The sequence below is a fragment of the Boleophthalmus pectinirostris genome, unplaced genomic scaffold, assembly GCF_026225935.1.
Source record: "Boleophthalmus pectinirostris isolate CB_2022bp ecotype Guang Dong unplaced genomic scaffold, ASM2622593v1 HiC_scaffold_3, whole genome shotgun sequence".
Lineage (NCBI taxonomy): Eukaryota > Metazoa > Chordata > Actinopteri > Gobiiformes > Gobiidae > Boleophthalmus > Boleophthalmus pectinirostris.
The window spans coordinates 14,405,310-14,982,025 of NW_026571299.1; the positions used below are offsets into that span (position 1 = coordinate 14,405,310).

Below are 576,716 nucleotides of genomic sequence, written 5' to 3' on the forward strand. Positions count from 1 at the left end.
GGACTAAAACCAGGTCTAAACTAGATCTAAACTAGATCTAAACCAGACTAAAACCAGGACCAAACCAGGTCTAAACTAGATCTAAACCAGGACTAAAACCAGGTTTGAACTACATCTAAACCAGGACTAAAACCAGGTCTAAACTAGATCTAAACTAGATCTAAACCAGGACTAAAACCAGGACCAAACCAGGTCTAAACTAGATCTAAACCAGGACTAAAACCAGGTTTGAACTACATCTAAACCAGGACTAAAACCAGGTCTAAACTAGATCTAAACTAGATCTAAACCAGGACTAAAACCAGGACCAAACCAGGTCTAAACTAGATCTAAACCAGGACTAAAACCAGGTTTGAACTACATCTAAACCAGGACTAAAACCAGGTCTAAACTAGATCTAAACTAGATCTAAACCAGGACTAAAACCAGGACCAAACTAGATCTAAACTAGATCTAAACCAGGACTAAAACCAGGACCAAACTAGATCTAAACTAGATCTAAAGCAGGACTAAAACAGGATTTAACAGGACTAAATCATGCTGCGTGGACGTGTCTCTTCCTCTTCTATCAATAATAGTTTTAATACGGTTCAGTAAAGACTGGGCTTTTTATTTTCTTTTAGCAAACAAAACATCTTATGTTACGATATCGTAGTCTTTGCTTCTCTACAGCAAATTCAGATTACGTTACTCCCCTTAAGTAATTTAATGGATTACGTTATAAACTACATTTTGGGGGATGTAATCTGTAATCTGTAGGGGAATACATTTTAAAAGTAACCTTCCCAACACTGCCAAGCAAGTAGTGGACCCTCCACTGGAAAGTTTAGTTAATTTAAGAGCTTTTCACATCTTTGAGAAACCAGAGCGAAGTGATAAAACTACCTAAGACTAATGCTAACAGAGCACTTCCTGAATCTCGGACAGTAAAACGTTTTATCATTACATGCAGACAACACACAGTGGATTTATTTTGACCTTATAAACTGAGTCCGTACTGGGGCAAGACAGAATTTTTCATATAAACTACCTGGAAAAACTCATTTAGCCTTATTTTACACACTTTTGTTACTGTTGTTTGAGGTTTCTTTCTTTCTTTCTTTTTATCACCAAGAATTGTTTTTATATTGTGTTTCTCGGGCAAGTGTCCAAGTCATTTCCCTTCTGCTTCAAGTCACACTCGCGCTTCAAAATTATGGCCAAACTGGGACTAAATCTGCTCCTAAACCAGGGCCAAGTCCAGTCAGCATCAGTCTGCTGGTGTCCCGTGTCTAGACCTGTCACAATAACAAATTCTAAAGTTCGATATATTCCTGAAGTAAATATATACAATACATGATAATACTGAAACTTATTTATGCCACTGACACAAAAACTCAAGAGCAAAACCACAAAAATCATCAATGTGTATGATATTGTTAAAAAAAATAAATGCAAGCTGTAGTAAATAAAAAGTATAAAACGAAACTAAACGAGTCATAGAAGTTATTAATTCAACCTTCAATGGCAAAAAATAACCAAAAATGTTCCAGTAGTACAAAGAAATGGACACACGATAAATATTAAATTAATAAATGAATAAAAGGTTAATATAAAATCACTTGTATAAAGCTGTGATCTTTCTGTTTTATTTTTACTGTACATTTACATTGATATAATTATAATATATCTTATTTGACACCTGTCTCTTGCTCTTTTTTGCTACTTATTTAGAATTTATTATTGCCACTTAGATTTTTGTTCTTTGTTATTATATTATATTGTGATGTGTGAGCCACTGTGTCCAAATAATTTCCCTTGTGGCTCAATAAAGTTTGTCTAAGCCTAATACTGGCCCAAAAAATATATATCCAGCTTTGAAATATAAGTTGATGGAAGTAATTATTGGGAAAGACCCAATGCTGCCAACACAGTTCTGCTCCAAACATTCATGCCCGCCTTTTGGCAATATTGCAATTCAGAAGTGCTCTTTGTGTTTTTAAAGTTGACACATATGCATCAAGCCTCAACTGATTCTGGTTGTCAAAGTGCTCACATTTTTATGACAATAAAGATGAGAAATTTTGTAGTTACCTGGTGCTTTTTTACCTGGTTAAAGCTTAAAAACCTAAATATAGCTGAAACATAAGGTCTAATTGTTCTCCATAGGATTATGTTGTAATTCGTCCAAGCTTATAACATCATTTGGACAAACTGACAAAATCTCCAACTACCACAGCACTCATTCTGACATAAGGAAGATTGGTGAAGTGCCTTGCCCAGTGACACAACTTCAGCAACAATGTTAGTGTCAGATTGTAGAGTTCGAACTTCCAAAACAAACACCAGCAGTATCCAACATCTCAGTTCAATTTAAAGACTATAAGCAAATAAAAAGAAAGAAACTGCGAAAGGTCATATTAAGATATTTTCTGATCTGTTATAATGTTGTTTCCTCATTAAAAACAAACCTGGAGTTGAGTTTTGTTTCATTCACACATTCACACATTCAGACAAAACCTGGAAACACTTTGGTTCCACCTCGTGATGTCATGCGTGTCCAGTTCTCTGCCTTGTTTTTTGTCTTTTCATTTCTTGTGCTGGCTGTTTTCATTTGTGCTGTGAGAGCCCTCGCATCTGATTGGTGGACTGCTCTCCTGCCTGGTGTTGATTGGCTGTTGGATTCTGGTCCGTGATTGGTGGGGCTTGTCTACGTCCATCGCACCTGCAGCCTCCTTCCCCTATTTAAGGAGATTTCCAGCACCTGTTTGGGGCTTCTTTGTTTATGTTGAGACACTCTTTTATTTTAGTTTTGTTCTGTTTTGTGCCTTTTGTTTTGTCACTCAATTCTGTTTATGGGTTGATGTGGTTTTACTTTGGGATACTTGCGATTTAGTTTTGTTGCGTGTCCCTTTTCACATCTTTCAGAGGCCAGAGCAAAGTAATAAAACTAACAGAGACTAATGCTAACAGCGCACTTCCTGACTCTCAGGCAATAAAACGCTTTACAGTTACAAACAATACACAGTGGACTTATTTTGACATTAAGAGCTGCTTCTAAAATGTATCTGAATTTTTCATATAAACTACCTGGAAAAACTCATTTTACACACTTCTGTTACTATTGTTTGGGGTTTCTTTCTTTTTTTTTTTTTTTATTACTAAGAATTGTTTTTATATTGTGATTTGGTTTTGTTGTGTGTTTAGTCTCTGTTTTTTGTATAAGTCTACGTGACTCGTTTTGGCCCAAAACTCGTTTATATGTTAATCCTGTTATTTAGTTTCTTAGTTTAGGTTGTTTTATGTACATATTTTAGCATGTTTTACTTAATTTATACCATTTTCCACCCTGTTTTATTTTTTTTTACTTCTCAGATCCAAGTGAGCTGAGTCGTAACAATTTCGTAGACTAATACAGGAAGTGCTCCACTGTGTTTTTAAACTCCATACACCTTCCCTAGAATCATTTGGATAATTTCAGCCCTGGAATTGCCCATCTCTCGAGCATTTTGAGCTTTGGAGATGTAGACAGACTAAAAATTAAGGGTTACACAAACATGAATGACACATAACACAACTCCAGGTCTGTTTTTGAGGAGGTAATAACATTATAACACGTCTTAAATCTCACAAGAGTCAGTTTTGCGCAATATAGGACCTTTAAACTAAACAAAAAAACACAATATTTTCCTCCAATGACACAAACTGCTCATTGTCAGCTGGCGTAAAGAAGTACAGTGACGCTGCTGTCCAGTGCGCAGTGCTCGCAACTCTTCACAGGTGCGTAACCAGAACCAAAGCGACGTTTTAAAGTAGGGTGACCACACGTCCCTATTTACCCGGGACAGTCCCAGTTTTGAGCCCTGTGTCCCCTGTCCCAGTAGATTTATCCAAAAGCAGTGATTTGTCCCAGTAGTCCCCATTTCTGACCAATTTGAACCTCACCAACATAGAAAACACGCTTGAAAATGACCAAAATGACCAAAAAAACGCAATAACAGTCCCTCATATTATGCCTAAACCCACAAGTGAGTAGAGAAGGGACACTGTTGCGTGCTCTTTTCACAATTTTATTTACACCAACCCATCCATTCCGAACCCAGCTGTGTCCCAGTGTTGAATTCTGCAAATCTGGTCAGCCAAATTTTAAAGTAGCGCGTAAAAATCCACGAAATACCAACTCACCCACTCCAATCTTCTCATCCTCGGTCGGCGTCCACATTCTGTCCCGTTCTCAAAATCCCCCAAATCGCTCCAGAAAGTAGACTGCCCGCTCCGGAACACCTCGCTTCATCCACGGCGCACCGAGAAGCGTAAAGTTCACATAAATTGTCGCTATCACCAGTTCGCTCGTCGAAGTTATCCAACCCAAATACCGTGCGTCGACTTACAACACTCGCGGAGAAATTGTTGCGTATCCTGACATCACTGCGCGTCGAGAATCGCTACGAAAAACGCCGGTGGCATCCTCAGAGGTAAAATTCATTCACTCAGTTCATTCATTTAAACGCAAACCTGCCAAGAGCGCACGCACGGTCCATTTTACCCCGCGATTTTCACTGTCCACGTTCATCCCCTTGACGCAAGCGCTTTGGGCACGTCTCCTCTCTCGCTCAAATGCGTCTTTTCGGGCTCCCTCCGTCCTCGCTGTCGCCTATCGCGAGCTGTCAAACTTGGAAGGAGTGAAAAGAAAGCAGGAACGCGTCGGCTACATGTCTCTTTCTCTCTCCCGGCGTGTCTTCTTCTAGGTTCGAGTCGTGCGCAGCGGCGGGGAAGGCTGCAGGCAGGCCACAGCAGATTAACGTGGATCAAATGAGAGAAGGGGGGAAAAAAAAAAAAAAAAAAAAAAAAAAAAAGCCCACAGATGGAGAGGGATGCGCGGCCAAGAGAGAGGGAGGGAGTCGGTGTTTGTGTGAGAGGAGCGGCGGAGCGGTGGAGCCCTCGTTGGTGCGTCGTTATCACTTGGGAACATGGGCACAGCGTGAGAGACAGAGAGGCGGCCAAAAAATACGCGGAGGATAGAGAGAATTATGAAAAACCGAGCAAAAATGTGTGGAGTGTGGCTGTAAAAGGGGAGTATTATAGACCAGTTTGTTTTAAATGGAGTGACACTGGATGGAGTTACGGCTCCTGGCGCAAAATTCAGAATGTTTCCTCATCAAAAACAGATCTGGAGTGGTGTTTTGTTTCATTCACACATGTTTAACACACAAACCCTGCATGTTTAGGCTGAGTTCTCCTCTCAAACAGAAAAAAAAAACACTATTCCAACTTGTGATGTCATGTGGTAATACAGGAAGAGCTCCACTGTGTTTTTAAACTCCATGCACCTTCACTAGAATCATCTGGATAATTTCGGCTTCACTCTTTTCTGAACTAAAGGTGTGGGAGCCTAAATCCAGTTTCGTAATTTTTTCATTACTGAGATAATAATTCCTTTTTTGTTGGATTTAATATTTACTTAAAATGCAAGATTATTTGTTGATTATTTGCTTAAAAATAGTTTGATCTATTTACATTTTTCTTTCAGTTATTTACTGCTCATGTTAATCATAAGTTTATTTAAGTGATGTTTATTTTTTGTATTATTTTGTTTAAGTTGTTGTTAAGAGTGCAGGTGCCAAATAGTTTTTTGAGCTCCTGTCACCTACATGTTAAAGTTCCCGTTTTTGTATGTTTTTATGTCCCAATACTTAATAAAGAGTTTTTTTTAACTGCATTTGGATTGCTCTCCGTGGATTCTTTCACTTTTGAGGCATTTTTAAAGGTGGAACAAGGTGCTCAAAGTGTCAACTATGGCATCACAAGTGTTTGGATTTTACAAAAGGTAAAAGGTAGCTGTTGAAATTACTGCCTCATGACATCACAAGGTGGAACACAGCATTTTGAGCTTTGGAGATGTGGACAAACTAATAATAAAGAGTTACTCAAACGTGTGAATGAAACAAAACACAACTCCAGTTATGTTTTTGGTGAGATAACAACATTCTAACATATGTTAAAGTTCTCAAGAGTTAATTTTGCGTAATATAGGACCTAATATAGGACAGTCGTGACTTGGCCTCGAGTCAGATTTGAGTCACTATTTTTAGGACCTGAGACTTGATAAAATGGACAAAGATTTGGGACTCGACTTGAACTTGAAGGTCAGTTTGGGAATTGACTCAGACTTGAGCCCTGTGACGTGAGAAGACTTGAGACTTCTCCTAAAAATATATGTTTTTAGAAAATACTTTTCTTTTTTCAGTTGATAAATATGGTGCTAAATTTTACAAGACCAAACTGGAACATGTCCGTCCCACTTTTCTATTTGTTATTTCTGATGGAACTGAAGTACTGTGATGTGGTATCATCAAATGTACTACAGTAATACACAGTACAAGACAGTAAAACAGGGGGAACTACAGAGAACATGATTTTTCCATTTCAGTGCAAACGACATGACAAAATAACTCTTAGTAAGCTCTTTTAAATCTGAATTCTTTCTGACCGCAATGATTCTCACTAAGATCTTGTCAAGACATTTAAAAAGGAAAAAGTTGCATTTCTACAACTCTTATATAAATACTCATATCAATATACCATGATTTAAGTACAATTTGACTTAAAAGTCATGTAAATTGCAAAAATCTAAAGACTTGAAATGACTTGAAGCTCAAAGCAGACGACTTGGACTTGACTTGGACTTCAGGACCAGTGACTCGAGACTCGACTTGGACTCGCACGTATTTGACTTGGGACTTGACTCGGACTTGAGGACAAAGATTTGCGAAAGACTTACTTGAGACTTGCAAAACAACGCCTTAATCCGACCTCTGGGATATAGTATAAGGCTGTGACAGATATGGGAGAAAGTGATGAGAAATATGTTTTAGGAAGATATCGGCCAATATGGATGTTGCAGTTTCTGTTTTATGACTCATGGCATTTCAGAATCAGAATTAGAATACCTTTTTATTTGTCAAATTCTTCACATTACTAACTAGACATACAAAGGAATCGAAATGGGACCTGTCAATCCATCCAAACATTACCAACACACAATTCAGTATGACATTTTTTGAGTCATTAGGGCTATAGGCATTTAAAGGTGCACTCTGGAACTTTTCTGTTGGAGGTTATTTCCATTTTTGGCCTCCATAGAGATATTATTGCATTTTAATTGTGTTTCAAAACAGGCCTATGCCATCAGAGTGTATATTTTAGCTTGGTTATATGTCCCTTTCATTGTTATTAGAGATGTACAGTGATTAAATATAGCTAGTTTAATGCCATAATGTGGATAATTCTAAGTAGGTACGGCAATAGCATCACCATGGAAACAAGCAGATGGTCTCCTCCTCCAGAAAGTGACACAATGCACCTTTAATTTGTCAGGTCTTCAGGCACATACTATGTTTTGTCTTACTGTGGAGGATGTTGATGAAATGTATTTACTTTTTTGTTTGCTGTTGTCGTTTAGGGATTCGGCTCGAAATATCTTGAAACTGTCACAAAAACTCTAAACTTAACATTCCGGTGGAGTCGAGGCCCATTCACAGTAAAAGAAGGAGGAAGTCACAAGACGGGACAAACAAATGACTCTGAGAGGAGAAAGAAGCGAGTTGTTGTGCAAGAGATGTTTACAGGCAGAAAAACAACATTAAAGTTTAAATTTTTAGATCCAAATTAGTGTAAACTCAAAAGAAAACATGCCTGTCACTTCAGTTGAATTGTTGTCAATTTATTTTTTCAATCTACAGATTTGAGAAACCTCAAGTTCAAAACCTCATTTCTCATGAGTAGATTCAGATTTCATTACTGTTGGACTAGAACGACTTAGCACTGCCCTCTAGTGGACACTTTCAACATTACTAGTTTAAAACCACTGCCTTTTCCCTTGTAAAACTTTGAATTAAAAATAATTTTACATCTATAGATACAATATTTTTTTACATTGAAAATGACTTATGTCAATTGTTTCCTAAAGCTGGCAACTGTCAAGATGTCAAATTGATTCTTTATTTCCTAGAAAATATGAACCTGGGTCAAATATAAACTCACTTTTTAAATTCATATTCTTAGATTGTAGTTTTAATGTTTCTCCACTTTCATTCATTCATTCTGGATAAAAAAAAAAAAAAATAAGTATGTTAACTTACACTATAAAGAGCCAAAAAGTGTAAGGTCAGTCTTTTATTGGCATAATGTTGGTACAAAAACTACAAACGCCACTTTTGAAATTGACATTTCCCTGAAGTTATTTTTACAGTTTACGAAGAAAAGGAAGTTAATGTCACTTACGTCAAAACTAAAGTTCTGAACAAATTACAAACAAAATCCTACGGAGACGAGGGCGTAGAAGAGCGGTCCTCCTGAGACACCAGAGGACACGTTCACATGTGGATTTAATGTGCTGGAATTTAAACATCTGGAAACAGGGACCACGGTCAAGTACACAATAAAATAAAATAAAACCAAAAGGCTTTTTATAAGTGGAAAATGACTGACAAGGTGGAACTGCACTTCAGGTTTAATTGGCCAGAATTTTTGGGACCTACATTTTTGCATGCATAACTCAGCACACTGTTCTTCTGTACCATGTCCTAAACACAAGCCAAAGACAAAGCCCCGACAAGGGCGTCTCAAACTGATCCCCAATGATCAACTCTAATGATCAAACAGGCATTTTATGTCACCGTGGCAACCACAGACCGTAAAGCAAAGAGGACAGAAGAGAGCATCATAAATATTATGATCATCTTATTCAAACTCTAATGTTCAGGCAACATTAAACAATGCATTATGTACAGTATGGCTGTAGTCCAGATCTGACCTAAGGGACGATGAGGCCCATTGACAAAAACTATGACACTTACAAAAGTGGTGATCTTGAACAGGAAAGTAAAACATTTGAAATCAATATTTACACAATTCCCGTGACTAATTTAAATACAAGTTCAGATTTTATTCATATCTCTAATCCCTTCATATGAACATACAAAGAGATTCATGTATTCACAACTCGCCTGATTATCGCAGTACAAACAAAAACGCTTCACTGTTGCACAAGATATTTTTTCTCAGTTTGTTTGTGTCCCTGTCACATCATAACTGTGGACTGCGATGGCATGATCTGCAGTATATATATATTTATTAAACATCTTCTTTTCTCTCACACCTGTATTATTGACCCTTTTTAGAAAACAAGCCGAGTGCCGTCTGTGGAGATTTATGCACATGAATATGAAACTCAAAGAACTTTGTTTGGTTCAGCTGTTACAGTTGTGAGTCCGTGTTAAGTTCTGAGGAGACTGTTATTCATACTTCCTTTGGCGTACACTATAGCCCTGGAACACAGAACAAAATATGTGTATCATTTCTGAAAGACATTGTGAAGAGAAAGAGAAAGCGAAATACAAGGTTCATTTGAAGAAAAATGAATAAAAACAAGACAGTATATGCCAGTCTAGTTCTATGAGACTAAACATGATTATAATCCTACATACAGATCCCATAAAAATGCTACTAAAATACAGCTAATACAACTGAATTACTACTACTACTACTACAACTAATACTACTATTGCTGCCACTACTTCTATACTTTTTTTAAGCTGATGTTAAGAATAGTCCCTGGGCGTGGGAAGCTAACTGTAGGCACTGCTCTGTCTGAGGCTCTGGTAAACTTTAATCTGACCATAAAGAACAGACTGACTGACTGACTGAGTGACTGAACTAAGTTTGCCAATTTGGGCATTGTATCTCCATGGTAACTGCTGAACATTCTACCATAGAGATGCATGTAGAACACCCCCGGCATTATGTCACTGCAAAGTATCAATTGTTACTACCACTACTCCTACTACTACGACTACTACTGCTGCCGCTCCTATTACTACTATACTATTACTGCTGCTACTGTTACTATTACTATTACTATTACTGCTACTGCTACTACTACTGCTACTGCTACTGTTAGCACTACTAGTACGACTAGTACTACTGCTACTGCTACTGCTACTGTTACTACTAGTACTATTACTGCTACTACTGCTGCTACTTCTACTACTACCACTATTACTACCACTAGTACTACTAGTACTATTACTGCTTCTATTACTGCTACTACTACTTCTTTAGAGTGGACTCACAGTCATAAATGTCGTCCTCCTCAGATGACAGGTTGAGGTCGGAGTTGACGTTGGAGTCGTCGCTGTCGTCGTCCTCGTTATCTTCGTTATCGTCTTCGTTGTCATCGTTATCCCTGTCGCCGCCCTCACCGTCCTCCTCGTCTTCGTCGTAACCCAGGAGACGAGCAATCTGCAAAACGGTCGCGTTACAAATCAAAACAGAGAAATTATGAAACTAACATAGACGTAAATATCAAAATCAACATAACCACCAATACAGTCCGAATTTATGCAGCAGTAGCGTTTAATTTTGTTATGTTATGTTTATTTGTTTGTTCGTTTATTTAGTATAAAGTCTGCCAGTCCTCGCTAGTACAAAACACAGCTGCTCGTCTTTTAACTGGTGCACGAAAATACGATCACGTGTCCCAAATCCTGTCTGCCCTTCACTGGCTCCCTATTCATTTCAGAGTGGATTTTAAAATACTTTTATCGGTTTTTAAATGCCTAAATGGCCTTGCCTCACAATACGTCGCTGACCTGCTGGTGCCACACTCTCCAGTGCGCTGCCTGAAATCTGCTGACCAGGCTCTGCTCGCGGTTCCTCAGGCTAAGAGGAAGCTTAGATGAGACAGAGCATTTTTTTGTTGTTGTTGGGCCTAAATTATGGAATGAGTTGCCTATTCACTTAAGACAAGATGACTCTCTCTTTACTTTTAAATCACTTCTTAAAACACACTTGTTTTCTTTGGCTTTTAACTAGTTTTGAGGTCATTTACTGTTCAATAATTGTTGTATATATTTCTTCATTGTATTATCCATGCTTTTGGGTCAATTCCATTTCTAATTTCTACCAATATCCCTTGCCCCTTGCCCCACTTATTGAAACATATAAATATGCAAAAACTTACAAACAAGTCGTTATTCAGTATGTCTAACTACTGTATTGCCCATTACAAACATGCACGTTCATGTGGACTTCAGCCTGTTCAGATGGGGAACGCTCCCAGAGGTGATACTTCTTGGGCCCTGGTGTGGGTCAGTTGTTTGTTCGTTCATCTTGTGTCCAAATGAAAACCCCTGTAATTTAACTGACAGTTGGCACCCACCTCCTGCTCGGTGGGGGTCCCCGGCTGCTCGTCGTTCTCGGGGTTGTCGTCTCCGGCCAGTTCTTCGATCAGAGGGTCGGTGTCTATGTCGTCGTCGTCATCGTCGTCAGAAGAGTCTGAGTCTGAGTCTGCATCATGCTCCTCCTCCTCCTAAACAAAACAGGAGTTCACAAATATTATAAATCCAAATCTACTGGCATATTTTATTAACTAAATAGTTTTCAAAGTGCTGCACATATAAAGATAACATTAAAAACAACAAAAGGTATAAATGAGAGTATAAATGCTCAATTTAACTGTAGAAAGTATATTTAAAAAAACACATTCTGCATTCTTGTGGCTTTAATTCCCACGTTAAGGCTTTTGATCAGCTTGGGATGAGTATTTGTAACTTAAAATGTTTTTAAGAGTAGGCTCAAGACCCACCTTTTTAGCTTAGCTTTTGAATGAAATATCATATTTTTTATTTTTACTTGTTTCTACTATACACATTTTAATTTATATTTATTTATTTTAGACTTATTTTTAGGATAAGTAGTGTTTCCTCTGTAGGAGCCCTCTGCATCAGGAGCAGAGGTCGGCTGTAGCTGTCGGGTCTGTCCTGTGGGCTCCTGGTGGAGAGTTGGTGCTTGGGCTTCATCTCTCCCCTGGCTCCTGTGGTGGTTCCTGGTGGTGGACGTCTCTCTGCTCCTGATGTAGACGGCTCCTCTGATGGTGCTTTCTCAACTGGTTCGCCTGTATTCAGCCTCACATTTTACTATGTGTCGTTTTATGTATTTTAGCAGGTTAATGTGTTGTGTGTGTGTGTGGTGTGTGTGGGGGGGGGGGTTGGCTGTTTGGGTGTCTGTGATGTTTGGTTGTGTCGAGTCGGGCAGCTGTGGGGGTTGGGTTGGTGGGTGGGTGGGTGGAAATGTGGGATTGTTTTTAATCTGTGTAAAGCACTTTGTGTTACATTTTTGTATGAAAAGTGCTTTATAAATAAAGTTTGATTGATTGATTGATAAAATAATGTCTCGATTTATAAAACACACTTTAGAAACTCCAGCTTTGTTTCCAATGAGGTATTAAGGCGTTGGAGCTACCTCTGCTGTCAGCACTTTACTGTAAAAACTGTGTAGATGTTCCTGTGATACAACAATGTGAGCAAAATGAAAACCCAAGCATTTTTGAATGCTTACAGGAGATGATTTAGGATTAATACATCAATGAAACAAATGCGACTGAAACAAAATACAACTCCAGATTTGTTTTTCATGAGGGGACAACAATATAACATGATTAAAAGCTCAAAATATATACACCCTTTAAATTTAAGATTAACTGCTTCTGAGAAAAAAATGATAAAATAATCCATTTGGGACTGTTACGTACCTCATCATCACCCTCCTCGGCCAGCTTCTGTCGCCCAACTTCATACAATCGACAAACTGTGTCCAGACTCATGCCATCCAGATTCTGCAGATTAGATTATAAAGATCAGAAATTAAAAAGGGGTCAAAGATAAGAATAAAGAGAAAATGGAAAAGGGGAGAGATAGTGATGGAAAGGTTCTAGGGAGGGAGGAAGAGAGAGAGGGAGAGAAAGAGGTAATGTCCACATACCTCAATAATAGCTAAATAGCAATCTTTACTGTCAGTGCACAGGTCAAAAATGTTCCTCTTCACATCCACAGTGGCTGCATGAAGATTATTTAAATCATTTAGATACAAATAATCAATTATAAAACAGTTCTTATAAGTGAAAACGTTCTTAGTGGATCTTACTGATAGGCTTGTAGTCTGTGGCATCAAATGTCCTGAAGGAGGAACCAAAGGGACTTTTCATCTGCTGGTCTACGGAGTCGTCGTCATCATCGGCCTGGAGCATGGCTACAGACAGAACAGAGAAAAATAAGAAATGTATAGGTTTAGTATGGCTGGAGTTACCAGTAAATGATTATTCTCATAAATAACTCACCTCCGTAGATTATTGTGCCGTTGCTGTTGAACACAAGACGACACTGGTCTAAGGCTGGGACAGTATGCAACAAGTGGAAAGTCCTGAGGTCCCACTACAGCTCAGGTTAAGGCTCATACTCGGTCATTGGAAGGCAAAAGGAGAAATTTAATTTGTCAACTGGACAAAAGTTTATTTGGTCGAATACATTTCGCAGCTCATCCAAGCTGCTTCTTCAGTTCTTCAGTTCAGAACTGAAGAAGGAGCTTAATTTAATTTCTCTCCAGCAACTAGGTCAGGAATCGGAATACACTAGATGATTCGCAAAAACCCCAGAAGGGTGAGTTCGGGCATCAGCCAATCAGCGAAGAGCCATACATTCTGCGTTGGCAACGATTCCCAAGATTGAGGATTTAAAGCCGGAATAAAGAGAATGTTCAGTGAATTGTATCAAAGGGAAAGACGTTATTGCCCTTCTTCATGCGGGATTTGGGGAAAGTTTAATATACCAATTAGACCCGCATCACAAACGTCACGACCAAATAGCAGTGATTGCTTAAAAAAAAAAAAAAAAATCCTACTGTCGAGCAAACGAATTCTAATGCTGCGAGGTCAGACGGTTTCTATGAAGTGAAACCGTCTGACTAGATTCTACCTGGACGACTGATTTTTCACACATTTTATCTTTGGAAACCAAAGTTTTCAGAACAAACTGAACAAAAGGATCTACAGTATACAGCAAATCCATGACTGTTTACTATTTCCTGTAATGTTTAAAATGTTTTCACATATATATATATATATATATATATATATATATATATATATATATATATATATATATATATATATATATATATATATATATATATATATATACATATTATTTTCATCTGCAAATGAATAAATGCAAGATAAACAAGCTTAATGCCATACTGTGGAATATTCTAGGCAATGCGAAAAGCAGGTGCCAGACCCCCACCAGAAAAGGCATATAGTGCATCTTTAAATATGAGATTCTTAAAAGGCCCTGTACTTGATTTTTACCGTTTTAAAAGCATGAAAAACATAACTAGTTCATTTTAAAAGGTTTACAGTGGCACAAATGTATTCCTCGTTTACTTCTAATTAAATGCAGACAGTACACAGCTTATTTTGACCTTGAGAAATGCTTATTGAATCTATCTGTAATGAGGCAAGACAGATTTAGCTCAAATACACGGTAAAAATCGGAATTTAAGTGTCATTATACTCCAGTTTAAAAGGATACGATCTCTGTATTGATGATGACTTCGAGGGCGCTGGGATGAAACACGCCGCTGATGTTGGTGTTGAACTTGTCAAACTTGTGAATGGCTCTGGCGGCGCGCACGTCCCACAGCACGCCGTCGTTCAGCGCCAGGTCGTCCGAAGGGTTAAACGTGGCACAGTTCCTCTTGTAGTTATTGGAGAGCGCCGCGTCGTACAGGGTCGTGATCTTCTGCCCAGTCTGGATGTCGTAGATCTGTGCAGCAAAATGGATTATTAAAAAAAAAGGGGGAAAATGAGAACAGAATGCTTTCCACTTTTAGTAACTATGTAGAGTCAGTTTAAGTTTATTGATATTTTTCTTCTTACTCCAAACTCCATCTTGGTTTAAGAGATTTGACTAGACTCCTGCTTTCAGAGGAAGTCACTTATTTCATATTTCAAATTTCAATTGCAACAAGATATAGTATCCGTTATACTAAATACTCCAGCAATTTTAACTTGTTTTTTTGTCTATTAATAGTAAAAGAAAAAAAGTTGAGTGAGAATAATTAATTGATGGAATTACAAGTTGATTAATATCTAGTAATAAAACAGCTTGATCACTTGTTTTAAAATGTCACAATAAACTGACATGACAAAATAAACTAAATGACAACAGCAAAAAAAAAAAAAAAACAATAACATATAATTTCACTTACATTGGCAACATGATCGTGAGTGCCGATGACCCGGTCCTGAGAGAGCTTACTGAACTCTACGTAGTGGTCGTCCACAAACGAGCTTCTAAAAATGAGAAAATAGCACCGTTTTCATCAACTGCAACTTCTGATTAACTACAAATCTATGTATATGTGAGTATGGTAGTCGTACTTGAGAGTGAAGACTCCATCAAGACTCCAGAGGGCAGACAAAGGAACACTCCAGGACGCAGAGGTCAGCAGCAACTTCCCATCCTAAAAAATACATAAGATATCGATAGGTTTCAGAAGAGTGAAAAGTTAGGATGCCAAAGCAATTAACTATTCAACACAAATTATCTTTTGAATGGCCAACATGCTCAAAATTCATGTTAAAATAATTAATTATTTATTATACATTTTTGATTACAATACATGAACCATAAAGAATGTTGAACACTTTTTTATTGATCCATTTTTAAAAATCCAATCTACAGAAACCTAACTGAGCTATAGAAATCATGATAATGCATTAAGTTACACATGGAAGGTTAAACTAAATGAACAAGAGAGGACCAAGCACTGAACCTTGGGGGACTCCAGGTGACAATGAAGCAGTGGAAAAGGGGCAGTTATCGATGCGTTTAAATTATTAACAATTTACTAATTACTAAACTAAAAGGCTACTGTCTACTTTAGTTGTGAATGAGCTGTATATATATTAAAAAAAACATGTGGTGTGATAAACGGCTTTGAAATTAATTAAACCCAAATCACTTGAATACGTAAACATCTTTAAACATCAATGTAGACACCTTTTTTCCTAATTCTAGACAAAACTGTATTGTACAAACCCTGGATGGTTCGAGGTGGGTGATGGCGGAGGTGTGGCAGGTATAGTTGGCCGCCTCTTCTCCTGTGAACACGTTAAAGAATTTCAGATGCCCCGAACACGTCCCCAACATGAGGAAACGCTCGCGGGCCGAAAACGCACAACACGTGAAGTCGCTCTCATCTCCAGGACCCTCGTGGAAAACTGACATGGGACGAAATCTGTACAGAAAAAAATGAAAAACAAGAGCTTTCTGTGAGCGAGTGTGTACTCCAGTGGTTTTTCTCAACCTAGAATTTTAGATGATATGGGGAAAAATGTAAATGTACGCAATATTCTCAAACTAGACTTAAACCTCTTCAAATTCAGTGGTAATGTAGATCCCCATTGGCTGGCTGACCAAATTTATCAAAGCCTATGTTTTGAAAATAAAATCAAACTAAGACATAACACTGCCTTATAATTTTGTGGGTAGCTTTTTTTTTGTTTTTTGTTTAACACAAATGCCAGCAGTTGTCGACGCTGCTACTGAAAAAGATTGTCTATTGTCTACCATCATTACACCATATTCATACATTGGCAAGAGTCTTTCCCAAAGACAAAATTACAGTATGCAGTATGCACTCAGACGGAAGTGGGAGATTCTTCAAACAACTGAGCCACTGTTGTCCCTTCTCACTCAGATCACATGCCTTAAGTATATGGAGAAAATGTTCTTTTTAGGATAGAAATTAGTTGATAATGAAGCAATTGGAACCATTTCTGTAAATATATGAGCAAATTAAAATGTACATTTGCTATTGTAGCCTTTAGCGTATGAGTTGTTAAAGGTGCATTATGTAATTTTTTTGGTTGGGGCTCCGTTACCTGCGTGTTTCTATGAATATATCATTGCTCTGCCTGGAATGTTCCACAGTACACCTTATATTTATTAAATTCTAACTCAAAAATACCTAGAAAAACAGGCATTCTGACTGAGTGGGGTTGCCTTTTCACAGACCTGACCTGTAACTTGGTCTGGTTTGGTCTCCATGAAGATACAAAGGTTTAATGTCATACTGTGAAACATTACAAACAACACAATAACATCTCCCTGGAGAAAAGCATGTGACAGACCCTACACCCACTTTCGGTCTTCCGTTTACCTCCATGTAACTGAAGTGTTTGAAGTTACCTGCTAAATATGAGTTGCCTATCGAGAGAGCCTCTGTCCACTCCTCCGTATTTGGGATATAGCACCCTGCTCCCCAAGCGGGCGGTGAAGTTGGGTGAAGCCTGTCTGCGCTGCTTAGACTCGGGGCAGCGGTGAGGGGCAAAGAGGGAGAAGGGGGGGCAGGTGGTGACCGGGTTAGGACAGCGAGCGTGTTGTTCTCTCAGATACTCAGTTATGATATTGTCCAGGGAGGGAGGGGAGGGCAGGTGCCGCTCAAACTGTTTCTTCATGGCTGGGGTCTGAGAAAGAGAAACAATTATTATTACTGTAATATTTGGGTATTGATGTGACACCCATTTTTGTTGTGATCACTTTAAATTACTTCCCAAATAATATTTTTCTTCCTCCAAAATTCAACCTAACTATGCATAAATATGTATTCTATAGAGTACATATAGATTTAGAATGAAGGCATGTTTCATTTCTTCATATTTTAACACTAAATACTAAAATGTCCAATGGCGTAACTTGTGAAACTTTTCTTTAAAAACTTTGGGCCAAGGGATGCAAAATGCCCAAGTCTTGTGTACAGGGATTAACCTCAAGCAAAAGTCCAGCTCTGGTAGCGTAAAATCCTCACTTGTATAAAAGCTCCATGATCTGACTTCTGCTTCAGAGGTTTGAGTTTCTTCCCTGACATGCACGGAGGCAGGGGGCGCTCTCGAGTAAACAGAATCCGTCCGACCCTGGATGACCCCTGAGCGTGCGGCGTAGTGTTTGGAGCGTGCTGGTGATGAGATGATGATGCATGGGACCCCTGTGCGGAGCGCGAGGAGCAGGGGGTGGAGGGGGCTGGGAGAGTCTGGGTCACTGTAGGAGAAGATCCAAGATGCCCGTCGGGGAATCTGGAAGTACGGATGATTGAGCTATTTGAAGATCATAATTATTTAGGTCACAATATAGTGTCTACAGAGATACATCTACAGATCTATAGAGTTATAATAGTAATTTCCATCCAAACTCTATTTCAAAATAGTACAATTCATGTTCTTTTTATCTAGCTGTTTTGATCAGCTTTACTTTATCATTCAGAAAGTTTGATTGCATAAAGCTGGTCACATGTTTAATTTTAGATTTAGATTTTATTTGCACATACAGTAAAAACAACATTTCAAACAGGTAGAAATAAAAGAAAATGACTTTTTTGGTCCCCTATAACCATGATTTTTCACAACAGTCCTGAGCAGGCCAGTTGACTTTCAGAAGTATAAATATAAAAAACCATTACAAATCAGTGTTTGTTTTAATTGTCTTTTAAAGTAGTCCAGTGAGGAAATCGATTTGAGAGTCTGGGGTAAATTATTCCAGTGGGTCGGCCTCTGAACTTGAGTTTTCTTTGATTTGTGGAAATTCTGATTTTAAACTTGATGTTGATACTAAGAAATAGACTCGATACTCAATACTGATTCCAATACCAGGATGATCATAAAAAACATTCTTTAGACAATAGAATGTGATTTTCAATAGGAAATCATTGTACTTTTTTTTACATTACCACGCTGTCTTACATCTGAGTAATCTTCCAGTGGTCCATATATTAGTCTATGTGCTCTTGTACTTGTTCTGCTACAGCTCTTGATCATTGTAAAGCTATTCAGGAACAGTTCATTTCCTTCCCGCGAATGTGTGTTTTAAATTTTTTTTGTACGGATATTTCTTCAAATGACTATCTAGTTCTAAAGCTAGTTTTAGTATTGATTAGTATCTGATTTTCGATACATTTGACAAGCTTACATACTGTAACATACAGATAACAGAAATTGAAATTGAATTGAAATTGAAATGAAAATTAAGGATTTCACAGATGGTGTCAATAATCAGGAAAAATAGTTAAACTGTGGCATTTTTTTCTCTTAGACTTAGACTTAGACAAACTTTATTTGGACACAGTAGCTCACACATCACAATATATTAATAATAAAGCGCAAAAATATGAATAAATCCTAAATAAGTAGCAAAAATAGTAAGAGACTGCTGGCAAATAAGGCATAATTATATAAATGTATGTACATGTATAATAATGTAAGTTAATAAATTAATAATGTAAGTTAAAAAAACTCTTATGTATCTCAAACAAGTAAAAATCAGTAATCACACACACACACACAAAAAAATGACATCCTTACCTGTGGGTCCTTGGCATCACGGGGCATACAGACGTAGGGGTGACTGTGGAGGCGTTTGGGCAGAGGAGTCCCATGTTCAGATTGGCTTCTTTCACCAGCAGGTTGGCGGTGTCGTGGAGACCTTTGCTCATGAGGTGGTTCCTGATGAGCACGAGCAGTTCCTTCTCCGAAAAGGCGATGCGCGTCTGTGCCACCACGTTGGCCCTCTGCAGGCGCGACAGGGACACGTCGGTGCCCATGAGAAGGGGTTTTCCTGAGACCCTCTCCGTCAGCTCCATGGCGTAACGGCAGAAACGCACGTGCTCACTGCGCTTGTCCTGCAGCACTGGCTCTTTCATCAGCTGGAAGGTAAATTAATAAGTGCTATGTAAAACTATTCTCTGTAGAACTGTTCAACCCGGGCCTAAAACTTAACTCTAGTGCTCCCCTTGTGTTGTATTTTTAGTTGTTGGGTTCAATCTATACATTAAAACATAGATCAGAAAATAGTGTGATAGAGACCCTGTAAGAAATTTTTTATTGGCTTTATTGTTTTAGAATTAGTAAGATCAAATTTAAGCAATTATACCTCTTGAAAAATATTTTATCCAATAATATTTTTTTATTTTTAAAAATAAATTTAAAAAATTTTAAATAAAGTGTGACTATCACGTAAAACTCTGCCCACAGCCACAATCAAAATTAATTCATTAAAAAAAATACAAGAAAAATTGCAGTAGAGCTGGTTTACCTCACAGACCTCTTGAAATGTTTTGGCCAGATTGTAGACAGATTTAGACCACTGAGTTACAAATTACATAGTTTGTACTAAAATGGCAACTTTGGAACAGCAGTGCTATTAAAACACTGTGTACACTGTTAAAAACACATCCTCACTCACCTGCTGTATCTGTCCGCTGGAGAAGAGGGGCAGTTTTCCGATGATCTGCCGGACCGCAGAGCTCCGGGACAGTCCTACCAAAGCTTTACAGGCCAGAGTTCGGATCAAGTCTGCATCAGTTATGGGCACTTTTACAGAGAGCAGAGAGAGCAGCACCTGACGAAGACACGGATCAACATTTCATATTGAGTTCTACCACAAAAAAAATTTGTATTGAATCAATCAAACCAAACCTAATCCAGTTTTAAAGGTTCTATATTATGCAAAAATTACTCTTGTGAGCTTTAAGCCTTGTTAGATTGTTGTTGCCTCCACAAAATCTTGAGTTGTGTTTTGTTTCATTCACACTTGTTTGAGTAATCCTTTATTATAAGTCTGTCTTCATCTCTAAAGCTCAAATTGCTCTGTTCCACCTTGTCAGTTTTCTTGTTAAGTTAACAGCTAGTTTAGTAGAGATTGGCAATTCCAGGGCTGAAATTATCCAAATGATTCTAAAAATGTATGGAGTTTAACAAAACAGTGGAAAACAACTCTGGGTATGTTTTTGATGAGGAAACAACATTATAACAAATCAAAAATAGTGTAATATAGGCCTTTTAAAATGAAATACTTACAGAATAGTGTTTAAGTACTAAACTTGCTTAAATTTCTAACCTCATGAAAGCAAAAGAGACCAAGAAGAGCCGAGTCTGTATGAGCAACAAAACCCAACCAAAAATAACTGATTCATTAGTAACTATTTTTATAATTTAGTAATAATTACAAATACAGACTAAATCTAAAACATACCAAGTGCTTTGAAGTTTAATCATGCAGCATACATTTGAACTACTTTTAGCTCAAAGTAGTAAAAAATAAAACAGGCTTTTCGCAATCTACTGACAAATACACATAATAAAAATAAAGAATCAAAGCAAAAATAATTACTTGCAGCCCTATATGAAATCTAAATCAGGTTATCTACGCAATATTTATGGTGAGAATTGCGTACCTTTATGCCATTGTTGTTTTGCACCACCTGCCACATATGGGCCAGGACCCTGTTGTGGGGGGAGGTGGGGTGCTGGGAGACGGAGGTTCTGAGGGGGCTGATGGGAAATGCCGCAACAGCATGACTCTGGTCCGGAGCACACACACAGTTTATGATCACCTGTGGACCACAACATCAAGGATATATTATACACAGAAGTAGTGCAAATAGTAATTTTCCTAAATTTTTAACTACTTTGAACTCCTTTGCCATCGTTGTTATACAAATGACCTAATAACAACAAGGCTATCAGCACTAAAGCTGTGTAGAGAAGGTAATTTGAGCACTAGAGGGACGTTAAATGACTGGAACAAAACAACTCCAGGTATACTGAAGAATCTTTTAAAAGGTATAGCATCTTAAATTATAAGTTAATTGGAGCCCTGAAAACACATATGGCAGGTCCTACAGAAATCCAGATCAGACTCTCATATGTGAACTATTTAAAGCTCTGATTGCTTATCCATAACTAACCAGACTGGCGCCACCTAGTGCCTCCGCTCAATTTCATTTCTTTCCAGCGACTAGGTCAGGAATCAGAATACAGTAGATGTTTGCAAGAACCCTGAACACCATGAGGTTGTAGACCGCGCACCAGCCAATCAGTGAAGAGCTGTGAAGCCATGAAGTCAAACTCCAGCGCCTGTCTGGGTCCCTTTTGTGGTACAGCACAACAGTAAACAAAGCGGCCAAGATGGATGTAGACAAAGCCATACATTCTGTGTTGGCAACGATTCCCGAGATGGAGGATTTAAAGTCAGAACAAAGAGAATGTTTGGTGAATTTATCAAGGGGAAAGACGTTATTGCCCTTCTTCTTACGGGATCAAATAGCAGCGATTGGTTAAATTAAAAAGTACCAGCCTTCCGTAGAGCAAACAAATCCTAGACAGTTAAATCAGACGGTTTCTATGAGGTGAAATGGATCAGGCTAATAACTACATAACCATAAATACATTAAAGGAATATACTGGCAGATGGATCACATATGAATTAAATACAGATTCACTAGGAAAGGACCACGCCACAACAATGGTATAAGATTAAGACATGTTTTGACAATGGATAGATGCGCTGGCTGGGAGACTCTGAATAGGTTGAAGGATGAACAACAGACACTGGGTGGGAGGGAAGGGGTTGAGAAAGAGGAGACGGACTGTGTTGTCGTAGGCCTGTAATAAGCTTCTGGATAATTGAAGGTGTGGTTGAGCTGAGGTTTGGTTTGCTGGAAAGGAGCAGGATGCGGTGGAGAAGTGGTCCTGCTTCTGAATCTCAGTCATATTAACTCCACTTACAGACTGAAAAGTATTGAAAGGTAAATTGAAAGTAGAAGTACCTGTAACGCAGACTTCTGTATCTCTGCATCGTTCACAAACACCTCGCCTTCTGCAACTCTCAAAATGATGCTCATGCCTAAAAAAAAAAAAAAAAAAAAACCCATAAAAATTGATGTCTTCCAAAGAGTCACTGAATCACATGTACGGTAACAGAAACATAATACTGACCCACAGTGGTGACAGTGGACCTGCTCTCATCCTCCACCTCCACAGTCTCAGCGAGCACCAGCTGCACTTTGGGGACCACAGTCAGAATGGCCAGGACGTCCAGCACATAACGTACCACATCACCCCTGGAAACAAACGCAACAAAAACACATGTGGAAATCAAGCTGGTGAAACTGTTTAAGACCACATTTTAAACATTAAAAGCAACACACTGAAAATGTTCGCAGTGTGTTGCTTGATAGCCTGCCCAGACTTAGATCAAGCACCCGTAAACTTCATTGTTTCCTCACGCAATTGTAACTCTATGAAGTTTCTGCCAAGTCGCACTGAAAAGATTACAGTGTATACTCAAAAAATACCACAATGGATAGTGAGTTGCAGGTGGATGTCACTGACAACTCACTGACAAGATACAGGGTTCCCACTCTTTTTCACTGACAAAATTTCAACACTTTTTCATGACTTTTTTTTTTTTTTTAAAGTGAATTTTCCATGACTTTACAGCACCTACTTGTGTAAAACAGATTATTATCTATTATTTTATATTTTACGCTTTGAATACAAATTTGCATTAACTTTGAGACACAGTGTGCTGATGTGCAAAGAGCCTATTCCAACAATTCGCTGAATGTCTCTCTCACTCTTAAAGCCATTTCACAATAAAACAGGTTGATGCCTGTCCAATAATCCAATAATGCCTGTGATTTAAAAAAACTAAGTGGAGGATAGGACACAGGGTTACCGGGCTCATCGCATAAATAAAACCTCACGGAAATTCTGAAGCCAATATATTAATCATTTACTATATACTGAAATTACATCTACAGATCTTTTGTGATGCGTTCAAGTTTTACTACTTAATTTGTTTGTGAGTTGAGAAACATTATATTTCATTTTTGCTATATAAATTATTTGCTGTACTTAAATAAATAGGTAAATATATTTTTTTCTGACAAACTGAAAAACATGATGAACTTTGTTTTCAAAATCAAGTCACACTTCGGATGCCAGCAGGGAGACAAATGTTTCTAGGCTGCAAATATAAAAATAAAATAAACTGTTGAAAAATAAATTCTAAATAAATCAACCTAAACGTACCTGCCACTGTAGTTTCTCCAGTCACACGCAGCGGAAATCAGCTGTAACATCAGAGGAACACAGGAGAGTTTGTAGAAGACCTCCACGGGCTCCCAGTGAAGATGAGGAGGTCCACTCTCTATCAGGAACTCCATCAACTCCACCACCTGCTCCCTGGTGTATGTGTACGCCTAACAAGGGGACAGCACAGAAGATGTTGAAATTGCAAATAAACAATATAAATAATTTCAAACACGTTATTGAGGGGAAAACTGGGTAAAAATTAGGGATGTAAAGGCACATGTATTCGTGCCGAATCGTGTTAGTAAGGGACGTTAGGTTCGGAGTGAGTTCGCACAGTTTGTGTGTGTTTACATGTCGTCACTACATGTGCAGCTACATGGAAGGCTCGGCTCTTTAGTATTCAGCTGTGATAAGTAGTTTGGATGGCCTCTTTGACAACAATTGCCCCCTGCTTTGTCTACGTCCCTACGAACCACGTGAATCCTGGCAATACTACGGTCATTGGACCTCAGTCCTCACTTTCGCCAGCACGGAATCTCTATCCCCGGAATATTTTTTATAATATTTATTTATTTACATTTGTTGCTTATTTGAGGATATTTTATTTAACTTAATAGTATTACCAAGAAACATTGGATTTATTTAATTTTGCCATTTGTATAATGTTAAAACAAATTGTTGGTTTAATAAACACACAAATGGTTTCACATTTTGTTCTAATACTGTACCGAAAATGAACCAAACTGTGACCTCAAAACCGGGGTACGTACCAAACCATGATTTTTGTGTACTGTTACACCCCTAGTAAAAAAAATATATATATATATATATATATATATATATATATATATATATATATATATATATATATATATATATATATATATATATATATATATATATATATATATATATATATATGTATATATATTAAATGAGACACAAAAGGACTCACTTTATAAAACGGCTGCTGAGGAACAATGTCTGAGGTCTGCTGTTTCACTTGTTCAGCCTTCACTGCCAGATGAGCCTCAAAGTACCTAAACACAACAAGAACAGCTGCAGGGTCTCATGCACATCTTTCATAACAAGAGGACAAGTATTTGACAGACCCTCCACCAGAAACGTTACACATTTAAATGATAAAACTGTCCATAATATGAGTTATACCTGCGCAGAGCCATAGAGGTGTGTTTGGCCGTTTGGCGACCTGAAAACACTTCGTCATCTATCATTACTGACAGACTGTTATCAGAGTTGAGGATCTCCAGCGTGCTGATCTGCAAGAGGGAGAAATATCATCAAAACTGTCATTATTTGGTTACTAGTTTTGTTAAAAGGTCCTATATTACACAAAATTGACTCTTGTGAGATTTTAGTCATGTTATGATATTGTCACTTCATCGAAAATACACCTGAATTTGTGTTTTGTTGTTGAGGGAAGAACAAGAACCTGCCTAAACATGCAGGGCTTGTGCATTAAACATGTGTACATGAAACAAAACACAACTCCAAGTGTGTTTTTGATGAAGTAATGTGGGCCCTTTAAGTTGTGAATCTCTGGCACTGTGTACAGACCAGGTTAACAAGGCGCCGTAGTCCATCCTTCTGGTCAAAGAGGTGGAGCACGGCCCTGAAGGAGAAGGAGATGGAGAAGAACATGGTGGCGTGGCAAACTCCAGACGAATGGGAGGACTCCAGTAACCACAAAGCATACGACACCACCTCAGAAAGTACACCGCCGGGAAGCATGCACACCTGGAGTCAGATATAAGACAAAAAAAAAAATAAAATCAGATAATGTCCTTTAAATCATCATATCATCTTTGCACTGTTTATTCTTTACGAGCTCTTGCATATAACTGTGATATATTGTATTTACATTATTGTATTTTGGCACCAGTCTCTTCCTATTTCTGCCACTTATTTAGAATTCATTATTACCATTTATATTTTTTTTGTCTTTGTTATTATGATATATTATGATGTGTGAGCTACTGTGTCCAGATAATTTCCCTTGTGAATCAATAAAGTTTGTCTAAACCTAATATTAACACAAACATTTACTGCAGACATTTTAGCACATGTCTAGACAAACTGCTGCTGTGTCCTTGGGCAAGGCACTAACCACCGTGCCAATATGGATGTGCTCACTGTGTGTGAGCATATGTGACTGATTAGTTGTGAATTAATTGTAGGGCTGAGTAATCACAAAATAAATTAATATCTATTATATTTTTTGGTATTGTCCCAAAAACAATATTGGTCAGACAATCAAATTTTTACACAGCATTTTTCCACTTTCAAAGTGCTTTACATCAAGGAAACACTCGCCCATTCATACACACATGAGGTAAGTGTCTTGCCTCAGGGCACAATGAAACCTGTGGGTCAGTGGATCTGATTGCTCAACCAATGATGTTTTTTTCGAGAACCATCAACCTTCGGATCAGTGGATAAATGCTCTACTGAACCTACTGTTGCCCATATTCAGACAATATTTAAATGTGCCAAAATGAGCCAGTAAATGCCTTTGTTGAAGTTCAAGCACCTCCTTTTTTAGGAAATAAAAATAAAAGTATCAAATGCAACTGAATAACATGTATTCCCCTACCCTCTCCATAGAATCCTGGTTGTAGGCCAGATAGTAGAGACACAGGGAGACTCCGGTCGCTGCCATAGAGGGCCGTGGGATCTCCAGCAGTTTTTGGACGCCTCCGTGAAGAATGAACTCGCCAGCAAACTTCTTATGAAGCAAAAGAGAGGCAAGGAACTGGAGAGAAAAAGGAGTGACGAAGGTTAAAATACATTAGTGCAAGTTTCTATTAGAGCTGACCATTTTAGCAACTAAGAGCTTGAGAAAGTCATTTAGCTTTATTTAGTTGTCTACTGGAGACAAATGTAAAGCAGGTCTAATATAAAATAAATATTAAATCAAAATGTTCTGTATATCTCTGCTTGTGTAAACAGTGTTAACCTAAAAAAAGCCGCACCCCCAACTTTATCCTTCCCTCACAGACAGGCAGTGTGTGGGGAGTGGCCAAATGAAACCCCTGATAAAGTGACTAAACCTGTCCAAAAAGTATACAGGACAAAAATAAACAAGCTCAATGCTGCATGATTATTTATAGCAAACTTTGGAATCTCTACGATGCGAAAGAGCAGTAGATTCAGTACTTTCATGAAACAGATCATATGTGTGATATCCTCACCAGCAGAGCATCGAAGGTGAGCTGAACGTTCTTGGTCTGCCTGAGGTCGATGTAGTTCATGAGTAAAGTTCGGGTTTCCATCTGCATGAAGATGGCCAGTAACTATGGAGAAATAATAAAAAAGTTGCCATTGAATTCAGAAACAGGCAGGTAATAGCTGTAATGTGATCACACTAGTTGAAAAACACAATAACATTCCAAATTAATGTTGCCATAAGCTGTTATATACAGAGAATGGATAATATCACAGAGACCTTTTAGGTTTAAAGTTGTGTTTTGTCATAGATCTCACCCAAAGTTATCCAGTTTTCTTTTTCTTATGTAGTTTACAATAAGTTAATACTTGTAAATTACATAAGAAAAAGAACATTTAATTCTGAAATAAAATTGGTTAAAATGACAATTCAGTGATATAAACATTTAATTTGACCATGTTTATGTGAAATAATGATGAAATGAAATGCACGCTACATTTAATATAACACTGCCTTTGAGACTTATAGACTAGTTTGTGTAGAAATTTTGCTAAAACCCACTTAAATGACTGATAAATAATTGAAACAGATGCAGCCTCATTCTTTTATACCTCTTGGTAGTCCCCCAGTGGCGTCAGATACTGCAGGATCAGTCTCTGCTCCATCGCAGGGGTCAAAGGTGAGAGGCTGTACTCTGAGCCAATCACCATGGAGCTCATTTCAGACCAGGAAGCGCCGTTTGTGGCCGGCCCTGCTTCCTCTCTCGTCTCTGTCTCCTCTTCTGGCTCGGATGACTTATCATTTGATTTCCGTATAAGCTTTCCTTTTTCGTTTCCGTTTTCGTATTTCCGTTTTCTCCCTGTTGACGGCACGTCTAAATTGTCTGGACTCGTTTCATTCGCAGAGTTTGGGAATAGTTGTTTTGACATTGCACAGTTATTCACTCCACTGCTACTGCTGCTGCTACTGCCGCCACCGTTGGTGTTTTTCTGTGGGGAACTGAAGGTAGTTTTGGATTTTCCGTTGCTTTCCTCTTTCAAAGATGGCGTCTGGCCTGATGTCTGTGGGTCTTCAGTCGGAGAGTCTTGAGGTAGATCACTGGATTGGGCGGGTTGGCTGTTGGCCTCTTCTTTCTGTAGTTCACGCAGACGGCTGAGCACGAGCGGAACCTGTAAAATGGACAAAACTTTTTAAAATTAATTAATTAATTAAAATTCAATATAAATTACAATGGTTGTATAATTCTCCTTTGAACAGTGGATGTTCAGTACCTGGCAGTTGGAGAAACTGTGTTACGGTGATACATTTAGTCACTATTGATTATTGCAGAGCCAATAATGTGACTGATATTTTTTTAATAGCCCCTACAATAACTGCTGAAAATTCATTACTTCCCTGGGTTTATTGGCTGACCAGCCAGTTCCTTCTACATTTTGTAGAATCCAGAAGGATCTGGAATCAGACCACAGAGCGTGAAAATCCTTCATCCAAACTTGAAGCAGTCCAATCACTAATTTGTAGCACATGGCTCTCAAATATGGAACACACCTCCTCTTGAAAATTCCCATTCAGAACAAATAATTTAATTTCTTTGATCTGAGATAAGAAATAGCACTTCGATCGATCACTCGTCTTTGTAAAGTTTTGTCACATTTCTAACTGGTCAGGTAACCTAAATTATACTGTACTCTGATTGTACATAAACTGCGGCTTTAAATTTTAAGTAATGTCAGGACACCTCAATTGCATTGACTTTCCTGACTTTGATTCTTCCACATTTCCTTTTACTCCCTTGGTTTGATGTTCTTACCAGCTGAGAGTTCTCATCTTTGTAGCTGGGTGCCACATCCTGGCTGCTCATAGCTCGCCCCAGCAGTCCTGTGGCATAGACACCAAGGGGCCTCTCTGCTTCACGTGCCCATGTGAACAGCTTCTCTATCAAACCCTCCTGTTAAACAAATGATATATTAGAATTAACTACTTCAGGGGTCTCCACCCTGTAACTCGGAAGCTACAGGGTGACTTATGATTTATAATCATTTATGTTTGATAGGCATCTAACTGTACCTCATCCAAGGCTGTGTCTCTTATATTTACTCAGTTTCTTGTGACTGTTATAACTAGTAGCTCTCGTTTTGTAAAGGTAGCTCACTGGAGTAAAAAGGTTGGAGACCCCCACTTTAAACACACAGGCCTATTTAAACACCTGTGTAAATCCCCACATGCTTAACTACTGATTATTACAATATACTCAATATAAAATATGTTTATTACACTTCATTTTTATTATTTAAATTATTAAACCAAAACCTGCTCCTCTGTTCTGTGGTGCTTCAACTGGTCTACATATGCACAATGCAGAGGGTCACAGAAGAGGGGAGCTTCTCCTTCTTTTCTTACTTTAAACTAAGTTATATAGTTAGGCCTAAATGTCCCTTAATGGCTCTTTTCCAAACAATGCTGAAGCGGCTGAATTAGACACGTGTAAATTTGATTACATTATTTCTCAATCTTTTTCTATCAACTTTAGCACTGATTATGTGGTTCATTATTGGTCCTATCATTAGAAAATAAAAACTGGGACAGAGTTTAAAGTGTTCTTTGTTTGAAAGTGTGACCTAAAAGTCTCTGTGTGGAGGGGTCTTTTACAAATTTCCAGAGCTTGAGTGAGGAGCAAAACTCTTTCATACCGGAACCAAATGTAAACACGGAGGATACAATCTTGCAAGATCATTTTACCCATGTGGACCCTGGCTCGAGATTTCATCTCATCCCTATAATTTACTGTACCTTCTCTTGAAAGACAGCACTTGTTTCTAACCCCGGGACAATGTTTTGAAGAAGACGACACGCTGCTGTGTTGAGGCTGATCTCTGTGCTGTTTAAGATGTACGTGTCCAGCAGCTGAAGGAGACAGAAGTGCACTTAAGAGATTTGTCAACATTGAAAATTACAATGATAGAAATTAATAAATAAACTTTAAATTTTAGTAAGAGAATAGATATTAAAAGTTGCTCACTGCATTAGTCAGATCTTCATTTGCAAATATTGTTTTTAGCAGTTGTCCTAAAGTGCACACTGGATCTGCCCGTCCTGTGAAGAAAAACACAGTAAAATCATAGTTAACTTTCTTTTTTTCATCAGGTAAATCCATAAAAACAAATTCAGTCAAACCTGGATGTCTGTCATCAAATGGGTCGGGGTCTCCTTTGTGATATTCTCTTGTCTCTCGTTCAATCACCTCAGACATTCTGTGGCAAATAAAGTTAATTAATAAAGTGATAATACCAAATAGTCAAATGTAAACACATGGGGATAAAAACAGATACAGGACTACATTCATACTGTACTCCATATGACCGTGCAACTCATCCTTATGCAATAGATAAACCTATGTCCAGTCAATAACCATTTCATCTTTACTTGTACATAAACATTTATATAATTATGCCTTATTTGACACCAGTCTCTTGCTATTTTGCTACTTATTTTGAATTTATTATTACCATATATATTTTTGCTCATTGTTATTATAATATACTGTGATGTGTGAGCTACTGTGTCCAAATAATTTCCTTCTGGATCAATAAACTTTGTCTAAGTCTAAGTTTAAGATAATTTTCCTCATATGTCAGAATCTTGGGTCAGGTTTGTCTCTGAAGATCTTGTCCCATCCCTCATGTACTGACTTGGTGAGCGTGGAGACCAGCTCCTCTGTAGATCCACTCTGGATGTCCTCCCAGTGGTCAATGAGGTCAGCGAGCTCTCTCCTGGCGTCTTCGGCCAGAGCCACGGTCATTGCGGCGGACACAGCGCTGGCCAAAGCCGAGGAGAGCGCTGCACTAACGGCGTCTGCAGCCTCCTCGTCTGAGGCCTCCATGGCTGCCTGAGGAGGAGGAGAGGGAGAGAGCGGGAGTAAGGATTAATATCGATACTTTGCAGCAACATCATTCTGGGGATATTCTACATGTATCTTTAATGCCGGAATGTTTAGGAGTTATCATGGTGATACAATACACACACTAGCAAACACTGTCCCAAAAAAGGAGCCTGCGATCAAGATGCGTGTTTATGGTCCCGTTTAGGTGTATGATTTTCAACAAAAAAGTTGAAATGAGAAAACTGTTGGCTTGTGACAGTAGTTTTATCAGGGTATCCCCAAGTTTGGCTACCCCAAATTTAAGACTTTTTAAAGACCTTTTTTAAGACCATTTAAATGAAAATTAAGACCAACATCGCACCCATTATGCAGGCAAAAAACACCAGACCCAATTCTAATAATGACCAACCAACTATGGTTCTATATCTACTCACTGCTGCTGGCGCCAGAAATCACAGTATTGTTCAGGCATACTCCAAATTAGACGTTCATTCAGATTACCGTATTTCACGTTGATGTTTTTTTCTCCTCCCTTGATTTAACTTTGCACTGCAGACCGGTTGAGTTTACAAAAAAAACAGGCTAATGAAATTTAAGACCTTTGTGAAAAAAATAAGACTTGGACAACATAATTTAACACTTTTTAAGGCCTTAATTCAGGAGAATGAAATTTAAGACCTTTTTAAGACATTTAAGACCCCACAGCTACCCTGTTTATATGTCAAAGACTTATTAACAGTACAAATGCACCCTACGTTTTGGGGAGAACAATGACAATAAGGTCGCTATCGTGACCACCAGGCCATGTTACCGGGCACCCGTCGATGACATGAGTGTTAATATGTTTGGAAATGGGCGAGCGCAGAGCTGAACTATCACAATAGGCTCTACAACACCCTGGATACTTGGTATATTGTAGTAGTAATAAAATAGCCAAATCACAAAAATAATCCAGGTCTAGTCATGATCAAGCCCTTCCTACTTTAGCTGTTAAAACTCAATAAAACCATTTAGTGAAATTAAACTTAAAGATCCTATATTACACTAAAATGATTCTGGATTATGAATGTTTCCTCATCAAAAACATACCTGACCAAACATCCAAAAATGCTCTTTTCCACACTGTGATATCATGTAGCTACATTTTACCCTTAGTTCAGTAGAGATTGGCAACAGTGTTTTCAATTTGAGAGAAGAGCTCAGCCAAAGTCTGCAGGGTTTGTGTGTTATGTAATATGTGTGGATGAAACAAAACACAACTCCAGGTGTGTATTTGGTAAGAAAAACACACAACAACATTATAACATAGATCAGAAAAGAGCATAATATGGGCCCTTTAAAGGACACGATGATCAAATAGGGTAAGTTACAGCAATGGAGACTTTATTGCATCATAAATTTAAGTTACAGCTAAAATCTTATTGTGCCAAGTGATGTTCAAAGTGTCGAGACCCGAGTTCAGACTCACTCACCGCCAGTCGTTCACTGACTCTGCGCCAAGATCTCATGCTCGCTGTGGGTTTATAAAAGAAAAGACTTTTGTGTTGAGACAGACATGTGTCCTCTGTGACAGCTGCACGGCACACAGCAGCTCTGTCTCTGACTCTGTCTGACCCGGGCTAGCGCGGGTAAACGCCGAGACCACACTACGTACAGCTAAGTGGACTTACCCAAACTAGTTCTGTGGGGGGTTTATCAGCTCAGTTCGTGATAAAAAAAAAAAAAAAAAACAGCCGTAACCCGGGAGCGTGTAGGTGCTGTGTCACAGATAGCGGTCGTGAAGCATGTTGACAGCTCTGCCTCATGTCACCGAGCACAAAGTTGAGCTAACTGTGTCTAAAAGTGCCCTTTACTCACCCGATTACGACTTTTCTTTCTCTTCAACGGATGTCTGTTATTGTCGTATGTGAAAAATAAACTTATGGAGCAAAAATATGCCCAAAAACATAAAAGATGACGGGAAACGTTTCAGGTGGAAAAGTTTCACGTTTATTTTCAAACTTCTCCCGACGGTTGAGTTCTACGTCACTGTTTGAGAGTCGCACGTCGATGACGGAGCACAACAAAGCTCATGGGAGTTGTAGTTCTTTGTAAGAACAGATTATTATTATTATTATTATAATAGTTCAAAGTAAATAGTTTGTAATTGGTGTTCAATAGAAAAATAGATTGCAAATATAATTGTGTAAACAGATTGTAATCTCACATATCCAAATTGGATATGTGTGCTGTGGCTAACATTTGATTTACTGGTAATCACTCTTTCCTTGAAGAAACTTGTATGTTTTAGACTACTAGACTTTATAAGAATCCCATCAGCTGTCCAAAGGCAAGCTAATATTCCCAGGACTATTCAAAAATACTTCAGTATCAATTCAAATGGACATACTGATGTGAAGCCTACAGGTCTCTTCTAACTCTGCTTTAAGTGACAGTGAATTAAAATCAATATTGGGTCATGAATGACAAAAGTTATAAACCAGTGCAAATTGTTTATTTGGCTTTTTGAACAAAATGCACTTTTTCAAGTTTGGTCTGCATGAAAAATCTGTTATTTTATAAGACCAAGAGATATGGACAAAGAAACAAATGCAAAAGCTGCCAGCAGGATCCTACATGTTTGATTTTACAATACTATGTCAATCGACATATGTCTGTGTATCGATACTGAAGCCTCCCTTTACAAACATAGTATGTTCAAAGCTTTGTCAGAATCAAATGTTCAGCACACTAAAATATCTGTATAAAGCAAAAATATAAACATAGAACTAGTAAATATTCTCATAGGGTGCTAATTTTTTCCTTTCTACAGTATAAAAAAATTTCCATTTGTCATCAGCAATCAACACTTGCGCAATAAACCAGTTTGAATAAAAATGTCCAAATAACACTATGAGCCATGTTTAACAGGGAAATAGAGACTTAGCAAAATACTTCTAAATTTTTATATTGTGCAGTCCTTATTTATGTTAGTGAGTTTTTAATTTGTCCCCAAACAACGTCATGAAGAGTCCGTAGAGAAAAGCCCCGCTGATAATGAGCAGCGTGCTAGACACTGGTCCGAATGAAAGCAGCGCCCCGAACATGTAGAGTAGCATTAGCATTAGCAGTGTCCTGTAGCTGGCCAGCGGTCGTAGGCTGAGTCTGGGATGTCGCGGCCGCTCCAGAGTCCGCTGGGTGACTGGACTGTGCCTTATTCTTGTGAAGGTTTGGGGGTCGGTCAGATAGTGGCGTCCTAAGCGTCCGAGGAAGTCCGACCGCGAGCAGAGGGCGTTCATGTGGCCTCCAAACTGTAGAAAAATATAGAGAAAAAAATTAATTAGATAATTTTTAGTTTGGCGAATCGCATTACACACCATTACGTATTTGAATAACATTTATCAGAGTTAGACTTTTGTATTTTTGTATGTGAAAAGCCAGGCTGTTCACATCAAAATTGTAGGGAAAATCCTTCAGAAATAGAACCATGTGTTTATTTGATAATGTTAATATAGCAATTACTGAAATAAAAAACCCACCCTTTCATTGATGGCGCTGGAGAGCCGGTAGAAAAGCCGGACCAGAGCTGCGTTCTCATAACTCCTGATGGGCTGCAGTTCTGGATCTCCCTGATACTGGATGTCGAATCTCCGAAGGCCATTTATAATCTACAATCCAGACAGAAACGTAAACTTCACACATAAAACAATAATATCCAAGTAACACACATATTTTAAAAAGTAACAAAAGAGTAAAAGGCTAACCTGCATTCGTCCTGTATCAGTCAGGATGAGTCCGTTCTCTCCCTGTATGCAGTCTGGGAGCTGTTTGGCGTTGGCATCCTCCTCAAAAGAACCTAGGTTTGACATCAACTGGGTCAGCTGCCCTTGATTCAACTGCACAGAATAATGACAAGAATACATGAACAAACTCATGGCAATTTGTGTAGAAAAAGAATAAGGCTGTGCAAACGACTGAAAGGTCTTTATTCCACACTCTTCTCTCTTAATGTTAGTTTTATAATGATTATTTATGTTTTGATCTGTTTGTATTGTGATTTTAATTTGGTTAATTTGGTTATTTATAAGGCAAGTTTATTTGTAGAGCTCGGTAGTAATTCAAAGTTTTTGTACAGAAAAAACTAAAATGTGGCTGTTTGCTGTAGGTGTCCAATCAGTTGGCGCAGGTAGTGGGTGCTCTTGGAAAAAGCATACAAACAAGGAAAAATATAGTTAAAAGGCCTTTATTTAGATGGCCAATGCCAACATGTTTCGACCAAACTTGTCTTCATCAGGGCCATGTTGGCTTTGGCCATCTAAATAAAGGCCATTTAACTATTTTTCCTCATGCAATTTTTACTTCTTTGGAGTGCCTGGAGTCTGTTTGTGCTTAAAGTTTTGATACTTTTTCCAAGAGCACCCACTACCTGCTCCAACTGATTGGACACCTGCAGCAAACAGCCACATTTTAGTTTTTTCTGTACAAAATCTATTTACTACTGAACTCTACAAATAAACTTGCCTTGCCTTATAAATAACCAAATCTGAAAAAAAAAACAGACTAGATTACATTGCTACAAAATTTTGGAAAATGTTTTAATTGCCATGGATTTTTAATATATGTCTAAAAGGTAGAACTCTGTTCCCTATGTCATGTTTACATTAAACGTTTCCAACAAATCTGTAGCAGACCTTTGCTTGGGCTTTGGACCAGGGTGGGAGGATGTTTTTCTTTTTGTTTTTCTTTTTGTATACAAAAGAAACTTAAGGCTTACAGTAATTGTGAATATGTATATATGTACATGTAAGCGTACACATGTGATTATATCAAGCATTTCAAAATTCATAAAAGTACAGTCACTGTGATTATTGCTGTATATCAGTAACAAAAAAAGTAGGATTTTGTTGCAACTTGTGCATTGTACACAACCCCAGGAGCATTTGAGAGAAAACTGAAATATGAACGAATACAAGAATCTTACACATTTCACAACATGTTTGTACAGGTAGAAAAGACAGAATATTTTGTTCTTTGCAGAGAGCATCTACTATCTAAAAAAAACATCTTTGCAATTTAAAGGTACACTGTGTAACTTTTGTAGAAGTTTGTCTGTTTGTCTTCATGGAGATGTTATTGCTTTGTCTAGAATGTTCCACGGTAAAGATTAAACCGATCTATCTCAAGGGAGACAACTATAGGTTACATTTCAGGTCAGATCTGTGGAGAGGCAACCCTATTCACAGAGCGAGTTATTATATTTTTGAGCAATAGAAACACCCAAAATGAAAAAATGCTAGATGATGCATTCAAACTCGTACCACAGACCATTTCAAGCAAACCATAGAGACACACAGACAGATAATAAACTGCGACATATTGTGCATTGTCCTCTTATCTTACCTTAAAGATCTGACAGAGGAACTCCAGAGCCTTGTCCAGGAGGTCGTGAGTTTTCTTCAAACACTCTCCGCTCTCCTCCGGCTCTGTCCCATTAAATGCTGTGTTCTGATCGGGAGCTCCCAGACCAAACCAGGACAGGAAAGAGTTGTTGGCGGCCATCTCACTGGAGTGGTCTGATATTCTCTTGGCCGTCTGTCTGGCTTGGGCTATCTGCTGGATTAGCTTCATTATCTGGAACATTATATTATATTTGTAAAGGATCAAGCAATTTTAGGCACAATGTCAAAACCACAGACATGTTAAAAGGTACACTATGCAATGTTTCTGGCACCTTCTTCTTTCCACAGAGATGTTATGATTTTATATTTTATTATTGTGATTTTATATTTCATTATGTGATTTTTATATTTTATTACTCATCTTTCTATTCTTTTTTTAAATATAATTATGCCTTATTTTTTGCTACTTATTTAGAATTTATTACAATTTATATTTTTGCTCTTTGTTATTATAATATATTATGATGTGTGAGTTACTGTGCCCAAATAATTTCCCTTGTGGATCAATAAAATTTGTCTGTCTAATGTCATTGCTTTGTTTGGCATGTTTAACTGCATAAAATCAACTGAATATATCTTGCATTTATTTCAATTACAGGTGCTTTTTCTTTTGCTAAATATCTTTTTTATCATACAGTCTTAATTAGAGTGAAATCGTCGTTTACCTCTCCACAGATCTGACCTGTAACACTGTGTCATCACCTAGCTGTCTCCATAGAGATAGATAAAGTTATTAATCTCTCGGTACGATATTATCAAGATATGCATCTCACGGTACGATATATATTTCTATATTTTGGACAGATTGATTAATTGTAGATAGGTTGCTGTTTTGCTTTTAAAATACCCTGACAAGATTTTGATGTGAATTATTACTATCACAAAAATTCAAGTAAAAACATATTTCTTCATGTTGTCTGCGCTGAAATGAATCATGGGATATGTAGTCCCCGATGTTCATTAGCTGTTGCTACTATAAAAAAATGCATTTAAGCTGTGGATTTTGTAATTCGATATATATTGTGACAGCCCATGATATTATTGTGAGATTTTTGGCGATACGATATCACAATATTTTGGTTATTGTTACATCCCTAATTATTACCATACGTAGTGGACCGACCTTTAACTTATAAGAGACATCTCGTACTGTACTGGAAAAACTGAAGTGCTAATGGATTTGATGGCAGACAGAATGGTACTTTTTACTTGAAATTAGGAGAGAAAAATTTGTATAATTTGGTTACTGCAGTAGATAGAAATTCTTAGACCAGCATTAAGGAGCACGGAGTTGACTGCTTACAGGAGATTTGTTATTTACTCTTACAGTGTTGTAGTGGTTATCATCTATAAAACCTGGTGCCCAGAAGGAGCATTGGAGGAAAAAAGGCAAGTCAGATGATACATGTAATCACATTTAATAGATAAGATAGTGGTTACTGTAAATTACTGATGGATTATCTGGAAATATGCCAGAGTAAACACCAGCACCACAGTCATTACAGCAAGAGTCAGGCGGCCATTTTGTTGAACCAATTATGTATTTTTTGCACATTTTAGTTTACACGATAGAGACATGACTTACCGCTCCTCTGAGTTCAGTCCCAAACATCTGCTTGTACTGACAGTCCTGGCCCTCGATGGAGTAGACGTGGCTCTTCACCTTGAACACGGTGTCAGTTACCACTCTTTGCCGTGATGACAAGAAGCTCCCTCCCTGACCTGGAGTGAGGTATCCACCGCGATGCTGCCGGTGGTGGAGGACGTGCTCGGGCTCCAGGAATAACTGCTCTCCTAAAAACAAATCAAGTTTTAAATAAAACATGATTTAAAGCATGTAATCTCACTCAGAAGTACATCAAGGATCATTCATTTCATAATTCAAATGAAAAGTGAGGACATTTTGATAGAGGTGTGCCAAACTTGGTGATACAATGACAGAATTGTGAGCTGCTGAGTATTTTGGTATATTTTACAAATTTTGTGACATGGCAACAATTTTGTATCTTGATTTTCATATCAAATTGAACAACGGTGAGCATGATTTAAAAGAAACTGCTGGCCCACACTTAAATTGTAGGTGAGACCAATATCTCTTGTTATTTTTGCTGCTTATTTTTTAATTATTATTGCCATATATTCATTTTGCTCTTTGTTATTATATTACATTGTGATGTGTGAGCTACTGTGTCCAAATAATCTCCAATGTAGATCAATAAAGTTTTAAAATGTTATGATTTAATGCATGTAATCTCACCTTGCAAGTACATCAAGGATCATTCATACATACTGAAGAGTGAGGAAAAGAGTATGCCAAATTTTTTTGGTACATATTAGAACGTTTTGTGACAGCGCAACAATTTTGTAGTTTATTTATGATATCATATCGAGACTTCCAGCCCAAATTATTTTTAGATCATGCTCAATACAAGTTTTTTATATTTTTAATACAAAATTCATTCATACGACTAAGACAATTTAATGACATTTAAGACAGTTCATGAAAATTTATAAAGTAATTATGGCAACAGGTCCATCATCTGTTGCTAGATGTTAGGATTTCTCATGGTTGGTTTGATCTTAATTTCTCAAGAATAACAGATGCTTGTGAACCATTTTCTATCCTCCACCTCCATCTTGTTGCTGCACATGTTTTGGTATTTTTTCAAAGCTCAGTGAAATTATCCTTATGTGTTTAGCAGTAGCTTCTGGAAATGTAGCATTACCTTTCTGGATCATCTCTGGAAGATTGGTTTGAGAGAAGACTTTGGCCACTCGAAACACCATCAGAGCGTTTTTGGCATTGACCAGATCAGTCCTCAAGGCCCGGTTGAGAAACACCTGGAAAAGTTTAGTGTACACCAGCAGATTCTCCTGGACAAAAGGCTCCCTGAAAGAAAAACAGTTGATAGCATCAGTCAAAAATTATCTTTTTTAAGTTACTGACCCAGTAGAGGTCTTGGTTTATTTTGAATATATTTAAATCGTTTCTTCAAATTTTGCCTAAAATGACATACACAAAAATGCACCAAGGAAGTCTCACCATTTCTCTGGCACTGTCCTGTTCTGGTCTGGAGGAGAGGTAGTCTTCTCCCCTGTGTATCTCCAGGGCTGGATATAACTCAGCCACGTCTCCAAAATCTATGAGAAATGCAAAGGTCCACTTTTTTACACAAATAAAAACAGAAAAATTTGAACAATTATTTTATAATTATCTATCTTTTACATTCTCTGATATATTAAAAAAGAGCTACTTTTCATTAAATAGCCATTCAATTATTGTATTTAATATTTAAAACTGGACAAGGTTTAATACAATTTACATTCATGTCAAACTATTTAATACAGCAATGATTACTTGACCTAAGAGATAACAAGAAGCTAGTCTTAAAATCATCTTAAGTCTATATCCCATTGTGCCCCCTTGTGGTCATCACTGTGGAGACCAGATTTATTAATTAAAAAAATTCAGGATGATAAAGTTAATGTGACAAAGAGATAACAAGCACGTTTTGGAGAACAGATTTGAAATTTAGCTTCTACAAGAATACATTATTTTCAGTTTACGATTATATTGAGACCTGAATATTTACAATTATCAATTTAACTGAATAACCTTGAGAGTCCCACTTACTGCTCTGAAGGAAGCGTCCAGAGGCCAGTGCCCAAAGCAGTGCTGGAGAAACAGATAGAGCTTCTGCTGAACAAATCGCTGCATCACCACCCTGTAATAATAATCCACAACATGTAAAAACATACGTAAAACAAAACAATACAAAACAATTAATTATAGTGAAAAATGATGTAGATTCTGACCTTTTGAACTCCTCCAGAGGGCTGGCGTGGGTGTGGGAGTGGGTGGGAGGAGAGGAGGACAGCTGCTCTGGCTTGAGGCTGTTGGAGAAGGCGTGGAGATGTTTGACCAGGAGTCGGACCACCAGCACGTGTTCTTCTGTGGGACTGAAGGGCTCCTGTGGAAGACACCAGCCACAAAGCGCCCCCCGGGGTACAGTTCAGACAGTGCAGCTAAGAATTAATTTGTAAAGCAGCCAGTGATAATGCGCTTCCCATTCCAACAAGCAGCCAGATAACCACCAGAAGCTTGGAAAACTTAACAGAGCAACAATGTCCATGATTATGAGAGCTACAGATGATAAGAAGAACAAAAGCAAAAGCCTACATCATTAACATTAAAATTTTGTAAAAAAAATAAATAAAAAAAAATACTGAAACATTGTTGCTCTATTATATCTATAACAGTAACAATAATTACAGCCTGGAAATGCCAGCCTCTTCTGTTTATTTGTGCTTATTGCCTATTTTAATGCTCAAAGTGAGCAGTTTCAAGTGAAGCAGTACGTTTTAGTTTAGCTTCATGCAATGATCAATAGAAATGTAATCACACAATTTGTTACAGCATCAAAGCAGATTAAACCCAGTTAAAATCATGCATTAAAAATCCATATTGAAATAACCACAGCAAAACAGTGAACCTTAAAAGCTTCATTCCTGCATTCACTATTCACACAAGAATACTTCTCATTCAATATGGCTAAGAACAAACTTAGTACAACTTCAGGTTTAGATTTTCTGAAAGAAGATGTTTCAATGTTGTGTTTAATGCAATAGTCCTGATGTAGAAATAATGTAAGACAAATCATCAGATAGTTGTACATCTTGAGAAGCCTGTAGGTCATTTACAGTCAAGCCATGTAACCTTTCATTACACTAAATGTGATGTGTTGTCTGCCGTCAAAGACAAAACCCTGTTTTGTTTTGAGGCGGTGACTTGGACTTGACACAGAGAAGTATCCTTGAGTGTGAACTCAGAGACTTCGTTTACCTCCAGGAGGCCCCAGAGGGCCGGGGGTGAATGAAAAGGTAAAAGTACTTGGTAGGTGTGGAGGGTCCCAGAGCCTGGTGGGGCGTGGGTTTGGTACGGCATGCTGGACATACTGAGGCGGTACTGCAGCAGGGCCAGCTGTTCACGCAAAACCACCAGGAGGGAAAGAGGGACAGGGAGGGACCAGTGAGGAAGAAGGGGAGGAAAAGTGGAGAAAGAAGAGTGACGAGGAGGATCAGTGAAGAAACAGGGGCACAGAGGAGTGCACAGGCGAGAAGTAACCACATGTTCAAGAGGACAAACACAGGGAGGAGACAAAAGAACACATGACTGTGGGAACCAGACACTTTCACTGACAGAGACAGACCTGCCCCTGCTGTAGGGATGGGAATCATCTCAAATGATCTAAAGCTAATGTTACACAAAAGAGAAGACTACGAACACTGAATATACAGTAACTGGACTGATTCACCTTTTTCTTGAGGAAGAATCCAATTTAGAATGGTGGTCAGGAAATGTAAAACAGAAAGATTTACAATAACTAAACCCTATAAACTAGATATAAATGTATAATTCCCATCTCTATTTCTCCTTATATTACATTTATATTTTCTAGTGAACTTAAAGTTGCCATTTTCTGGAGCACAGGTGTGATTTACAATATTACTTTAGCAAAGCTGTATACATCCAGTGCCACTGTGCTCGTTTAAAAATGGTTCGACATCAACTTTTAGAATCACTAAAAAGTAATTTAAGTTCACATTAAACACAAAAACAGTCAGTAACATAAAACATTTTGACAAAATCACTTGCAGGACATGCAGGACAAAGAATGGGGCAGTTCAATTTAAAGAACATGCAATAAATTAGGCAAAGGAAAGTTCTACCATTATACAACATACAGTCAAACAAAATGTGTGTTTAACTTTATGTTGTAGTTTTACATGCAACCAAAACATGATCACACTTCAACATGCAGGAAACCAGAGGAAATGAAGCAAAAGCACAAGTTATACAAAAAATGCAAAATTAAAATAATATCTTTAGAACAGATGCAAATAAACAGAATACTTTACACTTCACACTGTACCAGCAATAGTAGTACAGGCTGTAGAGTACGCAGCAATAGTAGTACAGGCTGTAGTGTACGCAGCAATAGTACTACAGGCTGTAGAGTACGCAGCAATAGTAGTACAGGCTGTAGTGTACGCAGCACTAGTACTACAGGCTGTAGTGTACGCAGCAATAGTACTACAGGCTGTAGTGTACGCAGCAATAGTACTACAGGCTGTAGTGTACGCAGCAATAGTACTACAGGCTGTAGTGTACGCAGCAATAGTACTACAGGCTGTAGTGTACGCAGCAATAGTACTACAGGCTGTAGTGTACGCAGCAATAGTACTACAGGCTGTAGTGTACGCAGCAATGGTACTACAGGCTGTAGTGTACGCAGCAATGGTACTACAGGCTGTAGTGTACGCAGCAATGGTACTACAGGCTGTAGTGTACGCAGCAATGGTACTACAGGCTGTAGTGTACGCAGCAATAGTACTACAGGCTGTAGTGTACGCAGCAATGGTACTACAGGCTGTAGTGTACGCAGCAATGGTACTACAGGCTGTAGTGTACGCTGTACTGTACACCGCCTTATTTCACTTGATGGAAACATTTTACTATTTAAAACTACTGACAGCCACAGCAGTGCCTCGTGTGGGTCACAAAATTTGTAGTTCAGTCCTGTTTGTTTTGTTTGTGATGTGACTGAAGTGAAAACTCAGTAGAATAATATTTTAATCTTTGTTTTAGGATCCAACAAGAACTTGCTTACAGTGTGAAGTTAGTAATAGAAAACAGGAATTATGTTCATTCTACATATATATATAAAAGTAATAAAAAGGTGTCACTATTGGAATTTTAGAACAACCACAGTGAACATCCAAACTGAATAAAGAAGCTACAGTTCAGGCATGCCCAAAGCAAGCAGGGCCTGCGGGCCAAATACGGCCTTACAAGAGGTTCATTTTCATTTCGCTTTGTCCCCAAGGGGGGGTGCTGTGATATGAATCCAAAGCTTTGTTTTTACAATAAAAATGAAAAAATCCTAAATCCTTCACTTGCCTTGGTCTGCTTATGTGCATTTATTTGGACACACCCCCGAGAGGGGAAAGCATCTCTGCTATAGTTACTTATAGTTACTTGGAACATAAAATATATAAATGAACTGAAAATAACAGTATGTAAAACTACAAAAGGTGAAGAACACAGATTTCTGGAGAACCAATAGAAGATGCTGCTCATTGCAGGATTGAAGGCGTGTAGGGGTGTGGGCAGGTGTCCAGCCACTGCCAGCTGTGTGCGGCTATGATAGTGCAGGTGAAGGGGGAGGGGGGTGCTATGTGGCAATATATCGAAGTTACCTTAACCTGAGGAGACTGGAGCTTCTGGTACATTTCCAAAGAGTAGTGATGCAGCCAAACCTCCACGAACATCTGGGAGAAAAACAAACTCTTAACAATGTAACTACAGGTTTGGAGGACCACTGGCTACACACTAACACATAAGAAAGTCTAACTCACAAATGTTATTACAATAGATACAAATGAAAGTGAGAATGACGTATTTCCAAAAGCATCTTATGTTAACATTACAATTACACCTTAAAAATATGCATCACAAATAATTGAGTTTTAAACCACGGATATCATTTACAAAGCTTGTGCTTTTGGCGGTGATCTGACCTGTAGCAGAGCCTCAGTCCTCCAGATTTCCTGAGCGGCTGGATCTGCGTTCACTGTGGGCTGATGAAAAATGTGGTGCTTGAGGAGACTCGGACTGTGGACGCCATAACCAGACAGAGACACAGCAGAGGAGCGGCTGGAATCAAGAAATAAGAATTAAGCATGTATGTTGTTGACCATACCATACCCGTATAAAAAAGTCGACTAAAGGAGTGTGATGTGACCAATAGAGTTTGGCTCGAGTAAAATGACGCTCACAAAGCCTACCAGTTATAGAAGCAAATTTGGAGCCAAGTTCGACATTAGGGATAGGAACTGATTTATACAACAAGATAATGTAGAGCAAGTTAATACGAACATTTTAAGACCAAAATGAGGAACCTGAGAGCAACACTTACGGAGAGAGGGGCAACATTTATTTTAATACAAAGCCAATATGGAGCTGGAGTTGACAGAGTCGGAAATGTGCCCATGGCCACTTCCCACTGTATATGGAAAATGGCGGCTAGCAGGTAAGCAATTTATATATAATGTACGATTACTAGACAACATAAAAAAAGATGTAGTTACTAATTACAATTTGTGATTTATGTTTTCATAGTCACAGAAGATTAGAAGAGCACCATTACCACAAATTTAGCAACATGCAATAATGTGAAAAATGTAAGTCTCCTGCAAATAATTACTATATTGTTTTTTCACACCTACTTACAGTTTTAATACATAAATACCTCGGAGATGCGGCAGTGACAGAGCCCCTGGAGTCCGAAAAGGGAGAAGGAGGCACATTTCCTTCACTGGGCAGAAAATATTTGAGGTAAATGTCAACCAGCACAAAGTAGGCCGTGTCTGCAGTGTTGGTATGGAGGCCTGGAGGAAATATCTAAGAAAAGAGAACAGTATCGCTTAATTTTTAACAATGATAAGGCATCACATTAAGGTTTAAAATACTGCATGATCTTACTCACCTTCGGCATAAGGAGGCAGTATGCAAAATTGAACATGTAGTATTCAAATGGATCTGATAAACATTAAGGATAATCACATCACAGTAAAACTTATTAATTGCAACCTTGGCACCGCATAAGTTTTTCTTATTACTTTAGAAGTTCTTTTGAATAGTTCTTTTGAAGGATACTGAAGTTGAGAGTGAGGAGGCCGGACAGAGGAAACTGCAGCTTGTTGTGAAAAAGGGGGCAGTCTGGGAGCACTCCTTGCTGGATGGAGGCTTTGACGGGACCCTAAAGCGGAAAACAAATCAAATCATCTTGGATAAAATAAAAACAATAAATATATGTCTGTGTTGCATTAAGTAGGTGCGCTGTGTGCCTTCTGGTCGTCTCCATTATTACATTGCTTGGAATTATGGCATTAAACATATCCACCTTGTTTTTACTCAATTACAGGTGCTTTATTGCTCAAAAATACCTCAGAAAACATTTTTTTCCTGTGAGAAGGGTCTCCTCTACACAGATCAACTTATTTCCATGGGCATAAATACGTTTAATGCCATATTGTGGAGCATTTGAGGCAAAGAACTAACACTCTGGTGCTGGACCTCAAAAACATCCATAGTGGACCTTTAAATTTAATTATAGGGAAATATACTTGTGATAAACAGGGTTAAAATAACTTACCGGGAGATAGTTGACTGGCATTTCATATTTGTACTCCTCTGCTTGAAGTTTATAAACCAGCTTCATCATTGGGCCACTAAATATGAAGAATAAACATCTTATTAGAGTCTCATTAAAGACAGACTCTAGACAACATAAATGATGAATAATAAAGAGACCTGGGGTTTAAAAACTCCATGACTATGTTGTATTCAGGGCTCCTGGAGTGAAGCAGTCTCAGGTTCCAGCCTGTGATGATGCCGTCCAGGCTCCCAAACACCGTCTCCACCAGCCATGGGAAGATCAAATGTAACTCCTAAAAGTAAATGTAAAGAGAAAATTATTTAAAAAGATAAAATGTACAAATTATAGTTTAGAAATGAGTGCAATTGTGTTGAGGTTATAAAAATAGACATTATTTTTTTATCAGGTATAGAGAATGACACCAGAGGATTAGGGCTGTAGCTGACTGAAGCAATTCTTGATCAAATAAAACACACCCCGTTGATCAATTTTTCAACTAAAAAGGGGGTGTGGCAAAAATTCTAAAAAACATTGCGCATCTCTATGTATTCGACTGAAATTGCACTTACAAGACTACACTTAAGAGAGAATTTAGATTAAAAAGTTGGTTATACTCAGGGACTTCATTCATATATTTCCTATCTGCTGTTATCCCATTTAAATTTAAATGGAAAAATTCATTTTTATAAAAATTTTTGTTGACCAATTTACATTTTGTTGGGAAAACCAGAAATTTTCAGAGTAATGGTGCCTTGACTGCTGGAGAATAAAGATTACGTACATGCATAAATCACTCCAAATACAACTAAGTGGGAAAATGAGAAGGACAATAAATAAACCCTGGTTAAAAGCTCCCAAAAGTAGATTTTTGCATAACAGGCCTTGTGTAAAAATAACAGAGAGTAGAGATCATATTTATGCAAATATTTACGCATTACTGAACTGTGTGCCTTTTCATTTTACTTACTAATTTACTACACACTATTTGAAGTTACAATACAGGAAATATCAAGGATTACACTATTTAAAAAGCTGTAGTAAAAATCTGTAGTATTTTTTTTAAATGATACATAATAGAGCATGACCAGACTTCTGAATTTTGTTTTGAAAATGAGTCTCTTGTTTATGGTTTGAAAACAACAGCTACATTTACGGGGCATTCACATTTGCATAGGCACCACAGCAAGGTTGGGACTAGCCGGGAAACAAACCAGGACTAGACCAGGACTAAACCAGTGTGGGTACAAACCAATTTCAATTTTGCACTTTCAACCTTTGCGTCACTAGAGATCACACCACAACAGCTGTAACTTAACTTAATCTAATTTAGTCAGTTAAATGCACTTCCAATGTCACATACAAATCTCATGTCTCTATGTGTTTAGTCCCCAGACAGTTTAAGTCCAATTACCTCAATTTAACACATGTTACAAGCTCAAAATACCCAAGGGAAATATGCCATCTCAACACAAACAAAGCAAACAGCTGTAGTCCAGTTTACAGGCTACACAATGAACAATGAATGCCAGAACCTCAATGGACAATAGAGTAGTCCAAAAAAAGATCTCTTGTTCATGCTACAATTTTATAAAGAAATGTTTAAAAGACCAGTGAAGACATGACGCCAGTTCAGTTCACAGTGACAAGTTTACAATATTGTGCAAATTAAACATTGCTTATACAGACTAAAGCATTTTATCTTAATGATAGTTTCGTTTTCATCGTATTTAAGATGCAATGAGTGACAATATGTAACACAAGTCAAACCGCACTAACTAAAGATTGACTGATACAGGTTTTTTTTATGGTAAATGTCAATACTAATATTTTAGAATATGGAAAAACTGAAGGCTGATAAAGTTTGCTGGTATTTTTTGGATGATATTTTTTGCAGATTTTGATATTTATTGCCCAAATATACAATTTTAATGCACCATCTACCACCCTGTTTTACTATAAATTGTATATGAGACCGGTGTGGTCACCTTTTTTACAGAATCCTCTTAGAAATAAAATATTCAAATTAAGCTTTATGCAATTGTTTTAAGCAGCTGGTTGACCCAAATTAAATATCGGCATCGGCTAGAGATTTAAGGCCAACAGCTGATACCCCAAAAAGTGTAAATATCGACCTTATAATCGGCCAACTGATATATTGGCCTATCTCTAACATCAGCTCTGTATCGCATAGCTCTACTGTGTCGACTATAAAGAGAGTGTTACCTTCGCAGGATACTCATCGATTATTTTCACCAGATCTTGGCAGCGATGCAGGAGAGGTTTAGTTGTAGCGTCTGCCTTTAGATTGGCCTAAAAGACACAAGTTACATGTTAGTCAGTTTGTTCCATTATACCTATCAGTAAATAGGCAAATGACAAAATTATGAAATCCAACAACACTTAAAAAGGTGCACTGTGTAACTTTCCTAGTGGAGTGTCAAATGCTTTTCTCCATGGAGATGTTATTGCTTTGCCTCGAGTGTCTCACAGTACGGCATTAAACCTATCTATCTTCATGGAGACCAAGACCAGATTAGACCAAGTTACAGGTCAGTTCTGTGGAGAGGCAATAAAACCACCTGTAATGTAATGCATGTAAGGTAGAGCTTTTTAATGTCATACTGTGGAACATTCCAGGCAAAGCAATGACATATCCATAGAAACAAGCAGGTGACAGACCCCTCCAACCAAAAAGTAACACAATACATGGTTAAAGCTAGATAAAGTGACATTAAACTCTTCAGAAAGAAATGAATGGGACACTTGCCAGTAAAAAGCTGGGCTGTTGTAGCGCAGGAGCAGCCATGGAGCAGTCTGTGTCGTCCTCCTCTCACGTGTAAAGGACAGTTTACCTGGGTTAGATAAAAAATAAGTTTATTTTCCAGTCAGCCAACCTCTATTCTGTCTGAACCCGCTGTAATGTGGCTCACTGCCCACTGCCCACACTGAACTCTATGTAAAGTAACGTTAGCTCACAATGCTAATGCTAACTTACTGTGCAACAAATCAAGAAGTCTGTGAAAAAGCAGAACGGGCTGTGGTTGGAAAATGGAGGGGATGGGGTATGTAACATGTGAAATAGGCGCTTACCTTGAGTGATAAGTCAGATGTGAGGCCGGAGCGCCATGGATCGTCTTTGCATGCGGATCAGTGAGAGATGTGGGATCAGTGTGAGCGGTTCAAAAGTGCAGAGCCAGGCGCATGCGCAGACTGTACAGTGAGCGCTAACTCTGCGGCTCACGACCGCCATCTAGTGGAGCTTTGGAAAACTGTTGCACGGTGGCTTCATGGATCATGTCATGGATCTACTGGAGGCCTGGATGTACCTAGATCTGGGTCTCTAGGGAACAGGTGGGACCAAGTCGTTGTTTTGCAAGTCTCAAGTAAGTCTCAAGTCTTTGACCTCAAGTCCGAGTCATTCCCAAGTCAAAGACAAAAAGGAAAGGAAAGTCCAAGTCGAGTCTCAAGTCACTGGCTTATGAGTCCAAGTCAAGTCCAAGTTGTCTGCTTTGAGCTTCAAGTAATTTCAAGTCTTTAAACAAAAGTATCAAATATAGCTTAGATTTTAGCAATTTATATGAATTTTACACTAAACTGTACTTAAAAAAAGTCATTGTATATTTATTTAAGTATTTATATAAGAGTATGTAAGAGCAGAAATGCTGCTTTTTCCTTTTGAAATGTCTTGACAAAATCTTAATGTGAATCATTACGGTCAGAGTAGAAAGAATTCAGATTGAAGTTAAATAACAATTATTTAGTTTTGAAGTTTGCACTGAAATGGAAGAATCGTGTTCTGTGTAGTTCCCTCTGTTTTATTGCATTGTACTGTATATTACCGTAGTACATTTGATGACACCATATCACAGTACTTCAGTTACATCCAAAGTAACAAACAGAGACGTGGGAGGGACATGTTAAAGTTCACCTCATTTATCAACTGTAAAGAGATAAGTATTTTCTAAAAACATATTTTTTTAGAAGCATCAAGTCGTCTCAAGTCACAGGCCTCAAGTCTGGGTCAAGGCTTAAGTCAATGACCTTGACTTGGGACTCAAGTCTGACTCAAGTCCAAGTCATGACTTGCAAGTCCCCACGTTTACTCTAGAGGACCTGGAATCTCCCGAGCTACAGGTCCTCCACCTCATTCCAAGTAACTCATCAAGGGATTTTGAACTTGAACCATATTTTTGTTATTCAGGACAATGGTACAATTACATGCCTATTGCTATTATAAATGTATATTTTTCAAAGCCCAACTTCAGCTGGGGTCTCCAACCTGTAGCTCCACTGTCTTCCAAGTAGCTCACCAAAGGATTTCTGAATTACATGTATTGTTCTGAATAAGTAAAACTTGATGAATTAAATGCCTATTCTTATTGTAACTCTATCATTTTGATGCCTGACTTTGTGCACTCATAAAGAAAAAATGGTTTATGTTGTTTTAGCTAACTGTACCCCATCTAAGTTTTGCTATGTATACTTTATTTCTTGCAATCACTAAAATGAGTAGCTCTGTGGAATTTTTGTTTTGTAAAGATATCTCATCCAAGGAAAAAGGTTGAAGACCCCTATCCTAGATCCTGATAGTCACTTAGCCAATAATACTTGCACTATTAGTTGGACTACTACTATTCCACGCTGTAATATTTGCCATATATTCTGAGTGACACTGAATTGCGTGCAGGACAAACTTGGCTCTCCAGGGCAAATGCCAAATTTTCAATAAAAAGATCAAACCAATCTATTCCCCTAAACAACACAATACCAATGTAATTTAGGCATTTATTCAATTTAAAAACTGATTCTTTGGATGAAAAACATTGTTACATTCGGTCAGCAGCCTGCTAAAACTAAAAAAAACAACTAAAATTAAACAATGCAGGCATCACAAAAACTTCACTTACCCCTTGAATAGCCCACATTAAATTCAAAAGTGAGTTAGAGTTTTAGATGAAACTAGTTCTTTGAGCGACAGTAAGTTCTGTTTTGAACTATTTGCATTATTCAAACAATCAATTATTCTTTCCAACAGCCTGAATAATATTTAAGTTAATGTCGGAGATAAGTAGGCTCTTGTTTTTGATTTGTGAACTGTAAAACATTTTGAATCTCTCAACCTGCCAAATAGGTTTCAAGTGATCTGTGATGAACCCCAGAAATGTTTACCCCAAAAAAGTCAGGGCCCATAATGCTGTTTGTGTCTGAAAACTGTAGCCTGCATCACAATATACTGCAAACAAGAAGATTAGGTCCGAACCTATAAGTTATGCCCTCAAATGTATGTCGTATTCCCAAAGACAAGCACATAATAAGTTAAAAGACTATTTATTTGTAGTTTTTTTCATATAAAAATATTACAGACTCTTATTTCAAAGTTTATCAAAGGGTAAATGCAACATAAAAACATAAAACATACACGGCTAGCTTGGAAATTTAAGAAAAAAAAAATACGTAAGACTTTAATGACCAATAACAGTAAATACAATGAAGAAACAGTATTAGCCTAATTTAAACATACATTAAACAAGGTCCATTTGAATATGTGTGCGTTTCTATGAGCTTATCTGAAGCTGTTTAAAGGTGCATTATGTAACATTTCTGGTAAGGAGGTGTATCCCATCTGCTTGTCTCTATGGAAACTGCATTGCTTTGTCTGGAATGTTCCAAAGTCTGGCATTAAACTTGTATATGTTGCATTTTTTTCAATTGCAGGTGTTTTTTCATTTCAACTCTAGTTTATGTTTTAGTTTTATTCCTAAACATTCAAATCATCCTCCACAGATCTGACAGATGTTGACTGGTCTGGTAGCGGCACTTGCTTGTCTCCATGATGACCAGTGCCACACTGTGGAACATTCCAGGCAAAGCAATAACAGACCCTTACAGAGACTCCCCCAGAAAAAATGACATAGTGCAACTTTAAGCTTAAACCAAATTTTTTTTTATCGTCACAAATCACAACATAAATACACAATAATATTACAGTATTTTAAATAGAGTTAAACAGGTCAGTAAATAGGCAACACTGTCTTTGTAAGTATTTTGTCTTCCATACGGTTAGTGAGCTAGACTCCTACACTTCTTTGGTTGTATTCAGTATTTCAAATGAACAAATACATGTCCATTTTGTATCAATATTTACATCATAATGTTATAGATTGTTTCATAATGTATTCAGTTAGTAAATGCTGCTAATATAATAAAATAATAGAAACTAGTAGCTAAACTGCAATTTGGTGTCACTAGCCTTCAATGTTGAAAAAAAAATCAATAAGATAATATTCAAGCCTAACAAAAACATAACTAAAAATCATATACTTTTTTGTTCAAATGTTTCAGTTAAAGGTACACTGTGTAACCTTTCTGGTGGAGAGGTTATTGCTTTTCCTGTAATGTTTGTAAGTAGACTTGTATTTATTACAATTTGGAAAACATGTGTTCTTTTGTGAGCGTGGTCATCTAATCTCCACAGATCTAACCTGTAACTTAGTCTGATGAGTTTAATGCCCTATTGTGACACATTCTAGGCAAATAGCAATAACACCTCTGTGGAGACAACCAGGTGGCAGACCCTCACCTAAGTCTGTGCAATTAATCGAATTTTGATCAAGAGTTCGATTTGTGCTTCAAACGATCTCCAAATTCATAAAAACGAGTTGAAACGATAAAACTTAACGTTTATTTTGGGATATTTTTTATATAAATAAGTATATTAATTTAATTTTTTAATATATAGATTGTAGAACAGCTGGATATTTAGTTTATTCTGGATACATTTATGTTTTTCTATGTCTTATTTCATGTTCAAAGTATATTTTATTCATCGCAAAACTGCTCTAAGGTTAATATTTGTAGCCTATATTTATTTTCAATTTGATAATTTTGAGTAAATTATCAATAACATAGTGTTTTTTTTATTTTGAGAGAGACAGAAATGCCTTGCGTAACTAAAAATAATCGTTTGAATAATCGTGGTTTCAATATTGACCAAAATAATCGTGATAATGATTTTTTCCATAATCGAGCAGCCATACCCTCACCAGAAAAGTTACTCAGTATACCTTTAAGTCTGATTGTGAAATGACTTTTTACAATTGTGTTTTGCTTCCTCATTGTGAACATGTAAGACATTTGCTATTTTACAAACATTTTTATTGCTTTTAAAACAAAATGGTCGATTCAGAACTATTATAAAATATAGTAGCTATGGTTTCAGTCTCTTTTAGGGGGCGCCATTTTAAGGACTTCAGACCGCTTCTAAACATACAATACAACATTTCATCACTCTAAACACATGGATAGGGAAAATATTAACAAAGCTCATCTACATACTCTTCCATAAACTACATATCAACACTACCAACTCACTCTACTCACTTCACTGTATTAAATTATCTCTCTTTCTCACTATATAGTCCTTGTATAGTCCATCTTTAGGACATAGGTGGGACTCCGGGTGGATTGTGCCTCCTCACCCTCGCTTTCCTACTCTCTTGCTTCAGTTTCAGCGTGCGTAGTTTCTGCTGACGTCTCTTCTCCCTGTACCAAAGCTGTTCACAGTCCTCCATGCTCAAGGCGTTAGTGCCAAACATGTTGACATGATTGTAGTTTCTCATGGGCTGTTGAGGTTGAAGCCAGGAGTTCCTCGGACTGGCCTGACCCAGAAAACCTTGTACTGCAGGTGGGATGACTTTTCCTTGGATCGCAGGGCCTTGGAGGTGGTGGTGGGTGGTCTGGTGGTTAAGGTGGAGGTGCTGGTTGGGGATGACGTTAAGGCGGTATTTGGCGATGACCTGTTTGTAGGAGCGGTCCAGACTGCTGCAGATGTACAAGGCAGCGTCGGAAGGTTCCAGGTGTTGAAGTAGCAGGCCGCGCTTCATACGGAGGGAGCGTTCACTGTCAGTCTGGAAAAAAGAGGCAAATATATAAGGTCTATCTAAGGCCTAACTATCTCAAAGGTTGTTGGTTCAATTCCTGTTATAATATATTTGCATATATTGACATTACAATGGCTGTGATTACATGCAAACTCAGAATCAGATTATAATTAGATTTTTAAAGAATTCAAAATGACATGTAAAAGCAAAATCATCAAATTTCTTTCTGATCATGGTTTCTCTGATTACTCACATCAGACTGTGTGGTTTGTATGTTATTTAATTTTTTTATGGTCCAGAAATCAGATAATAATCAGATTTTGTGGAGCATGTAACTGCAGTCATTTTAAAAAATATATTTTTGTCATTTTGAGGGAATGAATACAAAATATAAGACTAACACACATGCAAAAAAAAGAACAAACAAACAAAAACACACACAACAACAAACAACAGTAAATAAATAAAAGGAAGGGATGGGAAGGCTGTAAAATCAAATTTTCATTTACAGATTTTCTGTTCCCTTATATCTTTTGTTTTCTGTTTAATCTTTTTCTTTCTTCATATTTCCATTTAAGTCAGAATGCTATTAATTTCCATTGAGAACTAGAGAAAGGTCAGGTTGGTAAAATATTATCATTGTATAAAGTAAGTTTATATAGCTTAATATATTTAATATAACATAACATAACATGATATAACATAATATAACATAATATAATATAATATAATGGTGGCTTGAAAACAGCTTTATATCCAATGTACAACTTATTTACCATGGCAGTCCTATGCAAATCATACAAAGGGAATGCAAATTTGTGAAATAAGGTCGGTCAATAGTAATAATTGTAATAGAAAAAAAAATCTTCTATAGTTAAAGACAAAACCTGATAATGTGAGAGTAGTGAGCAAACGAACCTGAGCCAGTGGTGGTTGTCCCTCTGTGACCTGCACGGTCCATTTGATCTCAGCATGGAGAGAGCGAGGAGCACACTCCAGGAAGGTGGAGTTTCCCTCTACAGCGTACACCTGCTTCACCTCCACAGAGTCGACCTCTGCACAAAACCACAAGGGATATTAGAACCAACTACAGACTAACTAACTACTAAGAGTAGTAACTATTTAGGATAGTAGTGCAAAGGTTAGTATTCTGTTCTAACCAGTATTAAATCATGTGTAATATCAATTCATGGTTTTCAGATCACTGAGTTAAGCATTTTGGCCTGGCTCTCCACAATATTTTCTGTTTCTAATGTGGCCCCATGGAAAATAATAATTGCCCATCCCTGTTCTAAACCCATGTCAAGCTTTAATGTAGCTTAGCCAATGTTTATTAAAAACATAATAGATAATTTGGTAATATGCATGTGCTAAGACTACATACATATACACAAAAGACACAAACACAAATACCTGTAAGAATAACTGCAGTTACACAAAGTGACCACTAGAGGTCTCTGTCCATTCACCTAAACATTCTTTTCCTCCTTAGACTTATACAAACTTTATTGACTGATATATATTGATTTTATAATTAGGGAAATCATTTTTAGCTTAGTTAAGAGGTAGAAAAATAGGGCTGTGCAATTAATAAAAAACTGATTGAGATTCAAACATTTCTAATCTTCAATAATCAGTTTGTGACTTTTTACTGGAGAGGTCAACAGCCAATGGCGAGGCTGGAGCCGCCTAGTGCCTTTTGCTCAATTTAATTTCTTTCTAGCAACTAGGTCAGGAATCAAAATACAACAGACGGTTTGCAAAAACCCCAGAAGTGCAAGTTTGGGCACCAGCCAATCAGAGAAGAGCCAGACATTCAGTGTTGTCAATGATTCCCGAAATCGAGGATTTAAAGTCAGAACAAAGAGAATGTTTTGGTGAATTTTATCAAGGGGAAAGACGTTATTGCCCTTGTTCCTACAGGATTTGGGAAAAGCTTAATTTACCAGTTAGCCCCGTTAGTGGTGCATTACATACATCACGACCAAATAGTAGCGATTGGTTAAATGATAAAAAGTACCCGTCTACTGTTGAGCAAACAAAATCTAATGCCGCGAGATCAGACGCTTTGTACGAAGTAAAACGAAGTAAAACCGGGTGATGAATCAGGCTTAACAGTCAATCATCTGTCAGTAAAAGCGTGTGTTTTGGAGCAGAGTTCATACTTTGAAGGATACTTTCTATTTGTGTGGAATAGAAATACTTTAAACACTTATACTGCTTATGTTTAGGATTTTTCAGTAAGTAAAACAAAATTAAGATTGAACGTAAAGTTGAAGAGAAAAAAATATGATTCATATTTTGTTAGTTTTCCTTGTCATATTTCCCAGACTCCGTTGTAAACATGTTGACATATTTAGATTTTTTTGTATACCTTTAAAAGACCACTACATAAACACATTGTAAACCCGTCTTAACTTGTCTCAACTTGATTTATGCCACTAATTCAAACAACAGTGAGCAAAGTTTACACAGCAGACATTATAATAGGTTATCCATCACTAGTGCATATATGTAAGAAGACATATGTTGTATTGTTTACCGGTGTGATTGCTTGTTACGTAAGACACATGAAAAGAGTTCAGCTTTAAAATAGTGAGAGGGGAAATCCGTACCTTCATCTATGCTGGGGCACTGACTCCAGGGGTCTCCATACTTCACATCCTGTCTGCGAGCTCTCCTGGAATACACAGAACATTACTTAAAGTTGTATGGGCACATAATGGCACTATAATTCATGGATACTGATCACTGGGCACAGGCGGTCAGTCACTTAAAAAGAAAAGTTGATGGATTGATTCCCAGATATGGCAAAGCGTACCGTGGCTGTCATTGAGCAAGACACAGAAGAGCTTGGTACTGGAGTATGGCCAGTTTGAGAATGAGGAGTAACCGGACATTTATTAAAGATGCACTGGTTAACATTTCTAGTAGAGAGTCTGCCACCTGCTTATGTCCACTGAAATAATATTGGTTTGTCTAGAATGTTCCATAGTCTATCATGAGGGAGACAAGCAGGTTACAGCACTATGCTACATTACAATTCAGATCTGTGGAGAGTTGCCCCGATATTGATCTCAAACGCAGAAAAACAAAGCAATAATTTATCCTTGGAGATTTTATTTTTGTGAATGTAAAATATAATTGTAATTATTGAAATGGTTTTGTAATGTATGTATGTATGTATATATAGTATTGTTATGGCCAGGCCTCCAGTTCTAACCTGTTTTGTGTGTTTTAGGGCCTGTTTACATGAGAATGCTTCTGGGTAAAAACGACAAAACATTTTATCGGCAGTGTCTTTTGTTTAGACGGTGACAGCATTTTTGGGGCTTAAACTCAAAAGTCTGAAACTACCCTCCAGAGTGAAAAAGTTGAATACGCTCTGCCGTAGTGTTTCTGTCTACACTGCCCAAGACACAAAACTCTGCTCAGATCTGCTCACGTCGCGTACATGTTTACGTCATACCCAATCAAATTCCACACACTTTTGCGTCACTGTATGCATGCAGATTTCCTCCCGAAAATGCTTGTCTCAACGTGGAATAAAAAGTGAAAACGCAACACCACTTTTGCGTCTTCTGTTCAGACCGTCGTCATATAAACGTAGCTGTTGGCTGTCCCGATTCCTGCTGTGGGAGCCCTGGTCTGTGATTGGTGGGGCTTGTCTACGCCCACCTCACCTGCAGCCTCCTCCCCCTATTTAAGAAGATTGTCAGCACCTGTTCGGGCCTGGTGGTCTTTGTGGGCAGTCTGACATTTTTGTGTGTCTGTGTCTCTTTCGATTCAGTCACAGTCACTGTTTGTACTAGCACGTGTCTGACTTTGTTTGTGTTGAGACACTCGTTTAGTTTAGTTTAGTTCTATTTTGCGCCTTTTGTTTTGTCACTCCATTCTGTTTGTGTGTTGATGTGGTTTTACTTTGCGACACTTGTGATTTAGTTTTGTTATGTGTCCCTTAGTTTAGTCACTTGTTTTTGTATATGTGACCCATTTTGGCCCGTTAAATGTTAATCCTGTTATTTTCTTTCTTAGTTTAGGTTAATTTATGTATATAGTTTAGGATGTTTTGTTAATTTACCCTTTTACATTCCTGTTAATTAAACATTACTTAATTTACATCATGTTCCACCTTATTTTTTTGTTACTTCCCTGGTCCAAGTGAGCTGGATAGTAAAAAGTACTAACAAAGTTTATTTAAAAAAGCAAAGGATGCTGATGTTGCGTTCTTGGGCAAGACACAGAATAGCTTGGTCTGGTTGGATGGTCAGTTTGAGAATGAGGAGTAAACAAATACTTCAGTTCAGTTTTTCTTGTATTGCTGTATATTTGAAACAACTGGAGCCTGGACATCAAACGATTCAAAAAAGAAACAAACTTGTATAAATTTCCCTGGGCATCCCCTACTCCTCCTTCCTCGGCAAGTCCCTAAGCTGGGCTTTGATAACACATTTCTAAACCTGTGAAAAGAGGTAGTAGATATTTCATTTTAACTCATAGAAGATATGCTGAGAAATCATGTGCTCTTTGTAGGAGTCAAACAGGTAGACACAATCCAGGCATTTTTTATAAATTTCTGCATACTAATCGGAGTGCCTTGGATCAGTCTTTCCTTATGTTTAAAGGTCCTATATTATGCAAAACTGACTCTTGTGAGCTCGAATCCATGTTACAATGTTTTTACCTCCCCAAAAAGATACCTAAAATTGTGTTAAATTTCATTTCAACATGTTTAAGTAACACTTTATTATTAGTCTGTCTGCATCTCCAAAGGTCAAAAAGCTCTGTTCCACCTTGTGATGCCATGAAGTGTTATTTCAGTGGCGATTGGCAATTTCAGGGCTAAAGTTCTCCAAATTATTCTAGTGAAGGTGTATGACATTTAAAAACACAGTGGAGCACTTCCTGGGTTACTCCATGATATCACAAGGTGGAACAGTGTGTTTTCTGTTTGAGAGAACTCTGAAAGTGCAGGATTTCTGTATTAAACACGTGTGAATGAAACAAAACTCAATTCTGGGAATGTTTTGATGAGGAAACAACATTACAACATAATATTAATAATGAAAGAGGAATAAATAGATAGAGGATGTTTCAATTTAACTTGTACAAGACGTGCTGAGCGCTCGCTGGATACCAAATGTGTTGAAATCAGCTGCTCTTTTAGGAGTCACATCCAGGCAGACACAATCCAATCATTTTAATAAATTTCTGCATAATAACTAGGGTGCCTCGGATCAGTTTTTATGTTTATCTTAGTTCTTTCCCTTTGCCATATCAAAAGTATTCATGCATTCATACATTTTTGGGCACATGCACAGCTTTAAAATATACCACAGGATGAATGAGCAAATGTAAATGATGGGCGCCATGTACCCAACACAAATTTCTCCAATGTGGGACAATAGTACACCTTATGCTATTAGATTCTTTATTCAGACGAAGAGTTTATTTTTATACAGTTTCGACTTCTCACTAGCGGTCTTTCTCAGAGTGGTCACATGATGTTGCTGTTATGTGTCTGGTCAGCTGATTTAAACAGGTTTTGGCGTTGTGTTCCATTCGGTGGAGGTAGAGCAACAGCGCCATCAGCAGTCCGACTTCCTCAAGACAGTATCCCAGGCGTGTGAGAGTAAAAAAGCCCCCTCGTCCTGGTTTATAGTCCCGTAGACACGTTTCCGTACTTCGATTGCCCCCACCGGTAAGAAAACAGCGCCAAAACCTGTACAAATCAGCTGACCGGACACGTCACAGCAACATCACGTGACCACTCTGAGGAAGAACGCTACTGAGCAGTCAAAACTGTCAGGTATGAACTCTTGGTCTGAAAAAAGAACCTAATAACATAAATTATCAGAAGACCAAATCTCACAGGACTAAAAGTACACCTTACCTTACCAGACACCTGATATTATGCCCTCATTTAATTTTGCAATTGATAACAGTCTGACTAGTTCTGACTATGATTACAACTATGAATACATCTACTAATATTTTTATTTATATTGCACTTTAGATTTCAATTAAATCTTTAAGTGTTACAGCAGGTAAAGAAGTCAGAGTTAAAAACAATTACAGAATTAAAACATGGTAATAAAATGTACTGGTAGCCCTAGTTGACTTTGCATAAAAATGGAACAAAACAACATTTACTCATTCTCAAAAATAAAGTTACATAAGCCTTAGTTTTACAAATCAACAACTAACACCCAAGTACTGTAAGGACATGAGCCTCATTTCTCACTCACTTCAGCAGACAGCAGAAGATAAGAGGACGCCTTCAGATAAACCAGCCCAGCCCTCCTTTCACTCTACACTATTTATCCTGTCACTGCCCTAGGGTGTGAACATGTGACCCTAATGAGAGAAGAGACAAGAGACCACAGCCGGACTATCCAAATACTCACTGTTATTCCTGTACGAGCTGTCGTGTCTCCTCCTGTTCTACTCTGACCCCTCTCCGTTGAGTTTTCAGACATTTGTAACACTCTTTCACCTCTTTGTCTGATCTCTTGTAATCCCTGCTATTAACACATTTTAATTTATGAAACTGATGGCTTCTATTGTCTAGGGTGTTTTAAAGTATCGAAGATGAGTCTAGTATCGAAACTAGATATTCAATTGAGCAAATATCGGTACTAAAAAGTCATACACGCAGGACAGAAATGCAAACATGAACCTTTCCTGAATAGTTTTAGAATGATTTTGAGTTGTGAAAAAGTTGTTATATTATCTAAAGAAAGAGTGTTTTTTATTATCACTGCAAGTTTTCTGTGTGTAATACATTTATAGTTAATACTGTTTGTTTTATACAATGATCCTGCTATATTGAGGGGTTTTCTGAATGAAATGTATTTCCCTGAGCTATTTTAACACAGACATTTAAATGCACTTCTACTTGAATTATTATACGTTAGTACACTCTGCAGTGATATCACGCTGGGGATGTTGTAAACATTCTTCCATTAGAGATACATGTAGCAGTTACCATGGTGGCACAATGCACACATGAGCAAACACTGACAAAAAAGTTTTATGATTATCTGAAAACTCAGGAAAAACACAAAATGGATTTAAACTATACTTTTTTAGGAGTCTGAGATAAATACGAGTGTTCATGGTCCTGTTTAGGTGTTTGGTTTTCAATAAAAAGCTGAGAGTGACTAAATGTAAAACTGTGACTGTTTAATTCTGAAATCAGCTCACTTGTTGTAGTTCCAACTAAATCAGATCCTTCTGCTCAGATTGTGTTAACATAAAGTTCAGATTAAGTCTAACTTGAATAACAGAACTTCTAACAGACTAGTGTTTCCAGTTAGCTTCACACCCCCTGGGAATATCATCATCAGCTGCAAAGTATCAATACTCTCACATAATAGTTTAGTTATTTACTCATTATTTGAAAGTAGTGCATAAGTACTACTGATTACTTGTGGTAGTGGTGACGACCATGTTCAAGGTTTGAAATTTGATTAGTAAGTAAGTTTTTATTTATATAGCTCTTTTCACAGACATATGTCGCAAAGACGCTTTACAGAGCATTATTCATTCACTCCACACCCGGTGGTGGTAAACTACTATAGATACCCGCAACCACCACCATCATTCACCCACACACCACTTTCATACTAGGCAATGTAGGTGAAGTGCCTTGCCTAAGGATATAACGACAGTATTTGTGACTGGCGCCCCACTGTAGCTGTTGCTTCTAGTGTCTTTTCTGATACTGCACTTTTTCTAAACCTTTCAAAGGCGAGTGTGTTTCTATGTTTCTGCAGTAACCAAAACAATTCTAAAATACTTGTACTAATTAAATAAAAAACTAGAAAAGCACTCAGAGAGCGCAGACCTCCGCCAAGGACTACCCCCATTTTTTATATAAATTGCGGTAAAATCAGTCTTCTGGATCAGATCCGGATCAGCCTTTGGAATATGAAAGAGGATCCCATTGTCCATCCCTGAGTCAAATTTCATGGGGTTTGGTCAATAATTAACCGAGATATTGAGAAACAAAAGTTTTGGCCCCATTTACCACAATGTTAACTAAAATTTCAAAGTGATCCAGAATCCAGGATTTCTTCCAGATCACCCCCAAAATGAAATCAGTTCTTCCTTTTCACATTTCCAACAAATCCTGAAAATTTCATCAAAATCGGTCCATAACTTTTTGAGTTATGTTGCTAAAAGACAAACAAACAAACAAACAAACAGACAAACGCCGGCAAAAACATAACCTCCTTGGCGGAGGTAAATAAGAAAGCCATCAACTGACCAAAAGCACAATCAGGGTCTACCTTTGAAGTCTCGGTAATCAGTGATCCACCTTGTGATGTCATGAAGAGATTGGCAATTCCAGGCTGAAATTATCCAAATGAATCAAGTGAAGCTAAAACACAATGGAGAACTTCCTGTGTTACCACATGACATCACAAGGTGGATCAGAGTGTTTTGATTACTTGTGGTTGCGGTGGCGACTTTGGTCAAGATTTACAGTATATTTAATTTCCTGCTGCTTCTAGTGCATTTTCTTACACTGCTACAACTTTACTACTAAACCTTTCAGTAACTATAAAAAACAAGTGTGTTTCTGTGTTTCTATAGTCAACAAAACTATTCCAAAATGCTTGCAATAATTAAAAAAAACAAACAAAAAAAAGGAGGAAGCAATCAACTGACCAAAAGCACAATCAGAGCTACCTTTGAAGTCTTGATGATCAGTGATATCACGTTTCCGATAACTGTTTAAAGGACATATTAGTAACATTTGGGACTAGGGCTGGGACTCAAAGTGCTTTGATCAAACAGGACCTGAGGGGGAGATAAAGGGAGTATGTGCATGGACAGAAGAGGGACAGCAGACACAAACTCATCTGAAACAAGAGTAGTGTTAGCTCAAAATATTATTACTTGAGAAGAAGCTGAGAGGAGAGACAATAAATCAGAACCAGTAAATGACTGTAATGACATAAACTGCTTTAGAAAAGAGGTCCTGTATTATTCAAAATTGACGCCTGTGAGCTTTTAGTCACGTTGGAATGCTCTTAGTTGTGTTTTGTTTCGTTCACACATGTTTGAGTAACCCTCCATTTCTGCGCAGTCCACATCTCCAAAGCTTAATTAATATATGTGATGGACAGCTTAAATTGGACTTCTACACACTGTAAATCACTTGAATATCTTTAAGTTGTTGCCCTTTCTAAAAATATTTTGCTTTGTCTTTTGTTCTGTTGAGATGGACTCTGAAACATTCCAGACAAAGCCATAATACCTCCAGAGAGACAAGAAGGAGGCAGATCCTCTACCAGAAAAGTTGCACCATTAATTAGGATTAAGTAGTTTTTAGAGTACTTTTTCACGTACTATGAATGTTGCAGTGATAAAACTTTGAAATATTACTTAAAGGTTCTATATTACACAAAACTGACTCTTGGGAGCCTTAAGCTATTACAGTATTTTTTTTATAGTATAAGTTGCTCCAGATTATAAGTCGCACCAGCCAAAAAATACGTAATGAAAAAGAAAAAAAACATATATAAGTCACACTGGACTATAACTTTTTGGGGGAAATTTATTTGATAAAATCAGAGACCAGGAACCGACATCTTGAAAGGCAAATTATAGTAATAACAATAGAACAGCGAACAACAGGCTGTTAACGTAACATATTAAGAGTTCTTCAGATAACTATAGCATAAACAACAGAACAGAACAAGTTTACCAAACTCTCCATCTCACTCCAAATCACTAAATCCATTGAATTCTTCATCCTCAGTGTCACTTCTGAGCCACTCCGTGACCTCCGGAGGTAAAAGAAGCACTGCTTCCTCTTCTGTGTAGCTGTCGTCAGACCCGGCATCAGTTCCAATTAGAATTATTCCGGCCTTTCTGAATCCCGACAGGATTGTTTCGATTTTCACTGAAGTCCAGGCTTTGTCCATCCATCCAGTGACTTCCAGGAAAGTTTCATAGCGCACCCTCCTGGTGTCACAAGTTTCTCGCTCCACTCCAACCTTTCTTTCTGCTGCTTGATTATCGTTTTCAGCTGCAGATTTCGCTACTTGCAGCTTGTAATCTGCAAAATACGGTTTTCTTTTTGGCAGCATTTGTGTTCAGTCTTCTCAGTTGTCTTAATAAGTTTGTTTAAATATTACATTTTCAGTGGTACAGAAGTAATGGTGTGATCGTCTAACATGATACAGACATGACAGTGACTAGGTAATAGGAGTAATAGGAAGAGCAGATAGTGGCACACAAGCCTAGAGTTCCCGCTTGCAGCTGTCAGTGTGAAAATTTTATGTTGCACAGGAGTATAAGTCGCAGGACCACCCAAACCATGAAAAAAGTGTGACTTATAGTCTGATAGTCCTGATACCTCCTCAAAAACATACCTTGGTTTGTGTTTTTTTTCCAGGGCTGAAATTACCCAAAAAATTCTATTGAAGATGTATGGAGTTTAAAAACACAGTGGAGCACTTTCTGTATTACATGACTTAAAGTTCACAAGAGTCAATTTTGTGTAATATAGGACCTTTAAGGACCTGAATGTGACTTATTAATACCACCACAAACATATAGATGCATATAGATTTTAGTATTACCTTTTGCTGGTTGGGAAGTATCTGGAGCAGGTCTGTCCGTCCCAGGAGCAGTATGGGTCACGGGCCAAGCAGCACTCAGCACAGTCGTCGCCATATAACTCACATCTCTGTAAGGACAGCTGCACCACGCCACGCTCACTGGACACGTACAGCTGTTGCTAAAGGGCACAAGGGACAACAGACTGTATAAAACTGAAACATGTAGAATGATTTATACACTATTCAAAGATTTATTGAAAAGTACCGGTACAGATGGTAGGTTTAAGTCTAGTAAAGTTTCAAAAAATCTAATATTAAGTAAGTATAAGTAGTTACAGGATAGTATTTGAAAGTTAGTAGTCGCTTAGCTGCATGACATAAACAAAATAACACAAAAGGTAAGATAAAATGAACAACTTACTCTTTTGGTTGACAGTTCCATATTCAGGATTGGTGTAGGGCTCTGAAATAGTAAGAATAGAAGAATTATATTTTATCATTTATAACAATATCACTTACTAACTATTTCTGATACAATAATGTGTACAGTGTTTCTCTTTAAATGTTAACTTGATGTGTTATGTAAGAAAACTCCACAAAGACCAATAAACTTAAGAGTTACAGTGGGGGTGTTTTACTTCTACGGGATACTAATTACTAACATAGCATATTTAGATAACCATGTTATCTTTTATTATTTTGAAACTGCAAAATTCTAAGGAAAAAATGTATTAACATTCAGATTTTTGATGCTCTGAGTCACTTCCCCTTCAGAGCAGTATCCCATTACAGTCATTCCTATAATTAAACTTCTGCACATGACATCAGATTTGTGAAGTTGTGGTGTAATGTTTAGTATCATGTTTTTGTATATTTATGGAAAATTGCTGTGCAGGAGCATGGATGAAGTAGGCTTGTCGGCTGAGTACTGCACAAAATCTCAACCGTGAAGTGGGTTTGAAAAGAGCTTAAGAGAAACTGCTAAACTACTCAAAAAAAACATGCATGGATGATATCTAAAACCTCTTCAGGCATGTTTTTGAAGAGAGAACAACGCTATAACACGGCAGAAAGCTCCAAAAAGTTGATTTTGCATAATAATACCCTCTCTGGAACATTAAAAAAACAGATTATGTTGTCTGAATGTGCAGTAGAGGTTGTGTAATCACCACAGTCTAGTAATCCAATAGAGCTAGACAAACAATAGTCACAATTTTCCAGTTTCAGTAATTAGTATGCGTCATTTCACAAGGATCCAGTGAACGTGTATCAGAAAAAGTACAGAACAATAGTATATCTTCATCACAGAGTTTCTTATCTTCATTACAACACAATGTAATTTAACAGTACAATTAGGATATACTGTTAGTTTTGGCTGGTTGCTAAGCGCAGGTTGGCAGTGGGAATGAACTTCCTGCTTCCACCTGTATAATCAGTAAACAGAATGTAGCCTATTTCCTGTTTGTGAGTTCAGTGTTTTTCTTCCTTTCACCTGTGACCCTTTAAAAACCCTTTGGCCCATATTTGTGTTGATTTACATCCTCTTCCTGTATTTCAAATGTACAGTCTACTGCTTACAGACTGGACATTTCCTACCTGATTTTGTTTAGCGCTGTGCAAAAAATATAAAAATATCAATATTCCTGATACTGTATCAACATCGTGGGCTGATGTATCGATATATCGGAATATTTTTTGGTATATGTTTGTGAGGGAACTAGGGTTGTCAACAGTATAAAATGTCAGATACTCACTTGAAGTATCGATACTAAAAAAAAGTCACGTACACAGGCCTGAAATGAACCTTTCCTCAATAGCTTTAGGCCACACAGACTAGTATACGCCCATGGACAACTATGGAACCAACCTGGACGACTGAGGGACTACATAGATATGACTAAAAAGAAGGTAAATAAAATAAATTACATAAAAGAAATAAAAGAAAGTACTATGACTTAATGCTGAAACTCACATTCTATTGTCTAAAGAAAGTGTATTTTATTACCTCCGCCAAGGAGGTTATGTTTTTGCCGGCGTTTGTCTGTTTGTTTGTTTGTCTGTTAGCAACATAACTCAAAAAGTTATGGACTGATTTTGATGAAATTTTCAGGATTTGTTGGAAATGTGAAAAGGAAGAACTGATTTCATTTTGGGGGTGATCTGGAAGAAATCCTGGATTCTGGATTACTTTGAAATTTTAGTTAACATTGTGGTAAATGGGGCCAAAAATTTTGTTTCTCAATATCTCGGTTAATTATTGACCAAACCCCATGAAATTTGACTGAGGGATGGACAATGGGATCCTCTTTCATATTCCAAAGGCTGATCCGGATCTGATCCAGAAGACTGATTTTATCGCAATTTATATAAAAAATGGGGGTAGTCCTTGGCGGAGGTCTGCGCTCTCTGAGTGCTTTTCTAGTTATCATTGTGGTATTGGTATTACTGTATTTTTGGGACAATAAAATGCACCAGATTATAAGGCGCAATATCAGTAATGTTGAATTCTCTCGTCTATTTTCATACATAAGGCAAACCGGATTATAAGGCGCATTAAGCAAAACAAAGGGACGACACTTGAGACTGACCCCTTAGCCCAGACATCCACAGTCCATCGACAGATCAAGGCGTAACTTAACTTTAAGTTATTTTTTATTTCCTACGAGGAGGACTCAAATATACATTGAGTATTAATGGGTTTAATGCAGCTTTGTGCACATTTGTTTACGTTTTACAGAAAATGAAACTCAAAACCACATGGCTCATTTGCATAAACTATAAGCGCTGAAAAAAACAGAGCTCATTATTTGTGCTGCTGATTCGGACTGCTTCTGTTGGACTAAAAGGATACGATTCAGTGAAATATGTGCGTTCTTTCTGTGACAGAGGATGTGCTGCCGTTGGTGAGTCAGTTCTGTGCTTCTGTCACATTGGAGATGGTTCATGTGAAACTTTTCAGAGATTATAAGTCTGCAAGTCATACGCGTAGGCCATATATGAATGGTCATATATTTTCTGTAGCATTTCATTGATGTCATAAATGCTGACGCAGAGCTATACTTCGCCCTTTACTCCACAAGGCTTCTGATTAAAGTAGCTGTAATGCTCTGACATTCCATCAAGCGGTGCAGCTTCATAGTTTACCGTACTAAAACATTTTGACATATTTTTCAGAGCCTTGTACCATATCGAATCGGTTCGAGGTCAGTAAGCGCAACCAGAATTAATATATAAGGCGCACCGTCGATTTTTGAGAAAATTTTGGAGTTTTATAGTCCAAAAAATACAGTAATATAGATAAACAGCATGCATATAAGTATCATGACAACACCAGAGGGAACCTGCTATTCCCAAGTCAAGTAATTACGGTAGACTTCAATGTTTTTTTCCCCTCATTCATATTTTTTTCCCTTTTGCCCAAGGACACAATGGCACTCTCACCTCAAATATAGTGAGCTCCTCCAGGATGATCTCCTCAGTCTCCCAGTTGTCTTTGACCACAGACACGGCCTTCACCACTTTACCGTCATCTGGACAAATATAAGACACAGTTATTACATTTATGAATCTATTAGAAGAGTTTTAAGGAGGACAGGAGGACACACATAAATACACACTGGACCTACTGTACCAGTTAAACGACAGGACACATACCATTCAATTTTTATTGGGGAAGAATACAGCTTTTCCACACAGAACTCTTCCAGAAGATATTTGGCTGAAGATATTTGGCTTGTATCGTGCCTCTACCGACTGACTTTATTTGATCGTATACTGGTAAATTGTTGGATAAGAAGTGAATTTCAATATTTATCTGGAAAAAAGATTAAAGTGATAGTATGCAACTTCCTGGAGGTGGAAAGTCAACTTCATGATTCCAGTGAAATTGAAAGTTCCAAATTTGTTCATACTGTGGAATATTATAGTCAAAGGAACAACATTTCCATGGAAACAAGCAGGAGGCCAAGCGGGAGTCTGTTTTGTAGATAAAAGTCTGTTCAGAGTAAGGACACTTGTTTTTCAGTGCAATAAGAACATACATAATGAAAAAAAAAAAAAAAAAAAAAAAAAAGGTGTTCTGGGCATGTCCCACCGGGAGGAGGCCCCGGGGAAGACCCAGGACACGCTAGAGGGACTATGTCTCTCAGCTGGCCTGGGAACGCCTCGGGGTCCCCCTAGAGGAGCTGGAGGACGTGTCTGGGGTGAAGGAAGTCTGGGAGTCCCTGCTTAGACTGCTGCCCCCACGACCTGGCCCCGGACAAGCGGAAGAAAAAGGTTGGATAGATAATGAAAAAAATCTTTTTAAAATCTATTATTTGGCAAAGAAAAGTGACATATTATGGCTTTAAAGTAGCTGAAGCGCAATTATGCTGATGCAGCTAAATGTAAAAAAGTCTCTCTCTCTAGTAAGTATAACTATATATAGGCTCATTTCCATCCATTGTCTCATATTCACCGTCACACACTCTCATTCATAGACCAGCATACATGGACCCCCCAACAAGGTGGGTGAAGTGTCTTGCTCAAGGGCACTGTGGTCTTACAAGGATTTAACCACTTCGTCACTGCTGCCAGTTCCCTGCCCTTTCCTATCCCACAGCAACCAGTTTTAACTTTGAATTCTCAAAACAGCATTTTTTATTATAACTTTTTTATTGTATTTTAAAAGTGCATTGTGTAACTTTTCTCCATGGAGATGTTATTGCTTTGTCTGGAATGTTTCACAGTATGGCAAACCAGACCAAGTTACAGGTCAGATCTGTGGAGAGGCGACCCCGTTCAGAGTCAGAATGTTGTTGCTCTAGGTATTTTTGAGTGATAAATCCACCTGTAATTTAATAAATGTAAGATAACGCTGTTTAATGTCATACTGTGGAACATTCCAGAGCAATGACATATCCATAAAAACAAGCAGATGTCAGACCCTGAAACAAAAAGTTACATAATGCACTTAAAAATTGAATTGGATTTTAACCCTCTCAGGCTCAAATTAATTTTTAGTATCAGGAAAAATCTGATATTTGGGGAAAATTATAATATGGGGTAGTAATATACAATTCTGACTTTTTTATCCTTTGTTAACAAAAAAAAGTATTTTGCACTTCTGGCAGGCCGTTTGCGTGTAGCCATTCTTGCACAGTCTGCATTGCCCACATTTATCAGCATGGATGGGAGAAAAGGCTCCTGAGTAAAAAAAGCTCATATAATATGGATGTGGAGTAAGTAGGTACTTGGAATTTAGCTGTTGCAAATCTGCAACGCCTGCCTGGAGAGGGTTAAGATTCTTGACTACACTGAAAAAACCCCAACAATATCTATGTAATTTAAATGACTTAAATTAAGAACATTTGACTGTATTTGAGTAAATTCAACTTGACAAGTAAAATTATCTACCAATGGAATAAGTGTGTTTTTCTTAATTCAAGAAATATTCGATTCTGTTTCTTATTTAAAGTGCAAAAAGTTGTTGTTTTTCTTATTGTAAGTGGAGCAAGATGTATTTTCATATTTTAGGCACAAAAAGTCTTGTTCCACTGGCAGACAATTTTACTTGTGAAGTGAAATTTACTGAAATCATGATAAAACTTTCTTAATTCAAGTCATCTGAACTTGACTAGATTTTGTTTTTTGCAGTGTACCACAAGTTCATATGTGTAACTACTCGGGGGACTTGACCTATGTGAAATCTTTTGACTGGTACTGACCACGTTGTACTCTATTCACACTCTACCACTTGCTAATTGCACAATATTATTTTGTTTGCCAATGCTGTATTTTTACATTTTGTTTTGTAATGTAATAATAAATGAGACTAGAAAAGATGATGAAACCTTTGTAGGAGTAGTATCGAAAGAGACGTACTGCAGGAGATGTTTGTGGTGAGTAATAGGGCATAGTTCTGAGTCTGTTTATGGAAAAACACCACTGGCCAAGACATGGATAAAACTTTAATAAGAGCTGATCACATCCAATATTAGACAGTGAGGCATTGTGTTGAGAAGCTGATTGTAATAATAAAACTTTGAGGGCACTTTTCATTTTATCACACATTATCAAGTATAGTGCTTTTCCAGTCCAGTCCAAGTTTATGTGTAAAACAGATTTTATAAAAAATATAGTTACCAGAGTGATGAGCAATAGCAAAACGAAATGAAAAAAACTTCAGTCAGCAAAGTTAAAGGTCCTATATTACGCAAACTTGACTCTTGTGAGCTTTAAGCCATGTTTGAATGTGGTTACCTCTTCAAAAACATCCCCAGAGCTGTATTTTGTTTCATTCACACATGTTTTAATGATTGTTTATTATTAGACTGTCTACATCTCCAAAGCTCAAAATACTCTCATATAAAAACTTACTGTGTTAAAGTAAAAAGTGGTCAAATAATTCAAGGCACTCTGTTCTGCTTTTTACTTTATCACAGTAAGTTTTTACAATACAAGCTTGGTCTTCACTCTATGTTAGCTTTTGAGCCTAGTCCTTGGGAAGCACCTGTTGTGGACTTCTACCATGGATCTATAATAAAAACTGGATAAGGCATTCTCCCTCTGTCCCAGCTCAAGATTGACGAGTGGCCGCTTCATTGGTAATGCAGCTCCCGGTAGCCTGATTCATCAGCTGCTTTCACTTCATGGAAACCGTCTGACCTTGCAGCATTAGAATTTGCTCGCTCGAAGGTAGGTGGGTACTGTTTTTATTTAACCGATCGCTGCTATTTGGTTGTGACATATGTAATGTGCCTCTAACAGGGCTAAATGGTATATTAAAAACCCCAAATCTCATAAGAAGAAGGGCAATAACGTCTTTCCCCTTGATAAAATTCACCAAACATTCTCTTTGTTCCGGCTTTAAATCCTCGATCTCAGGAATTGTTGGCAATACAGAATGTATGGCTCTTCGCTGACTGGCTGGTGCCCGAACTCGAACTTCCTTGCAAACCGTCTAGTGTATTCTGATTCCTGACCTAGTCGCTGAAGAGAAATGAAATTGAGCAGAGGTACTCAGTGGCACCAGCCTAGCTAGCTCCCGGGAGCTTGGGCCCAGAAAGAAGTCTCCCATAGAAGCACAGGTCAGATTTTGTAGGGATTCTTTTCTATTTTCACAACATAAATGTTCTAAAATTTTTAAATCCTCAAAGCGCCGAAAAGTTAGCTTTTTAAGTCTTGGCCTAGCGCCGCTCTGAACCCACTCTAGCTCCGCTTTAGCAGCTCTCGCTCTGACTGTCCAAACGCTCCACTTCGTGCACGTACAGATGTCACAAAGGGTGGGAGGAGCTCACCCGTACTGAGGAAGTAAATGTGGAAGAGAACATTTTTTTGGGCCCATGCATCATTTGAGTACAGGCCAGTGAAAACAATACGCCGCCATCTTAGATTCATCTTCCAGATTTTATTATAGCTCTATGACTTCTACAAAGATACCCTGAAGCTCTCACTTCCTCTCTGTTTTCACAAAATGCTCTGTTCCACCTTGTGATGTCATGAAGCAGTGGTTTTCAAGTTAACAGCTACCTTTTACCTTTAGTTCAACAGAGATTGGCAAGTGCAGGACTGAAATAATCCTAGTGAAGGCGTATGGAGTTTAAAAACATGGTGGGGCACTTCCTGTATCACCACATGACATCACAAAGTGGAACAGGGTGTTTTCAGTTTGAGAGGAGAGCCTAAATTTGCAGGATTTATGTGAATTAAACAAAACAAAACTCCAGGCATGTTTGTGATGAGGAAACCATTATAACAGATAAAAAAGTTGCATAATACGGGCCTTTTAATATATACCAAGTAAGTATTTGGAGTACAGTACACTGTTGTCATGGTAACTCGAGTATTGCAGTATATACAGTTGGTCACCTTGGACATTGACATTATAGTTCTGTTGCATATGTTAACAAAGCATGTCATTGTACTGTGTAACATTTCACAACAATAAAACTCTTCCTGGTTTGAACAGAAGAGTCTCTGTGGAGCCTGTGATCCCGATCCACAGTAGAACTATAAAAATACCCTCTCTTATTCTCATATGAACACTTCTCCATAAAAAGTCAGATCCAGTTTGAGTTTACTGCCAGAGGGACAGAGGCCACATTCTGCTGTCGTCATAGAAAAAGCCCGAACCAGGAAGTGAATCTGTAAATGAGAATAACTCCGGGATTTACGATATTGAGCTGGAGCTACTGCCCAAACAGCTGTTCCAGAAACCAAGGCAGTTATTATTTTATGTGCTGTATAAATCAGTATGAGCTCTACAGACATACGCCTAATGTCTAGAGGCCTTGTTTGGCATTGCAGTGTGCATAGTGTATAGATTTTTATTATGCTACACAGGGTTTGTTTATGTACATTTGTGTTTCCAGACAACTTTGTCAAACAAGTAAAATAGACAAAGAACAACTCATGTTTAAAGTGCAGCTAAAACCTCTAATGAAACAGGATGTGTTGTATAAATATTAGGGAGTAATGATGGGGCCACTGTGTTTTAAGTCACATTCACAACATTTACATAGTTTTACTTAAGCTAATTGAGTGTGCAAAAATCAAATTAAAATGATACGAAACACCATCAAATTGTTGTTAACATGTAAAAGATTCATTTTACACTTATTAGCTCTTTTTACCCTAAATTTGTCACTGTGTTATTGCAAATTTTCACCCGCAAATGCCACAAGGAACCACGGTAGACCTTTAAAATGTTCGTATTAACAGAAAATGTTACTTGACTTAAGTATCCTCAAAGTCATGTATAAAGCAAAGTGCAATGTATTACCTGTAAATATTCAAAGACTGTTTGAGACAAGAGCCACTACAATTTAAAAGGAACCTACAAGATTAAAAACCCAGATTCAGAAACCAAGGTCATGGAGCGAAGCATCCCTGTGAAAGGAGTTAACATATGGAATAGTTTTGACAAAGATATAAAAAGAATCAAGTAGAATGATGGCATTTAAAAAACACATAAAGTCCAGTGTAATGTGTATGTATGAAAAAGTTGTTGTGCATAATAGTGAAGATTTCTGCCTGAACTGAAATGTACTGTTTTGAAATGTTTAAAAGTGATTATCAGTGTTGATGTTTTATCTTGAAAAAAGAAAAGGGGGGCAGATAACATAAGATGACTCTTCTTTCTGCTCCTTTTCATTCAATTCTTGTATGTTTGATGTTGTGACACTGTTGATTTCTTTTTATACTTTATGAATGAAATGAATAAAAAATGCACAAAATCGTGTCAGTCATATGTTATTTGCTCCTGGCTACAATTGAACTGGACAGTAAACCATTAAACCTTGAGGCTGAGATAGAGCTACATGTAGCTGTATGGATTTCACACTAAAAGTGCAGTATGCAGTATGTTATAGAATGTATGGGAACAGAGCTTATCAGCATTTATATAAGAATTCTTTATCTTGTCTCGTGGGAAGTTTAGGCACTCAGCCTGACATTTTTTATTTGCCAAAGTGTGAAACAGTAATTCTTTATATGGGACACGTCACTAACAATACTAAAATACTGTTAATCAAATTTTCTGTCCATTAAGTACTTGTGATATAATCTTGTTTCTTGGTGGATGCTGCCAGAGAAAGGATCTTTACATTATACAGTGTAGCTGACCATTTGGCATTTTGATTTATTATACTTAGCCTGAAACTTTTCAGCTTGCATCCTCACAAGATACTGCATATTACACATTATACAGTTTAAATCGAATGGAAGGGTTAGAATTAAACAATAAATAAAAAAACAAAACAAGTAGTGTTTATCTGAAAAGCCAGAGCCATTATTCCATCTTCACTGGCACTATGTATCTCCAGGTACAGACATATTATGTAAGCTTCTTATGGCAGAAATGAGGCTAGTATGTACCATATTTTTCGGACGATAAGTTGCACTTTTTTTCATGGTTTGGGTGGTCTTGCGACTTGTACGCTTGTGAGACTAATATGTTAACATTTTCACCCTGACAGCCGCGAGAAGGCGCACTAGGCCTGTGTGCTCCTGTACCGCTGTCACTTCACACTTTACTGCACATGCAGTAAGAGCTGCAGAAAAAAGAGAAAGAGCCACTGTCCTGTCTGTATCATGTCAGTCGATCGCACCATTATTTCTGTATCACTGACAATTTAAAATTTAAATAAACATAAAGACAACTGAAACCATCCTGTCAGGATTCAGAAAGGCGGGAATAATTCTAACTGGAACTGATGCTGAGTCTGACAACAGCTACACAGAAGAGGAAATTTACCTCCAGAAGTCGCGGAGTTGCTCAGAAGTGACACAGAGGATGAAGAATTCAATGGATTTAGTGATTTGGAGTGAGATGGAGCGTTTGTTAAACTTGTTCTCTTCTGTTGTTTTTGCTGTTGTTATTACTATAACTTGCCTTTCAGGATGAAATGTTGGTTCCTGGTCTCTGATTTTATAAAATTAATTTCCCCAAAAAGTGCGACTTATAGTCCCATGTGACTAATATATGTTTTTTTTTTCTTCTTCATTACGCATTTTTTGGCTGGTGTGACTTATACTCCGGATTGTTGGCATCTAAGTATAATGCATTATTATACTCAGAGAATCAGAAAGTGTGCTGTTCAGATGCTAGTTGTTAGCTTAACCGTGACTGCAAAACTCTGCTCTCGCCTCTGAAAGTTGTGAAACGTGCGTATAACCTCATCACAGTGAATCATTAGGATGCTCAGAATGCATAAAGTAAGTGAGGAATAACTTTGAACCACTACAAACAGTTTAAAATGAACTAGTTTTGTTTTTCACATCTGGTACTGTGTCTTTAAACAACTACACAGAGGTTGGAGATACATCATTCCAAGGGAGTAACGTTGTGTTTTTGGAGCCTAAAGTTTTAAGCTCTTTACCGATAAGAATAGCTTTCCTGACTGACACAGTGGGCTGTAAATTCATCCTACAGCAATAAGTGAAAGCCCATTCTGGAGAGCAGCGGTGCAGTTCTCAGCAGGTAGACTATGGCGTTGATGAGGAGATGAGAGATGGTACAGAGGAATCCACTTAAAGAAGATTTATGACCCCACGTGACCCCTGTGGCCCCTCGCCCTGTCACCACATGTTGAATAACCTTCCCATCTATCACCAGACACTAGGCACTGTCAGACCGAGCAGAGCCGAGAAGGATCTGTGTCTGCTACACTAAACAGGTCTTTGCAGATGAAGGCGCCAAAACAAATGGACTACACAAGTATATTGAGAATTTGGTCCAAGAAGATGTATAAATGTAGCCAGGCTGGCGCCACCTAGTGCCTCCACTTAATTTCATTTCTCTCCAGCGACTACGTCAGGAATCAGAATACACTAGACGGTTTGCAAGAACCCTGAAAGTTTTAGACCGTGCACCGGCCAATCAGAGAAGAGCTGTGAAGCCATGACGTCAAACTCAAGCGCCTGTCTGGGTCCCTTTTTGTGGTACAGCACAACAGTAAACAAAGCGGTCGAGATGGATGTAGACAAAGCCATATATTCTGTGTTGGCAACCATTCCCGAGATCGAGGATTTAAAGTCAGAACAAAGAGAATGTTTGTTGAATTTTATCAAGGGGAAAGACGTCATTGCCCTTCTTCCCATGGGATTTGGCGCATTAAATACGTCATGTCAAATGGCAGCGATTGGTTAAATAAAAAAGTACCCGGGCTGTAAAAATGAATTTATATGTTTTTAAGGCTGAAGTTTATAAATAATGAAGTAAGTAAACCTCTGCGGTAGGGCTTCTTACTTTTGTGTACCAGCACTTACAGTATGGTAAGTAAAAAAAATAAGCACAATGTTTATTAAATAAAATTTTTGTTTGAACTATTCATTTGTGGTGACAAAGTTTTTGTTCTGAACCAGGTTTTGGGAACCATTTCTGGAACAAACCTAATGTAAAAAATGTATTTCAAAGTTTAAAATGTATTTATTTGAAATTTAAAGTATTGATATTTTTGCATGGGAATCAGTAAATTTTTATACCTTGTCAGTATTGAAATATTCATATTTTGGTATAGATTCGCCCATAACTAATATACAGATGGGAAACTAAAGTAAAGATGAGAAATGGATTCTAGAGGACACTTGTATACAAAAATGTTAGTGTAGTTAGCTCCTCCCTTCAGGAAGATATAAGGCAATGCCCATCAGCAATCTGGCCAGAATTGAAGAAGTGGCTTGGATAAGCGGCGAAACTCTAAAACGTTTGCCCATTTGGCATAACTGAATTTTTATTTTGCTTTATTCCAACAAAATACCTGTCCCCAGATGCAGGACGTCATAGGGCCCATCCTCAGCGTCCACTCTGTCCACTACGATCTTCTTCAGCAGGTTGGGAGCGTTGACGCGGGTCAGGATGGGTCTGCCCCCGAGCGGCATCACGGGCTCCCACATGAGCTGGTGCTGCCTCATGAAGCTCACCACCTCGTCTGGGAAGTCTTTGGTCGACTTATACAGAGCGTCGTAAGTCTCACTGGGACACTAAAAGATAAAAATGATAAAGCATAGAGTTGTTTATATTATTTCAACAGGAATATCCATATTTTACACAGATTATCATATGTATTATGCTGTATTATAATGGACAAAACCATTCCTAACATGTTCTAGTAGTTTTTAATTATATTATTTGAACCAGGATATTCTTTTGTCAATATTTTAGAGTAAGCAAGGTTTTTTCAGGGACTTCTTCCTTAAAAAGTACAAAGTTTGTGAGACCACTGACTGAAGTATCTGACACTTGGGCATAATTTTAATTGAGAAAGTAGGGCTGTGCCAAAAATCAAAAGGTTGATAGATCGTAAGGCATCCTCATTTTAATTGACAGGTCTATAAGAACGTGTGGACAAGGATTTACACTCTTGTTTAGGAAAAAGCTGCCTGAGCCACAGCGTGTCTCTTTATGTCTCCTCACATGTTTACAAGTTTGGACATAAATCTGTATAAAAGTCCAATTTCTCTCTCCCTCTGTGTGTGTCTGTGTTTGTGTGTGCGATGCCGTCTGATTGCTCTGCCTTCTCTCCCTGCCTCTGTCTGATACAGCTGCAGCTCCTCACCTTTTCTCTGCTCTTTTTCTCCTCTGGTGCTTCTTATCATTATAATCCAAGTTACGGAAAGTAAAGAACTATTTTCCCACCGTTTATGAGTGAAAGTTAAGACCTCATTTAGGGGTTTAATACAAAGAGGTTTAATACATTGTACAATCTAATTTCAAACTTTAAATGTGAATTTCCCCGAATTATTGGTCCAGTCAACACAAAATAAAAGCTGTAGTTATCCTGATACCCTGCTCTATGTGCCTGAAGTCCACATATTTGCTTCTGAATAGAATTGAGATCCAGCCATTTCAAATTGTCTCAGATCAGCATGGTTCCTTTTAGTGGAGACGTCCACAGCTAGTTCTCGGTCAGCAAAATGATGTGGTTTGGAGCAGAGTTTTTGAAAGAATAAATTGAATGTTTTCGTGTTTGTCTCATTATACCATGGCGTGAAAACAAAACTGAAATACATTTGTATATATTTCAATTAAATAAAGCTTAATCTGAGGATACAAAACTATATATTTGTTGTTTTTCGCCCAGTCCTACTTTATTCAGTATTAGCCAAAATGCATTGTTTTGGTAATAGTTCTTAAAGGCGCACTGTTTCGGTTTTTGGGGTCCGTCATCTTCTGGTTTCTATGGAAATGTCATTGCCCTAAATCTACCCTATAAGTATTTTTTTTAGTACTACTACCAGTATACAAAAAAAAAAAAAACTTTTTTAAATTTGTACTTTATTTAAAGGGCCCATTAGACGCTATTTTCAGATGTTGTTTCCTCATCACAAACACGGAGTGGTGTTTTGTTTCATTTCACACGCTTTAACACATAAATCCTGCGTATTTAGGCTGCATTCTTCTCTCATACATTTACTTCACTAGAATTATTTAGATAATTTCAGAGCGGAAATTGCTAATATCTATTGAACAAAAGGTTAAAGGCAGCTGATAACTACTGCTTCATGACATCACAAGGTGGAAGACCAGACTAATAATTTTATGTAAAGATGTTCTGGGTAACATCTCTAGTGGAGAGCCTGTCACCATGGAAATATTATTGCTTTACCTAGAATGTTCCACAGTGTACGTGAAACCGATCTATCATGAGGGACACAAGCAGGTCACAACACTACACTAAATTACAATTCAGATCTGTGGAGAGTCGCCCCTACTCACACAAGGAATTACTCTATTTATGAGCAATAAAAACATGTGTAATGAATAAATGCTAGTACATGTTTAATGTCATACCATGGAACATTCCAGGCAAAGCAATGGGGTCATGCAAGTAGCATATTATTAAACCCCACAAATGTAATAATCCCCACAAACATAATCAATTTCAAATATATTAAAGACCATTATTATTACCACTAAACAATATTTACATGTTTTATTTGCAGAAAGTTTATGAATAAACAGACTGAGCAAATATTATTTGAATATCAATGATTTATTTTGAATGTCTTGGTAAATACAGTAAATAAATCAACAATCAATAAATCAGTAATTAAATCAATAAAACTATCAGTAAATAAATCAATAAATCTGTAAATAAAAGGAATATTTTCCTGCAATAGGCAAGTTTAGTTTTGCCAAATCAAGAAAAACGCATAGCAAAATCCCAAAAAATGTTAATTGACTAAACTAACTAAAGTGTCATGTTAGTGCCCCCTAGAGGCTGAACTGCGACTCGCACGACTAAAGATAATCCTCATCCTGGACCTTGAACACCACTTCCTGGATGAGGCAGCGACATTTCTCCAGAAGGTCCTGACCGCTGAAAGCATGCGGTGGACACCAGAGCGAGGAGAGGAGTTGGAGCTCTCTTCCTCCTCACCGATGTCACTCACCACCTCCTCTGGACTGTTCCAGGGACGTGACACATCCTCCGCTTGGCTCTCAGGGCCTTCAGGACTCTCATGGAGATCTGAAGACTGTGCTTCCCCGTCTCCACAGTGACTCTCTAAAACCTCAGAGTTAGAACTGGGGAGAGGTGCATCGCTTTTCTGGCTCTCAGGGTCTTCAGTGATCTCTGATGCCAAAATGCACTCAATCCGGTGGTCAATTTCTACCCAGCAGTTCTCCTCCTGGACCCCCTCTGGATGGTCCTTCTCCTGGACCTCTTCTGGCCGTGCCATTTGTTTGCTAATTGGTGATGGCTCATTGCAGATGTTGCCATCTTCATCGACCTCCACACACTCATAGTCCCTGGATATGTACCCTGTGTACTGTGAGCAGGATCTATTTTGTGTTGAAGGCATCTCCTGGACGTCCTCATTGATGTTCTTTGTCGTTTGGTGTGGGACCTCTTCAGTGGTCGGACACTGATGGTCTCTATGTGGACGCACGTCTAGGGCGTCCTGCTTTTTTCCGACGCGTCTTTGGGCGTCAGTGCAGTGCATGCAATGCCAGAAGTTGAAAATGCTGAACTTTTGGTGGTGGACGTGCCACGTCAACCAATCAGGGATGACTATCCAGTGACATAGTGACGTTATTATCCAGAAGAAGGAAGAGGAAAGAGTAAGCCCCGGGAACCAGGGCCAGGAGCCACAAACATTAGCAAAATATAAATATATACATGCTGCAACCGCCGAGCTGATCACCAGGACTACACCCGGACTGAACCAGGACTAGACCAGGATTGAACCAGGACTGAACCAGGACCGAACCAGGACCAGACCAGGACTGGACCAGGACGTAACCAGGACTTAATCCAGGACTGGACCAGGACTAAAGCAGGACTAAACCAGTGTCATTAGCAGAGTATAAATATATTCATGTCGCGGCTGCCGAGCCAATCGCCTTCGCTGATGGTTTTATGTAAAAAATACACTAAAGTCACTCTCTCAACCTGGTCTGCCATCGTTCCGTGAAAAGATCAGGAAAATGGCACATGTTTCCAGGGAAATGGACGCCTTGGACACGCGTCAAGTATTTTTCTCCCGTTCGTCCAAGACATCCAAAATGTGCGTTGGGGGCATTTAAACTCAAATGCAAACGTGTCGAAATAGAGGCGTCCAGGGCGTTTTTTGATGTTGAGATCTGAACGTACCTTAAGGGGAGTTTACTTTATTTCTAACTGAGTAAAAATAAAATTCCAACTTTATGTAACTCTTGTGATCTTTGTTAGTATTTTGTAATGCGTGGCCTACTGTGTCCATGTCATTTCCTTTCTTCTAGATTATAGAGGAACTAAGATTATATTTTTACTTTCACAATGACAGCCAGTTTATATTTTTCAATTTCTATTTCTTTTCCATAAACTAAAGAAAATGTTAAAAGGTTAGGCCAAATGCTTTTCTCCGTGAAGATTAAGGCTGGGTGTCATTAAGAAGTGGCCGATACAATACATACCTCGACACATAGTGCACTCTCGATACAGTGCACTCTCAGTTCAATACGATATATTTGCAATTCAGTAAAAATAATGTCTAAACCATGGCTGTGATTCTAAAAGTTTTTATTAAACCGCTTCTTATGCAAAGTTCATATGAAAGATGCACATTTTAATCATCAAAACAACACACATCAAATGTGTCGCATAAAAGAGTTTCCTACAACAAAACTGTAGTGCCTTAACAACATAACTGAGTAAAATATACCAAAAAATACTCTTGGCGATATATCAATACAGCAGCCCACGATATCGATACTGTATCATCACATTAAACGATACGATATATCGATATTTCAATATTTCTGCACACCCCTAGTGGAGGTCAGAGTGAAGTTACAGGTCAGATCTGTGGAGAGGCAACCCTGCTCACAGTCTGGATGCCTGTTTTTCTTGATATTTTTGAGCTATAAAACCATCTGTATTTGAATGAGTATAAAGTAGAGCTGTTTAAAGCCATACTGTGGAACATTCCAGGCAGAGTAATGACATATCCATAGAAAAAAGCAGGTGACCAAAAACTTACACAGTGCAGCGTTAAGTGAAAGGGCAAGTGTGACAAAGCCTGTTACAAAGTGGAACAGTTCTATCACTAGACCTTCGGAAGAACTGAAGTCACCATCCCCGGTCTGGTAGCGATTACACATCTGTACTGCAGTGACACAGCCCACTGCTTCATTTAGCCCTGCGTCTCTATGGACCCAAACTTTTCCCCCTTTAAACACACTCACATGCACTTATGCTAACACTGGGGAGGTCGACCTACTCTACCAGCAACCCCATGACACTAAACCTGTCCAGAGAGCAGCCAGTCCCAGCGGGAGGGTCCAATAACACTCCCAAACGCACCACAGTGTCCCGGAGGAGATCAGGGTTACCGCTAAAAATCACTGAAGATTAACTCTCTCTAGGCTACATCAGCTTGTTCCCATTAGCTCAGTCTTACCAGAAAGCCACACAATACATGCAAACAATAATAAATGAGCTGTCAGGGTAATGTGTTTTAGACGTAAAGTTAGAGACCGCACATGTGTCATTATTATTATACATGTATTTACTGAGATGTGACTTAAAGGTGTACTGTGTAACTTTTTTGGTGTAGGGTCAGCCACCTGCTTTAAAGGTGCACTATGTAATTTTTTGGTTGGGAGCCTAGAATGTTCCACAGCATGATATTAAACTGTTTTACCTTCATACATATTAAATTAAAGGTGGTTTTATAGCTCAAAAATACCAAGAAAAACAGCAATTCTGACAGCGAATGGGGTTGTCTCTCCACAAACCTTACCTATAACTTGGTCTGTTTTAGTTTCCATGAAGACAGAATGGTTTAATGCCATTAGGGGTGTGCAAAAATATTGAAATATTGATATATCATGTAGTTTAATGCGATGATACAGTATCGATATCACGGGCTGCTGTATCGTTATATCGCCAAGAGTATTTCTGGGTATAGTAGTTTTACTAAACTTTTTCGTTACAGCGCTACAGTTTTGTTGCTTGTTTAGTGGAAGGAAACTTTTCACATATGACATTTTCACTGTTTTGATGAGTAAAATGTTTGTGTTTCATATTAACTTTTCACAAGAAGTGGTTTAACAAAAGACTTTAAGTATCACAGCCATGATTTAGCCTTTATTTTTTTATTGAACTGTATCAAATCGATTTGAGAAATACTGTACTGAATCGTATCAATCGTAAGCTCACTGTATAGAGATATGTATCATATGGCCTATGTAACAAGGTACGTATCGTACCGTGGCCTATGTATCGAGGAATGTATCGTATTGTGGCCTATGTATCGAGGAATGTATCATATTGACAACTTCTGAATGATACCCAGCCCTAAATGCCATACAGTGAAACATTCCAGACAAAGCAATAACATCTCCATGATGAAAAGCATTTGAAGAACCCTCCACTAGAAAAGTTACACAATGCACCTTTAATGTTCCACAGTATGGTATTAATTATCTTTATGAGGACAGGTGACACCATGCCAAGTTCTCCAAGCATTTCCAAAATGCCTAATAGAATAAAAATGACAGTTAAATACATTGCTACATTGTGGAATATTCCAGGCAACAGGCCATGTTCATGGACACAAAGCAGATGGTGCACTCCCAACCAGAAAGGTTACACAGTGTACCTTTAAGCTATTTGAGAATCATGAAAATAGAAACACAAACATCTCAAGAGCTTAGGTCACAATTAGGAATGTATCACATTTCACACACACTTAACACCCAGCTTTAATTGACCTTCACAGCAGACCAGTGCAGCTCCCAGGCCACATACAGCCCTTTGGATGACTCTGACTGGCATTTTACCCTAATTTGGAATTACAAAATAAACATATTTTATAATTTTACCTTAAGCATGCACTAAAGCTGTATTCCTTTTATTTCAGAGGTGTTTTTTTTTATTACATTTTTCTCAGTGGCCTCATGTGGCCCCATGGAAAAATCATTGCCCACCCCTGTTTTAGTAGCCTGATTCATCAGCCGGTTTCATTTTGTAGAATCCGTCTGACCTCACAGTGTTAGAATTTGTTCGCTGGACAGAAGGCGGGTACCTTTTATCATTTAACCATTCGCTGCTATTTGGTTGTGACGTATGTAATGCGCCACTAACGGGGATAACTGGCATATTAAGCTTTTCCCAAATCCCGTAGGAAGAAGGGCAATAATGTCTTTCCCCTTGATAAAATTCACCAAACATTCTCTTTATTCCGGCTTTAAATCCTTGATCTTGGGAATCGTTGCCAACACAGAATATATGGCTCTTCGCTAATTGGCAGGTGCCCGAACTCGCACTTTTGGGGTTTTTGCAAACCGTCTAGTGTATTCTGATTCCTGACCTAGTCGCTGGAGAGAAATGAAATTCAGCGGAGGCACTATGTGGCACCATTCTGGCTACTGTTCTAGAGGATATACCCTAAATAGCTGGTACAAGAGTTTCTTCATTCATTTCAGCTTGGTCATATTAGATGTAGCTTAAAGGATATATATTGCGCAAAACTGACTCTTGTGAGCTTTAAGCCATGTTATAATGCCGTTACCGCATCACAAACATACCTGGACTTGTTTTTTATTCACACATGTTTGAGTAATCTTGCATTTTTAGGCTGTCTACATCCTTAAAGCTCAAAATGCTCTGTTCAACCTTGTGATTTCATGTAGTGGTAGTTTTCAACAACTTCTTTGACCTCTAGTTCAGTGGAGATTGGCAATTCCAGGTCTGAAATTATCCAAATGATTCTAGTGAAGGTGTATAGAGTTTGAAAACACAGTGGAGCCCTTCCTGTATTACCACAAGACATACGTGTTTTCTGCTTGAGAGAAGAACTCAGCTTAAATATGCAGGATTTGTGCGTCAAATGTGTGAATGAAACAAAACACAATATGAGGTAAGGTAAGGAGATTTGGTAAGGAGGTTTGTGATGAGGAAACAACATTATAACAGAAGAGAAAATACTGTAATATAGGCCCTTTAAAATCTACCCTACATTTATCATCACTGATAAAGTCTTGTCAGCATAACAATGAACAGATTTATGAACTGCATTCTGCTTATCACCTTTTACCCCCTGTGTGCGTTATCAGCCAGCAAAGCATTAATATGTGAAAAATATTGTGCAAACGAAGTCAAATTTATGAAACCAAAATATCCTACATGTAACCCCCTCGTATAAAAGTGTCTAATAATTTATGACCTGTAAAGCAGATAAGATAAGGTTTAATCCACAACACGCACTGGTATTCTGTAATAAAGAAATGTACTGAGTGAGAAATTTGGGGGAGTTCAAAGATACTATATATCAGTCATTTTGGAATAGATACAATTTATGTTCAAGTTGCAGTAGGTGGAATAGAAGTATTGTTTTGGTAGTAGTTAACAGAAGTGCTTTTTTGGCAGTACTTAAAGTGGTATTTTTTGATAGTACTTAATAACTGTACTTTTTTCATCGTATTTGAATTTGTTATTATCTTTTTGTGTGCACTGGTTTTAAAGGTTATATCAGAACAAAGTTTTAAAAAGTTTAAAGTTTGTAGGACCTTACTTCAACAAAATCTTATCTACTTATCTACTTACTTACTTATCTAAGTTACATTATATAATTGTAGTATTTTATTATTTTTCTTAAGGTTGAAAATTTGCTACTGTTGTCACAGTACTAACATTATGAACTAGATTTCGATGCTAATTTGATATGACAATTATATTAAAGATGCATTGTCTAACTTTTCTGGTGGATGGTCCGTCACGTACTTTTCTCCATGGAGATGTTATTGTTTTGTCTGGAATGTTTTACAGTATGGCATTAAAACCTTTCTCTCTTAATGAAAACCAAACCAGACCAGTCATAATGCCTGTTTTTCTAGGTATTTTTGAGCTATAAAACCACCTAAATATAAGGTAGAGTTGTTTAGTGTCATACTGTGGAGCATTTCAGACAGTGCATCTCCATGACCTCTACAGATTCTCCAAAGGAATGAGCAGGTGACAGATCCTCCACCAGAAAAGTTACACAATGCATCTTTAAAAAATATTCTAAAAATATAGGGTTAAGGTGTCCTTTTTTCAATCCTGATACTTCAAATCAGTATCTACAATCTACAATCAGTATTGCTACTTTGATAACCCTAATTCACACAACACTTTGTACAGAGAGTTTGTGAATCAAATTTTAATGTATTTTTTGTCTGTCATTCTTACTACACTATAATCTACTACATAATAATACATGTACTATAAGTAGGGATGTAACGATATCCAAATCTCTCAGTACAATATTATCACGATATGCATCTCAAGGTACGATGTTTATTGCGATATTTTGGAAAGGCAGATATAATTGTAGATAAGACACTTTTTTACTTTTAAAATACCTTGACAAGATTTTGGTGTGAATTATTTGTCATAATCCCAAGAATTCAATTAAAAAACATATCTCTTCATGTTGTCTGCACTAAAATGAATCATGGGATATGTAGTTGCCGATGCTCATAAGCTGTAAAACACTGCATTTAAGCAAAGGAACTTGTAATTCGATATATTGTGGCAGCACACGATATCATTGTGAGACTTTTGACGATACGATATCATAATATTTTGGTTATTGTTAAACCCCACTATAAGCATTAGTGTATTCCATAAAGGACATTGTTACTCACAGTGCCTGGTCGGGGATAGGGGATGCGTCCCTTGTACTCCACCCAGCGATAGTCAGGCCCCTCTTTGTGAGCGAACGGTCCGTTAAAAGCAGCTCGGATCGACGCCATGGAGTAGAAACATACCGCAGAGCCACGAAAGATCGAGCTGTGGGACCAAGACAATAGATTTCATGGCTCATATTACACATAGTCATCTTATCCATGTCATAATGTTGTCTACTCATCAAAAACATAGCTGGAGTTGTGTTTTGTTTCACACATGTTTAACACACAAACTGTGCATATTTAAGATGAGTTCTTCTCTCAAGCAGGAAACACTCTGTTTCATCTCGTGTCTCTTTACACCTTCACTAGAATAATTTGGATAATTTCAGACCTGGAATTGCCAGTCTTTACTGAATTAAAGGTAAAAGGTAGCCTCTTCATGATATCACAAGGTGGAGCAGAGCATTTAGAGTTTTGGAGATACAGATAGACTAATAATAAAAAGGCCATGTGAATGAAGCAAAACACAACTCCACGTATGGTTTTGAGGTGATAAGAACATTTTAACATGGCTTACAGCTCACAAGAGTCAGTTTTGCATAATGTGGAACCTTTAACAGTGAGTGAGCGCTCCTCTCCCCAGATCTGACCTGTAACTTGGCATAGTGGCACCTGCTTGTTTCCATGGTAATATGTATTTATGTTAATTTTTTATGTTTATTTATTAAAAACGGGACAGTGCACATTATTCAGCATGTGTTAGTACAGTGTGTAAATGTGCTAGAGTTAGTCGTGCAGGCTCATTTTCCTCTGTAGTCTTGGCAAGACATAAAACACGACAGAGGCACAATAACATTCAGTCCATCACACATGACTTAGATTATGTTTATATGATGACAGTCTGAACAGAAGATGCAAAAGTGGCATCACTTTTTATTCTGAGTTTAGATGAGCATTTTCAGGAGGAAATCTAAGTACATACAGTGACGCAAAAGTGTGTGGAATTGGATTGGGTATGTTTGTACTTAAAGCAACAAGGGCATCTTTGGAGATACAGAAGTTTTCACGCCATGCATTTTCATCAGCTACTCCTTCTACAAAGTTGTCCCACCATCAACAGGTTCTTCAGGTCTTGTCCATAGCCGTCTGGCTCGCCTGCGACAAACTGGTGCATCCAAAATTGGACAGAGATAACTGCAGATCCTTCTCTGTTCACTAATAGTATCTCTGCAGATTCTGTACATTTGTTGGGATGCCGCCTGTAAGTTTATTAGAACAGTTAGAGCAGCTTGAAGGTTTGACATATGGAAATGATCCAACATGTTTGTTTCTTTGTACTGTATGTATGTGATGTAAACACGTATGTGACATGAGCAGATCTGAACAGAGTTTTGCGTCTTGGGCAGTGTAGATGGAAACGCTACAGCGGAGCGTATTCAACTTTTCCACTCTGGAGGGTGGTTTCAGATTTTTGCGTTTTTAAGCCCCAAAAAAACCATCACCATCTAAACGAAAGGCACTGCCGATAAAATCTGCTGTTTTTACCCGCAAGCGTTCTCGTGTAAACAAACCGTAAGACGTTAAGGTCGAAGTGGTGATAGACCTGTCAAGTCTTCCTGAAACAGCTGGTAACATTTCCATGGACACAAGCAGGTGGCAGCCAAAAGAAAATACATTGTGTACCTTTAATGACAGGTAAATTTGAAGAAAAATATAAACTACCAAGAAAGGGAGGGTTCTTTAGGTTAGATTTATGGCAATGGAATTGGCTTTTGGAATGTCAGAATGTCAATGATAGACTTTGGGGGGGTCAAACTTTGACCCCAACACTCGCCCACATTTGACCTCTGAACTCCCACACGGTCACGTATCCACAAAGCTTCCTGTTCTGCATTCAATAAGCCACTGGGGTTTAAGATTAAAGTTGAAACCAAAATCTTATGTTATAGATTAAGGAATGAGTGATTGAACTGTTGAATGAAAATACTGCAGTTTAAGTTTGCACTGTATTCCCTTTACACTTTCAAACACGAAACGCTCCAAGAATACTTAAACATTTCAGTAAAAAAATTTTAGATTTAAAAATGACTTTAAGAAAAATATACTCAACTCTACTTACTTACTTACTGATAAAAATATATTAGATTTTATTGTTGAAAATTCTAATTTGCAAGACATTCTCATTAGTACACCAATTTAAATAATTAATAAATAAAGCTGTAAAACTCTTCATACCTGGATGTGCTGAAGACTCCATAGATGGTGGGGTTCTGCGGGTCCTTGGTCTCCAAAACAAATATGTCCTCTACAAAAATACAATAATAACACATTAAAGATACACTATGTAGCTTTTTGGTTAGGGTTTCTAGGGATATGTCATTGCTCTACCTGGAATGTTCCGCAGTGTGACTTTAAAGAACTCTACTTTACATTTATTCAATTACAGGTGGTTTTATAGCTCAAAAATACTTAGAAAAACTGGTATTCTAACTGTGAGCGGGGTCGCCTCTCCCCAGATCTGACCTGTAACTTGGTCTGGTTTGGTCTGTATGAAGATAGAAAAGTTTAATACCATACTGTGAAACATTCCAGACAAAGCAATTACATCTCCATGAAGAAAAGCGTTTGACAGACCCTCCACCAGAAAAGTTATAGTTTTACTTGTTGGTCATTATTCACTTTACTGTTATTATTATTCACATTACTATTATTATACAGATACAGTTGAAAATACTACAGTACATAAAAAAATAAGTATTTATTCAGGTGAAGTGGGTGTGGGAGACATGGGAGGACAGTAGAGGAAGGAAAGGAGGAGATTTGAGCTCATCGAAAGGGCCTTTTATTTTAAAAGTCAAAGGTTGCACAAATGAAGGAAGTAAGGGTGGACACATCTAGGCTGTTCCCAGAGTTCTTGCATAGTACAATACTTATCAAACTTAGTATTATCTCAGAAAATATTTGCTTCTCCAAGTCCTATTTAAACAAACTAAACTAAATTACCCCAAATCGTGACTAAACTACATCTGGAATATCCATGAATTTCAGCCACTGGGGGATAATAATGCTAGAGAAATCATCACCATGGTAACCTACAGTAAACAACCTCCATTTCCAGCAGCTGTGCAGACAACTTCTGACTGTGATAAAGAAGATAGGAGATGGGTTTAGAGGGTTTTACCCAGTTCATCAAACATTGTGTCCACTCCAGAGGGTCCTGGGATGGAGCAGAGCAGCCGAGCTTTCACGAAGGTGGTCCAGCGGTTTATCAGGCTCCTCTTACCACCAACATCATTCTGGAAGAGACAGAAATACATGTTCACAGAGGATATTGTCTGCATTTAGTATTCTTTTACATTTTGTCTCACAGAGTAGGTCTCATAGCATGAAATAATTTTTCAAGATTTTAAGGGAATGTATAGAAATAAACTGTGTCTATGTCCATAAGATGATGGTGGTTTGTATTTTTGTTTTGTCTGTAAAAATCTGTATGATTGGCTGAGGAGGGAGCCACAGACAACATAAATGCAGCAGGGTCTTGACTCAAAGGGGTATTTATCTTATGCCTATTCTATCATTTCTGCCCATTGAGCTTTCTTTTACTTTTTCTTAAAAGAGAATTTTTGATCTTGTCTTTTCTTTTCTTTGATCTCAGATGCAATTTTTTCTGCTGTTTTTGCAAATTTTTGCCAAATCTTTGGCAGCCAGAGTCACTCGCAATGGCTTTAGTTCTTCTGTAGTTTCTGGTTCAGATTCTTGTTATTTCAATTTGCTCATTGTTATTAAGAGTGCGTTCACACTGGTTTGGTCCTTGTTCTGATCCAGCTTTAGTTTTAGTAAATCTGTTGTTTTTGTGGTGTGTGCAAGAGTGAAAGTATGCTTTTTGTAATTTTCCTTTGGTATCAGTTAGGTTAATCTAAGTCTACAAGTTAGCTGAATTTGATTAAAAGGACTATCTGAATATCAAATGATGTACGGTACTTGGACAAACTAAATGGTGGATTTTGGGACATGCCTTGAGCAAACAGCTTGCTAAAACAGTTGTTTATTGTTAGTATTTATGAGATAATTCATTTATAAGATAATTTAGCCTAATATTTTGTTCCTGTACCTTGCAGACGCGAGCGACGCGGCTGTAGACCCTCTTGTCCCACTGCCCCGCCTCCACGGCTCTCTCTTTGAAGAAGAAGTAAACTTTATCATCGTCCGAACTGTGAGTATCAGGGACGGAGAAGGAGTCCACAAACTCAGGCTCTGGAAGCACAAACACATATTTAACATCAAGTCCTATGTCAAAGCAAACTTATGTGAGTACTTCAAAGGACAAGTGCTAAAGAGGACATAAGCAACTCTGGGTTATTAAGGACAAAGTGTACAAACGTACATTTGTTATTGTGGATGTTTTACTCAACTTCCAATCACCGTGTATTTTTAAAAGACTAATGTTGCCACAAAAGATTTTGAAACTCAATGTCAATAGTAAAGAAAAAAAAAAGCTTAATCCTCGATACTGATTTTATTTATTTACAAGTATTGATAGTTTCAATTTTATTATATTTACAGTGGCCTTTTATACAGTTTAGTATGACTATTCAGAAAAGGTAACATTCTGATATCAGATTCTATTTATTACTTCACTAGAGATTTGTATCTGTTTTTTCAGTACTAGTTTTAATATCAGTTTCTATCTGTGTATACATTGTTTTTGAATTATAGTCTGAAATGGTGAAGTGAAAAAGACTAAACGAGGATTGAAAAAAAGAAGATCACACCACAGGTTCAGAATCAGTTACCCTTGTACATAATTTGTTTTACATGTTTAGTTCTTCTTACCATTGAGCCAGTTGTGATCGTAGGCCTCTGTGCGTATATAATGCTGGCTGCTGCCTTTAAGGGAAGTGCGAAAAATAGCTGCATTTGCTCCCATGAAATCCACCGAGGTACCTGCATACAGCTCCCCATCTGCAGAAAAAAGACAAATATCCACAAATCAAATATAATGTACTGGGAATTCTGAAATACTTCTAGTTTCTAAGTGTCCATAATTTAAATTTAGAAATCCCCACAGAAAAGGGCTATTATAATCACAAGAAGATATACACTGCCCGCTTCTCCTCCACCTGTAATGAGTCTCAACGCAACACTTAAAATTCTAACACCTAAAGTAGTTTGACGGCACTTAGAAAGCAATAAAATAAATTACAGAGACTAGTATTAACCCCACCCAGCTAAGGTTACGAAAATGAGGTAGTGTAATGTACATTTTCATTGTTAAATTCTCCCAAAGTGTTATAGTTATAGTAATAATTTTCTATAACGCATATGGTTCATGTTTCAAAATCAATCAGTCTTGATTTATAAAGCCTTTTACAGCACAAAAGGTGACCAAAGTGCTTTCCAGTAAAAATGTGAATGTGTACAATATGCAAACTTAAAGATGCATTGCTCAACTTTCTTTGTAGAGGATCTGTCACTTGCTTGTTTCCATGGAGATGTCACTTCTTTGTCTGGATTGCCTTGGATCTGTCTATTTATTCATTAGGTGTTTCTATTGCTCAAAAAAAAAAAAAAAAAAATCTCACTGTGAACAGGGTTGCCTCTACACAGATCTGACCTGTAATATAGATTATAGTTGTCTCCCTTGAGATACATAAATTTAATCTGTATTGTGGAACATTCTAGGAAAAGCAATAACGTCTCCATGAAGACAAGCAGGTGATGGACCCTCTACCTGAAAAGTGCACCTTTAAAGAACTGTGTATAAGAATCTGATTTTAAATTCTATAACCATGACCAAACACTTTTACCGATAACAATTGTAATGCTGATTCAGTCTTAATTACAAAAACATTGAACATGGGGGGTAATCCACGAAGACATCTTAAGCAAAATCTGTCTCATTTGGCCAATCCAGACTTATTGTAGCCTCAGTTTTGTTGAGTTGCCACGGTAACAAACACCCGGAAACAAACCTGGTCAGGACCAGGCTAACTCTCAAGATTATCTCAAGATTATTTTAGGAGGGGGGAGTTGTGTCTTTCCTCTCGCTCCTCAGATCAGAATGACCAGAAACGTTCCGTGGCCCAAGTCAAACTCTGCGGGTGCGCTCTGTGGCTCCTCTTTCGTTTTGTCAAATAATAAAAAACATACAAATTTTGGCCCATTTTCCATGATGTTGTTGCTTCATTGTTCTGGCCATTACAAACTCACCGCGAGCACGCACTCAGACGATTAGCTTTGGTTAGATTCAGATCAGGATTTCAGGATAAGCCACCCAGGATGGCCAAGTTGTTTATATAATAATTTGATGTCTTGGTTATAAATGATATTATCCAATCGGAAAGCAGAATAAGCCTCACGAGTCTCTCTTTTGGGTTTCAATGCTGAAATCCAGTTGGTTTAAACCTAAAGTGCCTCTCTCTCATCTGAATCTTCACTACTTAAACCCCAGCACCTGCAGTCAACCATTAAACAGTGTTAGTGAAGCCTCTGCAGCTCAATGAGTGAATTCTGGAGGTTCTGATCTTTCACATGAGGCCTGTCCATATACTGAGAATGAGAAAACCTTGTATGTGTCCTCTATCTGCAGTTTTAACCCAGATTCAGTTTTTCTTTTCTTTTTTTTAACTGTAAGACTGCAGTCTATATACCACTTCCTTAAACTAATTGAAACTTCTCTTACAGTACTTAACAGATTAAAAACTACCTAACTTATTACAAAAACATCAAAATGCTTCTGTAATTAGCAATTAATGGTATGAACTGTTGTTGTTGCCCTATATTATTAAAACAATGATGTCAGCAATGGCTACAGTACTATTTACACAATTTATTTTACAACCTTCACCAACAGTCAAACAGTGAATCAGAATTTTGGAGCATTAACAGTAGTAACAGCGTTAAATACAGGCTATAAACATCTCCAAACCTGGCATGTGGTTTTAAAAATCACATGTAAATACAAACATCATGGATAGTAAGGGGGCCATGTTGTTTTGGCGTAAGAGTTTTATATGAACCACATGGGGCAAATAAAGCATAATTAAAGTGATTAGAGTTGAGTCAGTTTTATGCTGGGAAAGTACACAAACTAGAGCTGAGAAAGACCTATGGAAGAGCAGGAGTTTCCTTCAGTTACACAATTAAAATGGAAAATAAATCACACTCACAGAAGAGTTCATTTGAAAGTATAATTATTATGACATATGGTGGGTATTACAGATTGGCACACACGAGGCGCAACAATAGGGCAATTCCCAGCTCCACTGACAGACTCAGCAGAAATATGACATATATCTTCTTAAAATATAAGAATTTTATGAGTGCGTAAATTTGCATTGTTGTACCAATTCCTTGTTGACAGTTATTTATGAATAGCTCTATCTATCACTAGGGATGCACCGATATGATACTGGTAATGGATATCAGCACCGATATTGAAAATTTAGATGGATTAGATATGAGCCCATGATATCAGTTCAGTTGATATCACACTTTGGTCTATAAATTGGTGTAATAAAACAATTTACTGAACAGTGTACATCCCAAACCCCTCGTCATATTGAACTTGTGTTTTTCAAAGCTGTTCGAGTGACTTTAAATGATAAAAAGAATTACAAAACACATTTGGATAAGTTTTTTACCAAAAGTCGTGTGTGTTTAAATCATATTTCCTCTGTCCTGGTATTGTGATATTGTATTGTCAAACTTCTCACAATAATATCATGGACCCTCACAATATATCGAATTACAAGTTTCTTCACTTAAATTAAGACTCATGGTGCAGCAATAGCTAAAAAAAAGACAGGAAACTACATAAACCATGATCCTCTGCTCAATTTCAGTGTAGACTAAAAGAAGAAATAACAGTTATAAGCACTTTTAAGTCTTCGTTCTTTGGATTAAGTCTTGTCAAGGCATTTTAAGAGGAAAAAGTAGTAGTAGGAAAATTAACAGTTTTATTAGCCTCCACAAAATATCGCAATAAATATCGTACTGTGAGGTGTATATCGTGAGATTTGGATATCGTTACATCCCTAATCGTGAGCCTTACCACCATATCATGAGCTTTCCCACAATATTGCAATAAGTATCGCACCATGAGGTTCATACATACATGATATCGTATCATGAGTATGTATCCGTTGCACCCCTAATCTCGGGTATTGGCAGATACATAAAGTATCGACATCAGTATCGGTACAGGAAAAACTGGATCGGTGAATTTCTATCACCTACTTCATCAGAGGTTATAAAACACCCAACGATGGAAGTATGGGCAGACTTTAATGGGCAATATCACTACAGCTGTGTGTGTGTGAGTGTTCAAGGTCTTTTGCTGTCGATTATTGTACTGTTTCCATTTTTCACCATTGGCTTCCAACACCAAACCAGATGCAAAGTGACATTTTTTTAATCAGATGTTCTGAGGAAGAGGAGGAGGAACTAACCAACTAACTTCTTATAGTGTCAACATTTTATCCTTAAAGAAGTACTGAAGAAAATGTAAAGCTTTCATTCAACTGTCAAAAGAGGATATTTGGTGTTACAACAGTGTACAAGCCTACAACCCCATTGTACTGTCAATTAAAGTTAGTTTTGATTTCAACTTGATATTACATTTAGTCAGAAAAGGCTGTATCTTCCATTCAATCTATAAAAAGTCCAGCACGGCCACTAAAAACCATTGTTTACATGAGGTCTGAGTCTCATTTAAACAACATTGGCACCAACAGAACAGAAGGAGAAGGCATGCAGTCTAAGTTATGGTATGTTTGTGCGTAATGTTATTGTGGGGCGAGAGAAGACAGGCTTGGTGCTGCTCTGTTTTCTCTGTTAAAGGCATCCACTTGAACTAGTCCAATGATATTTACTGTTGGACACACACATACGGTTGGTCAGCACTATATATCTGCTTTACTGTCAGAAGAAGGAAGGGAACTAGACATTACAAGCACAATATTAAAGTACCAACAATATTTTAAACGGCCCATATTATGCTATTTTCTGATCTGTTATAATGTTGTTTCCTCATCCTTTTATTTACGCATTCACAACTGCATATTTAGGCCAAATTCTCCTCTTAAACAGAAAACACTCCACTCCAGCTTGTGATTTCATGTGGTAATACAAGAAGTTCTCCATTGTTCTTTTAAACTCCACACACCTTAATTGCATTTCTTCATTTGGATGACTTTCAGCCCTAGAATTGCCGATCTCTGGTGAACTGAAGGTAAAAGGTCGCTCTTAACTTGAAAATTACAGCTTCATGAGGTTCACAAGGTGGAACAGAGCATTTGGAGCCTTGGAGATGCAGACAGACTAAAAATAAAGGTTTACTCAAACATGTGTGAATGGAGCAAACAACTCCAGGTAAGGTTTTAATAAGGTTACAGCATTCTAACACGGCTTAAAGCTTAATTTTGCAACCTTTAAAGACCAACAATGTAAGTACGTGATTCTCAACCTCGGTCAATGTCTTACAATAAAATTAAACATGATGTTTGGGAAGCCTATTTCTTAGTGGTTTGGGGTCGTTATAGTCAATTGTTATTATGGGGATCGTTGGAATGTTTATAATTATAGGTCTTGTGGTTATGAGCGACCACATAGCTGATTGGGCCCAGAAACTTTCAAACTTTTAGTATAGTTTTTTTTTTTGAGAAGTCAATGGAAAAAGAAATGGAAAATGTACTTCCTAAACTTCAATAATAGTTGTAGCGTGGACCTTGTACAAATCATAATGTATTACCCAGTTGACTGATATTAGGGTGAGAGTGACACAGTGGGTTTAGCATTCATCCACTGACCAGATGGTTGGTGGTTTGAACTTTGGGATGCACTAATCCAGCTTTTTCAGTTCCAATACTACAGTTTTAACTATCTGCCAATACCCAATTCGATACCCAGGCATTTATTTCGTTAAAAAAGTCAAAACTGATGTTATGACCAAATGTGTTATATAGCTGTTATTTATTTCTAGTAATCACAGAACAAATTTACCCTGCGTTCGATTATCCTTCCGAATCGGTCTTCCGAGGAAGTTGCCTAGCGACACGTGTGACACGCCCCTTTTCCTGGGACGCCACGACTCAGATCTTGGTGGCGAAAAAAGTAGACCGAGCAAGAATTCTGAGTCAAAATCCAAGATGGCTACGCTACATAAATATGAAGTGTTTTTATTGTGTTTGGACTCTTTGGTGGTTTAAATGACAATTCCAGTCTCTTGTATCACTGCAATACCTAACCACATCCGTATCACTGTCTATGGGTTTGGTAGTCGGTGTTGTGGTGACGCCAATATTGAACAAATACTTGATTTAAAGGGCCTAAGGTTGTAACGGAAGGGAAATCATAACATAAAATGAAGTGCAAGTTCCAAAAATTTAATTGATTAAAGTGGCGTTTTCATAAAATGAGGGAATAGTCATAATCATAATTCACGTAGTCCGACTCGCAAAACATAATAATACACTTCAAGCTCGGACGTGACGTCAAATCCGAGGTCCAAGTGCAAATCGGAAGATAATCGAATGCAGGGTTATATAAATAAAAGTTATTAATATTATATTATTATATTAATATTATAGTAATATTATGAGAATTTCTGGCCTGACTACAACCAATAAATAGTCTTATTATATCAACCGGTATGTCCAATCAGGATATTGACTGAACCGATACTTGGAAGTCGATATCTGATCCAGCAAATTGTTCAGTTTTGCCACAGATATCCTCTGCTAAAAAAACTACCAAATGACCATGTGTGTGAATGGTTCCATGTGGCAGCCCCAGATTAGAAAATGAGTAACTGTACTGCACAAAGTTTACAAGCAAATCTTATCCCAACATCTAAATACATTATGTGATTGTATGTGTAATTTTATGATCTAGTTTAGTCAATGAAGTTTTATGGGGCCACTGCTGACGTCCTGGTATGAAATAACTCTACAGGACCACACACAGTCTTCAGTACAGCGCTGTGATCTGAAGACAGAAGCTGCATTGTACAGAGTCGCACATTAATGTCACCAGAATATGAATGTGAGCATTACATCATGACAGGAAATAGATATGGGAAGTCTTATCTTTGACCTTTTTCTGTTTTATGAGGAGTGAGATTTGGGATCTACCAATTAGGAAGGGACACTTTGCTTATATTTTTCACTACCAATAATGTATATACTTAAATTCATGTAAAAAGTAACACCTCCAGACCACAGCTGCACTGTCCCTCTTTAACTGTATGCTTTAAACTGTCTGTTTTAACTGTGTTTTTTAATAGTATTTATCTTTGTTTATGTTTTGTATTTATTGGTGTAAGGCAACCTCGAGTGTCCAGAAAGGCGCCTAATAAATAAAATTTAATATTATTTTTATTATTAAGTGTTAATGTAAGTGTTAATGTTTATTTTGTGTGTGTCATTGTGATGGAGAATGTCTGGCCTGGACTTCTTTCATTCTCATTGTGGTTTATTTTGTGCAACCATAAATGATAAACTTTTGTGCCTTTGTTGACTATTAGTTTGTACGACCATAAACGAAAAAAACAAAAAAAAAAAACAAAAACAAAACTGGCATCTTTAAAATCTTTCTTTCTTGGAACTGTGGATTTGTGTCATAGGGTTTGGCACTTTTAGTTCAACTTGGACCCTTTCTGTCATGATCCACAGTAGCTGTGGTCTGTTTTGTTTTTGTTTTGTAGTGCTGCAAAATGACCCAATAAAAAAAGAAAAAAAAAAGGAGAGGCCTGGTTATCATAATAAAGTAATATGAATATGAAAATGTTTGAAAACAGTGTTGTTGTTTTTTTGTTGTTTTTTAAGGACCCTTATTGCGCTACTTTGTGATCTACGTTATATGTTCTGTTTCATTCACAAATATTATTAACACATAAACCCTACATATTTAGGCTGTGTTCTTCTCTCAGACAGAAAACTCCCTGTTCCACTTTGTGATGTCATGTGGTAATACAGGAAGTGCTCCACCGTGTTTTTATACTCCACACATCTTCACTAGAATGATTTGGATATTTTCAGCCCTGGAATTTCAAATCTCTACTGAGCAAAAGGCAAAAGGCAGTAGTTAACTTGAAAACCACCACCACATGAACTCAAAAGTTGGAACAGAGAATTTTGAGCTTTGGAAACGTAGAGAGATTAATAATAAAAGATTACTCGAACATGTGTGAATGCCTGAACCAAATCCTAAACCTCAAGTAAAACCAAAACTAAACCAGGATTACACTAAGACTACTGTATATCCAATTGAGACTCGCATTTTCTTGGTATTTCAGAAATTCTATGTGGCTCTGAAAGCGAAAAGTTGAAGTTTAGATCATGACAACACAATACATTAGCCAGTGTATCTTACAGTCAGTATCTGTGCGGCCATTACAACATGACAGGAAAGAGATATGTGGAGTCTCCTCTTTGGCCTTTTCTGTTTTATGAGGAGTGAGATTTGGGACAGTTACCAGTTAGACGCGCTGCAAACGGCTCCTTGGGGCTGAAGGGACACTTTCCTTGGCCTGACTCCTCCGAATGAGACAGCATGAACAAAGCCTGCTGGAGATAGGAGATAATAGAAAATACATTACGCACTATTATAAGCTATTAACATGACGGATAAATAAGAGTTCAAAGGGGTGAAAAGGAAGCATTTAGAAATGTCAGGGGAGTTAAAAATATAACCAAGTTCAGCCAAGTGTCCAGTGAGGTCAGGTTTTGGAGCATCTAAAGAGAAAGTGACCAAACATGGAGAGAGAGAAAGGCCACATGCAAAAGTTGTGTGGACTTAGTTTGGCTCACTAAGACTGTACATTTCAGTCTAGATTTAACAAACATTTTGGTACATGAACAATAGGCGACAACAGACGATATTTAGCTTTTGAAATCCACAGCAAAGGCCACAAGTTTATCTTAAATTGAAGTAAAGCCCGCAAATTAACGTCTCACTTTTGTAAGAATAATAACAAAATGTATTAAATTGTGTTGAAACATAATTTAACATGTAAACATACAGCTTTATTTTTAGCCTAATTGCTCTTCTGTTTCCATTTTCTTCATGAGTCTGTTCAAACTGAGAATGACAAAAATAAAGAAATGGGGTAGGACATCGGGCAGAAACAAGATCCAAGCTTCATAATTAAGGAATTATTCAAACAGAAGAAGAAATCATGAAACAAATTGTTGCAGTTTTGTCATTTTTTACACATTATAGAAGGTTTATGAAGCGTGAACCAAAGCGATATAATGTAATTTGAATAAAGAATAACATTTTACTGAATGTAGATACTGCATTTGTATGACAAGTAGACTTAAAACAATTATTTGACAAAATCTTGACAAAAACTAAACCGATTTTTATCAAACGGCTAAAACAATATTATGAAAACATTAGATTTTGGCTTTGGACTGCCAAGTGTAGTTCAGTGATTTATGGTCCATTAAGGCTGTATGGACAGTCCAGTGTGAAGGTCTGAACTTAATGTAGCATTTCATTCTGTTTACATAAAATTTTACATAGTACATAAAGAGGTATGGTGTAAATCAGAAGTCCCCAACCCCCGGGGCCAGGTCTACACCAGGTCTAAACCAGGACTAAAACAACCAAAAAAAAAAATCAGCAAAATACTGTCAGATATAAAATCGGTCAGTGGCGCAAAAAAAGTTTGGGGACCAATGGTGTAGATGGTTTTACCTCATTGTTGTGTCCCAGGTGAAGATAGTTGCATTTGGGGTGGTAGGCTCCGGTCCCACATGCGTAAATGTGGGTCTTATTGTACGGCTGAAGCAAACGCACAAAGTTGGCACACTCCGTCTGACAAAAGAAATACAGACAAAGAATTAAAGTGACCATATTACCCTCTTTTCTGATCTTAAGATGTTGTTTCCTCATCAAAAACATACCCTGGAGTTTTGTTTTGTTTCATTCACACATGTTGAACACACAAAGCCTGCATATTTAGGCTAAGTTCCACGTACGAAAAACACTCCACCTTGTGATGTCATGTGGTAATACAGGAAGTGCTCCAGCGTGTTTATAAACTCCAAACACCTTCACTAGAATCATTTGGATGATTTCAGTCCTGCAATTGCCAATCTCTTCTAAACCAAAGCTAGCTGTTAACTTGAAAACCACTGCTTCATGACATCACAAGGTGGAACAGAGCATCTGGAGACATAATGAATTACTCAAACATGTGTGAATGAAACAAAACACAACTCTGGGTATGTTTGTGATGAGGAAACAACATTATAACATAGAACAGAAAATAGTGTAATACCGACCCCTTTAAGTGTCCAAAATAGTGGTGAACTTTTGTATTATTATGTAACTTAACTTAAAATATGTGTCATCATTAGGGCTGGGTATCATTCAGAAGATGCCGATATGATACATACTTCGATACATAGGCCATGATACAATACGTATCTCAATACAGTGATCTTACAATTTGATAAGATTCAATACGATATATCTGAAATCGATTCGATAACATTCAATCAAAAATAAAGGTTAAATCATGGCTGTGATACTAAAAGTCATTGTTAAACCACTTCTTGTGCAAAGTGAATATGAAACACAAACATTTTAATCATCAAAACAGTAAAAATGTGAAATGTGTTGCATAAACAAATTTCCTTCCTCTAAACAAGCAACAAAACTGTAGCGCTGTAATTAAATAATTTAGTAAAATATACCAAAAAATACTCTTGGTGATATATCGATACAGCAGCCCACGATATCTCTACTGTATTATCATATTAAATGAAATGATATATCGACATTTTAATATTTTTGCACACCCTTAGTCATCATTAACATTCATATCCTAGCTGGAAGCATTGATAATCTGACATGTAGCTAGATTATTCCAATTACGCCAATATAGATTTACCTCCAGACTCTTCCCCGCCAGTCTGCAGTGCTCAACGTGCTCCTTCGCTGCCGGCCAGTAGATCTGAAAAATCCACAAGTTTGCGTATTTCAGCAGACATCAACATTTAATATTTACTTTTCTGTGATGAGCTAACATACAGTGTGTGTGGGCTGGTCCAGGCTGTCTGGTCTCAGCAGGTAGATGTAGTCTTTTCCTCCGACCAGCAGCCAGCCCTGGTCCTCGTCCAGCAGCAGGGCTTGGTAACCTCCGGCGACCCCTCCCTGCCAGAACACCGCACTTCTGTTTCTCAGCTCTGAAACACACAAAGGGGAAAATGTATAACGTGTGATAGCAGATTGTAAAGATGTCCTCTACAACTACCGAACTTGACACATGAGGCTTTATCATTTTGTTACAGGTGATTTTGACCAATTCTATAAGAAGGACTATACATTTTTAAACTCTTATTATTCTCTACTAATAATGTATATACTTTTTTTCTTATACACTTTTTTATACTTTATACATGTACTTTGTTCTGATATAAGTGCGTTTGGACAGCTGTTTGCCTTGTGCTGTTCTGACTGTACAGGTGTGAGTCCGTTTTGGTGGTTTTGATCTCTGTGGACAGGAATAATTTAAAACACTGGCTCTGAGTACATTTGGTGATTTGCACGAAATAAGCCCGAATAGAGCACATTTTACTGTAAAAACAGCAAGGGGTGTATTTTTCGTTGGTAATTTAATAGTTATTTTATCAGGGAATTTACAGGGTTCCCACTCTTTTTCACTGACAAAATTTCAAAACTTTTCCATGACTTTTTCATGACCTAAAGTGAATTTTCCATGACTTTACACCACCTACATGTGTAAAATTGATCATACTTTTAGATATGAAATGTTAACCCTTTACACTCACCTTATGGTTTGGTTTTATAGTTTTTTAACATTCAAAATACTGTCAGTGCATTTATTGTCGTCTCTTTTAAACTAAAAGCGCTTATGTTTAGAAATAATCATAATAGCCCAATGATAATTTAACAGAACGCTGTAGATATGTGAAAGAGATAACAAAATTCCATGACTTTTCCAAAACTTTCATTGAATTTACAAAATTCTATGACTTTTCCAGGCCTGGAAAATTACATTTTCAATTTCCATGACTTTTCCAGGATTTCCATTACTGTGGGAACCCTATTATTAGTTACTTTCATCAACCAGTAATGCAGTTACTTTTTTTTACTTGTTAATTACTTTTTTGAAGGATCTTGCACAACAATGTCTGGCCTGGTTATAATAATTCAAAGTATAAATAAACAAAAATGTGTAAATGTTTTTTTTAAGTAAATACAAGGAAGATTGTCTATATTATTAATTGAATTTCCATGGCTGTTTGTATCAAATAAATTAACTGTACCACTGCAATACATGGACAAAACTAAACCAAATTCTAAACCTAAAATGAAACTAAAACAAAACCAGGACTAGATCCATCTGGGACTTGCATTTCGCCCTTGGTATTTCAGAAATTCTTCATGTGGCCCTGAAAACTAAAAGGTGAAGTTAAGATCATGACAAAACAAAACATTAGCCAGTGTCTTAGAGTCTGTAGCTTTGACTGGGCCATAGTTTAACACTGGCTCAGACTCACACTCGGTTTGGTCTCTGGGGACATGGAGCTAAAGCAGGCAGAAAACGAGAAGAACAAACACAGCAAATTAACCCCGATCCAGCCCGTAGCCTTCTGCTGCACTAATCATGAGTCCCTCTGCTGCTCTAACCATGTTTATTCTGGGTCAGACTGGCCTCCCAGAGAGAATAAAGAGAGGAGCAACATGGTGATCCAGAAACAAGTGGCATTAGGCAATACGGATTAAGAATAATTCCATATTTCCAATTATTTAAGGTGCACTATAAATGTTCTAATAGGGGAGGAGATCTTCATTGAGATATTTTTGCTTTGCCTAAAATGTTCCACAGTATAGCCTTAAACATAATTTTTTTCAAGTACAGGTGTTATTGCAAAAAATAAAATAAAATCCTTAAAAATAGAAAGTTACATAGTGCACCTTTAAACATTTGAAGCTATGCATAAGAATCCTCAACATAATCAATCTAGATCAACTTCTTAGGCCAGTACATGATTTAGTAAATTAATCATATTTTAAATTAATAATTGCAAATAAATCTGTACTTGTAAGATGACGGATCAAAACATCAAAACGAGGTCTGACAGAGTGAAACGTGTTGATGCTTTTAGAAATTGGTTTTGGTTTATAATTCTTCATTGTTGTTGATGTTGTTTGTTTTTTTTAATATTGAAAGTGAGGTGAATGGATGAGATCAGCTTGTTCTATGATGATTTAATTTATATAAAGTACCGCAGTTGGATTATTGATACTTTTAAACACTTGTACCGCCATTACCTAAAGCAACACTGTCACCGGCATGTCACCCACACGATGACATAAAACATTAAATCCATACTTTGGAACATTTTCCATTGAGATCGTTAAGTTTGATGTCATGCTGTGGAATATTAAAGCCAAAGGAATATTTCAGTGGAGAGGTGACAGGTGCAGGCCTTCCTTCAGTTCAGGATTGTGTAAACACTATAAGATGCATGTTTTTCAATGCAATAAAAAACAATGTGCTTTTATTTTAGTCTTATTTTATAACTAAAAGGGGACTTTTAATCATTTTGTACTTTTGATTCATGTATAACCAGGGCTGTGTGACCTAATCTAATTCACCAAGGCTCCATACTTAAGGTAAATTTTCTAAATTTTCTACACCAGAGGTCTTCAACAAGGGGGTTGTGTAATCTTTGGTTAATTAGACTTTTTTTTTTTTTGAAGGATGAGGATGAACTTGTTTTCAGTAGGTTCTGTCTGTTTGTTCCTTCATCAAGTCTGTCTCTCTCTCTTCATTCCCTCGTCTCTCGCTCCCTGTCAAAATGCAAACACGTTGGCTCGGATTTTATCATTTCTTGTTAGGCTACATGTGTTACAGTTTCACTTTTACGCACAGCAGAACTTAAGCTCCGCACATACTACCGCGCATCAGGAAGGGGTCAGGCAACTTCATTCCCCAGGCGTATTAACCAGGCTCCACAGTACGCAGCTGGCCTCCTCTCTGTCCACGGAGCGACCGGGAGAGGAGGAGGAGTTGTGTCTTTCCTCTTGCTCCTCAGATCAGAATGACCGGAAAAGTTCAGTGTGGCTCCTTTCTCATTTAATCAAATAATTTTAAAAAGCCCCATTTTCCGTGAAGTCGTCACTCCATTGTTCCCCAAACCCAACTGCATGCCATTTATATAATAAGGGGTCCCTGCTCCAGCTCTCTGTCAGTTTGGGGGTCCCTGGAATGAAAAACGATGACAACCCCTGTTCTACACTTTAGGGACAATATATTAACAGTGAACCTTGTCTTACTATAATCATTTTATTTGAAATACAAAACTCAAGAAAAAAGTGGGCCATTTTGTTTATTTTATTTAGTGCTGCATCACCAATATCACTAGAGTAAAATGCTTCTCAGTCGTCACCATTTCTAAAACCAGCTGCTATTCATTACTTTATACACTCTTAAACAGTAGTAGTATGTGGTATTTTCCGTTAAAGTTGAAGTTTTTAAAGAAAACACAAAGAATGTTATCACAAGTCATTTAGGTCCGGTTACTTTTACACAAGCTGTTGATCACTGTCCATGACCTGTAGTTGTAACCGTTACCATGGGAACAAAATGCCAAATTAACCTTGAAATTCTCGACTTTTCCTTTGTCACACCCTGCCCTCTGCACATCAGTCAAGAGCGCAGCAAATTAACCGTGAAGTTCTTTAAGACCTCCATGCTTTTACAACAGTCTAATAGTGTCCACAAAACTAACTCACAATGGAGTCTTTGAACGCCCCACGCCACATTAGTCACACATCGACACCACAAAAAGACTATTAAAAATGAATTAATCAGCTCTTTGACAATTACAATTCTATCACCAGACTTGAACACACCGTGGTCAACTCGCCGAGAAGCAAAGAAGCACAACATAGGAAGCTACGGGTGAATGAGCGTTTTTGTTTAGTGGTTTTAATGAGGCCTTAAAAATGTCACCACTCCAATAAAAAGCACATAAATCACAATGATATATTATGGAACAGAACTTTAGTGGAAATATGTTATGTATGTATACGGTATCCTCTATACAAAATAATAAACACTGGCTGAAAACTGACAGTTAATTTGTCTCACCCCGACCAATGTAGGAAAATAATTATGTAAAATGGACATTTATCACCAATATCACTAGAGCACAAAGCATGAATGAAATCAAAAGACAAATAAAGGGAAAAACCTGATATAAGCTGACTTAAAGTTTTAATTCAGCAACTAACAAACACTCAATGACTGATGCTTCTGCTACAATACATTTTGGCATCAAACTTCAAAAATGTTCTTTTACTGGCAGATGTGTCAATTGTTCATAGAGATGCATTAGCAAAATCTATTTTAAGGATAAATTATGTAACTTTTTGGTTGGGGGTCAGTCACCTGCTTGTTTCTATGGATATGTCATGGGGCGACAGTAGCTCAGTTAGTAGAGCGTTTGTCCAGTGATCTGAAGGTTGGTGGTTCGAATCTCTCATTGGTTGATGTTGACTGGTGTGATCCAGCTCCCACAGAAGAATGCTGCTGTTGTGTCCTTGGGCAAGACATTTAACCCACCTTGCCCCCAGTGTCTGTGTACACTGGCATGTGAATGGGTGAGTGGTTGCCTGTTGTAAAGCCTTTTGAGTGCCTCGAAGGTGGGAAAGCGCTATATAAAAATGTTACCATTTACCATTTCTCTGCCTGAATTGTTCCACAGTATGACATTAAACAGCTCTACCTTAGATTTATTCAATTACAGGTGGTTTTATGGCTCAAAAATACCTACAAAACTTATACTTGACAAAGCAATAACATCTCCATGGAGAAAAGTATTTGATGGACCTTCCACCAGAAAAGTTACGCAATGCACCTTTAAAGGTTGTACAGAGGATTTTTTAAGGGAAGAGAAATACAGCGACAGTCCTTGTGCATGCGTGACACCACCTCCCTTCTCCACAGCTCCCTCAGTAGAAACACCTCCTCCCACCTCCTTACTCTAGCGTGTTCAGAATTACTGTTGAAGTGACCTGTCTAGAAATAATTTAGCGACTGACACGTCTTCAGACTTTAGACCCTTCATTTGCTTCAGTCGCGCCATCGCTGGAAGGAATCTCCAAGAATCACCTGAGTTTGGTTTTGCTCCTTTGCACTTCTTCTCTTCTTCTTTCAGCGACCTCAAAAACGGACTTTCTTTTGCGGCGAACTGGTCGTGGATTCTCGTCCGCCATCGCAACAAACTTTGTGTGAATTGCGTGGAAGCTTACAGTTTGAAAAAGCCTCTAAGAACCGCTGCGTAAACCACATAATCTCAGCGCGCCGTGAGTCAATTACACTAGAAATGTAGGGAGTTTGATTGACAACAGCCAATAGAAAATGAGGCAGCCTCGTTTTGTATTGGCTGATGTTTATCTGGGCTCACTACGTCAACAGTCGATAGATTTTCATTCTTTTTTTTTGGTCATCATAATTACAAAGCTGCTGCATCTCTGTAATGGTATTTTAAACTTTCACTGACAATTTGAAACTGAAAAAAAAATCCTCCATACAACCTTTAAGTTAACAAAGAAATGGGTAAGTGCTGGATCAGTACTGGTAAACACATTCATCCCTCTGTCTACAGTGTCTGAAATTTTAGTTGAATCAGGATGCTACCTTTCCACAGCAAGATGGATTCTCTTGAGGTGCGCCCTGCTTGCACGACAGGGCAGGTGGTTGGTGACCAATCACAGAGCGACGCCCACAGATGCACTTAAGACTATTTTAGCATCAATACAGACCTGCTCCACAGAAGTATCCATGAACAATAATCAAGAAGAAAATAGAAGAGCATGTAACGTCTGCCAGAAACCAATAAAACGCCTCCACTTTATTATGTGAAAGAACTGATTTTTACGATCTTAAAAACGAGAAAAACAGAACTACTTGATTTTAAACGGTTTGCAGTGGTCCAAACTCTTTTCTCACTTACCTTATGCATTCCGAGCATTCCTAATTCTTCACCACAATGAGTTTATAAGCACTTTTCACAACTTTTAAAGACCTGACAACAACTAGCATACCAACCTTCAGAAAAGTTAATTTTGGTCTTTCAAGATTCTTTAAAGATGCATTGTGTAACTTTTCCGGTGGAGGGTCCGTCAAATGCTTTTCCTCATGGAGATGTTATTGCTTTTACAGTATGATATTAAACTTTTGTAGGTCAAGTTAGAGGTCAGATCTGTGGAGAGGAAACCCTGCTCACAGTCAGAATGTCTGTTTTTTGAGTTTTTTTAGCAGTAAAACCACCTGTAATTGAAAAAGGCAGAGCAAAAACAAATATATAGAAACAAGCAGGAGACAGACCCCCAAAAAAGAAGTTACATAATAAATCTTTAAGGCACACAAGGCACACAAATTTAACCTAAAGAGTAAAGATATAAAAAAAAAAGTATTTACTTAAGATATAAAATGTCAGTGAAGTGGACTACAATGACAAAATGCTTCAGCAGAATTTATTTTCGCCCTCATGTGTGGTCAAAGTCAGGGGTCAGTCTGAGCCACGCGTTCATTATTTCATCAAACCAACTCTTCTCTACCCCGGGGCACGATCCAGCTAACTGCCCCAATGTTGCATTTCCTCCCTTCACGCTCCGTCGCTGAGACTAATTGCTCCTGATTGGTCAATGTTGGTCTGGATTACGCCTGATTGGTCACTGGCACGGGGTCACGGCCTTTGGAGTGCTCTGATTTGGAGGAGTGTGCGTCTGAATATAAGGATGTTTGTGTTTGGACTGGGAGGTCGGCGGAGTGAAACCAAGCAGTGATGAAGTCCAACAAGGAAGTCAATCTTTTATAGGAGGATTTGGAATTAGTAGCAGCAGTGATGAGAAACAGCTGGACAGAAGGTTAAAATAATTGTTAACTTTAACTGGCAAACCAAAAGGAAGTCAAAATGTAGTTGTATTAAGAAGTTTAATACAAAAATCACTAACATACAAATTCTAATATGGTAACACTTTACTAATGTCTTTCCTTGGATTCCCCGAGGTTCTAATTTTTCCTCCAAATTGGGCCGTTCCTCTATGTCTTCTCTAAATTACATCAAGTTTCTTAGAACCTTGTTACTAAAGTCTAGACAATGACTTAATATGATTTTTTCCTCAGATTTAAACATGCACTATGTAACTTTCCGGGTGTAGGGGTCTGCTACTTGCCTGTCAGTGGAGATTTTATTGCCTCAAAAGATCCATGTTATAAAATGTATCCAGTCTTCCGTTTTTTCCATTACAGAAAAGAAGAAATAAAAAAAAATAAAAAAATGAAAATACATTTTCTTACTCTAAGCAGGCTCGCCTTATCCTGATTCATCAGACAGTTTCACTTTGTGGAAACCGTCTGACCTTGCAGCATTAGGATTTGTTCGCTCAACGGTAGGAGGGTACTTTTTTATTTAACCAATCGCTGCTATTTGGTCGTGATTTATGCAATGTGCCAAATCCCGTAGTAAGAAGGGTAATAATGTCTTTCCTCTTGATAAAATTCACCAAACATTCTCTTTGTTCCGACTTTAAATCCTCAATTTCGGGAATCATTGCAAACACAGAATGTATGGCTTCGTCTACATCCATCTCAGCCGCTTTGTTATGCTGTTTGTTGTGCTGTATCACAAAAGGGACCCAGAAAGGTGCTTGAGTTTGACATCATAGCCGGAGCGTGGTCTACAACTTCCGCGGTTCTTGCAAATCGTCTAGTGTATTCCGATTCCTGACCTAGTCAAATGAGAGAAATGAAATTAAGCGGAGACACTAGGTGGTGCCAGCCTGGCTAGACTTGCCTTGCCACAGATCTGACCTGTAATTTGATGCTGATGTGGTTTGTCTCAGTGGAGAAGCATACTTCTGACCAAATCAACAACATCTCCAAGAAGTTCCTTTACGTAACAGTTTCTACTCATTTTTAGTTAAATGTTCATTTGACCTATTTTCACCAAAACGTAAATGCAGGGCTCCTTCACATTAATTGCTCACAGACATTTAATGTATGAAAAAACAAGTGGAACGGAAATATTTAACTTTTCCATCCAACATCATTTGTTTTCTTTGATTTACAATGGGGCTTTGTCCAAAAATGTAGACTCTGGGAACTGACAAAACCTTTTCAACTTTTAAAATAATTTATTCGGACCAAGATCACGCTACATCTGCGAAGACAGTACATTCGCAGACTACTCTGTTTCAAGGTGCACTGTGGTGCACTGTGGTGCACTGTGTAACTTTTCAGGTGGAGAGTCCATAGAATGTGTTTCTCCATGGAGATGTTATTATTTTGTCTGAAATGATCTATGGAGAGGCGACACTGCTCACAGTCAGAGTGCCTGTTTTTCTAGGTATTTTTGAGCTATAAAACCACCTGTAATTGAATAAATGTTTAAAGCTGTATAATGTCATACTGTGGAACATTCCAGGCAGAGCAATGACATCTCCATAGAAACAAACGGGTGACGAACTCTCCACCAAAAAGGTTACACAATGTACCTTTAACTAGATTACTAGAAATACCAAACAACGTAATTCCATTCAATAGACCACATTTCCAGAATTAACCCATTTCGTCCAATTGTGTGGCGAGGTGTGTCAGCCAAAGGTTGAATACAGCATGCAGTTCGGGTAATCGCAATCACATGTTACAGACTTTGAAGGAGAACAAAGTCTGGCCCTAGCACCTGCTCCACCTAAGTATCCATGAACAATAATCAAGGACGAAATGGAGGAGCACGTAAAGTCTGAAATATACGCTGCCAAAAACTAATAAAACGCCTCCACTTTATTACGTGAAAGAACAGATTTTTACGATGTTAAAAATGAGAAAAACGGTTTGCAGTGGTCCAAACTTATTTTTCACTTACTTTACCTATTCCAAGCATCCTAATTATTCAGTTTACAAGCACTTTTCTTAACTTTCAGAGACCTGACAATGTTGACAATAACTAGAACTTTTAAAGAGGTTAATTTTGGTCTGCAGAGATTATTCTTAAAGGTCCCACATTACAGATAAATGTCTCTTGTGATCTTTAAGCCATGTTATAATGTTGTTACCTCCTCAAAAACAGAGTTGTGTTTTGTTTCATTCACATGTGTTTGAGTAACCCTTTATTATTAGTCTGTTTACATCTCCAAATGCTCTGTTCCACCCTGTGATGTTTTGTAGTTGTAGTTTTCAAGTTAACAGCTACTTTTTAACCTTTAGTTCAGTAGAGATCGGCAATTCCAGGGCTGATATTAGCCAAATGATTCTAGTGAAGATGTATGAAGGAGTTTAAAAACACAGTGGGGCAGTACCTGTATTACTTCTGTATTACATCACAAGGTGGAACAGTGTTTTTTTGAGTGAAGCCTAAATATGTGAGGTCTGTGTGAATGAAACAAAATACAACTCCAGTTTGTGATGAGGAAACAGCAGATTTACTAAATGCTCTCGACTAGTGTAATGATGATGAATGTATGAAAAAAAATTCTCACAGGTCTGTTTAAAAGAACATTTATTGAAGAATAGCATGCTAACTGGACATTTTCTGATTTTCTGACAAAACATATTTTCTTAATTAGATGTAGACGGTATGAAGCCGACTTAATTTGACTTCAACAGCTTCTTATACAATATACTGGGGCAACGTTTTCTCAAATACATGGAAAAATCTTGTCTGACCAGCCAGTCCCCTTTACATTCTTTTCCTGGGACTGGACCATAGAGGGTGCAAACTTGAGACAATCCAACCACAGCTGCTAATTTGTATCACAAGTCTCTCAAATGAGGAAAACATCTCCCCTCCAAAATTCTCATAACATTCAGAACAAAATATAACTTCTTATACCTGAGATAAATAATAGTTTGGTGTTTTGATAGTTGGTTCTGTAAAAATCTGCACTGTTTCTCAGTCCTGCTACGTTCAGACTGCAGCCTGAAGTGACAAAATCCAATATTTCCGCCCCTATGCGACCTGTATCTGATCTTTTATTGACAGTCTGAACAACACAGATCCGATTATTTCAAATGTGACCCAGTCCACTTGGATATCTGCTCCTAAAATCTATACATATTTGATCTTTTGACATGCGACTTCAGTCTGAACGGTCGGGTCACATTCATCCCACCTACACGTCACAAATGTACACAAACGTTCTTCTTGTCATACAGAAAATTGTGTATGAACTCCGTGTCAGTGAAGCAGCGAAGCACATATCAATCCCACCACCCTTGGCTGCGACTCCGCACCCACATGTTCCTTTCTACGGACGTTGCTGCCACTGCACCACAAAACGCCATGGCCAAAAACCTCATCCTTCTCCTTCTCAATCTAATCCTTAAAACAAATAAGCTGTACATGTTCTGGCTCCAGTACGAGAGCAACTTTAAAATTGTCAGGTGCTTAAGGTCTATGTTTAGGTGACTTCTGTAAACAATGAGCATGCTCGCTGCCTGTGATGTCGTTGTGTCTTCCAATATGCATGCGGGAGTCTTTTGGGGCGTTTAAAGTTCACAATGGACACATACAAGTCACATTTAATTGGAAATGTGAATGACCTCGCAAAAAAATCAGATTTCACAAAAAATCCGAACTGAGAATTAAGCCCTGCAGTCTGAACATAGCCAAAGTTGTTTTTTCCCCTTTTTCATATGTAAGCAGCCATGTTTGTTTTAGACTCAAACTGACCATGCGCCTCTCTGATTGGGTAATCCACCTATCAATTCTTGGAAAGTTTTGTCAAAGTGTGTGGTTCTGACTGGTCAGGTAATGAAAAATCAGATACAGGCCCTTTACTGTACACTGAGTCTTCGAATGGGAACTTGGTGCAGAGAGGGAAAGCCCGAAGATAAATAGCTTGCGTTGATGAATGCTGATTGGCTGTAATCAAGCAGGCGATTAAAAGATGATTTGCGCCATTAACATGTTAAAGTTGAGGCTATGGGAATGCCTTATGTCAAAGCCTATTCGCACGACACATATGAGGACTTTCAGTTCATTTCCTCTACAGCATGTATTACACCAGCAGATTAATTTTTCCACATGGTATTAAGTCATGTATTTGGCACCAAAATCAGGACCACTGGAAAAAAAATCATGTCCTTGAAGTTAATGAGAGAAAGTCACGAATAATGGAGGAGAATAAAGTGCCGGGTGGATTTTAATGTAGTGATGACGATAGATGACCAGGCTGTATGGTAAAGCATCTGGGTGATACTTCAAATTTTAGGGCGACCAGGTTTTTTAAATTTAAAAGTGGGACACACCAGGGTTGGGGCGCGGTCACAATAATATGATTTTGAAAAGAGTACTTTCATAACTACTCAGTCCATCCATGGCTCTCATTAACACCTCAATTGTTAGTATATGAGCTGAGTGCATTTTTGTGTTTATTTTGAAGTGCTGTGGTCTCTATTTTAGCTAAATGATAATATAGATTTAGATTTCTTTTTAGATTAGATGTTTATTTGCACAATATAAAAGTAAAGGAACATTGCAGAGAGATAACGTAACATAAATGACTGAGCAGGAGATAATGAGAAGACCACCTCCCCTAAAAACATGTTTCTGGCATAACAGACATGAACAGGCAAGTCGACTCACTTACAATAGTTCAAATCCTAAACATTTGTATAAATCAACATTTGCTTTAGCTGTCTTAAAAGAATAATAAAAATAAAATGTGAAAATAGACTTCAGAGTAGGGGCTAAATTATTCCAGAGTGTCGGCCATCTGGACTTGAGTGTTCTTTGATTGGTTGATGTTCTGCACAAGGGAAGATAAAAGTCGCTGCAGTGTCTTGTAGAACTGGTGTTAACATCTGATGAGTACATGGAAAAAGTTGTCAAAAGCTCTGGGTAAAACGCACCCTACTGTCTAATGTTCAAAAACTGGACACGTCCTATACAAAATGGAAACAAATCACTGGTTTTGGATAAATCAGGGACACATTGTTGTACTTATTGAAAAGCGCAACATTTCAATATCTGTACTTAGACTACGTGCCAAAATTAATAGGTCCCGTCATATTAAAGGGGCCCATTATGTAACAATACAAAACCTGAGGGGGCAGGAGTGCTACTTGGATATACAGAAATTGTCCAGAATTGTCCTTTCGGTGCTCTTCAGTGTAGGGACCAGTCTCAAATACAAAGTTAAAAAAAGGAGGCACTCAAAAGTACAAAATAATTAAAAGCCTTTAATCACACATGGCAGATAAAGTTAAAATCATGCCTACAAGTTTTGGTTCAGGACAGTTTTCCCCATTATCATGATATATTGTGATCTATGTTATAAGATTATTTCCTCATCAGCAACAGACCTGGAGTTGTGTTTTGTTTCATTCACAGATGTTTAACACACAAATCCTGCATATTCTTCTTCTCTCAGACTGAAAACACTCTGTTCCACATTGTGATGTCAGGTGGTAATACAGGAAGTGCTCCAGTGTGTGTTTAAACTCCATACGCCTTCACTAGAATCATTTGGATAATTTGGTAAAAGGTAGCTGTTGGAAATGTAGACAGACTAATGATTAAGGATTACTCTAACATGTGTGAATGAAACAAAACAAAACTCCAGGTGGGTAACAACATGATAACACGGCTTAAAGCTCACAAGAGTCAATTTTGTGTAATATGGGCCCTTTACAAGTTGTGTGGGCTTCAAGAAAGAAGAAATTGTCAGTAAACTCAAAAGGAAGACCTCCTCTTATCCAGACCCCACTCATTTGTCTGTGTCTATCCTAGTTCAAACGAATCACTATCACTGGAGCGTAGAGAGGAGTTCCAAAAGGTTTACAAAGCTAACCATTGTTGTGTGAGCCAAATCCACAGTTGTCAAACAAAAAAGAAAAAAAAAAAGGAAAAAAGAAACATCATAATGAATGCCCAAAGTTATTAAACTTTCAGAATTGTTCAGCTGGAGTTGTGGTGGCGCACACTAAAAACGTGTGACCACATAAGAGCCTGGAAACATTTGCGCGGTAAGTGAGTCATCAGCGGTTAGATGGGACTTCATTAAACAGCTTTTGATAAATGAGCTGTGTGGAGACCTGGATCAACTTCAGTTACAGCATGGCTTCTCTCTTCTTGCTGCCTTATTCCTTGACAAAGTGTAAGATCCGTATGTCAAGTGGTCCTGTATATTTCCATGATGTCAGCTCAAATCATACTTTTATCATCACTTTCATCTGAGTTCTAAGGTTATTGTATGGTTTTACAGTGACACACTTCTAAGCACCTTCTAAATTCTTTTCAAATCCAGAAAAGACTAGAACCGGACCTAAATAAACCATCCTAACTTGAGACAATCCAACCACAGCTGCCACCTCCTAAGCAGCTATTTTCAAATCCAGAAGGGACCGAAACTGGACTTAAATTGAGCATTTTAGCTTGAGATAATCCAGCCACAGTTTCAATCCAGCCACTTTTTATACCTTTTTATATCCGCCTGTCAATCACGCTCTCTGAAATCAGGGAGACGGGATGCAGCTCCTCGTCTTGGTAAAGTTTTGACAAAGTGTGTGGTTTGGCTGGTTAGATAAGGAAATATCATGCACAGGTGCTTTACTGTACTTTATATCTCCGTCATACCAGTTACAGTATGGCTTCTCTCCTCACTGCCTTATTCCTTGACAAAGTGTGAGATCCCTGTGTCAAGTGGTCCTATATGTTTCCATGATGTCAGCTCAAATCACGCAGCTTTTATCGTCACTTTCATCTGAGTTCCAAGGCAGCGGTGCACTGTTTTAAAAAGGCACACTTCTAAGACTGTAACCTCTGACTCCAGTCATTAAGTCTGTTTAATTTGAGTTTATTTAAGCTTTTATTAATGGAGACGTTTAAGTGCCGGTTGTCACTTTAAATGGAAATAGATGGATGAACCTCAAGTGTAAGTTGTAAACTGTTACAGCATATAAGGACAAAATGGGATTCTTATGGTATGATGACCATATGGGAAAATATATATATTTTTATGAAGAGTGAGTGTTCTGGTTCAAATCCATCTAGTGACATCATACTAAAACGATGGCTATCTGTCAACTGTGTTAACCTTGATCCTGCAGCTGGTCTTATGAAATAGACAAAATGCACTTATTTTGCCTTTTTATTAATTTATAGATACTTCTAACCAAGACCATGTAAGTAAAGCATTAGATTTCTGGTTTACATGCAAAGTCTGTGTACATCTGCATCTAGACTTGGCAAAGCATTTGGTACTTGGACATAAAGGACCACAGTGGCAGAGCTAGAAAAGCTGAATTAGTGTCAAAGATTCAAATGCACCAGTGTCCTTGTAGAGGTGTTCGATGTGTCTGAACGTAGCGTAAGAGTTTCCACTACAAGTAGTACACTGCATTACCCACTGCTCCTGACAGGTTGTCCCAGTAGTACAGAGGGATGGGTCAAACACAGGTAAGAAATTTACCTACAGGGATTTCACTACTGATCTGATAGTTGGCTCCCTTGTGCATACTGTCATAGAGTCCTTGGGCAAGATACTTTACCCGATTTGCCTTTAGTCTCTTGGTACTTTGATGGATGATTATTGCATTACATATCACATTGTGGGCACTAGAACCTGTAAACACGCTCATATCATGAAGACCTGCCTCTGTTACAAGGCCAAAATCAGGTCTACATGATGTAAATCATTAATTACATCAACAAATGGTTAAAAGTTCAGATATGTGCACAATAGGTTAAGGAAAAGGTTTAGGTTGATTTAAGGCTAGGCAAGTAACCATGGTTAAACTTTTGTAACTTTTTGGTGGAGGTCCATCACCTGCTTGTTTCTATAGATGTCATTGCTCTGCCTGGAATGTTCCACAGTATGACACTAAACAGAGCTACCTTACATTTATTCAATTACAGGTGGTTTTATAGCTCAAACATACCTAGAAAAAACAACATTCTGGCTGAGAGCGAGGTCGACTCTCCACAGATCTGACCTGTAACCTGTTTGGTTTGGTCTGCATGAGGATAGAAAGGTTTGACAGCACACTGTGAAACGTTCCAGACAAAGCAATAACATCTCCATGGAGAAAAGCAATTGACTCCACCAGAGAGCATGGAAACTCAACATCTGTGTGAGTACAGGTGAGCGTCTCATTGATATAAAGTACTGTGTATGGAGTTAAGTGCTGTAAAAGTGAATGCTCTTCCCATTCACCACTTTATTCAAACCAAATATCAATTGACTGAATTGTTCTGTGGTTTCCTCTCAAAGCCCTGCAGACCCATCAGATATGGGAGAGTGCTTTGAGTAAATAAGTTATTATTTTTGTGTTTTTGGTGGGTATACTTGGTGCCTTTGGAGACCATTTGAGACGCGAGTGAACAATGTGAAAAAATATGACAGGCAATGGTCCATGCAGCCAGAACAGAAACCCAAAGCAGTGATGACTAATAGCCCCTACTTATTTTTCTCCCTATTTCCTTCAACCAGGGCCCTCTTCACTCACCCTTGCACTCCTCTTGTGTTTGTAAAGCCTATTCAGATGCAGCACATTGTACCAGTTAGCACATGCAAACACTTAAGGGACTCCAGGGAGCAGAGCATCTTGTAGCAGGCCAAAACGAGAGCATGTTTTAGAGGGAAGAGTCCGGAGCGAGGGGCCCTAGAGAAGACGCATGGAGCTGTCAGAGAGTGGATAATGAACAGTGAAACTATCTGTACAGCGCAATTTGTTTAGAGAAGCTACCATGGTAATTTATGAAGTTACAATGAAAGGTTTACAATGCAACTTTTCTACTTCACTTGCTTGTTTTCATGGAGATATTATTGCTTTGCCGAGAATATTCAACAATATGGCACAAAACATATCTACTCATTTCCAATTATAGGTGTTTTTCTTGCTAAAATCAGACCTGTAACTTAACTTGGGGGTGCCAAAAGTGGGTGAGACAAATGTATACTTAACAAGAAAAGTTACATAGTGCATTTAACTATAGACAGTTATATAGGAATTATTTACTGACAGGCCTACAACATTTTAGATTTACTGGGTTTGTTTTGAAGGCAGATCCTTTGACCCTCAGCATACACGTTTTTATTATTATTTTAAATTATAAGATGAACAAAATTGAGGTTATACAATATGCCACAACTTTTGGGGATTTTGGTGTTGGTGGTCTTTATTATCCTTTTAAATTGAAGTAGAGAAAACCAAGGTAGATGAAATGGCACAGGAATAAATCTTCGTTTTTTACAGTTCTGTGTTCGTAAGTATAGCATACCACTGCTGGCCAAAGTAGCATGTAAACAATGATTAAATCTTTGCTGTATTACCACCACATTCTTTTATCACTTTTGTGCTTTTTTCTCCTTATAATGTGTCAGGGCTTGTTGATAATTACTTTTTGAGTAACTGTTGGAATTTGCATTGAATTTTATCTTAGAATTTCAGATCTACTCATTAAAGGTTCTATTTTGCACAAAATGGATTATTGTGAGCTTTAAACCATTTTATAATGTTATTACCTCCTCGAAAACATACCCAGATTTTTGTTTTGTTTCACTGAAGTATGTTTGAGTAACCCTTTATTACTAGCCTGTCTGTATCTCGAAAGCTCAGAATACTCTGTTCCACTTTCTCATGTCATGAAGTGGTAGTTCTCAAGTTAACAGCTACCTTTTACCTTTTGTTCATATAGATCAGAAGACAGTGTACCGTAAAATAAACTACCAAATAATAGCCGGGGTGTTTATTTCTTTCAATCACTTTACAGACCAGGCATTTATCTGAAACCAAGCGGATTAATTCCTTTCACAAATATCTTGCTCTGCAAAACTAGGAAAATATGGTACTCAAATTCTTTTAACCAGTATAACTATAATTTACACTTTTTACGGAACGACTCGGAGGTGTTATACGATGGCCTGGTGACCACTTTGCCTTCCTTGTCAGCACGATTCATGCCGCCTTGTCCCCTGCCTTTCCTCTCCCCTTTGCCACAACTTTCCTTTTACGCCACAGCAGCTACGATGACATTGCTGGCTTCCTCCAAATTGCCAAACTGAAGTAATACTACCAAAACTCCTAAAAACTACTTCTATTTCCTGCCCACTATGTTGTGCCATCTTTCTTTTTCATATTTCTTCGAAAAGGGATTTCATTGTTGTGGTTATTCATTGAAATCTGTTTGTTATTGCTTTAGTTTCAGGTAGTAGTCGCTCCCTTTGGTCTGACGGGCCAAGCAAGGGCAACTCCGGGCTATAGTCATCTCCCATTAAGCTTCAAGAACTGCAAAGATCAAAAGAGGTGTAGTTTACCAAACACCTCCAGAAGTGAAATAAACAGTGTTCTCATCTTTGTACATTTCATTATAGTGTAACTGTAGTTAGTTATTTCATGGCTTTTGAGTTGGCCGGAATGTTCCACAGTAAGAAATCAAACATATTTATCTTGCATTTTTTCAATTACAAATGTTCTTATCGCGTGAACAAAAATGAATTATCGCTATGAGTGTGCCCGCCTCTCCACAGATGTGACCTATAATTTGGCCACATGACGTCACCTCCTTTCTCAGTGGAGATATATTTGCTAGTTTAATGCCATACTCTGGAACATTTGTTTTGTTATAGGATTACAGACCCACTTTGCCTTGTTTAAAAATCTCAGCTTGTTTTAGAAGAATTGGAGCAGCATTTTCAGACAATTTTCACAATAATTAAAGGTCCCATATTACACTATTTTTTAATCTAAGTTATAATGTTGTTTCCTCATCACAAACATTCCTGGAGTTGCGTTTTGTTACATTCACACATACACCTTTAACAGAATAATTTGGAAAATTTCAACCCTGCAATTGAGGTAAAGTTGAAACAGAGCATTGTGAGCTTTGGAGATGTAGACAGACTAATGACACACACACAAAAAAACCAAAACAACTTAAGGTATGTTTCTGATGAGGTAACAACATCCAAACATGGCTTAAACTCCACAAGAGTCAATTTTGTGTAATATAGAACCTTTAAACAACAGTAATGACCCAATTTAGCAGCTAACCCAGCATTTTCAGCCTGTCTAACTGTCGTGGTGTGTTCAAGCTCTGTGTAAATAAAGCGTCTCTGGTGGAAGCGTGGCCGGCTGGATTTTGCTGGGCCCTCTCATGTTTCGGAGCTGTCTGAAGACTTCCTGCTCTGGGTGGTAAAGACATGTTTGTTTTCTATAACAGATCCAGTAGCAGCACAGAGTTGACACAGGGCTGGGTCAGGGGAGACAGGCGTTTGGGGTCACACAACTCAAATACTTTCAGGTTCATGAGGTAATGCAAAAAGATGGTGTCATTTATGTTTGTGTAATTTTAAATGCATGGTAATTTGTGTAAAAAAAGCTGTGGAAACATCTTAGAGTCATGTTGTGACAGGGTGATTATGTATTATTTTCCATTAAAGGGGCCTCATGTCACTTCTGTTTACTGTTATATTTCTTGCACATATTAAATTACCGGTGTATTTGGAGCTTAAACACACACATCAAAAACATGCATTCCTACCTCTCCACAGATCTGCCCTGTAATTGCTTGCTAAAGCTTGTTTCTATAAAGATTGATACATTTAATGCCATATTGTGGAATATTCCATGGAGACACGTAGGTGGTGGACTCTGCACCAGAAAAGTTAGGCAAAAAAAAAAAAGTTTTAACGGCCCATGTTATGATACTTTCTGATCTGGTATAATGTTGCTTTCCCATCAAAAACATACCTGGAGTTATATGTGAAAAATCCCTCAAAAGGAAAATTCAATTTGTCAACTGGGCAAAAGTTGATTTGGTCAAATATTATTTGGTTTCGCAGCTCATTCAAGCTGCTTCTTCAGTTCTGGTCAAAATGCTGATGGAAACTTTCTTATATCTGCCTGCAGGGAAGATCTAACTATAGTGAAACTACTCTGAAACTAACACATCTACTTGTTTACAGTTTCTGTTGCTTAGTTAGGCCTATTGAACTGCACTGAGTGTGGGGTCATATCAGCAGAATCATTCACAGCCATAATAGGAGCTTTCACACCTGTGGACCTGAACTGGCTACCCTGTTATTGTTCTCTTGTTTGTTTTGATTTAGGTTTGAGGATGGAGTTGTAAATAGCAGACAGATGGTGCCTGAGTCCTCTGTTTCTGTTTAAAGAAGGATTCTCTTTCTTAACAAACAGATAGTTTTGGAGTGAAAGCACCCATTATGGCCCTGAATGATTAGGCTAATATGACCCCACACTCAGTGCAGATCAATAGGCCTAACTAACCAACAGAAACTGTAAACAAGTAGATGTGTTAGTTTCAGAGTAGTTTCAGTGTAGTTAGGTCCTCTCTGTAGGCAGATATAATGAAGTTTCCTCCAGCATTTTGACCTGAACTGAAAAATCTGTTTGAATGAGCTGCGAAACATATTAGACCAAATAAACTTTTGTTCAGTTGACAAATTAAATTTTTCCTTTTGCCATACCTGGAGTTATGTTTTGTTTCATTCACACATGTAAAATACAAATAAACACTGTATATTTAGGTTGAGTTCTTCTCTCAAAGACAAAACATCTGGTAATACAGATAGTTCTCCACTATGTTTTTAAACTCCATACTCCTTCACTAGAATCAGATACTTTCATCCCTGGAATTGCCAATCTCTACTGAACAAAAGGTAAAAGGTAACAGTTAAAACTACAGCTTCATGACATCACAAGGTGGAACAGAGCAGTCTGAGTTTTAGACAGACTATAATGCAGGATTACTCAAACATGTGTGAATGAAACAAAACACAACTGCTGCTATGTTTTGATGAAGCAACAACAATATACCATGACTTAAAGCTCATAGGAGTTTAACATTTCATTTATTTAATTTAATTACAGTTTTTCTACAGATTAGCTGAACAGGCGTGGAGCAGTCAAACAAAGCATTTGGCTCTCGCAAAGAAACGTGTAAACACTGGGTTGAGTAATTAATTCTTGGTCTCTGTTACAATATAATTATAACAGCTTGATTGTAATCCTGTCAGAATTGATGTAAATTCATGGTAGCCACAGGCGCCTTCTTGATTGTTGTGAATTAGAGACCTTGGCTAATTAACTTTCCCGTTTCAATATGATTCCCCAGTGAGACTCAAAACATGTGTCACTGCAAATAAACAAAGATGATTGCATAACACTCTGGTCTGATCCGAAAACACAAGTCTGGCTTAGCTTGAGTTTGTGCCCCCCACTGTTAAAAATACAAGTTCAAGGGAGGTTCATTCATAAGAGGGATCAGAATATAGAGGGACTGAAGAGCTCATCCTCAAACCTGCAGAGATACAGGACTACATTCATACCATACTCCATAAAACTGTACAACAACTCACCCTTACGTTACAGATAAGCCTATCAGTCAATCATTATTTCATCTTTGCACTGTTTCTCATTACTATATAGCTGAGATTAGGGATGGGCATTTGATTACATTTTCTTAATCGATCATCGGGAGAATTAACGATAAATTTTCGATTAATCATTAACATTTTTATATTAAAATTATCATCATTATTATTGCTATTACTAATCTACATAAATAAACTCAACTTTACAACATATGAACCATAAACACTATAGAACCACATCAGTCTGTTTGAGATTATAATCTGTTTAATGCAGCTTTGCGTACATTTGTTTACGTTTTACAGAAATGACACTTAAGACCGCATGGCTTAGTTCTTAGCACAGCTCTTTATTTAACAGTCATTTCACTCCCTTTATTTATGCTGGTCACTTTATTTTGGCTACTGTTGTCAGAAAAGACTAAAAAGTGTTTGACTTCTGGATGCACCATGATGGGACACTGACGTACATGTAAACACACACACATTGAGTGGTGAAGTGTCTCCAAGGAGCCCAAACGTGGGACTGTGAGGCCGCAACTCCAGTGTTTGCGCTGTCAGATGCAGCCTTGTCTCCTTACGCTACGCACAACAATCTACATTCGGTCTGTGAATTAAAATGAACGTGATCAATGAAATTCCATCAATTATCGATTAGTCGACAGATCATGCATATACATATATAATAACGCCTTATTTGAAACAAGTCTCTCATTATTTTTACTACTTACTTAGAATTTATTATTACCATTTATGTTGTTGCTCTTTATTATTATATTATATTGTGATGTATGAGCTACTGTGTTCAAATGATTTCCCTTGTGGATCAATAAAATTTGCCTAAGTCTAATCCTGGTATTTTCCGTGGAGATGTTGAGAACTGAAGACGAATGGACCACTTCACTTTTTATTTTGTGTACAATTGGTTTCCCAAGAGCTTAATACTTGCTCCACTGATTAAAGGAGGTTTCCAAGGCACTAGAGATCAAAATGGAGGACCACACAGATGGTTAAGGATCGGTAAAAAGGCCTCTTCAACTGAATAATTATACTGTGTTGAATGAAAAGTTCAGAGAATGGGAATAGTATAGTAGCTTTTCACTGTTGATTCGGTTTCAGACCATATTTAGTCCTGTTTTAGGCCTGTTTAGTTTGCGAAAGACCAACTATAATCATACAAACCATTTTAAAATCAAACTAATTCGCAATATTTTATTTTTACACTGGAGAGAATCCCACAGGGCATTGTTTTAGCCCCTTAATACTTTCCAGATGTAATTCCCAAAACCTCAATTACAATTGCACAAAACAAATAACTTGACGAAAACTGTTTATAAGTTTGCATTTGTTTGTTGTTTTTTTTGGATTTTAATCTATAGTGACTGTCAGTAAAACGTCATCTAATCACTCAGACTGTTGCAAAATGGGGCTGTTATTGCCGATGACTTCTTGGCCTAATTCCAGTGTAAATATTGTGCTATTATGAATCCGCCGAAGGCATTCAGTTTGTTAACACTGAGATCTGTGTTTCTGACTGAGCACATCTGTGGACATACAAAGCCACATACAACTCAGCGGAGAGAGTTTGGAACAGGCACTTGTAACCACATACAAACTTTTGGCACACTTTGTTGTTTGATAATCCACGAACTTTTGAGATATACATCGGACTCCATTAGTCTTAATGGTTTACAACTCAAATAATCAGATTTTGGTTTTGTTTTAGGTGGAGGAATAAAGCTATTAACTGTCATAAAAGTCATAAAAAGTGTACATTTAATTTTCTGATTCTGATTCTTAAGTCAAACCTCTTTAAGCTATTTGAGACCAAGTTTAGACCTGTTAAAAGTGCATTGTCTAACTCTTCTGGTGGATGGTCCGTCAAATGCTTTTCTCTGTGAAGATGTTATTGCTTGGTCTGGAATGTTTCCCAGAGTGGTATTAAACATTTCTATTTTCACTGAGACCAGACCAAGTTACAGGTCAGATCCTCTAAGAGGCAACCTGTTCACAATCAGAATTCCTGTTTTTCTAGGTATTTTTCAGCTAAAAAAAAAAACAAATAAAAAAATACCTGTAACTGAATAAATGTAAGGTAGAGCTGTTTAATGTCATACTGTGGAATATTCCAGACAGAGCAATGACATAACCATATAAACAAGCAGGTGAACCCAACCAAAATGTTACATAGTGCACTTTTAATTTCCATTTTAGGCCATGTGTAGGACTAATGTAGTCCTAGTAAAAACAGTTAAAGTCTTTGGCCAGATATGGTTAAGTTTCAGTGGACTGTTGGTTTAGTCATAATTTAGACAAAGCTTAGTTCATTTCAGGTGACACTGGACACAAAAGGTACAAAAGGTTATAGTATTTTCAAATGCTGGACAATAAAGAAATTCAATAATTCAATGACAGTAACCTTTCTGTAGGGGGAATGTCACCAGCATGATTTATTGGAAATAGAAAGTTAAGATGTTTTGAAGATGTTATTGTTTGGTCTGGAATGTTTCCCAGAGTGGTATTAAACATTTCTATTTTCATTGAGACCAGACCAAGTTACAGGTCAGATCCGTGAAGAGGCAACCTGTTCACAGTCAGAATTCCTGTTTTTCTAGGTATTTTTCAGCTAAAAAAAAAACAAATAAAAAAATACCTGTAACTGAATAAATGTAAGGTAGAACTGTTTAATGTCATACTGTGGAACATTCCAGACAGAGCAATGACATATCCATAGAGACAAGCAGGTGAAACCAACCAAAAAGTTACGTAGTGCACTTTTAAGTACCATTTTAGACCATGCGTAGGACTAAAGTAGTCCTAGTAAAAAAGTCTTTGTGTTAGAGTCTTTGACCAGATATGGTTAAGCTTCAGTGGATTGTTGATTAAGTCATAATTTAGACAAAGCTTAGTTCATTTCAGGTAACACTGGAAACAAAAGGTACAAAAGGTTTACAGTGTTCTCAAATGATGGACAATAAAGAAATACAAATGACAGTACCTTTTCTGTAGGGGGATGTCACCGGCATGATTCATTGGAAATATAAAGTTAAAATCATACTTTGGAACATTCTTCATGGAAATAAATAAGTTTTATGTCAGACTGTGTAACATTATACCTAAAGTAATATTTCCATAGTGACAAGCAGATGGGGGCCCTCATCCAGGCCAAATAAGTGTCAGTTTTGTGGAGATGCAAATCTACTCACAGTAAGGATGCACATTTTTTCTACGTTTTTCAGTGCAATAAAAAGAGCAGTTACTTTATTTATGTCTATTTTTTGGCTAAAACGTTAAATGGTGTGGTTTTTCAGCATTGCCAATACTTAAAAGTGCACTGTGTAACTTTTTTGGTTGGGGTTCGCCATCTGGAATGTGGACAGTAAACAGCTCTACCTTACATTTATTTACTAATTTACTTTTTTACATTTTTTACAAATTTACATTTACTAAATATATCGGTGATTATATCGGCTATCGGCAGCTCCAACCCCCATTTAATCGGTATATCGGCCGCAACAAAATCCATATCAGTTTCTAGTAATCTAGTTAAAAGTGCATTGTGTAATATTTTTGGTGGAGGGTCCATCACCTGTTTGTTTCTATGGAGATGTCATTGCTCTCTCTGGAATGTTCCACAGTATGACATTATACAGCTCTAAACATTTGTTCAAATGCAGGTGGTTTTATAGCTCAAAAATACCTAAAAAACAGGCATTCTGACTGTGAGCGGGGTTGCCTCTCCACAGATCTGACCTGTAACTTGGTCTGGTTTGGTCTCCATGAAGATAGAAATGTTTAATACCATACTGTGTAACATTTCAGACAAAGCATTAACAGAAAAGGTACACAATGCAGCTTTAAGGATCCTATGAACATGAACCACCGTTAAAAAAATGAAACTACTTTTTTCACTACAAAATAGTTAATGTAATGGCCATGTTTATTCACTTTATTTGGATTCCCTGGTACCATATCAAGCTTCACTGCAGATTTAAGATCCCATATATACCAGGAGTTTTTATTACTCATCTAATACTATAAACCTATAAATGTATTCATTGGAGAGGCATTGACTTACATAGAGACACAGCAGCAGCAGCATAAGCCCCCAGTATGTTGACACACTTTCTACAGCTTTGATTGTTTTTCTTGAAATCGGGCCATTTCTCCTCTGCGCTGTGTCCAAGAGTCTGTCTGCACCGCCATAACCCAAAAAGACCAATTCTTGTATCGTTTTGAACATCAATTATATCTTTAAACGGTGTTAACCTACGCTCCACTTTGTCATCCTCTTTACTGGACATCAGCGCTTCATGGATCAGGGCGCTAAATCACTGCTAAAGAATGTCCCTTTGAACCAGGTTAAGATAAGTGGGACATTTAGGAGCTCATGTTACAGAGCTGTGGAGATCTCAAAACATCAGACATAGTTAGGGAGATTAGAGCTGACAAGCCAATAGATGCTGAAGGACTGGGGTAGATCAGCAAAGAGGAGCATTTTTCAATTTGGGGAAGTAATATTGTACCAGTTATAGGAAATGGATTGATTTCAGATGTAAACTCTGATAGTACAACTGGGCAAACCCAATATGAGCATTTGCTGGTGTCTAAATCTGTGTTTTAAATAAACTGTGCAGTTTTTGTAGCATCATTTTGTTCATTTGCTCATTTTATTATCAGTTAATTATCATTAAATATCCTCATAGTGGGACGAATTAAAGTCTTGTTTTGTTTTATCTTCTTATATTGTAAATAAAGTTGTTGGTCTATTTGCTTCTTAATCAGTAGAAGATCTCAATTTATTACTTCAGTAAAAGTACAGATACTGGAGAAAAAGTACAAGTAAGTAAGTAAAAGTATCACATGAAAAAATCTACTTAAATAAAAGTACTAAAGTAAAAATGTACTTAACGTCAAACTGCTCTGAGTTTGTATATGTTAGAAAAAGGAAAAGCAAGAACATTGTGATTTTATTCTGCAAATCGCAATGTGCAATCTGCTTTTTCAGTACATTTGGAAAATAAAAATTTAAAATAAAGATTCAAATGTAGTGGTTTTGATGAAGATTTTTTTCAACAGAAACAAGTGATAAATATAGTGAAATGATAAAAACTTTTACCTTTCAGTCCTGTTCAAAAATGTAGTGGAGTAGAAAGTACAGACACCTGCTCTCAGAAAGTATCTACTTGAAAATGTACTTAAGTAATGTACAAATAGCTAAAATATATATTAAAATGTACAATACTTTGCTACTTGTATTACTTTTGTTACATTCCACCACCAGTTTTGATAGATGCAATTGAACCATGAAACATATGTTGTCATATTTCACACCGTCTTCACTCCAGGTAGCTATAGGGTACTTGATGAACGACATGGAAAGAATTGTAGGAATGTGGACTTGAATATCAATGTAAAGAATACGCCTCAACGTCTTCTTAACAAACACAATCTAAACTCTCTGGCACCTTCACATCAGGGGGACCCACTTCTGACCTCTCACACACACATTCGTCCTGGGAAAGTGTCAGAGGGTGAAATCAGAGCATGGAGATTATCAGGTCTACGCGACGCTGCTATCTCCAAACACAGGCTCTTATCTGAGCAGAGTCAAAGGCTGTAGGAGACTGTCAAAGATACACGGGCTACGCTAAGCAGTCCCTGTCACTTTCACTTTTACATCGAAACAGGATTATTTTCTGCAGAGCTTTAAAAGAATTGGATGAATTATACAACTGTATTTACAGAGCTAGAGGCAAATAAGAAATGAAAGTTCCATGATTAAAAACATATGTGGAGTTGAGTTGTTTTTCTTTGATTTGCACATGTTTAAACTCATAGAAACCGTTTGGCCAAAAAAAATACTAAAATAAAAGCATGATTGTTTGTTTTTTAATTTCTGATGTTTTGTAGCACGGAAAAACCTAGAAAAACATGCATCCTTACTGTGAGTGGGCTTGCATCTCCACAAACATGACTCCTGCTTGTCTCCATGCCATAGCTATAATATTCCACAGCATGCATTAAAACATATCTATCTCCATGGAGAATGTTCTTAAGTACAGAGTGCAGAGGGCAATGAGAAAACACAATATCAACACAACAGTGAAACCGTACAGAAAACTCAGGGAATTACTCGTCCACCCAGAAGATAAAAAAGAACTGAAGCATAAATGTAATATATATACGAAATAACCTGCATGTCCTGCAATAAAACATATATCGGGGAAACAGAGATTGCGTTCAGTACACAAAAAAAGGAACATAGGACAGAATGCAAGAAGGAAACAGCGAAGGCGAAACACGACCAACAAAACACAACGCAGAACAGGAACAACTCAAATAGGCCATCTCTGAGCACTGTAAAAGAGAGAAGCACATTATGGGATGGGATGGAGCAAACATCGCAGTCAACATCGTCGCTGGATTAAAAGGGGCAATCGAAATACGGAAACATGCCTACGGGAGGATAAACCGGGACAAGGGGGCTTTTTTACTCTCACAGACCTGGGATACTGTCCTGAGTAAGTCATCCTGCCTCCACCAGTAGGAAGATAGTGCCAATAAATCAGCTGACCGGACACGTCACAGAAACATCACGTAACCACTCTGAGAAACACCACTAGTGAGCAGTCAAAACTGTCAGATATGAAAACAAACTCTTGGTCTGAAAAAAGAACCTAATAACATAAATGATCGGAAGACCAAATGAACCTTACTGAACTGTTCTTAAGTATTGTTTTCACTTTTTACTTCAACTGAATCAAGCAGTTGACTTTCCACTTCAGGAACGTTACATACTATCACTCTAAAGGTGCACTGCACAACTTTTCTGGTGGAGGGTTTGCCACCTTCTTGTCTCCATGGAGATGTTACTTCTTTGCCTTCAGTGTACGTGCAGCTTTAGACTTATCTCCTTGAAGACAAGCAGGCCGTGCCACCAGACCAAATTACTGGTCTGATCTGTAGGGATTTTTGAGCAATAGGAACAATAATTGAAAAACATATACATAAAAAGTTAATGTCATACTGTGGAACATTTCAGGCAAAGCTACAACATCACCATGAAGATAAGTAGTGGACCCTCTATCAGAAATGTTACGCAGTTCACCTTTAATCAGTTGTGTAAATTGTGGTGTAAAGTTGTGTATTTGGTTATTAATTGTGCTATATTATGGTTTTAGTTGTTAAAGGTACACTGTGTAACTTTTCTGGTGAAGGATTTGCCATCTGCTTGTTTCCATGGAGATGTTGTTGCTTTGTTTGCCATCAAATGTGGGTTTTTATTGACTTCAAAACTTACTGTGAGTGGGCTTGCCTCTTCACAGATATGACCTGTAACTTGGCCCTGTGGCGTCACCTGCTCTCTCCGTAGAGATGTGAGTGTAATGCCATATTGTGGAACATTCCGGGCAACATCTCCATAGAGAGAAGCTGGTGATGGAAACTCTACCAAAAGTTACACAGTGTGAGGGTTTCATCCTGCCCCTCCTACCCCTCCCTTCCCTGTTCTTTCTCTCCTTACCCTATTTGGTTTTTCCTGGGCGGACCCCAATCACTCACCTGCTGCGCTCCACTCCTGATCCTCGTCTACTAATCATCTCCGGCAATAAAAGACCTGCTCTCCAGTGCCAGATTGTTCCGTCAACCAGGTGGTGAACAACTCAGGCTTTTTGTGTTTTTGAGCATTTTTGAAGATTTTGACTCTCACCTGTTTTCTTTTATCCGTTCCCCAGTTCTTCTGTTTTGGAGCCAGCCTCATCCCGTTACCACCAGTTTCTGTAAGCCTCCGGTCAGCCTCCATCTGCCGCTGACCCGTCCTGCCTCCCCTGGAATCTATCCCCTGCCAAGACTATTTTTGTAAATAAAATACGTTTTTTCCCTCTGCATATTTGGGTCCGACCAGTGATTCTATAACACACAGTGCACCTCTAAACTCTACTGTTGGCAGCACTGACACAATCTTTTTCACTGACAAAATTTCCAAACTTTTCCAGGCCTGGAAAATGACATTTTCAATTGTCATGACTTTCCAGGATTTCCACGACCATGAGAACCCTGTTTATAGAATATACTTTTCATTGTTAATTGTATTGTGAAAAAAGTTACACCTTGAATCCATTCAAAATTATACTTTTCCATTTAATGTCATTTCAAACTAACCTCTCTCTGCATCTACTCAATTTTGTCTTCACTGAGCGGACATATAATTAGAGCGCTCTTGCCTCTTTGACCCTGTGTTTTTCTGAAGTGCTCCTGTTTAGTCTCAGGTGTGTGACAGCGTATTCACCTCCGGAAATCTTCAACCAGCTCATCAAAACCCCTCCCTCCTGCATCCTTCCTCTGTCTACAAAAACTACACTTTCTCTTCACTAAAAAGGGTGTTAAGATATAAAAATATGTTCAATCGATAATACACAACAAGTCAAAAGTTTGGACTCTCATTCAGTGTTTTCTATGTTTACTACTTTCAACATTTTATACATACAGAGGACATCAAATATATTAAGCACGATATATGAACTGTGTGTAGCAAAGAAAAAAACATAAAATACCTCTTTATATTTTAGATTTAAATCCTCAAATTTGTCACTTATTGCTTTGCTGAAAAAATATTAAGTAGAGTTTTGAATTAAAAGGCAGGTCCATATTTTCACTGGTCGTGCACGTTTAAACAGCAAGTCTCACTCACTGTTTTTCATTTTTCTTACTACTTTTTACATTTTATTTACCCACAGAAGACAACAAATGTATGAAGTAAAATATATAGAATTATTTAGTAAAGAGTTCAATTAAATAACTATTCAATATTTTTCAACAACGCAAAGGATGGCTAATTTTAGGATTATACTTTAAATTTTTTTCACTTTTTTTCTTTGCTACATAATCCCATACATCTTACTTTATATATTCTTTCTGTATATCAAATGTAGAAACACTAAATAAGAGGAAGAATCCAAACTTTGAATTGGTAGTATAGTTCGAAGCCTGCTGTACATCCCGTAATAAACTGTACTAAATATTTGGCTATTCTGTTTCTATAAATGCTTCCGATTTTTGATCTTGTGGGTTCTGTCTCTCTTGTATGGCCTCTGAAGTCAAGTTTTGCCATATAAGGTCAAAGGTTAAAGGTCCCAGCAGATGTTTGGACAATGTTTAGCCTACTTCTAAGGTCAACAAGTTAGGCTTAGCTTAGCTTTGTTGGACAAACCTGTGGTGTGGTACTAAAACACCATGACAGGACATCTATCATGTTTCACTTTCTGTTAAGTCAAAGGGAAAATAAAAGTACTGCAAGGCTGACTTCATACTTGCCTTTTGAAATAATGGTTTTACACCAGGTGCCTTCCTGAACCAACCAAATGCCATTCTGTAAAATGCCATTCTGCTCTGATCAATTAAATGTTTTGAATGTCTCTCTCTACTCTTCACCCCATACAGATTCCAAGTTGCACTGTCCAATAGCCTAAGGTTTCCATAAAAACTTGTATTTATTTACTTTTTCTATTATAACTACAATAAGAGGATTTTTAAAGTTGGATTGTGTAACTTTTCTGGTGGTGGGTTCATCACCTGCTTGTTTCTATGGTCATTGCTCTGCCTGGTATGTTTCACAGTTTGGAATTTTGGACATAGGACCTCATTTCCTAGTGAGCCAGAGTGTTGGAGACGTGTGCAGACACTTTTTAAAATATTCCATCCAGTCCTTGTATTTGCAGAGGTCGCTGGTGCTAGGCTAGTGCATGTCAATGGCCATAGTTATCCTGCCACTAAAAACACTTACTCACTCCACAAAGCACCCAAAGCAAATGTATTATTATGCTAGACTGTCGAATATGCATGTGTGGATGGAATATTAGAAGTAAAACTAACCTTGCATTTGAAGGATTTATGTCTGAGCAGCAGAAGTGAGTTGTACTTCCTGATAGAAATCTTGACAGTGGCGGACAGATATGTGAGAAAATAGTCCCTCAGCATGCGATGATTCATGCGATGCAAGGTTAGTTTTACTTCAAACATTATTCTATCAACACAGACATTTACATCAACAGTCTGGAGTAATTAATAGATTTGCTTTGGGTGTTTTATGGAGTGGGTAAGACTGTTTTTAGTGGCAGGCTAACTATGGCCATTGACATGCACTAGCCTAGCACCAGCGACCTCTGCAAATACAAGGACTGGATGGAATATTTTAAAAAGTGTCTCCACACGTCTCCAACACTTTGGCTCACAAGGAAATTAGGCTCTTTGTCCAGGTAGTTTTATAGCTCAAAAATATCTAGAAAAACAGGCATTCTGACTGTTAGCGGTCTCTCCTCTCCACAGATCTGACCTGTAACTTAGCCTGGTTTGATCTCCACGAAGATATAAAGTTTTAATACTATACTATGAAACATTCCAGACAAAGCAATTACATTTCCATTGATAAAAGCACTTAGACTTAGACAAACTTTATTGATCCGCATGGGAAATTATTTGGACCCATTTGATCGAGTTTATTATTTATTATTATTTTGGAGCATTTGACCCATTCTCCACCAGAAAAGTTACACCTTTAACTGGAAAAATATATTAGGAGCTTTTAATAAATACATGACATGCTCAGGCTGATGATGCCAATTTTTGTATTCACTGCACTTTCTTTAGCAAAGGCGGCCAAAAACTATTACTCCCACACAAAACAACTTCATTCCTCATTATCGCAGCTTGTTTCATATTAGACAGACACTGTGACACACCTAGTTGCATGTGTACTACAGATGTTTTGCCATCAGCTGTACACGTTTCCACTCATAACTTACTCACTGTATTGGAGTTTGGAGTGAGCAGCTATCAAAATACAACGTCGCACATGAACAGAACACGAGCAACACTCTGTCAAAACATCACTCAGAACGTCGCTGGACAAATTTCTCATCCCATGGTCCCGAATGAGGTCAGAATGTTTAGGTTGGACCATTTCCATATGTGCGTCGAAAAACCGAGAAGCAGGAAGAGGTCTTGTCAGGAAAAGTTCAACGCTCGCTAAAGCAACACAGGCACCCACCGCCGGACCACTGACCCACCCACATTGACCCAAATCAAGCACGACAAATGCATTGTAACAGCAAGTCCAAACTAAAGCTGAAAAGTGTTATCTGTGATGGACAAGTGAATAATCCGATTTTGTGTTTTGGCCTGTCCTCAGTGAAATATTTGACAGTTGTTTTGTAGTTTTAAACGTGAATTGTGTAACTTTTTGCAAACAAACAAGACAAAACAAATGTGTTGTAGCTCCAAGTCCAAACTAAAGCTGAAATATGTTATCTGAGTTTCTTTTTTTTTTTTTTTTTTGAGTTTTTATTTTTTCATATATATGTGCTTAGATTTTAAAAAAATCAATATTAAAATAAAAATATGTGTAAAGAAAACAAAATAACAACAACTATTATTATTACATTTTTTTTGTTTGTTATTTATTTATTTATTTTTTATTAAGTAAATAAAAAATACTCAGATAACACATTTATTTATTTATTTATTGTCATTTTTTAAATATATATATGCACATAGATTTTTTTTTTTTTTTTTTTACATAAAATTAGTATCAAAATAAGAATATATGAAAAGAAAAAAATATATAATAAAAAAAAAAAAGTGAGGCAGTCGGATTAGGATTTCAGTATTTAATTTTTTTTTTTTTTTTACTTTACACAAAAAATCACTGATGTCCTTTACATTTTGCAGTACAGTTGGTATCTGAGTGTGTTTGACTGACAAGGGCATGATGTGATTCCTGTTATGGCCTGTCCTAAGTGGAATATGTGACAGTTGTTTTTCACAGTTTTAACTATCAGAGCTGCAGTAATAATAAATAAAAGCGGTTTGGGTTTGTGATGTGGTCTTGGCGAGCTCTCAAAAAAATAGAATTCAAACAATGTGGGGGTTTATGAAATGACAATAATGCACAATAATGAGTAAATCAAATTGTGAAAACCCAGAAATAATTCAAACAAAACAATTCTGAGAAAATGTTTTAAAATTAGGCAGTGGAAGAGAATATTTCTTGGCATCAAAGTTTTTACAATCATAATGGAAGAATAGAGAAAGAACAACTGTAAATATTGAACACCATGTATCAATTCCAAATAATACATTCAATTATAGTGGAAGCAATTTGACCAGTTAATTTGGTCTAGTTTATCTTGCGTGCGATCCAGAATACACATCTGTTCAATATCTATGAAGATGTGAGTCAAGGTGAATCTCCCTGTATTCAGATGGGAGTGAATTCGGGACACGCATGGTCCATCCGTATTGGGAAAAATAAAGGAAGAAAAAATACCATGGGGCTTAAAAACATCGCAGATTTCTGCAATGAGCGAAGCACTAAACTCTGTTAATCTGAGGTGAGATGAATGAGATTTTATTTGTAAATTACAGATGACCAATGCGCTCTTTCATTTCACATATGTCAATTAATTAAACAAATCTGACTGGATGATCATGTTTGGGCGGGTTTGAGACTCACTGGAGGGTGTGAGGAACCAAACTGATATCAATCTGTATAAAAAATAGGAAAGAAAAAGAAAATGCCTTTAAAATTATACTTTAAGACTGTAATAAATAGTACAAGATGATGAATTGAAATGATTAATGATTAAAATATGGGGATTTTTTTTGTTTGTTTGTGTTTGTATTTGTTGTGGGAGTTGCTCTATGTTTTTTGTGCTTTCATCTTGATTATTGTATTTTGTTAAGTGTCATATTTTGTTGTCTTTAATTGAAAAAAAAGAGAGAGGGAGGAGCAAAACTTTATCTAACTATACTTTATACTATTATCTGTTAAAGTAGAGTCAAGTCAAGTTAAAGTCCAGCACCTGGTTGTGTCGATGACGTTTTCACTGGAATGTACCAAAGTATGGCATTAAACTTGCTTATTATTCAATTCTAGATGTTTTTATTTACAATAAAACAGTACCTTAAAAATATGCATTTTACTCTAAAGGAGACCAAATTGGACCTGTAAATTGGCACAATGTTTGTCTCCATGGAAATACATAAGTTTAATATCATACTGTGAAAAATTCCAGGTAAAGCAACCACATCTCCATGGCGACAGACCATCCGCCCAGAAAGTTACACAGTGCACGTTAAAATTTGAATGCTATATGATCTATATTTTACTGCCATAACTTTGATTTACTTTTTATTTAAATAATTCTTGAATAAAATGTGATATGTGCGAAAAAGAAAATTCTGTGCTTTTATTTTGGTAGTCAACAGGAAGGAACTGTTGTTGTTTTGTTTGGTTCCACTGGACCCTTGTTAGAGATGCAGCCCTGGTTAAGAAGCAGAAATGTGTTTTTTTTGTAACTGCTCATGTCTTTATCTTGTATATTTTATATTATACTATTCTGGCTGTAATTTATGTTCATTATTTTAGTTTGCCTGTGGCGTTGGTGATGTTGGTGGCATCAGAGGAATCCTTTAAGTCTAAGGATTGTACAAGCCACAATAAAAATGAATCAAGTCATCAGTAAAACGAGGAGGTGGTGTGATGCTATAGTTATCGGGATCGGCTGTTGAGAGATTACAAAATAAATTATCAATATTTTATCCAACCTTTAACCTTTATTTCTTTTTACAAATCTTCTTTTATGTTTTCTATAATTCTCTCTAACAGAGACCACCATAAATCTACTTTGCTCCATTTAATTTTGACTGAAACAAATTCTTTGTCAGCCCACTTTTGATCCGGGCCACAGTGTTACAGTATATCATGCGCAGGAAGAGGCCGTTCTCGCTTCGTTCCTGTCGGGGTCAAAGGTCATCCAGCTGACGCACGCACTTTCAAGTATCGAGTATCTCCGACCAACGTATCCTTTTGTGCTGCCCAAGAAGCGAGACAGCTCCTCCTATAGCGAGTCCATCCATCTCTGAGCTTTTTGCATATCAAAGCGGATATAGATTTACAAGCCTTCGCCCCCTATAGCTCCTGTCTTACTGTCTGAGCTGTAAAAACGTAATAGCCGCTGCTCCATTGTCCCTCAAGCAACGGAACCAGCGGGAGATACACACTGTACTTCATTAACAGGAATGTACCGCTTCTACATAGACTCGTAAAACTACTTCTGCTACTGCAATACGCCCAGTACTGTAGATACGAAGTACTCAAGGGAAAACAAAAGCGAAAAGACAAAATAAAGGAGGATTTGAGAAGGCGAATGTCTCGATTGGTAATGAAAATGAAAAGAACATTGAGAGTGAAATGAAATGACAGATTCGTGACCCAAGCCAAAGTCTGTTATGATTGCAGGATCGTTTATTGGAAGAGGCATTGTTAGACGAGACCCACAGTCCAGACGGAGAAGATCTGTTTTCCAAATCCACACAAAATAGAGTTAAAAAGATAAAAGAGATTATCTGTTTGATAGTGTAACTTGTGGCAATTTGTTTCATATGAATTTGTAAGACATATTTTATAAGATCAAGATAAAAATGATCAAAAGGTGGTGGCTGGAAAACATAACTGAAAAGTATTGGCAACATTTTAAAGCACACTGCTGACCTGGTTTATGTAATTACTCGACCTATCCACATGAAATCAAAATTGGCACAAAGTTCAATGTCGTCCCTATCAACATATAAAAACAAATGTGAACTCCAATAATAAGTTGACAAATTGTTGTCAGCTGAAAGGTTCAACATTTGTGGATCATAAGACTGGATATTTCTTACAAAAACAGCATATCTCTAGGGATGCACCGATCCAGCTTTTTCAGTTCGGACACTGATTCTGGCTTGAAGTATCTGCCAATATTAACAGATACCAGTGCAGGGACTCAAAACAGTATTTATTTCAGACAGAACTGATCCAAATGTGTTATGTACTTTTATCCTTCAAGTAACTACATAATAGTAATGTAACAATATCCAAATTTCTTTGTACGATATTTTCACAATATGCATCTCAAGGTACAATATTTACTTGAAATATTTTGGAGAGGCTAACTAAATCTAGGCAGGCTGGCGCCACCTAATGCCTCCACTCAATTTCATTTCTCTCTGCAGCGACTACGTCAGGAATGATAATACACTAGACGGTTCGTAAAAACCCCGGAAGTGCGAGTTCGGGGCACCAGCCAGTCAGCGAAGAGCCATACATACTGTGTTGTCAACGATTCCTGAGATCGAGAATTTAAAGCCGAAGACAAAGAGAATGTTTGGTGAATTTTATCAAGGGGAAAGATGTTATTGTCCTTCTTCCTACAGGATTTGGGAAAAGCTTAATATATCAGTTAGCCCCGTTAGTGGCACATTACATACGTCAAGACCAAGTAGCAGTGATTGGTTAAATGAAAAAAAGTACCCACCTACCGTCAAGCGAACAAATCCTAATGCTGCGAGGTCAGATGGTTTCTACGAAGGGAAACCGGCTGATGAATCAAGCTAAACAAAACTGTCATGTCCTTTAAAATGTCTTAACAAGCCTTTGGTTCTGTCATAAACCAAACAGTTAAGATTTAAAAGTGCTTAATAAGTTATTTCATTGTGTAAATTGGAAACAGAGCAAACAAACTGAAACAGTTTCTTTGAGCTACTGCACCATAACTACGAATTTAAGCAAAGAGACTTGAGATTTGAGAGACTTCTGACGATACAATATCACGATATTTTGGTTATTGTTACATCCCTAATAAAGAACAGCTTTGTATAAATAAAAGTTAAAGCATTATGAGACTTTCGGGGACAACTACAACAACTAAATGGGCATAAGTATGTCTATATTGGCTGTATCGATACTACCGATCCAGCAATTTTTTTCATGAACAGCGCATCCCTACAAATCTACAATAAAGTTACATAGGCCTCATCATCAAAAATCTAATATAAAATGTGTCAGAATCTGTTTCAACGTCATGTCCTAGGTGTAATTTTAAGGACTTTTCATCATTCTAAAATACAATATTTCATTTTAAATTGTTAATTACTTTGGCTTTGACTTTACTTTCACCTGTCATTTCTTCATCACTCTCAACCCACGAATAGAAAGATGTCAGAAAATGTTAAGTATCAGCATAGTTCTGGTCTCTTTAGCGTAACTACGAGTGTTTTTCAAAGCTCTCTCTGAAATAACATCTCTTGTCAGGACTAATTAAATGCTTAAGACCTGTTACTTTGCCACTTTACTCCACTCTCTCTTTCTCCATGAGTCAAACTAATGCCACTAGAGCTGCCTCTCATTCACTCATTCACAGTCTGACCACTCACTGCACAAACATCTCACTAACCAACGCTCAATGAAACCACCCAGCCAGAACTAATCACCTCTGCTCACTACTGGTTACCAAGGAGGGAGAAGAAACCTGTGGAAATGTGGATTAAAGAGGCTATGGCAGCACGGTGGTCAGAGCGAGAAGGCTGTCAGTGCGAATCCTGACATTTTCTGTGTGGAGTCTGCATATTCACCTCGAAGTAATGGTGAATTTTGTCTTAGTACTTAAGTAGTCGTGATACTCGAGATAGACTGATATTTCCACTTTTCAGCCTATTGATTATTTCCCTAAAATCTCAAGCAAAGGCCTATATTTTATTTAGGCCAACCAGATGCTTAAAGAATATGGATAGTACTTTTTCAGAACACTTTAGCGCAAATTGGGCTCTGAACAAAACAGCTCTTGTACCCACTTTGTAGTAAAACTGGTTTGTGGATGAGTTTGTAGTCATTTCAGTTCATATAATTTGAGGAAACAAATAAGGTTTCTCTGGATTTTGAACTATTATTATCACCATTGGCCATGAAAAAAAAAAAAAAAAAACATATTGGTTGATCTCTACACGAATTACTACAATTTCAGATTCAATTCTGTCAAGGAATAGCGTCAATACTCATTGATGTTAAACGAAGCAATAGCACTTTCTGTGTGTTTGTCTCAACTTAAGATTTTACTCAAACTGTTCAGGAATGGTCAAGGTTTGTCCGTTTTGTGTATCTTTTAGTACTGATACTTCAACTGAGTATCTACTTTGGCTTGTATAAATACAGGGTTCCCACTCTTTTTCACTGACAAAATTTCAAAACTTCTTCATGACTTTTTCATGACCTAAAGTGAATTTTCCATGACTTTACAGCACCTATATGTGTAGAACTGATCATACTTTTAGGGCTAACTATGAAATGTTCCACTCACCTTATGGTTTGGTTTTATAGTTTTTAACCTTCAAAATACTGTCAGTACATTTATTGTCATCTCTTTTAAACAAAATAAACAAAATACATATCATACACTCAGAAATAATCATAATAGTCTAATGATAACTTAATAGAACGCTGTAGTTGCGTGAAAGAGATACCAAAATTCCATGACTTTTCCAAAATTTTCATTGAATTTACAAAATTACATGACTTTTCTAGGGCTGGAAAATGACATTTTCAACTTCCATGACTTTTCCAGGATTTCCATGATCGTGAGAACCCTGTAAATAACTAAACTATCCATTTGTAAAGCATATTGTTTCTTTTTTTTCATCATAAAGTTATTCATTGGTTTTACTGTGGGAGTAGCTGACATCCAACCATGCCACAGTGAGCCAAAAAGTCTTTCTGCATCCACGCCCAGCCTGGATAAGAGATGAAATGATATGAGGAAGGGCATGTGTTTTATTTTACGTGAGTATAGGCAAAATCTGGCAGCTGATCACATATTTGCTTTATCACAAAATGAAGGAAAAGAGCTCAACTTTTCAAGATAACAATGATCAAAGCAATCTTTCCTATCTTTGAGTATGTTTGTGATACGTGCATAACGTTGTTTATTTGAGAGCTTACTTGGAGTCAAACCAGAGCATGCTAATGTAAACTAAATTATGTTTTTTGTTGTACTTTTTGAATATAATGCCAAGCAAATGTGAAGTATGATAAACTAGATGACTACATAGTTTCTGCTCATATTTATGACACCTAAAATAGCAAATCTGTGTGTACTACAACCAAGCTTTAATACGGTAAATTTCCTTTCCTAATGAGCCAACAAAAGTCAATAATAACAACTCAAATTCCCAACTTCTACGTCTTTAAAGTTTACCGTACATTCTCTGAGTCACTGCCTTGAACAAATATAATAGTCAAAGCGAATTTTATTAAAATCGAAAAACATAAACCAAACAATCTATTTAAAAGGAGCACTATTTAACTTTTCGGTCAGGGATCTGTCACCTTCTTGTTTCTATGGATATGTCATTGCTCTAGTTCAATATGCCACAATATGGCAAAAATATTGAAATATCGATATATCGCCAAGAGTATTTTTTTGGTATATTTTACTAAATTATTTTGTTACAGTGCTACAGTTTTGTCGCTTGTTTAGAGGAAGTAAACTCATTTACGCAACACATGTGACATTTTTGACAGATTTGATCATAAAAATGTTTGTGTTTCATATGAACTTTGCACAAGAAGCGGTTTAACAAAGACTTTTAGTATCACAGCCATGATTAAGCCTTTGTTTTTTTACTGAACCGCATCGAATAAGTTTGAAATATATCAAATTGAAAGCTCACTGTATCGAGATATGTATCGTCTCGTGGCTTGTGTATCAAGGTATGTATCGTTTCTGCAACTTGATATATGATACTCAGGCCTAGTATTAAACAGGTCTACCTTACTATATATTTTTTTTAATAGCTCAAAAATATACCAAGAAAAACAGGCATCCTGACTGTGAGCGGGGTTGCCTCTCCAGAGACCTTACCAGTAACTTGGCCTGGTTTGGTCTCCGTGATGATGCAAAGGTTTAAAGCCACACTGTGAAACATTTTTGCCAAATCAATAACATCTCCATGGAGAACAGCAGGTCCCTCAACCAGAAAAACTACACAATGCACCTTTAAAATTCATACTGATTAAAATAAAGATTAAAACAAAAACTACCTAATTACTTTTATATGTAGAATACTTCAGTTGTTATAATATTTATTATGCCGCAAAATTATTTTCTAAACGCAGAAGAGTGCTCCAATGGTGATTAATCAAATATTAGTTATTCAGCACAATATGTATAGTTAAGAAATCCCTTGTAGAGCTACTTGGAAGGAGGTGGAGTGCAACTGGTAGCTCCTGAGCCACAGGTTGGAGACTCCTGTTCTCAATGACCTAAACATTTTTCACATGTGGCACTTGTCATCACAGCATCACTCTTCATAGTGTTCAATGAATAAATATTCTATCATATTTCTACATTAACAAAGCAAAAAAGCTCAAAAATGTGGACTGGTAATAATAAGTGTAGCCAACTTGGCACCATAATAGAGGACATGTCTATTGTAAGAGAACGCCAGTGACACTCAGACATGACTTCATGCTACCACACTGTTCCCTGAGACGAATGAGTTTAACAGTAACTGGACACTAACTAAATATAGACATCCAGAGATTTACAAAAGTGGAGAGATTGTTTTGATGTTGGCATAAGATAACAGTTAAGGTACATGTATGTAACTTTCTAGAGCCAAAAAGTTTTTAACCTGCACAGAAATATACTGACAATATGTATCCGGAATACAGGTACTCAAATTGACCCATCACGATTTTCAATTCAATTTCAATATGTCTTTTTTCTAAATAAATAAACTTTCTAAATTAATTTCCTGGACATACACAATACGGACTTTGAATTATTGTTAGTATTTGAGAAAAGTCTGAACTCTGCTCCAAACCACATGTTTTCACTGACAGAGGAATGGCTGTAGATTAAAAAGATCCAGGCAGTGATGATTACAAATGATTGAATCTCGATTAAAATCTGACTAATTGCACAGGCCTACACTGGCCTGGACAAAATCATGGTGTTTGGCGGTGACAGTTTATGCAAGAATACTGGACAGGTGGATGCTATATGAATAAATAACTTATAACCAACATTACTGTAAAATCATATCTGCACCATAAAACACTGGTTCACTAGTTCCACATTGAATTTTGTCACACTTCCAAATCTGTGCTTGCAGCAGTGTGTATTGGCAAGCAATTTCAATGACTTTCAGATTGTTTTTTTGTTTTTTGTTTTTTTTACTTCTATGGGGTATTAACTGCTTGCGCGTAACTTATTTAGATCACCATGTTACCTTTTATTGTTTTGAAAATGCTATATCTGCCCAAAACAACACAATAACATTTCACTTTCGTTTTTGACACTGTGAATCTTCCCAGCTTTGCTCTCCATGCTAAGTCACCCCCCCCCCCCCCTTCAGAGCGCTATCACAACACAATCTGTAGGACCAATTTGGGGGCCTTAGGCGAACTTGAGTTTGGGGCCCTCACTATAATGCACTGTTTTTTGTTTTGTTTTTAAAATATATTTATTGTCTGTTTTTCCCCATTGTTCTTGAGACATGCACATCTCTATTTATTTGAATTATGGTGGATTGGAAACTTGTCTTATTAGTGAAAGTAGTTTTATTTTTTTGCTAGTACAATTATATTTATGTTTACATCCATTACATATGATTATTATTAGTAAACTACTCTTATTTATGTCATATTGAGAGAAAATCTGATTGCTCTGAGGCCTCGGCCATTAGTGACACTGAGGGCAATTGGTTGGGGGCCCCTCCAGGTTTTGGGGCCCTAAGCAGCCGCCTACTTTTGCCAAATGGTAGCGCCGCCTCTGACAATAATCTGTGTACATCTCACTAACAAAACTGCACAACACATCAGGTTTGTGAAGTTGCTGTGTACAGTTTTTTGATTTAGAATATATAGGAGTGATTGCTAAATTACTGGAACATGCGTGGATGACATTTAAATCCTCCTCAGGCATATTTTGGTTGAGTTATAACATTATATTACAACATGGAAGAAAGCTCAAAAGATATTCAATACTACCCCTCTTTAAGACAACAAAGTTAAAAGCAGATTTAGCTACTTTGTGTGACAGTACATTCACTGTAAGAGTTAGTTGTACCTGAATGAGAGAGCTGTAGTCTGGGTCCACTCTGACTCCATGTTCTGGGCTCTGGACCAGGACTGGACTCAGCGGACTGGAGCAGTGGCACCAGGCACAGCAGGAGGGTCTGGAGACGAACCAGGTTTCTCAGACGCACTTTGGAAAGGGACACCGCCATCTTAGATTTGACGGGTCTGGAGCTGCTTACATCACACTGGAGACTTCTGCGCTCTGTGAAGAAATAGAGAAAGATTAGGATTCATATTTATATCAACATAATTTTATCTTTAGGACATTGTAAGAATGCATTTTATCTTTGGGAGGAAATTGTAAGACAAATTTGTTATCTTATTTATTTTCCTAACATGTTTTGCAAAAGGATTTATCAGTATTGTCTTATCCAGTGGCGTTCCAGTGTCTAATCAGTTCCAGTGTTTGTCATTTTTAACTTGATTTTGCATTGTATAATTATTATTGTAGTATTAGTAGTAGTTTGTAGTAGTGCCATAGATCGTCAAAACAAAACCTGGGCTTGATCAGGACTAAACCAGGACCAGAATAGGATCAAACCAAGCCTACATCTGGATAAAACTTGGCCCAGACTAGGATCAAAGCAGGATATGTGTCAATGCATCCTTAAAGGGCCAATATGATCTATGCCATAATGTTTCCTTATCAAAAACATACCCGCAGTTGTGTTGTTTCCTTCACACATGTTTAACACACACACTCTGCATACTTAGAATGAGTTCTTCTCTCCAACAGAAAACACTCTATTCCACCTTGTGATGTCATGCAGTAATAAAAATAATAAGTGCTCCACTGTGTTTTTCAACTCCATACACGTTCACTAGAATCATTTTGAAAGTTTGAGCCTTAGAACTGCCCATCTTTACTGAACTAAAGGTGAAAATGTAGCTGTTAACTTGAAAATTATCACAACATGACATCACAAGGTGAAACAGAGCATTTTGACCTTTAGAGATGCAAACAGACTAATAAAAAAGGATTACTCAGACATTTGAATGAAAAACAAAACTCTAGGTATGGTTTTGGTGGGTCACAAGAGACTTTTTTTGGGTCACCATGTCATGATCTGCATGTAGGTCTACAATATCCAGTAACACAGTCTACACTGATCTGTTGTTGCACTTTCCTCCTGTATCCCGGACTGGAACGAGCTACAAAAACAGGCCCACTTATCTCATTAGAAATGTTAAGACATGTTTTGTATAATTTCTCTACTTTTTGTAATTATTTTATTGACTATTTTGTTCCAGTATTGCTGGTTCAATTGAATGTTGAAAAGAAAAAGAAATGGGCTACATTTAATGTCCAAATAGGCGACTTATGGATCCTTTTATCGCTGCTTCAATTACTATTTTTCATGGTTTAAAACTTGAGTAATAATTGTTCAGAGAGACACAATCACTCAATCAACAATAAAATATCCTCATTAATGTTCAATAATGTTCAAAGCCACCTTTATTTTGTGATTCATGAATAATGTCTTTTGACTTGGGTCATGATGGTTTGTGACTTAAAATATATACCCAAAAAAACAGTTTGGGAAACACCGATTTAAAGGTCACAAGAGTCAATTTTGCGTAATGTAGGACCTTTAATCTGTGTATTTTGACAATTGTTTGTAGACTACCTGAAAACTCAACTTGCAATGTCTTTATGTAGCAGCTTTCAAGACACTTAAAATGCTTTACAGAGCATTCACTCCACACTTGGGGATTTTAAGCTCCTGTTAGCCATTTTCATACTAAACAAAGAGAGTGAAGTGTCTTGCCTAAGGACACAGCAACAGAATTTGGGGTGTCGCTCCTCTGACCACTGAGCTTCATAATGGTAACTTTAATGGTGCTCTATGTAACATTTTGGTTGGGAGTCCATCACCTCCTTGTTTCTATGGATACATCATTGCTCTGCCTGAAATGTTCCACAGTTTGACATTAAACAGCTCTACCTTACATTTATTAAATTACAGGTGGTTTTATAGCTCAAAAATACCTAGAAAAAAGGCATTCTGACTGTGAGCGGGGTCAACTCTCCACAGATCTGACCTGTAACTTGGTCTAGTTTGGTCTCCATGAAGATAGAAAAGTTAAAAGCCATACTGTGAAACATTCCAGACAAAGCAATAATATCTCCATAGAGAAAAACATCTGAAAGGCCCTTCGCCAGAAAAGTTACACAATCCACCCTTAAGTGTAAATATGGTAATTAGGCTACAAGTTAAGTTACGCAATCATTCAGGTTTATATCATGGCAATATGATTAATCCCTGTGAAATCTAAGACTATTAATTACCTCAAAACATTTATTTTTCTAAGTTGTGCCCATGCTATTCCGTTCATCCCTTCCCCTGAAACCAAAACATCATAATGCAACATCTTGTATTATTATTATTATCAGTACCTTGGTGGTCTGAAAACCCTACACAATATTTTATTCCTAAATCCTACTTCATCTTCTTAAGTCCTTAGATTTGTGTCCTTTCAAGATGTACTAAATGACCAAATACTTGAATTTCAGCCAAGATAACCCACCAGCTGCCTCTTTCTTTCAGCAAATATTTTCAAGCACTTTAAAACTTGCTGACAAGATCCTCACCAGCTTTCTACATGATATAAGAAGAATGGTTCAATACTTATTCCATACCAACATGCGTAAACACACTTTTCATTGTATCAAAACACAGAATTTTATGTTTTGTTTAGTCTCTCTTAACAGGTACTTCCCTGTGTGTTTATAAGCCGACACTTTAATGCTTTAATAAGATGAATTGCTGTGTTTTCAACCACACTCTCACATTAAAGGTGCGCTGAGTAACTTTCTGGAGGAGGGTTTCGTGTCTCCTTGGAGATGTTCGGTCGTGGAAGGCAACTAAGTTCAAAAGTAAAAAGTAAAGTAAAAATTTTATGTATTTTACAGTGGATTTTTGTGGTTTGAGACCTGAGAAATTACTGAGACTTATTTTTGGCACATTTAATTTGACTTAACTTCCCAACTTTGAGCAAACCAAATGCACAAAAACAGCTAGAAAAAATAAGAAGTCAGTTGAATCACTTAAAATCTGCAAATTTCTTTATCAAAAGCACTACATTTCATCCTTAAATTGTTCTAAAAATCTCTGCAAAACACTTTTATGTTTTACTCTTTAGGTACATTTTCAAACAGGTGCTTCAATTGTTTTACTAAGCAGATTTTTTCATGTGATACTTTTACTTGAGTAACTTCTCTTGTATCTGTACTTTTGCTTAGGTAACAAATCTGACTACTTCATCCACCACTGGAGACATTCTTGCTTTTCCTGGAATGTTCCACAGTATGTCATTAAACATTTATTTACACATCACAGGTGTGCTTATAAAAACTGAAAATAAATGCATTCTTACACGGAGCAGGGTCTCCGTATATGATGCGTAACTTGGTTTGGAGGTGTCACCTGTTTGTCTCCATGGCAATAGATGTGGCGATGTGTATTGCATTACCAAGGAACATTCCAGTCAAAGCAATAACATCTCCACAGAAAAGTTATATAGTGCATATTTAACTCAGTCGTTTACAGATTTACCAGGTGTTAGGTCAGGACACAAGAAAACATCACGGGCAGCTAAGTCAATGCTCTCCATGGGAATTAGAAAATGAAAGAAACTGGGTCAAAGTTGTTGGCATTTTTTCAATTTTGTGCAGTTAGTCAATATTTTGTTTATCCAAAGTTATGTAAGTGAAGAGTTGTCATAGAAAAAGTCATATTAGGTAGAATAGGGCGGCATGATTTGGAAAAACAATTGAATTGTGATTCATGTATTCAAATCAGGATTCAGTTTTAATTTTACACATGTCCAGGACAATTAATATTAAAGGTGCATTGTGTAACTTTTCCACTTTTCTGTGGTGGAATCCTCACAGCCAGAATCACTGTTTTTCTAGGTATTTTTTTAAGCTATGGTCATGGTCACATTTTTTATATAGCATTTTTCCACCTTCAAGGCACTCAAAGCACACGGGACCACTCACACATTCACACACCAGTATACTCACACACTAGGGCGAGGTGGTTTAAGTGTCTTACTTATGCCTCCTATACTGTGGAATATTCCAGGCAGAGCAAGGACATCTCCATAGAAACAAGATAGTGATGGACCCCCAACCAAAAAGTTACACAGTGGACCTTTAACATTTAAGAGTTGACATATACAGTAAATTATAGCAGTGTGAACTACAGGGTTAGCAGGTGTCTTTGTCTTAGTTTTATAATATATTTCCATTAATTCAAATTACAATTTTGCTCACACTAACCTTGTTTAGCCTTTGCCTGTGGCAGAGAATAAGACTAAGAATAAGATGTTGTTGACAATGTGGGATATACCACAGTCCCAGCTTCATATTACTGTAACATAACTTGGATGCTCGGGCTGTGGTACAGATAAATGCCAAGTCCTTTTATATTGGATTTCATATTGAATTAATTTACCTGGCTCTCTGAACAGCTTAATGTCATATATTATTGCATGCATACATGTCCTCAAGTTGACTTAGAAAAACATGTTTGTGTTGTGTTCAAATTGCTCCCATCTTTTTCATGGAATTCAAGAAGTTGTGCCAAAGGACACAGCAACAACTATTGTTACCTAGTATGAAAGTGGTGTGTGAGTGAGTGTTGGTCAGAGGGGCTGATAGTGCAAACTGGCAGCCTCGCTTCCAGCAGTCTGCCCCAGGGCAGTTGTAGCAACAATAGCAGCTCACCACCATCAAGTGTGGAATGAACGAATAATGCATGGGGAAGCACTTTGGGTATCTACAAAGGCGCGATATAAATCAAATGATTAGTTAATGAATAATGAATATCTATCAAATTGTATTGTAAGTAAAGAAGACTACAAATGCACTGTATGTTTTATTCATTCATGTTAAACAGTCCAGGAACTTCTCTCATCTCTGTCCATGTATTTGAGTGTACTTCGTGGAAACTCTGAATTCACCAGTTTCTTTAAATAAACTCACCACATTTCCTCTGTATGATCTGGTCCAAGCTGAAAACATGAGCTGTTCTCTCCTATAAATAAAGCTCGTGTCCAGGCCTGTGTGTACAGTAACCTACATTGTGTTAGAGACAACAGGATGTGCCCCAGTCTAACAAGGAAGACCCACGGATAAAAACAGACCCCAGTTTTAGGCCGAGTTCAGATAAGTTTACATTCAAGACACTAACAGATCACGGAGAATGGTCTGTGGGTTTATTTACAAGAAGAAGTTCCATGGGAAAATTGACATAATATGTTATTATACTGTCATATTTTCTGTAGCAATGTTGTATTTATTTGTTCCATAATATCTTTTTTATTTGATAGATTTTTGCCAATCTGCACCATCAGCCCCTCTGACTACCATCAAAACTCACTCACACACCACATTCACAAAAGGCAAGGTGGGCGAAGTGTCTTGCCTAAGGACACAAAAACGATATGTACGTGGCCACTGCTGCCCCACTTAATTTACATTTTGAAATAATTTTGTATACTTCTCTAATGATATATTTTTTACTATTTATCTGGATTGAATGATTGTTTATTGTGAAAATGAACTATTTAAAAATAAAAAAGTCATTATAATTATCACTTACGCTACAATAATATTATTCAATCACATTTTGAATGATTCATCATTATTCGTGTTCGTAGAATCGGTTAAGATAAGATAAGATAAGATAATCCTTTATTGTCTCCCATGGGAGAAATTTGTCTTGGGACAAGGGGTAACATGCTTTATCAAAAAACAGGACAACACAACACAAAGCAGTACATAAACAAACACCATAAAACAAAGTAAATATGAGACCAGTATGACCACGAGTGATGCACCAACAGGACCCTTAAATTATCCTTAACAGGCAAGCCCTTGCATTCTTCTATTCTATTAATTATTGCACATTCCCTAAGCCTATGTGCAGTTTTGGTTGCACATTCCCTAAGCCTATGTGCAGTTTTAGTTATAATTATTGCACATTCCCTAAGCCTATGTGCAGTTTTGATTGCACATTCCCTAAGCCTATGTGCAGTTTTAGTTATAATTATTGCACATTCCCTAAGCCTAGGGGTTACACATCTGCAACACATTTTTGGTCATATATTATCTTAATGGTGTACTGGTGCAGGGACCGTCACAAGCCTGTCTCTATGGAGATGTTATTTCTTTGCCTGGATTGTTCCAAGGTATCCATCTAACATTTAATCATTACAAGTGTTTCTATTACTCAAAAATACAGCAATTCCTTCTGTGAATAGGGACGACTCTCCACAGCTCTGAACTGTAACGTAGTGTAGTGCTGTAACCTGCTTGTCTCCCTCGTGATAGTGTAGATAAATTTAATCTACACTGAGGACCACTCTAGACAAACAGGTGGCAGACCTTCCACTAGAATCTGATGTTACGCAGTGCACTTTTAAACTTAATCTCCCCTGATACTAAAAACTACATAATTAACCTCTCTGTGACTTTCTGTTATCCAACAAACTCCAGCACTCTCACAACCACCACCACCTTCTTTTCCTTGACCCTGTGGCACATTTCTAAGTAATCACATACATTTTAGTTCACACTTGTGCACATGACCCCATGAGGTGGACATTGTTTACAAATACGTTCCCATGGATATCTACTGTGCCATTATAATAGTGTTTCCTGTTTTAGTGAGAGGATTTAGAGCTGAACAATGACTAAACACCACCGGCTGTGTCACATCCAGGTTCTCAGCCCAATGTGACCTTCAGCAGAACTACAACAGCAAGGTTAAACAGCATGGGGCAAGAACAATGAAAATGATGGACAAGTGCATTACTGGGTTTAGCAAACACAATACAGTATTCTATAGGTCATGTGTGGCTGGATTCATAAAGAATAAATGGACATTGCCACTAATATAACACAACTACCTCTGCATTATGGAAACAACAAACAGCTAAGCCTGTCACGATGTATTTCTACAGAGAGATATTTCGATATACAATATAATAATAATAATGATAATAATAATAATGTCTAAACTTAAATATATATATATATATATATATATATAATTATTATATATTATATTTATATATATATAATATATAATATATATATATATATATATATATATTGAAAACTGACCAAATATGTCGAGACCTACCAGAGGAAAATACTGAGGGAATGGTCTATTTCAGCGATTTTCAATAGGTGAGATTCGTCTCCCCTGGGGGGCGCCAAAGAGCCACTGGGGAGGCGCAACACACACGGACTAAACCAGGACTGATCCCAGGACTGAACCAGGACTGATCCCAGGACTGAACCAGGACTGATTCCAGGATTGAACCAGGAGGACTAAACCAGGACTGAACTAAACCAGGACTAAACCAGAACTGAAATAGGACTGACCGTCAGGAAAGGCCCAGAGGTGTGCCCACGTAGACCGTTGGGTGGGACCGTTGGGCGAAAGGACAGCCTTTGCCCGATCGCGCTTAGCCATTGCCTGCTCCGCGGGCTCGGGTTTCTCCCACTCTCTCTCTCAAACCCAGGATTAGTCCTGGATTAGTCCTGGTTTAGTTCTGGTTTAGTTCTGGTTTAGATCTGGTTTAGTCCTGGTTCAGACTTGATTTAGACCTGGTATAGGCCTGATTTAGTCCTGATTTAGTCCTGGTTTAGTCCTAATGACCTACTGATGTTCAGTGATGTTAAAAGTCGCCTCAATTAGGCCTGCATGAAGTTGGAAATTATTTGCTGTTAGAAAAATTGTTTATGAATGCACTTAAAAAAAAAAAAGAAAGGAAAGAAAATATGAAAAAAATATATTATCAGTTGTTGTTGAAACTCATCATGGCCAGGAACACAAAAGATGCATTTACTTCACAGGCCTGTGTGGGATAGGACAGGCGGATGGGATTTTGGGCAAGGGTCTTTACCAACTCGAAGGGGAGGCTCACCTTCACCCACTTTGAAAACCCCTGATGTATTTCATCAACTGAAAGACCAGAGTGGAGTGAGAGCGAGTCCTTTCCTGTTGTGTTCACCTGGTTTCCCCCCTGGACGATGCCGTGATGCTGCAGGACACAGAGGAGGGACACTTTTGGCTCTTCTTCTCCTCAACCTGCCCTGACACAGACCTAACCAGTCCTCCTGTCAAAATGCACTGACACCTTTGACTGAGACACAAAACTTTAATTTCCCTCAGGATCAATAAAGTATCTCTCTCTCTGTCTCAATTCCACTGTTTAATTTACCTGCTATGTCTTTAAGTTAATTAAACTGTCTTTTAGCTACATTTCACTCATCTGCACATTGTCAGTCTTTCCACAATTCAACCTTTATTCACAGCTGCGTACTCCAACCAAGGTCCAGATTTTGGTCCATGTCCAGTTATCCATGCTTCACATTCAATCCTAATTACTGTTTGGCCAGTACCTCTATTGCTTTTGAATGACTAATGAACAGGCTGCTGACCAAGGAAAATAACATAGTGCCAACCATTTAACCTGAAAATAAATGCAATACTGGCTTCCCATATGCAGAGAATTTAGCTATTTTTGTTACCACTTATTTCATTAAACAAATATTACAACATTCTGTCATCAAGTGTAGTATTATTGGGTACAGTGTGTTTTTAAAAGTACTTAAAGAGGACATATTACGCTATTTCCTGAGCTGTGTTATAATGTTTCCTCACCAAAAACAGACCTGGAGTTGTGTTTTGTTTCATTCACACGTTTAATCCACAAACACTGCAAATTTAGGCTGAGTTCACATGCTCCACTGTGTTTTTAAACTCCAGACCTTCACTAGAACATCTCTACTGAACTATAATTTGAAAACTACTGCTTCAAGACATCACAAGGTGGAATAGAGCATTTTGAGCTTTGGAGATGTAGACAGACTAAAAATAAAGCATTACTCAAACGTGTGTGAATGAAACAAAACACAACTCCAAGTCCATGTTTTTGAGACGGATATCTGATATCTGTATAATGTCATACTGTGGAACATTCTATGCAAATCAATAAAAATCTACAGGTTGGGGGCAAACCATCGACAAGAAAAGTTACATAGTGCACCTTATAAACTGACAAATTGAGCTTTGTGTTGAGGGGAGTTGGAGATTAAGATGAAGTGATGCATGATGGGAGTTACGGGTCGCTCCTGTTAAACTCCACTGGATACACTTTTGACCCCTTCGGTACAACTGCAGTGCAACAAATACTTCAAATACTTTATGTGACCTCCGTGTTCATGAGGTGGTTCAATGTTGAATTTAAGTTTGTATAGTGTTGACAATAAAACAAGGAGGAAAATACACTTAAGGAAGGGCCTTATTTCAACTTCAGCAGTAAAGTGGGAGTTACAAGGGAATATGTCAACTATATCTAAGTCTTGTTTTAGTTTTCTTGCTATTAAAAACTATTTATTGTACTTAAATTCTGCATTGGACTGGAAAGTCCTTACCTCAAGTGGAGGAGTTCAAGTATCTCGGGGTCTTGTTCACAAGTGAGGGGAGGATGGAGCGTGAGATTGACAGGCAGATCGGTGCAGTAATGCGATCGCTGTATTGGACCTTTGTGGTGAAGAGGGAGCTGAATTGAAAGGCAAAGCTCTCGATTTACCATCAATCTATGTTCCTACCCTCACCTACGGTCATGAGCTTTAGGTAATGACCGAAAGGACAAGATCGAGGATACAAGCAGCTGAAATGAGTTTCCTCTGCAGGGTGGCTGGGGGCTCCCTTAGAGATAGGGTGTGGAGCTTGGTCATACTGGAGGAGCTCGGAGTAGAGCCACTGCTTCTCCACGTCGAGAGGAGCAGCTGAGGTGTTCTGGGCATGTCCCACTGGAAGGAGGCCCCAGGGAAGACCCAGGACACGCTGGAGGGACTATGTCTCTCAGATGGATTAAGAACGCCTTGGGGCCCCCCCCAAAGGAGCGAGAGGAAGTGTCCAGGGTGAGGGAAGTCTGGGAGTCCCTGCTTGGACTGCTGCCCCCATGACCCGGTCCCGGATAAATGGAAGAAAATGGATGGAAATTCTGTATGTTTGAGCAAAATGTGGTGGCCCTGTCAGTAACCACTTGGAAGCTGAAGTTGAAGGCTGTGGCGAGGTCTACAGCCAATCTACTGTCAATAAAAGTTTGTGGTTTGGAGCTGAGTTCAGACTTTTAGTCCATTGTTTCTGCTCAGGAAATGAATGCTGAAAACCAGTTTTAAACCACATTGGCCACTCTAGTCGGTAATTTCTATTTGTTAAATCCAATATGCGACTTATTCACCGTGGCAACATCAAACAAAAAGGAGCAGAAAAATGACCAAAATCTCCAAGCAAAATGTGTAATCCAGTAGTTTGAAAGTATATCCAAAAATATGATTAAAAAATGATTAACGAAGGATATAAGCAGGTTATACCACTACGCTATATTACAATTCAGATCTGTGAACTATCACCCCTACTCACAGATGGAATTATTGTATTTTTGTGCAATAGAAACACCCATAATTGATAAATGCTAGATGTATATGTTTAATACCATGGAAAGCAATAACATCTCCATGGAGCCAAGCGGATAGCGGACACTCCACCAGAAAAGTGACAAAGAAAAGTGCATCTTTAAGGCTGATTAAAGCGCAATCTTCACTACATCTTTTCCTCTAGGTCATCTTGGCAACTTTAACCTCACCATCCATCAACCCCTTTTACTTACAAAGGTATTGAGTTGTAAGCATTTCTTCTGGCACGCACAGTGACCAGTGAGATAGACAGGTTAATCCAGGCCAACTATTTTCAAAACCGTTTTTTTCTTTTTGGTAATATGTCTTGAGTTTCATGTCCAAAAGGGTGACATCTTTACAACACTTGCCCTCTCAGCTCTATAATCTCCTCTGTGATTTAAGATGGTCTGTCATACATCTGTGTGAAGGGTTACCATGATTCTATGCTATGTTTTTCAAAAGACTGAAACAATAAAAGATTCCAGCTAGAGGTCGGCAATATGCCAAAAATACGTTATATCTATTTTTAGGGATGGATCAACCCAGCTTTTTCAGTTCTGATACAATTTTGATACTGCAGCTTTAAAGGTGCACTGTGTAACTTTTTGGTTGAGGGTTCGTCACCTGGAATGTTCTAAAGTATGACAAAAAACAACTCTACTTTACATTTATTCAATTACAGGTGGTTTTATATCTGTAAATTGGTACGATTTGGTCTCCATGAAGATAGAAAAGTTGAATGCCATACTGTGAAACATCCCAGATAAAGCAATAACATCTAGAAATAACAACGCAATAATGTAGAGAAAACATAAAGAAAAGCATTTGATGGACCCTCCCTTAGAAAAGTAACACAATGCACCTTTAAGTATCTGGTGATATCTGATCCCAGTCGATACCAGAGACTGAAAACAGCATTTATTTACTTAAAACAAAAATAAAATAAGACAAAACTGATCCTAATGTCTTATGTAACTGTTATTTATCTCTCAATAACTACATAAACAGTTTTGTACAAATAAAAAGTTATAAAACATTGTGAGACTTTCTGTATGCCCAAGCACACCCAGTATGCTGAACCAATAATTGGAAGACACTTTTTCGGGATTGGCGCAGATATTTGATACCAGATTACTATTTTTTTGGAGCCAAATTAAGATTTAAATTTTATAATGATTCATGTAAAACTTGGGTATCTTTTTATTGTCTTGAAGGGGTAATTAAATTAAATTACACTTAATCTTCTGAAAATTAACACTTCGTTCCAATTGATTAAATCTGTCAGTCACTGGGGCTGAACGTGTGGAGCAACTGGATGTTATTACATTGTTGGCTGTTATTACGTTATCTCTTGCTACAAGGTGTGGGTGGGGAAAAAGAACTGTCCAAATGAATAAAATAAGAGTAACTACGATACAGAGCTGCCAAAGGAGCATGAAACGGAACACAGACTTTTGGCACATTGAGCTTCCTGTAAAACCTGTGAGACTGTTCTGTTCTCCTCAAGGTCACTTTGGACTTAGCCTTATGTCCTGTTATGTCTGTACCTGGACTTAACTGTTGCAACAAAAATAATGGTGGGCATGTTTTAAATAAATATATAAAGTCTGCTGTGTCCAGAGCTAGGCAATAGACACATGATCAAACATTCACATTGGCTCCCAAATCACGGGTTAATAAATACATTGTTTAAAATTCCTTTAAAGTTGCCAGAACAAGAAAGCACTGGGATTTGTTCATAGGGATATCTGCTGAAGGTTTCTGCAGCTTAGAACTTGGGAGTCACAACTCACAATGTTGGAGTTCACACAATGACCTGCCTGGTGTATAAGAGCGCACTCACACTAGGACTTTAGAACCCTGCCGTTCTCCAACATGACTGTGTAGGGCTCTATGACCTGCACTCACACCTACACAACTTGAGCCAGGGCCCGATGACATCATCACACGATGCTGTTTGTTTACATGTTGCGCAGTAGTGCTATCACTGTTAGCAGAGAAATTAAGTCCAGCAACATGAAACATCTGTTCAATAGTGAGATCTGAGTCCTGCTGCGATATGTGCTCCTCTGTGAGTTTATGGATACAACAACAGTGCAGAGGAGTGAGGACAGCCTGAGAATAGAGACTAACACCAGCGTACTCAATCGTACTGCACTTTAGGGGCCATCCTTGCTTAGCACGGTTCGACTGGGCTAGTGTGAACGCACCCTAAGACTCAAGACTCAGCTTACAGGACCATGGAATCATGGATAGAGTAACCAGACATTCAAAATCAAAAACTAGGACACTCCCGGTCTGGGGAGGTTGGTAATAATAAAACTGTGAAACAAGTGCATAATTAAGGAAAATTGTTCTGTACTCGGCCCATTCGTGACTTATTCAAGACAAACATGTGAGTCAGTAGAGTCTGATTTTCTTTGTGTTTTGGTCATTCTTAAGCAGCTGTTCTGTATTTTATCTAAACAAATGACAATTTATGTCTGTCTTTATTGTTGAAAGCCTATATTCCTCTGTGTTATTACCATAAAATCTTTATTGGATTTACGCCCTGACCATAATGAATATGCTGTTTTATGCCTGTAATCTAAACCATAATTTGGGCCTAGGGGCTTTGGCATTGGCATGGTAACCCAAACTCCAGAAAAGCATGCCTCTAATTATGTTCTTCTAATGTTTTTAGTAGAAAACAGGTGCTGTTTATTTACACACACACACCAGCTCTGTGCTTGAACAATCCATAAAACACTGTAGTAAACTTGTATGCATTCCTATTAGACGTATTAATGCAAGGTGCAATGCAGAACCAAAGCTGGATGAAAAATCTATAAAACTATCAATTGTTTAGTGAATGAAGAAAGAAATTTAAATAGTGAATTGTAATTTTGTCTTCATCATAATGCGATGCTTAGTTATTATCAGAAGGAACTAAAATGTACATTAAACACATGATACTCAGACATTCAGAGGACAATTAAATATATTATCTAAAACAATAGCGATCAATGCGTTCTAAGCTCTAGCACTGTTAGTTAAAGATGCATTGTGTAACTTTTCTGATAGTGTACAGCATAAAGACGGAGACATGGAGACAAGCAGGTAATGCCACCAGGCCAAGGTGGTCTGTGGAGAGGTAGTTCCAGCATGTTCATTGGTATTTATGAGCCAAAAACCAAAACCAAAACAAAACAAAATAAAACAAAACAAAACAAAAAAAAACACCTGTATTAAATTAAGGTTACACTATCCATGTATAATGCCATACTGTGGAACATTCAAGGCACCTGAAGAAGAAGAGATGGGCCAAACTGTTGTACTAATAAAAGTGAACCAAGAGTGAGAGTGTGCAGGTGTCTTTAACTTCACCTTTAACTTCATTTTTTTCACTCTCACTTACTACTTTCGCATGAGGCTTCCAAATGTTTTCACTCACATGCACGTAATTGAATAAAAACACCATAGATAAGTTTAATGCCATACTGTGCAACATTCCAGGAAAAGCAATAACCTCTAAATGGATACAAGCAGTTGGCAGAACCCGCACAGGAAAAGTGACATAGTGCACCTTGTATTTTGTTATGGTGCAGTGCTTGTCCAAGTGAATACATCTTCAGTGTTTTACAGCTGTATACTTAGAGGTACCAGGGAGTAACTGGAGCTGAGCCAGACCTGCACCTGTTCAGGGCCGTTCCAGCAATGTTGTCCAAAAGATTTAACTGATAAACAAACTGCTGGGAGGCCTGTTGTAGGTTATAGGTGGGGGATTAATGATATAAGCAATACAATTCATTCATCTCCTTACACTTAGGCCTGTTAAGAGTTAGGAGACACACAATTAGTTTTACAGAGGTAGGAGAGGCCAGTGTGTGATGAAATATAACACAAAAGAAGCCTACTATCCGAACTTCAGATACGCTGTATAGAGTCCTCTGTCTTTTGTCTTAAACAAAGAGAAAAAGGAAAATCACTTCACATTTTTCACATAGAATACACCAAGATTATACACTTCCGTCAGTGTGTAAAAAGCAATACAGTCGTCTCTCACTATAACGGGGTTCACCTTTGCGGAGTCGCTGTTTTGCAGATTTATTGGCAATTTTGCTTTTTCTTTACAGTGTTTGATCATGCATTGTGTTCCTCCCCCTGCATCCTGATTAGCGAAAGGATTGTCAATTAATCTGCATTCTGAATGCATTCAGTTTGCCAGATTTACATAAATGTTTAATCTCTAGCAGTGTGATTCTGAAGTGCTGTATGTTTGCAAGTTTTCCCCCCAACAAAACCCACAATGTCGACGAAACATTTCTGCACTGACCATCGCACTAACTATTGGACAAAAAGTTGGACTTCTGGACATGCTAAAGGAAGGTAGAAGTTACATGGCTGTAGGGCCATAACAGAATAAATTAATCTTCGGTTCGTTACATAAAGAAGGAGGAAAAGAACATAAGGACGACAGCAGGATGCAAAAAGGGTTGTAACTGTCCTGTCTGAGAAAAGTGTATAAAGTGTGTGGTGAGGGGTTTTACAGCCTTAAAACAGATATGATAATTGTAAAATATAAAGCTGACTACGTCACGGATTTTGCCCATTGCGGGTTATTTTTAGAATGTAATCCCACGATAAACGAGGGACCACTGTAGATTAAAAATAAAAGACTTAAGGTGCACTACGTTTTTGTTGGGCGTCCGTCACCTGCTTGTTTCTATGGATATGTCATTGCTCTGCTTGGAATGTTCCACAATATGACATTAAACAGCTCCGCCTTACATTTATTCAATTGCAGGTGGTTTTATTGCTAGTAAACAGGCATTGTGACTGTGAGTGGGGTTGCCTCTCCAGAGATCTGACCTGTAACTTGGTCTGGTTTGTTCTCCCTGATGATAGAAAGGTTTAATACCATACTGTAAAACATTCCACAAGAACATTTCCATGGAGAAAAGTATTTGATGGACACAGAAAAGTTACATAAAACATCATTAACGTTTAACTTGAAAATTAAAGGCACCACTATTTCTTAACAGCATAATATCGGCCTTTTAATCAGTTACTCTTGCAGTGTCAGATTTCAGTTTTCTTGGCAAAAACTAGACCTTCTCACAAATACAGTGCATACAGCAAGCATTGAACCAAAGTAAAAATATTTGACAAATTATGTGTTTATATGACCGGAGAACACCAAGCACAATACAAAGGTGAAGCAATTGTAGTTACATTTCACGAAGATGATTTTTCAAACTTTTATCGAACCGTAACCAAGCCAGAAACAATGGGAAGTTATTCAAATCATCCATCTTCACTACTTGTAGTCGCACAGTGTAAAGATTGACATATTGAATCCATAGGCACGTATTGGGTTCCCTTATTACTTTCAAACTACATGAAAGCCTATAGCTGTGAAACCCACTGGGGATTATTTAGGACGTATTTCGTTGTGGAATTGGACACATTCTTGGTCCGCGTGCAGTAAATGCAGGTGGATGCGGTCCATTAATGTCAGGGAGTCACGCTAATAAATCAAATATGTTTTAGGGAAGAAACTAATGCGTTTTTTAGTTTGGTGCCAAAAGTTAAAGGTGCACTATGAAGCTTTCCAGGTAGAGGGTGTGCCGCTTGCTTGTCTCCATGGAGATGTTACAGCTTTGCCTGGAGTTAGAGTTTGAAGTATTGCTATTAGAACTTGATTTATGTTTAAAAAGTCAGATTCTGTTCTGGGTGTACTATAAACAACACGAGGAGTATTTACATTTCAGAGAAGACTGAAATATGAACTGATAAACTAATAATCTAATTTAGAATCTCATGCACATCAGAACAGTTTGTGAAAGTCTAAACAAGAGTCTAAACAAGATCTTTCAAAACCAGGATGTTTTGTTCATTGCAGAGAACTTTCAAAATCATTGCAACCTTTATGTTTTAGTACTTATGGCTTATACTCAAAATGGGGCTAATGTAAATTCAGCCTGGAAGACCTAACTTCACTCGCATCTATCTTACTGCTTCTCCGGAGTTTACCTGCTCCTCAGCCTTCATCACCTCACCTCAAATACTCCTCCTCACCACTCGTCGCACATCCTCCTCGTCCAATCAGTGCCCCGTCTGCACAATTTAAACCCCCATTGCAGGTGCACAGCCACTTTGCTTTGTGCCACACCCCACCTCTTTTTCCCCAGGACCACCTCGGCTTTTTATCATCTCATCACTCCCTCCACTCTCCTCTTCCTCTCATGATCATCCCCTTCACTCTCCTCATCCTCTCCTCTACCACCTCTACTGTCCAGGCCCTGGGGGGAAGACATCTCCTAAACATCATCGAATACTTTCTCTTTGTGTTTGTCTGAATCTCTCCAAGTTGAAATGCAATTCAATTCAATTTTGAAAGTATATTGTCGGCCCTACCTGGATGTTCCAAGTAGAGCTGAATGTTCCACAGTATGGCATTACACAAATCCACCTCTGGAGACAAACAGGTTAGGGTTATAGGTAATTTCAAGTCACATCAGTGGGCAGTAAGACTGCATGTTTTCCAAGGTTTTTTTTGGAGAAATAATAACGCCACAAATCAAACAAATGCAAAATAGCAAAGTTTAATGCCATCTTAAGGTATATTCCAGGCAAAGCAATAACATCTCCATGGAGACAAGCAGGCAGCAAACTTATCTTGCCAGAAAAGCCACATAATTCCCCTTTAAGCTCAGGTTAAACAAACAACAGGACACATGGTAGAGATGGATTTAAAACTGCTTTCTGATATAAGATAAATGAAGCCTGCATAAAGGAAATGGAAATACAGCATTAGCAATCCATCAGAACTTACAAAACTATGTGTATAGGCTATACAAGGCTCATTTCTTGGCCAAAACAACAGAAAAAAGACCTTACTTATCCAGTGTGGGATCACTAACATCCTTCTCATATGTTTGTGGTAAAGCAATTTCAGAATAACATGGATCTTGAAGAGAATGTAGGTTGACATTTGGACCACTTCCAGCAATAGTAAAAACAACAGGAGAAAGACATAATAGTTTTCTATACAAGACTTTTATTATGGTCTTGTGGATTCGAAGTCAAAACCATTGGAGCTGCATTTGGGTTATAGCTGTATAATAGTGAAAATAATGGGCAGAACCCGTATTGTGAGTTCTCGTCAATGTAGTTTTATGGTCATACAATACATAATATTTGCTTTAGGGTGATATTGAAAGTGGTTTAAAATAAGTGATTTGTTGTTTTGGAAATATGCAAGTTCAGATTGTCAAGTATATTGTCCGTAATAAAAACAATCTGAAAAGGCTGCAAATGAAGCCAGTTTTTCAGTGTAATATTTCCAACAAGGGACAAAACTACAGAATAACATTGTAAAAATAAAAATTCAAACATATTGGACTTTCTAGGGTATCAGCTGAACTGTTATTTGGAAGCCGATATCTGATCCTGCAAATTTTCCCAAATATAGGGCACAGATATCCGATATCAGATCAGCGCATTCCTAATTAAAGCTTGTGTAACTTTTCTGGTGGAGGTCGAGCCACTCGCTTGCCTCCATGGAATGTTATTAATTGCGTTTTCCACAATAATGCATTAAGCTTGTATATTTGTCAGAGTCAAACTTGTCAAATCTGAAGAGGTTTCTCAAGATTTTCAAGTATTTTGGAGAAATAAAATCAACTGTAATTGAATAAAGCCAGATGGATACGTTTAATTACACAGTGTACCTTTAATCAGCATTGTAAATTATTCAAAAATGGTCCACCTTTTCTTTGCAAGTTGCACTGATAAACACCAGACACCTTTATAATGAGTTCCTTTACATATTACCAAAAAATTAAAACATAACAAAGTAGAGTTACGTTTCAAGTCCTGTTTAAATTGGGCTAACAGAATGTATTGTAATCAGCTTTAACAATAGACAGCTCCACCTAACCACAGCTAGCTGCGGTCGATGATAAAGAACATTCATGCTTTACATGGACAGTCTGCATAAGGTCCTGATTCTGCCCAAACATTAGTGTTGGACCTGGAAAGGGAAAACTGAGACACGACCACAACACCTCAGAGGCTCACACTATATGTACATACAAAATATACAGTATGGAAATCTGATTTGGGCCTGTTTATTATCACAGGCATTGGACAGGACTAAGGGTGGCTTTGGGCAGTCGGAAAGACTACTGTGGACGAGATTTGTGCAATAAAGATCAGGTATGAGTAGAAGTAGCTGGAGTAGTAGTAGGAATAATACTACTGTACGTGGGTGGTAATTGCCATAAAGCACATAAATGATGGGTTATTTTCTTTAATTTAATTGAGGAAGAACATTTTGCTACAAAAGAAAGGTTAATCATCTGGAGTAACAGTAGTAGGAGGCGAACCGAGCAGCATTAGTATCAGCAGTGGTAAAATCATTCATTAATTTAAATTAATGTTGTCTGCAGTGCCTGTAAAAAGTTACATTATTTATGCTGGATAAGATTTAATTCAATTCATACAAGCTTATATCTTATCAATCACAAACTATATAACTGTAACTATACTGAACTTTTAAATGTGTTTACTACATAAACACATGTAAAGGTTCAATATGTAGCTTTCTGTAAATTAATGTTGTACAATATGGGATTAAACTTTTCTATCTCCATAGAGACAAGCAGATGAAGCCTCGGGACCAAGATTTCCTTTAACAATAAAACCATTTGTAATTAAATCAATTCAATGCAGATAAATCCCTAAACACAAGGAAATCCAGGCACTCCAAAGAAGTAAAAATCGCACGAGGAAAAAATATATACCGTATTTTCCGGGCTATTGGGCGCACTCTTAAGCCTCCAACCCCATCAAAAAACGACTGCGCCCGGCAATCCAGAGCGCCCTATACACAAATCCACTTGGGTGTCCCAGCACGACTTCAGTAAACTACAAAGCTGCACCACCCACAGCGCACGCAAACACGCACGGAGCAGACAGCGACCGCGCAGCAACAAACACCCGCAGCCACACTCATAACTCCACACGGACGAGGAATGGAACGGAGGAACGAACCCAAAAAGCGAGTGCAATGTGCCACTTCTAGACACTACTGAACAACTGAGTCACTGCGAACACGCCGACAATCCAGCGGTCCCAGACAGCACCCTCCCTACACGCCAAGCCGAGATTCACCGTGAACGCGCCAAACAAAGTCCGACTGAGCCATCTAACTATTGTGCTTCGTTTAAAGTCCGGTGCAGTTTATTTGAGAAAAAAGTTCGAAAATAGACCATTCTATGGCAGTGCGCCTTATAATCCAGAGTGCCTAATAGTGCGGAAAATACGGTAGTTAAAAGGCCTTTATTTAGATGGCCAAAGCCAACATGTTTCGACCAACTGTTCTTCATCAGGGCTTAGATTGCTAACTAACTATATATTTTTCCTTGTGCGATTTTTACTTCTTTGGAGTGCCTGGATTCCGTTGTGTTTAAAGTTTTGATCCTTTTTCCAAGAGCACCCACTACCTGCTCCCATTGACTGGAAGACCTGCAGCAAACAGACACATTTTTTGTTTTCTCTGTGCAGATAAAGCCTTACTCTGGAACATTCAGAAAAAGCATTAACATCTGCATACAGACAAGTAGGTGGTATAGTTAGACTTAGACTTAGACAAACGTTGCAGTCAGAGTAGTATTTCTAGACCCAATTCTCAAAATGTAGTAATAGTTAATGGTGCACTGCATAACATTTATTGTGGATGGTCTGCCACCTGCTTGTCTCTATGGAAATGTTATTGCTTTGTCTAGAATGTTCCACAGTATAGATTAAACCTATCTATCAGCAGGTTACAAAACTATACTACGTTACAATTCAGATCTGTGGAGAGTCGCCTTTATTAACAGAAGAAATTATTGTATTTTTGAGCAATAGAAACACCTGTAATGATGAATAAAAAATACATTAATATGTTTAATGTCATACTATCTCCATAGAGACAAGCAAGTGCCGGACCTTCCACTAGAAAAGTTGCACAGTGCACTTGTAATGTAACTATAGTGTAGTACTAAATAATCTTGCCTCTGACTTAAAGCATTGAGGAACTATATTTGATTCATAGCAGCACTTTGCTCCTCGTGGCTGACTTTTCCGCTGTGGAAAATTTATGACAGAGATTAAAAATATACATCTCGGAATAAAGCCATCCTGTACGAAATATTCCGTAAGCTCCTCAGCTCTTCCCATCCATCTCTAGGGAATATTCAGCCCATCTTCGGACGTCATACTTTGCAATAGGGAAAACAAAACAAAATAGTTGAATCCTGGACAGGAAGAGCCAGTGATGGAGAGACTTCCCTAAACGGTATCTGGAACCATTTGGTTCGAATAAGACTTCACTGTTGAGATAAGCCTGGGATTTGACATTTAGTAAAAAAAAAAAAAAAAATGTACGTTTGGATGTAATTAAATCTTGGTTCAGGGAGAGAGGTTGAGGAAAAGTACTGTACAAGAAGTTCACTCAGTGGATTCAGAATAAGATTTTAGAGGCCATTTGGTTAAAGGAGCACTGTGTAACTTTCCTGGACAGAGCAACTTGTTTATTAATGCTTTGGTTTCCGAATAGAGGTGTTTTTATTGTTCAAAAATATCTTAAAAAAACATAAATTTTTTACTGTGAGCGGAATTGCCTTTCTACAAATCTGACCTATAATTTGTCTTGCAAGTCTCCATGGAGATCCCGCGAGATCATATCAAATGTATTAAAGCCGTCCAGCCGGCTACAGATAGGCTATGAAACATTATTTATTTAAAATGTTGTTATTATTTTATATTGTGCTTGTTCTGGATTCAATGTTTAAGCAAAACTATTACTAAACATTTATTTTAATAAGAAAAGGTTTAACATTACATATCTCAAAAGAAGAGAAAACATGCAGATGTTGTCGAAATTTTTTAGTAAATATTAAGTTTGACTCTGTTTGAGTTTGAGTTGACACTGCACCTTTAAGAACTGTATATTTGAAAACTGTGGGCAAGACATGGACAACAGTATAATTGGTAACACCACGTTTTTCGTTTTTGTTTTTTTTGTATGTTTTTTTGTTAGTTTTTTGGTCATTCTACAAATAGATTTATTTTAAGATTGACAATATAGTTTTAGAGGCCATAGTTCTCTCTCTTGGCTGTTTAGTTATTTTAAATGGCATTCACTCTTTCACAAGCACTACAACAGATTGGGATTAATACTACTAAACTGGGAGCAAACCCGGGAATAAAACTGGACTATACCAGGACTACAGCACGACCAAACCAAGTCTACATCAGAAGTTTAGTAAAGAAGGTAGCCAGAGTTATTCAATCCGTTGAGGGAAACATGTCATTTAAAATAATATAACACAAAATGAAGCGAGCGTAACGTAATGTAATATAGTTTGCCTTGTTCTGTGCAGAGGATCGGGCCCTAAGGTATAAGTATTTTCTTAGTGGTTCATACCTTAGGGTCCATATGCCTTTCCGACCATGTTTGTAGAAATCTGAACAGTTTTAAATACACAACATCATAGTATAAGCTGTTTGTGAAGTGAAATTTGTGAAGTTTTATTGTCTACAAATCTCCAAATATAGAGCAGACAAATTATAATGCAAAATTTCTGCCAAAATTTAAGTTGACAACATTGAGGTAACAAAGTCAAAGTTAATGTTAAACTTACTGTAGCCTGTTTGACCCGAGTCCAACCCCTGTCTGCTCCAGTCTACTGAGCAACCACAACACAGCTCCCTCTGAACAGATCACAGAAGATCAATATTTACTTGAGCATTTTCACTCAAAGACAGTGGTTCAAAGCAAGTGTGTTATAAGTGCTGGAGTTTGAGGTAGTGGAGAGTTAGCTCAATCTAAACAGTGCATTGTGGGAACTTCACTTGCTGGGTTTCTGGGAACAGGAAGCCATCTTTTTCCTTGATCCTTCCTTTTGTAAGTTATATATTATGTAAAATTGACTCTTATGAGCTTTAAGCCATGTTATAATGTTGCTACCTCATCCAAAACATACCTGAAGTTGTGTTTTGTTTCATTCACATGTTTGATTAATAGGGGTGTGCAAAAATATTGAAATATCGTATTGTTTAATGTGAAGAAACAGTATCGATATCATGGACTGCTGTATCGATATATCGCTGAGAGTATTTTTTGGTATATTTGACTAAATAATTTTGTTTCGGTGCTACAGTTTTGTTGCTTTTTTAGTAGAAGGAAACTCATTTATGCAATATATTTGACATTTTCACTGTTTTGATGAATAAAATGGGTGAGTTTCATATTAACTTTGCACAAGAAGTGGTTTAAGAAAGATTTTCAGCATCACAGCCATGATTTAGCTTTTGTTTTTTACTGAGCTGTATCAAATCGCTTTCAAATGTATTGTAATGAACCAAAAGTGCACTGTATCGAGATATCGTTTCGTGGCCTATGTATCGAGGTATGTATCGTATCAACAACTTCTTAATGATACCAGCCCTATTGAATAATACTTTATTATTAACAGTTTTTATCTTCAAAGCTCAAAATGCTCTGTTCCACCTGAAGTGATAGTTTTCAAGCGCCCTTTTAACTATAGTTCAGTAGAGATTGGTAATTCTAGGTCTGAAATTATCCAAATGTTTCAAGTGAAGGTTTATGGAGTTTAAAAACACAGTGGAGCCCTTACTGTATTACAACATGACATCACAAGGTGTAGTATTTTCAATCTGAGAAAAGAGCTCAGCCTAAATATGGAGGGTTTGTGTGTTAAGTATGTGTGAATGAAACAAAACACGATTCCAGGTATGGTTTTGATGAATAAACATTATAACACAGATCAGAGAAACAGCACAATATGGGGCCTTTAACTGTGGAAATATTACTACGGATGTGTGAAGTTGCAGTAGTAGTCATAGTAGTAGAGGCAGCAGCAGCAGATCTGAATAATACTAAAACTATCCCACGTTTTAGGAAAACTCGAGTGGTTTCTGGGAAGGGGAAGCGTGCTGATGATGTCATCTGCTCTCAGACAGAAGTGTGAGGAAAAAGACTATAGGAAAGGGGCCCTACTCTTACACAACGCGATATCCTTTGGAGCTCACAACATATTCTCTTAGCTTTGTTTCCCTTTGCTTTGTTTTTATGAGAGAGAAGAAAGTCCAGTTTATCATAAAGGCCATTTGACAAGATATTAAGCACATAAACAAGTGAAACGATTGGTGTCACTATGTTTGGAGTTTGATAAGAGCCTGGAAGTGTTGGCAATCTCTGGATAACACCATGTTCACATTTGTTCACTATGTACTCTGATATAAATAATAATACATGGAAAACATAGATTATATAAAGGTCACTGGACAGTATTGATGGCAGCAGGCTGTTTTGTTAGACAATATGACTACAATTGTGATTATAATACATCATACATAACCTGCCTTCCGTATTGGTCTGTGTAAAATTGACAACATGCATGTATTCTTAACTTATGTATTTTATAGTTTTCATTTTTATAACAAACATATCTATAACCCCCGTGTTGAAATGTCTTAGAGGTTTGAATACTGCAGGCTTGGGTGCAAACAGCAGGTGGTGGTGCAAAGAGTTGTAATACTTGTCCAGTTAATTAAATCATAACATATCAATATATTGTATGAGCAGCTCTCGAGGTCAAAATAAGCCTGCTGTGTGCTGTCTGCATCTAATTATAAAGTGGTTTATTGTCTAAGTGCATATTAGCATGCTAGTTGTTGTCATCTTTATTATGTCTCCAAAACCCACTCTGGTCTCTTGTAACATGCACTTAAAATTTAGGAAGCTCTGAATGCATAATGGTAAGAGAGGAATAACGTTGGACTACCACAAACCATTTAAACTAAAACTGTTATCCGTATTATTTTAAAGGTCCTATATTACACAAAATTGACTCTTGTGACCTTTAAGCCATGTTATAATGCTGTTACCTCATCAAAAACATACCTGGAGTTGCGTTTTGTTTCATTCATTGCATTTTGTTTGAGAAATTCTTTGTTATTAATCCATATCTCTAAAGTTCAAAATGCTCCGAAGCTGTAGTTTTCAAGTTAACAGCTAATTTTTCCCTTTAGTTCAACAGAGATTGGCAATTTTAGAGTTTAATTCATCCAAATGAGTCTAGTGAAAAGTTAAAAACACAGTGGAGCACTTCCTGTATTACCACATGACCTGGTTGTGTTTTCAGTTTGAGAGAAGAACTCAGTTTAAACATTCAGGTCAAAACAAAACTCTATAGATATTTTGTGGTAGTGTGACCAAATGTCCGTTTTTTTCTCCAAACATGTCCATTATTTTCGTCCTGTCCTGGGCATCCTTTTTTTTTTTTTAAGTGATGGAAATGTCCAGGTTTTCATTATATACATTTCACTGGGGCCATTAAATTGAACGGCTCTCATAGCTCTCTGTACATTCAACAGGAGGGAGCAGACACAAACAGTCGGTCCGTCTGCAACATGTCGAAGCACAAATTCGCATTTAACGATGACTTGTACAAGAAATTCTCCATTTTCCGTTCCAGTCTGGACAAGTGGGAGGCCATGTGCACCGGTTGCAAGGTGAAAGTAGCTTAATGTTGAGGCCCCACCCCCAGTAAGGTGTCTGGGTTTTCACAAACGGAAATACGGTCACCCTATTTTGTGGTGAAGAAACAACATTATAACACTGATCAGGAAATAGCGTAATACAGGGCCCTTTAAAGTAAAAATCAGCACCTTTCATTTGTATTATATCTAAATTTATCTATGCTGAGTCTATATCAGGAACTTAAAGATTACCCCTTGCCATTCTTAGCCATATGTTTTTCTCATATAATTAAAAATACATTCTAATTTTGAACACAGCTCCAGACGCTCCAACAATAGCTACAGTTGTAGTTTCCGTGTGGTCTTCTTCCAGGAACCGTCTGCCCATTCCTGAACTGATGAAAAGGAAAAATGTCGAAGAGCCGAACTCCGTCAGGAAAGATACAAAAAAAGATAAAAACACACTCCCGCTGCACCTGGGCTTTCTATACAGACCACTCTTTCACATGGACCCAACCCAGATACAAGGGAGATACTGGCGGACAGTTTGTTGGCTACAGTAAACTTAACAGGCTATGTGCAGGTGCTGTGGACTAGAGGTAGACATAGATTTGGATGCTGAAGGAAGCGGAGACAAAGTTGTACGTGAGCCAATAGGCCACCTGTAGAGTGAAGAGGTTGGGCGTTCAAATCCAAGGTTTTTCAGTCCCACGGTGTTGGTTCAAGGATGTTTTTTGAATTGAATCTGGCTGGCTATAGTGAATGACTAAGAGAGTTTTGGGAAATTTTCTGGAACGTTTATATGATGACAGTCTGAACAGAAGACACATTATTCCACATTCAGACAAGTTTTCAGGAGGAAATCTGCATGCATACAGTGAAGTGTGTGGAATTCGATTTTTATTAGGGGCAGTGCACATTAATGAGCATCTACAACCCTGCAGTGTAAATATGCCCCAGATTATAGCAAAAATGCTCATTTCCATCTGTAGTCCCTCAGCAGGTAACACAAATTTAACAGAGAAAAAAACAATAATAACAAGTGACGGTTCTAAACTAAAAGTGTCCACAAGTCTGTTGTTCCTTTAGCCTCCGTTTCAAGTGGGATCTGAAAGTGTCCAGTGTTGGAGTCTTTCTTATTGATAATGGGAGACTGTTTCAGAACTTAGTGCCTCTGACTGAGACACACTTTGTCCATGGTGCGTCTGGGTGGAAATCACAGTTCCCCTGGGCCATGGCCCTAGTTCCCATCCCACTGACCGTCTTTACTTTAATAAAATCCTGTATCGGAGGGGGAGGCAAGTCCATACAAAACTTTATATATAAAACATCCATATTTAAAATCAACAAAATGATTAAAATTAAGCAAATTGTACTTGTCTAAAATAGTGCAGTGGTGAAATGAGAGTCATATCTTGTCCAGTATTTTTACAGCTTTTTAAAAACGGATTTGACTAGTTTGAGTGTTGTGCCAGCAGCAAGTGACCATGTAGTTATGCAATACTCTATATGAGACAGAATTGAATCATGGAGTGTAAAAACATTCATGCCGCATATAGAGTCATGAAGGATCTTACCTGTCTAAAATTAACCAAGTCAAAATTAACAGGTTTTGTGAGGCACTTAATGTGTTTCTTAAATGTCAATCTTGGGTTGACATTTAAGGTGGTGATGTATGTGACATAAACGCATACGCAATGTGAGGGGGTCTGACAAGAGTATCGCATCTTTTTTAGTGTAAACGGAAACGCTACGGCAGAGCGTATTAAACTTTTCCACTCTGGAGGGTGGTTTCAGATTTTAGCATTTTTAAGCCCTCAAAAAACGCTGTCACCGTCTAAACGAAAGGCACTTCCAATAAAATATTTTGTTGTTTTTACCCGCATATGTTCTCATCTAAACATACCCCAAGGTACAATCACGTTAAGGTCCCAAGTATTTATTTATTTTTTTGATCTGATAAAAAAGGAAATTATCAAAATCACATGTAAATATTAATGAAAAGCTGTAACCCACATCAAATCAAATTCAGGAGCAGTTTGTACTCCAAATCCACAAATCTGGGTTCAGTCTAGAGTCAATTGGACGATCCCTCCAGACACCAGCTATACCTAATCTTGTATTTACCAAAAAAAAAAAAATCCAGGCAGAATTTGAAGTCTGATTTCCTCTGTGTAGAGTTTGCTTCCACTTATAATTAGAGTGGATCAGACAGAGGCCAAAACTACAGAGCCTCCGCTTCACAGAGTCCAGCCTTTTGTCTGTACGCCAAGCGGTTCAGACACTCAATCAGTTTGAATTGGGCTCATTTTAATCAGGCATTTGGGAAAAAATTGGCCAGAACTGTAAAAGGATTATAGTAATTGGATTAAGATGGATTATGTTGGCCATGTTACAGGTTAGATCTGTGGAGAGGCAAATTCTCTCACAGTAGGAATGCAATGATTTCATGCATTCAAGAAAGCAGGAGACAGACGCTCAACTTGAAAATAATAATATTTGTTGTGCTGACTGTTGTTTCAAGCATTTAGTCAAATCATTTCTACAATAAAAATGGCATTGTGGTGTAATGATGATGGTAAAATAAATACAATTGAATCTCCTTTTCTCTTCAGTTGAAAAAACAAAACAAACATATGATAATGAATGACTGTGTGATGATTTTGTTGGCGTTTGCCATATACTCTAAGATAAAATAGAGAAAAATCCGCATTTATGTAACAGATAACCCAGATTATTACTTCTTTTCTATTAAATTTTTACTTGTACACATACATTTATATAATTATGCCTTATTTGACACCAGTCTCTTGCGATTTCTGCTACTTATTTAGGATTTATTATTACTATTTATATTGTTTTGCTCTTTGTTATTATATTATATTGGGATGTGTGAGCTACTGTGTCCAAATAATTTCCCTTGTGGATCAATAAAGTTTGTCCCAGTCTAAGGCTAAGTCTAAATTCCAGCAAATCCACCTTTACACTGGCCTTAACACCTTCCTTCGTCCCATAGTAACTGCTGCACTAATAGCCACTTGCTTTTAAGTTGCAGATTTCGCCTTTGGGCTGTTGTATGTTTAAAGAAGAGAGCAGCGGGGCCACTTGAAGTTACAATCACAACACGTGTTTCATCCCAACTGTAAACTAAAATCTTTAATAGGCCTGTACTGTGCCTTCATCTCTACAGGAAGCTGGAAACTTTTCAAACGCTCATTTAAAAGCGATCAAAAACGAAGCAGTAATGGCTTAATTCTAGGGCTGTATATTTACTGCTATGAGGCTGATTCATGTGTTTAACTGGTGTTTTGAACCTGTCTTTATTGCCGGTTTTGTTTGGATAGGAGTATTATGGTAACAAGAGGCCCACAAAACCATATAAAAGTAAGTAAGTTCTATATTATACGCAGTATTGCAAATATACTCAAAACTATAAAAACTCACATTAATGGTTTACGCTGAGCCAAATCAGAAACATATTGTTGCTCATATAAATACATATTTATACTAGATTTCTTTAGTAGTTCTTTGCCTAATATGGTTACCAATAAAGATTCTGGTAGACTTAAATGCAGATCAAGATTTAAAGGTGCATTGTGTAACTTTTCTGGTGAAGAGACCGTCAAATGCTTTTCTTTATAGAGATGTTGTCTGGGATGTTTCACAGTATGGCATTAAACTTTTCTATCTTCATGGAGACAAAACCAGATCAAGTTGAAGGCCAGATCTGTGGAGAGGCAACCCTGCTTACAGTCAGAATGCCTGTTTTTTTTTAGGTGTTTTTGAGTAAAAAAAAAAAAAACAACCCACATGTAATTGAATAAATGTAATGTAGAGCTATTTAATATCATACCATGGAACATTCCAGGCAGAGAAACAAGCAAGTGAAAAAGTTAAACAACGCACCTTTAAAGTAATAAATTTTTAAGGGAACCAGAAGTACAAAACAGTAGAATAATAAGCAGTACCAGTCAAAGTAAAATGACTAGTAGTACTTGTAGTAGCATTAATAACTGATTGTTAGTTACATATAGGGTGTGCAAAAATATCGAAATATTGATATATCGTATTCTTTAATGTGATGTTACAGTTTCAATATCATGAGCTGCTGTATCGATAGATCACCAAGAGTATTTTTTTATATATTTTTTATCTGACACATATTACTTTTACTTGCTTGTTTAGAGGAAGGAAACTTTTATGCGACACATTTGACATTTTCACTGTTTTGATGATTAAAATGTTTGTGTTTCATATTCACTTTACACAAGAAATGGTTTAACAAAGACTTTTAGTGTCACAGCCATGATTTATCCATTATTTTTTATTGAACGGTATCGAATCGAAAGCGCGCTGTATCGAGGTATATATCGTATCGGCAACTTCTTAATGATACCCAACCCTCGTTATATGTAGTTGTAATAATATGAGTAGCAATTAGCTTGACGGTGCAATTTGCTGTCAAAGTCTTTCTCTTTTTTAATTTATTTATTTTTATTGATGCTTTATTCCATTTATTAACATTTTTTACTTAACATTACCTCAAATTGATGATGTATCTCTTGTTTAAGTCTCTATTAATTTTATCATTGCAAACCTTGTACTCAGAAATGTATTTTTTAAAAACTCAACTTAAACCGCTAAAACCATCACATAATTTCACAAAGTATTTCTGTCAATTCTTACCATTGTATCTGCATCAGGGGATCTCCAAGGCTGTAGCTCTAAATCGTTTCAAATACCTCAGTTGTAAGGGGGGACTTGTACACGCTCTAAGTAGGACAGCATTGACATATTGCAATAACAAAGCAGCCCATATGTTTAACTATCGTCAATAATGTATGTCTCTATAGTCTGCATTCTTTCCATTGGTCTAAAGGGAGCCCTAAACACAGGTATGCAGCACAGGTGAGTGTAGAGACTGGATTTATGTGAAAATAAAATAATGTGAATATTGGAAATAATATGTGGTTGCTAGGAGACTTTCAAATTAACATGTTAACAGCTAATGTGCCTATATGAGGTGTTAGAAGAATGGGGAAAGCAATAACAGTGAAAAATTACACTTCCCAGTAAAGAAATATTGCATATCTTAAAGTGTATTGAAGAGAGTTAAGTGGTCATGTAATTTAATCTAAGTAAGTTATGCCAAAAACAGTACTCTCATGTTGAATTGGATCCATGAAGACATCAATATTGGGAGTTGTATTGAAACTGGCCAAAAGATTTCAAAGTTAAATAATCACAGGTGTGTCAGATGTGTCTTAGCCAAGGAAACAAAATTGGGGATTCAAACTGCCAACTTCTGAGATAAAGAGGAAATGTCTCTACCAACATAGCTATTGATTTTTAAAGATGCACTAAGTTTCTGGCAAAGGGTTCATCACCTGCTTGTTTCCATTGAGATGCTATTACCAAGCCTGGAATGTTATGGCATTAAATCAATCCACATGATAATTACCCTGTCAGGCCAAGTTACAGGTCAGATCTCTGCATTCAGAATACATGTTTTATGAACAATAAAAACAAATCAATGCATACATGTCCCGAGACACTTGAACTCCTCCACTTCAGGCAGGGCGGCAGTGATGCGGTCACTGTATCGGACCGTTGTGGTGAAGAGGGAGCTGAGTCCAAACGCAAAGCTCTCGATTTACCGTTAATCTATGTTCCTACCCTCACCTATGGTCATGAGCTCTGGGTAATGACCGAAAGGACAAGATCGCGGATACAAGCGGTCGAAATGGGTTTCCTTCACAGGGTGGCTGGGTGCTCCTTTAGAGATAGGGTGAAGAGCTCAGTCACATGGGATGAGCTCAGAATAAAGCCGCTGCTTCTCCACGTCGAGAGGAGCCAGCTGAGGTGGCTTGGGCATCTGTTCCGGATGCCTCCTGGACGCTTCCCTCAGGAGGTGTTCTGGGCATGTCCCACTAGAAGGAGGCCCCGGGGAAGATCCAGGACACGCTGGAGGGACAATGTCTCTCAACTGGCCTGGGAACACCTTGGGGTCCCCCCCGGAGGAGCTGGAGGAAGTGTCCGGGATAAAGGAAGTCTGGGAGTCCCTGCTTAGACTGCTGCCCCCACGACCCGGCCCCAGATAAGCTGAAGAACATGGATGGATGGATACATACATGCTAGAAAAGTGTTTAATGCTATGCTGTGGAAAATTCCAGACAATAGCATCTCCTTGGAGAGGAAAAAGTAGTGGAACTTCAAACAAAAGGTTTTCAAGTTTTTCCTCATTCTCAGTATATGGACATGACTCATGTGAAAGCTCAGAACCTCCAGAATTCCCTTCCTGAGTTGCAGAGGCTGCACTAGCACTGACAGATGATACTGTCTGCAGGTTCTGGGGTTTAGGCATTGACCATTCAGATCAGAGAAACACATTTTAGGTTTAAACTAAGCTTTTAAGTTTAAGCTGGATTTCAGCATTAAAACTGGCAACTCAAATGATTCTTTCTTACTATTGGAAAATAGCGTTAAGAACTAAAACACTAAAATATAAAAAAAAACTGTTTGGCCATCATGCACAATGTTTATGTAATTAAGAATAAATCAATGCTGTAAACATTTTCTATGATTTGAATATGACCCTGCACCTAGTTACACTGTCATGTTTATGTAACGTAAAATGAAAATCTTACGAAACAACAAGTGAAGTATAATACATCTAACATCTTAACATTATTTTTTTCCAAATTGTCAAAAACACAATCATTTATCATCTCACATGCACAGAAAGCAAGACATCCACCCATTCCCATAGAGTTTGGGATCCCACGCAGAGCTATAGAACTGCAGACAGAGGAGACACAGGAGTCCCCCTCATTAGACGCCTTATCCCGTCTGTAGCAGCAGCCCATTCACTCCACTGTGCTCAGAACAGTGTGACCAGCCAAGCAAAAAAACAACATCAGACCCCCTCCTGATCTCCTCTGCCTCCCTTCACTCCAATTCAAAAGAGTGAAAGGACACACAGCTTAGATTGCTAGATGTGGTATTTGGGTACCTCTTTGCTTGGTCCTGTCTTTGGGTTTCTCCTCCATATTAAAGAGTTTGGTCAAAGAAAAGTGCTTAAGTCTTCCTGAGACCTGCCACTCTGAGCAGGGCACCCCCATCACTGAGCTAAAGGATGCAGGATGTAGGGAGAGAAATATGCAAAAACGCAAAAAAGAAAAAACTGGACTTGTTTTGATAAATTTGAAGTAGGGATGGATGGATATGGACTTTTTTGAGCCGATCCTAGCATTCGATACTTGGCTTGCTATTGTGACCAGTAATCAATTATCAATTATTTGCCGATACCAGTATTAAGCTTTAAAAATCCATACAAAAAATACTGGTGCCATATATCAGCTAAACTTTCCATATTGGAATGATACTGATATCTGGGGAAATCCACCGATATCTCCAATAAGCAATCCCTGATTTGAAGGAAAAAAATATTAATAAAAGAACCAATACCCAAATCAAATTTATTTGTATAGCACATTTAAAATGGCCAAAGCTCACCAAAGTTCTGAAGTGAAAATAAAACAAATAATGAAATAAGTGAAATAAAACAAATAATAATACAATAGGCAAATCAACCAGAATAATAATGCTAAAAATAAAAATAATAAGGTGTCAAGGTGTCGCTTCCTAACTGCCAAGGAGAAAAGGTCAATACATCAGAAAGTAACAAATTATTAATATTATGAAAGATTTGTAACATAATTTAAATATTCTTCACTGATTTTGTGTAAAGGTTATTGTAATATAATTCTATTTAGATTATTGCTATTGCCGTAGAATAAAAATATAAGGATATCATATGTGATAAAACTTCCATACAACTAACTTAATAATATGGAAGTTGCATTACTATTAGCAATTACATGAGGAGAGGTCAGTCATCTGCTTGTCTCCATGAAGATGCTATTGCTATGCATGGAATGTTCCACAGTGTATAATTAAACCATCTATCTCTATGGTGACAAGAAGGTAACACCCGCAGGGCTAAGTCAGATCAGATCTGTGACCCCCAACGCTCACAATAAAAGGCATTTTGACACTTAACATTATCTATCTGCCATTATTCAGTTTTAATACCATACTGTGGAACATTCGAGGAAAATTAACAACATCTCCCCCAACAGAAAAGTTACATAGTGCACCTTTAAAGGCTTGTATTGTATAGTAGTTTAATTTCACTTTTTAATAGAAGCAATGAAAAAACAGAAGATCTTGACAGTGAACAGTGCCACAGAAGTAATTGAGCCACGCTGCAGTAGAAAATGCCTGTTTACGAAGCCACGTCCCGAAGAATAAGCCTCTTGTATTAGTGTTTACAGGCCCAAAGTGTTTTTTATTTGGTGTGAAACGTGAGAGATTCTCAGAGCGCTGCTTAGTGAGTGCGTAAACAGCCATTGTGACGCAGTGTTGAGGATGCATGACTGTTTAGCACGTTTGTATGGGAGGAAGTGACTGGAGACATCTTCCTGCTACGGGAAACACTGTTATTACATATACTATAAAGGCAAACCGAGTAAAGCGTATGGATCCAGGCCAGGGGGGAAACAGAGTAAAACTGACTGGTCTTGGAGTCACTGCCTGCTACTTTGGAAACTACAGGTTTAACAAACTAACTTGAGGAGTTTTTGTTTTGCCTGGATTGTGCCACAGTGTGACATTAAACAAGCAGGTGATATCACAAACCAAGGAGAGATCAGATCAGATTTGCAATAAAACATAATTTCATGTAGGGCTGACCAATATATTGATATTTATAATATATCTAAACTTTGTGCAAGCTACATTTTGGCCATATTGTACATATATTGATAAAATGTAATCCTGTGAAAATAAGAGTTTGTTTCCCTGGCTTTCCAAGCTCCTCCTTTCAATCAGAGCACGGAGTTGCATGCTGAGTGTGCCCAAGTGTGTTCGTGTCTCAGACTGCTCCGTTTGCATGTCCTGAGAGTGTTCGTGTCTCAGGCTGCTCTATCTCCATGTCCTGAGTGTGTTCTTGTCACAGACCCCTCTCATCTGCGTGTCCTGTTCAGAGTCTGGACTTCAGCTGTCCACTGTCCACTGGGACTCACAGGACCATCTGTCCAGGATTTATCTGAGGCTTTCAGGAAAAGACACTCACACGCGTCTTTCAAACATTTGTTTTTCTTTTTTTTTTTTTCTCAGTGTCCGCTGCAGACAGCTTTATGTTTATGTTAAGGAGCTAAATTAATAGCATCAGGGGCTGCGAACACATGGCTACGCTGCGCTGTTATTTTAGTGCCATTTTTTTCATTTTCCACCTGCTTTAAATTAAATCCTGTTTCAGAAATGTACAAACACTACATACTGATATGTAACAATGGGGAAAACACCTGTTGGCTACAGGTGCCATCGACAGAACTTTAGTCTTTAGTCGACCAAGAATTTCTTTAGGCAACTACAGCTCTCACACATGGGATTCAAAAAACACAACTTTTGGATGGTGGACAAGTCAACAAATAATGAGGCCAGTAAAAAGTAAACAAGACTCATTTTACTTATAGTCATAAAACTTTCTAGAATAGAAAGTACAACTAAAATGCAAGTATAGTTCACCTTTAAGACTATAACACTATCCAAATCTAAACTCCCTTCCAGAGACAGGCCTAATTCTTGTTTTGTCTTAACGGTGACCTCTTGGCTCCATAATCCCACAGTTTGTCCACAGTCTCCGATTCCCCAGGCTGCCCCTCCCTCAGGCTGCCCCTCCCTCACATCCACAGGACACACAGGAGCCCAGGACAACCACAAAAATACCGCCATATGCTCCAAACCACAGGATTTCAGCTTTGACCTAAACTCACTTCACTGGCACCAGATATAATTGGGAAGTGAATGAGAAATACATGAATTGCCTATATTTTTCATCCATCACTTCTACTGGACTCCTGTATGAAATTCTTAGGAAATTGACTGCTATACAAATATATAACAGCTTTAATAACACCAAGTTGTTCTTAGCAGCGTAAATAAAACATGTTACCTCATCCATTTGTGACTAATTTAATAATTCTGGACATAACATTTTCATTACTGTATTTTGCTGACAGAAGTAATCAATAAGAGAAGTATTTCTTAATTAACTGACACATAAAGGTGTTTTTAATGATCACATTTTTCTTGTAAAAGCTCACCAAAAATCAGATCTAATTATTGGGACATCTGCAGTGCTGGGAAGTAACTGAATGCACGAATGCTTTTGTGGCTACCTGGCTCACAGACTGAGCAGTGTTTTGAAACTTTTTGTTTATCAGCTAAGTTTTTTAGCATCATATCATGGGATTTTGATCAATTAAGAGGTACAGCATGTGCATTTCACAAGTAAGGGACTTTTGGATTGTGTGAAATGAACTTTGTTTTTCCCATATCCATGGAGATTGTGTAAGAGGCGAACTAAAGAGATAGCTATTGGTATTTGAGATGCTACAAGCTTTTCAAGTCATATGTGGCAGCAAATGTGGCCGAATGGAGGGAATGAACCATTTCATCACCAACCGAAACATCGAAGCGAAGCCTTTCTGTTGTCTTCATTGGATTCTCCCAGGAGTCGGCTGTTATGCCGGGGCTGTAGGACACTTTTACTCCTGTTAAACTGCACCAAGATCTTTGCCTGAGACACAAAGACCACTGAAGTGTGATCTCTCTCTTCTTTTTATTTATTGTTCTTCAAATCTTCTCGACAGATTTGACCTGTAACTTGGCCTGGTGATGTGGCTCCTTGTCTCCATGACAAAGTTAAATTAAATGCCATACTGTTGAAATACTCCAGGAAAAAACCCAATAACATCCACATGAAGTCAAGCAGGTGGCAGACCTTCAACCAAAAAAGTTACACAGGGCACCTTTAGGTCTAGATTTTTTTATACAAATTATGAATGCTACTTTGAGCAATATATTTCGGCTAATTACAATGATAACAGCATTCAAAATTAAACCAAACCTCCATACTCTAAAATGTCCCTGTATCAGTCAGCGAGTCCAGACTCCCCAGTTTTCTGACTTTGTGTATCAGTGGTGTGAATGTAGTAGATAAGAAATCACAATAACAGTGATAGCCTCCTGTCTGTAGGTCAAACACTCCACCAGCGACGCCCGGCACTCCTCCACACATATTCTCGCAGGTAAAAAAGAAAGAAAAGATCTACTTGAGATTTGCTCTGTATTATTCTAGAAGAGCAAAAGGGAGGAAAAGGGAGGAAAAGCACTTCATTTTTGGTTTATGCTTTTGGTTTAGGTTGCTCCATTGCTCTAGTCCAATAAGGTAGAAATAAAAAATAACTGCGAGCCTTGTAGAGTGCCAAGATTCCTCCTAACCACTTCAACAATTTGCTTTATTGACATTTCAGATGTTATATTATATCCAGGAATGTTTTATGAATGACTAAAAGAGGCTTAATTTACACTACAGACACTGGGGGCGAGGTGGGTGAAGTGTCTTGCCCAAGAACACAACGACAGCATTCATCCGTGGGAGCTGGTATCACACCTTTGATCGCAACTTTCTATTACTGGAAGCTTGTTCTGTGCCACCATAGCAATATTTCCATAAACTTGTCTGAATATTGTTAAGGCCAACAGCAAAGCAAACACTGTTTCTTTATACACGGAAACATAAAATCCACTATGGGGCCCACTTTTGGACAATATACTGCTTATAATGAGTGGAAATTGACCTATAAATGTCCCGTTCAGATAAAAATATGCTTACTATTTCAGCTGTACTCGGACAAAAGACCCAAAATTAGTCCAACTTGAACACTATTGTGGAGGAGACGTAAATGCCTCTGTAATTGCTGTAATAAATATAAAAAGTCAATTGAGCGAGGTGGGAAAGTGGTGAAAACTGCGTGTCTTTTGAATGCTTTAAGTGCGTGACATTAAACTTCAGCAGTCGTATCCGATTGTGTGGCTGGATTTAAGGAGCCGAGTGTCAATAATGGGTCTCCAGGAAACACACAAGTATTGAGGTGTGAAGTGCAAGTTCAATGCAATAAAACACAGGAAGCTGTTTTCTAGTGTTTGAACGTAAAAACTACTGTTTAGCGGTGGGGATTGTTAAGATGTCCCTAAACAACCTGCAAAACCTCTTGTATATAGTTTTTTTTTTTTACTATATTTCAATGCTTTATTTTTACTTGTACATATACATTTATATAATTATGCATTATTTGACACCGGTTTCTTGCTATTTTTGTTACTTATTTATTTTCTATTTGCTATTATATTATATTGTGATGTGTGAGCTACTGTGTCCAAATAATTTCCCTTGTGGATCAATAAAGTTTGTCTAAGTCTAAAACACAAACTTCAAGTCAGGCTTTAGGTAAAATTAAATAAAAAGACTAAATGTGATAAAATGAAGATAACAGATCAAATGTTTTATACCAGAAAATATATTTTAAACCAAAAGTAAGTACTTGAAATAGGGTTGCAAAAATCTGATACTTATTGATACTAAAACTAGTATTGAAAGTAGATACTAATTTGAGCAGGTATTGGTACAAAAAAAATTCACATTCACAGGACAGAAATGGATCCTTCCTGAATAGCTTTAGAATGATCCTAAGCTGTATCACTATGGAACCTACCTGGATGGCTTTCGGATTACACAGATATAAGGCCACATTGATCAAATTACACTGTATTGAGTATCGAGTATCCTTAGTATCGAAATCGTGTTTGAAATGTTGGTATCGTGGCAACAAAAATTTTATTAACTTTAATCCCACTACCATCGATGTTATATACTGCCTGTAGCAGTAGTAGTAGTAGTAGCAGTAGTAGTAGTAGTAGCAGTAGTAGTAGTTGCAGTAATAGTAGCAGTATTAGTAGTAACAATCTCAAAAGTAGTAGTAGTAGTAGTTGTAGTAGTAGTAGTAGTAGTAGTAGTAGCAGTAGTAGTAGTAGAAGTAGTAGTTGTTGTTGTTGTAGTTACAGTAGTAGTAGCAGTAGTAGTACAGTAATAGCAGTAGTAGCAGTATTAGTAGTAGTAGTACCAGTAGCAGTAGTAGTTGCAGTAGTAGTACCAGTAGTAGTAATAGTAGTAGTAGCAGTAGCAATAGCAATAGCGGTAGTAGCAGATCACGACTATATTCATATATACGCAGAGAAAAGAGCACAAAAAAAACTTTGTTGAAGCTGGGATTGAACTGTCAACTTTGAAGTGAAAATTCTTAAAAATAATTATGTTGACAAAATCCTAAAATACAACCACTTCTGAGCCACAGCTGCCCAGAACTGACAACAATATAACATAAATAAAAGTATGTGTGTGTGATGGGTCATAGAAAACTCTTTCAACTCAATACAAGGCCAAACCCAGTAAAACTCAAGCCACATAATTGCTATATATATAGAAAGTAACACTCATTTACATTATAAACTATAGAGGAACAATAGATTTTATGCTTTGGGGAATTGAGTAAGTCCTTAGACTCACTCAGCCCCACAGTGTAGCAAAGTATATACACACATCCTTCAAACTTCCATTTCACTGCATGGGTGGGAAGAAGGAACAATGGCCTCTGAAATAAAGACCTCCATGTCGACTACATTGTCCAGCAGCAGTTAGTCAAATAAACTTCTCCCCAGAGTACACAACAAGGCCTTTTCCTACTATGTTAACATGTACACTGCTATGTGGTGTACGCATGTAGACAAAACAGTAATAAACTTGATAATAACATTTAGCTGAAGCATGTTTAGCTTTAGACCGGACATCTAAAGGTTTTGTGTGTGTGATCCTATCTAAACGGCGTCTACGTCGTTGCTCTGTTTTATTAGGGGGTCTGTTTTTAATGCTCTAGTTTCTTTACAGTGAGCAAAGAAGTGTGTTAGGCAAACACTGGTGTCATACTGTCCGGAGAGGTTGTGTTAACATTAGCAACAATAATGAAAAAAGTAAAAATGTGACATGGATAAGCATTATCAACTGCCTGACCAGAACTGGTGAATTGGCAACTTGTAGTGTCATGAATACTTTTGTTTTTTCCAATATTTTTTCTGTTAATCCAGCCAAAATTATAGCCAGACTGGCACCACCTAGTGCCTCCGCTCAATTTCAATTCTCTCCAGCAACTAGGTCAGGAATTGCAGGAACAGCACTAGACTGTTCGCAAAATCGCAGGAATCGCATTAGACCATTTGCAAAAACCTGGAAAGTGTGAGTTCGGGCACCACCCAATCAGGGAAGAGTCATACATTTCGTGCTGCCAACGATTCCCAAGAGGGAGGATTTAAAGTCGGAACAAAGAGAATGTTTGGTGAATTTTATCAAGGGGAAAGACGTTACTGCCCTTCTTCCTACGGGATTTGGCGCATTACATATGTCACGACCAAATAGCAGCGAACGGTTAAATGAAAAAAAAGTACCTACCTACCGTCAAGCGAATGAATCCTAATGCTGAGAGGTCAGATGGTTTCCACGAAGTGAAACCGGCTGATGAATGAGGCTACTAAAATTGTGGCAATCCATCAAAATCATACTAAAACATGTCTGTGTCTTGATTGAGGTTAAAGGGCCCATCTTATTGCAAATTACTATTTTTATCCCTCCAATCACTCTCCAATAGCTGAGTGTAATGACAAAATACCAAATTCCAAAATAAGACTATAAGACTCAATGAAAGACTGAATAACTATCTGGCCACTATTCAGCGTTCCCAAATAAATTACTGGGATTAACTTCAGATGATACGCAACCTGGAAAAAGCAATGATGCAAAGAGGAATGAAGACAATATTTGCTCTACTGACCCCAAAGCTTCTCCAAAATTTTCAATTCTTGATTCAGTGTTCCACAGATGTATTATTTTTGGACTAAACTGATGGCTTTTTTGTTCAAAGAGTGTGAGATTAAAAACAATATTAGGCCAGGTGAATGTGGAAAACTCTAAGCAAATCAATCAACGATACTACGCAACATTAAAGAACGCTACATTGTTTGGCACTACGGTAGCCTTTGAGGGACAATACCTGGACCTCAGCCCAGAGTGAGTCCAAACTTCCAAGTAGCTCATAACATTTTAAAGGGGCCCTATTACGCCAATTTCTGATCTGTTATAATGTTTCCTCATCAAAAACATACCTGAGTTGTGTTTTGTTTCATTCACACATGTTAAAAGCACAAACCCTGCATACTCTCAAACAGAAAACACTCTGTTCCACCTTGTGATGTCATGCCGTAAAGCAGAAAGTGCCCCACAGTGTTCTTAAATTCCAAACACCTCCAACCATTTGGATCATTTCAGCTCTGGAATTGCCAATATCTACTGAACTAAATGTAAAAAGTTGTGGTAAACCTGAAAACTACCACTACATGATGACATCACAAGGTGGACCAGACCATTTTGAGCTTTGGAGATGCAGACAGACCAATAAACCAGGATTTCTCGAACATGCGTGAAGGAAGCATAACACGACTCCGGGTATGTTTTTATGTTTTGAAGACACAACATTATAACATGGCTTAAAGCTTAAAAGAATCAATTTTGTGCGATATAGGACCTTTAAGTCTGTCACGTTCAAGTATCTTCGCGATTTTATCTTATCGTAGCGACTGTCCCGTGAGTGAACTGTCTTGTCCAGATACAGGGCACGAGTGAAGGGGGGTGGGGCGATGTTGGCGCCAGTAGCAGTTTGCTCAGATCGTCCCAAAGAGGAAGGAAGCATTTGGCTGGGCAGAAATACTTTATTGTTGTCTCAAAGCTGATAAGTGCGTATTAATTAGGGGCTGGGTAAACACAAATGTACAATAGAGTCAGAGCTGAGTTTAGGAGGAGGGGGGCGGGGGGTGATCGCGTGACAGGGGGTTGGCTCGTAGTGAGTAAGTAAATACGGGGTTGTAGTTTATTTGGAAATGTTACAAAAATATCAAAGTCTGTAAAGGCTGCAAATCTTCTTCAGTCTTTTGGAATTTTGGCAGAGGGAGGAATTTTACTTTTTGCTGTTTTAATGCTTGTATTTCCACATTACACTTAGGGATGCACTCATATGATACTGGTATCTGATATTGGCGCATTGAACATTTTGGTGGATTGGATATCGGCTTCCAAGATATCAGTTGAGTCAATATCCCCTTGTGGTCTATCAACTGGTATTATAAAATGATTTTCTATGATGATTTTACTATAAATCATCATCACGGTATAGGTGGTTATGCAACTTATACTCCTGGTCAACTTGTGTATGTATTAAAATGTATGTATTAAAATGTTCACACTGACAGCTGAGAGGGCACTCTCGGCTTGTGTGCCAGTGTCTGCTACTCCTATTACTCCTGTATCACTGTCACTTCACTCTACTGTGCATGTCTCCTGCAGAAAGAGCCACTGTCCTGTCTGTATCATGTCAGTCGATCGTACCATTGAAAATTTAAAATTTAAGTGACTTTAAGTGACAACCAAAACCATAATGTCAAGATTCAGAAAAGCTGGAATAATTCTAACTGGAACTGATACTGAATCTGACGACAGCTACAAAGAAGAGGAAGCGGTGCTCCATTTACCTCTGGAGGTTGCGGAGTTGATCAGAAGTGACACAGATGGATTTAGTGATTTGGAGTGACATGGAAAATTTGGTAAACTTGTTCTGTTGTTTATGCTATAGTTATCTAAATAATGTTCATATGTGATGTTAACAGCCTGTTGTTTTCTGTTCTGTTGTTATTACTATCATTTGCTTTTCAAAATTAAATGTCGGTTCCTGGTCTCTGATTTTATCAAATAAATTTCCCCCAGAAATTGTGACTTATAGTCCAGTGCGTTTATATGTTTTTTTCTTCTTCATTACGAATTTTTTGGCTGCTTACACTCCGGAGCAACTTATTGGTCAGTGTTGGCCCAAAACATAATACAGAGCTGTTCTGTAGTTACTTTAAAGGTGCACTGTGTAACTTGGTTGGGGGTCTGTTACCTGCTTGTTTCTATGGGTATGCCATTTCTCTACTTGTAATGTTCCACAGTATGACATTAAACAGCTCAACCTCACATTTATTCAATTACAGGCAGTTTTATAGCTCAGAAATACCCAGAAAAACAGGCATTCCTCTCCACAGATCTGACCTGTAACTTGGTCTGGTTAGTCTTCCAAGATACAAAGGTTTAATGCCATACTGTGAAACATTCCAGAGAAAGCAATAACATCTCCATGGGGAAAAGTATTTGATGGACCCTCCACCAGAAAAGTTACACAATGCACCTTCGAATGATAAATAACAATTACATGACACATTTGGACCAATTTTTTATCTTTTGCTGTTTGTGTTTAAAGGTCCTGACCTGATACTGGTATCGGCAGTATCGACATCGATATCAGAACATTAAAAGTTGTATTGATAGAGTTTGTTTTTAGGTTTTGATCATGTATTTGTTTATTTAACTATAGGCTAACATTTATTCAATTTTTGCAGAACTTCATCATTTGGATTCAAACAAGCCTCCTTCCCAAACACTGATTAAACACATAGTAAATAATGATTAAAATAACATCTGTCCAGGCTTTCAATTCATTTTCACTGCGCTGCATTATCTCATTCTTGTGCTAATGTTTCTTATTCGACAGCTTTAGTGTTGCTCCTGGAAATATAAGCCTGATTAATTAAACATATTTCAACAATAGTGACTTAATAAACTTTGGATAAACACAGAATTTGGCTGTGATCTGTAAGGAGTCTGTGTACTTAAATGAGCTAATGTCCCTTCGTAATACTTAAGCTGAGGAAGTGTTTAACAGATAAATGTTACAGGTGTTTAAAATACACCATAAAAGTACAAAGATTTTTATATGTAAATGTATTTGTTGGGCCAAAATTTAGGCTAAAACTACAGAATAAATATACTGATTATTGTATCTGAGTCTAAATCAAAAAGAGATTGACCGTTTTGGATTTTTCATGGCCGATGCTGATACTGATTTTTTTAGTATTCAAACCAAACGATATTTTTGGGCTGATATATAGAGCCAATTTTGATTATTTTCCTCAAATCATGTAATTTAAATTCACTACAAACTCACCCACAAATCTTTAATGCAGTTATCGCTTCGTATTAAAGTGTTAAAATAAAGCTTTGTGTGTATGTTCTGGGGAGCAAATTGACCCAAACAAAATATCGGAATGTGCTGAAGATTTAAAGTTGCACTGCGTAACTTTCTGGTGGAAGGTCCGACACCTTAGCCTGATTCATCAACCAATTTCACTTCATGGAAACCGTCTGACCTCGCAGCATTAGGATTCATTCAACCAACAGTAGGCGGGTACTTTTTTTATTTAACCAATCGCTTCTATTTGGTCGTGACGTATGTAATGGGCCAAATCCCATAGGAAGAAGGGCAATAACATCTTTCCCTTTGATAAAATTCACCAAACACTCTCTTTGGTCCAGCTTTAAATCCTCGATCTTGGGAATTGTTGCCAACACAGAATGTATGGCTGCATCTACATCCATCTCGACCACTTTGTTTACTATTGTGCTGAACCACAAAAAGGACCCAGACAGGCGCATGAGTTTGACGTCACGGTTTCACAGTTCTTCACTGATTGGCTGGTCTACAACTTCCGTGGTTCTTGCAAACCATCTAGTGTATTCTGATTCCTGACCTAGTGGCTAGAGAGAAAAGAAATTGAGAGGAGGCACTAGGTGGCGCCAGCCTGGCTACCGACACCTGCTCGTCTTCATCGAAATTCTCACAGCATGGCATTAAACTTATCTATTTCCATGTAGACAAGATTGCAATGCAAGTTCCAGGTCAGATTTGTGGAGCTTACTCACTGTAGAAATGCACTTTTTGTAGTATTTTTGAGCAGTAATACATATATAATTGAATAAATGCAGCATACAGTAGATGAGTTGCTATACTGTGAAAACTTTCAGACAAATAATAATATCTTCATGGAAACAAGTTTGTGGCGCACCCCCTTGCAGAAATGTTACACAAACCAATATATCAGTGCACCTCTAATTGAAAGTTATTTTGAATTTTTTTCACACTGTCAGTGGTCCAAGACTGAGCTCAAGAATTTACCAGATGGCAAAGGTTACTGTCAGCATAAAATTATGTTTTCGCAATATCTCCATGTGGTGTCATGATGATATTGTTTTTCAAGAAGTGATTGTTGTAAACAGAAAGGACTTTAAGCAAGGGCTACCAAATTAAACATAATTTAAATCGTAAATTGTAACTTTTCCTGGTAAAACTACCTCTCCATAGAAATATTTGCCTATAATGTTCCATGTATCTGTCTAGCATTTAGCCATTTACAAGTGTTAATATTGGTGAGAAAACACACACATTCTTACTGTGGGCAGGGTCACCTCTCCACAGATTTGACCTGTAACTTGGCCTGGTGACCTGCTTGTCTCCAGGGAGAAAGGTAAGCCTAGTAAAGTTGCACAGTGCACCTTTAAATTAACCTCCACCATCCATTAGTGATGACATTAAATACCTCATAAATACTTTTCCAGTCCAGTTCATTGCTTCACTATTAAACTTGGACAAACTTTATTGATCCACAAGAAAAATTATTTGGATACTGTAGCTCAAACACCTCAATATATAATAATAAAGAGCAAAAATATAAATGGTAGTAAATAGAGGTGTGCAAAAATACAGAAATATTGACATATCGTATCGTTTAATGTGATGATACAGTATTGACATCGTGGGCTGCTGTATCAATATATCCCCAAGAGTATTTTTTGGTAAATTTTACTCAATTATTTTGTTACAGAGCTACAGTTTTGTTGTTTGTTCAGAGGAAGGAAACTCGTTTATTCAACACATTTGACATTTTCACTGTTTTGTAGGGATGTAACAATGACCAAAATATCGTGATGTCGTATCGTCAAAAGTCACACAATAATATCGTGGACTGTCACAATATATCAAATTACAACTTTCTTTGCTTAAATGTATTGTTTTATAGTAGCAAAAACTAATAAACATAAAGAACTAGATATTCCATGATTAATTTCAGTGCAGACAACATGAAGAAACATGTTTTTTTAAATCTTGTCAAAGTATTTTTAAAAGCAAAAAAGTATCCTATCTAGAATTATATTAGCTCTCCAAAATATCGTAATAAATATCGAACCGTGAGATGCATATAGTGATAATATCGTACCAAGAGATTTGGATATCGTTAAATCCCTAACGTTTTGATGATTAAAATGTTTGTGTTTCATATTCACTTTGCACAAGAAGTGGTTTAACAAAGACCTTTAGTATCACAGCCATGATTTAGCCTTTATTTCTTATTGAAATATATTGTATTGAATCAAAAGTGGACTGTATCGAGGTATGTATAATATCATGGCCTATGTATTGAGATGTATTGTATCGTGGCCTATGTATCGAGGTATGTATCGTAACGCGGCCTATGTATTGAGATATGTATTGAATCACGGCCTATGTATCGAGATGTATCGTATTGTGGTCTATGTATTGAGGTATGTATTTTATCGTGGCCTACGTAGCGAGGTATGTATCGTATTGTGGCCTATGCATCAAGATATGCATCGTATCATGGCCTACGTATTGAGAGGTATTGTATCGTAGCCTATATATTGAGGTACTTATTGAGGTATGTCTCGTATTGTGGCCTCTTTATCGAGGCATATATATTGTATCATGGCCTATGCATCGAGGTATGTATCATATTGTGGCCTATGTATCAAGTTATGTATCGTATCATAGACTATGTATCAAGATATGTATCATATTATGGCCTATGTATTGAGGTACGTATCGAATCGTGGCCTGTGTATCGAGATATGTATTGTATTGCCTGCTTCTTAATGATACCCAGTCCTAGTAATAAATTCTTAACAAGAGACTGGTGTCAATTAAGGCATAATTATATAAATGTTTATGTAGAAGTAGAAATAAAATATAGAAATATAGCTGGCACTGACCCTGTTTTACGCACTGCTCTCCTCACCTTACCAGTCGCGGAGAGAGTTGGCTCAAGGCTAACACTAGCGCTAACCCCACGCAGCTGTCTTCTCCTCTGGGACCAGCTCCTCTGATGTAACTGTGGCTGGGTGGTCTGCTCTGTGTTAGCCTGTCAGTCACTGCATGCTTTCACTATCACCAAAGTGCTCGGTCAAAAGGTTTTCCAGGAGGGAAGCTCGCAATAGAAATATGTCTCCCGGAGTTTATCTTGACATTTATTTTAAGCGTTACAATATAAAGGGACAGGTTCAGGATTTCTGATTTTCCATCGCTTTAACCCAGACCTTAAAGGGCCTATACTTGAATGTATAAGCAGCTCTGGAGGTCAAAATAGGCCTACTGTGTACTTTCTGCATCTAATAGAGTTTTATTGTCAGAGAATCAGGAAGTGTGCGCTTAGCATGCTCAAACTGTTTATAAAAGAATAAGGTAAGTGAGGAATAACTTTGGATTAGAATTAGAGAAATACTTAAATTAGTGGTTATGTTTACAAACACGTAACATACACAAGTTGCCTGGGATCCAGCATACATACTTTAATACTCTAATAAAAGTATAACTCTAATAATTTAGAGTTCAGATGGGCATGATTGACAGGTGAATTAACCAATCAGGGGAAGCAAATCTGTCTGTATCAAAACAAATTTGGCTGCTTATGACGAAAAAGGGGGAAAAAAAATATCACAAGTGACTGAAAAAACATGGTGGATTTCTTCTGAATCAATGAGCAAAGCACTAAAGTCTGTTAATTTCTGATGAGAGAAATGTGATCTTGTTTGTAAATTATAGGTGACCAATGAACTCCTTTGTTTCACAAACATAACAGAAATAAACACATCTGATCGGACGATTATGTCATATATACTTATCATTCAGTACATGATAGATGGAACAATATTCTGGGGGGTCAGTATTTATCAAGGGGACACTGTCTTTGCACTAAAGACTTTGGGAATGTTTATGTTATTTTTTGGCTGTATGATAAGGTTTGAGCTGTAGAAGTTTAAATAAATAGTGTCTATGACTCATTACAGATGCAAACTAACTACTAAAGTGTTTCATTCTGCTATTTATTTATTGCAGCTCATGTTTCTTTAACAATATTGTGGATTCAAAATAGTCTTTGTGGTTTAAATTTGCTCGAGTTTTTTATGTTGCACAAATTAGTATTGTTTATCATCTGTCTATCATCTGTCCTTTGGTTGACTCTGATCGGCTCATTTAAGATAATTTAGAATTACAAAATAAACATGTCTTATAATTTTACCTCATGCATGGACTAAAGCTGCATTGCTTTTATTTTAGAGGTGTTTTTTAATGACATGTTTTGTAAGGCAACTTCATATTTTCATTGCTTAGTCATAACATAAACGCTTACCAGTCTGACCAGCTTGTCAAAACAATTATATTTACTGCTTTTTATAAAGAAATCAATTTAATACTATGCAGAATTGAGTTAAGCATTTTGGCCCAACTCTCCACAATATTTTCTGCTTCTTATGTGGCCCCATGGAAAAAATAATTGCCCACCCTGATCTATATTAACTTGAGCAAGATATCATACTTCAAAATCTGTTATTGTGACAGGCCTACGTGACGGAGGGAGTTCTGACCAGACTGATATGCCTGAATATAAATAATGTAGAGATATAATCTGGATTTGACAGGCAAGAAAAAAGCAAAATAAAGCAGTAAAATGCAATATATTTTAAAGTATACTCGTAATTGCACTTTTCAAATGATCCCAGTTACTCTAAATCTATTATGAGCTTTTATGGGAATGTTTTGTCTTTTTCGCCATGTTGTGATTGACGTAATTCATGATTAGCGTGTCATGTTGTCTCCTGCCAAGTCAATCTTTGCTCTTTAATAAATATAATCTAATCTATTGATTAACTGAACAACGTCACAAAATGTTTGGATTGGATTTCTTTTAGACATGGAAACAAAACATTAAGTAATAATCAGTTCTAATTATTAGGATAACCAATTTCTCCTGCTGTTTTTAATGGTCATGTAAATGTACCCAGTATTTTGAATCATTTGAATGTAATTTTGGCAGTGGTGGAACATAACAAAGTCAAAGTACTTAAGTAAAAGGTGTCTGTACATTTTAAAGTGGATACTTTTTACTTTTACTACATTTGAGAGTAGATTTCTGTACTTTTTACTCTACTACATTTTTTAATTGGACTGAAAAGAACTTTTTTTGTTTAAATACTTTGAGACCTGCTGAAAAGGCTGAGGGATTTATTTTAACACGTTCAAAGTTTGAGCAAACAAAAAAATACAGATAAAAACAACTTGGAAAAGAACTATCAATTCAGTTGTTTTTGTTGAACAAAAGTCAGCACAAGTCTGTATCACAACCACCAGATTTGAAGCCTTATTAGAGCTCAATCTGTGCAAATTACGTTTACTTTTGACCATGTAAGTACATTTTAAACAGGTACTTTAATATGTTTACTTAGTAGATTTTTTCATGTGATACTTTTACTTTTACTTGAGTTTTTTTTTTTTTTTTGCTCCTGTAGCTGTACTTTTACTTAAGTAACATCTGAATTTTGGTCACACGCGTCCTGCATCTTTTTTATTGGTTTGAACCCAGAGCCTGAACTGTCCCTATGACGACACGATCACATCTTATATTACAGAGACGAGTCTATGTGGAGACGTGTGAGAAGTTTGACGAAGGCTTTTCACACCTGCTGTTTAGATCATCCTCCTGACCTCTCACTCACTGTACACCTCACGCACACAGGGCCAGATCATGTCCACACAATCTGCTATTTAAGCACCAGGAGCAGCCAAGGCAAGAGACTAGGGCCCTCTAAAAGCAATCTGGATAAATACTGATTCAAATACTACTGGAAACACAGGTTACATCGATGTTTTGATTTAATCCAAGCAATTCTAGTAAGTTTAATGCTGCGTTTCACTCGCCTTCGGGGGTCGGAACTCACATCTCAGAATGACGTCATTTCTGAGTTCAACATCAGATGCCCATTCCAGTTGTCAAGTCGGAAATTAATGACCAGAATATTACAGCAAAGATTCACTAAAGTAACAAATACTAGAAAAGTGCTCAGATCAGTCAAAATGAGGATTTAAATGTGCACTATGCAACTTTTCCACCACCTGATTGTCGAAATGGAGACGATGTTGCGTTCCTTGAAATGTTCCATAGAAAATTATACTTATTCATCTATGTATTTAGCCAATTTCAGGTGTTAAGTTTCTAGAAAAAGTTGCATTCTTACTATGAACATGGTTGCCACTCCACAGATTTGCCTTGTAACCTTATTTGATGGTGCTACTTGCTTGTCTTCATGGAGACAGATAAGAGATTTAGTGCCCCAGACAGCATCACTATATTAACAGTTAATAAAGTAACATCTGAGAGTGTTTTTGCTGACAGCGCCATGTACATGTTAGACACATTAGCGAAACGGAGCATTTTTAACTGCAGAGGCTTAACAGCTGCAGAGCAGCAAGTTCACAGAAGCAAGTGGACAAGAGGAATCAACTCAAGGGAAAATAACACACATACGATCAATGTTTTAACTGTTGGAAACCAGAGTTCATCCAAACGCTGTGCGCCACCACGTTGGATTTTCTAACCTGAACTCTGAAACATTCTCCAAGTTTCCAAGTAGAAATTCCAAAAGCGCTGCATGTTCCAGTCATCAAAACCCGACCTCCAAGAACGACTGGAATGCACCATTAACTATATGACCTGTTTTGATATTATTAATGCCAGTGACATTTTTTAAGCCACAGTATGTAACTTTTTAGCCAAATAATTTTCAATAATCAGTTTATTGAACTGAACATTTTTGAAAAACATGTCATTACAATGTGTGGGCTTGTACCTCCACAAACCTAACTTATTTGGATGGCCTCCACCTGCTCGTTTCCATGGAAATCAGGTTATTTAACTATAATCTTCCAATTAACTATCTCCTTTCTATTTCCATGGAATCATACAGGCGACGTACCACCTGCAAAAAGTTACATACATAAAAAGTCTAATATAAATAAAAACTACATACTTCAAACATAATTTCTCTAATCAAAATTCAAATTCTGTTCAGTTGTTTGTTTTTTTTCTTTTATAGTGGGGTCTAGGGCTGGATGTCATAAAGTAGTTGCCGATACAATACTTTTCTCAATATATAGGCCATGATACGATACATATCTCAAAACATTGCACTTCTGATTCAATACGATATATTTCAAATCGATTCAATAGAGTTTAATAAAAAATAAAGGCTAAATCATGGCTGTGATACTAAAAGTGTTTGTTAAACCACTTCTTGTGCAAAGTTCATATGAAACACAAACATTTTCATCATCAACAGTGAAAATGTCAAATGCATAAATGAGTTTCCTTCTTCTAATCAAGCAACAAAACTGTAGCCCTATAACAAAATCATTTAGTAAAATATACCAAAAAAACACTGTATCATCACATTAAACTAAACGATATATTGATATTTTTGCACACCCCTAGTGGGGTCCACCTCTATTACTCCATACACCTCATGCTTGTCTCTATGAAGATGTAATAGCTTTGTTATTATTCATGTCATCAAGTCATAACATGTGTCAGCTTCAGATGGCGTTGTAAAGGTACTATTCATATCGTTCATTCACATGGACAGATAGAAAGTTTATTACTCAAACTCATATATAAAAAATCTTCTGACATTACACCTATGTTGCATTTTATCCTTTGTCCTTTGTCTTTCTCCACTACAGAAACCCAACCAGGCAGGAAACAGCGGAGGAGGAAACAAAACAACTGAACGCACTCAGACAATCCTACCCACCACTGACCACAATACAGCCATTCTCCAGCTCTGTTCCTCCATGGCCCAGAGGATGGACCAACCCTGGACAAACACACGTCCAGGGATGTCCTTGAAAGATGTTGGAGCATGGTCCCACAGCCTGGAGAAGTTGACGAAATACAGGCCCTAATCTTATAATAATGTGAAAGATCCATGGATGTTTGTTATATATTGTTTTATTAAATAACCACAGGCATTTGTGGAGTGTTTTGGGTTCCACTAAATCCCACTGTAAACATGTGAAAATACCTAGACGAGTTTAAACCACTGACTGTGTAGACATGCGGCGTCCAAGAAATATACAGAACGCCCTTACAATACAAGCATACAACTAATATAATTCAAATGTGAAATCCATGTGATGTCTTTAGCAGAATTGAAAACATGGTGCTAATTAGTGAAATGTTATGATAGTTAGTTATATTATTTATGTGGTATATATAAACTTATATGATCAAGATTAAACATGTATTAGTGTTGTCATGAATGTTTAAACTTGATTTTGAAAAGAAAAATAGAACAGATATAAGAAGAATGTGGTTTTCAACACACACACACAAAGATCTATATTTATATAGCGCTTTTCTGGACACAAAGATGCTTCAGTCACTCGGCAGTGGCAAGCCAACACTGCAGTCACAGCTGCCCCTGCAACCACCACCACCACCAACCATCACTCAAGTACACATCACTTTCATATCTTTCATGCTAGGCAATGTGGGTGAAGTGCCTTGCCTAAGGACACAACAGTTTTTAGGACTGGTGCGTCACTGTGGCACCTGATTTTCCCAGCGGTCTTCCATCCAAGTACTAACCAGGCCCAGCATTGCTGAGCTTCTGAGATCTGACGGGATGAGGCCTTGACAAGCTGGTATGGCCTGTAGTTTATTTGATACTTTGCAGTGACATCACACTGGGGTTAGCCTAGTGCATGTATGTTTATGGAGGAAGGTTCAGCATTTGCCATGGTGACAGGATGCATACATTGGTAAACAAGAAAAAATACTAAATGGATTTAAGCAACACATTTTAGGAGCCTCTGATCAATACAAGCGTTCATGGTCCCGTTTAGGTGTTTGATTTTCAACAACTGTTGGCTAATGCTAGATAGCATGTGTCTGTAATGTTATCTGAGACTTGACTTGTTTAACGGCACAAATCAGCTGACCTGGTGTAGTTCCAGCTAAATCAGTTCTTTCTGGTCAGATTGTGAAACAAAGCATGTCTAACTGGAGTGAAGTGTTTCAGACAGAGCAGTGCCTCATGTTAGCTTCATACCCCCAGGGAATGTTGAAAACATCAGGTTATATATGAATATTATAACTAGGGATGGGCATGATTAGTCGATTAATCGATAATTGATCATTAAGAATTTCATCGATTACGTTCATTTTAATCAACAAACCGAATGTAGGTTACTGTGCGTAGCGTGACCAAACAGGTCCGTACATGTCGGTCAGCCTGCAACGTACTGAAGTGCAAATGCGAACGATGTGCAACGATGACTTGTACAAGAAATTCCAAGCTTTCCGTTGCGTTCGGGACAAGTGTGAGCCATGTGCACAGTGTACAAAGCAGCACATACGTTTTGGTGTCCAGTGGGAAAAAGTTTTGCCAGGTGAGAGTCGCGCAATGTCGATGACGAGTCCCCACCTCCCTCCCCCCGTACGGTGTCCTGGTTTTGACAAACGCAAATCTGGTCACACTAACCTGTATTCCACTGAGTCATGTCTTTTAATCCAACAGAAGTTGAACCGCATCAGCGACACAAGAGCTGTAGTTTTATCTTCGCTTAGTTTATGCAAATTAGCGATGTGGTTTTAAGTTTCGTTTCTGTGAGAGTTGTGCAAAACTGAATTAAACACATTATAATGTCAAACGGATTGATGTGGCTCTAGAGTCGTTATGGTTTATATGTCATAAAGTTGAATTTATTTATGCAGATTAGTAGTGCAGATAGTAATAATAATGATGATAATTTTAATATAAAAACGTTAATGATTAATCGATAATCAATCGTTAATTCTTCTGACGATCGATTAAGAAAATTTCATCGAATGCCCATCCCTAATTATAACATGTACTTTTCACCTTTAGTTCAGTAGAGATTGGCAACTCCAGGGCTAAAATGATCCAAATGATTCTAGTGAAGGTGTGTGGAGTTTAAAAACACAGTGGAGTTCTTCCTGTATTACTACATGACATCACAATGTGGAACAGAGTTTGTGTGTTATACAAGTGTGAATGAAACAAAACACAACTCCGGGTATGTTTGTGATGAGGAAACAACATTATAACATAGATCAGAAAACAGAGTAATAAGGGTCCTTTAAATAAAATGTAAGAAACTAGTGAAACAAGTCCTGACTAAACCTAAATCAAAGTTGATGAAAGTATACCAAATCTCCATTAAGGGTTTTCAACAACAACTAAATGAATGGAAGAGGCCTATTATGCACACCACTTTAACAGGCGAGATGTGGGTGGCCTTCTGACACATAATTAATCCTTGTAATTAATGCTATAATGACTTCCTTAATGAACTAACCACAGCAGGAGCACCCAACCCCTTTCAGCTATTAACTTCATCCGCCTGTCTGGTCTATGGAAGAGTGATGGGGTGGTCTTGTGAGGGAACAGCTAGTTTGGACACCGAGTTATAAATGAGCTGTCTATTACGTCTTGTACTTGAGCGTCAGACTGTTACAATGGAGGATGTGTAGGAGACAGGGGGGATTTTTATGTTTTTATGTGAATGAGGAGACTTTAGACAAACAAGAAGTCCAGACAAGAAGTCCCAGATCTGTGGTAATTAAACCGTGGATACATTACATTGGACATGGTTCAGTTTGACCTGATGTAGTTGTAGTTAAGTCCAGGGTAGATCAACTTAATCGCTTTCCCCGTTTGTAGACCTGGTTTAAACTTTGGTTCTCGTTTAGACCTCAGTGAGATCTTGTTCAGTCAGATATGAGTGTTGTCAAAATACTACGATCAGCTTGATACACTTGACTTTAAAGGTGCACTGCACAACTTTTCTGGTGGAGGGTCCACTATCTACTTGTCTCCATGGAGATGTTATTGCTTTGCCTAGAATGTTACATATTATGACATTAAACATATCCCTCTAGCATTTATTCATTACGGGTGTTTTGATTGCTAAAAAATGCAATAATTCCTTTTGTGATTAGGGATGACTCTCCACAGATCTGAACTGTAATGTAGCGTAATGCTGTAACCTGCTTGTCTCCCTCATGATAGATTTAATCTATACTGTGGAACATTATGGACAAAGCAATAACATTTCCATGCAGACAAGCAGGTGGCGGATTCCACTAGAAATGTTACACAGTACTAGGCCAGGCTGGCACCACCTAGTGCCTCTGCTCAATTTCATTTCTTTCCAGAGACTAGGTCAGGAATCAAAATACACTAGATGGTTCGCAAAAACCCCGGAAGTGAGAGTTTGGGCCCCAGTCAATCAGCGAAGAGCCATATATTCTGTGTTGGCAACGATTCCCGAGATCGAGTATTTAAAGTCGGAACAAAGAGAATGTTTGGTGGATTTTATCAAGGGAAAGACATTATTGCCCTTCTTCCTACAGGATTAACATACCAGTTAGCCCCGTTAGCGGCGCATTACATACGTGACAACCAAATAGCAGCGATTGGTTAATTGATAAAATGTACCTGCCTACTGTCGAGCGAACAAATTCTAACACTGCGAGGTCAGACAGTTTGTACGAAGTGAAATGAAGTAAAACCGGCTGATGAATCAGGCTAACACAGTACATCTTTAAGGAAAAGGCTTGTTTCTCAACATCAATTTAATTTTTTAGACAATTGAATGCAACTTTAAACACACTATTACTACTACTACTACTACTACTACTACTACTACTACTACTACTACTACTACTGCTACTATTACTACTACTACTACCAGTTGGAATTACTCCAGTCTGTGCGTGCCATGTATCAGTCCCAGTTTGTCCTCAGTGCATCAAGTTTATCTTTTTGAGCAGACTAAATGAGTGAAATTATGAATTTATATCCCAGATTAATACATTTTTCTTGTTATTTTCATCATGAATTATAGTCTGTATTATAGATTTGAAAAAAATACATTATATAATATTGGTATCAGCAAATATCAGTTATCAGCCACAGCAGCAAGACAAATATCTCATATCAGTATCAGCTCAGAAAAAAATCCATATCGACCCATCCCTAGTAGTCTTGTTTTTAAGTCTTGGTTTGTGTATTTTACGTCCATGAAATTTGAAATCCAAATCATTTTTTTGGCGACGAAACATGTTTGTTAAATCATTGTGTATTTTTTGGACCCCGCCAAAAAGGATGTTATTGTGGGACTCTTTCAACCACGTCTGAGAGTTTTTGCGGTTTCATGGAATCTGATGTTTTATTTTGTTACAGTAACCTGGGAGTGCACTCAAAAACGCGCCGCAGGGATGATGAAATTATATGAAACAATAAAAATATCAGCTGAAACAACTAGGAGGGGACAGCCAAGGGGGAGGACTCGTCTGACTCTTAAGACTCCTGGGTGGCTTGAAGAATGAGACTCTTTGAGGTGAAAAAACGAGACAGGCAAAGAGTGGTTCCCCTGTTGTGTCCTTAGCTTAGCGCCGTCAGTTAGCAAAGCACTTAGCTCCCCGTTAGTCCCGGAGGAGCAGCAAAAGATGTGAGTGATTCAGGTCGACTCGCTGTAATAACAACGGGGACGGGTGACGAGAAGCATCTGTGGATCTGCGGTGTTGTGTATGGATTGTGTGGGACAACTTGTAAAAAGAAATATTTTGATGAATGTAAAAGCTTCAGTACCTCACAATGGTAATAGGTTTTGTCAAAAGTATCAAAAATCAGATATTAATCGCTAATAAAACTAATATTGAAACTAAATACTCATTTGAGCAAGTATCGTTTCTGATAAATTTGAGCTTTCCTGAACAGTTTTAGTATGATTCTGAATTTGAAACTGTAAAGTGATTTTGAGTGACCATCAATGCGCACACATGAGCGGAGACTGAATTGTGTGAGTTCGAGAATCATTTGGAACGTGTTAAAATCATACAAAGTCATACGTTCTGTTTGACTGTTCCCAAGGAGCATAGTTAACCAAATACTGGTTTATGAGCACATCAGAGGGAGCAGGACCACACCTCAGACTCTCGTCTTCCTGTGGCAAAATATTGGGTAAAATTCTGGCTTTGAACCACACCGACCTCTATTACCAGATCACTGACTGCACTACAATATGATAAGATATTATAATGTAATGTAAATACGATATTCTGTATATATAAAGGCACATCGGATTATAAGGCGCAGTATCAGTAATGTTGAATTCTTTCGTCTATTTTCATACATAAAGTGCACTGGATTATAAGGTGCATTAAGCGAAACAAACGGACGACACTTAAGATTGATCCCTTAGCCCACGCATCCACAGTTCATTGGCAGATAGTGGCGTAATTTGCCCGTCTTGATGAATCTGTACTAAAACATTTTGACAGGTTTTTGGGCGCCACATGAAATCGATCTGAGGTCAGTAAGCACAACCAGAATTAATACATAAGGTGCACTGGATTATAAGATGCACTGTCGATTTTTGAGAAAATGAAAGGATTTTAAGTGCGCCTTATACTCCGAAAAATACGGTAATAAAACTGTATGCCTATGAATACAAATACTTACTATGGTGTTGTACATGATTTTCCTCACAGCTTACACTGGCTCTGTGTGGGCAGTGGTCTGTCATGCATGGACATGTGGGAGTTATAGTAAATGGACACATTTATATTGGTCTGGTCATTTTCTACCTCGTCTTGGCTCTACAACAAGGAACAATTCAAACATGAATACACCAGCATACGCAGAGAGTCATGAGGACTGAACAGCAAACTTTCCGGTTAGTGGGCAAACATCTGAACAACTACTACCAAAGCGTAGTATAGATATAATTCATCATTTTTGTTAGTTAAATCATTTGAAGGATTATTAAATATTAGAGATAAATAAATTAAAAAAAGGTATACTAGACTGTAACAGATCTTTCCACTCTGCTCTATTGTTATTGTTAGTAACTTTTAATTCTTTATGCACTGTGTAACTTTGTGATGAATTGATGTGTATATTTTATGCTGTTTAACTATAAACCAGACTGATCCAGGCCTCTCAGTCTGACCTGGTCTAATGACATGAGCTCATACTGTTGTTACGTTGATCATTTGTCTTATGTTTCAAAAGTCTGGTTCTGCTCCTGCTCCACACAGCTCTCCTCAGGGCTGTGTGACGACCATGGAGTAGAAGCAGAAGAAGAAAACCTCCTCTAAAAAGTCATCTTCTGCAGAGGCTTTCTGCACTAAGACCCACATTGTCTCCAAATTTCATGGCTCCTTTCGTAAAGAAAAGCTTCAAGACTGTCATGGTGTTAATTTTCCTTGAGTTATTTTATTATTCTTCACATGGTTTTATTTTGTAATTTCTGTTGCTGTGTGTGTTATGTGTTTTACTTCCTGTTGTTTTGATTGTTTGTCACGCCCTCACGTGTCTCACTTGTGTCTTGTTCATCTGTGAGTGTTCTCCTCTGCCCTTTGTTGGTTCAGTAGTCAGGTCCTGTTAGTTTCTATTTTTAGATTTTTGTGTTAAGTAACTTCTGATTTTTGTTTAAGTTTTAATTAAACTACTTTGCAAGTGCAGTCCTGCATTTCGGGTCCTCTAACCATGACAAAGTCCTTCCAGCTAATCCAGTACAGTAGGCTAATGTTTCCCAAACTTTTTTCTGGGGACCCATATTTTAAAAGTCACTAACCTTCGCGACCCAACTCAATAGACATTATTCGTGAATCACAATTTAAAGGTGGATTTGACCATTACTGAACATTAAGAGGATATTTTATTGCTGACTGAGTGATAGTGTCTCTCTGAACAATTAGTATTACTCAAGTATTAAACAATGAAAAACAGTAATTGAACCAGCAATAAAAGAATCTATAAGTCAACTATTTGGACATTAAAGGAAGCCCATTTCTTTTTCTTTTCAACATTCAATTGAACTAGCAATATTAGAACAAAATAGTCAATAAAATAATTACAAAAAAGATTACAAATTATACAAAACATGTCAACATTTCTAATGAGATAGGTGGGCCTGTCTGTGTTTTTGTAGCAGATTCTAGTCTGGGGTGCAGGAAGAGAGCACACGAAAACATAGTATAACATCATAGGGAATCCTGAAGTCTTCAAATAATACAAGACATGCCTTTTTTTTTTTTTTTAATAGTAGATCCATATCCCAATATGTAAAAGTCTATGCTCACTTATCACTTCTTCATTAGCAGTGACATGATTCAAATGTATGCAGCTGCACTGGTACTTAACACACACATCTGTATTGTTTTAACATTAATCTTTATCATTAATGTCACTCCCCAATAAGCCATGTAAGTGACAGAAAACAGGGCCAGATACAGCCAACGGTGGGAACATGCTTTTGAACGCATGAATGAACTCCTGACTCCAATTATGAATGTTAATAATGGAAATATATGTGTGAGGCGTGATTGGTACTGCTTTGAGATGGATAGTTGGTCATTAAAGTGCAATATGAACAATATGTTGAGCTACTGAAAATTAATTATGCTATGAGCTCAACAGTGGTCGCCCGCCTCTGGTTCAGGAGGTAAATTTTCCATTCATTTTTCTCAGACTTTCCAAAGAAAAGTTTGAAAGCTTGATCAGGGCGAATCAGGTCTGTAGTAACTAATGATAATAAGTTAGTGAGTAGCTGGTTAGCCTCTGCAATGCCTTTGAAGTCTTAATATTTGATTTTTTTCTAAAAGTATATGGAAAAATGTCTGTGGAAAATGAACTTCCAGAACCAGCGCAGACTTCGAAGTGCGTGAGACTCTTGAGCTCCTTACAATGGAGGTATTTCCAGTCTTGAACAATTCCATATATTGTACTCATTACCCTGAGAAAATATGTTGTGTGCAGTCATGTTCTATATATGTACAAAACCACTGTGAATTTGACTCTTGAGACCAAAATATCTTTGAACATGACCTGACCGAGTAAATTTTGCAATATCCAAGCAATGAAAAAAATGTCAGTTAGAAATGATCTGATATTTAGTTCATATTTACATTGGCATATGCAATAGAGCGATATGCCTGTACTCCTTCACTCTAGTAAAATGTTAAAACTCACGCTAGGGGGTTGCACAATTTCAGAAAAAGATGCAAAACTCGATATATTTGGACTATGTTTTGTATTGCAATAATGATCTTCTTGTGATATATTAATATACTTGGTTGGCACAGTAAATAGTAGTAAGTTTAGTTAAATGAAAACAAAAATGAAAATGTAATCAACACACTCCTGCTATGTTGATAAACCTGAACCTACTGCACATTGCATCTTTTTACTTTCAAAAGACAGTAAAATGTCTGCAAAATGGAGAACTTTGTGCTGCTGCGATACATTTATCTTCTTGAAATATCAATAATTTGTTAATATATTGTACATCACTACGGCAGGCAATGTATTTTATAGGGATGGTATTGGATATCAGCGCCAATACTGAGCAATTTAAAGGATCAGATATCAGCTGAACTGATATTTGGAAGCAGAGTTGGACATATAAAATGATGTGATAAGACGTAGTAGGTCATAGTTGGGCCAGAAAGCCTCAGAAAGTTTGAACTTTTATTTACACAAAGTCGTTCTGTGGTTACATGAGGATAAATCACAGCTCCATAACACATTTAGATCAGTTTAGTCTTATTTTGTTTATGTTTTAGCTTTCAGTCTCTGCAGTTGTATAGGTTGATATCAGTAGATACGGGAGGTTATAATATCGGAAAAGCTGGATCGGTGCATCCCTGGTATTACTATTTTATTACCCATATAAAACTCTTAAGATGTCCCTAAATGTAAACCTGCTCACGGCAACTATAAAAGTGGCTCTGGCCCTGTATATAACTAACTGCACTATGTTGAAAATCTCCATTAAAAGTGATGTAGAGCCCCCCTCAGCTCTGGCCCTGTCCCAGGACGGTCTGTGAGAGGGGCGCACTGACCCCTCTGAAATAACAGCAGCTATCAGTCACCTGCAGATACTCGGACCTGCGCGTGATGAAATGTTTATGCACGAACGGGGTCAAAGTTCAGATTAAAACTGCTATAAAAATTTCAGCAGGATTTGCGGTGCATGGAGAACTGTTGAGCGTCTGTCTTAAATGGAACTTAAAAGGTGCAAACTTTTCTGGGACAGGGTCTGCCACCTGTTTGTCTATATGGAAATTTTATTGATTTATCTAGAATGTTCCACAGTACAAATTAAACCTATCTGTCACAAGAGAGACAAGCAGGTTACAGCACTATGCTACAGTTAAGATCTGTGGAGAGTCGCCTCATTCACAGAAAAAAAAATATTACATTTTTGAACAATAGAAACACACATAATTCTTAAATACTAGATGGATGTGTTTAATGTTATGCCATGGAACATAAGGGTAAACAGCCTTGGTTTTGCTTACGATCTTACCACTATTGGACCTATTGTGGAAAATCTAAAATAAAAGAGGATAATGTCACCAGGCCAAGTACAGGTCAGATTTGTGGAAAGCTGATCCCAGAGTAAAGGCCAATTTATACTTCATAAAAAGTAAGACTTTTGTTCTTAGACTTAGGGGTGTACAGCTCATGTTCTACAGTTCTTACAGCTTGTTCTTGACGCATCAGCTGAGTGATTAAATAGTTCAATTTCAGCCATTGTGATGAACAAAATTCATGTTTTAAGTTTTCCGTAGTAACAGCATACCAAAAGTTGAGGAGGGAGGGACATAAAGTGGTTCTGCAGCAGAACTTCGAATAAAGTATGAGTCCATAAGAAGTTTGTTCTTCTTTTAACAGCTTCAGGTGTAAGAACAATCTTCTTACTCCTTATGTATGCATGCATAAATTATGAACTGCCCTTAAGAACATATAGTATGTAGATGTATGGATTGTAGGGGTGTGCAAAAATATCAAAACATCAATATATCGTATCATTTAATGTGATGACACAATATCGATATCATGGGCTGCTGTATCGATATACTGCCAAGAGTATTTTTTGGTATATTTTACAAAATTATTTTGTTACAGCGCTACAGTTTTGTTGTTTGTTTAGAGGAAGGAAACTCTTTTATGCGACACATTTGACATTTTCACTAAAATGGGAGTTTTTCATATTCAATTTGCACAAGAAGTGGTTTAACAAAGACTTTTAGTATCACAGACATGATTTAGCCTTTATTTTTTATTGAAAAGTATCAAATCATTTTGAAATATATCGTATCGAATTGAAAGTGCACTGTATCGAGATATGTATCATATTGTGGCCTTTGTATCGAGGTATGTATCGTATCTGCAACCTCTTAATGATACCCATCCCTAATGGACTGTGTTACATTCACCCCCCACACTGACCGCAGGTGGAACTAACAGTAGAACTAATAAATTATTTCATGTGATAGTTTTGATTTGATTCCGTGTTTGATGTCAGACTTGCCACAAATTTGAACTTTGCACAAACAAAACTTTATCCAATTGATTTCCAGTAAACAGACTAAACTAAACTCCAGTGCAGCTAACTGATTCTGTCCGCTACACTTGCTTTACAAACTGGGGTCAGGTCTTGGTCAAACCATGCCCTCCTCAAAGTACTCGATGTTTTTATGCAACACTGCCAGCAGATACGGATAATACTATTTTAACCATAACATCAGAATACTCCGGGGAATAGAGAGATTTATGTTTTTTTCACAAAGAGGAATGCACCAACTGACAGGTCATGTCCACAGATCTGAATGAGCCCTGTGATGGGAAGCAGGATATAGCTGGAACACATGGACAACCTGTATCGAATCAGCGCGCTTTTAAAGATGACATAGCATAGAGAATCAAAAGCACATTTTGGTCTAGCAAGATCAAAAGTCTGAGCCGATAATAAAAAGGAAATGGGAAGGAATAAATAAAGGTTATATGAAAAACGGATGGGTCATAGACTTTTATAGAGTATCATCTTAAAAGGGTAGGTACATAGAATTTGTATTTCAAATGTCATAAGCATGACCTATATGTCCCCAGATACAAGGTAGATATGTTCAAGTCAAATATTGCTTTTACTTTTACTTACTTTTTTACCGTATTTTTTATTTTAGTTTTATTTTGTCCTTTTAATTTTCCTGTTTGTATGTGGGTTAGTCTTTCTTTTTGTTATGTTTTGTTATATGTATTTGTTATTAATGTGCCGGGTGTACATACCTGCAAAATGCCAAAATTATAAATAAATTATATATTGATGTGGACTTATTCTTAATTATTAAAAAAATAAATAATAAAGCAGTAAGAGCCAAGTTGTTTACGTTGAGAAAGCAGAATGAGCCTCACATGAGTCTCTCATTTGGATTTCCAGTTTCAATGCTGAAATCCAGTTGGTTTAAACCTAAAATGCCGCTCTCTGACAGACAGACAATCATAAGTCAGTGCTAGTGCAGCCTCTGCAGCTCAGTGAGGAAATTCTGGAGGCTCCATATGAGACATGAGCTGTCCATACAGAGAGAATTAGAAAAATGTGTATGCCCTCTATTAGAGCCCTGTACCCACTGGACCTGACACATAACAGTGCGGCGCAGGACACATTTTGAAGGTCACTGCGGGCGAGGACGGGAGCGGGACTGCACAATGTGGGAACGGGCAGGTGGAATGATAAACTGCAGCCCCGCAAACTAAATATGAGTGTAAAGTAAAATATACAAATGATTAATGTAAGCCTGTTGTACATAATTTGTGCTGGATATTTTATTTGGCATTAATAAAAACATTTTAAGCAGCCTAAACTTGCGGATGTGGTCTAATCTCGCTCACATTTTAGACAATTCCTTTCCGCTTCTCCATGAGCTTAAGAAAGCGAACGTCCCCATCTTGCGGGATTTGCGGGCGGGAATGGGACAAAATATTGCAGATGCGGATGAGAGTGGGACTGAATTCTTAGCAGGTGTGGGCAGGGAGCTGGACTGAAAATTCTGTCCCACGCAGACCTCTACTCTCTATCTGCAGATTAAGGCTGTTTTAACCCAGGTTCTGTTGTGATCGTAGTTGCTTTAAAAACAAAGAGAGCACAGGCTACATAACCTACCTTCAGGCTTTTCTAAGATACTTTTCAACAGATGCAGAGATGCTGAATGGACTTCCCCCTCCCAGACACTTCTCTAGTTGAATGCTACACATTTCAAAACTTTCTCAAGATAACTCATATTTACACACAATTTTTTTTTTTCTTTAGGAATGATCAAAGCTAATCTCAAAATGGGGATAGGGTTTTATTCCAGATGCCCTACCCCGGCTACTTGACTCTGAATTCTCATCTCATCTCATTCAATGCAGAAATGCCCAAGTTTCCCTCTCCCGAGACACTTCTCTGGAAAATGCTACGGTCAAGCCATCTCATATTCTCATTTTTGTTTTGCAGGATCATCCAGACTAATCATCAAATGTCCTTGTAATACCAGATGCACTTCGTAACATCATTTACTTTAGCACACCTTTCAAAACAACTATGAGTTTATTTTTTCAGAGATTTCTATACGCCTTTATTCTGGGTAAATCAATGCAAATAAACAACTTTCCTCAACGTTTTTTTTGTTTTGTTTTTCTTGTACTCTGAAACTTCGATGTGTTTCTAATCGTATGTACAGCCATTTTCCATTAACCCCATGTGTAACAGTGCAGACTGACAGATAACCAAAACAGACCTAATCACAAGTGAAAGCAGTGCATTTTAAGAGCTGCATGAGGCCACTTTACATTGGAGCTCGGCCATCAGATAAGAACTCCTATCTGCACAAGCGCTGATGGTGGACGTTTGTGTGTGAGTGATGTGACCATAACAAATTCAGGCAAAAGCGGGCGCGCACTTCAGATCATTATCACGTTATTATGCATGGAAAAATATAGGCTATTTTGTGAGACTTCAACTTAAGTTTTTGTAAAGGTGGGATTATTTTCAGTTACAGAATGCTGAATATTAACGGTGCACTGTGTAACCTTTCTGATGGAGGGTCCGCCATCTGCTCGTCTCCATGACGATGTTATTGCTTTGCTTGGCATTAAACAATATATCTTGTATTTATTTAATTGCAGGTGTTTTTATATTTCAAAACTACTGCAAAAACATCTCTTAATAAACATGAGCGGGGCCACGTCTCTACAGATCTGACCTGTAACGTGGAATGGTGATGCGGCCTGCTTGTCTCCATGGAGATAGTAATAATGGGAATTGCGCAATGACTGCACTGTGTAATACTTTGGACTGTGTAATGATGGGAACTGTGTAATGAGTGGAGTGTGCAATAATGGGAAATGTGCACTGAATGGAGTGTGCAATAATGGGGACTGTGTAATGAATGGAGTGTACAGTAATGGTAATTGTGTAAAGAGTGGAGTGTGCAATAATGGGAACTAAGCAATAAGTGGAGTGTGCAATGATGCGAACTGTGTAATGAGTGAAGTGTGCAATAATGGGGACTGTGTAATGAATGGAGTGTGCAATATTTTATTGTCTGACCCCCTACGATCCTCGCCCTTAGGTCACAATCTGGTGTGTTTACATTCATGTTGTGTCATGTTTGTCCATTAACATGCTCTGTCACAATCAAATAAATAAATAAATAGTTAAATTAAATACCATACTGTACAGCATGTCAAGAAAAAAGACATGGACTCAAGCAGGTTTCAAATCCTCTAGTTACACAGTGCACCTTTAATACAAGCATTTGTTTGTTGTTTGTTGGTTTTTATTAATCTGTGGAGGAACACGGTGATGCACTGATCCAGCTTTTTCAGTTCTGATAAAGATTGTGATAATACAACTTTAAGTTTACAAGTTTAGTACAAGTTTAAGTTGCCGATATTCGATATTAACCGATACCAGTGCAGAGAATAACAGCATCTCCATAAAGCTGCACTGTGTAAATTCTAAGGTGGAGGGTCTGCTACTTGCTTGTAACCATGCAGATATTAGTTTTGTGTCCGGAATGTTCCAGAGTAGGATATTAAAGATATCTCCCTTGCATTTGTTCAATTAGAGGTGTTTTAGAGCTCAAAAATACCCTAAAACATTTTGGTGTGGAGACCAAACCAGACAAGTTACAGATCTGTGGACAGCCAACCCCGCTCACAGTCAGAATGCATGTTTCTGTTGTTATTTTTGAGCTATAAAACCATAAACAATAAATGTAAGGCAGAGCTGTGTTTTTATACTGTGGCATATTCCAGGCAGAGCAAAGACAAATCCAAAAGTTACATAATGCACCTTTAAGATAAAAACATAATTCAGATTTCAGATTTAGATTGTGACTTGAGGTGACATGAGTTGCTCATGTAGTAGAGCTCTGTGCCTGATCTGCGGTCGTGCTCGGGGCATGGAAACCCAACTCAAGTGGAAGGACTTGCACTGAACAGATCCGTGCCAAGACGACCCAAAGTGAACCGTGCCAAAGGGGAAGAGGCTTTTGTGGTCATGGCATCAGGGGTGGTCAAGAATCAGCCCTGCAGTTTTCAACCAAGTTAAAGGCCCCAGTTCTATTGTTAAATTGCTTCAGGTCTCTAATGTGGTTTGAATGCAATGAACAAAATGCTAAATAATGCTAATCACCAAATACCTGAATAAATGCTCGACTGCTCAGTCTTGACTAAAGTTCAGGCTGTTACAACTCCAGTTCAATACTAAAGGTCCTATTTTATGCAAAACTGACTGTTGTGAACTTTAAGCCATGTAATGTTGCTATTTCATCAAAAACATACCTGGACTTGTGTTTTGTTTTATTCACACGTTTGAGTAATCCTTTATTATTAGTCTGTTGAAATCTCCAAAGCTCAAAATGCTCTGTTCCATATTGTTTATTTTTTTCAAGTTAACAGCTACCTTTTACCTTTTTGTTCAATAAATATTGGAAATATTTACTGAACAAAATAGTGAGGCTGCATGGAGTTTAAAAACCCAGTGAAGCACTTCTTGTATTATCACATGACATCACAAGGTGGAACAGAGTGCTTTCTGTCTAAGAGAAGAACTACTAAATATTCAGGATTATGTGTTAAGCATGTGTGAATGTAACTAAACACTCCTTCGAACTTTTTTTTTTTTTTTTAAGGTGCACCGTGTAACGTTTTTGGTGGAGGGTCCGCTCAATGCTTGTCACCATGGAGGAGTTATTGCATTGCCTGGATTCTCCCACAATGTGGTATTAGGTTTGTCCACTTCCATAAAACATCCATGTGACACCACCAAGCTAAGTTACATGCCAGATCTATGGAGAGATGGCCACACTCATAGCAAGAATGTATAATGGATCAGGATTTTATATAGCGCGTTTTGGACACTCAAAGACACTTTACAGAGAATTAGTCATTCACTCCACACTCAGTGGTGGTAAAATACTATTGCAGCCACAGCTGCCCTGGGGCAGACTAACAGAAGCGAGGCTGCCAATCTGCGTCATTGACCCCTCCAATCACCATCACTCACACACACACACAACTTTCATAATAGGCAATGTTGGTAAAGTGCTTTGCCTAAAGACACATCAACAGTTTTTGCCACTAGCGCCGCACTGTGGCACCTGATGTTCCTAGCGGTCTCTCAAAGTCTTAGTTTAGCTTAGCTTTTGAGATTAGACGAGATTAGGCTTTGACAAGCCGCTGTGGCTTGTTAAGATATTTAACTTTATTTGATTACAAGATGGATATGTTTAGTGTCGTACTGTGGAATATTTTGAACAAAGCAATAACATCATGACAAACAAGCAGGTGAGGACCAACCTCCAGGAAAGTTGCACAGTGCACCTTTAATGTTTCGTTTTCTCTCTCCCCTCACTCCACAGCTGGTGATAAGCCCCATGTGGCAGCCTTCACAGCCATGGCAGGATCTAGTCAATTATATTCAATGGCCACAGCAGGAGCCCACATCCCCGGAGGAAGCATTAACACTGTTTATTTCCTTATTTATCTAAGTGCTGTTAAAACACATTACGAAACATGTGGCTCATTGTAGGTCTGCTATTTTTGCATTGCTTTTTCCTCATGCAAACAAAAAGCATCCGTGGCAGGTGGCAAAGACAACATCCAAAACATTATTCGCGTAAAGGGGCTTAAAATGTGAAAAACATACCTGGAGTTGTGTTTTGTTTCATTCACACATGTTAGAGTAACATTTTATTACTTGTCTGTCTACACCTCCAAAGCTCAAAATGTTCTGGCCCACCTTGTGATGTCATGAAGTGGTATTTTTCAAGTTCAACACCGACCTTTTACCTTTTGTTTAGAATATAGGACCTTTAAGCTGTAGTGTGGATCATTCTAGACAAAGCAGTAGCATGTCCATGGAGGCAAGCAGGTGGCGGACCCTCCATTAGAAAAGTTACGCAGTGCACCATTAATGTCCCAGCCCTACAATACTCCTAATCGAGTATTTGGGCACTCTATACACCTGTCTTTCTTCTGCTGCTACCGTTACAATGACACACAGTGACACACAATGGTACAGGAAAAGCAGCAGCAGCACGTATGGGTCTCACACGGGACAGGAAGCAGGTCTCACAGATGGGACAGAGAACAGAGGGGTGCTCCAAAACAGGAAAGGACCAGGACAATCAGGGGAGGTTTGTTCAGACCAGAGGATTGTGGAGTTGAGAGTATTGTTACTACAAAGTAATATTACTAAACAAAGACAGTTTTTAGCAAAGAGTAAAACTAGAAATATAAATTGTGTATTATTTATTACCAAGCTCATACAAGGTCTTATTCTCAGATTGCTTTACACACTTTACATTTGATTTGGGCAGCTATGATAAATTGGAATAATCGTGACATTTGTAAATGTAATTGGTGACCCTAAAAATATTTTTTATGTTTATCCAATTAAAATAGGAATAGAATAGAAATAATTACTTGACTAGTTGACTAATGAAATCATTGTTAGTTCCAGCCATATATAAAGCCATGACTTTTTATATACAGTCTATGGTTGCAGCCCTACTTTTCTACTATTTTACATTTCTGTCTATTTAAGAGTTGTTAGTAGTGTTTTAATATGTTTCTAATGTTGTGATTGACATGTAATTTGGATTTGCATTGTAATATTGTCTCCAATCATGTCAATCTTGAATAAATCTATTATAACTATAAGTAATGAGGAGCCATCCAAATAATAAGGTACAATCTCATCAATGGGATAGGTCATTAAATAATGTATTATTTAAAGAAAAGTCATTGAAATATACAAGCACATGTACTGGAACTAGCAGCTTTAAAATGTAGAAAACAGCAATATTATGACAGATAAAGATAAACACTTTGAACATCAGTAACATATATTGAACAAAACAGCATCAAAATTAAGATTAAAGATGGGAGACAGAAAGGCTAGGGCTTTCAATGAAACAACATGCACAGTTTGCTCATGTATTCTGATAATTTGAAATGTTTTGGTCTGGTTTCCCAATATGCATGATTGCCATATGACTCAGAAAAACTGGAAGGAATAATGTCTACAATAAAATTAACAAGAAGAAACAAACTTCAAAACGTGCTACTTGAATATATAGTTTAGAGTAGATAGGATTATTTTATTAAGACCCAGAGCAAAGCGTCAAGATGCACTAAATATGTTCAGATAATATTTCATTCCCCCAGCTGGTGCCAAAACTCCACTTAGCCATATCATCCACATGGATAAACTAACAGACGCACGGGAGCGCACGAGCCAAACGAGCCAAATATAGCGAACAAATCGCTTCTAAACTCACCAAAAGCTGTCTTCTCGCGTCCGTAGATTCTGTGATTTTCCTCCGGGGTCTGGACCGTAGACAGTAGCGGACAGTTTGCCAGTAGCTCCGTTCACGATCCGAGACGTCACCTGAACTTCTCCTCTTCGATATAAACACTCCACATGTGCGTAAAGACGGTGAGCCAGCCAAGACGCAGCCAGCCACTCCTTCCTCTGCCCTACACTGCCCCTCTGCACGGATTCCCCCTGTAACTATAAAAAGTAGTCAACAAAGGTATAAAAGTACATTTAGTTTGATTTAAATATTATTTTACAGGGTAACTAACTCAGATGGTAAAAGTGGGGTAAGGTGCGTAAATGGTGACATGGAGGGATGGACTCAGGGCTCGGGAAATAATCTTATAATAAAGTTTTGGCCTGATTTTCAATGTTATGCCTCAAAACTCAGTGATAAGTGATTAGAATAGCAACAGATCATATCATTAAAGTAATCAAAAAGTGTTAATTCTACGCAAGGAAAATATATGTTCTTGTTGTATGCGTAAATGTAATATCTTTTTACTATTTGAGTGTCACGTTAGAAAGTGGGACATTATTTAACTAGGACAATCGTGGACAACCAAAATTAAACTCGTGGTCACCCTTTATTATTTTATAAAGCCCAAAATAGGCCAACATACTACCCAAACAATAATTTAAATCGATTCCTGCAAGTTTTATCTTCAAATCAACAGAGTTCATCAATTTTAGGTTATAAAAATGTAGTTATATTATTAAATTACCTGTGTTTTACGGGTATTTTTACGTTTACCTCTGTGAAAATCCTTGTGTCCATCTCTTCATTGGGGGAAAGGTAGAAAAGGTTCCAGGTTTTTCCCATGGATCTATGGTTTTGCGCGCCAAAGTCATGATGTTGGTTTTATCACAGCTCCCTCTTGTGGAGAACTCTATAAAGCACATGTTTGATTGAGGCAGGGTTTGTGTGTTAAACGTGTGAATGAAGCAAAACACAACTCCAGGTATGTTTGTGATGAGGAAAATTTATAACATAGATCAGAAAATAGCGTAATATAGTCCACTTTTTTAGTTTTCAGCAATGAATATTTTTAAAAATCACCAAAATTCACTTAGTGACAAATTATTATGTATTTTGTATATTTCCCATTGGCTTAAAGTCCAAAGGGTTGCTGGTTTAAACCTAAAGTGCATAGGCCTATTAATCTTGTGTCTCTAGGCAAGACACTTAGTGTTATTTATCTCTTTTTGTAAAAGATAGACACAGGATAAGTCTTATAGAAAAACAGACAGCCATAACATTATGAATGTGCTTGAGTAGTTTAATATGAAGTACATAGTATTTGAGTAGTTGTACAATGAACCTGGACCCTAATATACTGTTGAAATGATAGAGGTATTTAGATAAAACATAAAACATTATAGCCTTTTAAAAAAATGCATATATCTAGCTTAAAAATGATACACAAACATTTTACAAAAGTGCACTTCGAAAAATAAATGATTACAAAATTGTTAGCATAGAGAAATCTGATAAAAACTGTAGTAAAACATTAGAATACTGAAATGTTTGATTATTTATATATATATATATATATATATATATATGTGTGTGTGTGTGTGTGTATGTATATATATATGTACACATTGTCCATAAGTTTTAAAGATACCTTACACACAATATTGCATTAATTGTTGCATCACTCGACACCAGTCTGAAGAAGGTAGCTACATTGGTTTTGAAAAGAAGTGATTTGTAAAAAAAAAAAAAGAAAAAGGTCACTGGCTACATTTTACATATAAATTCACCTTTCTGGACACCAAAAGGCAATTGCAATATTACAATCACGTTATACTTAAGATACATATATATTTACTATTTCATTTCATAGTAGTAATAGTGGTTGTTGTGGTTGTAGTAGATAGTGGTCCATGACTGGAATAGTGGTAATCTTGTAAGAACTGTTACCAAGGTTTGAAAAGTTGTGTGATGTGATCATTCATACCTACTTGTAGTTAAAATTAAATTCTATTTTGTATGAAAACAGAAAGAGAATTACATTTTGCTACTTCAACATATTCAAGGCACCAGTGGCCATAGAGGTCAAATCTACACAATGAACAACAGATAATAAGTATGTTCATATAGGAGTGTTTTCAATGTTTGGAAAGTTAAAACATTGCATAAAGTTTATTCCTAGTCTTTCTATATAAGGATAATGTAATATTAGAGTATATTTGTTATAAAATAGTACATGCAGAGGGGTATTTGGCAGCGTGGACTTGGTTTTCCACTCCGTAAATGAAGAAATCAAAGTCTTTGCCGTTGTAGGTGTAGTGAGCGTGAGTGAGAGGCACCATCTCGATCGTCTGACGCTGAAACAGACAAAAACTTAAAAATGTAAGAATTTATTTTTAAAAATCTTGTTTGAAATAAAGTACCTGCAGTGAAATAAATTGATTTACATGTTTACAATTACATAATCAAGTTATATTGTGTTATAAGGTGATGTACTAGCTGTGCTAAACAAAAGCCAGTATCAGATAAAGCAATCACTGGATATTAAAGGTCCTGTATTACGCAAAAATAACTCTTGTGAGCTTTTAGTATAAACATGTGTGAATGAAACAAAACACAACTCCAAGTATGTTTATGATGAGGGGACAACATTACAAATTAGATCAGAAAATAGTTTAATATGGGCTCTTTAATGTTTTCCAGGACACAGAAAAGATTAGTCTTGTCTGAGTCTGTACCTGTTGGAGGATGCGGCTGGTTGTGCTGAAGCGGTTAAAATGTTCGGTTATCAGTTTTCTGGAGACTTCACAAATTTCCTGATCAGGGAAGCCTTGGATCGGATAAACCTGGAAAAACAAATGACTGTTAATTACATTAATTTTGATTCATTTTTCATTGTTCATGTAACCTAAAAGTACATTTAAGACAAGACACTACAAAACTGGTCCCCCTGCATGTAAGATTTCACGTGGTAACAACAAAATTGTCCACTCTGCACCAAAAGATGTTTTCATATTTAATTTAATCAACTTTTATCCATAGAATTACAGTATATGGGACATTATAACTTCAAAGTTTACACTTTCAGAGAAGGATCATCCCTTAAAGTAGTGCCTATACACAGCAAACTTTACAGTCTTGCACTTAACAATTTTACAAAACATACAGAATGATTTTTGGTATCTAATTCCAAGTCAGAATTATTAGTTAAGTTTTTGTTTTTTTTTAAACACATGATGAAAAATGTTTTTTGGGACTAAACTACAGGAGAACTTTCAAATTAATATCTCTAAATTGATTATAAATACAAAATGTCTTTACCAGTGCACTCTCATCCACAAAGAAAGGGTCTCCAGTCACTTTCTCAAACTTCTTGTCCGGAAATTCAGGTTGACGGTCGGGAATAAAGTTATCTATGTTGTTTTTCCTGCTCATAGACAAATAATTATTACATTTGACTTTACTTACATTCATGTGACAAACTTAACATGCAAACTAAACTGTATGATAATATTGGACTGTACCATGTGATCGTGAGTTCAATGAAGTGCATCAGGTTCTGTTTGCCATGACAAACTGAGCAGGTTTTGTAGCCGTGACCATGACACGAGATGCACCTGCAAAGAAAACCCAGAAATTATGGCACATACCAGACCAGGGCTGAAGAGTATGTATATTACATTTGTAAATAATATACAGTCTCAACATTTTTATGTTATCAGTGTTGGGAAGTGACTGAATACATGAACCGAGAATATGTATTCTGAATATCAATGTTGAGTAACTGTATTTTGGTACAGTTACTTTTTCATTTGGTGGTATTCAGAATAGTTACTTTTCTAAATCAAAAGAATACATGGCAGTAGGGCTGTCGGGATAACCACCGCAAAAATGAATCACCGCGGTACTAAGAGGTCCACCGCATGTTGGGCCACTGCGATCACCGCACGTGACCAAAGTGACCTGACCCAGACTCCTGCACGGGTCCATTTTTGGAGACCCACATCCGCCCGCACCCATGTGCTCAGGGTTCTCTCTCTCTTAAGTCCACGGGTACCTGACCTGGTGCAGGACTCTGACCCGAGCTGCCACAGCGAGAGCTGGAGAGATGCAGCGGCATTTGTTCAAAAGCCAAATGTTACTTCTCCCACACACTACAGTCCCTGACAAAAGTCTTGTCGCTTATCCATTTTGTAGAAACAAAAGCTTATAACCTGACTTTAAATTAATCGATTGGTTTTAGAAATGTCTCATATGAAAGCTAAAACCCTCCCAAATTATGCTCAATAAACTAAAATAAATTTGCTTCACTGAAGAAAGATTGATCATTTAATGAACACAGAAAGGTCAGATTTTGGCAAGACAAAAGTCTGTCGCCTTGTCATATGATGCACCCAATCCTAGATTACAGCCTCACCTGTGATCAGTTACTGATCAGTCAATTAGTGGGTGTGTATAAAAAGAACCCCAGCACACCAGACCTTCACATCAACTGCAACTTGACCTCTGACAACATGCCTAAGATCCACCCTGAGACCAAAGCGTTAATTATCAAGAGGCTGAAGACCAGATCCACTGCTGAGGTGGTGACACCTTCAATGTGTCTCAGCGTCAAGTACAAAGAATAAGAAAAAGATCTGAAATGACTGGAGATGTTTTTGACAAGCCCAGGTCCGGCAGACGCCGCAAGACAACTGCTCAGGAGGACCGTTTGTTGATTTGAAAATCCAAGGCCAGCCCCTTTTCCACTGCAGCAGAGCTCCACCAGGCCTGGTCACCTCAAGTCCCTGTGTCAACCAGAACAGTTTGTAGAATTCTGTCTCGAAATGGCCTCCATGGTCGAATCAGTGCACAGAAACCAGCACCAAACAAAAGGCAATTAAAAAAACCATGTGGCATTTGCCAAGGCCCACAGCCTGCTAAAAAGGATGGACACTGGAAAAGTGGCAGAAGGTGGATTTCTCAGATGAATCCTCGGTTGAATTACATCACAGCCACCGCAAATATTGCAGGAGACCTACTGGAGCCTGCATGGATCCAAGATTCACCCAGAAAACAGTTAAGTTTGGTGGCGGAAAAATCATGGTCTGGGGTTCCATCCAGCATGGGAGTGTGCAAGACATTTGCAGGGTGGAAGGCAATATCAATAGCCTAAAATATCAAGAAGTATTAGCTCCTCTTACATTCCCAACCATAAAAGGGGTCAAATTTTGCAGCAGAATTGTGCTCCATCGCATACTTCTATCTCGACATCAGAGTTTCTCAAGGCGAAGAAGATCAAGGTGCTCCAGGACTGGCCAGCCCAGTCACCAGACATGAACATCATGGAGCATGTCTGGGGTAGAATGAAAGAGGAAGGATGGAAGACAAAACCAAAGAATCTTGATGAACTCTGGGAGGCATGTAAGACGCTTTCTTTGCTATTCCTGATGACTTCATCAACAAATTGTATGAATCATTGTCGAACCGCATGGATGCAGTCCTTCAAGCTCATGGAAGTCATACAAGATATTAAATATGGATCTCACAGCACCACTACTTAATTCACTGACGTTATGCAACATATTTTTGTATTTGAAGTAAATTATTTGTTCAATTTTCTGTAGGCGACAAAACTTTTGTCTTGCCAAAATCTGACCTTTCTGTGTTCATTAAATGATCAATCTTTCTTCAGTGAAGCAAATTTATTTTAGTATATTGAGCATAATTTGGGAGGGTTTTAGCTTTCATATGAGACATTGCTAAAACCAATCGATTAATTTAAAGTCAGGTTATAAGCTTTTGTTTCTACAAAATGGATAAGCGACAAGACTTTTGTCAGGGACTGTATATCCACGTGACAACCAAGGTAAATGTGCATCTGCGCAACAAGCTCATCATCGAAGAGAGTTTTCAGTGCCGCTGGAAATATTGTAACAAAGGGGGATGGGGGGTGCGGTGCCACACCGCCATGTTGAGCTGCTATACTGCAGGAGAAATTCCTTAACCGTGACAGCCCTACATGGAGGTACTTGATCAAACAATTTAGATGTCAAATAAATAAATGCATAAAACGGTGAAACAAACAAAGCTGTTTTTAATTCTACATTTTGTCTTTACACTACAATTTAAGTGCAATGTATGAAAGTATTTAGAATACAGTATCCTGATTGTATCAGTATACAGTACAAAACACATTTTAATGCAGGTATTCAATATTCTGTGACTAAATACATTTTCAAAGTATTCCATATTATATACTAGTATAAAGTGCCCACTGGTGTTGTTTTGCCTTCAAATATTTTTACTCAGTTAGACAAGAAATTTCATCTCATGATTGTGGCATTTCTCATTGTTTGTGCCCAGTCACAAAACAGTAATTATCCCACATGTTATTTAATGTGTAAATGAAGAAAACCTCTGCTCCACAGTCTCTGCAAACACAGGGACAGGTTTAGAGCAGATCTGAACTGACCACAGCTGATATAATTTCATTATGTTGTTATGGAAAGTGCAGCTGCTCGGACGCATGAGCTACTTATGTAAGACAGACACAGACAGACACACAGATACACAGACAGACGAGGTGGGTGAAGTTAGTTCCCTAAAGACAAGACAACAGTATGCACTGGTAGAGTCACTGTTGCCACACTACAGCTACGTCGAGCACTGGGTTCATCACAAAATGTCAATGTATTTGATATTTGCACTTATTAATGTGAAATGTTTATCCTAAAAAAAGTTGTCTAGGTTTGCAAAACATATTTTCCATTGTATAATATTTACTTCTGCACATTCTGCAGGCTACACATCCCTAGAATCTGGTTCAATAATAAAAGCGCTGACTCTGGACTAAACCAAGACCAACTGAGTTTTGAGTAAAAATGTACCGGTATGTACTTTATAGCAAAATAGCAAATTATAAAATTTTATCAGATAGACCTGTTCTATGTGGATGTGCATTACCTTTTGCGTCCTCGACCTCCGCAAGAAGAACAGCGCTTATTTCTGGACCGACCGTGACCGTGGCAAAAAGTGCAGCGTTTCTGACCAAAACAAAAAGGAAAATAATAAACAGAATATCTTTAGTATAACCTAATCTTGATTGACTGTTGCCTAGTAACACATGTACATCACAAAAATGTGGTATGCAAACAAAAAAGTTCAACAAAAAATGACATACGTGAAGTACACCGTTTATTTTTCAAAAGCTCTGACAGAAACCAACCATGCCTCGCCCAAAGCATTGTCCACAGCGAGTCCTTCCACATCCATGGCACGTATGGCAGGTCTGAAAGAGGAATTATCAATCAATTAATCAAACTTTATTTATAGAGCCCTTTACAGCACACAAGGTGACCAAAGTGCAATGAAATAAACAAATTGTGCAAAGTGTCACTGCATTACTTAGTGTTGAGATAGACAGATAGACAGATTGCCTGATGGTGAAGGTATGAAGGAGTTATGGGAGAAGTGGGGAGCGATATGAGTGGCCTCTCTCACCACTGAGCAACAGAGGGGTTTGAACAGTTTTTTTTACTGTCAACCAGGATGTGAGACTGAAGATGACAATGGATGCAATGCCAAAAAAATAAATAAAAATTAATAACCAGGAACTCAAAGGATCAGTGGGCATCAGCAATAAAGGACATCTCTCTAAAGGAAAACATAACTCATATACTGAGATTGCAAGAGACACAAATTAAGAAAAAAAATGGGGATAATGGACATTAATAGTAGATATGCAAAAGTAGAATGTTCAAGTGTCATCCAGGCTTTTGTTTTGCTCCCTTTGCTTTTGTTTTTTATTGTTAAGTTTGAAAAATTGACAAACAAAGTGACAAGAAACACTGCAGACAGTAGTACCTTCACAAAAGAGGAGTGAGGCACGCGGACCTTGGCGACCAGGTCAGTAAACCTCTGAGGTAGAGCCACAGGGATGTCCCAGGGAGGAGGACTCACACCATACTGAGGCCCATCCACTGGCTGTCCTGTCAGCAAAGATTAAAACTTAAAAAAAATAGCAAAAAGAACTGTGATCTGCATGTATACCCTTTTGTTTCAGAATGCTAAAGTCTATTAAAAGGTCCTATATTACACAAAATTGATTCTTAGGTGTTTGAGTTGCCTTGTATTATTAGTGTGCCTACATCTCCAAAGCTCAAAATTCTCTGTTCCACCTTGATGTCATGAAACTATAGTTTTTAAGTCAACAGCTACCATTTCCCTTTTACTCAAAAGAGATTGGCAAGTCCAGAGTTGAAATTATCCAAATGATTCATGATGAATGTGAGCATGTATGGAGTTCAAAAACACAGTGGAGCACTTCCTGTATTAATAATAGTAATATAATAATATGAGCTCTTTAAGCATTTTTCAACCTGCTCAGCACCCATGAAAGCGTATATAAAACAAAATGATTTGAATTCAGCTCTTTAATTAGGCTAAAAGTGGTTAAATAGTGAGTTTAGTTTAGAAATCTTAACAATAAAATGATCAGTGAAGGTGTATAGACCTTAAACACAAAAACAAGAGCTTCTAGATTATCCACAAAATGTATTTCAATTTCCATTTTGAGGGAGATAGCCAAAAGGAGTAACTCAAATATGCACAAACAAAACACAAACCCAGGTAGGTTTTTGAAAATGAACTAAAGTTGGGAAAACAATCCAACAATGAACTCTATACAGAAAGTAGACGTTTACCACTATACGCCTCAAATTTCCAGGCACTGGTTCTGGTCTCTGTGTAGGTCTCCAGTCTGTACTACAAGAGAAGACAAAAAACGTATCATTTATACAGTACATTTTAGTTAATGTAATTTATCTCATCTTTATTATAATGAATGTTCATATACCCTGTAAACAGTGAAGGCTTTGAGATCTTTAAAGGTGAGGTTGCGGGCTGGTTTGGCGCTGTATCTCCATTTGGATTCAGCAAACTTCACTAAAGCTTCTCTGGCCACGTCTTCAGACACTGTGGGTACCCTATGGACACCACATAAAGATAAAGATGAAACATTTAGACCAGAACATCAGCCTTAATCAGTCAGCCTTAAATCTCCAGCACAGGTTGATATTTATACACATAAAGCTACTCAAATACTGCTCAAAACATGACTGCACTACTCCCCTGAAGGTTTGTGGTAAAAAAGGACTGTAGGAGCGTTTCCTATAATTTTATATTAAATCGGTCCTACATATTGGCCCAGAAATATCAGCAGAGCTTATCTTCCATTGGTTGTTCTGGATTTACTGTGGCGGCATATGGAACAAACCAAAGCTGCACATTGAATTATTGCCAAAATATTTTATAATGCCAATAGAATATCTAAAAATTAAATCCAACCATTTTCTATTTTCTTATCCGGGACTGGGTCACAGGGGCAGCACACCCCGGACATTTCATCCAGCTCCTCTGGGGGACCCCGAGGTGTACCCAGGCCAGCAGAGAGACATAATCCATCCAGCGTGGCCTGGGTCTTTCCCACGGCCTCCTTTTGGTGGGACCATAGACTGTATAAAAGAAGTGGACTAAGTGAGTGTGACGTCACCCACAGAGTTCAGCGCCGCTCAAATGAGGCTCGCAATGCTAACAGTTAGAGGAGCGAATCTGGAGCCAGGCTCTATATTATGAATAGGATTATTCTGAAGGACAAAATAGCAAAAATAAAATTCAGGATCATGTAGAGCGGGTTAATACAAACATTTTAAGACCAAAATGATGAGGCTCACTGCTGCAGTTACAGAGAGAGGAGCGACAAGATCCTAATGTAAGTCAACTAGAGCCAGGGGCAGAAGGAGCCCGAAGAGCCTCCAGGTGAACTTCATATTTGGCACGTGGCGGCTATTACATTAGCCAAGTCCGTCCATATATACGGTCTATGGGTGGGACATGCCCAGAACACCCAAGGGAGGCACCCAGGAGGCATTCAGAACTCCTCTCGATGTGGAGGAGCAGCAGCTTTTCTCCAAGCTCCTCCTGTGTGACTGAGCTAAAAATTAAATGTACAGCGAAATAAGGTCCTCTGACAAATAACTGCACTAGAAGTAGACTAAGGGAGTGTGACGTCACCCACAGTGTCCAACTCCAGTCAAATTAATCTAAAATAAAGCTCACTGAGGCTAGCAGTTACAGGGGCAAATTTCATATTGGGACAGTACGGAACTGACACACAGACAAATGACTCCGTAGATAAATACTGATGTGGAGCCATATATTAGGACATTTATCTGTCTGTAAATTGGATTAAATGAACAGAATGTAGAGAGTCTAAGCTTTATAACGAGGTATAACATGCCCACGTGAAATATCGGCCCCTATCAGCAAGCATATCGGCCGATAGCCGATATGCCTAAAGTTGCCCATATCAGCCGATAATATCGGCCAACCGATATATCGGTTGGGCTCTAGTGTATATACACACAATTATTAATGTATTTATTCTAGCAGTTTTTTGCTTGTTTTTTCCTCCAAAATATGTGAAAAGCATGCATTCTTACAGTGGGTGCGGTTGCCTCTCCACAAATCTGACCTGTTATTTGACCCAGCCTTTGTAATTCCTATTATAAGTTGTGCACTTCTTAAACAACACAGAATACACAATACATTGACTTCAGTTGGCTTTATTTGCCTTACCGGACACTGGGCACACAGGATAGAAATGAACCTTTCCTGAACAGCTTTAGAATGATCTTACACTGTATCAGAACAAATATAAGAGCACAGAGACTCGTAGGCGCCCATGGACTACGATGGCGCCTACGTGGATGATATAAGACCAAACGGTAATATAAAAAAATGTACTACAATTTTAAGTTGAAAATCGCATTCTATTGTCTAAATAAAGTGCGTTTTTATTTTCATTGTGGTATCAGAATCAGTATTGAATATCAAGTCTATCGAAATTGTGTTGGTTTGGGTGCTAACCATGTAGTATAGATCTGTAAAAACATGTTCAGAAACACATGTGATCTTGTATTACTTTATCAGTTCATTTGTATTTGAGTCTTTTTGTAAACTTCTCCTGGACGCAGGTAAAATGTGAAAAGAAAAAGCTGTTGTAATACCTATTATAAGCTATTCTAAGTACAAATGACATAGAATACACAACACATTGACTTCATTTGGCTTTACTCTCCTTACAGGACATTGCGCACACAGGACAGAAATGAACCTTTCCTGAACAGCTTTAGAATGAGCTGGCTCTGTATCAGAACAAGTATAAGAGGTAGGGTTGGACGGTAATACGGTATTACAGTATCCTGCAGTATCAAAAAGTAGCAGCAGTATCAGTTTCATTACCATCATTAAAAAAATCTGCACTGCATAAGAACCTAAAATAATAATATAATTTATATATTATAATTAGAGCCCGACCGATATGGATTTTGTTGTGGCCGATATGAAACGGATATAATGGGAGTTGGAGCTGCCGATAGCCGATATATTCGCCGATATATTTAGTGATGAAAAAATTCACTGTAAATCTTGAATTGTTTAAAAAACTTAGGTTTGGCTCTAGTGGATTCTAAATTGGGTTTATTTAGGCAACATTTATTGTTGTTCTGACTCTTTACATCATATTTACAGACAGTAGATTGGCCTAATGGCATTTTTGCATCACATTCTAGCTACTAGTGATGGGTATTCCAGTTTTTTTTTTTTAAAACCGGCTCTTTTGGCTCGGCTCACTAAAGCAGCTGGCTCTTTCGGCTCCCAAGCGACTCTTGAGATTGTTTTGTTGCAAGCAGGACTAAACCAGAACTGAACCAGGACTGAAAAAGGACTAAACCAGGACTAAAACAGATTTAAACCATGTGTGAAACAGGACTAAATCAGAACTTAACCAGGTCTGAGTGTCAGGACTAGGTTTCTATCTCTCTCCTTCACTCGAGCCAAAGATTAGTCCTGGTTTATTCATTTTATGCTGAACTGCAGCCAAATATGCACTTTTATTTATTTTTTTATCCTATGCACAAGCAGATTTCTGAAAGTTTCGTTTTCAGCCGCTGCTGCTGTCAAACTACTACGGGTCTACATGCGGCATGAAGAGAAAAAGTGAGAAAAAGAGAAAACACGGCTCCCAATGAGAAACATACTCCCGTTGTTCGCTCTAAGAGCCGCTTCGATCGCGACCGACCCATCACTACTAGCTAGTAAATAAACTACCGCTATTAGCCTTTAGCCGTCCGCACAGCGGTAATTAATTATATGCATAAATGTGGATCATTCACACGTCTATTCACAGCTCATTTACATATCAATGCAGGTTCAGTAACAAATATACGGCCAATATAGTCACTTTACAATAGGCCAATAGAAAACAGCCTGTTTATGTGCGGGAGCTACAGCAGCTAACCGCTAACAAAACCTAAACTAGCTTCAAAGTCGATGTATTTCCAACACTCACCGCTCACACAGGCTCCTCCTCACATCACAAGTCTGCACTGATAAATGTCCTTTTAATCCAGACTCAAACCGATTGTCCGTAAAAAGAATATAAACTCAGTGTTGCGCACCGCTGCAGGTGTAAACAAGAACACGTGAGTGAAGTGACGTCACTCTGGGGGTGTGTTCAGGGACAGTACGGACACAGACACAGACAAATTAAACCGCAGATAAATACTGATGCGGAGCCACATATGAGGACATTTATCTGTGTGTAAATTGGATTAAATGAACATAATGTAGAGAGTCTAAGCTTTATAACGAGGTATAACATGCCCACGTGAAATATCGGCCCATATCAGCGAGCATATCGGCCAGCCGATATATCGGTCGGGCTCTAATTATAATTTTATAATTCATTCAATACCTAAATTTGTTTGCTCAGCACAAATTAATGTGTGGTTGTATTTTCAATGTAATGCCATCATGATTTAAAACTAATAGTGTCTATCATGTTTCTTTTAAATGCATGGGGAGATGACGTTCGATTAGTTTCATTAAGGGAGACCAAGACAAGATGGCAAGTCTGGCTGCAAATGAGTTGGTCCCAAAAAAAAAACAAAAAAAAAAAAACACTAGTATTTTTGCAATTTGGCAGCATTTTGGCTTCAGGCGCACATTTGTTTACGTTTTACAGAAACAAAACTTAAAACCACATGCTCATTTGAATAAACTATAAAGCGCTGATAAAAACAGCTCTTTCCTTGTGCGCTGATGCGGTTCAGCTTCTGTCAGACTAAAGGACACGACTCAGTGGAATATGAGTGATCTCTCTGTGACAGAAGATGTGCGACTGATGGTGAGTCTGTTCTGTGCATGTATCATGTTGGAGATGGTTCATGTGAAAAATTTCAGAGATTATAAGTCTGCAGGTCATATGCGTAGACCATATAGCGGTGTGGCTTCATAGTTTACCAAAGTCGTACTAAAACATTTGGTAATATGGTAATACTGTATACCCCGATAAAATCCTGAGAAGGTTTAACGGTATCAAAATTTGGATACTGTCCAACCTATAAGAGCACATAGACTAGTATGGACCTCTATGTAACCTACTTGGACAATATAAGATCAAATGGTAATATAAAAAGAAAGTACTACAATTTTAAGATGAAAATCACATTCTATTGTCTAAATAAAGAGTGTTTTTATTATCATTGTGGTATCAGAATCAGTATTGAGTATCAAGTCTATTCCTTGCTATAGAAATTGGATTGGTTTGGCTGCTAAACGTGTAGTATAGATCTGTAAAAACATGCTCAAAAACACATATAATCGCGTATTAATTTGTCTGTTTGTTCTTTTGCATTTGTGTATTTTCGTTGATTCAGTTAAAATGTGAACTTTGAAGAGAAACAGATGTTGTAATACCCATTATAAGTAACATAAAATAACACAGAATACACAATACATAGACTTCACGTGGCTTTATTTTCCTTACCGGACATTGGGCACCAGTGTATTTCGGTCTTGCTCGGGCTGAGGGTTATAGGCAGGAGGCGGAGGGTACAGAGGGTTGTCATCTGATAAACAGAATGAAGGATTATATTCAGCATGAAAATGTGAAAGCTGGAATAGAGCATAGAGAATATGAATGAGTATAATACCTCCTTTGTAACCCTGGTATCCATGAATGACATCCAGCCAGCCAGGAGGGGGCGCTGACGGTCCCTCTTCAGGTATGTTGGGATCAAAGGCACCTGGGAAACATCAGATTTCAAGGTTGTTTTATTTGTTTAATTTGAATTTCACAGTGTTTTCTATTATAATAAGATATACTAGGAACTTTCTTTGATAGGAATTGAAACAGATGACATAAATTATTATCACACATGAGCAAATCTTACCGTACAACAGTTTTATTTCTGTATCAGAGGGAGGAACAACTAGGGCACTTGTCAGCTCCAGGCTATTCACAAATAAGCAACGCATTCATGAGCCATTAGTTCCAAATATTTAGTACTGGAAAATGTGGTGAAGTAATTATGATTTATGAGAGAGAAATACACACCGTGAAATTTCAAAACTTGAGCTGCAGACATGCCAGAATACTAGGGGCTACAAGATTAATCTCAATCAATTTGAAAAAGCATTCTGAATGAACAGGTTGTCAAAAGTATCGAAAATCTGATATTTTGACACTAAAACTAATATCAAATTTAAAGTATTGATACTAAAAAAGTCACATTCACAGGACAGAAATTAATCTTTCCTAAATAGCTTTAGAACAATCTTGAGCTGTATCAGAACAGTACTGTATTTTTTGGACTATAAGTCACACTTTTTTCATGGTTTGGGTGGTCCTGCAACTTATACTCCGGTGCAACTTATATATTAAAATTTTCACTCTGACAGCCACAAGAGGGGGCTCTAGGCTTGTGTGCCAGTTTCTGCTGCTCCTATTCTGTTCGACTGTCACTTCGTCCTTTAATGTGTAGGTTTCCTGCAGAAGGAGCTGTTGTCTTGCTGCAAATAGTGAAATCTGCAGCCGAAAACGGTAATTGAGCAGCAGAAAGAAAGTTTGAACTTGGCGAGAAACTTGTGAGGAACTGGCAGAAAGTGGGGATGGAGAACACTGCTTCACGGCAACCAGGAGGACGTGCCATGCAACTTTCCTGGAAGTCACTGGAAGGATCAACAAAGTCTGGACTTCAGTGACACCGAAACCATCCTGTCGGGATTCAGAAAGGCCAGAATAATTCTAACTGGAACTGATGCTGAGTCTGAAGACAGCTACACAGAAGGGGAAGCGGCGGTCACAGAGTTGCTCAGAAGTGACACCAAGAATTCAATGGATTTAGTGATATGGAGTGAGATGGAGAGTTCATGTTGTTAACTATACTATAGTTATCTGAATAAATGGTCATATGTGACGTTACCAGCCCATTGTTCTCTATTCTATTGTTATTACTGTAACTTGCCTTTCAAAATGATGTTGGTTCCTGGTCTCTGATTTTATAAAATAAATTTCCCCCAAAAAGTGCGACTTATATATGTTTTTTCTTCTCTTTTCATTTTTTTGGCTGGTGCGACTTATACTCCGGAGCAACTTATAGTGCGAAAAATATGGTACAAGTTTTGTGTTGAATTTTGTTCAATAGAAACTTTATTTTTGTTCTACCTGTTTTTATTTGCATATTTTGTTTCCTCAAACTATGAACAGGTTAAACAACCCCCTCAGCCTTTTCAGCCGGTCTCAAACAAAACAATGAAATGTAGTGGAGTAGAAAGTACAGACACCTGCTTTCAAATGTAGTGATGTAAACGCAAAAAGTATCCACTGTAAAAATCTGCTTAAGTAAAGTACAAATATCTAAAATGTATACTTAAGTACAGTTGTTTACTACTTTTACTTTGTTTTGGGATAATCCTACTTTAGTATCATTGTGTCAATCACATAAATGTGTTTCAGTATTATCGTTTATCTTTGATATTTACTTCAGAAATATATGGTACTTCAAAATGTGTTATCATGACAAGCCTAAATACAGTGATTATGAAGGTATCCTAAATGTAATATTTTGGGATTTACTCACTTCTCCACACAGGGCATATTTTTTGAATCCCAAACACAGTTAACCATTATTTGCTGCTCTTTAAAGTGTGTCAAACATCAGAATCAGAAAGAGCGAGTTAAATGTATTTTTTGTTTGGTGACTTGTACTGAAGAGATTTGCCATTAAAGCCTCAATGTGTAACTTTTTATCCCCCCGAGAAAGCTAAATTAAAAACATGTTCGTTGGTTTTTCTATGATGTTTTTGTTGCACTGAAATTGAAATAATAATATGCAACTCGCGGAAGTGGAAAGTCAACTGCATGATTCCATGAAAAAAGAAATGTAAAGCCATACTGAGGAACATTCTCCATGAAGATAGGTAAGTCTTATTCTATAATGTAAAAACCAGGCCACATACGAGTCAGGTTTGTGGAGATGCAAGCCTGCTCAGTGTACGGACACATGTTTATCTATGTTTTTCACTGCAATAAAAACCCATAATGAAAAAAATAAATCATGCTTTTATTTTAGTCTATTTCTTGACAAAAAGTTACATATTGCGGCTTTAAATAAAAACCTGCATCCTTATTATGTGTTGGTTTGCGTCTCCCAGAAATCCCCAGAAATTTAGACAGTGTTGCTTTAAGATTTAAAGAGCTTGACAAAGGGCAGAAGAGGTTGGATTATGTCAGAGGCAGGAAGGGAGAACGGGGCATTCTTCAGCTCAAATCAGGAAACGGACCAAAGTCAGGCCCAGAGCGGGGAAAGACTCATCATATAGATCTGTGTGAAGGGGTTATCATATTACAGTTTACATTACAGCTTAAAGACTGAAACTGGGTCAACACTGGCTTCACTCAAACGGACAAAATAAATACTAGATCAGTGACTTGTGTATGTTTTCTAAAGATGCATCAATCCCACTGATCCATTTTTGACGTGGCATGTTGCCCACGTGAGAAAACATACAATACCAGTGAAATTATTAAAAAAAAAAAAAACACTGAATGAGAGGTTGAGTTCAAACTTCTGCCCATTTCTACATTTTAGACATCAAATATATGAAGCAAGATATATGGAATTATTTAGTAAAGAGAAAGGTTAAAAGTTACATTTCTGTACTTAATATTTTTCAACAAAGCAAAAGGTGGCACATTTGTATTTATTTATATATTTATGTATTTATTATTTAGTTTTAGAGACAGGGACATACATTAACCTCGACAGGAGAGAGGCATTGTACCAGGTTGTAGCACGAGAACTGTCCCTGGTGCATGTTTTTTTTTTTAGGTTTGGCAGGTTTTAAGTTTTTTAGGTTTATTTATTTATTTACACAATTTCATACATCTTCCTTTTATATATTTGATGCCTTCTGTATCAAATGTAGAAAGTAGCAAACATAGAAAAAAAAAAAAAACACTGATTAAGAAGGTGAGTCCAAACATTTTAACTGGTAGTGTAGGTTTACTTTCTTTACAAACTAATAAGGATGGGCATGATTAGTCGACTAATCGATAATTGATCATTAAGAATTTCATCGATCACGTTCATTTTTAATCGACAAACTGAATGTTATAGTTTATGAAATGCATAAATAAAATCAACTTTACAACAGCACTCTAGAGCCACATCAGCTCGTTTGAGATTATAATGTGTTTAATGCAGCTTTGACACATTTGTTTACATTTTACAGAAACAAAACTTAAAACCACATGGCTCAGATTAGTAATAGCAATATAAAAACATTAATGATTAATCGAAAATTGATGGTTAATTCTCCCAACTATCGATAAAGAAAATTTTATCGAATGCCCATTCCTACAAACTAAACACTTCATCTGTCTTGGTATAGGCAGCTGAAGCATATTTTCCCAACACCTTTTTGAGTTTGGATTTGTTCTGTTGAAGGTGCACTGTGTAACTTTTCTCGTGAAGGGTCCATCACCTGCTTGTTTCTATAGATACGTCATTGCTCTGCCTGGAATGTTCCACAGTATGCCATTAAACAGCTCTACTTTACATTTATTCAAATACAGTTGGTTTTATAGCTCAAAAATACCTAGAAAAACTAAAAGCATTCTGACTGTGAGTGGGGTTGCCTCTCCACAGATCTGACCTGTAACTTGGTCTGGTTTGTTCTCCATGAAAACAGGAAGGTTTAATACCATACCGTGAAACAGTCCAGAGAAAACAGTAACATTTCCACGGAGGAAAGGATTTGACAGACCTTCCACCAGAAAAGTTTCACAATGCAACTTTAATACTGTGGTGGATGCTTTGGTCTATTGCTCCATGTGTTAAACACGACACGCCTCAGCCCCAAAGAGTTCACATGAATCTGATCAAGAAGTTTCAAAGGTGGTAGTTGTAGTAAAGCTGTCACTACAACACACAAAACCTGGATAAAGTGTTTTTATATCTTAAAAGTGGATTGTGTAACTTTTCAGATTGACAGTCCATCAAATACTTTTCTCCGTGGAGATGTTATCGTTTTGTCTGGAATGTCTCACGGTATGGCATTAAACAGTTCTATATTCATGGAGTCCAAGTCCAGGAACAGACCAAGTTACAGGTCAGATCTGTGGAGAGGCAACCCCACTCACTGTCAAAGTCTCGGTTTTTCTAGGTATCTTTGAGTTATAAAACCATCTGTAATTGAATAAATGTGAGGTAGAGCTGTTTAATGTCACACTGTGGAACATTTCAGGCAGAGCAATGACATCTCCATAGAAACAGGCAGGTGACAAATCCTCCACCAGAAAAGTTACACAATGCACCTTTAACTGTATCTTTTCTAGGGGTGGGACAGCGCATACCACAAGATAGAGTCAACAAGAAGAAGATGAGATTTTTACATAATTCATAATACATAAATAATGTTCACTATTATTTATTTATTTATGTGTTTATTATTATTCTTTATTTTATGTAATAGTGGTCATTGTGGTATCAGTTTTTGGAAATAGAGCTTCAGAAATCGCTAACTCACCATGTCTTTTTTTTTTTTTTTTGTAATTTCAGGGTAATATAATTTCACAAGATAATTTTCCTCATGAGTGCAAAACCCAGAGGCAGTTTCATCTTGTGAGATCTTCTGGCACAAGATCTTGACCCTTCTGCTCGATATCACGCATTTAGACATGTATAGGCATGTGCATTTTTGTGTGTTTTTGTACATTTGGTATGAATCTTCACCAGCAATAACATACACATACACAATTAAAATCATAATGCAAACAAATACATAAAAACATTAAAATAATTCAGAGTGACTTTTAAAAGAGAGTTGGCTCAACGCATGGCAACGACCAGTGGTGGAAAATAACAGTACAAAAATAATATTACAATTTTAGGTATCTGTACTTTACTTTTTACATTTTACAGAGGATACTTTCTACTTTTACTTCACTACATTTGAGAGCATGTATCTGTACTTTCTACTCCACTACATTTTAGGTATGGACTGAAAAGTAAAGTAAGTTTTTATGGTTTGAAACCTGCTGAAATGGCCGAGACTTATTTTTAGCACATTTAATTTGAGATTCTGTCCCAACTTTGAAAAACCAAATACACAAATACACAAAAACAGCGAGAAAGATTAAGAAATCAGCTGAATAACTTAAAATCACCTGTATTATTTACCAAACACTACATCTGATGCTTTTATTGTTCTAAAAAAATCTGCAAAATACTTTTACTTTATACATCTAAAGTACATTTTAAAATGGGTACTTTAATAGTTTCAAGAAGATTCTTTCATGTGAGTAACTGAGTAAACAAAACTGAGTACTTCATCCACCCACAGTCTCCTAGCAACCACTATGACTGACTGACATGCACAAAGCCTAAACACATAAAGAGTGAAATCCAATCCAGTCCACTTTATTTATTTATACTTCATGGACAAAACTGTTTCAAAAGTGCGGCACAAAGCAAATAAAAAATATAATGCACTGCAAAATATTAAATCTAGCCAAGTTAAGATGACTTGAATTAATTAATTACTTATTAATTAATCACTGCATTTATATAGCGCCTTTCAAGACACTCAAAGCCATTTTCATTTCATTATTCATTCACTCAACACTCAGTGGTGGTAAGCTACTACTGTAGCCACAGCTGCCCTGGGACAGACTGACCCTCCGACCACCACCCTCACTCTCACACACACACCACTTTCATACTAGGCAATGTGGGTGAAGTGTCTTGCCTAAGGACACAATGACAGTTTTTGCCACTGGAGCCCCTCTGTGGCACCTGGAATTCCTAGTGGTCTCCCATCCAAGAACTACCCAGGCCCGGCCTTGCTTAGCTTCTGAGATCTGACGGGATCAGGCTTTGACAAGATGGTGTGGCCACAAATTAAGAAAAACTGTATCATGATTTGAGTAAATTTCATTATAATTATAGAACAAGACTTTTTGTTCTTAATATATGAATAATAAATCTGTATAGAAAGAAAAAAATTTTGGCTGTTTGCTGCAGGTGTTCCAATCAGGAGCAGGTAGAGGGTGCGCTTGGATGTAAAAAAATGTTTAAAAAAAAAAATAAAATCACACGAGGGAAAATATAGTTTAAAGGCCTTTATTTAAAAGGCCAAAGCCAACATGTTTCGACCTTAACTGGTCTTCATCACGGCTTAGTTGTAAAAAAAAAAGGTGTGAAAATAAATCTTACTACACTTCAGAAAAACAACTCTTTGCACTTAAAATAACAAACAAAATTGAATCTTGCTTGAATTAAGAAAAACACACTTATTCCATTGGTAGATTTTTAGGTTTTGAAAACTTGCTTAAATGTACTCAAATGTTAGCCTTATTTCAAATTATTCATAATTCAGTCATAATTCAGCTGCTTCCCCACCGAGAAAGTTTGTGGTGCAGAGAGACCTGCAGAGCCACACGGTCCACAGTAAGAGGAGAGGGAAGTGTTCCAAAATGCAGAAACGCTTTTGGTCAGTCATCATTCTCCTATAGAGCCATACGCGTCTGGAACTGCCTCCCACATGAAATTATATCATGTACAAATTATCTAATGTTTACATGCTTGGCCAAACATTGGGTTTTAACCAAACAAACCTGTACACATTAATCCGTCCTGTATCAATGTAGCAAAATTAACTGTAAATATGTAAATAGTGTATGGATGTGATCACTGAGATTCACTCGGACTAGTTTCACTTAATGATTTAACGGATGAATTATTGCATTAATATACAGTACATTGTATTGTCTTGGCAGATACAACATTTATGACATCAACCTGGGACTGAAGGAGGAAATGAGCAATTCTGCTACAACCTGACACAAACATATTGCCTCTTTGTGTAAGTCGATGCTTTTAAGTGCATTGTCCCTGATAAATAAACAAATAAAATAAAACTAACTCTAACTAGACCTTTTTACTTGCTAAGTTGAATCTTTTCAAATTAAGCAAAATGTTCTTAATATGAGTCATTTTAACTTGCCTAGATTTGCTTTTTGTAGTTTGGAAATATAAAATAAAGCTCTGTTTCACTCCACTAGCTTTTATTAAGACAATAAAACTAATATAATCTAAAAATAGGAGCAAAAATACTAATAAATAAATAAATAAAAGACACACAGGATCACAAAACTCGCAGCTCACTGAATGTACCAGATCTGCACAATGGCTTTGGCCCACTCATGTACAGAACTATGCAATGATGATATAAGTGACGCACAATGTAAAATTAACTCAACTAAAAAGCTCTAAGCAAACAAGGGACTATATATATTATATTATATTTGTATATATCAGTTCCATCAACATGACTAAGACCGTAAACAACTGAAGTCCATAGTCCTTCTCTTTTTTACATTGACGCATGACAGGTTTATTTGTATAGCACAATTACCTCATCAAGTATATGGTGTTAAAGTCATAATGCAAACAAATAAAACTACGTACAATTACTTTAAAGTGCATTGTGTAACTTTTCTGGTGGAGGGTGTGTCTCCATGACGCTTTTCTTCATGGAGATGTTAGTTAGTGCTTTGTCTGGAATGTTTCACAGTATGGCATTAAACCTTTCTATCTTCATGGAGACCAAACCAGACCAGGTTACAGGTCAGATCTGTGGAGAGGCGAACCCACTCACAGTCAGAATTTGTTTTTCAAGGAACTTTTGAGCTATAAAACCACCTGTTACTTAATAAATGTAAGGAAGAGCTGTTTAAGGTCATACTGTGGAACATTCGAGGCAGGGCAATGACATATCCATAGAAACAAGCCGGTGAAAGACCTTCAATCAGAAAAGTTACACAGTGCACCTTTAAGAATGATACACAATTATTTAATTTCATGAAGAAGCTGTTGCATCTCTCAATATGACACGGAGCAAATAAACAAATACATTATTATAAATTACGTCAAATAAATCTGATTTTATTGTTGCGAAATGTCTTAAATAAATAAAATAATCATAATAATGTAATAATTTGAACATCTTTTGCTTGAATTGCGTAATATCTTGCCCCGTGCTCGTACTTACAATTATATTTCATATTTATAGGCCTATTGATGATTATAACTGTGAATACAACCCATTGTTTATCTACTATCTGCTGACTTTGATTTATTTTGACCTTCTAAACGTAACAGGCACCACTTATAGCCCCCACAATCTCTCCTTTGAGAATATAAAAATTTGAATTGCCACACATTACACAATTTAACAATAGCCCCTTGATTGAGACCCCAACAGGCAGCGCTCATAGCAACCACTGTTTTCCATTATGTTTGCTTCAGTCCTGCTGTCTGCTGATAAAAATACTACACAGAAACAGATTATGTCACGCGGTACACAATGCATTTGGAGGAGGGATAAAAATATAAGCGAGAAGGTGTTTCCCCAAAAAAGATCTGAACCGAGATGGACCCGAGAATGGCATTCATGAGATCTGGACTCATTATAGGATCAAAATACGAAAACAGGGAGGAGACTAGCGAGGAATGTGCATCTGGGAAAATGTAAAGCAGGAGCTGGAAGAGGTTCGGTAACACTTCAGGTATGTTTGAGATGAGGAAACAACAGAACATGGGGTTTGTTTTGTGTTTTGTTTCATTCACACATGTTTAAACACCTCAAACCTGCATGCTAAGGCTGAATTCTTCTCTCAAACAGAAAACTCTCTGTTCTACCTTGGGTTGTCACGTGGTAATACAGGAAGTGCTCCACTGTGTTTTTAAACTCATACATTGATTATTTCAGACCTGGAATTGCCAATCTCTACTAAACAAAATATAAAAGGTATCTGCTAACTTGAATACTACCACTTCATGACATAAAAAAGTGGAAAAGAGCATTTTAAGCTTTGGAGATTAATAGGGATGTAACAATAACCGAAATATCGCGATATCGTATCATCACAGTTCTCACAATAATATCATGGACCATCACAATATATGGAATTACAAGTCTCTTTGCTTAAATTAAGAGTTATGGTGCAGCAATAGCTAAAAAAAGACAGACGGAACTACATAGACCATGATCCTTTGCTCCATTTCAGTGTAGACTACATGAAGAAATAAGAGTTCTAAGCACTTTTAAGTCTTACCTTTGAATTAAGTCTTGTCAAGGTATTTTAAGAGGAAAAAATAAGTAACAGTTTTGTTATCGTCCACAAAATATTACAATAAATATTGCACAGTGAGATTGGGATATTGTTACATCCATATTGGAGCCTCCCCATCATATCGTGAGCTTTCCCAAGATATCACAATAAATATTGTATCTTGAGGTTCATACTGTGACGATATCGTATCTTGAAACTTGGAAATCATTACGCCACTACTGTGCAGATTAATAATAAAGGATCACTCAAACATGTATGAATGAAACAAAACACAACTCGGGGTATGTTTTTGATGAGGTAAAAACATTATAACATGGCTTAAAGCTCACAAGAGTCCCCTCATCAAAAACATATCAAGAGTTGTAATGTTGATTCATTCTCATGTGTTTCATGAATCCATTACTTCAAAGTTGTCTTCTCTGAGCACTTGAAAAAATACTAATTTCACATACTCACTTTATGCCCGTTTTGTTGCATCACAGATAAAACTCAGGACTTCTCATATAGTTTTTAAAGAAGTTGTAATCTATGACACCTCATTACATCATTATGTTGTAATTTGGGCATTTCTGAGTGTTGCAGTATTCAACAACATAATATAAAAAAAAAAGTCCACTCTCTGCGGTGCCTAATGGGAGCTACAGCACTACAAACATCATCCCAACAAAGAGCAGTGTGTAGCTGTTGGTCCCTCTGATGGATAGCTGCACATCACACTACCAAGCCATGGGTTGTTTTTTCATTCGTACCAAAATGAGTGTGCAATGCTGTAAATTCCTATGCGTATCACAGATTAAGAAAATAAAACTGAATGATGTGGGATTGACAAGCCAGTGCCTGTACAAAGGGCTGTAGTCGACTAAAGAAATTCTTGGTTTTTAATCACTTACTCAACGCTGGGAAAAACTCTCAAAATTAGAATCTTGTGCAAAAATTTGTAACAAGTAAAAAGAAATATAAGTAAAAACACCTACAAGTGGAACGGCAAATTAAACTGTGCAGTAACTCCTAAAACTCTCTCCACAAGAGATTCTGAATCTCAGTGGGACTTGCTGGTTAGATGAAGATTAAAAAAATAAATATCTTCTCTCTTGTAGTGTGCATCAAAATCCTTAAAATTCTTTAAAAAAAAAATGAGTTGATCACTTAGTACATTTAATTACAATCATTTCATGAAGCGCAGTTAACTCGTATTCAAAAACTACCCCAGCACACTAAACCTGGAGTCATCATTTTCACTATGACTGCTTAATAATAATAATAATAATAATAATAATAATAATAATAATAATAATAATAATAATAATAATAATCAGTGTTGGGAGTAATGTATTATAAAAGTAATGTATTACAGTAATGCGTTGATTTTTGCTTTAACGCAGTAATGTAAGGCATTACATGGGGAAAAATTGTAATATTTTACTCGGTACAAATGTGAGTAACGCGCGTTACAATGCTTTTTTAACCTGGATTGAAGTGGTGGGTTTTTCTTCATAGAAATTCGCTAAAATCACCGTGAAATCAGCAGCGGTGAAACGCCGGAGACGCGGCCGGATAGACCTTCAGTTAACCGCGGGTGAAAGGATCAACCCAGAACTCTACGCTGTTTAGACCTGGTTTAGACCTGGGTCACTTCTGGTTTAGACCTGGTTTAGACCTGGGTCACTTCTGGTTTAGACCTGGGTCACTTCTGGTTTAGACCTGGTTTACAGTCGTCCCTCGCTCTAACGCGATTCACTTTTCGCGGTCTCGCTGTTTCGCTGATTTTTAGAATTTTTTTTTTTTTTTGCAATTTTGCATGCCTTTTGTTTTTAGTGTATGAACACGTATTGCGTTCCTCCCGCTGTGTCCTGATCGGCTGAGGGACTCCTGTCTCCTGAACAGTACAGTACAGAATGTGTTCAGCTGCCAAATTTAAATACATGTTCAATCTGTATCAGTGTGATTCTGAAGTGCTGTATGTCTGCAAGTTTTCTCTCCGACAAAATCCACAACGTCGACGAAATGTTCTGCACCGACAAAGTCTCCTGCGCTCACACCCAAAAGACAGAGGACGATGCAAACCATCGCACAGAAAGTTGGACTTCTGGACACGTTGAAAGGAAGGTAGAAGTTACGCGCTGTAGCAGAGTTTTGCACCGGGTCTTGTACCCGCAAATAGTTGCTGAAATCAGGGCCGCGAGCCCCCGCAGTAGGGTCCATAAAGCGCGATCGGGCGACAGCAGCTTTTACCTCCATGAGGTGCGGAGCAGAGCCGCTCCTTTCTCCTGCGGTCAACTTCGAGCCCGTCCTGACAGTGAGTCCTGTTTTAGTCCTAGTTCAGTTCTGGTTTAGTCCTCCTCTTCAGTCCTGGAATCAGTCTGAGGTTAGTCCTGTTATAGTCCTGGTTTAGTCCTGGTTCAGCTCTGGTTTAGTCCCCTGGTTTAGTCCTGGTTCAGTCCATATACGGCTCAAAAGTTCAGCTTTTTCGCAGTTATTTTGGTGAGAGTAACTTAAAGTAATGCAATAGTAATGTAATGCCTTACATTTTAAATGCAGTAATATTGTAATGTAACGAATTACTTTGAAATGACAGTAATAAGTAATAAATAACGCATTACAGTTTTAAAGTAACTTGCCCAACAGTGATAATAATAATACACCTTTAGTCACAGAGCACTTTCAAACACAAGTTTTACGAAAAACTGTACACTCAATAATACAAAACACATAAAAATTGCGGAAGTATATAAAAAGAGACAATGAAGCAGACAAAGATCAGTTACCAGGATAAATAAAGTAGGATCAAACTATTCAATTAATAATAACAGATTATTAATATGTTCTTCTATTCTATTTATTAGTCTGTTTTATACCACTTTCATACAACTGTTGCTTTACACCTTGATTCATTTCAGAACATCAGTAAAAAATATTATTACACAGTCAATAAGAAATAATGTTCAGTAAAATTCATGCATTAAAATTAGTGAGGAGAAATGGGGTCCACGTTCAGGGAAGCCACTTCTGTGAGACTTGATCTATTACATAAACTACAGTCTGACCTCTGCACGTGTACAGTAAGCGCGTGTTTGCGGGAGATTTAGCGGAATGCGATCTACAGTATAGAGAGGTATACAAATCTCAACATAAATGGATTTCTTAGGATTCGGACGGAACTACTGAAGCAAGGAATGCCCTGAAATTCTTATTTAGTTTAGAGATAACAAACTTTCACCCTGGACCTGCACGTGCGTAAAGTGCGTAAAGCTTTTGGATCAAATGTTTTATATTTTAAAAAGTTTCACTCACCGAGATCGTCGTCTTTTTCGTCCATAGCTGAGCCAAGGTGCACTTTTGAGTGAAAATGTAAAACTGTGTGCGGAATCTTCAGTCAATTAATCTTGTAGAAGCACTACGCAAAGGAAAAATTCCGGTTTGCACCTTCAAAATAAAAGGGATATGCGAGTTAATGACCTGTTTAAACTAACTAAAACTAACTTAATAATACCATGGATCTATTGTTAAAATAAATCCGCGAACTTCCTTGTGTTACAATAATAAACATTAAGTTTAAAGCTAAAATTTTCTCCATAACCATGATGTTTTGGTCGAACAAGCACTGTAATGGCCAGCTACATTTGCAATTTGAGAACATAAAATCGGCCTAACTAAATATTTTGATGGCTTTATTCCATACCGATAAGTTTGATTTATTTTCTTATTTATTTATTTATTTTTTAATACTTGTTTATTTATTCAAGTTTTCAAGTTTGTGTAGTAAAGACAAAACAAAAGCAAAATCAAAGCTTGGGACACTGTTCAGATACAACGGGGATATAAAAGGGTAGATCGTGACTCCAGACTCCTTTTTAACTTTTAATTATCCTAAACTCGACGCAAGGAAATTCTCTCCAATTTTACGCATGGATGTATTAAAATCACGACGCATCCTGTGGTGACTCTTTATAACTTGACGTATCGCTCCGTTTTGCCGACGCCCACTCGGGTCTCTGGTGTTTACAACAGGCACACCCTCCCCACAGTGGGATCACGGGCAGTTTGGTTTTCATTAGTTGCACATTCTTCTCAAATTACATGTCCATAATACGCAAACACTTACAGACGACTGTGCCACTTCACTGTACTGAAAATAAGACTGCTGAAATTCTTTAAATTCCAGGATAACACGAATCACATTGCAGCCGGCGCGTGGATTCAAAATATTTTACGGCTTAAATGGTTTTGAGCTTTAGTTCACGCACCATACCAGCAGGTGGCACTCTTTACGCACACAATAAAGCCGCATAGACTGGACTTTACGCGCACAATTGCTCTTGCATTTGTATTCGATTCTGTCTGATTTTAATGTGTTGGACTGCACGCATGTTTGCAAAGTTTTATTTAAGTCTTTGCTATGTTAAAAAAAAAAAGTTTGAACTATGAACTATGAACGAAAAATGTAGACTTATTATCTTAGGTTAAATCCCGAAGTTGCTCAAAGAACCTGTTCTCCCGCCAGTCTCAGATAAGTCTCAAATACTCTGACTGGGGCTGGTGACAGCACTGTTGCACACACAGAGAGAGACGGGTACGTGTGGTCTCAGACTTATGTACACAGACAGGAAGCGCGCGTTCCTTCTCTACATATTTTCTCGCTGTCTGTTTTTACGCAGTTATCAGCCTACGGTTCGACCCACAGCAGGACTGGTAGGAGAGTAAAACATAACTTGTTGCGTACTTTGTGCAGGCCTGAGAGATGGCTTCGAGAGGACTGGGTCTCTCTGAAGGACTGGTCCATGATATAAACCAAGAGGAGCTGGACTTTTCAGACCTGTTTCTGTACCCATCAGAGGATTTTTCTGTTGGTCATGACAGTGGTAAGGCCAATTTTAGTAGCTTATTATCATTTTATCTTTCCTTTATCTTTTCTGGTAGAGGGTCCACTAACTACTTGTCTCCATGGAGATGTTATTGCTTTGCCTGAAATGTTCCGTGGTATGACATTAACCAGATTCATCTAGCATTTATTGATTACAGGTGTTTTTATTGCTCAAAAATACAATAATTCCTGTTGTGAATAGGCGCGACTCTCCACAGATCTGAACTGTAATGTAGCGTAGTGCTTATCTGCTTATCTCCCTCGTGATAGAGGTAGGGTTAGGGTGGGTTTAGTCTGTATTGCGGAACATTCTAGACAAAGCAATACTGTTTCCATGGAGACACTAAAACACAGTGCACCTTTAAGTCTAAATCTAACAACTGTAGCTACTGGAGAGATTATATTTTGAGCTACATTTTCATGATCAAAATAATACCAGTAAGGTAAATACAGCGCAAAAGCCTCCATAACTACTAAATCAATCAAAATAGGACAACTCATTAATTCTAAAATTATGAGGAATCTTTTTGTATTTATTTGTTCATTTATTTTGACAGTAAAATAGAGTTGATTTTGAGATTGAATATGACACTTTAATTAGACAGGCCTAGTTCAGCAGCTCTTTTTAGAAAATGCATGAAATTTTACCTGCGAAAATGGCTGTTTCACAAATGTACACGACCAGTCAAACGTTTGGACTCACCCTCTCATTCAGTGTTTTTTGTTTGTTTGTTTTATTTATTTTTTATGTTGTTCTATATTTGCTATACCTACAAAAGACATCAAAATTATGAAGTAAGATGTATTCAATAAAAAGGTTAAGTTTTTAGAGATATATTTTATTACCCAATCCTCAAATTAGCCACCTTTTGCTTTGTGGAAAAATATTTACTACAGTTGTTTCACTTTTTTTCTTTACCAAATAATTCTATATATCTTGCTTAATATATCTGATGTCCTCTGTACATATCTAAAATGCAGAAGGTAGTAAGAAAAAAGAAACAAAACACTGAATTAGGGGGTGAGTCCAAGCTTGTGACTGACTTGGGACTTTATATATTAACACAAATCATGATGACCTTTCTCACTACACTAAAATAAGATAAGTAGGTGTATAAAAAGGTCAAAGGTTGCCCACTACCTACAACTACCTTTCTTATATTTGATTATTTGCTAAGGGATGAAGCACTGTGTAACTTTTTCTACTTCTTTCCATGGAGACGTGGTGTTCCACAGTGGAGATCGATCAATATGCTTTTTTCATTGCCGATAACCATTGTTTAGAATCCAGAACAACAGAGCCAATAAGCTATGACAATATGTTTGGTATAGGGCCAATTTGGTTTATTTTTGTTGATTTAAATGTATTATAAACTCACCCAGAGCCCCCTTTTTTTTACCATAAACCCATAAGAAAGCTGTATAGTCATGTTTTGAGCATCTATCTCTTCCCATTAAACTTAAAGGTGCATTCTGTAACTTTTCGCAACTCGACAAATGCTTTTCTCCATGGAGATGTTATTGCTTTGTCTGGAATGTTTCACAGTATGGCATTAAACCTTTCTATCTTCATGGAGACCAAACCAGATCAAGTTACAGGTCAGATCTGTGGAGAGGCGACCGCGCTCACAGTCAAAATGTCTGTTTTTCTTGGCCTTTATGGGCTATAAAACCACCTGTAATTGAGTAAATGTAAAGTAGAGCTGTTTAATGTCATACTGTGGAACATTCCAGGCAGAGCAATGACATATCCATAGAAACAAGCAGGTGATGGACCCCCAACAAATAAAGTTGTGTGAGTGTTTTTTAGGTAGCAGTCAACCAAAACAATATATCAATTTAAGGCCAGAAGACAATACAATAAAAAGCCCAAATATTGGCCAAAAGATATAATGGTCTGTCTCTATTCCACAGTATAGCATTAAAAGTATCAATCTCGTATTTATTAAATTACTTTTTGGGTATTTTATCGCCAAATAATACATTAAGAAACATGCATTCTGTACTGTGAGTGTGAGCCACCTTTTCACAGACCGGACCTGTAACTTGGATACACGTTTAATGTCATACCATGGGACATTAAAGGCGAAGCAATAAACATCATCACCTTTAAGAATATTTAGGTTTTAGTTATTCAATTGCCATGTACAAAACTAATTTCTCTCTGCTTAGAATTATATTTTTTTTTAACTTTTTTTTTTTCTTCAGTTTTCACCTTCAACTTTAATACAACACACAAAACACTGAGCAGCCTGAGCATTACACAAACATCACCTGGTTAATAAGTAGTACACACTAACTTGGTCAAACAGGTAAAGCTACAACCTGTGTCACTGAGATTATCAGGCAGGTAAGCAAAGTAAGCAGAGGTCACCACAAATCCATAAAAGCAGGGGTGTAGGGGGCGTGGTACGTGGGGTAACGCCGTCCACCCACTTCTCCCGACATGAGATATAATAAAAAAAATAACAAATATAAAATAGCTACAACTTAAATGTCAAACTAGAGCTATTGGCAATGGTGAAAACAACCTGCATATAACTCTCATGATATCTGCAGTACTGTCCTATAGTGACCTGAGACATGAGGGTAAAACCAGGACTAGGACAGGACAAAAGGACTGAACCAGGACTGAACCAGGACTAAAACAGGACTAAACCAGGACTAAACCAGGACTAAAACAGGACTAAAGCAGGTCTAAAAAACAGGACTAAAACAGGACTAAAACAGGACTAAAACAGGACTGAACTAAGAATAAAACAGGACTAAAACAGGTCTAAACAAGAACTAAACCAGGACTGAACCAGGACTAAAACAGGTCTAAACAAGAACTAAACCAGGACTAAACCAGGTCTAAAACAGGACTAAAACAGGACTAAAGCAGGACTAAACCAGGATTGAACCAGGACTAAATCAGGACTGAACCATGCCTGAACCAGGACTAAACCAGGACTGAACTATGACTAAAACAGGACTAAACCAGGACTGAACTAGGACTAAAACAGGACTAAACCAGGACTAAACCAGGACTGAGTGTCGGGACGGGCCTTGAGGTTCCTCTCTCTCTCTCTTTCTCTCTCCATGTCCAAAATTAGTCTTGGTTTAGTCTGGATTTAGACCTGGTTTAGACCTGGTGTAGTACTGGTTCAGTCCTGATTTAGTCCTGGTTTAGTCCTGTTTGTCATGAATCACATACCCCCACTTAAAAAATCCCCACTACACCACTGTCTAAAAACATCATCATTGCCTTTTAATTTTGCTCAAAACTCAATAGGTGACAGTTGTGGCTTCTTGTTTATCCAGTTCCATAACACACATTTTCATGCCAACAATTTACCTGCTTATAATTTTCTTGATTTGATTGACAGATGACCCTCACGGCCTTCTCCCAAACCACTCCCACGCCCCTCTGTTGACCGTGGACTGTACCAACGCGTATCACCTCTCCTCTTCACCCCAACTGGAACTGAGTCAGGACCCCACGACCGACCAACACGCCCAGTTCACCTCGCCCATGGGTCTCTCCTCTCGTCCCTCCACCATCCCGGCCCCCAGTCCCAGGATCGAGATCACGCCGTCGGGAGACTCCCTCAACTCCCAACCGCACCCCCAGAAACCCCAGAACCCGAACTCGACTGCTCTGGGTGCGTACAGGGATTGTGCCAGCCCCGCCAGCAGTAATTCTTCATCAGGATGGCCCACGGATAACTGCTCCCCTCTGGCCTCGCCGTGCCCCTCCCCGTCCAATGGTGGAGGTACGTCAACATTCATTTATAAGTTTGATCGATTGATTGACTTGTATTTATTTGGAGTTTGTGCCAAGAGCGAAACAATAATCATATACACACTACACATTAGGGATGTAACGATATCAAAATCCTTCGATACATTATTTTCACTATATGCATCTCACGGTTTGATATTTATTGTATTTTTTGGAGACTTACACAATTGTGAATATGCTACTTTTCCTTTTAAAAGCCTTGAAAAAGCCTTTGGTACTGTTATAATATGAAGAATTATGATTTAAAAGTGCTTTCTAACAGATATTTTGTCACGTAGTCTGCACTGACAACACCAAAAGACCATGGTCAATGTAGTTCCCTCTATTTTTTTAGTTATTACCTTTTAGCTCCATTACCTTGCCTTTCCATGGAGTTAAATAAATCCTGATACCCATTGCCCATTGGTGTCCTTGCATCTCTAGACAAAATTATGCTGAATAAATCCCACAAAAGAAACTTGTATTGGATTAAGTTTATCACATACAGTATACAGTGAATAGGCTAGTTGGTTTAAAGCTGAGTGTTTACATGCATACACTGGAAGTTTAATTATTGGATCTCTGGAGCTATTAACAGAGGTGGGGACTTGCAAGATATGACTTGGACTCAAGTCAGACTTCAGTCACTATTTTTAGGATTTGAGACTTAACTTGATAAAATGGACTAAGACTTGGGACTCGACTTGGACTTGAAGGTCACTGACTTGGGATTTAACTCGGACTTGAGGCCTGTGACTTGAGAAGACTTGGAAAGTTCTTTTAAGTCTGAATTCTTTCTATTCTGACCGTAATGGTTCATACTAAAGAAAGATTTGCATTTCTACTACTTTTATATATTCTCTAAATTCACATATATAAATGTACTATGACTTTAAGTTCAATTTATCTTAAAATTTATATAAATTGCAAAAATGTAAGAATTGAAATTACTTGAAGCTCAAAGCAGATGACTTGGACATGACTTGGACTTATGGGCCAGTGACTCGAGACTCGACTTGGATTTGCCTGTATTTGACTTGGGACTTGACGGACTTGAGGTCAAAGACTTGAGACTCGGCCAGTGACGACTTGGTCCCATCTCTGGTTATTAAATGATTGAAAAGTCAGTTGAACAATTCAATCTGATTTGAGTATCAGATTTTTTTACTTTCATTTCCTTTTGGTCACAGCTGTGCCAGTTTTGAGAAGTAAAAGATGCAAAAAAGGACAAACTAAATTTGGCAAAGACAAAAGTGAGAGAAAAAATCTCAAGTTATTTTAAGCAGTATATTCAAAATATCCTACTGACTCATATCACCACTGCACTGATCTAATTATTGGGTTATCTGAAAAGATAAAAATTCTATATTACACAAAATTGACTTTTGAGTTTTAAGTCATGTTAGAATGTTGTTATCTCCTCATAAATAGCCCTGTTCCACTTTGTGATGTCATTGAGTGGTAGTTTTCAAGTTAACAGCTCCCTTTACCTTTTGTTTAGTAAAAATTGGCAATTCCAGGGTTGAAATTATCCAAATAATTCTAGAGAAGGTGTATGGAGTTTAAAAACACAGTGAAGCACTTTCTATATTACCACATGACATCACAAGGTGGATCAGTGTTTTCTATATGAGAGAAGAACTCTAAATGCCTAAATGTGCAGAGTTTATGCGTTAAATATGTGTGAACGAACCAAAACGCAACTCCAAGTCTGTTTGTGATGAGAAAACAACTAAATAACACAGGTGCAGGTGCATTGTGTAACTTTTCTGGCGGAGGGTCCATCAAATGCTTTTCTAGAGGAGATGGTTTTGCTCTGTCTGAATTGCTGCACAGTATAGTATTAAACCTTTCTATCTTCAGACTAAAGTAGTCCAAGTTACAGACAGATCTGTGGAGAGGCAACATCACTCACAGTCAGAATGCCCGCTCTTCTAGGTATTTTTGATCTATGAAACCACCTATAATTGAATAAATGTAAGGTAGAGCTGTTTAATGTCACACTGTGGAACATTCCAGGCAGAGCAATGACATATCCATAGAAATAAGCAGGTAACAGACACCCAACCAAAAGATTACATAATGCACCTTTTAACATAGTACCCAATCAGTATACAAGCTGAATTACTGTTACAGGTTATGGAATATTGGCTTTGGACCTCTGCCCTGGATTTCAGTCTATCCACACCTCATCCAACCACTCCACTCCAGGCGGGTCCCCCCACCACAGCATCCCAGACGAGAGCTTACTTTTTCCCCACCACCAGCCCAACGTGCCCCAGCAACAGCCCCGCCCACACCACCGCTCCCGGTCCCTATCCCCAAAGCGCTCCTACCACCACCTCAACTCCTGCCCCGGGCCCACTCCCATCAAACAGCGCTCCAGAAGCCCCAGCCCGGTCCCTTCTCCCAACGAGGGGACCTATTACCTCAACCAGTACCAGAGCCCCACCCCCGTACTGAAGGAGATGTTGAGTAATACTGGTAGCTCTGTAGTGATGCCTTCCATGGTGGTTCATCATACCCCACACAGGCCCATGCAGAGGCCCGACTGCGTGTACGGGGAGGGGTACGAGTGGAGCGGGGTGGACGTGGACAGAACAGTTAGACCGGAGGTGAGTTCATTTGTATATTCAAATAAGTTATAATCCTGATGAAACTGTACCACAAATCTTGTTGGCAATACACTTAAACTTTATTGATTCACAATAGAAATGATTTGGACACAGCTCACCCATCACAGGATAGTATAATAGTATATAGTTTTCTTCTTCCCATTCCTTTTTGGGCCAATTTTTGTTGTTGTTGTTGTTGTTGTTATTTCTGCTATGATTTCACTAATGTTATATGTTCTATTGTAAAAGAATGTAAATGTCTTACTTGCCCAAAATAAATACATAAATCAATCAATAAAATCAATAATATAATGTAATAACAAAGAGCAAAAATATAAATGATAATAATACATTCAAAATAAGTGACAAAAATAGCAAGAGACTGGTGTCAAATATTGTATAATTATACAATAGTATGTGTGTACAAGTAAAAATAAAAATAATGTTGTTTATGCTTCATTACATAACAATAACATATTCTTAATAGTATTCACATTTTCAATTAAATTATTATTGAAAAATTTGCAATATACAAATAACATAGTACTGTTGTAAAGGAACTGCCAGTAGGGATGGGAAAATAAATAATATTGTTTATCGTGATAAAGAGGGTAGACAATAATCGTTCGTGAGATATTTTATATAATCGTGATAATTGCAAACAAAGATAATTGCCATTTTATCACAAGAATGTGCAGAAAGAAACTACTTATCCTTGATGTTTTCTTCTAGATCATTGCTGTTTTCTGTTTCTGCTGTTTAAATATGGAGCTTATTCATAATATTAAAAGTATAATTATCATATGCATAACATTTTTAATCAGGAACTGTGATATAACTGTTAATCGCAGTTATTTTAACCATGATAACTGTGACACCAAATTGTAATATTGTACCATGCCTAGTTACCAGAGTGTTAACCTACAGATAGAGGACACATACAAGTTTTTCTCATTTGTATTACATGGAAAGTTTATACTACAGATCAGATTCAGGTCAGAGAGAGTCCTGGATTTCAGCTTTGAAACTGGCAACCCAAATAAAATACTCATGTGGGACTCATTCTGTTTTCTGATTGGATGGTTTTTGATCTTGAGAACCAAAACACCAAATTATAACATAATCTTGGCCAACATTTCCAACTATAACAGCATTACAATTGTTATCAGTAAAAGCTATATTTGATTAGAACATGTCTGTCTCTTATCTGGGAACACAAATAAACAATTAGGTCCTGTCTGTAAAAATCTTACATACAGTTCCTTTAAATATGTCTGTGTTTTACTTGTACAATTGTATATTATGGATTTAATTGAGTTAATGTTACCAACAAAATGACTGTAATTGACAGAAAATTCTCAATAGGAGGGCAGGGACAAATTAAATATACAGCTTAGATTTTTTTAATGAAATGTCCAATACATCTACTTCATAAACTAATTCGTAATAGTATTTCTTGTCTGACCGCAAAGTAAATTTTAAACTAAGGACTTGATTGATTACAGTAATAGAGTCAAGACACCATTGTATTGCAGCATGTTAATCTACCTTAACAGTACTTTCTATCTCTATATTAATGTTTTATCTGTCTAAATGCTAACTATTACACCTGGGATTTTTATAACCTTTTGATTTAAATATTGTAATGAGTTGAAAATGTGTTTCTGTTTTGTAGGGGAAGTCTGAAACCTTCTACATGGTACCAACAGTGTGGCCAGCGCCTCATCCTACTCACCACGGAGCTTTTAGGTTCGTGACTTCACAAACTCTTATTGATATGCGGTGATACATGTGTCTCTACTGGCAGAATGTTCAGCGGATACCGTGGTGACGCAATGCCCACATTAGCAAACACAGTCAAAAAAGTAAAAAAAAAAAAAAAAAAGCTCAAACAAAATGGATTTAAACAATGCATTTTTAGGAGCCTGTGATCAATACAAGTGTTCATGGTCCTGTTTAGGAGTTTGATTTTCAACTAGAAATGTGAAAGTGACTGAAAAGTAATTGAAAAGGTGTAATATTATTTGAGAGGGGTTTGTTTAACTGTACAAATCAGCTCACCTGAAGCTTTTTCTGGTCAGACTGTGTTAAAACAAAGCTCAGATTAAGCTTTCAGGGAAAATCTCTATACTGTGATTCTACTTCCTTATCATTATTACTTATCCTGTTCTTCTCTCTTGTGCTCCAGCGTGTCCATGGCCCCCCTGCCCTCCCTGGAGTGGCAGTTGCCCTCTGAGCTGGGGCAGTACAAGCTTCAGATCCAGCAGCACCCCAGGTCGTACCACCGGGCCCACTACGAGACCGAGGGGAGCAGAGGAGCGGTGAAGACGGCCAGCGGGGGACACCCAGAAGTACAGGTCAGGACACAAAAGGCAAAATGTGGCTCAAAGATAGATATTTTGTGCTTGTGTCTCTTTAAACCATGTTATAATGTTGTTACCTCAGTTATATCATACCTGGAGTTGTGTTTTGTTTCATTCACATGTTTGAATAATCCTTTATTATTAGTTTTGTCTACATTTCCAAACCTCAAAATGCTCTGTTCCAGTAGTTTTCAGGTTAACAGCTTTTTTACCTTTTGTATGGTACAGACTGCCGATTACAAGGTTGAAAGCATCCAAATGATTCTCATGAAGGTGTATGAAGTTGAAAAACGCAGTGCACTTCCTGTATTACCACATGGTATCACAGGGTGGAACAGTTTGAGAAAATAACTCAAGGCAGGGTTTATGTTTAAAACGTGCAAATGAAATAAACACTTTTGAACACAATTGATTTAATGAGGAAAAAACATTATAATATAGATCAGAAAATAGCGTAATATGGGCCATTTAAATTGCAAAACCTTTTAGCAATCATAAAGTCGTATTGTTAAAGAAAAGTAATTTTAATTTTGTTCAGTGCAAACCACAATGCTGATATGAAACACCTTAAAAATAGACACAATGTTCAAAACCACCAAACTGTTTCTCTTCTGCTAACCCTTTCTTTTATAGTGCAATTTAAATTTAGAAAGCAGAGGATTTCCTTGTACACGTTTTTATATATTGAATAATAGTTACACAACATTTTAGAAGCATACAGGTCTTAATTTTTTACATAACTGCCAAATGCATCAATATAAATACATCTTTGAGTGAGCCTAAGAGGGAGAAACATTATAACAAGGTTAAAAGGTGATAAAATTATAGTTTACAATATGTTTACTTTAATGTTTTTTTTTGTTTGTTGTGTTATTCTTGCACTATGACTAAATCCCATAGTCTGTATAAAGAAGTGGATAGTGTTCAGCTCCAGTCAAATGAATCTCACCGAGGCTAGCAGTTAATTTAGTGCCAAGTTCTGTTTTAGGAATAGGAATTTATTTACGGACAAAATAGCTAAATAAAAACCCCAGCATCATGTAGAGCGGGGTAATACGAACATTTTAAGACCAAAGTGATGAGGCTCATATCAGCAGTTAGAGTGAGAGAGGGGTAATCCGTCTGTCATTCGTTCATTTGTTTTTCAATATAAAACCAAAAATGAGAAAATGAAAAAACAACTGTTTTCTTCATTATTTGTCTCCAAAACCAAAATGAAAAAACGGATAACGATTCGCTAAACCAGGTCCAGAACCAGTCCGGAACCAGACCAGGACCAGACCAGGACTGAGTCCAGGACCAGACCCGGCCCAGGACTAAGACCATTTCTAAGAACAGGACTGAGACCAGGACTGAGAATGGGATCAGACCAGGACTGAGACCAGGACTGAGACCAGGACTGAGACCGGAACCAGACTTGATACTGAGACCGGGACCAGACCAGGACTGAAAACGGTTTAGTCCTGTTTTAGTCCTGGTTCAGTCCGTATGCGGCACAAAAGTCTGGTATCACAGTTTAAGTCATGGAAACAGGAAACGACCGTTATCTGTTTTTTCCATTTTTCATTCAAACTAAATCGAAAACTGAAAAAACGAATCGTTATCTGTTATTTTCATGTTGGTTTTCGAGAATAGTTGTTGTTTCATTTTCATATTTTCAAATTAATGAACAAATGATTCTTCAGATTAGTGGTGACAAATTTTCAATGTAAAATCAATTGAAGCCAGTTAGCTTTGTCCATTTATTTATACAGTCTATGCAAAATCCCAAATGTACCTGACAGCTGACCTGAATAGTATTTACAATCTTTTCCTCACCAGCTCTTTGGGTACCACGGCGCCTCTCAGCTCAGCCTACAGGTCTTCATTGGTACTGCAGACGAGAGACTGCTGAAGCCCCACTCCTTTTACCAGGTCCACAAAGTCACAGGGAAGACAGTTACTACCCCGAGCCTGGAGAGGGTGATCAACGGCACCAAAGTCCTAGAACTCTCCCTGGACCCCAAGAATAACATGAGAGCTGTGTAAGTAGACATGTTTTACAGTCAGTACAATAGACTCTATTCACGCTTATATCACAAACCAGGAAGGCGTTTGGAAACATGCTATGACAACTTCCGACGGGTTCTGTTCGCGGTAGTAAGTCTGACAAAATCAAGGAAAAATTAGCTCAGTATTCTTTATCTCCATGTCATTGTAGCGTTCCATTATGTTCGTCTAATCAACAATTATAACCATACCCCATAATTTTCATAATTTCCTCTCTGGCGATGCGATTAGAAGAGATGAGGGCACCAAATTCAAGATTATTCCAAACATCTCATACATATGCAGTCCTCATTTTACCGCCGATCACATTTACTTCGATGGGTTTAATCACAGTCGGTCGGCAAGCCCAGTGTTGGTAAATACACCGAAAGTTGTCATTGCATGTTTCTAAACGTTTTCCTGGTTTGTGACATAAGCGTGAAAAGAGCCTATACAACACTTTCTCTTGCCAAAATTAGAGCTCAGACTAGAGTCACTGCTCCTTTGGTGAAGGAAGGGTGTGTGAAAAGGAATTTCTGGGGATCTCCTCTTACTGATACTGATGGGTGTTTGGATGAATGTTTCCAGCATGTACACTACCGGTCAAAAGTTTTAGAACACCCTAATTTTTCCAGTTATTTATTGCAATCCAAGTCGTGCAAGTCCAATGAAGAGCTTGAAATGGTACAAAGGTAAGAACTGAATAGACAAAGGTTAAAAAAAAAGATAAAAGATGCAAAAACCAAGTCCAAGCTCTGCCAAAACTACCTCAGGACAAAAGAACAAGATAGTAAAGCTTGAAAACATGGAGTGTCCAGCGCAGTCTCCAGACTTAAACCCCAATGAGCTGGTTTTGAATGAATTGGACAGAAGAGTGAAAGCCAAAAAACCTACAAGTGCCACACATTTATGGGAACCTCTGCAATAGACTTGGGAAGAACTTTCTGAAGAATATTTGATTTCTGTTGTAAAAAGAACAAGCCACGAGTGTGTTCAGCTGTTATATCTGCCAGAGGTGGACACTTTCATGAATCAAAAGTTTAGAATACGTTTTGGTCAACAGTAAAGTAAAAAAAAAAAAAGTGATTTAAAAAAAAAAGTGTGATGTTCTAAAACTTTTGACCGGTAGTGTATTTCATGTGCACCTGTATTCTACACAAATACACACAAATTTCTGTACTAACAGTCTGAAGATACTAACTACTTTTCCTACTATACTGCATACTTCTAACACTACTACACCTTCTGCTATGTGAGTACAAGCAGTACTTCATACTGCTTCAGGTAGCATTGGTAACTTAATTTTCTTAAATGCAAAAAACAGGCTCACCTCAATTTAAATAATGAAACTTCACTTTGTCTTTCTTTAGTTTTCTTTTACATTTGTACGTTGCTGATGCATGTTTCTAGGATTGACTGTGTGGGGATTCTGAAGCTGAGAAACGCCGACATTGAGCTACGAAATGGGGAGACGGACATCGGGCGCAAAAATACACGAGTGCGTCTGGTGTTCCGAGTGCACATCCCTGAACCTGGTGGACAAGTGGTGTCACTGCAAGTCTGCTCCCAGCCCATCGAGTGCTGTAAGGGACCTTTTTTTTAATAACTTTTTTGACGAATAATAGACTAAAATTAAAGCATGTTTAGTTTTTGCTTTGTTTTTATGGAACTCTTGTTGCTTTTGGTCATAATCTTCCACAAAACAAGTCTATCTCCATGGAGAATGATCCAAAGTATGGTTTTAACTTTCTGTTTCCATGGACATACAGTACACATATACATACTGTACCTTTTAGGGATGGTACTAGATCTCATGCCACAAGACCTCGTGAGACAAAATTTCCACAAGCTTGCACACATGAGGAAAATGATCTCATGAGATTTTTTCCCCAAGTGTTTACATTTAGATGGGACAAAAAAGGGTTACGTGTTGGTGAGTTACATCCCTTACAGTTCGAAAAAGGAGTACTAAAGTGGAAACAAAAATATGAACATTTTAAACATTTTAAAGCCAAAATTGGAAACTGGCTCGTGAATTTTTTTATATTAGGAATTATGCTAAAATCTAATTTTGTCTCGTTCTCATGGACCCAATCTCGTATTTTGTCTCGTCTTGTGGAAATTGTGTGTCATCTCATCCCTAGGACCTTTAACCTTTTTACCTAACTACTCTTTAAAATATCAAAATAAAATAAAATAAAAAATAAAATAAAATATAAAAAAATATTTAAGTAATAGAGCAACATCATTAGTTAAGTTCTCAAGGCAATTGGTTTCTTGGATTTTTAAGATCAACTTAGAGATGGGAGATACGTTTCACAATTGACAATAGCCAGGGTTCCCACATCATTGAAATCCTGGAAAAGTCATTTGAAATTGAAAATGACATTTTCCAGGCCTGGAAAAGTCATGTAATTTTGTAAATTCAATGAAAGTTTTGGAAAAGTCATAGAATTTTATTAGCTCTTTCACGCAACTACAGCGTTCTGTTAAGTTATCATTAGGCTTTTAGAATGATTTCCGAATGTATGTGCTTTTTGTTTAAAAGAGATGACAACAAATACACTGACAGTATTTTGAATGTTAAAAAACTATAAAACCAAACCTTAAGGTGAGTGGAAAGGGTTAACATTTCATATTTATCCCTTAAAGTATGATCAATTCTACAAATGTTGGCGCCATAAAGTCATGAAAAATTCACTTTAGGTCATGAAAAAGTCATGGAAAAGTTTTTGAAATTTTGTCAGTGAAAAAGAGTGGTGTTTTGATGGTTAAGCTTGCCATTTTGTCCAGCCACACTTCAGTATTTAAAGGTCCTATATTACACCTAATTGACTCTTTTAAACTTTAAGCCAAGTTAAAATGTTGTTACCTCCTCAAAAACATACCTGGAGTTGTGTTTGTTTCATTCACACGTTATATATTATAGTCCCTTTTTATTAGTCTGTCTATATCTCAAAAGCTCAAAATTGCTCAAAATTACATAAGTTGTAACTGAGTGTTTTCTGTTTGAGAGCAGAACTCGGCCTTAATATGCAGGATTTGTGTGTTAAACATGTGTGAATGAAACAAAACTCAACTCCAGGTATGTTTGTGATGAGGAAGCAACATTGTAAGATAGATCAGAAGGTAATGTAATATTGTCCCTTTAACTATAGTTGTAGTTCATACTTTCACCAGCTCTCGTTATTATTTGTGTACTTTTACCCACAAAACACGGCTCCTTCTTCCCAGTTAACATGTGTTTTTGTCTGCAGCCCAAAGAGCCCAGGAGATGCCCACCGTGGAGAGACACAGCCTGGACAGATGTTCGGTTCTTGGGGGACAACAGATGGTTCTGACTGGACTCAACTTCACCTCTGACTCCAGGGTCGTCTTCACAGAGAAAGCACAAGGTGAGACGTTTCAGACAGCTGGTCCTCAGACTGCGTTACTGAAAGTGACGTGGTAGTCCCAACATAAATAAATGATATAAAGTCATGAATAGCACTAACCTGTTATAGTTTTAGATAAATATTAAAGGAGGAGATTAGGCATGAAGTAAATATAGATGATAAACCATAATAAAACTAATACAGTTATTTTATTTTATTAATTATACCACCAAAAACTATTCTAAATGTACAATATTGTTAAAAATATAATAATAAATAACCCAAAAAGTATATAGTTTCCTCTTTCATATATTGACGATATGTGTAGTAATCATATCATAAGTAAGTATAAGTATAAGTATATATATCATAAGTATAATCATAAGTATCATAGGCTTAGTATAAATGATATTGCTTTACCGGGAATGCTCCACAGTATGGCATTAACCATTAAACATGGATTGTTAGTGCTAAAATAATTCCTTCCAAAACACGCATTCCTACTGTGAAGGAGCTCCCCTCTCCGCAGATCAGACCTGTGACTCGGCTTGATGGTGTCACCTTTACGTCTCCGTGGTGACTGATGAGGTTAATGCCATACTGTGGAACATTAAAGGCAAAGCAATAATAACCCAGTGGAGACGAGCAAATGGTGGACAAAAATATACAAATAAAAATTCTATCGCTACACTCGAAATTTTATCAGACCTCAAAATTTACGTTAATACTTTTACTTAAGTAGATTTTTCATGTGATACTTTTGCTTTTACTTAAGTAACAAAACTGAGTACTTCTTCCAACATTCTCTGTAGGTAGCACTGGTATTGATACTTCATTTTCTTTCTTCTTCTTTCTTTTTTCTTTCTTTCTTTTTTCTTTCTTTCTTTATTTACTTACTTAAAGCATCCATACATTTTAAACATTTGTAAATGCTAAATTATGGGTCCAAAAAGTAAAAGTAATAACTTAATTTCCTTGAATACAACAGTAAAATTCTGACTTGGTCCTTGCTAAATACAAAACTATCTACCCACACAGTATATCTATAGGTTTCACTGATAACTATTTAGTTATTTTCTCAAGCTTCAGTGCACAAACTCCCCCTCAGACAGTACAGATATTGTCAGGTTATTTGCATAGGAGCCATCACGCTCACTTTCAATGACGCAGATATGAGAGTCTAAACAGCAGTGATCCAGTACACAGGTGGGCAGAGGAGCTAAAAATATTACTAAAAAGTGCCGTTACTGCAAAATAATAGAAAGTAAATAAATAGAAATAAATAAAAGTAAAGAAATAAAAGTAAAAGTATTATTTTCAGTCCTTTGGTACATTTAATTAAAGATGCACTGTGTAACTGAGATGTTTTTGCTTGATCTGGAAAGTGCCACAATATGGTATTAGTCTTGTTTATTTCCATAAAAACAATTATGAGACGCCACCAAGCTAAGTTACAGGCCAGATCTATGGAGAGGCGACCCCACTCACACTAAGAATATATGTATTTGAAGGTATTTTTGAGCAGTAAAAACAAATATAATTGAATAAATGCAAGATGATTACGTTTAATGCCTACTGTGGAATATTTTAGACAAAGCAATAAGCAACCTTTAAGTAGATTTTTTCAAGTAATACTTTTACTTGACTAACTATTTACCTCTGCAGTTGTACTTTTAACAGCTACAGAGTACTTGATCACCATCGGCAGCCTGTAGCGTGTAATATTACCAGGCCACATGCTGTGAGAGGAGGATAGGGACGGTGTCTGAGCTCGCTCCGAGGTTAGATGTAACAGGATGTGGTGAAGACAGATAAAGTTTGAGAGTTGAAGTTTTTGTCGAGTGGGTTGTAACGTTGAAAAGTTAAAGAGAAAAGGAGTGAAACACAGATCTGGGCTGAGAGCTTTTCCACTTGTCATAACTCAGGGGTTTACGCTGGTTCAGTTAGTTGTTTTTTTGTTGTTATTGTTGTTCTTTTGAGTTTGACCCAGCTTCAAAATCTCCAAAACATAAACACTAACAACTGTTGAATATGAGTGAGCTGAAAATCACATACAGATTAGGTTTATGTTGATAATTTTGTGTAAATTATGTTAATTTCTTTTGCATTTTCAACAATTATTTCATGATTAGTTGACTGAAATGATTTTCTTTGCTCTACTTGAATGTAAATATTAACTAAAAGATAAAAGATGAAGATGAATAAAAAAAAAAAATAAAGGTTTCTAGATAAAGAATATTTAATAGCTATGTTTAATTTAAGTGTAGTAGGTGCACTTAGTAGGTGTAACTTTTCTGGTGGCGGGTCAGTCACCTTCTTGTCTCCATAGAGATGTTATTATTTATGGCATTAAATGTATCCATCTTGCATTTACTCAGTAATGTGGGTTTTATTGATCTAAAAACCTGAGTGAGTGAGTGGGCTCGCCTCTCCACAGATCTGACATGAAAATAGGCCCTGTGGTGTCAACTGCTGTCTCCATAGAGATAAATAAGTGTAATGCCATACTGTAGAACATTCTATGCAGTATCTCCATGGAGACAAGCAGGTGACGGACCTGTTACCAGAAAAGTTACACAGTTTCACCTTTAAAATCTGTGGCAGGGCTTTATTAAAAACTCAGGCAAGATCGAATTTCCGAGTGCAGGTGGATTTTTTGTGCCAGTGTCCAAAGTGCAAAAAAAAACAACAAAACAATAATATATTTACAAAATATTTACAGTGAGCAAAAATATCTCTCTTTACAGCAAAAGAAAATGGGTCACAAATCACTAAATGTAAATGACATTTTGATTTAATAATGCCGCTATCTTTGGTATAAAATGTCTTTTGGCCCACGTTTTATGTGTTTGTCCAGATAACAATACTGTTTAATAAAATAGTCAAAGATTATTTTAATTAGGTTTTTCATGATTATTAGAATAATTGTTGCTGCCATATTACAATGTATCTTTTTTTTAAATTATCTTTGGTATTTTTTGTTACCATGTTAATCCCATTCTACTACCATATATATGTATTTAATTTTTTTCAGATGGAGAGCAGATCTGGGAGGCTGATGCAACAGTCGACAGGGACAAGACACAAGTTGTGAGTTAAGTTCAGTCTCAGTCAATAAATATGAAACATGCAATAAATACTTTGCTTTTACAATTAAAAATCCTTTGAATTTTCCAGAACATGCTGTTTGTAGAAGTCCCTCCGTATCGAGATGTGAGGATTTGTCGTCCTGTTAAAGTTAATTTCTACGTGATTAATGGGAAAAAGAACATGAGCCAGCTTCAGCACTTCACCTACACTCCTCTCATAGGTACAGTCTGTTACTTATCCTATAATATATTCACTGATTATTGATTATTAGGTCACTTTATTATTTTATTTTATTGTGTCTATTTATTTTTTATTTTTTTGTATTATAGTTTTATTGTTTCTATTTATTTATTTCTATTTATTTATTATTTTGTTGTACTATTTTTATTATTATTTGTTTGGTATATGGCATCATCACTATGGTGACAAGCAGATGATACCAACTTGGATAGTTTACATGTCAGATCCGTTTTTCAAGGAATTTTTGAGTAATAAAACATATGTAATTGAATAATATATATTTATATAATTTAATATATTGAATACATCTTTAGGTAGAATATTTTGCCTTATAGATTGAATTGAAATGGCTTATATTTGCTTCTGAAATTGTCACAGTTTTGTTTAATTTTTACTTTTATATTGTGACTGTGACCTGCACAATCTACAGTATATTAACTAACCGATTTATTTTGACATTATTTTTTACAAACACGTTAAAACTTTTACTTATTTTGATCTGAGTGGGATATTTTAAATCACTGAATCGTTACAACACATTTTTCACTAAACGTTATCACTCATTTAGTCCCGTCAGTACACCCACAGATATTTATCAGGCTCGTTTCATTTCTGTTTCTCACAAAATGAAAATCTCCCAAGCAAAACTGAGAACATGCGGGTGACGGTGGATGTGATGTTCAGGGTTTGCCCACTGACCAGAGGGTAGACGCTTGAAGTCTTATTTTTAATGAGGCCATATTATTCCATTTTCTGGATACACTACTGGTCAGAAGTTTTAGAACACCACACTTTTTCCAATTTTTTTTACTGTTTATTGTTGATCAAAATGTATTCTAAACTTTTGATTCATGAAAGTGTCCACCTTTGGCAGATATAACAGCTGAACACACTCGTGGCTCGTTCTTTTTACAGTAGAAATCAAATATTCTTCAGAAAGTTCTTCTCAAGTCTGTTGCAGATGTTTCCATAAATGTGTGGCACTTGTAGGTTTCTTGACTTTCACTCTTCTGTCCAGTTCATCCCAAAACCAGCTCGATGGGGTTTAAGTCTGGAGACTGTGCTGGACACTCCATGTTTTCAAGTTTACCATCTTGTTCTTTTTTCCTGAGGTAGTGATGGCAGAGCTTGAACTTGTGTTTTGTATCTTTTATCTTTTTTTTAACCTCTGTCTGTTCAGTTCTTACCTTTGTATTATTTCAAGCTCTTCATTGGACTTGCACGATTTGAATTGCAAAAAAATAACTAGAAAAAGTAAGGTGTTCTAAAACTTTTGACCGGTAGTGTATGTTATAATGTTGTTTCCTCCTCAAAAATAAACCAGAGTTGTGTTTTGTTTCATTCACACGTTTAACTCACAAATCCTGCATATTTACGCTGAGTTATTCTCAAACTGAAAACTCTGTTCCACCTTGTGATGTCATGTGGTAATACAGAAAGTGCTCCATTGTGTTTTTAAACTCCATACACCTTCACTAAAATAATTTGGATACTTTCAGTCCTGGAATTGCCAATTTCTGCTGAACAAAAGGTAACAATTAGCTGTTGCTGTAACTTGAAAACTACCACTACAAGATGGAACAGAGCATTTTGAGCTTTGGAGATGTAGACAGACTAATAAAGGATTACTCAAACAGGTGTGAATGAAAGAAAACGCAACTCCAGGTATGTTTTTGAGGAAGTAACAGCACTGTAACATGACTTAAAACTCACAAGTCAATTTTGCGTAGTATAGCACCTTTAATACAAACCCTTCATATTTAGGCTGAGCTTTTTTCTCAAACAGAAAGCACTCTGTTCCGCTTTGTGATGTTGGTAATGTGGTAATGCAGAAAGTGCTCCACTGTGTTTTTAAACTCCATACATCTTCACTAGAATAATTTGGATAATTTAAGAGCCTGTTTACACGAGAACGCTTGCAGGTAAAAACAACTAAATATTTTTATTGGAAACGCCTTTTGTTTAGACGGTGACAGCGTTTTTGGGGCTTAAAAATGCAAAAATCTGAAACCACCCTCCAGAGTCTACACTGTCCCAGATGCAAAACTCTGCTCAGATCTGCTCACGTTGCATAAGCGTTTACGTCACATACATCACCACCTAGCGTCACCACCACCTCCTGGCATGCATACCCAATCGAATTCCACACACTTTTGCATCACCGTATGCACGCAGATTTCCTCCTAAAAACACTCATCTCAATACAGAATAAAAAGTGACGACGCAAGCCACTTTTGTGTCTTCTGTTCAGACTGTCATCATATAAACATAGCCTAGGCCCTGGAATTTCCCATATTTACTTAACAAAGTAAGAGTTATCTTTTAACTTGGAAACTATCACTTCACATCACAAGGTAGACAATCAAGACAAAGCCTCTATAATATGAATCTTTCTAATGTGTTTTACTTAATTCAAACTCTCTTCTCTCCAGCCATTAAAGCTGAGCCAGTTGACGACTACCAGGTGAACTACAGCTACCAAGAAAACCTCGCGATGTCTGGCCTCTCCATGAAGTCACTCTACCATCACACAGACCAGGACAGCACCCTCCAAGCTCTGGGGGTCTCACCTACTCTGTACAGCCATCTTTCTACTGTAGACCCCAGAATACACGGACTACTAACTGAACCACTCGACACTTCTTATCACCAGTACCTGTCCAATCCTCTGCTGTACCACAAGCAACGCTATAACAACAATTCCCCCTCAACCGCTCAACAAAAAACAGTATTTAGCAATCAGTGTCAAGTCAACCAACATGGAGGTGCAATAGAGAGCTCTCAAGATACCAAAAGTTCATACCAGACATTGTTGGGGAAGTCACCACCTTCGAGATCGACCCAGGTTTGTCGACCGAAGCCAAGCAGCGAATTGACCAATCAAGGAAACTCGGGAAGAGGTGACCAGGAAGAGTCGGAGAGGGCGGCCATCAAACAAGAACAGATCAGCTACGCCTACCTGGAGGATGGTGAGTGATGACGACATAAAAAGACAAAAAGTATACTCTAAAACTGGGGTCTCCAACCTGTAACTCAGGAGCTACCAGTAGCTCTCCACCACCTTTACAAGTAGCTCGCCAAGGGATTTTTTGAATTATATGTCTTGTGCCGAATTTTTTTCTACTTTGTGCTCTAATAAACGGATAATGCTTTTAGGTTTTAATCTAATTGTACAACATCTAAGGCTTGCACTCTTATATCGACTCTTGTGACAGTTAAAATGAGTAGATCTCTCGCATTTTCATTTTGTAAAGGTAGCGCACCGAACACAAAAGGTTGGAGATCCCTGCTCTAAAAACAATATGAGTTAAAAAGGTTTCAGAAGTATTAGTAATTAGAGATGGGTATCATTGAGAAGTTGCCAATATGATACATAGGCCTCGATACGATATGTTTTTCGATACAGTGAGTTTTCAATTCAGTAAGATATATTTAAAATAGATTTGATACGATTCAATATAAATAAAGGCTAAATGATGTTTGTGATACTAAAAGTCAAATCACTTCTTGTGCAAAGTTCATATGAAACATGCCCATTTTAATCATAAAAATAGTGAATATGTCAGATGTGTCGCATAAAAGAGTTTCCTTCCTCTAAGCAAGCAACAAAACTGTAGCGCTGTAACAAAAATAATTTAGTAAAATATATCCAGAAAGAGAGAGATATAGATATATAGAAACAGTTGCCCATGATATCAATAATATATCATCACATTAAATTATACAATATATCGATATTTTGATATTTTTGCACACCCCAATTAGTAATTACCATAGACTATATTTATAAATGGACAGTGGAACATGGGGCTCTTCTGGCTCCATCAACTCTATTTCCAATTGACTTTATATTTGAAAATGTAAAAAATTGTCACCCCTCTCTCTGTAACTGCTGCAGTGAGCCTTGTCATTTTGGTCTTTAAAATTTTCCTATTAAACCGCTCTACATGATCCTGGTGTTTTAATTTCACTATTTTGTCTGTAAATAAAGCCCCGTCCCTAATATAGAACTGGATCCATATTCAATTGACTGGAGCTAAACGCTATGGGTGATGTCACACTCCCTTACTCCACTTGTTTAAACAGTCTATGGAAATTACTGACAGATAGAAATGTATTAAGTACTTTTCTAAGTACAAGTTACTTTTTAGATTCATGACACGTCCAGTAGTCCATAAAAAAGATATATTAGTTATATTGACTTGGTGGAAACTATGTCATAATCAATCGTAGTACTGGCTGCCATCACAGTTAATCAGAATAACTTTATTTGTCCATACAAGTGTTGTCCCGATATTAAAATTTCAAACTCAATTTCAACACAGACAAATAGACTTGAGATTCAGTACTGATTCCAATATCACAGTGAATGCTCTTTATTTAGACAATGTAATTATTTTCAACATTAAATAATAGTACTTTGTTTTATATTACCATGTGGTCTTATATCTGTGTAATCTCTCAGTGGTCCAGGCAGTTTCCATGTGCTCTTATATTTGTTCTGACACAGCTCAAGATCATTCTAAAGCTGTTCAGGAGAGGTTCATTTCTGTCCTGTGAATGTGACTTTTATAGTATCGATACCTACCCAAAAGAGTATCTAGTATCAATAAGTATCTGATTTTCAATACTTCTCACAACCCTACACTAAGGTTGTATATTTTAGAGTCATCGTTTTATTTTTTCCAAACTAAAGACATTTTCAGAGCATGGTTTAGTTACTGACAGTACATGATGAGGTGTGAATACATGTGGGCACACAGTACAGAGTTTGTCATTCTTTGGTTTTACTTTTAGACATTAGTGGTTAAAGACAGGGGACTGTGCACCCTTGCACTTTCTCGGCAACTTCCTGTCTGAAAATCATTCGTTTGTACAGAATCTTTTGTTGATCTTTGCGTCGTTTCCTGATTACACACATTACCCACATGAATAAATATCCATGCTGTAGATTATGATATTAGATGGTGATAAAACACAAACAGAATTACATCGATATAAACTTGTTGTTTTTTACTAGAGTAACATTTTAAGCCAAACAGGAAGCACATTGTGTAGGCAAATGAGGCAATGCTGGTCTTTGTTCTGGTTACAAAAATAGACACAAATAGACAACAGATGTTTCAAATGACAGCTTTTAATATTAAGCTTGAAATTTGAGATTCAGATTCATCATATTTATTTTGTCAGTGTTCTTATAATTCATATATTGGCTAAAATATTTGATTTTAGGGCAGATTTACTCATACCACTTTAATAATTGGAATTTTTGCAATAAATACAGTGAGTGCTCAATTTTTATTCTTAAATTTCTTGATCTCTAATATAGTTACAAACCTCTTTTTTTGCTTTTTGCAAACCAGAATTGTGTTCATTTATAAAAGACAGACCTCTAGTGGATATAAATGTGAAATGCAATTACAATTAACAATGGAAAAATTTACTCTTTTGAGCTTGCAGCTGTGTTACAATGTTGTTTCCTCATCAAACACACATCCGGAGTTCTGTTTCATTTACCTTTATTAATAGTCTGTCTACATCTCTAAAGCTCATAAAGCTCTGTTCCACCTTGTGATGTCATGCAGTGGTAGTTTTCAAGTTTTGACTTTTGAGATTGGCAGTTCTACACCTGAAATTAATTATTCTTGTGAAGGTGTATGGAGTTTCAAAACACAGTGGAGCACTTCTTGTATTACCACATGACATCACAAGGTGGAACAGAGTGTTTTCTGTTTGAGAGAAGAAGAACTCAGCCTAAATATGCAGGGTTTGAGTGTTAAACGTGTGAATGAAACAAGACTCTTGGTATGTTTGTGAGGAGAACACAACATTATGAGTCCTATAAGCTAAATTAAATTCTATTCTAATGTTTTCACTACCATAACATGTATAAATATTTTGTTTTTGTTTTTTTCAGTGAATGACATCATAAGAAGAGACCTGACAGACCCCAACTTGGAATAATTACAAAATTCAACTTCCTTTTTATGTATAAAACATATTCTGTATCAGTATTTCAATGGTTCTTTTTACAGTCATGTCAATATCTCTTTTATCATTTCATATTTTGTAAACTAAAATAAATATTTTTCAGTATATTTTAGTGGAGTTTGTTTTCTGTCCACTCTACATGATCCTGTTGTTTGTTTGTTTTTTTCACTATTTTGCCTGTAAATAAATTCCTTTTCCTAAGATGGAACTGTCTCTAGATTTCCCTCATAACCGCAAGCCTCGATGAGCTTCATTTGACTGGATCTGCAGGTGTAGGACGCTATAGGTGACGTCACACTCCGTTTAAACAGTCTATGATAATTACTGACAACTAGAAATGTAATAAGTACATTTCTAAGTACAAGCTACTTTTTAGATTCATGACACGTGAACATAAATTAATCCATAAAAATATATATCTTAGTTTTATTGGCTTGGTGGAAAGAGCGTTTACCTCATAAAAAGAATCTGTGTTTGGGCACTATGTTGTAATCAAGCATAGGATTAGCTGCAATCACAGTTAATAAAATAACTTCATTTGTCTATACTAGTGTTGTCACGATACTATAATTTCAAACTCAGTGTCAATACCGATTCCAATATCACAATAATAATAAAATAATAAAAAAAATAATAATAAAAATGCTCTTTATTTATGTTTATATTTATGTTATTTTCAACATTAAATAATAGTACTTTGTTTTATATTACCATGTGGTTTTATACCTGTGTAATCTCAGTGGTTCAGGTAGGTTTCATTGTTCAGATTATTTTAGTGCAGTTTGTTTTCTGTCCACGTGGAGGCGCCATTTCCTTTCCGGTGTAGTTCACTGCGCATGTCACTTCCGGGACAACATTTTCCTTTGTAGCAGACTGACAAATCCGCTGCATCTTTTTACTATAAATTCTTCATATTTTTGACTAGATTTTTATAATTTTTATTAAAAAGACAAAGTGCGAAGTTTTTCTGCCATTTGTAAGTATGCATTTATCTTCGAATGCATATTTTGTTTATGTATTTGTGTAACATTGCAGCTCACTGTATCAGCAGCTGTGGTTTTTGTGTAATCATTAGATCTGTGATAAATTATTATATAAATCTATTTTTATCAACTTATAAATCGTATCTGCTAAGAAATTTGGAAATTAACATAGTAAAATATTAAAGATAACACGCAAACCAATAGTGACATTATCTAGTAAGGAGTCCGATCGAAGTAAAGGGTTTCATTAAACTTACTTTACTGATTTCTTTATTCGTAAATTAATTCTGTCATGTCTAGCAATGTATGTTTTCCATTTGGATTAAAATGTGTTAAAACTACTCAGCTATAGAAAGATCTCACCTAAACTTTTATTGCATCTTGGATAGTTGATGTGGCTGGCAAAAACAGAAGAACAGATGATTTTTCAGTGCTTAATTAATCAGAATGCAAAATTGCCTATCTAATTTTATGTTATGACAAAATTATGTATACTGTTATACTCATTAAGGTTATTGAAAACGTAGTATTGTGTGGCCAATAAAGTTAATCCCATTTTTACCCCTTATATTGAATGTTCACTGTGTTCTATTCTAATTAAAAATTAAATTAAAATGACTTTCAGTAATATTAATTTCCAGACTTTTAATCATTTTATTTAACAAAAAATAGTCAAATGTCTTCCTGCAACATCTGAACTCTGCTCATAATCACATGCTTTTACTAGATTAGTGTGATCACCTTAATTTATACATAGATTACAATTTAAAATCATATTTTCTTTTTTTTCCCTCCCTCTCTCTCATGCGTTCTTACTTCCAAACACACAGCCCACCCCCAGAGCAGCAGCAGGATGTCAGATCTGGACCTGTCCCCCCCGGAGGTCCCAGAGCCCACCTTTCTGGAGAGTGTGCTGAAGTACGGCCTGTTCCTGGGGGCCATCTTCCAGCTCATCTGCATCCTCGCCATCATCATCCCCTCGTCTAAAGGCCACGAGCAGGTCGGTCTGGGGAGACAATGAGTGAATGAGAATTCAGTATTAAATTATGCAATAGAGAGGTCACACTGACACACCAGATTTTCATGGGCTTTGTCCGCATGTTTAATTGTAAGCCCTGTGACAGCAGGTCTTTAAATGCATTATTTTTTGCAGAACAGTCTTATACAGCAAGATGGATTCTCATGATATTTGTGAGTTAACAAACTCACGAGAATCCATCTTGGCACCTGCTGGTGTGACAGGTGGAGGGTGACCAATCATTTAAACAAACAGATGAACTCAGACTATTTTAGTGTCAATATGGACCATTTTGTTTGTGAAAAATGTGCAGAAGGTCAGCCTTTTGTGTATTTCTGGACAGGGAAGATGTCGGTGCTTTTCTCTCACCTGGATATAACTAAAGTTAGATTTTTTGGCTGTTCCGCTTTGACCAATTGGATTAAAATATTCGTCATAATGCTGTGTGTTTTCTGACCGCCTTCAGCGAGAGCCATCCCAGACTGATAAAGAGTAGAACTCACACACATTTCAGTCTGTTTGCGCAGTATGCACTGGTCACTGCTGGGGTCGACAGAAGAATAGCTTATTTGTGACTGGTTAACACTTACCTTAGTCTCACTTTGTAGTAATTTCAACATGACAACTATAAAAATAATCATGTCAATTACTGTAGATGTATCTTTAAATCCATCCTGTATTTAAATCCAGCTGTATTCTGGGCTACAAGTATCGAGAGTTTGTGTTTTTTCTATTATGAATGATTTGTGGGGAGTTCTCGGTCTGCATCTGTGATACAAAGAAAGAGAGTTGGAGACATTAATTTAGTGGTAAGTGCAGGCTGTGCGACTGAAGAGCCATTAAGAGGTTACTGTCACAGTGTCTATAATAACAGCTGTCAGGAGACTCCTATTATAGACACCAGCCTGTTAATCTACTGTGTAATTATTCTATTTTCACTCATTTCTCCTCACTCATGTCTGTGATTTATTCTTGCATATATTAGCTGTCCCTTAACCTGAAAAGATCCAAGTAATAATGTATCATTCAATGAATATGAGCCAATTATTGTTTAAAGGGGCTTTATGCATCACCTTCCTTGTCTACATGTAGTTATGTAAGTTATTATTGCTCAACATCTCCATGGTACCAGTCTGACTTATCATTTTATTTAAATATAAGAGCTATATTGTCATTTTTGTAACTCTTATCTGACATATGAAAATGAAACTTTGACTTGGCACTATTTGGCACCAGAGCATTTATTGATATTATTTACCATAATCCAATAAGAACACTTTTATTAGTCCCATAAGAGGAAAACTGCACTGTTGCAAAATCACAGCACTAAAGCAGCAGCAGTATAATGAAACTTAACAGTCAGCTGAAGTCAGCGCTTCTCACAGACTTTTTGAAAAATTCAAAAAGATAAGATTCGAAAAGATTTTGTAAGACTTTCAACGGCATTGCATAGGCTAACCAAGTTTAAAGTCCAAAAATGCTCTTAAAAACACAATAATCTGCAAAATAATCTGTGTATCATTCATTCATTGGTGTTTCAAAATAAAACCAAAAATAAGAAAATGAAAAAAAGCTATGGTCTTCATTATTTGTCTCCAAAACCAAAATGAAAAAAACGGATAATGGTTCATTTTTGTTTTCGATTTTGTGTATAAATGAATAATGAAAAAAAATGGATAATAGCCGTTTCCTGTTTCCGTGACTTGAACTGTGATGCCGAACATTTGTGCCGCATACAAACTGAACCAGGACTGAACCAGGACTGTGACCAGGATTGAGACCAGGACCAGACCGGGACTGAGACTGAGGCTGAGACCGGGATCTGGTTTAGTTCTGGTTCAGTTCTGGTTTAGACCTGGTTTAGTCTTAGTTCAGTCCTGTTTTAGTCTTGGGATCAGTCCTGGTTCAGTCCTAATCCTGGTTCCGGTCTGGTACCAGTTGCAGTCCCAGTCTCAGTCTCAGTCCTGATCAGTCTACATGGGCTCACCTCTGAGCCCGTCCCAACACTCCTGGTTCAGTCCATATGCGACGCAAAAGTCCAGCATCGCAGTTTAAGTCACATAAACATGAAACGCCCTTTTTTTCCATTATTCATTTAAACACAAAATCAAAAACTGAAAATGCAAATCATTATCCGTTTTTTCATTTTGGTTTTGGAAACAAATAATGAAGAAAATAGTTGTTTTTTCATTTTATTTTGAAAAATTAATGAACGAATGATACACGGATTCAAAATGTTCATAACTTTTAATAACTTCACTGTTTATTATAGATCTTGTGGTCATTAGTTACCACGTAGCTGATTAGCCCTGAGCAAGCTTTGAAACTTTATTATTATTTTTTTTTACAGAAAGTCTATGAGAAAAATAAATGGTAAATTTTCATCCAGAACAGAAAGGAGCGGGTGTTCATTGTTTAAAATATTCTTATTGAAATAGGGTCATCAAAACGAATAATATAAATACTAAAAATTATAATAAAAAGAGAAGAGAGACTGCCAAACTGCACCGTCTGCTGCTCCGACCACCACTCATGCACACACCACTTTTGCACTAGGCAATGTGGGTGAACTTTAGTCAGAACTGAAGAGTCTGAGCGGGAACCGGGGACCACTGCTCTAACCACTGAACCACTGTTGCCCTATATATGCATATTCTTTATTCTTTTCTTTTTTTTTTTTACAATTTAAGTTGAAAAGACTCACTCAAACTACTACTTGAACCACAAAAACAATCACTTCATTTCCTCTACACTTTCTCTGCAGGAGGAGACAGAGGCCACAGATAACAAAACTGCTGCAGAACAAATGAAGAAGTCTAAAGGAGCAGCGCCCCAGATCAGGCAGAAACCAAAGAAAGAGAGTAAAAAGAAGAGATAGACTGGCCCGTGTGTGTGCGTTTTGTATGTATATGTGTGTGTGAGAAAGAGAGGGTATATGTTTGCAGGCATGTGAGAGAGATAAATAAAGGTGTGAGCGAAAAGAAAGAGAGAGAGGTGTGTGTATAAGAGGTGCGTTTGTGCGTCATCATGACCGTGTTGGCCTGTTATTACTGTTACCACTACGATAACATCAAACACTCATTTCAAACTTAACCATTATTTACTGTTCTTCAGGACTTTATTTGTCAGTTTTGTGTGTACACATTTACTACAATGCTCTTTTTATTTGAAATAAACAAATAAAAAATGATTTATGATAAGTCATCCTAGCAATTTTATTCCTCAACATATATTTAGTAAGTGTGATAGTGGTTAAATATATAGGAATAAGGAATGTATTGGTATTATTACAGAGTGAGCTTCTTACAGGCCCCATATTATGCTGTTTAATGATCTGTGTTATAATGCACGGGTGTCAAACTCAAAGAGGCCAAAATTAAAAACTAGTCCTAAAGTCGTGGGCCAAACTAAATATTTATTGAAAAATTTCCACAACATCTGCATGTTTCCTCTTCTTTCGACATATGTATTGTTAAACCTTTTCTCATTAAAATAAATATTTAATAATAGTTTTGCTTAAACATTGAATCTAGAACAAGCATAATATAAAATAATAACAAAATTTGAAATAAATAATGTCTCTATAGCCTATCTGTATCCGGCGGGCTAGCTTTAATACATATTTGATATGATCTTGAGGGCCAAATATAATTATATCGAGGGCCAAATGTGGACCCTGGGCCTGAGTTTGACATGTCTGTTATAATGTTTATAATGTTTCTTCATCAAAAACATACCTGGAGTTGTGTTTTGTTTCATTCACACATGTTTAACACACAAACCTGCATATTTAGGGTGAGTTCTTTTTCCAACTTGTGATAATTTTTGCGCATTTTAATAATTTTTTTTCTATTATGATTTCACTATATTACACGTTCCATTGTACAAAAATGTAAATCTCTTACTTGCCTGAAATAAATATATACAATTTTTAAAAAAAGTAGTAATAGAATAGGAAGTGCTCCATTGCGTTTTAAACTCCATACACTTTCACTAGAATCATTTGGATCATTTCACCCCTGGAACTGGGCTGAACTAAAAGTGAAAGTGTAGATGTTCACAAGGTGGAACAGAGCATTTTGACATGTAAACAGACTAATAATAATAAAAAAGGTTACTCAAACGTGTGAATGAAACAAAACCCAAATTCAGGTATGCTTTTTCTGAGGTAAAATGGTTTAAATCTCAGAAGAATCAATTTTGTGTGATAATAAAAACTAGAACAGCTCACTCGGCCGTATTCTTTACAAATGCTGGTCTGAAACAGCACTCTTGCGTGTTTCGGCTCTTACATAAAACGTAAATCCTGTGGTTGTGTTGTCGTGCGCGCTGACACCTCTGCCGTGCCTTTTTACGCCATCAGCGCGAAAACGAATCCTGGCGCGTGCTGCTGCTGCGTAAACAGCGTAAACCCATCAACGCTGCGCTCGCGGGTGATGCAGTACGCCGTGGTGGTGCCATTCCCCCTCACGACGAGCCGTATCTCCTCTACTCCACACTCACCACTCCTCCTCCTCCTTCCACCGCCACCACATCGGCTGTTGTCCGCTGGCTTCCCCCGGTGGACAGGCTGCTCGTCCCCGGCACGGCTCGGCCCCTCTCCCCCCCTCTCCCGGGAATGACCGCCTCCAAATCGCGGTACCTTTTTGCCGAAATCCCCTAAATGGGCTTCGTGGCTGGGCCGAGGTTTCCACAGCAACTGGCCATCCACTTCTCTCACTTCTCTAATGAGGACAGCCGTGAGGATTTAACAACGCGGTTCCTCGCTGCTGCTTCTGCTCCTACCGCTGCCCGTCGTCTCTGATTTCTGGGCTCGAACTCAAGACCCGTCCAAAGGTGAGTCCATTCAATCATGCCGAAGGTCCAAAATAGAAACCTACTCTATTTCACGCTGGATTTCGCCTGTGCGTATTTCCAAGCTGCAAGCGTTACGCACAGTGTCCATTATAGTGACTTGTGTTTTCATTGTTGTGCGGCCAGTCAGTCTGTCAGTGGAGCTTGGAGATTTGGCCAACGTCTGTCAGGGTTTACGAGCAGAGAAAAGGGAAATCGTCCTGGTAATTCTCTCGTTTTTTTCCTCATTTACGTCAGCCAGCATCCGATAAAGACGCACGAAATGGGCTGCGCAAAAGGATCATAAAATAAACCCATACTCGACGTTCAAAATGGAGCTGTACAAGCACCTGTTTTGATCCGTCAGGGCTGCATATGAGAAACCACACGACATTGCACCGCGGCACCCCCGTGTTCCCATTCACAAATCCGTGTTTACGACAGAATTGCGGGACCGATTTGGCGAAGAAAGGCCTAGTTTTTGTCCATGCGTTCCCCCCGTAGTAAGATGTTTCATGACAGACAGCTGCTGTTTTCCCCCCAAGCAGCGAGCACCCCACCCTCCCCATTGACTCTTGGAAAGCCAAACACAAAAGGAGGCTCAAATAATAAAAAAAAATAATAGCATTTTAATTGTGTAAATCCATCCTATGTGAAGCTACGGTGTTGGTGAGGATGTGAACGCGTGCCAACCAATTTGCATAAAGCAGTTGGTTCATCTTCGCTGTGAATGAGACCAAAGACCGAGACCAATGTGTATTATGGGAAACCCCGTGATGGGAAATACCTGTGGATATAGCCTGGGAAAGTACACCTTATCAAACAAGGCTATATGTAGGAAGTGACGGGAAGAACACTTTGAAATGGTATTTGGTTACAGAAGAGTGAATACCTGAATTAAAATGAGGTATTCTCTGTACATGTTTGCAGTTACTTCCCAGTACTGCATGTGTAGGCCTTTATAGATGTAAATATGTCAACACAATGGCTTGGTTGAACATTAATTGCTTTTCTATTTCCCCATTTCCTCTTATTGTGCCAAAAAATTACTAGCCTGATTCATCAGCCGGTTTTACTTTGTAGAAACTGTCTGACCTTGCAGTGTTAGAATATGTTCGCTCGGGTACTTTTTTCATTTAAAGAGTCGCTGCTATTTGGTTGTGATGTATGTAATGCACCGCTAACGAGGTTAAGTGCTGGTAAATTAAGCTTTTCCCAAATCCCTGTAGGAAAGAGGGCATTAACGTCTTTCCCCTTGATAAAAATTCACCAAACACTCTCTTTATTCTCTTAAATCCTCCATCTCGGGAATCGCTGACAACACAGAATGTATGGCTCTTCGCTGATTGGCTGGTGCTCGAACTTGCACTTCCGGGGTTTTTGCGAACCGTCTAGTGTATTCCGATTCCTGACCTAGTCGCTGGAGAGAAATTAAATTGAGTGGAGGCACTAGGTGGCGCCGGCCTGGCTAATAAAATACACTGCTATTTACATTTTCCTCATTTTAAAAGTGCACAATGTAACTTCAGCAGGTTTTGTTTCTTGCTTGTCTCCATAGTGCTGTTATTTCTTTTTTCTTTGCATGGAATATTCCGCAGTAGGACATTAAACACATGAAGAGTAGCAAAGAGTAGCAATAGCAAAAATAGTTATCTCCATTTTGAATAATTGCCAAAAAGTATTACCACCTTCTAGAGATATTATCAGTGACAATGATGTATAGTGATTTTGATAAAGAAGGGGCGGAATAATGCTCTGATAGCAGTAAAATACATTTGACTTTTGAAACTATTACTACACTAAAAGTCAGCTACAAGCCTCCAATTACTTTTTGAAATGGCACTAATCTGTTTTTGCATCAACTTTTACATCCAGAAGACACTTAAACTTTTTGCAATTTGTGTTTAAATGTTATTACACAAAGTTCCCACCCTACTTAACAGGGTTTTTGATTTCGTTTAGATCAGCATTTAATTTACATCACACTGAACAGCTCTTTTTTAATGTTCCAACAATAAAAAAGAAATTGACCGCAGAGCATTTAACTTCAAAGCTCCAAACGAAGGAACAACTCGCCCTCCTCAATCCGATCAATCACATCGATCCACCATTTTATAGCGTCAGTCTTCAGATACTTACAAACATCCTGCTACATTTTTGTTCTGTGTACTTTCTGTTGTACATAGAGATGTTTTTTTCTTCATTAATTTACAAATATACGTGTGGCGATGATAAAACCAGAGAGATGTATGTCTTAGGATCCTGTATTGTATAGTATGAATGCTGTCTGTGTTGTTGTCTCTGTGTTGTGTTCATCTTTTGTTCTGTTTTGATTTGTTTTTTCTTCGTCTTTCTTCATACCAACCTTGCATTCACTCAACTCTAGGTGTTTCATAGCTACAAAAAGGCTTCAAAAACATGGATTCTTACCATGTGCGGGCTTGCTTCTCCACAGATCTGACCATTTACTTGTCTCCATTGTCATAATCAAGTTTATGTGAAATAATCAAGGCAAAGCGGTGACCTGACAGAGCTGCACTGATCGAAAAGTTGTCATTCATTAAAAGCAGTTTTTTGGGTACGTGTGCAGGCTTTGTCTCACTTTCTAAAGCCGTAACATCTCCAAGGAGACAAGCAGCACAAAAGTTACACAGTGCGCCTTTTGTTGGCTTGCGTTATAAAGACTCGGATATGTTTTTTAGTAGTTTGGTCAATATGTTGTCAATAAGAAGTGAATGGAGTTAATTAATAAAGATGTTTGTTCAGTTTTTGGATGGAGGTGAAGCATTGGCACTGAGCTTTTGTAGAACATCGATTCCTCACTGTGCAAAGAGATTGAAAGAGAGCATCTGTTCATTAGTTTGGAATGGGTTTGGTAAATATTGCAATAGCTTTTTTCCACGCATATGCTCATTAGACTCAGACTTAGACTAACTTTATTGATCCAAAGAAATTATTTGGACACAGTAGCTCACAATATAATGTAATAACAAAGAGCAAAAACATAAATGGTAATAATACATTCAAAATAAGGAGCAAAACTAACAAAAGATTGGTGTCAAATAAGGCATAATTATATAAATGTGTACAAGAAAAAATTAAATAAAGAAATATACCATACAATATATGTCAGCTATATACAAGAGGTCCAAAGCCAGTATTATTTTTTTGCAAGGAAAGAGCTGAGAATGGCTTCCAATTATTAAGAATATGGCACAAAATGCAAATCACTGCCTATAAGGAGGATTTTTTGCTATTATAGGTACTTTGAATTGTGGCTCGAGTGTCCCCCTGGCTTGAAAGTCCCAGCTCGAGCGTCCCATTCTCGAGCGGGAATGTCCCCCTCCTCCCTTCAGGTGCCTCCTTCTCTTGGGCGGCACATGGATAACTGCTGTGCCCGGGAGAGGGGGGGGGGAGTTCTCACTGGCATTTAGTTGGCCGCGACTAAATAATAAAATGAAATGTGAATGTAGCGAGACCAAATGTCAGGCCTTGTTTATGTCATTTTACTGATCTTCCCAAAGCAGCACACATTTTTTCAGTCTGTAATATCAATATAATCCTCATTTGCTCGCAGACATTTACTATGAAATCGTATTTTAAATATTTTTTTTCTTGTTTCCCGTGTCCTATAGCAGAGATGGGGACTTGCAAGTCGTGATTTGGACTTGAGTCAGACTTGAGTCACTATTTTTAAGACTTAAGACTTGACTTGATAAAATGGACTAAGACTTGGGACTCAACTTGGACTTGAAGGTCAGTCACTTGGGACTTGACTCGGGTTGAGGCCTGTGACTTGAGAAACACTTTTAAATCTGAATTCTTTCTGTTCTAACTGTAATCATTCCCACTAAGATCTTGTCACGGCATTTAAAAAGAAAAAAATTTACATTTCTACAACTCTTACATACTCTAAATCAAATACTCATATATACATACACTATGATTTTTTTTTTTAGTACAATTTAGTTTAAAAAAATCATAATCATCATCAAAATCATATAAATTGCAAAAATCTAAGCTATATTTGGTGCTTTAGGTTAAAGATTTGAAATGACTTGAAGCTCAAAGCAGGCAACTTGGACTTGACTTGGACTTATGGGCCAGTGACTCGAGACTCAACTTGTACTTGCCTGTATTGGACTTGGGACTTGACTCGGACTTGAGCTCAAAGACTTGAGACTTGCAAAAGAATGACTTGGTCCCACCTCTGTCCTATATATAGCATCTGTAACTGTTGATATGGGAAGAAATATTAATTATTTTCTTACTATGAACGTAATCAACTCATGTCCGGTGTCGTGTCATGCAACAGGGGATAAAAGCACCGTGCTCATCCTTCCCAAATCAGAAAACTTGAACAAATTTGTTGAGAGATACTGTAACTTGTGTGTGTAATTAATACAATATATATAATGCAAAAAAATGTTGTTTTTTTATTTATACGTATATAGTTTAAATAACTTAGTTTCATCGAGGGTACAATTCAGGCAGGCTTTCCAGATTTTCAAGGCAGGGGGACTTTCCAACTGATTTCCGGTATCTATATTTCAGTATTTAAAGATCCACTATGTAACTTTTCTGGTGTTATTATTATTATTGCTTTGCTCCAATTTTTTTTTTACACAGTAACACTGGCATCAAGCTTATCTCTTTCTATGGAGTCAAGCAGTTTACGAGTCAGCTCTATGGACAGGGAAGCACACTCGCAGTAAGAATGCAATGCTTTTCGAAGTTTCTCTTAGCAACAAAAACACCTGCAATTGAATAAATGCAAGATAAACATGTTTAATGTCGTACTGCGAGACATTGTAGTCAAAATAATTACATCTCCATGGAAACAAGTAGGTGGTAGGCTCTTCACCGGAAAAATTACACAATGCATCTTGAAGTTACTTATGTGGTGAGTGAAGATAATGAGAAAAATGGAAATATAAACATGATTTCTGCACAATATAGGCCACACAATTATTCAAATACATGGATTAAAATTGCATTCTCAATCAAACCGTTCCATTGTATTCGTATAGAAACCATAATTGCTTCAGCTTATAGCATTATATAGAAATAGTGAGCGCGTGCCTGTCCATATGCTATCAAAACCCCACATTTCCGGTATGAAGTATGTCACTACGCTCCAGTTTAATTTATCATCCCTGTAGCAGTGAGTGGTGTATAAAATATGCGTTTGCCATTAGTTTAAGAGAGAGCCATGGATTAGTAGAGTTAATCATTGGCTCGGCGTATGGCACCAGCGGAATGAAATGGCACTTAGCTCCGCCCCCTGGCCCCGCCCTCGCCGTGCCTTGGGTAAATTAATCATGACGGGGTAGCCATAGCTCACAGTGCAGCCAGCAGTTCAATATGGCAGGAAGAGGGGGACAAAAAGGAAGCTGGTCTTATCAGGTGACAGTGACTATATGTGTTTCCTCTTGCAGTGGCGATAGGAAAATTGCATTGGAAGTGAGCATGGATGAATGTTGCAACGTTTTGTTTGTTATTTAACGGTTTATATTACGCCAAATTGCTTGTGAGATTGCTGCTACCTCCTCAAAAACATACCTCACATTGTGTTTTGTTTCATTCATACATATTTGAGTCACCCTTGATTATTAGTCTGTCTACATCTCCAGATTTCAAAACTATTCATGAATGCAAAGATTTTCTCGCATACAAATTGAACCTTAAAATCCTTGACAAAAAACCCAGATGCTGGCACCGCTGCGAAATTTTAACGAAACATAACCTTTTAACTTTGAAAATTTTACCATTTTTAATAATCTCAAATTCTTTTTAAAGTGCCTTAACTGTGATACACCACTGCAGAGGTGGGATCAAGTCGTTGTTTTGCAAGTCTCAAGTTTTTGACCTCAAGTCCGAGTCAAGTCTCAAGTCAAATACATGCGAGTTCAAGTTGAGTCTCGAGTCACTGGCCCATAAGTCCAAGTCAAGTCCAAGTCGTCTGCTTTGAGCTTCAAGTCATTTCAAATCTTAAACCAAAATACCAAATATAGCTTAGATTTTTGCAATTTATATGAATTTTAAGATAAATTGTACTGACTGAAAAAAAACTAAGTATATTTATATATGAGTATTTACAGAGTATATAAAAGTTGTAGAAATGTAAATTTAAATGTCTTGACAAGATCTTAGTGTGAATCATTATGGTCAAAACAGAAAGAATTCAGATTTAAAAGTGCTTCTCAAGTCTTCTCAAGTCGCAGCTGAGTGACCTTGAAGTCCAAGTCGAGTCCCAAGTCTTAGTCCATTTTATCAAGTCAAGTCTTAAGTCCTAAAAATATTAACTCAAATCTGACTTGACACTTACAGGACGACTCTTGGTCAGTCTCTTTCTCTGTCAGACTGTAGAACTGTTTACCAGATGATTTTAAAATTGGAAAACAATAACAACAAATGTAAAAGTAAACTAAAATGATTATATGTTTCCAATCAAAAATACATCAGTTGAAAATATACTCTCTATATTTTATCTGTATGTAACTTATGTGTCTTGTCAATTTTTATGCACGTAGTTCTAAATGTATTATTATAATTTTTTTGGACAGGTGTTAAACTAGCATTTGTCCTAAAACACTCAAAGCAATGCATCTGGCTTGTCTAATGCAATTGTGATGTCCTTAATAAGCCAAAGCTCAATATGCTCTGTTCCACCTTGTGATGTCATGAAGCGGTAGTTTTTAATTTAAAAGCTACTTTTTAAAAAAACCTTTGTTCAGTAGAGAATGGTGATTCCAGCACTGAAATTGTCCAAATGATTCTAGTGAAAGTGTATGGACTTTAAAACACAGTGGAGCACTTCCTGTATTGCCATTTGACATCAATATTGAACTGCTAAAAATTCAAGATTTGTGTGTTAAACATTTGAATGAAACAAAACACAACTCTGGGTATGTTTGTGACGAGGAAACAACATTTTAACAGACCAATAGACCTGAAAATAGCATAATATGGGCCCTTAAAGTATGGAGTTTCTGCAGATCAGATAGAGGCAACTTTGGGTCAATCTATGCCTGTGTGTTTTTGGAAGCGGAAAGATATAACCAAATATTACATCCGCAAATGTCCAACCTGATATTTTTAAGTTCACAAAGGAGTTCACAAATGTACCATATAATCTTGTATAAAGTCATTTCCACTGACAGCAGTATCTCTGAATAACAACACCACTACTCTGCTGCCATGGCAACAACCTGCTGAACCTGGAATCTTGGGGCTGTGAGGCAAGTCTGGGCTGTACACTGTGCAATCTATTGCAATAAAATGGAAATTACAAATTCAATTTATGCACTTATCAGATGTCATAGCCCAGTTAAAAGAAAAATCTAAAGAGAATATCCTGTCTTTCAAAAACTAATATATATTACACTGCCAAAAGCAATATGTAGGTAAATTAAAATGACTTAAATTAAGAACATCTGACTTAATGTGAGTAGATAAAATGAAAAGTGTGTTTTCATATTTTAACTACAAAAAGTGTTGTTCCATTGGTAGATAGTTTTACTTGTCAAGGTGAATTGACTCAAGCCATGATAAAACTTTCTTTATCCAAGTAATCATAACTTGGCTAGATTTTAGTTTTTAGCAGTTCATAAATTGGCCTCAAATTGTGCACTGTGAACTGAATGTTAACAGCAAATATAATAATAAACGCAATATTTGTAAAAACAGAAATAACTTTTATATATCCCTAGATTCAGACTGTAAATAAAGCTTTTTATGTAGCTCCAGTTTTGTCCAACTTTTATGTTTTAGTTAAATGATTTAGGCACAGTTGGTTTGTTTACAGCTATGACCAGCTTGGACTCAGTATAAAATTCAATTTGCAAATTGAATCGGGCTGTTTCTCTGATGGAACTGTACCAAATTTTTGTATAGACTGTAAGATGTTGAGTAACAAAGCCATAGAAGACTTTACTGATGCTATGAAGGGAAGAAAAAATGCGATTTACCGTTTAGCAATGTTGGAAAAGACGAATTCAAAGTTTCAATTAATTAAAATTTTGGAAAAGCAATTCTCCTCTGGGTACATTTTCATCAAACATACACACATATAAGTTCTGCCAGTCCGTGTTGCAATATTGAAGCCCACATTATAAACACAACAAATGGCAAAGTTGGCAGGGTTCATTCATATTTATAGGAACAATTTTACTGTGGGCACATATGGCAAAGGGTTTTTGTCGTCTTGAGTCCAATCAGTAAAGTTCACATGACACAGATGTACTTGTATGCGTGCATGTGTTTTAATCACAATAATGCCATAGTGCTTTTTGACACACAAAGCTGCTACACGTTGCATTATTCATTTACTGTTCTCTGTACTCGATGGTTGAACTATGCAAGTCTTCCAATCCACACATAGCAAGGTTCTCTCTAACTCAACCTCATACATTAGTTTATTTTATTTTAATTTATTTATTTAATGAGACGGGGACGGTGCACAATATGCATTAACCTTAACAGGAGAGCTGCATTCAGGTTGTAGCACCAGTACTAATTTCCACCTGTCGTCCCTGCGCAGGTTGATTGATGGATTGTATTTAATTGACCTTGGCTCTCAGCTATCAGCTCTTCTTCCTGGAGTTCCTGGGTTGATGGGGGAAACTGGTAGCCTAATTCATCAGCCAGTTTCACTTTGTGGAAACTGTCTGACCTCACTGCATTAGGATTTGTTTGCTCGACGGTAGGCGGGGACTTTTTATTTAACCAATCGCTGCTATTTGGTCGTGACGTATGTAATGCTCCGGGGCTAACTGGTATATTAAGCTTTTCCCAAATCCCATAGGAAGAAGGGCAATAATGTCTTTCCCCTTGTTAAATTCACCAAACATTCTCTTTGTTCCAGCTTTAAATCCTAGATCTCTGGAATCATTGCCAACACAGAATGTATGGCTTTGTCTACGTCCAGCTCGACCGCTTTGTTTACTGTTGTGCTGTACCACAAAAGGAACCCAGACAGGCGCTTGAGTTTGACGTTATGCCTTCACAGCTCTTCATAGATTGGCCCAGTGCCCTGTCTACAACTTCTGGAGTTCTTGTAAACCGTCTAGTGTATTCCGATTCCTGACCTAGGTGCTGGAGAGAAATGAAATTGAGAGGAGGCAGTAGGTGGCTCCAGCCTGGCTTGGAAACCAGAGCGCCCGGAGGAAACCCATCCAGACACAGGAAGAATCATGCAAACTCCACACAGAAAGGCCTGGGCGACCTAGGGATCGAACCCGGAACCTTCTTGCTGTGTTACATACAACATATCCACAGGTCCAGAACATAGACTGTATATATAAATGGCCATAGCTAACCTTCTAGCCGGAAGCGTTCAATGGGCACTTCTGGCTCCATCAACTCTATTTCCAATTGACTTTTACATTGAAAAATTGTCACCCCTCTTTCTGTAACGGTTGCAGCGATCCTTGTCATTTTGGTCTTAAAATATTCGTATTGACCCACTCTACATGATCCTGTTGTTTTTATTTTGTTACTTTTTCCCATAAATAAATTCCTTTTCCTAATCTGGAACTGGCTCTAAATTCGCTCCTGTAACTGCCTCAGTGAGCTTCGTTTGACTGGAGTTGAACACTATAGGTGATGTCACACTCCCTTAGTCCACTTCTTTATACAGTCTATGGTCCAGAATGATGAAAACATTTGAACTTTTGCCTTAGCGATAACAAAATATTATCCTCCAAATGTTGCTTATAACCAGAAATCTGAAACCCATGAATAGTCAACAGGTTGCATACAGTAGGTAAGTGAAGTGTCTTGCCCAAGGACAGTGATGGGAAGAATACTTTGAAAATGTATTTAGTTACACAGTACTGAAGACCTGTATTAAAATGTATTTGGTAACATATGCTGATACATGATCCAATCAGAGTACTGCATTCTGAATACTTAGGATTAGGGATGTAACAATAACCAAAATATCATGATATCGTATCGTCAAAGTTCGTGGACCATCACAATATATTAAACTACAAGTGTCTTTGCTTAAATTAAGAGTTATGGTGCAACAATAGCTAAAAAAAAAAAGACAAGGAACTACATAGACCATGATCCTTTGCTCCATTTCAGTGCAAACTACTAGAAGAAATAACAGTTCTAAGCATTTTTAAGTCTTAGCTCTTTGGATTAAATCTTGTCAAGTAGCATATTAACAAAACCACAAAATATCGCAACGAATATCGTACTGAGAGATTTAGATATTGTTACATCCCTAATCATGAGCCTCCCCACCATATCGTGAGCTTTCCCACGATATCGCAGTAAATATCGTTCATACCTTGACAATATCGTATCGTGAGACTTGGATATCTTTACACCACTACTTGGGATACTTTTACACAGAGTTGCATTTAAATTATAGCGTAAAACGTAACCTAAAGTTAAACGCAGCTGTGGATTTCATATCACCAGTTAGAGAAGTAAAAATCACACATGCACACACCTTTAAGAGCGATATTTTCTATTTTTTCTCACTAAATCTGTGCAGTTTGAAGCCTAAATTGTATTATGAAATACAGCCATGTATTTCTTTGAGTTTAGAAAAGTAACTATTTTTAATACCACTAAAATTGCACCCAAAAAAAAATTTTAAAAATCTGCGAAACGGTGAGGCCACGCAAGGTGAACCGCGTTACAGCGAGGGACGACTGTATATCGCTAAAGGACACACTCGTTTACTCCGAGCCTGTGAAGTGAACCATGCAGGATGTCTCTAATCCCTCTGCCTTAAGATTACACAACACTACAGCTTCCCTTGATTGATTTTAAACATCTTATAACAGCACTGGAAATGTCCCCTCAGGTTCAGTACTATTTATACTGGAGCTGTACTGCACGGCTACTGCTGTGTACTTTGAAGTATATATATTCCTCGAGCTTACAGAGCGGGAGATGGTGATGCTACACGGCACGTTTCCTCTTTGTTTTGATCTCCAGGAAGCACGTTGGCTCTCCTCCTCCTCCTCCTCTCCTCATTCTCCTCCTCCTCTTCATCCATCTTCATCTTTCTCTTCGTCTTCTCCGCTCCCCCAGTAAACGATAATTTTCCCAGTTTGAATGCACAGATTCTGGTCTCATCCCTCACTCCTTACTCCTTTTCTACCTCTCTCCTTTCTCCTCTGTCCTTGTCTCCTTCTACTTCTCTTCCTCTTTAAATCTCCCTCTTTCCCTCTTTTCCTGTTTACCTCTCTACATCTCTCTTGCTCTCAACTTCTCTCCCTCTCTCCCTCTTTCCCTCTCCTGTTTCCTTGTCTACCTGTTTACCTCTCTACTTCTCTACCTCTCTCTGTCTCACTCTATCCCCTTCTCCACCTCTCTCCCTCTCTATCCCTCGCTCTGTAACTCTCTCCCTTTCTACCTCTCTCTCTCCGTCTCCCTTCTCTCCATCTGTACTCCTCATTCTGTAACTCTCTCCTTTTCTTCCTCCTCTCTCTGTCTCACTCTCTCCCCTTCTCTATATCTCTCCCTCTCTATCCCTCCCTGTGTAACTCTCTCCCTTTCTACCTCTCTCCTTTCTCCTCTGTCCTCATCTCCCTCTACCTCTCTTTCTCTTTACCTCTCTTCCTCTTTTCGTGTCTACCTGTTTACCTCTCTACATCTCTCCCTCCCTCTCAACTTCTCTACCTGTCTGTCCCTCCCTCTGTAACTCTCTCCTTTCTACCTCTCTCTCCCCTTCTCTCACTCTCTCCCCTTCTCTACATCTCTCCCTCTCTATCCCTTGCTCTGTAACTCTCTTCCTTTCTACCTCTCTCTTCTCTCTCCCTCTCCCCTTGTCCACCTTGTCTCCTTCTACTTCTCTTCCTCTTTACCTCACTCCCTCTTTTCCTGTCTACCTGTTTACCTCTCTACATCTTTCCCTCGCTCTCAACTTCTCTACCGCTCTCCCTCTCTATCCCTCCCTCTGTAACTCTCTCCCTTTCTACCGCTCCTTTCTCCTATGTCCTCGTCTCCCTCTACCTCTCTTCCTCTTTACCTCACTCCCTCTTTTCCTGTCTACCTGTTTACCTCTCTGCATCTCTCCCTGCCTCTCAACTTTTCTACCTCTGTCTCTCTCTCTCCCCTTCCCTACCTCTCTCCCTCTCTATCCCTCCGTCTGTAACTATCTTCCTTTTTCTGTTTCACTCCCCCTCTCCCCTTCTCTACCTCTCTCTCCCTCTCTTCCTCTGAAATTCTCTCCCCTTCTCTCACTCTCTCCTTCTCTATCCCTCCCTCTGTAACTCTCCTTTTCTACCTCTCTCCTTTCTCTGTCCTCAACTCTCTACCTCTCTCTGTCTTATTCTCTCCCTCTCCCCTTCTCTCCCTTTCTATCCCTTTACTTCTCCCTTTCTCACTAGCTCTCATCTCGCTCCCGCACTATCTTGCTCCATCTCTACCCCTCCCTTCTCTCCCTCTCCTCTCTCCTTCCTCTCTACCTCACTCCTTCTCTCCCTTTTTACCCTTCTACTTCTCTACCCTTCTCCCTCTTTCTATACTTCTATCCCTCTCTAATTTTCCCAGCTTGAGTGCACAGTAGTCTCTGTCCATCTCTCTTCCTTTTTACTTCTATAAGTTTTTCTTCTTCCCACTCCTTTTCTAGAAATGTGCTTTTCTGTTGTTTACAATGTATATGCAGTATGTGTATGATTATTGTTTCTCTCCTGGCACAAACTCGAAATAAAAATGAAAATAAATCTCTATTCCTCTCTTTTCCATACCTCTTTCCCGCTATAATTTTCTCAGTTTGGATGCACACTACTCTCTGGCCCCATCCCTCTCCTCCTCTCTCTCGCTCCATCTCTACTCCTTGTTCTCGCATCTCTCTACTTTTCTACCTCTCCTCCTCTCTCCCTCTCCAACTCTACTCCTTTCCCTCTCTTCTCTCTACCTCTCCTCTCCATTCTCCCACTTCATCTCTACTCCTTTCCCTCTCTTCTCTCCATCTCTCTCTCACTCCATATCTACTCCATTCCCTCTCTTCTCTTTACCTCTCTCCCACTTCATCTCTTGTCCTTTCTCTCTCTCCTCTCTACCTCTCTTCCTCTCCATCTCTTCTCCTTTCCCTCTCTTCTCTCTTTTTATTGACCTCTCCTCCTCTCTCCTGCTCCAGCTCTACTCCTTTCCCTCTTCTCTCTTCCTCTCTACCCCTCTCTGTGTCTTTCTCTCTACTCTTCTACCTGTCTACCTCTTTCCCTCTCTCTCTCTCTCTCTCTCTCCGTTTGCATCGTCGTGGGAACCCGCCGCCACTGTCCTCTATAATATGACTCACTGATTCGTCTTAGGGCCAGGCGGGCTTATGGTTTGGAGCAGAAATGAGCAGCTTCAGGCTCCTGGGGATTAAAACGGGAGCGGGGAAGAGGAGGAGGAGGAGGAGGTGTTACTGGAAGATGGGTGAGATCAGAGTGTATTGGAAAATTTCATTCAAATGGTTGGTTTTTATCAGAATTGCAAATGTGGTAATAACATAAAAAGTCAAATCATGTCCAGCCAGCCACAAATGTGAATTTTTTATCTTTCCCTGGTTGAAGGGTAAGGATATAAAGATGGGGTCACATCCAGAGACTGTATAAAGAAGTGGACTTGTGGCAGATGGTGTTCAGCTCCAGTCAAATGAAGTTCAGCGAGACTCGCGGTTATAGGAGCGAATTTGGACTTCCATATTGGGGATAGAAATAGATTTATGGACAAAATAGCGAAATGCAAACACCAGGATAATGTAGAGCGGGTTAATACGAGCATTTTAAGGGCCTGTTTACACGAGAACACTTGAGGGTTAAAACAACAAAATATTTAATCAAAAGTGCCTTTCTTGATGGTGTTTTTGGGGCTTAAAATGCAAAAACCACCATCCAGAGTGGAAAAGTTGAATACGCTCCGCCGTAGCGTTTCAGTCTACACTACCCAAGACGCAAAAGTCTGCTCACGTCACGTACGCATTTATGTCACATACGTCACCACCTAGCATCACCACCGACCCGCCTGGCATGCATACCTAATCCAATTCCACACACTTTTGCATCACTGTGTATGCGCGCAGAGTTTCTCCCATAAACGCTCGTCTAAACGCGGAATAAAAAGAGAAGACACGGTGCCACTCAGAAAGTCATCATATAAATGTAACCTAAGACGAAAATGAGGAGCAAAATGACAGCAGCAGTTACAGAGAGAGGGGTGACGTTTTTTCAATACAATACAAAGCAAATAGAAGCTGAAGTCAATGGAGCTGGAAGCGCACCCATATGCCCTTCCTGTTCACTTTTTGTCAGTGTTTTGCATCAAAAAAATTAACAAGGCAACTCATTTTGGATTTAAAATGTTTGTAATAATCCACTCTACATGTTCCTGATGTTTATATTTCACTATTTTGTCCATAAATCAGTTCCTATTCCTAATATGGAACTTGACTCCAAATTTGCCTAATAACTGCCAGCCATGGTGAGCTTCATTTGACTGACGGCACACTCCCTTAGTTTACTTTTTTTTGGTCAATGGCCATTCCCAAGCTTGAGTAAATAAAGAATTACATTATGGAGGCAGATGCTGTAACTAAGGCATTGCACATGTTTTATTATCTGCTGATTTAAGGGTGTGAAAAAATATCAAAATATCGATATATCATATTGTTTAATGTGATGATACAGTATCGATATTGTAAGGATACTGTATCGATATATCACAAAATGTATTTTTTGGTATATTTTACTAAGTTATTTTGTTACAGAGCTACAGTTTTGTTGCTTGTTTAGAGGAAAGGAACTCATTTATGTAGCAATTTGACATTTTCACTGTTCTGATGATCAAAATGGACTTTATTCATATATTTCATATACTTTGTACAAGAAGTGGTTTAACAAAGACTTATACTATCACAGACATGATTTAGCCTTTATTTTTTATTGAACTGTATCGAATCCTTTTAATATATATCGTATCGAATCGAAGTGCATTGTATTGAGATATGTATCATATTGTGGCCTATGTATCCTACTGGCAACTTCTTAATGATACCCAGCCGTACTGCTGATGAAGCCATATTTCTTTGAATCATCACAACATGGACCAGTGCCCTAACCGTACATGTGTCTTTGTGTAATTCCTCTCTAACTGATCACACATGAAACTGAAACTAGCCTGATTAATTCTTAACCACATTATACAGTTGATGAGTAATCCGTGTAAATGTCTCTTCTTCTCTACCAATCCCTCTCTCCCCTCTCCCTCTCCCCTTTGCTGAGTCTTCACCTCTCTAACTCTCCCCCTCTAAATCAGTGCTCTCCAGACTGTAGCTCCCCAAGAGATTTCTGAATTCTATTGCGCTGAATAACAAAAATTTGATTAATTACCATTGTAAATGTATCATTTTGATGCCTAACTATAAACACTAATAAATGGATAATGGTTTGTTTTATAAGCATCTAATTGTCCCCCCTCCAAGTCTCGCCCTGGCTCTTATATTTACTCAAAGTAGCTTGCTGAAGGAAAAACACTGGAAACCCCTGCTTTATATAATTCTTTTATTTCTCTCCCTCCCTACCTTTCTTCCTGTTTACCTTTCTACTTCTTTACCTCTCTACCTCTCTCCATCTCTATCTTTTTTCTTCTATACCTCTTTATACCTCCCATCTTTCTTTCTTTCTTTTTGTTATTTTTGGCTATACAATTAGATTTAAGCCATAAAAAGTTGAATTAATATTTATATTTATATTTGTATGATTCATTACAGATGCAAACTAAGTATTACATCATTTTATTCTCTTGTTTGTTTATTGCAACTCATGATTTTTTAACAATATTGCAGATTTAGAATAGTTTTTGTGGTTTAAATCTGCTCTTTTGTTTTGTTGTGTCATAAATTAGTTTCAATATTATCCTTTATCATCTATATTTACTTAAGGAATACTTTGAACTTCGAAATTTGTTATCAGGACAGGCCTTCTTACTACAATTACTTTCAAATGGGTTACTAGGGTTTACTCTCCCTTTATAAGCTTCGTCTTTCAGATCCGGTACCACGCAACCACATACGCAATTCTTGAACTGCAAAGCCCTTTCTATACGAGACCTTTCACCGTTTTCTGTTACATTGTCTTCCGTATGTACCCGCTGTCTCTCCTTGCACACTTTGTATTTGAGCAGTTTTATGGAGTGGGTAAGCCTTGGTCAACAGCCCCTGTGATGAATACTCCGCTGTGGACTGAGCAGTGCCTGGAGTCCATTGTAACACATGGCCAAAGTCTATTGAGAGCCACCAGTGAATGAACGCCAGTGTTAGCTGTGAGTCACTCCTCTGGCTTCTTTTCCCACAATTCCCAGCGTTAGTCACAGGGGGAGCTTGTATGGCCCAAAGGGAGAAGCGACAGTAACATCTTGGCGTAAAGGCTGTGAGGATTAATTGGAATAATTGTGATTAATCATTTGTTTTATCGTATTTTGATCATTGCAATTGTTATTTGGACTAAGAAGACTCTAAAATACACACCAAAAGATCTTCTAAAACTAAGACATATCTCAAAAAGTAAAAAAAAAAAAGAAAGAATAAACAATTTCTGATTTTCATTAATAATATACTTTAAAGGTGCATTGTGTAATTTTTCTGGTCGAGGGTCTGTCATCTGCTTGTCTCCATGTATCTCCATATCTATTGTAGGGATGTGACTATATCCAAATCTCTCTGTCTGATATTATCACGATATGCATCTCATGGTACGATATTTATTGCAATATTTTGGAGAGGCTGATATAATTGTAGAAAAGACACTTTTTTGCTTTTAAAATACCTTGACATGATTTTGATGTGAATTATTTCCGTCATAATCGCAAGAATTCAAGTAAAAACACATTTCTTTATGTTGTCTGCGCTGAAATGAATCATGGGATATGTAGTTCCCAATGTTTATTAGCTATTGCTACAATAAAACCATGCGTTTAATCTAAGGATTTTGTAATTCGATATATTGTGACAGCCCACGGTATTATTGTGAGACTTTTGACTTACATCCCTACTATATTGTAAAGGTCTTTTTATTGCTCAAAACTGCCGCAAAAACATGCATTATTACTGTGAGTAGGTCCACCTCTCCACAGATCTAACCTGTAACTTGGCCTGGTAATGTGAGCTGCTCATCTCCATGGAGCTGGTGAAATTAAATGTCATACTGTACAACATTTCAGGAAAGAAAACAACAAGTCATGGACCCTATACTAGAAAAATTACACAGTGAACCTTTAAAATGTATCTTTAAAAAAATCTCAATGTACAATAAAAATGAGTCAGCGAATTAAACATTTGTAATCCTCTGACTAGTTGATTACTAAAATAATTGTAAATTGCAGCCCTCAGTTCTGTTATGATTCAACATCACATCATCAACATAACTGTTCTTTTTGAAACATGTTCTGAACTTACGATTCTAAAAAAAAAAAAGGCGCAGTTTTCTGAGTGTGAACCCAACAAACAGCTGGAGCAATAGTTCAATTGAGTTTGAGCCCACTTACAGAAAGCTTAAAGGTTTTAGCCCTATTATCTGCAATCCGAGTTGTTACGATTTGTATCTTTGGGAACAAAAACTACATTATCAAGCCCTAATCCTGACTAACTCTACAAACGGACCTGGAAAAAGCTAGAGTGATATTACCGGCTTAATAAGGTTAACTCAATGATATTGATCTGTATTGGCTTCTGTCAGTTTAGTTCAGGTTGGGGAGGGACTGTCAGCAGAGTTTAAAGGTCCTTTATTACGCAAAATTGACTCTTGTGAGATTTTCGCCCTGTTAAAATACGGTTACTTCCTCAAAAACATAGACTACCTGCTAAAAGTTTTAGAACACCACACTTTTTCCAGTTTTTTACTATTAACTGTTGATCAAAACATATTCTAAACTTTTGATTCATGAAAGTGTCCACCTTTGGGAGATATAACAGCTGAACACACTCGTGGCTTGTTCTTTTTACAATAGAAATCAAATATTCTTCAGAAGGTTCTTCCCAAGTTTGTTGCAGAAGTTCCCATAAAAGTGTTTCACTTGTAGGTTGCTTGGCTTTCACTCTTCTGTCCAGTTCATCCCAAATCAGCTTTTTTTCCTGAGGTAGTTTTGGCAGAGCTTGGACTTGTGTTTTGTATCTTTTATCTTTTTTTTTTTTAACCTCTTACTGTTCATTTCTTACCTTTGTACCATTTAAAGCTCTTCATTGGACTTGCACGAATTGAATTGCAAAAAGTAACTGGAAAAATTAGGGTGTTCTAAAACGTTTGACTGGTAGTGTACCTGGATTTGTGTTTTGTTTCATTCACACATTTGAGAAATCCTCCAAACGTCAAAATTCTTTGTTCCTCCTTGTGATTTCCTGAAGTGGTAGTTTTCAAGTTACCTTTTAGTTCTGTAAAAATTATAATTCCAGGGCTGAAATGATCCAAATGATTCTAGTGAGGGTGTATGGAGTTTAAAACACAAAGGAGCACTTCCTGTATTGCCACATGACAAAATATTTTCAGTTTAAGAGAAGAACTCAGCCTAAATATGCAGGATTTTTGAGTTTAAACATGTGTGAATGAAACAAAACACAAATCCAGGTATGTTTTGTGGTGAGGAAACATTACAATATTGATCAAAAAATAGTGTAACATGAACAATTTTAGTCAAATAGTTGAAGATTTCCACTTTCTCATGAGCACCTTTCACTTTTACTTTACAATTTTTACAGAACTAAAACAGGCACACCTTTCATATTCACTTCTCCATAAGGTTCTCATAAAGTAGCTCCAGTAATCTAATCTCGCCTCCATTATGTGCTCTCATGTTTCTCTTAACACTGTTTGATTTCCTGTTTTCAAACCGACCATATTAGGAAAAGGTTGAGATGCCTTGGCTCCTTGTTTACATTAGCAGACTCTCTCAAGGATACTGTGGTGTGAGCACTTAGCATTGAGATAAGCAGAGGGTCCAGACATGACGCTGCAAGAATCATAATAACACGCATTTGTGTCCAGACGGGTTTAAAATGACTTGGTATTAGGATGACCGCCTGTGACAAATGTTAGGCTAGGTGTAGGCTGTGCTCCTCTTCCTCAGGATGCATATTACTAAATAATTTAAAGGTTCTATATCAGCGTTTCCCAAACTTGTTTTCTGGGGACCCATATTTTCAAAGTCACAAATCTTCACGACTCAAGTCAATAGACATTATTCATAAATCACAAAATAAAGGTGGATTTGATCATTATTGAACATTAATGAGGATATTTTATTGTTGACTGAGTGATCGTGTCTCTCTGAACAATTAGTATTACTCAAGTTTTAAACAGTGAAAAACAGTAATTGAACCAGCAATATTGGAACAAAATAGTCAATAAAATAATTACAAAAACATGTCTGAACATTTCAACATTTCTTATCAGATTGGTGGGCCTGTCTGTGTTTTTGTAGCAGGGTGAAAGAGGATAGCCAGGCTGGCGTCACCTAGTGCCTCCGCTCAATTTCATTTCTCTCCAACGACTAGGTCAGGAATCGGAATACACTAGACGGTTCGCAAAAACCCCAGAAGTGCGAGTCCGGGCACCAGGCAATCAGTGAAGAGCCATACATTCTGTGTTGCCGAGGATTTAAAGCCGGAACAAAGAGAATGTTTGGTGAATTTTATCAAGGTTAAAGATGTTATTACCCTTCTTCCTACGGGATTTGGGAAAAGCTTAATATACCAGTTATCCCCGTTAGTGAAGCATTACATACATCATGACCAAATAGCAGCGAATGGTTGAATGAAAAAGTACCCGCCGACCATTGAGCGAAGAAAGTCTAATGCTGCAAGGTCAGATGGTTTCCACGAAGTGAAACCTGCTGATGAATCAGGCTAACAGGAGGGGAGTACAACACTCATATCAGGCCTATAGGTAGAACTGTATATTGCCGACCTACGTGCAGATCGTGACCCCCTCAAAAAATCTTTTGCAACCCACCTGAGGGTCGCAACCCAGTCTTTGGGAAACAATGTTCTATATTACGTAAAATTGTGTCTTTCATGAGCTTTAAGGCATGTTATAATGTCATTACATCATCAAAATATACCTGGAGCTGTTTTGTTTCATTCACGCATGTTTGAGTAACCCTTTATTATTGTGATGTCATGGCAGCTACCGTTCACTTTTAGTCCAGTAGAGATTGGCAATTCCAAATGATTCTAGTGAAGGTGTTTGGAGTTTAAAAACACAGTGGAGCACTTCTGTATCGCCACAGCACAAGGTGGAACAGAGAGTTTGCATATTTAGGCTCAGTTCTTCTCTCTTGAGTCTGTGTACGAATGAAAGAAAACACAACTCTCAGTGTGTTTGTGATCAGAAATATATGTCCTTTTTAAAGATGAGCATTTAAATTTAACAATAAAAAATATACCTGATGTTGTTCAAAATGCTGAATTTTGTTATAATATTACTACAATCTGGTAAAACTTCCTTTGTTCCTAGAAATCTGAACACTGCCAATAGTTAAAATTTGTGTAGCAAGTGTCAGGCTCCTATTGGACTTTTATCTATTTTTCTTAACCAACCGATAAACTATAGTGCAGGGTTTGCAGCTCCAGCTCAAGACCATGTGAGTCCTCCTACATATGTACATTTTCTATACAGTCAGAGTCTCATTCTCATTGTTACTCTAGTGCCATTAGATCTTCTCCATTGTATTCTCTTGCCTGCCAATCTAAAACCTCTATATTTCTAATTCCGATCAGCCATGCGGAAAACCCTCTGCTGCACACGCACTTTAGCGCCGTATCAAACGCTCTTCTTCTTCTTGTGTTCTGTCACCCGTGGGTCCCTGTGACTCAGTGCTGCTCGGTCGGAAGCGCTGCCCCCTGCTGTGAGAGATTACATCCTGGCAGGAGTTGAATCGGAAACCCCATAAGAGCTCGTGCACGTGTGTCTGTGCGTGTGTGTGCGTGTATGTATGCGTTTGCGTAAGTGTGAGTGTGTATATGTGTGTATGCGTCCATATGTTTGTGTGAGTGTGCGTATATATGTGTATAGGCCTGATCAGATATGCGTTCCCCGACTCGTCTCCACAATGAGGAGCCCCATACCTGTGTAATTTTGTGTGTACATGTGCGTGTGTGTGTGTTTGTGTGTGCGTGTGTGCCTGATTAGCTATGCGTTCCCCCACACATCTCCACAGCGAGGAGTCCCATACCTGTGTAATTATGTTATCCATGCACATTACACTTAAAACACCCACAGAGCCACAGCTGTCCGAACGACCACAACAGCCACCTACACAAACCGATGCTACGCACACTTCCCTCTTCGCTGGGAGTAACTGAATTGTGAAGAGAAGTGTTGGCATGACAGTACCAGCGTAGTGGGAAAACATGCTGGGTTTACATGAAAAATGCACACAGTGGTTGGACATGGGAACATTATGTAGGCTTGGACTGTTTTTTTGTGTTTTTAATTACGTCTGGTTTTGTGGAAACTCAAAAATCTCTTACACGGATTGAAGAAATACGAGATATCATTCGTTCATTCGTTTTTCAAAGTAAAACCAAAAATAAGGAAACAAAAAACAACTATTTTCTGCATTATTTGTCTCCAAAACCAAAATGAAAAAACGATAACGATTTGTGTTTTCAGTTTTTGATTTTGTGTTTCTGTGACTTAAACTGCAATGCCGGACTTTTGCGCGGCATACAAACTGAACCAGGACTAAACCAGGACTAAACCAGGTGTAAACCAGGTCTAAACCAGTCTCAGTCCTGGTCTGGTCCCAGACTCAGCCCTAGCCTGGTCCTAGTCTCCGTCCTGAACCAGGACTGAACCAGGACTGAACCAGGACTGAACCAGGACTGAACCAGGAGTGTCAGGATGGGCCCGGAGGTGTGCCTGCATAGACTGTCGGATGATCAGACTGAGACCGGGACTGAGACCGGGACTGAGACCGGGACTGAGACCGGGACTGAGACCGGGACTGAGACCGGGACTGAGACCGGGACTGAGACCGGGACTGAGACCGGGACTGAGACCTACTTTAGTCCTGGTTTAATTCTGGTTTAATTCTGGTTTAATTCTGGTTTAATTCTGGTTTAGTCCTGGTTCCGACAGTTTGTGGGAAATGGGAAACGGCCATTATCCTTGTTTTCCATTATTCATTTAAACACAAAAACTGAAAAAACAAATTATCTGTTTTTTCATTTTGGTTTTGGAGACAAATAATGAAGAAAATAATTGTTTTTCTTTTTCTGTTTTTTTTTTTTTTTTTGAAAAGCGGCTGAATGAGCGATACACAGATTTGCTTCCTTATCATTATTTATTTTTATTTTCCACCATTCAGTAATATTTTTCTTTCAGTTTTCAACACAATTTACCTTGAAAAGAACAAAATAAAAATAAATAAATAGTAAAATAAACGCTATTAAGTATTTCTCTCAAATATTGTGCAGTAAGCTTGACATTCATTTGCTATTATTGCATTATGCTTTATACCAGATGCCCTTCCCGACTCAACATACATTCATTGGATCCATTGGGATGTCCTGTAGTGGGTGGTGTAGTGGATTTCATGTCCTAAAGTTTAAAAAAATGCTGACGATAAAGACATGCACATCTAACTGTGGCTCCAAAAGGTCTCAGTAAAGATTTTGACCCAAGACTGTTTTGGTGACTCAAAATGTTGACGTCACTCCAGTCTGTGGCTGTATGTGTGCCTACAAATGATACTTCCATTTCTGCAGTGCTGATGCAAATATTATTGTTTTCTGTTTTTTATAATTTTATTTTTGTATATAAATTGTAAACAGTGTAAATACGTCTAGCTGTGGTAAGTCAATACACCACTTTAAAACATCTGTTCAGTACTAAAGATTCTATTCAACAATCAAAAACTTTTATTGGGTCAAAGGTTGGGTCAGCTGACTGGGCTGAAACGTCACATTGTGGTGTCATTGAAATAAAAATCTGGGAGATTCAAGGAACTGCAAGTGCCGGATCTCTTTCCTTTTTTGTACTAAAGTAGAAAGAAATTTCTAGTAGATATTCCTCTATTAAAAATGTAGAAAGTGCCAGTGTTGATGAAAATGAATGTGCTGGAGCTACATGCATTTGAAAGTAGTAGTAGCAAAGCAGAAAGTACTAGGACGACTGAACTACAGCTACTGCTATGATTACTACTACACCTACTGCTACTACATAAATGATCTTCTCTGTTACTACAACAACTGAACATATGGTACATTTGGGATTATAGTGATAAACACTCAAATTTCCATTCGCCTCCATTTAGTCGCATTTAATCTGTGAAAATGCTAATGTCCCCCTCCTCCAGCTGTTGCACTTATTTAAATGACTATCAAAATGAGTTATGACTTTTTGAACCTGGCCCTGTTTACCATTTTAAAGAAGCCATATTCTGGGAAATTTGTAACCGTATAATTTTTTCATCATTGCAAATGTAGTAGAGTGTTTCTCTGGTTAATTTGCCTGTCAGTCACTCTCTTCGCCCCTCGAGAATAAAAAAAAAAAACACATCCTTGTTTAGGTAAAGCATAGTACTTGTTGCCCAAGCTTTAAATCCTGAATATTGCGTAGTATGTACAAACTTTAAAGGGTCTGTATTACGTTTTCTGACCTACTGTATGTAATAATGTTGTTTCCTCATCCAAAACATACTGTACCTGGAGTTGTTTTGTGTTTCGTTCATGTTTAACACACAAACCCCGCCGGAGTTCTTCTCTCAAACAGAAAACACTCCTTTCCACCTTGTGATGTCATGTGGTAATACAGTGAGTGCTCCACTGTGTTTTTAAACTCTATTAAGGGTATCCAAAATATCAATATATCTTATTGTTTAATGTGATGATGCAGAATCAATGTCATGGGTTGCTGTATCGATATATCACCAAGAAGATTTTTTTGGTATATTTTACTAAATTATTTTGCTACAGCTACAGCTTTGTTGCTTGTTTAGAGGAAGGAAACTCTTTGTTGCAGCACATTTGACATATTCACTGTTTTAAAATGTGTGTTTCATATTCACTTTGCACAAAAAGTGGTTTAACAAAGACTTTTAGTATCACAGCCATGATTTAGCCATTATATTTTCTTGAGCCGTATCGAATAGATTTGAAATATATTGTATTGAATCGAAAGTGCACTATATGAGGAATGTATCGTATCGGCAACTTCTTAATGATACCCAGCCATGAACTCCATACACCTTCACTAGAATCATTTGGATAATTTCAGCACCAGAATTTCCAATCTCTGATGAACTAAAGGTAAAATGTAGCTGTTCACTTGAAAATGTGGAACTGAGCATTTTTAGCTTTGGAGATGTAGACTAATAATAAATGATTACTCAAACATGTATGAATAAAACAAAACACAACTCCAAGTATATTTTTGAGGAGGTAACAGCATTGTAACATGGCTTAAAGCTCACAAGAGTCACTTTTGTTTAATGCACTGCGTGACCTTTTGGGTCCACCATCTGCTTGTCTCATGGAGATGTGATTGCTTCTGTGGTATGTCAGCTATCTCCATTAAGCAGGTGACACCGTGAGGCCAAGTTACAGGTCAGATCTTTGAAGAGGTGAGCCCACAATGCTCAATGCACAGTGCTGTATTTTTGAGCAACATAAATGCTTGGAATCGAAAACATGCATACTGTGGGACATACCAGGCAAAATGACAACATCTCCAGGGAAACAAGCAGATAAGTTACACAACACATCTTTTAAACAACAATTAAACACCGTATAAATGATCATACGGCTTATTATTTGAACAATAGCGCTGGTCCAGTCCAGAGCTTGCCTCAGGTCACAGTGACTCACAGCGAGAACAGTTATTTCAGTCTGCAGCAGAGACAGTCACAGACACATGAAACAGCCCTGTTCCTCTGTGAACGCAGTACTTCCCAGACACCAGTGGGTAGTACTTTGCGTGTACCTTGTGTACTTGTGTGTACTTGTGTGTAGTGTTGTGTAGGAGCAGCTGTTCCCCTGGCTCTGGGATCAAATCTCTATCTCACATCCTTTTTCCGACACATGTTAGATCAGTGGGAGGCTGTCCAGCAACTGTTTTGAGAGAGAAGGATGAGAGGGAGAGGGTAAATGACCGGAAGTCTGTTCATTTATTAGGAACACTTCAAGATGTCATTTTGAATTAAATAATATTATTCCGCTAAATACTTTTAAAGGGCCCATATTATCCTATTTTCTGATCAATGTTATGTTGTTTTCTTATTACAAACAGACCTGGAGTTGTGTTTTGTTTCATTCACACATGTTTAAAGCACAAATCCTCTTCTTCTCTCAAACTGAAAACAGTCTGCTCCAACTTGTGATGTCATGTGGTAATACAGGAAGTGCTCCTCTGTGTTTTTAAACTTCGTACATCTTCACTAGAATCATTTGGATAATTTCAGCTCCAGAATTTCCAATCTCCAATGAGCTTTTAAAGGTAAAATGTAGCTGTTAACTTGAAAATATGGAACAGAGCATTTTTAGTTTTGGAGATGTAGATTATGAATTATTAATAAAGGATTTCCCAAATATGTATGAATGAAACAAAACACAACTCCAGGTCATTTGATGAGGTAAAAACATTTTAACACGTGTTAAAGCTCACAGAAGTCAATTTTGCATAATATAAGACCTTTAAATCTTGTGTTTTAATATTGCTTGCATTCTTGTTGCACATTTTTATCTCATAGCTTGCACTTTTAAAAACCTATGCAGTCTGTATGATGCTCTAACATAATTTTGTTGTTATTTTATATGACAATAACAATAAGGGAATTGAATTGAATAGCTGTGTTACTTAATTTTTGCCATGTGCTCAAGACAGGTTTTGATGATTCTCTCATTTCTACTTAATTTGGTCAGTGAATACCTACTGTAAATATGAATTATAGTTTTACACTAATCTAAAAAGCAGTCTGTGAGGAAAAAATGAGAAATGTGAAATTACAAGAAGCAGGTCTAGGTCTATTTTAGAGATTTCTGCATTGGTAGGGAGGGAGAAATCTGTCCAAATGTTCAACACAATTTACATGCTGATATTTTAAACATGGTTTCAGCTAAATAAAGGTGTTTTCTTATGTTTTTTATTTGTCAGATGATAATATTTGGGTACGACAGAAGAGTTTTGGCCTTGTGTACAAAATGGTTGCTAGATAACAGTTATGGAAACCCCTAGTGTGATTTCAAACCAGAAAGTAAAATGTGAAACTTAAAAATGGCCAATGGGGATTTCTTTTTTTTTTTTTTCCTTTCTATGTTAAGTGTGTTTTAGTCAAATTAGTTGTCCAATGTTGTCAGAGGCCTTTTACGAGAACAGCAATGTGCTTCTTACAAAGGCGTATGTCCCAATTTCTACGTTGTACTTCGCTCTGAAACTTTTCTGGTGATGGGTCTCTCTGCCCTCATGGATATTTTATTGCTCTGTTTGGAATGTGCCACAGTACGATATTAAATCTCCATGGAGACGAGCAGGAGTCTCTTTTGTTTCAAGCATAGTGGTAAAGTAGTACCAGTCGTCTTGTCTCATAGCAACAAGGCGAGACATTTCAGCCTCACTGATCGCACCTGATTGATTTGTAGGAAGGGCATCTGGCTTTAAAACGATACTTTGACTGCTTGACTATGATAAAAGAAAACAAAACTGTATTTCTTTTCAGAATTTTACTTTTAAATTTGGATATATATTTATTTACCTCCTTCACCCCTTTCTCCACACAAAAAATGTCTTTCTGAAATGCAATTTTTGAGGAGTGTGAAGGTACACGGAAGATTTTAGTTTCATTTAGACACAACATTTTCTCAGGCACACATTGTACCATGCTCTTTGCAGTATTTTCATTGAGTTTCCCATAATGAGGAAGTGGTAGTTACCTGCAGAAAAGCCGCTGTCCTTCAGGTCACCAGTGTATAATTTACGATCTACACGTGCTTTGTCTAAGGCCTGGTTTCTCTTATTGATTCCAGCAGATTGGATCAACAGACGGCTGAAGTGACCTTGGATTTGTGTGTGTGTGTGTGTGTGTTTGTGAGAGATTGTAGACAGACAGTGCATGTTAACGAAACCTTGATCTGAGATGAGCTGCATATGTGCTATCAGACACTACTGCCACCGTGTGAAAACGCATACAGTCTATACATAATTTGTCATGGAAACATATTTTGCCTTTATGGTACATCTAAAGAACTCATGTTACTCTGTTTTCTTATCTGTGTTATAATGTTGTTTCCTCATCACAAACATACCCTCAGCTGTGTTTTGTTTCATTCACACATGTTTAACACACAAACCCTGCATATTTAGGTTGAGTTCTTCTCCCAAACAGAAGAAAACTAAAAAAGTTCGACTGTTTTTGAAACTCCATACATCTGCACTTGAATCATTTGGGTAATTCCAGCCCTGGAACGGCTAAAAATTCTTTGCTCCACCTTAGCGGTTTTCAAGTTAACAGCTACCTTTTACCCTTTGTTCAGAAGATTGGCAATTCCAGGTCTGAAATTATCCAAATTATTAGTGAAGGTGTATGAAGCGACATCACAAGGTTGAACAGGTGTTTCCAGTTTGAGAGAAGAACTCAGCCTAACTATGCAGGTTTCTGTGTTAAACATGAGAATGAAACAAAACATGACTTCTGACTGTATGTTTGTGATGAGGAAACGTTATGACATATATCAGAAAATAGCCTGGCAAAAGGAGAAATTTTATTTTTTCAACTGGACAAAGTTTTATTTGGTTGAATATGTTTTGCAGCTCATCTAAGCTGCTGCTTTGGTTCTGATCAGACGCTGGTGGACACTTTCTTATATCTGTCTGAAGGGAGGAGTTAACTACAATAAAACTACTCTGAAACTAACACACCTACTTGTTTACAGTTTCTTTTAGTTATTTAGGCCTATTGAACTTGCACTGAGTGTGGGGTCATGTTAACGTAATCATTCAGGGCCATTTCTTATGGTCTTGGTTTCAGAGTAGTTTCATTGTAGTTAGCTCCTCCCTTCAGGCAGATATAAGGAAGTGTCCACCAGCATCTGACCAGAAGTGGAGAAGCTGCTTGGATGAGCTACGAAACGTATTTGACCAAATAAACTTTTGTCCATTTGACAAATTGAATTTCTCCATTTGCCATGGATTCTACCTGGACGACAAGAGATTTTACACACATCAGAAAATAACGTGATATGGGCCCTTAAAAGAAAGAAGCTTATATTCGATATATTGTGACAGCCCACAAAATTATCATGAGACCTTTGACGATATAATATTGCGATAATTCAGTTATTGTTACATCTCTACTTGCAAATTTAAATTCTAAAAGAATTATAATTTCCTCATGTATGAAAAAAATAAATCTTTTGTAAACCTCACTTACCTTCTCTCTCTCCTACCCCAGGTCTCCTCATGGGGGCGGGCAAGAGCAAGCCGAAGGAGCCCGGGCAGAGGTCCATGAGTCTGGATGGGACCATCGGCACTGGCTCGGACAGCGGGCACTTCCACCACCTGGGCCCGGCCAAGCAGACGCAGACCCCCAACCGGAGCCCCGCGGTGGGCACGGGGCGAAGGGGGCACCAGGGGCAGAACCAGCATGTGCCCACCAACACCCCTGAGCTCGCCTTGTTCGGAGGAGTGGACCACACGGGCACCATCACATCGCCACACCGCGGACCACTGTCAGGTGAGGACACAACAAAGTCGAGTGTTATATGTACTGTGTGCGACAGGCCCGTCAATGGAAATTTAGGGGCCCAGGGCAAGAAGCCTCACATGGGCCCCACTCTAATATTAATTTATAAGAAGAGGTTCCAATTCTGGGCCCCTAAGACCATGGGGATCGGGACAAGAGACTCCCTTGCCCCCCCTATCAAGTCCCCTGGTGTAGGAAGATGTGTTTTTCATTGACTTGTAGTAGTAGTAGTTGTAGTAGTTGCAGTAGTACTAGTAAAAGTAGTAGTAAAACTAGTGAGAGTAGCAGCAGTAGTAGTATTATTTTATAAGATATAATAGTTAACTTTTTATTTTCTTGACACCATTTGCTCTGGGACTGTTTAAATATTCATAGTTAGTTTCTTAGCTTTTTTACTTGTCTGACTAAAACTATAAGAAGTTAACTAGCAGTAGTAGTAGTAGCAAGTGTTGTATTGGTAACAGTGGTAGTAAAAGTAGCAGTGGTAGTAGTAGTAGCAGCAATAGTATTTTTGTAACATTCATCTTGTCTTCTAGTTATGATAGATAACTTCTTATTTTCTTGACCCCATTTACCCTGAGGTCGTTTAAATATTCATAGTTAACTTGACAAACTTATCATCTTTTAATGACTGACTGACTAAAAATATAAGTTAAGTAACAGTAGTAGTAGAAGCAGTAGTAGTATTTTTCTAACGTTCATCTTGTCTTCAAGTTATAATAGTTAACTTTTCATTTTCTTGACACCATTTACTCTGGGGCTGTTTAAATATTCATAGTCAACTTCTTCTTTTTTTAGTCAGACAACTAAATAAGATAAGAAGTTAAATAAGGCTACGTTCAGACTGCAAGGCTTAATGCTCAATTCAAATTTTTTTGTGATATCCAATTTTTTTGTGAGGTCATTCACATTTCCGATCAAATGCCACTTGTATGTGATCTCCAGTGTGAACTTTAAGTGCCCCAAAAGTGTCCCGTGTCCTGAGCGTGTGCAGTATTTATGGGAGTAGCATAAACTCTTAGCTTGTCTTCCAAAATATGGTCCAGTTCTTCGTAAAATGGACAGGTTACACGTCCATGGCGACTTTGTTGGAGTCTTTAGCCTCCTTATATTTGGCTCGCAGGCTCTTTATTTTTTGTTGACATTGGAGCCAGGACTGCTTGTAGCCCCACTCGGCCATTTCTTTGGCAATCATTTCAAAAACCGCCCGGTTCCAATAAGACCCCTCCAATTTGGCCTAAATACAGCGATCCCCCCAAATATTAATTAACTCACTAATCTTACTTTCCCTCCATTGACTAGATCCCGAGCCAGACATGTAGGTGGGATGAATGCGACCTGGCCGTTCAGACTGAAGTCACATGCCGAAAGATCAGATACGTGTAGGTTTTAGGATCACATTTGGGTCACATTTGAAAAAATCTGTGGATCTGTGTTGTCATTAAAAGATCAGATACAGGTCACATAGGGGCGAAAAAATCGGATTTGGGTCACGTCAGGCTGCAGTCTGAACATAGCCACAGTAGCAGTTGTTGTTGTAGCTGTAGCAATAATAGTCGCAGTAGTGGTTGCAGTAGTGGGGTATGTAGCAGTAGCCTAGTTGTATAAAAATAGTAGCAGTAGTAGAAGCAGCAGTGGCAGCAGTAATGGCAACGTTTTACTCTTTGCTTGATGTGCTTTGTTGATAATGACAACCAATGCTTTTTACAGCACTATTTTCTTTAAAACTAGACATAATATTGGAAGAAGAGTGGTTAATTAATTTCATGTTTTTGTGACCCACTTCTGGATAAATATTTCGTAGCCTGTAGCCACTGAACATATTGTAAACACCTGCATTTGTCACTGTTGGCTTCATTTCAATCTTTCACACGGTCACATTTGTTTACATTGAGTCTAGCCCACCTGTTTTAATTATCCTCAACTTTCGGCTTTTCTCAGAAGATTTCCCACATCCCATTTGACACAATTTACTCTGGGGCTCTTTAAATATTCACGACGAGGGGGGATCTTAATTAAAAGCTGTTTATCCACTGTCAGTGCAAGTTAAGGTGTGTCCAGGACTCTCTTCTCATTAGGCCGTAATATGTCTGGACAGGGCAGATGGCTGGACTCACTCTGCTCTGAATATATGGGACTACAGCTGTTGGGGGAACCACGATCAATATTTACTGTGAGTTAAATCAGGTTTGCAAGCTTCATTATAGAAAGGTGAGACCAAGGAAAGTTATGTGCTTCTGATATCGCCATGTCCTTCGCGGATGGGCAGGTGCTAGTGATTTGAATGCTGAAGGTCCTGTATTACACAAAATTGTCTCTTGTGAGCCTTGAGTCATGCAAAAATGCAGTTACCTCCTCAAAAACATACCCAAAGTTGTGTTTTGTTTCATTCATACATGTTTGAATAACCCTTTATTATTAGTCTAGTTTACATCTCCAAAGCTCCATGTTTTTTTTTTTCCACCTTGTGATGTCATGAAGCAAAGGTTTTCAAGTTAACAGCTCCTTTTACCTTTAAGTTCAGTAGAGATTGGCAATTCTGTGGCTGCAAATAATTCTAGCGAAGGTGTATGGAGTTTAAAAACACAGTGGAGCACTACTTCTATTACCACATGGCATCACAAGGTGGAACTAGTATTTTCTGTTTGAGAAAAGACCTCTTAAATATACAGTTTTGTGTGTTTTTAAAGATGTGTGAATGAAACAAAACAAAACTCCATGTAAGTTTGTAATGAGGAAACAACATTATAACATAAAAAAAATAAAATAAAAAAATAGAGTGGGTTAATGTGAACGTGTTGAGACCAAAGTGAGGAGCCTCACAGCAGCAGTTAAAGAGAGAGGGGTGACAGCTTCTCAATACAAAGTGAATTAGAGAGTGTCGATGGAGCTGGAAGGGCGCCCATACTCACTTCCTGTTTGTGTGGCCATACTTATTCATTTTTTATTTATTTATGTATTTATTTTAGGCAAGTACAGATTTACATTCTTATACAATGTAACACATAACATAAGTGAAATCATAATAGAAATAAAAATAACTCTCTATATACTGTGACCAGACCATATGTTTATGTAACAACTTGAATTCATGGATATTTTGGCATTGGTTGAGATGTGTATCCAGATTCTTCCAGAGTTTTACACCACGTATAGATACACAGAAACTTTTATGATTAGTTTGAATTTTGGGCAGTTTTAAATTTCCTTACCGACTTGTCAAAGCCTGAACTCGTCAGATCTCAGAAGATAAGCACACAGGGCCCAGTTAGAACTTGGACCGGAGATCACTGAAAATTCCAAGTGCCACTGTGGGGCTCCTAGCAGTATTGTTATGTCCTTAGGTAAGACACTTCACCCACATTGCCTAGTAAGAATGTGGTGTAAGTGAGAGTATGTGTTGGTGGTTGGAAGGGGCGATGCCACAGATTGGCAGCCTCACTTCAGTCAGTCTGCCCCAGGGAAGCTGTGGCTACAATGGAAGCTTACTACCAACAAGTGTGGAGTGAATGAATAATGCACTGTGAATGTCTTGAAAGGCACCATATAAATCCAATGATTAATTAATTAATTAATTATATGGAATCCAGCGGTGTGTGAGCTATGGCCATTTATATACACCAGGGGTCTCCAACCTTTTTTTCTCCAGTGAGCTACTTTTACAAAACATAAATACCAGAGAACTACCAATTTCAGCAGTCGCAAAGAAACAAAGTAAATATAAGAGCCACAGCAATCTTTAGATGCAGGGACAGACTGGCAGTGTTTATATTCTAGAAGAGTCCAGAACCCTAACCCTAACCCCGGTCTTCAATTTTTTTTATCCATGGGCCAATTTGTGAGAGAAAAGTCCAGGACCGTTTTTTTTTGTCCCAGTCTGCCCCTGCTTAGATGGGAAACAGTTAGATGGTTATAAAACATAAACCATTATCCCTTTATTTGTTGCACCATTTACATTTACAATGGTAATTAATCAAATTTTACTATTATGCACAATACATAGAATTCAGAAATCTCTTGGTGAGTTACTTGTAAGGGGGAGGAGAACTACTAGTAGCTCCTGAACTATAGGTTAGAGACCCCTGATATACACAGTGTACATTCAATTCATGGACCTGCCTCCCATAATGTAAATATTTTATCAACAACATGGTTTTAAGTTAAAATATGGGCTAAAATAGGTTATGGTGAGGGTTTAGGTTAAGGTTAGACAATTAGTGGCTATGGTTAGGACTAAGTATGTCAATGTAATGTGGGCAAAAACTATGAAAAGCAAAAGTCTTGCTAATGTTTAGAGTTACTGTTTTTAGCCTTTTTTGTTTGTGCTCTCAGTGGAATTATTTTATGGAAAACAAACAACAAAGGGGAAATCAGCTAATGTTTCTGTGCATACATTAACCTACATTACATTAAACATACATTAAATTAAGAGCTTCACCTTCAGAACGATGCTCAGAACCTCTAAGCTAACGTTTCTTCCCATGTGCTTTGTTGCAGGGGGAGTCACTACATTCGTGGCCCTGTACGACTACGAATCACGCACTGCCTCCGATCTGACGTTCAGGAAAGGCGACCGTCTGCAAATTGTCAACAACACGTAAGCTAGATCTGTTTCGTAACCTTCGCTAACAGGCTAATTTGGCGTCGTCAACAACAACACACGTGAGTAAGTGAATGAGAAGGCCCCAGACACGAAAACCCTCCATCTGCCGTATTACGCAGTGTCTTCTCATGATCCAACTGCTTTATTTAGTGAGATTTGTCATAGTCTTCTTAACACCAATTACGCCCAAACACCTAAATTACCTCCTCTGCGCTGTGATATGAAAACAACTTAAGATGCCAGAGAACTACGGAAACAAAGGGGGGTATAATTTTTGGCTTAATTTGAAAAAGAGTTGTTGAAAAAGTATGCGGAGGTGGTAGATTCGGAACAACAATGATTTCCTATGTGTTTTTCTATGATCTTTTTCCATATCTTCTGCCATGATGTCTGCTGCTAGTGTTGAGTGTGGGGCTGTGCATTGGGGCTGGTAAGGTTTTGAGGTTTGTTTATGGTGTAAGCATTAGATTATATTACAAATTACTAGGGGTGTAACAATATCCAAGTCTCACGATACAATATAGTCACAATATGAACCTCACGGTACGATATTTATTGCGATATCGTGGGAAAGCTCACAATATTATATTATTTCCTCTTAAAATGCCTTGACAATACTTACTCCAAAGAAATAAAACTTAAATTGCTTAGAACTGTTATTTCTTCTTGTAGTCTACACTGAAATGGAGCAAAGGATCATGGTCTATGTAGTTCCCTCTGTCTTTTTTAAGCTTTAAGATCCCCGATATTATTGTGAGAACTTTGACAATACAATATCATGATATTTCGGTTGTTGTTACATCCCTACAAATTACTAATACGCCTTGATTGATTTGTGGAAATATAAAATATAAAACGGGTATAGTACAGGTGGCTGCAGATTTCTAGATTTAGACTTAAACTTAGACAAGCTTTATTGATCCACAAGTGAAATGATCTGGACACTGTAGCTCACTCATCACAATATATTATAATGACAAAGAGTAAAACATTTAAGTGGTCATAAAAAATTCAAAATAAGTAGCAAAAAGATAGCAAGAGACAGGTGTCAAATAAGGCATAATTATATAATTCAAAATTGATGTAAAGTTGTTGAAAAAAAAAAAAGGGCTACCAGTACTAATTACTTTTCTGCATTGGTCAAAATAGAACACAAAATTCTAAATAAATCACATTATGTATTCTATTTGATTTTCTAAATTATTTGATCATAGTTTTAGTACTTAAAATATCTAGCATATAGCCTGTGTCATGTAGTTTTATTATATTTTTTGTATTGTGTTTTCTTTCATTCACATATGTTTGAACAATCCTGCATTATTAGTCTGTGTGCATCTCCAAATCTCAAAATGCTCTGTTGCAATTTGTGATGTCATGAAGCGGTAGTGAGGCTGGCGCCACCTAGTGCCTCCGCTGAATTTCATTTCTCTCCAGTGACTAGGTCAAGATTTGGAATACACTAGACGGTTGGCCAAAACCTCAGAAGTGCGAGTTCGGGCATCAGCCAATCAGCGAAGAGCCATATACTCTGTGTTGGCAACGATTCCTGAGATTGAGGATTTAAAGCTGGAACAAAGAGAATGTTTGGTGAATTTTATCAAGGGGAAAGACGTTATTGCTCTTCTTTCTTACTGGATTTGGGAGAAGCTTAATATACCAGTTGGCTCCGTTAGTGGCGCATTACATACATCACGGCCAAATAGCAGCGATTGGTTAAATAAAAAAAGTACCTGCCTACCGTCGAGTGAACGAATTCTAATGCTGCGAGGTCAGACAGTTTCTACGAAGTGAAACCGGCTGAATCAGGCTAATGAAGCGGTAGTAGAGATTGTAAATTCCAAGTCTGAAATCATCCAGATGATTCTAGTGAAGGTGTATATATTTTAAAAACATAGTGGAGCAATTCCTGTATTGCCAAATGACATGACAAGATGGAACAAGACGGAGTGTTTTCTGTTTGAGAGAAGAACTCAGTCTAAATATGCAGGATTTGTGTGTTAAACATGTGTGAAAGAAACAAAACACAGCTTCAGATCAGATTAAATATATAAGCTCTTTAAATAGCTTCTGTATCCTGATTTACTTCAGTGCTGAATCTCTGCCCTTTGCTTTAGCATAGTATTATTTATATACCTAGAGTTGCATTGAATCCTCTTTTCAAACAAACCCATTAGAGTGTATACTGTGCCCATGGTCCCCTCTGCCTGGCCCCACATTACAGCGCTCCTGTCTCAGTGCTATGCCAGCTTTGGTTTTGTTGTTGCTTGCTACCGCTGCAGTGTTTTGATGTGTGGCTCTGTCTTGTCTCTCTTTCTCTTTCCTCTCTTCTTCCTCCTCCTCCTCCTCTTCCTCCTCCTCCTCCTGCGCCATGGTTTGGTATCTCTCAGGAAAAAGTACAGCTTCAGGTCAGTAACACTCCCCACAGTAAACAAACGCACAACCTTTTGTTTACAGGGTGTTTTTTCTTATTTTGAAATATAGCGGTGAATATATATTCAGTGTATGGTGAAACAAAAGGTTGTGTTTGCAGAATTCCCCAATTCCTCTGAGTTTGTCTAGTCCTTGTGTGCACTTTAGATGTGACATAAGTTTTCTGTCTGCATGTCTCTGGGATTTGGGGCTTAAAACTTGTAAAACTACTGGTGCTTATAGGGCGTATAGAAAATAAGTGGCATGCTATTTTCAATAACTGCAGCCTAAACATGAAAATTGTGTATGGAGATAAAAATGAATCGGTGCTGTTGAGATTGAATCCACAACCCACCATTTTTGAATTTCAGTTTGAGTAAAGATTTTAATTAACATTTTAATTCCGTCAAGTAATAGTCAAAATTATTATTATTTAATTTAATGTATTTTTTATTTAATTATTATATATTTTTTAAATTGTTTTTATTTAGCTTTTTTATTTTATTTTTATTTTATTTATTATATAATGGTAATGTGATGGAACAAAATCTGCTAAGTTTCTAGAGAATAAACCAATCATTTCAGAAAAGTATATACACTTTTTAGATAAGGTGGAAGAAACGCAAACTAACATTTAATATCAAGGCTAGTTTATTATTGTTAAAGAACCAGGAAGTGCACTGTTGCCATGCTATTAGAACAGACAAATATGTTCACAAACTGTAACATTTGACACGACTAATGGTTTATACATTGATTTTGACTTCACATTTTAACTTCTGGTCAATTTTAGAATCAACATTCGGAAAATTGAGTAAACTTCAATTATTTATTCATGATTGTTTGTAGCTATATTTGAGTCATGAACTAAACTTGTGTTATAGATCTTATGAGTCACGATGTAAACTGGGAAAACAAATCGAACAACTGTTAATAAATGATGAACGCTCAGAAGGCGGACCAGTGCTTCTGTGTTGATCTGATCTCTATATTTGAAGTAAAGCATTTCAAATAAGCAGACATGCTCTTTCTAACCATATTCTAGTAAAAATTACCAGTAGTAAAATACAGGATTTAAAGGTGTATTGTGTAACTTTTCTGGTGGAAGGTCCGTCAAATGCTTTTCTTCATTGAGATGTTATTGCTTTGTATTTTTGAGCTATAAAATCATCTGTTTTGAATTGAATAAATGTAAGGTAGAGCTGTTTAATGTCATACTGTGGAACATTTCAGGCAGCGCAATGACAAATAATACCATAGAAACAGGTGACAGACCCCCAACCAAAAAGTTACACAGTGCACCTTTAAGTATAAATTTTAGGTATGTGTACTTTACTTGGGTATGGTACATTTTAAAATGTTTTACTTATACTTTACTGCATTTGAAAACAGGTATCTGTACTATGTTCTATTACACTACATTTTTGAACAAGACTGAAAAGTGAAAGTATTTTTTATTATTGTTTGAGACCTTGAGAAAAGGCTGAGAGGTTTATTTTTAACTCGTTCATAGTCTGAGGAAACAAAAAAAAAAACCATACAAACAAAAACTCAGCACAAATCTTTATTGAAATCACAACTTTTGAAGCTTTATTCGTTCTCAAAATCTGTGCAAAATACTTTTACTTTTTACTCTTTAAGTGCATATTTCAGCCTTTACTTATACTTTTACTGAAGTAGATTTTTTCATATGATAGTTTCACTTTAACTTGAGAATTTTTTGCTTCGGTATCTGTACTTTTAGACCTTAAGTAACAAAACTGAGTCCTCCTTCCACCTCTGGATATTGCACAGTATTATATGACTGTATTTATATATTTGTGTTTTCCTCACAGAGAAGGAGACTGGTGGCTGGCCCGCTCCCTCACCTCCGGTCAGAGCGGATACATCCCCAGCAACTACGTGGCCCCGTCGGACTCCATACAAGCTGAAGAGTACAGCATTTCATTTTCTATTAAATCATTACACAAGCACTGATTAGATGTAATGCGGTTTAGTTCAGTGATTTTCAAAGTGTATTTTTGCTGTCACTTGTGAATCTGAACTGTCACGGTTTTGACTGGTTTACAGCCTAGAGCAGTCCTAGTTTAGTTCTGGTTTAGTGTTGGTTCAGACTTTGGTTAGGTCATTTGGCTTGGTTTAGTTATGGTTTAGACCTCGTTTAACACTGGTTTTGTCACAGTTTTGTCCATGTCTAGAGCTGGTTTAGTCCAGGTTTACACTTGGTTTACATCTGGTTTACTAGTACTCCTGGTTGAGATCTGGTTTAGTCCTGGTTTAAATCTGGAGCTATGGGTTTTGTCCCAGATTAAACTTGGCTTTGATTTAGTTTTATCCTGGTTAAATCGTGGTTTAGACCTGCTTTAGTTCTGAAGCCCTAGTTTAGTATGGGTTTAATGCTGGTTTTGTCTCAGATTAGACTTGGTTTAGACCTGGTTTAGATCTGGAGCCCTAGTTTAGTATGGGTTTAATACCACTTTTGTCCCAGATTAGTCTTGGGTTTGACCTAGTTTTATCGTGGTTTCCTCCTGATTTCATCCTGGTTTCGTCCTGGTTTTGACATGGTTTTGTCCTGGTTTCATCCTGGTTTAGTCCTGGTTTAGATCTGGAGCCCTAGTTTAGTATGGGTTTGAATACTGGTTTTGTGCCAGATTAAACTTGGTTTTGACCTAATTTTATCCTGGTTTATTCCTGATTTAGACCTGGTTTAGACCTGGTTTAGACCTGGTTTAGTCCTGGTTTAGACCTGGTTTAGACCTGGTTTAGACCTGGTTTAGTCCTGGTTTAGACCTGGTTTAGACCTGGTTTAGACCTGGTTTAGATCTGGAGCCCTAGTTTAATATACATTCAATACTGGTTTGGTCCCAGATTAGATTTGGTTTTGACCTAGTTTTATCCTGGGTTTATCCTGGTTTAGTGCTTGGTTTAGTGCTTGTTTAGTGCTCACTTTGTCCTAGTTTAGCCTTTATTTTTTGACCAGATAAATAATGTGGATAAATAATTATAACTTTACAAGTTAAATTTGCACATGAACACTGCACCAAGCTTGTGCTCAAGTGGGAGAAATGGGAATTCTGGAAGCAGCAGGAACGCTCCATGTTTGACCTCAGGGGCGTTTGATTGGCGGGAGTCAAAAAGAGTTCACTACAAATTAGATTTGGTATCAAGAGAACATTAAGTTTGGGAGAAGAACTGCAAGCAACTTCTGAAATAGTTTCTGTTCAAAATATTGAGTCACGATCAGATACAGAGTGATCTCGGCATCTCAACAAAAGTACACGAGCACATGTCAGGTGAACAAGCTCTGTCCTTGGAGAAATCTTGGCTTGGCTATCCATGAGTTTCAGTATGATGAAAACTTAAGACTGTTTCCATAGCAACAAAAAATATTATATCTTTAGAATGTAGAAAAGAAAACCGGAAGCTGAAACCCACGAACAGACCTACCCAGTATAGTCTTAAGTATAACCTGGTTTAGCATTGATTGATTGATTAATTTATTTCGGCCACAGGTATATTCTGACATTATTTCACAGAAAGTCATATTTAACATACACAGACCCTAAAAGATGAAGGCTTAACCTTGTGCTTATTACCTTTTTACCCTTTATTCCTTTGTCAGAGCTTCAATTTGACACCAGTTCATCTTCATAAATACAGCAAGAGGAAAGAAACAAATCAGTAACAGTACAACAAAGTACTACAGTGCAAACTAAGTATCATATTTTTGCCCAGAGTTAAACATTTAAACTTCTTTTTAAAATGGAAGCAAGTGGTATATAATTTTAGGTCTTCTGTGCAGTTTTTCCAGTGATCCACCACTTTAACAGATATACAAAATTTCATAATGTTTGTTCTGATTTTCTTTTTGATAAACATGACCGTACCTCTGAGTTTATACTGGCTATTTCAGATTTTGAACATAGTCTGTAAATTCGGTTACCCTTATAGCCATAGATCTTGGTATAGTCCTGGTTTAGAACTGGTTTACCTGGCCATGGTTTGTCCTTGTAGTACTGCTCTGGACCTACCCAAACCATAAGACCATCTATTAAAAACATCTTAAAGTGGGACTAAACATCAAAACTCTGCCCACAACCACATTTCAAATAGAGCTGCTAAAAAAGGACTGGAAATAGTAGCAAGTTTAGCAACCAAAAACGCAGATTTAGAAGTGTCTGAATGACCTGCAGGAGAAATTGTAGTGCGCTCAAATTTTCTCACAGTGCCCCTTGGAAAGTAGTGTCCAGCGCTGATCACTAAACTGGATTGCAAGAGAAAACAGGGAAAACACCAGTGGACAGAGAGAGGTCTTAAACTGGACACAACACTTGAATGAAGCAGATAGAAGTGCTGGTTTATCACACTGTTGATCCTGATTCTGAATAAAATAAAGGTGCTAGTGTTAGTATGAGGGTTTAGGGACTATAGGGTGGACTTTTGGATACATCATTAGTGTTTAGTTCCACTTTAAAATTGCACGTGTTATAAGCAGCGTGAGAGCTCTTGCGTTACACTTCTTCTAGTCTAAATACAGGCTTTGAGCTCAATAGTGGCCTGTCTGTGTCTGAGCGCCCCCTCTCTTTGGCAGGTGGTACTTTGGGAAGATCACTCGGCGGGACTCTGAACGGCTGCTCCTCAACCTACAGAACCGGAGAGGGACTTTTCTGGTCCGGGAGAGCGAGACCACTAAAGGTAACCATGGCAACTGTCTCAGAAATTACAACAGTACTGATACAGTGTGTGTTGATTTTATGTGGGGTTAAATGAGGATTACTATGTAGAAACAGTGGTGAGGCTGGTGAATGGATCTAATTTCCTAAAAGAATTAATTGCAAAAGTCAATTTAATTATATGTTTAGTAGTACTAAGAGGTTTCTTCAGTTCTGACAGGGTTCTGAATGTAACTACCTTTAGATCTGGTCTGCTTTAGAATGTAAACGAAGCCATACATTCTGTGTTGGCAACAATTCCCGAGATCGAGGATTTAAAGCTGGAACAAAGAGAATGTTTGGTGAATTTTATCAAGGGGAAAAGAAGTTATTGCCCTTCTTCCTACGGGATTTGGCGCATTACATACGTCATGACCAAATAGCAGCGATTGGTTAAATAAAAAAGTACCCGCCTACCCTTGAGCGAATGAATCCTAATGCTTTGAGGTCAGATTGATGATGAATCAGGCTTGGAGCTGACTACACTGAAACTGTTTTTGATTTTCCCAAGAGTAAATAAATGTACAGTATAGGGTTTAATTAGAATGGGCATCTTGAATGATATTCTATTAGACAATTGGGATTTGACCAGTCTAAACATTTTTTTTTGTAATCCAAGAAGGTAGACTAGTACTTGTGTTTTGATCTGGTTCTATTGTTAATCAAAGCTGCATTGTGTAACTTTTCTGGTGGCGAGTCCACCAAATGCTTTCTCCGTGGAGATGTTATTGCTTTGTTTGGAATGTTTCACAGTATGGTATTAAACCTTAATATCTTCATGGAGGTCAAATCCAAAGTTACAGGTCAGATCTGTGAAGAGGCAACCCCGCTCCCAGTCAGAATGCCTCTTTTCTAGGTATTTTTGCGCTATAAAACCACCTGTAATTGTATAAATGTAAGGTAGAGCTGTTTAATGTCTGTGGATACTGTGGAACATTCCAGGCAGACCAATGACATATCCATAGAAACAATAAAGTGACGGTCCAAACCAAAAAGTTACATAGTGCACCTTTAATCATAACTTATTTATTAATGTTACAATTACTGTTGCAGGATCAGATTGGTCAAAAATAGGTACACCTGGGACATTTCTTGATTTCTTGAGACACATCAGTGGTTTTGTATAAATCTGCTGGGACAGGGGACACAGGCTCAGGACTAGGACTGTCCCGGGGAGACAGGGACAACTGGACACCCTGATACAGTCTAATGAGAGGAACCCAGAACGAGGAGTTTAAATGAATAAATAAACATGTTTTGTGTGTTTAGGAGTGTAAATATTAAACAGTCAGATTCCCGGAGGTCCGAACTAAACTAACCCGAGTCTAACCCATGGAACTAAACTTACTAACCCTAAACGCCCAAAAACGATGGACTGTATAAATAACACTTGTATATACACAGCAGAAAGTGGAGTGTTAACATCTCACAGAATCATTTTGAACATTTTCTCAGGGTTTATATGAGACCAGTCTGTTCTAGAGTTAATTTAACATTGTTCATTACGTAACACTGGACCAAAGTTCCTGTAACGTTTTGAGAGTTATTTGAGTTAATTTAAGATGAAAATGTTTATACGTAATGCTCTTCGTGGCTATACCAGTTTGTCAAAGCCTGATCCTGTCAGATCTCAGAAGCTAAACAGGGCCGGGCCTGGGTAGTACTTGGATGGGAGACTGGTGGGAAAATCAGGTGCCAGAGTCAAGCACCAGTCGCAAAAACTGTCATTGTGTCCTTAGCCAAGACACTTCACCCACATTGCCTAGTATGAAAGCGGTGTGTGCGTGAGTGATGGTGGTGGTCGGAGGGGTCGATAGTATTTTACCACCGAGTGTGGAGTGAATGAATAATGCTCTGTAAAGCGTCTTTGAGTGTCCAGAAAAGCTCTATTTAAAACTGATGCATTATTATTCATTATTATTACTTCCTTCCTTTTCTGTATCCAGACTTTCGAATCGCACTGAATAATTTCTTTCCGTCTATCCAATTTCTTTCCACTCCCGTCTGAAGACATGTGAGGGCATTGTACTTCATATTAACAAGTACAAATTCAGTTAATGTGCGAATGGAGGAAGTGATGCAACTACCCATAATCCCTTGAGTGTACTCCAAGCAGCAGAAGTACTTCAAACCAAGTGTCTCTTAAGGGAAAGGATAAGAAAAAGGAAGAATCTGCTAATTAAGTGCTTTGCTGTTTTTGACACACGCCCTTGGCACTTTTTTATGTTTCGGGCTTGTCTTTTCGAACAAAAACACAATCTTAACTTTTTCAATGTCTCTGAGGAGAATAATGAACAGTGCAAAAAGAATAGTGTAAAAAAATTGTTGGAATTCAGAATGTTTAGGATATTTGACTAGTTTACATTTATTTACTTACAAGATGTTCTGTTTTTACATTTTTTTTTTTGTCTCTTTTGTCAAGCCAAATGATCTTCCAGTTGTTTTTTTTCTTTTTTGGTTTGAATTTAAGTAAAATTTAGTCTGTTAATTTAGCTTTTTTATTGGTCCTATATTATGCAAAACTGACCATGTGAGTTTTGAGCCATGTTATAATGTTGTTACCTCCTCAAAAACATGCCTGCAGTTGTGTTTTGTTTCAGTGACACAAGTTTGAGAAATCCTTCATTATTAGTCTGTTTACATCTCCAGTCCTCAAAGTGCTCCGTTCCACCTTGTGATGTCATGAAGAGGTAGTTTTCAAGTTAACATCTACCTTTTACCTTTAGTTCAGTAGAGACTGGCGATCCCAGGGCTGAAATTATTTAAATTATTCTAGTGAAGATGTATGGAGTTTAAAGTCACAGTGGAGCACTTCCTGTGTTACCACATGACATCACAAGGTGGAACTGAGTGTTTTCAGTTTGAGAGAAGAACTCAGCGTAAAGATGCAGGGGTTGTGTGTTTAAAAATGTATGAATAAAACAAAACACAACTCCAGGTCTGTTTGTGATGAGGAAACGATATAACAGAGTGTAATATGGGCCCTTTAAGGAGTAAAAAGTATAAATTTTCATGGAAAATTTTGTCAATAAATTTGGGTTTAAAGAGTAAACCTTAACAAAAAACTACTTCAATCAGATGTTATATTCTTAATTTTTGTGTTGTGTATAGATATTTTTAATGGTTTCAGATAATTTTCTTTAGTTTTTTGTGTTTTCCCAATTTCCTAAATCGGGTATAATTCAATTTTTGCCAGTACATCAAACAAAATTTATAACATTAGACTCTGCTTTTCATCAAAATTGTATTGAGTCGTAACTTTTTTCCAACTCTGTGGAAGATGGGGGTGAGTAACTAGGTCGAGTTGGTAGGGTGCTGTCTCCCCGTGGCTCGGTGGAAAGAAGAGTGGGAGAAGTGGGCGGGGCTTTGGCAGCAGGTTCGTGGGGCCCTAGGGTGCCATCTGTAATAGATATGAGAGATGAGCCGAGCAGGGAGACTGTATGAACTGTGTGGATCTGAGGGGAGCGCCCGTTTGACCTATTTCAACTCAGACTGTGTTGTTTCTTCGTTTTGGATAATACAGTACTTTGTGATTTTTCTAGTGCGTACATGACTTGGAAACTTAAAGGTGCATTGTGTAACTTTTCTGGTGGAGTGTCCATCAAATGCTTTTCTATGTGGAGATGTTATTGCCTTGTCTGGAATGTTCCACAGTATGGCATTAAACCTTTCTTCATAGAGATCAAAAAAGACCAAATTACAGGTCAGATCTGTGAAGAGGCGATGTAATAAATGTTAGGTAGAGCTGTTTAATGTCATACTGTGGAACATGTCAGACAGAGCAATGACATATCCATAGAAACAAGCAGGGGACAGTGACCCAACCAAAAAGTTACAACATGCAACTTTAACCACACAAGAAAACTAGTGAGACTTTATAAACTTTGATGCTGAAGTAGTTTTTTACATTACTATATTTGCCTTTTTAACATTAATTCAGTTCCAGGGCTGAAATCATCCAAATGATTCTAGTGGAAGTGTACGGAGTTTAAAAAACATTGGAGCACTTCCTGTATTACCACATGACATCATGAGTCCACAGCCTAAATATGCTGGATTTGTGTGTAAAATGTGTGAAAGAATGAAACAAAACAGGCAAGTTTGTGATGAGGAAACAACATTATAACATAGAACAGAAAATAGGTGTAATATAATGGGCCTTTTACCAACTTAACCTTTGCTTTTCAGGCCTATTTTTTTTGTTTATATTTACCCTGATAAGAAGAGAAGAAAGAAACATCATAACAAATTACTACACACAAAATATTTATTCATTATATCCTACTAGCTATAGGTGACTGGTCAGAATAAACCTATTACAACCAAAATAGATATCTACGTACATTTGAATTTCATTAGCCTTGACATCAAGCCCTGCTAACCATGCTATGATGAACATTTGGAGACATTTTCATCTTTACAAATCTATGTAATATCACTAAATAATAAATGAAGCACAAAACACAAAAGAAAATTATCTGAAACCAGTAAAAAATATCAGTGTATAATGCTAAACTATGAAAAACATCAAATTTGCTTGAAGTTAAAATAATAAAGTTTTTTTTTGTTTAGGTTTACTCATCAGACTCAAATCTATTAACAGAAGTTTTCATGAATTAAAAAATCTTACCAAACTGGTAGATTATCTTGGTTTGATTCATTAGCCGGTTTCACCTTGGAAACCGTCTGACCTCGCAGCATTAGAATTCGTTCACTCGACGGTAGGCGGGTACTTTTTTTATTTAACCAATCGCTGCTATTTGGTTGTGACATATAATGTGCTGCTAACGGGGCTAACTGGTATATTAAGCTTTTCCAAAATCCTGTAGGAAGAAGGGCAATACTGTCTTTCCCCTTGATTCACCAAACATTGTCTTTGTTCCGGCTTTAAATCCTCGATCTCGGGAATCATTGCCAACACAGAATGTATGGCTCCTTGCTGATTGGCTGGTACCCAGACTTGCACTTGCAAACGTCTAGTGTCTCCAGCGTTTCTAAGACTATCTTGCTTGACAAAAAAATAATATGTATATAAATAACTGCTAATCATGCAAACCATTTTCTTCATCACAAATCTATGTAGTATCATTGAATGACTATAAAACTGTTGTTAAAATAAAACCCAGATCTCCAGTTTGCTGTTACTTTCTCTGTCACCTGTTTAGCCTGTCACCACTCTCCCCTCTCGGAGCAGGTCCAGTCGCCATGGTGTCATTTACCGAGGTCACTGGGGCTTTTCCCTCCCTCTCCCAGCTGTCTGTGTCTGGACATCCCACCGAGCAGCTGTCTCCTCCGGGATGAGCCCTGGTTTATGGCCCCCTCTCTGACCCCCACTCTCTACCATGTGTTTCTCTCCTTTCTCTTTTTTTCCAGGGGCGTACTGTCTCTCTGTGCTGGACTATGACAACACCAAAGGCCTGAACGTCAAACACTATAAGATCAGGAAGCTGGACAGTGGGGGTTTTTACATCACCTCTCGTACGCAGTTCACCAGCCTGCAACAGCTCGTCTTCCACTACAGAAGTCAGTACCACATTTGAAGCATTTTATTTTTTAATTATTTTTTTAGGTTTAGTGTATAGAAAGTGCTGGACACAATGAACTAGGGCTGCACAATACACATCTGAAGCACAATACTGATTTATAAGACATTATACTTTGACAGAGCTTTAATTATTTGTTCTTATAGAGTCGTCCTTAACAAAGAAATTACTGAAAATTTTAAAATGGTTTCCTTTTAGTTATTACATATTTAGTGTTTGTGTATGTGCGAGGATAAGAATGTGTGTACTCTATGCAACACAGTTTGAAACAGTCTGTAATGTAAGGTCTATCAAGATTTCTGTTTATTTTGTATTTTAAAAAATCTGTATTCAGCGTAATTATTGAGAATCTCCTCCTCTAATTTTGTGCAGCGCTAGTTTGAACACACATCCTTCTGTTCAGATCTTAAAGTATAATTATTTCTCAAACTTCCAAACTAAAAAGTTCATTCAAAAAAGCATGGCAGAACTGAAATGGATAAAAAAATTCACTCTTAATCATTTTAGTTCTTTGCTCAAATTGATTACATATGTGACAACAGTTGGTTAAAGTAGATTGTGATGTCACATTGCAACACATCATGGGAAATGAAAATGACTTAATTAAGAACATTTTATTTTATTTGAGTAGATTTAACTTGGCAAGTATAATTATCCACCAGTGGAATAAGTGTATTTTTCTTAATTCAAGCAACGTTAGATTTTGTTTCTTATTTTAAGTGGAGCAAGATGTATTTTCATATGTTAAGTACAAAAACTCTTGTTCCACTGGCAGATAATTTTACTTGTGAAGTGAAATTTACTCAAATCATGAAAGAACTTTTTTAATTCAAGTCATCTTAACTTGGCAAGATTTAGTTTTTTAGACAGACGCTAAAGCAAAGCCAGTATGTCCCCCTCCATCAAACATCCTCCTCATTTAGAATTCTAACATTTTGTAACATTATCTTCTGGTGTTTACATGTAGAATGAGTTTCAGGTGCTGGTTTGTTTGTCAAAGGTTGTGACGTTATTGTAAATTGGCTATTGTTTTACTATGACTAAGCTCATTCTCCTCTCCTTCTCCTTCCTCTTCCAGAGCACTCGGATGGCCTGTGCCATGCCCTCACAGACGTGTGCCCCGTGTCCAAACCTCAGACCCAGGGCCTGGCCAGAGACGCCTGGGAGATTCCCCGAGAGTCCCTCCGGCTGGACCTCAAGCTGGGGCAGGGCTGCTTCGGAGAGGTTTGGATGGGTAAGGGCCAGTGCTGTTGCTGCTTTGTTTTTCACACATTTCTTTACATTTCTGTACATGTTTTCAGTATATTATTTATAGAGACTAAAAACAAGAAACCAACATGTTTACAGGGTGGGGACAAAACCACATAAACCTAGATCAAATATAACAAACACAGTACATCTGGGGTCATCAAACTAAGGCCTGCGGGCTGACTCCGGCCCTCCACGTCTCTTTGATTGGCCCCCCCAACCCCTCTGCCCCCCACCACTTGAAGTGGCCCTATGAGACAATCCTCAAAAGTTGTCATGGCCTGTTTATTTATTTTTTATTACTTTTTGGCAAATAATAACATGTCTACATCTTGTGTTTTGTTGATTTTTTTCAATAAAAAATGATATTTATATGAAGTGTTTATATTTATATTTAACTAATTATGACGTATTTACATCTGCCGTCAAAATTTCGTCACCTGACAAACTCGAGATCAAACGGTGAGAGTCAACGCACGTACAAAGTATTGTAGTGCAGTTAAGGGCAGCAAAATTGAGAGTGTTAAAGTACAAAAAGTTGACAGAGAGTGCAGCGTTTTCAAAGAACAGTGGATGACCGATTATGTTTTTGTTCAGTATAAGGAGCGTGCAATTTGTCTGATATGCAAAGAAAGTGTGGCGGTTTTCAAAGAATATAATCTGCGTCATCAGAGTCATACAATTTTTTGTTATACGGCCGACCTGACCCCGGCCCCCATCACAGTCAGGAGCGATAATGTGGGCCCCAGAGAAAAACGTTTGGTGACCCCTGCAGTACATAGTGCAGCTATGAAGAAATTGAGAATAAAAAGTGTGTTAAAAGCTAGTCTGCTTAAGGTGAGTCTTTAACCTTGGAAAAGTAATATTTTTATGTGTGCACAAATTGAGCACAAATTCCATATATTTAGGATTTTTTTCTTTTGTATCTTCTAAGTATATACAGAAGATTGGATCATGTGCATACTGTAGTTGTGTCCTTGGGCAAGGCACCTAACCCAATTGGCTTGGTGGTCAATGAGAATATTGGTTGATAATACATAATAACCCATCCATGTCTGTCCAGGTACTTGGAACGGTACAACGCGGGTGGCCATTAAAACCCTGAAGCCTGGGACCATGTCTCCTGAGGCCTTCCTGCAGGAGGCCCAGGTCATGAAGAAGCTCCGTCATGAGAAGTTAGTGCAGCTGTACGCAGTGGTGTCAGAGGAGCCCATCTACATCGTCACTGAGTTCATGAGCCAAGGTCAGAGACAAAACATGTTCTAATGGACAAGGATGCAACTATCCAGCTTTTCATTTCTGATACCGGTTTTGATATTATGGCTTTAAGTATCTTCCAATATCTGGTATCAGTCTATACCAGTGTAGAGTCTGAAAACCGCATTAATTTCCTTTAAACAAAAAGACAAAACTGATCCAAATGTGTTATGTAGCTACTATTTATTCCACCAGTATCTGCAGAACAACTTTGTAAAATAAAAGTTCAAATATTATGAGACTTTCTAAACTGATATTTGGAAACTGATATCAGATCCAGCTTATTTTTCAGTATCGGTACGAGTATTGAATTGGTCACTTGTACTATACTAATCGATAAGATACTGAATATGGGAAATATTAACATACACATAAGATAAAAGCAATATTTTCTTAGATAGTGATTTGAATATTGAATGATTCGAGCATCATACATGACTAATTATTCATACCAATTATTACAATACCAGGCTCATAAAATGTTATGGCTTTTTTTCCTTTTGAATTACAATGCAGTTTTTATTTTATTTTACTGTATTTTTTGTTACACTGATTTGTTATTGTTGTTGCTGTTGTTGTTTTACAGGTAGTTTATTAGACTTCCTCAAGGGTGATGCAGGGAAGATGCTGCGTCTGCCTCAATTAGTCGACATGGCCGCTCAGGTAAGACTACAGACATTATCACGTCTAACATTATGAGCTTTGACAGTCATGACTTTGAGCTGTTGGACTAGCTCCAAATTGTGATGTCAATATGACCAGATCAGAGCCTTTCCAAAGCTGCATGTGGTCTACAGTCAGCCTTTTTAAAAGTGAACCCAGAAAGAAAGTGTTTTAACTCTACTGTAATGTTCAGCAGAAACGCTCATGGATTTTACTTACCCCGTATTTAACAAAATGTAGCTAACTAACCTCTATGTTAGCAGCTATTGTTTCTAAACCCTATCTAAACTGCTTCACTCCTCCAGCAGAGGCTTTTTATAAATCAAGCTTGAAATTATTTACTTATTTGCCATGCACTAAACTCCTCCTGTAACCACATTTCATATAGAGCTGTAGTGCTTTGTGATGTCACATAGTACTTGAAGTAATTGCATTGGCCACTGGAGGAAGCACATGCTCAGTCAAGGCTGCAAGTTCACCTAGTTTACACTAAAATTCCCCAAAAAGGACTAGGAGCAGTACACAATAACCCCATCTACACAGTTTATTACCAAACAAGTTGATTTAGTGTTTACTCTGATTTAATATATGCAATGAAAAATACCAAGACCAATGTGTACTTAGCCTTTCTACTGCATTATATTTAGAGTTTTAATTACGTCCGAACACACAGGGGGTCATATAATAGCCCCTGCATATTACGTAACAGCGTGTTTTAATAAAGTCCCTGTGTACCTCCCTGGTCGTGTCCAGATTGCCGCCGGAATGGCCTACGTGGAGCGGATGAACTACGTGCACCGGGACCTGCGCGCCGCCAACATCCTGGTGGGGGACAGCCTGGTGTGTAAGGTGGCTGACTTTGGACTGGCCAGGCTCATAGAGGACAATGAGTACACAGCCAGGCAGGGTGAGTCATCCGCCAGATACAGTATTTATACACGGGTTTAAAATGGTGCACAGTTAAAGACCAAAAATCCAATGTTTCATCGGTTTTAGAGCCCTTGTTTACAGCTAACATCATTATGGGTCATTATTAGGGATGATCCAAATATATGGTATCGTCAGAAGTCTCACAATAATATCGTGGGCCATCACAATGCATTGAATCTCGAGTCTCTTTGTTTAAATTCATTGTTATAGTGCAGCAACAGCTAAAAAACGGAGAACTACATAGACCATGATCCTTTGCTCTCAGTCCAATCCACGTGTTGGAATAGCTGTTATTAAGCACTTTAAAATATTAGTTTGGATTATCATGAGAGAGAGAGAGAGACAGATTTATTTTTTTCCTCTATAAAATATCGCAATAAATATCGTACCATATGATGCATATCGAAAGAATATTGTATTGAGAAATTTGGATATTGTTACATCCCTAGTTGCTATAAAGAGTATCAATTTTAGGTATCTGTACTTAACTTTTTAAAAATGGGTACTTTACTTTTACTTTACTACATTTGAGAGCAGGTAGCTGTACTTTCTACTCAACTAATGGACTGAAAAATAAAAGTATTTTTATAGTTAGTTAGATAGTTTGAGACCTGCTGAAAAGTCAGAGGGTTTATTTTTAACATGTTCATAGTTTGAGCAAACAAAAATATAAAAATAAAAACAGGTAGGGAATAAAACTTTAGAAGAAGCTTTCTTAGATCTCAAAATTTGTGTGAAATACTGTTTATGTTGTACTCTTTCAATACATTTTTAAACAGGAACTTTTAATACATTTACTTTAGTTGATATTTTTCATGTGATACTTTTACTAGAGTACAGTATTTCTTTGCTCTGGTATCTGTGTTTTTATTTAAGTAACAAAATTGAGTACTTCTTTCACTACTGTTTGGCTGTTTCATCATTATGAAAATACCTGATTTGCATGTGACTCGCTTGTTATTGTCTTGTTTGCAAAAACAAAGTCCAGATGACCACAGATGAAACCTTCTCTACACTGAATCACTCACTGTGTCATAAATATTTTTAACTTTGTATAATGTGAATAGTTTTTAACCAATCAATACTTTCTGTGTAGGAGCCAAGTTCCCGATCAAATGGACAGCTCCAGAAGCAGCTCTTTATGGACGCTTCACCATAAAGTCAGATGTGTGGTCTTTTGGAGTGCTCCTGACCGAACTGGCAACAAAAGGCAGAGTTCCATATCCAGGTAATGAACTGAGTAGATCTTAGCAATGCAACCTCATTTGTTTTTAGGCCAACTTGTCCTTTTCAGATATGGTATAGACTGTACAGTATATCTTATTTACAGTCAGTCCTTTTGAACGATCGATTCAAATTTGTTTTACTAATTTAAGCAGAAATGCTGTGAATCTGGAATATATATTCTTTCCAGAAAAACACCGTATAAATACATTTCTGATGCTTTAACTCTTTGTAAAACTGAATTAAACCAAGCCTGAGATTTGGTAAACAAAATGAACAAAATTTGATTTGGATTTTATTCACTTGGGGTAAAACCAAGTTTGGAAAGTTGAAAACTTGATAATTTAACTCGCTGCATCACTGTCTCCTCACTAAGGCCTCTTTTATACGTACACGGGTGTTCTTTAAAAACTAAGACATTTCCCTTCGTTTGTACCCATCTTTTACACGGAAACAGGCAAATCCACCTCTGAAAACGAACCTCTCTAAAAACTCCGGCTAGAGAGGAGATTCTGGAAAACTATGGTTTCGCATTTGCGTGTAAAGTGAGATAAACGTAGCTTTAGGCAGCTAACGTGCCAAAAGTGCAACCAATGTTTATCTTTTGCTCTGATGATGATCATGGAGCATTCAGAGCAGCAGTGGCATTTCTTCTGGTGCAAACACTTTTCATGTGTTTGCATTTGCACTTGCACACACAGCTGATGTATCATCCATGACCACAGACAAATGAGGCTCGGACGTCAGCAATTTTATCACTTCTTTAACATATCTGTGGAGAGGCAAACCCGCTGAGTAATGCTCGTTTTTCAAGGTATTTGTGAGTAATGCTTACAACTATAATGAAATAAATGCTACAGGTTTGAATCTAATACAAGTGCTGCCCAGAGGCTTGGTGTAGTTAAGACGGTGCTTGATGGAGTATTTATGCGGGTTGATGTAAACAAAAAGTTTTTCGTGACTGTGTGCACAATGTTATTTTGGAAAACGGAGGGAAGGGAAATATTTGTTTCTCAACATACCCGGCTATATGTAAACGTAACCTAATACTGTTATCTCCAAATCATCTCCTCCACAGGAATGGTGAACCGCGAGGTGCTGGACCAGGTGGAGCGAGGGTACCGGATGCCCTGCCCGTCTGAATGCCCCAGCTCCCTGCACGAGCTCATGCTGTCCTGCTGGAGGAAGGACCCAGAGGAGAGACCCACGTTTGAGTACCTACAGGGCTTCCTAGAGGACTACTTCACCTCCACCGAGCCTCAGTACCAACCGGGGGAGAACCTATAGACCACCACAACACAACCTGTCCCATCCTACCCCAATCCTACCCTACCCTATCCTAACCCATCCTACCACATCCTACTCCACCCTATCCCATCTTACTCCATCCTACCAAATCCTATCCCAGTCTACCCCATCTCCATCTCCATCCAACCCCACATACAAGAACGATGTGCACTAACTAACCTCAGAGGAACCTTGGAGAACTGAATCGAGTCACTGGTTTCCTCTCTGTGCCATACAAAACAAACTATTTAGCATTTATCGAAGCACCTCCATCTTGTCCAGAAATTTTGGGGATGCTGCAAATATTGTGGCTTTAAAAGAGGAAACTCGTGTTGGGGGGAAAAGATTACGTTTGCGATTATATTTTTCCGAAGCAAACCAAATCAGGATAAAGAAGAGAAGAAGAGACGAGTTAAATTCATGGTCGATTTCCATAAAAAATGAAAAGAGAACACTGCCACGATGGTACAAGCCTATCCGAATTCACATTTTTAAGCATTTCTCAATCATTTTTTCTCAAGTGCTGCTTTTTAACTAACTGCATCATGACAACAGTTCTTATTTTTGTGGTATTAACACAGGCATGACGACCAACCACCTTTAATCTAAGGCTGGGTACTTTTGAGGTCTCTCTTATCTGCTATTCCCAGCTTGTAACTCCATAAACAAAATGATGCTGGATCAGAAATTAAACATTTTGAGCAGGTATTCTTTGTACTGCTTTTTTATTTTCATTTTTTAACACTGAAAATAGCACTGCAGTGGTAATGGGGCGAGTAGTTAAGTTATTAATTTTAATGTTAGCTCTACTAAGAGGCTATCAAAGACCTGAAAGCATATTTTGTTTGTTTTTGTGCCAATTGCATTCTCCTTTTTTACAGTTGTTCATGTATATAATGTTTTCATATTTTCTGGTCAGTTTCAGGCAGAGGTCCAATGTCTCACAATGTGTTCTTTTATTTATTGCAGGATTTTAATTGGTGCCATTTGAAAATAAGTCTACTCATATGAATCATTTAGAAATGATTATGTATATTTTTTATGTTTATAATTTTGTTAGAATTCTAAGCTTCTTAGGCCTTATGAACAGTGCAAGCGTTACTAGAGATGCACATATCCAGCCATCTTTTTTTGTCCCGGTACTGATTTTGATACTACGATATCGATATATAAAGGGGAGACTGAAAATGGCATCTACTTCCTTTATACAAAAATAAAATGAGACAAAACAGCTCCAGATGTGTTATGTACTGTAGCTGTTCCTTATCCCTCAAGTAACTACAGAACAGCTTTTTGTGATAAAAGTTCAAACATAGACCCTTTTCACAACAGCCAGAAGTGCTGCGATGTAGGGTAAATGTAACTCCCGTTTAATGCTTTTCTATGGCAAAATATCTGTGGAAATGTCTCACGTATTTTCCACCAGCTTCATAAATCTCATCACCAAATCTTCATCCAACAAAACTGACAAACAACATATTCTGTCCATGAAGTATTTATCCAGAACTATCAAGATGAGAAAGACGAAAACGTAAAGATGAACAATGACAACGCATTAGTGAACTACTCCTGAGCAAAACTAACATTATGGTCATGAATAAAACATAAGTAACTTAAGACTGAGACTGATTCTACAATTAAAATAAAAAAATCAATTTCATGATGTAGATATTAGCGTAGACAGAGAGATTTGTGCAGTGTAAATGCTAGACATGTCATCTGTGAACATCTTTAGCATTCGAACTGCACAAATCTCTCTCTATGCCAATATCTAAATCATGAAATAGATTTTTTTATTTTAATTGTAAAATCAGTCTGAGTTCACAAATTATGTTTTATTCATGACCATAATGTTAGTTTGGCTTAGGAGTAGTTCACTAATGCTAGTCGTTCGCTTTTATGTTTTCATCTTTCTTACCTTGATAGTTGTGGATAAATTCTTCATGGACAGAATATGTCCTTTGTGGATCTTGTTGGATGAACATTTGGTGATGGGGCAGATTTATGAAGAGGGTGGAAAATACGCTAGACATTTCCACAGATTTTTGCCATAGAAAAGCATTAACATAAGTGACGTTTACCCTAGATCGCGGCACTTCCGGTCATTGCGAAAAAGACCTATTATGAGACTTTCAGGGCCACGTATGACTAGTAAATAGTCTTATTACATAGTTTTGTAGGACCAAGCAGGATATTGGCAGTATCGACATTTGGCAGCCGATATCTGAGCCAACAAATTTTTCAATATCGGCACTGATATCTGATCCCAGTATTAGACTGATGCATCCCTAGTTAATACTATAACATGTCTTAAGTCTATAGATTTGAACATTTAAACTAAATAAAATGGAACTTGTTGAACATTTACGATTATGAAGCTATACAAAAATGTTCATGCTTTTATATTGGCAGCCATTTTTCATAGTCTTCCACGTTTTAATAAATTGTTGTCTAAATAGTTCAGTTAGAAACCTGATCCTAGACTAGGCCATTTTCACCAAATTCGATTCATATGAGTAGACTTTCTTTAAAATGGCGCCAACAGACCCACTGGTTAATATTTATATGCTAATATTATGCAACCAGGCTGTCCCAGTGAAACTGTAAAACGTCCGAATCAGGTAACCCTAATATACTGTGTCTAGGAGAGATGTTGTTAGCCAGTTAGCATGCTAATTGTGCCGTTAGCCGTTGGCCAACTTTGTATTATGCTGTGCTTTTTTTTACATCCATGCGTTTTCATAGGGCGAAGAGCGAAGACGGCAAGCAACATATCGTAATGTTCACTATAGAGTTTAGTTTTTGCACTTTCATCATTTATCACTGTACATAATGGTCATTTATCGAGCTCGGTTGCACCATGGTTATCAACGGGAGGAGTTTTTTGTTTACCGGGATCAACAAATTCATAGGTTTAGTTGAATACACACACAAAAAAGTAGATTTTCCACACAAAAAAAATGCGATTTTTGACAAAAACGAGCCATGCAGCAATACGTAATAGAATTTAGCCACACAATCTGAAACATGCTAACTAATTAATTACTAATATGGATGCAAAGAGGTTTTCTGACGGGGCTTTGAAAAGATAAAGGACAAAGATGTAAATAGTATTATGGAGATATGACTGTGACGATCATGTTTTTGTAATTTTATTTAGTTTTATTTTTTATTTTACTCAAATAACACCACAACTAAGTGCACACTGGATACTGCTTTTCAATATAGGGCTCGATATAATAGGCCTAAAGTGACGACTGTGACTATACTTGGAAGGTTGCTGGCCAGTTTCTAATGCTAATAGCGAAAATTTAGCAAATTTTTGAGGTTTGTTTATTCACTACTTGTTAAATTAATGACTGCTACTCAAAAGGTTTACAGAAATAACTGCAAATGCTTAGTAGCCTATCTAGAGATGGATTATTTGTTTATCAGTGCAATAAAACAGTTTATTGCCGTATGATAAAATAAGTTATGATGCTAAATTAACATTAGTGCGATACGTCTTAGTCGCCTGAATGAGTTAAATGCAAGTTGGTACGTAAACGACAAGAAGAAACATCTCAAACTTCAGTAGCCAAACATCTAGGGTGACCAGAATTTCAGAATTAAAACTGGGACATCCCCATTTTTTGGTAGTAAAATTGTGAAACGAGTGCGTAATTAAATTGTTATGCAGAGACCATTCATGACTAACACGTAAGTCAGTATAGTCACATTTTCTTTGTGGTTTGGTCATTTTTAAGCAGCTTTTCTGTATTTTACCTCAACAGATGACAATTTATGCCTCTTTACTGTTGGCAGGGATCAAATTGGTCAAAAACTGGGACACCAGGGACATTTCTTGTATAAAACTGGGACAAATCACCAGGTTTGAAATTATTTTCTGGGACAGGGGGCACAGGGCTCAAAACTGGGACTGTCCCGGGTAAATAGGGACGTCTGGTCACCTTATGGACACCCACTCATACTTGATTGACACAACTAGCCTAGAGAACCTGAAATCTGCTGAAATCCTACAAAAATCTCACATGATACAAGACAGAACAACGGCTCTTTCTGCAGGAGACATGCTCAGTAGAGCATGAAGTAGCAAAAAAATCAAAAATAAAACTCTTACATGCGTTTTAAACCAATGTATGTTTGACCCATTTCTCATACATTGTTAAATCAGCTGAAATTTGTAATTGGTACCATGGTTAACTAGTCACGGGGGCTCTCACGATTTGATTTGATACTCGATACATGGCTCATGATATTATCACGATGGCGATACATGTGATAATCGATATATTGTACATGATATTCTATGATATACTGCTGTTTTTTTGAGAACCAAACGCATTTTAGCAACAATATTTCTTTATTAAACCACTACTTGTGCAAAATTTCAGTTTTAATCTTCAAAACAGCGATTATGTCAAGTGTATCTCATAAACACATTTCCTTCCACTAAATAAGCAACAACAAACAAATGATAAACAATGATATATCGATACAGCAACCTACGATAAAGCTGCTGTATCACCAAATTTAGTATCACAATGTATTACTATTTCAATATTTTTGCATACCCGCTGATAGATATGCATGTAAACAAATGAAAGACAAATTCTGGACTACAACATAGATTTTTTTTTTTTTTTAAATAACCTAAAACTGTATATCCACATAGTTTTGAGTGACCCTATATTGTAAAGCAGTAACGTTTTTTTTTTAGATTTTAAGAAAAATTTAGGGCTAATGTGATTTTAATTTTAAACCTCAACTTTGAAATTTGAACTCTTGCAAATAGTGTTTTTCAAATCGGGCTCAACACTGGTTTATTTCAGAAGACATTACTCACTTTTGTTCTTCATTCAGTTGGGGAATACCCTTTTGTTCTACACACTGTAAATCACTCGGTTAATGTGGAAGTGGCTATACTCATAACTATGAGTAACGCTGATTTGGTTTTCCGTGCCATAAAAAACAAACAAACTTATTTTTAATTTTTTAACATTTTTTAGAAGTGTTTTTGGAAATCTATGCAGTTTCGCACTGGCATTCCTGCAACGTTATGGCCATTTTGTTCAAAAAGTCAAAACACAATTCTAAAGATGGTGTGTGTTGAAGCATTTTGTAAGGATTTCTTATTTTCGTCTTCGGTTTTGGTGTAACAGGACTGAAAATGGGTATTGTGCCACTTTATGTTGATCTTTAAATGTGCAATAAATTATATTTGAACGGTGTTTTGATAAGAGTGAGTGCTGGTGTGGCTCCTGTCCTTGAACTCGGTAAAAGCGTTCATCATGTGGAGTGCTGATTCACGAGAGAGAGGCGTTGGGGAAGTCTGGCTTGTGATTGGAATTTTAATAGAAGCTGCTACTGTTTAATTTGACTTTGCTTTAGCTCCATCTAGTGGGGACAAAACAAATAGCAGGCAGTACCATATTATCAAATAATACTAAAACATATATGTTCTTCAACATAAATACAACAGAGAAAAATTAATGCAGTCCAAACAACAATAAATAAAACCAAAATACATTAAAAGAAAGACAGAGGGGTACAGTGCTTCATATGTAATTACTGAGAAAAAGGTTTATATTGTCCATGTGGTAGTTTATATTTTTAATTACCTTTTTATCATCCATTTTGCTTATTACATTGATGTATTTGCACTCCTCCTGACCGTAACACATGAAGTCATCTTAAAGGTCCTATATTACTCTAAATTAACTTTTGTGAGCTTTAAGCAGAGTTAGAATGTAGTTACCTCATCAAAAAAACATACCTGGAGTTGTGTTTTGTTTCATTCACATGTTTGAGTAACTATTTATTACTACATTTATATATAGGGCTATATTTATGTTATTAGGTTCTTTTTTCAGACCAAGAGTTTGTTTTCATACCTGACAGTTTCGACCGCTCACTAGCGCTCTTCCTCTGAGTGGTCATGTGATAAATGTAATGTCATATACAAAATACCCTGCATGTTCTGCAATAAAACACACATTGGGGAAACAGGGAGGACGTTCAGTACAGGAAAAAAGGAACACAGGACAGAATGCGAGAAGGAAACAGCGAAGGTGAAACACGAGCAACAAAACACAAAGCAGAACAGGAACAACTCAAATCATTCATATTCTGAAGAGACAACCACATTATGGACTGGGACGGAGCAAATATCACTGGGACAGAGGAAAACAAACATCGTCACTGGATTAAAGAGGCAATTGAAAATACGGAAACTTGTCCACGGGACTATAAACCGGGACGAGGGGGCTTTTTTATTTTCACACACCTGGGATACTGTCCTGAGGAAGTTAGACTGCAGATGGCGCTGTTGTCCTGCCTCCACCAGCAGGAAGACAACGTGAATACAGCTGACCAGACACTTCACAGCAACATCATGTCACCACTCTGAGGAAGAGCGCTAGTGAGCAGTTGAAACTGTCAGGTATGAAAACAAATTCTTGGTCTGAAAAAAGAACCCAATAACATAAATTATTGGAAGACCAAATGAATTAAATAATAGAGTAACGATGCAACATAGGATTAAACACAGCTTTATATTTGTTTCATTGTTTGCATTTATTTATCACTGAGCAGAGAAGGAAAAGTCACACACACTCTCACCACAAGAGCAAAGTTTTATATTTTTCTCACTGATTCTATGCAGTTTAAAGACTAAATAGTTTCATCAAGTACTGCCATGTATTCCTTTGATTTTAGAAAACAAACTGTATTCTGAATACCATAAAATGAAAAAGTAACTGTACCAAAATACAGTTACTCAAAATTTGTATTCTGAGTATGTATTCTCTATACATGTATTCAGTTACTTCCCAACACTGGGGACAATACAAATGCAAACCATCAAAATGTGCACAAGCTAATCCTGTCCTCTCCTCTTGACCGTAATGCATGAAGCCATCTTAAGATCTGGAGACGTGTACCAGGGGTCCTCTGCTCACATCACTAGGATTAAAGGATTGGCTTCCTGTGGAGAGACTTAAGGCCCTATGCCCCAGGGGTCACAAATAAAACATCACTCGGGTCCAGTTTAAAGGTCCTAAATTACTCAAAAAAATGTACTCTTCTGAGCTTTAAGCCATGTTATAATACTGTTACCTCGTCAAAAACAGACCTAGAGGTGTGTTTTGTTTCATTCACACATTTGGGTCACCCTGGTTTATTAGTCTATATACATCTCCAAAATTCAAAATGCTCTGTTCCACCTTGTGATGTCATGTGGTGGTAGTTTTCAAGTAAACACCCTCAGCTTTCTCTCTCTCTGCTCCCTGTGTCTTCTCTGTGGTCAAGACTTCCTCCGCAACTTTGTGCAGAATCGAGGAGAGGAATCAAGGAGAAGGAATCGAGGAAAGAGAAGTGAGACTCAAACCAAGATCAGGAGAGCTTTGGTCCCTCTGCCCCACAGGGAGCTTCTGTCCTCCTCTGTTATGTCTGCTAAGTAGCTCATATGAAACAGCTCTTTCTCTTTTGTCGCTGGTGTAATGTGGTACCATGACACAGACCCTGCAGGAGGAAGTCTGGCCCCTGTGGATAAGCCTTCTGTGCAGCACATGACCACTTCCTTTCTGGTACCAGCCTCTGACCTCTGACTTTTGACCCTGCCGACCATCCAGCCATAACAGTGATCATAATGAGGCTGCAGCTTCAAAGTGGAAATCCAAATGTTCTTCCATTTTGAGCCACAGCAACAGGTGGGGACGGTCATCTGTGAAAAACTGAAGTCCTACACCTGCCCTGTCAGTACAGGTCTCAACGTATTTTTGTCCCCTGATAATTCTGATCTGTTTGACTAAATCATTTGAAGTTAGGACCTACAAATTACAATAGGTCTACGGGAGAAAATACACAAGCAAAACCATTTTACGTTTAAAAGAAGAAGAAAAAAAAGTACTATAATTACAGTAAATAGCCTAAGTCAGTGGTCTCTAACCTGTAGCTCAGGAGCCACCAGTAGCTCTCCACCCTCTTCCAAGTAGCTCACCAAGGGCTTTCTGAATTCTATGTATTGTGGATAATAAGTAAAATTTGATTAATTATCATTGTAAATGTATAATTTTGATGCCTAACTTATACACCGATAAATGGATAATTGTTTATGTTTTATAAGCATCTAACTGTTCCCCATCTAAGGCTTACTGTGGCTCTTATATTTACTCAATTTCACAGTGGATATTTTTTTATTTAACTTCACTGGATTTTAGAGAAGGTATCTCCTTTCTACTCCACTAAATTGGACTGAAAGGATCATTTTTTATTATTGTTCGAGACCTGGAAATAAAAACAGATGAAAAAAATAAAAATAATAAAAATTCAGGGAACAATATACAGCACAAATCATGATCAAAATGAATACACATGAAACTTTTATAACCTCAAAATCAGCACAAAATACTAAAAAACAATATCTAGGTAAGTTAAAATGACTTAAATTAGGAACATTTTACTTTACTTGAGTTGATTCAACTTGACAAGTAAAATGATCTAGCAATGGAATAAGTGTGTTTTTTCTTAATTCAAGAAATATTCGGTTTTGTTTCTTATTTTAATAGCAAAAAGTTGGTGTTTAATTTTAAGTGTAGCAAGATGTATTTTTATATTTTAGGCACAAAAAGTCTTGTTCCACTGGCAGATCATTTTACTTGTCAAGTGAAATTTACTCAAATCATGATAAAACTTTTGTAATTCAAGTCATCTTAACTTGACTAGATTTTGTTTTTTGCAGTGCTTTAAGTACATTTTAAAACAGGTACTTTAAGTAAATGTTTTTCATGTGTTACTTTTACTTTTACTTGATTATTTTTTGCAACCAGTGTCTGTACTTCTACTCAATTAACTAACACAATAGAGTACTTTTTGCACCACTGGCTGTACTTCACTCAAACTTACATACTTACATACATTTCAGCACAGTCCACATCTCTCTTTTTTCAGTACAACAGTGATACATAAACTCAACCCTTTATGCTTTTTACAACTGACCCCTCTTTCACCACCAGAGGGCACTGTTGCTCAGCTGCACACCGTCGGTTCTCTTAGCGGCAGATTGCGCCTCCACCTGCCGCAGTGACCGGCCTCTTGACCACATTAACCCGCGCCTCTCGCTCAGACAGTGGGATGGATGGCTCTGGGTTAACCCCGTTTGGCTCTGGACCCGGGTTAAACGTATTCCCTCCTCCCCTGGGTTTTCTCTATCAGCACGACTCGCACTAATCAAACACAGATGAGTTTCTATTGGTTTAAATCAGAGCCACGAGGAGCCAATCAGCAGCGCACGTTTCCACACTAATAAGGAAAGGCCATCGATACTCTTTCTTTGCATTGAATGTTCCCTATTACATTACAGAGTTTACAGGGCGTATATCACACTATTTTCAGATCTATGTTATAATGTTGTTTCCTCATCACAAACATACCTAGAGTTGTGTTTTGTTTCATTGTTTAACACACAAACCCTGCATATTTTGGCTGAGTTCTTCTCTGAAACTGAAAACACTCCTTGTGATGTCATGTGGTAATACAAGAAGTGCTTCACTGTGTTTTTAAAAGCATACACCTTCACTAGAATCATTTGGATAATTTAAGACCATGAATTGCCAGTTTCTACTGAACTGAAGGTCAAATGTAGCTGTTAACTTGAAAATTACCTCTTCATCACAAGGTGGATCAGAGCATTTTGAGCTTTGGAGATGCAGACAGACTAATAAAAAAAGAGTTACTCAAACATGTAGTGATTGCCTCCAGAGTTTTCTTGTGCCTGAAATATTCCACAGTACTGCATTAAACTTATCTATGTATATATCTGAGTAGATAACGCCTATTTCAGTAAACGTAATACCAGAGGCGGCGCTACCATTAGGGAAAAGTAGGCGGCTACCTAGGGCCCCCAAATCTGGAGGGGCCCTCAGCCAGTTGCCCTCAGTGCTACTAATGCCCAAGGCCTAAGAGCAATTTGATTTTATCTCAGTATGACATTAAAATAGAGTAGTTTGCTTTTAAAAAATAATGATATATCTAAAAGGGATGGGCATGATTACTTGACTAATCAATAACTGGTCATTAAGAATTTCATCTATCACGTTCATTTTTAATTGACAAACCAAATGTAGTTTGCTGTGTGTAGCGTAGAGTAAGGAGACGAGGCTGCATCTGACAGAACAAACACTGGAGTTATGGCCTCACAGTCCCACGTTTGGGCTCTGGCTCCTACTTGGAGACACTGTACCACTCAATGAGTGTGTTTACATGCACATCAGTGTCCCGGGTATGATCGGGTTTTTTGAGTATCCCGGTTTCATCATGGTGCATGTATACACAGTATCCCGGTGAGTGCAACATAAAGTTGAAAGTGCATGCATCCAAAAGACAAACACTTTTCAGTCTTTTCATCACAACAGTAGCCAAAATAAATAAAGTGACCAACATAAATAAATAATAAACCTGCACACTTCTGATCTCGGAAAACATGAACCATCTCCAACGCGACACACACACAGAACAGACTCACCATCATCATCATCAACATCCCTCTGTCACAGAAAGAACACTCATATTCCACTGAGTCATGTCCTTTTGTCTGACAGAAGCTGAACTGCATCAGCGCACAAGGAAAGAGCTGTTTTCAGCCCTTTATAGTTTATGCAAATGAGCCATGTGGTTTTAAGCTTCATTTCTTACACATTATAATCTCAAATGGGCTGATGTCGCTCTGTAGTGGTTATGGTTTATATGTTGTAAGGTTGAGTTTATTTATGCAGATTAGTGATAGTAACAATAATAATTACGATCATTTTAATATAAAAACGTTAATGATTAATCAAACATTTATCATTAATTCTCCCAATGATCGATTAAGAAAATTTAATCGAATGCCCATCCCTAAAGTCTAACAAAGCCTCAGACAGAGCAGAGCCTCACCGTTCGCATCACACCCCCAGGGAAAGTTGCCGACATCAGCTGCAAAGTATCCACAGGTTTAAGTGAATGCCATGGGGACGTTATAATGATATGCTAAAATGAAAACAGTTGGATTTACCAGTCCAAGCAAGCCTCATTGAAACTACAGTAGCGTTCCCTTCTGCTCTGCACATGTGTGGATCTCAGATGTATCCCGAGCAGACAGAGGAATGCACTGCTGGCCCTGTTGTCTCTGCTGACAGCGCTGCGTGTGTGTGCTGTTTTCCCCGTGTACAGTAAGTGCATCTCATTTATCTCAGGCATGTCTCATTTCCATCTGTTCAAACACTAAACCCCCAGTCAAACCACAGAGGCATAAACGGGGGCATGATAATAGGATAATGGGACGTTATTATGGTGCCTACACTTGAATGTTCCGCAGTATGGCATTACATTTATCCATCTCCGTAGAGGCAAGCAGGTGGCTCTACCAGGTCAGTTCTGTGGGGTAAGAATGGCAGTTTTTCAACATATTTTTTAATGATGCAATGAATAAATATCATGCTGGGGGTATTCTACATATATTTCTATATAGTGGAATATTCTTCAGTTACCATGGTGACAGACTTAGACTTAGGTTATTTTCAGACTGCAGGGCTTAATGCTCAATTCGGATTTTTTTGTGAAATCAGATTTTTTTTCAATCTAATCCACTTTATTTCTATGGCACATTTCACAAACAAACAGTTTCTAAAGTGCCACAAATACATAATAACAACAATAATAAGATGATAAAATAAACTACATAAATAATACTAGTCTTAAAATAATACAATCAGTAAAATAAAAAAAAAAAAAAATCATAATAAATCAATCAATAAATTAAATCAATAAAACCAAGGTTGTGAAGTCGTTCACATTTCCAATTAAATGTGACTTGTATGTGATCTCCAGTGTGAACTTTAAATGCCCCAAAAGTGTCCCGCATCCGCACTGGAGGACACATTGACATCACACACATCGATCACTGCTATTTAGTTGTGACGTATGTAATATGCCAAATCACGTAGGTAGAAGGGCAATAACGTCTTTCCCCTTGATAAAACTCACAATTAATTTGTTCCAGCTTTAAATCCTCGATCTCTCATACAATACATACACTTCATCATGCAATTTTGGCTTTGAACTGTAAGAATGTGTAAGAAAAAAAAGAAGAAAACAGATTGTGCATGAACTTTTTTTTTTGTCTCTAAAGTTTTTTGTAATTATATGTTGTCATGTCATGTTTTTACACTATAATATATTAGCCTGATTCATCAGCTGGTTTCTCTTTGTGGAAAATGTCTGACCTCGCAGCATTAGGATTCGTTCACTCGATGATAGGCGGGTAGTTTTTTTATTTAACCATTATTTGCTGTTTGGTCGTGATGTATGTAATGCGTCAAATCCCTTAAGAAGAAGGGCAATACATTTTTCCCCTTGATAAAATTCACCAAACATTCTCTTCATTCCGGCTTTAAATTCTTTGGAATCGTTGCCAACACAGGCTTCATCTTTGTCCATCTCGACCGCTTTGTTTAATGTTGTGCTGTACCACAAAAGGGACCCAGACAGGCGCTTGAGTTTGACGTCATGGCTTCATAATTCTTCCCTAACTGGCCAGTGCACTGTCTACAACTTCTACTGTATTCCAATTCCTGACCTAGTTGCTGGAGAGAAATGAAATTGAGTGGAGGCACTAGGTGGCGCCAGCCTGGCTAGAACATTACTGCAGTAACAACTTCATGAAGCCGAGCAAGTAATATGGCCTATCTATCAGAAAAGTTTTGCAGTGCACCTTTAACCACAATTAAAGGTCCAATATTATGCAAAAATTACTCAGCTGAGCTTTAAGTCTTTATTTTTAGTCTGTCCACATCTCCAAAGCTCAAAATGCTCCTTTCCACCTTGTGATGAAGCGGTAGTTTTCAAGTTAACAGCTTTTGTTCAGTAGAGATTGGGAATTCCAGGTCTGAAATCTTGCAAATGATTTTAGTGAAGGTGTATGGAGTTTAAAAACACAGTGGAACACTTCCTGTATTACAACATGACATCACAAGGTGGAACGAAGTGTTTCCAGTTTGAAAAGAGAACTCAGCCTGGATGGTGCATGTACCATTTGTTCTTTTGAATTTCAATTAAGAATGAAAAACAATAAAATGGGAAAACAGTTTGTTATTTAGTGAAGAAGAAGAAGAAGAAGAAGAAAAAAAGCAGATCTCTACCTCTATTTCCAGTATTTAATTTAAAGTTTATTTCAAATAACACATAAATAAATAAAAAATACAGTTTCAGAACCTATTTTAATTTAATTTTGATATTTCATTCTCTTCTAGCAGCATAAGTTCTAGGGCAAATAAACCAAAGAGAATAAAATATCAAAACTTAAATAGGCACCGAGTTTTTTTGATTGGTGTTATCTGAAATAAACTTTAAATTAAATATTGGAAAAAGAGGAGTTTTTTTACACTAAAGCGGAATACTGAAATAACAAACCGTTTTCCTATTTTATTGTTTTTCGTTCTTAATTGAAATTCAAAAGAACGAATGGTACATGGACCCTGGATGTAGGATTGATGCATTATAATAGAAATAAAAAACAAAAAACAAAAAAACAAACAACCTAAGTCCATAGATGCTGAGATTTTACTCCATTGTTTTTGTAGTTACCACTTTCGTCCATAGAGGGCACTGTACCTGTTATTTCATTACACAGTCCATTATTATAAGATCACAGTGAAGATATAAGCAACACAATCCGTTTTTCTTCTTCTTTTTCTTCTTTTAAACTAATCCTTCTGCTCCCCCTCAGCTGCACACTTCAAACACAAGAAAAGATCCTTTCCTCTGCTGCTCGGGGACTGTGCTAATGGCTCCACCAGGCCACAAACAGACAGACAGACAGCAGGGAGGATGGGCCCAGGTGAAGGAGGCATACGATTTGGGACAATGTGTGTAATATTATTTTGAGGGCTCATAGTTTGCCAAATATACTGTATACACTACTAGAGTTTGGATATGCCATTTCATTCAATATTTTTCTATACGTTTACTTTTTTCTGCATATTATATACATACAGAAAACATCAAATATATTAAGTAAGATTATAAATAAGATCATCCATTATGTAGCAAAGAGAAAAAAAAGGTAATAGTGAATGAAAAGTGTGTCCAAATGTGTGTCTGATGCTGTTTAATCATACACAAGCAGTCTAAAGTTTTATTTTATTAATTTATATTTGAATATAACATTTCACAAAATACAGAAATAAACATAAAAACAAGACACAAAAACATAAAGCAATACCTACAACAAACATAAAACAACAAAAGTGATGTGGTAGTGCAGAGTAACCATACCGCTAGGCCCCCTTATATTTATATTTGGCCAATTTATAATTTAATTTCCCTTTCTCTCTCTCTTTTTCCCCCCAAAAGTTTATACACACTCTCTCATTCAATGTTATTTTTCTATACTACTTTCTACATTTTATATACATACAGAAGACATCAATATACGGAGCAAGATATATGGAATTAGTTAAATAACTCTACTTTTTGACAGAGCAAAGAGTGGAGGATTTGAATATAAAGTATAAAAACATATATTTAGTTATTTAAGTTTTTCTTTCTTTGCTACATAATTCCATATATCTTACTTCATATATTATACTTCATAGTCCAATGAGGTCCATTTGGTCTTCAGATTATGTTATTAGGTGTTTTTTTCAGACCAAGAGTTTGTTTTCATACCTGACAGTTTCAACTACTCACTAGCGGTTTTCCTCAGAGTCCCGTGATGTTGCTGTGATGTGTCTGGTCAGATGCTTTATCCAGGTTTTGGCGCTGTCTTCCTACCGGTGCAGGCAGGACGACAGCGCCATCTGTAGTCTGACTTCCTCAGGACAGTATCCCAGGTGTGTGAGAGTAAACTTGTATAAATCAGCTGACCAGGCAACATCACTTGACCACTCTGAGGAAGACCACTAGTGAGCAATCGAAACTGTCAGGTATGAAAACAAACTCTTGGTCTGAAAAAAGAACCTCATAGCATATAACATAATTCATGTCTTGTATCAAATGTAGAAAGTAGTAAAAAAAAATGTAAACAATGAATGAGAGGGTGAGTCCAAACTTTTGACTGGTTGACTTTGTTTGCAAATGAGTCATTGTGTTTTGCACATTAGATGCTGGCTTTTCATGAAACAAGCTTTAAACACTAAAATAGAGGCCTGACTCAGCTAAAAATATAATCTGGGGTATAATGTAAATCTTCCAGACTTACTTTAAAAGTCCTACATTACGCAAAATTGATTCTTGTGAGCTTTAAATTATGTTATCATGTTGCTACCTTCTCAAAAACAGACCTGGAGTTTTGTTTCTTTCACACATATTTGAGTAACAAAGGCGTAGTTTGGTCTCAGCTTTGGTGGGGACATGTCACAACCAATATTTGGGGTTATCTGATAATGTAAAGCCCCTATGCAAACCTACGTCCTTGTTGAGTAACCCTTTATTATGAGTCTGTCTACATCTCCAAAGCTCAAAATGCTCATGAATTGTTAATTTTCAAGTTAAAAGTTACATTTAGTTCAATAGAGATTAGCAATTCTAGGTCTGAAATTATCCAAATGATTCTAGTGAAGATTCATGGAGTCTGAAAACACAGTGGAGCACTTTTTGTATTACTATATGACAGTTTCTGTGTGAGTGTTTTCTGTTCGAGAGGCAAACTCAACCTAAATATGCAGGAGCCAAAGGTGTAAATGAAACAAAACACAGCTCCCAGACACGCTCATTAAAACATAGATCAGAAAATAGCTTCCGAAATTTGATCTTTGCCAATTTGTTTTGAAGTGAGACATCATAGGAGCGTATTTATATCCGCTATCAAAGCTCAGCAGGTGTGCGGACTTGACTCGCTCTTTTGCTGTGAAACGTTGCTGCGCGTTGATGACAGAGGATTGAGTTTCTTCGCCAAGTCCCCACAGGTTCAGGGCTCACTGTTCCATGAAGTTTTTTTCACTGTTTAACTGATATCAAGTCTCTCCAGGAGGGACGGAGGGGGAAAAACGCGCACCTCAGACCAGGCCCTGACTTGTATACAGGACAGTTTTGATACGCTCCAAGTACTTTAGTGTTTTGGGGTGTTTTGATGTTGAAAGAGGAGAAGATTTTATCAGTTGCGGTGTAAAGTGTATCTCACAACATCACCTTGGTTATGGAAGTTTGTTTGCGATAATGCGACGCGTTGCTAGGCAGACGTCTCCTTTCATGTTTGGGGTATAGATACAGACGAGACGTTTGAGGTTGCTAAGGGAGGCATTGCAAGAAAGATGCTTCAGTGTATAACGTAAGAAGTTCTGAAAATTTATATTAAGGAGTAAGAATCTGCCATGGTGCTTGTCAGTCCATGTATCATTTTTTGTTCATTTGTTTTTCAAAATTAAATCAAAAATAGGAAAATGAAAAAAATAACTATTTTCTTCATTATTTGTCTCCAAAACCAAAATGAAAAAATGGATAATGATTGTTTTTTTTTTTTCAGTTTTTGATTTTGTGTTAAAACGATAAAAAATGGATAACGGCCATTTCCCATTTCCGTAACTGCGATGCTGGACTTTTGCACCACATGCAGATTGAACCAGGTCTAAAACAGGTCTAAACCAGAACGGAACCAGGACTAAAACAGTCTCAGTCCCGGTCTCAGTCCCGGTCTCAGTCCCGGTCTCAGTACCGGTCCGGTCTTAGTCCCGGTCTGGTTCTGGTCATCAGTCCTGATCACCCGACAGTCTAAGCAAGCGCACCTCGACACTCCTGGTTCAGTCCTGGTTTAGGACTGAGACCGGGACCAGACTGGGACCAGGACCAGGACTGAGACCAGGACTGAGACTGGGACCAGACCAGGACCAGACCGGGACTGAAACCGGGACTGAGATTGGGACCAGACCAGGAACAGACCGAGACTGAGACCAGGACTGAGACCAGTACTGAGTCTGGGACTGAGACTGGGACCAGACCAGAACTGAGACCAGGACTAAGACAGGGACTGAGGCCTGGACTGAGACCAGGACTGAGACCAGGATTAGATCAGGACCAGACCGGAACTGAGACCAGGACTGAGACTGGGACCAGACCAGGATTGAGACAGGGACCAGATCGGGACCAGACTGGGACTGAGACCAGGACCAGACCAGAACTGAGACCAGGACTGAGACCGAAATTAGACCAGGATTGAGATTGGGACCAGACTTAAAACTTTTGACCGGAAGTGTACCTAGAAACAACACAGAATTTTGGTTGTGAGTGGAGTTGCTGCTCCACAGATCTGACCTGCTAACTTGGTCTTGGTTTGGTCTCCAAGATGATAGAAAGGTTTAATACCATAGTATGAAACAATCCAGACAAAGCAGTAACATCTCCATGGAGACAAGTATTTCTTGACTTTACGAGCATGTTATACAACTTTCAGGGTTTAAACCTGCTAAAGGCATATCCCGTGTTTCTTCCGGGTTTACAGTTCATTGATTCCAAACTGCTTTTACGATATATATTCCACTGGGGCAAAGCCAATTTTATTCTACTATATGAAAAGTTAATTTTACATAGACCATAAGTCCCACATGTAAACTGCACGCTGCGTTGTCGTGCCATGTATTTTCCCAACGGCATTTTGTTCAGTTGTGTTCCTCTTCATTCGTCCAAATTACAAGCCATAAATCCTCCCTTTTGTCTGCTCTCCTCTATAACGTTTGAGCTTTTCCACTTTCACTCCCCATTCCTCCTCCACGGACACATAACTGAGAGGGGTCTGCACCGGGCCCCTGCTGTAGGAGGGCCATAAAGGGGATTTACAGTGACGCGTTCGAAATATACCTTGGTTTAAACGCTGTTGAGACATTGAACGTCAAGAGGGAGTGAAGTCATAAGGGACAAACTCAAGGTCCTAAAGGTCACAAACAAGTGTAGTTTTTGGTATGGCTCCAAGCTTGGACAAATGGTGTCAGGAAGGGCATCTGATGTGAAAATACCAACTCAATCATTTACAATAGAGTGCAGTAATTTGATGTAATGTGTGTGTGTTTTTTTTCTTGGAATAGGAATGAGTAAGATGTTTTTAAATGTATGTTGCAATATGGATACTATACAATACAGCATGCCTTCTAGTCCTCCTATTATTTTGATTTAATGAATACTCATAAATCTTAGTTACCTAACATAACTGTAATTCTATGAATTCTGAGTATGTGTGCTATTGCTTAGTCTACTCCCCATACGCACATAGAGTATGACAATAATACACGATTTTTTATCATGCTTATTTAGTCAGACTTGAAATAAATACATACTGTTGGATATTAAAGGTCCTATATTACGCTAAAATCAACTCTTGTGAGCTTTAAATCATTTTTTAATGTTGTTACTTCATCAAAACATACCTGGAGTTCTGTTCAGGGTTCCCATAGTCATGGGAATCCTGGAAAAGTCATGGAGATTGAAAATGTCATTTTCCAGGCCTGGAAAAATCATGGAATTTTAGTATCTCTTTCACGCAACTACAGCGTTCTGTTAAGTTATTATGAGGCTATTATGATTATTTCCAACCATAAGCGCCTTTTGTTTAAAAGAGACAACAACAGTATTGGCACTGACAGTATTTTGAAAGTTTAAAAAAACTATAATACCAAACCATAAGGTGAGCGGAAAGGGTTAACATTTCTACACATGATCAATTCTGCTGGGAGTAGAGCTGCTGCTCCTCCATGTTGAGGTGGCTCAGGCATCTGTTCTGGATGCCTCCTGGGTGTCTTCCTCACGAGGTGTTATGGCATGTCTCACCGGGAGGAGACCCCAGGGAAGACCCAGGACACACTTGAGGGACTATGTCTCTGGGCTGGCCTGGGAACACCTTAGGGGTTCCTCCAGGGGGGGAGGAGCTGGAGGAAGTGTCTGGGGTGGAGGAAGTCTGGGAGTCCCTGCTTAGACTGCTGCCCCCACGACCTGCCCCGGATAAGCAGAAGAAAATGGATGGATAGATCAATTCTACACATTTAGGGTGCTGTAAAATCATGGAAAATTCACTTTAGGTCATGAAAAAGTCATGAAAAAGTTTTGAAATTTTATCCATGAAAAAGAGTGAGAACCCTGTTTGTTTCCTTCACACATATTTGAGTAATCCTTTATTATAAATCTGTCTACACCTCCAAAGCTGAAAATGCTCTGTTTCATCTTATGATGTCATGAAGTGATGGTTTCTAAGTTAACAGCTGCATTTTACTTTTAGTTCAGTAGAGATGAGCAATGCGAGAGCTGAAATTATTTAAATGATTCCAGAGAAGGTGTAAGGAGTTTAAAACACAGTGGAGCACTTCCTGAATCACCACATGACCTCACACGGTGGAACAGAGTTTTCCATTTGAGAGAAGAACTCAGCCTAAATATGCAGGATTAGTTAAGCATGTGTGAATGAAACAAACCACAACTCCACGTATGTTTATGATGAGGAAACAAATCAGAAAATAGTGTTATATGGGCCCTTTCACACTGAGCCACTGATACTTTTATATGACATACAAAAAAGTTATTACTAAAACAGTGAAAGAGAATATGCCTTCTCCTACCACATGCTAACTTGTGCTGTCTGTGCTTCCTATCTCCTCCTCGCTACATCTTGCTTTCACATTGACGTGGGGGCCTCTCTCAGACTGAACGCTCCTCTGGCTGCTCCTCTGTGTGATCCATCAGGCTCTATTGGCCCATTCGTCACACGCTTCAGTCTCCATTGGTTCATTCATCAAAAAGCCCACAGCTGCAGACCCAAACCAGAGATGATACTGCCTTTGAGTGAGGAAGGTTGGGTTTTCAAATGCAATACCTTCCCCAGTGTCATGGTGTTCATAAAAAAAATTGCATGTACATGACCACATTTTGTAACAACAGTAACAGCAAAAGCAACTGTCAAATTATTATGTAATTTCCCTCTACAGTGCTGAATATACATCTACAGAAAATACATATTCCTCCAGATTAAAGGTGCTCTGTGTAACTTTTTGGTTAGGGATCCGTCACCTGCTTGTTTCTTTGTCATTGTTCTGCCTGTAATGTTCCACAGTATGACATTAAACAGCTCTACTTTACATTATTCAATTACGTTTGGTTTTATAGCTCAAAAATACATAGAAAAACAACATTCTGACTGTGAGCAGGGTTGCCTCTCCACAGATCTGACCTGTAACTCGGTCTGGTTTGGTCTCCATGAAGATAGAAAGGTTTAATACAATACTATGGAACATTCCAGACAGATCCTACACTAGAAAAGTTACACAAAGCACTTTTAATTTTACTTTTTCATTTGTATTCAGAATGCAGTTACTTTCTTACCTAAATTAAAACGAATACATTCATACAATACATACACTTCATCATGCAATATTGGCTTTGAACTGCACAGAATGTGTGAGAAAAACAAAGAAAACAGATTGTAATGTGCCAAAGGAAGTAAGAAGGGCAATAACGTCTTTCCCCTTGATAAAATTCACCAAACATTCTCTTTGTCCCGACTTTAAATTCTCGAATCTCGTTGCCAACACAGAATGTATGTCTTCGTCTACATCCATCTCAACCGCTTTGTTTACTGTTGTGCTGTTCCACAAAAGGGCGCTTGAGTTTGACGTCATGGCTTCACAGCTCTTCGCTGATTGGCTGGTGCCCAAACTCGCACTTTCCGGGGTTTTTGTGAACCGTTAAGTGTATTCCGATTCCTGACCTAGTCGCTGGAGAGAAATGAAATTGAGCAGAAGCACTAGGTGGCACCAGTCTGGCTAATAATATATTGCAACACAATGTAAAAGTATGCCAAATATTCAGAATACATTACTCTGACTGGTGATGTGGCTTGCTTGTCTCCATGGAAATAGTAAAAAAAAATTAAAGTAAAATGTCATACTGTAAGGCAAGGCAAGTTTATTTGTATAACACAATTCGTACACAAAGTAATTCAAAGTGCTTTACAGAATAAGAACTACATTAAAATCACAACACAAACAAATCAAAACATAAATAATCCTTATAAAATTAAAAAAAGAGAGAGAGAGAGATTAAATTAGAGAGAACATTCAAGAAAAAAACATAACATCTACATGAAGACTCTCCACCAGAATAGTTACATAGTGCACCTTAAGCTTTATTGCTCTTTAGACTTTTTCTTTTTTAGTCTTGTTTTCAGCAGCTCTGGCCTGTCTCCTCCAGTTTCACATAAATGTTCGCATGTGCTCAAAGCCAACCGCTGAGCCACAGAGACAGACTCAGGGCCATCCTCAAGGTGAACACGCCACTTCTGCTAATATTAGACAGACACAACAGGGGCCAATACAATTTACCATGACCTACTTTTGGCTAACCGTACAAGTCTGTCCATCAGATGTGAATTAAATTTGTAAATGTGCTCCCAGTGGACACATTTTGTCAATTCTTCGGAAGATAAACTAGAATAATACACAGAATATACTGACTGAATAATACAAAAACAATGCTGTAACTTACGGTTTCTTGACTTGCGTTGCCCAAGCTCCTCAAAACTTACCGTATTTTTCAGACTATAAGTATAGTATAGTATAAGTCGCACCAGCCAAAAAATGCATAATGTAGAAGAAAAAAACATATATAATTTGCACTTTTTGGGGAAAATTTAGTTTATAAAATCAAGACCAGGAACCGACAAGACCACCCAAACCATGAAAAAAAGTGTGACTTTTATTCCGAAAAATATGGTACCGGGGTTGTGTTTTGTTTCATTCATGCATGTTTGATTTATCCTTTATTATTAATCTGTCTGAACTCAAAAGCTTGAAATTCTCAGTTCCACCTTGTGATGTCATGAAGAGGCAGTTTAACAAGTTAACAGCTCCTTTTACCTTTAGTTAAGCAGAGACTGGCAATTCCAGAGCTGAAATTATCCAAATGATTCTAGTGAAGGTGAGTTTTTGCGGGTAAAAATGACAAAATATTTTATTGGAAGTGCCTTTCGTTTAGACGGTGATGGTGTTTTTGGGGCTTAAAAATGCAAAAATCTGATACCACCCTCCAAAGTGGAAAAGTTGAATACGCTCTGCTGTAGTGTTTCCGGCGACACTGCCCAAGACGCAAAACTCTGGTCAGATCTGCTCATGTCGCGTACGTGTTTACATCACATACATCAACACCTGGCGTCACCACGTAGCCGCCTGGCATGCATACCCAATCGAATTCCATACACTTTTGCGTCACCGTATGCATGCAGATTTCCTCCCGAAAACGCTTGTCTAGACGTGGAATAAAAAGTGAAGGTGCGACTCCATCTTCAGGATGTGTCTGTCTGTAGGACGTGGTTTTGAAAGCTTCCAGTCTGTCAGCAGCCTGTAGAGTCCCTGCCACAGGTGTCACTTATTATAACTATATATCAGACAAAAGCATAAGAGATCTTCTTAATATAAAATTACTGTAACCCTGATATATTGTTCTCACCAGTCTCTTGAGGCTGTGGGTATGGCAAGTTACAGTTAAATTTGATATAATGTATGTTCCTGCTGTCTTCTTTGCTAAAATAGACCAACACGGCAGGACAGTGTACAGCTCGTCTTTATTTGACAACTTGTTCACTCGTCCAGTTAGTGTGTGTACACATTTCTAAACCCAGGTGCACTGACCAAATGCACTCTACTGAAACAATAACAGGAACTAATATTATTACGCAGAAAGTGTGTAAAATCCCTCAGTCGTCCAGGTAGAATCCACGCCAAAACGAGAAATTCAATTTGTCAACTGGACAAAAGTTGATTGAATACATTTCTCAGCTCATCCAAGCTGCTTCTTCAGTTCTGGTCAAAATGCTGGAGGACACTGCCTTATATCTGTCTGCAGGGAGGAGCTAAGTACACTGAAACTACTCTGAAACTAACACACCTACTTGTTTACAGTTTCTGTTAGTCAGCTAGGCCCATTGAACTTGCAAAAATAGCAGGGAGAGGGGGAGTTAAAGAAGCTATTTTTATTAGGAAAGACAATCCATCTTTGAAAACAAACAGAGGACTCAGACATCAGCTATCAAGTCCTTTACAACTCCATCCTCAAACCTAAATCAAAACAAATAAAGAAAACAAAAGGAATACCCACGAGCTGCAAAACACAATCGACCAAATAAACTTTTGTCCAGTTGACAAATTGAATTTCTCCTTTTACCATTGTGCAGAAAGTAAATGTAACATACCCAACATACAGTAATATAATAAATAATATGAATAATTTATGAAATAGTAAGTGCAAAGTAATATCAATAATTTCCCCAAAATAATATACAAAATAATAATGGCCAAAATGATATATGTCAAATAAATCATAGATCACACTATCTGCATTGTGTAACTTTGCCGGTGAAGCGTCTGTCAGATGCTTTTCTCCATAAACATGTTCTTGCTTTGTCTGGAATGTTTCACAATATGGCATTAAACCTTTGTATTTTCATGGAGACCAAACCAGAACAAGTTACAGGTCAGATCTATGGAGACAAATCTCACTCACAGTCAGAATGCCTGTATTTTTGAGCTGTAAAACCACCTGTAATTAAATAAATGCAAAGTAGAACTGTTTAAAGTTTTAATCGTTTCTTTCTTGAAATACTGTCATTGTTTAATAGGGTTATTAGGGGTTGTAGTCTATGTTTTGTTTTGTTTTTTTGTTTTGTATTGCTGCAAAATGACCGTATAAACCACTACTATTACTACTACTACAGCTAATATGAAACATTCTGGGCAGAGCAATAACATATCCATAAAAACAAGCAGGACACAGAAACCCGATCAGAAATTCACACAGTGCACCTTTAAATTGCATCCAGTTGGGATTTTAGATACTATAATATATATGATTTTGTAAGTCCGTCCAAGAAAGACACAAAATACCGTTACAAATGACCTCACTAAGCAACACCTGAACGCAAGAAAGCAGGTCCCAGAAGAAACTTAACATGTAACCGAAGTTCCTCTGCCTCCAAGTCTCCAGATGACATTAATTAGCTGCTGATGTTTTTATAGCTCTATTAGCACACAGGCTCCCAGCGGACACATCCGTCTTACCCCGGACTAACGCGTGGCAGTTTGCGTCCCTGTAGTTTCCCCTGTTTATCCCGGTAATACTGACAGATAGATGCGGAGACACACAAACGCCTGTATGACATCTGTCCGCGCTACATCCGTGGTCTCGTCTCCCGCGTCGGTGACCTCCTCTTTAGCGGGGTGCATTTGATTATTGACACAGAGTTCCCGGGACCCGCCCTGGCGATTCGGCTGCCTGGTTTATCCCAAGTTTTCATTAGCAATTAGCTTTAAAAACAGAGTGAGACAGAGGAGCTGGCACAGGGAGAGCTCTGATTTATGGAGCTGGTGTAAAGGGAGAGTAACAGTTGTTTTCACTGATAGATACACAGCATAGATACTCTTGTTTATTCTTGTATACCGCAAGGATTAAACGGCCTTTATTACGCCATTTTCTGATGTTATAATATTGTTTCCTCATCACAAACAGATCTGGAGTTGTGTTTTGTTTCATTCACACATGTTTAACACACAAACCCTGCATATTTACGCTGAGTTCTTCTCTCCAATGGAAAACACGCCAAAGCCTTGTGGTGTCAGGAAGTGCTCCACTGTATTTTTAAAGTCCGCACACCTTCACTTGACTCATTTAAATCAATGGTCCCCAATCTTTTTTCTGCCATGGACCGGTTTTATGTACAACAATTCTCGTGGACTGGGCGGGGGATGAAGTGGAGTGTAAAAGTTAAACCCTGTTTTAGTCCTGGTTTTAGACGTGGTTTTTAGACCTGGTTTAGATCTGGTTTAGGCCTGGTTTAGGCCCTGGTTTTAGACCTGTTTTTTTTAGACCTGGTTTAGACCTGGTTTTAGACCTGGTTTTAGTTGGTTTTAGACCTGGTTTAACCTGGTTTAGACCTGGTTTAGACCTGGTTTAAGACCTGGTTTAGACCTGGTTTTAGACCTGGTTTAGACCTGGTTTTAGTCTTGGTTTTAGACTGTTTAGGATTTTAGTCCTGGTTTAGACCTGGTTTTAGTCCTGGTTTAGACCTGGTTTAGGCCTGGTTTTAGTCCTGGTTTAGACCTGTTTTATACCTGGTTTTAGTCCTGGTTTTAGACCTGGTTTTAGGTTCTGGTTTAGACCTGGTTTAGGACCTGGTTTAGACTTGGTTTTTTTAGTCCTGGTTTTAGACCTGGTTTTAGTCCTGGTTTTTAGTTCTGGTTTGGTTTCTGGTTTAGTCCTGGTTTAGTCCTGGTTTAGAGGTGCTGAAACACAGGAGGAGGCACAGAAACAGGAGGAGGAGGGGTTCATGCTTTCTTGGCCAAACGCCTAGTACTGGTCCATGGCCTGGGTGTTGGGGTCCCCTGATTTAGATAATTTCAGCCCTGGAATTGCTGAACTCTACTGAAAAAAAGGTCAAAGAAGCTGTTAATTTGAAAACTACCACTACATGACATCACAAGGTGGAGCATTTTGAGCTTTGGAGATGTAGACAGCATTACTCAAACATGTGAATGAAACAAAACATAACTTTGGGTTTGGTTTTTTGGAGGTAATGGCATTCCTGTGTGTATGTTTGGTCCAGTGGATGATTGAACATTCAGATGATTTGTATCTGATCCTCTGTGTGTCATCAACATTCCCTGGAGGTGTGACGCTAACTGGAGGCACTACTCTGTCAGAAGCTGTTACTCCAGTTATACTTTAATCTGAGCTTTATTCTGCACTGCAAATTTCTCTGATCTGGCCAAGATTTTAAAACTTTTATCAGGTTATTCATCTTGTTTTCAGATTTGTTATCTACACACTAGAGAGACTGCTTAATTCTAGTCTAGAGGCAGTTTATTTTAAGATAAGATGTCAAGTATAATTACAGATAATTACACTTCTTTCAAGTCATTTTCTGATAGATTTAAGTGTTTATATCTTAAAATTTGGCCAAGCTTTTTGGCAGTGTGACTAGAGTTGGTGAGATCATGTGTGCGCTTAAACAAGTCTCACACGAGTCTTAGAAAGCATTGTATTGATCAAGCATTTGAAAATGGGTTGCTTTCCACCAACACACATACATGTAGAACACCCCCACTGTAAAGTATCAATATTTGTTTATTTGTTTGTTTTATTTGTTTGTTTGTGTAGTTTATGATATTTTGGATTTCTATAACAAATAATGTAATGTCATTTTTTTTAAAAAAAATTTTATGTCTTTTACACTGTGGTGATTTTCTTACACTTTATTGTCCCTGTAATTACATTTGTGAAAGGGACAGGCTTGAATTTTGGTGTCATTGACTAGTGCATGTCAATGGTCATAGTTAGCCTGACACTGAAAACAGTCTTACCCACTCCACAAAACACCCGAAATCTATTATTACGCCAGACTGTCGATGTAAATGTCTGTGTTGATAGAATAATGTTTGAAATAAAACTAAACTTGCATCGCATGAATTGTCGCATGTTGAGGGACTGTTTTCTCAGCAGCAGCAGAATTTTACTTTGCCGGTAAGATAGGTGCTAGGTGATATAAGTGCACTGTTGCCAAGCTTTCTTTCAGGAAGTACAACTCCCTGTTGCTGCTCAGACATTTCTTTTTTCTTCTAAAATTATTCTATTGACACAGACATTCACATCGATAGTCTGGTGTTATAATAGATTTGCTTTGGGTGTTTTGTGGAGTGGGTAAGACTGTTTTTAGTGGCAGGATAACTATGGCCATTGACATGCACTAGTCTAGCACCAGTGACCTCTGTAAATACAAGGACGAGATGGAATATTTAAAAAAGTGTCTCCACACGTCTCCAACACTCTGGCTCACTAGGAAATGAGGTCCTATATCCAAAATTCTGGACTATCCCTTTGCTTTTCTTCAGTGCTGCTGGGTCAGCCTGTCAGGAGCAGTTCATCTCTGTGATCTTGTTGGTAGTCATCGCTGGAGGTTTTCACCTATAGCGCATGTTTTGGGTTGAGGGAGGAAACTGAAGTGCCCGGAGGAAACCCACCCACACAAAGGGAGAACATGCAAACTCCATAGAGAAAGATCTGGACAACTATTCGCAATACTATCCTCCCCCTCTGAACGAAACACAAAACTGCTCTTTGAACTTTAAATAATGATATGAATCACTCAAAACTAAGTCCTGACAAAGCCTGGATGGAAACAGGACCATATGTCTGTGAAATATTTAAATGAGCCACTTCACCAGAGGATACAGATTTATCTGAGAGAGACATCCTGTTTTAATTTTGTTGGCCGAATAAATAATACTACTGCATCTATACAGTAGGGCCCGACCGTTATGGATCTTTTTGTGGCCGATATGATACAGATAAAATGGAAGTTGGAGGTGCCAATAGCCGATATAAAAGATATATTTAGTGATGTAAAAATTCACTGTAAATCTTCAATTGATTATAAAAGTTAGGTGTGGGTCTACTGAATTTAAATTAGGTTTGGTTATCAGACATTTATTGTTATTCTGCCTCTTTACAGTCATATTTAAAGACAGTCGGCCTAATGGCATTTTTGCATGACAGTAAAGATAGTAAGTAAACTACTGCAGCCTTTAGCTGTAAATGTATGTGTGCTGCGATAATTAATTATATGCATAAATGCTGATCATTCAAACCTCTATTCACATCTCATTTACATATCAATTCAGGTCCAGTAACATGTATACAGACACTACAGTCACTTTACACTAGGCCAATGTAAGAGAAAACAGGCTGTTTATGTGTGGGAGCTACAGCAGCTAAGGGGGAAGAACCAAAAGTAGGTTCAAAACCGACACATTTGCAAAACACTCACCGCTCATACAGGCACCTCTCAGATCACAAGTCTTCACAAATAAGTTTGATAAAAACAAGCAGTAGTTTTGTTGCTGGACTAAACTGTGCTCAAGTTCACTTTTATTTATCATCAGTATCGTGGATCAGACACAAGAGCGTTTAAAGCAGCGCCTCAGTGTTGTGCATGTGAGTGATGTGACTCTGGGGGTGCGTTCAGGGGCAGTACAGCGTCACAGATACAGACAAATTACCCCTCAGATAAATATTGATGCAGTGCCACATATTAGGACATTTATCTTTGTGTAAATTGGATAAAATTAACATAATATAGAGAGTCTAAGCTTTATATCGAGGTATAACATGCCCACGTGAAATATCGGCCCATATCAGTAAGATTTAGGCTGACAGCCGATACGTTTCCAAGTGCCCATATCGGCTGATAATATCGGCCAATTGATATATCGGTCGGACCCTACTATACAGTATGTAAGTTGTTGTTGCAGCGCCAATCCAACATTAACTACAATGTAAAATAGCCGATATGTACAGAAATATTTATCAACATAGATCAGAAAATAGCGCAATATAGGCCCTTTAACTAAACTTTAACTGTAAAACAGCCGATATGCATACAAATATTAATCAAAAAAGAAAATATACACAATATACAAAGAAAAATTTGAACTACAACCTGATTTTGTGTTTGTGTAGTTTAGTCCAGTTTGTGGTAACCAAATAAAATACGCTTGCTAGGTGCTAACGCTCTCACAAATTGAATATAATGCGCGGCTGCTGTTAATTCCATTAGTGTTTTAGTTATGCATAAATCAAAAGTGCACTGATAGCCTGTTGAAATGTCCGTATTATTATTGGATCAGCTGGATGAACCTCTGCACTTGTATAATTGAATTTACAACAATAAAGAAATGCTTTTGGTGTAGAGTGTTTTCAGACAGCGCTGGGTCCCCTCCAGACCACACTGTGTTGGTTTATGTTGGACAGAGGATTCAGTGGAGAAACAGTCCCATTGAAACCCATGGAGTTTACTCTGTATAATCACTGAGGAGGTGCGGATATGACAATGAACTTTTGCTCTGTACAAATTGAAATAAATCCTGTTTGTAGAAGGAGGGAGCAATGTTATAGTTGATATAATGTCACAAAGTATTAATGTAATTTCTCTAGAAACAAATGTGAGCAGTTTATGTACAATAAATATTTACTATACTCTAAATCATACTATAATTGAGTTATTCACACAGTTTCACAACTTTCACAAACTCTGACTCTAAATCAGTTTCCTGTTCATAAAATATAGGTGACTTTATAGCTTACTGTTTTTTTTTTTTTTTATTGAGCAAATGGTTAATAAATACTGGACACTGAAGTAGTCGTACACATATTAGCAGTAGTTTTATTGGTTATAACTTGACCAGATGTCCCCATTTACCCAGTTTTGAGCCCTGTGTCCCCTGTCCCATCACATTTATACAAAACCAGTGATTTATACAAAACCAGTATCCCCATTTTTAACCAATTTGATCCAAACCAGGTCTAAACCAGGACTAAACTAAGACTAAACCAGGAGCCAGTTATTTGGCCTAACACATAAACTAAAATTGGAACAATAAAGAGAAGATTAGCATGGCTTCTGCACAAGGATGACACGCAAATTCATGAAGCTTACCTCAATGTTAGATAAGAGTTTGTATGCTTGACATTTTGTCTTGTGAGGTTGAGTTGTGATTGTTTCAAAAATGCCAACTATGTATTTTGTGTAAAAAAAAAAAAAAAAAAAGACTAGGACTACATCAACTCTAAACCAGGACTAAAACAGGACTACCATTTTTGACTAATCTGGTCCCTGCCAACAGTAAAGAGGATAAGAGTATCATAAATTATAATTTGTTTAGCCAAAATACAGAAATCCATGTTTGCGAATGACCATAAAAGCAAAAAAATAAATAAAAATGCAGCATTAGAGGTCCCTCAGATTATAACTGACACAAGAATGCACAGTGTTACGCTCTTTTCACAATTTTAATTTATACCAATCATCCCAAGTGTGTCCCAGTTTAGAATTTTGAAAACCTGCACTGCAAAAAACAAAATCTAGCTAAGTTGAGATGACTTGAATTCAGAAAGTTTTATGATTTGAAAGAATTTCACTAGACAAGTACAATGATCTGCCAGTGGGGTAAGACTTTTTGTACTTAAAATATGAAAATACATCTTGCTACACTTAAAATAAGAAAAACAACAACTTCCTGCACTCAAAATAAGAAACAAAATCAAGAATGAAGAAAAACACACTTATTCCATTGGTAGATAATTTTAATTGTCAAGTTGAATCTACTCAAATAAAGTCAAATGTTCTTAATTTAAGTCATTTTATTTAACTAGATAGTTTTTTTTTTATTTTTTTTTTTAGCAGTGTGATCACCCTATTATAACTATAATTGACCTTACATACATACATTTAGAACACCCCAACATGATGTCACTGCAAAGTATCAATAACATCTCCAGAGAGGGAAGCAGGGGGCATATACCGACTACCAGATAAGTTCTGCAGTGCATGTGTCTAGTTTGTCCACTTTATGCTCTGCCCTGACCATTAATAATAATAATAGTACTTACAAGGTCCACCAACTGAGACTTTGCAGCAGATGTCATTAATCTTCCCTGGGGTGAGCTTTATTTTAACACAATCTGAGTAAAAAGAGCTGGTTTAGTTGGAACTACAACAAGTGAGCTGATTTCTGCCGTTAAACAATTCTCTCACACGTAGTTATCATCAGCCAACAGTCACTCTCACCATTTTGTTGAAAATCAAACACCTAAAAAGAACCATGAAAGCTCATACTGATCATAAATGTGTGGTTTAAATCCATTTTGCATTTGCATTTTCAGATGATCTTAAAACCTTTTTTGTCAGTATTTATTTTAATGTGTACATTCACTGCAAAAACAAAATCTAGTCAAGTTAAGATGACTTGAATTAAGGAAGTTTTATCATGATTTGAGTAAATTTCACTTGACAAATAAAATGATAGGCCAACGGAACAAGACTTTTTGTACTTAAAATATGAAAACACATCTTGCTGCACTTAAAATAAGAAAAACAACAACTTTTTGCACTTTAAATAAGAAACAAAATTGGTAGATAATTTTACTTGTCAAGTTGAATTGACTCAAATTATGATAAAACTTTCTTAATTTACATAATCTTAACTTGAGTATATTTAGTTTTTTACACATTATAGCAAACACTGACAAAAAAGCTTTTACCAACATCTGAAAACTCAAAGGTAATATGTAAAATGTTCTTAATTTAAGTCATTTTAACTTAGCTGGGTATTCTTTTTTCCCAGTGTTGTATCGCTATGGTAACTGATGAACATTCCTCCACACACATACATGTAGAACACCCTTGGCATAATGTCACTGCAAAGTCAATATCACTAACGGCACTTTACTCTAGCACAAAACATCATCTTGCGTGGACTAGTGTGTGTCTATCTTCCACTCTAAGATCCCCCTCCACCGTAACAAGGGCCCCTTTGAGCTGTCCACGCCCGCCGACGGTGCACCTGTCCTGGGCTGTGGGAGAGCGAGCGCAGCCTGTGAAAGTGCAGACACACGCGGAGCTTAGCCACATTCCTGCGTCTAAACACACTCATGAATCAGGCTGACTCCGTCCCCCCCTCACCCGTGACCTCAAGGCGGATGGGACGAGACCAGGGGAGAGAGGTGTAGCAGCTCAAACTATGTGCCCACTTGCATAGTACAGGCTTTGTGAGAGGTTTATCTGTGTGGAGAGGGAAGGAGATAGAGGAGAAACATGTGTGAAGTGGTCAGGTTGGGTAGATAACTGGAACAAAGGCAATCAACTAAATCGATTTTGCATTTACTCAATTCAAGTTTTTTATTGCTCAACTTTGATAAACATGTTTTTTGGGAAGGAGATAGAGAAGAAACATGTCTGAAATGGTTAGGTACAAGTAGATACTGGGATGTAACAATAACCAAAATATCATGATATTGCATCGTCAAAGTTCTTACAATATCATGGACCATCACAATATATCGAATTACAAGTCTCTTTGCTTAAATTAAGACAGAGGGAACTACATTGACCATGATCCTTTGCTTAATTTCAGTGTAGACAAGAAGAAATAACAGTTCTAAGCACTTTTAAGTTCTTTGGATTAAGTTTTGTCAGGGCATTTTTAAAAGAAAAAGTAGCATATTAACAGTTTTGTTTGCCTCCACAAAATATCGCAATAAATATCGTACCGTGAGATGTGTATTGTGAAAATATGGTATCGAGATTTAGATATTATAACATCCCTAATTGTGAGCCTCCCCACCATATAGTGAGATTTCCCACGATATCACAATAAATATTGTACTATGAGGTTCATACCGTGACAATACTGTATTGCAACACTTGATCATTACACTCCTAGTAGATACTGTAACTGGAACAACGGTAATAAATTAAACCTATCTTCTTACATTTGCTCAATTACATTCATCCATCCATTCATTTTCTTCCACTTATCCGGGGCCGGGTCATGGGGGCAGCAGTCTAAGCAGACTGGAAGGGACTTCCAGACTTCCTTCACCCTGGACACTTCCTCCAGGGGGGTCCCCCGGGGCCTCTTTCCAGTGGGACATGTCCGGAACACCTCCTGGGAGGTGCCCAGGAGGGATCTGGAACAGATGCCTGAGCCATCTCAGCTGTGTCCTCTCGACGTCAATTACAGTAAAGGTTCTTATTGCTAAACCTTGATATACATGTGTTCTTTCAATGACGTCTCCACAGAGCTGACCTGTAACATGGTCTGTTGGCATCAGCTGCTTATCTCCAAGGAGACTGATGTGTTTATTGCCATATTGGGGAAGCAATAACATCTCCATGGAGACAAACATGTAGGGGACAAGAAAAGTTACACTGAGTATCTTTAATGCAGGAAAAATTTAAAACAAGATATTTCAAAATAAAAATATAAGTTTAAAGCTCTTATATTACACAAAATTTACTATTGTGATTTTTTAGCCATGTTAGAATGAAACCATACCTCGAGTTATGTTTTGTTTCATTCACATATGTTTGAGTAACCCTTTATTATTATTATTATCTTTGCACATTTAAAAATGCTCTGTTCCACCTCATGATGTCATGAAGCTGCCTTTTACCTTTTGTCGGACGAGACCAGGGGAGCGAGGTGTTGCAGCCCAAACTATGTGCCCGCTTACATAGTACAGGCTTTGTGAGAGGTTTATCTGTGAGGAGAGGGAAGGAGATAGAGAAAAAACACGAGCGGAGTTGTTAGGTTGGGTAGATAACTGGGACAATGGTTTTCTGTGGCATGTGTTTGTTTTGGTGGAGTGGAAGTCAGTAAAATTGTCCATGTGTAAGACGGATTAGTTGTGGACTTGATTAGTGGTTTTAAAATGTTGCAGAAAGGATGTGGTGTTATCTTGTAATCAGTTAACAGCATTTCACTTCAAACTATATAGATACAATAAGTATGTAGGCGCTATTGTTGTAATATACACATAGAAATCATAAACTGTATAAAGAAGTGGACTAAGGGAGTGTGACATGACTCATAGCGTTCGGCTCCAGTCAAATGAAGCTTACAGACTAGTTATGGGGCGAATTTAAATTAAAAGTACCTGGATCATGGCTTAATACGAACATTTTAAGACCAAAATGACAAAGCTCACTCCAGCAGTTGCAGAGAGAGGGGTGACAATTTTTCAGTGTAAAGTTGATTGGAGCCAGAGTCGATGGAGCTGGAAGTATGTCCATGTTCACTTCCTATTTGGAATACAGCTGCTACCGAGTTGCCCATTTATATATAGTCTGTTATTGAAACACAGTTGATGTTGGGTGAATAAATTGTCCAGCACCTCTGAAATCCATTCACTTTCATTTCATAATGTTATGTTGTACAAGTTAAAGCTCCACTATGTAACTTTTCTGGTAGAGGGTATGCTACCAGTAGCCTGATTCATCAGCAGGTTTCACTTCGTAGAAACCATCTGACCTCACAGCATTAGAATTTGTTCGCTCGACGGTAGGCTTTTTTATTTAAGCAATTGCTCCTATTTGGTTGTGATGTATGTAATGCACCAAATCCCGTAGGAAGAAGGACAATAATGTTTTTCCCCTTGATAAAATTCACCAAGCATTTTCTTTGTTCTGGCTTTAAATCCTCGATCTCGAATCGTTGCCAACACAGAATGTATGGCTTTGTTTACATCCATCTTGACCACTTTGTTTACTGTTGTGTTGTACCACAAAAGGGACCCAGACAGGTGCTTGAGTTTGACGTCATGGCTTCACAGCTCTTTGCTGATTTTCCAGTGCGCGGTTTACAACTTCCAGAGTTCTTGCAAATCATCTAGTGTATTCCAATTCCTGACCTAGTCATTGGAGAGAAATAAAATTAAGCTGAGGCACTAGGTGGCACCAGCCTGGCTCTGCTACCAGCTTGATGCTATTTCTTTGCCTGAAATGGTCCACAATATGGCATTAAACATAAATATCTTGCATTTACTCAATTAATGTTTTTGTATTACTACACAAATACCTTGATAAACATGTATTCTTTCAATGAGTGGGATCACCTCTGCAGATCTGACCTGTAACGGCCTGATGGCATCTACTGCTTGGGTTTATTGTCATACTGTGGAACGTTCCAGAGGATGAAATAACATCTCCAGATAAGAGATAGGGAAAGGTTTCACAATGTACCAGAAAAAAAGTAAAAACATATCTGGAGTTGTGTTTTGTTTCATTCACACATCTTTGAGTAACACAGTGTTATTAGTCTGTCTGTGACTCCAAACCTCAAAACACCCTGTTCCACCTTATGATGTCATGAAGCTGTAATATTCAAGTTAACAGCTGCCTTTTGTCCAGTAGAAATGTGCAAATCCAGAGCTGAAATCATTCAAATGATGCTAGTGAAGGGTATGGAGTTTAAAAACACAGTGGAGCACTTCCCATATGTAGTAGTGTATGAACTGTGTTTGTGTGACTGAAACCAAACACAACTCTATGCATGACATAGATCAGAAAATAGCGTGAGCCCTTTAAACACGATTACATAAACACATATTCATTACTTCACATTGTAAACCTCAGTGTTGTTTCCCACTCCGCCAAACTGCTTGTAAAATATCTCGTCATATCAGTTCATTATTTACTGATTCCACAGATAAAGTAGTGCCAGTTCAAACTACGTGCTCTGTTGAAACTGTATACTTTGTGGAGTCCAGCTGGTGCACGTGGGTTTTTTTGGACAGGCCTGACTGACACAGGCTGGATCCCTTCCCCTCACACTCAGTCCCGGGCCACAATGTCAAATTCCTCAGGGCTCAGCTACCTTACCTGCTGCACAAATTCAGTGGTGGAATGTAATGAAGTAAAAGCTTTAAAGTACTGTACTTAAAGGTGCATTGTGTAACTTTTCTGGTAGGGGGTCTGCCATCTGCTTGTCTCCATGGAAATGTTATTGCTTTGTCTAGAATGTCCCGCAGTAAAGAGTAAACATGTCAATCACAAGGGACACAAGCAGGTTACAGCACTATGATCACTGTGGGCTTGTCTCCATGGAAACAGATAAGTTTAATGCCATACTGTGGGACGTTTTAGACAAAGCAATAACATTTCCATGAAGTCAAGCAGATGGTGGTGCTGATCCTCCACCTGAATATTACTTAGTGCAACTTTAAGTACAAATTCTAGTATCTGTATGTCACTTAAAAGAAGATACATTTTACTTTTACTTTACTACATTTGAGAGAAAGTATCTGTACTTCCTACTCCGCTACATTTTCCATTACTGTGTGAGAATTGTAGTTTGAGCAAACAAAAATATAAAGATAAAAATGGCTAGAAAAGACTATTGATTAAATTGTTTCAGTCAAAAGACACAAAAAACAAAAACAATCTGCACAAACTTTATCAAAATCTTTATCATTTGAAGCTTCATTAAACCTGTTTGAAATACTTTTATTTTTACTCTTTAAATACATTTTAAACAGGTACTTTAATACTTTTACTTAAGTCAATTTAGTCATGTGATTATTTTACTTTTACTTGAGTATTTCTTTGCTTCAGTATGTTTTACTTAAGTAACAAAATTGAGTGCTGCTTCCACTACTGCGGATATGTCTGTGTGTATTTGTGTGTGTGTGTGTCTGTGTGTGTGGTTGTAGTTTTGGGGTGTTTTGCAGGTAGGTGTGAGCTTTGAAGCAGTTCTGTTTTGGAAAAGTTTGGCGCTCTGACATAATGTTCCCTTGTGAAGAAATACACGTCTAAAGTTGTGTTTGGTTTCAAGTGGAGCTCTTACACCTGTATTCTCTGGTGTTTCTGAGGTTGCATTAAGCATTGAGCAACAAACGTGCGGTATTACAGTCTCCTCTCTCGTTCCTGATACATTTATCAAAAAGCCGATCCTTTATCAGAGTTGTGACAGAAATGAAGAAGCTACTAGAATGAGTGGTGAAACATATTTACTCTAAAAACATTGTTCTGTTGAAAGAATTCACTCTTGTTTTGCTATCATGAGACAAAAACAGACTTTCATCTTTGGGCTGTCTAGTGCTCAAACGTCACCATAAAGCATTTCTGTAAATATATTATCAAAATGTAAAGGCATTGTTAAAGCGATGCCTTAAAATGCTAGATAAGTGTAAACATTTGGGTCTAAGATACTTGGGGATGACCTGTTACAGCAACTACATCAACAACCAGACCGCTGAGGTGTCCGGGGAAAATAGACGTCTTGTGGATTCTTTCCGCAGACCCGCACCTCTTCTGGACCCCTACTCGCACTCTGCTGAGGTCAGGGTGGCAGGGCACAGAGGGCAGAGGTCAGAGGTCAGAGGTCAGTGTGGCAGAGTGCATTGATTTTAAGTCTTGAGGGACGGACATGAGTTCTGAACTGCAATTTGAACTGATGGTGTTGGTGGTGATGGTGTTTGCATGCTCAGAAATCAGAGTTGAATTACCGTGTGATTTCGTTACCAGTTGTTAGTCCAAAGTATAGACCTTTTTCACAACGGCTGGAAGTGCACCGCTGTAGGTTTGCAGAACTTCCAGTTAATGGTTTTCTATGGCAAAACGTCTGTGGAAATGTCTCCTCTACTCTGCACCAGCTTCATAAATCTGCCCCATCTCCAAATCTTCAACCAACAAGGTCGACGAAGGATAAACATTCTGTCCATGAAGAATTTATCCACAATTGTCAAGATAAGAAAGACGAAAACTCAAAGGCAAATGACGACTAGCATTAGGGAACTACTCCTGAGCAAAACTAACCTTATGGTCATGAATAAAAATTAAGTACCTTGTGAACTCCGACTGATTCTACAATTAAAATAAAAAATAAATTTCATGATGTCGATATTAACATAGACAGAGAGATTTGTGCAGCATACCACAATGCTAATATTGCTAATGCTAATTGTTGTTCGCCTTTAAGTTCCGTCTTTCTTACCTTGATAATTGTGAATAAATTCTTCATGGACAGAATGTTTATACTTTGTGGACCTTGTTGGTTGAAGATTTGGTGATGGAGCAGATTTATGAAGCTGGTGGAGAGTATGTGAGACATTTCCACAGATATTTTGCCATAAAAAACCATTAACCGGATGTTTCGCGAACCTTAAACAACGCACTTTCAGCCATTGTGAAAAAGGTCTATTCTGAATCCTGTTTTTATTCTTTGGACTTTCTGAACAACTGTAAACTGGCGGTGACATTTCCACAGACATTTTGCCATAGAAAACCATTAACTGGAAGTTCTGCAAACCCTAAAGCGGGGCACTTCCGGATGGTCTATACCCACTTCTCCATTACAAAGATTTGAGTCTAGTTGCTGAAGTTCATGTGGGCGTGATTGACAGGTGGATAAGCCAATCAGGGACATGCATGGTCTGTGCATATCAAAACAAACATGGCTGCTTACAAGGAAAACAGAAAGGAAAGAAATATCACAGTTTACTGCAAAACACTGTAGATTTCAGCAGAATAAGTGAGTCAAGTACTAAATTCCATTAATCTGAGGTGAGAGAAGTTTTATTTTATTCAAGATGACAGATGACCAATGAGCTCGTTGTTTTACATGCGTCACTAAAATAAACTAATCTGATTGGACTCCTGAGTTTGAGCCTGGCTGGAGATGCGATGGAGGAAGTGGTGACCAGACTGAATAGAGAGATATCATTGTGGACCTTCCAGGCAAACAAATGACCACAAATTTAAAAAAAAAGAAAAAAAAAAAGAGTAATCATAATATACTGTAGCATTTTCAAATCTGTGGGATCCATCTGTGAGTAACTTAGACCTATACGCCTGACTGCCTCACTCTGACATCTCTCAAGCCGTCATTTCATAGTTACAGTAAAATAGTTTTTAATAGATTTATTTTGCCTATACAGGAAATTAGTTCTGACATTTGCAATTACTCTCAGCAGAATCATATACAAAACATTTCACAAGTCCCATTTAAGCCCTTTTCAAAATATTTTCCCTGGACTCCACTCTCATTTTCTGACCTTGGTGTGTCTACAAAATATGAAATGGAGCCTCCATTTTGGATCTGTTAAAGGTAATGTGTGTGTATGAGCTCATCTCGGAAACAGCTCAGAAATGATCCATATTAACCACACATTTCATTTGAACTGTGATGTTGAAAGAAAATATAAAGTCCTTATTTTGGCGGGGCAGGCTCTTCTCATGGACACTGTTGTACTCCTCTGTGCACTTACATCTCTAAGTGCGTTTGCTCTCTCTCCTCCCGGGTCAACAATGTGTAAAATGTAAATGAATTAAATAGTTTGCGAGGGGAGGGAAGAGAAATATTTTGAGATTGGTGGGAAACATTTTTAGTTATCGTCTACTCGTATCATAAATGAACTGCAAACTGGATTGTAATGACAGTTTTCAAACAGATAATCCATCTTGCCTGTTTGGTGTGTGGCAGAAAGTGAATATTTTCCAATAAAAGCATTTTATTAATACTGGTTAACAACGTACCAGTAATAATAATGATTTAGCCAAAAACTACTATAATGTTTTAATACTGAAGCGTGTCAGTTGGCTGCTGGAGCCATTCATAGTTATTCAAGTTTTTCTTTTGAGAAAAAGGTTTTATGTTACGCAAAATCTGATTTGGGGAGTAACAGATTACATATACCGGAGTTACGTAATCAGAGTACAAATTATGAGTAACTGTATTCAGTTACAGTTACTGTTTCAGTGAGTGGTAATTGGATTACAGTTACTTTGTTGAAATAAATGGATTACACAGTGGTATTTTCCTGTTTTCCCATTTTGGGGGGCTATATCCCTTTTTTTTTTTTTTTTCCCCTCTGTAATTCCACTCATTGCAAAACACTAAAACAGGTCTAAACCAGGTCTAAAACCTGGACTAAACTAGGTCTAAACCAGGACTAAAACCAGCTCTAAACCAGGTCTAAACCAGGACTAAACCAGGTCTAAACCAGGTCTAAACCAGGACTAAACCAGGACTAAACCATGTCTAAAACAGGATTTAACAGGACTAAACCATGCTGTGCAGACCGTGCCTCTTCTATCAATAATATTTTTAATACGGTTAAGTGAAGACTCTGCCTTTTTATTTTCTTTTAGCAGACAAAACATCCTATGTGAAGATATCCTAGTCTTTGCTACTCTACCGCAAACCAAGTAATCCAAAGTATTCAGATTACGTTACTCACTTTAAGTAATTTAATGGATTCCGTCACAAACTACATTTTGGTGTATGTAATCTGTAATCTGTAGGGGAATACATTTTAAAAGTCACCTTCCCAGCACTGTGCAAAATGAAACTTTGAGAGTACCTCAAAACACACATCAAAACACACCCAGAGTTGTGTTTTATTTCATTCACACATGTTTGAGTAATACTTTATTATTATTAGTCTGTCTACTACATCTCCAGAGTTCAAAGCTCTGTTCCAGTGGTAGTTTTCAAGATAACAGCTCCTTTTACCTTTAGTTCAGTAGAGATTTGCAATCATCCAGTGAACACCTTTTTTAAGATTTAAGATTTAAGATTTATGTATTTATTTTGGGCAAGTAAGAAATGTACATTCTTTTAAACTAGAACATATGACATTAATGAAATTATAGTAGAAATAACAAAAAAAAAAGGAGTGGGAAGAAGAAAACTTATTTAACTTTCTTATTTACATCCAGTGAAGGTGTATGGAGTTTAAAAACACAGTGGAGCACTTTCTGTATTACCAAGACATAACAAAGTGAAACAGGTCTGTTTTGTGATGAGGAAACAACGTTATAATAGATCAGAAAAAAGCATAAAATGGGCCCTTTAATAAGTATCTCTATCCATTTCTAATGTGTAGAACTTATTTCAGAGAACCAGCCAACCACAGCTTATCTCAACCATGCCTTCAGTTACCCAGAAGGCCTTTTTATATGGCCTATCCTGACAACACTGTCCGTGTCAGCTCTCTCGACCCTCTATCTCCCACCCATGTCTTTCTCCAGCCTCATCTTCAAGGAGGTTCCGATTCAGCTGGGTGACCATTTTAGTTTGGAGCTTTTACCCCCACGCTGAATCTCCCCACAACCATCACATCTATTCACCGTCAATAAAAATCATTATTGTATTTCATTGTTGTGGTGTGGTCCTTGCTAGTGAATAGTCGGTTATAATCAAGCTGGTTACTCATATCAGGGATTTTCAAATGTATCTGACATTTTCTTGCTTTCCAACCACTGTTCCGTTGTGATAACAGATAACAACTTTTGCCACATTCCAAAACGCTCCTCAAGGTCAGCCACCTGCCTAGAGCTGGGGGTTCTAATCTTGGTGAGGAGTAACAAGCTGGAGGAGTTTTATACTATTATAAAAGTTTTGGATTGATTGTGAGCTTTAAGCCATGTTATAATGCTGTTACCTCCTCAAAAACTTGTTCTGTTCTTGAGATTTGCAATTCCATGTCGGGTATCATCCAACTGATTCTAGTGAAGGTGTGTGGAGTTTCAAAACACAATGGAGCACTTCCTGTATTACAACACGACATCACAAGGTGGAATAGAGCGTTTTCTGTTTGAGAGAAGAACTCAGCCTAAATATGCAGGATTTGTGTGTGGAACGTGCAAATGGGAAAAAAAGAAAGGAAAAAATAAACAACTCCAGCTATGTTTTTAATGAGGAAACAACATTATAACATAGAACAGTATCAGTAATCAGTAAAATAAGCCCTTTAATCAGAGGAAACCCACCCGGACTGGAAGACTTTATATTTGAAACATGAAATAGTATCTGAATGCAAAAGGATAAAGCAGTAACATGAAACAGGAAATTCTATTACTGTGGTTTGGCTTTTGAATAAAACATAACAATAATACAATTATATGCAAAGCTTTTAAACAGACTTTTTCAAAAATTGGAAATGGTGTTGCTTCCGTGTCCCATTTGTGGTCAGAGAACTGGATGTGATAGTGTTTTGGGGACTACGCCACACTACACACAGATGTAGTTTGGTTCTGTCCAGGAACAATAAAAACACAAGCACTTAGCCTTGCATTGAGGACAGGGGATTATTTGTGAGTTGTGACGATGCCAACTGGATCATTGTGACTGAAATTTTGGCCTCGAGTTATGTACACAGAAGACACTGAGCTGAACAACTTTCAGATGGTATTTGTGATAAAGCTTTTGTCCCAGGGGTTATAAGAAAGTGATCACAAGATAGAGGCCACTGTTGTAGAATAAACTGTAGTAAAACCGTGTATCATTCATTCATTAGTTTTTTTCAAAATAAAACCAAAAATAAGAAAATGATAAAAAAACAACAAAAAACAACAAACAGATAATTTTTTTTTTCCAGTTTTTGATTTTGTGTTTAAATGAATAATGGGGAAAAAATGGATGACAGTCGTTTCCGTGACTTAAACTGTGATACCGGACTTTTGCACCACTTACGGACTGAACCAGGACTAAAACAATACTAAAACAGGACTAAAACAGGACTAAACTAGGTCTAAACCAGGTCTAAACCAGAACTGAATCAGGACTAAATCAGGTCTTCCAGGACTAAATCAGGACTAAACCAGTCTCAGTCCCAGTCTGGTTCCAGTCTGAGTCCCAGTCTGGTCCCGGTCTCAGTCCTGATCACCTGACAATTTCTGCGGGTCACCTCCGGGCCCGTCCCAACACTCCTGGTTCAGTCCTGTTTTAGTCTTGGTCCTGGTTTAGGACTGAGACCGGGACCAGGACGGGACCAGGACCAGGACAGAGACCAGGACAGAGACCAGGAGAGAGACCAGGACTGAGACCGGGACCAGACTGGAAATCAGACCAGGACTGAGACCAGTACTGAGACCGGGACCAGACCAGGACTGATACTGGGACTGAGACCGGGACTGAGACCGGGAACTGGTTTAGACCTGGTTTAGTCCTGTTTTGGTCCTGATTCAGTCCTGGATCAGTCCGTATGTGGTGCAAAAGTCTGGTATTGTAGTTTAAATCACACAAATGAGAAACGGCCGTTAACACAAAACTGAAAAAATGAACCGTTATCCTTTTTTTCATTTTGGTTTTGGAGACAAATAATGAAGGTAACAGTTGTTTTTTCATTTTCTTAGTTTTGGTTTCATTTTGAAAAACAAATGAACAAATGACACAGGGATTGTTGTAACCCAAGAGTTGCAATGTGTTCTGTAGGACTTGGCTATGGCTATAATATAAAAGCTTACAAGATATATTCAAAAAGAATATTACACCAGGAAAATCACAGTTTTTTTTTTTTTTTTTTTTTTTTTTTTTTGAGTACTGTTATATGTCAAAGTCCTGTGATACTGTAAAGCTGCTGCCAGAATTTTGTTGGGATGGATGTTTCTTCTGCAATACCACCATCAAATAAAATGATATATAAATAAATAAAGATATATTTATTTTAAAGTTGCATTGGAGCCTGATTTCTCATGGTCCAAACAGTGTGAAACTCTCATGTGTTGGTCTGATAAGGTCTAAAAACAACACGGTTATCTGAAAGCCTCTTGTTTTCACGTCACGTTCTTCACACACACGTCTCTGACCTGCACTTTCCCTTCACTTCTGACCTCTTTCTCTCTCTCTCTTTCACTCTCTCTTTCGTCCTTTCTCTCTTTCATTCTCTCCCTCTCTCTTCCTCCCCTTCCCTCTCTCTCTTTCCCCTCTCTTTCTCTCTCTCTGTCCCTATCTTTCTCTCTTTCTCTCTCTCTTCCTCTCTTTCTCCCCCTCCCTCTTTCTCTTCCCCCTCCCTTTCTCTACCTCTTTCTCCCCACCTTTGTTTCACTCTCTCTCCTTCTCTCCCTCTCTATTTCTCCCCCTTCATCTCTCCCCCACTCTCTTCCTCTCTCTCTTTGTCTATCGTTTTTCCTTTCTTTCACTCTCTCTGTCCCTCTCTTTCTCTCCCGCTCTACCTCTCTTTCTCTCCCTCTTTTCCTTCATGTCTCTCTCTTTCTCTACCCCCTTCTCACTCCCCTGTTGTCCATCTCTTTTCCTTTCTCTCCCTCTCTCTTTCCGCCTTCCTCTTTCTTTCTCTTTCCCTCTCTCTGTCCCTGTCTTTCTCTCTCCCCCTCTCTCTTTCTCTCTGTCCCTCTCTTTGCCTCTCTCTCTCTTTGTCCTTCTCTTTTCCTTTCTCTTTCTCCCCATCCCTCTCTCTTTTTTCTTTCCCCTCTCTCTTTTTCTCTCTCTGTCCCTGTGTTTCTCTCTCTCTACCTCTTTCTCTCTCCCTCTCTTTTTCACCCCCTCCCTCTCTCTCTTTCTCTTCCCCGCTCTCTCTCTCTGTCCCTTTCTTTCTGCCTACTTCTACCTCTCTTTCTCTCCCTATTCCTCTCTCTACTCTCCTCCCCCCCCTCCCCCCCCCCCCCCCCCCCCCCCCCCTCTCTCTCTCTTTCACCCTCTCTTTTCTCACCCCCCTCTCTCACCCCTTCTCCATCTCTCTCTCTCCTTCTCTCTCTCTCACCCCTGCACCTCCACTCCTCGTCTGTTTGGGACTTTGATGTTCTTCGTCAGCACCACCCTGTCTCCTCAAAAACAAACTCAGGGTGGAGTCCTGTACTGAAGAAATGCAAAACAGTCATTAGTCCACTTGTCGTTAACGCTCCGGTCTGAGCCTCGGTTTGGCCAAAATCACTCAAGAGATTTAAATTTTTTCCTTTAATGGAACTAAGAAAGTATGTCCAAATATTAAAGGGCCTAAATTACGCCATTTTCTGATCTATGTTGTAATGTTGTTTCTTCATCTCAAACAAACCTGGAGTGGTCTTAGAACAGAAAAATACCCTTACAGGAAAATGAAAAAATGGGTTAAGATACAAACCCGAGACACTCCGACTAAATTTATTAATTTGCCCTGACAAAGACCATCTTGCTGGTCAAAACGCATTGGTGTCCCTTCATGTAATAAAGGACTTTTAATATATTCAGCCTTACCTATACCTTACCCATTTTTACATTTTCCTGTAAAGTAATTTTCTGTTCTAAGACCACTGTTTTAACCCTCTCAGAGCACCTGTACTGTTATTTTTTTTACTCTTTTAATGACCCAGTGAAGCGCTCTACCTCTCTTTCTTTAAACCTAGAGCTGTGTTTTGTTGATTTTCACACATTTCTAACACACAAATCCTGCATATTTAGGCTGAGTTCTTCTCTCAAACTGAAAACACTCTGCTCCACCTTATGAGGTCATGTGTTAATACAGGAAATGCACCACTGTGTTTTAAAACTCCATTTACTTTCACTAGGGGTGTGCAAAAATACCAAAATATCGACGTATCATATCATTTAATTTGATAATACAGTTTCGATATCATGCGCTGCTGTATCGATACAATGTCAAGATTATTTTTAGGTATATTTTACTAAATTATTTTGTGTAAGATGTCACGTGGAAACAGAGGGAGGACCCAAAACGCAGGACTGCTTCAAAAATATTTAATGACAAATCAAAAAATCCAAAACTCGAGACTAAATTGCCATGACAAGAGGCACAGAGACACTCGGACAATGGACCAACAACGGGCAGAGGAGAACACAGGGTATAAATGCACACACATAGACACAGGTGAAACACATTAGGGCGGGGCAAAACAATCAAGACAGGAAGTAAAACTCAAAAATACAAGGTGACAGGACAAATGTCAAAATAAAAACACAAACTACAACCACTACAAAACATGAACCATGACATAAGAGCTACAATTGTGTTGACATTTTCACTGTTAGGATGAGCAAAATGGGTGTTTTTCAAATTAAAATTTGTGGACTTAGTAGACTTTTAGTATCACAGCCATGATTTAGACTTTGTTTTTCACTGAACTGTATCGAATTGATTTGAAATATATTGTATCGAATCGTACCGAATCTAAAGTGCTCTGTATCAAAAAACATGTCGTATCGTGGGCTATTTATCGAAGTATGTATCATATTGCCTACTTCTTAATGATAGTTTCAGCTTTGGAATTGGCTAACTCTAGTTGAACTAAAGTTAAACTTGAAAACTACTACTTCATGACATCACAAAGTGAAACAGAACATTATGAGCTTTTCAGATGTAGACAGACTAATAAAAAGGATTACTCATACATGTGTGAATGAAAAACAAAACAAAACACAACTCCAGGGTTGTTTGTGATGAGAAAATAACATTATAACAAAATAAATCATAAATATAAAATCATAAATCAGGTCTAAACCAGGAATAAACCAAGACTAAACCAAGACTAAACCTGGTCTAAAACAGGTCTAAAACAAGTTTTAAACAGGTCTAAAACCAAGTCTAAACCAGGTCTAAACCAGGTCTAAATCAGGTCTAAACCAGGACTAAACCAGGAATAAACCAGAACTAAAACAGGTCTAAAACAAGTCTAAAACAGGTCTAAAACAGGATTTAACCAGAATTTAACCATGCCAACCATCTGTAGCGCAATAAAGGTTGGGGACCACCGTAATATAGGACCTTTAACAGATGGCTGCTGCTCTTTATGTTGGTGTAAAACTATCCCCCAGTCTCAACGTATTTTAGTGAAGTTATTTGCTATGAAACCAATAATAAAAACATTTTCAGTTACTCTTAAAACTGACTGTGCTACTCTGTGATATAAACTATTTAGAGTTGCATCTCCTCTGAAATTTTTCCATTTCCTGGTGCTTGTTCCTCTGGCCCCCGTCGGCCCCTGTAAGCCTCTGTCTTAAATCCACTGGTAATGATACAGGCTGCTACTGTGGACCCTGAGAGACCCTCTAAATCCGTCCCAATCTGCTTATCTGGAACTGGACCAGGCTCTGACATGTCTCCCCTGTCCCTCACACCTCCACCATGACCTTAACTGCATTTGACCTCTGACCTCTTCACTCAGGCAACCTCCTCGCTTTCATTTTGAGATTATTCAGATTTTAAGTGTTTTTTGTTCAAATTGACCAGTTTGTAAAAGGTCTCTCATTGCTGTTTTAATGCTGTGTAATTTATCGTCAAAAACAGACCTGGAGTTGTGTTTTGTTTCATTTACACATGTTTAACACTCAAACTATTCATATTTAGGCTTTTCTAGTTCTTCTCTTAAACAGAAAACACTCTGTTCCACCTTGCGATGTCATGTAGTAATACAGGAGGTGCTTCACTGTGTTTTTAAACTCCATACACCTTCACTAGATTCATTTGGATGATTTCAGACCTGGAATCTGAATCTCTACTGAACTAAAAATAAAAAGTACCTGTTCACTTGAAAACTAGACTTGAAAATAGTATGTTCTGCAGTTACAATTAACTTGTGTAATGAAGTTCAGTTACCTCATGATTTGATTCGTTTAAAATCCCTCAGTCTTCCAGGTAGAATGTAGCCTAATTCATCAGCCGGTATCACTTTGAAGAAACCGTCTGACCTCGCAGCATTAGGATTTGTTCGCTCGACGGTAGACGGGTACTTTTTTATGTAACTAGTCACTGCTATTTGGTCATGATGTATGTAATGCACCACTAAAGGGGCTAAAAGGTATATTAAACTATTCCCAAATCCCAAAGGAAGAAGAGCAATAACATCTTTCCTCTTGATAAAAATCACCAACATTCTCTTTGTTCCAGATTTAAATCCTCGATCTCGGGAATCGTTCGTCTACATCCATCTCGACCGCTTTGTTTACTGTTTTGCTGTACCACAAAAGGGACTCAGACAGGCGCTTGAGTTTGACGTCTTCGCTGATTGGACAGTGCGCGGTCTACAACTTCCGGGGTTCTCGCAAACCGTCTAGTGTATTACTATTCCTGATCTAGTCGCTGGAGAGAAATCAAATTGAGCGGAGGCACAAGGTGACTCCATTCTGGCAAGGTAAAATCCATGGCAAAAAGGAGAAATTCAATTTGTCAACTGGACAAAAGTTGATTTGGTCGAAAATATGTTTCTCAGCTCATCCAAGCTGCTTCTTCAGTTCTGGCCAAAATGCTGGTGGACACTTCCTTATATCTGCCTGAAGGGAGAAGCTAACTATACTGAAACTACTCTGAAACTAACACTCTACTTGTTTACAGTTTCTATTAGTGAGCTAGGCCTATTTCACACCTCTGGGCCTGACCTGGCTCTCCCTATTGTTCTCTTTGCTTGTTTTAATTTAGGTTTGAGGATGTAGATGTAAACAGGAAATAGATGGATAGACAGGTTCATGACTTGATGACACCTCCTCAGTACCATAACATAAACTTAAACAGGTCCACAGAAAGTCAACAGTTAAAATGATAAAGCTAAGATGTCAATGAAAGTAGGGCTGCACGATTTTTTATTTCAAAAAATCCACTCGAGATTATTGTGACATTTTTTCTGCTACGTGATTCCAAAATGTTTTAAAAGTATGAATCTGTCCAGAGTGCACCTTATAAAGAACATGCATTTCATAACATGTTTGTAGAGGTCTGAACTACAGGTACAAGACTTTAAATCTTATTCTTTGCAAAGGTCATTCTGTTGTCTAATAATTACAGCCTTAGTGATTTAATAAATGCACCAACTTAAATTGCGATTTAGTTTTATTTATAATATTATGTAGCCAAGACTGAGGACCAAAACAACTGACCAAGACTAATTCAGTTTTGACAATCGAACCTGGACTCACAGCATGCTTCTGTTCTGTGATAGATGAGCTTTTCAGAACCACACAGAGACATAAGTGAGTCCAGCCCGCCCTGCACCCCTCCTGTCCACACAGTCCCAAAACTCTGCCCGAGGAGAGAGGAGCCAACCTCCAAATCTGATAGTGAGGATAGTGCGGAGGCTCATCCATAAACGTCAACTCCCTAGCCCCCGTTGCTAATGCTAACAGCGACCGCAGCGAGGGTTAGAGCTTTATGGGGGTCGGCTGGAGGAAAAAGTCCAAAGATGAATTGTTGTCAGTGAAGAATGCAGTGCAGAAAGACAGGGAGAGTGATGGTGTATTTTGGTTGCACTATAAAATCTTTTTTCACACTTTTTCCACAGTTGAAAACACATTTTTCAACTGAGTAAAAAGCTGTAAAACTGTAGCAAATAAAAGAAGGATAGAGACCTCCATTACAGAGTGTTTTACTTTACTGAAGAGACTGGGACAACTGGCCCACTGCACGTATCAGAGCTTAGAAAAAGTCGCTCTACTAACGGAAAGGTTTGAGTAATCCTGCATATTTGGCTGTTTCTCCATAGTTTGGGATAAAATACTTTAAGTCATTAGCCCTAATTTATTAGCCTGAACTGTCGCTTACAATCCACTTTACAACAGCCAATCAGAGCAGCCGGTCTGTGCCAGGTCCCTGTTGCCTGGTGATGCTTTTAAACAGTAAAAATAGTGGAGGACAGCAGTACAGAGTTTGTGCAAACTTTTTCATGTATCATCCCTAGTGCAGTGGTGAGTGTAACAGACGCCTCACCTTCACATCGCTCTGTGGAGTGGCTGAGTCATTCCTGTGGCGGCACGGTGACTGAGTGGAAAGCACTCATGCTTCACAGTAAAAAGGTTCCAGGTTAAATTCCCTTTTCTGCTCTCCCTGTGTTTGAGTGGGTTTCCTCCAGGCACTCAGGTTTTCCTCATGAACCCAAAACATGCGACTGTAGATACAATCCTCCTGCTTAGGTCTTGACTAGGCATGGGCATTCGATTAAATTTTCTTAATCGATCGTCGGGAGAATTAACGATCGATTGTTGATTAATCATTAACATTTTTTTATATTAAAATTATCATCACTATTATTACTATCTGCACTAACTAATCTGCATAAATAAATTCAACTTTACGACATATAAACCGTAACCACTCTAGAGCCACATCAGCCCTTTTGACATTATAATGTGTTTAATGCAGCTTTGCGCAACTCTCACAGAAACAAAACTTAAAACCGCATGGCTAATTTGCATAAATAAGCAAAGAAAAAAAACAGCTTTTGTGCGCTGATGCGACAGGACTCAGTGGAATACAGGTTAGTGTGACCATATTTGCGTTTGTCAAAACCAGGACACCGTACGGGGGGTGGGGACTCGTCATCGACATTGCGCTACTCTCACCTGGCAAAGCTTTTTCCCACTGGACACCGAAACATATGTGCTGCTTTGTACACTGTGCACATGGACTCACACTTGTCCCGAATGCAACAGAAAGCATGGAATTTCTTGTACAAATCATCGTTAAATACGCATTTGAGCTTCGACACGTTGCAGACTGACCGACTGTTTGCGTTTGCTCGCTCCTTCTCAGTGCAGAGAGCTACATGTACAGACCCCTGTTTGGTCACACTACGCACAGCAACCCACATTTGGTTTGTCGATTAAAATGAATGTAATCGATGAAATTCTTAATGATCAATTATTGATTAATCGACTAATCATGCCCATCCCTAGTCTTGACCAAGACTAGCAACAACCCTCTGCTCCAAAGAGATGCCCCAGCGGCACTGAAGGAAGGGCACAGTCCTACAGCCACTTTTAGGCTACGTTTATATGATGATGATCTGAACAGAAGATGTAAAAGTGACGTCGGGTCTTCACTTTTTATTCGGCATTTAGACAAGCGTTTTCGGGAGGAAATGTGTGTGCATACGGTGACGCAAACGTGTGTGGAATTCGACTGGGTATGCATACCAGCCGGCTAAGTGGTGATGCTAAGTGGTGATGTATGTGACGTAAACGTGTACACAAAATGAGCAGATCTGACCAGAGTTTTGCGTCTTGGGCAGTGTAGATGGAAACACTACAGCAGAGAGTATTCAACTTTTCCACTCTGGAGGGTGGTTTCAGATTTTAGCATTTTTAAGCCCTAAAAACATTGTCACCATCTAAACAAAAGGCACTTCCGATAAAATAGTTTGTCATTTTTACCCGCAAACGTTCTCGTGTAAACAGGCCACAGACATAAATCTTTTACTTGAACTGAAACGGTGTGTCGTGTCCCTGTCCTTGAGTGTGAGACAAATAATCATCTCAAAATGTCCTTATGTCTGTGGTCTGTGGACTTTGTGTCATGTTTTAAAATCAGTGCAGATGTTAAAATCCTCTGGTGTGCAGCAGTCGTTAAGTGGGTATAGGGCCAACAGCTAATTCTGAAACTCTATTCTTCTCTCTTGATTTGAAATTTGGATTCAGGGCTTTTAGGTTCATCCAGGTATCCCAGTATGTAAAAGGAGCAGCCTAAGCTACAAAACACCTTGTCATTTTAAAACTGAACCCTGCAGTCCTCCACATCAGAACAGGTTGCAATGGTGACAGACACAACATAGATTTGTTATGGATCTGACAGTGTGTTTCTCTAATTCACAAACACCCATAACTTATTTTACAGCATGTGAGGAGCTACAATTATCTTGTACTATCAAAACACTTCTCGGAGTTCAAATGTCCCCAAGTCTTTCAAACCAACGCAAGACAAATTTCTATCCTCCCATCTCATCACTCAAAACAGGTGAAGACTTTAGCATGTAAAGCAGGAGAGAAAGCACTGCCTGCACACTATAATTTCCTCATCAGGTGCCTAGCTTAGCCGCCACATGATCCAAACCACAGCTCAAAAGGTAATTAAACTTCACTCACTTCTCTAGGGCTAAATCTGCACTCAAGAGGTCTGCTACACTTCATGTTTCAATGTTTTTAGCATTCATTCACCCGCTTTGCCCCATGGAGGTGTTGCTTTGCCTGGAAGGTTCCACAGTGTGGCATTAAACTGATCTTTTTGCAGAGAGAGGCAGGCCAAAGTAAAGGTGAGTTCTGTGGAGAGGCGACCCTGCTTACAGTACAAATGCATGTTCTGTAACAATAGAAACTAGGCCTGCACGATCTAGTAAACATTTGTAATTGCAATTTTTCGGACAAACAACAATTTGCAATGCATTTGTGTTTTATGTATTAATGATTGGATTCTGTTCAAAGTTCACATTTTAAAAATGTCCAGAAGAATTGACATAAAGACATAAATACATTAACAAACTACAAGAATCACATTTCAGGGTTAACAGTTTTTATGCAGAATAATATTATTTTATGTTTTGTTTGTGGAGGTAATTATCGGCCTTGCCAGCAAGATGACTTCTTGTGATTTTTATGAGTTCTCACACTCATCAGAATCTGTCTTGAACAGCTTCAGTTTAATTGTTTACATGTGATTTGAAACTGACCAGAAACACTGCAGCGCTGCGGTTTGGGCGGAAGGGAGAGCCAAACGAACCAAAACGAACCAAAACAAACAACGCAGACTTCAGTCTATTTTAGAGGAAATACAGACCATTTTGTTTTTGAAAACCACGCAGAGGGAAGCGCTTTGAGCTTTTGCCTCACCTCGCTTTAATTAAAGTAACATTTTTCATCCCATCCCAGATTGACGTGTAGAACTCCGTCAATCACATGTCAATCTGGCAAAAGCCGGGTTAGGAAGCTGATGAGATAAAAGTGTCCATTTAAATTACAGTGAATCTTGCAGCCCTAATAAAAACACATGTAAATGAATAAATGGAGTTAATATGATGAACTGAGATTTAGGAGCAGGACCACGCCTCCACCTCCCTCTGCTCCTCTCCAGCAAACCACAGCTCGGCTCAACCACAACTTTAATTACCCAGAAGCCCTCTTTATACAGGTTGATCCTGACAACACCATCTGTCTCTGCTTTCTCCATCAATAACATCAATAAATATCTTTATTGGATACTAGTGTTGTGATGTGCTCCTTGCTAGTGAAATGCAAAATAGCTGTGCCAAACTGTGGAAAGTACAAAGGTTAAAATGGTTAAGTCATGTTAAGGTTGTAGTGGCAGTGATGATTGTTTACGACTGTCACAAAAAAACTGGGTTCAAAAGTGCTGAATTCAAAATGAGTTTGAAATAAAATATTTCATGCATTTCACAGTTCATTGGCTATTTACAATTTACTACTTCATGTACAGGTTCATATTCATGTTGCTGGAAATTTCTGACCTGTTAGCAAAAAATATTTCATCAAACGTCACTGTTATTATCATTTACACCCACAGTTCGGTCCAATGGGGCGACTCCATTGCAGGACCCGCGTAAGTCTATCCAACAAGGGAGTCCATTCTTTGAAACTTCACTAAATTTCAGCCGTAACTTTACTCCCTCCTCCCTCCTGTCCCGTATCGCGGCCGTACGTCTCCAGGGGTCCCACACCACAGTAAATAACCGGGGTCTGGACCTCCACCTGCCCGGCCGTCATTCCTCTACTGCACCCCAGCCATCGAGCAGCGGGACTGGGGTAAAACATGTAACCTCCACTGGCTCCGTGGAGAGGACAGAGGGGAGTTATGGGCCGGCCGAGTCATGAATATAAATTTAACACGGTAAGAAGATGCTTATTTGTAGCAGGTCATACTTTGTGGTATGGGTGCACTGGGACTGGGTTGCACTGTGCAGTAAGTGAGTTGACATTGAAAAGAACACTGAACTTGGCAACTGTACTTTCTATTGTCCTGATGTTGCGTTGGATTGTAAAAGGCAACGTTTTGTTCCTTGGCACCCCTTACAAAGAGACATCACTGTAATTTTCCATGATCTGAATTCAGGACAAAACATACAGTATAACTATTCATAACATCTGATTTCACTTTCAGTTTAGTGCTTGCTGGTTTGATGTCATTTGTTTTTGTTTTGAACAGCAGAAAAATATTTAAAGTTGTAGATGTCCAATCTTTTGTGAGCAGTAACAGATTGTTGTGGTCAGTTGTTACATCCATCCGTTTTCTTTCATTTTATCCTGGGCCGGGTCACGAGATGAAGGCAGAAATTTGGGAAGAAGCCTCACATGTGCCCCCATTTAATATAAATGAATAAGAAGACGGGCTAATTCTGGGCCCCTAAAACCATGGGGCCCCGGACGACTGACCACTTTGTCCCCCCCGTCTGCTGCCCTGGAAGGAGGCCTAGACTTCCATCTCCACACATATGTACTTCCTACAGCTCTTCCAGTCCCTCTAGTGAAGTGCCTCTCAATTATTTTCTGTCATGCCCCTGGTAGGAAGAAGAAAACGTTTCACGCCCCTCCACTCTCCATCACGAATATAAATAGTATCATTTATATTCACAAAGTGGGATGATTGTTGGCAATATTCAACACGTTTTCAGTAAAAATGACCTCAAGTGGCTTATCATTGGGGTGTAATTGCCAAGTGTACACTATGCGATTCTTGGCCCTTTTTCACTTGTGCGACTGTTTTTGGGATCGGGCTGAGTTTTCACTTAATCGTGTGTCGTGCTTTGTGTAGTATACATGGCAATGATGACACGATGGCACGATCGGCAGTTGTAGGTCACCTCTCGTAAGGGTTTTGCACTGCTGAAGTACTTCGTATAGTGTGAGAACATGAATCGTGAACAGTGAACTTTTAACCCTTGCGATTTGGTCATACAGTTTGAGCTGGGGCTGAGTGAGACAATTGAAAATATCACACAGTGTATCTCTGGCATAAGTGACGCCTTAATTTATTTGGCTTCATGCTGTCCACTGCCAACATTTTTAGGCACAGTAAACACAATTGTCTTTCCTCGTTTCCCATTGTAGTCACAGTGAAGCCAAACGCTACATACGCTTCGTCACATTTTTTTGTCTTAGCTTTCGGGAGACATCGTTTGTTTCATAAATTCCATCTTTCTCCACCTTTCTTTTCATCCCTGTTAAATATAAGCCAGGATTGGTTTAGTTCTGGTTTAGTCCTGGTGTAGTCCTGGAATCAGTTCTGGTTCAGTCCTTTTTTAAACCTGGTTTAGTCCTGGTGAGGTCCTCGGATCAGTCCTGGTTCAGTCCGGGTTCAGGCCTGGTGTTGTCCTGGAATCAGTCCTGGTTTAGACCTGATTTAGTCCTGGTGTAGTCCTGGGATCAGTCCTGGTTCAGTCCTGGTTCAGGCCTGGTTCAGTCACTGTCTGGTCCCGGTTTCAGTCCCAGTCTCAGTCCCAGTCTCAGTCCTGGTTTCAGTTCTGGTCTCAGTCCCAGTCTGGTCCCAGTCTGGTCTTGGTCTGAGTCCTGATCACTCAACAGTCTATGTGGGCGCACCTCCGGGCCCATCCCAACACTCAGTCCTGGTTTAGTCCTGCTGTAGTCCTGGGATCAGTCCTGGTTCTGTCCTATTTTAGTCCTGGTTCAGGCTGTAAGCGGTGCAAAAAATCACAGAAACAGGAAATGGCCCTTAACCGTTTTTTCCATTATTTATTTAAACACAAAATCGAAAACTGACAAAAACAAATTGTTATCCGTTTTTTCATTTTGGTTTTGGAGACAAATAATAAAGAAAATAGTTGTTTTTTCATGTTCTTATTTTTGGTTTTATTTTGAAAAACAAATGAACAAATGATGCACAGGTTGTAGAAGAATTTCTTTTAATATTAACTGTTCAAAAAATCTACACCAACAACATCAACAGGCGTAACTACAGTACACATATCTCAAATTAGGTTGCAGTTCAAATTTTTCAGCATCAATAAAACTACTCCAAGCTTTTAGCAGGGGAAGACAGGAAATGAGCACGTGGTGTCAAAACAAACTTCTGACGTCCTTTCAAAATAAGTTCTCTCGAAACACTTCAGTCGCATAAACAAAGTGCGTTGCATCCAGGACCTTGGGGAAGATTCGAGACAGACCATGAAAAGTTTATAGCCATGGGGGATAAATATAACACACTTTCCAATGTCAAACAGAAACTTTACAAGGACCACTGTTGTGCAAAGTCCCTCGTCCCTCTTGTCAACTTCTATCGAGTTTTAAACGTAAAAGGACCCAAAACAAAGTATTCTAGATAAGTAGACTCCGATGTAATGCTGCAGACTGAATATTATGGTCACTGTTATGCATTATATTTGTCAAGGTTGATATAATAGTACAATAGTTTCACGGTTCAGAGGTTTGTCATCAATGAGGTTTTATTGGCCGAACAGTGGATGCATTTGTGGTATTTTTTGCTGCTTTCTAAAATTCTGATCTGCCTTAAAATACGGTGTTAAAATCACGTCTGTCTTCTCTTCATTTATTACACCATGAGTCAGAGTTTGGTTGTCCGCTGAGGTCAGACGTTTGGAGGAGTGACTGATATACGCCCTCCTTGATCCTGTCTGAAGGTCTTCTCTTCAAACCCCTCCTGTCACTTCCCTCCTCTCCCTCCATCCCCCCCCTCCTCTGACTCTGCTCGCCAGGGACCTCCTGTGCCTCCTGCCAAGCACCTGTCGGCACATATGAAATAAGGCGAGGCTGCTTATCTCCTGCTCCACATCCTTCATCATCCAAACAAATTAAAGACGTGGAGTGGCACTTATTCTGCACAATGGTGATTACAATCAGACGCACAATCTGTAATTCAGACACTTTGAACCTGTTTTATGTTTTGAGCAGCTGAAGAGGTGGAGTTTGACTTCCTGTGTTTGGTAATGTGTGGTGATAGGCAACAGCAGCTCAGTTGGCAGAGTGTTTGTCAGCTGATCAGAAGGTTGGCTGTCTGAATCCTGCTCTTGACATAAACATTGGTTGAGCGGTCTGATTCCAGCTCCCGCAAATGAAGGCTGTAGTTGTGTCTAGGGGTGTGCAAAGATATCAAAATATCAATATATCGTATCGTTTAATGTGATGATATCGTGGGCTGCTGCATCAATATTAGTATTTTTTGGTATAATTTGTCAGAAAATTTTGTTACAGTTTTGTTGTTTGTTTAGAGGAAGGAAACTCGTTTATGCAGCACATTTGACATTTTCACTGTTTTGATGATAAAAATGTTTGTGTTTCATATTAACTTTGCAAGAAGTGGTTTAACAAAGACTTTTAATATCACCGACATTATTTAGCCTTTATTTTTTATTGAACTGTATCGAATCGATCTGAAATATATCATATTGAATCAAAAGTACACTGTATTGAGATATGTATCGTATCAGGGCCTATGTATCGAGGTATGTATCTTATCAGCAACTTTTTAATGATACCCAGCCCTAGTTGTGTCCTTGGACAATACACTTAACACCATCTCATGCCCAGTGTTTGCGTACACAGGTGTATGGATGTGTGTGTAAATGGGTGGGTGCAGGGCCGTTGCAAGCCATTTGGGTGTCCTAAACACTAATGCTTTGTGGTGCCCCATCACACCACCCCATCCGCCCCTACTGGAATGAACAATAATTCAGAATTTATCAGTGCGATTCACTTTATTTCCAAAACAAATACACCAAACATGAAAGTTAAAACAATAAATAAAGAGCACCATCATTATTATAAACAAAGATTTGTGCAATGACTGCAGACTGAACACTGAACTGAACATTGCAAACACAGAACAAGTATAAACCCCTGTAAGTAGTAATGAGCAAATTTCTTTGATAAATAATGTACACAAGTGCAAACAACTGCACAATAGCATTTACTCAAGCCAGGAACTTTAAATAAGAATTTGAAAGTGAAAATTTCTCAGCTAAGATTATCTGCTGGCATGTGCAGCGGCCCCGACACTGAGGAAGAGGGAGAGCCAAAGAAAGAGAGATTTCGGAGGGATTCTGTTTGCGCTGGAACCGGCTTCTCGCCTCTCTCCGTGCACTTTGGATGGATAGTTTTGTGAAGAATTCATGAACCTTATTTTTTGGTGGTACCCCTGTATGCACTTGGTCCCCTACGGGTTTTGGGTAATGTGCATGTGTGGAGCGACAGCACTGGGTGAGTGGTTCATTGATGTAAAGCGCTTTGAGGGACAATTTACCATTTTATTTTACAGCACTTTCATACTTCCTGATTTATTTTGTTATAGGTTACACAACGTAAACTTTACTGACCACATATAAGGAAACACGTCCTCCACAGGTCTGTCACATCTGTCTATGCCGCTGGGGGAGGAGGAGTACAGCGCTTGGGGACTCATCTCTGGATCTTGTTCTGGACTACATTAGCTTGAGTTTTTTTCTTATCATGCCTGTTTTGGTTTGATGGAGGAAACCAAAGCGCCTGAAGGAAACCCACCCAGAATCACAGAGAAGTATGCAAACTCCATTCACATCGGGAACTTGAACCTCATGGCAAATAAATAAAAAGTTACTGCAGTGAGTCAAGCCAATAGGAAAATCGAATCCACTTTATTTCTATGGTACATTTCATAAACAAAGACAGTTTCCAAAGTGCTGCACATAGAGAAATAAAAAAATAATAAAACAAAATTAACTAAGTAAAACAAATTGGTTATTTTTAGTAGTAGTAGTTTTATTTAGTTATTTTGCAGGAATACAAAACAAAACAAAACATAGACTACAACCCCATGGATCATGACCAGAAGGGTTTAGACTGAAGTAAAAAGTACTTCTAATGCCAAACTCTTTTAAACAATGACAGAATTCCAAGAAATAAAGGCATCGTATGAAAAGCAAGTTTGTGTTTGCAGTTTCACTCATTATTTACTGTAAATATAAGAGACACAATATAAATTAAAACAAACTCAATTAAACGCAAAATTCATTCATTCCAGAGCTCTATATCTTTCAAAACATAACACTTTATACTTTTTTTCAGTGGCTTCTACAGTGTTAGACTTTTTAAAAATCATCTCACTCACAGATTGCTCCATATATTAACCCCTCTAACATAAATACAATCACTTTTTGTTTTTCTTTTTTCATTCTTATCTACATTTTTTTAAAGATGCCAGTTTGTTTTTGTTTAAGGTCGTACAAAAAGAAGATCGTATCAAAATAAAAGGTTATGTTAAAGAAAAGGATGTGTTTATTTAATAGTCGTGGTTTCTTCTAGGTATTTCTGTAAGATTTGATTTTTATATTGCTTTTTGAAGTGCACCAAATTAGTACAAGCTTTGATATGAACATCTAAGCTATTCCATAAATCTACTCCGCATCTGGTAACTCACATGCTTTTGAGAGTGGTTCAAGAGAACAGTTTTTTAAAATTCATTTGACCTCTCAGGTTGCATTTGAATTCATTTGTGCAAAACAGTTTTTGAATCTTATCTGGGAGCAGGTTGAGTTTCACTTTTAATATGATTTGGCATGTTTGATTATTTATTCATGTTAAAAAAATAACACATTTGGAGAGGGAGACCGGGTTGACATGTAATGATGGATGGATCGATACCAAGGTGCAAGGTATAGGATACATTTTTAGATCAGTTCAATGTTGAGATGGTGAGAGGGATTTCAGAAATGAGACAAAGCCTGCACACATACTCCGAAACTGCAATGAATGAACGGTAATGACATTTCTATCAGTAGATCTTCCTCAGGTCATGGTTCTCTCCATGGGCCACTCTCATATATGACTTAATTTTCTGGGCCAATCCAAGAGTGAGCCATTACCCAGGTCCATCAATCCAAACTTGACTGCAGACTCACACCCCTCTGATAAAAAAGTACAGAGAAATATCATCTTGAACTCGCCAAGTAAGAGTTTTAATGCATTTGAACATAAATCGGTATTGGATCGATGTAAACCTGTCACAGCATTGTTACTGGATCAAAACAAAAAATCACTGGCAACACCCATCGCACTCACTCACACATTTGAATAGACTTTTGATTTGTTCATCCATCAAGAGCTTAACATTTATTTCACAACAGCTATAATTAGACTCGAGCAATCATTTGAGATTCTCCACTTATGTAACCACCCAGGAGCCCTCGAGCTAACCTGACCTGCTACGATGATGTACGGCAACAATTTATACGCACTAACAACTTTTTATGGGCTGCGTTAAAACTGATTAATGTGCCAATTTCGCTGCTCCAAAGTTGGCTGTGTGGGGAATTTGTCAAGTAATTAAACTGCAGTGAATTGGAGTTAAGGACTGATCCAAAAATGGCGTTGTTCTCCTCATGGGGCCAAATGAACAAGCTATAAACACAACACTGACGTTTTATCGCCCCATAAACTTGTCAAAAGGGAAATACGTGACTATTTCATACAACCTGCAGAAAACCTACTGAGCTGTATTTTGGGGTTAATTAGAAGTACATGCAGTAATCCAAAAATGACATCGTTTAACCAAAAAAGTCAAAAAGTTTATTGTTCACAAACTAAACTAAATTTCCAAGTTATTCACTTAAGCTTAATTGTATGAATGAAAGCATGGTTGCCTCAAACTAGGGTGACCAGAATTTCAAAACAAAAAACCGGGACATCACTGTTTTTTGATGGATGGTAATAATAAAATTGTGAAACTAGTGCATAATTAAGGAAAATTGTTATGCAGAGACCATTCATCATGAACATGTCAGCCAGTATAGCCACATTTTCTGTGTTTTGGTAATTTTTAAGATGTTTTTTTGTATTTTACCTAAACAAACAATAAACAAAATAGTAGGGATGTAACAACTTAAATATTATTATATTGTATCGTCAAAGTTCTCACAATAATATCGTGGACCATCGCAATATATCGAATTACAAGTCTCTTTGCTTAAATTAAGAGGTCTGGTGCAGCAATAGTAAAAAAAAAAAAAAAAAAAAAAAACAGAGGAAACTACATAGACCATGATCCTTTGCTCCATTTCAGTGTAGACTACAAGAAGAAATAACAGTTCTAAACACTTTTAAGTTTTAGTTCTTTGGATTAAGTCTTGTCAAGGCATTTTAAGAGGAAAAAGTAGCGTAACAGCCTCCACAGAGTATCGCAATAAGTATCGTCCCGTGAGATGTATATCGTGAAAATATCGTACCGAGAGATTTGAATATTGTTACATCCCTAATCGTGAGCCTCCCCACCATATCGTGAACTTTCCCACAATATCACAATAAATATCGTACTGTGAGATTCATACCGTGACCATATCGTATCGTGAGACATGGATATCGGTACACCCCTACAAATTACTGTTGGCAAGTGTCAAATTGGTCAAAAATACCTACACCAGAGACATTTCTTAATAAAACTGGGACAAATCACTGGTTTTGTATAAATCTGCCGGGACAGGATACACAGGACTCAATTTATTATTACTTTCATTGAAGGGTCTGTAATTTGGCACAGCCACTCTTCAAGTCTTCCCTGTCAAAAAAGTCCAATATAGTATTTTGTGTAGCGTTGCCATGGCAATGTCTCAAAATACCCATGTTTTTCTGTTAGCACCTGAGAGCTTCCGATGTGGGTTGACTTTATCTGTCTAATGTAGGGGTGGGCAATTATTTTTTCCTCATGGCCACATGAGAAATAGAAAATATTGTGGAGGCCAAAATGCTTAACTCAATTCTGCATAATATTAATTGTATTTCTTTATGAAAAGCTGTAAATAGCATTGTTTTGACAAGCTGGTGAGACTGTTAAGAGTTTATGTTACGACATTGAATGAATGAATTACGGCAATGAAAAAGTGAGGTTGCCTTACAAAAAATGTCATATAAAACACCTCTAAAATAAAAGCAATGCAGCTTTAGTTCATGCATGAGGTAAAATTATAAAACATGTTTATTTTTTAATTCCAAATTAGCTTAAACGGGCCAATCAGAGTCAACCAAAGGACCGTATTTGGCCCCGTCACTGTACAATGCCCAGGTCTGGTTTAATGACAAGTACAGTCCAAAGCCACAATAACACAGATACGTGAGGTCCATTCAATGCTGCTTGCTGCTTTAATTTATTGTCTGTCTATATTTCCATTGTTCACTACATCAACACTGCAGAACTCTCTCCAGCCTCAGACATTTGAGCATCTGCAGTGTTGTCTTTGCCCATATTTGAAAATGTCTGGCTGTCCCAATAAACCGGGTGATTTAGAAGTCCTTGAAGCCTGCAGCCAGACCAGACCACCATCCTGGGACTGGAGGTGCTATCTGTGTTTGGGATCAGCCCTCACCTCAACCACCCTCTCCTCCCCCCGCTCCCCCCTCTCTCTCCTCCAGGTCCCTCTCGGAGACCTCTAGAGGAATGTGACAAGTCATGGGACCCACACAAGCCCGTCCTGGTTTCGACTGGATAGTGCCGTAAAATAAAGAGGAGGATATGAGACACAATACAGGGCGCCCGGGTCACGGCGAATACTGCAGGTGTGTTTGAAGCACCACGGGGACTGCCGCTGTGTCATAACATCACATGGAGATGATGGGATGAGTAATTTCTAGGGATGTAATGATATGCAAATCTCTTGGTACGATATATTCACGATATGATTCTCACAGTATGATATTTATTGTGATATTTTGTCTAACAAAGTTGTGAATTTGCAAATTTTTCCTCTTAAAATGTCGTGACAAAACTTAATCCAAAGAAGTGAACAGTTATTTCTTCATGTACTCTGCACTGAAACGGAGCAAAAAGGATCATGGTCTATGTAGTTCCCTTTGTTTTTTAGCTATTGTTGCACCATAGCCAGGGGTGTAGTGGGTGTGGTACACGGGGGTACGCCATCCACCCACTTCACCTGAGCTATTGGCAACGGTGAAAACAACCTGTATAGGCTCATGTGACCTGACACATGAGGGGACCAGATCTTAACCAGGACTAAAATGGGACTAAAACAGGACAAAAACAGGTCTAAACCAGGACTAAACTAGAACTAAACCAGAAGTGATCCAGGACTGAGTGTCGGGATGGGCCTGGAGGTGCCCCCACGTAGACCATTGGGTGACCACAGGCGAAAGGATCGCCACAGAGCTCTGATTAGTCCTGATCAGTCCAGGTTTAGTCCTGCTTTAGACCTGGTTTAGTCCTGGTTTATTTCTGGTTTAGACTTGGTTTAGTCCTGGTTTAATCCTGGTTTAATCCTGGTTCAGTCCTGGTTCAGTCCTCGTTCAGTCCTGGTTTAATCCTGGTTCAGTCCTGGTTTAGACCTGGTTTAATCCTGGTTTAATCCTGGTTCAGTCCTGGTTTAGTCCTGATTCAGTACTGATTTAGTCCTGGTTTAGTCCTGGTTTAATCCTGGTTCAGTCCTGGTTTATTCCTGGTTTACTCTTGGTTTAGTCCTTCTGGTTCAGTCACGAATCACGTACCCTCACTTAAAAAATCCTCACTACACCACTAACCATAACTATTAATTTAAGTGAAGAGTCCTGTAATTCAATGTATTGTGATGACCCTCGATATTATTGTGAGAATTTTGATGATACGATATCACAATATTTCAGTTATTGTTACACTCTTAGTAATTTCTGTAATAATATTACAAGATTTGAATTGTATTGCAGTTCTAAAGTTATTGAGGTATGATTTGTTATGTTTTTCAATCATTCATTGCCATTTCCAGCTATAACAATACATGCACCAGCTTTCAGGTTAATAAGTATTTTGTTTCATTCATACAAATCCTGCATAATTCTTTTCTCAAATGGAAACTATCACTACATGACATCGCAAGGTGTAACAGAGCATTTTGAGCTTTGGAGATGTAGACAGATTACTAATAATAAAGGATTACTTGAAGGAGGAGGTAACAACATCATAACATGACTAAAAGCTCTTGACCTTTTACCTTTTGTTCAGCAGAGATGGGAAATTCCAGAGCAGCAATTATTCAAATGATTCTAGTGAAGGTGTACGGAGTTTGAAAACACACTGGAGCACTTCCTGTATTACCACATGACGTCACAAAGTGGAACGAAGCGGAGCGTTTTCGGTTTGAGGAAAGAATTCAGCCTAAAGATGTAGGTTTTGCGTGTTCAACATGTGTGAATGAAACAAAATACAACTCCAGATCTGTTTTTGATGAGGAAACATTATAACAGATTAAAAACAGAGTAATACGAGCACTTTAAATTGCACTGAAATTTCTCTACATAACTTAATCTTGACATATAGAGATTGAGTATTGATATTGATACCATAAAACAGAAAAACATTAAAATCAAAGAGTTGTTTTGAAGCAGCTCATCCCATATTTTCCCAGCCAAAGCAGACTTGTTCATAACAGACTGCAGCCCAGGAATGGTGTTATTATTTCACGTAGATTAAAGATATCCTGGGCGTGTTATATAATGCCTCTCTTTCTGGGCGGTTTAAGCTCAAAGACAGTCTGATTGCGTGTCACATTGGCCATAAATCATCTGGGTGTGTGGGTGGGAGCTGCCTTTTGCATGTCAAGCTCCCATTTGCAGTGTGAGACCCCGAAACCCCTGCTCTTCATCTCCTTTTTGAGGTCAAGTAAAATAATATGTGGCCAGATTCGGGACAGACAGCCGATATAGATGGCTGTAGTGGATGACATGTATGTTAATGTGCAGCGGTCTGTGTTATTTCAAGTGTTTTGTGTCTCTTGTGGTCGCCGTGGAGACCCATCATCTGGCTCAGATTACAAAGCGGTGGGGATGCTCGCCCAGATCCGGAGCTGGGGGATGAAAAGAAGACCTAAAATGGCAGCTATGTCAATAACGCTGACATCTGCCCACACCGGTCCGCAGACGGTCTCATCGTTAAAGGTCCTACTTTACGCAAAGTGGACTTTTGTGAGGTTTTAGTCACGTTGGAACATTGTTACCTCTTCAGAAACATACCTGGAGTTGTATTTTGTTTCATTCACGCATGTTTGAGTGAGCTTTTATTATTAGTCTGTTTACATTTCCAAAGCTCAAAATGCTCTGCTAGTTTTCAGGTTAACAGCTCCCTTTTACCTTTAATTGAGAAGAGATTGGGAATTTCAAATCTGAAATCATCTAAATCAGACATGTGAAACTCATGACATGTGAAATTTGGTCCGCAATATAATTATATTTGGCCTGTGAGATCATATCGAATATGTATTAGAGCTGGCCCGCTGGCTACAGATAGGTTATAGAGACATTACTTAAATAGGCAAGGAAGGAAATAAGCATGACAGGCACAGTGTTTCAATAAAACTCCTCAAATTCTTTTTCATAAGTTCAGCTCAACAGATTAATGTGCTTCTTTGTTTTTTATTTGACATTTTTGTCAGAGAAGCTGCTGTTTTCGCTGAAGTGTTTGTGACTGTCACACACTTCCTTGTCACACACTTATTTAAAATTTTGTTATTATTTTATATTATACTTATTCTGGATTCAATGTTTAAGCAAAACTATTATTAAACATTTATTTTAATAAGTAAGTAAGTAAGTAAGTAAGTCTTTATTTATATAGCACCTTTCACAGATAAAAAAAAATCACAAAGTGCTTTACAGAGCAAAAACAACATAAAATCAACATAGACAAGAACAGAGGAATTACAGACACAGTCAACTAAAAGCCTGTCTAAAGAGCAGTGTCTTGAGCTGCTTTTTAAAAGAGTCTATAGAGTCTGCCTCATGTAGGGCTAGGGGCAGGGCACTCCATAATTTGGGAGTCACAGCCTGAAAGCAAACGTCACCCCGAGTTTTAAATAGGTTTAACATTACATATCTCAAAAGAAGAGAAAATGTGCAGATGTTGTTGAAAATAATGTTCAATAAATATTTAGTTTGGCCCACGACTTAGTCCCAGTTTTAAATTTTGTCCCTCTGTGAATTTGAGTTTGACACCCCTGATCTAAATGCTTATTGTGAAGGTGTATAAAGTTGGAGGACACACCTGTATTAACTCATGACTCAGTAACATCACAAAGTGGAACAGTGTGTTTCCTGTTTGAGCGAAGAACTCATCTTAAATGTGCAGAGTTTGTGTTTTAAACATTTGTGAATGAAACAAAACACAACTCTGGGCATGTTTTTAATGAGGAAACAACATTACAATATAGATCAGAAAATGGTAAAATATGGGCTCTTTAAGGACACTCTCCAGGTTGGCGCATGCAAACTCATGTGAATGTTTGGACACATGCTAGAGCACGAGCAGCATAGCGTTTTTATTTTACAGTGGTGATAATATATAATAGTTATTTCATCGAAGTTTAAACCAGCGTGATATATGATGATTATAGATAGAATAACAGTGTCAGTCAGGGCCTAGGAGGGATTAGGGGGACGCTTACTAGTATTAAGAGCACCACCCATGTTGCATAATGAGAGAGATACTTTATTGATCCTGAGAAATTCAAGTTTTGCTGCAGCAACATTTACTCAGTCAAAGGTCTCAGTGCAGTTTAACAGAAGGTAGGGTCAACAGATGGTTCACTCCCTCGAAGTATTTCCTCTGAAGGTCTTCTGCCACATATGGTGTAAAAAGCTTGTAGCATCTCAAATGTCCATAGCTCGCGCCTTAGCTCGCCTCTTGCACAGTCTCCATGGATATGAGAAAAACAAACAGTCCATCTAACACAACCCAACAGTCCCTTGTGTTCATTCCCATAACGTGATTCTTGTAAATTGAAATAGTCGTCCAGTTTTTATTTAGAGAGAAAACAAAACACTGGACCACCATCGTTCTTCTCATATTATATTCATATGGTAATTATACAGGACATTCGCTACATACTTACGCTTTTACTATCCCATATTTTTGGTAAACTAATTAAAGACTCATTTTTGAAGAGTCCACCTCCTGTTTGTTGCCATAGCGATGCGACTCCTTTACCTGGAATGTTCCACAGTGCTGCTTTAAACATACAAGGAGGTAACACCACCAGACCAACTTACAGATCAAGATAATGCCATACTGTGGAGCATTCCAGAAAGCAATAACATCTCCAGATAAGCAGGTGCCATATCTTTCACCATAAAAGTTACATAATGCACCTTTAAATGGTATAGTACTTATTTTTGACATATTTATTTTCATATTTTCTCTGTCCAATGATTCTTATTTTCTGTTTTATTGTTTAGAAATGTTCCTTCTGTCTTTGTGGTCTGGGTTGGGTGGGGCGTGATTAGTGTATTGTGGCTTTGAGTAAATAGAGAAATGAGGCAACAGTATGACGTAACTAAACCAGGGCTATACCAACAACAATGAGCCTGACTGGGGTCTGTGCAGAGTCTGTAACATAATAATGTTTAGCCTGTTTTCAAGTCACTTATCAGGACCAGTGAGGATCATCTCAGCAGTGGATCTGGCTCTGATGACAGGATCACACGATAACAAGCTCGAGGCAAACGCTCTGAAGTCTGGACTTTAACTGTAACTTTGCTGAGGATGCATTTAATCGAGAATTTAGTCTTTTGAGATTTAAAACCTGATAATATTAGGGAGGGTTTGGGTATCCTCAAATAGCCTCAACTAAGCAGCACAGTAAATTAGATTAGGACACATTGTTCTAAACACTTTTTGAACTGTTAACTATTGTTTTCCATCATCAAAACATACCTGGAGTTGTATTTTGCTTCATGGTAAATGGTCACAATTTTCTATAGCGCTTTTCCACATTCAAGGCACTCAAAGCGCTTTACAACAAGGAACCACTCACCCATTCACACACCAGTGTACGCAGACACTGTGGGCAAGGTGGGTTAAGTGTCTTGCCCTAGGACACAACGACAGCATTCATCTGTGGGAGCTGGAATCACACCATCCAACCTGACCGCTCAACCTGTGATGTTTTATGTCGAGAACTGGATTCGAACCACCAACCTTCAGATCAGTGGGCAAATGCTCTACCAACTGCCGCCTCATTTATGCTTGTTTCATTAATCCAAAATTGTTTTCTTTGAGAATGCTCGGTTTGCATTTTGCCAGGATTGTTATGTCACAGGCAAAACAGCAGACTTCTCAACACAATTTTTTAATCCATAAACTTATTCATTTTCTCACTGTTCAAACCAGTTGCTGACAACAGAGGGAGCTCTATTACCCATTGGAAAAGGAAGTTTGTTTATAATGTTTTTTTCAAATGTATTTATTTATTTATTTTTTGAAAGAATGTACGGATTTTTTTTTTTTGTGGTTGTACTAACTAATAATAATAATGTTAACGAAGGCACAAAAGTGTATCGCTTATGATCGTACAAAATAAATCACAGTGAGAATGAAAGAATGTAAGGATTTTTTTGTTTTCGTTTATGGTCATACAAATTTATAATAATGTTAAAAAATTCACAAAAGTTTATCGTTTATGATCGAACAAAATAAAAGGTAATGTTAAAGAAAATGTTAAAGAAAATCCTGTGTTAAGTTAATAGTCGTGGTCTACTTGTGAAGACAGTAGCTCTAGTCTTGTAGGTATTTCTGTAAGATTTTTTTTTTTTTTTACCCCCATCCCACCAACCCCACCCTCAAAACTTAAACCACCCCTCCCAAGCGCCCATTAACCCATTCCCCCATTTATATCATTTGTACCAGTGGAAGCACCCTAGATTAGAAATTTGCCGTGACACCTTCTTTCTTGAGAAGGCTATAAAGCTAAATTGAGTTGAGAAATATTGTATATTTGATTATAGAGCCCCACACAGTGTAAAATTTAGCTGGCTGGCCTCTCAATTCATGTTTAATATTCTCAAGGTCAAGAAACGACATGAGGTCACTTAGCCATTATGAGGCTTTTGGAGCAGTCGGTGACTTCCATTCTAATAGGATTCGTTTTCTGGCTATAAGAGTTGAAAAGGAGATAATATCCATGTCGTTTCTATTATATTGGTTGGGTAGAATTCCAACTATCCACAGAACGGGTCAAGACCATTTCCAGACCATCTGCAAGGTGTTTGTAAATGGCTACGCAGAAATGTTTTAGTTGAGAACATGACCAAAACATGTGTGTCATGTGTTTGTTTTGTAGTTTTGTTTTTGTAGTTTTGTAGAAAATCTGAAATAGTAATCCCAAGGTGACCAAAGTGTGTTTAAAAGGGCACATTACAGACAAATACATAATTTTAAGTTACAAAAAGTGGTTTTAATACATAGATAAGCTTGTTTTGGTAAGTTGTAGAGCCACTGTGATAATACGGTATCCTGCTTTGAACCAAACAATGTGGCAGTTTTTCGTCATCTGCTCCTGATCAGTGCTTCTGGGTGAGCTGGAGACTGGTCAGGACTGCTCTGTTTAAATCTGACATCTGCTGCATGTGTCCCGGGACTGAACTATCACACAAAGTTCAAAATCTCTACTATTTGTGCTAAATGAAGTACAATATTATTTTATATGATAGAATTTTGTTTTGTTTGTATAGTCACTTATAATATTTTGTCAATTTTGTAGTCCCCTCACTATGCTGTTATGGTCCCAGATCATTTTGGGGTATTTAGTATTGAACTATAAGATACGTAGTTATTATTTTTACATTTTATTAATTGCGAATCACCACATACAGCTTAATTATAGAAACTGCTTCACTGATTTCTTTTTTAAAACTGCAGAACTGTGAGACAACACCTTTTCCATTTACTTGTTTTTATTGTTGAATTTGAACCCTACATGATTGATCTAGAGTCAGATTATTTTTAAATGATTGCATTGCATAACTTTTCTGGTGCTGCTTGTCCTGCTTCTAACTATGGAAAGGTTATTGCTTTCCTTGGAATGTTCCATAATATGACTATAAACTTATCTATCCTCTCAAGCCTTAATTCATTACATGTGTTTCTATTGCACAAAAATACAAGTATTCCTCGTGTAAATGGGGGCGATTCTCCACAGATCTGAATTGTAATGTAGCATAGAGCTGTAACCTGCTTGTCTCTAGGTTTAATCTACACTGTGGAACATTCTAGACAAAGCAATTACATTTCCATGGAGACAAGCAAATAGCGGACCCTTCACCAGAAAAAATACACCTTTAAGTACAGAGACATAAGTAGAGATAGGGGGAAGGCAAACCGATATTTTCTGACCACTCAAGCCCATGCAGTATTACTCACAGCTAATCAAAATAGAACAGAAAGCATATGATTAAAGAAATTTCATCATAATTGCTAAAAAAGCCGATTTTACATAACATGCCCCCTGCGGTGGTCCATCAAAGCAGGATAAAAAATAATCCAAGAAATGGTTTAGTAAGAAATCTTATGAAAAAGGAGATGTTTTAGAAGTTGCTCCAGCTGCATGAAGTTTCTGCATGAAGTTTTGAAGCTCCTGCAAATGATTTGCTGTTCCTTAAGAGGCTGTCACAGTATGAAAATTCAGTTGTCAAGAAAGCAGCCTTAACAGCTTTTGGCTTTCGGTACTTGAGTGAAAAAATGGTTGGCCTGGAATTCTTCGACTCCAGTGTGACAGAAGAACAGAAGAAGCTGATGGTTCACAATGAAGGTTCAGAGGTGTGACCAAAGTGATGTGATGCCCTTAGTCAAACAGATTATGAAGGGAAGCAGATCAATGATTTTGTCACCATCAGAAAGATGCTCTTGATCTGCAAAAAACATTTTTAACACCCCCCCCCCCCCCCCCCCCCCTGCAAACTGGGGTGATGATGCAGACTTTCAGAAGACTGATAAAATCATGCATCCCATTAACTGTAGCCTAACAAAGAATGAAGATCAGAAACATACATATACTATACATATCATATACATATATTTACTGCAAGTTGTCACAGAGGACAGGCACGTCTTTTGTGATGCCAACAACGCTACAGTGGTTGCAGGACTTTCTAAGTAACTTTTTATGGACTTCATGGACTTTCTAAGTAATTTTTATGCAAGTTTCAGGTTGTGTTTCCAGAATAAAATGACAAATTATTCGAATACGCCTTATTTATTTGGTTTGTTATGTTATAGTATCGGTCCTATAGGGCAATTTTCAAGTGTCTTGATATTAATAAATTTGCATAAAATATTTGAACCCAGATATTTTGGCAATGCAGATATGGAACCAAATGGAGGGTTCTAATCTAGAGAATAAATAAATAAATTGGACCACCCTAATGCCCCATTTAAGTTATGTAATGTAAATTCAAATATGTCTAAAAAGTATACATTTAACATTTTTAGTGGAGGGTCTGTCACCTGCTTGTCTCCATGGACATGTTCCACAATATAGATTAAACCTATCACAAGGGAGACAAACTGTTTACAGCACTACGCTACATTACAGTTCAGATCTGTGGAGAGTCGCCCTTTTCACTGAAGAAATTATTGTATTTTTGAGCAACAGAAACACCTGTCATGAATAAAAACAAAATGGAAATGTTTAAAGTCATAACATGGAACATTCCAGGCAAAGCAATAACATTTCCATGGAAACAAACAGGTGACGGACCCTATACTAGAAAAGTTACGCAGTGCACCTTTAATAAATCAAGGAAAACTAGCGTGTCACATATAATTGGATTCTACACCCAAAAAGTTGTTGAGCGGTTTACTGGAAATAGCTGCACACATATTTTAAACTGACCCAAACTGAGATGGACAGGTATGAATGCATGTGTCTGTACGTCCTCCAGTCTTTTGTGTACACACGGCCGGAGACGTCATAGGCCCACAGAGCTCTAAACATGTGTGTGAGGATTCCTGTTAGCATCGCGCTGACTTTAGCTTCCCCCCAAATCTCTATGATGACAGACAAGAGAGTAAAACCAACATACACACTACACTCCGCTCTGTGTGCCGCTACCAGACCAGAAGATTTCAAATGTGCAATGTTAGGAAGTCAATCAGACAGAAGTGGCAGAGTATACATTTTCTGGTGCTACCTTTTGAGTCCATGTTATTGCTTTGCCTGAAATGCTCCACAGTATGGCATTAAACGTAACCTATATTGACTTTATTCAAGCACACTGAGAATAAAATACATAAACACTTTCCCACTCTACTGATCTGACCTACAACTTGGCCTGATAGATCCGCTTGCTTACCTCTGTGGAATTAGATATGTTTAATGCCATACTATGGAACATTTAAGTCAAAAGAAACACATCTCCATGGAGACAAGCAGATACTCAATTGTAGAAGTTACATATATGTGCATTATGACACTTTTCTGGTGGAGGATCTGTCACTTTTTTATCGCCATCAAGATCATTTTATAATCATAAGTTCACTTCTGGAATTGCAAATCTCGACAGAACTAAAGGTAAAAGGAGATGTTAACTTGAAATATACCACTTCATGACATCACAAGGTGGAACAGAGCATTTTAAGCTCTGGAGATGTAGACAGACTAATAATATAGGGTTACTCAAACGTGTGAATGAAACAAACACAACTCCAGGTATGTTTTTGTAAGTGTACTGTGACTGATTTTACATATTGGACTTTAAGAATTCTAAGTTAAAGCAGGGTTCACATGGCCTTTGTCTGTCCCAGCTCAATTGATTCTTCAGATTTGATGGTCTGAAGACATTAGACTAAACCAAAAAGACCTGGAAAGGACCACATTGTGACTTGGACATCTTCACACTCCTGGTCGTATGTGCATATATCACAGAATGGTCTCATTGATCAGTACACTCAACACATAACTTTAGATAACTTTTAAAGTTGTACCTAATCTCAGATCCTTAGACACCAGCCTAGGATAACCAACACTAATTTGCATATTTCATATTTAAATGGTGTCTGTTTAACTCTGTCAATAAACCGCAGAGTTTTTTTTTGGTGAAGAGTGTTGTTATTTCCAGATATGAGTCACTGATATGGACAAGAATTTACAAACCTTAAGAACAATGTAGGTAATTGATTATATTGTATTGGTAATATTTTTCTACGTTTGTTGAGTGGTGCCCCAAAGCTCTATTTCTAATCAAAGCTATACACTTACAAAGGCCACGTGAGTCCTGCTTTAACTTAGAACTCTTAAATTCCAATCTGTAATATCAATTACCCCTAGTCATGCTCCATTCAATTTCATTTCTCTCCAGTCACTAGGTCAGGAATTGGAATACACTAGCAAGAATCCTGGAAGTTGTAGACTGCGCACCCGCCAATCAGCAAAGACCTGTGAAGTCATGATGTCAAACTCAAGCACCTGTCTGGGTCCCTTTTGTGGTACAGAACAACAGTAAACAAAGCGGTCGAGATGGATGTAAATGAAAACAGACATTCTGTGTTGGCAACGATTCCCGAGATCGAGGATTTAAAGGCGGAACAAAGAGTAAGTAAGTAAGTAAGTCTTTATTTATATAGCGCTTTTCACAGACATTTTCTGTCCCCAAAGATGCTTTACAGAGCATTATTCAGCATTATTCATTCACTCTATACCCTGGTGATGGTAAGATACTATTGTAGCAATAGATGCCCTGGGGCACACTGACAGAAGCACGGCTGCCATGCCACTTAGCGCCATCGGTCCCTCCGACCACCACCATCACATTAGGCAATGTGGGTGAAGTGTCTTGCCTTCGGACACACAATGATTGAATTGATTGTATTTAACTGGCCTTGACTATCAACTGTTCATGGAGACCTGTAACATGTTTTGGGTTGATGGGGGAAACCGGAGCACCTGGAGGAAACCCATCCAGACACGGGAAGAAACATGCAAACTCAACCCAGAACCTTCTTGCTGTGAGGCATGAGTGCTAGCCACTCAGCCACCGTGGTGCTAAAGAGAATGTTTGATGAATTTTATCAAGGGGATCTTCCTTCAGGATTTGGCGCATTACATACGACAGGAACAAATAGCAGCGATTGGTTAAATGAAAAAAGTACCCATCTACCATTAAAAAAACAAATGAATCCTAATGCTGTGAGGTCACGGTATCCATGAAGTAAACCCCCCCCCCCCCCCCCAACGCTTAAATCCACTACACTTTTGATGAGGTAACGTTATAACATGACTTAAAGCTCACAAGAGTCAATTTTGTGTAATATAGGACCTTTAAAACAGATCATATAGAGCCCCTTTAAAAATCTAAAATTAAGTGTCACTTTTTAGCCAATTGTCAGCTATTTATTTCTACAGCACAGAGCCAATTTCACTTACCATAAATCACACTTAGTCATACCGCATACAGAGATGAAAGCTCAGTTCTATGATGTCAGTACACATTACTTCATACCGTAGTATGTGTGTGTCCACAGTTGGGAGTCTTGATGTGAGACCTGATGGCATTCCTGTTTCTGTCTTTGCGACGTGTTCCAACAGCGTACAGGAGCCCCGGATTACATCGTATCTCCTCATCTCATTTACGAAACATCAAAACAGCAGTTATCAGCCCTCACCTGGATACACCACCCAGAATGCACTGACAGCTGGTTTGTTAGTGACACGGTATGGGTGCACGGACCAGGGAGTATAGGGGTGCCTTGTGTGCCGGACGGGGTTTGGAGTTAGATAAAATGGAGGATGTGAATGTGTGATGATTAAAGGGCAGGTCAGATCAGAGGAAGGACTCAGTGGAGATGTGACAGGAAACTGTTAGAAGGTAAAGCGTGTTTTTAAAGAGGGCAACTCTAAAGGGGGTCTGCTCCATTATGGTTTAGATGACCTTGTTATGGAGCGTGAAAATGCTGGATCCGGTATTTTTCTGTCTTAAGAACAGGAAAAGCCAGTCTAGTAATTTTAAATGGTTTGCAGCGGTCCAAATGTATTCCTCGCTTTACCGAACTTTAATAGACTCGCCTGCTCTAAGTCAGTTAGTAAATTTTCCCAACAGTGGTAACTAACGTCCTTAACACAGTTGTTTTCACTCCATAAAAACCACATTTAAGAGATTTTAAATGAAGTTGTGTTGATGTTTACTTAGCACATACAGTAGCTAATTCGCCTCATTACCTCCGCCAAGGAGGTTATGTTTTTGCCGGCGTTTGTCTGTTTGTTTGTTTGTTTGTCTGTTAGCAACATAACTCAAAATGTTATGGACCGATTTTGATGAAATTTTCAGGATTTGTTGGAAATGTGAAAAGGAAGAACTGTTTTCATTTTGGGGGTGATCCGGAAGAAATCCTGGATTCTTGATCACTTTGAAATTTTAGTTAACATTGTGGTAAATGGGGCCAAACATTTTGTTTCTCAATATCTCGGTTAATTATTGACCAAACCCCATGAAATTTGACTCAGGGATGGACAATGGGATCCTCTTTCATATTCCAAAGGCTGATCCGGATCTGATCCAGAAGACTGATTTTATCGCAATTTATATAAAAAATGGGGGTAGTCCTTGGCGGAGGTCTGCGCTCTCTGAGTGCTTTTCTAGTTTTATTTATTGAATTATAAGGGGAAGTCTATGGGGAAAATGAATAGAAAATCTACTTTTAACATTGGTGGGCGGTCACTGTGAATCTCCATGGTATATGATGTTTATTTGTGCAAATAGGATTTAAGAGTGTAATGGATTAGTGCCAATGCCCTGCGGTGGAAACAGGGGGTAAGAACCATAAAAAGAAACAGGGGAACTAAACAGATTGTGATTTGAGCTCTAAAGTCCATATGTTGGATTAGACCACTGCTTCTCAATTATTTTCTGTCACACCCCCCCTAGGAAGAAGAAAACATTTCAGAACCACTACCAAACGTCGACAAATTGCACCCTCGCCTTCAGTAGCCTAAATATGAGAGCAAATGTTTTAGTTGCGTCTCCAAAGCGGGATTGGGGTGTGATTGGAGTGTAATGTCTTTAAGCGGCGCTGTAAATTATTTGGCTTCCTGCTGTCTGCTCCCAACATTTTTAGACACAGTAAACACAGCGGTCTTTCCTCGTTTTCCACCGTAGCCACAGTGAAGCCGAGCACTACAAGCGCTTTACATATAGTTTGTTCTCTGCACTTCATATCTCATGCTCTGTGTGTTTGTGTTTGCTCGGTGCAAAAAACCCGACACTATAGCGCTAATACTCCCTGCGCACACTCTGACAATGACAGCATTACTGCCAACTACTGTAGTGGATGTGCAATTACACTTTATTCTAGTATGGCAAAAAAAAGCATGTTCCCCCCAGCATCGCACCATTGCCCCACTATCTGAGAAAGACTGGATTAGACCATACAAACCAGCCTTATCTCTGACACTCAAAGATGCCAAGGCCCCTCCAACCTACACCCATCCCTATCACACCATTGTCAAGCCAGGCAGATGAACTGTCTCGCCAAAGGGTTCAACAACACGGACAGTGGTCAGAGGTGGCATCGAACGACCAACCTTCCAGTTAAATGGCAACTTCTTCACCAACTGGACCACTGTTTAAAGGGATAGTTTGGAATTTTGGACACAGGGCCTCATTTCCTAGTGAGCCAGAGAGTTGGAAACATGTGGAGACACTTTTTTAAATATTCCATCCAGTCCTTGTATTTGCAGAGGTCACTGGTGCTAGGCTAGTGCATGTCAATGGCCATAGTTATCCTGCCACTAAAAACAGTCTTACCCACTCCACAAAACACCCGAAGCAAATCTATTATTACGCCAGACTGTCGATGTGAATGTCTGTGTTGATAGAATAATTCTAGAAGTAAAACCAACTTTGCATTTGAAGGATTTATGTCTGAGCAGCAGCGAGTTGTACTTCTTGATAGAAAGCTTGGCAGCGGCGGATTGATATATGAGAAAATAGTCCCTCAACATGCGACAATTCATGCGATGCGAGGTTAGTTTTATTTCAAATATTATTCTATCAACACAGACTTTTACATCGACAGTCTGGTGTAATAATAGATTTGCTTCTGGTGTTTTGTGGAGTGGGTAAACTGTTTTTAGAGGCAGGATAACTATGACCATTGACATGCACTAGCCTAGCACCAGCGACCTCTGCAAATACAAGGAGTGGATGGAATATTTCAAAAAGTGTCTCCACACGTCTCCAACACTCTGGCTCACTAGGAAATGAGGTCCTATGTCCAAAATTCCAGACTGTCCCTTTAATAAAGTCACAGCATGCAAGTTTTTAGATCGCTGGAATCAGAATTGAAGAAGCAGCTTGGATGAACTGTGAAACGTCAAAGTTTTCTTTGCTAAGGACCCTACCTGGAGAACTGAGGGATTCCACAGACAAAACAAACGTACATATTTTCGTTTTAGTTGTTTTATTGCACTGACTAATGTGCTTCCTTGCTAGAACTATTCCCATTCCCGAGTTAGAGCCATATAGCAGAATCTAAATAATTGCGTGTAGATTTGACCCTCTGGAGCAGCTCAGACTAAGTCAAGTGTTCACATGCTGCTGTGTGGGACCGGTGCCTGTTCAAATACACCACACACACTCGGGCCCACCGTCGATGATAACTCCTGCTCTACAGAACCATCATTTATACGCCAATGAGGAATTATTAGATTAATCAAATGAAACAGCGTAAAAGTGCTGCCAGGTGCTCTGAGCTGCAGCCAAAACCCCACAGAACAAGGCCGGGCCGGGAGGGTAATTCTGTAAAAAGGGAGAGAAGATGAGAGAGGATACAGTAGAGCTACACTGCAAAAAGCAATGTCTAGGCGAAGTTAAATGTGCATTGTGTAACTTTTCTGCTTGTTTCTATGGATATATCATTGCACTGCCTGGAATGTTCCACAGTAAATACATTAAACTGCTCTACTTTACTATTTACTCTATTAAAGGTGCATTGCGCAACTTTTCTGCTGGAGGGTCTGTCATGTCTTTGTCTCCATAGAGATGTTATCCAATCCAACTTTATTTGTATAGCACATTTTATAAACAAAAAATAAATTTAAAAAATCAGCAGAATTATGTTCCAACCATGAAGAAACTAATAGAATTAATAAATAAAATAATATTAATAATAAAATCAATACATAAGAAATACATAAAAGTAGTACTGAAAAAAATAAAATAAATAAAAACAAGGTGAATTATTGCTTTGTCTAGAATGTTCTACAGTAGAGACTAAACTGTTTCAAGGGAGATAACTATGAGCGACATTACAGGTCAGATCTGTGGAGATGCAAGCTTATTCACAGAGAGAATTATTGTATTTTTGAACAATAGAAATGCCTGTAATGAATAAACGCTAGATAGATGTGTTTAATATCATACCATGGAACATTCCAGGTAAAGTATTAAAATCTCCATGGAGACAAGCAAGTGACGGACCCTCCTCCAGAAAAGTTGGTCTTTGGTCTGGTTTTGTCTCCACCAATATAGAAAGATTTAATACTGTATTGTGAAAGATTCTAGACAAAGCAATAACATCTCCATGGAGAAAAGCACCTGAAAAGTTACACAATGCACCTTTAAAATGACTTACATTAAGAACATTTTACTTTATTTGAATAGATTCAACTCAAGAAGTAATTAGTTTTAGTTAGTTAGTTTTTGCAGTGTAGTAATTGTTAGTGGGCTCAAAGGGAAAATTATGCTATAAAAATATATGACTCATTTAACTGAAAATTGTTTTTCACTGTGTTTAAAATGTAGAAAAGTCTCTACAGAAATGGAGGCCAATAAATATCCATGAGTAATTTGATAATGAATGCTCGTTTAAAATCATCATCATATACGCAATTTTCTGATATATGATATAATGTTTCCTCATAACACACAAATCCTACATATTTAGGCTTTAGTTCTTTTTCCTCCAACAGAAAACACCCTGTTCCACCTTGTGATGTCATGCCAATACAGGAAATGTTCTAATGTTTTTAGTGTTTTTTTTGTTTTGTTTTGTGGAAGATCATTTGTTCACCAAATTTCCAGCACAAATATTTTCAACCACTCAAAGCACCATTTCGATCCTCAAATTTTTCCTATTTATTTCACTATTTTCAGAAAACGAAACCAAATATAACAAAACATAGAAAAAGGTAGTAGTATATCAAAAAGAAAAAAAAATATACATAATAATAATTAATAAAACATATATATTTTCAATCATTTGGATGCTTCTTTGAGCCCTGGAAATGCCGAATCTCTACTGGACTAAATGTAAAAGGAGCTGTTAATTTGAAAACTACCATTACATGACATCACAAGGCGGACCAGAGATGTAGAAAGACTAAAAACAAAGGGTTACAAAACATACAACTCCAGTCTGTTTTTGATGAGATAAAATTACAACACTTAACTTAAAGCTCACAAGAGTCAGTTTTGTGCACTACAGGACCTTTAACTTTAGGGTGAATGAATTTGTCCACCACAGAAGCCTAATTAGACCCCTCCTCCTCCTCCTCTTCCTCCTCTTCCTCCTCACCTCCTCCTCCTCGTGACCGGGACAGGACAGGCTCCAGCCCCCTGTGTCTCTGGATGAAGGATTAGCTGTTGATAATAGAGCAGTTTAAGATGGCTGACTTTGATTAACACTTGTCAGCTCCGTCTCACTCTGTCACGGGCACAAATTACAGCCTCAGAACCACAGCACCTCTGCCCCTTCTCTAGATCTCTATTTAAAACGCTCCTGTTCTTACCCAAACTAAAAGCAGCTATCCTTAAAATGAGACACTGCAGGAAAAAAAGAACAACAACATTTATTAATACCAAACTGAAACATTTTCTGTATAATTTCCATAAATGTACACAAAAATACATGTCAATTTAAATGCAAAAACAAATAAATAAATAACCCAATTTAGATGTATTTCTGGTACATAAATCTGAATAATGGTGCACTCTGGAGCATTTGAATTTGTCATGGACCCTTGAAGAAGTTGTTATATGATGTAGTTGTGGACATTTGTACTCTGTGCTTTTTTGTATATGTGTGCTCCATTGTGTGTTTGTGTGTGTTTTACTTTTTTTACTTTTTTAAAATGTTGTATCTGTTTTATCTTTAATGTTATATTTTATTTTATTATCATTTTTGTTGTTATCATTTGGCTATTTTAATTACATGTGTTTCTGTTATGTAAATCATATAGAATTTGAATTTAAATGTATTGATTTGTTTATTTAGTTTATATTTTTTATTAATTTTATACTACAAGCTACAGTGTATTTTAATAATTATTTTAATGACTAACGGTGAGCTTTCCCTTGTCTTTTTTTGGTGTTGTTGTTGTTTTGGAGTGTTTGTTCTAAACTCAAACTGTTGATAAATAAATAAAGTTGTAAAATCTGAATAAGGATTAGAGCCAGAGGTGGGGACTTGCAAGTTGTGACTTGGACTCGAGTCAGACTTGAGTCACTATTTTTAGGACTTGAGACTTGACTTGATAAAATGGACTAAGACTTGGGACTTGATTCAGATCAAATCTGAATTCTTTCTATTCTGACTGTAATGATTCACACAAGATCTTGTCAAGACATTTAAAAAGAAAAAAAATACATTTCTCCAACTCTTATATACTATATAAATACTCATATATAAATATACTATGACTTTATAAGTACAGTTTATCTTAAAATTCATATAAATTGCAAAAATCTAAGCTATATTTGGTACTTTTTTGGTTTAAGACTTGAAAAGACTTGAAGCTCAAATCAGATGACTTGGGCTTGACTTGGACTTATGAGCCAGTGACTTGTGACTTGACTTATACTTGTGTGTATTTGACTTGGGACTTGACTCAGACTTGAGGTCAAAAACTTTAGATTTACTTGAGACTTGCAAAATGACGACTTGATCCCACCTCTGGTTAGAGCCATATAAATTTTTTAAACATATTTGATTATAAAAGCTTTGCAGATAAAGTTTTATTTAATTTTTTTTGTGGTCCAAAATATAATAATAATAAAAAAACAACACTTTGTGAAAGGTGCAGTTTAATATTTCTGGTGGAGTGAACCTTTAAGTACAAATAAAGATGTTGTGGTCAGAGTTTTATTTGATTTATGAATGAGATTAGTATGTATTCATTTCCAGGTGAAAGTTTACACATCAACAGACCAAACTGACACAAAACCATTTCTCATAATGACTTTTGCCGGTAGCTTCTCTCCTTAATCTCATGTTTGATCAGAGCCTGTGGGCACGAGCTCTGCCGGGACATACCCCACGGTGCGGGAGAGGAGATGGGACAGACAGGGGCTAAAGATGGAGGCCCCACAGAGGACGGAGCCTGGGGGCCACAGTCTTTGATCCAGGCAGGCTCCTCTGAGGAATGCACTGACTACGTACCAGCGCTGAACACATGTCTACAGACTATATATATATCTTATCTCAGGGCATAGAGCAAACACGAGCACAGGATCGAGTGATAATAAGGAAGTAGTGTCTCCTAGATGTCTTCAGTATGTCAATGAGAGAGGATTGGGAGCTTTACAAAATATTTAGTGACTAGATTTAAAGGGCCCATATTAGACTGTTCTCTGATCTATGTTATAATGTTGTTTCCTCATCACAAATATACCTGGAGCTTTGTTTTGTTTGAGACAAGAACACAGCATCAATATGCAGGGTTTGTGTATTAAACTTGTGTGAATGAAACAAAACACAACTCCAGGAATGTTTGATGAGAAGTTGAATCTGTTCAAATAAAGGTGCATTGTGTAACTTTTCTAGATTGGGTGAGTGACCTGTTTGTCTCCATGTAGATGTAAGTGCTGTGTTTTAAATTGTTCACAGTATGGTACTAAACTCATCTGTGTGTGAAAAATCCCTCAGTCGTCCAGGTAGAATTCATGGCAAAAGGAGAAATTCTGTTTGTCAACTGACTGAATTTCTCCTTTGCCTGAACAAATTTTTCTTTTCTGTCTGAATTTATTTAACTACACACTGCAAAAGAGCTTGGCCAAATTTTAAGATATAAACACTTAAAAGCAGTGAAATTATCTGTCCATGCAGAAAGGTAATTCTACTCGACAAATTATTTTAAAATAAACTACCTCTAGACTAGAATTAAGCAGCCTTAGAACTAGTACGAAGATAATAAATCTTAAAACAAATATTTCCTGATTAAAGGGCCCATATTAGACTGTTCTCTGATCTATGTTATAATGTTGTTTCCTCTTCACAAATATACCTGGAGTTTTGTTTTGTTTGAGACAAGAACACAGCTTCAATATGCAGGATTTGTGTGTGTTAAACTTGTGTGAATGAAACAAAACACAACTCCAGGAATGTTTTGATGAGTTTGATAATGGACCTTTAAATTTATAGCATGTGCCTCTATAGGAAGTCGATGAGGGGTGTGACGATGTTGGAAATAAATACAAATTGACCATATCAAAAATGTTGTCATTGTTTTCTTGAATTTCTCTTAAATTCCTGAATAATTGCACTACAGATATTTTTTACTTAAGTATAGTACACTGCAAAAAACAAAATCTATTCAAGTTCAGATGACTTGAATAATGATCTGAGTAAATTTCACTTGACAGGTAAAATTATGTAGCCAGGCTGGAGCCACCTAGTGCCTCCGCTCAATTTCATTTCTCTCCAGCGACTAGGTCAGGAATCGGAATACACTAGACGGTTTGCAAAAACCCTGGAAGTGCGAGTCCGGGCACCAGCCAATCAACAAAGAGAAAAACATTCTGTGTTGGCAACGATTCCGAGATCGAGGATTTAAAGCTGGAACAAAGAGAATGTTTGGTGAATTTTATCAAGGGGAAAGACGTTATTGTCCTTCTTCCTACGGGATTTGGGAAAAGCTTAATATACCAGTTTGCCGCATTAGTGGCGCATTACATACGTCATGACCAAATAGCAGCGAGTGGTTAAATTAAAAAAAGTAACCGTCTACCGTCAAGCAAACGAATCGTAATGCTGCAATGTCAGCATTAGTGGAGCAAGACTCCCAGTGGAACAAGACTTTTGTACTTAAAATATGAAAGTACATCTTGTTCCACTTAAAATAAGAAAAACAACAAAATTTTTGCACTTAAAATTAGAAACAAAATCAAATGTTGTTTGAATTAAGAAAAACACATTTATTCCACTGGTAGATAATTTTACTTATCAAGTTGAATCGACTCAAATAAAGTCAAATGTTCTTAATTTAAGTCATTTCAACTTACCTATATATTGTTTTCTTTTGGTATAGCAGGTTTATTGGGATTATGTGTCATTTTATTTTTATTTTTTGGCCAATAAAGTATTAATTCACCAGAAATAACACTGATAGACAGAGACATGTGCATCCAATAGTTTCTACTGCATGCTGGGTCCCAAGAAAAAAATTGTAGAAAAGTAAAAACAAAATGTCTGAAGAAAGGGTTGACTGCTTATCGTCACATTGTGGTGTTATTAAAATCAAAATTGGAAGCTCCAAAGTAATTTACCAGAAGTACATAGCCACTTATAGGATGTTTTATGACTCTTTTGTTCTTGTTAATATTGTTTTGGCCAAAGCTTTATTATGAATGTCTCGCATGCTTAGCAGACAGATGCAATAATCTTGTATTTATGCTGTGGCTGAATGATGATGTTACGGTGGCCCGGGAGGTCAAATCACTCAAACAAAGTGGAAAAACACAGCACATAATCTTCCAAAACACACACACACACAACTATAAAAGCACATGCACAAATTGGATAAAGCACTATTTACAAAACACACAGCCAAAACTCCTCCACATTATTAGTTAAATCACTTTGCATTTGTTTCAAACATGTGGACTGGCATTAAAAATCTTGGGACTGGGAGACACACTATAAATTTATAAATCAAAACTGAACTGAACTGATCTGAAATATAATCATAATCATACCAAACTTATACCATACTCCATACAACTGTTCAACAACACACGCTTATGTAATAGAAAACCTTCTGTCATGTCAATCACTATTTCATCTGTGCACTGTTTTCTTTACAACGTTTTGTATAGAAATGTATTTGTATTACTATTAGGGGTGTAAGAAAAAATGGATTCAGTGATATATCGTGATAGCCAGGCTGGAGCCACCTAGTGCCTCCGCTCAATTTCATTTCTCTCCAGCAACTAGGTCCGGAATCGGAATACACTAGACCAGGGGTCTCAAACTCAAATGACCTGGGGGCCACATTAGATAAAGTCTGAGTGAGGCTGGGCCGCATTGAGTATTCGATAAATAGCGGTTGCACAAAAAAAAAAAACCTTATGTGCACGTGTACTCGTATTAACAGATCCACTTAGACTCATTGCTTCACAACTGCTGTAAATTGAGTTTTTGGATGTAAGCTGCGTCAATAATCTGTTGTTGTGAATCTGTATGGACACCGATTGCAGCTTCATCTGTCAGTGCGGCCCGCGGTAGGGGGGTGGGATTGTGCGTACACTGACATTATTCTTTGGAATTAAGTGCAGGGCTGCAAAAAATATTGGTTGGCCCGCGAGTCTGAGACCCCTGCACTAGATGGTTCACAAAAACCCCAAAAGTGTGACTTCGTGCGCCGGCCAATCAGTGAAGAGACATACATTCTGTGTTGTCAACGATTCCCGAGATCGAGGATTTAAAGCCAGAATAAAGACAATGTTTGGTGAATTTTATCAAGGGGAAAGACATTATTGCCCTTCTTCCTACGGGATTTGGGTTTGGCACATTACATAAGTGACTACCAAATAGCAGCGATTGGTTAAATGATAAAATGTACCCGCCTACTGTTGCGCGAACGAATTCTAACACTACAAAGTCAGACGGTTTCTACGAAGTGAAACAGGCTGGTGAATCAGGCTAATATTGTGATACTTCATTGCACAATTCTCAAATCAATTCAAAATGTATCCGAATAGATTTTTATATAATTCACAAAAATGCATTAGTTACATTCAATTTTTATTTATATTTCATACATTTGTGTTCTTTTGAAGGTGTAGATGACTGTATTTTTTGATAAATTGCAATATATCATCCATTGTTTTAGTATCACGAGATATCGTGATATATTGAATCATGACAAGTGAATCATGATATGTATCGTATCGTCAAACTCAAGGCAATGCACACCCTGAATTACTATATTTCTATATTTTATTTTTAGTTACATTTATATAATTATGCCTCTTGTTATTTTTGCTACTTATTTTGAATTTATTGTTACCATTCATATTTTTTGCTCTTTGTTATTATAATATATTGTGATTCGTGAGCTACTGTGTCCAAAAATTTCCCGTGTGGATCAATAAACTTTGTCTAAGTCTAAGTCAGGAAAGGATAAAATGCTGGAAACCATCAATGTAACTCCTTCAAAGACACCTGCGAGACTCTCTCCCCACTTCCTGTTTCCTTTCCTGTTTTATTCATGAGCCGTAGATAAACGGTGGTGAGTGGTCATCTACAAACTTAATGGAACACATGATTCACCGTGAATACTGTTCCAGATTCGTGTGTTCAAAGCTTAAAGGTGCATTGTGTGACTTTTCTGGTGGAGGGTCCATCAAATGCTTTTCTTCTCGGAGATGTTATTGCTTTATCTGGAATGTTTCCCAGTATGGTGGTATTAAACCTTTCTTTCATCATGGAGACCAAACCAAACCAAGTTACAGGTCAGATCTGTGAAGAGGAAACCCCACTCACAGTCAGAATACCTGTTTTTCTAGGTATTTTTGAGCTATAAAACAACCTGTAATTGAATAAATGTAAAGTAGAGCTGTTTAAAGGGCTCATATTATGCTATTTTATAATGTTTCCTCATCAAAAACAGACCTGGAGATGTGTTTTGTTTCATTCACACATGTTTAACACACAAACCCTGCAGCCTGAGTTCTTCTCTCAAACAGAAAACACTCTGTTCCACCTTGTGATGCCATGTGGTAATACAGGAAGTGCTCCACTGTGTTTTTAAACTCCATACACCCTTCACTTGAATTACTTGGATTATTTCAGCCCTGGATTTGCCAATCTCTATTAAACAAAGGGTAAAATGTAGATGTTAACTTGAAAATCACTGCTTCATGACATTACAAGGTGGAACAAAGAGCATTTTGAGCTTTGGAGATGTAGACAAACTAAAGCTTTTATATGATCACGGTCTGAACAGAAGACACAAAAGTGGCATCGCGTCTTCACTTTTTATTCCGAGTTTAGACAAGAGTTCTTTGGAGGAAATCTGCATGCATATTGTGACGCAAAAGTGTGTGGAATTCAATTGGGTATGCATGACAGGCGGCTAGGTGGTGATGTTTGTCAGATCTGACCAGAGTTTTGTGTCTTGGGCAGTGTGGACAGAAACGCTACGGCGGAGTGTATTCAACTTTTAGATTTCCGCGTTTTAAGCCCCCAAAACACCGTCACCGTCTAAATGTACGGCACTTCCAATAAAATGTTTTGTCGTTTTTACCTGCAAGTGTTCTCCAGGAATGAAACAAAACACAACTCCGGATGTGTTTTTGAGGAGGTCACACCATTATAACATGGCTTAAAGCTCACAAGAGTAAATTTTGAATAATATAGGACCTTTAATGTCATACTGTGGAATATTTCAGGCAGAGCAATGGCATCTCCGTGGATAAAAAACACTTGACGGACCCTCCACGAGAAAGGTTATGTCGTGCATCTTTAAGTAGGAGGATCTGGATTGACAGGCTAACAAGGAAACGCCCCAAACTCGTATGAGAAAGTCAGGTTTTTCTCACATCTTGCACAGCTCAGACCTTGACCGTTTGGCTCGACACTGTTAATATAAGCAGAATCACGCAGAACTGGTGAGCCATATAAAACACTGCAAAGGCGGCGAGTGACTCAGTGCTTTCATATGAAGGGCGCTAACCTCTGTCGGGGTGCCAGGCCTACACTACACCGCTCGTCTCCATGGAAATACGTCTAAAATGTTCCACAGTATAGCCATAAACATATGAATCTCCATGGAGACTTGCAAGACAAATTACAGGTTAGATTTGTGCACTGCAAAAACTGAAATCTCGCCAAGTCAAGATTACGTGAAGAAAGTTTTATCACGATTTGAGTAAATTTCACATCACGAGTAAAATGATAACAAGACCTTCTGTACTTAAATTATGAAAATACGTCTTGTTACACTTGAAATAATCAAAACAATAGCTATTTGCGCTTAAAATAAGAAACAAATCGAATGTTGCTTGAATTAAGAAAAACACACTTATTCCATAGGCAGATCATTTTATTTGTCAAGTTTAATCGACTCAAATAAAGTCAAATGTTCTTAATTTAAGTCATTTTAATTTAGCTAGATATTGTTTTTTGCAGTGTGGAGACGCGACCGACAGTAGGAATTGATGTTTTTTAAGATATTTTAAAGCAATAAATAACACCTGCACTGCAAATTTCTCTGATCTGGCCAAGATTTTAAAACTTATATCAGGTTTTCATCTTGTTTCATTTTGTTTTCAGATTCAGGCTACGTTTATATGAGGACGGTCTGAACAGAAGATGCAGAAGTGGTGCCACGTCTTACTTTTTATTTCACATTTAGACGAGTGTTTTTGGGAGAAAATCCAAGTGCATAGGGCGAAGCAAAAGTGTGTGGAATTCGATTGGGTATGCTTGCCAGGTTTCTGTGTTCTGTATGTGCTGTATGTGACGTAAACACGTACACAACATGAGCAGATCTGACCAGGGTAGAAGGAAACGCTACGGCGGAGCATATTCATCATTTCCACTCTGAAGGGTGGTTTCAGATTTTTGCATTTTTAAGCCCCAAAAACGGCATCACCGTCTAAATGAAAGGCACTTCTGATAAAATATTTTGTCGTTTTTACCCGCAAGTGTTCTCCTGTAAACAGGCCCTTATTATCTACTTTCTAATTCTAAGATGCTTAATTCTAGTCTAGAGGTCCTTTATTTTACGATAACTAGCAAGTAAAATGATCTTGCTGCATGGACAGATAATTTCACTACTTTTAAGTAATTTTCTGATAGATTTGTGTATTTATCTTAAATTTTAGCCAAGCTTTGTTGCAGTGTGTAGTTGAATGAATGCAAGACAGATTAGTTTAGTACCATACTGTGGAAAATTTTAAACAAAGCATTTACATCTCCTCGCTGACCCCATCTAGAAAAGTTACATAGGGCACCTTTAAATTAAGAACATTTTACATTATTTGAGTAGATTCAACTTGACAAGTAAAATGATCTACCAGTGGAACAAGTGTGTTTTCTTAATTCAAACAACATTAGATCTGGTTTCTTATTTTGAGTTCAAGGAGTTGTTTTTCTTATCTTCAGTGTAACAAGATTTCATATTTTGTCTTGTCTAGATGGAGTTGTTATTGCTTTGACTGGAATGTTCCACAGTGAAGCATTACTCTAATCTATGCCCATGAAGATAAGCAAAAACTTACCTAGGCCAAGACATGTCAGATCTATGGAGAGCCATCTCAGTGTATCGTAAGAATATTTGTTTTTCATGGTATTTTTAATCAATAAAAACATCCATAATGGCATAAAAGTAAAATAGACAAGTTTAATACTGCACTGTGGAACATTCAAAACAATCACACCCTCAGTGGACCTTTAACTATACAAAAGGTCTCATTCCATTGGTAGATCACTTTACTTGTCAAACGAAATTTACTCAAATCGTGATAAAACCTTCTTAACTCAAGTAATCTAAACTTGGCTGGATTTTAGTTTTTGCAGTGTACTCCTGGGCCCACCACACTAGAGGAAGACTTCTGCCAACCCAGACCTGGCAACCCGCCCTGCTCCCCGTCCTTTACCTCTGCAGCGGTCAACAATATCAACAAGGAGCCAGGCCAGGCACATGTACAGCCGATGAATCAGACTGACCAGATGGCTATAGCAACTGCGTGGGCTTTTATAATGGTCTGAGATATAAATTTGTATAGAGAAACCAGATTGAATACAGTTTTGGGGTCAATTAGCAAACCAGGCAGCTCCATGTCACAGTTCATTTACACACAATAAGAAAAGCAATTTATTTTGATGGTCTTTTAATGTCCGCAATTGTGTAAGTACATTTCGAATAGGATACAATTCCCAAAATTCACAGGATATAGTGTGTAATTGGGATGTAGATTGTGTCATTTTTCATGCCAATTAAAGGAAATTGCATCTCTTGTTTCTTTACTGTTATTTTTTTTACTCTATAGAGCTCAGTTATTGTTGGAAGAGCTCAGGAGCCCAAGGACCTTCTTTGCTTTGCCCACATATACTGTAGCAGTAGTAGTAGTGGTGTGTGAATCAATACTAAAGTACTTTATTACACGCTGATTTAAAAGGCCCATATTATGCTGTTTTCTGATCAGTTATAATGTTTCCTCATCACAAACACACTTAGAGTTGTGTTTTGGTTCATTCACACATGTTGAACACACAAACCCTGCATATTTAGAGTTCTTCTCTCAAACACAAGACACTCTGATCCACCTTGTGATGTCATTTGGTAATACAGGAAATATTCAACTGTGTTTAAACTCCATACACCTTCACTAGAATCATTTGGATTTTCTCAGCCCTGGAATTATTGATCTCTACTGAACAAAAGGTAAAAGATAAATTACCACTACATGACATCACAAGGTGGAACAGAGCGTTTTAATCTTTAGAGATGGAGACAGACTAATAATAAAGGATTATTCAAACATGTGTGATTGAAACAAAACACAACTTCAGGCATTTTTTGAGGAGGTAGAAGCATTATAACATGGGTTAACACTAAAAACAACAATACATTTTGCTGAATATAGGACCTGTCAATTAGCCAGGCTGGCGCCACCTAGTGCCTCTGCTCAATTTCACTTCTCTCCAGCAACTAGGTCAGGAATCAGAATAAACTAGAATCAATATCAGCGAAGAGCTGTGAAGCCATGACGTCAAACTCGAGTGCCCGTCTGGGTCCCTTTTACAACAGTAAACAAAGCAGTCGAGATGGATGTAGACAAAGACATACATTCTGTGTTTCAACGATTCCCGAGATTGAGGATTTAAAGCCGGAACAAAAAGAATGTTTGGTGAATTTTAACAAGGGGAAAGACGTTATTGCCCTTCTTCCTACGGGATTTGGTGCATTACATACGTCATGACCAAATAGCAGCGATTGGTTAAATTAAAAAAGTATCCGCCTACTGTGGAGCGAATGAATCCTGCATGAATGCTGCAGGGTCAGACGGTTTCCACGAAGTGAAACCGGCTGATGAATCAGGCTAGTTATCAATACCAATCCATAGGTATCGCTGTTCATTAATAATAAATAACTTATTCCGAGCCCCGCACACTCTTATTTCTGACTAATACTAACACATACTTGGTTGTAATTTGTTCATTAATTTCAGTGGCAGACAAGAGAAAATTCTCACTGCTAAAGGATGCTGATTTCAATAAAATGTTCAATTTTAGATGCACCAACACATCAGCATTACACTCTTTCTCTGAAAGAAAACAGTTTTCTAGTCTGTATTTAAAATATTTGTTTTTGAGTTTGCCAGCTCATGGAAACTTTCAAAATGTCAAAAGACAAACACTTTTCCAATGAGAAACTGAAATGACTTCAACTGAATCCTAAAAATGCACAAGCTCTTCTTCACCGGCATCATAATAAGGCATTAGTCTTATATAACGCTTTTCCAAACGCTTAAACTCGCTTTACAGTTTCATGCATTACTCATTCACTCCATACTTGATGGTGGTAAACTATGCTAGCCACAGCTGCCCCTGGGACAGGCTGACAGAAGTGAGTCTGCTAAACTGCACCATTGGCCCCTCCGACCATCACCAATCCAATCCACTTTATTTATAGCACATTTTATAAACATGACACTTTCCAAAGTGCTGCACAGACAAATTAATACAATAGAAGACAGTAAATCATAAATAAAAACAATACTAAGTGTTAAAATGCCTAAAGCTACAAATGATATAAAAATGAATCAAATAAAACAAATAAACAAATAAATAAAAGACACAGAGGACCACACAACAAAGGGTAAAAGTGGGTTTTAAGACCAGACTTAAAACACTCCACTTTGGGGGCTGTTTTTTTTTTTTTTTTTTTTCATTTATAATTTCTGACCAGTCTTTGATTGATGGTGCTGTTAATGGCCTGCTGCTAGAAGTACGCTCCAGAGATATCCACTGATTGTGTCCAGGGGTTTTGTAGTCTTATTCAGCAGACATTTTCACTTCGTAGAAACCGTTTGACCTCACAGCATTAGGATTTGTTCGCTCGACAGTAGGCGGTACTTTTTTATTTAAACAATCGCTGCTATTTGGTCGTGACATATGTAATGCTCTGCTAATGGGGCTAACTGGTATAATTAAGCTTTTCCCAAATCCTATAGGAAGAAGGGCAAAAACGTCTTTTACCTTGATAAAATTCACCAAACCTTCTCTTTGTTCCGGCTTTCAATCCTCAACCTCAGGAATCGTTGCCAACACAGAATGTATGTCTCTTCGCTGATTGGATAGTGTCCAAACTCACACTTCCGGGGTTCTTGCAAACTGTCTAATGTATTCTGATTCCTGACCTAGTCACTGGAGAGAATGAAATTGAGCGGAGGCACTAGGTGGTGCCAGTCTGGATAGGCGTTTTGAGGCCCAGATACCTAATTGTGAAGTTGAGGGGGATGGTCACATTAAAGATAGTTTGCAGTACTTTGTTAATTTCTGTACCAAAATGTATGGATCACATGACAATCCCAAAACACATGGTAATGGTGGGCCTCTTGGCAGCCACAGTTTCTCCAATACTATTCCAATATTTCCCTGCGAATAATGGGCACTTTGGTATACTGTTATAAAAACAAATGATATATTTTTCCACCCAAATTCTTTCCAGATATGTGATTTTGTGGTCCTCCATTGAGATGTAAATATATTTTCCCATTCTTCATTTGTCAGAACAAAATTAATCCCCCCGGTTTTAAGTCTCGTCTTAGGCACCGTGAGTTGGAGCTGGCCCTTGGACCTCGGAGCTCGTGCGGGGGTGTAAATTTGGATGACCAACCCTCACTCACACACGACATTCAGACACAGTGACGTTTTTGCCACTAGCGCCCCACTGTGGCACCTTGTATTCTTGACCATTGGTGTTAAATGTGGTTTTGCACTTCACTATAATCTCTTCATGTAAATTAATTTTATTTTGTACATAATTTCCATAAGCCTGTCCCTACCCATGTACAGATAAGTGGTTGAAAATTCCCTGCATTGTATAATACTGTTACTGATGATTGGTCAAGAAGGTCAGCCAAGAAATTTATGCCAAATTTGTTCACCGTGGCAATCCAAAAAATCAACAAACTCTTAAATCTGCCGGCGTTCAGGTTGATTTCATTTTCTGAGTTCAGTTGCATGCCATTTTCTGGAAACCTCTAACTGTTTAACACATCCAAAGTTTAACAAATGACAAATCCACTTACCCCTGATCTTCTTCAGACATCATGTGGTGAACACATTTGACACGTGTATTTCATCCTCGCTCCAAATAAAACCTTTCCAACTCTGACTTTTGTTTATTTGCGTCTACTTCGAAAAAACTCCCCCGGCTCATCCAACAGAAGCATCTTTTTCCCCGAACGCCGTGCGCCTCCGTGGTACCGACTGTCAACAGTTTTGACTGGGAACATCTCCTCTGGTCCAATACAAACTTACAGGCCATGCACGAAGAACTATCCTGAAAAGATGGAACATTTTTTACAAAATTTCTGACCTCCCGCCGAAGCCCTGACACAAACTCACGCTGCGTTCACGGACCACAGACTATTTAGAGATACCAGAGATGTCAGGGCCTCCTCATGTCTGTGCACGAAATGATGATGGATAGACGAGTGGTGGAGCTGCAAAAACACAGGTTGGAATATTTCACCCGGAGTCAACTTTGAAAAATGAAGAGAATAACAGGTTAGAGAGAGAAAAGTAGAAATTATTATCGCTAAGTGTAGCAAGAGAAGGATGGCGTGACCACACAATGAAGGGAGATTTCTTTAAAGGAGTGTTCTGGCACTTTTTTCACCGGATAATAGTTTGAGTCCATCTGTTGGTTGTTAACATTGTTCCTACAAACTCCTCTTGATTTCACATATTCCTCAAAGCTGTCAAATCAGCTGTTAGCCAGGTTTGTGGTTATGAGTAGCAGTAAAAAAAGTGACCATTCCGACATTTTTGTAACAAAAGTGCAAAATATCCATGGAGATGCATTAGTCAAAACAACATTAAAGAAGATCTATTATGAAAAATCAACTTTTCTGAGCTTTTGCCCATGTTATAGTTGTTTCCCCTTCTCATTTACCCTCTCAAAGTTGTATTTGGAGTGATTTGTGCATGTTTAAATAATCTTTAAACAATTATTTTCAACACGCCATATTGCAGATCAACCTCCGTTCACCGCCACTAGAAAACGCCCACTGCTCTGTTCTTAGTTTGTTCTTCAATTTTATTTTCTTAATTGGTCATACACATTTGGCAGCATTGTGAAGTGATTTTGGTACGAATGAAAAAAAAAAGAAAGAAAAAAAAAATCTGTGGTTTTCAAGTGTGATCTACAGCTATCCATTGGAGGTGCTGACAACTTTATGACTCTTTGCTGTGATGACGTTTACAGCGACGTCAGCTCCCACTGGACACCACAGTTTTATAACAAGGAAATCAGAGGACTTGTTTCTTTTATTAAGTCATTTTAAATCATTATTGTGATTTAAAATGTGTAAATTATAACAAAATGATCCACGGGTGTTATAGATTATAACTATATAGCAGAATATGCCTTCTTTAAGTTATATTTTTATTGATGCATGTTTAAAAGTAGCCAAGGTGGCGCCACCTAGTGTCTCCACTCAATTTCATTTCTTTCCAGTGATTAGGTCAGGAATCAAAATACACTAGAACCCCAGAAGTTGAAGACCGTACAATCAGTGAAGAGCTGTGAAGCCATGATGTCAAACTCAAGTGCCTGTCTGGGTCCCTTTTTTGGTACAGCACAACAGTAAACAAAGCAGTCGAGATGGATGTAGATGAAGCCATACATGATGTGTTGGCAACGATTCCTGAGATCGAGGATTTAAAGCCGGAACAAAGAGAATGTTTGGTGAATTTTATCAAGAGTAAAGACGTTATTGCACTTCTTCCTACAGTATTTGGAGCATTACATACGTCACAACCAAATAGCAGCGATTGGTTAAATAAAAATAAAAAAACGCCTACTGTCGAGCGAACAAATTCTAATGCAGTGAGGTCAGATGGTTTCAACGAAGTGAAACCGGCTGATGAATCAGGCTAGTTTAAAGGTGCATTGTGTAACTTTTGGTGGAGGGTCCGTCAAACGCTTTACTCCACGGAGATGTTATTACTTTTTCTGGAATGTTTCACAGTATGGCATTAAACCTTTCTATCTTCATGGAGAACAAACCAGACCAAGTTACAGGTCAGATCTGTGGAGAGGCAACCCTGCTCACAATCAGAATACTTGTTTTTCCAGGTATTTTTGAGCTGTAAAACCACCTGTAATTTAATAAATGTATGGTAGACCTGTTAAATGTCTGTTTAATACTGTGACAAATCCAGTTCAGAGCAATGACATATCCATAGAAACAAACAAGTGATGGACCCACAACCAAAAATTGCCATAGAGCACCTTTAAGTAATCCTGTATTGTCCTGCATTTGAGGCCTAAATCCTCTGAAATCCTTTGTTTTCACCTACTCCTATCTCCGCCCACTTGAAAGAAAAGAACAAACACTCTTTAAGGCCTTCATTTAACATCTGTAAACATCCATTTTACATATACACCTGAAAATCTTTATGCCCAATTTACCAGGACAAAGCTACAGTGAGACTAAACACTCTTCAGCTTAATATGTCTATACTGTAAACCTCCTCCGCGATAAGTGCAGCTAGTTTGCCCTACATGTAGCCGCTGGCTCTCATTCATCACTGCCCTTTTGCACCTTGCTCTAAAAGCTCCCTTGGGCTTTTAGTTTAGGAAGTCCTCCCTCCTCCCTCTCCTTCTCCTCCCCTCCCTCTCTCTCCTTTCTCTCCTCCCTTCTTTTCAGCTATAAGAAGCAGACCCGCATGCTTTACCCGGGACAGTCCTCCTCTAGACTTGCACAAGAAAAGATACACAGTCATAGTATTTTGTTAGATCATTGAACTGAACTTTTTGAGCTGCCTGCCCAAGCATGGACTTGTGAATCTGGGGCTGAAAACATCTCATTAGTTGGTGAATTTTTTGGGGATTATCTGAGTTTTTAGGGACTTTTGAACGCATTTTTGGTCATGGTACTTGCGTGTTGACAGAAGAAGTCCCTGTGTTGGATTTGCGTGGGATCAAAGTTGTTTTTATTCGGCGCAGAGTGTGAATGAAGAGAAGGGGAGGGGGAAGCATGTCCGCCGGAGACTGCAGTCACCTGTTGAGGGCCGCCTGGCTGCTCTGCCTCTGCCAAGGTGGGTGCAAATCGAAAATGAAAATCTGAATGTATTGAAATTATAAGTAGGTTTGAAATGAATTAATTTGTGTTATTTTTCCTTATGCTATCCTGGGACAAATGTATAGACTGCATTAACAAAAGTTGATTAAATAAGTAGTAGTAGTAGCAGAAGTAGTAGTAGTAGTAGTAATCTATAGTGGTGTATAATGGCTGTATTAAAATATTAATGGAACTATCCTGTAATTATCCCTCTTTTTAATAAAGTTATCTTCAGGTGTGTCCTGATAGTAGTAATTACAGTAGTGGTAGTAATCATAGACATTCAGTTATATGTATATGGTAGTAGTAGTGGTAGTGTAGTAGTAGTAATAATAGTAGCAGTAGTAGTAGTTTAAACAGCCATTTTACATATACATATAGTCATAGCAATAGTTGAAGTAGTAATAGTAGTAGTAGAAGTAATAGTAGAAGTAGTAGTATTTGTAAAATAGTAATGCAAATATTGTGTTTAGAAATTGTGCCACTTCTAATTGAGTTCATTTACTTATTTTCAAATGTGTAGTGATAGTATTAGTAGCCGTATTTATGGGAGTTGTGGTGGTAGTAGTCATAGACATTCAATTGTAGTAGTAGTAGTAGTAGTAGTAGTAGTAGTAGTAGTAGTAGTAGTAGTATAGCAGCATTAAAATAGTAATGTAGTTTTGTGTCTAGGAGTTGTCTTCAAGTAATTATGGTTGTAGTGATAGTAGTCATAGACATTCAATTATATGTCCATGGTAGTAGTAGTAGCAGTAGCAGTAACTCTAGTAAAGCAGTATTCAAATAGTAATGCAATTACTGTGCTTAGAAATGGTCCCACTTCTAATTGAGTTAATTTACTTATTTTCAAATGTCAAGTGATAGTAGTTGGCTTATTTACTGTATGGTGGTTGTGGTCATTATGGTGGTAGTAGTCATAGGCATTCAGCTGTAGCAGTAGTAATAGTAGTAGTAGTAGTATTAGTACGAGTAGAAGTAAAGCAGTATTAAAATAGTAATGCAACTATTGTGTTTAGAAGTTGTCTTCAAATGTGTTCTGATAGTAGTAATTATGGTTGTAGTGATAGTAGTCATAGACATTCGATTATACAGTATGTCCATGGTAGTAGTAGTAGTAGTAGTAGTAGTAGTAGTAGTAGTAGTAGTAGTAGTAGTAGTAGTAGTAGTAGTAAGCCGTGTCCCTGTTGTTGTTTACTGTAGGCTAGTAGTTTTCTTAGGTGCTTTTGTGCTTTTAAATACAAAGTGCTTGTAGTAGTAGTAGTAACAGCAATAATAATAGTAGTTGTTGTATAGTAGTAGCAGTGGGCTATGTAGATGAGCTGTGAAATTTAGTTGAAAGATTTCTAAAATGAATAATGCAGAAACATCTGCGTAATTTATACTATGAGGTTAATTTTGTGCACTGTTGGCAAGAAGCACAGATGAGTCAAACTGTAATAAAAAATAGTTTTACTTTTCAGTTCTGTGTCAAAAATATGATGGAGTAGAAAGTACAGATGCCTGCTCTCAAACGTAGTGAAGAAAAAGTAAAACGTATCCACTAAAGTGTACTAAAGTAAAGTACAGGTATCTAAAATTTATACTTAAAGGTGCAATATGTAACTTTTTGGGGGATCTGTCCCTGCTTGTTTCTATGGATATATCATTGCTCTGCCTGGAATGTTCCATAATATGACTTTAAGCAGCTCTACTTTACATTTACTGAATTCCAAGTGGTTTTATGACTCAGAAATACCTTGAAAAACAGGCATTCTGACTGGGAGCGGGGTTGGCTCTCCTCTCCACAGATCTGACCTGTAACTTTGTCCAGTTTGGTCTCTGTGAAAATAGAAAGGTTTAATACCATACTGTGAAAAATTCCAGATAAAGTAATAACATTTTCAAGGAGAAACACTTTTGACGAACTCTCCACCAGAAAAGTTACAGTACTTTACTATTTTTACTTTGTTACGTTCCACCAGTAGTACAGACAAGTCAATAATAGATACAAAGACAATAATAATAATAATTTAATAGCAGTTAACTTTCCACATTTGATCACCACCATATTTCAACTACAAAAACACCATTGCTTCTTGACTTGCCCAGTACCACATGCTCTCAAGGCTCACACAATAACAAAGATTAGCGCCAACAAACCTACAAATTGTCTGGAAGCCATTATGTCATTTGTCACTATTGGAGCAGTAAAAACATTTAGCTGACGTTGGTTTTCGTGAATAGCCCAGATTGTCCCTTCTTCTTCAAAGACATCACAGATCAGTGGAGGAGCCGAGAGGACAATGGTTGAAAGGGTGCAAGAAAGCATGGCCCTGGAACTAATGTTGTGATTACGGTAAATGGTTGTAAAAACAGGACACAGACATGACTTAGGCTTGGTACACAGAGCAAAGACGTGATTATAGAGGCGATGTGTCCCTCTGAGCAGGAAATAAGACCGGTTTGGACAGTCACAGCTGGTTAAGGTGATGGGCATAAGAGAGAACATCTGTCTATGGTTAAATATTATTGTGTGACATAAAAGGAAATTGTGCATCAGAGTTTGGGGCATATGAAGATTTGTTTCGAGATCATTTTTAATATTGTTATTTTTCGTAATACTTAATTAGCCTTAAAGGTGCACTGTGTAACTTTTTGGTTGGTGTCCGTAACCTTCTTGTTTCTACGGATGTGTCGTTGCTCTGCTTAGAATGTTCCACAATATGAATTTAAACAGCTCTACCTTACATTTTTTCATTTACAAGTGGTTTTATAGCTCAAAAATGCCTAGAAAAACAGGCATTCTGATTGTGAGCGGGGTCGCCTCTCCACAGATCTGACCTGTAACTTGGTCTGGTTTGGTCTCCATGAAGATAGAAAGGTTTAGTTGCCATACTGTAACTACTTATATTTTTCTTTATGTAGTTGAGGAAAATAAGGCCACTGTGTACTGTCTGCATCTAATTATTAAGTGTTTTTTTTTTTTTTAATGACTCAGCAGGAAGTGCAATAGCATGCTAGTTGTTTTTTAGCATAATTGTGACAGCAAAACTTTTATCTAGCTTCTGAAGTTTGGACCACTGTGGAGTTCTGTTTTTCACGTTTTCAAGATCGTAAAACAATCTTTATGAATTAGGTCTTTGTTCATGCTTTAGTAAGACTAATTAAAGTTTAGTTATTATGAAGTGAGACCTTTTTATTTGTGTGCATTAGCCTTTATCTCTGGGAGGAATATAATATAGTATTTTCAATGTATTCTTTTTTTATTATGTTTCTCTTAAATTTTATGATTATTGTATCAAATTAGACAAATCTAAATAATATATGAAGGGGCAAAATCAGGTTTTAAATCAGGATTATCTCCAAGATAAAATTTCAGACAAATTTCAGATTAAACTAAAAATGGTACGAGAAGTCTATACAACTGCACCACAGCTTAAGAATCACTCTGTAAATATAAATGAACTAATCATTTTATCACAAAATACTTACAAGTATGTATAGGTTCTGAATTTTGACTCTGACTGCTCTTGGCTGTTTAACCCCGGTTCACAGGTCACTTGCTTTTCTTAAGTGGCCATTCAACCTAAAACAAAAACATCTTGAATCTGTTGAAATGAAAGGACAAAACAAAAGGTTCAGTTGTGGAAGGCCTCAGCTGGTGTCCCACTGGAGCTGAGTTGTGGTTAAATTGTGGTTCAGTGTGAGAGAGAGGAGGAATTTTAAGTGAAGAAGGTCTATTAAATTTTTGCTCTTAAAAAGCAGTTGTATGGCATCAGAACGTGTCATTTTCCTGAATATAACATTTTTTTGTTTATTGGATCATCTCTCTTTTCACTGTTGAATTATAGCCTTACGGACACATTTATACACGACAAAAACACAAAAATACTCAAGTTCGACCTGATTCTTAGCACCTGATACTTACATTTTTTAAACTGTTTCCAGTGACCCAAAGTTTTTCCTTTCCCAACATTCCTATCATAATTATTTTGGCCTACACCAATGATTGAATGAAGTAAAACTTTTGAAGATTAGAGTAATGCAGTCACCGTAATGCTAACAGCAACTAGCATGCAAACAGTACACTTCCTGATTCACAAACAATAAAAGGCTTTATAATTAGGCCCCGTCCACACTATGTACTATGTATTCAAGTTGTTTTCGCTCCGGATGCATTGTTTGTCCACAATAATCCGATGGAAAGTGGCTCAAGAATTCATCTGAGTACTGATCTGATCTGGCACTGTGTGGATGCCTGAAAATGTTGATATGCTCATGTAAAAGCGCTAGTTGCAAACTTATTGAACTACGTCACTTGCGCCTTCCTGATTCGCTGGGTTCGTGACATCGGTTTGTGACGCTATTGTGGAAAACAGTTTAAACAAACCAGAGACAAATGGGAAACAGCAGAGCTAGAACTACTTGCTACTTTCACACTTGCCATCTTCCTTGGCTCGAAATCGGCTGCTCGTGATGACGTGACGCCAGCCTGGTCACATCAGGCGGTTTCACATTATGGAAGGTTTTGATTGCAGACACAGGAACGACGTGTCTGGATTCAAATCATTTCGGATACGGTGATTCATTTCAGTGTAAACGTAACCTTTGATACAGACCTACTGTCTATACATCGGTCTTATTTTGATCCTTACTCATTACAATATAATATAATAAGAAAGAATAAAACATATAAATGTTAATAATAAATTCTAAATAAGTAGCAAAAAAGCGAGACAGAGACCAAGAGACATGTGTCAAATAAGGCAAAATTATATAAATGTATATGTATGTATTAGTATAAATTTATATAATTATGCTTAAGAGCTGCTTTTACAAAACTTCTGTTGCTTCTGAGTGAGAAACTGAATATCTGTTGGCAAATGTTTACTTCTTGTAGATCAGATTGTGTCAAAATAAAGCAGATTAAAGTCTAATAAAGCTTCAGACAGAGCAGAGCCTACAGTTAGCATCACAACCACGGAAAATGTTGATGACAGCAGCTGCAAAGAATCAAAGCAGATGTTTCTTTGCTAAAAAAAAAAAAACTTCAAACACATTCAAAGTAAAACATTATTGGCAAACTGTTTTTCCCATCCTTGCTAGCGGACTTTAGCCTGGACAGTTTGGCTAATTACAAATTAATGTATTCCCACTCGGAAAGTTGTCTTGGAACTGCGAACAGGAAGGTAAACACATGGTTATTCAGATATCCAGTAATGACTCACGCTTTTGCTGCTGCATCCGCCCTAAAACGCTACCAAGTGAAGACAAGCCAGCCAAGTTCGCTAACATTACACTACCCAATTGGACGCGTTAGCTGGAAACCGTTAGCAACTCAAGCCACAGCTAACTCTATTTCGTAAACATAAAACCCAAGATAATCCGGTAATTCTGGATGTTGTACCATCTGACCCGATCTTGCTCTGAATTGAACTTTTTGCACATTTTGAAAAAACTCACCATAAATCTTAAGTCCAAACCAGAATTTTGGATAAAGGTAAGGTTGATGTAATCTCGACTTAAAGACATCAATGGACCATCAACTGCGCTTGTCTCTTATCAGGGCTCGGGTTAGACTTTGGTTTTCACAGTGGAGAGATAGCGCCATGTTTTTAAAGGAATAGGCCATTGAATCTTCCATATCATCCGCAACGTAATAGACGGGGTTAGCGCGGTGGTATGAGCTACTCCAAAGTACTTCTTGGCTCTACGTTTAAGTTCATTTGAGTTCACTGAGTTTTGTTGTACACGTTCGTATGAAAAAAAAACTAAAATCAGTAATCGAGATCGCATTGCTACGCCTGGAATGTCCCTCGGTATGGCATTAAACGTATCTATTTCTGCGGAGACAAGTAGGTGACGTCGCTAGGTCGAGTTACAGGTCGTTTCTGCGGATGTTCCCAGAAGAATCCACGTTTTTGCCAATGAAAACATCTGCAGCGTTTAATGCAATATTGTGGAACATTCCAGGCGCAGAAATAACAAGTTAATGGAGACAAGCAGGTGGAGGATCTTCCAAAAAAAAAAAAAAAAAAACATAGTACACATTATAGCATCAACACTTCCTTGTACTATACCAACTTGGAAAGCAGTGACTTGGAAAGCTGTTTTTAAAGACTGTACTTGACAAACGATATTTTAAACTATTCATTCATATTATTATTTGTGCTGCTGATGACCTAGAACTGAGTGCAGGGTTTCGTTTCTGTGTAGTTTTTATGCTGAAATGACAAATAAATTCTGGCTCTGATTCTATATGCCCAAGCCACAGCTGCCTTAGGGTGAACTCGCAAAGTTGTGGCTGCCAATCGGGTTAAACAAATATGATGTAACTAATAAATAGGTTTTTGTTTTTTTTTCCTTCTTAAAAAACAGTAGCTCAGTTGGTAGAGTGTTTGTCCACAGCTCCGATTGTTGGCAGTTCAAATCCTATTCTTGACTTAAACATTATTGGTAAAACTGTCAGATCCACTGTTACTGTTGTGTCCTTAGGCAAGACACTTAATCCACCTCGTCCCCAGTGTCTGTGTACTTTGGTGTGTGAATGTGTGAGTGGTTTCTTGATGTAAAGCACTTTGAGGGACTAGAAGGTGGAAAAGCGTTATATAAAAATATGATCAATTACAATTTCTCAACTCTATGCAGCAAAAGTGTAGGATTTTTTAAACTTGGTCATCGATGCAACTTACAAAGAAGAATTAAAGGTGCATTGTGAAATTTTTCTGGTGGAGGATCAGCCAACTGCTTGTCTACACGGATATGTTATTGTCATTGTTTACTCTCAGGTGCACTGCCCTGACTTTCAGAGCGCAAATCAAATTCTTTGCAGCTCATTAAATAAAATCTAACCTGAACCAGTGGCGTAGAATTAAGCGGTGCACCAAGTCTCACTTTTAACTTCCCCGGGGGTACATGTCGGATGTTGCTCATGGTGGTCCAAGGAATGCTCAGAGTGTTAATGTGTTTGCTCAGACACATGAAAAATTAGGGGGAAGATTGCACTGGAAAAAACAATATCTAAGTAAATTTAAATGAATTAAATTAAGAACATTTCACTTTATTTGAGTAGATTCAACTTGACACGTAAAATTATCTACCAATGGAATAAGTGTGTTTTTCTTAATTCAAGCAATATTAGAGTTCGTTTCATATTTTAAGTACAAAAAGTCTTGTTCCACTGGCAGGTAATTTTACTTGTCAAGTGAAATTTTCTTGAATCATGCTAAAACCTTTTAAATGCAAGTCATCTTAACTTGGCTAGATTTTGTTTTTTGCAGTGTTGTTATTGCTTTGTTTGGAATGCTTCACAATAGTCTAAACCAAGCCAGACCAAGTTACAGGTCAGATCTGTGGAGAGCCAGCCTCGCTTTCAGTCAGAATATTAGTTTTTTCTAGATATTTTTGAGCTATAAAACCACCTGTAATTGAATAAATGTAAGGTAGAGCTGTTTAATGTCATATTGTGGAACATTCCAAGCAGAGCAATGACACATCCACAGAGGCAAATATTTCACAACAGTAAAAGAGATCGTTCCTGCTCGTATTAAACCCGCTGCCTTGTCCCATATTACTTTCTCCGCAGCCCCCCCTCCTCTTTCTATTTCTCTCTTGGCAGCAGCGTCCACTGGGCAAACCTGCGTATGATCCCTTCTGTAAATAAACTAGGCTCTGGGCTTAGGCAGCTTTACTTTGTGATGAAAAGACAACAGTAGCCCTCCGCACACTGCCCCAGGACACAGGGAATAGTCCCGGTCAGAGCGCTGGATCTGGGGTTCATGACTCCAGAGACAGGGGGCGCCGCTGGGTTAAAACAACACGGCACACTTCTTGTTCTTTGAAAAGCTCCTTAAATCACGCTGACCTTCACCTGACTTTGGCGACCGGGCGAAGCATCGAGGAGGGAGAGAGTGAAGTAACGGGACGGAGTTAAATCAAGCTGAAAAAGTTGGCCAGGGATTTGGGAGTTGTAATGTCTGTTGTAGTGTGATGTGAAAAGTGATGTGTTGGTTGATAGAAAAGGCTGATGGCACAGATTGTCGGTCTCAATTCATCTCTTTTTTCCAGGGCAGCTGCAAAAAACAAGTTAAAATTACTTAAATTAGGAACATTTCACTATTATTTAAGTGTAGCAAGATGTATTTTCATATTTTAAGTACAGAAAAACTTGTTCCACTGGTAGATCATTTTACTTGCCAAGTGAAATTTACTCAAATCATGATACAACTTTCTTATTTCAAGTAATTTAACTTGGCTAGATTTTAGTTGTTACAGTTTAGTTTACCACCGCTGAGTGAAAAGTGGACAAATAATGCACTGTAAATTCTTTAGGTGTCTTGAATGGTGCTATTAAGATCCAATTCAGTATCAGTTTTCCTCCTATGTGTTTGAATGAAAGAGTTCAAAGCCAAAGGTTGGTGGTCCAGTCTCAGCTCGGACCAGTGCATACTGTCATTGTGCCTCTAGATGAGACACTTCACCACCTTGCCTATGAAAGAATCTGTGAAAGAATGTTTGGTGGTGGTTGGGGGGGTGTACGATGGCGGCACAAACTGTATAAAGAAGTGGACTAAGGGAGTGTGACATCACCCATAGAGTTCGGCTTCGGCTAAATGAAGCTCACGATGCAAAGTTATAGGGGCAAATCTGTTCCATATTAGGAATAGGAATTGATTTTGGACAAAATAGCAAAAAAACTAAACAAAACAAAACACCAGGGTCATGTAGAGGAGGATAATAGTGTAATACCTCCGTTATAGCTATTGTGTTCCTAGTTGCTCTGTTCTGTCCCTATTGTGTTGATAGGGGGTGCTGGGGATGTTTTGAGTGTTGTGTTCTTCTGACTGTGACCCAAGAATAACAGACTGATTTGGTGGTTCTTAAAAGGAAGTGGGCTGAGTTGGGCTGTGGCTGCAACAGTGGCTCGTATTAAGCCTACCAGTTTGTTAATAAAACACTTCTAAAGAGTTCAAGGTGCCTGGTTCTTACCTGTGAGTTACTCAGGGCATTACAAGACGAACATTTTAAAACCAAAATGATGAGGCTCGTTGCAGCAATTACACAGAGAGAGAGGTGACTTTTTTTTTTTTTCAATGTCAAGTCAATTGGAAACTGAGTCAATGGAGCCGGAAGCATCCCCATATGTCCTCTATGGGTGCTACCCTTGTCTCAGTTTAGGGAAGCTGTGGCTCTGAAAGAAGATTTTCACTAAGTTATTATCTTCTATAATTACTATCCACTGACCCATAAGTTGGAGGATCAGTTCCTGCTTGGACCATGTTCTTTTGTTGTGTCCATGTAACACTTCATCCACCTGGTTTATGTCTTAATGTGGTGTGAGTGTTGGTGTTTGTCAAAATGACATCAAACAGCTCTAGTTGGATGCCTCTGTATTTGAGGGCACACACTTGAAACTCGTTGACACGCAGCAAACTCCGCACAAAGTTCAGATTTTCCAAACTCGAAAACTTCAGACTTGCCGGGTGGGGTGGGGGGCTTTCTCTTGTAATAAAGTGACTTCTTGGGTCTAGTCACTAATAGAAATGTAGAAATGTTCAGGTTCCACATTTATCTTTTAGATATTTCAGGGCAAAGTGCAAGAGAATCTACTGCTGGGTTTCAAAAGACATCGCAACATTCTATAGGCCAATACTATTTAATACAGACGAGAGACAGGTGAAATTAATGTTATTCAAGTGCAGATTTTTGATGCAATATGGTCTTGGGGCTTGTCAGAAATAAAAATGTTCAGGTTGTATACCTGGGAATTTACCTTTCCAATATTTCATGACAAAGTACAATGTAATCTACAGGTAAATCTGGCTCTTGCCCCCCAGCTGGGAGTATGACATTTTAGAATCTGAAAAGCATCAATATCTTATAATTCAGTGTGGGATAGATTACTACTGTAGATGAATAATGACCACAGTGTAGCACAGTGTAAGAAGCTTCAGAAAGCCTGTAAAGTGCATTACAACTGCAAGACATTATTATAAATTATCAATTTTAAACAGATCAGGGAGTCCTTTCACATAACAGACAAAGATAGAGAGGTTTTTCAGCTTCTATGTCGAGACCGGCCACTGATCTCTCTCCATGGTGGTATTTTTTTATCCTCAGCTGTGCCAGAAACATGAACGCAAAATCAACTTGCGCGCATTCTGAAAAATTTCCACATTAAAAATCACTCCAGGTATCTTAAAAACGCTTTCCAAAAATGTGCCTGGCAAAAATCAACAGCTATAAACTATGAATAATGGCTGGCAAAGAGCGATGAGGGAGATTTGTGCTCTTTTCACCTGTAGAGTCTTTGTCGCACAGTATGAGAGCCCATATCCCCCTGTGGCCCGCATCCTCCACTAAACTCCATTCAACTGAAGTCATGTCATGTGCAATTGAAAATAAAGGCAGAAAAGAGAGAGAATGTGAAATCCACATTCGGGACAAATGAGGCGTTCAGTTTGGAGCTTGTTCACGGAGGAGATGGGTGCGGCATTCAGCTTAGATGCAGCACTTTGGGGTCTGTTGTGTGGTTGGATTTTTGTGAATAGGGAGCAGTTTTTGTGTTTATTTATTTGTCAGCTATAATACAATGAAATATAGTGTCTGTGGGAGAAAAAAGCAGGTTTCGAGACACTTTGGAAACTGATTTTACAATTTTATGGTTTCTGGCTGTGAATTTTATGGCCTTGTTGTAATTGGATTGGTATTTGTAGATGAAATGAGAATATTTTCTGTAGCAATTGGACAGTTGCTAATGAATTAAAGGAGACACATTAAGCAAAATCAACTTTAATAGCTTTGTTATTATAGACGGAGTATCAGACTACGTTACTTCGCACTCTACTGAAACAAAGAGCTGCTGTCTTGCCTTGTATCATGTCAGTGTCCTGTAGGATTTCAGCAGATTTCAGGCTCTCTGGTTGTATTGATCAGGAGTGGATGTCCAACTACAGAAGTTTGAGACATCTCTTCTCACCATTTACCCACTCACCTGATTTAACGCATATGGGCCATTAAGACATAGATGAAGAGACATGTTTGGTGAATTTTATCAAGGGGAAAGACATTATTTCCCTTCTTCCTACGGGATTTGGTGCATTACATACATCGCAACCAAATAGCAGCGATTGGTTAAATAAAAAACTACGTGCCTACTGTCGAGTGAACGAATCCTATGCTGGGAGGACAGATGGTTTCCACGAAGTGAAACCGGCTGAGGAATCAGGCTAATTAAGACATATCCCGCTCACTAATGTTAATTTAACATCATCACTTATTTTATCACATGGAGATAAACTGTTTTAGTGCACTGATAACACTCTAGCTCAGGGGTGTCCAAACTTTTTTCATCAAGGGCCACATATCTAAACACAGATGAAGCAGAGGGCTGATCGAGGGCCTCAGACTGGTGCTCAGTAAAGTGACTAATTGAAATATGTGCATGTTTAACATGTTAGAATGAGCCATCCGTCTTTATTCATGTGAAGATCCTTAAAACCACACACTAAATGTTAAATATTAGCTTTATCAAGGTATATTTTCCAAAAACTTGCAGTAAAAAGTAAATTTTTAATTGATGGGCCAATTCATCTGGAAGTCTGAGGGCCAAGAAGAATTTGTCTGAGGGCCGCATTTGGCCCACGGGCCATAGTTTGGACATGCCTGCTCTAGCTAGTGTTTACCACACAGACACTGGCTCTTTCTGCACTAAGACTGTGCACATCTAATGTGTTAATAAACAAATAATCCGTCTACATTGTTCCCCCATTATTTATTTGCACAGTTGATTGAATTATGCATGTTTGAGTAATCTTGTATTGTCCTGCATAAAATACAATATTAATCAGAATAGTTTTACACGTTTGAACTAGCCCCATATGTACAAAATATATTTGTTCTCCAAGACTGTTTCCAAAGTAGCAGTCAGTTGTATCTGTTGGCTGAATGACCAAATAGTAATTCGGATTACATTCAAAGTAAAGCCACTAGAAGCTTTGCAATTAGATAAGGACCGTGGGTGTCTTGCATGCTCTTAGATGTTAGGACTATTACTCTGTTGACAGGTGAATGGCAGGTGAATGACAGGTGAATGCTAAACCCACTGCACCACTTACAAAACACCTTTAACGGCGCTGTACTTCTGCCCATTTATTTGAGCAAAATTCTTCTTGCCCCAGTACATATATATTATATTATCTTTCTGAGGTCAAAACAAACCAGCTGTGTACTGTCAGGATGTGTGTATTAGCATGCTAGCTGTGGTTAGCTTTACTTGTGATGCAATCCTCCGCTCCGGTCTCTGAAAGTTGTGAAAATTCATCACAGTGATTAATGAGGATGTTGCTCTGAATGTTTGCGGTAAATAAGGAGCAACTTTGGAGCACTGCAAACATTTAAAATGAACTACTTCAAATTTTAAGACAGTAAAAATAGGCACAACAATCGACTAACAACTGAAAGCCATTCATAAATATTGCAATATAAATTCTCTGTCCACTTTTCCAACTGAATAAAATGTGTAGTAGCCTGGTTTGGCATGAGCTCCTCTATAATGAAAAAGGTACAAGGTGGACTTAACGCTCAGTGTGCTCCAAATCCCAAATCAAAAGAGGTGGATTTGAATCTTGTTTTCTCAGCAGAGTCCACATACAGTATATAAAGCTTTACATAAAACTGCATAAATTCACACTGGAGGGACGAGACATGGGGGCGTAAGCCAAATCAAATGCTAATCACCATTGCAAATAAACAGGTAGTTACAGCCAGGAGGTCTTCTGCTCAATGTGGTCCCATTCATGTGTGCAGTCTATAGGAACATATAGGAGACCACACGCACAGAAGCAACAGTGACATCCGGTGGAGACATGCAGTATTACATGAGTGATGTTTCTAACTAAAGGCCACAATCTAAGAAAACATTATATATGTACTTCTTGAAATATGCTCACAGAATAAAAAAGTAGCACATTGAAATCTGGATAGCACAAGTTAAGAAGTTACTAAGCCTGGCTTGTTCTTAAAGGGTACATATTACACTATTTTTTAAATCTATGTAATAATGTTTCCTCATCAAAACATACCTAGACTTGTGTTTTGTTTCATTCACACACACATATTTAACACACAAATCCTGAGCTGAGTTTTTCTCTCTCTCTAACAGAAAACACTCTGTTCCACCACTGCATTTTTTTAAGCTTCATACACATTCACTAGAATAACTTAAATGATTTTAGCCCTGGAATTGCAAATCCTTTCTGAACTAAATATAAAAGGAGCAGTTAACTTGAAAACTGCAAGCTGGACCATAGCTTTTTGAACACTGGCAGAGTTAGCAACTTGGGGACCCTAGGCGAACTTGAGTTTGGGGCTCTCACTATAATGCACCGTTTTTGTGTTTAGTTTTTTTTAACATATTTATTGTCTGTTTTGTTCTTGAGACATGCACATCTCTATTTATTTGAATTATGGTGGATTGTAAACTTGTCTTATTAGTTAAGTCGCTGACTAGATAACTAGAAGTGAAAGTAGTTTTACTTTTTTGCTAGTACAATTACATTTTTGTCCACCTCCATTACATATGATTATTATTATTTATCTTATGATTATTGTTTAAAAGCAAACTACTCTCATTTAATATCATATAGAGAGAGAAAATCAGTCAATCAATTAGTTATGGGATTCGGACATTGCTCAAACTGAACAGAAATGAAAAAGGCGATGGGCAGTATTGATACAGAGGAAGGACAAAGAGAGACAGTTTGAATGGAGGTTTGCAGTCACACAGATCTGATTCCCTTTTGCAGTTACGGAGTTCACAAACTTCCGAAGCCCATTTTCAGCTGTTAGGACATCCAACAACTACACAATTACGATGTCCGAATCCCATAACTAAAATATGATAATATCAGATCCAGAAACAAAAGCGATATGGTTTAAAAGACTTGAAAAAATTGGCTTTGACAATAGACACATCCCACTGGGAAATCAATCATGGTGGTTTGATGCCTACTTTTTTGGAGAATCCTTCCCAGTATGCACTGCGCGATGACCGGAAGTCTGAAATTCGGGATGCATGTATTGGTTAGGGGCCCCTCCAGATTTGGCGGACCTACGCAGCCGCTTACTTTTGCCTAATGGTAGCGCCACCTCTGATTTTGAGCTTTGGAGACGCAGACAGATTAATAATAAAAGGTTAGAGAATGAATAATGAATGAAGTGACTTTGAGCATCTGGAAAAGCGCTAAAGCATCATCAGCATCATCCATCTAAATACCTGAAAACTGTCAATATTAGTACTTTTAAACATTTATTTTATTGATTTTTTTATTTGTTTTGCGCAATAGCTGCTAGACAAAACTCCACGACCACACAATCCACATCCAAAGAAAGCACCCGTGTTTGAATTGGTCCATGAATCATATTTTTACACAAGTGTCCCAAAACTTCAGTAGACCACAATGAACTTCACTGTATTAGACGAATGGAAAGAATAAATCAAGGCTAAGCTAATGAGACATGACTGCAGCATATGAGAAGTGCACCAAGTCAACACGGCCGGGGTTTGGACATTATCATTAACATTACAACATCGTGGTCAGAATAAACTGGCTTTGGAGAAGAGTCTAACCCAGCTATGAGCAATTTTGTTTTACTAAGCTACTCTTTTATAAGTCCTGTTTTGTAAGTGCTACCATATGTACTGGAAGGAGAAGAGAAAGCAGAATGACAAGTGACCTCAAGAAAGCATAGAAAAAAAAGATGGGACAAAGATGTAACAGTGCACAGGCTTATGGCACGACTAGAAATGAATGGGATTTTAGATTTGGGAGTTGCTTTGGTTCACTGAGAAGACAGCTGGGTCCATTTTGAATAGGCCAGATGGAGTGGGGATATTCATAAACAAAAATAAGAAAATTGCAAACATGTTTTCCTGTCGAAGGTGCTGAAAAGGGGAATTAATCATGTCAGGAACTGGGAGAGATTTAGGAGTAAGAATTTGAAAATTTAGAACACAAATTTTCCTATTCCCGGTCCAATTTAAGTTTGTACAAAGCAGAAAATCAAAATATATAAACTCGGTGTATGCATTTTACAACAATAATAATGCATTCTGTTTATATAGCTTTTTTTTTTTTACAGTCAAAGATGGTTTATAGTGCATTATTCATTCACAACATGGTGGTAAGCTAGAGCCACAGCTGTTCTGAGACTCTTCCTCCAACTTAACCAGGCTGGCGTCACCTAGTGCCTCCACTCAATTTAATTTCTCTCCAGCGACTAGGTCAGGAATCAAAATATAATAGACAGTTCGCAAAAACCCCAGAAGTGCAAGTTCGGGCACCAGCCAATCAGCGTAGAGCCATACATTCTGTGTTGTCAACGATTCTTGAGATCGAGGATTTAAAGCCGGAATAAAGAGAATGTTTGGTGAATTTCATCAAGGGGAAAAACGTTATTGCCCTTCTTCCTACGAGAAAAGGGGAAAAGCTTAATATACCAGTTAGCCCCATTAACGGCACATTACATACGTGAGTACCAAATAGCAGCAGTTGATTAAAGGATAAAAAGTACCCGCCTACCGTCGAGCGAACGAATACTAACACTGCGAGATCAGATGGTTTCTACGTAGTGAAACCGGCTGATGAATCAGGCTACCTCCAACTAGGGGTGTGAAAAAAAAAAAAAATAAAATTGATATACCGTATTGTTTAATACGCTGATTCTGATACTGTGGGCTGCTGTATCGATATATCGCCAAGAGTGTTTTTTTTGGTATATTTTACAAAATTATTTTGTTACAGCACTACAGCTTTGTTGCTTTTTTAGTGAGATGAATCTCTTTTATGCAACACATTTGACATTTTCAGTGTTTGGATGGTTAAAATGTTTATGTTTCATATTCACTTTGCACTTAGTCTTTATTTTTATTGAACCGTATCGAATAATTTTGAAATAAATCGTATCCAATTGAAAGTGCACTGCATCGAGATATGTATCGTATCATGGCCTATGTATCATGTCGGCAACTTCTTAAAGATACCCAGCCCTACCTCCAACCACCTCCAACACTCACACACTCACATCACATTCATACTAGGCAACATGGGTGAAGTATCTTGCCTTAGGACACAACAAGATTTTTTTGTTGTTATTGTTTGCTACTGGCGCCACTGTAGCTCCTGATATTCCCAGTGGTTTTCCTGTGGTCTCCATCCAATTATTAACCAACCTCAGCCCTGCTTAGTTAGATTTTAACAATAGAGCTATTCTGATAGTTGTATTTTATGTTTACTGCGTGTAAGAGTAATAATTAAAGAAGGATACAGATTAACCACCAACTATAAATGTTTGTATTGAAACTTATAATTTTGGTAAGGTCTGCTAATCGCTTTAACCTTGTATAAAAGTTTTCCAAAGTGACAATTTTTTCCTTAAGTCTTTTTTGTGTGTTCTAAAATATATTGTAAAGAAAAACAGCAACAGATTTATTTTTTTGTTATATACAGTATTGTATATCAGTATTGATTTTAGTGACTTTGCAATTCTGTACTGTGGCAGCCCCACACTGCCAGCTCCTTCCTTGTTATATTCATCAGAGGTATAATACTCCCTACAGCTGACTCATAGCTCGACTGGACTGGACTAGACTGGAATGGACAGCACTATCATGATGTTTTGAAGATTCATGTCTCCTCTGGGTCCCATATATAAGTTTCTCCTGCGTTAAAACTCCAGTATCATGCCTCTTTTTCCAACTACTACTATTATAATTTATTCTACAACATGTAACTTTAACTGTAAATGTGGAAAATATAAAATCAGGAATGTATGACAAACCATGAGTCTGTGTCCGAAGACGCAGTTGTCTTGAATCATTTCTGGGAAAAACAAAAAAGTTGGTCTGAAAAAAGTCCAGAGAGGTGTAGAGGTCAGAATCCCTTTATGCCCAGTCCAGTACAAACATCTTTAGCCCATAAACCAGTTTTCTTGCCATTTCACCTGCGTTTGATAGGAGCAGGAGACAGGCAGGAAATGAAGGACCAGGAGGGGGCAAGGAAATATATATGAAGCTCTCAGGCACCCGTAGTTCACAAATACAAAGTTATTTTAGTGTCAAAATTGGTTTTACTTGTTATTATTATTGTTTTACTTGGATTTTTTCACAGTATGGCATTAAACATACAGTATATCATACATTCCCACTGTTACCTAGAGGCATCTCCTGCTTGTCTCCATGGGGATAATATGTGTTATGTTATACTGTGGAAAATTACAGGGAAATGATTAAAGTGGGGCTAAACACTTAAACTTTGCCCACAACCACATTTCAAATAGCTGCTTAACTGGGGCAGTACCTGGAGGAGTAAATGGGAGAGTGAGGGGGGGAGTGTGATGTCAAGTCGAAGTTTTTTGCAGTGGCCACTGAAGGCAGCACACACTTTTTTTCACCAAGCTGTAAATTTACCTAGTTTGCACACAAATTCCATACAGTTACACAACACACAATGCACCACATCCATCCATCTTCTTCTGCTTATCTGGGGCCAGGTCACGGGGGCAGCAGTCTAAGCAGAGACTCCCAGACTTCCTTCATCCTGGACACTTCCTCCAGCTCCTCCGGGGGGACCCTGAGGCATTGCCAGGCCAGTCGAGAGGCATAGTCCCTCGAGCGTATCCTGGGTCTTCCCCGGGGCCTCCTCCTGGTGGGACATGCCTGGAACACTTCCCGAGAGAGGCGCCTAAGAGGCATCCGGCCTCCTCAGCTGACTCCTCTCAATGTGGAGGAGCAGCAGCTCTACTCTGAGCTCCTCATGTGTAACTGAGCACCTCACCCTATGTCTAAGGGAGCGCTCAGCAACCCTGTGGAGGAAACTCTTTCCGGCTGCTTGTATCTGCGATCTTGTCCTTTTGGTCATTACCCAGAGCTTATGACCATAGGTGAGGGTAAGATCGTAGATTGACTGGTAAATCGAGAGCTTTGCCTTTCAGCTCAGCTTCCTCTTCACCACAACGGTTCGATACAGCGACACATCACTGCCGATGCTGCACCGATCCACCTGTCAATCTCACGCTTCATCCTCCCCTCACTCATGAACAAAACTCCAAGATAATTAAACTCCCCCACTTGAGGCAGGGACTCTCCACCCACCTGGAGATGGCAAGCCACCTTTTTCCAGTCAAGAAACATGGCCTCAGATTTGTACACACCATACACAGCAAAAAAGGTTGATTTAGTGTTTGGTTCCACTTTAAAGGTTTTATATAAGTCTTGGGAGCTTTAAGCCATGTTATGATGTTGTTACATCCTCAAAAACATATCATATTCCACCTTGTGATGTCTTGAAGAGGTAGTTCATAAGTTAACAGCTACATTTTAACCTTTAGTCCAGTAAAGATCAGCAACTCCAAGGCTGAAATTATCCAAACTCTAGAAGAAGAGAGAAGAACTCAGCTTAAATATGCAGGGTTTGTGTGTTAAAAATGTGTGAATGAAACAAAACACAACTCCAGGCATATTTTGGATGAGGAAAAACTAATATAACAGATCAGAAAGTAGCCTAATATGGGGCCTTTAACATCTCCATGGAGACGAGCAGGTGGCGAATGTCCCAGAAAAGTTACATGGTGCATTTTTTAGGTTTAGTGCATAAAAATAAAGATGCTACTGCAAATATATAACTCCTAAAATCTCTATATTTTTCCAGACTGAAGTTATGATAGTTAATACATCGAATACAAAACTTTGAAAACTTTCCACCCTCATCTTTCCTCTTCACTCTGTGGTCTGAGGGCTGTGCAGGTGAGGAGATATTTGGGAATACCTCATACTTTTGCAGTCCTGCTCACCATATGGCAGCCATTCTAAAATCCAATCATAAAAACACGAAAAATATCCTTCGTCTGACACTAACAAGCTTATAAAATCCTCCGGTATCCATCTCTTTCGGACAAATTTCCACAAAAAGCCACTCTTTCCTACATTTGCCCAGGCGTAGAAAAACAATAAAATAGTCAAGGCTACAGGTTAGAGTGTCCCAGCGTGCAGCTAAAGTGGAGTGTGGAGAATGTAAGTTTGAAGTTGCAGTTGTAAAAGTGTCTTAGTACAAAATGAGCAGAATTTGATATGAGAAAGAAACAGGACTAGAGGGAATAAAACAATACAGGCAGGAATGTGGGTTTGAGAAAGTGATATGCAGGGTTGGGTGCTTAAAAATAATATAACGCAAGCTAAAGTAAAATTATTAGGCTATTACTGTAGTTAACAAATACCTCTATAGTTACATTTTTATCCTTAATTGCTTTTACTTGCTATTTGATCGTCTTGGCGTCTTTGTTGGTATGTTGGTATTATTACTGTTTAAATATTCCAAGGTCCTGTACCCAATTTGTTTCCCATGTATTTGAGCAAAGTTCTTCTTGCTCCAGTACAGATATTTGTATAAGTACCTCTTGAGGTCAAATCAGTCCTAATAAAAACGTTGTCTTGTCCAAGAATCAGTAAGTGGCCACAGTGCGCATTCTGTTTTTTACTTTTTAGACTTTTTAGGTACAGCAGCTTTAAATTGCAATGAATTTGAATTACTTCCTCAAATATATATAGAGAAAAATACATGTTTGCAAGCTCAAAAGTCTGTTTAGCTTTGACCTTTAATCTGCTGTAAAAGGGACATTCACCAATATCAGTTCTAGATGTTATTAATACTTACACAGGGAGATCCATCCATTTATCCATTTTCTTCTACTTTATCCAGTCGTGGAGGCAGCAGTCTAAGCATGGACTCCCAGACTTCCCTTTCCACGCACACTTCCTCCTGCTCTTGCAGGGGGACCCCAAAGTGTTCCCAGGTCAGCCGAGAGACATAGTCTCTCTAGCGTGTCCTGGGTCTTCTCAGGAGGCATCCGGAACAGGTGCCCAAGCCACCTCAACTGGCTCCTCCTATGTGACGGAGCTTCTCACCCTATCTCTAAGGGAGTGCCCAGCCACCCTGCAGAGGAAACTCATTTTGACCGCTTGTATCCGCGATCTTGTCCTTTCGGTCATTACCCAGAGCACATGACCATAGGTGAGGGTAGAAACATAGATTGAGGGTAAATCGAGAGCTTTGCCTTTCGGCTCAGCTCCCTCTTCACCACAACGGTTCAATACAGCGACCTCATCACTGCCGATGCTGCAATAATCCGCCTGTCAATCTCACGCTCCATCCTCCCCTCACTCGAGAACAAGACCCTGAGATACTTGAACTCCTCCACTTGAGGCAGAGACTCTCCACACAGGGAGCTCTATACACTGAATGCACTTGCTGTCACAACCAACTACAGGCAGTGTGTTAAAGTGTCTTGTCCGGAGATACAAAACAAAAACTTACTAACTGCATGATTGCTAACTAGTACTATTTTGAATATGAATACTATTACCAGTGCGATTCTTGGATTCATTGTCTTTCTTATTTGGACACTCAAAGTTCTGTTCTAGTGGAAGTTCGTCATTTTTTATTTATTTTTTTTGCCATGGAGATGTTTTTGCTTTGTCTTGCTTCTGGAATTTTTCACAGTAGGGCATTAAACCTTTCTATCTTCATGGAGACCAAACCATACCAAGTTACAGGTTAGATCTGTGGAGAGGCGACCCCGCTCACAGTCAGAACACCTGTTTGTTTTTTAGGTATTTTTGAGCTGTAAAACCACCTGTTATTGAATAAATGTAAAGTGGAGCTGTTTAAAGTTATACTGTGGAATATGTCTTCAGAGCAATGACATTTCCAAGTGACGGACCTCTAACCATAAAGTGACATATTGCACCTTTAAGTAGATTTTTTTCATGTGCTACTTTTACTTTTATTTTAATAATCTTTTGCCCTTGTATCTGTACTTCATCCACCACGGTCGTTTTTTTTTTAACTTTACTTTGGGGATGTAACTATAGCTTTTACATTACTCAGGCCTGGTGTATGTGGGGCCGATCTCGTATCCACGGCAACACACGACAACAGCTCACATATTTGTACGATGGGATAAAACTCGCTGTTATGGTCAATGACAGGGGGAAGGAATGCAGATGTGAATGTGTCAGATTTGTAAACGTTATGCGATGAATACAATTTTTATTTGAATTAACGTAACTGTCAATGTTTGGTCCCAGGCAAGCCCATTCATCATTATAAGAGCCTATTGAGTCATATTATCGCCAGATGTTTGGGGACCGGGAGACCTGCTGTTCTCAGTGACCTACATGTACTATTGAAATAACACAATACAGTTGGAAGCAGATATGCAAAAGATTACTGTAAATATATGCAGTAGATGATGTAGTACTCAATTTTGTTACTTAAAGATGCATTGTGTAACTTTGCAGGTGGAGGGTCTGTCAAATGCTTTTCTTCACGGAGATGTTATTGCTTTGTCTGGAATTATTCACAGTATGGTATAAAATCTTTCTATCTTCATGGAGACCAAACCAGACCAAGTTACAGGTCAGATCTGTGGAGAGGCGACCCCGCTCACAGTCAGAATGCCTGTTTTTTTTGGGTATTTTTGAGCTATAAAACCACCTGTAATTGAATGTATTTAATGTAGAGCTGTTTAATTTCATACTGTGGAGCATTCCAAGCAGAGCAGTGACGTCTCCATAGAAAGAAGCAGGTGACGAACCCCCCAACCAAAAAGTTACACAGTGCACCTTCAAGTAAAATACAGATACAAGGGCAAAACATTAATCAAGTAAAAGTACAACATGAAAAACTTTAGTGAAAGTATTAAAACTCTGAGACGTCATCGGCCTGGAGGACACAGACAGGACAGGTGAGACAGGCACATGCTCCTCTGTTCCCTCCTCGTCTCTCCTCTTCCTCCTCCTCTCCTCGTTTCACCTGCTCCTCCGCTCCTAAAGTACCTGTTTAAAAATGTACTTAAAGAGTAAAACCTAAAAATATTTGTGCAGAGAGTTTTAGAACAATTAAAGGATGAAATGTAATGATTTTGGTCATGTGTTTAGCAGATTTGAAGTGATTCACAACTGATTTGTTAAGCTAAGCATTAATGTCACCATGGAAACAAAGAGGTTACACAGTGCACCTTTAAATATTGTGCACCAATGTAAAAAAAAAAAAAAAAAACAACAATATAATATGATTTTTGAGGTCTTTTGGCTCCTACATAGGTCTTTATTTTACCATTTAGGTCTAATATTCACCCAGTGTTGTGCTGTTTTTACTTGGATATGATTTTTCATTGTATCTGGGACCAAGTTATTTAAAAACACGCTCAGTATTGGCTTATTTTTTCTCTCAAATGTCTACTTTCAAAATAAATATAATAAAACTTAAAAATATATTTTCATTTTCGAGTATACATTTAATAACCTAGCTGTGTATAAGTGAATACTCTCTGCACCAGACCATATCTCTGTGTTGCAGTGGGCTGTTGATTACAGACACAAACCAAAGCGTCTGCTCATGGTCTGTGTCTGGTCACTTTAAACCTCTCTCTCACCGCTCATTACATGGAAAATTAACCAAAATTACAGCTCACAGTCAAAGTGTGTTTACATATATAACACAAGACGTGACTGAAAACGCCTTCACTTTTGGTTCATAGTCATATTCAGCACAATAACTGAAGTGAATTGAAGTCAAAATTCTGTTATAAAACTTAAAAGTTCAACTATATATAGGTTTTCTGGTGAAGGCTCTAGGACTTGCTTGTCTTCCTTTGATTGAATTGCTCCAGAGTATAGCATTATTTATCAAACTTACTTTACCTATGGTTTTATTGCTGAACATTTACTTTGGAAAAAATACATTCTTTCTAAGACATGGGTCACCTCTCCACAGAGCTGACCCGTTACTTGCCTTGTTGTTGTCACATGCTCGTCACAATAGAGTTTAAAGTGTATTTTGTTTTGTTTGATTTTCTAATTGGTTGGTTACTAGTGTAAAGTAGTTCAGCTGGTCATGGGCACTCAAGGCAAAGCAATAAGACAAACTGGTGATGCACCTTTAACTATTTCTTGTTTCTGTTGTGCCCACAGTTGTGTTAGTGGCTGCGTCCGGGAGTAAACTTTGGGAAGTTCCTCTTTCATCTCCGAATGTGAGTCACAGTCTTCAATGGGAGCCTCACTGTCAGCATCATCAAGACAAGGCAAAGATCACAGCAAACGTACCTCCAAGTCTGGACGGGACCTGGGTGTCTACAAGGTAAATATGAATTATATATTAGTCAAATTATTAACAATTCAAGATCAGGATATATTTTCAAAAACATTTTTCCACCACACATGGGGAGTGTAAGGGGAATGCCAGATGTTGAGTGATTAAAATAATAAAAAAAAGAAAAAAAACAAACAATTGTCTTCATTATTTGTCTCTAAAACCAAAATGAAAAAATGGATAACCATTTGTTTTTTCAGTTTTTAATTTTGTGTTTAAATAAATAATGGAAAAAACGGATAACAGCCATTTACCATTTCCATGACTTAACCTGCTGGACCAGACTAAAGACTGAACCAGGACTAAAACAGGACTAAATCAGGACTAAATCAGGACTGAACCAGGACTGAGTGTTGGGACGGGGGGTGCGCCCGTCTAGACTGTTGGGTGATCAGGGCTGAGACCTGGACCAGACCAGGACTGAGACCAGGACTGAGACTGCTTTAGTCTTGGTTTAGTGCTGGTTTATACCTGGTTCAGTTCTGATTTAGACCTGGTTTAGTCCTGATTTAGTCCTGGTTCAGTCTGGCATCGCAGTTTATGTAACAGAAACGTGAAAATTGAAAACTGAAAATACAAATCGTTATCCATTTTTTTCATTTTGGTTTTGGAAACAAATAATGAACAAAATAGTTGTTTTTTTTTTTGTTTTCTTATTTTTGGTTTTATTTTGAAAAAAAAAAAAAATGAACAAATGACACACGGATTGTTACGTATAGCTGCGTTTATAACACAGCATGGTGCAAAGAGCATTTCCCTGAACTAGAATAAATACAAATCAGGTACAGGACCTTTATAACAAGTAGAAGTATAATAAGATAAGTGGGCTAACGCATTTTAACAATGTAGATTCAGTCCAGACCTGAAGAAGCAGCTTGGATGAGCTGTGAAATGTATTCAACCAAAATAAACTTTTGTCCAGTTGACAAATTGAATTTCTCCTTTTGCCACAGTGTAGACTCTATTTGGAATTTCAGGTCAGTATTCTCCTAAAAATAATCTAATGATGAAACAGAAGTGAACCAGAAACCAGTAAACAAGTGTTGCACAAGGTGATCAATAATTGGCTCATGCTGTTTGACGCACAACCACAAAAAATCCAATGGTTTTTATCTAATCCATATATCAAAACCAACACTAAGCACCTCTCTAATTCCAGATGTGAAGTCAGACCCGGCCCAGAATTCCTCCTGCGTTCCTACACCTTCCACCCTACTCGTCACCTACAGGCCATCCAGCACTACTACACCGACAGTGCGTGTGGGGACCCTGCTTACTCCCTCCTCGTCCGGGGCAAGCTCCGTCTGCGCCAAGCCTCCTGGATCACCCTGGGGGCCACAGAGTCTGACCACCACGTCAACAGAGTGGGCATCGTGATCCACAGTAGCTCAGCCAAGCAAAGACTGGCCTCCCGCCTGCCCCCCTCCTGCGTGGGGGCGGCACTGAGCAAAGCGGTGCCAGGGAAGGTGCTGGAGCTGTACAATACCAGGGCGGGGAGGCTGTGCCTGTCCGCTATGGGGTTTTCGATGGCGGAGCTCGGGCTGGTGAGGGTGGAGACGCGTAATTTCGGACATGGAGGGAGGGTCCAGGAGCTGTTTCTGGGGGACATTCACACACAGTGGACACAGAGGACGTACCACCGGCCCACAGGGTACCAGACGCCCCTGCAGAATGTGATGGTAAGAAGTTTTTATGGGTTTTTATTGAGTTTCTGTTGGACGTTGGGGTGATTTTGAGCAGGTTCTTGTTTGGCATTGCACTTTACATCAAAACTATGTATAGTGTTTGATGCTCTAAGCATAATTTTTTTGTTTTTCTCTGACAATGAATAGATTCTTGAATGAATCTTGAATTTATTCCTCAAGATGCTGTACCTGATTAGGCCCAAGCCCCGACAGGGTGTAGGGCCTATTGCGTTCGCTCGGACGAAAGCATGGGCAACGATGAGTGCATGGGTGAATGCGAGAGGATGTTGTGCAGCTTCGTCCCCTCGGTCGCCCCCAGCATGAACAGCAGTATCCCAGTAACCCACGCCCAAGGCCTGGGCCATATTTATCACTGCTAAAACAAATGGAAGTCAATGGGAGGTCATGAGGAAGGTTGAGAGCTTGAAAAAAACGTATAATATGCTGTTCCAATGTTTACAGATATATTGTTTTTGCTAAAAATATTATTAGGCCGGAGCGCCAGAGGCTGGCATAGGGCCTATTAGTATCACTATGCGATGCTACTACTTACTTCTTAAAAAAACATTAAAAACAGAACTAGTTCATTTTAAATAAAGTTATTTTTCACTTTCCAAACACATTCCAGGCAGCATAATTATTCATCATGGTGAGTTTGTAAGAGTTTTTCACATTTGGGTTGAGACACAGTAATGCTAACAGTTACTTTCTAACAATGCACCCGGCTCACTTTCTGTTTTGCGAACAATAAAATGTTTTATGATTACATGCAGAAAACAAACAGGGGTCTTATTTTGACCCAACGAGCTGCATTTATAATATATCTGTATTCATAGTCATTTTTTATTTTATTATATGAAAGAAATTTGATTATTTTAATTGCTATTTCCCCTGTAGTTCACTGTCATGATAAAAGTGTCGGTTGTCGTCATATCCTGTCAAAAAACAGAGGTTACGTTGAGTTTGATTCTTGCAGGCTTTAGTAAGACTTAGACAGTCCCTCTACAGATCTCAAAATGCTCTTTTCTCTGGCTCTTTTCTCTTTGGTATGTGTTTTTTTAATTAACTTTTTATTTTTTTAAGCTGCACATACTAATAACAAGACATGCTGACTCAAAGACATAACAAGACAGAAGACATAACAGGAAATAGTTTGTAGACAGGATGGAGGGGAAAAAAAGAACAAAAAACAGAACAAAAAAAGCAACATAATAAAACAAAAAATAATGAACCATGCGTATATGTCATCCATTTAATCTGTATATGTCATCTTGAAGCTCCTTTGTGTTTTTAAAGTCTTTAACCTTTCACCAGGCTCATCAATACAGTTTTCAAATGGATGGAAATTGGAGTACACAATGAAACGACAGATTTGAATTTTCTTATATACATACATTATACTGATATACATTGTAATAAATTGTTAATTTACATGCAATATCAGTGCTTAAGTGTACAAAAGTAGTTTTAAACCTTGAAAATTATACTACACAGCAAAAACTGGAGGGTTAAAATTTTACTGTAAAATATTTCAGAGTTGTTTTTAACACCAAAAATGTTTTTTTTAACTATTTGAAAGTTAAATGGGGCTTTTAGTTGGAGTTATTTGTCAGAGTTGATGTGGTGGAGGTTAATTCAACTTCTCTTAGTGTTAATTTGGCTCCTCCCATTCACCACTTCAATCTCTTGTGGGAGAAGACCAGTTTGAACCAGTTTTGTGCATAATTTCTTCTTAATTTAACTAAAATAAAGTAAAAATAAAATAAAACACCTCTGTGTGTTGTTTAGCTAAATCAGAATAACTCTACAAAGTGTTATCTGTTTACTCTCAAAACATGAATATAACTCTAGATTTTGGGGTTAAACAGAAACTTTGGTCCATTGTTACTTAATTAACACTTCTAAAAATGTAAAATTAACTCTAGAACAGATTGGACTCATATAAACTCTGAGAAAATGTTAAAGTTGATTCTGTGAGAGTCAATTTTAACACTCCACTTTTTGCTGTGTATAATTCAGCCACAGTAACTTTTTTAATATTCCACAATATGCCCCAGTACCATGACTCGCAAAAGCAATGTGAGTGAAGGAAGTAATGGGGCAAGGAAATCCACCATGTTAAAATATGGCCTTCCCAGAACTGATGCTATGATGAGGATATTAATGTTAATAGATCTTTTACTGTTAGTGGCTGAGAGCTGGACCCAGTTTCTGTACAAGTGGAAACATGATGAATCTGTGGCTCTGGGTCCAAACTCATGAAAGCCTGGATCTGAGACGGCAGGATTAGTCTGAGGACAAGGTTAGAGTTGATATAATGATTTATGTCTTAAAGGAAATCAGAGCCAAACAGTCGCTGGCAAAAGGGCTCCACAGATATTTTGGCTCCATTAAAATGCTTTGAAATAAATTACTGCAGAATTCTTATCACAGCCCACCTTCCATTGTTTCAACCTCAGCTAAAAGAAAAGCACTGTCATAAAAATCAGCCTATTCATATACGTGCCTGGATTTTAAAGGTCCTACATTACGCCAAATTGATTCTTGTGATCTTTTGTAATGTTATATTGTTGTTGACTCATCAAAAACATACTTGGAGTTGCATTTTGTTTCATTTATTATTAGTCTGTCTACATCTCCAAAGCTCAAAATGTTGTCATGAAGCGGTAGTTTTCAAGTTAACAGCTCCTTTTACCTTTAAGTCAGTAGATAGTAATTCCAGGGCTGAAATCATCCAAATGATTGTATTGAAGGTGTATGGAGTTTAAAAAAACACACTTCCTGTATTACCATATGACATCACAAGGTGGAACAGTGTATTTTCTTTATGAGAGAAGAACTTTGGGAGAAAATTATTTAACATGATGAGTTCATAAGCACTTTTCACAACTTTCAAACCAGGCCAAAGTCGAGTTTTTCCATCATAATAAAACTAAAAACGACTCGCAAACAGCAGTAGGGGTGAAATGGTTTGGTACGTACCTCATTACACTATGCGAACAAAATGGAAAAATATCTGCTTGTTATTTATTTGTGTTTTTATTAAACCAACAATTAGTTTTAACATTATACAAATGAGAAAATAAAATAAATGCAAAGTGCTGCTTGGTAATACTAATAAGTTAAATTAAATATTCTCAAAGAAGCGACAAATGTATGAAATATTATAAAAAATAAATTCCTTGTAAACAGTAAAAACTAAAGCGCAGCACTAACAGTTCCAGCATGAAGTTTTACTAAATTTTCATATTTTTGGCCAGAAATAAGAATTTGTCCACATTGTCTGAAGTAAGTGCAGGGGAGAGGATTCACGTGGTTCAGAGGGATGTAGTCAAGGTGGGGGCAAATGTTGTCAAGGCTGCTGCCCTAACTATAAAGCACTGCGGGAAACACTGCCACCCCAATCATGGACGAGCTCCTTCTTGAATATTAAAGAGCCAAGACTTTCATGTAGCTGCACATGTACTGGCGAAATGTAAACACACACAAACTCACTTGTGCATAGCTTTGCACCAAACCGAATGTCCCGTACCGAAACGGTTCAGCACAAATACATGTACCTTTACACCCCTAAATAGCATACTTTCTGATTCTCAACAACAAAACACACAGTTGTCTTATTTTGAAATTAAGAGTTGCTTTTACTGTGTATCTGCAAATACGACGACTTTAACGTGTCTTTTTTTTTGTCATTTCAGCACCACATCCACCCGTGCCCAGTTTGCGCCCTGGTCTATCGTTCCTCCGAGCTTCGTCCACCCGCCCTTCCTCGTGGTCCCTCCCCTCCTCTTTCTCTATCGGGGCGATGGGTGAGCCAGCGCTGTGAGACCCGCCCCTCTGCCCTCTTCCTCACCCGTGACTTCACTTTTGAGCCTGATGCCCACCAATGGGGGGGCGTCTACCGGCACTTCTCCGACCCATTCTGCACACAACCCACTTTCACGCTAACTGCTTCCGGGCACTACGCACAAGGAAACCCGTCGGCCAAAATCTCCACAGCAACTGAGTTTGTCTTCAAGGTTACCCAGGTGAAAATTACGCCGTTTGACGTAGCAACGGCGAAGCTACTCAACTCTACAAGACCAGGGAAGTGTGGTTTGACTGGGAATTGGCAAGTTGGGATCGAGCAAGACATCACGACAACACACGGGTGCACTGCGTTGGGTATCAAACTGCCCCACAAGGAATACGAGCTCTTTAAAACTGAGCTGGACCACAGAAAACAAGCACTGCTGTTCATTGGGGAGAGACCTACAGATGGATCGAGCCCGGACCGACCACAGAAGAGGCCCACTTCCTTCCAGACGCCCCTGGTGCAGTGCAGCGGGGGTGGGGGAGCGGGGCAAGAGGAGAGACTACCCCGCAAGGAAAGATTGGGTTCCCATAGCAAGCAAATTCAGCTACAAATAAGCGGAGGAGAGCGGAGGAGAGGACATGCGATGCTGCTAGCTCTGGGTTTAGTACTGTACACCTGGGGATGTGTTTATTAGATCGGTAAAGTCCAGGTGTTGATGGACATTGTTTCCTGGCAGCTTTTTATCCCCCCTCATTTTCTCGCCAGCTGCTCTACCTTCTCTGTCCATGTGATGCTCGCCACATGTGTCTCCAAGTCTGAAAAATAGAAAGTATTGGTGCTAATTTGATGTTGACAAATGGTGTAGTTAAATTATCCATTTCATTTTTGCAATTTCCAAGGTTCCCACGGTCATGGAAATTCGGGAACGTCATGAAATTTTCAATGAAAGTTTTGGAAAAGTCATGGAATTTTAGTATCTCTTTCATGCAACTACATCGTTCTGTTAAATTATCATTAGGATATTATGATTATTTCCAAACGTATGTGCCTTTTATTCAAAAGAGATGACAATAAATGCACTGACAGTATTTTCAATGTTAATCCCAAACCATAAAGTGAGTGGAAAGGTTTAACATTTCATATTTAGCCCTAAAAGTATGATCATTTCTACACGTGTATTGTGCTGTAAAATCATTGAAAATTTACTTTAGGTCATGAAAAAGTCATGGAAAAGTTTTACAATTTTGAAAAGAGTGGGAATTTCACTGGTCAAAACTTGACAAATCTACATTCTCCTGACTGGTATTGCTATATATTGGGTCCTTTGAATTTTAAGGTTCAATCTGTATTCTAAGAAGTTTGGATTGGGTTGATTTACATATACCCTTGAAATTGCAAAAACTGTAATGCAATATAAATGTTTGTTTTACACACGAAATTCAAAATTAAGTCTGTAAAGATAAAATTGGAAAAAAATTTTTTTTTTTTTTAAATTGGGAATTTTGGAAAGTTGAATTTGAGAGATAGAGCAAAATTCAATTGGAAGTAAACAATTTTTGAAAATTTTTACAGTCACATTTTGACTAAAAAGTTCAAATAAAGTCTCTGGTCAACACAACTACCCTAATGATTGGACTAGCTCTCACAGACATGTAGTTTGTGTCTGTTTTTTCATTCCTTATCAGTTTTCTCCTTCCAAATCATCCAGTGACACAGTAAGTTATGTATTTTCCCACCAACCAAAGAGTTGCCAGTTCAAACCACACTCAAACCAATACCAACATGTCCTTGGGCAAGACGCTTCCCCCACATCTCCAATCCCAACACAAGTCTGGGGACATCTGCAGCTTTTTTCTCTTCTGAATCCGGGAACTACTTTTTCACGATTAAACACAACTCCACATGTTGACGGACACTGTTTTCCTGGCAGCTCTCCCCTCTCTCTCCACGTGATGCAGGCCGCAGTAGTAATACGCCCAGAGAAATTCATGAGACATTGAGGAGAGCGTACTGAACTTTATATTTTCACGGTCTGTTAACATCCCGACCGGCCTTCACGAGCTGCCCCACAAGACTTCACTTTAAATGACTACAAACTCCAGCTGTGGACTGCTTTATTGCTACCTAAGACTAATATGTATATAGACCACCAATATGGATTCATTATGTAAGATATGTTATTTTAAACCGTGTCATGTTTGTAAAAAATCCAAGGAAAGTTTCAATTTTGTTTTGACTTTTCAATAAAACTACATATGTGTTTTTTATAGCAATGCCACCTTCTACGATTTAATAAATTGTATTTTTAAAAAGATTTTTACGATGAGAAATTGTTCATAGTGGTAGAAAGAGGAAGTCTGGTATCACATAACTTTTTTTTTTTTTCTCGTCAGTGTTGATTAAAACTAGCTTGGCCGGTCGGACCAATTCCCAGTTTTTGTACAAGGGCCTAGAATTTCAACTATTTAAGTACCTTCAATTTCACGAACCAATCAAAACTGTGGAAGCGGGCTTTATGGAGTGATTAGCTTTACTGATTGGTTAAAAGTTTTTATATTATTATTCAGGGTATTCACCTTAATCCAGAAGTTGCCATAAGTGCCACCATCTGTATATTGGGTAACTTTTCTGGTGGAGGGTGGGAGTACCTGCTTTTCTGCATGAACACCAAACCAGACCAAGTTACAGGTCAGATCTATGGAGAGGCAACCCCACTCACAGTCAGAATTTGAGCAATAAAACCACCTGTAATTGAATAAATGTGAGGTAAATCTGTTTGTCATATTGTGGAACATTCCAAGCAGAGCAATGACATCTCCATAGAAACAAGAAGGTGATGGACCCCCAAACGAAAAGTTACTGACAGTGCTGACTTGTTTTAGCACCAAAACTTTTCTCAAATTGTCCATTTAAATTAACAAAATAGTGCCACTGCAACAAAAGTGTGGCAAAAATGGGTGGGGCAGAATATGTATGAGGAATTGTTTTTTTGGTGTGGTATCTAGGGTTCTCATATTGCCAGCTCAATCCTTGTTATTTTGGCCTGCTTTATCAAAGGTATAATACTCCCTACAGTGGAAGCATTAGCCTCCTGGACAATACTGAACTGGAATAGACACTGATTCTGTACTGAAAACAACTAGCAAACGTACAGTGCACTTCTTGTTTCTTTCACAGTAAAATGTTTTAGAATTAGATAGAGCTGGAGATGCAAGGACAAATAATTAAACTGATTTTCTCCAGAATCAAAACTCCAGTATCATACCTCTTTTTCCAGCTCTCTGGTTACTACAGTTTATTCTAAAACAGAATAATTATTGGAACTTACATATGTCTTAAAGGTGCACTATGTAACTTTTTGACTGGGTTACAGGTGGTTTTATTGCTCAAAAATACCTACAAACACAGGCATTCTGACTGTGAGCGGGGTTGCCTCTCCACAGATCTGACATGTAACTTGGTCTGGTTTGATCTCCATAAAGATAGAAAGATTTAATGCCATACTGTAAAATATTCCAGACAAAGCAATAACATTTCCACGGAGAAAAATATTTGACGGATCCTCCACCAGAAAAGTTACATAATGCACCTTTATGTATGACTTAAGCATGTATGCATTTCCAATTATACACAGGAGTACCCCCAGTACTCCAACCAAAGTCTAATGCTACCAAAAATTTACAAAACAAATCTTCGTATTAAAACATTTTTATTTATCTTAGTTTTTATTTCATTTTATTTTTTTCATCAACAGGTTTACCATTTCAACAACAAAAAAATTTCTGTTGTCCACTTTCGGGTTCCGTACCGAATTCACTATAGGCACTATGTATATATTTTTTCACTTTGATCAACATCTGTAAATGTTTTTTTCATGTTAAAGGTGCATTGTGTAACTTTTCTGGTGGAGGATCTGTCAAACGCTTTTCTCCAAGGAGATGTTATTGCTTTCTCTGGAATGTTTCACAGTATGGCATTAACCTTTCTTGCATCATGGAAACCAAACAAGACCAAGTTATAGGTCAGATCTGTGGAGAGGCGATCCTGCTCACAGTCAGAATGCAAAACCGCCTGTAATTTAATAAATGTAAGGTTTATTGTCATACTGTGGAACATTTCAGGCATTGCAATGACATATCCATAGAAATAAGCAGGTGACGGACCCCCAGCGAAAAAGTTACACAGTGCACCTTTAAAGCTATTACCTGTAAACAAACCAATTATTTATTTTAACCATTTTAAACTGTACTTTTTGAATGAGAGCTTCCTGATCTTATGTTTTCCTCAGTCGTACTTTGGAGCAGGGATCTAGTATGTGTAATAAAAGTACTTTTCATAACATTTGTGTTGTTGTAGTGGTTGTGAAAGGCCAGACTGGAGACAGGATTTTCTCCGGTCTCTTGGGTTCAAACACTGTGGTTAGATCCAGGGTCCAGATACCGGGATGGGTTTTGATAAATAGCCCTCACATGGCTTGTGCATTACTTAAGAGCTTCCTGGAGCAGAAATGAACAAGGATATGAAGTGTTGGCTGCACTGTTCAGAACACAATACATCTCGTAGTTAAAATAAAAGAGTATTTGGATGCGGCTGTTCAGACAGTGGTTTATGTTTGTGAGTTTCCTAAATTAAAGAAGACAAATATATGAGAATGTCTTGAGTTTTTTCTTACTTAAAGAGTATCTAAAGTAGTATTTTGTTTCATTCAGGCATGTCTGTACAATTTCACTGGACTTATTTTGACAATATCAGGGCAACTTCGGAGAGAGGGCTTAAGATCAGCAATGTGGAAATCATTTAAAGGTGCATTATGTAACTTTTTTTGAGGTCTTGCACCACACAGCTCCATACTCACCCACTCTTAATAAAGAAAAGATATGTTGTGTAGTTTCCTCATCACTAACAGACCTGGAGTTGTGTTTTGTTTCATTCACACTTTTGATACACAAACTCTGCATATTTAAGATGAGTTCTTCTCTCAAATGGAAAACACTTTGTGATGTTATGTGGTAATACAGGAAATGCTCCACTATGTTTTTAAACTCCATACACCTTCACTAGAATCATCTGGATGATTTCAGCCCTGGAATTGCCAATCTCTACTAAACAAAAGGTAAAAAGTATGTTTTTGATGGGAGAACAACATTATAACATGACTAAAAGCTCAAGTCAGTTTTGTTTAGTATAAGACCTTTAAGACAAAAACAAATTCAATACATACTGCACACAATAATTTTCCATATTTATTACATATTATTAATTATTAAGTTTGCGTAAGTTTCCTAAATTTTAGGTGCATCATTGTCTACCATAACATTAGATTTAGGAAAGGTGGTTGTTAGGGTGAAATCTAATTTTGGTACTAAAATCTAACATTAATCTAAATCTGTATTAAACAGTGCTAATATGGTAATGTTTTCTAACAAGGATTTGGTGTTACTCACATGTGGTTGAATGGTGGTCGCTAAAACCCTGTTTTTTCAAAGTTTGTGATGTTTGGAAACTAATGGTAAGTCTCCTATTGAAAATTCAGGAGCGTTCTTATGTTCACTCAGCCTTATATTCCCTCATTTCTAAGTTTTTTTGTTTTTGTTTTTTTTTCCCCCAAAATTAGACCCTATGTTCCCACATTTACTGTATCATAAATTTGCATCAGATTTAATTCCCATTTCTCCCAATTTGATCATTAATTACACCCAACCTATTAACCAACAACAGTTGATTACAGATGTAATGTAGACGTAATGGTGCATGGTTGACATTACTCTGATCATTATTCTCATCCCTTTAAATGTGTTTTAAAAATAAAAAATGACTTAACTTATAGTTTCATTTTGAGGACTAAGAAAAATCTTAGAAACGAAGGGAACATAGGGCTGACCCTGAAAGTACGACCAGCTTTTGCAATACAGGTGCTCTGTTTACAAACACTGGAAAGGCCCATAGTCAAGGCCGTGATTGGATAATACCGTTAAGTGGATTATTGTTAAGCGATTTACGCTGGCTATAAGACTGAATAGGAGCTCTCGGGGGCTCTTAAGTAGGCTGATTGGATGTTTTATAAGATTAGGACAACACTACATTAGAACAGCTACAATGCCTTTATTGTCATTACATAAGGTCATACGCAACAAAGTCTGCAGCTCAAACATGAAGGTCAGTACAACAGAAAAATATGCAACTACTAATCAAAGGCTCATACAACACTATTTTCTGAATCCGTTATAATTTTTCCTCATTGTAAACAGACCTGGAGTTGTGTTTTGTTTCATTCACACATGTTTAACACACAAACCTGCATATTTAGGTTGAGTTCTTCTCTCAAACAGAAAACACTCTGGTCCACTTTGTGCTCTCATGTGGTAATACAGGAAGTGCTCCACTGTGTTTTTAAATTCCACACTCTTTCACTAGAATCATTTGGATGATTTCTGCCCTGGAATTGCCAATCTATAGTGAACAAAATGTGAAAGGTACCGTATTTTTCAGACTATAAGTCACCATTTTTTTCATGGTTTGGGTGGTGCTGCGACTTATACTTTGGTGTGACATATATTTATTAAAATCTTTACACTGACAGCTGACAGAGGGTGCTCTAGGCTTGTGTGTCTGTGTGTGTTTATTACTCCTGTATCACTGTCACTTCGCTCTTCGCTCATGTCTCCTGCAGAAAGAGCCGCTGTCCTGTCTGTATCATGTCAGTCGATTGCACCATTACTTCTGTAGCAGTGAAAATATTAAATTTAAACATACATAAAGACAACCGAAACCATCTTGTCAGGGTTCAGAAAGGCCGGAATAATTTTAACTGGAACTGATGCGGAGTCTGATTGCAGCTACACAGAAGAGGAAGCGGCACTGTGTTTACCTCCGGAGGTTGTGGAGTTGCTCAGAAGTGACACAGTGGATGAAGAATTCAAAGGATTTAGTGATTTGGAGTGAGAACTTGTAAACTTGTTCTGTTCTGTTGTTCATGCTATAGTTATCTGAATAACTATTCATATGTGACGTTAACAGCTTGTTCCTTTCAAAATGAAATGTTGGTTCTTGGTCTCTGATAAATAAATACATTTCCCCCAAAAAGTCAAAGTGAAAAATACAGTAACTATTCATTTGGAAGCTTCATGACATCACAAAGTGAAATAGAGCATTTTGAACTTTGGAGATGTAGACAGACTAATAATAACCTGGCTTGAAACTCACAAGTCAATTTTGTGTAATATAGGACCTTTAATAATCAATAGCATTATGTGAAATTGCTATCAGAGCTTTCAGTAATTACAACTATTTTCTTTGTAGCCTACATAAAAGTCATTAGAAGCTTAAAACCTCAAAATACATACAAATAAATCCGGCCGATCGTACCTCAAGCGGGCTACATGTTGTTCCTATTACTGTAACTGCAGTGATGGCGGTTGTTAGGCCCATGAGGTCATCCCTGGAGCCGGGAGAATGGAGAATGCAGACTGTAACCCCAAAATCCACTCACCCAAACCCCACATGAGTGAAGCAAGTCGTGCGGTGAGCGATGAGTGGCACTTATAGGTGGACAGTAAGCAGGAGCTGTCAGAAAATGAAAAATATGCAATATTATAGGCAGTAGCAAAGCATGTATGCAGGTTCAGAGATGTACAAGAGTGGACTGTTTTTCATCTTGTTTTGTGGTTTCTGTTCCATGCCAGAAAGTTAAAAAACACATTGAAAAACCATGTTAGCAGACTGGTGGCTGTTTGAATGCACCCAATTAAAGCTCCTATATTTCACAAAATTTACTCTTTGGAGATTTAATCCACGTTATAATCGTTTTACCTCCTCAAAAACATACCTGGACTTGAGTTTTGTTTCATTCACACATTCTCAGTTCTTCTCTCAAACTGAAAACACTTCTGTTCCACCTTGTGATGTGGTAATACAGGAAGTGCTCCACTGTGTTTTTTAACTTCATACACCTTCACCAGAATCATTTGGATGATTTCAGACCTGGAATTGCCAAACTCTAATAAACAAAAGTCAAAAGGTACATTTCAAAAAATTGACTATTGATAATGTTGTTGCCTCCTCAAAAACATACCTGGAGTTGTGTTTTGTTTCATTCACATATGTTTGAGTAATCTATTATTATTAGTCTGTCTACATCTCCAAATTTCAAAATGCTCTGTTCCACCTTGCGATGTCATGATGTGGTAGTTTAACTTAACAACTACCTTTTACCTTTTGTCCTGTAGAGATGGAAAATTCCAGGGCTGAAATTATCCAAATTAAAGTAGATGTTTTTGATGAGGAAACAACATTATAACATAGATCAAACAGTAGTATAATATGGGCCTCAGTCACGGGTCGGAAGGGGTTCGGTTTGGGTACCACAGAATCTCATCTCTGCTGCTTGCAGATGATGTTGTCCTGATGACTTTATCAGGCCGGGACCTGTAATGTGCACTCGGGCAGTTTGAAGCCGAGTGTGAAGCGGCTGGGATGAGGATCAGCTCTTCAAATCTGAGGCCATGATTCTTGACTGGAAAAAATTGGCTTGCCCTCTCCAGGTGTGTGGAGAGTCCCTGCCTTAAGTGGAGGAGTTCAAGTATCTCAGGGTCTTGATCACGAGTGAGGAGAGGACAGAGCGTGAGATTGACACGAGGACTGGTGCAGTATCGGCAGTGATGTGGTTGCTGTATTGGACTGTTGTGGTGAAGAGGGAGCTGAGCTGAAAGGCAAAGCTCTAGATTTACCAGTCAGTCTTCTTTCCTACCCTCACCTATGGTCATGAGCTTTGGGTAATGAAAGGACAAGATTGCAGATACAAGCGGTTATAATGAGTTTCCTCCGCAGGGTGCCTGGGCGCTCCCTTAGAGATAGGGTGAGGAGTTCAGTCACACGGGAGGAGCTCGGAGTAGAGCCACTGCTCCTCCACGTTGAGAGTATGCCTCCTGGGCGTCTTCCTCAGGAGGTGTTCCAGGCATGTCCCACTGGAAGGAGGCCCCAGGGACTATGTCTCTTGGCTGGCCTGGGAACACCTCGGGGTCCCCCCAGAGGAGGTGGAGGACATGTCTGGTGTGTAGGAAGTCTGGGAGTCCCTGCTTAGACTGCTGCCCCTGCGACCCGGCCCCGGATAAGCGGATGAAAATGGATGGATGGATAATATGAGCCCTTTGACATAAAAATAAGCAAAAGAAATAAGGGAAAATATATTCAATGTGGACTATTGGCCCACTGAGCTGCCATGAACATGCTAACAGGATCATGTCAAGCACTGTGTAATGTTAGTATGAAATATATGACATCATAATGAAAGGGATTATGGGTAGTTAAAATGTAGTTTATGTAATGACACCAGATGTCGACACAGTATGGGGGCATGGAAGGGTTACCATGAGAAACTGGAGAGAATTACAGTTGGAATAATTTTTTTGTTTTACAGTTCCAGTTTTAGTTCCAATTTTGAGGCAGTTTATGTTTAATAATTTTCCAGTTATTTGCTGGTTGGTGATCACAATTGTTTCCTTAAAGAGGAGGTATTATTTAAACTTTTCTGTCTATGATATAATGTTGTTCCCTCATCAAAAACATGAAGAGGTTTTAGATGTCATCCATGCATGTTTCACTAATTTAGCGATCTCTCCCAGGCCCTTATTGTTAGCTGTAAGATTCTGTCCAATGCTCAACCCACAAGCCGACCTCACCAAGCGCCCACACAACAATTCTAAAGAAATACACAAAAACATGATACAAAACTGTACACACCAACTTGACAAACCTGATGCGACGTGCAGTTAGTTTCATTGGTTGGATGCACCGTGATTGTGTTGCGATAGTGCTCTGAAGGGGGAGTGACTTAGCGTGGAGAGCAAAAGGAGGGAAGACTTTTTGGTTTTGTATTACTTTATTATCCTTGTTGGGAAATTGTCCTCTGCATTTCACTCGTCCTTTCAGAAGCAGTGGGAACACTTGGGACGCCCAGGGACCCATCTCCATAATCTTGTTGCTAGGTTTGGTCAGGACTACATTAGCTGGATTATTTTACCTATGGGTTTTGGGTTGAAACCAGACTAGTGTAAACTCACCCAGACACGAGGAGAACATGCAAACACAGAAACACAGAAAGGCCCAGGCGACCAGGGGATTGAACCTAGAACCTTATTGTTGTGAAGTACTTGCCACTCAGCCATTGTGCCTCCAATATAGATAAAATTTTTATTTTTAAAGCATTTTTGAAATAATAAAAGGTAAAATTGAGATTAAATAAAACTTAGATTAAAATGGTGATCTAAATGTCACGAGAAACAGAGGAAGGACCCAAAACGCAGGACTGCTTCAAATATTTAATGACAAAACAAAAAATCCAGAACTCAAGACTAAATTGTCATGACAAGAGACACAGAGAAACTCAGACAGGGACAATGGACCAACAAAGGGCAGAGGAGAACACAGGGTATAAATGCACACACATAGGACACAGGTGAAACACATTAGGCGGGGCAAACAATCAAGACAGGAAGGAAAACTCAAAAAATACAAGGTGACAGGACAAATGTCAAAATAAAACACAAACTACAACCACTACAAAACAAGAACCATGACAGTACCCCCCCCTGAAGGGACGGCTCCCAGACGTCCCAAGGAGTCACAATGAAGTCGGGAGGGTGGAGGGGGACCCGGAGGAGGAACAAGAGATCAATGGCGATGGCAAAGACCGAGACAAGAAGCATCGTTTGGAGCACACTTTGAGGAGGAGCAGGGGAAGGCTCTGGAGGCAAGCTCCCTGGACGGAGAACAGTGTCCAGCGAAGCTGCAGCAGGCACACAGGGAAACAACCACCCCAGACGGAGAGAAGTGTCCAGCAGTGGCTCAGGAACAGAAACAGGCAGGTCAAGGTCAGAAGCTCCAACAAAGGCTTCAACGGAATAGGATCCAGGGATGGTGAGCAGTCTGCACTGGCATTGGGCTCCAGTGGCTATTGCGAAACAGGTGGGAGCTGAGGTGTAGGAAGGGCTGAACAAGCAGGGCCGGGCTGCCTCCTGCAAGCCCCATATCTCCTGGTGACACTTCTGGAGGTGGCAAACTCAGGCAGGCTTAGTCCTGGGACTGCAGGAGACAATCCACTTCCCCACACATAAAAAATAAAAAAGTAGAGCAGTCTGCTTGGGTCAGAACTGGTTGGTCCATTCTGTCACGAGGAAACAGAGGAAGGACCCAAAACGCAGGACTGCTTCAAAATATTTAATGACAAAACAAAAAATCCAGAACTCAAGACTAAATTGTCATGACAAGAGACACAGAGAAACTCAGACAGGGACAATGGACCAACCAAGGGCAGAGGAGAACACAGGGTATAAATGCACACACATAGGACACAGGTGAAACACATTAGGGGGGGGCAAACAATCAAGACAGGAAGGAAAACTCAAAAAATACAAGGTGACAGGACAAATGTCAAAATAAAACACAAACTACAACCACTACAAAACAAGAACCATGACACTAAATATGGTTTTATGTTAGCAGTTAATACCCCATACACCCTGTAAACTTTAAAATTATAAACCAGATGCTGCGTCCAGAGAATTACTCCTAAAATCTGTCATAAATAGTTTCCGCAAACAGAGGGACACAGGCTCCTACAGCTCCGCTCAAACAGTGAGAGATACAGGACTAGATTCATACCATACTCCATACAGATGTACAACAACTCACCCTTATGTAACAGATAATACTCCCTACAACTGTACAACAACTCACCCTTATGTAACAGATAACTCTATGTGTTATCAATCAGTTTCATCTTTGCTCTGTTTCTCATTTCAACCTCTTATATAAAGCTGAGATATATTTGTATTACTATATTTCTATATTTTATTTTTGCTTAAACATATTAGTATTTAGTATTAGTTCACATTGATATAATTATGCCTCATTTGACACCAGTCTCTCACTTTGAATGTATCATTATCATTTATATATTTGCTCTTTGTTATTACCGTATTTTCCACACCATAGAGCGCACTCATAAGCCTCCAACCCCATCAAAAAACGACTGCGCACTCCACAATCCAGAGCGCCCCATACACGAATCCACTCTGGTGTCCTAGCGCGACTTCAGTAAACTACAAAGCCTCGCCACCCGCAGCACACGCAAACACACACGGAGCAGACAGCGACCGCGCAGCGAAAAACACCCACAGCCACACTCATCACTCCACGGCGACCAGGAATGGAACAGAGGAATGAACCGAAAAAGCGAGTGCAATGTGCCACTTCTAGCCACAGCTGAACAACTGAGTCACTGCGAACACGCCAACAATCCAGCGGTCCAAGACAGCACCCTCCCTACACGCCACAACTGAACAAAGCCGAGAGTCACCGTGAACGCGCCAAACAAAGTCCCACTGACCCATCAAACTGTTGTGTTTCGTTTAAAGTCCGGTGCGGTTTATTTGTGAAAAAAGTGTGAAAATAGACATTTAATGACAGTGTGCCTTATAATCCAGAGCGCCCTATCGTGTGGAAAATATGGTATATTATATTATGATGTGTGAGCTACTGTGTCCAAATAATGTCCCTTGTGGATCAATAATAAAAGTTTGTCTACCTCTTATTACCCTTTTACCCTTACTCCAGTAATTTATATTTGAGTGACATAAAGTAGCAACAGGCCTGCTTTACATACACTATCATTGCATATTCATTTTGGCCTCGACTTCCCCTCACCATCAGGATCAGGCAGTATTAAATGTCCCATTAGCACGCCACAGTCTTAGTAACTGTTTTGTTTTGCTGGTGTTGGTCACTGTTAGACTGTGGTTCTTGGATGCGAGGACCAGGAGCCACTGACAGATATTTTGCATAGCTTTTCAGTTGTGACCAAAATCAACATGGGAAATAAGTGATCCATGTTTTACGGTAACACCAAATATCTGAGCAGCGCAGGGGAGAGGGGCCAAGATTCCATCAGTCAGAGAAAACGTGAGATGTTCCAGGCGACGGATTAAGCCTTATTTCTAAAATCAGACCACCTCAGCCCCAACAATGCAGGAGAAAAAAGAGAAAGTGGACGAAATGAAAACAACAACAACAACAAAAAAGATGAAAAAGATGAAAAATTGCTCAGTTAGTAGAACGTTTGTCCACTGAGCCGAAGATTGGCAATTTGAATCCTGCTCTTGATATAAACATCACTGGTTGAGCGGTTTGATCCACTGACCCACAGGTTGGCGGTGCGATTCCAGCTCCCACAGATGAATCCTGCCGTTGTGTCCTTGGGCAAGACACTTCACGCCCCAGTGTCTGCATAAACTGGTCTGTGAATAGGTGAGTAGTTCCTTGTTGTAAAGCGCTTTGAGTGTCTTGAAGGTGGAAAAGCGCTGTATAAAAACATGACCATTTACCAATTTTCATTTTGTTTGGTCTGCATTATGTAACTTTTCGCTTGGGTGTCCATCATCTGCTTGTTTCTATGGATATGTCATTGTTTTGAAATGTACCACAGTATGACATTAAACAGGTCTACCTTACATTTACTCAATTACAGGTGGTTTTATAGCTCAAAAACTTCAAGAAAAACACATTCTGACTGTGAGTGGTGTCGCCTCTCCTCAGATCTCTCTCCATGAAGATAGAAAGGTTTAATGCCATACTGTGAAACATTCCAGACAAAACAATACTATTGAGAAGAAATGGAAGAAGAGCATTTGATGGACCCTCCACCAGAAAAAAGTTACACAATGCATCTTTAAGCGTAATTTAAACCTTTGCTTTTTTGCACAATTCCTTCATTTTCTTCATTTTTGATGCAGATTTTTGTGTTTTAACAGTTTTTTTTAGACTATTCTATTTCATGCTAGCAAAAACACTCCCTTTGCTGGAGCTTGTAGAGGTACATTACCAGTCAGATCTGTGGAGAGCCAGCCCTAAGCACAGAGAATATTACTGTATTTTTGAATGCTAAATAGATGTGTTTAATGTCATACCATGAAATATTCGCATAAAAATAGGCTTTTAAATGAAAGAGTCACATCAAGCGTTAACAAATTTTATAATTAATTTTATACTGTATTGTGTAGACTTTACTATTATAATACTGAAAGGGAACATTAAAAAGTCCAACTCCCTGTAAGTTCTTGAGTATAATTCTGTACTCATTATGCTAGTATGTCTGCTGGAACTGGACATTCTCTACTATATTTCACCATGGTGCTAATCCCTCATTATAGCTCATTGGATTTGACAAACCTGGAGGTGTGGTACAGCAAAAGAAGTCAATTTAGTCAACTGTACAAAATATACAGAGCTAGAGAAATGAGGAGGTTCATCAGGTCTGACATGGTTCTGGAAGAGACTGGTTTAAAAAGCTTTGTAAAAGTTTAGTTTGTGTGTGAGATAACTCCTCCCTGACCAGATGGAGACCCTTGGGTGAGACTCTAATAACTTCGTCCAGTTGACTGAATCCTGAATTTTCCCTTATTTTGCAAAAGAAACCACCCTGAAGTCTGAAGGGTTACACAGAGTTATTTTGTCACTATAAAGAGAGTGATAGTAATAATACACAGGAACCAGTGCAGAGACCTGACTTGCTCGTATGTGCTTCCTGGTTCGAGTCAGGACCTGAGCTGCAGCGTTCTGGGTGTATTGCAGTAGTCTGACCTACTGGAGACAAATGCATGGATAGGTTTTTCCAAGTCTGCTTTAGACAGTAAACGATAACTCTTTCTTGGTAAATGTATGATTTCTTGTATGATGATTTGATGTATGTGTGATTTTTTTATTTATTTTTTGGTGAAGTTTATACATAAATCCTTTTATATAAACAGTCTATAATTGTTACAGTGAACTGGATCACCTGAGATGAGTGGCTGGGACTCAAAGCTCACAGCAAGAAGTTTTCATGTCTGCATGTTCGTCCTTGTGTCTGGGTGGCTTTCCTCTGGACACTTCAGCTAAGACAGTCATGACCGAGCTAGTGCAAGATCTTGAGATGGGTCCATGGGTACTCCTCCTGGTTGTCCCAGCTGCCTCAGATGAGGAGAGTAACTGTCTTCATGTAGATGGATAGCAATACCATACTTTTATTTATTTATTGCATTAAATAAACATTTATGGTTATATACTGTGGAACATTCTGCTCAAAGCAATAAAATCTCCACGAACATTACCAGGTGGTGTATCTCCATCAGGATGACATAGCACACCTGTAAATTTCAGAAACAAAAGAACAAAAATAACCCAAAATCCTAATATATCTGTAGCACATTTTGTAAGTCTTTGGAGCCCATTAAGCCTCTGATATCGATCATTTCAGCATTATCTTTAGCCCTTTTTATCCATTAAGCTGTCTGGGATACCTCTCACAATACTTCAGATTAACTCCTTTTCCTCTTTACCACATAAATTACCGTATATTCTAGCTCCACTGTCCAAAATGAGACAATCTTTTTAGCAAACAGGCCACATGGGACTTGTATATTCTCCAAAACAATTTCTTGAACTCTTGTGAGCTGGGATAGCCTGTAAAATCAGGTCAGATTGCCTTATAGAGGTTAAGGTTACACAAATGATTGAAAAGGTTATTCCTGGACTCATTTTGCTTCCACAATGTTCAGCCAATTGTCTCAGGTCCAAGATTTCTGGCCTGCTTCAAATCTTATTCAAACATTTACGGCCCCACAACTGGAAGAGCAGACGCCTTGGCCTGACCGTATAGTAACAGCAGTCCTTATCTGTATGCCAAACAACTATGCTCCGAAACGTATTGAGTTACACCATAAAGACATTATACACTGAAATGTGTGTTGAAAAGGAGTTGATAAAGGCATGGGAAAGTTTGTTTTTCGGCACATTTTAATAAGAGGGTAAAATAATATCCGCATATCGGCTTGCCAAATGTAATTATATCAAAGTTAACACCAAAAGGAGTTAAATAAGGCAAAAAGTAGAAACATCAAAGTAGTAATTGTATAGAATGGATCAGATTAAACATTTATGATTATTATAAAAACATAGACCAGACGTGAGTCTGGTGTCTCAGGAGATGATGAGAAAAATGTGTGGTAAAAATACAAAAACATGAGGTCAGAGGGTAAAGTAAGTTCAGGGTGGTTGGGAAAAATTTGATTTTTTCTACTGGCAACATCTTTTGTATAGTGTACGTTAAAGAGAACTTAAAATAATGGCTAGTTAAAGAAGTATACATTATGACAGCTAAACTGCTCCACATACTGTGATCTAGTGCAACTCGCCATCTACTGACAACAGAGAGAATTGCCATGGGGACAACAATTAAACTAGTGAATGAGGAACATGCACAGACATGAATATATAGGCATGCAGTGCTAATTAAAGACAAAAATGCTTAAAACATATCTGCTAATGATTAATGGAAACTGCTCTACATATGACACAACAATCCTGGAAAAATTCAAATAGCATGTTTGCTCAGAGGCAAAGGACTTTTTACAGAGGACTACTGAAATCAATCAATGAAATACCACTCCAGGCATGTTATGAATAAGAAAAGAATATTCAATTCTAACATGGTTAAAACTCCAAAAAATATATAAGTTCATAATGCCAAACTGTGGAACATTCTAGACAATGACAGCAGCACTGAATCTTCCTCTCACATAGTGCCACTTCACACTAACAAGGGTTAGGACTTCTGAAGACCATATTCTCCCAATCAGAGCTTTCACTCTATGGTGACGTATCTTGCCCCAATGATGGACATAATCAACAGCAATCAAACTACACACTTTCTCATTAGTGTGTGGTCAGCACAGGGCAGGTGTCACAAAATAGACCAATTGACCTGGCAGTATCACCACACCAATTTCTCCACAGCTTTAAGTCCCTCCCTACATACTTTTATAAGCCAGATAAATACCATTGTTACTGTTACAATATTGCACAGACACAGGCATGTGCACGATCCTAAAAATGGCTTTAACTGGATTAATAGGAATTAAGATGGCAAGATTATGCTAGTCTACAAAAAAGTATATAAAATATATAATACATGGCAACAATAACAGTACATGTGGTGAGCCTCCCTTATGAGCCTTCATAAATAACTCTGAACATTGTATCCAAATAATATTTTTCAAAATCATCTCAGAGGACAGAAAATAGTGGCTGGGGGTCCACATTTGGCCCATGAACCTGAAGTTACACAACCTGAACTTATGTATATTTATTGGAAACCTGAGCCAAGCATTCTAGTCAGCAAATAGTATGAGACGGCCTACCCGTTTGGCTTATTGACCTTCTCCAAGGGCCCACATCACCGCAGGACCAGAGGTTAATTTTCACTAACTCCAACAACATTCCTGGCTGTGTTCGGGGGGAGATTGGGAATACACCTGGATGCATATAGGAGAGCAACATTTCAAACTGGAGGGACAGATGCAAACAAAGAGAAAGTCTTAACAAGTTTTATTCAATGAGTTACACAGGAGTTGGTAGAGGTGAGGCCAGGGAGAGTGAAAGGGATGATGAGAGGATGAAAAGTCGAGGTGGTGCTGGAGCGGAGGTGGGGCGTGGCACAAACTGAATCGGCCGTGCATCTGCAATGGGAGTATAAACTGGGCAGAATGGGCACTGATTAGATGATGAGAAGGCACGGCGAGCAGCGGGGAGGAGTATTTGGAGTCAGGTGCTGAAGGCTGAGGAGCAGGTAAACTCAGGAGAAGAGGTGAGGTAGACAGGAGCGAAGTTAGGTCTTCTAGGCTGAATTTACGCTTGCTCGTTTTGTTGGTTTATCCGGGTGCAGCTGTTTGGTGTGTGAGCCAAGTGAAACAGAGGAGGGCCAGGCAGAGCTATGAAGAAATACAATAACCTTGAAGCAACCACTTTACGGTATTAAAGTCTTATACTGGAACAATGAAGTGCTAACAAATATCATACTAGCACAATAAATTCACCACAGCACTTGGAAGAACTGATCCTGCCTGAATTTTAATAGAGTCTGCTACCTCTGTATCTGTGTTTGAGACTGTACACAATACATACGCACCTCTTATATTATGATAGATTTTTCGGAGCTTTCTACCATGTTATAATATTCTAATCTAGTGATCTCTCTCAGGCACGATTTCAACCCTCCTTACATTTGCTAAGAGAGTCTGTTCAATACTCAGCTCACAAACCTGATGTGTTGTGTAGTTTCATTACTGAGATGCATGCTGATTGTGTTGTGATAGCACTCTGAAGGGGGAGAGACTTAGCAGAGGGAGTAAAAAGAGGGGGGACATCAGTATGTTGTTTTCAGTGAATATAGCAATTTCAAAACCATAGGTGTCTACTGTCGTACAGATGGTCTGATAGATCACCGTAAAATAACTTCACGATGATTTTTTTGACATTATAAAAACAAAACTTTCTTCTTCTAGCACTTATCTCTTGCAGTTTGCTCTGTGTACCATTCATTCTTTTGAATTTCAATTAAGAATGAAATATAGTAAAATGGGAAAACAGTTTATTTCATTATTCCATTTTAGTGTCAAACAAAAAACTGATTTCGACTGCAATTTCCATTATTTAATTTAAAGTTTAAAATCTCAGTGACTATTTTAATTTCGATATTTTATTCTCTCTGGTTTATTTGCCCCAGAAGTTCTGCTGCTCAACCATGGATCTATAATAAAAACAATTTTTATTATAGTTCTTCTGTGTCATCTGAACAAAGTTTATCGCTGCTACTTGTTTCTCATCATGGAGTTCAACAATTACTTTTTGAGACGCAAAAGAAAACATGTCTCTATAAAAGAAGAGGATATGTTTGTCCACAAAATTGCAACGATTTTTTCAAGTAAGTCCTTCTAGCAGCAGAACTTCCAGGGCAAATAAACCAGAGAGAATAAAATATCAAAATTAGTGCTGTCATGCGATTAAAAAAATTGAGAGATTAATTAATTATGATCTGCAATTAATTAATCTAATTAATCTCATTTTAATCTCTCCTAAAAATTGCTGAGAAAAGCCTTCAATTTGAGGTATTTTCATTTAAATTCATTATTACATTATTGTGGCAGATCAAAAGACTGATATAGAACAAAAAAAGTGACTTTATAAAGTCATTTATTGTTTAACAAATCTCTCCAATTTGGCTGCTGAGCCCAAGTCTCCATGAATAAGAAACTGTTTGCTGTAAAGTAGCAAAGACGAGGAAATCTGAACATAATAACTTTTGTCTACTTAAAGACAATAAAAAGTCCAGTCTTTCCTTAACCATATTAAAAATATTATTGATAGAGAAATATATATGAGATCACTGGTTTTAGTCCTGGTTTAGACCTGGTTTAGACCTACTTTAGTCCTGGTTTTAGTTCTGGTTTTAGTTCTGGTTTTAGTTCTGGTTTTAGTTCTGGTTTAAGTTCCGGTTTAGACCTGGTTTTAGTTCTGGTTTTAGTCTTGGTGTTAGTTCTGGTTTAGAGGCGCACAGGAGGAAGCGCGGTTTAGAGAAATATATATGAGATCACTGGTTTTAGTCCTGGTTTAGACCTGGTTTAGACCTACTTTAGTCCTGGTTTTAGTTCTGGTTTTAGTTCTGGTTTTAGTTCTGGTTTAGTTCTGGTTTAAGTTCCGGTTTAGACCTGGTGTTAGTCCTGGTGTTAGTCCTGGTTTAGTCCTGGTTTAGTCCTGGTTTAGACCTGGTTTTAGACCTGGTTTAGTCCTGGTTTTAGTTCTGGTTTTAGTTCTGGTTTTAGTTCTGGTTTAGTCCTGGTTTAGACCTGGTTTTAGTTCTGGTTTTAGTCTTGGTGTTAGTTCTGGTTTAGAGGCGCACAGGAGGAAGCTCGGTTTACGCCGCGTACGCGAGAAAACACGATCCACACGTGGCTCACGGGAGGACAGCGATGTCCGCGCAGTGTGTACGCAAAGAAACGTGGTCCGCGCGTTCTCAGGTTAATGACGATGATGAAGGTGTGTGTTTGTTTGTGTGTGTTTGTGTGCGTGTCCCCTCATGTGGCAGGTCACTATAGGACAGTAGTGCAGACATCATGAGCCTTGCAGGTTGTTTTCAGACGAGATTATATTTATTTTCTTTTATATTTCACGTCGGGAGAATAATTTCCAAGACACAAATGTGTTTTTACCTGTGCGCTGCTGCCTCTGTTCTACTGGCTCTTCCACCTCGTCCATTGTGCGACTGATGCCGCCAACGTTAACATAACGTTTACATCACTGTTACTGCGCGCGTTTTGTGTGGGTTTCCGGCAATGAGTCGAATTACCGAAATAAAAAAAATGTATAAATGTGTTTTGTGTGTGCGTGTGTGTGTGTTGTCCCAACAACACATAAAAACAGGTTTTATAATAAAAAAAACTCGCATACATAAACACTAAAGTTAGAGATTAAAAATTAGATTAACGCGATTAAAAAACATAACGCGCTAAATGATTGTAATTAATTAATCGCAATTAACGCGATAATTTGACACCCCTAATCAAAATTAAAATAGGCACAAAGATATAAATATTGGAAATAGAGGTCGAAATCATTTTTTTGTTTGACACTAAAACGGAATAATGAAATAACAAACTGTTTTCCCATTTTATTGTTTTTCGTTCTTAATTGAAATTCAATTAATTAATTGAAAAAGAACGAATGGTACACAGACCCAGTTTACTCCTGCTGGTGAGTAATACCTTTAAACAGGCACTGAATCTTTTTCAAAACATCCACATGGATAAGACTCGTTATAGAATTCACCACTCTTCAAGGCCATCCACGCAGTATTCAGTTTAGAGTTATCATTCCGTACCATACAAATACACGAGAATTGAACTTGTGGCCAATTTTACTATCAAAACATGACTACTGAGAAACAAACCTCACATTTACATTTGCACATAATTATAAAATGACCAGACACAGTTGATAAGGGGCTTTATTCATTTAATTTATTAAGATGCTACATAGTCCAACCAGGTCGTTGGGTTGTTTTTATACACCAGAGAGACTACTTGACTAGGAATATTCATCTTCTTTCTTTCAGATAGACTCATTTATTTATTTATTTATATACATACAAAACAGTTTCTCTCTCCACTGCTTTGACACTGGTCACGGTGATGGTCAGAGAGACAGCGAGAATTATACAACCAGCTTGAAACCATAACTGTTAGCAATTTATGTTACAAATCCTTACAATTGTGTTCCTTGGTGTGAGTACCAGACTGCTGGGGTTGGCTGTATCAGGTATGAAAATTCAATGCAAATCCTAATTAACTGTATATTCGTGGTATTTTTATATGTTAAAGTACTCCGAAAGTACTTGCAGGTTTGATAAGTATATACTCAGGACTGCTCTGCCCTCCCTCTAAACAGCAAGTCATCCTCAACCAATCGCAACAGATTCAATTCACGTTAAAGCTGCATTGTGTAACTTTTTTGATGGAGGGTCCGTCACCTGCCCTGCTTGTTTCTGTGGAGATGTTCCATAGTATAACATTAAACAACTCTACCCTACGCTTATACAATTACAGGTGGTTTTATAGCTCAAAAATAGCTAGAAAAACAGGCGTTCTAACTGTGAGCGGGGTCGCCTCTCCGTAGATCTGACCTGTGACTTCAGTCGGTCTGGTTTAGTCTCTGGTTTAGGCTGTGAAACATTCCAGATAAAACAATAACATCTCCATGAAGAAAAGCATTTGATGGGCCCTCCAGCAGAAAACTTACACAATGCGACTTTAAAATTTGGAAATCATACTTTTACTATATTTAAAAATCTGTTCTTGGTGGTAAATTTTATTCATAAATGTGCTGATATGGTCCCTTGAAGCAGTAACTAAGTTTTGTGGTTTTGCAAGAGTTTAAAACGGTGCTGGAAGATCTAAAGAGAAGCAGATTAAAGTGAATTTGAATGAACGGAGGATCTATGGGTAAAAATAAAAGTAAAAATATGGCTTAAGACTTTAGACAGTAAATAGCTTAAAGCATATTTGCCTCCATTTAAAATATGGTTGAATGAGAATGAAATTAACAAAAACAGATGACGTGATGGGGAGGAGGTAAAAAGATTAGTCTAGTTCAGGAAGAAAGAAGAGACCACTTAGCGACCTGATAATTTATGTTGCCTGGGATCCAGAATATACTTTATGAAGATGTGAGCCTGGCCACCAACGAATCTCCCCATTTTGAGATAAGCGTGATTGACAGGTGAACTAGCCAATCACGGGCTTGCACGAGCTGTCCACATCAAAACAAATATGGCTGCTTACGAGGGAAAAAAGAAAGGACAAAAATATCACAGGGGACTCAAAAACATGGATTTCTGTAGAATCCAAGCACGAGCAAACCAAGTTTTTGTTTTGTTCAAAATGGTAAGTGGCCAGTGAGCTCTTTTGTTTCACATCTTCGCATCTCTTTCACGTCACTTTATTATTATTTATCTTTGCCTCAAAACACGATGGAGGGTGACCAGACTGATCTAACTCTGTATAAAAAATTACAAAGATATCATTCTAGACTTACCAGGCAAAAATTTGTGTACATTGCTAAATCTTTGAAATTTGCTGATCGCATAAAAATACATTTGTAGTGGTCTCTCTGTATTTCATTCTTTTCATTGTACAAATCGTGATCTATCAACTTAATTAACTTTTGTTTGAAATCCAAATTTGTCACACCACCTTTTCCTTTTTGGACTGAGAATAACTCGCTGAAACAGGTCACAAGGCAAGACTCAAAAAGTTAAACTAGTTAATTTCATGTAGCTGCTATTTCCTTAAATGCTTCAGACCCTAACGACAGACAGACAAAAAAAAAAAAAAAAACAAACAAAAATTACTTAAAATCATAAAAACGCAACAAAACACAGAGAGAAACAAAATCAGAAGTGTAGTTGTGCAAACCTACAGCCAAAAATGACATTTATTTATTTATTATTATCACCATATTATAAAAGCCATTAAATTAGGTTGAAAAAGTCCAGATGCAACACTCTTCATTGTGAACGCATGCAGTTAAACGGGCCCCAGAAATGCTTGGGCGCCGTGAGTGACAGGTGAGTGGAAAAAGGACACGAGATTAGGAAATACTATGGTAGTGTTTGATACATAGGCCCACTGAGTCCTGGAAATCTGTGCAAACTAGTTACTAGACTGTATTACTGTTTACTTGTGTTTCCTTCATAGTTAACATAACAAAGTGTACGCAAAAAAGGCGATGCCATCTACAAAAGCTTAAAGGTGCACTGCGCAACTTTTGTGGTGGAGGGTCCGCTATCTGCTTGTTTCCATGGAGATGTTATTGCTTTGCCTGGAATGTTCGATCACATTATACAAATTCATCTAGCATTTATTCATTACATTAGGCGTTCCTATTTCTCAAAAATACAGTAATTCCTTCAGTGAAAAGGGGCGCCTCTCCACAGATCTGAGTTGTAATGTTGTGTAGTGCTGTAACCTGCTTCTCTCCCTTGCGGAACATTCTAGACAAAGCAATAACATTTCCATGGAGACGATTGGGTGGCGAACCCTTCACCGGAAATTTTACAAAGTGCGTCTTAAAGTTTTCAGGTGGGGGGTCCGTCACCTGATATTATAGATTGGCCTGGAATATTCCACAGTATGGTATTTACTTATCCATTCCCATGAAGTCAAGTGACAAAGTTACACCCCCAAGTTACAGCTCAAATCTGTGGAGAAGCAACCCACTCACAATATGAATGCTTTTTTTTGCACTAAATACACTTGTAATTGAATAAATATAAGTTGCATAAGAGGGTTGTTGCCATTCTGTGGAATATTCCAGGAAAAGAAAAGACAAAACAAACGGCAGACCATTGCACCAGAAAAGTCCCAAAATGCACCTTTAAATTACCTTAAACACGTGCTAGCAACGCAACCAAATTCCTTATAAGCCAGATTTAGAGAAAAGACACCTTACAGTTCCTTTATAATCAATAAATGTTAATATAGTTTAGTTAAAGACAGTGGCAGACAGTACAATGCTCACATTTAGGTCACACTGCGAGGAAATATCGAAGGCTAGAATGGGAATCAACCCCACAACCTCACATGTTTAAACGCAGTGCAAAATCTGTAATATAGCAGAAGACGCGAAATATACAATGTATAAGGCCGACAATGTGGTGCTAGTAGTTAGTGAACAAAATTAGAACCTAGGCTGAACAATTTAATCAATAGCCCTCTATAATATTTTCAACTTTAGAAATTTCACAGCCACAATTATTCTCCAATGTATATTAATGTTTGAATGGCTTAATTCATTTCAACTTTAGAGCCTAGACCAACAACTTGAGAAAAACACAAAGCTAATTATATTTTTATTAAATCGAGAAATTTAAATGATCATAAACTTTATCAGTTTCACCTTATAACAATATAATATACTGCAACAAACCTGGAAATATTTAAGCCAAGGTAAATCTATATAGACACAGTATATTAACTAGCTTGCACTTCAAATTCGCAGGTTGAATGGGCTTAATAAAAGTAGATTTTTCCCTCTGATTGGTGAAGTCAGTTTGAACTAGCCCTATATGCGAGTGTTATCCAATAGTAGTGATCATCTCTCTGGTTAGATCCCGTCATTTTAAAGGGGGAAGTAGCTCGTAGGATATTCTGTACAGTGGGCTGGGGGTAAGGGGCATAATACACGTACATAGCCTCTGGCCGTCATTTAGAAAAACAAATGACATTACACTGAAATCAACATTCGCACACAATCGCACCACCACTACCTCGCCAGTGTTAGAAAATCCAAAATCATGACCATCCAGACGTTTTTATACATACAAGTTTGGAAAATCGGGCCAAAATTATAATTACGTTACTTCGAGGCAAGACTGTATCAGTAGATTTCTTCACGTATTCGCATAACCTTTTGAATTATCTTTTATTGTTATTTTTTTTTAAACAGAAATAAATCAAAATCGTTACCGCCCCCACCCGGATCGATATGGCATTTCCGATTCCAAAAAGAGAGAGTGAAACCCAGATCCTGTGTTTATTTTTTTGTCGAAGTTGGTAGTTTTTTAGCATGCGTACACTCTACAAGACCAGTTTGCCGACGATGACTCCGAGCACGAAAAACAGGACGATGAGGGCGATGGTGCGAGCGCTAAGCCCCTCCTCCCGCTTCATGCCCACTGATGCATGCTGGGACATCATGTTGCTCTTCCTCATTCGCAGGCCGTCATCCTCCTGGAAAGAGAGAGAGAGAGAGACGGAGAAAAAAGTGAGATTGCTGTATGTTTGTATAGTATTGATGGAATTTGAATGACAACAATATTTACACGTTATGTTTGAGAATAAAGACAGGGAGTTTGTGATATGGTGGGATAAATCAGAGACATTGTCAAGTACGGTTGCACAGTTTTGAAAAATAAACAAAAAAAAACCCAAAAAATTATTATTATTTTTTTTTACAATTATTCCAATTACAATTAGACTTTCAAAATAAGATTCAGCTCATAATGCATATTTTTAGCAGATTCGGGGACAAAAGAACTATAATGGCTGAGATCTGATTTTCAACTTTCATAAAATATTATATTTCTTTGTCAAATAAAATACTGTAATGTCGCAATACAATTCCTATATGAAAAAAAATGAGTGAATGACACATTACTTCTCTTAATAGCTTAGAAAAATGTAAAAAAGTGTAGGTAAAAGTAACAATCTATCTAGACTGGAGAAAAACCACAGATTTTGAAACTGCACAATAACATTTATGATAATGGTAATAGAATAATTGCTTTATCTTTATTCATTTGATGTATAAAACACATTTCGATTGATGATACAGCTAGTACAGGTTTAAAAAGAAAACAAACAAACAAAAAAAAAAAAAAAACGGTGATATGTATCATAGGGATGTAACAATAACCAATATGTTGTGATATCATATTGTTAAAAGTCTCTTAGTAATATTGTGGACCATCACGATACATTGAATCACAAGTTTCTTTGCTGAAATTCACTGTTATGGTGCAACAATAGCTAAAAAAAAAAAAAAAAAAGAACTACATAGACCATGATCCTTTGCTCCATTTTGGTGCAAACTACATGAAGATATAACAGTTCTAAGCACTTTTAAATCTTAGTTCTATGGATTAAATATCGTCAAGGCATTTTAAGAGGAAAAAGTAGCATATTCACAATTTTTTCAGCCTCCACAAAATATCGCAATAAATACCATACTGTGAGATGTATATATCGTGAAAATATTGCACCGTGAGATCTGGATATCGTTACATCCCTAAAATATTGTGACACTTTATTGCACAAATCTCGAAATGATTCAAAATGGAAAATATTTTCACAAAAATCCATACGTTACATTCACCGCTCTCATGATTGATGAATGCAATGAAGGCAATTTTGTACTCATGAAGGTGTAGTTGACAATATTATTAAAGGTAATTATCATGACAAGCATATCGACAGACTCAAGGCATTGCACACCCATAACAGCAAGTCCCATACTTTCTCCACCGTCACAGTCCCTCAACCTCACCCCACCGCATCATTTGTGACTCATCTGAACACAACATGGTGCTCACATCAGTCAATACAATGAGACTGACTTTATTTATGAGCTCGGAGGAGGAGGATCTGCTCAAGTGCTCACATGAGTCTGTCCCCCCGAGGAGTGTGAAAGGCGCCAGCCTGGAACACACATCATTTCCCATCAGCGGGAGGGACCCCTGTTAGTTTAATCTTAGCCACAGGAGCAGCCCCGTGTCAGAGCCTCGGGCCACAATGCACACATGATAGAAGAGGGGAGAAGACAGAGGACAGGAAAAAGAAGAGAGGAAAGAGGAGAGAGGAGAGGTGCTGAAAGCAAGAACAATGTGCTTTCAGAGTTGGGTAGACCTGTCACGATAACAAATATGGAGGAAGGTTTAATCCTAAAGTAAATATAGACAATAAACAATAATACTGAACAGAATTTATGCCACTGAAAAAATAACGCAAGAGCCGATTTAAACTGCAAAAACTCTTCTAAATGTGCAATATTGTTAAAAATTAATGAGTTGAAATGAATAAACAGCTGAATGAAACAGTGGTACTTAGTTTGCATCTGTAATGAGTCTTAGAAGTTATTAATTTAACTTTCTACGGCTCAAATCTTATATAGCCAAAAAATGATAAACAGTGTCCCAGTAGTTCAAAGAAAAAGTATCCACGAAAGATAAGCCAATATAGTAATTATTATTTTAGTCCTCACACTGTTGCAACTGCCTACTCACGCACACACTACACTAACAAAGTAACAGTTCAAAGTTGTTCTCACCCGGATCTGTTTGTTTTCTTCTCGTAGTCGCTGTGCCTCCATCTGCAGCCTCTTGCACTCCTCCATGATCTTCTTCACCTCCCCGTCGTCCAGGGTGGAGCTCATGAGCTTCTGAGGCAGCGCGGAGGACTCGGACTTCAGCAAACTGGCCGAGATCTTGTTGTCCAGGTCATGCTGCAGTAAAGAGTTTATACAAGGATAGGTTTTATACATTTGTTATTAAAAAAGTATGTAAAAGTTTCCGAGGTTTTCCTAACCAAAATCCTGGCTGGTATGCTGGATTGGTGAATACATAGTGGGAATGACTAACAGTGGTCTAATGGCTGATTCACACCAAATAGGCCATGGAGCATAAAAGGCAAATGAGAAATGAGCTTGGTTATGGACTCTCTATGGTATTATAGTGCTCTACTGCTGTTTTCAAACTTCAACACACCGTGTACCTCATTGCTTCTCCAGAGATTACCTGCTCCTCAGCCTTCTTCTAGACAGGCTGGCACCACCTAGTGCCTCCGCTCAATTTAATTTCTCTCCAGTGACTAGGTCAGGAATCGGAATACACAAGACGGTTTGCAAAAACCCTGCAAGTTTTAGACCGCGCACCGGCCAATCAGCGTAGAGCTATGAAGCCATGACGTCAAACTCAAGCGCCTGTCTGTGCCCCTTTTTTGGTACAGCGCAACAGTAAACAAAGCGGTCGAGATGGATGTAGACGAAGCCATACATTCTGTGTTGGCAACGATTCCCAAGATCGAGGATTTAAAGCCGGATCAAAGAGAATGTTTGGTGAATTTTATCAAGAGGAAAGACATTATTGCCCTTCTTCCTTTTGGCACATTACATATGTCACAACCAAATAGCAGCGTTTGATTAAATAAAAACGAACAAGTCCTAATGCTGCGAGGTCAGACGGTTTCCACGGTTTCAGGCTAGCCTTCCTTCATCTTTCACTCCAAATATTCCTCTCCAGCACCCTCTCAGCTTCTCATCATCTCATCGTCAATTTTTCTTTCCTCATCCTCTCATCTTTCCCCTTCTCTCTCCTCATCCTCACCTCTACTATCTCCAGTGTCCAGGTCTCGTAATATACGACCCATATGTTGGTGAATTCATAAAAAGGACGATCCAAAACTTAATCAATCTGAACCAACAACAAAACGAGACGATCCAAAACTTAGAAAATCAGAACCAGCAACAAAACGAGAGGAACAGAAACTTAGAAAATCAGAACCAGCAACAAGGCGAGAGGATCCAAAACTTAGAAAATAAGAACCAGCAACAAAACGAGACGATCCAAAACTTAGAAAATCAGAACCAGCAACAAAACGAGAGGAACAGAAACTTAGAAAATCAGAACCAGCAACAAGGCGAGAGGATCCAAAACTTAGAAAATCAGAACCAGCAACAAGACGAGAGGATCCAAAACTTAGAAAATAAGAACCAGCAACAAAACGAGACGATCTACAACTTACTAAATCTGAACCAACAAGAAAACGAGACAATCCAAAACTTAAAAAATAAGAACCAGCAACAAAACGAGAGGAACAGAAACTTAAAAAATCAGAACCAGCAACAAAACGAGAGGATCCGAAACTTAGAAAATCAGAACCAGGAACTGCACGAGAGGAACCGAAACTTAGAAACTCAGAACCAGCAACAAAACGAGAGGAACCGAAACTTAGAAAATCAGAACCAGCAACAAAACGAGACGATTCAAAACTTAAACAATCAGAACCAGCAACAAAATGAGAAGATCCAAAACTTAATAAAACTGAGCCAGCAACAAAAAATGAGACGATCCAAAACTTAAAAAATAAGAACCAGCAACAAAACGAGACGATCCACAACTCATTAAATCATAACAACAAACTGCACGAGACGATCCAAAACTTAAACAATCAGAACCAGGAACAAGACGAGACGATCGAAATGTTAGTAAATCAGAACCAGGAACAAAACAATACGATCCAAAACTTAATAAATCAGAACCAGAAACAAAACGAGACGATCCAAAACTTAAACAATCAGAACCAGGAACAAAACGAGACGATCCACAACTTTGAAAATCAGAACCAGCAAGAAAACGAGACGATCCAAAACTTAACAAAACTGAGCCAGCAACAAAACGAGACGATCCACAACTTAAACAATCAGAACCAGGAACAAAACGAGACGATCCAAAACTTAAACAATCAGAACAAAGATCTGTGCGAAAGGATCGAAAAGTCCTCGGTTAAGAACCAGAAGCTACAGGAGGTGATCCGAAGGTTTTCACGCATCATCCACTTACACTTCGAAGAACAGACCGACAGGATCTGCTTGCAGCAGGAGTTGCTGGAGAAACCTGGAGAAGCAGAGGAGCAGAGGAGAAACCAACTTCTCACACACGACTGAAGGACAAATACGACCTCCACGACGACGACGAAGAAGACGAAGACGAGAGCGCGAGAGGAGAGGAAGAGGAGACGAAGGAGGAGGAAGAAGACGGGACAAACTAGATGAAACCCCAGCTCAGACCTGGGTTAGACCAGGGTGAGATCAGGTTTAGATCGGGTTTTCAGACCTGGTTTAAACCTGGTTTAAACCAGGCCGATTGACACGGCAGCCGTGCTTCTGTCAGTCTGCCCCAGGGCAGCTGTGGCTACAACAGTAGTTTACATCAGCAGGTGCAGAGTGAATGAATAATGCTGAATAATGTTCTGTAAAATATCTTTGTGACAAAAAGCGCCGTCTCTATTCAGACGCGCCGCTATTACATGTTTTATATTTGTCACTACAAAATAAATCAACTATTCAAAATATTTTAAAATATATCAACATTTCATCATTTCTAAATCTAGTTATTGAAAAAAAATAGAACTAAATCTCACACAAAGTCGGACCTCTCCTCGTCTGGAAACTCTGAGAGAATCTGGGCCTAAGTCCTGTGGTGTGTGGGTTTTTCAGACTCTGTTGGTCTTCAGCGTCCGACCCTCGTCCTGTTTGTCTCAGTGATGAAGAGAGAGTCAAGGAAATTCTGCTCACAAGACAATTGTGTTAGAAAAAAACACTCAGAACGACAAAGAGCAGTTTATACTTGTGTGAGGAGAGTTGCTGGGCTGTCTGTCTGCTTCCTGCTCTACTCTGCCCCACAACCCTCCGAGTCACTCTTTTATTGAAAATCACTTCACAGATGAGCATATTTCATGACATCACAATACATATGGTTCACATGTTTTCTCATGACTAACAATCTTCAACTGAACCACCCTCCCATTTCACACTTGATGACATATGTCAGTGAGCGTCTCTTACGTGGGAGTTTCCCGAGGCTTTCAGTTCAGCAGATGATGGGACAAACCCGTTGTTTGTGACCATGGTAGATTAGTTTAATATGTCAGTTGACATGTCGTTCATATCAGCTGCTTGTTTTTACGTTCAGTGTCTCGAAAACAAAACGCCAAAGCAAAGTTGATTATATCATGATTAATATTTAAATGATTCACCCTTTAAATGATTCAAACTTTAATGTAACAATGACATATATAAATGAGTAACACTTTAATGAGACTTTAACCAAAGAAATACATTTATATATCATCAGATTCTCTAAGAGAGAATTCGTCTTCGTCAGGCGTCTCGTAAAGTCTCTGTCCGTGCTGCGTCGTTTGTCGTGTCGTCCGTCCACTTTAAAGTCCAGGTGCTTTTCTAGTTCTTGGTTTGGTGGACAGAACCTGCGCTCGATATTTCTCACAGTTTTACATCAGTTCAGTTTGTGAAGAAAAGAGACGGTTTTCTGACACTTTAAACCTTCATTTAACTAAATAAAGCTGTTGTTATTTATTTGTGTGTGAGTTTAATCAGATTTATTGTGACATTTAGGCAAGGCAAGTTTATTTGTACAGCACAATTCGTACACAAAGTAATTCAAAGTGCTTTACAGAATAAGAAATACATTAAAATCATAATAAAAACAAATCAAAACATAAATAATCATGAAGATTAAAATTGAAAAGAGAGACATAAATTGGAGAGAAGAGTGCGGAATGAAAACCTTTCAGTTATTTGCACAGTTAAACAGAAATGTTTTGAGTCTGGATTTAAACAGCGTCACAGAAGAGTCTGTCTCACATGTTCAGACTGTTCCAGGTTTTAGCTGCATGAACCTGAAACTCTGACTCCCCTTGTTTAGTCGTGACTCTGGGCACCAGCAGGAGGTCGTCCCTGAGCTCCTCAGAGTGTGAGATGTTCATATGACACTAACATGTCACAGATGGACTTTGGTGCTCGGTCATGGAGACACTTGTACAAACAGAGCTGCTTTAAAGTCTCTGAGCCACAGGAGCCAGAGCAGAGACCTGAGACCAGGACTTATGTGCTCGTACTTCCTAGTTCGAGTCAGGACCCGTTTGGTTCTTGTTTACATTATGGTTGCTATGGTAACAGTTATGGAATCACCTCATTATTCTACGTCATGGCGAGGGTCCCTGGTCACTGCGGGCGAGTCACGTCGCGCCATTGCATTTTGTGGCCACTAGGTGCATCGCTTTGTGATACTAACAGGCCCGAGCGCCAGAGGCTGGCGAAGGGCCTATTAGAATAATAATAATAATAATAATAATAATAATAAGATATCCGGGCACTCTGGCCTGTCCGTATGTGTTTAGATCCTAATCATCTCCCGGATGAAAAAAAAAAAAAACGACATAACGCGAACAATCGAATCAACCAATCAGCATGACGCACTACTTCACGGTTTGTTTCCAATTAGCGCGCAGTGGCGAGTGGAGGAGAAGTGGAACAGTATCCGGCCCCGCTGTGTAACATCGGGGTGAAGGATTGGGAGGTCTCACCGTTTTCTCGTTCTCCGCCGGCAGTTCAAAAACACACCGCAGTTTGGAGTCCATCAGCTCCTCTGGTTTGGCCTCCTTCCACTGCAGAACACAACAGAAGAAGAAGTATTATTGAGGTAAAATGTAAAGTCTATGTGGTACACTGTAATAATGAGCGTTTTTATTGGATGCGAAGTCATGCTGTGTAATATAAGTAAGTAAACACTATGGGAATGTTCTCAAGATGATGAGATGAACAGAAGGGTAAAGTTTTGAGAAACTAAACTAAATTTAAGTCCGTATCCACTTTAAAAAAGAAAACAAATATTCCACTTTTATTTCCCTCCAAATTCTGTTTAGAATTGTTTTTTTTCTCTCTCTCAGAATTGAACCCAGACCTTTATTGTAAAAGCAGCTAGTAGGGTCCAATTGAAACCAGCGTTTACTGTCTACATCTAATTATAGCGTTTTGAATCCTAGTTAAACAGGAAGTGCTGGTGCGATGTTAGCATGCTAGTTGAACACCATGTAAAAACTGCATAACACAAGGTTCGGTACGATACGTTTTTCGATACAGTGCACTTCTGATTCATTATGATTCAGTACAATATATTTCAATTTGATTCGATAGGGTTCAGTGAAAAACAAAGTCCACTTAAGTCTGTGCAAAGTTAATATCGTGCACATTTAGACGTTATTCACTGTTTATGTATGATTAAAATGTTTGTGTTTCAATTATGAACTTTATCACAATCAAGAAAATGTGGTTTAACACAAAGACTTTTCGTAACACAGCTATGATTTAACCTTTATTTTTTATCGAAGTATATCATACTAATTTGAAATTTATCGAATCGAAAGTGCACTGTAACGACATATGTATTGTATCGTGGCCAATGTATCGAGGTATGTATCGTATCGGCAACTTCTTAATGATACCAAGTTACACAAGGGTGAGTTGTAGTACAGCTGTAGGGAGTATTATCTATTACACAAGGGTTAGATGTAGTACAGCTGTATGAAGTATGGTATGAATGTAGTCCTGTCCTTCCTAATTCTCTGACAATAAAACAGTTTCTTATTAGATGTAAACAGTCCACAGGAAAGTTATTTTGACCTCCAGAGCTACTTATACAATATTATATGTACTGTTTGGAGCGAGACAAATTTTGCTCAAATACACAGAAGAAAATCGAGTACAGGCCCTTAAATGTTTACATATCGGGTAAGTAGGGCTTTTGGATGTTTTTTAATGGTCCTTATCAGATTCGATCTTTGTTTGCTAGCTCCAAATGTACCGTGGCCACAGAGAAGAAATATTTACACCTCTCTCTCCCTCTCGCCACACACTTCCCCAACCTCAAATCTCCTTCTGATAGAATTGCGGGCTGCACACGCTACCGCCAAGGTTCAGATTAGGTCTCTGCTTTGGTTGGCCTGTCCATGAATCATCATCATTTGTGTCGGTAGCCAAAACCACACATGCTAGCGGGACTTAAAGGACCCATTTTACGCTACTTCTGATCTATGTTATAAAGTTGTTTCCTGATCAAAAACATACCCGAGTTGTGTTTTGTTTCTTTCACAGATGTTTAACAGACAAAGCCTTCATATTTAGGCTGACTTCTTCTCTCAAACGGAAAACAGTCCACCTTGTGATGCCATGTGGGAGTACAGGAAGTGCTCCACTGTGTTTTTAAACTCCATTCACCTTCACTAGAATCACTTTACAAAGACCATGTACATACTTAATTCCTAATGAAAATGATGATTCGGTATTAAACTTAAATTTCTGAACTAAGTGGGTGGTTTATTCCAAATTTAAAGCTGAATGAATTTATTCCTTGATCATGTAAACATTTATTCTTCTTAAAAATAATTCCGATCGTTCAATGCATGCTCGTTGGGTCGCCTTTCTGACGCGATCCGGACGATCCGGCTCCACCAGTCCTGGCTTCGGACTCTCTGCTCTTTGGATTTGCGAGCGGGATGCGGGAGTTGGCTGAGGTAGAGCAGGTGTTGACTCAGTTTGTCTTCCTCTTCCCTTCTCCTCCTCAGCTGACGTTTGTGTCATGTATGTGTCCATGACATAACGATAAGCTAAGATGACAAAAAAGCCAGAAGCAGCTGACTGTGTGTTTTCTTCCGGTAGACGTAAATATATTTGTGTCCCTGTCCAATCAGAACCCTTCCTGACCCCCCGATTGTTTTCCGGATTATTTAATTCAGAACAATTAATTCGGAATCAAAAAACATCATGTAAACGGGGTCAATCTCTACTGAACTGAAGGTAAAAGTAGATCATTTGAAAACTACCACGTCATAACATCACAAGGAGGAAAAGAGCATCTTGAGCTTTGGGGACATAGACAGACTAATAATGCTTGATCTCTCAAATGTGTGAATGAAACAAAAAACAACTCGAGGTATGTTTTGGATGAGGTAACGACATTACAACATGGCCAGAAGCTCATGAGTCAATTTTGTGTAATTCTGTGCTCCTTATGTTTTAATGAGGTTTTGAGGGACTAGAGTACTTACCACTCCCTCCATGTCAGTCATGTCCGGAGGTGCTAGCATGGACTGCACCATGAACTTGTGTTTGCTCTTCTCGTTGGGGTCATAGTCAAAGGGCTGTAGCATAACTGGAAAAAAGAAAATATACTGTTAACAGAGCTGCACAATGAATAAAAATCAAATTGAAAGGTCACAAATCAAAACACAAATGGCATTTAGATCAGTGGTTCCCAACCTTTTTCTTACAGTGATCCGTATTTTACCTGTTGATTATTGTTGGTTATCGTTCTACCTATCGTTCTACTTAAAGGTGCACTATGTAACTCTGCCTGCAATGTTCCACAGCATGACATTAAACAGCTTTCTTTGCAGATGAATTGCAGATGGTTTTATTGCTCAAAAACACCTAGAAAATCCGGTATTCTGACTGTGAGCGAGGTTGCCTCTCCACAGATCTGACCTGTAACTTGGTCTGGTTTGGTCTCCATGAAGATAGAAAGGTTTAATGCCATGCTGTGAAACATTCAAGATGAAGCAAGAACATCTCCATGGAGAAAAGCAAAAGCTACTGTACTGTAGTGGAAAATTCTAATTATTTTCTGGTTAATAAAGATGTTATAGAACAGTAATGATTATAAAACACTTTAGAGAAGGAATTAAGATGCCATACTGTCATTAAAATTCACACAATCTAGTTTGACCCTCTTTTTTATGAACCCCTGGGGTCCCACTCCCGAGGTGGAGAATGACTGATTTAGATAATGTAGAATGTCCTCTGCAAAGAACTGAATATCTTGTCTTATTATAAAAAGATTTTGCTGTGGCTGTAGTTGTTTTAGATCTCTACAAACGCACGGGATTCTTTTATTAGTCCATCATTTCATATTTCAGTCTTCTTTCTAGGCCTGTCATGATAAATACTGTATCGACTTTTCGTTCAATATATGAAAGATGGAACAATTCTTTGAGGTCAATATTTATCCTGGGTACTTTTTCTTTGTATTAGTGGGAAGCTTTTGTTCTTTTTCTGTTCTGCGATTAAATTTCAGCCGAAGAGGATTGATTTTTTTTTTTTACCTAAATAATTTATTATTTTTTTTTTTTTTCAGAATCCTGCATTTTGTTTATTGTGTCAGTGAGATTATTTTCAGTATTATCATGTATATTTATGTATCTATATCTTCCTCAGCAACTTCAAAATGCCTTATCGTGACCTACTTCTTTCAGATGTAAACTGTAGTTCCTTTTTAAATATTGCAAATCTAATCACAGTTCTACAGGCCTGTCAGATAAGCATTTCAAACTAGGCCATAAAAAAATTAAGTATTACATTGGTATGCACAAGTTAATCTAATAACTCCCAGAACCTGAATGTTTGAACTTGTCTTCATACAAACATTGCTGTTCTATAGTTTAATTTCACACAATAACACAGCATATTTAGTCATGTATTTTACTTATTTGATGTTTAAAAAAAAAAAAAATCTGTTTCTGGTATCGGTTTAAATCAGGATCAGCTCAAACTTGGAAAAACTGGATCATGCATCTCTAATTTATATTTTCATGGAATAACAGAGCAATTTTAATGTCAAAATGCCAATGTCATTTACATAAGACAAAATGAGACCATGATGTTTTCTATTCAAAAAGCAGCTGTCTGTATTCAGTATTTCCAATTACTTAAAAGTTTTTTATTTGACATTTTGTTTTGTTTATTTTGTCTGTATTTCTGAAATATTGTGAGATTATGTTGCTCAAATAATTAGGGCTGGGAATCACAGGGTCCCCTCACGTTTTGATATGATACACAATACAGCGCTCAACATACAATCTGATTATCACAACCTGGAGATACATGAGGTAATTAATATACTGAACATGATATTCTGCAATTTGTCACTATTTTTAAAGAACTAAATTAATCTTTGTTAAACCACTACCTGGACACAGATAATATGAAATATACACATTTTTATCATCAAAACTATGAACATCAAATGTATCTTAACAAGCTACAAAATCGTAGCACTGTCACAAGTTAATTTTGTAGAATATACCAAAAATACAAATGGCGATTAGGGCTGGGTATCATTAAAAAGTTGCCGATACGATGCATACCTCGATAAATAGACCATGATACGATACATATCTCAATACAGTGTACTTTCAATTCGATACATTTCAAATCGATTTGATACGGTTCAATAAAAAATAATGGCTAAATGATGGCTGTGTGATACTAAAAGTCTTTGTTAAACTACTACTTGTGCAAAGTGAAAATGAAACACAAACATTTTACTCATCAAAACAAAAATCTAATGTGTCAAATGCGTCGCATAAATGAGTTTCCTTCCTCTGAACAAACAACAAAACTGTAGAACTGTAACAAAACAATTGAGTAAAATGCACCAAAAAATACTCTTGGCGATATATCGATACAGCAGCAGCCGACAGTATCAATACTGTATCATCACATTAAACGATACCATATATCAATATTTTGATATTTTTGCACACCCCTAATGGCGATATATCGATACAACAGCCCACAATAACAGCACTATCAACAAATTTTGTATTGTAATATGTCAATTTTTCCAGATTTTAGCACACCCCTCGGTATATGCTACCATAAATTAAAGATTTTGTTTCATCCACATGTTTGAGTATCCCTTTATTTTTAGGATATCTAAATCTCTAATGTGCAAAATGCCCTTTTAACCCTTGTGATGTCATGCTGTGGTAATTTACAAGTTAACAGCTAGTTTTATCTTTAGTTTTTATCTTTAGTTTAGTAGCATGTGGCATGGGCTGAAATTATCCAAATTATTCTAGTGAAGGTGTGTGAAGTTTAAAAACACAGTGGGGCACTTCTTGTATTACTACATGACATCACAAGTTGGAACAAGTTGGAGTGTTTTCTGTTTAAGAGAAGAACACAGCCTAAATTTGCATGGTTTGTGGTATGTTTGTGATGAGGAGACGACATTATAACGGGTCAGAAAATAGCCTAAATGGACGCAATAAGAGAACAGAAAACATGCCAAAAAACATTACTGTATGATTTAACCTCCTATGTCATTGCTCTGTTCCACACATTTACACAAACGTCTCCAGCTGCAGCCCAGGCCCTCACCTTCTCTATAGGAAAAACTGTCTTGTATGTGATTTATTTCCACGTGCGTTGCCATGACGGAGCCACGGTGACGGATGTGCCATTGCCTCAGGGGGGTAATCTTTCTAACAGCTCAGTCCGATCACGCTTGTTCTTCATACGAACGTTACATATTGTGCTAACAGAACGCAGGTGTGTGCATGGTATAGTACTCAACCGAGTGAAGTGGGCCATTTGAAGTAATTCCAATGACTTCAACAGTATTTTATGGCCCTAACTATGATTTGTGGAGCAATTGGACGATCGCTTTCTTATGCTATGGGATGAGAAGTGGAAGAAGTAGATCATATTTTTCTCATGTAAATAATCTGTTATTGTAATAGTACTCAACAGCTAAACTGTACTAGATACTTGAGAAAATATAAGTGGGTACTTAAAGTGCCTATGTTACACTGTCTTTCTGATCTGTTGTAATGTTGTTTTCTCATCACAAACATACCTGGAGTCATGTTTTGTTTCATTCACACTTGTTTCATTTACTCATAAATCTAAACTTGTCTTCTCTCAGCACTCAAAAATACTGTTTGCCTTTTGCCCATATAGTTGCGTCATAGATAAAACTCCGAACTACTCCTGCTGTTTTTAACATGGTATAACATGGTTAAAAGCTCCAAAAAGTCAATTCAGCATAAAAGGTCTGCTTTAAGTAGTCAGAGATTTCAACAATAACTACTTGCTGCTAATGCTGCTTTTATTTCTGTTGTTGATCTACATCTGATAGGCCCATGTTGAATGGGGAAGGTAAACAACAAGTATATGGATCATTACCACAGACTGTAAAAAGAAATGGACTATGGGAGTGTCACGTCACCCATAGCATTCAGCTCCAAATGAAGCTCATGATCTAGTTATAGGAACAAATTTGGAGCAGAGTTTCATATTAGTAATAGGAATTTATTTACAGACAAAATACCACAATAAAAACACCAGGATCATATAGACCGGGTTAATACAGGTGACAATCTTTTTCAATGTAAAGTCAACTGGAGCCAGAGTTGATGGAGCTGGAAGCACCTCCATGCTCACTTTCTATTCGAAACGCAGTGGCTAGAGGGTTAACTATGTCCATACAGTCTATGGTCACTAGATTAAATGTTTAGAGATTTTCTGTGTAAATAATAAAAATACTGTATATTTAAGGAACTACTACAACAACTATGACTACTATCATTGCCAGTATTACCACTAAGTTTGGGTGTGTAGTTTTTGTTACTGTGGAATATCCAAGTGGAGTATCCAATACAGTTTGATGATGATGATGATAATGATGAAAAACATTCTTTAAAAAAACTTATACGCCAACAAATGTATATTAACTTGATTAATTGGTAATATACTGGGTCGATTACTTTTTCTGGAGAAAATCAAACTACAAATTGGCACTGGCCCCAGTTTTAAGGGAAACCTCCGAAATGCAGTTTAGCGTTGGTGCAATCAGGTCAGTTCAATAAGATCTGAAATCAGAAACAGATTGGGAATGTCCTGTTTAAGTTCCAGCCAATTTGCACGCCCATCCCAAAGGACAACACGGGAGAGGGAGGCTGCAAAATATTTTACATCTTTGAGATACGCTAATGACCATGAAATGCCTCAACCCAGAGCTAGTCAAAATATTTTTAAATCGTCATCAACAAAGTCTGTTTTATCCAGTGCTCTGATATAGGGGTCTTGCATTAAAAGTGGCAGTAATTTCCGAAACCAGGAAACGCTAATTGTTTAACATTACGGTAATTATTTTTTGAAGGAACTGAGACTCTTTTGAACACACTCAGAATAGACAGGGCATTTTCATGGTCAGTAAATATTTGAATCTTGGCTCATTGTTCTATTACAGGAAATTGTAACAAATTCTTCTAATGTCCCAAAGGTTTCATAGTCTATGCCAACTGCTTATGGTCAGCAGGAAAATATAAATAAAATTTACTACTGTTATTACTGAGTAAAGAAGAGTAAAAGTCATTTAAAAGACATTTAGATCTGCCATCTGACAGAAAATTACAGTTGGTTTCTTCATTTTGTGTTTTTAGTAGGGATTTTTCAGTTCCGATAGCGATTCCGATACTATAGCTTTAAGTATGTGCCGATACCCAATATGGGCCGATTGACACCAGTGCAAACGACAGAAAACAGCATTTATTTTTCTTATAAAATGAGACAAAACTGATCCATATGTGTTAAGGACCTGAAATTTATAGTACAGAACAGATTTGTATAAATAAAAATTCAAACATTTTGAGACTTTCTGGGCGACTACGATCAGTGAGCAGATTTATTCTGTAAATGTGGGCATTCCCATATTGGATTGGTGCATCCTTATTTTTTAGTGCAAAATAACTTTAAAAAAACATTATTAGTATTTGTTCACATGGATATCAAGTTTAAATATGTGTTTTAGTACTGATTAGTGTGTTATTGTTAGTTAGTGTGCCGATGCTTTTTTACTTTGTAGGCTATATTCTGGTTGCCAACACAGAATGTATGGCTCTTCGCTGATTGGCTGGTGCACGAACTCGCACTTCCGGGGTCTTTGCGAACCGTCTAGTGTATTCTGATTCCTGATCAAGTTGCTGGAGAGAAATGAAATTGAGCGGAGGCACTAGGTGGTGCCAGCCTGGCTAATGTTATGGTGCCAAAAAGATCACAAATGTCTATGCCTATCACATAACAAATTTGGAAGTTTATAGAAGTTATAGAAGATAAATGTCAGTACTGAATGCCATAACGTCACTAACCCTAAAGCAGGACCCCAAAAAACTATTCCACAATATTGAGTATTGTTAATGAACATGAGCTGCAACAGACAAACACTAAATGAGTCATACAAGTTATTTATTAAACCCTCTATAAAATGAAAAAAATGTTACTCATTAGTACAAATAAAAGTACCCATGATAAATACTGACCCCAAAACTTATTGTTTCATCTCTCATGCACAAATTGTGACAGACCTACAGCTGTCCAGCTCTAACAATCAGCCCATTCTGTTATGATTCATCAAACACCCAACAGTTTCCTCTATGATACAACACCACAAGAATCTGCCACAAGTATGTATGGTATGTTTATATTTCCCCAGCCCAGATATGTGTTTGATGTATGCGTCTGCTTTAGGTTCAACTTCAGGTAAAAAAGAAAACATGACACAGCTCACAGTCTGTGACACAGAAGAGAGACACGCAGGAGCCACACCCTGGTCACCATTATCTAACAGGCTAAGCTGGTCAAAGGGCAGTGAAGCTAATGAATGGGCCCAGACAATGACCTTTATACCTGCTTGTTCCTTGTTTGTATTTGATTCTCTCATTGAATCCAATCCAATTGTTTCCGAATCTGCAAATTTACATAGAGGCACAGGGAGCTAGATCAAGGATATTAGAGGAAAATAGGGCAGGGCAGTTAATAATTAGTTAAGTTTATAATCGTGATTTCAATTATTGTTCTATTAAATTACAAAAATTGAAAGAAATAATCAATAACCTTATGTTCAGAATCAACAGTTGCTTTGAATGTAAAGGTGTTACAAAACATTACAAACAAATTATATTAGGTCTACAGGTTTATTTCTGGCATCATAGGGCAGATATTTTCTATTTAGTGTCACTTGCTTTAAATTTTTTTTAGGTGGTTATGGGTAAATTTTTGCAAAATCACACATCAAAATCAAACTTATAACCCATTTCCATAAATATATATTCACATCCCTTGCTTACTTACAAGTAATTTTAATATTTCCCTTCGCAGCTTAATTTGGTGAAGGGTAAATACAACATTAAATATTAAAGCTCATATATGGTCTTTATAAATGTTGAATCATCATCTTCAGAAATCACGATTGTGACGAGTTGAGAGACGGTGTGGGGTCCACGTGAACAAGAGAAAAAAAGATTTCGACTTCATTTAAATTTTGAAAATCAGACACTAATTGATACTAAAACGAGTATTGAAACTAGATACTATTTTGAGCAGGTATCGATCCTAAAAAGTCACATTCACAGGACAGAAATGAACCCTTCCTGAATAGTTTTAAAATGATCTTGAACTGTATCAGAACAAATATAACACCACATAGAGTAGTATACGCCCATGGACTTTGGGATTACACAGATATAACACCACATCAGATCACATTTTATTGTCTAAAGAATATTATTATCATGGTATCAGAAGCAATATTGAGTATCCGGAAGTCGAGTTTGACATTTTAGTATTGTGACAACACTAATAACTACACTACAGCTTTGTTGACATCATTTTCCTCACGGATCTGGTCTCATCCCCATTGAAAAACAATTACTGCATTCTGTGTTTTAGTTTCTCTGTGTTTATATTAAGTGGCGCTGTCCCTCTGAACCCAAACTGTGCCCAAAAAAGGAAGCACATTTTTGGCACTATCATCTTGTCCTCAGAGTGGCATTTACACACGGTAGGATCTGAAACAGTATTAGTAATATTTGTGTATCTAAAAGTCTATCCAAGTTAAAGGTGCGTTGCGTAACCTTTCCAGTCTGTCACCTGCTTATCTCCATGGAGATAATACATCAAATTACAAATTTCTTTGCTTAAATACATTGTTTTGGTGTAGCAACAGCTAAAAAAGAGAGGGAATTATAAGACCATGATCCTTTGCTCCTTTCAGTGCAGACTACACGAAGAAATAACTTAAGCACTTGATTATTTGATAGTGATTATTTGGATTATGGCAGAACCAAAGATTTGCCAAGGCATATTAAAAGGAAAAACTGGCATATTCACAATTTTGTTAACCTCCACAAAATATTGCAATAAATACGTAAACTGAAAAACATATCGCGAAAATATTGTACAGATTGTGGATATATTACATGCTTCTGGCTTCCATGTTCCAATTCACTTTGTACTGAAAAAACATTGTCCGTTCTCATCATTCTGGTCTAAAAATACTCGTATTAATCCGCTCTACATGGCTCTGGTGTTTTTATTTAGCTATTTTGTCCCTAAATTAATTCCTTTTCCTAATATGGAACCTGGCAACTAATTCGCTCCATAACTGACGACCTCGATGAGCTTCATTTGACTGGAGCCTAATGCTATGGATAAAGTCACACTTACTTAGTCCACTTCTGTATACAGTCTATGATTTGAACACTAAATATTCTTAAAAACATTGCAGGATCTTCTGTAAGTAATAACAGTTCTTTAAGTAAATTCTATACTTTTCTACCCTATACTTAACTTGGCTATGGACCAAAACAGGCCACAGCTCTCTTTCTCCTCAAAACATGTAAAAATGTTTCACCTCTCAGTGCGAGGTTTTGTGAATTTTTGGAACATCCATGCCACATATTTTTCCATGGTTCTACAGTACCAGTGGGTCCCGCTACATTCCTGTAACTATGGCATCAGTCATGTACACACTTGCAGCTGGGTTTACCTTCAAAACACGCCACTTCTCCTCCAAGTCCAGAGTAAAGTCTCGTGGAGTTAAGAATTAAAGGTCCTATATCGCGCAGAAGTGACTTTTGTGAGCTTTAAGTCGTGTTATAATGTTGTTATCTCCTCAAAAACGTATCTGGAGTTGTGCTTTGTTTCATTCATGTTTGAGTGACCTTTTATTATTAGTCTGTCTACTTCTCCAAAGCTCAAAATGCTCTGTTCCACCTTGTGATGTCATGAGGCAGTAGTTTTCAAGTTAATAGCTACGTTTACCTTTTGTTCAGTAGAAACGCGCAATTCCAGGGCTGAAATTATCCAATTGATTCTAGTGAAGGTGTCTGGAGTTTAAAAGACAGTGAAGCACTTCCTGTGTTACCATATGACATCACAAGGTGGAAAAGAGTGGTTTCTGTTTGAGAACTCAGCCTAAATATGCAGGGTTTGTGTGTTCAGCATGTGTGAATGAAACAAAACACAACTCCAGGGGTGTTTCTGATGAGGAAACATTATAGCAAATAACAGAAAATAGCATAATATGGTGAGTTTAATACTAGATTTTTTGAGGCAGTGATTTCATTTCAGATCTCCCTGCTGACATTGCTTATTCAATTTGATCTGATCCCATGAGTCCTGGCTTGTTATCCCCCTCTTGACTGAAGTTCAAACAGACAGCCATATAGTTTTATTTTAGATATTGTTTTTCATGGGGCGATTTTCTCAAGCAGTGGCATTCTCATCAGCATGGTAAGGTAAGGTGAGGTCACACTTGGAGTAAGCATTTCAATTTTTCTTTTCTGTTTAATCATCAAGATTTTTTTCCACAAATGTTGCCTACTGAAACCATTTAATATGTTACTTTTGTGGTGGAGGCCAGGTCTGTCAATTGCTTGTCTTCACGGTGATGTAAATGCTGCTAGAATGTTCTGCAGTATGGCATTAAACTTAATATATTTCCACAGGGAAGCAGATGATGACATGAGGCCAAGTTACAGGTCGGATCTGTGGATAGAGATGCACCGATTTGATACTGGCATCTTGATATCAGAGATGATATTGAACATTTTGGAGGATTGGATATCAGTTCAGTCAATATCCCATTTTGGAATATAAACTGGTGTATAAGATGATTTACTGTCCAATGTTGGCCCAAAAGTCTCAGAATATGAAATTTATGTTTTTACAAATCTGTTCTATAGTTACTTGAAATGATAAATAACAGTTTTATATAGCGCTTTTCCACCTTCAAGGCACCCAAAGCGCTTTACATCAAGGAAACACTCACCCATTCACACACATTCATACACCAGTGTACACAGACATTGGGCCAAGGAGAGTTAAGTGTCTTGCCCAAGGACTCCACATTAGCATTCATCTGTAGGAGCTGGAATCACACCACCAACCTAAGGGTCAGTGGATCTGACCACTCACCAATGATGTTTATGTGAAGAGTGGGAATAAAACTACCAACCTTCAGATCAGTGGACAAGCACTCTAAGCAACTGAGCCACAAAACACATTTGGATCCTTTTAACCATATGCTGGCTGTGTGTAAAAGGAAATAGGGGTGTGCAAAAATATTGAAATATCGATATATCGTATCGTTTAATCTGATGATACAGTATCGATATCAGTGACTGCTGTATCAATATATCGCTAAGAGTATTTTTTGGTATATTTTACTCAATTATTTTGTTACAGCGCTGCAGTTTTGTTGCTTGTTTAGTGGAAGGAAACTCATTTATGCAACACATTTGACATATTCACTGTTCTGATGAGTAAAATGTTTGTGTTTCATTAATATTAATATTAACTTTGCACAAGAAGTTGTTTAACAAAGACTTTTAGTACCACAGACATAATTTAGACATCTTTTATTGAACCGTATCAAATTGATTTGAAATATATTGTATAGAATCAAAAGTGCACTGTATCGAGATTAGTATCGTATTGTGGCCTGTGTATTGAGGTATGTATTGTATTGGCAACTTCTTAATAATACCCAGCCCAAAAAGGAGATAAATTATATTTTCAGTCTCTGTCCTAGTATTGGTTAATAAAGGTACAAAAAAGATGGACTGGTGCATCCCGGTCTGTCAGTACAACTGTGGAACATTCCAGGCACAGCAAAATACATCTCCATGGAGACAAGCATGAGACAGATGCCACGTAAGACTTGGTTGGCTCAAGTTTAATACAATAGAATATTTAGAGTCAAACCAAACTGCGTAATAAGTCAAATCCTATTAAGCCAAAAGTGCAATGCAGTTATCTGGTAGCATCATCTGTCTGGATGTACTGTGCTCTGTCTGTCCTTTAACAGAGGCAGTTGGGAAGTACCTGATACAACCCCACAATCATTACCACCAGAACAACAGTCTGGTCCAGCTAAAAGCCCCTCTATATGTTTTCCATTAGGGACAGCCTGTAGCCTAATAGGGGTGAAAAATGTTGGCACCGAACAAAGTGGACAGTGCAGATTTGTCATGGCCCGCTAACCACAGGTCCCACTGACACACTTCACAGGAGCTGTTGACATAAGATTGAGCAGACGTAAAACGAGTCCACTACAGAAATGGCAAAGGTGGCACACACGAGAAATACTATACACTGACTACTGTATGCAACTCACTCAAAACGCACTGAGAATAAGCCTGGTTCAAAATAGTGTTAAGAAAAGCTCCAAGCCAAATAGCTAAATGGGCAGTAATTTGAGGAAGTGATTGGACATAATTAACCTGATATAGGCCAGACGTAATGTTAGAAAATAGAGTGGTAATGAGAGCTAATGTTAAGCTGATCTATTCTAGAAAGCCTCCTGTTAAGATCTTTTGTAAAGAGGAGGATAGAAGGTGCATTAAAGCATATTAAATAAAATAATAAATAAGCACAATATCGATTACAAGTTTTTGTTACTGTCCTGCCACTCGTTTCTGAATTTAAAATTTAGTTTGAGCTGGGCGGAAGAATTTTGGAGTTAGTTTAGAAGTAATGCAATCATGTTTATAACAAAAAATAACACAATGACTATATTTTTTGATCAGGGATAACAGTTGTATATATAAAACCTTATATAGAGACCGAGTAATTTGCTGTTTACAGAGGAGAAGACATTTTATTACATAAATTGATTTATATACATTACAAGTTTTGCACTGTTTTTTCAGTTTTTCTGTCAATAGTTTGTGTTTATTTATTGATTGATTGATCATTTGTAGTATTAAATAAATAAATAAATGAATAATAAGAAAGACAGTGAACAAAACAGTAACATAATAATAATTAGGAAAACGCATTTTTTTTAGATTTTAGATGTTGCACTATTCGTAGTTTGAGAATTTTGCTCACAGGCCGTCTTTTCTGACTTACACACTTATTGCAATCATTCAAGATACGATTTCATTTTGTTGATGAAGACTTACTCAGGAGCGTGGTCTTATGCCTTACCTGAGACATTGATGGAGGTTCCCGCATCGATGATCCCGCTGTTTGGTCGCACACAATATCGGCGCGGTGCTGTCGTCTTCACCTTAAAGCACACATTCCTGTCTGTGGGGTTGGAGAGCTTGAGGTTTGTGGTGACCACGTCTGAGAAAGGACCTGCACACAACATGGAAGAGAAATTATTAGCAAAAAGACAGTAGGGATGTAACAATAACCGAAATATCGCGGGCCAACACAATATATCGAATCTCAAGTGACTTTGCTCAAATTCAGTGTTATGGTGCAATAACAGCTAAAAGAAACAGACCCGTGATCCTTTGCTCTGTTTCAGTCCAGTTTATACAATAAAATAACTTAAGCACTTTTAGTTCTTAACTCTTTAGTTTATGACAGAAACAGAGACTTGTCAAGGCATTTAAAGAACAAAGTAGTATATTCACAATTCCGATAGTCTCTACAAAATATCACAATAAATATCGTACCGTGAGATGCATATTATGAAAACATCGAACTGAGAAATTTGGATATTGTTACATCTCTAGTAGACGAGGGGGAATAAAGGGGTCTGTTGTCAAAAGCCCCAGGGTTTTTGGGGCCCAGAACTGGAACCTCTTCATATTAATTTAGATTAAATGGGGGCCCATGTGAAGCTTCTTGCCCTAGGCCCCCTTATTTCTGTTGACAGGCCTGATACAAGATGAAACCAATCAAGACAATAGGCAAATATATCAGTGCATGTTTACAAAAGACAGTCTTAGGGGAGGGGCATGTTATAAACCCTCCAAAAAACATAAACAACAATAAGAATAGAGTGCCTCAGTAATTTTTTATCTAATGTATTGAGCTTTTTTATTAATACATTTCTATTTTTTCTCTTTGTCATTATAATATATTGTGATGTTCGTGTAATCCCTGAGTTGTCCTGGTTGAATCCATATCAAAGGAGAAATTCAAGTCAAGTTTTTTGATCGAATGAGCTGCGAAACGTATAATCTTTTGTCCAGTCAACAGAATTGAATTTCTCCTTTGCTATGTTGTGATCTGTGAGCTACTGTGTCCAAATAATTTCCCTTGTGGATCAATAAAGTTTGTCTAAGTCTAAGTCGTTTTATCGTAACATATTTCTCATGAATTGTATTTGGTAAAAGCATCAGTTCCTTGGCAAATTATTATAATAATTGTTGCACTCTTCAGTAGATGTAACCTAACCCAGTCATTCTTAACCATAGAGCCGGGACCAAAGTAGGGCTGCCCAAACATTACAATATAATAAAATAACAAATATCACAAGATCCTTTTACAGAGAAAAGGTCACAATAATCTCAGTTACCAAGAATTTGCAGCCCTTGCGATTTGGTAATTGTGACCATTCATATTGGAAATTCAGTCAAGCAGCCCTACACTGGAGTTCTTTTTATGCTTACCATGAGACAATATTAAAAGGTAAAATGTAGTAAATTTATGGTTGGGGGTCCGTCACCTGATTGTTTCTATGGATGTCATTGCTCTGCCTTTAATGTTCCATAGTATGACATTAAACAGTTCTACCTTACATTTATTAAATTACAGTTTTATTGCTTAAAAATATCTAGAAAAACAGGCATTCTGAGTGTGAGCGGGGTTGCTTGTCCACAGATCTGACCTGTAACTTTGCCTGGTTTGGTCTCCATGAAGATAGAAACTGTCAAACATTCCAAATGAAGCAATAACATCTCCACAGAGAAGAGCATTTGATGGAAAAGCTACACAATGCACCTTTAAAGTTATAAGGTTAGAGAGGCTATACTGTAATTGTACAAGCTCAAATTACAAGAAATGCCATGTCAAAAGAAAAAAAAATACTGCATTCGTTTATGATTCAACTTCCCTGATGATCTGTTTCAGCTACTACAGCATTTGTAGTGGAGGCATTGAGCTATTTTTGAATTAGCTCACAGCAAAAGATAAGGTTTCAGTGAATGGCCCAAGCCCCTGACACTTCCTATTCTCTGCAATGACAGTGAGGGAAGTCAGGGCTTCGCTAAAAGGTCTATAGAAAAGAAAACACCTGATCAAAAACAATCTGAAAATAAAATATATAGAATGTAGGTCTGTCACGGTAACAAATTTTGAAGCACGGTATATTGCTACGTAGAATTACTGCGATAAACGATAATACTGAAACTACTTCATGCCACTGACACAAAGCAGAATAATGCTAGTAAACAGATTTTTAAATATACATCATCATTAAAAAGCCAGTGCTGCAATAAATTAATAAATAGAAGTTAGAAATTCAACCCTCTGCAGCTCAAATCTGATCATATCACATAAAAATGGCAAAAATCTCCCCACTATTGCAAAGAAATTAAATATCAAATAAATACTGAGCCCTCAAAATATATTGTTCCAGCTGTCATATATGGATTAATATAGTAACTATTGTTACAGGGCCAGTTGAATGCCAAATTGCATATATAATAGTAATTTGATTAAAAAAACAACAACCAAGCATCGTTAAAAATAAATAGTATATGAATTATAAATGGTTCGACACAGCATATTTTCTACAGCATGGTCCACTGATGCTCTGGTACAATGCATGTGTCTATATAGTTTCAGCCTAACATAACACATGTGATTTGAGTATGCAGTCAAAAGGTCTTCTGTGTTATGATACATATTGCAAACATGAACTTAAATTATTAATGGAACAACTGGAAAAGTAATAGCTTTGCTGAAATGAAATCTCTATAGTAAACATGTAGCTATTTACATCTACAACTTTTTAGGTTAATGTATTTGCAATCTGTCCCCCGAAGATTAATTATGTCCTCTACATTTGACCCATTTCTGATCTGTCAAGAGCAATGGATCACCACAGTGCACAAAAAATGGTAGATCACAAAACACGGTTTAGTAATCAATCGTCGTAATAGTATCTATTGACATTAGCTGCCTTCCATAAGAAACCCGCGCAATTTATTTATATTTTAAATGTAGATTTATTGGCAACTCAACCTTTTTTTCAATAGGAGTTTGGAAGTTATACAACCTATATTTAAGGAAGAGCACAAAGTTGATGTGTCAGGATTTGTCCACAGCATAAAGAATCCAGAATATTGTAGGATTTCACGATAATAAATTATAAAGTACTGTCCTGTTTATAGTTAATAGTTTTTGTTAGATTTCTCAGGTGTAATGTGCACTGTTTAATACGTGGCGTGATGTGTTTAGTAATCCAAGTTAGAGTAATACCATGTGAGTTTATGTAACAAAATTGGGCCTTGCAGCATTAACATCTTGCAGCCAAATGTCGAGCTGGTCTCTGATGTCGATAAGCGTTGCGGACATGCTGATGACCTGTAGATAAATACATATAAACAAGCAGAGGTTGTCCAGTGTGTCTGTGCTGTGAGCTGTCACGTTATTACTTGACAGCTGGGTGGCCAACGGAGCGAGTCAGCCAATGAGCGAGTGAGCTAATGTTAGCCCCTAGCTACATTACACCTGCTAAAGATGTACCAGTTTAGCTTCAATATAACGTTTTATAATAGAAGGGATTACAGACTAAAATACTACCAAACTTCCATCTTGACACAGTTATGTTATAAATGTAATGTTTGTTTGAATAGTAGCTGCATTGGGAATACGTAATGTCACTGCCAGATTTGTGTCACTACCTGATTTGGGTCAGACCTTTGCTCATTTGAATACAAATACAATCGAAGCCTCAATACACAACAGAAGTCTCTTATGGAAAAAGCTAATACACATGTGCGTATAACTTCAAAGAAACATTGCAATAATTTATCATAAATTATTGATTCTTTGTCGTTTCCTTTTTCGTTTGATATTGCTTAAGTGCAGATCCTTCAGCAAACGTACATGTGTTTCTCCGCTAATTACAATAACTGTCTACATCAACAAATCGTTAATATAAGCCGAGTATAACCAAAAATGACACATTTGTCAATATTATTTGCCCAAGTTGGCCTGTTGTACCAAAGATGGAATACCGGCTCACGCATGCGCATTGAGCATTTCGAGACAGATCGGGCAGGGACCAGGGACCGACGCAAATCGGGGAGTGACTGTTCTGGGCCTGGCTAGCTTAGCCTCTGGAAGCTAATCCAGGGAGCTAACTAGCCAGCTAGCTGTCACTTGACCTGCCGTCCTTATTAGAAGAGGTATCTGGCTTTTGATGAGGCGCGTTTGGCTCCCAACGGGACCCACAGTGTCTGTACGTCTCGGTCATGGTAACATTGGAATGCCCCTGCTCCTAAACCCCGTAGGGACAGGCAGTTCCCCCCTCCTCCAGCCCGAGCCAGGCCCTCCCTCTCTCCCGGGCTCATACCTCTGAATTTGAGTTCGTGCTGCGGCTCCAAGAGCAGAACCTGTTCCGGCCTGGCCATATCCCAACAGCAGCTGGAGCGGGGCGATCGCACTGCAACCAAGTCCTGTCGGTCTCCTCCCCCGTGTCGGAACGCTGTCGTGGGTGAAGTATAGCGCCGTCAGTGAGGATATGTGTTTAATGAATGAATTAGCTGAGTGCGCTGGTCACTGGAGCTAGTACGGAGCTATGCGCGGCTGGGGCTGTTGTGATGCAGCAGGAAGGGAGTGAGAGGCAGGCGGCTGACGTCACTGCCTCTGCAGAGCACCCAGCGGCACCCAACCACTACAGCGAGCCAGGGCACCTACTCCAGTCCTACACAAGTCCTGCACAAGTCCTACACAAGTCCTAAACGAGTCCTACACTTATACTAGCGAGGATTAAGCAAGTTAGCACTAAACCAGAGATCTAACAATGTGCACAGTCACAATCCTTGCTACTTATTTATTATTATGATTATTTTATTATATTATTATTATTTTTTTTCCATTTATATTTAATTTTGCTCTTTGTTATTTATAATATATTGTGAGCACAAGTCCTACACAAACATGGGCAAGGATTAAGCAAGTTAGGACTAATCCGGAGCTCTAACAATGTGCACAGTCACAATCCTCAGGTATTTGCTACTTTGAATTTATTATTACCATAGGATGACCGGATTTTCAAAAGAAAACACTGTGACAACCCTAGTTTGGGGTGGTTTGTAATAATAAAATTGTGAAACCAGTGTGTAATTAAGGAAAATTGTTATGAACTCAGGACTAATGTGAGTCAGTATAGTCACATTTTCTTGGTGTTTTAGTAATTTTTTAGCTGCTTTTCTGTATTTTACCTAAACAATTGACAATTTATGCCTCTCTTTACTGTTGGCAGGGATCAAATTGGTCAAAAAATAGGGAACACCTGAGACATTTCTTGTATAAAACTGGGACAAATTACTGGCTTGGGATAAATCTGCTGGGACAGGGGACACAGGACTCAAAACTGGGATTGTCCTGGATAAATAGGGACGTCTGGTCACCCTATATTACCCTTTATATTTTATTTTGCTCTTTGTTATTTATAATACATTGTGAGCTACTCTGTCCAAATAATTTTGTCCAGCAAGTTATTAAACCAGAGATCTAACAATGAGCACAATCACTCCTCAATTATAAGGTTTCTACTTAGTTTGAATTTATATTATCATTTATATTTTGCTCTTTGTTAGACTTAGACAAACTTTTTCTTATTGATCCAGAGGGGAAATTATATGGACACAGTACCTCACACATTACGATATATTATAATAAAAAGACAAAACCTATAAATAGTAATAATAAATTTGAAAAAAGTAGCAAAAATAGCAAGAGACCGGTATCAACTATGGCATAATTATATAAATGTATATGTACATGTAAAAATTAAATATAGAAATCTATTAAAACAAATATATCTCAGCTATATACAAGAGGTGGCAAGGAAAAACAGTGCAAAGATGATATAATGACTGACAGGACATGGAGTTATCTGTTACATAAGAGTTGTTATTATTATAATATATTGTAATGTGTGAGCTACTGTGTCCAAATAATTTCCCTTGTGGATCAATAAAGTTTGTCTAAGTCTAAGCATAAACCTGTCAGTCTGTTTTTGTAGTCCCGAGCCAAAATAATATAGCCCATAACCACAGGCAATTCAAGTTATGCATTCAGCCAAGGAAATCTACAATGACTTTGCCAAAAATAATTTACAGTCAAACAGACTATGACAGAACTTATTTAGTTGTCTACCCCAGGCAAAGTCGCCAACCAGATCAAAGCATCGAGTATTTTGTTTAATAGTTTAAAGCAGGTGGGACTTGGCGTCAATAAACCAGTTATTGCTCAGAGAAATGTGCACTTCCAGAATTATTGTCAACTATTTTAAAGGTGCACTATGTAACTTTTCTGGTTGAAGATCCATTACCTGCTTGTTTCCATGGATATGTCAGTGCTCTGCCTGGAATGTTCCACAGTGTGACATTAAACAGCTCTACCTTACATTTATTAAAATATAGGTTGTTTTATAGCTTAAAAATATGTAGAAAATTCTGACTGGGAGCAGAATTGCCTCTCAAATTTGAATCTGACTTGTAATTTGATCTGATTTAGGGCTGTGCAAAAATATCAAAAATATCGATATATCATTTAATGTGATGATACAATATCAATATCATGGGCTGCTGTATCGATATATTGCCAAGAGTATTTTTTGGAATATTTTACTAAATTATTTAGTTTTAGAGCTACAGTTTTGGTGCTTGTTTAGAGGAAGGAAACTCATTTATGCAACACATTTGACATATTCACTGTTTTGACGATTAAAATGTTTGCGTTTCATATTACCTTTGCATAAGAAGCGGTTTAACAAAGACTTTTAGTATCACAGTCATGATTTAACCATTATTTTTTATTGAACCATATCAAATTGATTTGAAATAAATATCATATCGAATCAAAAGTGCACTGTATCGAGATATGTATCGTATCGTGGCCTATGTATCGAGGTATGCATCATATCGGCAACTTCTTAATGATACCCAGCCCTAGTCTGGTTTGGTCTCCATGGTAATGGAAAGGTTTAATACCATACGGCGAGGCATTCCAGACAAACCAATAACATCTCCAGGGAGAAAAGCTGATGGATCCTCTATCAGAAAAGTTACACAATGCACCTGTTAGAATGAAAATAGGAAGGCTACAAATTTAGACTCTGGGTAGGCTCTATATAAACAAGGGTCTGCCTCTTGCTCATCTCCATGGCGATGCTATTGTTTCGCATAATGTGGCATTTAACTACTCTGTCTCCATGGAGACAGTAGGCAACTCCACCAGCCCAGGTTACAGGCCAGATCATAGACTGCATGGACCAGATCTATAAAGAGGCAAGCTATTGTCTTTATAAAATTTGGATGAATATAAGGTAGAAACGTTTAATGCAATTTAGTTGAAAATCCCAGTCAAAGTAATAACATCTCCATGGAGACAAGTAGGCAACTCCTCTAGGCCAAGTTACAAACCAGATCTATGAAAAGGCAAGATGTTTTTTTGTTTTATGTAACTTGGACAAATACAAGGTAGAAAAGTTTAATGCCATTTAATTGAAAATCCCAAAGTAAATACATCTCTATGAAGACAAAAAGTTGGCAAAACCTCCACCGGAAAAGTTACAGAATGCACCTTTATTGTGTACTCTACTGTAACATAAACACCATGACTTATGTAATGCCCAAGTCCAATGCTGTAACTTGGTAAGCAGTATATCCTGTCCTCCTCACTTTAACACACCATGAAAAGCCTGTAGCTAATGGCAAATATGTGAAAAATGCATCTCAGGTGTCATATCTGTATATTTAGCTATGTGAGTGGACACCAGTGACCAGTCGCTAACAACACTGTCACTGTATCCCACACGGAGCACTAAATGTCCCATAAACTCACACATACATTCAAATTGCAAACAGAACAAACAGCAGCATACACATATAACATCATATTTTGTCAATCTTTTATTATTAAACAAATTGACAAGTCCCTTTTGACACAGTGGGATTACATTGCACATGTGTTTTCAAGCACTTGTTACATACGAAATGAATAATAACAATAAAAAGCTAAGAAAGGGTTAACTAGTGCTTAAGACAGTTACAGCAAAAACTCAGCAAAAGGCTACTGTGGTCAGAAACGCATTGTAATAGTGACTCATGTGCAAATGGTATCTACACAGACATATACATCATAGTAACAATAATGTTATAGATTAAATCAAGTTCCTAGGGCCAGCCCAAGACAATAGTTTTTATGCACAACTGACTTTTCTGCTGATTTATATGGGGAAGTTGAATTTGTTAAGCTGGAAATGATAGTAACAAGGAAAAACCAACACTGAGTTTGCACTTGGCAACTTTGGCAACTGAACAATTTAATAGGCAATAAGGAATCAAAAATGCTAGCTGTTCAAATGTGTGTACACAGCACAGAAACCTGGTTCATTTAAGTCAGTTATAGTTTTGTAACATTCCAAAAAAAACAAACAAAACAAAACAAAAAAAAAAACTGAAAAAACAAAAACAAACAAAAAAAACAACTTGTAATTGGGTGCACTATGTAACTTTGTGATTGGGGGTCTGTCACCTGCTTGTTTCTATGAATATGTCATTGTAATGTTCCACAGTATGTCTTTAAACAGCTATACTTCACATTTATTCAATTACCGTATTTTTTGGACTATAAATCGGACTCATGTCGAGCATGTTTCCTGCAGAAAGAGCTGCTGTCCTGCTGCAAGTGGTGAAATATGCAGTTGAAAATGGTAATCGAGCAGCAGGAAGAAAGTCTGAAGTGAGTGAGAAACTTGTGACAACTGGGAGGGTGCGCCATGCAACTTTCCTGGAAATGATTGGATGGATCGACAAAGCTTGGACTTCAGTGACAACTGAAACCATCCTGTCGGGATTCAGAAAGGCCGGAATAATTCTAACTGGAAATGATGCTGAGTCTCATGACAGCTACGCAGTAGAAGAAGCAGCACTCCGTTTACCTCCGGAGGTTGTGGAGTTGCTCAGAAGTGACACCGAGGATGAAAAAGTCAATGGATTTAGTGATTTGGAGTGAGATCAAGAGTTTGGTAAACTTGTTCTGTTCTGTTGTTTATGCTATAGTTATCTGAATAACTGTTCATGTGTGACGTTAACAGCCTTTTGTTCTCTGTTCTATTGTTATTACTATAACTTGCCTTTCAAGATGAAATGTTGGTTCCTGGTCTCTGATTTTATAAAATAAATTTCCCCCAAAAGTGCGACTTATAGTCCGGTGCTACTTATATATGTTTTTCTTCTTCTTCATTACGCATTTTTGGGCTTGTGCGACTTCTAGTCCGAAACATACGATATGTGCAGCTTTATAACTGAAAAATACCTAGAAAACAGTCTGACTGACTGTGATCAGGGTGGCCTCTCCACAGATCTGACCTGTAACTTGGTCTGGTTTGGTCTCCATGGTGATAGAAAAGTTAAATGCCATACTGTGAAACATTCCAGACAAAGCAATAACATCTCCATGGGACAGGAAAAACATTTGAGGGACCCTCCAACAGAAAAGCTACACAATGCACCTTTAAAGTTTTGTATTGTAAAATAAAATAAAATTTAAAAAATCCTTGAAATTTGATGCAACTTAATTTGTATAGTCCAGTATTTGAAAAGAATCTATCACTTATTACATAACTTAAAATTTCAAGTGTGTAAATACAAAATGACATATGAAATTGAGACGTGCTGTTGGATAAAGTGTTTTCAACGACCTAAGTATTGTGGTGCTAGTAGTGCTTGTAAAATATAACTGTGGGCGAGAATTAAAAAGTGGGAAACTACATCACCCATCAAGTCTTTTATGAGTGTTAAACTGCATGATGTAATTTAAAGACTGTAGCATATTTTTCCATACTCACAAAAGTTAGGATTCTTAGGTTCATGTGAAGGAAAAGTGAAAGAAAAACACATAGGGAAGTATATGGAGAATTAAATGGGGAAATGTTAATCTAGAGAGCAGTATCTTGTACCAAACCCACTATTTATTGACAATGCACATGCAGTAACTAGGGCTCCTTCTGTTGACAGTTAAAGAGGGGGTATTTTACTTCTCTGGGGTATTAACTGCTAACACGTAACATATTTAGATCACCATGTTACTTTTTTCATTTTAAAAATGCGATAGTTGCCAAAAATGACGTATTAACATGTTTTATAAGTTTCCGTTTCGAGTCCCCACTCCCTTTGTTCACCTTCAGAACACTACCACGTTACAAAAATCAATGTGCATTTCGTTAAGAAAACTATTGCACATCGCACCAGGTTTGTGAAGTTGTAGTGTATTGTTTTGCAACATGCTTTTGTATATTTTACGGAGTGCTAAGCTTGTGGGCTGAGCTTTGGATAGGACTGTGGTGTTAACCTTAAGAAGGGCTCAAATAGGGCCAGGGAAAGATCGCTAAATTACTCAAACATGCATGAATGAAAATCTATAACCTCTTCAGGCATGTTTCTGATGAGAGAACAATATTATAACTTGGAGGAAAGCTAAAAAATAAGTCAATTTTGCATAATACCCCCTCTTTAAAAAGCTACATTCAGTCAGTGCTTTTAGGGCACACATGGCACTAAACCTGGACTAGACCCATACAAAACCAAAATTAGAGTATGTTTCACTTTTAGGCATATTTTTAAATTCTGTTTTTAAATTTTAAGTCCTGTTTTTAAATTCAGAACTATTTTTTGTTTAGTTAAAAGGTGTACTGTGCAACTTTGGAGTATGGGGTGCGCACAATGCCCATCTCCATGGAGATGTAATTGCTTTGTTACACACTAAGTTTACACAGTGTGACATGAAACTTACCTGTTCTGCATTTATTCATTTAGATGAGTTTAAATAGCTAAGTACATTGCATTCTTCTTACTGTGAGCAAATTTATTACTCCACAGATCTGACCTGTAACATGACCTGGTGCCATTAACTTGTTTTTATGGCTTTAGATAAATTAATATAAGTTTGATGCCATACTGTAGATCATTCCAGTTAACGCAATAACATCTCCACGAAGACAACAAGCAGACAGCGGACTCTCCACCAGAAAAGCTACACAGTGCACCTTTAAGACGAGACTTGGAAAGACAATATATGATGTGTAAAGTAAGAAAATCTCTACAAATTCAGTTTTATTTGCCTAGTGTGAAAACATTAATCTTGTTGAACTTGTAAAGCCAGGTGTTGGGAGCCTTGTTGACTTTTCCCAAGGGGCGTACTTGAAAGCTAGTAGACTATGCAGTGTTACTTGCCCTTGCTAGAGGTCGTATAATAATATCCAACAGCTAATACCGCAGTAATTATAGCAAGACAACTATGTATGTTTGATTAGAGTAATAGTGGACATGTCTTTACACCAACATGCTGAGTGTAGAAAATTCATTACATTGGAAAATACAAGTTGCATAATCTTAACTTAAGTAATATCAAAATATTTAGGTGACATATCTTACACCTGTACACATTTACAAGCAGCTCAAATCTGTAATTGGTGATTAATGCTGTAACTAAGGTTGTGTGATTTGTAATGTTTGCACTGAGTTTTACGCAGGCCGCTGGTATGTGGCGTTTTGGGGTGAAAGGTCACGTCAGGTCACATGGTTCATATCTGGCCCCATCAGCAGCACGTCCTCTGGGACTCTGAGGCCTGCCGTCCGATTTTAAAACTCTTTCCTGGGCTCCCTCCAGCGGCGTCTACAGCAGGGATACGCTTACCTGGTGAAGAAAAACAGAAAATCAGAAATAATCGCAACAAAAATACAGTACGGCTCAAGTTACATGTAAGCTAGATATTGTGCATGTAATACACTACCTTGAAATAAAATAATACTAGGTGTGGGTGATAAAACTACATAAAAGTCAGCTGAATTGAGTAATATGATATAATGAGTCTGTACAAATGAATACAATTTTATTCCAAGGCCAGGTTTTATTTCAAGGCCAGGCCTGGTTAGTACTTGAATAGGAGACCACTGGGAATATCAGGTGCCACAGTGGGGCGCTAGTAGCAAAAAAGTCATTGTGTCCTTAGGCAAGTCACTTCACACACATTGCTTAGTATGAAAGTGGTGTGTGTGTGAGTGATGGTGGTGGTTGGAGGGGCCGATGGTGTAGAGAGTAGCTTACCACCGCCAAGTGTGGAGTGAATGAACAATGATCTGTGAAAGCGTCTTTGTGACATATGTCTGTGAAAAGCACTATATAAATAAAAACTTACTGAGTTAATTATTCTCAAACACAGCCATGTAATAAATACATAAAATCAACTGTTAAGAACAATAAGCATATTATAAAGAAAGGAAGTGATGATGGTATAAAATAATAAAAAAACAATTATATTGGTGAAGGCAAACGAGGGTTTGCCATTCCGTACTACCACTATTATTGATTTTTCTATTTCGTCTCTTCACTCTTCTCATCCTCTCATCATCTTCTACACTCTCCTCATCATCTCATCAATTCCTTCACTCTCCTCATCCTCTCATCGTTTCCTTCACTCTCCTCATCCTCTCCTCATCCCCTCATCGTCCCCTTTACTCTTCTCATCCTCTCATCGCCCCCTTCACTCTTCTCATCCACTCATCGTTTCCTTCACTCTCCTCATCCTCTGCTCGTCCCCTTTACTCTTCTCATCATCTCATTGTTCCCTTCACTATCCTCATTATCTCGTCATTCCCTTCACTCTCCTCATCCTCTCATCGTTCCCTTTACTCTCCTCGCCCTCTCCTCATCCTCTCATCGTCCCATTCATTTTCCTCATCCTCTCATTGTCCCCACACTCTCCTCATCCTGTCATTGTTTCCTTCACTCTCCTCATCCTCTCATCGTTCCCTTTACTCTTCTCATCATCTCATTACATTCACTATCCTCATCCTCTCTTCATCATCTCGTCATCACCTTCACTCTCCTCATCCTCACCTTGTCCACTTCACTCTTATCATCCTCTCCTCATCACCTCATCGTCCCCTTCACTCTCCTCATCACCTCATCGTCCCCTTCACTCTCCTCATCATCTCATCGTCCCCTTCACTCTCCTCATCATCTCATCGTCCCCTTCACTCTCCTCATCGTTTCATCGTTCCCCTCACTCTCCTCATCCTCATCTCTACGACCTCCAGTGTCCACGCCCTGGGGGAAACATCTCCTAAACTCCATCTAACCGGCCACGCCCTTCATTGAAATTCTGCTTGGATCTGAGCACTAAAATTAACTCATTCAATAAAGCATGCTGATACATCTCTTTGTGTCTGTCTGAGTCTCTCCACCTTGAAATAACGTTAACCACCTCTTTATGTTATTGTGATCATGCTCCCGTCCTACACCAGCCCACAGAGCTTAAGCTAAACTAAACTGTCTGCAAATATATACACGTTTATTTAGCTCATCTGTCAAAACACTGGCAGCCTGACATTAACCTGGGGATCTTAAGGCCAGTGGGTCCAGGAGGTTAAAGACACACTCACTTATCTCTATAAACACCTCATTGATGTTAATGGCGTTTTTGGCACTGGTTTCCACGAAGACGGCGTGGATGGAGTCTGCATAATCCTTCGCATCTTTCTCTGGTACTTCTCTGTGAAAGTAAAAAATGTGCAAAACATTAATATTGTATACAAATATAAAATCATTTGTTCGTAAAGGTACAGACTAAGGTTAAAGGTGTAACTTTTCTCCATGCAGATGTTACTGCTTTGTCTGGAATATTCCACAGTATGTCATTATATCTCCATGGAGACAAGCAGATGAGCCAGTTAGATGTTTTAATAATAGGATTCTGTTCAAAGTTCACATTTGAAACACGTCTGGAAGAATTGACAAGAAGACTGAAATATGAGCTGACAAACTAATACAACAATCACATTTCATTCCACGTGCAGCTCTAAACTACAGGATATTTGATTTGCCTGTGGAGGAAATGTCCACTCAAGCTGGGATTTCGATTTGATTATGATTAATATTGCAGCCCTTCCAATTTACGAGGCATATCTGTGGAGGGGTGAGCCAGCAAACTGTAAAAATGCATGTTTTTCAAGGTGTTTATGTGCACTAAAACACCTGTAATTGAACACTGAATCCAAGATAAATAGAAGTTTAATGCCATACAGTGGAGCATTCAAGGCAAAGCAATAACCATGGAGAGAAACAGAGGATAAAACCCACCACCAGAAACATTACATAGTACACCTTTAAACAGTGCTAAGACAGAAACAATAGAAAATTTTACCTGGCATCATTGAGGTCACATTTGTTACCGGCGATTGCGACCACAATATTTGGAGGCCCATGTTGCCGTAGTTCCTTCACCCAGTTCTTCAACGTTTGAAATGACTCCTGTTGACACACACATAATATACAGCATATATTATTACTGTGCAATCAACATAAATCCTTCTTTAACAACTTCAGCTCTCCACAGTGCCTGTTAGAGCCACTCAGATGTTAATAAGAAATTCATATTGGTTTTATTCCAGCTACATTTTTGGAGTGAAGCAAAGGTGCACTGGCTCACTGATGTGGTATTCATTATAAATACACATTTTGATACGCTTATCACTTCCAGTAAATATTTTTTTATTTTTATATAAACCCCTAAATGTTAAATTATACAACAGCCCTGAACTGGTTTGAGACAGAAATATTAAAGCTGGAATAACAGACAGATTTCAAAAAGCACCACTCTGTGACAAAGTAAGACCACTCCTTGCTGTCTGCATCTAAGTATTAAGTATTTTATTGATTGCAAACCCAGAAAAAAGTGTCTTATATGTATCTATAAAAAGTTTGTGACCAGTGATGTGCTAAAGCTACTGACCCATCATCTACCTCAGGGGACTCCAAACTTTTTTCACAACCTTTTTTTCACCCTGGGCCACATATCTAAACATATTTGAAGTGGAGGGTCACAGACCAGTGTCAGTACACACAGCTCTAACAGAGCCACTGTACCTTTAAGAAGACTCGGAACACTAATTTGTGCAATTTGTCCCCTGGGCCTTAGTTTGGACACCTCTCCTACTTCCTATTTCATGGATAGAAAATCAGATACCCCAGCTAATCTTTAAAAACTCAGTTTTAAATGAATATTAGGGATGCACAGATCCAGCTTTTTCAGTTCCGATACCGATTTTGATACTGTAGCTTTAAGTATCTGATACACGATACAAACCAATACGAGTCCAGAGACTGAAAACAGCATTTATTTTATTTAAACTAAACTAAACTAAGACAAAACTGATCCAAATGCAGCTGTTATTTATCTCAAATAACCCCAGACACAGCTCTATAAACAAAAGTTCAAATATTATGAGACTTTCTGATCCAACTTCGACCAGTAAATAGTCTTATTACATCAATTTATATGTCCAACCTGATATCTGGAAGCAGGTATCTGATCCAGCAAATTTTTGAGTATCGGCACCAATATCCAATACTAGTACCGGATCAGTGCATCCACATGTATGGATCACTGTCCAAAGAAACAAACACATGAAACTAAATACCTCTTTTGTGATATCATACACGATGATGGCTGCTGCCGACCCTCTGTAGTACATCGGCGCCAGAGCTCGGAACTGTGGATAGAAACAAAGATAAAAATGTATTTATATTATCACGCTATCACTGCAATTCAAAATACTTAACAATACCCTCAAATTAAGTGAAAAAAGATATAAACAGACAATTTCAGTTTCGGAATTTTGACCAAGAGACCGTAAATTTCAAAGTCTTTCCACGCGGACCTCACACATGTGGTAGCCATCAGGGAAAGATGAGCACAATGTGTCAAAAGCTGTTAACGTTTGGGTATTTATGGCTGACTTTACATTTGATCTTAACTCAATACATCACACAGGCGCGGATAATCAAAACAGCATGTGCGCATTTAGGAATCCACCAGCACTTGGGATGGGAAGAAGAAGATGGCAGTTCATATATAACAGACCCGCTGGTATGTCCCTGGTAAAGTACTTAACGATTCTGGGCCAAAATGGGGTACAGTAATTAGTATTTGAGAAGATTAGGTCTATGACAGAAGGGCTATGGCATTCATTCGTAGTGTTGTCATAATACTCAGACTTTATTTCTCATTTCAGTATAAAAATTACACAGAAACGAAACACTGTATTCAGGTAAAGGTTTCCAGCAGCAGAGGCTTGATATCTGATACCCTCGAGATACGATAATGATAAAAAGACAATAAAAATGCACTTGTTTTTAGACAACAGAATGTACATAAAGAAAAAAATGGGGAAATTTTGTTATTTATTTTTCTATACTGCAATAAATTTTAAGCTGTAGAAGACTAAATAAATAATTTATCAAACTCATTATATACACAGATTTACTATTATAGTGTTTCATTCTGCAGTGTATGTATTGCAGCAGATGTTTCTTACTGATATTGTGTATTTAAAAAAGCTTTTTTTAATTTTAAAATTGTATTGTTTATCCTCTATATTTTCTTCATTAATATATAACACTTCAAAAATTTAGGCCTTGTTTCAGTACTCATTTTAGTATTATTGATGGCATCTGGGTATAATTTCTGACAACCCTAATCTATTAAATGATTACATATATATTATATCAATTAATGAAACAAAAATATTTCTAGAAAAGTTGATGTGAAGCACAACATCCTCTGGGCTACAGGATATAAACTATACATACAATATACTTATATAAACTTGAAAATTATTTTAGTATTCAATTAACGTGACCTTTTTTGTTGTCAGATATAAGTTTTACTAGAAGCAATTTTTGCCTTTAATTTAAAAGAATTTCTACAAACACCTTCCTATGCATATGAAGTTATTTTTCACAACATTTACCACAGCAAAACAGCTGGATTTTTGACTGTAGATATGTGTGCATTTTTAAGCCACATGCCAAAATATTAATAAATGTATTCCATGTAATCAAGAAATAATTTGATACACTCTGTGACCGAATTCTAAATATCACAACCACTACTATATTTTTTTTTATCTGCATCTTTAACAGTTTTCGAGTTCACCTCTGCCCTTCTCTTAAAACACACAAAAGCCTGTTTCTTATCTTTCTCCAATATGAAATTAACAGCTATGTTAGCACACGTGTCACGCATTATCTAATCGTATTTATTTGAAAAGCAGCAGGTCTCTGAAGGTCCTCCACTCTGACTAACCCCACTGTCCAGCCTGCCTGCTCTATTTTCCTTTACAATATGATGGAATAAACTATCCATCTCCGAGTGACACTCTTACCTCAGCGCGCATTCCACATTATTATAGTTGATATTGGCTCAAAATCCACTCAACACGATCCAACATTTGAGATATTTGGCAACTAAAATGGCTGCAATTCCTGTGTGGTCTATCCAGAGCAATCAGGCTAAACCCAGAGTACAGAAGCCAACAGAAAAGCCCCAGTGATGCCCAATCTGCTCGAGCTAATTAGCATAACCACATGTTTAGTGCCTAATGAAAGAGGTGCGTAGTTTAATGTTTGTTTTCAGTTGAATCTAAGGTTTTTGGAGGGCTTGTAGAGGCCGTTGACAGCTCCGCTCACAGTAAAGGTGTCTACAGATCATACTCTTAGCAGCTCTGTCTTCCCCACTCGCTTGTTCCCATATTTCATCTCAACAGATTTGGAGACTGCGTAAATCGGTTGAGGTTAGGAAAGCAGCCGAACTAATCTGTACAGTCGGCAATTTGGGCACATGGGCACTGTGTGTCTGTCTGTGTGTTGATAGATTTCATGATTATTTGGGTAATTTTATACATTTATTTTCTTACTAGTAAATCTAGGTCTAAGGATGGGCACTCCCCGACTGAGACAAGCTGTTCTTTAAATCTTTTACTCATTATATTTTATATTCAGCATAAAATTTTATTGGGTAAACGCATTTCTGGCTGTAGAAACTAAAATATTTATTACCACAGCAATAACTTTTCTTCATGGAGTCCAAATATTGTACTGATTTTCATGTTTTTTGGGTTTTCTTTGCCAATAATGAGGCAATTTTCTTTAATCAAGGGGCTGTCGAAAAATAATCCGTACTTTTATGTGAGGGTTGGTCAGTGATTACAATCAGCTCGCTAATGCAATGATGACATCTTGTACATTTAAAGATGCAGTGTGTAACATTTCTTTTCACCACCTACTTGTTTCTAGTGTTGTCACAACACAAACATTTCAAACTTGATTTCGATACTAAGGAACAGACTTGATACTCAATACAGATGCCAATACCACAATGATAAAAAAAAAAAAGATTCATTTCTGTTTTGAGAATGTGACTTTTTAGTATTGGTACTTGCTCAAATGAGTATCTAGTTTTGATACTAGTTTTAGTATCAATGTATATCTGATTTTCGCTACTTTTGACAACCACACTTTCCATGGAGGTATTACTGCTTTGCCTATGTTTGTAATATTCATCCATTCTAACAGTGAGCAGGGTCACCTCACCACAGATCTGACCTGGAACTTGGCTTGTCTCCGTGCAGATAAATAAGTTTAATATCATACTGAGGAAATTTCTAGACGAAGCAATAACATCTTCTTGAATACAAGCCCTTACCGAGCGTTCACTAAAAAGTTATATAACGCACATTTAATTCTCATGTTTACTGTAGTTAAAGGCGCACTGTGTAGCTCATTGTTTCCCAAAGACTGGGTCCTGACCCTCAGGTGGGTCGCACGAGATTTTTTTTGGGTCGCCTTGTCACGATTTGCATGTAGGTCTACAATATACAGTCCTACAGATTATTTTGTTCCAGTGTTGCTGGTTCAATTGAATGCTGAAAAGAAAAAAAAGTGCTATATTTAATGTCCAAATAGATGACTTATGGATAGCTTTTATTCCTGGTTCAATTGCTGTTTTTCATTGTTTAAAACTTGAGTAATACTAATTGTTCAGAGAGACATAATCATCATTAATGTTCAATAACGATCAAATCCACCATTATTTTGTAATTTATGAATAATGTCTACTGACTTTGGTCGCGAAGGTTTGTGACTTTTAAAATATGGGTCCCCAGAAAAAAAAGTTTGGGAAACGCTGGTGTAACTTGTCTGCTGAAGGGTCCGTCACCTGCTTGACTCTGTGGAGATGTTGCTAGAACGTTCCACAGTATGGCCATAAACTTATGAATCTCTATAGAGACTTGCACATCAAATTATAGGTCAGAATGGATGTCTTTTAAGATATTTTTGAGTAATAAATAACATCTGTAGTTAAATGTAAATGCAAGGTAGATTAGTTTAATACAATCTCCATAGAAACAAACAGGTTGTGGACCCCCTCCCTAAAGTTACAAAGTGCATGATGCTTGCTAGCTATTCAAGTCTGAATTATCCAACATCTGACTGCTCCACTTTTCTCCAAAACTCCAAAATAGACTGAGAAGAATACAGAACACTCAAAGGGACAAAAACAGGTCTAGAGTGGCAACGCGTCTCAGATAAGCCCCCAGCAACAGCACACCCCAGTGGGCAGAGACAGCTCCGGTTTCAGCCTCTCACATCTTATCTTAAACCGACCCGTGTTGTTGTCCTCTTGGGGCCCCGAAGACACCAGGCCCCAGGGGAACCGGGATAAAAGACGGGGCCAAACCTTATCTGACTTCACTGGAGAGATTGTACTAGAAAGCAGAAGGACATGCGCTATAAGGGAAGTGATGAAAATGTCTCCAGCTGGTTGAGTCAAAGGAGAAAGTGGTCCGTAAATACCCACTAAGGCCCAGTGTATGCAAAGTATTGTTTGGTATTTCAGTTCAAACATGAGGATATAGTACTCTGAGCCTTTAATCCTAAACATGTGTGCAGGAAAATCTCTTACAACATATGTGCGGCTATACTTTTAACCACATGTTGCAACTTCCTTTACACAGTTGTTTAGTACTGCTTTAACTGATTTTATTATCTTTCTTCATTGATTTTATTATTTTTATCTATCGTTTTTATTAGTTCCTTTTGTCCGGAACATAATTCGGCTGACGTTTTTAGTGTTCAACTTCAGAAACTGTCTTGTTTGATTGGACTGAACAATACCTTGACAGTCTAAATGGTAACTAATTAAAGGTGCACTGCATAACTTTTCCACCTACTTGTCTTCAAAGAGATGTTATTGCTTTTGCCTGGAACATCTCACAATATGGCATTATAATTAAAAGTAATGCACCCAGGAAACGTTACATCTATAAAGAGGCAAGCAAGTTCACAATGAGAAAATCTGTAATGGAATAAATGTAAAATGGATACGTTTAATGTGATACTGTGAAACTTTCTGGTGAAAAGATAAAAATAATAGTAATAGTAGGTTAGGTTAGAGTACCTTTTAATGAGTTTTAAATAGTTTACAAAAATATCTTCATAAGTTATTATTGGAGGAACATGTCAAGAAACCCTGCTGCAAGTACTGCATGAGAACAACACTTACTGAAGAATTACAATCTAAACTGACATCTTTTGTCTATTATCTTCTATAAACATACATAAAAACTTATCTCTGTTACTTTTAGCCGCCCCTAATATTACAAAATCTTCATACTGAACTTGAGGGGAACTAAGAGAGGTTCCTAAATTACATGAAAGCTTTGAAAACAAAAGCGTGACACTGGAGGGAGTGACAGGTCAAAGGGCAGAGTTAACATAAAGGACAAATTATACCAGGCTACAAAATTTTCCAGTAGATTTAACCAAATTCATTGCTCACTTGCTCATCTTGCTGTAAGGGGGGGCTGGGGAATCCTAAAAATTGTAACTCCTCAAAGGAACCGTCTCACTTATCCAAAGGTATGCATTGCCCCCTATCAGAAAAAATGTTCAACTACACAACTACGCATTTTCAAGAAGGTACATAGAGAGTCTTCTTTCAGACAAAAACGCTGTGACAAGACTTTATAACTACACCTAAATCCATTGTAAAGGCAACAATGGAGACAGTACTCACCCGCTCCTGCCCTGCTGTGTCCCAGATCAGAAACTTATGCAGCTCATTCTGGTATTGCACTGTCTTCGTCATAAAGGATGCCCTGGAAAACAAGTAACAAATACACCATTGTCACACGACTATCTTGAATTACCATAGGTCACTTCACATTTTTGAACATAACATAATTAACTGTGTATCTATAGGATGATTTATTTGCATATAGGGATTATTTTGGTTGTCATGAATATCCGGTGAGATTAATTTTAACAGCAACTTCTGAAATATATAATTCTTCTAGAAAAAGTGTGATACGTCAAATACCACAAGTTAAATACAACCAGATATACATTCAAATACCGCAACTGTTGTAATTAGTTATTAAAGATATTGTGTTATGCAACTAAATGTTTACAAGTTAATTTTTTCTCATTGTGCAACTTTTCTGGAGAAGTGTCTGCCTCCTGCTTGTCTCCATAGAGATGTTTTTACATTGTCTAGAATGTTCCATGGTAGAGATTAAACCTATCTATCTCAAGGGAGACAGCTATAGGCTACTTTACAGGTCAGATCTGTGGAGAGGCAGCCCTAGTCACAGTTATTATTGTATTTTTGAGCAATAGAAACACCTGTAATGAATAAATGCTAGATAGATGTGTTTAATGTCATAACGTGGAACATTCCAGGCAAAGCAATAGCATCTCCGTGAAGACAAGCAGGTGATGGATGCTTCATCAGAAAAGTTGCACAGTGTACCTTTAAATTTAGGTCTATTCCATGTTTAAATGTATTTATTTATTCTGATTTTTAGTTCTTATTTCTATTCTCTTGTTGTTCTTAACCTTTGCATTGCCACATTGAAATTTCAGCATTGTGGGACAAATAAAGGTTTGATTATCTTATCTTAACAAATGTCTAACAGTTACTATTCCTACACTATATTTGACTATGGTTGATTAGAAAAATTAAATGTTTCTGTTCATGTAGTTCAAAGCAGAAGAAGGAAATGACTAAGATCTCTAATAATATTAATATGAAAGCGGAACTGAGTAGAAACAAACCCGATTGTAGGGTTGATATTTGGATCGAAGCTGTCCTCAACGAATCGCCAAACAATACTTGATTTTCCAACCCCAGTTTCCTGCAAAACACACACAAAAATAGAAGAATATATTATGATTATGAAAATTATAACATACAGTAGTATCATCAAGCATTCCATATAATCAGATAATATATAGACAATGCAGATGTCTAATGAAACTTACCACAAGACAACATTATATTATTCAGCATTAACGTCTACTTAATCATAATTATAGCCAGTAATTTCCACTACGTATTATTTGCATGAGTCACATGTAATTCATAATTAATGAATGGCCACCTCATTTACAAGTTTACCTCGAGACAGACAGTAAAATGAGCCGTAGTGTAATCGGATACAGAAAGTAGAAATTTGACAAAACAAAGAAAGTGCACTGGTCAGCATTTTAAACAAAGACAGTGACTTACCCCCAGCAGACAAACTTTTAACTCTCTTAGTGTCATACCCATATCCTCTCTTGATGTTAGTTAGTTATGAGGAGCATTGGCAGCTTTCCCTTGACTATTTAGTTTTGTGGAAAAAATCTTCAGGTGGTCGCTGTTTACAGGCGATTCTACTTCACGGTGGTTAAAGTCATCACATGTTAGATTAAATATTCTTCTTTATAGAGTTAGAAAACGCAGATTAATGCTTGAGCAGTATCCATCCTGTTGTGAATGTTGTAAACAGCTACCTGGGGCTCATAGATATATAGAACGGTAGATCTCGCGTTCAGCCTCTTGGCATGCGTTAATACCGCCGCCATCTTGGTACAGGGTTTCCATGGTAATGTAGCTGTTCACAGTATCAGCGAGCGAAGATGCTGGATTTTTGCGCCGCATACGAACGTGCGAACGAGCGAAATAGGAAGACGAAAGAGCAAGGGATAAAATTAAATAGTTAAGATTTAAATTTGTAATCTTATGATACTAAATGTTGTGTTTTGAACCCAGACTGACTGAACTCAGGACTAAAACAGGACTAAACCAGGACTGAACCAGAGCTAAACCAGGACTGAACCAGCACTAAACCAGGATTGAACCAGGACTAATCTTGAATATTGATATTGCCTTGTCCACAATTTATTTCCATTCATTTAAAGCCTGTACCAAGATGGCGGCTATGTTGACGCCTTCGTTCCAATAGAGAGCGGCAGTCCATGCGAGATCTACCGTTATATATCCAAACCTGGGGCTAGCGCTGGACTGGCTCCGCCGCCATCTTGGATTACGGCATGAGGTCACGTGACTGCGTCGGTCGGCTTTTTTGTTTGGACGTCCACACAAAGCCCAAAGGTGTGTTTATGCGCCGCGATGTCGAGTTTGTGCCAAAGCTGAGCGCTGTGCCAGAAGCCCCGCTCTGAAGGATAAAAGAGCCACATACTCCAGCATCAGGAAGTACTTTCAGGAAGTAGTTTTGTAGCTTTGAGTGACAGCTGTGCCGCGGTGACAGCCCACAGCGGACGGACGGACGGCAGCCCGCAGAGCCGAGCCGATACTCAAGATGGCAGGTAAGCAGACTTTTAACATTGTTTTCTGCCACTTTTGAGACATCCCAGGTGTTGGATTAGTGTTAATAATACTGCAAATGCCTGGAAATTGGGCTTTTGGATCAGTATTGTATGACTGCATTTGCGTAAAAACAAAGAAGTCTCTGCTTTGGCAAGTCAAGTCAAGCGAACGGGCTGGACAAGCCGCACTAGCAAACTTAGCGCTACTAGCCAGCTAGCTAAGACTCTGCTCGGGGTTATGAAACCAGTGCATCTGAGGCGGGATTAGTGGAATAACTTAACTCCTTTAATTGATTCCAGTATCAAACATTTGTCTCTTGTAGTTCATGTGCTGAGTGAAGTTTGAAATGTGTTTGTTATCGAACTGTTGTCATAGCAAAGGCTAGCGACTTGAGGGAGCTAACACTAGCCGTGCTGCTAAAGTCATTTTCAGGCATAAGCTGAGCAAGTCCTACTTAACACCTCCAACAAAGATGAGCCGGTCCCACTCTGCAAATGTAATTGGGGCTGTATTTTTAAACAGACTAAATGTGTAATCCGATCTAAATGCACGATTAGCCCATGTGTAAAGTGGGATATGACATTATAAGCTGTGTGAGAAGCTCTTTCAGCTGTAAACACAGGCTCACCACATGCTGCTTGTCTTCGGGCGTTTTCTGGGCTCTTTGGATTGCTCTGATAAGTTACTGTACTGTAACATAGCGTGACCAGACATCCCTGTTTACCCGGGACAGTCTCAGTTTTTAGCCCTGTGTCCCCTGTCCCTGCAGATTTATACAAAACCAGTGATTTGTCCCAGCTTTATTCAAGAAATGTCTCAGGTGTCCCTATTTTTGACCAGTCTGACATCTGCCAACAAAGAGAGACATAAATTGTGATTTGTTTAAATAAAATACAAAAAATCTGCTTAAAAATTACCAAAACTCAAAGAAAATGTAAAATTTTTCCTTAATTACACACTCGTTTCACAGTTTAATTATTACAAACCACCCCAAACCAGGGATATCCCAGTTATGTGTTTTGAAAATCTGGTCACTCTACTGGCACATCTGTATCGTGCCTTTTTATTATCAGTCAACCTACACATTTTATAGCAGGGTAGCTGTTGGTTATGTCATGCACGATATTACAACACTGGTACATGTTTTCACTTGCATTTACTGTTGCAAAATATAAAGAACAACCTAAAGATATATTGTCTCACATTTTCACACTTCGGAAACCACAATTGCCGAAACACTGATCCTGAACTTATTTTGAAAGATTTACTTTTGTTACTAAAGGCTTTGTGCTAATTGGCCCCTTGAGTCCCTCTCATTTTCCAGTGTTACTAAATTGTCTTATCCCCTGCTGTAGGTCTATCTTTATATTTTGAAGATGGCCATGACGATTTGGATGACTGTGAGTATCTTATCCCATTAACTCTCTGATTTCTTGTCCTGTACATTATGTAGTAGAGTATTATTAGTAGTATTATGTGTAGACTGTCTTTTTTTCCTTTTTCAACAACACGTTTTATGGTGGAGTATCGTCTTCCTGCACAACCCTCGTGCACTTGTGAAATTTAAAGCTGCCAACAGTATTTCATCTTTTATGCTGCACTATTATTAGTCTTTAACAAGAAAACATAAAAGTCCATGTTTTGGGGAAAATGCTCCAGGCTGTTTTGGCTTCATTCATGTTCATGACGGCAACTGTCTGCGTTAAAATACCAATAAATATTTGTTTCTGTCCATGAATTTGAACAAATTGTATGTAATTGGCTTAATTCTGGAAAAAAAAAAACAGAGATGCATTATTGCTGGATGTGGCAATATGTGTTGTTTTCCATGAAATTGCATTTTTAAATCAAAGCTCAGAATTATTATTGTAAATATGCAGATTTCATAGAAAGCAACACCACATAGTTTACCCAATTCTGGACAAAAAACATGATTGAAATAACTGAAATAATAAGTCAAATAATTGTAAACAGTTTTGTCAAGATTAACCTGCAGGGAAGTAGTCCTAATATATTTTATTATTAGGAATATCTTGTGATACTTTATTTTTCAAAACCTTTTGGTTATATTTATTTAGCTTTGACCAGTGGCTTTGCTCCAGGTTTTACAGGGTACAATGAGCACACATAACATTCTGAAGAAGAAGAAATTAATTTATTTATTTTTTAAGTGAATTCATTGTATTTTCCATTACAAAATTTTTGTAATTGAATAGAGCAATAATTAAAACCACAATGACAATTTTGATCAATGGCACAGCCCTGTGTTTTTATGTATCTTTATTTACAAACATGCTCAGCTTGAAGGAAACCATGTATTAAACTGCCAATGTCTAATTTCACAGTTGGATTCGATGACTACGGTTCAGAGTGCGACGGAATCCGCATCACAGCTTTCCTCGATGCAGGACAAGACAACCTCACTCCACTCGGGAGGCTAGAGAAATACGCCTTCAGTGAAAATGTTTTTAACAGGTGAGTTACAGGGCCCCTGATCTATGTCATAATGCTGTTTGCTCATTGAAAACATACATACATTCACAGGGTTTGTGCGTCATACATTCACACATATTTAACGCACAAACCCTATATTTAGGCTGAGTTCTTGTCTCGAACTGAAAACACTCTGTACCACCGTGTGATGTCGTGTCATACACCTTGACTAGAATAATTTGGATAATTTCAAATCTGGAATTGCCGATCTCTACTGAACAGGAGTTAAACGGAAGCTGTTAACTTGGAAACTACCACTTAATGACAGGGTTACTCAGGCATGTGTGCATAAAGCAAACCATAACTCCAGGTATGCTTTTGAGGAGGTAAAAACATTCTAACATGGCTTAAAGCTCACAAGAGTCAATGTTGCATAATGTAGGACCTTTAACTTCAAACAGCTCATACATTTTCATTTGGGATTTTAGGGATGTGTTGACACCTATTTGAAAGTGAGAAAATTTGCACCAATTTAAATGCATGTTCTTGTTAACGACTTGTATAATTGAATCCCCCGGTGGTTCGTAAAAGGACGCATCTGCCCTTTGACTGTAACTAGGAAGCATCTGTTAAACGGGGAAATGTTGTCACCCTTTAGATTTGATAGGATATGTGTTACGTGAACTTTTGATTTCACTCCTGGAAGCGGGTTTCCACTTCCTATCTTACTCCCTCTTGGACGTTTGCCGTTTTGGTGGCACTTATTCAAAACTCCAGGAAATGATCGAGCTGCTAACATTGACGTCAGGATGTGTTGTCTTCCTGATGGCTATCTGCATTCCTGTTTATTTACGAAGTGCATACCTGCTCTAAATCCAATGTAACAATACGAAAAGACAATTCCACAGATTGTTAATGATTTCCGCTCTGTTTGCTGGTGTTCTTTTGTTTAATTTCGGGGCAGTTATGTTCCAGTTTTGAGATTTCAGCATTTTTGTCTGTTTTGAAAACTACTGATCCAGAAGTGGACAATATTAAGAAAAAAATCCCTTTGTTTCCTATACACTTGTTCAGACTATGGTGGCACAAATACTTTCCATATTATAATTATTTTCTTTCATACTATTTGTAGAGTTTGAATGTCATTTATTGCCTGTAGTTCATATTTAAGCAGCCTTTTTGAACAATGAACAACAAAATATGGTGGAAAATTAAAGACAGTTTAGTCTTTAATCTGAAATTTTTGATTAAATTAAAATAAACTGTAAGATGGTAAAAAAAATATCCATGACCAAGCAGAAATACTACTTTATATCCTTGTTTGCAAGATTGCATTTTATTTGTATATATTCTCTATTTAGAAGAATTATGTTAGCATATTTTGTCTTCAATGTACCATAGACATAACAGTTTGAGTTGCTGACTAATTGAAACAAAAATTCTGACTGCTCATCTGCAAAAGTAATTGTTAATTGCAGCCCTAGAAAATATGCTCTGTATCATTGTAATTATGTATATCTTTTAAAATGTAATACAGGACCTTTTAATTCTTCTAAAATGTGCCCATGCTCAGTCACACTTGCCTGTCCACTCTTAAAATCACATTAGCCTCTCGTCTCTTTGCTCTCCACGCTCAGCCCGGTGTGGTTGTTTCCAAGCACAAAAGCGTGTAATGTAGTTGACGGCTCTGACAGTTCTGTGTTAACTCTGCACTTGTTACAGGAGGTATTATAGTCAAGACATTCACCCTCCCTCCACTGACTCTGGTTCCCTTTTGCTTTCTAGGCAAATTGTGGCTCGCGGTCTCCTGGACGTGCTACGAGAGTTCAGCGACAACGAGAATGACTTCATCAGCGTCATGGAGACTGTAGCTCGGATGTCGGAGGATGGAGGTGAGACTGGTCTTTAAATGAAAGCTCCTGGTTAAATTGGAGAATTGTGCACACCATTTACAAGAAAGAATATGTATATTTTTGGACTTTTTAACATTTGGACCATTGTGACTATGAAAAATATGATTTTTCTACTCCTTACACTTGTTGTTCAGTGTAATCTAAAAGTAACTACTAACACCTTATTTTGAACCTGCATTTATTATCATGCCCAAAACGCCAAATAATCACATTTAAAATCCTTCATTTGTATCAGAGTTTATACACTGTTAGTCCTCTTCCCCCCACTTTTTTTTTTATGTGTAGGGTGTCATATTGTCTTTCTACATTAACAGGTCAGCATCTCGGATTAGTTCAGTTGAGTTCATCTTTATTCTGGACACATGGTCCATTTTTAAAACAGACAAGGACAGTGACATTACAAAACAATGAACATTTATGTTTTTAAAAGACTGCCCTACCAGTGTCTCCACATATTGAACTGATATCTTATTGCAGTGAATCTCATATTTGTGAGTGACATTATTATTTCATTGTCCAATTTGTTCAGCCTGAAAATAAAACTGTACATTAAAATTCTTAGTGCAGCTTGGAAAGTGTTAACTTGTGCAGTAACAAACATCGCCCGTCGCACTCGTCCATCGTGGCCTCCTCAAAAGCACCAGCAAAGCATCATTATAAGCCACCTGCAGTCTTTGCAAACTGGCTTTTTTGTAATTAATCCAGAGGTGGGCTTTACATAATTTGTACTAGAACCAAACTTGCGCATAAGAGTATTTGCCTGAGCATAGAGCACTCTACACTGTCTATACATATCATCCTTATCATCTGCCATGTCTGCAGTGATTAGTTTATCCACCTCTAAATTACACCCAACTGAAATTGGGAAGAGAGGATACAGCGTCAGACCCACAAGTGTGAAATAATCCAAATGATTCTAGTGAAGGTGTGCGGTATTGGGCCCTTTCAACAGTAAATCACGTTTTAGAGTTCATATTCTGGGTATTCACCATAGACCCTTCTAATAATACGTGCGTGTGGTATTCGTGTTGTTTATTTTTATGTGAATTGTGCTGGGAACAAAAATGGACTGGCTGACCCTGAATATCTTTCTTTATTTGTCCTTCGTCGCAGAGCCAACAGTCCGGGCCGAACTCATGGAGCAGGTCCCAAACATCGCCATGTTCCTCCACGAGAGCCGACCCAACTTCCCAGCAGCCTTCTCCAGATACTTGGTCCCCATCGTAGTACGCTATCTCACAGACCCCAACAACCAAGTGAGTTTTTTTCTCTTTCTTTCCATTTCTTTCTAGCAACCATTAAAGGTGTATTGCGCTACTTTTCTGGTGGAGAGTCTGTCACCTGTTTGTGTTCATGGAGATGTCATTGCTGTTGCCTACATATCTATCTAGCGTAAAAAATACAATCATCTCACCTTTATGGGCATTACTTGTTACTGTTTCTGAAAAATACATTACAGTACAATATCTACAGTATCTATGCAATGTTAATCATTATCTAGAACCATAAAACAGCCTTTTCTTTGAGTGAAATTGATGTTTTTATGTCATGGGTAAATTTTTAACTACTTGCAAAACGACTGCGTTACAATTAGAACTGCAATCAAAGCAAAATCACAATGTGAATAGACGCAATTAGCAAATCACAAAGGCTGCAATTTTTGAAGTTCCACAATTTCCACTAACAACAAAGTCTCCTGTCTGATTCTGCTTAAAATCTGCTAACCCTGTAGTTTAGACCTGTACAAACAGGTTCTGAAATGTCACTCTTGTATTATTTTGGCAGTTCATAGTTCAGAGTTTTTGTAAATTCTTCTGGACATGTTTAAAATGAGAACTTTGAACAGAATCCTATTATTAAAATTTTGTCGCAATCACAATTTTTGTCATAAACATCACAATTGGATATTTTTGCCAAAACATTCAGCCCTGTTATAGATCATACAGTGGCTGCAGTTACATGCACAAAATCTTATCTCATTTCTGGTGTTTAGAGGAATAATAAAATGACATGTTAACAGCAAAATCATCAAATTTCTCTGTGATTATTCACAGCCAATTTTGCAGCTTTTATGTTATTAAGTGATCTTAAGTAATCAAGGTCCAGGAACATCCAGTGATCTCATATTTTACTGGATATGAGAACATGTTTTACCAGAAATGTTTTTTAATTAACCTTAAAAGGCGAGTATTGCATTATTTTCTGATCTATGTTCTAATACCTGTTTTGTTTGTTCCATTCGCACATGTTTCACACACAAACTCTGCATATTTAGGCTGAGTTCTCTCTCACAAAAAAACCCTCTATTACAAACTGTAATGTCATGTTGATAATAGGAAGGAAGTGCTATTTAAACACCCTGCACCTTCACTAGAATAATTTGAACAAAAGGTAAAGGGTAGATATTGTACGACCTTTAATACAATAATCCTGCATGTATGATTTTTTTTTTGGCCACCTTTCCTAACAGTTTCTTGTGTTTTTAATCTTCCACAGGTGCGTAAAACCAGCCAGGCGGCACTGCTGGTTCTCCTGGAGCAGGGTCTGATCTCCAAAGCCGACATGGAGACCAAAGTGTGCCCCGTCCTCCTCGACCTCACAGAGCCCCGATGTGATGACGACTACAAGATCGAGGCCGTGGCCGTGAGTGTTTCTAAGTATTTCTATTTAGGCATTCGCCTCTAGGGATGGGACGCGATACCTCCTGCCGCAAATAGATAAAATTACCAAGATTGTGCTCAAGTGTGGAAAATGATCCTCCCCCATGTGTCTAAATTTGACTTGAATTAAAAGGGTTAAATATGAGTACCTCTTGAGAAGTATAATAGGGCTGCAAGGTTTCTTTTAGATTTAGTTTAGACTATGGTGTCACAGATACTTTCATACAATTTGTGCAGTTCAAATGTCACATATTTCCTGTATTTCATATTTTTAGCATTTTTTTGAACAGTGTAGTTACTGTTTTTATGTTATGTATGAAGCAAAGTGAGTCCATGTTCATTTTAGATTATGGGGGCCACCATTAGTCTTTGTTTTTAATGAGAACTGGGGTTGCTATCGACTAAAGTTGGTTGACTAAAGACAAAGGATCAAGCCCTGCCAATCAGTTAGTTGACTAAAGACAAAAGCTCCCATTTAATTATCTCTGTGATCTCACTTTGTAACTGTACTTAAATTACTACTGTGTATTTACTGTGGTTTAGATTAGAATTATTGTCATTGTACAAAATACAACGAAACTTTGATAGAGCAAAAATGACAAAATATAAACACATTCTCACATCTGTTTCAATAAAAAAACACATTAACAAAATAAATAGCCCCTTAAGGCCTTTTATATTTGTATGCAAAGGGGGATTTAAAAACAGAATTCACTCCCAAATCTTCAACTAATTCTCCCCCTACTTTTGCCTTTCTGTTGTGCTCATAATTTTTATAATAGAAATTAAATAATCGTTAATAAAATAAAAAATAAAGTTACTAGTTGACCAGTAGAAACTTTGGTCGAATAAGACACTGTTGCCCAATTAAATGACTAAAGGACTACAGCTCCAGCTACAATAACGCTAAAATATTAAATGAATGTATTAAAAAAATTTGAGGTCCTTTTATGCACTGAATTTATTTATGGACACTAAAGTACCTATCAAAAGTACTCTGCCAATATTTAATCCCTGTTTACACACATTACTCCTTTTACACGGCCATTTAGTTAAACAGTAACTATTTAACATTTGTTAACAGTTACACTGACATGTATTAATAGACTATAACTAAGAGCAACAAATCAATTTATGATCTGTGAGGCTTGGCAGACGCGGCAGAGTTTCTTTTATTAGTTTACTGTTTCTGTCGGAGCTTTATCTGGTGTGTGTCACTGGCCGCTGATCGATGAATGCTGTTTATTAAATTGTCAGATTCTAAAAGTAGATTGTCTCAGCACAAACATATATTTTTTCTTCTTATCTCTCTAATGGATACGCGTTATGTTTCTTAGTTGAGAAAGTACTAACCTTAAGTTTGCACTATGTAACTTTTTGGTTGGGGGTTAGTCACCTGCTTGTTTCTATGGATATGTCATTGCTCTGCCTGGAATGTTCCACAGTATGACATTAAACAGCTCTACCTTACATTTATTAAAGTACAGGTGGTTTTATAGCTCAAAAATACCTAGAAAAACAGACATGCTGACTGTGAGCAGGTTGTCTCTCCACAGATCTGACCTGTAACTTGGTCTGGTTTGGTCTCCATGAAGATAGAAAGGTTTAATGCCATGCTGTGAAATATTCCAGACAAAGCAATAACATCATGGAGAAAAGCATTTGACGGACCTTCCACCAAAAACGTTACACAATGCACCTTAAAGCAAATCTTACGTCATTTTTACTCTAATGCTTTTGAAATCTCACCTTTTGGTCAAGATGAGTTATTAAAGGCACTTAACATCACCCACTTTCTAATAAATCAACATGTCTATCAAGTTGTCTAGTTTCTGTGTTTAGCATAGACGATGTGACCCCAGATTTTACTTGAGCAATAGCTGGTAAAAAGTTGGTAAACACTACATTATTTTAATACAGTATATATTTTTTTCTTACAGATCATGTGTAAAGTGGTGACCATGCTCAGCAAAGACACAGTGGAGCACCTCCTCCTGCCGCGCTTCTGCGATCTCTGCAGCGACGCCAGACTCTTCCAAGTCCGAAAGGTACCAAACAAATACCTTACAGCTGACGCCATCAACATGCCCCCACAGTGTGATACTAACTGCAGGCACTGACTTAGACTTACTTAGACTTAGCCAAACTTTATTGACCCACAAGGAAAATTACTTGGATACAGTAGCTCACACATCACATTATATTACAATAACAGAGTAAAAAAAATATTAAAATGGTAATAAAAATAGCAAGAGACTGGTGTCAAAAGAGGCATAATTGTTCTATAAATGTATTTGTAAAATAGAAAAACAAATATAGCAATATAAATACAGTATATCACTGTTATATACAAGAGGTTGTAAGGAAAACATTGCAAAGATGATGTGATGATTGACAGGACATAGGGTTATCTGTTACATAAGGGTGAGTTGTTGTACAGTTACATGGAGTATGATCTGAATGTAGTCCTCTCTGCTCTGTCTGAAGTTCAGTTCTAAAATTAGACTTTATTCTGCTCTTTTTTTTTTAACCAGAAAGAACTGACTTTACTAAAACTAGTGCGAATCAGCTCACCTGTTGAACAAGTTCCTCCAAAATTATTATCATTAGCCAACTGTCTTTTCTGTTAAATTTCACCTAAATTGGTCCATAAATGTGTTTTTTTTTTCTTGAGTTTTTGGCTTATTGGCTGTGTTTGCTGATTTGTGCATTGTGTCACCTTGGTAACGGCTGAATATTGCGCCATAGAAACGCATGAAGTACATCGCAAACATCCTATCCTTACCTACAATTTTATTTCTCTGTTTGAATACCCTGTAGTCTTATTCTCAGAGTCAGATACAGCGTTCACACATTTCTACACCTCCAGCGGGGCACCTCTCTCAAAATACAATGATTAGATTTGAAGATTAAATTAATTTGAAGCCTTCAGGCGTGGTTTTGTTTCGAGAGTTTGTAGCACACTGCGCTGTTGTTTGCCTTGGAATGTTAATGCCTTGTATGAGTGGTGCCAGTTGTTATATGGCATGCAGTAACAACTTTAGCCTAATTTGTAACTAAACCTCAGCCTGGAAGCGTACAATTACATGTACTCAACTGTGTTTTTGTCACTACTGCTCACTGTAATGTTTATGTCTGTTTGTTTTGAGTTTAAAACTTGAAGTAATTTTGCACGTGTGTTTTGTTTTTTAGGTTTGTGCTGCTAATTTTGGGGAGTTCTGCTCGATTGTTGGCCAAGAAGCAACAGAAAAGCTACTGGTAAGATTAAGGAAGATCTTGAAGTGAAATAAATAGAATGTTAATTGAATGATTAAGTATAAAAGTTTTTTCCCCAAGTTGGAAATTGAAACATGTATATCACAAAAACTACATAACTTGTATTAGATTGTTTAAGGGTCCATATTTCTCTATTTTCTGATCTGTTATACCAAATTACCACACAAATCTGCATATTTAGGCTGTGTTCTTCTTTTACTCTCAACACTCTGTTCCATCTTGTGATATGTGGTAATACAGGAAGTGCTCCACTGTGTTTTTAAACTCCATTCACCTTCACTTGAATCATTTTGGATAATTTCAGCCTTGGATTTGCCAAACCATTCTGAACGAAAGGTAGCAGATAACTTAAACTACTGCTTCTTGACATCAGAGTAGCAGACATACTAATAATAAAGGATTATTCATCATGTGTGAATGAAACAAAATGCAAGTCAGGGTATGTTTTTAGGAGGTAACAACATTCTAATGTGGCTAAAAGCTCACAAGAGTCAATTTAGTGTAATATAGGACCTTTAAAATCATGTATCAAAGTGTGTAAGGAATGAAAGTTATGTGAAGTTAATCTAGGAGATGACCTAGATTTGGTTAGATTAGATTGTTTGCATTGAGTCATGTTGAGCAGCTGGTTGGACATTATTTCTCTCTCTAAGTATTAACATCTGTCACACATGATTATAAATGTAATGAGCCAATTCCACCCACTGACTTTTGAGATTTCAGCGTTCAAAATCTCATATGTCTTCCTCTTTCTCTGTTTTCCCAGATGCCCAAATTCTTCGACCTGTGCTCCGACAGTTTGTGGGGCATCAGAAAAGCCTGTGCAGAGTGTTTTATGATGGTGTCAAACTCCACCTCTCCGGAAGTGCGACGCTCCAAATTGTCCCCCCTCTTCATCAGTCTCATCAGTGACCAGTCCCGTTGGGTAAGACTCGCGCACTTGAAAGACCTTCGCTTCCTCAATACTGTGTGGAGTAATACTTGTGAAATGGCCTGACACATCCGATCATCTTGTTCCCACTTTTGAAACATTTACATCAGAGTTGAGCTTAGTCATTTTGTGGGTCAGGTTTTGGACCGTGGCCACTGATCATCCAGCACTGATTTTTGAACGTTATTGCTCAATTCAACAGAAAAAAATGAAATTCCTATTTTTTATTTTTTTTTTTTTTTGCAATATTGGTTTGTTCCATTAAACATCTTATTTTACATAACTTGTTAAATCACTTCACTATTAAACAAAGATGTTGCACACTGTTCTGTTCCTTAGGTCCGACAGGCTGCCTTTCAGTCTTTGGGGCGATTCATCTCCACCTTCGCCAACCCCTCCAGTACGGGCCTTCACTTCAGAGAGGACGGAGCCCTCCTCGAGGTGCCCAGGTGCACAGCAGACAAGTGAGTAAGACTTCCTCATATAGTGGGAAAAACAAATGTTAAATGTCATTTAACTTGTTGTGTATGCTACTACTGGATGGATACTGGATACCGTTAAACCTAGATTAGTGGCTCTCAAACGTATCAAGAAGAAGATTTGGCTTACTGAGTACCACCAGATCTTATTCAAGTCTATAACAGGTCTATTCCAGTTCTAAATTGGGGCTGAACCATAAGTGAGCTATATGATCTGTAGTTCTAAACAAGCAATTATAAAACTCGATAAACTTGACTCAGAATTAGGCAAACCCAAATACTGAAGAGCTACTCGTGTACCACCTGAAGGAGCTTGTGTACCATCAGTCTGAGAAACCTTGACCTAGAGTACAGGGGTGGCAGATTTGGTGAGCTTGTGCCCTTAGAACACACAGTGATACGCAGGTTTTTTTGTCCAGAGGTAAAATGAAAGTTCCAAACGTAACTATGATTCTAATGAAGCCTGGGTTCACATGACTCATCTTTCTGTTGACATCAAACACACAAAACAGGGTCATGATCACATGGGTATTGATTACAGGCTCCGGGAAATGTGTTTTTAAAGCTCTTTTGGCCGTGTTTGTGTGTTTTGGTGTGCTGAGTCACCATGAAAACTGCTGACATTCCACCGTTGACATACATGTAGAACTCCCCCAGTGTGATGTCACTGCAAAGTGTCAATAATATGTAATTATTGCTTTTTTAAATAAATATTGAACTTTTTCTTTTTTATTGTTCGGAGTTGGTTCCAAATGTAACAAGAGTTCTATGAAGTCAGGGTTCTCTGATGGGTCAGCACGACTCAAACTCAACACTCAACTTGACAAATTTCCATACAACTAGTTTGTGCAAGTTGAAAATGGAAAAAAATAATTAAATATTTATTGACTGACCATGTACAGAACATTAGAATGCATTAGAACTAATGGAAAATCATAAAAAGGTTCAGTATTTTTTGTCAAACCCGTATTTTATATTGACCCATGGCACATAGTGAAACTTTCAAGCTTCACTCTATATATTGTAATAAATATTAAACTTTTTCATAATGTTTGACAGTAATTGACAATAGTGAATGTGGGGGCTGAATTTTAGTTGTTTGTTCTTTTGTTATTACAGTGACTGCTCCCTAAACTCCCTGAACTGCCCGAGCACGCACCACAGCACAGAGCGGACCATCACCCACACACCCCCGAACCAGGACGGCCGCGCCACGCCATCCCCCGAGCGCTCGCTAACGGCCGACCGCGAAGACATGCGCACCTACGAATACAACAGCCACCACACGCCTCACAGCCAGCCCCACCACACGCCAAACGCCCAGGCCAGCTTCAAACACAACCACCTCAACAACAGCAGCAGTACCACCACAGACAATGAGCAGACAGACGAGAACTTTAACTCTTTCCGCTACTGGAGGCCTCCTTTACCGGACATCAGCGACGAACTGGAGATGCTAACGACGTCGACGAAAGAGGAAGGGAGAGAAGAGGAGGATAAGACGAACGAGGAACAGCCAAAGCAGATGGAACAACCGGGCGATAGCTGCACGCACGAAGCAAAGTCCAATTCCACCAGTGACCAGATACAGAAGGTGTTGGACTGTTTGCAGCCGCACTTAGATGACCCCGATGTGCAAGGTAGGGCAATAAAAGATGAATAAAGTTGAATTATTGATACTTTGCAGCTGATTTCATCAATATTCCCTGAGGGTGTGCTGCTAACTGTAGGCACTGCTCTGTCTGAGGCTTTGTTTGACCTTAATCTGAGGTTTTAATGCAGTCTGGCCATAAGGAACTGATTTAGTTGAAGTTCGTGTTATGATTTGTGCTGTTAAACAAGTCTCTTTTGCATAATTACAGTCATAAGATAGCTAGCATTACCCAACAGTTTTTCACTTCACTCTCGTCTTTTTGTTGACATCAAGCACCTAAACATATGGTGACCAGACCGGGACAGTCACAGTTTTGAGTCCTGTGTCCATTGTCCCTGCAGATTTATCCAAAGCCAGTGATTTGTCTCAGTTTTATACAAGAAATATCCACCGTTTCCCTATTTTGGTCCAATTTGATCCCTGCCAACAGTAAAGAGAGGCATAAATTGTCATTTGTTTTGGTCATTTTTAAGCAGCTTTTCTGTAGTTTACCTAAACACAAAGAAAATGTGACTATACTCATTTCACAATTTTATTATTACCAACCAACCCAAACTCCAGGGATGTCCCAGTTTTTTATTTTGAAAATCTGCTCACCCTACCTAAACAGGGTCATGATCACACGGGTATTGATCACAGGCTCCTGGAAATGAGTTTTTTAATCTCTTTTGGCAGTGCTTGTGTGTTTTGGTACGTTGAGTCAACATGAAAACTGCTGACATTCCGCCTTTGACACACTTGCAGAACACCCCCAGCGTGATGTCACTGCAAAGCATCAATAATATGAAATCATTGCTTTAAAAAAGAAAAAAAGAATTGTCTATATTTTACCTTTTGCTTTTTGATGAGTGACATGTCTGCTGTTTTTATATTGTTCAGGTGTAGATGAGGAGGACAGGAGCAGAGATAAGTTGCATTCAGGAGAGAGACAGGAGATTCATCAAAACAGTGCTGGTGTGTGTTTTAAGTGCAGTGCATGGCAAGAGAAAGTTACGCAGTTTGAAATGGCTGAGAACCTGCAAACTGCAATGTGTTTGACGTGCTGCAACTGACGTAAGCTAAATCTACCATAGTGCTCACTAGACCTTGTTTGGGTCCAAACTGGGTTCACAGTAGGGCTAATATAATGAGTAATAGGTGTGCGAACTTGGGTCTTACCTAGCGCGGTCTTCAAAATATTAGAAATCGAATACTGAAACTAGTATCTAGATCAGGGGTCTCCAACCTGTCGCTCTCCACCCCCTTCCAAGTAGCTCACCAAGGGATTTCGGAATTACACGTATTGTGCTGAATAAGTAAAATTGGATTAATTAAATTCCTTTTACCACTGTACATGAGTTATTTTGATGCCTAACTTTGCACACTAATAAATGGATAAGGGTTTATGTTTTATAGGCATCTAACTCTACCTCATCTAAGGCTCGCCGTGGCACTTATATTTGCTCAGTTTCTTGTGACTGCAAAAACTAGTAGCTCTAGCATTTTCGTTTTGTAAAAGTGGCTCACTGGAGGAAAAAGGTTGGAGACCCCTGATGTAGATGGTCATTTGAAGTATTGATTGATGCAAAAAGACCTTTCCTGACATTTGGAGTCATCTTGCTCTTTATTACCATGTGGATTATGCTAGTATAAAGAAAGCACTTTATTTGGTGTTTAAACTATCTAAAAATAGTTTAAAATAATCTAAAAATAGACTGCATATGCACATAGCTAACCCACTAGTCGCCGTGTTCCAAATAGGAACTGTTCATGGAGGCACTTCCGGCTTCATCGACTCTGTTTCCAATTGATTTTACATTGAAATATTGTCACCCCTCTCTGTGTAACTGCCGCAGTGAGCCTTGTCATTTTGGTCTTAAAATGTTCATATTAACCTGCGCTACATGATCCTGGTGTTTTTTATTTCAATATATTGTCTGTAAATAATTTCCTGTTTGTAATATGGACTCCAAATTTGACCCTGTAACTGCAAGCCTCGATGAGCTTCATTTGACTGCAACCGAACACTATGGGTGAAGTCACAGTCTCTTAAGTCAACTTCTTTATACAGTCTATGGTCGTAACAGCACACTCTTTTATTTATTTCCTGTTTACTGACCTGCCCACTCTCCCCCTACAGCCCAAGTGCAGGTCCTGTCCGCTGCCCTCAAAGCAGCGCAGCTTGACAGCCCATCCGCGAGCACAGACAGCAGCCCCACCACAGAAAGTCCCACCATGGAGAGTCCCAACACCGAGAGCCCCACCACAGAGACCCCCTCCCAGGACAGCGACTCCGACAGCCCCTCCGATGAGTGCAAGTCCATGGAGCTGCAGTCTGAGGAGAGCGAGGGCAGCGACAGTCCCACAGAGGAGGAGAAGAGCCTGGAGTCGCCCGCCACCAGCCCCGAATCTGGTCCCGAGTCTGCTTCTGAGTCCGAACCTACTGACTGCAGTCCTCCCGAGTCCAGTTCTGACCCCGCTCCAGAACCCGCAACAGAGTCCTGCCCCGAGTCTGAGTCATGTCCCAAGTCCTGTCCCGTCCAGGAGCAGGGAGACCAGGAGGGGGACAGTAAACCTGCTGAGACCCAGGAAGAGTCACCGCCGGACTCTCCACTTCTGGTATGACAGAACTTCAATCCAGATCCAGATTTATTTTTTAATGAATTTATGTAATTTTTCAATAACATTTTTAATAACAGCAGTCACCTAACCTTTTATTTATTATTTTTCACACAGAAAATGATTAGATAAGAAATTCTTATCAGAAACCCTTAGTGTTAACAGCACTTTATTTGGCAGATCTTTTATGTAAGTCTGTCCCTATTACTTAAATACTGCAGAAGCTTTTCTATAATAATCTCACAATGTCTGTATGGCAGTTTTGTATCAGGCCTATTTTTCCTGTCACTTTTTACAAACAGCAGATTAGAGAGAATTATCTACTTATCTACTTAATCACATAAGTCAACCACAACTTTTGAATCTTATTGGGAGATCACATGCAACAACACCATTGCAGCATGATGATGATATCCTCAAGGCCATTTGAGGTCCCTCCTTCGACTTAACACAAACTTTATTGATTCACAAGGGGAATTATTTGGACGCAGTAGCTCACACATCACAATATAAACTAATAATAACGAGCTAGAATATAAATGGTAATAATAAATTCTTAATAAGTAGCAAAGATGGCAAGGGACTGGTGTCAAATAAGGCGTAATAATGTAAATGTATATGTACAAGTAATACAAATATGCCCGTTATATACAAGAAACAGTGCAAATATGAAATTGTGATCAACATTGACACAGGTTTATTCGTGACATAAGTTTGTACAGTTGTATGGAGTATGGAATGAATGTAGTCCTGTATCTCTTCCTAATGGTTTCTTTCTGTTGACTTTTCCCCAGGAGTCTGAGCTCATCGAGAGTGTAGAAGATGAGGGCATAGAGGACTCCGCCCACAGCCCCACATCAGAGGACAAACCCAAGATCCAGGTCTACACTTCTCATCATTAAAAGGCTCATATTACGCTATTTTCTGATCTACTTTAATGTTGTTTCCTCATCAAAAACATACCCAGAGTTTTGGTTTTATTCACACATGTTGAACACACAAACCTGCATTTTAGGCCAAGTTCTCCACATTGTAATTTTATGTGGTAATACAAGAAGTGCTTGTAATGAAATTTGGGTAATTTCAGCCCTGGAATTGCCAATCTCTCTGGTTAAACTAAAGGTAAAAGGAGCTGTTAACTTGAAAAATACCACGACTTCACAAAGTGGAACAGCAGTTTGTGCTTTAAGTATTTATTAGTCTGTCTGCATCTTCAGACATGTGTGAATGAAACAAAACACAACTCCAGGTTTGTTTTTGAGGAGGTAACAATGTTCTAACATGGCTCAAAGCTCACAACAGTAAATTTTGCATAATATAGGATTTCTTCCACTTATCATGTTTATGATCAATTTTTAACTTTGCATACATGCTTCGCTTTCTCCTTCCACTTTACTAACAACAATTTTAATTTTGTGTGCTGTAGAATGTGATCCCACAGCAGCTCTTGGATCAGTACCTCTCTATGACGGACCCGGCCCGAGCGCAAACCGTGGACACAGAGATCGCCAAACACTGCGCCTTCAGCCTGCCCGGGGTCGCCCTCACACTGGGCCGACAGAACTGGCACTGCCTCAAGGACACCTATGAAACACTGGCTACTGATGTGCAGGTAAACGCAGAACGGTCATGTGATGATGGCGAGGCAAGATTAGATTTGTATAACACGACTGGTACACAAGTAATTCAAAGTGTTTTACAGAATAAGACTTTAAAATCTCAATACAAACAGATCAGAGCATTGAAAAATTATCATAAAATTTATATTAAAAGAGAAGGATGGGTATTGGATAGGGCTGTCACCATAATTATTACTGGCATATTGACTTTTTGGGGCAAAAGTTGCATGATTTTGGTCATTTTCTTGTAATACTGTAAGATTGAGAGTGTTGAAAAAGTAACTTCTTAGGCTAATTATTGTTTTATTCTGCTATTTATTTGTTGCAGTTAAGGCCTTTTTAATGAAACTGTCTTTTTAGAAATTGTTTCCAAGGATTATCTTGCATTATTGTTATTGTGTCAGTGGCATAAAGTTGTTTCAGTATTGTCATTTCTCAGTTTATCTCTGTAGAAATATAGTGTTTTTTTGCTTTTTATTGTCTGTTGAGGAAATAACTATTGTGGGGCAAAAAAAAGCTCTACAAACAGACTCTGAAGCAGCTTATTTAAAAAGAAAGGTTCAGTTCAGCTGTGTCTGATCCAAAAGTCTGTATCAATGATGGATGTGAGTGTAGTCTGCAGTGTCCCATTTTTTGTTTTTTTAGATGTCTACTGTTTACTTGATTTTGTTTTTGGTTTTAAGTGTGGGATACAAACTAAAAATCATGAAGAGTTGTAGACTTTTGTATTTTGTTGTTAGACTGTAACACCTGTTTCACATTTGAGTTGTGTTTTGACCTTTTACACAAGAAAATGTCATTATTCACCATTGACATTTACCTTTGCCACACTCTAATAAAGTTCCTATAATTGTGACGTCATCTCAATCATGCGAACTTGCCAACAATGAGACATAATTATATAAGCACGTAGTTTACACCAAACACATGCTATGAAATGGACCAAAGGCTTCTTGAACAATGTTAGTTTAGTAATTCATTCCTATTTCAGTCATTCTATAATTTTAAATGCTGCTGGATTTGCTTAAAATGTGCACTTTTTAAAAAATTAAACAGTCACTTTGCATTTATTCTGTATGTCAACATCTTACTGTAATCATAGCACTATTATAAAAATCACACTGGCATATTTTTTACAGACTATAACGGAGTCCATAGTCACTCACTGTTTTTGTTTTCATAATTATTTTTGACAGTTTGATGGAAGAACAGAACAATCGTTTTCATAAACCCTTTACAGAAAATTTTATTGATATATACTTGGCTACACCCTGAATTAATCTTTCCACTCATAAATCAGTCGTATCTCCTTTTGCTTTCATTTTGTTAACGTTTTGCGTCTCCTCCGTCCAGTGGAAAGTGCGGCGGACTCTGGCCTTCTCCATACACGAGTTGGCGGTGATCCTCGGAGACCAGCTCACGGCAGCAGACCTGGTCCCCATCTTCAACGGGTTCCTCAAAGATCTGGACGAGGTTCGCATCGGGGTCCTCAAACATCTCTACGACTTCCTCAAGGTACTAACTGCACTCGGTATCTACTACGCTATTTAATAACGTCATGACTTGGCTGAACTTACTATCAGCAATCTGCCTGCTTCTAGATACATTATCAAATCTGTGTTGCCCTGAATCAATAAATTAACTTTGATTGTCCATATCGTTCAGATTTTTTTCCCCATTCATTTTATACATTAATTAAAACTCTAGCTCGTAACTTTTTAGCCAATAAAAAATAAGTTAAAATTGTTTTGGTTTTTATTGCACTGAAAAAGCTTTACAAACGTGCGTGCTTACTGTGAATGGCGTGCATTGCTACAAACCTGACTTCCACATGCTTTCTTCCATGGAAATGTTTTTCCTGTGGCATAAAATGTGTCTATATCCATGGTGAATATTCTTAAGCATGGTTTAAACTTTCTAGTTCCATGGATGTGCCAGCTTCAGAATTACGCAGTAGGGATGTAACGATATTCAAATCTCTCGGTACGATATTATCACGACATGCATCTCATGGTATGATATTTATTGAGATATTTTGGTGATGCTGATATAATTGTAGCTACGACACTTTTTTGCTTTTAAAATATCTTGATAAGATTTTGGTGTGAATTATTACTGTCATAATCCCAAGAGTTCAAGTAAAAACATATTTCTTCTTGTTGTCTGCACTGAAAGGAATCATGGGATATGTAGTTGCCTATGTTTATAAGCTGTTGCTGCTATAAAACAATGCATTTAAGCAAAGGAACTTGTGATTCGATATATTGTGAGACTTTTGACGATACGATATCACGATATTTTGGTTATTGTTACATCCCCTATTACGCAGTGTTGCTTTTAGGGCTGGTTATCATTAAGAAGTTGCCGATACGATGCATATCTCGAAACAGTGAGCTTATGATTTGATATGATATATTTCAAATCGATTCAATACGGTTCAATAAAAATAAAGGCTAAATCATGGCTGTGATACTAAAAGTCTTTGTTAAACCACTTCTTGTGCAAAGTTAATATGAAACACAAACATTTTAATCATCAAAACAGTACATATGTCAACGTGTTTCGCTCCTCTAAACAAGCAACAAAACTAGCTCTGTAACAAAATAAGTAATAGTAAAATATACCAAAAAATACTCTTAGCGAAATATCAATACAGCAGCCCACGATATTGGTACTGTATCATCACATCAAATGATACGATACATTGATATTTTTATATTTTTGCACAACCCTAGTTGTTTTGAACTGAAAGTCTAGGGCTGTTGCTATTTGTTTGTTTGTAAATTGTCTGAGAAATAATTAGCCTTAGATATGATTAATACTTTGGCTTAGATGGTAGCGTGCGGAAAAAGTCTGTTCTTGTTTTCATTGTCGGTCTCTCTGGGAGATGTTTTCTCAGTACTATAGCTATTGTTGTCAAAGGTGGTTTGAACTGCCTAACCTCCGTCTCTCCCTCTCCACACGCCATAATGTCTCTGTACGATGGCTCCAGAGCAGTAAAGCCAGTTTAGACGTTCCTATAGCAACAGCGCCACACTTAACCCTTCGTTTTCCCATTTTTGCTTTCTCCTTTCAGCTCCTCCACGCGGACAAGAGGCGAGAGTACCTGTACCAGCTGCAGGAGTTCATGGTCACAGACAACAGCCGCAACTGGAGATTCAGATACGAGCTGGCGGAGTAGGTTCAGAGCATTTCACACACACAGCTCAGCATTGGTCACACTCACCGCTAATCTAATGTAAATAATACGGTCCCACTCCCTGTGACTGCTCTCATTTAGGTGCTCTAGATTTGAACTCTGATTCAGCAGCACAGTAAAGATTTTTTTTAAAGGAATTTTGAATGTTCCGACTTGCAGAATTAGCTTTTCTGGTGGAGGGTCTGTCAGATCCTTTTATCCATAAAGATATTATTGCTTTGTCTGGCATGATTCAGTTATTAAACCTTTCTATCTTCATGGAGACCAAACCAGATCAAGTTACAGGTCAGATCTGTGGAGAGGCGAATCCCACTCACAGTCAGAATTTCTGTTTTTCTAGGTATTTTTGAGCTATAAAACCACCTGTAATTGAATAAATGTAAAGTAGAGCTGTTTAATGTCATACTGTGGAACATTCCAGGCAGAGCAATGACGTATCCATAGAAACAAGCATTAAACAACAAACTTTAAACTGACTATAGAACAAATTATTTACTCTTCATACTCATCTGAAATAGCTTGAATAAATCTTGTACCATAATTGAAAGCCAAAACAAAAAATGCAGAAATACAATAAACTACAAAATTTACAAACTTAATTTGTAAATTTGATAATTTTAATACACATATATTTAACATTTCTCCTTTTGTTTGCGCCCCCTGCAGGCAGCTGATCCTGATCATCGAGCTGTACAGCCACTACGACGTGTACGACTACCTCCGACAGATCGCGCTCACACTGTGTTCCGACAAAGTGTCCGAGGTCCGGTGGATCTCGTACAAACTGGTCAGTCCCGTAATCCACATCGAGTCAACTGTGCTGTTTATTTAAAGGGGGCAAATTACACTGTTTTCTGATCTGTTTTAATGTTGTTTCCTCATCAGAAACGTACCCTAAGTTGTGTTTTGTCTCATTAATATACATTTTTAGTCTAAATATGCAGGGTTTGTGTGTTAAAGTGTACCAAGATGACACTTAACTTGACATTTCAAGAACATTTAAAAGCCTTATTACAGAAAATGGATTCTTGTGAGCTTTTAAGACAAGTTATAATGTTACCTGGATCTGTGTTTTGTTTCTTTCACACACGTTTGATTAAACATTTTATTATTAGTCTGTCTACATCTCCAAACCTCAGTTTCACCTTGCAATGTCATGAAACATTAGTTTCTAGGGTAATGGCTACCTTATTACTTTTAGTTCAGAAGAAATTTGCAAGTCCAGAGTTAAAATTATCTGAATTATTCCAGAGAAAGTGTATGGAGTTTATAAACCTACTGCAGCACCTTCTGTATTACCATGACATCACAAGGTGTCAGAGGATTTTGAGGTTTGGAGATGCAGACTAATAATAAAGTTACTCAAACATGTGTAAATGAAACAAAACACATTACCAGGGTACGCTCGTGATGAGGAAGCAACATTACAACATAGATACTGACACAGTTAAAAAAAAATAAATAAATCACATCTTTTTATAACTTGGAATTCATATATCACTGTTGCAATACAAAACATACATATTCTCATGTTTTCCTCTCACAGTGCAGCCCTAATGTTAAAGACGAGCCTGATTCGGTTTGAGTTTCCGCTCCGAGCCGTGTCCAGGTGGAGATAATGTGATTAGGCTGATGTCAGGAGCATTAAGTACATGACAGAGCACAGATCTCATGACCATAATGAGACAACGGCAGCCACACACCAGGCGCACGCTGCATGATAGTCTAGGGGAAAATACACGCTCTGGAATTACACAGACTAATTGAATGTGGCACTGGAGCTCTTCGTCTAAATGATATCGTTAACATTTATTTAGAGTTAATACAATCTAATATGCATACTATATAGAGAAATTATGCCTTATGTTGCTGCACTTTACAACTTTAACAAGCCATTAAAATCATAATCTTTTTAATTGTAAATGAATCACAATTTGAATAGTGATGGTACAAAATGGTGACAATATTGTACCACAAGATTTGCATATTAATTTCACGGGACAATATTTATTTCGATGTTTTGGAGATGCTAAAAGAATTGAAGAAATGCTACTTTGTCCTTTTAAAACACCTTGACAAGCCTTTGGAATATAACAGTAATATAGCACTAAAGAATTGAGATAAAGTTTTCTGTCTGCATTGAAGTGGAGCAAAGGATTATTGTCTGTGTAGTTCCCTCAGTTTTTTTTTTTTTTAGCTGCTGCAAAGAATCGTATAAATTGATATTTTGTGCTGGCCAACAATGTTATTGTGATTGACCTTTGATGATATCACGATTAGGGCTGGGTATCATTTAAGAAGTTGCCAATACGATGCATACCTCGATACGATATGTTTTTTGATACAGTGCACATTCAATTCAGTACAATTCGATACGATATATGTCAAATCCATTCGATGCAGTTCAAAGCAAAGGCTAAATCATGGCTGTGATACTAAAAGTCTACTAAGTTCACAAAGTTTGGGCGAAGTTAATATGAAAAACACCCATTTTACTCATCAAAACAGTGAAAATGTCAACACAATTGTAGATCTTGCACAAAATAATTTAGCAAAATATACCTAAAAATTATCTTAGAGCAGTTCATGGTATCTATACTGTATCATCAAATTAAACAATATGATGCATCAGTATTTTGATATTTTTGCACACCTCTGACCACGATATTTTGATTATTGTTAATTACTGGATTTCAATGGACAAAAATTCATATATTCTGCTTAACAAAGAACTGCCAACCCTGTAGTTTACAGTACAATTTTATGGTCTAAAATGTGATTCTTGTGTTAGTTTGTCAGTTGATTTTTCAGTCTTTTTGTCGATTCTCTTTTTCTTTTTGTGTTGATCTCTTGTGCCTTTTTGTCCCAGGTGGTGGAGATCCTTCAGAAACTGTACGCTAGTGGAGCAAATGATCTGGGCCTGAACTTCATCAACGAGCTCACGGTTCGGTTCTGTCACTGTCCCAAATGGGTGGGACGACAAGCCTTTGCCTTTATATGTCAGGTACTGTGCATAAACATGTCTTCTTGTAGTTTCTTTGTAGTGGGGTTTCTGGAAGTTGTAGTTTTTGTGGCCAAGGATGGGACAGTACACAAAGACTTTGTTTTTGGCATGAAAATAGTAGGTAATAATCATTTGTAGGACAGTTTAAATAATCCTCATAATCGCCAACAAAGAAAATAGCCATTGTATCACCAGAAAAAAGCTACGTACTGATAATGTTTTCTTCTAGATCATTGTTTTCACTTATAACAAGGTACAATATTATAACAGTAGTTTAAAAGGTCCATATTACGCTATTTTTTGATCTTATAATGTTATAATGTTGTCTTCCACTCCGCTCTGTTTTTAAACACTTTCACTAGAATAATTTGGTTAATTTTGAAGGAACGTAATTAGCAAATCACATAATGTCCTCCTCAAACAGCGACAGACTATTCTGTGTTATTCTGCATGAAATCTGCTAAGCCTGTAGTTTAGATCTGTTCAAACATGTTCTGAAATGTGCTTCTTGTATTAGTTCGTCACTTCATAGTTCAGTCTTTTTGTCAATTCTCCTGGATGAGTTTAAAACTGCACTGCACAACTTTTCTGGTGGAGGGTCAGCTACCTTCTTGTTTCCATGGTGATATTGCTTTGCCTGAATGTTCCATGGTTTGACATTAGAAGTTGCTGATACGATACATACCGCGATACATAGGCCACGACACGATATGTTTTTCGATACAGTGCACTTTCAATTCAGTACGATTTGATACGATAGATTTCAATTAGATGCGGTTCACTGAAAAACAAACGCTAAATCATAACTGTGATACTAAAAGTTCACTAAGTTCACAAAGTTTGGGCAAAGCTAATATGAAAACATGTCATTTCTCCTGGATGAGCTAAAGCTGCACTGCACAACTTTTTGGTGGAGGGTCCGCTAACTACTTCTTTCCATGGAGATGTTATTGCTTTGCCTGAATGTTCCATGGTAAAAAACTGAACAAAAAATGCATACCACACTTAAATAGCCAATATTCAAACCCTTATTTAAAATTTTAAGTAATGTTTCAAAAAGTCAAAGTAAGAATGATCTGACGAAGGCTTTTAGCCAAAACATTATTTATAAATTAAAAAAAAAAGCTTTTGGACATCGGCCATCTGAGTGTACTATGCATTTTTAACTTTTTTTTTTTTTTTTTTTGCTGCTCCTTGCATTTGCGCCCTCTACAGGAACTTTACTGTACGTTTGCTGTTTCATTTGATGACATTTTATACATATACATCTAGCATTTATTCAGTATGAGTGTATCTGCTGTTAAAAATACTATAATTCTTTCTGTGAATTGGGAAGACTCTCCACAGATCTGAACTGTAATGTAGCATAGTGCTTGACTCCCTTGCAATAGCTAGGTTAAATCTATACTATGGAACATTCTAGACGAAGCAATAACATTTCCATGGAGACAAGCAGGTGGCGGACGCTCCACTAGAAATGTTACGTAACTTTAATGCGTGAACTTTGAACAGAATCCCATTATTAAAGCGTAAACCGCAAATCAAAATCTTGCAATACTTGTCAGGAAAAAAAAACAAAACACAATTACATACTTCCCTAATTCGTTGAGCCCTACACTTAACTCAAATCCATTTCCACAAGCCCATTCATGTCTGGAAGTACAGTAACAACTCTATGAAAGGAAAAACTTTATGAACCCTGATGTCCTGATAACATCCTTTTGTGAATGACTCATTAGACTGTTGAACTGGTCCGCACACTTTCGGTGTCGTCTTCCCCGTACTGGATGACTCACCCCCCCCTCTCCCCTCGCCCGCCTCCCTCTCGCCCTGTGCGTGACCTGACTCATGCTTCCTCTGTCCTCTGTCGCAGGCCATCGTGGAGGAGGAGTGCATGCCCATGGATCAGTTCAGCCAGCACCTGCTCCCCAGCCTCCTCAGCCTCTCCTCGGACCCTGTGGCGAATGTGCGCGTGCTCGTGGCCAAAGCTCTGCGCCAGAGCGTCATGGAGAAAGGTGAAAAGACTCTAAATGTGTTTTTTTTTTTATTTTACTCTTTGCTGATATAGTCTATGCAAATGACCTTAAACCTTTATCTACCAAAATCAGCATAAGAGATGGATTCAGAAGTTTGGTCTCTAAAGAAAAAATTACGAAAATAAGCTGTGCAGATGGTGTAACAGATCGAGAAAATGAACATGGCGTATCTAGACCGGAAATGAAAGTCGTATAAAAAGATATAAAGATATTTTTGCAACTACTGTATGGTTTAAACTGAGCTTTTTTGAATAATTACAGACCCTATAGGTTCAGGAAACTCTATCCAAGAGCTGAAAAAGTAGATTTAACATAATATGTGTTCTTTTAATGACCACATGTTTTGATTTTTAAAGAGCTTTTTTGTTATAAATATTACACAAAATACAAAAAAAAAAAAAAAAAAAAATCATCACTGCCAGGGCTAAAACTTAACTTGGGAGTCTGCCAAAAACAAACTCTCTTGCTTCATTTAGATCAGACATGTCCAAACTATGTCCCGGGGGCCAAATGCAGCCCTCAGACAAATTTTTCTTGGCCCTCAGACTTCCAGGTCAATTGGCCCAAATTACCTTGCATCAATTAAAAAATATTTTTTTTACTGCAAGTTTTTTGAGAATCTACCTTGATAAAGCTAATACTTAATACTTAGTGTGTGGTTTTAAGGATCTTAGCATGAATAAAGACTGATGGCTCATTCTAATGTGTTAAATATGCACATATTTCAATTATTCCCTGTACTGAGCATCAGTCTTCGGCCCTCGATCGGCCCTCTGCTTCGTCTGTGTTTAGATATGTGGCCCTTGATGAAAAAAGTTTGGACACCCCTGATTTAGATACAATATGGAAATGTACAGTCTGTATTCATTCTGTCAAGTTTTATAAATGAGGCAACTGTCTTACAAACAACTGCTATAAAATTGTGCAAAAAAAACCAAACAGATGTAGCTGGAGCATTCGCTGAAGTGAAATAACACTCAGGTGCTCTTCGGAGCTTCCCCGAGTGGGCAGATAACTTACTGGATGAAAGAGGAAATCCGAGACACTCTGATATGCTTTGCTGTTATATTTTATTTCATTTTTTTCATTCGATAAGTTACCATAAAGTTGTGTTTGTCTATCAGAAGAAGCAATAATCAGTGACTTTTTCCATGTAAGGCCAATGGCAACATAATACAAAACATCCTCAGTATCATGATGCCTTTATTGATGCGATAGACTGTGTAAAGAAGTGGACTAAGTGATGTCATCCACAGCGTTCGGCTCTAGTCACATGAAGCTCACAAGGCGAACAGTTGGTGCTCAAAAGGCAAAGGATGAAGTTTAAAAAACGTATAGTGTCCTACCCCAATTATTTTACATAATCTCATGGTTGGCACTTAGACTACGTTCAGACTGCAGCCTGAAGTGACCTAAATCAGATTTTTTTTTTTTTTTGACCCTATGCGACCTGTATCTGATCTTTTAATGACGGTCTGAACAACACAGATCCAGTTATTTTCAAATGTGACTCAGGCCACTTGGATATGTGCTCCTAAACCGATACATATCCGATCTTTTAACCTACATGTCAGGCTCGGAGTCTAGTCAATGGAGGGAAAGTGAGGTTAGCAAGTTAATTAATATTTGGGGGGATTAAAAGCCAAAGAAATGGCTGAGTGTGGCTACAGGTGGTTCCTGGCTCCAGTGTCAACGAAAAATAAACAGCCCGTGAGCCAAATACAAGGAGGCTAAAGACTCAAACAAATGAATCAGCCGTGAATGTGTAACCTATCCATTTTACGAAGAACTGGACCGTATTTTGGGAGACAAACCCAGAGTTTAGGCGACTTCTGTAAATTCTGAGCATGCTCGCTGTGTGTGATGCTGTCGTGTCCTCCAATGCACATGCAGGACACTTTTGGAGCATTTAAAGTTCACACTGGAGATCACACACAAGTCGCATTTAATTGGAAATGTGAACAACCTCGAAAAAAAATCTGATTTCACAAAAAAATCCGGATTGAGCATCAAGTACTGCAGTCTGAACGTAGCCTTATATTTACACATAAACGCAGAAATATATTTTAGTTTATGGTCATACAAACTAATAATAATGATAAAGAAGGCACAAAGTTTATTTTTTATAAACGTACAAAGTAAACAGTAAAAAAAATTTAAAAAGTAAGGATTTTTTGTTTTCGTTCATAGCCGTACAAACTAATAACAATGACAAAGAAGGCACAGACATTTATCGTCCATGATCATGCAAAATAAACCAAAATTTTGACACCAGTATTGGCCCATCCCTAAAAAAAAAATCCTCACATGAGCTTGTTCAAAGAGTAAAGTTTTTCATTTGTCTTTCAGCTTACTTCAAGGAGCCCGGCTGTGCGTACTCGGACGAGCTGGAGGAGACCGTCATGGCGCTGCAGTCGGACAAAGACCGAGACGTGCGCTTCTTCGCCAGCCTGGACCCCAACAAAAACATGGCAGACACCGCGCCCCTCATCTAACCCCCACTTCCCCCTCCCCTCTACAGACTCTCCACTTCCTCTGTCAAAACTTTTACAGACTTCTACTGACCACAACACCAGCAGAATCCTAACCAGGCGACGGCAAGATAACCCCGCTAATCATGTCCTGAAGTCCAGTTCAAAGCATGCTTCAGTTCCATGATCGGGCTGCATATTAAAACTACGCACATTCACAAAAATACTAGTTCATAGTTTTTATAAAAAGAGCCGGACTCGTATTTTGAACTTTGGAACTTTCCCCTATTTTTTTTTTTTTTTCTTTCCCCTAAACGAAACTAAACGCTATCCCTTCTCGAATCTAACCGCGAGCTTGGTTTATAAGCTGTTTTTCGTTTCATTTCTGTGCATTTCTTAAACCTTGAATCTCAATGTGTTGTGCACTAACTCAGGGGGACCCGTTTGAACTGAAAAACAGAATTCGTGAAAAAAAAAAAAAAAAGACGAAGAAAAAAAAAATAAACGCAAGCTTATCGTCCCACTTTTGTTTGAGCCACTGACCAGCGAAAATCGAGTAGCTTTGCTGGTGATTTTCGACGCGTTTGGTCCTAAACTGAAATCCGTTTTTTGTCGCCGATGTCTTCAGATATGTCCGTGTGATAAATGTCAGATCTTGCTTTTCCATTTTTAGTAACCACTACTTTTTCGTCACTCAACCTACAACAGAATTTTATCAGGTAACGGTGTAAATCGGTCCAATTTTCGATCATCCAAAAGTTAAGTTGTGTGTTTATAGATTTCTGTATGCCAGCAAATGTCTTCAATTGGCCAGAAAATTCTCGCACTTTTACCCTTTTTGTTTTTATCATCTCAATTGTTTTGGTTTTTACAAAGATTAGCCCCAGTTTTAGAGTTATATGTGATTGGCAGAGAGTCAAACTTCAAAATAAAGCTGGTCTGGTAACTGAGAAACATTTTTTTTATTTAAATATGGACACGTTTGCGTTTTCAAAATATATTTTTAGGTTGAATTTTACTTTGTATCTAATAAAAATATTGGTATGAAATGTACTTCAAGTAAATCAAGCCATAATTGACAAACTTCTTTAACCCACTTTGTTTTTTTCTCTTCTAATTTTAACTGAAAATCTACTAAAACTAAAATGTTTGGACCTACCACTGGTTTTGACATTTAAAGGCGCATTGTGTAACTTTTCTGGCTTTTTTTCATGGAGATTTTAAAGCTTGAAATGTTCCATAGTGGCTTTAAACCTATCTATCTTGCGTTTATTCAATCACAGGTGTTTTTATTGCTTTTAAAAAACATTTGCAGGGTGGTGGTGTCACTTTTTGCGTCTCTGTGGAAATGGATGCGTTTAATGCAACACTGTGGAGCATTCTGGACACAGCGGTAACATCTCCACAGAGACGAGAAAAGCCAGAAACGTTACACAGCTCAACTTTTTAACTATTACAATTTACACATTAACACATCTATCTTAGACTGACCCAAACTTCTAAAAAAAAAAAAAGTGTTTTCATGATTTAATTTCATTCTTGAATTTTACTTTTTTTCCACCAAAAATGTGACTTGTTCCACTCGTTTTCAGGACATGTACCGGAAATACCTCTGCTTGGATTTGACTTGCCAGTGAGGATTTGAGTATCAGCGAATAGGAAATAGTTTTCGTTGTGGCGTTTTAACATCGATAACAAAAAGGGCTCATGTTGGTTGGACAGGGTCTATTTAGTGACAATGAAATGAGCACATAGTTTGGAATATGCATGTCCCCCTTCTCTGGAAATTTCTTCCCCTCTGTCCCATTTGTGTACAGTCAATTCCCATGAAAGTTGCGGATCTAAAGTGTACAGTAGGTAGCTTTTTAATATAGCGAAGAACATCTGAACCAGGTGATGTTTCCCTGTCAAAAGTGGAGCCATTTTAAAAGTATGAGTTTTTTCAAAAATGTTGTTGTACAGCGTTTGAACCTGTGGAAAAAAAATGGTTGAGTTTTTTTGAACCAAGGCCAGTTTGAGTAGGGTAAACTATGGACCCAAAAGATGAGGTGTGTGGATATTGGGAGCAGTCACCAAGTCACTTTTTGTAGTCTTTGGAGCTCTTTTTCTTTCCTTGTAAATGATAACCTGTTTTTGACATAGACCTAACTTGAGAAACTTAAGCTGATTGTGGTGTGTGCTGTGCATCTCAAGTTTTGTTTTGTTTTTTACTTCAGAAACTTTTTGGAGAGGCCACCGCGGTGACTCGTCTCCTCTGTCTGCGACCTGTGTCCATCTCATTTTTTATGTAGTAGAACAGTTAATATATACATTTTATGAGAATTATTTTTCTTTTCAATTATGCACCACTGTTCAAAGATTTTATATCCTAACTTTACAAAATTTACAATCTTTTTAATATTCAATGGTTTCATTAAAAAGACATTTTATGTAATGTTATTTTTAGTATTCTGTAATTAAAATGATGAAAATTACCGGTGTCTTTGTTTTTTGTTTTACACAACACATTTTACTAAACAAGAGTTTTAATTTCAGGGCCTCTGTCCTGCTTTAAACAAAGTCTTATTTATATTTGGGACTTTTTTGTTAAATTATCATGAACTTTCGTAAATTTAATAATTAAAAAGTTACATTAAAAGTAACAATCTAGTTTCACCAGCTTCATCTGTTGTAATTAAAATAAGGATGGTCCAATGTGTTTTTATTCCAAATGTTGCTAAGAGAAACTTGACTCACTGTTCTGGTCTGACAAAATATATTTTCAAATATTAGTTTGACTATAACTCATGAGTGTCGCAATGCATAATAAAGTAAATTTCATAAATGAACTCATCACTTTTGGTATTTTTTTAATTAAATGTATTACAATATGAAGATTTTTTTTAAAAATCCCTGATATTACAGATTTTAATATTGACACTGATACATAGTACAGATTTGGACACATTTTGTATGAATTTATTTATTAAAATTCATAATTGATAAACTGGTAAAAAGTGAACTATATTAAATTTCTAATTAAAAACACTAATTACCATTATGTTTAAAAGTAATTCTGATTTCTTAGAGTCACAGTTTTTTAAAAAGCAAAAGTTTCCTGTCCCACGTCGTACTCCCAAAACTCTGCACCAACTCCATCCCACAATGCTTTTCTAAATACAGTTTAGCATGTTCCGCCATGTCTCCTTTAATCCCCAAAGTCTTAAAATGGTCAAAGTCCGGCCGGCCCAGTTTCCTGAGTCTTCTGGCTGCGGATCGGTAACACTCCAAGGCTGAGCTTCAAGTAAAAGATACTGAGAGCACGAGGCGAGGTCAGAGAGCAGCTGGAGCAAACCTGAGTCTCCGTGGTTCAGATGCACCCACATAGTCACAGCCAAACACAGGCAGAGGTGGAACTGAGCACAGCCATGAAGTTTAAGGTAGTCCTGTAGAACCCCGGTGTCTGACGTTATGTCCAGGCGAAGGAAGGAGATGTTGTCAGGGAAAGGGTTGGTCTGGTTGGCTCTCTCGATTAAAGTCTCATCCAAATCAAAACCCAGCATGTGGACTGGTTTTTGAGATGGAGCCTCTTCAGTCTGGTATTTCTGGAGATGCTCGTAAAACGCCACCGTCAGCTCCTGAAATTTACATGGAGAGAAATTACTATTTGTACAAGTTTGAAACCACACATGAAATACAGTATCTGGCAGGCCATAACTAGACTTGGAAAATAATACAACAACTTTGGCATTTTACAGCCTGACAAAAACCAAATCATTTCACAAACTAAGACAATATATGAACCAAGACAATGAGATTTCAGAAAACAGTTGTTCTGACATTATACATTATGAAAGAGTTACAGTAATGGTCTGATTTGTCCAGAAAACAAACAGATATTTTATTAATCCCGAAGGAAATTAAAGTTTTGCTGCAGCAAACTGTTGCAGTTGATGTTGCTGCAACATTTCCAATACTTGTCTCGTTTTTGTGTGTCTCAGTGCAGTTTAACAGGAGCACTGGTTAGGGAGGGTCAGCAGATCTTGTGTTAGGGCCATTTGAGGAGAGGAAGAGCCAAAAGTGTCTCTCTTCTGTGTCCTGCAACATCTCAGCATCGTCCAAGGGGAACCAGATAAACACAACAGAAAAGGCCTCATTCTTACTCTGCTGTGGTGTTTTATGATTGGTGAAATGGTTTGTTCCCTCAAAGTGTTTCCTCTGGAAGGTCTTCTGCTAGGGATGTAATGATATCCAAATTTCACGGTACGATATTATCACGATATGCATCTCACAGTACAATATTTATTGCGATATTTTGAAGAGGCTGATATAATTGTAGATAGGACACTTTTTTTGTTTTTAAAATACCTTGAAAAGATTTTGGTGTGAATTATTTCCGTCATAATCCCAAGAATTCAAGTAAAAAACATATTTCTTTATGTTGTCTGCACTGAAATGAATCATGGGATATGTAGTTTTCAATGTTCATAAGCTGTTACTACTGTAAAACCATGCATTTAAGCAAAAGAAATTATAATTCGATATATTGTGACAGTCTACGATATTACTGTAGGACTTTTGACAATATGATATCACAATATTTCGGTTATTGTTACATCTTCTGCCACATTTGCTGCCACATATGGTGTAAAAAGCCTGTAGCATCTCAAACGTCCATAGCTCGCTCCTTAGTCAGCCTCCTGCACAGTCTCCAAATATACGAGAAAAACAAACATTTCATTTCACAAAATCCAGCAGCCTTTGAACTTCACATGCTGCACTTAGAATGTTAAAAACTGAGCTTAAAAGACAAAAAAGTTTGAGACAAAAGCGAATAGTCGTTTATGCACCATACGTAAATGTGTTTAAAAATAAAATTAATTATAATACATACAATAAATAACAACACGTTTACTATCACTATGTTTAAAAAATACAGGTTAAATACACTATAATGCAGATACTTCTTGCATTCTCTTACCCCAGAGTTACATCCCACGTCCAGAATAAGTGTCTTCTCTTCACCGTGGGCCACATCTTTTAACAGGGAGGCCGGGATCAGACTCAGGCGGTTTTCCGGAGGATTAAAAGTGTAATAGTTTATAAAATTCCCAAAAGGAGCGGCCCCTGGATCATCTATTTCAGCTTCAACTTCACCGCTTTCGGAACATGCTGCCATTGTTGTGTGTAGCGGTAAAATACTTCCGTGTGAAACAGCAGCCGACGTTAACATGGTCCCTACTCTTAATTAATTTACAAATTACTAACAGAATAAGCCATTGCTATCTTTATAATACGTTCACTTTTATCTCAGTAAAAAGACTATATTTCTGTGTGAATTATATGGCGATGAGCAATGTTTTAATTTAACACTATCATATAAGTGTAAGATTCGCGTTTGGCCCTTCCGTGACTCCATACTTTACGAAAGCAAGCGAATTTAGTTTAGCCACACTAGCTGCTAAGTTCATGCTCTGGTGACATTGGGCTGAAATATTCTCTGATTTTCTCTTGGATGCTTTAAAAGGTAATATAAATCATTAAAATATATAATAAACTTCATGTCGATTATGTTCGGGATGAAGTTTGGAGTTTCATTTTGGAGCTAATACGGAAATATGTTTGACCCCAAGTGACATGATGCAAGAATGATGAAGGAAATAATAGAAATTTAATAATTACTTTGATTATATAAATATATTAGAGACCCTGATATAATTAGATCTACTAAAACTCAAATTTTATACGTGTTTAGGGGGAATTGGCCCTGTTATTTTGTAATGAATGTGTAATGGATGTTCCCTTGATTTCCAAACATGACGTGACGATTTTGCTTCAGTCCTAAACTTAACTTATCCCCTTTTATACCGATTTTGCAATTAATAGATATAAAACCCTGTCACGATAACAAATTTGAAAGTGTTATATAAGCAAGTAAACTATAATATTCAATCTAATTTATGCCACTGACACACAAACTTAAGAACGCCTTTAATCTACGATTCTGAAGTGGCCGATACGATTAGAGGTGTGCAAAAATATGAAAATATCGATATATCGTATCGAGTAATGTGATGATACAGTATCGATATCGTGTGCTGCTGATTATACTGAATTATTTTGTTACAGGGCTACAGTTTTGTTGCTTGTTTAGTGAAAGGAGACTTGTTTATGCAACACATTTGATATTTTCACTGTTTTGATGATTAAATGATTGTGGTGTGTGATTGTGGTGTGTGCTGTGCATCTCAAGTTTTGTTTTGTTTTTTACTTCAGAAACTTTTTGGAGAGGCCACCGCGGTGACTCCTCTCCTCTGTCTGCGACCTGTGTCCATCTAATTTTTTATGTAGTAGAACAGTTAATATATACATTTTATGAGAATTATTTTTCTTTTCGATTATGCACCACTGTTCAAAGGTTTTATATCCTAACTTTACAAAATTTACAATCTTTTTAATATTCAATGGTTTCATTAAGAAGATGATATTGTATCGATATTGTGTGCTGCGGATTTTACAAAATTATTTTGTTACAGGGCTACAGTTTTGTTGCTTGTTTAGTGGAAGGAAACTTGTTTATGTGACACATTTGCCATTTTCACTGTTTTGATGATTGAAATGTTTGTGTTTCATATGAACTTTGCACAAGAAGTGATTTAACAAAGACTTTTAGTATCACAGACATAATTTAGCCATTATTTTTTTATTGAACGATATCGAATTGATTTGAAATATATTGTATCGAAAGTGCACTCTATCAAGATGTGTATCGTATTAGCAACTTCTTAATGATACCCAGCCCTAGATATGATACATACCTCGATACATAGGCCACGATCCAATACAGATCTCGATACAGTGTGCTTTCGATTCACTACGATTCTGTACAATATATTTCAAATCGATCCAATATGGTTTAGTAAAAAAGAAAGGTTAAATCATGTCTGTGATACTAAAAGTTTTTGTTAAACCACTTCATCTTAATCATCAAAACAGTGAAAATGTCAAATGAATAAATAAATGAGTTTCCTTCCACTAAACAAACAAAAAAAACTGTAGCACTGTAACAAAATAATTTAGTAAAATATACCCAAAAAATACTCTTGGCTATCGATACAGCAGCCCATAATATCAATACTGTATCATCACACTAAACAATACAACAATATTGATAATTAATATTTTTGCACACCCCTACCCACAACTATTCTAAATCTACAGTATTGGTTAAAAAAAATAAAACATGAACTGCAATAAATAAATAACTCAATGAAACTCTTAGTTGGTGCTTAGTTTGTATCTGTAATGAACTTTACGACTTATTGCATAGACAAAAAATAACCATAAATTTCCTAGTAGTACAAATAAAAAGTACCCACAATAAATATTGACCCCTAAAAAATATTGTTCTAGCTTTTGTATCTTGAACAGCAAGTCATTGTAGTATTTATTGTGACAGGCCTATAAATAGTGAATAATTGGTGAAAAATCTTACTTTTGTTTTCTTGCCCTAATTGTTCAAATCGGAGCACTATTTTAAAGCAGATAAAGCAGATAAAAACAACCTTATTTGTTGACACACCATTTTTATATTATATTATAGCATATTATATTGTTTTTCTTGCAGTGCACATATCATTTTACATAATAATTGCAAATTTATTATTATTAGTAGTAATGTTGTGTGTTATACATCCATTCACATCAAGTTCCTCTGCAATAACTTCCTTCTAATAAACTCACTAAACTTCTCCTTGTGCAGAAAATCCAAAATGGTGACCGGAAAGCGCCTGGCGGACATGGGGTACAAAGCCTTCTCCGCCTCCATGATGCTGCTGACAGTGTACGGCGGATACTTGTGCGTGATGAGGGGCTACCGCTACATGAAGAGGCAAGAGCAGCTCAAGCTCGCAGCTGAAAACCAGAACCTTGAAGTTATAAAAGACTGAGATCTAACGGACTGGTGCTTTGAATAATGTGGTTGATATTTGTTGATTTATTTCCATTTGACTTCATCGGGAATGGAGACAGGCGGCGTGTGAGGGAGATGTGTGAGATGTTTTGTTTATAAAGCAAATTAACCAAGAATATATTTGCAATTGTGTCCTGTGTGATCACCGTTGTCATGGCAACTATTTGTAATATATTAAATGCCATTAAAGTAACAGTTTGTCATTTGTTTGAGGTTAGTGGTTAACAAAGCGGGCGTTGTGAGATCATTTCAAGAAAACAAAACAAAACACCATATTTCATGTAGTTTAACTTAAGTGAAGAAATTGGGCCCAAGATACATTTATAAAAAATAAATTTGCTGTAAAAAAATCTATATTTGTGTATATTTATATATTTTTTAATATCTAATTTGTTGATTTTCCACAACAAGCAACTTCCCTGGGTAATATAAGTACAACAGATCGTATCAAAATTCATTCACTCTGCAAAAATATGAAATAAAAGAACCACAAACCACTTTTCAAAACGAATATATTCTGAAATTGATTTACAAGGCACTCAATTGAGAACATTTATTCAATTTAGCACAGTCCTCGCAAACTGGATATCTCAAAAGGCAGTGACAATGTACAATTTCATCAATATTTTTTGGTTTCAGAAGTAGTAAAAAAAACAGTAAAACCAAAGTGAAAACACAAGTTAAATCCACAATAAATATCAAAGAGCCGAACGTGCTGCCGTCAACAAAAACATGTAAAGCGCATTGCACTTTGGACCAAACGTCAGATTTACTAATTTATTTATTTATTAGAACATATATACAAAGTAATATTCCTACTCTGACGATAAAAGCCTCAAGTGCACCTCTGTAGCAGCTCTAACTGATCTAGTGTGGACTAAAGGGATAGTGCAGTGTTTTATATGCACTGGTGGAATAATAGATACTGTAAAGCGTGTTACAGGGTTCGTACAGATGTTAACTTAAGGTTTTCCAGGACTTTTCCATAACCATTCCTCAGTTTTCCATGACCTTGAGTTCTCATGCTTCAAAGTCAATGTTGTGCTTTTATTGGCTGATTGAAACTGATCAAATAATTGTACATATTTCACACGTATCCTTTTTGGAGCCAAACGTTTCATACAAATTCCAGGATTATTCTAAAACCAGCAAAATTCCCAAACTTTTCAAGGGCCTGAAATTTAGATTTTGCCCTGACTTTTTTCCAGGTTTTCCATGACTGTATGAACCCTGATCTTAGTGGCAGCCAGTGGTGGAAGAAGTACTCAGTTTTGTTACTTAAAGGTGCACTGCGTAACTTTTTTGGTGGAGGGTCGGCCATCTGCTTGTCTCCATGGTGATGCTGCTTTGCTTAGAATGTTCCACAGTATGGCTTTAAACAAATATATCTTGTATTTGTTCGATTACAGGTGTTTTTATTTCTCAAAACTACTGCAAAAATATTAAAAACATGAGTGGGCCCGCTTCTCCACAGATCTGACCTGTAACTGACCTCTCCATGGAGACAGATAAATTCCAGGAAAAAAACTAACAAAATATCTACATGGACTCAAGCAGGTATCAGACCCTTTAGTGCACCTTTAAGTAAAAGTACAGATACCGGAGCAAAATAAGACTCAATTAAAAGTAAAAGCATCCCATGAAAATACTTAATACTTCATACTTAGGTAAATGTATTGAAGTACCAGTTCAAAAATTTACTTAAAGAGTAAAAAGTAAAAGTATTTCACACAGATTTTGGGATCTAATAAAGCTTCAAACGCTTTTCAGCAGGTTTCAAACAATAATAAAAAACACTTTTACTTTTCTTGTCTTGTTCAAAAATGTAGTTGAGTAGAAAGCACAGATACAAGCTCTCAAATGTAGTGAAGTAAAAGTAAAAAGTATCCACAAGTTAAGTACAGATACAGCACTTTCCTACTTTTACTTTGTTACGCTCCACCACGTCCTGCAGCTCATCACTAAAATATTTTGGAGAAGCAAACAAGAACAATCATTCGTTTAATTAAAGCCAAAAAATAAAAGGTCATTTAAATAAAATCTAAAACAATTAAAAAAACGTAAAAACCAAAGTAGGTAATTTAAACAAGAATTATGCTGCGTTAATTACGGTACTTCCATCCTTCCGAGTAGTCGCGATCCACTGACGACTTCATTGGTCTTATTTGCTTCTCCAAAAATAACCACAGACCTTAAAGATGCACTGTGTAACTTTTTGGTCCTCTTCTCCACAGATCTGACACGTGACTTGGCCTGGAGATGTGGCCCGCGTGTGTCCCTGGAGATGAAATTAAATGCCATACAGTAGAATATTCAGGTGGTGGACCCTCTACCAGAAAAGTTACACAATGCGCCTTTAAACTTCAGTATCTGACAGACCTCCTCATACAAAAATCTGGACTATCCCTTGAACAGAATAAAAAAATCAAGTTCATCTGACCAATAAAACTGGGAGAGAACTTTTAAAACACGTGGAGCCGAACGCCACACAAAATCATCCCGTTTTGTAAATTATAAACCAATCTCTAACCGCAAGTATTTTCCTTTTTCACGTCTGCCGCTGCTCCGTCGCCGGTGTCTGCTCTTCAGTCCCCCGACACAGTGTAAGGCGTGTGGGTGAGGGTTTAATGACTAGAACAGGCCTACAGGGGGCGCAGTAGACACTAGCTCTCCCTCGTGTCTCCCGGTGATGTGATAGTTGAGTTTATGGAGTTTGTGCAGTGTCCGTTGGTGCCGTTGGAGTCGGCCTCCTCCTCTGAGCTGGTCTCGATGTCACTGCGCACGTCGTTGCTCACCTACAAAACAGAGAGTAAAATGAGGTTTTAAAGGTCACATACTACGCAAAACTGATTCTTGTGAGTTTTGAGCCAAGTTATAATGTTGTTACCTCCTCAAAAAACAGACCTGGAGATGTGTTTTGTTTCATTCAGACATGTTTGAGCAACACTTTATTATTAATCTGTCTACATCTCCAAAGCTCAAAATGTTCTGTTCCATTGTTTCCCAAAGATTGAGTAGCGACCCTCAGGTGGGTAACAAGACATTTTTTTGGGTCGCCTCGTCACGAACCGCATGTAGGTCTGCAATATACAGTTCTGACACATGAGAGAGCGAGTGAACATCCTGTCCTCAGTAGGGCCACTATTTCCATATTTATTCTTTTCTCACCTATATATTTGTGTGAACTGGGATTTTCTGTGCTCACAAAAATGAAAACAAAACACAGAAACAGACTGAATGATTGACTATTTTGTTCCAATATTGCTGGTTCAATTGAATGTTGAAAATAAAAAGCAATGGGCTACATTTAATGTCCAAATAGGCGACTTATGGATCCTTTTATTTCTGGTTCAATGACTGGTTTTCGTTGTTTAAAACTTTAGTAAAATTATTTGTTCAGAGAGACACGATCACTTAGTCAACAATAAAATAACCTCATTAATGTTCAATAATGGTCAAATCCACCTTTATTTTCTGATTTACGAATAATGTCTATTGACTTGGGTCGCGAAGGTTTGTGACTTTTAAAAAAAAATTTAGAAAAAGTTTGGGAAACACTGCACTATTTCATTTTGTGATGTTATGAAGCTGTAGTTTTCAAGTTAACAGCTCCTTTTACCTTTTGTTCAGTAGTGACGGGAAATTCCAGAGCTGAAATTATCCAAATGATTCTAGTGAAGGTGTGTGGAGTATTACCACATGACATCACAAGGTGGATCAAAGTGTTTTCAAGAACTAAACATGCTGAGTGTTAAACGTGTGTGAATGAAACACAACAAAACTCCAGGTCTGTTTTTGATGAGGAAACATTACAACATAGATCAGAAAATAGTGTAAATGGTCCTATAACAAAGCTTATCAAGTTACTACGATATTCAATACTTCTTTTGTATATTTTGTCCTTTGTACATACAATAAAACTTAGAGTTAAGTATTTAAAGGTGCATTGTGTAACTTTTCAGGTGGAGGGTCTGTAAAATGCTATTTTTCCATGGAGATGTTATCGCTTTGTCTGGAATTAGGGCTGCTCGATTATGGAAAAAAAACATTATCACGATTATTTAGGTTAAAATTGAAATCACGATTATTCAAACAATTATTTTTTAATTACACCATGCTTTTATTCAGCATTTTTCTCTCAAAAAACACACACTTTGTAATATTTTTCACACATTTTGACACTTGTTATTGATAATTTATGCAAAACCTTCAAATTGAAAATAAATATAGGCTACAAATATGAACCTTAGAGCAGTTTGGCGATGTATAAAATATGAAATGAATAAAATATACTTTAAACATGAAATAAAGCTGAGAAAACATAAATGTATCCAAAATAAACTATATATCCAGCTGTTCTACATTTATATTTCCAAATAAACTTTGTTAAGCTTTAATCATTTTAACTCGATTATATAAGTTTGAAGATTTAAGTTTGACACACAAATCGAAATCGCGATCAAAACTTGATTAATCGCACAGCTTTACCTGGAATGTTTCACAGTATGGCATTAAACGTTTCTGTCTTCATGGAGACCAAACCTGAAAACCTGATTTTCTAGGCGTGTTTGATCTATAAAACCACCTGTAATTGAATAAATGTAAGGCAGAGCTGTTTAATGTCATACTGTGGAACATTCCAGGCAGCGCAATTACATCTCTATAGAAACAAGCAGGTGCAACTTTAAAAATAAACCAACCGTTTCCCCCAGAACATCAGGTTTTGCAGCTGTGTCACTGAGTTTGTGTTCAGTTTAGGCTTCATTTCCTCCAGCGCTGCCACAAATGCAAATGTGTCATGCCCACAGTGACCACCGGGGGGAGTCCTGTGACAGTTTTTCCCTTGATGCAAAACAGCGGGACATGCCTTTCATTCGTGACACTGTTATAGCATTACTCATCACCAGCGCTGCGTGGTGTGTTTGTGACCTGGATACAATACACTAAAATACAGTGACATTTACTTAGGCGCAGGTGCGGAAAGAAAACAAAGAAAGAAAATAAGTGTATAAAGTAAGGCTGTGTAATTAAGTGAATTTTGATCACGCTTTCAATGTGTGTCAATCTCTTTTTTTATTTGGGGATTTTTTATATAAATATATATATATATATATAAATAAGTATCTTTATTTGATTTTTTTAAGTATAGAGATTGTAGAACAGCTGGATATATAGTTTATTTTGGATACATTTATGTTTTTCTATGCCTTATTTCTTGTTCAAAGTCTATTTTATTCTTTTTTTTGTTTTGTTTTATACATCGCAAAAGTGCTCTAAGGTTCATATCTGTAACCTATATAGATATATATATATATATTTTTTTTTTTTTGTTGAAAGAGAGAAATGCTGAAAAAATTAATTGTGTAACTAAAAAATAATCATTTGAATGGTCATTTCAATATTGACCAAAAAAAGTATTTATATATTTATATTTTAGCATCAAACAATACTGACCAAATTCCATCTTTTTAATTCATTACATTATAAATTATCACATAACTTATTATTATATTGATTATTATTGTTTTATATTAGTATTTTATGTCCTTAAATTATAACTCTTTAAAAAAAAATCCTATTGGCAGCCTGAGTAAGTAAATTATGAATAATCAAAATTAAGTCCAAGAATGAAAAGTAGAAACTGTATATATCAAAAATCTAAATCAGTATTGTTAAATATTTTACAATCTCCATGGAGACAAGCAGGTGACGCTCTGATGCCAAATTGCAGGTCAGATCTGTGGAGACTCGGGCCTATTTGCAATGCATAATTTCAAAACATTTTCAGGAATAAAAAGCACCTGTAACTGTAGTAAGTTAGAGTTTAGTTTGATGCCATAATGTGTAAGATTTTAGGCAAAGCAATAACATCTCCATGGAGACGAGCCTGAACCAGAAAAAGCTTAAATTCAGCATCTTTAAACTCTCTTTAAAAAAAAAAGCATCTTTAAAAAAGAGAATATAACACTATTTTCAGATCTATGCTATTATAATGTTGTTTCCTCATCACAAACAAACCTTTGATTTGTGAATGAAACAAAACACAACTCCGGGTTTGTTTTTGACCAGGAAACATTATACTCACAAGAATCCATTTGGCATAATATAGGACAATAATCTGTGTGTCATTCATTCATTCCTTTTTCAAAATAAAACTAAAAATAAGAAAACGAAAAAACAACAATTTTCTTCATTATTTGTCTCCAAAACCAAAATGGAAAAAAAAAAAAAAAAAAATGATAATGATTAATGTTTTCAGTTTTTGATTTTGTTTAAATGAATAATGGAAAAAACAGATAACGGCCGTTTCCTGTTTCCGTGACTTAAACTGCAATGCCGGACTTTTGCACCGCATACGGACTAAACCAGGACTAAACCAGGACTAAACCAGGACTAAACCAGGACTAAACCAGGACTAAACCAGGACTAAAACAGAACTAAAACAGAACTAAAACAGGACGGAACCAGGATGGAACCAGGACTGCACCAGGACTAAACCAGGACTAAACCAGAACTAAACCAGGACTAAACCAGGACTGATCCAGGACTGATCCAGGACTAAAACAGAACTAAACCATAACTAAACTAGAAAAGCACTCAGAGAGCGCAGACCTCCGCCAAGGACTATCCCCATTTTTTATATAAATTGCGATAAAATCAGTCTTCTGGATCAGATCCGGATCAGCCTTTGGAATATGAAAGAGGATCCCATTGTCCATCCCTGAGTCAAATTTCATGGGGTTTGGTCAATAATTAACCGAGATATTGAGAAACAAAATTTTTGGCCCCATTTACCACAATGTTAACTAAAATTTTAAAGTGATCCAGAATCCAGGATTTCTTCCGGATCACCCCCAAAATGAAATCAGTTCTTCCTTTTCACATTTCCAACAAATCCTGAAAATTTCATCAAAATCGGTCCATAACTTTTTGAGTTATGTTGCTAACAGACAAACAAACAAACAAACAGACAAACGCCGGCAAAAAACATAACCACCTTGGCGGAGGTAACCAGGTCTAAACCAGGACTGAAACCAGGACTTGAAACCAGGACTAAACCAGGATTAAACCAGGACTAAACCAGGACTGATAAACAGGACTAAACCAGGACTGATCCAGGACTAAAACAGAACCAAACCAGGACTAAACTGGTCTCAGTCCCGGTCTCAGTCCCGGTCTCAGTCCCGGTCTCAGTCCCGGTCTCAGTCCCGGTCTCAGTCCGGTCGTCCGGTCCGTCCCGGTCTCAGTCCCGGTCTCAGTCCCGGTCTCAGTCCCGGTCTCAGTCCCGGGAGAGGGCAAGCCACCTTTTTCCGGTCAAGAATCATGGCCTCAGATTTGGAAGAGCTGATCCTCATCCCAGCCGCTTCACACTCGGCTGCAAACAGTCCCGGTCTCAGTCCCGGTTCTGATCATCCGACAATCTATTGGGTGCACCTCCAGCCTGTCCCGACACTCAGTCCTGGATTAGTCCTGGTTTAGTCCTGGTTTAGTCAGTATGCTGCTCAAAAGTCCAGCTAACCAAAAAAAAAACAAATCATTATCTATTTTTTCATTTTGGTTTTGGAGACAAATAATGAAGAAAACTGTTGATTTTTCATTTTCTTATTTTTGGTTTTATTTTGAAAAACAAATGAACAAATGACACACGGATTCAGGATTTCAGAATATTTTGTATTTAAAGTAGTAATGCACAAAGAACATTGTTTTGCTTTGTGCTTAACTCCTCACTACCCACTTCTCTATAGATCGTGTATGCGAGCTACTGAAAGGAAACTGAAGCTTTAAAACACTTACAAGCAGCAATGGTTAGCGTAGGTAAAGGTGCCAAGCGGACAGAGTTTGAAGTAAAGCAGTGGACAGGAGAGAAGAGGAGGATCACTGGGCATACACAGAGAAAAACACAAGGATGCCCTCCCACAGTTCAGAAGGTGAAGAGAACTGCATCTGCTAACAGCCACGCACACAGACAAGAAAGAGAATTAAAAGAAAGATTAAGCCAGACATTTCAAACCTGACAATTAAAAGTCCAATATTACACAAAACTGATTCTCGTTATAATAAATAGACCTGGAGTTGTGTTTTGTTTCATTCACATGTTTGAGTAAACCTTTATTATTATTCTGTTTACATCTCTAAAGCTCAAAATGCTCTGTACCACCTTGTGATGTCATGAAGCGGTAGTTTTCATCTTAATAACAACTACCTTTTGGGTCATTCCACGCCAAATCTCCGAAAGTGGCTCCTTGGACAACTCTGCTCAAAACTGGTCAGGGCAGAGTTGACAAAATATCTTGTAATGACAAAACTATAAGGAGTCGGGAGCTAAAATTTGGGACTTGTCCTTTTGGAAAGTGTGTGAACCTCCTAGACCTAGAACCTCCTTTTTTCAGTCAAATCTGAGATAGTTGGGTGGGACCATTCGGAGATTTGGCATGGAGTGACCCTTTTATCTTTTGTTTAGTAAAGATTAACAATTCCAGAGCTGAAATCATCCAAATGATTCTAGTGAAGGTGTACAGAGTTTAAAAACACTTTGGAATATTGTCGCCCCCTCTCTCTGTAACTGCTGCTGCGAGTCTCGTCATTTTGGTCTTAAAATTTCATATTAACCCGCTCTACATGATCCTGATTTTTTCATTTCGCTATTTTGTCCTTAAATCAAGATATGAACATAAATAACGGACCAATGAGACGCCTTCTTTCCATGAGATCGCGCCCACTAGCGTTAGGAACAGGTTTGACTGACAGCTGGTGTGCTCGTTGCCAAGTAAGCCCCCTTTCCGCTTTCTGGTGAGAAGGCCAGACACATTTAACAACCTCAATCATGACTGGCTCTTGTGGTTGCTATTTTATTTGTAGTTGAATTTCCAAATATGGGGCCTGGCTCCAAATTCGCTCCTGTACTTCTTGTGTACAGTCTATGGGTGGAGCAGAGTGTTTTCTGTTTGAGAGAAGAATGTGGCCTAAATATGCAGAGTTTGTGTGTTAAACGTGCGAAAGAAACAAAACACAACTCCATGTTTGTATGTTTTTGATGAGGAAACAACATTATAACATAGATCAGAAAAATGTGTAATATGGGCCCCTTAAAAACAGTGTATGTGTCATAAACTGGGCTTGTAAACTGCACCTTTTCCCGTTAAGGAGTTTGATTTTCAACAAAAGGTGACTTACTGAAAAACTGTGACTGTGACTGTAATGTGTGTGTGAACCAAATCAACTCCTTCTGGTCAGAGTGAGTTAAAATAAAGCTCAAAGATTAAAGTCTAACTTGAGCTTCAGACAGAGCAGTGCTTCCAGTTAGCTTCTCGACGTCAGCTGCGAAGTATCAGCAAACCAAAACACCAAATCTAACCACAGTGACTACACAGTAACCCCCCCTTAGAAGCAGAAAGAGGCGAGTCTGACCTTTCCGCGTGCGATGGCCTTCAGAGCGATGCGTAATATGAGGTAGCACCAGATGATGTGAAGAACCTGAAGCACCAGCAGCAACAAGTTAAACACCCACCAGGACGGGTACGGGCCCACGATCTCCCAGCTCTCGAACATGGTGGAGTTCAGCACCCTGGAAATAAACACAGACAGAGAGTTTTACAATTTAAGATACTTTATTTTGAATTATCCAGACTTTTTGAACCATTTAAAGGTCCAATATTGTGCAAAATTGATTCTTAAAATGCTGTTACCTCCTCAAAAACATCCCTGGAGTTGTGTTTTGTTTCATTCACACTTATTTGAGTAGTCCTTTATTATTAGTTTGTCTATATCATTGTCGTTTGAGAGAAGAACTCAAACTAAATATGCAAGTTTGTGTGTAAACATGCAAATTCTGTAAACTAAATTAACAAAAGCATTAGCATTTTACTCAAATTATGACATTGTATCCACACAGTTTCTATAGATGTTGAGTTTGCATATGGTTTGCAAACATGGGTAATACACACTGTACATTTACATTTATGTTTTCAGACATCTCCATGGAGAAAAACATTTGACAAACCCTCCACCACAAAAGTTACATGATGTACTTAAACATTTACAATTATACTTTATTTGACACGAGTCTCTTGCTATTTTTGCTACTTATTTTAAATGTATTATTACCATTTATATTGTTGCTCTTTGTTATTATATTATATTGTGATGTGTGAGCTACTGTGTCCAAGTAATTTGCCTTGTGGATGAATAAAGTTTGTCTAAGTCTAAGCCATAGTCTAAGATAATGATTTGCACACGTTTTGGTTAGGGAAATGGAGTAATCCTGCAGAATTGACATGTGTGCAAAACTCTGTGTGGATCTCCTTTGGGTGCTCCGCTTTCAATCTAAAACACATATACACTATAGAATACTCCTCTAGCTAGGGCCTGTGTACCTGACTTTTTTAGTTTTTGAGCAAAATTAGTCTTGCCCCAGTACAAATATATTGTTTAAGCTGCTCTTGAGGTCAAAATAAGTCTGCTGTGTATTGTCTGCTAGCCTGATTCATCAGCGGGTTTCACTTTGTGGAAACAGTCTGACCTCGCAGCATTAGGATTCGTTCGCTCGACGGGAGACTGGTACTTTATTTGGTCGCGACGTATGTTATGCACCGCTAACGGGGATAATTGGTATATTAAGCTTTTCCCAAATCCCGTAGGAAGAAGGGCAATAACATCTTCCATCATGATAAAATTTTCTTTCTTACGGCTTTAAATCCTCGATCTCGGGAATCGTTGCCAACCCAGAATGTATGCCTCTTCACTGACTGGCTGGTGCCTGAACTCACACTTTCGGGGTTCTTGCAAACCGTCAAGTGTATTCCGATTTCTGACCTTGTTGCTGGAGAGAAATGCAATTGAGCGGAGACACTAGGTAGCACCAGCCTGGCTAACTGTGTGCATCTATTTAAAAAGCATTTTACAGTCCGATAATCAGGAAGTGTGTGTTAGCATGGTAGTTATTATTAGAAAATTGTGAAAAGCACTTATAAACTCATCGTAGTAAATCATTATGATGTTGGGAATGCATAAGTTATGTGAGGAATAAGTTTGGACTCCTGCAAACTGTGGAAAAAAAAGGAAAAATTTTTTACGTTTTTAAGACCGTAAAAATCAGATAGACGGCCAAAAGTTATGCTAAATTGCGGACAACTGAAATATATATTTTTGCTTCATGTTTTTTTTTTTTTTTTTTCCAGGTTATCCAATTACAGACGTTGATGAATGCACGTAGAATAAAGGAACAGCAAAAAATCTCCCTTCGGGGTTGAAGCTGAAATGATTTGGTTAATGAGGTCTCCTGGAGCTGCAGTGACGGTTGTGATACTTCTAATAATTCCCACTAGGTCCCACAGTGGCAATACAATGCAATCAGGGTGTAAACAGTGAAAGAACTAAACTTAGAAGCAAAGACTCGGATATAGTAAGATAAGATAAGATAAGATGTTTTGTTTGCTGAAAGACAATGAAAAGCCCAGACTTTACTTAACCATATTAAAAATATTATTGATAAACTAAAAATAACCCATAAGCAGCCCGGGTTAACGAAGACGACGAGGATCCAATTAAAGTGTAAACCAGGTCATGAAATCAGAAAGTGTGAAATTCAGAAATAACTTAATTCTTCACGATTGTTAAAACAACAACAAATACATAATGAAACCAGGGTTAATTAAGGACAAGCCTGCCTCTCGCTTGTTTCCATGCAGAGCTTATTGCTTCACCTGGAATATTCCACAGTATGGCATCAAACCCGTCTCCATGGTAACAAGCAGGAGCGCCACTAGCCCAATTTGCATGCACAATGATAATACTAAAAACTTAAGTATCTAGTTTAATTACTAGTTTTATCAATTATTATTTAAAAGGTGCACTATGTAACTTTCTGGTAGAGGGTCCACCACCTCTCTGTCATGCAAGTGTTATTGCTTTGTCTAAAATGTCCCACAGTATGGCATTACAGTAATCTATTTCCATGGAGACAAGCCTGCAATGTCTCCAGGTCAAGTTGTTTTCCAATTAGTTTAAAAGTCATACTGTGAAACCTTTTCAAGTAAAGCAATAATATCTCCATGGAAACAAGCTTGTGGCGGGCTCTCTCCCAGAAAAGTTACACAGTCCACCTTTAATTTTCGAGACTTTATAGACAATCCTACCCCCGCAGTTTGACCACACCTCCTCTCCTCTATCCAGTGTTTTCCGTGTTGAGTGCTTGGTTTCGGTCATGAAAACTACCACGTCATGACATCACAAGGTGGAACAGAACATTTTGAGATGAATTAATTAAGCCTAACATAAAACTATAACAAAAAAAAAAGAAAAGAAAAAAGTGACAATGAAAATATAAAAATACAACTCTCCTCTTCTCTATCCTGTATTCGCTTCTTCTTGGTTGGAGATCACATTTTCAAACACGTGATGAACAGGTGTAAGACGCCCCCTGACACTTGAAAACTACCGCTTCATGAGATCACAAGGTGGAAAAGAGCATTTTGAGATTTAGAGATGAGACACAGGCTGATATCGAAGGGTTACTCAAACATGTGTGAATGAAAACAAACACAACTCTGAGTATGTTTTTGATGAGGTAACAACAGTCAACAGCAACAGTCAATTTTGGGACCTTTAAACAGGACTAAACTAGGGTTAATTAAGCCCAAAATAAGATAAGACAAAAAAAAAAAAAAAAAAAGGAAAAGGTGCACTATGTAAATACAATCATACAGATGTACAACAACTCATCATATCAATCATCATATCATTGTTGCACTGTCTTGTAGGGGTGTGCAAAAATATCGAAATATCAATATATCTTATTGTTTAATGTGATGATACAGTATTGATATCATGGGCAGCTGTATCGACGTATCACTAAGAGTATTTTTTGTTATATTTTTTTCTGAATTATTTTGTTACACAGCTAAAGTTTTGTTGTTGTTTTCTGGTTTTGTTGTTGTTCACATTAAGGAAACTCGTTTTTATGACACATTTTCACAGTTTTTATGCTTAAAATGTTTGTGTTTCATATTAACTTTGCACAAGAAGCGGTTTAACAAAGACTTTTAGTATCAGAGCGATGATTTAGCCTTTATTTTTAATTGAACCGTATCAAATAGATTTGAAATACATCATATTGAACCGAAAGTGCAACGTTTCGACATATGTATTCTATCGTGGTCTATGTATCAAGGTATGTATCGTATCAGCAACTTCTTAATGATACCCAGCCCTACTGTCTTCCTATGACCTCTGTATATAGCTGAGATTTTATATTTTATTACTTAATAATATAATTTTTCCATTTTATTTTGACTTGTAGATATGCATTTATATAATTATGTCTTATTTTACACCTGTCTCTTGCTGTCTTTTTTGCTACTTATTTAGAATTTATTATTACCATTTATATTTTTTACCCTTTGACATTATATTATATTGTGAAGTGTGAGCTACTGTGTCAAAATACTTTCCCTTGTGGATCAATATAGTTTGTCTAAGTCTAAGTCTACACCTGTCTTCTCCCATGTCCTGTATTCTCTTCTTCTTGGTTGGGGGTCACGTGTTCCTTTCATAACGCAGGTGATGGACAGGTGTATGTCAGCTGGCCCACGCCCCCCACAGCGGTGTGCACTTACAAACCAAGCACCTTGAATGGCAACACTAGCTCTTATCACTCATCCACACAAGACACTGAATATAGGAGCTCCAGTTACTCTAGCCTCTCACTGCTTCACCATTGTGCTTCTTCTCAATGCTTTTCTCGGTTGGAGGCACTTGAGTTTGGATTGAGTTATCTTGAGATGGGTAGAGTGGCCAAATAAATTAAAGGGCTATATTACGCCATTTTCTGATCTGTTATCAAGTTGTTTCCACTCCAAAAACATACCTGGAGTTGTGTTTTGTTTCATTCACACATGTTTAAACACACAAATCCTGCATATATTGGCTGAGTTCTTCTCTCAAACTGAAAACACTCTGCTCCAATTTCATCTGACGTTATGTGGTAATACAGGAAGTGCTTCACCGTATTTTAAAACTCAATACACCTTCACTAGAATCATGTGGATAAGTTCAGCCCTAGAACTGCCAACCTCTCCTGAACTAAAGGGAAAATGTGGCCGTTAACGATCGCTTCATGACATCACAATTTGGAACAGAGCAATTTGAGTTTTGGAGATCTATCAATCAGTCAATCAAACTTTATAGAGCGCTTTTCATGCAAAAAATGCAACACAAAGCGCTTACAGATGTAGATGTAGACAAAGTAATAATAAAGGATTACTTTAATTTGGCTTAACGCTCACAAGAGTAAATTTTGTGTAATATAGGACCTTTAACATAACTGGTAGGACTAACCATTAAAGTGATGACATTTAACTTTCAGGGGGTGGAAAGTCAACTGTATGATTTGATGGAAATACAAAGTTAAAACCACACATTGGAACACTCAGCATAGAGATACGCAAGTTTTACTGCCTGATTCATCAGCCGATTTCACTTCGTAGAAACCGTCTGACCTCGCAGCATTAGGATTCGTTCGCTCGATGGTAGGTGGGTACTATTTTAATTTAACAAATCGCTGCTATTTGGTCGTGATGTATGTAATGCGCCGCTAACGGGGATAACTGGTATATTAAGCTTTTCCCAAATCCTCTAGAAAGAAGGGCAATAACGTCTCTCCCCTTGATAAAATTCACCGAACATTCTCTTTGTTCCGGCTTTAAATCCTCAATCTTGGGAATCGTTGCCAACACAGAATGTATGGGTTTTCGCTGATTGGTTGGTGCCTGAACTCGCACTTCCAGGGTTCTTGCAAACAGTCTAGTGTATTCCAATTCCTGACCTAGTCACTGGAGAGAAATCAAATTGAGCAGAGGGACTAGGTGGCTCCAGCCTGGCTATAAATTTTATGCCATACTGTTAAATGGAACAACATTTCAGGTCTGTGGAGATGCAAGCCCATTCCCTGTAAGAACTAATGTTATTCTGTCACTTTTTTAGAGCGATTAAAGCAACCATAATGAAAAAAAAAATCATGCTTTCATTTTAGTCTATTGTCTATCTTGTCAAAAAAAGGAAGCGGGGTTTTAAATCTGGTACAGACCACAAAACTGACTAAATCTAAACCATATCCGAAGAAGCACAAATGTTCAAATCACTTCATATTGTCAACATAAAGCTTTTGTCACTTATAGACTCACATCGGGAAGAGGTACAGTTCCTCAAATGCAGTAGTACTCAAATAAACGTACAAGTACGCTCTCTGACATTTACTCAAAGCATGTGAAGTAATCCAAATTTTTGTACAGCTGAAAAAATTTGCATGAAATTTCACTGACTAAAACGAAAATAAACTCCATTCGCAGTAATCATAATCATAATTTGAATCGAAAATTTCAATAGATAGATAAACAGAGATAGATAATACTTTATTCATCCAGAAGGAAAGTTATTTTTTCAGGCAGCACAATGATACATAATAATAACATGAGTAATTAAATTTCTAGAGATGATAATATGTATAATAAAGTTAATGTCTTTTATGTAGTTAAACAAATTTGCAAGACATTTCACTGACTAAACTAAAATAAAGTCCATTTTCCATTCTCTACTCCACTTTCTTATCATAATTTGAACAAAAAGTTTTAATGTTTTTTGTCAATATATAACATTTGCCAGACATTTCACTGACTGAAACTAAAATAAAACAGACTCACTCTACATTCAGCTAAATTCAAAGTGGTGCCTCTGTCGGGAGAATGAGTCACGCACTGATGTAGGCGCATGGAAATTACCACATGGGCCATTTACAAACTGAGATCAGTTGCATCATATCAAAACGACAAGGACGACAGCAAGGAGGGAGCGAGAGCGAGTAAAACCAGCTTCAAGAGGGAACACAGAATCGAAAGTGTGCAGTAAAAAAAATGTTAACCTCAGGCAACTTCCTACCATGGTGTTTATTTTTTGCTCCAACATTGTCAGTGAAAATGTTTGAGTAATTGTATTTAACCAAGGTGCTCATTTTGAAACAGGCCTGACATAATAATTATTACATCGACTTGTTCAGTATATGATGTAATTAAGTATATGTACTCAATAATTACTGCACACCTTTTACTTGTCTTTACTTACAGGTGCATTGTGTAACTTTTCTGGTTTCACAGTATCATATTAAACCTTTCTATCTCCATGGAGACCGAACCAAACCAAGTTACAGGTCAGATTTGTGGACAGTCAGAATCCTTGTTTTTCTACATATTTTTGAGCTATAAAACCACCTGTGATTGAATAAATGTAAGGCAGAGCTGTTTAATGTCATACTGTGGAACATTCCAGGCAAAACAATGACATCTCCATAGCAACAAGCAGGTGACGGGCCCTCAATGAAAAAGTTACACAGTGCACCTTTCAGCAAAAGTATTAAAGTACTTCAAGAGTAACAAGTATACGCGATTTTGAGCTCTAATAAAGTTTCAAGTGGTGATTCTGTGCTGTATTTTGTTAAACAGAAATAATTTAAATGGATTTTCTTTTTTTTAATTGTATATTTTTGTTTGCTCTAACTATGATCATGAGAAAAGTTACACCTCAGACCCTTCAGCAGACTCAAACGATAATAAAAAAGAATTTAACTTTTGAGTCCTGTTCAAAAATATAGTGGAGAAAGGACAGATACCTGCTCTCAAATGTAGTGAAATAAAAGTAAAAAGTATCAACTTAATAAAGCACAGATACCTACAATGTATATAGTATTTGCTACTTTTACTTCATTACGTTCCACCACTGCTTTAAACACTATGAATTAAAACAAAAAAGCAATCAAATATATGTTATGCTGCACAGTTTCATAGACTGATATAAGTAAAAAAGCTTTAAAATCACAGACAGCACAGACCTGTTTTCACACTCACCATATGGGATAAATGATCAGCCTGGTGACGAAGAACACGAGACTGAACACAATGAAGATGGAGTCACACACTCTCTGATACTTGGCGTAGTTGGCCATTTTGGCAGCCTGAGGGAAAGAAAAACATATTTAAAGAAAGTAATGTCAGAACATGAAGGATGGCTCCATTTATCAACAACTCGCAGAGCACAAGATGGAGTTTAGGCTGTTTATTATCTTTGTTTGAACCGGAGTTTGAGTTTGTTTAGTCTCAGTTTAGACCTGGTTTAGACCTGATTCATGTCCCATTGTTAACCAAGAGCTGTTATCTCAAGTAAAAAAAAACAGCTGTTGAATAGTGATCCGTCAATAATGGCTTTTTAAATTTGAACTGGAATTTGATTTGAGAGACTTAACTGTGTCATAGTTTTCCACCTGCCAGACAAGATGTTTTTATTTGTTTGTAATAAGTTCAATTATTATTTAATTATCTGATAAGGATCTGCACAATCAATCACAATTTAATCTAAATTTCAATCTGTAATACCGCAATTATCAATTTTCAAAAGCAATTATTTAAAAAAAAGTATTGTTTAATTTATCTTTCACAGCTAAAAATAACAAAAAAAACAACTAACCCTGCAGTTTAGACATGAACAAAATATAAAATAGGATTCTTGTATTAATTTAGCTTAATTCTTTTCAGATGCTAATGGTCCTGGTCGATGCACAGTAGCGGTGTAAGAAAAAAACAATTCAGTGATATAATGCGATACTACATTGCACAATTCTTGAATCGATTCAAAATGTGTCTGAATAGATTTTTTAAAATAATATTTTTTCACATTTTTCCAGTTACATTTACTCTTTTCATGATTTAAAACTAAATAAATGAATTAATGTAATATAATTTAGTGTTTGTGAAGGTGTACATGACAAAATTATTATAAGTAATTATTCAATTTAATATATTGTCTTCCGTTTTAGTATTGGGATATATCGGGATATATTGTATCGTGACATGCATAAGGTGATATGTATCACCAGACTCATGGCAGTGTTCATTACATTTATTTGAGTAACTTTTTAAAGAAATTGTACTTTTCAGAGTTCCTTTCTAGCAGTAATTTCACTTCAACTTGAGCAATATTTTTTACTTAAGCAACAGCAATCCCCCTCTGTGATTAAGTCTAAAGTGTTGCGTTGACAATGCAAAACAATTTGAACATCTGGGTTTCTTACACCACTCCTTCAGATATAATGTAGGTTTTTTTTATTTTTTTGTGTCTATCCTTGAAAATATCAGCATTATTTAATGTTCTGTCCTTCAAATTACATAAATTTAGAATCATAAATGAGATGTTAAGTCATGACAGTTACTCTTTAAGTTACTCTTACTTGAGTACATTTTTACAAACTTTTTAAAAATCAAGTTGAATAATATTATTTGAAGTAACGTTACTCTTACTTCAATAAAATTATTGGCTACTCTATAACTTAAAATATGAACATAATACAAGCAAAAGTATAAATAAAAAGAAAATTTATTAGATTTTTACTCCCAAAACTGTGCTTCTAGAATATACATTTTATTTTGACACTTCTACCAAAACTACCTGGTCATACTATGCCCATTTTAAGACCACCTAACCCTGCTCAGCTGTGTCATGCTGTGTCATGCTTTGTAACTTGTAAACCATTTAACTGAATTGGAGCCCAGAGGAAGTGACTGGGCCTGTGTGGTTAGAAGATGAGCTCATGAGAAAACAGGGCTTTGGGGGATCGAGTGTCTCTGACCTCCAGCAGGAAGTCTGAGGCGTCGTGCACGGACATCACCAGGCTGCCCACGCGCACCATGTTGTTGGCATAAGAGAAGCTGATCAGGCCCACCGTCGCCAAGTGGTGGATGAACATGACCAGGAAGTCCTACGGGAGACGCAAAACAAAAAAAAATCATGTTAAAGATAGTATTTTTAATAGCAACAAGTTTGTATAGTTTTGAGTTACGTAATCTGTCAAAACTTGAGTTGGACTATTGTCTGGTGAATCCAAAATGCCTTTAAATAAATAACTGCATCTCCTGTTTATTAGTTTCTTTCCTTTGTTAGTGTCTCGATCTACGTGAAGGGGCTTTGAGTGTTATGAAAAGCTCTATACAAGTGTTATGCATTATTATTATTGAAATGATCTCTCTTTATACAGATTAACATCAGTCTGATCAATCATGTTTTGAGTCCAAACCAATCAAATTAGTTTATTTCAGTGACACATGTCAAATGAAGCAGCTCATTTGTCACCGATTAGAAACAAAAATCTCTCACCTCAGAGCAGCGGAGTTTAGATCTTAACACATTGATTCTGAAGTAAGCAGTCATATTTGTTTCGATAAGGACGAACCATGTGTGTCCCTGATTGGCTAATCTAGCTGTCAATCAAAACTCTGGGAGATTCAGTGATGACTAGACTCAAATCTTCGTAGACAACCAAACTTGAGGTAGGATTGTGTTTCTCTGGATATTATGTTTAGGCCATAGACTGTATAACAAAGCGGACTAAGGGAGCACCCATAGCGTTCGGCTCCAGTCAAATGAAGCTCATCGAGGCTTGAAGGTAAAGGATCAAATGAATTTGGAGTCTATAGTTCTATATTAGGAATAGGAATTTATTTACAGAGAAAATACTGAAATAAAAACCCCAGGATAATTTAGAGCGGGTTAATACGAACATTTTAAGACCAAAATGAAGAGCCTGACAGAAGCTACAAGAGAGAGGGGAGACGTTTTTTCAATACAAAGTGAATTGGAGCTGGAGTCATGGAGCCACAATCGATGGAGCCACAAGCGCACCCATACTTACTTCCCGTTTGAGAGATTATGTCTATTTATAGTGTATATACAGTCTATGGTTTAATCTAATTATATCTTGGTGTTAAAAAATGCGCAAAAATGGTCTCAAGATCTGGATATGGGCTCCTGAAAGCTGCTCCTGACAGCTTTGAGGCAATCATTTGATCCTCCACAAACCAGGAAGTGCGTTGTTAACATAGTAACTGTTTTGTAGTACTATCACAAAACTTCAGTCTAGGCTCTGAAAGTTGGGAAGAGCACTTACAAGTTCATGATAGTGGATAATCAGGATGTTAAGAATGCGTTAGGAAAGTGAGATATACCTTTGGACCTGTTTTTACTCTTTAAGACAATAAAAATTCTGTACTGAGCCTCTGGAAAGCTACTCTTGACAGACCGCCTTGAGGCAAGAGGTGAAGTATGGGTTAAATATTTCAAACTGTGAACAAAAATGTACCTACATATCTAACTGTCATGTTAACTGAGCGCTTCACTAAATAGTTTGCTGACAAAAACGCCCATAAAGTTTCATCTTCAAACCATCAGGCTAGTCTGTGTAGAATAAAAGTACAGTAAATGTTTAAAGGAGATGCTATTGCTTTGTTATCTCCATGGAAACAAGCAGGTGACAGCACTAGTCCAAGTTACCGGTCAGATCTGTGGACAGGCAAGTCCGCTCACAGTAGTAATACATGTATTTCAAGGTATGTTTGTGGTATCTGTAACTGAATACGGTAAATAACATAAAATAAAATGATAGACGAGTTTAATGCTATACTTTGGGACATTCCTGGCAGAGCAATCATCTCTATGGAGACAAACAGATGGCAAACAGACTCCTCAGCGGAAAAGTTACATACAGTATGTTTTAATAACTTCAAACCACTGAGTGAATCTATATAAAACAAAAGTATACTAAATGCCTAAATGCCACTTAAAGGGCATTTATATTGCACTATTTTCACTATCTATGCCAGGGGCTCTAACCTGTAGCTCCACCCCCTTCCCTAAAACATAAACAATTTAAATGCTCCTCATCTAATACTTGCCGTGGCTCTTTTATAATCTCAAATTCTTGTGACCCCTAAAACTAGCAGCATTCTGGCATTTTAGTTTTGTAAATTTAGCACACCGGAGAAAAAAGTTTGGAGACCCCTGATCTCTGCTGTGTCCTCATCAGAAACATACTGTTCTGGAGTTCTGTTTTGTTTCATTCACACATTTAACACACAAACCCTGCATATTTAGGCTGTGCTCTTTTCTGAAATGGAAAATGTTCTGCTCCACCTAGTGATGTCATTGAATGGTGATACAGAAAATGCTCCTATATTTAAACTCTATACACCTTCACTAGAAACATTTTAATTATTTGCAGCCCTGGAATTGCAAACTGAACAAAAGTTAAAATGATATATACTGTATATACACTTGGGATGTAACAATAAGGGAAATATCGTGATATCGTATCGTCAAAAGTCTCACAATAACATCATGGACCGTCACAATATATCGAATTACAAGTTTCTTTGCTTAAATGCATGGTTTTCTACTAGCAACAGCTTATAAACATAGGGAACTACATATCCCATGATTCATTTCAGTGCAGAAAACATGAAGAAATATGTTTTTTACTTGAATTCTTGGGTTTATGATGGAAATAATTCACACCAAAATCTTGTCAAGGTATTTTTAAAGCAAAAAAAGTGTCCTATCTACAATTCCTCCTCTCCAAAATATCTCAATAAATATCATACCGTGAGATGCATATCATGATAATATCGTACCGTGAGATTTGGATATCGTTACATCCCTAATATATACACTAGTATATTCTTAAGGTAAACAACGTGAAAGCATTTTAGTGTTTTGTAGAGAAAATCAGTAGAAGTGAGGTCAACTTTAAAACTATCACTTGATGACAGAGGGTTTGACTAAAAGATATTTAAAACTCACCTCTTCTCCCTGTCATTAAAAACTAGCTGCACAGGATATCTTGCTGTGTTATTGTAGTTTTCTCAGGTATTTTGTTATCTGTACATCTGTTTGTTCTGTTGTTTGTTGACTTAGATGTGAAGCGCTTTGGTCAGCTGAAGTTGTTTTAAACTGAATTTGAGGATGCAGGATTACTCAAGCATGTGTGAATCAAACAAAACACATGTACGTTTTTGTGGAGGTCACAGCATTTCAACATGACTAAAAGTTAATGCGAGTCAATTTAGCGTAATATAGGGCCATTCAAATTTCCAAGTAACTAAAAACTGAAGTGGGTGGGGTCTGACTCCATTGTAGACGTAAAGAGCGAAAACATGACCCAAGGGAGGGACAAAAGGGAAGGACAAAGGGAGGTGGTGATGTGGGTGAAAGTTTAACTATAGTCAGACATAAGAAGAACATAAGGTGGACCATGTGGAGCTGACAGGAGAGAGCGTCGCACAAATGAACAATTAAGTCAACAAGCTGCTGCTGCATTAGAACAGAGGGATCACAAGCCTTTCTCTCATGAATTATCTCTTCATTTATTATCGCCTTAGGTTCAGTTCTTTTAAGTTGTCATCATTTTTTCTTTTCTTCTTTTCAAGCTCATTTTTGTGGCAAGTTTTAATATCTGGTTACATAAAATCACAAAGTTAAAATATATTAAAGGGGCTAGGACTGTCACGATAACGCATTTTGAAGCATGATAGTCCAATGAGGTTCATCTGGACTTCTGACAATTTATGCTATTAAGTTATTTTTTCAGACCAAGAGTTTGTTTTCATATCTGACAGTATCGACTGCTCACTAAAGGTGTTCCTCAGAGTGGTCACGTGATGTTACTGTGATGTTTCTGATCAGCTGAAACATCACATGACCGCTCCGATACTGTCAGGTATAGAAACAAACTCTAGGTCTGAAAAAACAACCTAATAACTTTGAAGCATGATACATCGCTACAGAGATATAATGTGATAAATAATAATAATATTTACTTTATGTCACTGATACAAAAAAATTCTTGGAAGATAATTCTTATAAACCTTCTTGAGATAGACAGTATCATGAAAAGCCAAATAAATAGCAGAATGAAGTCACTTATTCAACCTTTTACAGCTCAAATCTTACTCTATTACAACAAAAATAACACAACTCTCCACACTTTTCCAAAGAAAATGTACACACAGTAAATACTGAGCTCTAAAATATATTGTTTCAGCTTTCAGATGTTGAACTATAAGTCGACATATTAATTATCGTGACAGATCTAAAAGCAGCTCTTAGGGAGATCGCTGTATCTGTGATGAAAGCTTTTCATCTTTCGCAAACTAGGAAGTGCACTGTTGGCATGTTAGTCATCCATAGCATCGCAAAACTTCAGTCTGGGCTCTGAAAGTTGAGAAGAGCACTTATAAATTCATGACAGTACGGTGTTTCCCGCAGCAGTTTATAGTTAGGGTGGCCACCTTGACAACAAGTGGCCCCGCCTTGACTACGTCCCTCTGAACCATGTGAATCCTCACAAAACTACGGTCGTCGCACGGAATCTTCGCGCACCCCTGCTCCTCACTTTTTCAGCAGCACTGCCTTGCCTAACCAGTTTTCTGTGGGGAACACTGCAGTAGATAATTAGGATGCTAAGAATGTGTTTGAAAGTGTGGGATAACTTTGAACTCCTGAAAAAAATTCTAAATTTATTATTCTGTTTTTTTATTTTTTCTTGAAGACAGTAAAAATTTGGTACCACACTTGCATACTGCTTTGGTATTGGGCAACTTTCTGGTGGAGGGTTTGCTACCTACTTGTCTCCATGGAGATGTTACTTCTTTTCCTGGAATGTTCCATGGTATGACATTAAACATCTAGGATTTATTCATTATGTCTGCATCTATTGCTCAAAAATACAATAATTCCTTTTGTGGATAGGGGAGCCTCTGCACAGATCTGAACTGTAATATAATGTAGTGCTCTAACTCTAGTAATAAATCTGGTTTAATCTGTATTGTGGAACATTTTAAAGCAATAACATTTCCATGGACTCTCCACTAGAAATGTTACACGGTGCACGTTTAAGGCTTCAAATATTCAACAAGAGTAAATCGTGACAAAGTATGAACCACCAGTGTGTTTCAATTTGGAGAAATCTTTGAGTGAAGAAGAGGTTGCGTGTCTTCTGCCCCTTCTTCTTCTTGATGGCAAACACTACGCTGTAATTACACAGCAAATCCAGAATTATTTATAGAGAGATATCAATCTGGTCATCACGCACAATCAGAACTGTTTATTTCAGTGACTCATGTGAAGCTCATTGGTCTTTGAACATTTACAAACAAAATGACATTTCTCTCTCCTAAAATCAAGAGTTTAGTGCAGTGTTTTTCAGTCCACTGTGGCATTTTTTCCTTATTTTTAACTCGTAACCAGACATTTGTTTCAATACGGATGGACGGATGGAAGTCTGTCTCTAATTGGCTAATCCACCTGTCAATCACTCCCATCTGAACTCAGGGACATTCACCATTGACCAGACTTTGTAAAATATTAAAGAAGAAGTGTGTATGTTGGATCCTAGGCAACCTTTGTAAAGCTTACCCACGCCAATTAATTAAAATAAACCTACATAAATAAAAACTAACAACAAATCTTGGCAATGAAAACTGCTGTTATCCTAAAGTGTGCCACATAAACATAAAAGTGAGTATAGTCCGACAGTATTTTTTTCCACTGTGAGGAATTTGTGCCATTCTAATAGAGTTAGGCCTGCTCCTAATCACATGACAGAGAGCAGCCTCCAGCTCCACACACAAGGCCCACACTGAGCACCAGACTCACCCCCGAGACAAAACACAGATACACACTGTCATACTACTCAAGCTAAAGATTTCGCCACACAGTTCCCACAACGATTACATAATTAGCCTACAGAACGTTAAAGGAAGTCAATCTATGTCCTGGAATCTGATTTAAAAGAATTGTTTAAGTATATTAACTCAATTATGTACAAGCATGTCCCTACAGCACAGTATAATACAAGGAAGTCACTTTAACTGCCATTTATTTTTGTTCATGTGATCATCACCACAGTCATAGGAAGACGTTTGGAAACACATGATGACAACTTCCGATGTAGTTACCGACACTGGGCTCGCCTACTGACTCATGGATCTATTAAAATAACTACAAACAGTGATAAAACCCATTGAAGTAAATGTTATCTGCGGTAAAATGAAGATTGCATACGTATGTGCTGTTTGGAATCATCTTCTCATCTCTTCTAATCGCATGTACCCAGTGCGCTCGGAGTTGTGTGTCAGCGGGGGAAATGATGAAAACTGACGTATGGTTGTAACTGTTGATAAGTTGAACATAACGGAACACTAGAATGACATGTAGATGAAGAAAACTGGGCCATTTTCTCATTTTTCCTATATTTTCTCAGACTTTCTATCGCGAACATCCTTTCTTCTGGGCGGCGTCTGAAAATGCGCCAGATCAGAACTCAAAGAGCTTGGACTTCTTTTATTTCAGAAACCATAACTATGATGAATGCTTTCTTATAGCTTATACCAGTCATGGTGAAATGCAGTTACATCTCCTGTTCCTTTTTTGCCTATTTTTAAGGGAATGTATGTCTGCACTGTTGAGCTAAACTTAAGTTGTAGTTCAGTGTATTATTGAATTTTATTGTATATATACTGTATGTCTGACACTGCAGCACAGCAATTTCCCTCTGGGGCAATAAGAAAGTTGAAAGTTGAAAGTTGTAGTTGAACAGAGCCCACCGGAAGTTGTCATCGTGTGTTTCCAAATGTCTTCCTGCTTTGTGAAGAAAGAGTGAACAGAGCCAACTGGACATATGTTATGTAATCTTATATCTTTACCCTGCTTGTACAGTATTGTGTTCGATTTGATGTTTATTGTCAAGGCTTTGAATAGTTATTTATTTTGATTTAGATTGTTTTTATTCTATACATCTGAATTTTTGATTGGGCGATATCAATTACAGCCGATTCCAGAAACCGATCGCATGGACATTGATATAGTGATGCAAAGTGTGTTATTACTTAAAAACAATAATATTGGGTTTGA

The 576,716-nt window shown here is 37.8% G+C and overlaps 14 protein-coding genes, 1 non-coding gene and 1 pseudogene across 24 annotated transcripts in view; 7 read left to right on the forward strand and 9 right to left on the reverse strand.

Moving 5' to 3' along the window:
- Window positions 1–8,139: 8,139 nt before the first annotated feature.
- Window positions 8,140–33,139, reverse strand: LOC110155835 (DDB1- and CUL4-associated factor 1-like). 5 transcript variants are annotated; one of them, XM_020920005.2, is made up of 31 exons: window positions 32,674–33,139; window positions 30,626–30,822; window positions 30,111–30,187; window positions 29,956–30,029; window positions 29,727–29,840; window positions 28,747–28,884; window positions 27,548–28,105; window positions 26,962–27,063; window positions 26,364–26,522; window positions 25,328–25,507; window positions 24,920–25,029; window positions 24,705–24,789; window positions 23,747–23,916; window positions 22,649–22,773; window positions 22,480–22,556; window positions 21,106–21,264; window positions 20,115–20,270; window positions 19,235–19,575; window positions 17,689–17,974; window positions 17,070–17,347; window positions 15,918–16,116; window positions 15,257–15,339; window positions 15,085–15,169; window positions 14,406–14,639; window positions 13,157–13,250; window positions 12,964–13,068; window positions 12,802–12,875; window positions 12,572–12,655; window positions 11,201–11,350; window positions 10,113–10,281; window positions 8,140–9,308 (listed from the first exon to the last, which is right to left on the reverse strand). In XM_020920005.2, exons 2-31 carry the CDS (start codon window positions 30,814–30,816, stop codon window positions 9,301–9,303), a joined length of 4,665 nt encoding a protein of 1,554 aa, XP_020775664.2. In that variant the 5' UTR covers window positions 30,817–30,822; window positions 32,674–33,139; the 3' UTR covers window positions 8,140–9,300. The 5 variants fall into 5 exon arrangements, with proteins under 5 accessions (XP_020775664.2, XP_055016137.1, XP_055016135.1 ...); XM_055160162.1 differs by lacking the exon at window positions 32,674–33,139 and adding an exon at window positions 32,487–32,615; XM_055160160.1 differs by lacking the exon at window positions 32,674–33,139 and adding an exon at window positions 32,289–32,424.
- Window positions 33,140–33,353: 214 nt separating this feature from the next.
- Window positions 33,354–48,673, reverse strand: smpd4 (sphingomyelin phosphodiesterase 4). Of its 4 annotated transcripts, none has more exons than XM_020919995.2 (20): window positions 48,566–48,673; window positions 48,243–48,327; window positions 47,699–47,785; window positions 45,631–45,767; window positions 45,473–45,548; window positions 44,974–45,076; window positions 44,804–44,856; window positions 44,567–44,718; window positions 43,836–43,971; window positions 43,521–43,586; window positions 41,146–41,235; window positions 40,071–40,225; window positions 39,889–39,979; window positions 39,298–39,395; window positions 38,981–39,144; window positions 37,840–38,048; window positions 36,196–36,426; window positions 34,560–34,691; window positions 34,335–34,463; window positions 33,354–34,106 (listed from the first exon to the last, which is right to left on the reverse strand). In XM_020919995.2, exons 2-20 carry the CDS (start codon window positions 48,279–48,281, stop codon window positions 33,786–33,788), a joined length of 2,469 nt encoding a protein of 822 aa, XP_020775654.2. In that variant the 5' UTR covers window positions 48,282–48,327; window positions 48,566–48,673; the 3' UTR covers window positions 33,354–33,785. The 4 variants fall into 4 exon arrangements, with proteins under 4 accessions (XP_020775654.2, XP_020775652.2, XP_020775656.2 ...); XM_020919993.2 differs by having other exon boundaries at window positions 43,515–43,586; XM_020919997.2 differs by lacking the exon at window positions 41,146–41,235.
- A 2,114-nt stretch (window positions 48,674–50,787) lies between these two features.
- si:dkey-49n23.1 (semaphorin-3D) lies at window positions 50,788–210,784 on the reverse strand. Of its 2 annotated transcripts, none has more exons than XM_055160641.1 (18): window positions 210,597–210,784; window positions 141,846–142,058; window positions 100,555–100,709; window positions 100,415–100,477; window positions 99,214–99,333; window positions 97,988–98,075; window positions 90,346–90,474; window positions 89,624–89,766; window positions 88,694–88,808; window positions 87,748–87,817; window positions 85,528–85,672; window positions 76,172–76,394; window positions 67,374–67,462; window positions 64,354–64,395; window positions 63,954–64,111; window positions 55,971–56,035; window positions 54,274–54,410; window positions 50,788–53,382 (listed from the first exon to the last, which is right to left on the reverse strand). In XM_055160641.1, the coding sequence occupies exons 2-18, from the start codon at window positions 142,003–142,005 to the stop codon at window positions 52,912–52,914; spliced, it is 2,373 nt and encodes a 790-aa protein (XP_055016616.1). In that variant the 5' UTR covers window positions 142,006–142,058; window positions 210,597–210,784; the 3' UTR covers window positions 50,788–52,911. The 2 variants fall into 2 exon arrangements, with proteins under 2 accessions (XP_055016616.1, XP_055016615.1); XM_055160640.1 differs by having other exon boundaries at window positions 97,988–98,078; window positions 210,597–210,783.
- Window positions 210,785–211,900: 1,116 nt separating this feature from the next.
- On the reverse strand, window positions 211,901–237,526 carry ssuh2.1 (ssu-2 homolog, tandem duplicate 1). Its single transcript, XM_055160939.1, has 12 exons — window positions 237,427–237,526; window positions 224,648–224,740; window positions 224,482–224,563; window positions 219,448–219,577; window positions 219,296–219,356; window positions 218,457–218,581; window positions 217,819–217,881; window positions 217,557–217,636; window positions 214,136–214,228; window positions 213,933–214,038; window positions 213,350–213,457; window positions 211,901–212,968 (listed from the first exon to the last, which is right to left on the reverse strand). Exons 1-12 carry the CDS (start codon window positions 237,449–237,451, stop codon window positions 212,834–212,836), a joined length of 1,101 nt encoding a protein of 366 aa, XP_055016914.1. The 5' UTR covers window positions 237,452–237,526; the 3' UTR covers window positions 211,901–212,833.
- On the reverse strand, window positions 230,783–230,900 carry LOC129411154 (5S ribosomal RNA; annotated as a pseudogene).
- Window positions 237,527–238,560: 1,034 nt separating the features above from the next.
- LOC110155833 (nuclear factor of activated T-cells, cytoplasmic 2-like) lies at window positions 238,561–262,567 on the forward strand. The gene is made up of 13 exons (XM_020920003.2): window positions 238,561–238,705; window positions 238,865–238,994; window positions 242,365–242,751; window positions 244,896–245,374; window positions 247,050–247,123; window positions 247,563–247,731; window positions 249,559–249,761; window positions 251,176–251,348; window positions 253,023–253,160; window positions 256,174–256,229; window positions 256,317–256,449; window positions 258,902–259,438; window positions 262,387–262,567. Exons 2-13 carry the CDS (start codon window positions 238,874–238,876, stop codon window positions 262,431–262,433), a joined length of 2,517 nt encoding a protein of 838 aa, XP_020775662.2. The 5' UTR covers window positions 238,561–238,705; window positions 238,865–238,873; the 3' UTR covers window positions 262,434–262,567.
- A 731-nt stretch (window positions 262,568–263,298) lies between these two features.
- On the forward strand, window positions 263,299–267,661 carry manbal (mannosidase beta like). The gene is made up of 3 exons (XM_020920010.2): window positions 263,299–263,436; window positions 264,274–264,443; window positions 267,226–267,661. The coding sequence occupies exons 2-3, from the start codon at window positions 264,297–264,299 to the stop codon at window positions 267,337–267,339; spliced, it is 261 nt and encodes an 86-aa protein (XP_020775669.1). The 5' UTR covers window positions 263,299–263,436; window positions 264,274–264,296; the 3' UTR covers window positions 267,340–267,661.
- Window positions 267,662–268,963: 1,302 nt separating this feature from the next.
- On the forward strand, window positions 268,964–322,556 carry LOC110155848 (proto-oncogene tyrosine-protein kinase Src-like). Its single transcript, XM_020920018.2, has 12 exons — window positions 268,964–269,297; window positions 297,684–297,965; window positions 302,472–302,571; window positions 306,822–306,920; window positions 309,578–309,681; window positions 315,072–315,221; window positions 316,320–316,475; window positions 317,553–317,732; window positions 318,333–318,409; window positions 319,163–319,316; window positions 320,436–320,567; window positions 321,642–322,556. Exons 2-12 carry the CDS (start codon window positions 297,692–297,694, stop codon window positions 321,848–321,850), a joined length of 1,635 nt encoding a protein of 544 aa, XP_020775677.1. The 5' UTR covers window positions 268,964–269,297; window positions 297,684–297,691; the 3' UTR covers window positions 321,851–322,556.
- A 28,686-nt stretch (window positions 322,557–351,242) lies between these two features.
- LOC129411133 (U6 spliceosomal RNA) lies at window positions 351,243–351,347 on the forward strand. The gene has a single exon (XR_008633159.1). It is a non-coding gene; the product is annotated as a U6 spliceosomal RNA (small nuclear RNA).
- Window positions 351,348–415,591: 64,244 nt separating this feature from the next.
- LOC110155839 (protein APCDD1-like) lies at window positions 415,592–445,869 on the forward strand. The gene is made up of 4 exons (XM_020920009.2): window positions 415,592–415,927; window positions 438,959–439,124; window positions 440,296–440,815; window positions 444,520–445,869. The coding sequence occupies exons 1-4, from the start codon at window positions 415,843–415,845 to the stop codon at window positions 445,309–445,311; spliced, it is 1,563 nt and encodes a 520-aa protein (XP_020775668.1). The 5' UTR covers window positions 415,592–415,842; the 3' UTR covers window positions 445,312–445,869.
- Window positions 445,870–465,480: 19,611 nt separating this feature from the next.
- Window positions 465,481–495,821, reverse strand: LOC110155828 (vesicle-associated membrane protein-associated protein B-like). The gene is made up of 6 exons (XM_020919998.2): window positions 495,559–495,821; window positions 491,226–491,378; window positions 479,219–479,322; window positions 476,699–476,779; window positions 471,867–472,040; window positions 465,481–469,771 (listed from the first exon to the last, which is right to left on the reverse strand). The coding sequence occupies exons 1-6, from the start codon at window positions 495,614–495,616 to the stop codon at window positions 469,619–469,621; spliced, it is 723 nt and encodes a 240-aa protein (XP_020775657.1). The 5' UTR covers window positions 495,617–495,821; the 3' UTR covers window positions 465,481–469,618.
- A 3,287-nt stretch (window positions 495,822–499,108) lies between these two features.
- Window positions 499,109–514,241, reverse strand: rab22a (RAB22A, member RAS oncogene family). The gene is made up of 7 exons (XM_020920008.2): window positions 513,631–514,241; window positions 513,177–513,256; window positions 512,137–512,218; window positions 506,699–506,770; window positions 505,423–505,529; window positions 504,662–504,771; window positions 499,109–502,913 (listed from the first exon to the last, which is right to left on the reverse strand). The coding sequence occupies exons 1-7, from the start codon at window positions 513,670–513,672 to the stop codon at window positions 502,816–502,818; spliced, it is 591 nt and encodes a 196-aa protein (XP_020775667.1). The 5' UTR covers window positions 513,673–514,241; the 3' UTR covers window positions 499,109–502,815.
- A 193-nt stretch (window positions 514,242–514,434) lies between these two features.
- Window positions 514,435–545,460, forward strand: ppp4r1l (protein phosphatase 4, regulatory subunit 1-like). Of its 2 annotated transcripts, XM_055161031.1 has the most exons (21): window positions 514,435–514,712; window positions 516,069–516,113; window positions 517,059–517,188; window positions 518,932–519,038; window positions 520,173–520,315; window positions 521,556–521,702; window positions 523,660–523,767; window positions 524,912–524,977; window positions 525,762–525,920; window positions 526,266–526,390; window positions 527,525–528,045; window positions 528,939–529,013; window positions 530,179–530,657; window positions 531,452–531,538; window positions 532,084–532,269; window positions 533,630–533,791; window positions 535,353–535,453; window positions 536,142–536,262; window positions 538,345–538,479; window positions 540,353–540,494; window positions 542,865–545,460. In XM_055161031.1, the coding sequence occupies exons 1-21, from the start codon at window positions 514,706–514,708 to the stop codon at window positions 543,008–543,010; spliced, it is 3,192 nt and encodes a 1,063-aa protein (XP_055017006.1). In that variant the 5' UTR covers window positions 514,435–514,705; the 3' UTR covers window positions 543,011–545,460. The 2 variants fall into 2 exon arrangements, with proteins under 2 accessions (XP_055017006.1, XP_020775658.1); XM_020919999.2 differs by lacking the exon at window positions 528,939–529,013 and having other exon boundaries at window positions 514,437–514,712.
- Window positions 545,461–545,818: 358 nt separating this feature from the next.
- LOC110155843 (pre-miRNA 5'-monophosphate methyltransferase) lies at window positions 545,819–548,308 on the reverse strand. The gene is given in 3 exon segments (XM_020920012.2): window positions 545,819–546,252; window positions 546,255–546,603; window positions 547,947–548,308. Coding segments are annotated over 3 exon segments (798 nt in total). The 5' UTR covers window positions 548,199–548,308; the 3' UTR covers window positions 545,819–546,055.
- Window positions 548,309–548,349: 41 nt separating this feature from the next.
- LOC110155834 (cytochrome c oxidase assembly protein COX14 homolog) lies at window positions 548,350–551,130 on the forward strand. The gene is made up of 2 exons (XM_020920004.2): window positions 548,350–548,492; window positions 550,728–551,130. Exon 2 carries the CDS (start codon window positions 550,738–550,740, stop codon window positions 550,912–550,914), a length of 177 nt encoding a protein of 58 aa, XP_020775663.1. The 5' UTR covers window positions 548,350–548,492; window positions 550,728–550,737; the 3' UTR covers window positions 550,915–551,130.
- Window positions 551,131–551,432: 302 nt separating this feature from the next.
- Window positions 551,433–576,716, reverse strand: part of cers5 (ceramide synthase 5) — a 56,011-nt gene continuing 30,727 nt past the window's right edge. Inside the window, exons 7-10 of the mRNA XM_020920000.2 lie at window positions 569,605–569,733; window positions 567,830–567,936; window positions 560,346–560,502; window positions 551,433–553,732 (exon numbers count right to left, since the gene is read on the reverse strand). Coding sequence (XP_020775659.1) covers window positions 553,601–553,732; window positions 560,346–560,502; window positions 567,830–567,936; window positions 569,605–569,733 — 525 coding nt within the window. The 3' untranslated portion in view covers window positions 551,433–553,600. The remainder of the gene's footprint in view (window positions 553,733–560,345; window positions 560,503–567,829; window positions 567,937–569,604; window positions 569,734–576,716) is intronic.

Bases quoted from the DNA above. Each gene is read 5' to 3' on its own strand.
- LOC110155835 (XM_055160160.1), bottom strand. From the start codon at position 32,324: ATGAGATCTTGGCGCAGAGTCAGTGAACGACTGGCG. The intron at 15,340-15,917 runs GTTTGTACAATA...TGTATTTTTTAG, and splicing joins CCCACCTCGAACCATCCAGG to GATGGGAAGTTGCTGCTGAC. The intron at 11,351-12,571 runs GTACGTAACAGT...TGTTTTGTTTAG, and splicing joins CCGAGGAGGGTGATGATGAG to GAGGAGGAGGAGCATGATGC.
- smpd4 (XM_020919993.2), bottom strand. From the start codon at position 48,281: ATGGCTGCTCCTGCGCTACAACAGCCCAGCTTTTTACTG. The intron at 39,980-40,070 runs GTCAGAATCTAC...TTATTATTACAG, and splicing joins CCTCTGGAGGAGTTCAAAAG to GGTGGTGATGCAGCGATTTG. The intron at 39,145-39,297 runs GTGAGACTTCCT...TTTTTCTTTCAG, and splicing joins AGGACAGTGCCAGAGAAATG to GGAGCCTTTTGTCCAGGAGA.
- si:dkey-49n23.1 (XM_055160640.1), bottom strand. From the start codon at position 142,005: ATGGCGGTGTCCCTTTCCAAAGTGCGTCTGAGAAACCTGGTTCGTCTC. The intron at 88,809-89,623 runs GTACAGGAACAA...TGTCTCTTCCAG, and splicing joins GCGTCGCTCGCGTCTGCAAG to AATGATGTTGGTGGTAAGAG. The intron at 87,818-88,693 runs GTAAAACCCTCT...GTATTTTTGTAG, and splicing joins CACAATGTTTGATGAACTGG to AGGACATATTTGTTTTGGAG.
- ssuh2.1 (XM_055160939.1), bottom strand. From the start codon at position 237,451: ATGGACGAAAAAGACGACGATCTCG. The intron at 219,357-219,447 runs GTATATGAACAT...CTTCTCTTGTAG, and splicing joins AAGCCTTCACTGTTTACAGG to TACAGACTGGAGACCTACAC. The intron at 212,969-213,349 runs GTACAGACTCAG...TGTCTGTTTCAG, and splicing joins CCAGCCGCATCCTCCAACAG to CGTCAGACGATCGAGATGGT.
- LOC110155833 (XM_020920003.2), top strand. From the start codon at position 238,874: ATGGCTTCGAGAGGACTGGGTCTCTCTGAAGGACTGGTCCATGATATA. The intron at 247,124-247,562 runs GTTCGTGACTTC...CTTGTGCTCCAG, and splicing joins ACTCACCACGGAGCTTTTAG to CGTGTCCATGGCCCCCCTGC. The intron at 259,439-262,386 runs GTGAGTGATGAC...TGTTTTTTTCAG, and splicing joins CTACGCCTACCTGGAGGATG to TGAATGACATCATAAGAAGA.
- manbal (XM_020920010.2), top strand. From the start codon at position 264,297: ATGTCAGATCTGGACCTGTCCCCCCCGGAGGTCCCAGAGCCCACCTTT. The intron at 264,444-267,225 runs GTCGGTCTGGGG...CTTTCTCTGCAG, and splicing joins CGTCTAAAGGCCACGAGCAG to GAGGAGACAGAGGCCACAGA.
- LOC110155848 (XM_020920018.2), top strand. From the start codon at position 297,692: ATGGGGGCGGGCAAGAGCAAGCCGAAGGAGCCCGGGCAGAGGTCCATG. The intron at 297,966-302,471 runs GTGAGGACACAA...GCTTTGTTGCAG, and splicing joins ACACCGCGGACCACTGTCAG to GGGGAGTCACTACATTCGTG. The intron at 318,410-319,162 runs GTAAGACTACAG...GGTCGTGTCCAG, and splicing joins TAGTCGACATGGCCGCTCAG to ATTGCCGCCGGAATGGCCTA.
- LOC110155839 (XM_020920009.2), top strand. From the start codon at position 415,843: ATGAAGAGAAGGGGAGGGGGAAGCATGTCCGCCGGAGACTGCAGTCAC. The intron at 439,125-440,295 runs GTAAATATGAAT...CTCTAATTCCAG, and splicing joins GGGACCTGGGTGTCTACAAG to ATGTGAAGTCAGACCCGGCC. The intron at 440,816-444,519 runs GTAAGAAGTTTT...TTGTCATTTCAG, and splicing joins CGCCCCTGCAGAATGTGATG to CACCACATCCACCCGTGCCC.
- LOC110155828 (XM_020919998.2), bottom strand. From the start codon at position 495,616: ATGGCCAGGCCGGAACAGGTTCTGCTCTTGGAGCCGCAGCACGAACTC. The intron at 472,041-476,698 runs GTGAGACCTCCC...TCTTTACTGCAG, and splicing joins CGGCGGAGAACGAGAAAACG to CATGACCTGGACAACAAGAT. The intron at 469,772-471,866 runs GTGAGAACAACT...CTCTCTTTCCAG, and splicing joins AAGAAAACAAACAGATCCGG to GAGGATGACGGCCTGCGAAT.
- rab22a (XM_020920008.2), bottom strand. From the start codon at position 513,672: ATGGGTATGACACTAAGAGAGTTAAAAGTTTGTCTGCTGGGG. The intron at 506,771-512,136 runs GTGAGTACTGTC...TTCTATCCACAG, and splicing joins ACACAGCAGGGCAGGAGCGG to TTCCGAGCTCTGGCGCCGAT. The intron at 505,530-506,698 runs GTATTTAGTTTC...GTGTGTCAACAG, and splicing joins TGTATGATATCACAAAAGAG to GAGTCATTTCAAACGTTGAA.
- ppp4r1l (XM_055161031.1), top strand. The intron at 535,454-536,141 runs GTAGGTTCAGAG...CGCCCCCTGCAG, and splicing joins TTCAGATACGAGCTGGCGGA to GCAGCTGATCCTGATCATCG. The intron at 536,263-538,344 runs GTCAGTCCCGTA...TTTTTGTCCCAG, and splicing joins GGTGGATCTCGTACAAACTG to GTGGTGGAGATCCTTCAGAA.
- LOC110155834 (XM_020920004.2), top strand. From the start codon at position 550,738: ATGGTGACCGGAAAGCGCCTGGCGGACATGGGGTACAAAGCCTTCTCC.